Source organism: Aphelocoma coerulescens, chromosome 8 (assembly GCF_041296385.1).
Source record: "Aphelocoma coerulescens isolate FSJ_1873_10779 chromosome 8, UR_Acoe_1.0, whole genome shotgun sequence".
In the NCBI taxonomy this organism is placed as follows: Eukaryota; Metazoa; Chordata; class Aves; order Passeriformes; family Corvidae; genus Aphelocoma; species Aphelocoma coerulescens.
The window spans coordinates 2,192,906-2,769,621 of record NC_091022.1 but is presented as its reverse complement, the minus strand read 5'-3'; the positions used below and the strand labels follow the sequence as shown (position 1 = coordinate 2,769,621).

The window sequence follows — 576,716 nt, the reverse complement described above, 5'->3', positions numbered from 1 at the left end:
CCTCAGAGCATGAATATCTTGTAGTAGGGTGAGAAGGAAGGAACAAGTTGCTGATAAAATCCTGCACCTCAAAACCCAATGAAATGAAGACAGATGTGTATGTATTGGAGCTGTGTTCGTTCCATGAGATTGACTATGGCCCCATCAGCCATAAATTATGTGCTGTGTCCAGTCTAAGAGGTTTGCAAATGCAATATGAGGACCAGTGGTGCAAGTACTGGAAACTCCATTTTGAGGTTTTACTGGAAATGAAGGCAGAGTTGCTCGTGATATGTATTTTATTTTTAAGGTGATCTACTTCATAAAAATAAAACAATTGAGTCATTACACACCTGCCTCCGCTCACGAAGCAGGAAGTGAACTGGCTAGAGAGTCAGTCTTTACAAAATTAAATCTATCTGTGTGAGTTTACATTTGGATGTGGAAATGAAAATCCTTATAAGACATTTTATGAGTGTCTTGAAAGACCAAGAGAAAAATATTATAGGAATGATGATCTTGATGCTTTTAATATCTCTCGAATGAAAGTGGCTTTTTAGTGCACCTAAAGAACATCTGAAATGGAGTAAAATTTTTTTCTTCCATGCATTTTCAGGAAGCCATACCTGAGGATTCTTTTGAATAGGTATTAGATGCTGTTTTCACTATTATTATGAGGGCAAAATAGTCTATTTGATTATACTGAATGAAGCTTCTCCTTTATGTAAGGCACTTGGAGGTACTCTGTGCTGAGGAAAATAATTATTAAATTATGACCTCACTGATAATATTAAAAACTATTTTTGAAAACCCTGCGTGGTTTGAATTTACTCCTGGAAGTAATACATTGCAGAGGAATGCTTCAGGTCCCTGTGAAGAGGTTCCACATTCCGTACCAGCATTTTCTACACTATGTATAGTCTTGCAAATGTCGTCAAAGAAGGACAATTGACCACCATGGAATTACTCCTAAAACAATGCTGGTCACTGAGTATAAGAAACGTGTTTGGAACTTTTTTATTGGTTCTGCATCTTTGCTGGAAGAAATAAGAAATATTATTATTATTCAAGAATCAGCCTGAGATTTGTTGCATAGGAAAATCCTGGCTTGAAGACATAGAATTTGACAAATAGAGCTACAAGTGAAAGAGAAACCCTTGAAAAACAAAATCCCTGTAGCAGGGATTTGCAAAACTCGAAAGAAAATTTGCATTATAACACCTCTTTTCCCTCCTACTTCCTGCAGAGGGATCTCCCACAGCAATCCCACCTCTTTGAGCTCAGCACTTCAAGCTTCAGTCGGCGCAGAAGTCCTGTTCAAGCTGCACAGATGAATCACTCAGAAAAGGACTTTCACAACAGCTGACGCCTGCTGCCTGCAACAAACGACACGCTCTTCACTCCAGGATGTGGAGGAAGTTTTGCATGGAAGTCAGTCAGCAAATACTGGCTCAGGAACTGTTCTGCACATTATTAATTAGTGAATTAATTTATTCTAATGGGAGAAGTTTGAGGTTATTGGAGATGCGTTGTTTCAACCAGTCCGCCTTGCTGTAAAGTTCACACTTTTCCACAAAGTTTCAGCTCATTTGGGCTCAGTGAGTGGCTGTAGGGAAATTGCCCCCAAAGCTTTATTTGAAGCCATGAGAACCTGAGTAATTAACTGTTTTATTGTGAAAGTCATGCCTAGCATGTGGATTCTTGTCCTGAGATACATTGCTGAAGCATATTCTGCATTTATTTACCTGCCTGACAAGTTGTATATTTGGCAGGAAAAAGTCCTTCTGACTGTGATAGATGGTGCAGCTCCCCCTTTGCAGTGATGGAGAAAATAAGCTGAGTCAAAGTAGATCTGGCTACAGCACAGCACTTCTCTCTTTGCTGTTGCTTCCTCACTTCTCTTCACTTGGATAAGAAGGCTTTGCTTTTCCCACAGACTCCTATCTACCAAGCTCTGTTCTCATTCCTTTCTTCTTTTTCACTTTGAAATTGCTTTAGATGCATTACTCTCTACTGGCTGGCGTTAAAGAAAAGTGGGGTTTAATAGTTCCTGCTATCTGCCCTTCAGTTCAAGCACAAAATTTTAAAAATAAGAGCCCCTGGTAGGGACTGAACAGTGCTGTTCACCCTTCAGCTGCACTTTCTCTGTGCATTGTGACATTTTGTTTCAGGCTCTGTTTTTCCTGTGCCGATTTCTCTGGCATTCTGGCTTGGCACCTGTTTAACCATCACAGAGAGACCACAGGCACACTGAGAGATCACAACATTCAATTAATTTCCTCTTTTATCGTTTCTTTTCTTCTTTGCCTTCGTTTCGTGAGTTCTTTTACTCAGAGGTCGAATTAAAATGCAGGAGACCGGGAGTTTATCTTTGGACTCAGATGTTTATTATATCTTATCTGTAATACAGCTGCACAGAGTGTGCCTCTAAGTTAACAAGGTGGAAAATGGCCGTGAGTTCTAACTTCCAAGGCCCTTTTAAGGTCCAAATCACCCAATTATGGAATACCAAATAATTTGTTTTTACTTATAATCCAATAACTAACTATTCATGATCTGCACTGCAGGTTTTTTGACCCAATACCAGAACACCCAGATTTGTGAAGAAGAAGGAGAAAAGAAGAACAAATCCACACCCAAAATCCTCCATATTGTTACACATATCCATAAACCTAACTTTTTTACATCTCTACGTATTCCACCCAGTGATATAACTTTTAATCACACAGCAACAACCTCAGTGTTATCACACAATTTGGGAAGCCTTTCCCAAGGCTTCAGGTCAAATACAGTGTGCTTCTGAGGATCGTTGTCTGTCAGCACTGGAAGGCTGAAATTCTCAGAACTCAGGGTTCCAACAACATTGGTGCTGAAGCTGCTCTGTAGTTTAAATGTATTTGACAATGTGACTTTTGGATCAAAGGGGCATGGACACACACCTAAGAGTTCACCTTCTGCCTGGAAGGCTCATGGGGTACACCTGCATGAGCATCACTACCTTTCCATTGCCTGGTAAGGAGCTCCACAGCTGATTTTCAGGTGTCAGCCTGGCAGTGAAAAGGATGAGCTTACAAGGAATCCAGCCATGCAGTCCATACAGTCACAAGGGGTACAAAGAAAAAGCGTTAAGTAGGGGACTTGCTGGCAGAAGAGGGAAAATTTGTACTTAAAATTCATATATTTCACAACTTGGTCTGCAGTTTACATGATATTTACATGCAAGCACAATATACAGAAGACTCTGAATTTATATCAATACAATCACGTCCCCAGCTCATCTATTCCTTCATTTTGGTCAAGTTTGAGACAAGCCAAATACCAAATTGAGAGGCTTAAAAAGGATCACATCTATTTTCATGCCATTTCTATATATGCTGACATATCAGAGAACAGGCAACTTCATCCTGCTTTCTTATCCAAGAAAGTGCACCACTAAGTGTTTGCATTTTCTGGAACCTGGATCATTGTTGCAGATGAAGAGGTGCATTTGAGAAATAGGAAAGAGTTCTGAAAAAATGGGTGCTGTTGATTGTCTGGGAGCAGCTGCCACCTTGATTTTGTGCCTGGGTGCCAGGTGACATCTTTTGGTGGTGAATAACCTTTTCATGGGTAAACCATTCTTTCTTTTATACAATCTTTTATTAATACCATTGTGTTCATTTCAATTTCTTCAGTAAATTGTGACTCCAACTCATAATCTCTCCTGGTATTTTTCCTCCACTATCAAAATGGGGCAGTTTGAGTTCGCTTAATTTTCCTGCTGAGTTTTAAACCCAGCACACTTATAAATTATCTTGTTTGTGTTTCCCCATGGGGAAAATGTTGGCTGACAGTATTATCCTCAAGCTTTTGGCTTTAGGGAAAATTTTGCTTTGCAGACAAAAAGAATTGTGCAAGAGCAAACTGCTACTTTTTTATCTTCTTAAGCTGGAAAAGTTTAATAATGAAAGAAGAAGTAGAAATTGCCTATGCCTGCTTTATTTTGCATTTTTCTACTTGCATCGGGGTCTTCAGAGCTTAATAATGTCATCCCAATATGAAAACTTTGGATAATGGGGGATCAAAAATAATAAAGCCACACGTGAGTATTTGTGAGCCGGTTGCTGTGCCATTTAAATATTAACAAAAACCTTTGCATCCTTGAGAATCTGTGGTCATCAAAGACATTGTGTTGGATAGATTGTCTCCCAGTGATTCAGAAGGACCATGGTTATGTATATTTCACTATTTTTCCAGGTCTTCTGGCATTTTAAAAGACACCCCCACATTAAATTTCCTCTGGCCTACAATAACCTCCAAATACAAAGGACATTATGGGGGACTTGACTAAAATTTTTCTGCCTTTTAAAAATTACAGTGCTACTTGGCAAACAGGTGAAAGAACAATATTCCTTTTGAGCGTTTATCTTCGTTATATGTAGAAATAATCAAATGGTATGTTTCCTTTCTGGTGAGAAGTGATTGTTCTGGGATTTGGAAAAGGAGCAACTCTTTCTCTTTGTTGAGAAATTCCTCTTTCTAAAGGGAAGTTGATCATTTTTCCAGGCTCCTCTGCAGCTTGACACAGAAACATAACAGGCAGCATTCCTGCATGTTTCCACTCCTAGACGTGAAGGGAATTACAAAAATAACCCAAATAAACAGGATTTCACAAGTAAAAGTGAATTCTAGGAAATGGCACTCAGGTGCTGAAAAGTGTGCTAGGAATCCAGTGAGGCTGACCATGAGGCATCAATACTCACCATGAATCGTGGTTAAAGGTTCACTTTTCCTTTTCTTCCTTTGGGACAGCATGCACTGGAGGGTTTCAGTTTATTCTCTCTGCTGACATAGCCCTTGAGCAAGGTTTTAATACTGTCTTGGAAACAGACTCAAGGTACCATCTGTAAATTCCCTCATGTATCAAGGGCTTTGGAGAAGTTGAGGTAGAGAGAAACTGCAGACTAAATCTCCCATTTTTCCTCATTTTTCAGAACACAATCTGGTCTCTTCCCTCTCTTGGTGGCAAAACACATGGCAGATATACATCATGATCCTACTGCTCTGCAAAATCATATGGAAATGTTTGAAGGAACAGGAGTTGAATAAGGAAAGATACAGGCAGATGGGCATTTCATGAGGATGCAAGGAGAGAAGATGAAGATATAGGAAATTTAAAAGGTTGAAAAAAATTAAAACATTTTTTCAGACTTAAGTGTTTAATCTGCTTAAGATAACATAACCTAATGCTAAAGAGCTAACAGTTATTTTAATTGTACCTGTTTTCTCTTCAGAATTCCCCAGACACCTATAGATTTCTTCCAATATTACTCTGACACCATTATCCACTGTCTTCTATCTCACTGTGGCACTTGGCTCTGTCTGTGTGTGAAGTTTTTCTAAGTCAGTTAATTAAATATTACCATAATCAAACATTTCCATCAGTTAGAACATTCACATCATGAAGAAGATGAGAGAACTTAAGAAGACTGACTTCTTTGTTTTTAAATGTCAGAACACTGTGATATTTTCCTGGTTTGTAATGATCTCACTTGCATTTTTTATGTTACCAGTTAGTACTGTAAGAATAGCTAAAAGAGGAATCAAGAACAAAAGAAAAATTGTAATCACCCACAAAATGTAAATGCTTACAAAGAGTGCTGGTATTTTGAACACCAGAAATGCAACTCAGGTCTCTCCATACATAAAGGATGTGGAGAACTATAAAGGATACAAAGAATTTTCACAAATTATTCTGGAAGATGATCAAAACTGCTTGAACAACTTCCATGCAAGGAGAGAATAAATTAGCAAGATTTCTTTATTCCGGAGTAAAGATGACAATGCTTAGTGAATGAATTGCAGTAAGTGGTGTGCAGAAGGGAGGGAGAGAGGAAACAGTAATTCTCCATTTCTTGTACAGGCCTAGAGGGCAAACAAAGAAGTTGCCCCATAACAGAAGTAGAACAGTTTTTGAGAACATAAATTCAGTTCATTCTCATGGAATGTCACTGTTGTCAAAATTATAAATCAATTAGGAAAAAAAAAAAAAAAACAGTAAGGCTCAGAGTAGACCTTATTGCTCTCTACAGCTTCCTGGAAAGAGGTTGTAGCTAGGTGGAGGGTCAGTCTCTTCTGGCAGAGAAAAAAGGATAGGACAAGGGAAGCACCATGGCTGTGTGTATGGACTGGGGAGCAAGAGGCTGCAGAGCAGCTGTGGGAAGAGTCCTGGGGGTCCTGGTCCATGGCCAGTTGGATCCGAGTCAGCAGTGCCCTGGCAGCCAGGAGGGACATCCCTGTCCTGGGGGGCACCAGGCCCAGCACCCCTGGTCAAGTCAGGGGGGGATTGTCCTGTTCTGCTCTGCACTGGGGTGGCCTCACCTCCAGTGCTGGGGTCAGTTTTGGGTGCCACAAGACAAGAAAGATATAGAGCCATTAGGGAGCATCCAAAAGAGTCCACAAGGATAGTGAAGGGTCTGGAGGAGCCATATGAGGAGCAGCTGAGGGCACTTGGTCTGTTCAGCTGGATAGAGGAGACTGAGACCTCATTGAGCTCTTCAACATCCTCCCAAGGGGCAGCACAGGGGCAGCTCCTAATTCTCTTTTCATGGAAATTTATGGGTGACATAGCAGCTTAATGTTTTAAAGGTTTCTAGTTTGAATGGTCTAAGTAAATGGTAAGTTAATGCTAATGCTATAGTAAGTGTTTTATACTGAATCTGGTGTTGGATTTACTCTCCTGCCAAAGTTCCTTGATTTTCCTTGTCATTTTTGCCAGTAAACTTTTGCATGATTTTTACCTCTCAAGAATATCTGGTTGGTATTTCTCCTTGGCATCTACCCAGAGCAAAAGAACCTTGGTTTAGCCCATACATTAAGTGTCTTGGGTATGACAGTGGCCATGGTTGTACTTAGTCAAAGGTTGGACTCGATGATCTTGGAGGTCTTTTCCAACCTTAATGATGCTATGATTCTGTGCTCCCTAGAACACAGATTCATCATGAGGTTTACCTGTCAGTTGCATGTCAAGACTTCAGTTTGGAGTCAGGTATGATCCATTACAACTTAAAACCTCTCTTTTATAGACTTTCCTAGTTAGAGCATCTTAATTCTCCAAAGTGCAGCAGCACAGAGGCATTGGATAGACAGGAGAGGTGGGTGTAATAATTGTGTCAGCCTAGGGTGGTTCCAGTGTGAACTCAGCAGGGCTCACATGAAGCCTTCTGTGCCCAGATGTTTGCACTGTGCCTGGGAAGGATGGCCAAGATCCCCAAATTGACTCTTTATTTTTCTCTCTGTTCCTGAAATAAAGACTCTGCCTTGCTCCTGTCCTTTATTAGGTAATTTAGCTTCATGTACTTTGGGGCTGTGTTTCTGAAGTGCGGCTCCAGTTCAATCATTGTTTTAAATGTCTGTTGACTCATGAAAGGTATTATGCTGAAGGTGTAGACTCTATAGGAATAAAGAGTAAAAGACTGAGTTTTGCCAGAAGATATGACTACTTCAAGCATGATATGGTGGGTACAAAGATGTTGGAAAGGGGATGGAGTCCTCCTGATAGTTGCAGCCATTGTTTGGAAAAGCAGGTTGTCTACTCATGATGGAAATAGTGTCAAGGAGCTTGGGCAGGTGGTACCCAAAGTGGTGCAGGAGGCAAAGAAAAATATCACCCAATTCAATTTGCTATTCAGAATTCAAAATTATATTCTTCTTGAACCAAAGATACCCTTTTGCAAGTCATTTTGCTTCCTTTATGTAATGGCACAACACTAAGTTTAATACATGGTGGGTGCAGTAACTCCATGGATGAAAACAGAACAAGTTTTTCTTGAAGGATGGAGACTGTTAAAGCTCAGAGCTTTGTCTTTCAGTGTAGAACTAGGTCACTTATTCTTGTGATCACTATGGGGGAAAGTTATTTGTTGGCAATGAAAACTAAAATATACATGTGAATATTATGTATTTTTAATTCGTCATGATTGGAATACAGCTCTGGACAAACAGGAATACTTTCCCTGACAAAATATAGACTTGAAAATAATTCATGGGCTTATACAATAAACTTGTAAAAAAGCAGCTAATAGAAGTAACTGTTAAAATAATAAAATACAGAAGTATTTTGTACAGGCAACAGTTATTAGATCCAAAAAAAGAAACATAAATATACTTGTGCCTCATCTACTTTTAAAATACCCAAGCCTGCTGGCAACTTTTGCTCCATGGAACTTCTGTCATTTGCAACAGCTGTTAAGTAAAGACAGAAAGATGGCGAGTGGGGTGAAGAAGAGATATTTTGGGATCTCCATACAAATAGCTTGAGTCAACAGTGGAGATAGTTTGGAAATACTTGACATGAATCATAATTGTATATTTCAGTCTGTCAATAACAAAGAATAAGTCAACAAGCTCAACTCACTCATTTGAAATCAAGAACACTTCACTGAGCTGAACAGCAGTCACCCTTCCCCTGACAACTTCTCAAATGGGAAAATTATTGCCCATTCCTAATGAAAGGAAGAGAGAGGAAAAGAAATTGAATTTGTACTTGCTATAAAGAAAAGCATTCTATCTGGCTCATGATGTGCTTGATTCACAGCATTTCCAAAGCTTTTAAGAAACTCACATGCTTTTGTGCTGCCTTTTGCAAAATGCAAAGGAAAAAAAGAGGTAATTCCAATGTTATTTTCAAGTTCCTAACTTCAGATGCATGATATTGCTTTGTTCTGAGCAGTACAGCATTTCATGGCACTGCCAGCTCCTAGAAAACAAAGTAAATGGCTGTGTTACTTCTGCTGTAGAGCATGTTATCTAAATAAGATCTTAGTCAAATAAACTCCAGGGTCCTGTCTGCATGTTTATGGAGTGTAGCACCAAATCTGACAAGTCCCATCCTTATTAGATCATCATTATTTGAAGTATGAATATGGACCCATGTTTATTTCTGAACTGTTTGAAAAGTAATTAAAGAAGTAAAATAAAAGCTAGTTATAGTTTAAAAGTTATCTTTGTACTGACATCCTTGTCAAAATGTACACTTGGCTGTTAGTCATGTCCCAGAATAAATATCTGACTAAAACCTGTCAATCAATGTCTCTCTTGTTTAATTTTGTCACATCAACACCATTTGGGTAATTTACAATGTTCCCAGTGATTTTATTTTTACTCAATATTATTCTATTTTCCATTAGTCTCTGCTCTTGTAGAACACGCAGCAGAGCTGTAAACTAATTTACACACAGGAATAGATATGTCTGTAATTATGCTTGAGAAGGCAAATCACTGCAATGCCTGCTTCTGTTTCCATATTCGTTGTAAAGAGAGAAAATACAGTGGAGAATATAGAGCTCTATAGTACCAATAAAATGTAATTTAGGTGCTTATTTCCTGTGGGAAAGGAGTAACTTGGGGTGTGGGCCCTGCAGTCCTGTTCATGCTAGAACAATCTCATTTTTGTGGTCTGCCATTACCTGCCTTGCTCTTCTGCTACATCACTTCACCCGAAACTTGCCAGATAGAGGGCCTAAAATATTTATATAAATCTCTCAAGCTGGGAAACACTGAGCTTGTCCTAATTAATTTTAAAATTTGTATTTGCTACTTTTGGAGAGAGATACTGAGAATTGTTTGTTTTCCTTTAAGCCCTATAAACAACAAGCTGCTTTATTAGGGATACGGAGTACCAGGATCCCTCATGAGCATCAGCTGGGCCTGGGGTGCTCAGCCCTTCTGCTCAGCAGCTATAATTATCCCAAAGAATTAGCCAATTTCCTGGCAAATAATTCCTCATACATCACTATCTCTTTCTGCTTTCTTTATTCATACTCAGTGATTTTCCTCCATTTCCGTGTTTTTCACTGCAGCTACTCTTTAGGAACTGTCATGCTGTTTTATGTTAGTCTTTCTTGACACAGATGACAAAGTTGGTTAGACTATATTTTATCAAACTACAAGTTTTTTAGGAGAAATACCTGTCCATAAAGGTTCTTTTTCCCAGTGCCTGAGGACATGTGAACCTCATGCTCTGATGCAAATGTTGACTCCTAACACTGGATGTAAAGAGAGCCTGAAAGAGTTAAGCAGATAAGGGTTTCTCACCCACCTTTTTATTTGACATACTTGAACTATTTAATTTCTTAAATTTTCCAAAACTCATGGTTTGCATTGGGTACATCTACTGCTAATGGAAAATTAGCATTTCATTAACAGTTTTGAACAGCCTCTTCTGTGCCTTCATATAAAACCATCATACAGTTTTAGAAATTGCTGTGCACTTGTTCAAAGCTGTTATTAGATGTCAGAAAATACAGACAAAAAGAAGACAACAAATGATTTGAATAACTCTTTGGTGAATATAAACAGTGTATCTGAGCTGAAGAGCTTTGCCTTGCAGTGGCTGGTCAAATCTCAGGCTCAGAGAAAGTCGTTCCTATTTTGCCTCTTCAGAATATTGTAGTTCAGCAGTAAGTTGTAGTAGCCCATAGCTTAAGATAAGTCAAATAGCAGTGAGGCTCATACAATATATTTGGTGTTTTCCTCTGTGTGACTGAAATGCTGAAATGCCCTACTTATTGTGTATCAAATTGATGCTTCATATTCCTGTCTGAAATGGCTCAGTGCAAACAACGTATAACAACAAAATATATGGATTTCATACAACTATCCAATATAATGAGGTGTGTGAAGTCACTAAAATTGCAGACAACCTCCCTGAAGTGGTGTAGAATGAACCCTCCTTGTGACAAAGTTGTATTAAAAGAGTGTCTTTGACTGTGGACTTCTGCAGAGTCATTCTGAAGGTTGGTGAGTGACATGAAAACCCAATGGGTAGTGGGGAGAAGGGGGAGATTCATGGGACAAGTACTGATTATGATGGTGGGTTGGCTTCAGGTGTTTGAGAATTTTGGGAAAGTAAAGTAAGACAAGGTGCTGAAAGCTTTCTGCTTTTGAAGAAGGAATGTGAAGCTGAAATGAGGACCAGCAGGGTTAAGAGTTGCCAGAAGAAACCTTCTGGCAGTCAGTCAATGCAGAGATTGCTGCATCTTAGAGACATAGTGAGTTAACAGAAAAAAAACACTGTCAAAGGAAAGCCCTGTCTTGTATGGACAAAGTTCACAGGAAAAAAGATGTTTATATGCCCTTCTCATTTTTGTCCTTTCTTGTCTAATGCCTGAGAGTTTCTCCTGTAAGAGTCAAATGATACAACTTGGTTTCGCTAAGTGAAAAAGAATTTTAGTCACCTTTGAGGAAGAAGTCATAGAAAGTGTTCTGGGAAGATTCCCCACAATAATTTAGCTTAGGTCCCATTACAATAATGGTGAAAAGTAACAGTCTCTGTATAGTCACTGTTGGATTTGCAATCTAATTTTATCTGTGACCTAATTCATATGCTATGTGATGGTATTTTATTCAAATACACAGTTTTCTGGGTGACCGTAAGCAGTGTCAGTCACAGCCCTGTATCAAATCTAAAAAATTGTCAATCTTGTACTACATGCTTCACTATTTATATATGCAACTGTCTTGGAGATGGTGCAGAGTGTCCATCATATCTGTAAATGCCTGGTGATCTGTATCAAACTGCAGGGAAATCATGCCTTTTGAAGTGGCAGTGGCTGTGCAAATCATATGAGATTTCATGCCTTTCCAAAAAGTTCTGTAGAAGTTGTGATTCTGTATCTTGCATTAGTTCCTGGTTTAAACTGTTCTTTGGTCACCTGGAGAATTATTTCCGTATTCTTGGCCAGGAAGGCTGGAGATTATCCTTTGCAATCTGTCACCTCATTAAATTCCTTTTTGGCAGAAACATTATTCCCCAGAAACATGATCTTGCTGAGGCTTAGTCCTAGGATATTGTAGGGTTATCTGTATTGCCTCCTCCTTAACAACATACTCCTGAGCACAGTAAGAAGTAAATAATGCAGCAGCCCTCAGAGAGGCCATATAGTTCCTGACACTTATTGAGAGAGAATTCAAATGAAGTATCCGTAAGTTATGTTTTTCCCAGCTTAAAAACTTCAGATGTGAAGACAGAGTTGCTTTCAGAGTTGTTACTTTCTGATCTTGGTGTCCTGTGTTTGAGTATTTTGTATGAATTATGCCTACATATTTTCTAGCATCAATATGGAAATGGTGTTTTGCACAGACTGATGTTTCCTCCTGCTCCTCTCATTATTCAGCTAGTTACTGAACATTCCTGTTCAGCTCTGAATGCTAGGCCTAAGGGAAAGAGAATAACAATCCTTCCCCACCAGTATTTGGATCAATAGTTCACATTTTTCAGAATCATTGCAGTTTGGCAATGTCTGCCATTTCCACCTAATGTTCAACATCCCTTATGTAATTCCACTATTTTTTCCCTTTTACAGTTTTTTTTCCCATTAAAAACTACGAGTAGGATTTTTTTTTTTTCATAGTTTTCCCTAATTTTCTTATTCTTAACAGTGGAAGCAGATTGTCTTTGCATAGTGTTCAATTCTGGGTTATTATGGTTAAGATATAAAGAGTGATCAAAGGGGTCTCATTTTCTGCCTTAGCAACCTAAGTGTTTCAAAGTGAATTCAGCTTTGCTGTTGCACTCTAAGAACCCCTACATAGTGCTTCACTTTCCTGGAAACTAGTTCTACTTGCTTTCTGATACTACAGTTCTTCACAAATACCTCAGAGGGAAAAAGATGATGATGGTGGTTTGAATTTGATAAGGTATTGCTATTACAGAGAAAAAGCTAGTGTGTTCTTTCTTCCTTCCATGCCTGTGGTGATTTATTGGCAAGAGGGAGGAACCCCTTTCTGCCATCTACTCGCTCTTGTTTGTACTACACTACTTTAAATCCACAGACCTGAACATCTGTAATCTCTATTCAGTTCTTGACTGCAGCTATATTTAAAAAAATCCGTGCCTGTTCTTAATCTTATTTTGCATCCAAACAAACCCAAGAACTTCTCAAAGATTGTTAAAACAACAAAATAAAAACAAAAGTCCCCAGAGAAACTGGAAAATGAATGTATGAACCCATCCATGCATACTGAGCCACTGGCTACGTCCTCATCAACTAATTCAGAAACATTTAAGTTGGAGAAGGCCTCTAAGGTCATTGAGCCCAACCATAAAGTCTCATATGCCACCAGCATACAAGATCCTTGCTTAGTCCAATTCTGGATAGGGAGTCAGGCATCCAGACTGTCATGGCTCAGGTGAGTGCTGTTTATGGCACCATTCCTGACAGAGGGCCATACTTGTCTTTCCACTTCCAACAGGAAATTCCACTCTAGAAAATAAATTCTCTTGGAGAAATGTCTTGACTGTGCTTCAAGAAGAAAATAGTGCCCCAAATCTCTTGAAGAAGTAATATACACCTCACTGTAAAACAGCAAGTATTTTCTGAACTTTAACCAGACTTTTCTGTATTAAGCATTTCTGGAACTCTCATTTAGTAGAGAGTAGGCAAATAGGTATTAGCTTATATGCTTTCACAGTGGGAAACTGTGAAAACGAGATTATTTTCCTGAGTGTTTAAACAACTTCCCAAAAAAGTTGTGGTTTATTCTGGAAGAGTAAGTTTTGAGAGTTACAGGATATTCAGCTCTGCAGATGACATCTGGGAGAAGTGGCCCATCCTCACAACACCTTTATAAGTAAGTATCTACAAGTGAGGACACTTGAGAAACAGAGAAAACCTGACAAAATGAAATTTGTGTGTGCCTCTTCTCTTCCATGCTATACTTCTTAATTTGCATAATGGCCTGATGTGTTAGCACAGAAACCTGTAAGACACTGGAAGGAATGAAAAGCCCTTTAGAAACATTGGCCTATTTATTCAGTGTAATTTTGACTGGTGCTTCATATTTGAAGAACAGCTGGGAGGAAGAACACTCAAAATGCAGATAATTTCTGGGAATTTCTTATGCTGTGTATCATCTAACATTGCTTTTTCCTTACTTCATCTATTGTCCTTTAAGAAATCCCAGCTGAGTGAATCTCTTGGCATAATCTTTGAATATAAATTTTCAATACATAGTCATATATAAGACATGCATGAATTAAATTAGAATATCTGTTGGAGAACCAATCATTCATACACAACAGAAACTGTTTCATTTTCTATGCTATTCATTCAATTATTTACATCCCAAGACAGGAACTTGCTCATAAAACTTGTCCATCTTTATTTTCCACTCCCCAGGAAGTAAAATTCATGAGTTTAGGAGGTAGTGTAAGAATTACAATAACAGAACTCCCCTAAATTTCAGCGCAATCATTTAAAATGTCTAATCCTCAGATGAACTAGAGACAAGACATAGCTCTTGCAGGTCAGTTTAGGAGTTGACAGATGGATTCATACACTGCAGGACCTAGGAAATCCCTGGGAAATTCTGGAGAATTTGTAGTTTTAACTTACAGAGTTTACTTAGAGCAGAAGTTTGGAAACATCAAGATGGGTATAGGAAAGTGTCAAAGAAAGAGGAATTTGGGGAAGTTGCCCCATGCAGGAATGATACAGAATCAAAATGGCACAGGACACCTAGAGCTGCTTTTGAATATCTCTGAGAAGGGAGGCCCCACAACCTCTCTGGGCAGACTGTGCCAGTGCTCATTCACCTTCACAGTAAAAACAGGTTTCTGTGTTCCTGATGGTTGACAGAATTATCTGTGTTTGTGTCTGCCTGTTGCCTCTTGTCCTTTCACTGGACACCACTGAAAAGAGCCTGGCTCCATCTTCTGTGCACCCTGTCTTTAGAAGTTCACATACCTTAGTGGGTGATCTCCAGGTTGCCCAGTCCCAGTTTGATTTTTGGAAGCATTTTTTTACAGCAAGAATGGTCAAACACAGTAACAGATGTCCTAGAGAGGTGGACAGTGCCCCAAGCCTGCTGGTCTGTATGTACATTCCAGATTACATCACCCCAGGAGCCAAATCTGCCATTTGTACTTGTTGAATTCCATGGTGTCAGTGGTTGCCCAGTATTCTGGTTTATGACAATCTCTCTGTAAGCCTCTCCACCCTTGAAGGAGCCAATTGTTTCTCTTAATTTAGTCAACAAGGTTAGTTTCACTCAATTCCCATGCCCAGGTTTGGTCAGAATGTCGAAGAGAACAGGCCTGAAACTGAACCCTGGGTAAGATCAGTACTGACTGGCCAAGAGCCAGGTATTACCCCATTTACTCTAATTCTTTAAGCCTGAACTGTCAATGAATTGTTCACTCATCCCATTGTTCTTAATTCTTTTGTTTCCTGAGGTCACAGAGTAGTACAGAAAATGTATGAACTGCCAGGAAAACCCTGCAGATATGAGCTTATTTTTAATCTGGATGATGGCCATTTCATTGTTTATGCATTTAAGACAAAGGCTTAAAACTGCTGCTCAGGAAAACATTTCACATTTTCAAGACTTCTCTTCCATTTGCAATTTTGTAATCTTCAACTTTCTTAGGCTGATATTCAAATAAATGTTGTTGAGGAAGTCACTAGTTGCAGAAAACTCTGTGTCAATGTTGGAGGCCCCTTGAAAGATAATTCTGTGAGCTCTGTGGTGAGTTCTACAAGTGGTCTGAACATCTCTAGTTTATACAGCCTGATTTTAAATAAGCAAACCCTGAAAAGTCTTACTTTGGAGTTCTTGCTTTTACATAGAAATACATTATGGGGAAGGTAAACAAGAGAAAAGCAGGTCTGAGTATATTCTCATAAAATAACATGTAGGACAGAAAAAGCATGTTAATTCCACAAGATTACATGCAGCCTGCTTTGGTCCCTGCTCCACTCCATGCCATAACCTTTTCTCAGCCTCCAGCACTCAGTGCAAATCAAAATCTTCACCCACTCCAAGGTGGGTGCAGAGGGGAAACCAAAATCACCTTCTGAGACTTGGCAGACTTGGCTTGTGAAATATGCACTCAATCAGCATTTGGTTTCTTAGACCACGGAAGAAAAACTGAAACTGTCTGAGAATGGTGACATTTCTCTCCTTGCCCCAAATATGGTGATCAATAAAATACAAGGAAAACTGTAAGAAGCCATCTCTAAAAATAGCAGAATGTGTTTAAAGTAAAATACTGAGGGCCTTGTCATATGAAGGCAATGAAAGCACAGAGTATAAAGAACTATCACACCTTGCAATTATCAGTATAAGAAGATTAAACAGCTCCATTCCTTTCTTTTCTTTCCATAACTGAGTTTATCTTCATTCTCACAGCAGACACAGAACAAGACTGGCAGACTTCAAAGGGAAATGGAAGAATTTTAGGTTTCATCATTAATGATATTCGATAGTTTTATCACTTTTCCTCCTTATCCCTCATTTGGCAAACAGATTTTTCACATGTAATAGATAGAAACTCATAAGATCTCTCTTAGGGACATGATAAAATAAAGTGGAGGGGGTTTATTATCTAATCTATTAACTAGAAATTTTGCTTTTTAGATTTTCTAAACACTGATACTGACAAAATGATGAGCAAGTAGTAACAGATTAGCTTGTTTCTAACAGCAGTTTCAGTAGAAGTTTTTTCCCTTTTTGTAGCACATGCTTTCATACTTGTTGACCTCTTATTTGAGTAGTTGGGACTGAACATATATTTAATGCTGTAAAAGCAGTGGTATCTCCTTTCAATTAGATGGTGATTATAACAGAAACCTAAGTTCTTCTAGAGATGAGCACAGTTTATAGCTTTCATTTATTCTCCAACAGATGGTTATGATCATTTTAATGACCTACTGCCAAGCTGTATGTAAAGCCTATTGTATGCTCTGCTCATCTTTCACTCTGATGTTAGACTTAATTGAGTATCTGTAAATATGACAGCAACATTGTTGTGATGGTCAGTGGCAGCAAACTAACAATATCTAAACAATACTAGCTAAAAATCCTACGAATTTCTGCTGGAGCACATAAATTTACACCCAAAATGCCCATATTATGAATGACTGCTTGAACTTTAATTCTAGTTCTTTTGCAGGCAGTTAATGCTTTTGCATTCATAGGAAAATTCTCCTGACTTTAGGTGCTGTTTCCAGCAGCCAGGTTAACTGATGATGAGCTGGTAGCCCAGTACAGTTAAGAGTCCTGTTATTTTAGATATGATTTCAGCTTGCTGTCTTAAAAGTTACAGCTTACCCACAGGCATTTCTCCTGCTCCTTGGCCAAGCATTTTCACATAGGCAGGATATCACCTACATCATCCAAGGTGTCATGTAGGGCACACTGCTGGCATATTCTCAGCTGCTGAGGAGCCCTCACCCTGGCAGGAGGACAGGACACCTCTGACTGTTGAATTGCATGCTGCTGCCTCTGGCAGCTCCTGCTGAAAATGGTGTTTATCCCACCCCCAACACATTGCTAAATTCCCGAAGAATGATTTGTTCTGGCTTTTGGGTTGCTGTCTGCAGGGGGCCTCTGTTGAGCCCACAGCACCTTCAAGTTCCCTGGTGTCAATCCCTTTGGCCCCTCATTCCTCTCTCTCTAAGGCAGTGCTACAAAACTCGTGGGTGGGCATCAGGATGGAGCTCCACCTCCTCGCTCTGTTTCCTGGCACACGCTGTGGCTTATCTCATATTCCAGCTCTGATCAGAAGGTGTGAATATGTGGCAGGTAGTCACCATCGTGATGGACTAAATCCCAGTATGGGGCCTGCAGCCAGCCACCCCTCCCAGCTGTCTTGGATGTAATTATGTGTCTCAGGAAGTGATGATATCCATGATGAGCTCAATGCTGTAAGGCGTTGCAAGGCCTATTCCCAGTCATGGTCAAGCCACTCCTCACCCTGAGCTGGGGGCCACTGGGTAAGAGCAGATACCGACACTGAATTGTAATCTCTTTCCCTCTTATCAGCTTTTCTGATAGTAATTGAAAAGACACCTTGGTCAGTGTTGTCACCTTGGCTTCATGTTTTAAATTTGCTACTGGTGCAGGTAACTAAATTGATAGGTTTGTTTGGAGAAAGGGAAGAATTCAAGTAGCAGGACTCTCAACTAATATAAAATTCCACTGATTTCAGCGGGAATATGCTGATCTTCCCAGCTAAGAATCTATTTTTTGGTGTCGTCGTGGGATCATCAGCTTTCCTAATGTACATATAAAAGGAAGTTTTAATTAATAGCCTGTGTTGGGGTGACTTTATGTTGTATCCCTTATCACTGCCCATGCCCAGAAATTAGTTTTGTGCCTTTCTATGCCTTTGAACTGAGCCTGAGAGGGGGGAGGAAAAACTGAGCAAAACTTCTTCAAAGCAGTTTTGCAGTTTTGTTTCCATGTTTCGAGGACACAGAGATACCGACTCCTCTGGCTTCTACCAGCAGCAGTGGGAGTGGGAGGAAGCAGTTGGTTTTCCAGTCAGCTTTTGGCCAGTTTTGTCAGCTTCTTTTTTCTCCGGAGAGAGATGGAGAGTTGGACTTTTGTTTTTTTCCTATAATTTCGGATTTTTTCCCTTTTTCTGCTGGACTGCTTCAATATCAGAGCACATTGGGAGGACTTTCCACCGAGCACAGAGGGCCTGGCCCTGGGCCAAGCCCCAGCTCCGAGGAGACCAAAGAGAGGACTCTAAAATTTTCCCAGGTTTTTCTCCACAGTGAAAGATTTTATTATTTAGCATTATTATCCTTTTCCAGTGTGTTTGTTACATAAAAAGTTTTTATCTCTTTCACTTTCCTTCGAGGAAAAAGTTTCTTTTTTCCCGAACCTGGTGGGGGAGGGCTGGTTTGTGACCTGCCTTCTCTCAGAGGATATATTTCTAAATTTGGCCAAACCAGCGCAAATTTAGTGGCGCCCAACTGCGTGGCTCGAAGGAAAGTGAAAAGCCTGTGCTAATTACATTTTGGTTTGAATTTACTTATTCTGTGTTGGGGTAAAATAGTCACCATGCTGGTTGAGTTCATAACATTTCTCTGGCTTGATATATTCATGTATTTCTGGTCCGTAGGCTTGTTTAAGGTACTAGTGCCTTTCTGGTCCCTAGGCTTATTTGCCTATCCACAGCTTGGTCCAATCTTATCCTTGATAAGGAATTTTTGCAGAGCAGGGACACGAATTCAGATTTCTATTTTGCTGTGCTCGGTGATAATGATTTATAAGAAGTTGACAGAGGTACAGGCAGCTGTTCGAGGTGTGTATGATATGTGGTTTCTCCATCCTAACTCCAGTCCTAGCTTCAGTAGCCTGTTTTGGGAATTTATTAGTAATTGCACCCAGATTGTTAGAGGAGGAGGAGATGGGGTTTCCTTCCCTTTAAATTTGATAGGTTAGCTTTTGGAGAGGTCTAGGCAACCTGAGCACCTGATATGTACAGAAAGGTGCCGTGGTTTTGAAAAGTAAAGGAAAGGGTCCCCTCTCTGAAATGTAATATAACATTTCCAAAAAAATTGCAGATTGATCCATGAAGCTCACCTGTGAAAACAATAAGCATAGAAATAACTTTTGTAGATGTTAATGCACCTTGAAGCCCGTTCCTATTCTATTCTTGAATAGGAATTCTATTTTGGTCCTAAAATCAACAATTACTTTTTCAAACAATCTTCCCAATTAGCTAGAAAAGGGCAACTGAACTGTTAACTGAACTTCACTGAGCAGATTTTCCTGTAGTAACATTTACTTTCCATTTTGTGTGCCCTTACCACCGGATTATTCAGTATTTTAAGAAAAAGAAAGGAAATGACATTTGCTATTAAGGAATTGCAAGTTCAGTGCCATGTATTCCAGTATATAATTAGAATTACTCCCAGCATGGTAATAGTAGAACAGTTAGTTAATCTTCCAACAACATAAGTCCAATTTTGACCCACTCTGAAAGTCAAAGTTTAATTTTTCTTGGAAGCACTGTCAAAAGAAATAAGCACCAGCTACGCCTAGAAAGGAAAATAATGTTTGTAAATTTAGATACCATTAGCCTTTATGAGCTTTTGAGAAACCAACATCGTTTCTCAACAGGATGTCTGTACTTTCTTTGCTGGGATTAATAGAATCTATCACCTTTTCTTCTGGCTTTTATAGTTGCAGTACTTCTTAGTAAATTCTCTCGTCCCTACCAAAGATTGCCTTAGGCTGTGCATACAACTGCTGTTTGTCTTCAAAACCTGACAAAAATGAATTTATTTTTTCTTTAACTCTTACGGACGTGGTTCCTCTATCACAATATTTAGTTGATATCTTTACTAGACTCTGTAAGCCCAAGAGACTGACACATGGAAAAGCTTCAATGTGGCCCCCTTTGAAATGAATTAATACACTCCTGAGAATGACCAATGTGTTTTCATCACTTCAGGAGCCTTAGAGTGTGTTAATCAATGAAAATTTTTTTCAAAACCCTAAGCTGTGTGAATAAATATGTCCTAATATTTAGGAGGAGGTTGTTTGCACTTTTGAATTGGTAGAACATTCATTGACCCTTGCTATTAAGAAGCATATACTTTAAAATACTTCAATTCTTGAACAGAATGTATTTCCATCAGCTCTAATCTACCTGCACTTCAGTAAATATTTTTGTCCTAGAATGTTTTTGTAGTGTTAGAATAACAGAGGTGATGATTCATTCATTTCTCATAAGCTATTCCATTAGATAGGAGGCATAAAGATCTATCATGCAACTCATTTGCATGGGAATAAATATCAGCACAACACAGAACATGGATGAGGGATTGTGTTCCATGTTAAAATAGTTTAATATGCATCATCAAGTGCATTCCAGAGCAGTAGTCATCCCTATGTATCCTTGTACAGCACGGAGTGAGAGTCAAGCTGGCCATGACACCGAATTCAGAAGGCAATACTTCCCTGGCTTCTGCTAAGACTTTAAGAAAATTATGAGTATGTTAAAGCAAGAGCACGAAACACTGATTGTATGCAAGAATGACTTTAGAAGAGAGTTTGTATCTCACTGCTGCGTAGTTTGCAAATCAGTTTGATGGTATCTATTTCTGATTTTCTGTTTCAAAACCCATGCTTTTGTTTTTCTTACTTACTTTTATTCTTTCTTTGCATTAGCTGGTAACTAACTTCTGTTTTAAAGCGTTTTTTCCTCTTTTTGAAATTACTTCTTCCCCTTCTTCAAAACCTCTTAGTCTTCCCTATGTAGGAAATTGAACTGAAGTTTCAAGGAATGGTCATTTGCTTTTTCTTCAGTGACAGGTTTGTCTCATTTCTATATGCTATTTATTTTTTAACAGAATTAGTCACCTCAAAGTATGTCTCATGAAGTTGTGTGTCTGCCTGTTCAAGGTACAGGTCCCCTGAGGTATAAATAAGAAAGCACTGTCAGAAGAAGGTACTTACTCCACATGACATAAAATATTCGTTGGTGTCTTGCAAACTGAGAGGCTCCCCAATTTTACAGGCTTTTATTGAAGTGGGACACGTAAGTATATATCCAAAACCTGTTTATTTTGATACAGATAGAAATTCTGCCTGCAATCCACACTGATGAGCATTTTTTACATCTCCAGCCAACATCATTTTGCATGTTTGCTCACTAGCTGTCCCATTACAGAGATGTAATAGATTTATGTAGTAGTGGGAAGAAATTGTATTTTGATAAAAGTTGTCAGACTTACATTACGTAGTCTACCACCCCTTTCTCTTTTCCCAGGACTTAATCAATAAATGAAGACAATTGTTGCAAATGGCATTTAAATTGACTTGGTGTGAGTGGAGAGGAATGAATCAATGCCTGTGTCTCTGTATGAGGGGGAAAAATGTGTGTGAGAGTTTATTGCTAATGGAATTTGAGGCCGAGAGTGGATGATGAAAAGGAAACTATTATCCTGCTACATTAAGTAACACTGAAGAAACAAAGGGATGGGAACGTTCTGTTGAAAGCCTCACAAGTTTTTCAGGACAAGGTAATTCAAAAGATTCCTAAAAACTGATTTAGATGAGTGGTGTGCCTTTGTGACCTTCAGTTTATCTTTCTTATCAAGTAAATCCAAACATATTAAGAAGTATCTGTTGGATATTTCCCGAGGAAAGAGGTCTCTAAGAAAGTATCCAAGGCTCTTTGAACTTGCTGAAAGTGCCAGGACAAGACAAAGACAAAGTAAAATGAGGATTACATGACAAAGCACTTTTATAGGTACCTTCCATATGGCAGAAGGTGGTGAGTCAAGCAAGGCAGTGTTTTCCTAGAAAAGCTTTGAAAAGGTGAGAGATAGCTTTGAAATCTGTGAAAGTGTTTTCATCTGGCAGTAGTTAACCTTTTTGCTTTTGCTTGTCATACGTTTGCCTTCTTTTCCTCTAATGAGAACGCTTTTTCTTCTCTTCCCCACCCTGAAGGTGCCTGGTTCACACCTACTGCTGTCACCAGACACATGATGCAGTTAGCCATTTCTGACAATTGGCATCCTCTGGTTTGACTTCCAAACAGAAAATGTTTATTTTAAACACTTCTTTTAAGGCTAAGTACACCTTAACTACAATGGGTTTAGTATTGCCTTTGTATTTCATCAAGTGTTTAAAATGTTAATTGTGTAGTGTGTTTTAGCTCTTTACGTGTTATAAGTTCTCTATTTTTAAGCATAGATAATCAAAAGGAAAATAGATTCCAGGAATCTAAGCAAAATGGAGTATATAGTGCATAACAACTTAATTTATATGGTCATTTGGGACAGATTATTTCATGTTCAATATTTGAGGAAAGGCTGAGAAAACACACAGATAGGAAACTCACACAAAAGAATTATCACATGCTTCTCGGGCATTGCCCCTTTCATCATCTCATGTAGTTTTATTTACATCAATAGCTGTAAGGGTCACTGGGAAAAGGCTTTTCAGTGGTCCTAAGCATGGTGCCAAATCTGGTGTTTACCAGGTTTTTCAAAGACATAATTTTGTCCAATTTTCTACTAATTTTAACAAACATTATGTGGTACTTGGCTGTCTTACTTCCCTTTTTTTTGTCTAAACCACCACTGCGTACTCCTTCAGAAGATTATAATTGAACATTTTTCAACATTTCAGAAATATCAGTAAATTTGAGTGCACCCTAAGTATTATTTTTAGGAAAATAGTTGAACCATGGGAATAGAGAGGTTGTGGTCCTCATTCAAACATTTCTAAATCCTTTGAACAGCAAAGAATACATATCAATTTCTTTCATTTTAAAAAAGAATAATTCAGCAGTACCTCATTTCCAGGAAAGTAGATTCTACCATAGGCTAAAATAAAGTGAAAAATTGCTACAGAAGTATGTGTTCCTTATTGTGTCCACAGAAGGCAAATGAGGGCAAGTAGAAGTTTGGAGAAATCAATAAACTTTGTGTGAATACGGGGTTTCATGGCTGTTACCTTCCCAGTCTCTTTGCAAATCAAATGCTACATTAACTTTCTTTGAGTAGGTAAAGAAAGTTCTTTGTGGCCATGCAAATAACCTAAAAAAAAGGAAAAAGTGTAAATATTTATTGCCGGATATTCTCATTATTTCTATGCCATTTTGCTCACTGGATTTGATAGAAAATGGCTTCTACTGGTTATTAGGCTTATACTGTTATGTATTTTGCTTTTTTGTTTATAATTTGCAGGGCTTTTTTAAATATTAAGTAGAATCTGGGACCTGAAGGTAGGAGAATATAAATCCAGGCAGCAGTAAGATCACAAATGTGACAGAGCCTGTTGCTGATAGTAACAGATGACCTTCCATTAATTATGAGATTTCAAACGGTGGCAGGATTTAAATTTTAGGAAAAAAATTTGGCTATGGCAGGAGGGTGTCTGTGAATGCTGTCAGAGTTAATGCATTCCAGAGCTGGGGAGCCAAGATTAGCACTAAATCTGATCATAATTATTCCCACAATCGCTGTGTCCTGCTTCTGGGTAAGAACCTTCTCTCTACTGCTCTGCTGTAGTAATATTCCCTACAATTCCAAATAATTTACAGAAGACTACTGGCCTCTATTCTGCATTTTTTAGGATTTTAAGAGGATATCCAAGCCTAAACTGATGACCTTGTATTACAAGAAGTGCAGCTTTTCTCACCATATTGTTGCTTTTCACTTCTCCCAGAAAACCTTTTCCTGAAAAACGTAAAAAACCGAAACAATCAAGGCTTCATTCTTGGGTGCCAGATACTGAAACTGTTCATTAGATACTTGGTGCTGCAGTAAGGTCTTCAACCTGCAGTCATCTGGTAGAGCCAGCGGGGAGGATAAACACTGAACAGGAATCTGGGCTTTGTCATTAAATGAGAGAGAAGTTCAATCCCTACCTAAATTAGTATCACTACCCTCCTAATGGAAATGAGCAAAAGAGGGAGTAATAGGCCTCCTGAAACCAGCAAATAAATTTTTATTTTATCCTGTCAAAGCCAAAACAAATATACCTTCCTTGTATCTTTTTCCCCTCAAGGCAAAAGCAAAATCCAAACATACAATCCAAATATACCATTCCTGTTTAAGGCTCTAATAATTGCAATTAGAAGAGATTCAGTAGTGAGAGTATCCAGACACAAAGCCCACGTAGCATTGATGTTTTATTGCTGTCACATGTGAGCAGTTTCCCTTGATAATGCTGCTTTGTGTGCACAAGAAAGAAGAACAAGAAGTTGTGTCTCCTAAGCAAAAGGAGATGACTGAAGGTGGAAACCGGATGACATCTGGATGACAAGCAGCCTTGTGTGTCCTGAGGGCAAGGAATTTGAAGAGGATGGATGCATAGTGGTGCTATGCTTTTTTCACTCTTTAGCTCTGCCCAGGTGTCGATCTCTGTCAGCAATAGCTCCTCTCAGCTGCAGTTTCACCCACGGATCAATGGTAAACTGTGTAACACACACAAAACAGGAGGATTAATCCCCCATTTTATAAACTGAATGGTCATAGTGTGTTTTAAGAGCGATAAGAAATTCTCATAGCTCCATTTTATTAGTCTTGTTATTTCTTCTCAGTTGGGAGAAGACTTCAACAAAACACATTTGGAATGTTAGGCACTATTTTGCTTCATTTCTATTCCCATTTGCTAGTGTCTTTCATCACCTTTATAAAGACTGGATTTTCTTTTTGCCTTAGGCTGATGAGAAGTATGTAGCAGAGTCTGGAGAAAGACTACATTAGGAAATTTGAAAGTGGTCTATCATAGTCAATCTTTCATTTTTGATATCTTCTCCCCATGCTCATAAATTACATTTTGCCCTTCAGAAGGATTAAGAATTTGTGAGATGAATTCCAAGATTTTCCTTCTGTGTTGCAAGGAATGCATTTTCCATTTTACAAAGTGAAAAAGAGCAGAAATATTTGGTGGTTGAGCACACATTCATTGTCTTGCTCTGCACTGACATAGTTCATGGCTCTTGTTCCCTGCTAAGTGCAGGGTAAAGATGCAATCACTTGAGATATCTATGATTGAACTCAGCATGGAGAGCTTCAAAGTACTGAAGAGGAAAACATTTTTTTCCTTAAAATATATGTCACAGAAATGCCACACCACTTTCCATAGCAGGCAACCATAAAATGGCTCACTCTCGACCCATGACTAAAATGTTTGGGTACTTTCTGAAATTCTGTCAAACAGGATGTAATGGGATGGGCTTCCCTAGGTGACTGTGGGAAATACTGGGAGTATATTGTGTCCTGCATACCCAGTGTCACTGGATCTAACAGCAGGGCTTGGAACAGGATGAACTTTAAGGTCCCTTCCAACCCAAACCATTCCTGAGTCTCTAAGTTCTACAGCAATGAGAAGCACTGATTTAAAAGTACACTCTCTTTAAATTCTATTCGTTTATTCATGGTACAGATAATTTTTTCTCCCCTTTCATAAGTGTAGAATTTATTTTGTCCCGGTATGAATGATTACAAAATGGAGTTGCTAACATATGCTTTAGCCTCATATTTTGCTGAGGTTTTCTTCAAAGATTCTCTTTTAAAAATCAAAGTTATTTTGGAATTGTTCCTTATGTGCTATTAAATTTGGGGAGTAATTCAAAGGCAAATCCCACTATAAGTATCAATCCATGCTGGATCAAGTTAGTCCCTTATAAAACATTGCTAACTGCCTGTTCTCTTAGTGGATGAGTTGTGGTTTTTTGTGTTTTTTTAGAACAGCAGTGGGACATGAATTCTGTAATTGGAATTCCACAGATGACAACTTTACAACCCATAATTCCCAAAACATTCAGTGAAAGGGACCATTCAACCCTACCACGGTCGATTGCAATTCCTGGGTTTATTCGTGGGGACAGAGGACATTAAATTACTGTTAGAGATCATAACCTCTGAAAATACAGATACATAGCATTTTGAGCATCTCATATGCACTTAATTCTGAAAATGCTGGCCAATTTGTGCCTTGGTGACTACTGTGCCTTTAGGACCTCCTTCAGAGTGAGAACATTTACCTGTCTTCTGGTAAATGGAACAAATCAAGAAGACTCGACCCAGCTTCAGATAACTTGTTTTAGGCAAAGTCTTGCTGATAGCTGATTTCACATTTTGCTGCTCAGGAGTATTTCTAGATGGCATGTAAACAGAGGGGTAATATGTCAGGTTCTTCTTAATAAATGTAGTCCTGATCCTGGCAAGATGAGTTTAATCTTCAGGTTTCATAGTTGCTTAAATTTACTCTCCTTACCAATTATCATATGGCGATTTACTTTTTCCATATTTTTTTGTCTGAAACATGATTTACCCTAAGAATTTGGGGTTAGAGAGTTTCCTGGGGGGAAGAGCTAAACAGTTAATACAGGTTGCTCAAGAAGTTTTGGGGGGTTAAGTAATTGATAATGAAATAGAGTAAGTGTGATTTGTTGATGTTCCAGTTAGAGGTAAAGAAAGAGATGTAAAGGTCAAACTTGTTTTCCTGAAGGTTCAGTTTTATAATCTGCTGATGACACAGAAACAGAGATCAGGTTCACATTAACCCTTGTGTAATTATATTTCATCTTTTTAACAACATAAATGACTGTAAAGCTGTGAGGTTTGTCCTAGCGTTGTGTAACAATTGTGTTTATCTGGAATTGACAATAATTTAACTCCAATATTTTTGTAAGCAGTCCAAGGAAAATGGGAGCTCACAACCCAGTTCACCACAAGGATTAATGGACCTTGTCACTGCTAAAATGTAGTGAGTTCTGGCATAAGAATTCCTGCCCTGCAGAGGAATCATTTAGAAAAGAACGTGTCAACCCCGCATGCTTCACTGAATGGCCTGCTAGAATATTCATTAGGGAGAGACGTTGGCTTGAATATTTCTAGTAGGAACTATTTTTGCATGCAAACTCCTTACAGAATATCTGAAAGTTCATCCTAGAGATAAGGAAATGCTTTATTCTTATATGTTAAAATTCACTTTCATGAATGCAAGTCTGAAAACAATTTGAGAACAATTTGATTTTAAATGGGAGCATGACTTAAGTCTTTAAATGATGGATAATGTCGACTATTTAATAATCTGATCACAAGCTAAAATGGCTTTTCATCACTGAATATATTTGCTGGGTTTTCTTACTGAGCATTTTTTTGCATGAATTGTAGTATTACTTTTTAAGACAGTTTTTTGCTTTTATTTGAAAGGTTGTATATTTTTTTTCTTCAGTGGAGCAGTCATCCATTAAATGGTCAACTTGGTAAATACCATGTCTTTGGGACATCAAGCCTGAAAAGTTTGTCAGCAGAATCAAGTTTTCCAGTTTTCACACTGTTCCAGTTCACTGGCTAGATCCATGAGGAAAGAACAATTTGAGCATGGGTCAGGATCCTGCTGTCATTATTTTTACAGCAAGTTCCCCCATCTTGCTGTATCAATGGTGATTCTCTGAGAACAGCAGAGTTCTTGTGGCACAGACCTCATGTGCAGGGAAGGAATAATTTTACTAGATCAGATGTAAAGGGACACAGTTTACACTAGCAATTAAAATTTTTCATATGCTTAATTGTTCATGACATATGAAATTCAGGCTATTTAACTAAATAAATGTTTGATATGATATAAAAGTATGGGAAAAAAAATCATGGGACAATGGAAAATATATTTCAGCTGTCAGATTGGATTTTTGTCAGTGGTTTCCACAGAAGGGAAAATACCAACTGTGCCAGTTTGGACAAATTACAACCATCCCTTCCCCACCAGGTTCGGGAAAAAAGAAATTTTCCTCGGAGGAAAGTGAAAGAGATAAAAAACTATTTATTTAACAAACACACAGGAAAAGGATAATAATGCTAAGTAATAAAACCTCTCACTGTGGAGAGAAACCTGGGAAGATTTCAGAGTCCTTCTGTAGGTGTGGCCTCTCTCCTCCTCCTGGGAGCTGGGTCGGTCTGGGCCCACCTCCGGGGCCTCAGTGGAAAATTCTCCCGATGTGTTCTGATGTTGAAACAGTCCAGAAGAGAAGAAGGGAAAAACCCAAGTCCCAGGAAAACAAAGTTCAACTCTCCGTCTCCCTCTGGAGAAAAGGAGCCGAAAGCTGGCTGGAAAGCGGGAAGGGTGAGTCCTGTGCTCTTGCTACCACAGCAGAGGAGTGTGTATCTGTGTCCTTGAACAACTGTTTTGAAAAGTTCACTCGGTTTTTCCTCTCCCCTGTCTTGGGTTCAGTTTTAAGGCACAGAAAGGCACAAAATTAATTTCTGGGCATAGAGCAGTGATAGGGGATGCACATCATAAAGTCACCCCAGGTCACAAACCCATACTAAAAGATGTGGTAAGGAAGGAGAAGAGAGTACTGTAGCATATTTCATCTAATTAATTCTGGGTACTAAAGGGGAAATACTCAGGTTTCCCTGGCACATCAGGGACAATCAGAGACTTATTTTAGTATATTATCTGCACAGAATATGTTCCACCTCTGCCCCTTAATGTCGACACACCAGATTCATCACGATGAATAGACGTATAGAATGGTTTGAGTTGGAATGGACCTTAAAGATCATCCAGTTCCACCCCCTGCCACGGGTAGGGACACTTTCCAGTAGACCAGGTTGCTCCAAACCCTGTCCAACCCAGTCTTGAACACCTTTGGAATGAGGAGCTCACAACCTCTCTGGCACCAGTAATATCAGATCCCTTATATATCATTTTCCTTTGAAGCTGAACAAACAGACTTTGAAAGAAGGAGTCGATGTCATCAGGTTTGGCTGCACTTACTTTGGCAGCATTATCATCTTCTATTTCATTTGCTCCACAGAAAGTCTTCCAAAATCTGTGTATTTCTGGTTGTCAAAATGGATAAAATGGACAAATTCAAGGTGGTCTTACTGAAGTCATAGGAAGGAATACCAAATTTGCTTCTTTGAGTCTACTGATGCTCAGTAGAACTGGGTGAATTACTCGAGTGAAAGCAAATGTTTTTTCTTTCCTGTTAGCCTATGCTTGTTCTTAATTCCTGAGAGCACTTTCTGTAAGAATGACTTATGTCTATGTCTTTAGAGGGCAAGGTGAAATATGTCTCATTTTTTCAAAGCAGATTTGCCTGTCATTAAAACCAGCTGCAGTATTTGTAGAGTCAAAGACTGCCAGACTGCAACTGACAAGGACAATGGGACAAGGAAAGTTGGCAAACTCAGGGATGATGGTCAAACCACATGCTAGTCACAGGATTGCTTCATGCTCCCTTTACTGGCAGTCTTTCTCCTGCCATTTTTCTCCTCATGCCAAGTCATGCAGCTTTCCTCTTCCTGCCCTAACAGACCACCCATCCTGCTACATATGCAAATCTTGCCATGCCTCTGTTGCTTTGCAGGATAATATGCTGGGTTTTGAGTGGCCGACCAGAACAGCTGTGCTGGTCTCACTCTTGGATGGACACCTCTTACTTTCAAAACCAACTTTTTTAGCACTTTCATCCCACAGGCGGTATTCATCGGAATCTCTACGTCAGCATCGCTTTTTTGGGGCCAGGCCAGTGCCCCTCCACCTTGACTGGCATTCATTTTTACAGTTAAATGCCTGCTTAATCATCACCCAGCTTGGAATTATGATCCAGTTCCATAAGCTGGCCCTCACAACCAAAGGGAGATGAGGACTTGGGCATTGTCATTACCATCAAGGGGAGGTCATTATTGAAGTAAAGATGGCAATTCTCAGATGAGAAATCATTTACCTGAAAAAGGACATAACGTTGTTAGGAGATAGTAAGAATCATCACAAATGTATGTGAAAAACCTATTTGTTCTAAACAAGTATCAGGTCAATAGTTTAATATGCAGTTTCTGGCAAAATATATCATCTGGCATAGGTTCATCTACTAAGGATTTTAAATCCATACAATCAGGTTTAATGAGGAAACATAAATGTATGTGTATGAATTAAACTGAAAGCATAGTTTAAAATAAAATATCCTTAGATGCTGAAGATGAGAACCTGTAACGGAAACCCGCTAGCATGGTTTTAGATGCCTTCTCATTACAAGAAACCACACAGCAATAAAGAATAGCTGCTCCAAGTAAGGAGGAAGAAAATGCAATAAAAATGAAAATAATCAGAACCAAAGAAATATTAAATACAAGCTTTCAATATTCTTATACCTTCCAGTAAGTTGCAGTACAAGTAAACTAGTTCAGATATCCACTATTCCCCTATAGCAAGAATAGAATCAATTTCAAGAACATCAGTGAGGCTTACCATAATTTTACAAACTCTAATAGATTTAGATGAACACCACAGAAACATCTTTGTAAATATTTAATAGATATTTTATTCTGTTTGCAATCTCACAATTTGCATGGCATTAAATTCTGTTCATTCTGTTCATTCTGAAGCAGGCACTGGAGCTTTGGGAGTCTAGTTAATAGTGTTTCCTAATAGTGTTCCTCCTTAAGTAAACTGTTAGATTAACTTTTCCTTAGTTGCCATATATGAAACAAAATTTTTGATCCACACTTTGTCTATTAAGGTAGAAGCAGTGAAATCCTGAATTTGCCTTCTATTAGCAATCTAGACTTTGGATTCAAGAAGACTCTAGTTCCAGTTTTGGTGGCACGTAGTAACTTCTGCAGTGTTCCCTTGCCCTCATCTACTTGTTACTGTCCTCAGGTGCCCACTGGCCCAGGAAAGATTGCTTTATTAATTTTTTGTTGTTGTTTTTTTCCTCTTGGATTCCCATACCTGAAACTGATCACTCTAAAACCAACTGGGTTCTTATGTCTGCTAGTCTGCAGTTGCTTTCTCTGGTTCAGTATGTGCTATAAAGCTGCCCTGTTACAACAGAGGAGACAGTTGTGGGTAAGAAGGAACTGGAGTGGAGCCACGGCATTTAGGATGGAAGTCTCCAAAGAAAGGAAAGAAAAATTGCAGCCAATAGCAAGACAGTTTCAGAGACCAAGAGGGAAAAAAACCACTTTTTATTTCAATCAAGATGAAATTCTTGGTACATCTGACAGTAAGATTTCACAGGGATTACAGAAACCAAAATTTTCCCCAGTTCTCCATGACTGAAAGTAGCTGAATTAATGAATTCTATTTAATTTTTTTCTAAAATACTTAAAAACTACAGTCTTTCATAAACACTTATGGTGGATTGGCTCACAAATGTGTTAAATCATTCACTATGTCATGTTTGGGGAAAAGGTCCAAAATAGCTCTCCTGATTAAACTTCCTATGAAAATATGTTGCCTTTTCAGAGGGATTTTTTTCTTTCAGCTGAAATACATTCATAAAGTATTTTCATAAAGTAAACAAAAAAAAATTAATTTTGTAAGTAAGAATCCATGTAAGGAGCTAGTAAAAATAGCTTCTTTGCTTTAAACTTTTTGCTTTTGGCATCAGCAATTTCATACTGAGCATTACATGAATGCATTATAATTTCTCAGTTAACTCTTTTACTGCCAAAGGTATGGCTTCAACACAAAATTTATTTGAAAGACACTAACCTAAATAATCTTGCATCAGAAGCCTACAGTGAATAAGTGAGGTTTGATGAAGGTTGGGTGGTGGATTGACCTTGATTTGGCCCTCACCCAGCTGCTCTCTCACTCCCCCTCCTCAATGGGAAAGAAGAGAAAATAAAATGAAAATTCTCATGGGTCAAGATAAAAGACAATAAAATCATTCACCAGTTATTGTCATGGGCAAAAATTGGCACTTGGGGAGATTATTTTCATTTATTCCCATTTGAAATAGACTTGGAGGATAAGAACAAAAGACAAAAATGAAAGCTCCCCAATGCCATAACAGTTTCTCTCTGCTCCTCCTTCCTTCTTACACTTATACCCTGCTCCAGTGCAGGTCCTTTCCTGCAGTGCTTCACAAGCCATTCCAGCATGGAATCTTCCACAGACTGCAGTCCTCCAAGATAAATCTGCTCCTGTGTGGGCTCTCTGTGGGTCACAGCTCCTACAGGAAGTATTCCTCTTCTCCCACATATTTTCTTCCCGCCTCTCAGTATTTTAGTTCGGTTTTAACAGATGATTCTGATATCATCTATTTATCATTTTGTGTATTCCACAGTAATAAAATACGACCTGCAAACAGCTCATTGTCAGTGTCAGAACACACTGCTCCTTTCAGAACCTCTCTGGGGAAGACATTCTACTGCAACTGGTGAAATTCCATCTTTAAACCAGAAGTGTGTTTGTCCAGTTCAATGTAACAAAAATGTGTTGCTGTGGGATGTCACATCCTTTCTGAATAAAAATGTTAATACAAATATCCCTGAAACCCCATTCTCCAAGTGAGTGTGCTGACTTGAATACTGCCAACTGCTCGAGTTTAGGTACAAAGCAAATGCAAACCAATATTTTGATCCACTTTATGTTTGTTCCATTCTCATATTCTTTCCCAGACATTACCTTTTGGACATCATGTGAAGAAATTGTTGGAGTTCATTCAGTTTGACCATTCTGAATATCATTACAAATATTATTTCCTGTGCTTGTTCAAACATAATAATCTTTACACTGATCTCTTTCTTTTAAGCATACTCGAAGCTTTTTATTTATAAAGAAAATGAAGAAATGGTATGTTAGAAGATCATTGGAAGATCATTGAAAATAGTCAAACCTTCCTAAAGTTTTAGGAAGTTGGTGATGAAAAGCATATCTAAAAAAGCTAATTGCACTATATTGAAAAAACATGCCCTTTGAATTCTTGCTGCTGTTCCTCTGAGTTCCTCAGGTTTTTTTGTGTCAAGAAGTGGAAAACACTATCATTTTTTTTTGTGGTTACTTCATATTTTTGCAAAGATTTTTAAAGGAGCAGCAGATGATTCATTACCAGCTTTTTCTGCTACAAAATGGATATCTGATCACTGTCACGTGTGAAGACCACGTTATGGCTTCATTAACTGGACTGCCTTTGGTGGAAGGCCAGCAGACATAACAGATTAATGAGCTCCTTGTTAGTAGTCAAAATGCTGTCCTAACAATACCAACTGGATGTCTACTGGGATCAACTTGAGTCCTGTTGGTGGGAGCTGGAGTTCAGTGAACGATTAGTGTCCTCTACAGGAACCTTTAAGAAGGATGATTGGTTTGTTTTTATTCCATGTTTTTTTAGGTCAGAAACTTAGATAGTGAAGACAGAAGACTTAGGTAATAAATGCTTTAAAATCTCATTGAAATGAAAATAGGTTTCTAGGCTTTTTATTTCACCTCATAAACAATGCCCCTGACAATCTTCTTCCTTGTTCTGCATAAATTGCAGTCCTATATAATTTCATCAAATCAAATCCACAGGCATAGGGTCATTTATGCAATCATTCAGTCTTCTGTTTCCTAGGCAACAGACTCATCAAGAGATGAAATATGGCCACCCACTTTCTTATCCTCTGTTATTTGTTCTCATGCTAATCCATATAATTCATTAGTTTCCATCTCCTCATCGTATTTCCCCCTTTACACTTAGTCGCTCTGTTTGGTTGGATGTTGAACATTGATTTATCCCATCATTTGTACACAAAATAGAACATTCATTTAGACCATCATTTGTACACAAAATAGAACAAGTATTTAGAACATTTAAAAGTTGACAAATTAATATACTAAAGAGTGCAGGTAACCCACATGTAGATCTTTTTCTGTCTTAGGGATGGAAGAAACATGTCTTTGCAAACTTGTACAGCTTTGCAGGTAAATTGAGCAACACTAGAAGATTGGAAATGTGTTTCTTTAATTTTTTCATCTTTTAGATCAATATATAGAATTTAGAATGATTATTTCTGTAATCAAATTCCTATTAACATTTGCTTTTGAAAATAATAGTAAACTAAATTCGGCAATCACATTCTATGTCAAGTCTAAATGTTTCTATCGCATGGAAGAATTATTCATCCCCCTCATCCAGACAGAGACACATTTGCTATGCTCTAGCTAACAAGTGTAATTGTCAAACCTTCTTTATTCTGTCTCTGGGTGCTGAAATTTTTGACCAAGGTGATGCTATCCATATTTTAGAAATATCCCTAAAGGTTCTCATTTGCTACTTTTTGTTCCTGACCAACACCAACCAGAGAACACCAACTTGTTATCATTTCGTGGCTCATATTCTCTCAACACAGTCTCTGATTCATTTTCTCATGGCTGACTTCACCAGGCCGTGGTAATTCCTCCATGACAAAATCTACTAAAAGCTGTAAAGCTCTATGATAAAGCCTGGATCATGGTTGTTGTATATCCTCTGCTCAGAATTCACAGTAACAATAGTTGATCACAGAATGATCTAGCTCATCAGCCCAAATTAAGCTCTGTTCAGTATTCCATTAGGATATTTTCTTACCACTTCAACGCTGGACATGGAGAATGAGGTGCAGCTACGCCAGTTATGGAATGCAGCAATGAACAAGGCCATTTGGTTTCCTCTGCTTTCTCAAGCCTTTTCAGTTTGGGGTGTAACCCAATTATTTTAAAAGCAAGCACATTGATTGCAAGTACAAAAAGCCCAAATGGTGTTCTCTAAATCTCTTTGAAGAGAGTGACTCACCCAAATTGCATTCAGCTTTAGAAGAGCAGAGATGTTCAGAACATTTGCTCATGCTGCTTTTGATAAATACTGTTAATTACACAGTTCTACTGGGCATTGAAACACCTTCATTGAAAGCCAGGAAGCAGAAGAGAACAGTCAAAGAAACCATCCTCTCCCAAAGACTTATTTGTAATATAAACATTACAGAATTCCTTCAGAATGAATAAGGACTAAAATCAGAAGTTTCAAAGAGTACAAAAGAACTGCATCAAGACTTTCCCAAAAGAGAAGCCAAAGTTTGATTATGAGATATGATTTTATCTCTAAGTGCATATGAAAATAATTCCTACTTTATTACATCATGTTTATATATAATCCAGCCCATGCTTATAGACTTTTAATTTATCACCCATATTTAATATTTTTCCCCCTTTAAATAAAACAAGGGTTTTGAAATTTTACTCTGTCTTCTCTGAAACATGAGAATTTGTCTTAGCAGGACACAAGTAGCAGAGTCAGGATAATACCTAGTTTAAATGACATTTTGAATATCCTTGGGAGTTGCTTAGTGTGTCTGTCCTGCAGAGTCAGCATTCAGAATCCACACATTTTGATCAGTGTGTGATAACTTGTCACAAATTATAGACTATATTTTGTCCTAATTAAGAGTTTATAATGTATTCCTAAAAGCTGTTCTTCTCCAAGTTTTCCGTCTTTGCAAGATTTGTGTGTTTGTTTGAAAGTAAAAAAGGTAAACTTTATATGCAAGATGGGAGATGCAAATGTCAAAATTTTTCTCTCATCTTTTCTGGAATACAAATGCCAGCTGCTCCTTTGGAATATTCTTAAGCCTCCCAAGCATCAGCAGTTTCTGCATCCTTCTTTTAAATAAAGTTTTAGCTATTTGTGGTGTCAAAACTTTGCACTCTTTTGTCCTAAGCCTTAGGATTTCATCTGTATGACTGTCACCCCTTGCAGTTTTCAGAAGTTCTCTTTGTATCATTGATGAAACCTTCTGCAACCTATATAGGAAAAACTTTCATAACTGTACACTCATTTTTAGTACTAATATACCTGCACATATCACCTCATAAATTAACTAATATTATCTAAAGTATTAATATTACAATAGCTAAGAATCCTAAATGTCGAGTCAGAATTCCATAAAATCCTATATGGCCATCATTTCTCTTGCTTTTTTTAACCATTTTGAGTCAGTCTCTCATTTCAATCAGGAGAGGGCAAATTGGCTTTTGATGCCCTGAATGTGACACCCACATCTGGCTTGTTAAAAATAATTAGCAGCTGAAAAGTAAAATACGATGGGTGCAACTGTATAAATGTGTTGACACAGGAAGCATGTCACAGTTCTCTTTCTCCAGAGGGAGAAGGGAGGAAAAAAAAATGCAAATCCATATGGACAGAATAAAAATAGACCCCACTGCTTAAATGCTCTGAGGGTCCTCATAGGTCTGCGGAGAAAGTGGGAGTTGAAGTGAAAAATATTTTGTTTAAAAATCTTAACTCATGAGTGAGGATTTTAGCATCACAGAGGATTTTTCCTCCCTGTTTTGCCTGGGGAGGCACTCTCTAAATCTGACAGGCTTCTTGGTGTTGCAGATATGTGCTTGGGAGCTTGGAGGATTTTTTTGACTTTTTGCTCATGATGTTTTCTGAGAGGTGACTTTCACCTGGGAACAGTCTTGCTCACCACAGATGTGGCTGTGGAGGCATCCTTCCAAGAGCGTTGAGGGATTCTGCCTGTGTGCAAAGTGAAGTTGCCCAGTAGAGCAGGGAGAAGGAGCTGACATCTTGAGAAAGGAAATGAAAAGGAAATGAAGCTTTGGATGCATCCTTGGGAGTGTCATTAAATTGTGCTCTGCAAATTCAGCACAGTGAGGGTGGTGCTAATGAAAAAATCATTTGGTTCAAAGCCTCTGTTGTCAGGTTTTTAATTATTGACAGCTGTTTATTGTTGTTGCTATTGTTATTTGTCTGTAGGTACTTCAAGGGTTCTCCAAAGGACCATCTGCTACCTTGTACCATTTCCTACCCATTTTTCTTTTTTTCCTTTGCTATTCCCTATTCATTGTGTCTGTGCTTTAACTGCTCCGCTCTGGAAATTAATTGTGAGCAACTACTGTGTTGAGAGAGAATAGGGAGCATTCAGTGGACAGTGAGGCAGAATTAGGGTTAACAATTGTGATTGGCTGTTTTTAAGGGCACAGCCATTTCTCTCACTGAACAAAGTACAGCACATACAGAAGTTGGTGAAAGTATTCCTGCTATGCCTCTGCTGTTGCTCATGTTCTTTAAGCATGTACTCAGTATTATTAAGTTTACATCAGTTACATTTTTTCGTTTGCCAAGCAGTTTTTTGTGCGTGCAGTAACTTCCCTGTTTGAGCCCCCCCTCATTTCTGACTCAGAGAGTGCAAGTGCCATTGGTTTGTTACTGAAGGTGCTGGAACCCCACGTGACAGAGAAAATATATTCCAACCTCTTGTCTCCTAAACTTTTATGATATTATTACCAGAATAATCATACTTAGAACACTGTCAAAGAACTAGCATTGTATTTTCTACTGCAAGGTAACTGCTTAAAAATGCTTTGTGAATGTGTCTATCAGTTTAATTACAACACCTGAATTCATTTTAGACCAACAGAACAACTAATAACAATCATACCACTTTTTGCACTAAATATACAAACTTTCCTTGAGAAGATTGTACCTTTGCTGTAGCTGGTATTTGCCTTAGCTTAACAAAGTACAGTTGTATTTGTATCCCTTGGTGTCTTTCATGTGCTTTTCCACTCTTGACAAGATGAAAGCTTTAGGCATCTCTCAGCAGGGAGGTCCATGGACTGACCACATACTGCACAAAGCATAAACTGTTATTTGTTAGAAAATTGACTTTTGCTCGAGAAGATACTTAACAGTTCAATGAAAACCTCACAACGTAATTGCAAAGGTTGCAATTATATGATTTTTATTCCAGGCATTATTTGAAACCAATATTTGATAACATTTCACATGGATTTAATAACTTACAATCTTAGATGGTAATGGCAGCAACTGCATTGACTTCAGTGAAACTGAACACTACCCAAACTGAAATGACTTCTGAGGAGTCTAAAATACATATAGCAAAAATTCTGTTTGCTTAACACTTCATGAGTTCCTTGTCAGGGTTCATGGTTAGAGCAATCTGATGTCAGATGAAATGAAAAGAGATCCCCAAGGGTTCACAGTAACTATAAGTTACTTTTGGAACCGTGGCAATAGGGTGCTGGAGCAATGGGGCAGTGAGGGGTCCTCAGGAACAAAATTATATAAATCCTTATTTCATTGACAATTAATTGTTCAAAGGTATTCGAGCACAAACTGTAATAGAGTATAAGGTAAAATAATAACTTGTGGTTGCTGATAGGATGAAAATCTCACCTCAACTTATTCTAATGCTAAAAAGCACAACCCCAGGGACATTTGTATATGTAAATGATAGTATAATAACCTGGACCAAGACCCCAACATGTACATTAGTCTTGTTACATAAGTGTGAGTGATCACTCACCTGTTTCTGCATCATTGTTATCAAAAGCCTGGACTTATTTCCCAAAGGGTGTGCCAGCTGTGTGAGGTACCTGGTACCCTTTTCTGCAGAATGGGAAGAAAATAAATACCTTGACTGAGTGTGTTGATTAGCTCTTGCATAATGGGTGAAAGGACTTTGCTTTAGGAACGAGTCCATCCTCCATTCATTAGTAATTAGAGCTGCAAGGACAGAACTGGCTAGAGCAGATGCAGTGAGGTAGGTTGGAAACTGATACAGGTTGTGATATTTTCAGTGTAGCTACAGAGCCAGCCAGAATCTCACTTGACAGTGGCTACCAGTGTAATAAATAGGTACTCTGAAAAGTGAGAACAGCTCCTTCAGGTAAGTGAGGGGCGACCTCACAAGTGCTGGGTGCAGTTTTGGGTTCCACAATATAAGATCTAAAGCTGTTAGAGAGAGTCCAAAGGAGGGATAAGAAGATGGTGAAGGGCTTTGAGGGACCATGTAAGGAGAGGCTGAGGGCACTTGGTTTGTTCAGCTGGAGAAGAGGAGGCTGAGGTCAGACCTCACCAGGGGCTGCAGCTCCTCCCAAGGGGCAGCGGAGGGGCATCTTTGATCTCTGCTCTCTGTGACCAGGGACAGGACCCAAGGAAATGGCTGGAGCTGCATCAGGGGAGGGGAACTTTGGATATCAGGGAAAGGTTCTTCCCCCAGAGGGTGGTCAGGCGCTGAACAGGCTCCCCAGGGAATGGGCACAGCCCCGAGGCTGCCAGAGCTCCGGGAGCTTTGGACAACGCTGCCAGGGATGCCCAGGGTGGGATTGTTGAGGTGTCTGTGCAGGGCCAGGGGCTGGACTGGGTGATCCCTGTGGGTCCCTCTCAACTCAGGATATCCTACGATTCCCTGATGGTTTTTAAGATACAGATTTCTTATGTTACCTTCATTTATGCATAATGAGGTACACGTGCATGATACAATGATGGTGCAGATTTCTTGCCTTACTGGATGGCAGTGTGGAGTGCCCCTGGATTTGAGCAGTAATAACATTGCTTCTGTTTATCCCACATATCCCAGGTCAGCCTGCAAACCCTCTCCTGTCTATAGTTCTGTAGTTCTTTGATGAACTGTTTGTGACAGAATTCATTACATATCAATAAATTATCTCCCGAGAAACAAAACTGCTTTGTTTGCAAAGAAGACTTTCAGATATACAGCAGGTAAAATTTTGTAGACCTTTCTGCCCCTCCTGACAGGCTGAAACTGCCATTTGGAGAGATACAACCTCTTCCCATCCATCTTAGGGAAATGTTCACTTCGAGCAACTTGAAATGATGTTCAAATTACATTTACCCAGAGAGCTGAATCACTCTTGGTGTAGTAAGGGAGGAATTTCCCTTTTATAAGAATACACAGTGCTGTTTTCATCTGATTCTGGGTTGAAAGCTGCACTTTTATGCTTACCTTTACTCTCATAATTTGTATCATGTGTGAGCTGCTTATCTGAATGAAATCTGCATGAATATACCATAGCTTTTAGGCACATAAGAGAGGGCTCTATGCTAATTATTGGTTCTAGCCATCATGTGTTTGTTTAAGACCCAGAGACTCAGTTACCAAACCAAATCAGAGCCAGAAAAAAAGGCCTAAAAAGCCTTAGGAAGGCCAAAAATCACAGAGTAATTCTTGATATTAGGTCCCAAAACTTTAGTCCCAGTGGCTATTTTAGAGGAAGATTGTGAATCTAGAGAAAAAAAATTCTGCAATTTCTCTTCAGTAAAGGTTAAGCATGAATTTGAAAAATAAGTCTAAAAGAGAATGACATAATTTGTTTAAGTAGCACTGCAAAACAATTTTGAGACCCGTTTTCTTGGCCAGGATATTTTCCTGTACAACCTCTGATAACATCAGAATAGCTAGAGGGATAACCAAGGAGAAAAGATAAATAAAATTAAGTTAACAATATTTAAAACAAACATTGTTTGTGAGAGTAAGAGGAAACGGCTGGTTTGTGGACTAATACATAAGATTAATTTCTTGATCTTCTTCTGCCTTAAATTACCTGTCCAAGATAATAAACACATTGATACATTAGATTTCTTTCTATTTGCAATAAGTTTCCTACCAGGGACTTGAAAGGAATTGAATGAGAAGGCTAGTCTGTATTTGTTCATCTGTAAATTGGGTAAAAAATAAATTAATTGCTCTGGAGTTAATGATATAGATATTTATGATGTGCTTCAGGAAACCATGGAAATGTTAGATAAATGCCAGTATTACAATCACAGGAATATGCTTGGACTCCCTCTGTGAAGACAGCATGCAATTTGATAATATATATCAAATTATCAGAGTAAGAATGGAAACAGACCAACAGCTTTTTTTATACTGAAGTGGAAAAACTGAAATTAGAGGTTCCAGTTGGCACTTCACTCAGAGGAAAATACTCCAAGAAATCAATGGTTTTACACAAGACAGGAGTTCTGTAATAGATGAATAGAGAAGACTTTTTTTTTAATGAGATTCCTGCCTGGTTTGTAATAAATTTGTGTCTTATCACTTTCATTGTTAATTCTGATTCTTCAGGTTGAATTGATAACATTACAAAGGAAAAAAAAAAAAGCAGGAGTGGAGAAGATGCTGGATACAGTTTGTGTGTGCACGCCTCAGAAATGGAAACACAAATAGAGAATATGACAGAGCTGTAGACTGATAGGGAGGAATTTCAAGTGTCCTGTGTATGCAAGGGTCTTAAATATCCCACCTGTGGTAGAGTACCTTTTCCAGACAGATGGCAAAGGTGTTCCCTCTGTCCTACAAACCTTTTTTTTTTCCAATGAAAGCAGTGCAGCATTTTTGTTGGCTGCATTCAGTGTGCAACATTTCCGAGCAACTGAGCCTAAGTAAGGATATCAGTTAGAGGGACCCTTGATCTTCAGAAAGATGTAGTTTAATTATGAAAGATTATTGAATTGTGAAGATCATTTTTATGCAGCTATAGAAGAATTTACAGATTTTGCTTTCTTTGCAGCTGAAAACATCAACTATAAATTGCACAATCATTAGTTTTCCTTACCTTTGAGGAATTCCTCAACTCTTTCTGCTACTGCAGGTACCTGTGCAATTGAATCATGTGCCTTCATCTGTATGCAGGTTATAAATGTGAAGGTCAAAGATCAAAATATCAGCTGTAAAGAAATATTAACTTTAACATCAATAATTCTATATGTTTGCTTCATCCAAGCCCAGCAGATATTTCTTTGGAATTTTTTCCCTACTATAACTTGTTATATTGGTCTCATCTTAAAATTATGAGGAAGCAGCTTCATACTCCTTATTCCAACTTTGAAAAATACTGAGGAGTTCAAGTCTCCAGAAAAAATTTTAAAACAAAAAAAAACCACAAAAAACAGCCAGACAAAAAACACCAAACAAAAAAACCCAACCAACCAAACAAGAAAAACAACTGAGACAAATATAGGTAGTGATTAGGTAAGCACTTTCAAACACAAGGAAATAAAAAATTCAAAACTTTTCCAACGTTTCCATGTTTACAGGACATAATGATTGCAGAAATAGTCGTGGATTGCTCACAAACATGCACTTCCAATTGTTTCCTCATTCAAGTGAACTCTGGAGTATTACCCCACGCTGATCATTCATACCACAAACACCACCAGCATTTGTGTGGTTGTGGCACAATTTCCACGTGCTGGTGTTCGTGGTGCCTGTGTGAGCACATCGATCTTCTGGCACACGTTCCCTCTCTAGAAAATATTTATTCAGATCATGCAAAATTATCAAAGTTCGTGTGGCAGTTTTCTTTAATAATGATTGTACTCTGTAAAGGAGAACTTGTGGAGACAGAGCTTATTTAAGCCAAGCTTTTATTGCTGTAGATTTGTACACAAAGAATCTCAGTGAATTCAGCTTATCAGATAAGCTTCTGTCTGATCTGTTTAATTGCCAACACAACATTTTTCTACAGCATCAGAAATTAAATTAGCATGAAGAAAAGCCTATAGAAAGTTCTATAAATAAAAGATAGCTTGTTAGCAATAGTAATAAAAATCAAACCAAATAAAAATAAAATTAATATTTATTGCTAATAACATAGCCATTTAAATTACATGATGCTTTTCATTTTTAGTTCTAAATTGGCATTCTGAAAAACCTCCTTTTTACTGCCTTTTGGAAAAGAAAGCACAGCAAGCTCAAATCCATTTAATTCAGCAAACCAGAGAGGATCCAAAGTAGAAATTGTGTTTAGTCAGTCCTCTGCTGTGACTTGTGTCACGGAACAACTCTGTCACCCCTATTTACTGCTCATTTATTTGCACAGGGAGGAAGGACAGAAAAAAAAGTCAAGAGACGTATATCCTCAGGAAAAAAGGTACCTAAGGTTCCTCCTCCACTACAGAAAGCAGAAATAAATTAGCCCCTAGTAACACTCACTGACTTTTGATGTAAAAGGTGCTGCTTTCATTGAGTTTGTGTATGAAAAAGCAGATGGTTGTGCTGAATCGTTCTGAATTGCCCATGGTCATCCTGGGATGTAACTATGGCCACAGATCGTTTTGAGTGCTGGTGACTGCCCAGCTCTCTGGTCTATCCAAATCTCCCTGGAAGGCCTCTGCATCCTGGAGGGAGGGAGGACACAGTTCCTCCTGGTTTAGCAGCATTGGCAAAGTTACACAATGTGCATTTACCCAGATCTTTTCTAAAAACATTTACAAGCACTGGCCCTAAACTGGAGCCCTGGCGAGCCCCCGGTGGTTCAGGCCACCAGCCTGATGTGACCCTGTTTGCTGCAGCTCTCCAAGCCTGACGCCTCAGCCAATTGCTCACCCAGTGTAGTGATGCCTTTTCCTGGCCTTAAAATCAAGAGTCAGACACGGTTAGAAGGGGAAAAGGGATTTTACCTTGGGATTTATTTTAAGGATCCTCAGGTGCACACGTCCAGGTCATGTGCATCGAGATGCACCCCGCCCAGTGTGCCCCCAAAGATCTGGTCTAACATTATAGGTGTTACTAATTAGCATATCTATCAAAAATTCCCCAATGAGAGGCTCAAGTGAACCCCCCTCCCCAAGGAACCTTCCCCTGGATGGTTCTATCTTGGTTTACAGAATGTGTTCTGGAGAGGACCTTGGGCTCTGGGGCACACTGATCCCTGGCTACAAAGCTTCTAAAATGTTGAGTCTCTTAGCTTGACAAACAAGTCCAAGAATGTAGGCAAAGAGCACTGGGAATAAAGAAGTTGTAAAAAGGTATAACAGGGGTATAAAAGAAAAGGCAAAAATCTTCATGGCATCAGTAGGATGGACTTGGCTGTGCTGGACATTTTGTCTGGAAGGATACTGTGAGAGACAGCATCAAAAGCTTGGCTAAAATCCCAATCCACCACATCTATCATCTTCCATTGAACAACTGGATGGGTGACCTTGTCATGAAAGGTTATCAGGTTGGTAAAGCAGGACTTTCTCCTTGTGAACCCATGCTGGCTGTGACCATGAACTGTGTTTCTCTTTCCCAGTAACTCCCAGAATAATCTTGTTCATAATTTTACCAGGCACTGAAGTGAGACTGACAGGCCTGTAGTTACCAGAGTTTCCCTCCTTACCAGCTTCCAGTCAACTGGGACCTCCCAAGACTTCAAGACTATTGCAAAATAGTGGTGAGAGGTCCCACAAAAACACCAGCCAGTAGCTGTCTTTTGAAGAAACATATGATACAAACAATGATAAACACAAAGGGAATCAAAAAATTCCATGGATGTGAGGCAAGCATAAATATATGCAAGAAAGACAAAAACTAATGTCTACTTCAAAAGGCAGGACAGTAACAGAAATAAAGAAAAAGATGGGAGAGAACTGTTAGGGATCTGAATACGGAGTCAAGCAGTACTGTGGAAAAGATGGATGAAATTTTACCTACTTAATGGACTTGAATGACTTGCCACTCCTAAATTTTCTTAATGATTTGTACACTGTACTAACTGCATCTTAATAAGTACAGGTTTTTTGTCATTCCTAGGCAGAAAAAATGAGCAGAACAACAGAAGATAGGAGTTGGCTCTGGGGATTTTGTGGTTAGCAATTCTTGAACTCCAGAATTCTGTCAGGCTTGTTCCTGTGACCACTTCCCTATGCCAAGGAAGCTACTCAGTATTGAGTACATAATCTGGAATTTTAAACTGTTAAAACATTGATTGGGTTTCCATAGAGTTTTTATCTCTCTTATAATGGATTTTCTCACTTTTTCCCTTTAATCAACTTTTGAGGGTGGAGTAAGACAAGATTGTGACAATAAAAAAAGAAGAGATACTGCTTTAAATAATGTACCTCCTTGGCAACTTTAATGGCAAATTTATAATTTTTCTGTATTATAAGGTGACACTTGCAGTTTGTTTAGGCCTTGGGGTGTACCTACAGTGCTCAGCAATAGGTAATCTGTTCAACAAGCACCTTTACTCTGAGCAGTGGGAGTCCAAGTTTCCCCCAGGCTGTAGACTGAGTCAAAAGCACCATTTAATTGAATGGTACCTGCATGGACCAGAACTGAGTATGAATTTGTATTTGAAAGAAAACATTTTAGTCTGGCATTTACCCATAGATGAACAACTGGATTGTGTGCATGTACAGCCAGAGATGTTTCGTTTTCCCTCTGTGAGTGATGACTGAGGAGTGTTCTGAAACTAACAAACATTGAAACCAGAAGCAACATGTATTTGTTGAGTGTCTGCACAATTAACGTCTGTACTTGGAAGATGAATGATTGTTCACCCACTTTGCAAAAAAAAATAATGCTTTTGGTCAAGGAACAACCTACAGACTTACATAAGTGTGCTGGGTTTATGAAAATAATTCCATATTTTAAGCTAGTTATTTTATCCTGCAAAGATAAATTATAAAGAAATCTTAATTTTTTTTTTTTTTTTTTTTTTTTTTTTTTTTTTTTTTTTTTGCTTTAAGTATTCATGGAAATTTGTGTTAATTAGTTCATTTTTAATTAGTTCATTTTCATGCCTGGAAAATTAAAGTGTCCCAATACTTGCAATAACATGAAGACAACAGAACTAAGTTTTTATGGAAATGTATTCTATTCTGTAATTAAAACGTGTTTCTATAGAAACACTGGTTTTGAATGTATGGCAGTGCTTTCAATTGAATTTTTTGTTTGTTTTGTAACCCAAACAACCTCCAGCTGGAACTTGGGTGTCAAACTCTCCACTGTCATGAAGTTTTACATAATATGAAGAAGTTAAAATAGCGATTATATTCATTTATATACGCAATTTTTGAGGGGTCTGTAGGCCCGTGCTCACTTGTTTGTGAGACCTTGAACCACCTGGGGAGGCAAATTGCTTTGAAAATTCTTCTACTTGAGAAGTGCTTCTATAGATTTAGTTTTTTCTTGCCAGAAACTGACTTGTCATAAGAATACTTTGTAGCAGCTGCTTCTTAAATACATGATTTGAAGTCCAGGTTTTGACAGTCCAGTGGTATTATAGTAAGGAGAAATTGCACTGTTTCAGAGCTGAAATCATGTTACAGGTTCACAACAAAATCAATATTTGTTATAAATTAAAGAGACATCTTTACACTGACGCAGCCTTATTTGGAACAGTGGAAAAGATGTGGAATTCTACAAAAAGAAGGGCCAAGTCAATGATTTATCTTTTTAAAATTCTGTCTGTTCTAGGATTCCTTAATAAAAATCTTAAAACCAGATATTTGACTTTAAAATATTTTGGTCACCACATGCTGACCCAAAGTTTAGCAATGTGATTTTTTTTTTTTTTTAAAGACATGTTAATTTTACTCTGAATAAAAGCCAATTTTTAGCTCCAAATTTTTCTATCCAAGTGATACAGTGATTCAGACACAAACTGGGAGCTCAAAAAGTGGTGTTCAGAAACCCTGCCCTCAAGGGGTTTCTTTGTGCTGCTTCAGCTGTTTATACAAGGGTTGCAGTCTGTCTGATATTGCACACAGCTGCCTGTCAGGTTTTAAAATGCATATTCATGGTTGTGAACTACGTTGAAGGAAAATATGTACATGAGCTATAACTTTACAGGGTCAGTTTGAATTACTGGATTATTCAGGATTCCCAAGGCCATGAATTATATCAGTTTAGTAAAAAAAGCCTCTTTAATCTTTGTGTTTTACTTAAATCCAGTTTTTCAGAGGGATTATGTATTTACAGGGATTATAAAACATTTAAAAGTAAATTTAGATACACATATTCAGTCAGGAAATCTTAAAATGCCACTTTTCCTATGGATCTTTTCCTGTTACGTGTGATCAGTGCAACTGAAAAAATACAAACCTTGTTCCCTGCAGAACATCTCATATCCAGCATCTTAGACTACTGGAAAATGTTCTATTAGGAATGAAAAGACTACATCACATTTCTAGATCTGCCTTCAACCATGGGACAATGGGAAATGGAAAAGATTTGGAGGCAACATAATGAAGCTGCTGTTCAGGTTATGTCAATTCTTCCTCCTTTTCATTTCAAGCTGAAAAGTGCATCCAATCCTTATCTCAATCACCAGGTATCACAGCCACAGAGACTTATTCAATACAAAGGATTTTAAGAGTTTAAGGGGAAGGGAATACACTCACCAAAACAGAAAATCCAATCTTAGATTAGTCTTTTTTGCTTAAAAATAATAGAAAACAAAAGCTGAGAACCTGGACATTATATTAATTCATTGTGAGGTTTAGTTGTTGAAAATGTAGCTGTTTTTTCACATATCAGGTGAAATATTATTGAAAACTTCCACATAAGCAGCTCCAGGATAAGACAAACAGCAAGTCAACAGCACAGGTTGGAAGGCACCTCAGAGGTCTCTAGTCCTGCTCAAAGCAGGTTCAGCTACATCAGGTTCTTGTCCAGATGAATTTTTAATTCAGGGACAGGGACAGACATTCCTCATCTCCAGACCATCTGTTCCAATGTTTGACCATCACCATCAAAATACATTTTCCTTATTTTGAGATGGAATTTCTTGTGTTCCAATTGATGTCCATGGTCTCTCATCCTTTCACTGTGAGCACCCGAAACAGGCCAGGAGCCTCACGTGGGCTCCCTTTTAACTTGTCTACCAGAATCTCCAGGTCCTTTTCTGCAGAGCTACTTTTTAGCCCAGCTGCCCCTGGCTCCATCTCATGCCACCTGAGAGGCTCAACACTGTGGTTTTTTCATTGAACTATCCCCATCAACCCATTCCTCCAGCCTCTAAAAGTGTCCCTGATTAGCAGCCCCACCCTCATTCTCCTTCATAGAGAGCTCATGGATACTTCACACAAACTAAGAGTCCACACCATCCTACTGTATTAAGTTATTCATCAAATTGTTCACTGGTGCTGACCCCAGTATCAATCCCAGAATGACCTTATTGGCATCTGACCCCTATCTGGACACTTTGTTACTGATCACCACCTTTTAAACTCTGAAGTCCAGGAAAATCTCCACCCGGTTTATACTCTACTAATTCAATCCCCATGTAGATTTTCATGTGCAGTTTCTTTAAAGTTTCTAAATCTTCCAGAACTAGAAGGTAAAAAGAATCACAGTTCATGTCTAAATAGTATTGAAAATTCTATTAGTTACCTCACCATTTGTATTAAACTCTGGAATAGGCTTAATCTGGATTACGGTCTCCGCTGTGAACAAAAAATAGCAAAATGCATACTGGACTTCAAATTTTATAGAGGTCTATAAAAATCCACTATTTAGTTCTGAATTGTTGGAAAACACACAGCTGGCAGAGTTTAAAAAACCTCTGTTAGCAATGTTGTTATGTATCTTCATGTTACGTTGTGTGTTTGAGGCCAGAAGTACAGATCATTAATAACTACGATTTATTTTATTTCTATAGGCACCTAGTTATGTATTTAAAAGCTGAGCTTTGGGCCACCAGTTTAGAAATTCTTTGTCTGTGGGATTATAAATAACACAATTCAGGAACAGAAATGCAGCCCACATCAGTTTTTAAAAGACCTCCCACAAATACTGTAAATTTGTATAGTGTGGAATTGGTTTGCACTGGCACAATTTGAAGCACATGAATATTAGGGGAAATATTCCCAATGGTATCTGCTTTGGCTGCATGCTAATTGGATGAAAACAGAAAAGGATGTATTACAGTATCAGTGTCAGAAAAGGAGGCAACAGACTATATATTTATAATATAAGAAAAAACACTGATAAATAAAAATTTCTTATCCTAGAATGGCTTGGGTTGGAAGGGACTTTAAAGCTCATCTCATTCTACCCCCTGCCACCGGGAGGGACACCTTCCACCACCCCAGGTTGCTCCAAACCCTGTCCAGCCAGGCCTGGAACACTTCAAGGGATGGGGCAGCCACAGCTTCTCTGAGCTGAGCCAACCTTGCCGGGGTCTCACCACCCTCACAAGGATGAATTCCTTCTCATTATCCCGTCTAACCCTGCCCTCTGGCAGTGGGAAGGCATTCCCCCTTGTCCTGTCACTTCAGGCCCTTGTTCAAAGGCCCTCTCCAGCTCTCTGCTTTGATCATTTTTGTGGTCTCCTCTGGATTTTCTGCACCAGGTCCATGTCCTTATGTTGGAAGTTGCAGAGCTGGAGGCAGCTTGGCCAATGGGGTCTCATGAGAGCAGGGCAGAGGGGCAGAATCCCACCTCCCCTGCTGCCCACACTGCTGGGGAAGCAGCTCAGGACATGGGGGGTTTCTGGAGCCACTTCAGGTTGAGCTACAGCAACCAGCAGCCCAAGTCCTTCTCCCCAGAGCCACTTGCAATCCTTTCTCCCTGCAGTCTGTACTTATGCTTGGGTTTGCCCCGACCCATGTGCAGGACCTTGCACGTGGCCTTGCTGCACTCCATGTGGTTTGCACAGCCCCAGCTCTCCAGCCTGCCCAGGTCCCTCTGGATACATCCTTTCCCTGCAGGCTGTGAAAGCACATCACAGCTTGGTGTCATCAGCAAACCTGCTGAGGGTACCTCGATCCCACAGTCCACGTCACCAACAAGGGTGTTAAACAGCTCCAGCTGCAATACTGACCCCTGAGGAATGAAATCATCAGTGGACATTGGGTCACTGACCATAACATCCAGAATTTGGCCATCCAGCCAATGCCATATCCAGCAAGTGATCCGTCTGTCAGATCCACGTGTCTCAAGTTTAGAGACAAGTATGTCGTGTGACACAGTGCCAAATGCTTTGCACAAATCCACTTAGTTGGTAGCTGAAGCACTGTACAAAATAAGGTACATTTGAGCAGCTTGAAACATAGATTTAGAAGAAACAAAGATTTTAGTTCTAGGTTAGCTGTGTTGAAATTAGTTAGAATAGGAAGGAATTTGGGCCCAGCTAGAGTTAATTAGAATAGTTAAGAGAGCTGGACCTGAAACGGTTTTTAGGATGTTAGTAATTGATTATTAAATAATTGCTGATCTGTCATTTGTATGTTTGCTTAGCTGTGCTTAGAACGAGGAACAGAAACATTGATCAGTTGGTGTGGGGAACAAGGACAATTCCCAATTTCCTCCCTCTGTGGGAACCTATTCAAAAGTCATGCAAGAGGAAATTTGGAGGTCACTAAAGTAATTAAGATTGTTAAAGTTCAGAAAGGCCAAGAAAGTCAAAATGAGGGAGAGGAGCTTACTTCATCTGTTTGGGACCACCGACCCAATTGGAGAGCAGCGACTCCATTCAGAGCACGCACTGCGCATGCTTAATGCCATTAAAGCTCATTTCCATATGGAGCAGAGAATGGGAGGTGTTAATGTTATGAATATGCATTTGTATTTTGGATATTCATCACTTTTGTAAATAAAAAGCTTTGTGTTTGCTTGGGTCGGGGCCCTGTGTCTTAGGGAGCCACCCCACGCAGTGCCTGGCGCCAAATAAACATACACTTTCTAACTCTGAACTGTTAGAGAGCTTTTGTTCATCCCAGCTGGATATCGATACTAGATCGATAGTCATATTTTGGTAAATCAAGCTGATGCCTTTTACTGAGCAAATGGTATTAACACCACCATGTGATAAAAGTGACTGATGTCAAGGTTAGTGGTTTCTCTCCCTCTAATGGATCACCCTCTTCACCTGTTCTAAGTAATGAAACTAGAACAAGCTATGGAATATGCAAAGCTCAGCAGCAACCCTTACACATTACATGAAACTCTGGTGTGCACAGCTGTTTAATTTTGTGTTTTGTCACAGCAGTGTTTAGGGAGGGAGGATAAATTAGATATAGCCATGGGGGAAAGAGAAGGTGCAAATGAGATTTATTCCATTCACATGAAACTAATAGCAATGTATCAAGTACATAACAAGCTCAGTGATTCATCCAGGATAACTCTTCTCTATTTTCTTGAACTTTTTTTTTTTAATCTTCTTTTCTTTTTCAGTTTTCTAAAACAGCCTTTAAATTACCTGAGAAGGCTCTCGGAGATATAGAAGATGACACAAGTTATAGGTGGTGAAATGAAAACACTTTTTAGTCTTCTTCTGACTTAAATAGTTCCTCAGAGAGAAAGAAAAATACGGTTGTTCTTCAGAGTATTTAGCCTGTACAGTGGTATGTAAACATGCATATTATGCTTTTCCATTTTCTACTGTATGAAAAATGACTGTAGGGTGAACCTCCATGTTTCCTCCACAGGAGAAAACCCAGCTGATGGCAGCAATCCTTCTGTCCCTTGCAGTTCATCCTTATTTCTACACATACCAACCGAACTGGATGTCAGTCCTTCAAACACACTAAATCCCAAGGGCTGTTCCTGATGGCAAAGTACAGAACAGGTTGTAGGCAGGCTTGTAATTTTCTTTGCCCCTTTCTTCTGTCTTTTACCAAAATCTGTCAACGTAGTCTTGTTACCAGAAACAGGTAAAAATACGAACCCTTTAACTCCAAGGTAGCATGAAGAAGCAGGCATTCTTCCTACAGAATAAGCATTGTGTGGTTCCACAGGCCAGTGGTTTTTGAAGAACAAGCATTGTATGAACCCACCAGCTACAATTTAGAATCTGGCAACATTCTCCCCCTTTAAGGCTTGGGAAGCTTGTTTTCCCCTCAAACCTTCCTCACTTAATTTCTTTGCTAACTTCACAGAAGTTCCTCACCTTGTATTAGCAGTCATGTTTTTATCTCAGCCTAAAGCATCATAATTGCAGTTATTTGTGCAATTACAACTGTACTTTGCAAAATTCAACCAGAGAAGATCCAAGTTCTTTCAATGTTTTATTTAACCATCCCTTTTCTAATCCTGTTCTTAATTCTCTGCTAGATACAGCAATAGATTTTAATCTCTGATTATCCAGTTTAGCAGTCACATTGGAAACATGCACACAAGTGTTGTTGCTTAAATTCAAATGACTGCACCCTCTATTTTCATATAACAACAATAAATCGGAAGCAAATCTGTTTCCTAGGCTCATTTTAGTAGCTGCTTGCAGTTTTTCATTTTTTTTCAACAAATCCTAATTGAGTTGCATTAGCTAAAGTTTCCATTTGTCCATGTGTCCATCATGAGGAATCCTCTCCTTGTGTTCCTTTCAAATTTGCATAGGTGTTATTTCCTTCCCACATGTGTTCCCATATTTTTTGTCAAATTGCCCACTAAGATTCCCCATGGAACTGGATTTTCTGCTGAGGGTGATATTGGCAAGCAGGCCGTTACAGAACTCTAAGCAAAAACACAAGTAACACAACTGCCCCCCACAAAAAATAAAATAGAAAACAGTCTTGTCTCCTTCATAATTTTGTGCATAAAGGATTATCTGCCAGTTCACAACGACAGGGGATTTCTGGTTTTACCCATGTGGGATGAAGCAAAGGCTGTCCCCTCAGGGAGGGATTTCTTCCTGATGTCTAATCTAAATCTCCTTCACCTTAAAGATAACAGAAAGGAAGATAAAGGTTGAAACCTGAAAAACAGGGGTTTAGAGGTATTTCAGTAACATGTAAAAGTGCAGTTCAGGAGCTGCTTTGAAATGTCATGTAAAATAATTGGGGAGGATAATCCCAATCTCTGGACAACCTGCACCAGTGCTTAAACTCCAGTGTTCTTAAAGTAAATTGCAAAGACTGAAGCATGTAAAACAGTGCTGGAATTAACATAAATTCCTGTCTCAGTAAATTGTTGCCTTAAGAATACATCCTTACCACTCACTGAACAAAATTAAATTGCAGTTCAAGGGATAGTTTATGATTACTGCTAAAACCCTGTGTTAAATTACTTAACACCTATATCATCTATATTTGATCCGATATGTAGATTTAGAAATGTTTGATACAGGGTGAAGCATATAAGGGTTTAAAAATGAAGTACCCAGCTGATGTTTATAATCATAAAAAAATGTTCAAAGATTGTATTATACTAAGAATATGACAAATGCTATGCTGTAATAACACGTCTTTAATTCTCAGAGGGGTTGTTTCAAGCAACTAAGACTAATCCAGATAATTTTTTCCCCTGAAGGCTTATATTATCTTGAGGAAGCCTGGCAGATGTTTCCAGGTATAAAATAGTTTTTTCTGGAAAAAACCCTGCTGTTATAGGACTTAGGTGAAATATATGGTAATGTGTTTTTACATTGAAGAATGAACATGGAAATCAAAGCCACATATTTGCAAATGCATTTAGTAATATCAAAGACATTCCATTTTCCTCTTTCACATCCACTGTATAAAAGACTGCCCAATAAAGATGTTTGATAGACAACCCTGGCAATAAATGTCTCATTTGGAAAATACGTGAGGTGTTTGTACTTGCAAATTTTACTTTTACTTTAAAACACTTAAAGGAATTCTTTTGCAATTTTCTACTAGTATCTAAAATAAGGAGGTAAAATTAATAAGTAATATAGGTACTAGAGTCATCTTCCAAAATATGGGATTGAATGCATAAGTTTGGAGGATGCTTTCATAAATACAGCATTTGATATTCCCTCGCTAGAAGTTTGCAGAATGAGTAAGAAAAAGCAAAAGGAAGTGTGAAATAGGCAGCAGCTCTGTGCCTTTGGAGGGGAGAATGAGAAGAGTAAATTAAATTAAAATTATTTAATCAAATTTAATTAATTAAATGTAGGAGCTATTCTTATTTCAAATCCCAGTTGAGTGACTTTATTTTGGAACTTGCTGGTTTGGGGTTTCCTTTGCCTTTCTTTTGCTTGGTGGTACCTCTGAGTTCATAAACCTTTGCATTTAAATTGAACATATTGTTGAAATTGCAGGGAAACCTCCTCTAGAGAAATAAAAGCAGAAATACCACTGTTAATAATTAATTAAATTAGAGTTTCTTCCCTTATATATGTGTGTCAAGAAAGCACAAGTTAAGACTTGATTTTGTCCTATTTGTAAATTAAAATGACCAATGTGGTACTGTTAATTTGTTCTTGATCAATACCAGGGAAAATACTCTTCCAATTGATCTCTTTCCTGGTTGTAACATAAGCAGTTCTTACCATGGATGAAAATTTTCCCTCTAGAACAATTTTAGGATAGTTTCAGCAGCCAGAGTAGCAGAAAAATTGAAAATAAGATGCTTTATTCCAGAGATTAGTACATGCAATTTATTGTTATCACTCCCAGGAGGTAGCTTCTTTATTTGCATACAGTTCTTACCATCTACAAAACTATCCAAGCATTCATGAGGCTGCAATTATTTGCCACTTTTGTGTTATATCCGAGCTTAGTTTCTGAAATGTTTGCCCTAGTGGACTTCATTCACCTAGGCACACAAAACTAATTCATAGTAATAGCAGAACTCCAAACAGATTCCTGAATTCTCTAGATTTTAACACCTTTCTTTGGATCCTTTTCCCAGAACAAGGAAGGCTTTCTAGTCACTAATATTTGGAAATAGATATACAGACCCTTTGGAAAATACTTTACAGCAGTACTCTGCATTTATGCTGTATTTTACTGATTAAAAAGACAGGAATCATTCCTTTCTTCAGTAGCTCTTATTAACTTCTTTGGAAGAATTTGTAGGAAAGATGGTCTTACAACATTTGGCCAGGTTTTTCATGCAGGAATTTATTCTTCTTGCAGTAAAGACCCATTTAAAAAAAGGGGGAAATTGGAAGGATAAGTAAGATGTGAATGTCATGGTTTGCTACCTTTTCTCTGGCATCACAGTGGCTCCTGATAGGGCCACCTCAGCTGACTCATTCCCTAAATTCAGAGTCCTCCAGCAGAAATAAGGGTTTGAAAACAGCTAATTTAGGACTTCTTTGCCCAGAACCCTTTACCTACAGCTGATCACTTGCACAGCCCTTACAGTTTCCAGTGTTTCCACATGGACATTCTAAAAGTAGTATAGTGGACTGAGAAACTGAGAAAAGTGTCTCTGAATTCAGGTGATTGAGCTACCTTTTCACTTAGTGCAGTGAGGAGAGTTTGGGTAATAGTTCAAGAACTAAAATGAAATTAACATAAATAACACCTAAGTTATAGTTTATGCATCAGAGTGTAGATATGATTTGGATTTTTAAATTATAATTATATATTTTTAAAATAATGAAAATGATTTAATTTTGAAGAAAACCCAATATTGTATTATTAGGATATCTATAAAGCTCAAAATGTGCTAATTATTTTATAGAATTGGTTTAAGTGTAGCATATTCTGTGTTGAACGAAGAGGAAGAATACTAATAATGGAAACAAATGTATTTATTAAATTGAAATAGAATGTAGCTTGTTTGTTAACATTTTAGTTTACAGATTAAAAAATTCAATTCCTAAGAATGTAATAATAAAATTTTGAGGCAGCTGATACATGTTAACATTCAGCTAGATTACTGGACACTAAAGTCTTAAAGTCTTAAGGGACTTAAAGCCCAAAGTCCTATAAAGACTGGAAGCCCTAAAGTCTAGACATTTGCTTTGAGATTCTTCAATGAAAGGTCTATGAATATTAAAATTAACTGTATTTAATACTTTGGTATTTTTTTCACCCCCATGCATTTGTTAATGTCACCTATTAAAGACTGATATGCATGCTGAGTTTTCTTGATTCCTTTGGCTTATGACAAAGCCTAAGCACTAGTTAACTAAAACTTTGAGCATGTTAAGAAAGCTGGAGATAATCTGTGGTTTATTTTGTAGATAAAATAGATATATGCTTCAATGCAATTTGAAAGCACTGAAAATAAGTTAATTATAAAATAGTACAAGGAGGCAGATTTGTGTTTCAGAATTTTAGGGGGTGCAAACAAATAAAACTTGTACCAGAGCAAGTTCTCATCCTGGTGGGAACAGATAATCTGTAAGAATACTTTTGCAAATTTAATTTTTTCAATCCACACCATTACAGTTGTGTTCCAACATCCAAGTTTTAACTACTGTTGTTGTTGCTTTTGCTGTCGTTATTTTTCCTAGTGACTGTAATCATAATTTTTAGGAAAACAAAAGGTAGGGATCAAATTTTTCAGTGTCTGACATGAGTAATACATCAAGAAAACTAGTTAAAGCCTCACAGGTCTCTCTGCTCAAGGCAGTTTATGGCCTTGCCAGCCAGAGTGATTTAATTGACAAAGAATGGATTGGAATGGATTATTCCTAAAAGGATGTTCTGTCTAGAACCTCCTTATCTGAAGTGTTTCACTTGCCATCATTTCCTTCAGCCTGCTTATCTAACACAGTTTTGGTGAAGAACAAGTTGCACAGACTAAAGATACATAAACTCTGCAACTGGCCCATTTGTAAAGACCTCTGCTGCTCCTAAAGCTGTAGCAAGAAACCACTTCTCTTACCAGATGGAAATTGTAGTTCTGGTTATTTCTGTGCCAGTAGGCTTGGTTACCAGGAAAAGACTGAGGAAAATTTTGGTAGCTCTTGAAAATCCAATGGAAGTCACTTTTGAGTTAATCTTTGGTGTTATCTGGCCCAATAATTTTATCAGGTTGTTAACTTTCAAGTAAAAAAAGTCATTTCTGTGCTTGAAAATATATCAAGATTGTTTGTTTTATGAGTAACATTAATGACACAAAGATACTGCAAGAAATAGTGTCTTGTTGCTTTTTTAAAACTCCATTCAGTGAAAAAACTTCTTTAATGTATTTGAAACTATCCAAATATGTCCATTTGCATCCCATACCTTGAAATGCCATAGCATACTTCAATTTCTCTCACAAACACTGTGGAATATTTTCTCTGTAAGTGCATGTCTCCCAGTTTTCAGTAGAGTTAATAAACCCAGTTTTAAAAAACATGTGGGTTTATGAAGCCAGGGCACATATTTTCTATGTTCTCATGCTCACGTGCTTCTTGGGAGATAAATACACTTTGTTTTCCTTTATTCATATGTGGGGTCATTCTTGAGTGGAATGTGGACTATGATTGTGTGTCAGTCCACCTTTGTAACAAATTCACAAGGTGCAAATTTCCTTGATGGATCTTAGCACATAATAAAGATGTATGCTGCATACAGCCAGAGTAAGCTGCTGAAGTTTAATAAGGTTGCTTTGAAATAGCACTTTGGCTTTCACTGAGCTAGGGAGAGTATTCGAAATTTTCTCCCTTATTTTATGTAGTAAGAAGTAAAGGGGGTGCTGGGGGGAATGAAACTTTTTTTTAATTGCATTTAGCAAAGTAGTTCAGTATTTAATCAGTTCAGGAGCAAGGATTCTATGATGGGGTTACAGCACTGGTGAATGAGGGAAGAGTGACTGACAGCATCTATCTAGGCTTGTGCAAAGCATTTGATACCATTTGTGTCTCTAAACTAGAGGGAAACAGATGGATTTGATCTGTGGACCACTCAGTGAAAAAGGCTGGATGGTCACACTCAGAGAGTTGTGGCCAATGGCTCGATGTCCAGGTGCAGAGGAGTGATGAGTGGTGTCTTTCAGGGGTCCATACAGGGATCAATGCTATTTAATATCTTTGTCAGTGACATGGACAGTGGGATGGAGGGCACTCAGCAGGTTTGCAGATGACACTGAGCTGTGTGGGCAGTCCCACGCTGCAGGGCTGTGATGCCATCCCAAGAGACCCAGACAGACTGGAGAGGTGGGCCTGTGAGAACTTCAGGAAGTTCAACAAAGCAAAGTGCAAGCTCCCACACCTGGGTCAGGGCATTCCCAAACATGGATACAGGCTGTGCCATGAGTAGATTGAGTATCCCTGCAGAGAAGGACTTGGGGCTGGTGGTTGATGAAAAACTGAATATGAGCCTACAGAGTGTACTCACAGCCCAGAAAGACATTCACATCCTGGGCTGTATCAGAAATGTGTCCAGAGGATTGAGGGAAGAGGTTCCATACCTTTACTCTGCTCTCTGAAACCCCACCCGTGTCCAGCTCTGGGTCACCAGTGCAAGAATGATGACTCTGCTCAAGTGGGTCCAGACAAGGGCAACAAAGATGCTCAGGAGCTGGAAAACCTCATATGTGAAGGTGCTGAGAGTTGGGGTTGCTTATCTTAGAGAAGAGAAAGCTCCAGGAAGGGGGCCCACAGGAAATATGGAGAGGGACTCCTTATCATGCAGTGTAGTGATAAGAGGAGGGGTAAGAGTTTCAAACTGAAGGAGGATAGACTTAGATTTGGTATTAAGAAGAAAATCTTCCATGTGAGCCACTGGCACAGGTTGCCCAGAGAAGCTGGCAAAGGTTGCACAGCACCATCCCTGGAAAAGTCCAAGGCCAGGCTGGATGGGGCTCGGAGCAACTGCAATAGTGGAAGGTGTCCCTGCCTGTTATGGTCTGGTTATTAAAAATTTTAGAGAGATGCCTCTGTCCCAGTTAAGATGCAAATGAAACTACATGCTGAAATAATTGAACAATAGTGTCCCCTTTATCTCATCTCAAGTTCCCTTAGGGGGCTTAGCTCATAGTCCAAGGTTCCAGCCAGGAGACATATTCAGAGTGGGGTGGGCTTTGGTGGTGCAGCTTTGCTGGTGCAGCTTCATTTAACAGTTTTGCTATAATGGGCAAAAGTCCTTCATAACAATGTTTGTAAGCCATGAACAATGACATTTCAGTCTCTGGCACTGCCCATGGCAGGGGGTAGAGCAACGTGGGTTTTAAAGGTCCTTTCCAACCCGTTCTGTGATTCTCTGACTATGTGATTGCCTGATTCCACAATTCCATGATTTATTCCTTTTTGGTTTCAATCAGCTCCAGTCCTATATATTTTTTTCTTACAAACACTCTTTTTCCCTTTATGAAAAGTTAAAAAAGCCATATGGAGTATTTGCACAGGTGAGAGAAGCCATGTAATCATCATTTGTGTTTCCTATCTTCCTGACATCCTTGGGTATAAAATCACCTTGATTTCTGCAGCCATGTATTGATAAATAGAGAAGCCAGCATATAGACAGGACACCAGGCAATGAACACTGAGAAGATGGTGTATTTACCACATATTGATTATTCAGATGGGAGAGGCAGACTGTCCAGTAATCACATTGTAAAAAGCACACCTCTGAGCCTGATTATATGAGAAAAATCTGTGACATTGCTAAATAATTGTGATTTTCTATGTCACATTTACAAAGGTGTTAATATTACTACCCACATAAAATAAGACCAAAATAATATACATGTATAAAAAATGTACTTCATGTACAATCTGCAGTTGTAAGATACATATGAATAGAGTGGGAAATTTTAAGCTGTAAGCAATAAACATTTAGGGAAAAAAAAGAAATTATGTCATACTGCTTTTTCACCTTCAGCTCAGCAAGCATCTGTAGCAAGCTTTATTTTGCCTGTGATGTTTCAAAACCAAGAGCAGTTATAACTCCTTGCAGATATGGATTTGAAAGCTCAGCATGTTTATGTCATGGTTAAGGCTCTTCAAATTAGTTTTCCTGCAACAGCTTGGTCTTAAAGCTCCACTCAGATATAAGGATTGCAGTAACTATACTTTCATTCACTTGAAGTACTAAGTGTTGTAGTCATGTTCATCCTCAGGGTTATTGCTCCACAGACTATTAACAACTGATAGTTGTTGGAAAAACAACCATTAAACTACAGCTCAGTTCCTAGTGACTTACTAGTAATGGATATGTTATAAAATCATTAGCCAAGGTATCTGCTGAACTGCCTGAAATGTGATATATTCTCCATAAACAAGTCCTGCAAACAAATTTTGTTTGCTCTTTTCAAATGCCTTTAATTCCTTAAAGTAGTTGCTAAAATCTTACACAAAAAGAACAATTTTAAGAGGTTGAGATTTAACAATTTTCCCAGTCTTGTCAGTGATTTAGTTAAGATGGAACTGTGACCTGTGAGTGAGGATTCTGATCTCAGTTCTGTTGATGAAAGCTTATAAGAAATACAGTGAGAGAACACGTATAAAAAATAGGAACATCTCCAGAACAGAATGTCTGTCAGAGCCGAATTAAGCCCACTTCTAAGTATTGAATCATGTCCCTGTGTGTAAGCAGCCAGACCTGCCATCCAGCTTGGGCATAGCAGCATTGGAAAGAGTGTGTTATGGCATCCAGCAAAACCTCTTTTAAGCCTGTTCCATGTCTTTCTTGCTCAGGTAACACATCCATACCTGCTCTTAAACATGCCAGGTCCCCACGGCACTGCAGCTGAGATGGAGACATCCTTATGGTTTAGAAATCTGTCCTAGTTTCTTCAGGACTGATTCTTAGCCACTCATTCCAAACTGTGAGCAGCAATTACCAAAAATAATGATGTTGTATTACTCATGCAACTACCAGCATGCCAATGTAAGTGGTCCAGTACGTGCTCTTCAGCAGACCAAATATTCAAACATGATTCATGGTGTTTATAAGCTAGTAAATTTTACAGAGTCCTAGCCAAGCAGTGTTGCTAATTTGATGCACCTATAATGAGCTGACCATCTCTCATTTTCTCTGAGGTTGTTTATTACTGTAATAGGGCCTCTTACTCATTAAATCTTGTCAACATGACTGATGTTTAATACAGTAGCTAAAAAGATTATTAAGAAAAATGGCTATCAAGAACATGATGGAACGAATAAACCCTTCTGCTGAAGGTGTCTTTTGGGAAAGAATCTCATTTCAATACCATGTGAAGATTTGGTTAATTGTTGCTGCCCGAATACACAATTCCCAGAAGGCTCCAACAAAAGGAAATCAAGAGGCTGAATGAAATTTGAGCAGCACAAAAATAACACTGTAAAGTTTGAAAAAATAGTAAGGAAAGTGAAATTATTTCAGCAAAAAGATAAATTGAAAGTACTGAGCAGGTACATCAAGCAGGTCTGGTCCACAAACCAGGGCTTGTAGGCAGCAAGGGCCACAGGTCTCCTGAATGCCCCTCTGCTCACATCTGAGCTCCACAGTGGCAGAAGACCCTCCTAAGTGTAGCATGATTTGTTATTTGCAAGTTTTTGTTCTATAAAAAAAAAAGAGTAGCAGACTCAAAAGAGGGAGATAAGCAACATTTGAAAATAGATCTGAAAACAAATTAAGGCATTAACGGTTCTGTTCCACCTCAGGAGCAACAGTTCTCAGTGCAAACTGCTGCAGTGTGAGTCCCTCCCACGGGCACACAGTCCTGCCAAACCTGCTGCAGCATGGGTCACTCTTCCACGGGGTGCACTCCTCCAAGGCCAGGCTGCTCCAGCCTGGGAGCAGGGCACCCTCTCTCCATCGGGTCTCCCACTGGAGCACAGCCTCCTCCAGGCATCCACCTGCTCTGGCATGGACACCTCCCTCATGGGCTGCGGATGTATGTCTGCATCCCCCGTGGATCCCCACGGGCTGTGGGTGGATCTCTGCATCCCCCATGGATCCCCATGGGCTGTGGGTGGATCTCTGCATCCCCCGTGGATCCCCACGGGCTGTGGGTGGATCTCTGCATCCCCCGTGGATCCCCACGGGCTGTGGGTGGATCTCTGCATCCCCCGTGGATCCCTACGGGCTGTGGGTGGATCTGTGCATCCCCCATGGATCCCCACGGGCTGTGGGTGGATCTCTGCATCCCCCGTGGATCCCCACGGGCTGTGGGTGGATCTCTGCATCCCCCGTGGATCCCCACGGGCTGTGGGTGGATCTCTGCATCCCCCGTGGATCCCCACGGGCTGTGGGTGGATCTCTGCATCCCCTGTGGATCCCCACGGGCTGTGGGTGGATCTCTGCATCCCCCGTGGATCCCAACGGGCTGTGGGTGGATCTCTGCATTCCCTGTGGATCCCAACGGGCTGTGGGTGGATCTCTGCATCCCCCATGGATTCCCATCGGCTGCAGGGGCACAGCTGCTTCACCACGGTCTTCACCAAAGCCTGCAGAGGAATCTCAGCTCCAGTGCCTAGGGCACCTCGTGTCCCTCCTTCTCCACTGACTTTGGTGTCTCCTTGTTGTTCCCCAATCACATTCTCACTCCTACTCTGGCTGGAATTAAAACTGCACCACAAACTTTCTTCTCAAATCTGTTATCACAGAGGTGTTACCAGCCTCTGCAATTGGCCCAGCCTTGGCCAGCAGCTTGTCCATCTTCAGAGCCATCAGGGATTGGCTCTGTCGGACATGGTGGAAGCTTCCAGCAGCTTCTCACAGCAGCCACCTGTGGCCCCCCCGCTGCCAAAAACCAGGCCCTGCAAAACCAGCATAAGAGTATACAGCAGAATTAATTAAGGCTCTTTCCTATCAGTCTTCTTAATTTTTTTAATTCACCTAGCTGATTAATAGTCAAGGTATCATTACTAGTCATACTATCATCATTCATGTTGTGTGAGGCTTACATTTCTGAGTGTTCAATATAATGTGACTTCAACAAAGGGTCACAGTTATTTTAATACTGACAGTATAATCAGTATAATTGTGATTTATTAGGATAATTCACTGTTCACTGCATTTTAATAACCTTTTTTAATGAGAATCAAGAATTGGGCTAACATCCTATATAAAGGATGTTACTTAAGGGTATGATCTGGGGAATGGTGTAGGTCAGATTCTTATCTGCTTTAGTTTTGGTTACAGTCAGAGATTAATGTTGAATTATTTGAACTGAGCAACTGGCACACAATTAGAAAATGTGCTCTGGATTTATGGATCTGGAAACATAATGGGACCTAATTTCTCCCAAAAGTTTCTGAAGTGATTCATTTTGTTGGATTCATTAGCTACTATTGTGATCTTAATGATAGATTTTTCAGTGCTCATGTTCTCTTTGAGGCATCCTGCTGTTGTTTATGAACAATATTAAATCTCCACTGAGACAGTGTTTAGCTCACCCTGTGCTATCTGTTTTTCTGAGTACACGTATCATTTGTAACAAAGAAGTTAAAACTCCTGTTGTGGACCAATTTGCAGCAGTGCACAACCATCGAGGATTCGTTCGATACCGCGAGGTAAAGGAAATACTGAGAGATGCCCTGAGAAGTTTTTGTGCCATGTCTGTATCATCTGACAGACTGAACTGTCCTGTCCTAGAGCACCCTGTGGCACTCCTGTAACACACCCAGTCCTAGCTTGTTTTCCATGTAGACACCCTGGGACTGTGGCAGGACAATGTGCAGGAAGACCAAACACAGGCACTGGGACAAGGGAGAGGAAACTGGGAAGGGAGAGGTTCCTAAACACCCACTGCACGGCCTAATGATTCTCTTCTTGAGACTCTTGGTGCAGGAGCCAGAGATGAAGATGGCACGTGCAAAGGTCTGTTCGTTATGATGTGAGTTCCCTGACAGTTCTGGGCTCCTCCAGAACACCTCCTTGCCATTCAAAATATTGCTGGATGCTTATGAAAAGGAGCTGTAGCAGGGTTTGGACCACCAAGAGCATTTCCTCTACGTGTAAAGAACTGAGGTATCCAAAAGTCATTACATTTCTCTTTGTGTCTAGGTGCACTAAACACTGCATTGTTGCCCTAACCATCAAGTCCATGTCATCTATATCCAAGGCCAAATTATGCCTGTTTAGATAGGAAATTGCAGAGTAGATTACTTCCCTTTAGACTGTGTTTCAAGAAGGGTTTGTCTGACATGTACTGATGTACTTGTAGAAATGCTGTTGAGATGTTTTGAACACTGACTCAGAATCTTCTGGCATACCAAGCAGACAACTGCTTTGTTCATTATCAGTACAATTATTATTTGTTCAATTATTACAATCTTTCAATTACAATACAATTATTATATGTTCATTATCAGTAGCAATTACACATTTAAGGTTCTCATTGAAGATTTATTTTTCTGATTAATTTGATTATGATATTTTAAAATCTTCTACCTATACTGGTGATATTTGTAAGACAATCCTAATTATAGTCTGGTGATTGCTTTTGCCAATCTCAGTCTTCTTCTCATTCCTTTCCAGTGGCTGTTTGTGAAATGAGCTCTCATAGATGAAATCCTGGCAGACTGGAGCACTCTATAGGCAGATCATCACTGGCTTATGGTTGAACAGGGTCAATGAAAAGCAGTACATGCTTGGGTATAGAAGCGAGTAAGAATTATGTTTAACAGACTTCGAATGTGTTTCAAGTAGCACTAGAAGCATTTAAAAAGTGATATGTGGAAGATATATTAGTGCAGAGAGATGGATTACAGATATAAATAAAATAAAATAAAATAAAATAAAATAAAATAAAATAAAATAAAATAAAATAAAATAAAATAAAATAAACTTCCAAAGCTATTTGGTATTCCAGTACCACAGCTGTACTAGGAGAGCAGAGGATCTCTCGGTAGCGTTATTGCCATTCAGTTTGGATTGTTGCTCACTTTCACAGTTTGTCCCAGAACATTAAGTTACTAAACCAGTTTGTTATTCTGATGGCATAGTAGATAACATTTGAATCACCCACTGGAAGCTGAGAAGCTGCCTTGGCTGCTTTCTTCTTTTGCTCCCCTTGCTAGTGCACGTGTGCACACAGAAATAACCTCATGAGCCCCATCACTGCTGAACCTCTGAGACATTACTGCCAAATGCACAACAGCCATTTTAAAGTGAGGAAGAGATAAATAAAAGGCAGACAGCCTGGTGCAGGTGGAGTAAAGAAATCATAGGACTGAATGTGAATTATCAAGCAAATTTTCAGAAGCAAGGTGTCACTACACTGAAATCACACTGAGGTGAGATCATAGAACCACGGAAATAGGGAACCAGAGAACCTCAAGATGGTTTGGGTTGGAATGCACCTTAAAGCCCATCCAGTGCCACCCCCTGCCATGGGCAGAGACACCTTCCACTAGCCCAGGGTGCTCCAATCCCCATCCAACCTGGCCTTGGACACTGCCAGGGATCTTCTGGGCACCCTGTTCCAGCTTCTCTGGGCACCCTGTGCCAGGGCCTGCCCACCCTCACAGGGAAGAATTCCCTCCCAATATGTAATCTAAATCTATCCTCTTTCATCTTAAAAATACTGGAAAGGAAGATGAAGTTTGAAATCTGAAAAATGGGAATTTAGAGGCATTTCAGTAACATGTAGAAGTACAGTTCAGGTGCTGTTTAGAACTGTCCTATAAAACAATTTGTGATAATAAAGAGGTCCGATTTTATGTAATACCTTGATTTTTTTTATTTAGAATGTCTCATCAGCTCTTCAAGAGAGAAAAGCTTTTTCATGCTTTTACTTACAGTAAAAGCATACACTGATTTTCGGGCAGAAAAATTATACTGGCTCACTATTAAAAAAAACCAAAGTGCTTTGAAAAGCTGAACTTGTGGGACATAGGGAAGAAACAGATTGGTTGCACATTCTCCACTGTCTCTTTTTGGTTTCCATTTATTTTAGCTACTTTAGTCTATATATCTTTATATATTATTTACTGCTCTATATTTTTCTAGTGAAAATTATATTAACCAAAACCATCTTTCCCTTACATTGTTTAATGTTCAATTTTCAAATGGTTATTATTATTTAATTCCAATTTTCAAATGCTGATTTGAAACATGGAGGAAAATTCATGTGGTTTTCTCCAGAAATAGTAAAGATAAGTATTGTCAGTCTGGTTTATCTGTCTCACCAGCTAGACGGTTACAATGACAAATTAATTCCAAAAGCATCAATTTATTGATATTGTCACAATTGATGTTCTTATTTGAACTTTACATTTTTATTGCACTGGCACATGGATGCAATGAACTCATGTTAATTTGCAGGATCAAGGCCTTTAAGACACTCTCAGAAGAAGAGTGTTCAAGTACATTGAATCATAAATCTGGAATGTTTCAAGCAGCCTTATTAGTGCTAGTGACAAGAATGACACCAATTTGTGAAAAGTTATGGGTTTCCTCTCTACAGCAAGCAGCAGGTTGGAAGGGAACAGGTATCAAGAAGCCCTTTGAGTGCCACTGCATTGGATTCAGGTGTCCAGGTTTTGGCAGTGGGGGCTGCAGTGGTGTCTCTGTTAGAGGAGATCAGGGGCTGCCCCGTACTTGTCACGGACAACTCCACCTTATTTCAGACAGTTTCAAGTGCACAACAGAGCAACTACTGGACAAAGCTTAGCCCCATTAGAAAACTGCAGGAATATCTAAGGAAGAGGCAAAATGGTGCACAGGCAGTGACAAAAAGAGAATTGATGAAAAAGTAGGCAATAACAGAAAAACAAACAAACAAAAAAAAGATTGAGGGGGAAAAAGACCAGATAAACAGTTACTGAAGCATTTAGAGAAACATTTTTCCCTCCCCTCCTAGAGACTTCAACAAGAGGAGCCTTTCCTGCCCCCTTTCCAGCCTCAGTTTTCTGTGGTTTTGCTGAATGTCCTGGTTTCTTTGGTGAGGCAAAAAGCAGTGCAGGCAGCTGGAATCTGCTCATAATGTTTCTTTTCTGCCATACTTTGTTCACCTCATTTTCCTGCACTAACCCTTACTTCTTACTTGTTTCCTTCAGCGTGAGTCTCTGGGCTGCAGACCTTGAGACGCGATGGGTCATGCACAGCTGCAGTCCCTCAGGGTTTCTCCTGCAGTCCCTCAGGGTTTCTCCTGCAATCCCTCAGGGTTTCTCCTGCAGTCCCTCAGGGTTTCTCCTGCAGTCCCTCAGGGTTTCTCCTGCAGTCCCTCAGGGTTTCTCCTGCAATCCCTCAGGGTTTCTCCTGCAGTCCCTCAGGGTTTCTCCTGCCTCCTTCCAAGAGCACATCTCCAGCTGTGGCCCCAGCTAAGCCCATTCCAGAGATCTCCCTATTCCTCCTAACACTTCTCTTCCGTGTCTCTCTCCAGGGACTGCCACTCAACGTATCTGAGCCGAGACTCCCTGTGCTCCTGTGACTGGGATTTTCATGCACATCAGGGTGTTTATGCCAGCTGCAGGGTCACCAGCAACAGGCTTTTGGGTTTTTTGGGCTTGTGGGCACAGCGGAGCATGTCATGGTGTCCTGTCACGAGGGCACCCTGCAGCTCCTGGAACCAAAACAATGGTACAGCAATTTCTGTGTGTAAGCCTGGGTGACAGGTAAGGAGACAGCAACCAAGAAGGTCTGACCCCATTGATGGAGCCAAAGCACTGCCACTGCCACTGGCTGACATGGAGCAGGATGGCAGCATGTGCAGAGCAGAAGGAGAACAAGGAACTGTGAAAGGTAAGATTTCTTCTAAGGGAAATTTGTGAAACCTAAAACCGCTTTTCTGTGTGTTCTCTGTTTCTTTTCATTCACTGCACTCCTGGGACTCAGGGGACTTGCAGTTCTCCAGAAAGAGCTGGATGTGGGAACTCCACAAGGTCCCCAGACATTGTTCTGTCTTGCATGGCTGCCACATCTTTTGTGCCCAGAAACAGGACAAGAGGCCACAGGCAGAAACTGATGTCCAGGAAGTTCCACCTGAATATGAGGAAGAACTTCCTTCCTGTGCAGTGACCAAGCACTGGAACAGATTTACTAGAGAAGGTGTGGAGCCTCCCTCACTGGAGATATTCCAGACCTGCCTGGACATAATCCTGTGCCACGTGCTCTGGGATGGCCCTGCTGGGCAGGGAGGTGGGACCAGATGAGCCACTGTGTGTTGGGAAATAGAATTATTGGGATCAATAAAAGAACTGTGCAAGCCTGGAAGTTTTTAGGCTTGTGTGTGAGAAAACTTTCCATGGGAAAGTCCCCGTGTGAAAAATAACAAGAAGGCCTGAGAAAACAGAGAGGGAGTGAAAAACTTGCAGCTGTGCTATCTGGGAGTGAACAAGGGAGATGGGCAAAGAATTCTTTTGATCATAACAAGACTGTGGAGACTTGCCAATGTAAGTCCAATTATGTAGAAATAGAAATGTGTCTTGATAAGCTTTAAGCCACTTAGGAGCTAACAAGCTGGTATACTATATAAGTGCCTTTGGACTGCTAATAAACAGAGTTCATTTATCAACCTTACTGATTTTGGACTGTCTCTCTCTCTCCCCCCGCTGGGATCCAGGCTCCTCATCCCACTGAGCTTCCAACAACTGTGGTCCCTTCCAGCGACAGGACAAGAGGATACGGTCTTAAGCTGCGCCAGGGGAGGTTTAGGCTGGATATTAGGAAGAAGTTCTTCACAGAAAGAGTGATTGGGCATTGGAATGAGCTGCCCAACCAGCTGGTGGTGTCACCATCTCCGGAGGTGTTTCAGAAAAGACTGGATGTGGCACTCAGCACCATGGTCTGGTTGACAAGATGGTGTTAGGTCACAGGCTGGACTCAATGATCTCAAAGATCTTTTCCAACCTGATTGATTCTGTGGTTCTGTGATTCTGTGATCTTCTTATTTGATGGGTTTTGAAGTCCTTCTTGTAGAGGCTGTCTCTTGCTGTTTATTTGTTCCATGCTCAGCATAATATGTTTAGAGACTGGACTGAAATCTGTGTGCTATCATTCTGTTGACTGTAATAATAATAATATAATTCTGTTCCATAATGATACAGTCAAATTTAACTCACTCTGACCACAAGTACTCATAACCCCAATTCCTGGCACAATGCTGCATCTCCATCCCAGGGGCCCTGTAAAATATACTCTTGCATTGTGCCTGGCAATTTCATTGGCTGCTGGTCAGTACTTTCTTCTTGAAGAATTTGCCAACAAGATTTTCCAGAGGTGGATATACCAAGTATATTTATATATCTTAAACTATTTATATTATATTAATTACATTTTCACTCTATCATCCACATCTATTACACTGGGTAACTGAGGTATGACCAATGTCATTTTGAAGTGAGCATTAGTAAACTAAATGACTATAAATTAAACTCTTTCAAAGGTTTTAAAACAATAACTCCCAAAATGTTGATCCAAGCATTTCACCCACAGTTGTCTTTGTTATTGAAAAACAATGTCAGAATCAAGCCTTATCATGTTGAGAAAAAAAAATGTGCCTGAGGAACATAAGCAGGGAGCAAAGAGGATTAGTCACTCTTGAAAGGTAAAAAAACAGAAAAAAAAGTATAGAACCTAAGGCAAACAGTAACCTTAAAAAGGCAGAAATGGCAAATCCTTTCATGAAAACCTTCATGCTCTCATAGGTTTTTGGTGACAACTACTCAAAGAAAGTTGGTGAAAAGTGAATTGCTTAAGTAAACTGGGAGTAGCAATGAATTTGTGCATGTGAATGTGGAGAGTTTAGCTATAGGAGTTATCAGGATGTATAACTGAGGATATAAATTATTCTTTTTACAACAGGATGAAAAAAAAATAATTAGAGGTGAACATGTGAAATATATGAGTTCCTATTACTGCATCAGCTGCTTTTTCAAGCTGAAAGTTTTAATCTGCTCTTCCTGTTAGTGCTTTGCAATGCCTTAATTTACTGGATTTTCATCCTGAATTCTGCATTCCTGAAGCACTGTTTGAATGGCAGCGCTTAGGAAAACTGTAATGGAGAACTGGAGAAAACACTTTCTTTGAAAACTAGGTTTTGTAGTGCTGTGAAAGGAATCATAATGCAATTAAACAATCAGAAATTCTTTTTCTTGTTTTCCATTTTTCCGTGAATGAAACAAAAGGCTCTTGCAAAATACTGAAGTGATTGTCAGGGTTTATTTCCTGAACATCTTGGAATTGTGCACTTCACCTCATTTACTCTCATTTCAAGCTTTTATATTTGTGCAGAAAATACTCCTTGGAAACCCCTCTCAAGATAAAATAGATGTTAGTTTTATGGTAGGTTCTCGAGGCACGTTACATGATTCAATAGAGACGTATCCCTCTCCTAGAGAATAATTTGGAATTATCTAGCAAATGGCTTTACTAAAGTTGATGACTTTCAGGAAATCCTTGAACTAAAGAAAAGGTAAGAAAGAACCTGCATCTGCATTTAAAAATTATTTATAAATGTTGATGACAATTTAATCCCTATTAAATTTCACCACATGGATTCTCCCTATTTACCATTTTCTTTTTCTCCTGTTTATATTTGCATTAATGTAGTTTTACTTTCATTCTAAAGTAAATTCTAGGAAATCTTTTTTGAATAGGCCAAAAGAGGTATTTTAGTTACATCTATGTATATATATGTGTGTGTGTATAGATATACAACTGGTCTGAATTGCTGAATCCACTATTACCTGTAAACTAGATACACAATTTTTTAATATACATCTATATACAACAATATACTGAAACAGGGGAGCAAAAATCAAAGACTCATTACTCAAAGACTCAAAGGTCTTTCCGCCAGTAAACCAGAAGAGTTGACATATATCAGGAAAACAGCTTTTTATTTCTCTTTTTATGAAAGAGATCTTTAATGGTCACCTCAAGTAAATATAATGGTGTACATTGTGTTCTGCATAAAAGATTTCAAGCCAAAACAAATATATACTGACTTATATGTTGTAATTTTTAAAATTCAATCTCTTCGAGCAACAGGCCAACAGTACCAAGAGCCAGAAGCTGACCTGGAATACTGAATTAACTTTAGCAGTACCTAAAGAGTATAAACTGCACTTTTCAAGGTACAGGATCTAGTCCAAGGATTTTCAACAAGAGTTGAAACTCTCAGGCCTTCCAGGGCAGCAGCAGATCTGATCACATGCATAAGTACTTCAAGTTTGGTTTAATTCAACTTCAGACCAATGCAAAAAGACTATAAACGAGTGCAGATTCTTCTTCCATGAACTGGAGGAAGTGCAGTGCTAGAGCACTTCCCAAATTTGCCAAACAGTAACTAATTGAAACTAAGAGATTCTGTTCAGGATTAATAGTTCAAACCGTGTGCAGAATTTATTACAATGTGAAAAACTGATACAAATCATGCAAAATTAAAACTGCCTGAAAGAACTCTGACTCCTTCAAAAAATTGAATTTTTTATTTCATATTTTGTGAGGAATTTTGTTTAAATACAGTAAAGGAAACATCAATCTTATATGAAAATGAAAATGAAAATAATGAAAATTAAAATGAAAATTAAAATTAAAATTAAAATTAAAATTAAAATTTCAGTGGTTTTACTTAATTTTTGTGTCATCAAAAAGCTTTTTGCAGGCTTTTAAACACAAACTTCAATAAAATCACAATGAATTCACATAATATCTCGATCTTTTCAAATCTTTTGTTCCTGATTAGTGGCAGTAAAATAATACAATCATAAACATTTAGTTCTGTTGCTTTGGAAAGTTATTTATGGGACAATGATAGGGGTAGGTTTCTGAAGTCTCCCTCCCAAGACACTAGAAAGATATAATTTACATTATACCTGCCTTATATATGCCTTTACATGCAATACAGGCTCTGAATAAGGAGATTCTCATCTTTATCATCAGGATAGATGAAATAAGTAATGTTTTACCTTTTAATCCTAGAATATAGCACAAAGAAATTATCTAATTATGTTTAAAGGTATTTTGTAGTGAAAAACTGGTGATAGGGTTCATCATCCCCAATGATGCTTTCTCATTTGATCATCTATGTTGGAAGTCAAAAATTACGACAGTGGCAAAGAAGAGCACCAGCTCTAGAGTACTAATTAAAATGTACCAGCTCAATAGATCTTAGTTCATCTTCACATGGAACCTCATTAAGGCAAAATGATCTGTACAAATTAGTCTTTCCAAATAGAACCACTGGCAATTGTTAATGAGGTTTCCATGTAAAGCATCATCTGTCAAATTACAAAACTAAACCAATCAAAGACATACCATGCTAGATTATGTCTAATGTCTATTTGTTTAATTGGGAGATTGGTTCATTTTTTTAATGCAATCTTGTATTACACATGTGACCTCAGAATTTAGTGACCTGCTTGCATCAATGTCAATATTTGGATGTTTAAAGAAAAGTGTATTTAAATTACTATTTATAACTGTTAGCAGAATAGACTTTCATTTATATTCTGTTTCCATTCTAGGAAACTAGTGTCTTTCTAACAGTACTATTAACAAAACAGAAAAATACATTTAAAAAAAATAAAAAATACAATTGCTAATAAATAAAGGTTCAAATTATTGGAAGACACTGAGGCTCTCAGGTGCCAAGTAAAAAGAACTTTAACACATTCTGTTGTGGTCTGTAAGGTATAATGAGAAAAGAATTTGATCCTTTAAACATTACTGTGCTTCTAAACAGTGGAACAAGAGGTAGAAGGTCTTAATTAAAACATGGAGAATCTGCTTCCACTTTGCACTTCCCCTCCTGTCCCACCTGTCCCATTTAGAGTGCAGGCTATGGGGGAAAATAAAGGGTGCAATGAATTCCTCCTGTAGATATTCAGAGAACCCTCATTTGTCTTTTTACACAGGAAACTCCTTACGAGTCAAAAAGCATAAAATAGGTGTTAGCAATCATGTGAATCAGAAGGAAAGGTTACAGTGACTGTTGGCATCTTGAGAAAACAACCTGGAAAGGACCTTAGGGGATTTTCTAACCCTTCTCTGTCTCAGTCCACATCATCTGAACCTAAAGGACTCCTGACAGATATTTAAAAGACAGCTATAAGTGATTTTTAACTAGGATAGAAAGGATGTCTGCAACAGGCAAGGAAATATTAGTGTATCTTAACTTTAGCTGTTTTGAAATTACATGGAACTGGTGGACTTTATGTGAGATAATAAAAAAAATAGACTGAACAGCAATGCAATACTCTGAAGAGAGTTCTGAGGAGAGCAGTAAGAATAATTATAGCCAAAAGAAATGTGTTTTAAGAAGGCAGACTGGAAGATTTAGGCCTGAATAGCCTTACAAAGGTCATGTGAAGTAGGTAAAACGCTGATAAAATAGCTGTTAGAAAGTAGGCAAAATTCTTGTTTAGCATTTTTTAACCTTTGTGAAAGTTACTGGTCTCCTTACGTTTTTTGAAGTTATTTTGCCAAAAATACATTTTTGTTTTTGTTTCTACAGCTAGCCCATCTGTTGTCATCCTTAATATTTCTTATATTAACTTTAATGTATCAGCTCCCACACACTGTTTTGCGAGGTACATGAGCACAGGCATGAGGCTCGTGTAGTTAATTGTGCAGTAAAATCATCTACCTCTAAATTATCAGTTAGGTAAGGTTCTATAAATTGTCCTCTGTTCAGGGAAACTAATATAACTAAATTAATCTTTATTAAGCTAACTTCTGAAACCTGATATAATAACTTAGTATAATATTTATACCTTTGCAAATCTGTAGTACAGCACAGGGAGAAAGACAACTGCAGAATACTAAAGAAACTCAAGTTCATGAATGAATGTACTGATTTACTTATTTTCTTCCAGTAATAATGCATTAAACTCTTCTTCATAGCTTCTTCAATTTGTAGATTAGGATTTCTGCCTTTCCTGACATTTCCTAACCCTCTCCCATAATTCTCTGTTTGAGCAATCTGCAGCACACAGAGGTATCACTTCAGTCTACCCAAGAGCTGTGACTCAATGGTTTCCACTCCACTTGTTCCCCAGCTAAGGTGGGCGTTCCAGCAACTTCTGAATCTGCTTTGAATGATCAGCTTGCTTTTTCCCAATTTTGCACTGTATGTTCTAGGCAGGCATTCAACTGTGCATCTGCCCTTTTGTGTGAGAGCAGTGTAAAACCATTATGTTACTTCATGTATTTAAATATTTAGACTATTAAAGAATTTCAAACTTCATTAATCCTGCTGTGTGTTTTCATATTTCCTCAGCCTAAGTCATTTTCTTCTTATATGTATTTTCATTTTTAGGGAGTCTAAAAATGGGAGGTATTCATGCTTGAACAAATCAACTGGATTTTGAGTAATCTGCTTTGTCTTCACTTTAAAAAAAATATACTGCACTTAGAAGATTTTAGGTTTAAGAACAATATTGCTGCTCTCATATTTCTCCTGAGTGACTGGAAGTTGAGAGAAGATGATGCCAGACTTCTAGCCTTGTCATATACAACATATACAACATTCCTCACTCCATTCCTGCTGCACGAGTTTTGCTTTCACTAGACATTGTCCTGCATATTTTTAAGGCTTCTTTTTTTTGCTTAACTAGTAGTCTTTCTAATCTTAATTTTTTTTTAAAGTCATCACCTCATCCACTCTTTCTGTTCAGATTCCTTCTCTAAATTTTAGCTAGAGAGCAAAGTTTTTCTTTCCTGTGTTTAATTGTAAGAGTGTTCCAAAAGTAGTCCCACAGATTTTAAAATTATTAGCCAGGGTCCTGCAAAACCCAACTCAGATTTACTTTTAAGGGTGGTATTAAGCTATTTATTTATTATAATATCTTTTACTATTGCTAGTTAAGGCAGTCTTATACACATATCTCAACTTAGTTTTAGAGATATGCAGAGTTTGATTTAAATGGCAGCTGTTCAATGTCTTACAGTTCAAAGTAGGAATATAACATTAGTTTTAAATTTGACAAAAATAAAATACAAAGCAAGACCAGGAGCTACAGTTACAAGGGTAAATGATCCCATTTGTTTTCAGTTAAAAATCTAGTAGTAGGAACTCTGCTGAATAAAATACACAGTAGAAAGTGATCCTTTCATCCAATTCACTAACACATTGTTGTATCCCAGTATTGTTAAAGTATAATTCCTATATGGAATATATAGTTTTTATATATTTGTTGTTTATAAAATATTTATTTATAGTTCTGCCTGCCCATTTATCTCAAAGCAGTAGAATGGAGAAAAAGAAAAAAATGCTTTTCTGTACAAGAAAAGAGAAAAATTATTTATGTGTGACCAAATAATTTGTTACAGAGCAGGATACTAATTCAGAGATTTTTACCTCCAGCCTGCTGGCTTTAATCCTTGGGTTGACTTCATTTTAATATAATATGTCTCTGAAAAATGGAAAATCTAGTAGATTCCATACAATCCTCTAACTGATCAATTTGAACTATAATCAAAATTCAGTAAGTAACAAAACTGAGAACTTAAAAGTGCTCTCATAAAGGCCCTGCAAAAAACCAGAATTACCTACAATGAGTACATGAAAAAGCTCGTAATAGTTATTGTAAATGCCTAAAAACCACACACTGCATAAGTAGAGACACAAACTGGATAACCTTAAAGAAATATGTAAGCATTCAGAATTCTTTAGAAATTGTATCATCTTTAATAAGACCTTTCATCAAAAGCACAGTTGTTGATGTAAAATGTTCAGAGCTTCAGTTCCACATAGTCTTGGGATTGGGTTCAAACCCTGAGATTTAAACTTTTACTTTGGCTTCTTTCTCCTTCCCTCGTTCACACAGGGCACATTCTTTGTTGTTTTGCAGGTTACATGTTTAATCCTTTTGCTACCAGTGAAAATAACCAGTTAGCCTGCTCAGTTCCTCTTTTTATCTCCTTTTTGGACTTCCCACTAGAATTAGCTATTCCACCCCTGTGCCCCTGTGCTCAGGTGAGAGCCCACCTGCAGAGCTGCCCCAGCCCTGGGGCCCAGCACAGGAAGGACCTGGAGCTGCTGGAAAGAGTCCAGAGGAGGCACCAGGATGAGCAGAGGGATGGAGCAGCTCTGCTGGGAGGAAAGGCTGGGAGAGATTGTTCAGCCTGGAGAAGCTTTGGGTTGACATAATTGCAGCCTTTAAGTGGCTGAAGGAGCTGACAGGAAACATGGAGAGACAATTTACAAGGGATGGAGCAGTAGGATCAGGGGGAATGGCTGCCCACTGCCAGAGGGCAGGGATAGAAGGGATATCGGGAAGGAATTGTTCCCTGGAAGGGGGGTAAGGCCCTGGCACAGGGTGCCCAGAGCAGCTGTGGCTGCTCTTGGATCCCTGGAAGTGTCCAAGGCCAGGTTGGACGGGGCTTGGAGCAGCCTGGGACAGTGGAAGGTGTCCCTGCCCACGGCAGGAGGGTGGCACTGGATGGGCTTTAAGGACCCTTCCAACCCAAACCATTCCACATTCTATGATTCTGTGATCACATCTTATCTGCAACTAAACCAGTGATTTTGCTGTCCAGGGTGCAAACTATCCCAGTCCTAACAGTGACAGTGGAGTACCTCAAGCTCGATGGCATGCACAATAGATTCTGATGAAAATGTCCCAGGGGTGTACTGCAGCTCTGGACAGTTCTCTTCATAATCCAGTTCACACTAGGTACAAAGGTGGAAAAATCCATTATTGTACCAGCTGATGTTTTGGATAACTTGTACTTTCAAAACCTTAACAAGATAAACTGGGGAGGAAAATGTATTTGCAGTGACATTTAGACATGGTAGGCAGTTACTTGGTTAAGGACAAACAGTAGAAGTGTGATGCAATATTTCAATATTGCTGTTGTATCTGCAGAACTCCCCTGTGTTTCTTTATTCTTTAAACTCAGTAAAATCTCTGTTTCTAGTGCTGATTAATTTTAGTTGTTTCCTTAGGCTTGTTTCTTTTTATTATTCTTCCTTACCTTTGGTTCCTGGAAAACAGCTGAAATCCATTGGTAGGGCACTAAGAGCTGTGAATAGTCTATACCCTGCCCAAACCTGCTTTCTAGATGAATCTGCATTGCCAGTGCTGGCAGAATAGCCTATTTCATATGCACTGTCACTTTTTTTAACACAGTAACAATGTTCACCTTAATTTGTGTAGTTTCAAGCAAGCAGAGAAAGTTAACGAAACACTAAGTTTAAAAATATACCAGTTACTCACATTGCTAATATTGCTAATAGAAAAAGAATAGTTTAATAATGTTTACACTGAAATCTTGATGAGTATATACATAAATTGCAAAATTAATTTAGCATTAAAAACCTCATTAAAATTAAGACATTTTAAAATACATCTACAGCAGCAGCTATGATTCACAGTGTGGGAGAAGGCAATTGCTGAGGATTTCTGTGAACTTTGACTGCAGCTGGCGTCACCAACCACAGTTCCCAGGAGAACAGCAAATGGTGTGACAGATGCCATGCAATAAAAGTTACTTGTGGATTCACAGAAAAGTGCCCTTTCAAATGACCAATCCATCCTATTATGGAGAAAAATCAATGCAACTTGTGCCTTTCAGTTTATTTACATTTCTTTGCATTTCAAGGTGGCTTTCCCTGTAGCTGTTTGCTTATTATACAATTAAAATAATGTTATTTGTGCATCCTTTTGTCAATGAAGGTAAGAAGGCTAAACAATATTGCATTGATAGGAAATGAGATTATTAGTGGCAGGCTTCTTTCTAATTGACACCAAGTTCAGGAAATAACATATCTGAGATTAGTTCAGAGGCTCAGAGCACAGTGCTAATAATGCCAAGGTCATGGGGTCAATCCCAATATGGGCCATTCCCTTAGGGGTTGGCCTCTGGGATCCTCACAGATCCCTTCCAACTCAGAATACTCTGTGATTCTGTGATATGACATGATATCTCCTCACAGTGCTCAGCTGTGACTCACCTGGAGCTTTGCATGTTCTGATCTTTTTGGCTGAGATATTTTCTGAGAAGGTTGAGACACCACTTCTCATCTTCTCTCTCAAGGATGAGTGGTAATGAGCAGAAGTTTTCAAGGTGGAGAGAATTTCAGTTCATGAGACAGCTGTGAAATTTGTCAGACTCCTTCCAGAATGAGGTGAGGTTTGGTCATTTATCAGGCCTAGACCTGATATTTCAGAGTTGCTTGACAAATCCCATGATCTTATATATTCATATTTCCCCACAGGATTACTGTTATTTGGTGTGTATATATATATATATACACATATATATATGTAACACATTTTTGTTGCTCAGGACTGCATTTTAACTGATGAAACTCCATTAATGAATAAACAGATCTTTACAAGTGGGTGATGAAAGTGATAGGTGACTTCTCTTGTCTCTGAAATTCTATTCTGGGGAATATAGCAGTGGCATTATTGATTTCCATTGCTTAACCACTCTTGCATTGTTATTATTTAGCCTGGGAAGAAAGAACATTGTTAAGGATGAAGAATGAACAGATGGACGAATGCTCATCATACATACCACAGAACATATTTCCATTTCTTCTGTATTTTGGTTATCTATGGGACTCAAGTCATGCAATAGGAACAACATGTTTGTCAATATCTATGTATAAGATTTTCATGTATCAATTTATATTTGTGTCCCACAGAATGCAGATCCATCTTTAAATTAATCTAATGTTGGTTTGGGTTTTTTTAAAAAAACACAAAGTATTGCAAAGGAATCTGTGGTGGTGTAGCTGCTCGAGAAAAATATTCTTTATATCTGAGCGTGTTAAGTAAACAGGGTAGGAACAGCAAATGGAGGGTAATTTACACCCTAAGTTTTTTATTCTTAGAAACTCGCACACTTCACACCCACTCAAGTCAAGGTCTGCCCCCCCACTCCAGTTTAGACACACACCCTGGTCCCAGGGGAGCAGGAAAGTCACTCCCACCACTCTGTGTCTGAGCTCTGGCCCGTGGGTCAGCATTTCACCTGTGGTTCCCACTCGAGGTCAACATTTCACATGGGGTGTATGAGGGTCTAAACATCAAACATGAATCTCTTCTTGTGTTTAAATTTTTTTTCCAGTTTAGAATATTTGTATGTTTTCTGAAATAAAATTTTATTCCAAAAATTGCTAGATTAATACCTGTAAAACCCCCTACCTGTGAACCGTTTGACCTGGTTTTGTCAAATATATGTTTATCATTCTGATATTGAGATTAGCAAGTATCTCTCAACATCAGGAATTTTTAGCACCACCAAAGTTTCAGACACTATTCTATATCCCCACCTGTTTGTTTAGTCTGGCCCTGTACCTCTGACCAAGAAAGACCTTATACCTACAAAGACTCCTAATAGTGAGGAAGGAATAGTTTGGAAAACCCCAGGGTGGCAGGGGACCCTCACCACCAAGACCAGATGGAGGGGAGTCACAAGATGTCATTGGGACCCTTGGAAGGGTGGTGTGTTCCTACCTAACCCCTGTCACTCTCTCCCTGTCCCCCCACACCTCTTTTTCTCTTCCTTTCTTCCTTTCTTCCTTTCTTCCTTTCTTCCTTCCTTTCTTCCTTTCTTTCTTTCTTTCTTTCTCTTTCTTTCTTTCTTTCTTTCTTTCTTTCTTTCTTTCTTTCTTTCTTTCTTTCTTTCTTTCTTTCTTTCTTTTTCTTTCTTTCTTTCTTTCTTTCTTTTTCTTCCTTCCTTCCTTCCTTCCTTCCTTCCTTCCTTCCTTCCTTCCTTCCTTCCTTCCTTCCTTCCTTCCTTCCTTTCTTTTCTCTTCCTTTCCCTTTGCATCTTTTACTATTAAATACAATACATCAAGTTTTTTGGCACCAACTTCTAACCTCATTTTGTTTCAATCACATTTTTTTGGGTATCTTTCAAACCTGTTTGGGTTCAACCCATTTAATTCACAGAGGCTTAGTTTCCATTGGTCTTCTCTGTTTAAACCAGTTGGTAACAGGGAGGACTAGAATAGACTAGTTCAGCTGGAAGGGAACTACAATAATTGTTTAATCCTGCTGCTGACACTTAAGGGCTGACCAAAACTTAAAGCATATTAATGACATTTTAATTTCCCATGTGATGGGCAGAGGAGGGCAGAGGATTCTGAGCTACCCCAATGAGCAGTACCCTGTCCACAGTGTACAACCTGATCAATGTGATATTGGATTGGATTTCTTTGTGCATGCTCTCGTGTGCAGCTCTTCATATGCCAGTCTTTAGTGTAAAAAATATAAGCTTAAAAACAAATTATCTATTTCAAATTCAAAACTGTTCAATCCCAAATTCAATCATTTAGCCATTTACAAAGCAGATCATTCTCCATCTTGATAGTGTCAACTGTTTAGGCTTCCCTGAGGAAGTTAGACCCCCAGATACTGTGGGAATAGTACTTTCTGATTGCAGAGATGTTGAGGTAAAATCTTTAAAACACAAAGCAGTGTTCCTCTTTCTTCTCTACTCTCCACTGAGTTCAAGAAATAGAGTCAGCACAGTGTCAGGTCCTAAGCTGCATTAACAACCTCTATAAAAGGAAATTATACACTACTCTTACTGCCTAAAGCAACCACTTTTCAAAAAGAAAGTCTTCCAATTTTTATGGGGTTTTTTAATATCTTACATTACACAGCAGAACACAAGTATTCATCATTACATCACTAAAGATTCAGAAGCACAAGGAGCATTTTTATTAATCCAGTGGCAGTAATTTAACAACTACTAGACTGCAGGTGGGATGTTTGCTGGAATAGGTATTTTTTTCTGAATGGAAAGAAAGAGAGGCACTTGAGACCCCGCCTGCAGTGTAGGCTCCTACAGGTTAGGGCACGGTCATAATTACACCAAGGCCATGGGTTTGATCCCTGTATGGGCCACTCAATCAAGAGCTGGATTTGATGGTCCTTGTGGGTCCCTTCCAACTCAGAATATCTTGGCCTGAGGCTTGGTGTCCAGATGTGTGCTGTTTGTGGCAGCAGGACCCATTTAGCACTGGTCAATACAGCTGAAGAGCAGAACACATCTGAAAGGTGTTTTCTTGCCCACAGTTTGTTACCACAATTTGAATCAGCCTTGAACCAACAGTAAGATAATTCACTTTGCTTTTTGTTGGATTAAGCTCCTTCTAGAATCTGACAGATCACAGCAGGCATGTTCTGTCCACGCTCACCAAATCTCACTCCAGAACACTGTGGCAAAAACCAAGGGAAAAGTCAACTCATCTCCTTCTTCTCATCACAAGCTTCCAAAGAGTCTTAGCAGAGGTTCTTCTTTCTAAAGAATAAATTGCTGCCTTTATTTCAAAATTCATTTCAAACAAATGTTTTTGTCTGGCTACAACATGGATGGCCATTCCAGCAATTCTCTTTATCATCCAGCAATAACACACCATACCCAAAGTCAATGCATTTGTCAGTGAAAGAAATAATATTCACACACCTGAATTTAATGCCACTTAAATCTGCCAAACAGGTATTAGAATGACTTAATTTAGTATTTTCTTAATACATTCTTGCTAGCATTTCCAACATGTATTTTTACTAATGACTTAAGAAACAAGCAAAAAACCCAGAATACCCCCAGTACTGAGAGCACACATGGTATTTTCAATTTTTTTCACAATTTTGTTTAAGTAACAATAATATTTTTTTAAAAGGCCTGAGGATGTATTTATGCTTCTGAAACTGCAGGAGAATATCTCACACACTTTTCTGAAGTGCAAGCCTGTACATTGAGAATTCCAGTAGAAGTTTGTCATATGTATGTCACTTTAGAAGTTTAAAAACTTTAGTGTCTCCAAGATAAAATTGAAAATTAGCCAGTTTTCTGATACACTTGGGCCTTTGGAAAAGAGGTCTGTTGCCAACATAACAATTTGATACAGATAAATCAATGAAGAAAATCATGTGCATGCACAAAGAGCACTGTGGACAGGGTACTGCTCATTTGGGTAGCTCAGAATCCTCTGCCCTCCTCTGCCTATCACATGGGAAATTTAAAAGTCACCAATATGCTTTAAGTTTAAGTCAATGAAGAAAATCCAGACAATATTAGCAAATTAGAGTGCCCTGCCACTTGTCTTCTACCTGGGGAGAACAGGAATTTAACAAATAGCTTAACTTAAACATGAGCAACCAGTGTCAATAAGATTTGCACAAGTCAGAATTTCCCAGCCTGAGAACAAAGACAAAAGAGAAAATGGTTGAAAGATTTTAAGCTGGAAAGACTGTTATCACCACAAATGTAGAACTTAGCTTTTAAGTAAAGATTCAATGATACAGGTATTTTCCAATTCTGCCAGTTTCAGAATTGTTCTTTTTGGGGGTCTGGGTTTGTTGTTTGTTTGGGTTTATTTTTTAGAAATTGTATTCCTGGAAATCGATTACAGTTTGAAAGTCATTCTAGTTCTGTACCTCTGCAGGTGCCTACTGCCATCTTGTGTACTTTTGTTGTCATGTGAATGGACACGTCTTATAACCAAAAGGTCTACTAGGATGTATGAAGTATATTCAGGATTTAATGGATAAAGCCACTCTACATATCAAGGCATGGACGGTGAAACTGGAAGAACTGGAAAATACCTGTATCATTTAATCTCTACTTAAAAGGTAAGTTCTACATTTGTAGTGATAACAGACTTAGTCTTTCCAGCTTAAAATCTTTCAATCATTGTTTTCTCTTTTGCTGTTGTTCTCAGGCTCTTTTTCTTTTTCTTCTTCTTCTTCTTTTTCTTTTTCTTTTTCTTTTTCTTTTTTTTTCTTTTTTCTTCTTCTTTTTCTTTTTCTTTTTTTCTTCTTTTTCTTTTTCTTTTCCTTTTTCTTTTTCTTTTTCTTTTTCTTTTTTTCTTTTTCTTTTTCTTTTTCTTTTTCTTTTTTTTTCTTTTTTCTTCTTCTTTTTCTTTTTCTTTTTCTTTTTCTTTTTCTTTTTCTTTTTCTTTTTCTTTTTCTTTTTCTTTTTCTCTTTTTCTTTTTCTTTTTCTTTTTCTTTTTCTCTTTCTTTTTTCCTTTTCTTTTTCTTTTTTTTTTCTTTCTGAGCTGCTTTGGTGCTGAATAGGTTCCTTGTGTAACTTAGGACTTCATTTAAGTGTTGTTGGCCCTGCAGGGTGAAGCTTCTGTATGTACACTTCAGTGCTGTGTGTTATAGATCCTTTAGGATGCACCTTGCACAAAACAGCACACAAGAAGGTTGTCTGGAAGATATATTTGATCATTTTTCTGAGTAGATGTCTCAGAGGAATTCTTCTCTGCCTGGGTCCAAGTTTTCCACTGACCTTTGTGTGCAAACATAGATTAACAAAGCCCCCGTTACAATATATGCCAGAAATCTGTGAAAAACTGCTTTGACTTTGTGTGGCGGGGGGGCTACAGGGCTGTGTCCTGTGAGAAGCTGCCGGTCACTTCCCCCATGTCCGGCACAGCCAACGCCAGCCGGCTCCAGGTCCAAGGGTGAGCCCCGCAGTGAGGGCAGCACCGCCTCTGGGAGAGCAGATTTCAGACGGGAAAAAGCTCCTGTGCAGAGGGAATTGCAGCCAGAGAAGGGAGGAGTGTGCGGAGGAACAGCTCTGCGGGCCCCAGGGCAGTGCAGAAGGAAGGGCAGGAGCTGCTCCCGGTGCGGGCCGAGAATCCCCTGAGGTTCCGTGGGGCGGCCCGTGGGGAGGCAGCGGGGCCCCTGCAGCCCTCGGGGGGCACGGGGGGCAGGGATCAGCCGCAGCCCCTGGAGGAGCCCCAGCGGAGCAGGGGGATGCTCGGAGGGGGCTGCGAGCCCGGGGCAGCCCGTGCTGGAGCAGCTCCTGGCAGGACCTGCAGAGCCGTGGGACAGGAGCCCACGCTGGAGCAGTTTGCTGGCAGTGAGCCCGCGGGGAGCCCCGGCTGGAGCAGGATGTGCCTGAAGGACTGGCTGCAGCCCCTGGAAAGGGATGCTGGAGCAGCTGGTGAGAACTGCAGCCCGTGGCAGGGACTGCCATTGGAGAAGTTCATGGAGAGCTGTCTCCCACGGGAGGGATCCCGCACGGAGCAGGGGAAGGTGTCTGACTGCTCTCCCTGAGCAGCAGCAGGAACAGCCTGGGATGAACTGACCGTGACCCCCATTCCCTGTCTCCCTGTGGCACTGGAGGGAAGGCGGTAGAAAATTAGCAATAGAGCCCGAGAAGGAAGGAGAGGTGGGGGGAAGGTGTTTTTAGGATTTGTTTTACTACTCATTATCCTGCTCTGATTTTGGTTGGTAACAAATTTAATTTTCCCAAGTCTAGTCTGTTTTGCCTGTGGCAGTGATGGGTTTGTGACCTCTCCCAGTCCTTATCTCAACTCAGGAGCCTTTTGTTACGTTTGCTCTGTGTGGTCCTGTTGTGGAGGGGAGTGATGGAGCAGCTTTGTTGGGCACCTGGCCCCCAGCCAGGGTCAAACCACCACAAAAGCCCTTTGAGATTCTAAGGTAAGGAGTCCTACAGAAAATATTATTTTACACAGGTGTTACAATTCTTTGGGAGACATAAACTGTAATTGTAGAATAACTGCTCTAGTTTACAGACACGTGAGTATTATAAAACACTTCTTACCTGCCTTGTTAGTCTGTCTGCTAAGAGGGGATGAGCAAAACCAGCCACGAGATACCTTAATTGCAAAGTGGAATCAGCAGGCGTGTGTGGGATTTGCACTCTGCTGCAATTTCAAATGTTATTATTAATTTTAAAAGATAACTTCAACAAAAGCCCAAAAAACCTGTATTTAAAATATGAATGAAAATGTAATCAAAATGAAAAAAATACTATAAATTTTTTCTCAGACGTTATATTGCAGCCAAGAAAAATGTTCAATAATTGGAGACACTGTCAGGGACCATAACACAGGCTTCTCAGGTTAGAAAGATCTTTGATTTATTTTAGAAATGAGGTTTGAAAACTGGCAATTCACAGTTTATCCTGTCAGGCTGAAAACAGCCTTGTTGAAGAGATAGCAGGAGATAGTTTGCTTCCATCATGGAGTGGGAAAGACAGGCAGTTATATCTTCAGTTATACCTCAAGTGTTTGCAGTCAAATCCATTGGAATCTGTGTAAAAAATGAAAATATTATAGCTCTGTACCTCGGCTAGAATAAAAATGAAAAGATAACCACCTCTGACTAAATAATTAGTTACCTGATGTGTTAGAACTCATCCTGTTCAGTACTTCAAATGAGAGAGATTATAACGAGGTTGAAAGGCAGTAATAGGAATATCTATGATCTCAGATTTCAAACTCTGGTTCACTGTTAAGTCCAGTGAAGTTTGACGTGTTTTGAAGGGAGAAAGTGGAATCTCAGAGTTTAAATTCATGCACAGATGATGTTTTGTTCAAGAAAATTCCCTCACAGAAGTGAGACACAGAATATCCTTATAAAGTGAACAGTACCACACTTTTTGAAGGTCTTAGGTATTAGAAGCAACAGCACTGTAAAAGCTGAATCCATCCAGAATTCAGATGTAGGCATCATTACCAATTCTTTCCTAGATTATTTGACAAGTAGTCAATCTGCTTTAAAGCTTTAGCTATTATGTTTATGGACCTGATGGATGGGAGCCAGAAATACTCCAAGTCATTATCTGTCACTCTGTGTCCATGAGTGTCCCTGGCCATTCCACTCCTCCTGCATCACTCTCAGAGAATTCTTCTCCACTTTATTCACTCTTGGTGCTGAGATCTTGAAATTCCCTCTTAAAAGTAACTCTTCTAACTAACCTTTAGTATCAGCCTTTCTTCTACTTTATATTTTCCTTTAGAGCAGCTCTACTTAGCACTGCTCCAGACCAAACCAAACCCCAAATACTCTCTAGGTCTAAAAATTAAAAGGAACAGGAACTTGACCTGTTGGTGCACTTATGTGGAAAATCAATTTCTTAGATCCAATTATTGCTAACATGTTTTTAACAGTGGGGACTCACCTTCCTATACCTCTGTTTTCTTTCCTAAGGGTTTTTTTTTTTTTACATTAGCTCTTTTTTTCAGGGATCATCTGCTATTCATATCTGTATAATTTATAACACAGGTGTGTCCTAATCTCAGTTTAACCCTTCTAAGTGAATATTTTGAATTTCATTAATTAGGTTAATTCATATAATGTACTCTATGCAAAAAGACTCCATAAAGTCCTTTGAGAGGATAAACTGCCTCATTTCTGTAAAATAATTGTCTTTGTTAAAGGCAGTATAAAAGAATACATCTCCAGATTTAAGGTTAATTTATTTATTAACAAAAAAAAAAGGCAATTAGTTATGTATGAGTGTCTTCCATCAAAGTGAGAAAATAGATTAAATTACTTGTTTTGTCTTTGCTTTAACTGAGGACTGTTTTTTAATTGAAACAACCCTATTTATTCAGAATTCCACTTAAAAACCTCCCATGCAATCTGCCCGAATAAATCCTTTTCTTTGTTAATCTGTTGTTTAATGGAGACTTTAAACCTTAAAACTATTACATCTTACTGATATGACACTGCTATGAACAGCATGTGACTGGAAATGTTCCAGTCCCCATCCCTGAAAAGTTCAATAAATATGTGGTTGTGGGACCTGAGGACATGGTTTATTGGTGAACATGGTGGTGGTGCTGGGTTGATGGCTGGACTTGAAGGTGATCTTAAAGGTCTTTTCCAGACTTAGTGTTTCTGTGATTCTAAGTCAAGAAAAACCAAAGCCAAATTATTCAGTCCTCTGAGTTGAAAACTTTCCTGATCTGTTCAGGATGTGAGGGGTTTTTTCATTTTCTGGGGGTTTTTTTGCAAGAATGATTGAAACAATCAAAAATCTGAGTATTGTAGGAAAAACAGCTAAAAGTCTAAGGTCAGGATGTTGCTCTGGAACTTGGACTTTTGTCCTGCTCATAAGTGACAAAAGTTCTGTTATTGGGAAATAGCCCTGAAACTCTTTTTACCTTATGAGGAAAGTACTGGTGCTGATGCTAAAGATTTTTAGCTTTTTCGTATATTTGTAGATCCTTAATATGTAGTTATATAGTTTCTAGTACTTTTCTTGCCCTTTCTCACATTTTAGAACAATAAGATAACCCTTTCTAACACATGGGTGTCACACTCTTGAAATTCTGTTCAGTCTTATTTTCAAGAAAATAATTTCTAACAAGGACACTGTTTTGCACCAGAACTTCAGAGACATAACAAGAAATAGGGCAGAGAAGCCCATGGAGCAATTCCAAGGGGCAGACCCAATGGTGGGTTGCTGGGGCAACTGGTCTCTAATTGGATGTCCTACTAGATATCCTAATTAACTTATAAAAATTATGGGACTCCTGTGCCATGCATGAGCACAGCTGTACTTGTGCACCTGGAAGCTTTCGTTAAAGAACTGCTTTTTATCTTACCACTTCCACATTGTTGGGAAAAGTTTTTCTTCTGATTCCAGGCAACAGTGCCTTCCAGAGTCAACCTCTTGTACCTCCTCAGAAAGGTAATTAAAATTAAAGCTAGTTGCCTTTACTAATATTTATGGTTTATCTCAGTTAAAAGAAAAATAAAATTATTAAGTTTTGCTTTAAAAAGCTACATTGAGTTTTACAGTTTATTACATTGGGCTTCATAGAACATCTATCTGCTGATGATACAGCAAATTTTGCTTTCCAGTTGTGGCTGTGGCTCAGTCTGCACGGTGGGAGAGCAGCCACCAGACCACAGAGGAGGGAGTGGTACCCACAGAGCACAGGATAGAAATCAGGGCAGAAATTTAGAAATATTAACTGGCACAAACCAAGACATAGAGCTGTGGGCTGAAGAATGGGAAAGTTACAGAAAAAGCCAGAAATTAGAATTTTTAATGCCAGTTGAAAACTTCCATTATCAGGTCTTGAACCTGACTCAGCCATAGCTGGCTTGGCATGACATTTCAATTAAAAGTTGAGAAGACTTGTCACTGATAGAGATGAATAGTTTTTAATTAAATATCTCTTGAAAGATCCTGTGAAACAAACTGGGGCAAAGTTCTTCTAATAGGCTAAATACAGAATAATGAGGACAAAATACAGCTTAGTGCAGTCTAATTATTCACTGGCTAATTTCCACAAGTACCTTTTTTTCTTTCTCTTTCATAGAATTCAGAATGCCTCATAAGGAACACTGCACTGAAAACACTGGGTCACCATTATTGAAGATATGCTACCAAAACTAAGGGGAGTAGTGCCCTTCAGCTGTAACAACAGGATTTAGGTATACTTCTGTACCTAATTCCATTCCACTTTGCCAGAGAAAACCAAGACTGTACTGCCAGAACAAGCAGAATTTTCACATATCTCTGAAAAGTATTTCCCTACAAAGTACTTGTATGCTTAGGTCGTCCTTAACAGAGTTCATGTTGAGGCTTCAACTTCATTAATCTGACAGATTAAAAAATAAATGTGCAAATCAATATTTATGAAGAAGACACATACCAAGTTCGTGTCATGCAGCATGATTTTTATTTTTCTTTATGTTTTATTCACAATCAAATATCTTTCTACTCATGCATTTAAAAAGGAAGGAAAGAAACCACTAAACACTGACATATCTAATACTATCTCAAATCTCAGAAATCCTGGGTCAAGTAGAAACACAAAAGAGCATAAAACTTCTACTAGTGGCAGCTTCTTCTCTATAAAATTTGCTTTGCCAGCCACTTAATTTTCCCATAATTAGGCAGTCCACTGGTAACACGTGGTTAAACTAGAAATTGGTGTTGCAGTTAATAGTTTGTATCAAATTATAACTGCCACAAAGCAATCAACTCTTAAAAAGGCAACTTTGTTTTCCGGCGTTAAACTGCAGCATGAAGTTACTAAATCCCTCTTTATAGAAAACTCCCTAATTCTGCACCTTCCTTACCTGCAACAGATAAAATAGTGATAGTAGATTTGTGATAACTTTAGAGCCAAATGATGTCAGAAAGACACTTTATCTCTGTGTCACTAGGAATCATAAGGTGTTGAGTGAGTCAACAGAGAGCTCCACGGGCCCCAGGAATTCCTGCTGGGAGAAACTTATGTGTCAGCAATTTTTCTGACAGAAAGATCATCTCCTTGAGGGACAGGAAGTGGTTGGTAGCATCTTGGAGCAACAAAGCTTGGAAAATACACCTTTAACTCCTCTCCCCACTCAGTTACCAGTATCCTGCAGCCAATATTGGAGTGTGAAGATCATGTTTCCTTGGTAACACAGGGCTGGGTTATGAATCCCAGAGAGACATGAAGATGTTCAATTGACTTAGTCTCATATCGAAGCTGCTCATCAACAGGCAACATAAAATGACTTAACAGCTGCTATTTATGATAGATAATAAAATCTGAAGAGAAACAATGATGAAGAGCTTGTAATATGCTGAATTATGTGCTGGAGGTGCAGATACCTTGGATATCTGCAAATGCAACCATGGAATAATAAAACAGCATTTGCTGACCTTTGACAGATAAAATTAATTTTTCACAGATAAAACGAGTTTTTTAATTTGTGAATTGGGTTATTACATTGGCCACCTCCTTCCAACGTGGAATAATTCCATGAAGAGAGTTGGAATGTTACAACTTGAAGGAAACTTTAAGGAACTACATCTTTTTCAGTTCTCCGTACCAGATTAAGTCACGTTTTGACATTGCATTTCAGCATATTCCAGTTTTACATACACTCTGTATATCAGTGGCATTGACAGCTACATACACAGAATTTTTAACAGTTCTTGTGCCCAGCATGACTTCTGCAATTCTGTTTGAAATCAAGAAAACTGATAGGTCAAGATACATACTGTTTGGTAAGTGAAGGAGAAGTGGAAGAAGAGAGAAATAAAATAAACAAGTGTTGCAATTGCAGGCTGCCACTCACAACCTTTCATGAGTAGACCAGTGCCCTGACAGTTGCCAAGAAAAAGATGGCTGACCTTCCTAAACCTCCTCTTTTCCCTCTTTATTGATGAGTATGACATTAGATGACATTAGATGAACAATATCAATTAACTCAGGTTCCATGCCTGTGCCCTCCCAACCTCTTTCACATCCCCCAGCCCACTCACTAGGAGGCAGAGTGAGGAACAGAGTTTGGTGCTGTGCAAACCCTGCCTTGAAATAACTAAAACATTGGCTGTGTTATCAGCATGGTTTTGGTCACAAATCTAAAACACAGCACCTTACAGAGTTAGCTTGATCCTAGCCAGACTTTGAGAAGTTTCATCTGTAGACAAAAACTGTGGTAGAAACAAGGTTTTGTGCACTGCTTTTCTTGGAAGTGATTTATCTGTTAAAGGTAGTGGGAAGCCCCTGTACTATTTTTGAAGTTGTGGTCATCGTCCAGTAGTGTATTAAATATTGCCATATCATAATTCTGACTCCCATCAAGCTGCACATCACAGAAGAAATTCAGTCCCTCTCACAGACATGAGGAAAAGTCAATCTCTCACCTTGAAAACTCTTATTTCCAGAACAGAACATCATGGTGAAGGCTGCATCAAACTGCAGGGCATAAAACCTTGTCCTGCAGCACAGCAGCTGTTATCAAAACAAAAGAGGTATCTGATAGAAAAATAGCAAAACTAGCTGAACGCTTATAAAAACTTTAAAATGGCACCATGGGTAGGAAGTTGTGAATCAGCTGGATAAATATGTAATGGAGTTGATTGCCTTAGAGAATATAGGACTGGGAGTGGCACTTGCTCAGATTCTGCCGAGGTTGGGTGCATGGGGTTACCAAGCATTCAAAAGGCCAGGAAACAAAACCTGCCCTTCTTTCTGCCACACTGTGAAATGCACACTGCTGTGCAGCAGCCTGAACTCTCAGCAAGCTGAGGCACTTGTTTCCTGCATGTTGAAAACAGAACTTGGTGAACTGAGGTTATAGGATGAAACACTGAAATGTTTCCATTTCTCAAAAAATCATGGCTCATGTGTCACATATAACACTTGTATTGACACTTTAAAAACCCCCCATGAAATATTTCAGCAAGTTTTGAAAAACTGTTTCTGCTGGTCTGATGTGGATGTGGTGAACTGTAGGACACTTGCATTTGAATATGCACCTTCAGATGGGAATGATTCATCACCTGTGTTTGCCTGGAGACAATGCTGTTGCATCAGCAGCTCTTCATTCTGTTTGTGGTTGCACAGCAGCTCTTGGGGAAGAATCAAATGGTCTGTGTTAGCTGTTAGCCATGATCAATCGAGTGGTTTTGATCGTACTAGAATCACTGCCTTGAGAAGTTCAACTTTTATCACACTTTCAGGCAAGTACTTGTGCTTGACAAAGGCAGATAATTAAAATATTTATCACTTCTAGATTTAAAATATGTAGTTACAGTGTTTACTCTGTCTGCTTATAACAGATACTTAACTTTTATCCACTTATTTCCATAGCAGTTCTAAAAATTTGTGCTTGATGCAATATAGTATGAGCTTGGTTGATATATGTTTTTGGAAAGGCACCTTCTTAGTATTTTGAGTGGGGCTTGTCATATTTATTTATTTACTAGGTCAGCCATAGATTCATATAAAATTTAAACCCTTTAAAGCCTAATAATTTATGAAGGTGTTTCAGTCTTCTGTAATTCTTGAATCAGCAGACAGGTTTATATCTCTTTTATTTAATATCCTAGTAGTGACAGGTAAAGAATATGTCTGCAAAACAAGTTGTCCAAAACCACGGTGGCTTAAGCATTAGGCAAAGACAAATGATCCAGTTGTGAGCTTCCTTTTAGTCCAGCTGAGAGCTAACAACAGCTCTCTGATCCAGTGGATGTGGTGTAGGTTACACATTTGTATAGATGGACTGTGAAAAGTAAAAATAATGAGTAGCTATTTATTCACATAAACATGGTAACCTGTTCCATATGAGGACAAACAAATAAAGCAAATTATTTAGCATATTTCTCAAGAGAATAAAATCTGGCTTTCTGGGGAGAGGTAAAATGCATTAGAAGGACAATTTATTTTGCTCCTCAAAAACAATTTTGGCAACAAACACTCTACATGAGAATGACACCCACTGATCTGACCACAACTACTGTTGACAGCAAGAAACCTCTAGGTTTATTCTTCACAAATAAATAAACATTGCAGCAAAATGCAATTCATGATAAATTCAATGTTCAAAAAATTGGTGAGTGCTACATTTTGAAGGCTAACACAAATATTCCTTAAAAACCTTCTGCAAAGTATCTTGTGGCATTTCTAAAAGGAAGTATTGAAAAATAGGGGGATATCACTATAGCTGTGTGTAAATGCTCTAAGCTAACTGTAAAAATTCTATTACCAAGCAGTTCATTTTTTGCCCATTGCCTTTAATTTTACCAATTCTAATTACTAATCCAAATTTTAAACCCTGCAGAAGAGAACAAGACACCAGGGACTGCTACAGCAGTACATTCTGAATTTGGATCCCCATGTGTTTTGAAGCAGACAAAATGCTGGTTTGGGTTTGTGTGGTTCTTTTTCAGTGGATGACTTCTTTTTTCCCTCCAGTTTAATGGGGCTGTGTTTGACTTTCATTATAATTTAAGAGTCGGACTGATTTCATAGAGAGTTTTCCCAGCCCTTGGTAAGGTCTTATGGTGACCAGTTTAGGCATTTATCATGAAAAACATAAAGTGGCAAATGATACAGAGGCATTTTTCTGTTAGACAAAGGAATACAATCCAGTGCTTGCAACTGTTGGAAGTTGAGAACTCCTTTTCACTAATGATTCATTCTTGGTGAAGTACACCAAGACGTGTGGGGGATTTCCATAATTGCAGGGGAATTCAAGACTGAATAGTTTGATTAAGGAGAAGCATTGTGTTTTGTGGGAATTGAGACTAAATGCTTATAAAAAACATAGGTCTATAAACTGTACAATGACAAAATGGCTCGGTCTAGTAATAAAATAATTCAAAGAAAAAGCCAAAAGGAATGTTCTGTGGTTTTGCAATTGTGATACCTGTCTGTGTAAAGAATTTGATTTTATGTTATTTTTAATCTTGGTCTCCATGGTTATTTAGTGCAGGGCTATTTTTGCAGAACCTATGAGGAATGTATACATTATTAGTAGCATCATATTTTGGGGGATAGTGTATTGATCACTAGCACCTCTGTTTGTACTTTTTCAGGACCAAGAAAAAAGGAAAATATTTTAAAAGCATTCAGAGCCTGTAACACCACTGGTATGTTCCTATGAATACCTGTCTTTCCAATTGGATCCCTTTTTATGAACATCTTCTTAATATTCCTACATATTTCTCTTATATAATTAGTCTGGAAAACAATGATGGTTCATGTTATAAGCTTATTAAGGAGTTTTTACAAAAATAAGTAAACACATTCTTAGACAGGATGATGGTTTATCAGCTGCCCTGTTTCCTGTTTAAAATCCTTGTTAGGAGAATATGTTTTCACATATCAATTCTTTTGGAATTTGAGGACGGAGGTTATTGTGTTCCTTTAATTGAATGCACTGAGACCTTGGACTGTGATTCCAATTAGAGTCATTACCATAGTCTCATCCTCATTGCCTCCTCCTTACTGAAAATCAAAGCATGATATTGATTTTGGAGCCTTCTATTTTAAAGGGTAACTTCATTGCCAAATGCCACTCTATAGCAGGTCATCTCCCCTTCTTCCTTATTTATTTTAATTTATATGACCACAAAATCTTTTCCTATCTGTTTTAACATCTCTTTTCAAAGACTAGTTTATCTTGATTGAAACAATGTGCAAATTCTCTTTCTCTTCTTGACTTTTAAGGCACATCTTCCTTCAGCCATTTATTCTATCACTGCATGCTGTTTACTCCTAACATGATTACTGGAAGAGTTAGTCACCTCCTCAGATTCAGAGTCCTTTCTTGTACTATTTTCCCTGTTGTTCATGATATGAGATTAAAGAAGCAATATGTATCTGGAAATGAAAAATCCTCTATAACTTTAAGCTCCTTAGTTTACTTCAGCAACTCATTCCCTGAAACTCTCAGAGGTTGCCTTTCGGAAATGAAAAATATTATCTAAAATTAAAAAAAAAACCAACAATCCAAAGGAACAACTCCATGCAACTTGTTATTTTATCTATTCTTGCAGTAAATGAGCAGTTTTCCTACATACTGTCCACTTGTTAAAATTAATTAATTAAAATTAATTTTTAAAATTAAGTCTTTGCTACCATTAACCCTCTTTTTATTTATCAGATTATTTGAAAGTTGGAGCAGCTTCAGCAGTAATTCTTGTTTAATCTGTACCTCAAACACTAGTTTTCTCCCCTAATGGTAATTTGGTTGGGTTCAGTTGATTAAATCCAGTGTTATTGAATGGGTGTTTATACTGCAACACATTTCTGAGACACAGGTTTCTGGTCACAGCAGCACTAAAATTCTGTCTTTCTGGCTTCTCTCCTTCCTTACCTAATTTATGTTTTCCTACCTAACAAAATCCTGCAAAATGTTTATATAACTCTCTTCTAGACATTTTTTTCCCCCATGACATTTTTTCTAAAACTCTTTTCAGCAGTCCTGATATGTTCAGACTCTTAGAAAGCCAGTACATCAAGTACTCAAATGCTACATATTCAGTCCATTTTCCTGGGGTTTTAGAGGCGTTTCATGCCTAAATGGTCTCTAAACTCACAGCCCTGATCCATGAGCATTATTGGATTTGAAAGTTTTCTACTCTTTCACCCTTTGGGACCCCACCCAAAATTCCTGGGGTTAATGGGAAATATTTGCGTTTCTGATTCCCTGATAGCTAGCCTTGCTCCCTGATAGCTGATCTATGGTTTGTAAAGGTATAAACACACCTCTTCCCTACCATTGGGACTGTGATATGGGGAAGATGTGCTTGGGAGAGAGGCTCCTGCAGAGATGGGGCAGCGTGTGCTGAGCCAGCTCCCTGCTCCACCTGGAGACTCTGCTTGATCCCCTTTCCCTGCCCTTGGCTCACTCCCTGCAGGTCTCAAAGGGCTGTGCAGGTGAGAAGGAAAAGTCCAGGTTACACAAGAGGCTGCACCAGGTTCACTACGAAAAGGAAGCAGATCAGACCCCCTCTCTCACTCTTTTCCCTCCTTCTCTTTTGCTTCCTTCAGCTCTGGACCATCCACACAGCAGGATCGAGTGGGATCTAAGGACTGGTGATAATCTGTGCTCTCTGACTGGTGGGTTGTGACAGTTTTATATTACAAATTACTTCTTATTAGATGGTGTGTCAAACACCACTCTAATACTGCCTCTAATACTTCACATGGAATTTTTTCATACACGGAAATTCAGGTTTTTCCATTAATGTGAGTCTTCTCTCCTGCTCTCCTATCTGCACATCATATTTTGTCTTTTTGATTTGTGAATTCGTACAGATCATCAGCCTTTCCTGGGTGTTTTACCTTCTTTCATGGACCTAGCTTTTCCTACTGAGTTAACATTTAAAACACACATGCAAAGGACATGGAAGAGTTTCTTAATTTCCTTGCCTGCATGCTTATAAATCAGCAATTTTGACCATGAAAATTAGATGCCTTTACTTCCAAGTAAATGAAAATGTACCAGGAATTTTGAAATTAGTTATAATTAGTTGCAAAGCAGAATCATGGAGGGTGCTCAGATTCAGCTTTGCTTTGCCAGCCTGTTAAAAAAATCATGTGAGTTCGTGCTTAGAAAGGGAAGGTATTTGGGGTGATATGCAGTCAAGGCCCAGGAAAAAATAGACTGCAGATCTTCATACCAAACTGGTGTGTGTATGGAAACATGAACAATTTGGCTGCTGTTAGGGCCACTTTGGCAAATTGTTTCCTGCATTACTGCCACAAAGTAAGAATGAATTATAACAATTAGAACGATTGAAGTGTAGTATAAGATGGTTGTTCGCTTTTGTTTCAGGCTAAATGGAGCTGGAGAGGTAAATATATTTGTGCACTGTCAGTGATTGGAGTTGTTAAGAGACAATAATCATAGAAATCAAACAATAAAAGACCTTCAGACACAATAGTGTCCTCATTAATGCCGTTTTATGTTAATTTGCCAACGGTTCCTGATGGAATAATCACAGCCCTTTTTGTAATTGCTGAGTACAAAATATTATATGTATTTATTGTGGATGAGACTTCAAGCAGGCAGTGATAACGGTTTTGTCCCCTATCACCTTTTTTTGTCTTCTAAATAGTTCTCCACTTTTAAAGCAGAAGTACAAGAAAAGGAGGAAATAGAAGAAAAGGGAGAGAAAGAGGAGGGAGGGATGCTGCCTCTTAGCTTACTCTGAAAGAGAAACTATAAGAGTTTTCCACTGCACAGGCAGGTGTGAGAGATGAAGTAACACCTTGCTTCAGCCCAAAAAGACTATGTAGTAAAAAAAGGAAGAAAGGAAAACTGTTAATTCTCTTTCTTACTGATGGTTATCTATGGTTTAGATGTGTTTTGTTTATATCATTGAAGTATCATCTACTTCTGAATATGAGACTTCATATAATCTAGAGATGGAGAGAATTTGTGAGGGCATTCACCACTCATGATGAGCAGTACCAGATGGTCACTGCCGTGTCAACTTTGTCTTCCTTGTCTCACATGATAACCTAGGCAAGATTATCATTGTACTTTTGTTGTATTTTGCTGGCTTTGTAAGTACTTTAGATACATGTGGTGGGTGCCATGTAAAGACCACAACACAGTTATCAAAGCTCTTATTATGGATTGCTTATATTTCAGTGATAATATATATTTAGGGTCACTTTTCATGACCTTTTTAAACCATAATACAGCAATTAATATGTCTATCTTCTTATACAGCAGAGTTTTTGCATTAAGGATATGAGAGGGACCAATTTGATTTTTATTTATGCCTCAACATATGTTATACATGAGGTGAAAAATTACTATAGGGGCTTCATGTGCCATGTGTTAAGGAGGCAGAAAATGGAGAGGAGCCCTGTCCCTGGGGAGCCTTCTCCTGGCAGCTGATCAGGGCAAAGAAAGCTTCCTCAGCTGGGCTGCAAGTGACCCCCCCCCCCTTTGCCAGCTTGATTTCTGGTTCTCTCTCCCTCTCTCTTTTCCCCTCTTTGCTCCCTTTTCTATGCCCACTTTGGTAGGATCACTTATTTTCTTTATCAACAAACAAGCGCTTTGTCTTCATCCGAGAAATCTTATCAGAAAGAATCCTCCCCAACTCCCCTTTCACAGCAGGACAGGACAGACCCTACCTGATGTCCAGTGTACATATCAGTCACAATATTTCATTGAAGCCACTTTAAGCTGAAGGAAAGCAAGTTACTCCAGAGCCACTGACAATTCCAAAGTGGGAGCGTGTCGCTCCAACTCGTCTGATCAAAGTTCCAGCACTGTCTGGGAGGAACCTGCAGCGAGGCTCTGTCCTATCCTGCTCTGACACTCACATACAAATCCCTGCAGAAACAGGAATTCAACCCCTCTGAGCACTGAGTGGCAGCATGTCACTGCCACTTCTGAGCTCATCATTTCTCAGTGATTTGTGCATTTCTTGAGATCTCTTTGGGACTTGTCCAAAGCAGTTGCTTACACACCACAGATGGCCAGTATTCTGTCTGGACATGTAAGAACATTTACTTTTGAATGGCAGAGAGACATTTATTCTGTCATAACATATCTTCCACAAAGTACAGCCTTCTGCTCAAATTATGGGGTTTTTTTAGTTCTTCTGATGCAGAATATTCCTTGGAAAAATATGAATTAAAGAGGAGATACACTAAGGCTTGTAGTCCTGAGAAGGTTCTTTAATTCCCTGCTGTCACACAGTGTGAAGGTCATCAGAAGAAGGTAGTCAAAAGAAGGCTGTCTTCTGCAATAGATCTGCTACTCTACCAGCTGATCAAAATCAGATGGTCACCAAATAACTTGGCTAGGCTTTTTGTCTTAGCTCTGTAATCCTGTTTCTTGATTTTAAAAAAAAAATCTTTATTTTACCAGCATTACACCCCCACAGGAAGAGGCAGGGTTTGGGGACAGCTGCAATATAGTTGATGTAAGGCATGCAGTTCCATGGTGAGACACTAAAAGCAGCTGTGGAGTATCACACACCTGAATTCAGATCAGCTGAGAGCATTGTAGTGCCTGCAGCATGCTGAAATCTCCTGTTCAGCAGTAACACATCATCTAATATGAACACTTGATAGTGATATTGTTATCTGAGTGTAAATCACATTCTGCAGCATCAATGACCCCAATCAAAAATCTCTCTACCATCAGCATCATCAACAGTTGCTTCAGCTCACCAATAAGTCATTAGCTTTGAAATGAGGGATTGAATACAATGTAAGTGGCAAATGTGAAGTATTCAGGAGCAGGAGGTTATTAGTAGACTTTAAACCATAAAAGCCTTTCCCATTAGGCCCTGCAGGATGCTGCTCCAAAGAACAAACTGATTCATGGGCACAGCAGAAAACAGAGTGCACAGGCACAGGTACTGCAGCTGGGGGGCTAAACAGGCAGGGATGAAGCCTCCAGATCCCAGAAATGCTGCAAACTGGCCTCGAACTTGTCAGAAAATCCTTCCTTTCATTTCTGTTGCATTGATAAATAATTTGACTGGTTTTACACAGCATGCAATCCACTCTCACAGATACAGTGGAAATGACTCTTTAAATTAGAAAAAAAAAATTATCTGCTAACCTGTAAATCTTCCATTTGTAGTCTCAACATGTGTCATGGTTACAGAGGTGAGAAATGGGTGGCATACAAAAGCACCTGTCTGCAAATTTACTACTTAAAACAGGATAATCCATGGTCCATCTCAGGCTGCACGGTGTTGCTGTGCTGGCCATGTTAGTCACATGATATTGCTGTCAGCTAAATCATTTTTATCAGTTAATTAAAATCCTGAACTACTAATTATGGGACGAGAATGATAGTGAGTTTGTTTGGGTTTGGCTTTTTTCCCACATGTGATTGAACACAGAAAAGTGAATATGAAAATTCACAAAAGCAATTCTGGGGAGGATGATGGGGTAGCACAACGGTGACACAAATATTTTTAAGCTTACATGCATTGATATAAATTTCCTTGCTGACTTCTCAGTTTCAAAATATTAAATGTTTCTTTAGCATTAAAAATTCTTGCATTTGCACTAAATGTTAATAGTTTAAACGTCCTACTGACACAAGAGCTTGGCCCCACAGGATCAGCCTCTCTTATCATCCCTGCTACCCCTGTATCTCTTGCTACTAAAGAAGATTTTTTATTAATATCCAGATTCTTTTGCTTTTAAAACTCAGGAAAAAAGAAAAAGAAAAAATGTCATGTAGAGAAATTAAAAATAGTCTTGAAGGACTGACAGACAAATTGACTTTAAGGAAGACTTTTCTGAGATCTAGAGACTTTAGTTCATTTTAATAATATCATAGCAGACAGTGAATATGTTGTTGCCTGTTAATGGATATAAAACTTCCTCCACTTCCAAAATACAAGGATAAGGCTTTAAAGTTTTGGTTTTATTAAGAAAAGTTAGATCAAAGTATTGATGTTCCCAACATTACAGGTCTCACTCTGAAACTAACAGCAGGTTTCTGTCCTTTTAAATAGAGGCAATCAAATTCTAAGCTAATTAGATATGGGAAAATCATAAATTATATATCAGGATGAGGGAAAAAATTGGCTAGGAAGTAAACAGAATTCAGAATTTGGGGGAAAAAGGAAGTAAGTTGATGTCACATGCAAAGATTCCTTTGGGTTTGTTTTTTTTTCCAAACACTTTCATTTGGGTTTGGGGGGGGTTTTTGAAGCTGTTGTATGGCTGAAGCCATGATTTACCTGCAGTGCTACCTGCTCTGCTGTAAAAGCATTATTTTCTCAGCCAGCCTGGACAGCAGTCACAGTGCAGTCCTTTTAAGACCCCCTGTACTCCACTTTTGGCTGCAAAAAGCAGTGTCTTGGCTGTAATCATAAAGCTGTAATATTTCATTGCATTGACATCATATAGGATGTTTCCTCCATCTGCTGTGGTCAGCATTAATTAATAGATTTCTCAGTTTCTAGGAAGAGTCTAGCAAACAATCAATCTACTCCTTCTCTCCTATTTATTCATCACTGCAGTGCTGCTAGGTAGAGGGATATTCTGTTTATGATCCAACCATTCAACAGGACATCAAGTGAATAGCAAAGCAAAACTAACTAACTAAACAAAGTATTAAAGGGCCAGAGATTAGCTTTGATCAAAACAGATATTCTCCTAGCACTGAATGCAAACAGTCAGCATGTGAAACAGAAGGCACAATGTAGTTTGTGCCTTGTTTTGGGCATGCCTGGAAAAAGGAAATTCTGATTTCACACGTGGGAAAAAAAATGTTGACAATGAGATTGTTCATACCCTGGAAAAGGTTGCTCTGGAAGGCTGTGTAGCTGTTAGGAAACCTGGCTTTACAAGGGGATGGAAAGAAGTTGTAGCCTCGACTTTCTCAGGCTGTTGGAGCCATCCAAAGTTATCTTCCTTTAAGTGTTTCAATTCCTTGTCGTTTGCAAAATTCAAACAGACATGCCCCTAAGCTAGTTGATCTGATTTCAGAGCTATTCTTACTCTGAGATGTTGGATGATCTGATCTCCTGAGATGTCCTCCATCTCAGTTTATTCCCTGGTTCTTGTGAAAAGCAGGATCTTCTAGCCTGGAAAAGGGAGGTTTCTGGGGAGACATTATTGTGGCCTTTGAATATGTAAAGAGGGTATAAGACCCATGGAGAGAGACTTTTTGTGAAGGTCTGCAGAGACAGGACAAGGGACAATGCTTTTAAACTGAGAGTAGGTTTAGATTGGATAAAAGGAAAAATTTTTCTACAAGGTTGGTGAAACACTCGGACAGGTGTTACAGAGAAATTGTGGATGCCCCATCATTGAAAGTGCTCATTATCAGTTTGGCCAGTGCTGAGCAATTTGATCTACTGTAAGATGTACCTGGCAAGGAAGTTGGACTAGATGGTCCTTAATCACAGACCACTATATGATTCTGTGAAAAACAGAATGCAGTAAAGTTCACACTTCGGCGCAGACAGATTTGCTATTTGTCACTTTCTACATCACTGCAATTGCACCTTCTTAGCTCCTGAAATGATTGGTTGAGATTGATTTCCTTCCTTCACACTTCCTTCCTTCCTGTTGTTTCTTCACTCTTGGATTTTTTTTTTTTTTACTGTATTTCCTCTTTCAGTGAATTGCCTTAAGTATCACTTTGCCCCCCACCTGGCTTTTTTTTTTCAATGACAGCTTTTTGCTTGTTTGTTTTGGGGCTTTGCTGCCTAAAGTCCAGCAGCCTCCTCGTCTGAGCATTGTGCCCTGCCTGACCTTTTGTGTTGGGGCACTGGAGCATCTGTGTGGAGCTTCCTTTACAGCTCCATCACTGTGCAAAAAGCCATAAATTACTGTGTTACATCTCACATACCACAAAGTATCATACCAATACTCACTCTGCTGAAAAACTGGTTGGTTGGCTTACATAGACCAGCCAAAGACCAGGAAATCCAGATGCCAGTGAGAATCTTGTAGACTACTCCTGCTGCTCATTTAAATTCTGGGAAAGTCGTGTGAGGTACCACATTCTCTTGAAAAAGGTGTAAATACTCTAGGAGATAAACAAATGAGCTATTAATATTGTCATGCATGGTCATGAGTTTCTGGCTGGACTTTTTAGTATACAAATTCAAATTCAAATGATCTGAAATTATATCATTTCAAAACAATTTTTTTTCCAGATTCTAAGTATGATGGAGTTACATAGGGAGAATCTTATTTTTTCTCACTAATGTGCCACTGTCAACTTCATGCTTTGAAACTCAAACAAGTGAATAAGTTTTGTATGCTGAGGGTCTTGGAGCTGTGCATTAAAAGACATAATTTTTATATATTACAAATGAAATACATAAGACTTTTAAGAATATCTGAGCACATTGCAGAGGCACATGTTAAAACAGAAAATCTAGATAGTATTACATGTTTTTGTTTACAGGCATGAATAAGAAAATTCCCAATGATTTTTATAGCAAACAGGTTCGTTTTTAATTCATTTTTTGGTTTACAAAAAAAAAAAAAAAAACAACAAAGTGGCTACACATAATCTTGGTAAACCTGGTTCACATGTCATTATTATTGTTGCTGGTACTGTTTGTTTTCTTATCCCAGTGACAAAATCAGCTCACTTAACAAGGCAAGAAGAGGAAGCAGGGCCCTTGGAACAGGAGGAAGAGGCAGAGACAATCAATCCCTAACCCAAGGCAAGCTGCAAGGTCTGGGAAAACATTTTAGCTGCCAGTCAGGTGAGGCCCTGGTGACCCAGCTGCTCCCATGCTGGGATATCATGGCCCATTGTATGAAAATAGGTGGCAGTGAAGCCAGGCAGCTGTCCCAGGATGTGGGCATTGACAAGGAGATTGGGAAGAGGACAAAAACTCTCAGCCTCTGAAGGAAACTCCCGTCAAGCATGAGGACAAGGTATTCTTTCAAGGATGATCTAATACTGACACTGGACCTTGCCATAAATCAAGTCCCTTCTGATGGGAGAGAATTTACTGAAAGTCCTTGCAAGGAGTTTGAGAGATAAACCGAGACTTTTCCTTGAGTTTCAATGCTTCCAGATAGTTGTTTATTAAGTCTTATCAGAGGAACAGAGCCACTAGCATGATCCAGGTACAGCATGGAAGGAAGAAAAGTAGGAGTGAAGACAATTAGCAAGATTTACACAGCCTTTTAAAGACATTTTAACCAATAGTTACTAAAAACTTACATTATTTTCACTTTCCTACCAATTATTCAGTAACACGAGCAGGAACTGCGGAATTCTCTATCCAATCATCCCAAACTACTTTTACTGCAGAACATGGAGTAGCAGAAGAAGGAGAAGAAGGTTTAGAGAACAACAACAATCCTCCATTTTGGTATTTTTTACTCTTATCTATTTACTACAAAGAGAAGCCCAAAACCTCTAAATTTTTCACCCTGTGACAATCTTACATCGTAGTCTATCACCTAATTCACACCATTGTATTTTTCTAGTTCTTGTCTGACTGTTGGTAATTTGTTCCAAGGTTTGAGGCTAAAACAGTGTTGTTCAGGGGGGTAAGAACCCTTAAAAACAGGCAGAGAAATATTCTCAGCACTCTGGGCTCCTACATAATACTGCACCCAGGCAGGTGGAATGCCATGGAGAAAGGGATCCATTTCCTGAGAGAATTAGCTGTCCTGGAGGGAATCCACAGGGATTCAAATAATGAGTAAATGGATCCAGCTGAGGTCCTGTGTACACAATCCACATGGCAGAAGTTTGCACAGAGCTCCATCATCGGACACCAACTCATTGGCAGTGGTGTCATGGAAAGAATGGGAGCAAACGGTGCTTCAGGTGACTCCCCAACTCTGACAATACAAAGATCATCTTTTTTCCTCCCCACTGACTCCACTTCACTCCTCAGCTGTGGAAAGACTGTCCAAGACTGCAGACAGGTTTGAAAGACTTACTCATCTCTAAATTTTATATCTCCTGCAAACAATAGCATACTCACCCGGAATTATGATTTTGTGAATAAACCGAGTAATTTATTATTTTGCCAGTTGAGGGGGGCGATAGAAAGGACACAGCCACCAATGGAAAGAATGGTCTTATTTTACTATTGGTATTAAGGCAACACAAAAATAAAATTATATAATTTAATAAAATAATAACCTTACATTGCGTTGGGCTTGAGCAACAAGCAAAATTAGCAAGGTAAAGCACCTAATCATTACTGTAGGAGGGAGAGAATGGTGACTGAGAAGGACACATCAACAATTGCCCCAAATACTTCCCCATCATCCAGACCTGCAGTCGCTGGGCAGCCCCTGCTGCACCGAGGGCTTGGGGAACTTTCCCAGCAGCTGGGAGGTCCCACACAGTGCATCCCCTCATAGGTGAGGTCTCCAAAGTTGCTGTGAGGGGCGGTCCAGCTTTTATAACTTTTATAACACACTTCCAGACCAACCAGGACCAGGGCTTGGCCAGAGCCCAGGCCACGGTTGGGGGTGGGGGGGGTTCTTGCAAACAGCATCTGGTGATGTCAGGTGGGGAGGTTTCCAAAAACAATACATTTAATAACACATCTTGCAGATAATTACACACGGTCACGCGAACGTTTCTAAAGCAGCTGGTTTGGCATTAAACCAGCTAGCATATACATGGTTCTATGGTTAGATGACTATGGTTCTATGGTTAGATGACAGCACAGGACTCATCTAGAAGTCAGCTCTGGCTCAGGCCTGTTGTCCCGGCCCTAGCAGTTCATTTATGAAGATATAGAGGATTTGAGGGAGAGATGGTGAAGGCATTGTGTATTTGTCTATAGACTAAGGATTTATGAAGATGGAGGAAAACAAATCCCAGGAACACTGTTAAAATTCTGTTTTGAAAACCAACCATTTGTCCTATCCTCTGTTCTCTCTTTCCCCCATTTGTGTATTCTTGATACCTACAAAAGAAAGTAGGTGGGTAGAGAGGTTCTTCTAACCCTGCAATACACTCCTGTTACTGTTTCAGATCTGCATCCTCAAAGAAGTGAACACTTATAACCACCAAACCATGGGAGAAGTTCAGTTTGAACCAGCACTTTTTACTCTAAAGTTGCAGCTGTTCAGAAATTCAATTCCCATAGGGCCAAGACTACTTATTTTTACTAAATAGTCCTATGAGTGCAACAAAGCATAAACTCAGGCCTGAGACTGATACAAATATTTGTAAACTTTTATCACTTTAGTTTTTATTTTCCTCTCATTAATTAAAAAAAAAAAAAAAATCACTGAAATTTTTTTCTACTTTTTTAAAAAAGCCAGGGGATACTGTGGGTTTGGAGCCATTCACTTTTTATTCCAAATACAAGCAAAAAACACACACACAACAGAAAAGAAAATAGAGATGCAAAGGGGATATAGGATACAGTACTTCATTTGAAAGTAAAAGAGGGAGTAAGCAGAGAACTACTGTTATTGGAAAATGTAATGTAATTTGAAAGAAGGGATTAGAAAATGAGTGAAAGAGAGACAAAATAAAGTTCTAAAGAAAACATAGAGCCTTGTAAAGAAACACTGATGTAGGGAACAGAGGAGTAGAGACTCCTGCAATTAGGGGAGGATTGCATTTACAACCCTGGAAGAGATTAGGTCTGGCATAATTGACAGAGATTTATAGACCTTAAGCAAGAAAACTAAAAACCTAGGGTTTTTATCGTTTATAAGTAAAAATATGCACTGGGTGTTATGGTGAAGGGTTTTAAGTATAATAATGTGACTTTACAGGTTAAGTTAAGATTTAAATGCTGTAAAAGTAGTCTCTGTGTGGACATGACATGACAGGCCATTGGGCAAAACATCAGCACACTGCAGTGAGAAGCTCCATAGGTGACAGGTCATAAAGTCACAACAAAGTTTTGCTTTAAGTGCCCATTGGATTAGAAAGTTATAAATTACAATGTAACCTCGGATTTTGTGACTATTTCCTGTTGTGGCAACTTATTACTAAATCTCAGGCCTCTGGGACTGGTGCTTGTTTGTTATTGTAAGTAATAAATCGTGGATAACTGCAATAGTCCCATCTCTCTTTAATAAGAACTCCAACGACGATGAAGCAGCACCAAATTAAGCACTAATACATGGATATTTCCAGACAACTGGATATTGGTTACTTTTTGCCCAGTAATTTAGGAGCTGAAGGACTGCTAAAATATTGGGGTCCAATTTTGTAAATGCCACTACAAAGTACCAAAAAAATTTGCAGTCTGAAATTGTGAAAGCTTATTTGAATTAACCTCTGAGCTGGTGGAGAAGTTGAACAGAATGCCTCGCTAACAGTATGATTGGGCTTGCAAAAAAAAATTCTTTCTATAGCAAGCTTTTGCTTTCCCAGTGTTTTGAACTTCTCATAATTTGTCCTATTTGACAGGAAATGAATTAGGAGTCTTTTTCTTTATTTCTTTTGTTTGAAAGTCTGTAAGACAAGTCTTGAAAATATAAAAAGCAAAAAATTGCATTTGTTGATGAGGAAGAAAGTAGAAAGCTCATTCTACCTCTACTGTATTCAATGCCAAATTTCAAGATGTTCAAGACCAAAAGAAAAACAACTGTACTTTTTACAGTATAGTTTTTTGGAACAAGGGCTCCATCATGTCAGTATCAAGGTTTGTATCCTGGTGTTTTAATCCATGCAGGATAGTTTAGGATGATACTTCATTATTTTTATGTCAGTTCATTGATGAGCCAGTTTTGTGTTGTAAGTTTTCTGAAAGAAGACATGTAGTGATAGGAATGTTGTTTCTGCAACACTGAGCCCATAAACTACCAGTTTTGCCATAAATTCTCTTGAGGCTTGCCAATTCAATCCCCAAGATTATGGTTCTATTAAATCATAAAACATAATTACTAAGAATAAATATATCAAAGTTTTGGAGCAAGGAGAGGAAATAAATCACCATGAAATAAAGTACAAGGCAGTTCTCTCAGTACAAATGGGCAGAGAATTCCTGTATGTATCCTCAATCTTTAATCATTTGTGCAGAGTATCCCATTTCCTAGTAGAGGGAAAACAAGAGAACTGGCCTTACAGATATTTTCCCTTTCTTGCAGCTGAGAATGAGTGGAGGGTTAGTTGGATTCCCCAGCCTTCTTTTGTCACTAATCTCAAATCTCTGTGGGCCATGAGCAGGTAAAAAAAAAAAAAAAAAGAACCCATGCCTCAAAGGCACCATTCAATTGTTTTCTGGAGCAGCATGGAACCAGGAAAGAAACAGTGTGTTTCTGTCACCCATTCCCTCCCAGGAGCAGTTATAATATTATCTAGTAAACAGTGCAAGTTTTCCCATAGAACTAACACACCAAAGTATTAAACTTAATTTGGAATTCCAAAAAGTATTCCTACTTTTAAGAATAATGCTTTTCTGCCTCTTCTACGAAAATTAATTTTTTGTTTTAAAAATCAAATAGGGCTCCTTGTCACATAGAAGAGAGTGCTCCAGAACAGATTAGGTGCTCAAAGTTCTGTGAAACGTAGATCAAATTCAGCACTGCTATGACACTTTTCCCTGACAACCATATGAGAGGGAGATCTTTTAAATTGTATTTACATAAGGTTAACTCATAGATATGAGTCTGTAAAAGACAGAAAAAACACGGTTCATACTATCAAAATCACATACTACTTCTACTGGGAACAGAATTACAAAGGCATCTTTTCTCTCTAAATGAATAATGAACTCAAAACCCTGTTATATTTGATAAAGCAGTGCTTCCTAGATTATGATGCTGCTTTGAACACAGTTGGGACTGTGCTCTCAATTCCCACATCATTTTAATGCTGAGATGTGTCAGAGGTATTTACAGTGTTACAGCAGGAGCTTCAGAAACAATGGGGTTTTCCTAGTCACAAAGCCTTTTTTGTACCTTCTTTTTCTGTGTTTATTCTTGAGCTTTTTAAAAAATACTTTCCCTTTCTTCATATTTAATGTAGCTGTCAATAACCGTGATCTGCAGTCGAGCCTCAGGCAGTCTTGTGACATTGAACAAATTTGCTTCAAGAAAACACAGACATGAAAAGTTAATACTGGGACAAGACTCAGGATGAAAGGCTGGAGTGGCTGAAACATACCAGCACATTTTGCAAGCTTAGAGATTAGTTTTGAATAAGAATAGTTGTCTTCATTGGTTTTCTGTATTCCCTCTTTGCCTCTTGTTATTTCAGCCTGAACCTGATGCTGGTATCTGGTTTTGTGACTTTGGTAGGATGAGAATTCAAGATGAAAAGTGCAATAAGGAATTTCTTTTCTCTCACCCTTTTCAATTTAAGACCACTTTGAACAGGAGCTGAAAGTAGCTCACAGGTTCCATGAATATTGCTAAGAAATAAGGACAGCAAAACCAGCATCACCTATTTGCCACCAATGGTGTCACAGGTGTCTGAGCTCTCTCAGCAGCAGATTTCAAACCTTAAAAAGCTTTAAGGGGTGCCTGGTGGTGAATTCCCCCCTTGGTGCTACCCTGATAGGAAACTCGATGCAAAAAGTAGAGAGAGAGTAATATTTAACATGTTTAGAATTTTGCCCTTATGCAGACTCTTGTGAACCTTCAAGTCAAGCCTCCCCTGTAGTTTTATAATAAAATCTTACTGAAATACTATGCTTTAAGATTCAGTGGACCAGATTTAGGCTTTATTAGGATTAATATTTGTGGCAAGTGAAAATACTATTTTATTAGCTCTAACCAGACTTTCTAATCATTTAGTAGCACCTCTAAGCACATTTTCCATGAAGACAAGCTACCTTTTTCTTTCCCAATATGATTTTAACTTATATATGCTGTGATATTAGTCTTTAAGCAGGAAGATACAAATGAATGTTAGTCAGGCAATACTAGATCAGAGGGATCAGTTCTGATCAATACTGATCAGATTGCATCATGTCTAATTTGTTAGCATTGCCTGTCTAAACCACTGGCTTTCTCTGATGCATCAATGGACAAGGGAAGAGCTCCAGGCATCATTTAGCTGCTCCTTTGCTCCTTGCCATGGCTCCACACACCACCCTTCTCTCTAAATTGGGGAGACTCAGATTTGCTGGATGGACTGTTTGAAGGGTAAGGAATCATCTGGGTGGTCACTCCCACATAGCTGCAGCCAACAGTCGATGTCCAAATGGAGATCAGCAGTGAGTGGTGTCCCTCAGAGATCCATACTGGCACAGACACTGTGATGTAGCAGAAATGGGCCCTTTTTTGATCTTTCCGTGATGCCAAGAGCTTGATTTCAAACAGCTGATTCCTCCAAATGCACAGCTTTTTGTTTCAGCAGGGTTGGAAAGCTACATTTGGATTTGCACTTTCAAGTGAAATAGTGGAAGTGCTTTCTCATTTTCAGAGAAACAGGAAAATAAGCCCTGGATAAAGAATTATTTGCTACGTTTAAGACAGATGCATACACAGTAAACAGACATTCCATACAGCAAATTTCCAGACACAGCTGTAACTTCCTGTTTCTTTCCCAGGTGTGACCTAGTTAGAGATGCTTTCATAAAGCTTATCAAACCACCATATTTTTAAATATGCCAGGATTCAACCCCAAGCAAATACTGGCAACTAATGCAAGCAATATCCACTGCATTATCTCTGTGCAGGTAACTTCAGAAATCAATTAAGTGATGAAAACCATAAAAACAAGATCCTAAGACCAGCTAACAAACTTATTTCCTGAAATACTGAAAAATGGGTATGTAAATATTTTAAAAACAAGCCAACAAACCTGAACAACTTCTTTGAACTTCCAAGAAAAATATTTGGAGTGCAATGAAGAGGGAATCCCAGCTGTATCTTCATACCTTCAAGCAACCAAACACCTCATTTTAGTTTGCTAGCATTATCCCAGAGATCAAAACAAACTCTAAAATAGGTATTTTGGATTAATTCATATGATGTTATTGTATGACCCAAACTATAGGATTATTGGAAGGAGAGGGATAACCAATCTGAGTGCTCTGAGAACTTGAGAGGGTTTTTTTAATAATTACATTTTAATCATCTTTTTTTTTAAGACATATCTACAGGACCAGATTTTGTTAATCTGACAGTCTAGTTAACCTAGAAATACATTTTGTTTCCCGAGAGAGGGAAAATCATAATCTCTTTTATAAACAATAATTATAGTCAGAAAGCAGCATAAATCTGTTTAGAGCTGTATGAGTGCTTGTATTTATGTTGGGGTTGATCACAGGTTCTGTGTCCCTGTTGTGTTTACATCATGTTCTCACTAGGTCCCAGGTGCCAAAAAATAAACGTTTAAAAATTTCTGTGCTTGGAATTTAATCTAATGAACCCTTATCTTGCAAGAGACTCTCTCACCTGATTTAACACGTTAGGTATGCTTCATCTTAGGTTTTGATTAAATTTTTGGACACTTCACTAACTGCTAATGTTTAGGTCAGTTGTTTTCACATTGATTTGTTGCATTGCTATTATCTCATGACTGTCCCTACAATAAAATGTGAAATGTGGCTAGTAGAGGTTATGGATTTTGAAGCAGAAAGCATATTTAGCCTACTTCTGAGAATTTTCATCTCTAGAAAGAATCAAAAGCAGGAGACGACACCCATTTTGCCTTCATGAGAAGGTATTGTGACAGTCTTTATTCATGAGAAGATCATGTGAAAAACATCAAGTTTCAAGAAAAAAATTTGGATATTAATTAAGGAAAAGAAATAATACCAAAACCTAGAGGCATTCAGGAGGAGTGGACAGGCACTCCTGGTCACAAACGACTGGCTGTGAATAAGAATGAATTTGTAAAAGATATCTTTCCTGGTAAGAGCAAAACTCAGGGGGGAGGTCCAAAAGCTGGTGACTGTTTCAAGGCAGGACCTCTGCTTTTCTCTGTTTCATTGTGAAGTTTGCATGGATCCTGGGCACCGTGGTCTGTAACTGAATATCAGAAACTTCTGAGTTCATGTTAAAAGAAGACACAATTTCCCCTTTTATTGCCTGGAGAATGCATCTTTTATAAAGGACAAAGTTTTGAAGGAATTGGATAGATGTGCTTAGTTAGTCTAATTTTGCCATCAATGCTTTTGGTTACCTTGACCATAACCTGATGATTTTCTTGCAGTCTCTTGTTCTATATCAGAGAGCATTATTCTTTAGAGAAATCTTTCTGATGGCCTACTAACGATGATTTTTACCACCACTAGCAAAAATTTTCTTCCAGAGGCAACAAAGAGCCTCGGGACTTGTCTGGGTTTGTGATGGCCTGAGATAGCTCATGCTTGCTGTATCAATTGTCTGGTGTTCAAATATCTGCTGCCTTGTGACTTCTTTTAGCATAAGCTCTGTGAGTATGGTAAGTGATAAAGACCTGGCAGACCTAGGGAGTTTTTGCCAACAAGCAAAGCTCCTTACATCAGTCAAATCTGGCAGAGGCTGTTTGTGCCACTTGCAAAGTTTAAATGGGGACTAATGGGAATGAAGAAAACTGTGTCGTAGAAAGGTAAAAAAATTAACTGAAGTGTACTCAAGACTAAGAGACCACCAGAACTTCATACTTCTCTCAGTAAAGGCTTGAGGATTCTGATGATTCAACACAAATTCTTCTATCCCACTCTACTTGAGAAAGAATTAAATTTGATCTTAGGACTCAGACACTGGAAAGCTGAACATAGCACTAAGGTCAGCTGTACATACTAGGAGGCTTTACTTTACTTTTTACTTTATTAGTATGTACTCCTGTACATACTAGGAGACTTTGAGTGCAATACAGATTGAGTTTAAAAAAAAAAAGTAAACCTATAAGGAAAGGGAGAAAATGGAAAAAGTATTTTAAACAATAATTTTTTCTCAGTTGTTTCTCTTAGTGCTCGGCACTGAAAAAATATTCATGCTTAAACATTTTTAGCAGAACAAGCCCACACTTGAACAGGTGAGTCAATGCAAAGCTACTCTTCCCTTTTTATTGAGAGGGAACATGTCCCTTCTGGATCATCCTTTGTGACCAAGAGAATAAAACCTACTCTGGTAACATTATCACCGAAGACAAGACCTTCTTTCCAGAGTGTGTTAGCCTCTGCTTTAATCTCATCCTTTGAAACGATACTGACCACATGTGAATCCTTTTTGTCCCATGCCAAGAACTTCTGCTCGCTTCTGACCTGCTTGATATAATCCCAAGTTGTAATGGTGGCATCAGGAAATGAGATGAGCAATGTAGACTGGATAACCCTCTTTGACAATCATTATTAATAGATTCTTCTTCCCCCAAAGCAGCTCATTTCCACAGATTGCAGGTTCAACAGGAAATTGTTTCCTTCACTCTTCACAAAATAAAAAAAAAGAGTCACCAGTCCACTCTGCTGTCTCCCACTGTGGAGTTTGCAATTTTCTTTTCTCCCTTTGTTGTCAAAGACCAAACCTATTGCCTAAACCTGGTGGATCACTGCTTGCCTATGGCACACTTCCTCCCTCCCCAAAAAAACTACAGCCCTGCCCCAGGGAACAGCCAGCACCTTCTCACCAGTGCTTACCATGCTTGAAGGCTGCTCCTGGAGAATTTCTGTGCTCCCTGTTTTACATCCTTTGGCCAAACACCTGTGATTTGCTCGCTGTGTAAGACATGAAGCGCTGTGCAGGCTGTTCTGCAGCTGAAGGGTTTGTAAGGTACCTCCTCCAGTGGCATGTAAGACCCAAAAAGCTAACCTGCTGTGGAGCTGCCTGAAACAGGTTGCCAAATGCTCTGTGTTTATGGGAGTTTTTATCCTGTCCCAGGTACTCAGACGACCTTGACATTCTGTAACTTTTTCTCTACTTTCCTTTCGTCCTGTGTGCCTCTTATGAAATTTACCTCTCCATCTCCTTGGGTTTCTTTGGGTGTTCTGAGTCATTAAGACCCATATCTGTTCTCCCAGATGGCATTTCATGGTCCATGTACATAAGAAAACAAATTTGGATTAAGGTTGAAGATAAGTTTAAAGGATGTCTTGGTTAATTTCATATGATTTTTCACATTCAAGACTAAGAATACATATTATATTTTTACCTCACCTAGTGGAAGTTATGCCTGCTCATGGCAGAAGGGTTGGTCTAGGGGCTCTTTAAAGATCAAGCCAAACCTTTCTATTATTATATTAAAGTCTACTTATTAGAATGGAGAAGTACTATTTTCCCATAATGTAAGCAAATTCCCATTGCTTCCAGAAATTTTATAACTTTTATTAAAATTCTTTGGTTTTAAATAATGTAACTGCCATGAGAAAATGCTAATACAGAAATTGAGGAAAATGTGAACTCCAATATTAAATCAACTTCCTTTCTTGGTTACCATGGCAATATAATCTTCCTGTGGGGGAAACTGTCTCATGTTATATCTGTATAACTGCAGGAGTCCTCTTCAATACCAAAGCACACACTGTCTCAGTTTCCTGTAGTAAATGGGGAAGGTAAAGAATATTTTCTGAACTCAAGTGTATCTGGTTGTCTGGTTGTTTGGAAAGGACTCTGTGTAAGGATTAGGGATTCAGCAGCTCTGCATAAAGCACGCACTCAGAGTGTTGATTTCAGCAGCATTCATTGCTTCCTAGTTTTGTGAGCCATGCAAGCTCTATTGACAAAACAAATCAGCAAGTAGCCTGCTGAGAAGCAGAAGTGTCCTTACCTGGCATTTGCCTGGTGCCCAGAGTTCAAATGTACAACACAAGCTGACTTGTGGCTTGAAGCAAGAAGCAAAAAAAAGGTCTCTTGGATATTGAGGTTTCTGAAAGATACATTACTGTTCAAAGACTCTGAGGAGTCATCAATATGCACTGATGTAGCTTGAAGCACCTGAGTGCTAGGGATGAACCCAGGATCACTTTTATCCTTGCTGGGTTTGTTTGCACAACAAATACATAGTCTCAGCCCAAGGTATCTTCTACCTCCAGGCACAGCTGATCTAGCAATAGATGTCAACTCATATGTGAGAAATCCCTGATGTTCATTTAGTGCAATTTTTATTTGTTTCCCCTTTCCTACTTCCTCTCTCCTATTTCTTTCCCTTCTCTTTAGGTGCATTATTCAGGCTGAGGTTCACCTGTTCTTACTCATTGGCAATGTCTCTAGCACATCCTGAGGCGTTTCATAAAGATCAAGTCATCACAATTACATCATTACTGATATGATACATTTCCAATGTAATTCCAGCCTCACTAAACTGCAAATCATCATGGTTTTGCATCTGTCCATGATAGCAGTCTGCTATTTACCTCAGTGATCCTGGTTTTATTTAGTTTTATTTACTTCATTTTTTACTAAAGGATGTTTTATTACTTCTAAGTATTAAATTATTCAGGAACAGATTTTTTCCCTACGTGAGCTATAGCAGTAATGATTTATTGTGCTTGACAACCAGAAATAAATTATCCTGGTTTCGTCTTTTAACCTGCAAGATGTTGCAGAAATATGCCTAAATGTCAAGTCATTTTGGTTGAATGTGAATGGAGTCACCTAGAATAATTTCAGCACCTTAACATTCAGATAGAAAATTACTCAGAGGATATCTCTGCATTATATCTGATTTCTTCTATTTGACAGGCAGTGAGAAATTCTTCAGTGATCACTCAGCTTACGCTACTCCTACAGGGGCAGAGCTGAAATGCTCTGTTACTCTTCTACACGAAAGCAAGACATACTCGGTTTTTTTCTGGATTCACGATAATAAATTGTCCTGGTTCCAGCCCAGACCAGCAGGAGGGACTGTGCCCAGGACATTGTGTTACTCTTTACCTCCTTAGGTCGCTGCCAGGGCAGGTGAAAGGGGACTGTCTCTCTTCAAGAAGGGTGTTGAAGCGTCGCAGGTGGAGGGAAGCTGTCCACCATTGTTTTCATTTGCCCCACGCCTGGTGAGCATTTCACACGTAAATCACCCTTTGTGCACCTTTGTTGTTAATATTGCTGCTGTCACTGCTTGTCTTCTTATCTCATTGCTGTTTCCAGTGAATTCTTCTTAACTGTGATTTTCACCTTTTGTGCCTCCAGTTCTCAACTCCATCCCCAGGGCAGAAAGGAGGAGGATGAAGGTGGGGAGCAAGCACGTGCCACCTGGCTTGGGAGAGTCTCACTGGGGGAGTCACTGAACTGGGGAGTACCATTCCTAAACCACAACAGAAATATAAAGGGACAATACTACGTCGACTATTTCTTTAAAAATGAATTAATACTGAATGAATTAATTTGTAGTGTCAGCTTAACATCATCAGGCAATGGAAAAATATTCTGTCTGAGCTGGTAATGGAAAGGCAATGGAAAAATATTCTGTCTGAGCTGGTTCCAACAGAAGGAATCTACCTCATCCTTCTCCATTTCTTTTTTGAGGAAGAGCTAGACCTATCTCCATGTATGTAGGAACCAAGAGTGCTGAGAATATTTCTCTGCCTGTTTTTAAGGGTTCTTACCCCCCTGGACAACACTGTTTTAGCTTCAAACCTTGGAAAAAATTACCAACAGTCAGACAAGAACTAGAAAATACAGTGGTGTGAATTAGGTGATAGACTACTATGTAAGATTGTCACAAGGTGAAAAATTTAGAGGTTTTGGGCTTCTCTTTGTAGTATATAGATAAGAGTAAAAAATACCAAAATGGAGGATTGTTGTTGCTCTCTAAACCTTCTTCTCCTTCTTCTGCTACTCCACGTTCTGCAGTAAAAGTAGTTTGGAATGATTGGATAGAGAATTCCGCAGTTCCTGCTCGTGTTACTGAATAATTGGTAGGAAAGTGAAAATAATGTAAGTTTTTAGTAACTCTTGGTTAAAATATCTTTAAAAGGCTGTGTAAATCTTGATAATCAGTCTTTCTCGCTCTCACTCCTACTTTTCCTCCTTCCATGCTGTACCTGGGTCACGCTAGTGGCTCTGTTCCTCTGATAAGACATAATAAACAACTATCTGGAAGCATTGAAACTACAGAAGATGTCTTGCTTTATCTTTTAAACTCCTTGCAAGGACTTTCAGCAAATTCTCTCCCATCAGGAGAGACTCAATTTATGGCACAATAAAGTGTCACATGTAGACCTATGGACATCCAATCTCCAAGAGGCCAAGCAGTGCAGAACTCTGAACCAATGATGGGTTGGAGCATATGTGGCCACACAGCAGTGTCAGGGCTTCATAAACTGCCTGACCACACAACCAGTTAAACTTGTGCTTTTCTGTGTTTAATGAGGATTTTCCTGGGATTCAAATTCCACTCAGTTTCACCTACTGCCCTAAAGAAATGTTTCCAGATGTGTATGCAGATGTGTGCACAATAATGTAAAAGAAATGTGAAGTCCCCAAGGACATGATATGTTCTGAATATTAAATCAGAGATTCATGCCCTCAGATTTTGACAGTGAATGTATTTGCTGAGGTTCTTACTGTGTAGGTAGGTTGTTAAGTGCCAGATGTTAAAGAATGACTGTAGAGACATAAAATTCACAGATATCTTGAAATTATAGGCTGTATTTTCCTTTTGAGTGTAATGCTTTATGGGAATAATGTCACCAAAGCATAGCTGATCCATTGCAGAAATTTCAGAAACTGAAGATGCTGATTTTAAAGCTATTTTCCTACCAGTTTTGTTAAGATTGTAAATTGCACACCCACATGGGATTTTTTTATTTCTTTCTTCGCACAAGATTAGGATCAGAATAAATAAGAACTGGAAATCCCAGAAGAAACTACAAATCTTATGAGAATTTTATCCAACCAGCACAAATACTTTGGATAAACAAACACTCAGATGCTACTTTTTCCTAGCTTCCAGTATACCTTTTCAGATTCTTTTATAAAGATATGCTGAAAAATATTTTGCCATTTTAGACACTTGTTGTTTAATGTTGTGTTCTTAAAATATGTAAGATAAAATCTTGCTCCATGCTATCCTCTTTCTAACAGGTTGAGTTCCCAAATATCTGTACAAATGTAAACTTACACTCTTAAGCATTTTCATACTCTCTGAGCATAGTGAGAATAATCCTTCACAACAGTTCTGTGCCATTAAACATGGGTTGACTTTGCTTACAGTTGGCTGGATGTGAAGAAAAAAACATTACCATTGCGGATTTATTTATGTTATGCTGTAAATGTCAACAAATTCTGCTTGCAAATGTATCTTTATGACTACTTTTAGTCAATGGAGTTTAGGGAAATATTCAGATTAAAATGTACTTGGGAACAAGCACCTGTAATTCCTTTTGCAAAAAAAATTAGCTAATTAGCTATCTTCTTCCATCAGTTTATTTGCTTTGTCCCTTCAGCATGTCCATGGGGAATGGATAATTACCACAGAATCTATTACTAAAAGGCATAGCACAAACACTGAAAGTCTGAAGGACTTTCCTTCTCCTCTTTGGTGGTTACCTCCACAGTTACATCCTATAGTATCCCTAACCTACAAAGGGCTGGCTGTTCTGAATGCCAAATACCACTCCTGGAAGACATAAATCAGGTCCAAACTGTGTGGGTCTGGGAAGAGAAAGCATGGGAATTCAATAAAGGCATTCATTCTAAATATGTAACATGACTCAAAAGCATTTATCACATAACTCAAGATGCAAGGTTTCAGTAAGAAGGTGTCTGAATTCCTAGCTTTAATGCCAGGGAAATTGGCTTATAAGAGAGGAGATACTGTCACCTTTTAAAGGGGTCATACATCTACTCAATAATCAAAGGGACTTGCCATGATTTTTAGTTTACAAAATTGTATTTCATAGCTTATTGATTTGTGATATTTTGAGGAAAAGGCTCTATTTCTTTCTCCATTTATATCTACAACAATTAAAGTGATATAGTAATCTCAAATGTAAGTATTTAAAAGGGTATATTGAATCACAAAAGGATGTCATAATTCCTTCTGTAGCAAATGAGTAAGCGAAGGTGGATATTGTCTCCAATGTTGAGTCTCTCTAGAAAAAATCTTGTACTTAGTAAATACTCCTCCTGAATAATTCCCTTTACAAAGCCTTTTTGGTTTTTTGGTAAGCCTTTTCATCAGGTGACAAAATTTCCTTTCAGTATCTAAAAGACATTGGCTGTTGTGATTTCTCTCTCCTCTCCAAAGCAGCAGTTCAGCAATTCTTTTTTGTTACCAGCCAAGGCGTAAGCAGAAGATGAACAGAAAGCAAGGGAGAAGCAGGTCTTTTCCAGGATGCAGAAGACTCTGAAGTGGAGGATAAAGCTTAAAGGAGTCTGTCACAAAGGATGATTTCATTTCAATACCACGGCCCTTTGAGTAGTCCAATGTGCAAGAAAGAGAAGAAACCAGGGAGCCCGATAACCATTCCTGGTCTCGCCCTCTCTGCTGACCTGTGCGGCCGGGCTCACCAGCAGGCAGCGCCTGCACTCTCTCGGGCCTCCTTGGCGCTGTGCGAGCAGCGCGCAGCAGCTCGGAGGGAAACTCCCCTGCAGAGAGCTTGTGCCTTTTGCCTTTTCACCTTTACGAAATGATGCTTCGGCTCCTCCAACCGAAACGCCCGGGACGCTCCTCTGCTGAGGCCGAAGCAGCTGCTCCATCTCGCCTCGTTTCCAGTAGGTGAGGAATTGCCGCGGAGTACCTTACACCCCGGATCTTGGCAGCGGACTTGGCTGTTCCTTCTGCAGCCTTGTGCCGTGCTGAGATGGCTTCCCCGACGTTGTGGCAGCGGCGCTCCCTCGGTGCGATGGCAGCGGCGCTCCCTCGGGGTCCCGGTGATTCCCGAGGAGCGGCAGCGCCCGGAGGCGCTCGCAGCGCTCCGCGGTACGAGGGGGACGCCGGGCGGGCGGTGCGGGCACACCGCGGCCGCTGCCCGCTCCTTGCGTTCCCTGGCCTGTGCTGAAGGGATGCAAAAGCCTGCTCATCTTCCGCTTACCATGGAAGGCACCGCTCCTTTGCAGAGCTGCTTCACGCGGAAGAATTCTTTAAGCGCTCTTGTCAGGAATTTTGAGAAACGATTCCGTTTTACAGCCGCAGGAACGGAGCAAGTCTTAAAGGGCGTGTTCAAAGTCCCCCGAAAGTTCTGTGAAATAATTAGGAACAGAACCTCGTTTCGGCCACAGTTGGCTTCCTCTTCCTGTGAGTTACACCCCGTTGAATTGTCAGGAATGAAATCATGTCCACCGCTGCTGATGCAGTGTAGCAAAGAAGCCTCTCCTGCTCGCCCCAGATGTGCAGTCTACAGCTGAGAATGCAGACCCAAGAAGGTCTGTGCTGAAATCCGTGTGGAGGGAAGGCCAGCAGCAGTCTGCCAGCACTTGCCTGTTCAGGGGAGTGCCAGGGGTGCAGTGGCAGCAGCAGTGTGCTGTGCCCTGGGACTCAGCATTGCTGCAGCACCTGGGAGTGAGTGCCAGCTGGGAATTCTGAGTGTTGGGCTTTGATCCTTGCCATGAGAGCTGCTTTTTTTTTTTCCCCCCCATGTTCATTCCCCCCCCCCCCCCCCACCATGTTCATTCCAACGGGCTTTTGCAAACATTTGTCTCCATATTGACTTTTAGTGTAGGAGCACTTAAGAGGCTGGCTGTGATTAAGACCCTAAATTTTCAGAGAGCAAGCTTTCATTTTTTTAAGGGAGTAGTGGATAGGATGCCCTGGAAACTGCCCTCAGGGATAATGGAGCTGAGCAGAGCTGGCACCCATTTGAAGACATTTTTCTTAGAGAATAAGAACTCACAATTCCCATTAGTAAGAAGTCAGACAAGGAAGGCAGGAGACCAGCTTGGCAGAGTAAGGATCCCCTTGTATAAATTGAAGAAGGTAATATGCAGGCAACATATGTAATGCAAAAATGTTTTTGAAAGAATGTTAAAGCAAGAAGGTTATTGAAAATTAATATATGTGATGCAGGAAGGTACTATGCAGACAATATGCAGCAACAGACATCATGGGGAAAATACAGAGATACCACATGGGTGTGTGAGGATGGGATCAGTATAGCTGAGGCCCAGTTGAGGCTGAATTTGGAAAAGCATGCGAAAAATAATAATTAGGGCTCCTACAGTGCTTCAGTGGGAAAAGGAAAATGAAAGGAAACCTATCACATCTCCCCTATTCCCCCCCACCACCATAAGCCAGACAGGGCTAGTGACAACAGACAAGGAGAAGGCTGAGGTACTCAACAATTGTTTGTCTCAATTTTTCCTGCCAGTCACTATTCCCACATCTCTCAGGTTATTGGGCTGGTGGACTTAATTCCAACCCATTGTAGCAGGTCAGGTTTAAGACCACCTGAGGAACCGGAGCATGCACAAGGCCATGGCACCCACCCAGATGCATGCCAGGCCCCTGAGAGAACTGGGAGCTGTAGTTGCTATGCTCCCCCCCCTCATATTAGACAAGTCAAGGCAGCCAGCTGAAGTCTCCAAGGGCTGTGTTGTTCTAGCACAGAAGCCATTTGACTCCCATCCTCTTGGTCGTTTTTGTAAATCTTAAAAGTAAATTTCTGCAGAGGATGTCCAATGCAGTTTCAAAAATGGAATCTTTGTTATTGGTTTTCATACTGATCTTGGATAGTTCCTTTTTTTTGCACTCCTATATTTTCTAAACATTTGCAATGATTGAAAAGAAAACTGAAATGAGCCACTATGCTCTTTGCAGTGGTATGAATGTATGGCCAAGACCAGTATCTTTTTAACACAAATATATTTTTGCTATGTCTAAGCACACGTGCATATCTGTGTTTGGTTTATGTGTCCAGGTTTTGGCAATGGGGGGAGGCAGGGCTGGCCTGTGACAATAGCCCAGGTGCTGTCCTGTCCCAACTACTTCCAGCTGGCTCCACTTCAGGATGTCCTCCCAGCCAAAAGAAGAGGCTGTGACAGCAGCCCTTAAAAAGGTGACTTTTTGTACTTTTATTTTTAAGTTAATAAAAACCTTAAAGCTGCTTTTTGGGAGGTTTTTTGGTTGGGTTTTGTTGTTGTTGTTGTTGGGTTTGTTTGTTTGTTTTGTTATGGTTTTGTAGAGTTATTTAAGCAAGACTGATTTGAAAACTGAAGAGTCCTCCACTATATTCTCCTGGATTCACCTGAGACTCTTCCTAGGCATCTCCCTGATCCTTTTCACAGTGAGTCCTACATCATTCTCCTGAAGAACCTGTCTGCTCATGGTTTCAATGGGTGCACTGTTTGCTGGGTGAAAAACTGGCTGATGGCCAGGGCCACAGAGTGCTGGGGAATGGAGCTCATCCAACTGGTCCCAGTATGGGGCCCAGTCCTGTTTAATAACTTGATCAGGGATCTGGATGAGGGGATCGAGTGCACCCTCAGTAAGTTCACAGATGACACCAAGTTGGGTGGGAGTGGTTTTCTCCTCTGGAGGAAAGCAGGCTTGGGGTCTCTCTACAGCTACACAGACCTGGTACATGTCCCTGTGCTTACCCCTTCCTCTGTCCATCCAGCTAAATCTGTAACCTCTACACCAGCAGCCTTTATTCATCATTGTGATGGACAGGGCTGGACATGGAGACCAGTCTGTCACTCTGTTAAATGTCAGTCTTGACTGTGGGGCTACTTCTGCGTTATAAATGTGACATTTTTTTAATGCTCCAAAGAGTGTTTCATTGTGTACTGTGCATCATGCAGGTTTGGAAAGAAAGCATTCCCCAGGTCAGGAAACAGATATAAAATGAAAGGATATGTAAAGTATTTACTTTTGTGAGCAGTCTTGTGGGGGTTTAACTCTTTGTCCTTCCTTCCCAGCCATTAAATAGCTCATAAAGTGTTATTATGGTAGAGCCACTTCTGTAAGGAATGAAATAATCTTGGTGGTTTACTTGATTTGGTCCAGGTAGAACACTGTTCATAATCATTTGTCAACTTAACTGTCACTACAAACAGCTTTTGTGCTGGTGGTTTTTGGGTGCTTGGGCTTTGGTTCTTTGGAAAGGACTTTGCTAATTGCACAAAACATGTATTTGAATTTCTTCTTTCTCTCTAAGAGTTTATTGATTTTAATTAAATGTTCTCAGTAAAAGGCATTAATAGAAAGTATTATACTAGAACTAAGCTTTCTTACTCATGAAAATTTCATTTAATGAAATTTTAAGGAAAGAAGTGTACATTGTCTACTTTGTCATATTGCTAAACACTGTAAGGAAAACATAATGTGTGACTGAAGTTGCATCTTCTTATCTGGAATGACTAGTAAAAGTATTTAATTTGGTAATAACGTACCAAACCAATATAATTCTGAAACAAGTATCAGTGGAAATAAAACATATATTTTTTTAATTACCATAGTTTTACTTTTATTGTTTTCTTAATGGTTAGCAAAAAAGGATTTTTTTGCATTTTCTTTTCTTTTAGTTTGTGAACAGGTATGAAAAAGAAGACTATGTCTCAGCAGTTCTTCAACAGCTTTAAGGAGGAAGACTTCACAACCACTCTTGGCAACTCATGCCAGTGCTCAGTCCCCCTCACAATAACAAAGTGTTTCCTGGAGATCACAGGGAACCTCCTGTATTTCAGTTTGTGACCACTCGCTCTGGTCCTTTCACTGGGCCCACTGGAAAGAGCCCAGCTCCATCTCCTTTGCACCCTCCCTTCAGGTATTTATAGACATGGATAAGATCACCCTAATCCTTCTCTTCTCCAGGCCCACCAGTTCCATCTTTCCTCATAGCAGAGTTGCCCCAGTCCCTCCATCATCATCTTCACAGCCCTTCACTGCTCTCTTCTGAGCTGAGGAGCCCCGAGCTGGAGCCAGCACCAGAGGTGCTCACCAGCACTGAGCAGAGGAGGTGGATCTGGGCCTGCTGGCTGCACTCCCAACACAGCTCAGGATACCATTGCCCTTCTTTGCCAGAAGGGTGCATATTTTGGTTTGTGTTGAGCTTGGTGCTCCCCAGGACCTTCAAAGCCTTTCCTGACAATCTGCTTGCCAGCCCAGCTGGGTGGCCCCCAGTGGTGCTCTGGTGCCCGCCTGGGAGTGTTCCTCTCCAGAAGCAGAACTTTGGGCTTCCCCTTCTTGAACTTGGTGGTGTTCCTGTCAGCCCATTTCTCAGGCTTGTCGAGGTGTCTCTGGATGGCCACATGACCTTCTGGCATGTCTTCTGAGATCCTTTCCCTCTATTCAGCCCTGGTGAGGCCTCACCTGAAATACTGTGTCCAGTACTGGCTCCAGGCTTCCCAGAACAAGTGGGACGTGAAGCTACGGGAAAGAGTAGACAAAGGGTCAGTAAGATGATGAAGTTTTAATTCTCACCTTTTTTCTAGACCACTCCTACACTGAAATAAGTTGAGCATATCTGTCTTTGATTTTAGCACCTAATTTAATCTTCTTTTTGATTCTGTCTGCCATAGAAGACTTGAAGTTTCACCTGTACCTAACATGAATTTTTAAAAAAGTTTTAACATGAAGCAAATCACTCAACTAACATTGTTTCAACAGAATCAGGATCAGAATCATTTATTGGTTTTTTAACAACTTAATTAACTGACAGTAAATGAAGGAGGAGTGGCTGAGGTCACTTGGTTTGCTCAACCTGGAGCAGAGGAGACTGAGGGGAGACCTTGTCGGGGGCTGCAGCTCCTCCTAAGGTGCAGCAGAGGGGCAGCTCTGATCTCTGCTCCTTCTGACCAGGGAAAAGAGACCCAAGGGAGCGGCTGGAGCTGTGCCAGGGGAGGGTTACTTTGGATATCAGGGAAAGGTTCTTTCCCCAGAGGGTGGTCAGGCACTGAACAGGCTCCCCAGGGAATGGGCACAGTCCCAAGGCTGCCAGAGCTCCAGAATCATTTGGACAATGCTCTCAGGCACAGGGTGGGATTGTTGGGGTGTCCCGTACAGGGTCGGGAGTTGGACTTGATGATCCTGGTGGGCCCCTTCCAATTCAGGATATTCTGTGATGCTGTGAGTGTATTAATTATAATTTCAGGATCAACTTCAAAATGTACTATCACCACATGAGCTGGATGCTGGCACCTCCTGGTGTCCAGTGGATCAGATGCTCTTTCTGTCCTGGGCAGGAAGAGCTGATATCTGTCATCGTCCCTCAGGATGTTGAATATTCTCCTATTTAACCCAAACCAACATGCTTGTTGTAAGCCAATCAAGCCTCATGAAGTGCTGTCAAGTATGACTCTCAACTTTTAAAATTAATGACCTGACTGAACCTTCCTGACTGAAATACTGCAACCATTCTGAAGAAACACAAACTCAGTGGTGCAAGGCAAAGGAAAGGTTAAGTTCAGGTGCAGTTCTCAGCACCCAGTAATTTGGAGCCAAAAGAAAAGAGCTAAAGCCCCAGTTAAGCAAACCCTAAACTTCTACAGCCCCATTATGTAATGACATTTAAGCCAGTCACGTTAACTGAATGAAGAGTTTCTCAGATGCCCTCTTAACAGTGAAAGTGCTATTCATTCTTTCATGTACATGATGCAAGTAGGCATATATCATGATACACGTATTTCACATGTGTCACCTCTTCCAAGGTCAGGAGTGATGCATTCCAACAAATAGGAAGTCAGGCAAAAATGCAAGGAGGGATGCATGGATGAAAAAGGAGCTCCCAAACACAAACAGGAAGCCTGCAGAGGGTGGAAGCAAGGACAGATAGCCTGGGAGGAATACAGGGGGATTGTCCAAGCAGCCAGGGATCAGCTCAGGAAAGCTAAAGCCCTAATGGAATTAAATCTGGCCAAGGACATCAAGGGCAACTTGGGGGCTTGGAGCAACCTGGGATAGTGGAAGTGTCCCAGCCCATGGCAGCAGGAGTGGAACTGGATGGCCTTTAAGGACCCTTCCAACTCAAACCATTCTGTGATTCTGTGAAATTCCAGTCACAGTCAGCTAATGGCAGAGACAATGCAAGGGCAATATTATCCTTTCATCTCTGATGTTGAATTGTTCTGAATGAGAGAACCACACAGGACTGTAGGACACAAATTTTTACAGCAGTAAGTGCTGTGTGCAAGAGTTTCCATTTGTCTTTCTCAAATAAACATATCATGAGGTTGTAATACTCAGCTGGCCAAAGAAGTTACTACTTTCAAGGCCCAAGGCACCCAGAGTGGATGTGTGGTGGAGGGCCTGGGCCATCCCTAAGGCTGGCTCAAGAGTCTGTAAGTGAGTAGGGGAGATCAGCAGTGAGGGTCAGGCTGATTGCCCAGCATGAGGTGTGGCTGTGGGAGGGCAGGAGCCTGGCTCCACTTTACTCAGGGTTCAAGATAGCCAAGTTGCTTGTCAGGGAGAGGAGAGGGCTGCTCTGATGGTCCTGGACATGGGGATGCCTTGCCAGCCAGGACTCTGCCCTGCTGTGTCCAGGGATGGTGAAGGGGGTGATTAGGCAAGATAATGGGCACGAACTGCTATGCTGGAGGCAGGCACAAGGACTGGGGCTCAGTCCTGAGCTGAAATGGATCCCCTGGTTCATGGGCAGAAGGTAAAAACCCAATATGTACAATACTAGTTCGGTCAGAGGGAGATTCAAAGATCTGTAATACCTGTTGAGAAAAACCTTCCATCATGAAAAGGGAAGATATTTCATTTCATTTCTTGAATTTCTATTTCTTTAAAGAAGAAAAAAAAAAGTTGTAATCATAGCACTGATTAGTGTCTGTGTTTCCTAATTCAATTTTTAAACTCGTGTGTTAAGCAACTGAATTAAAATATGTTGCTGTAATTGTGGGCTGAGGCATGTATTATCTCCATTAATAGTCTTTATTATTTATGAGATATAGGCAATATTCAAACCTTTGCATAAAACTTCTCGGCTAGCACAATCTAAATACCTAAATATAATTAGTGGAACAGTTTGTTAGTATAATCATTGCCATGGGCTGTAATTAACATAAATTTTAATTTCATGACCTTGTAGAAGAGATTATAATTGCAGGAACCGTCATTGTGCCGAGAATGTTTTCCTCTTGAATGTTGTTTCTTGAAGACTATCACCATAATGCTTTGAAATTTTTATTATTATCGTAGTACTCATCTGCATTCAGAGAATCAGAGAATCAGAGAATTGTTTGGGTTACAAGGGATCATCCAAGTAAATCCTCCAACCCCAGTTCCAACCCCCCTGCCACAGGCAGGGACACATTCCTCTAGACCAGGATGCTCCAAGCCCTGTCCAATCTGGCCTTGAACACTTCCAGGGATGGGGCAGCCATCCCCAGGAAAGCCATCTCCAGGACAGCTTCCCCACAACACCTCTGACGGGGCCTCACCACCCTCACATGGAAGAATTTCTTCCCATCTAACCCTACCCTCTGGGTTAGTGGGAAGACATTCTCCTTTGTCTTCTCACCCCAGACCCTCATAAATAGTCCTTCTCCATCTTTCCCATATATTCCCTTCAGGAACTGGAAGGCCACCCCAAATATGCTCTGACTTCTGTTCTTAGGGACAATTCCCAGCCTTACTGGCTGGGATTCTAATTTGTTAATTCATACATCTTACATGCTGGTGAATGTTCAAATGGAACGAATTCTTCGACTTGTACTCAGCATCCTGTATCTGGGTACCAAGAGGTTTGTTTGGCGGGAATGACGGAATTGGTGGAATTGTGGGGCCATGCACCTAAAACTTTTGTCAGGTTTGGGCTCACTTCTCAAGCAGCAACTATCCACTGCCACCTTGGTGAAGAGAATTCTCCATCCAACCAGAATTTTGCAGGCTGTGATCCATCCTGTGATTAACTGCAAACCATGCAGTGGGGTCCATCCTGCACCGTGCAAACCTGCCGTGCCAGTATTGACAACGGGGCTGAGCAGCACCACTGGCTGCCATGACCTCGGCACAGCAGCTGCCCCCAATCAGTATTGGCTGTGTGGGAACTGTGCCAAGGAAAACGTTCTGTGGAGTTGCCAGGAGACCTGCAAAGTCAGGTGAATCATGCCTGGCATGCATGTTGAAGTGAACCTCTACACAATACATTTCCACAGTTACCCAGACACCCTGCAACATCAATGGGATTGACCCTTTGGCAGAAGGAAGATCATCATTCCTTGGCTGTGGATCTCTGAGCTGGAGAAAGGGAAAACCAATCTTTCAGCTACCCTGGAAAATACAGTAAATGGAACTACCTCTACCATGCAAGCATTTCACAGTAAGTGGCTGAGGTATCACAGATCTGCTCAGAAGTGCCCAGCCTGAGATGAGTTGCTGGCTACAGAAGGTGTTTTCATGTTAGTAAAGACTACCTGGTGCTGCCTATGTAAACCAAGATCAGTGCATTGAGACCAATCTTAAATTCTGGAGCAGGCTAAAGCTCTCGCATGACGTGATAACCAAAAATAATTAGTGTAAGATTGCTGGACTGTGGTCATGGCTTAGCTTTTGTTTCCCAGGTGTCAGAGCAGCTATCAACAGGTTTTGGCAGTACTTATTCTCTAAGAAAACTGTCCTCAAATGGGTGCCAGCTCTGCTCAGCTCCATTATCCCTGAGGCAGTTTCCAGGGCATCCTATCCATTACTCCCTTAAAAAAATGAAAGCTTGCTCTCTGAAAATTTAGGGTCTTAATCACAGCCAGCCTCTTAAGTGCTCCTACACTAAAAGTCAATATGGAGACAAATGTTTGCAAAAGCCCATTGGAATGAACACGGCGGGGGGGGGGGGGGGGGTGGGAAGCAGCTTTCATGGCAAGGATCAAAGCCCAACACTCAGAATTCCCAGCTGGCACTCACTCCCAGGTGCTGCAGCAATGCTGAGTCCCAGGGCACAGCACACTGCTGCTGCCACTGCACCCCTGGCACTCCCCTGAACAGGCAAGTGCTGGCAGACTGCTGCTGGCCTTCCCTCCACACGGATTTCAGCACAGACCTTCTTGGGTCTGCATTCTCAGCTGTAGACTGCACATCTGGGGCGAGCAGGAGAGGCTTCTTTGCTACACTGCATCAGCAGCGGTGGACATGATTTCATTCCTGACAATTCAACGGGGTGTAACTCACAGGAAGAGGAAGCCAACTGTGGCCGAAACGAGGTTCTGTTCCTAATTATTTCACAGAACTTTCGGGGGACTTTGAACACGCCCTTTAAGACTTGCTCCGTTCCTGCGGCTGTAAAACGGAATCGTTTCTCAAAATTCCTGACAAGAGCGCTTAAAGAATTCTTCCGCGTGAAGCAGCTCTGCAAAGGAGCGGTGCCTTCCATGGTAAGCGGAAGATGAGCAGGCTTTTGCATCCCTTCAGCACAGGCCAGGGAACGCAAGGAGCGGGCAGCGGCCGCGGTGTGCCCGCACCGCCCGCCCGGCGTCCCCCTCGTACCGCGGAGCGCTGCGAGCGCCTCCGGGCGCTGCCGCTCCTCGGGAATCACCGGGACCCCGAGGGAGCGCCGCTGCCACAACGTCGGGGAAGCCATCTCAGCACGGCACAAGGCTGCAGAAGGAACAGCCAAGTCCGCTTCCGAGATCCGGGGTGTAAGGTACTCCGCGGCAATTCCTCACCTACTGGAAACGAGGCGAGATGGAGCAGCTGCTTCGGCCTCAGCAGAGGAGTGTCCCGGGCGTTTCGGTTGGAGGAGCCGAAGCATCATTTCGTAAAGGTGAAAAGGCAAAAGGCACAAGCTCTCTGCAGGGGAGTTTCCCTCCGAGCTGCTGCGCGCTGCTCGCACAGCGCCAAGGAGGCCCGAGAGAGTGCAGGCGCTGCCTGCTGGTGAGCCCGGCCGCACAGGTCAGCAGAGAGGGCGAGACCAGGAATGGTTATCGGGCTCCCTGGTTTCTTCTCTTTCTTGCACATTGGACTACTCAAAGGGCCGTGGTATTGAAATGAAATCATCCTTTGTGACAGACTCCTTTAAGCTTTATCCTCCACTTCAGAGTCTTCTGCATCCTGGAAAAGACCTGCTTCTCCCTTGCTTTCTGTTCATCTGCTTATGCCTTGGCTGGTAACAAAAAAGAATTGCTGAACTGCTGCTTTGGAGAGGAGAGAAAAGTCACCACAGCAGCTGAACATAAGCCAGCACATGCCCAGGATATGCAAGATGACCAAGGGTAGCTTGGCATCTAGCAGCCACAGTGTGGCCTGCAGGACCAGGGCACGGACTGTCTGTCCTGTTCTGGGCACTGCTGAGGCCAAACCTCGAATCCTCAGGTCATTTGTGGGACCCTCATGACAAAAACGACTTTGAGGGACTGGAGTGCATCCACAAAAGGGAACAGAGCTGGGGAAGGGGATGGAGAACAAGGGGCAGCTGAGGGAGCTGGGCAGCCTCAGCTTGAAGAAAAAGGGGCCCATTGGAGACTTTCTGGCTCTCCACAACTCCCAGACAGGAGGGTGTGGCCAGGTGATGGTTGGACTCTTCTCAGCAAGTAACAGACAAGAGGGAATGGCCTCAAGTTGCACATGGGGAGGTTTATCGTGGAATCACGGAATACGATGAGTTGGAAAGGGACCCATCAAGATCATATACTCCAACTCCTGGCCTGGCACATAACACCCCAACAATCCCATCACATGCCTGAGCGTTGTCCAAATACTTTTTAAACTCAGGCAGGCTTGGTGCTGTGACCACTTTCCTGGGGAGCCTGTTCCAGTGCTCAACCACCCTGTGGGGAAAAAACCTTTTCCTGATATCCATCCTAAACCTCCCCTTACTTAGCTCAGGGAGCCAGATTATGCTGAGCCAGTGCTTTGGGGCTTTTGATTAATGTCTATTAATACTATCATTACTGATTATTTATCAGAGGCTGAGACAGCAATAAATCATAAACTTTCAGACCAAGTTTGGGCTCTACAGAACAATCCTTCAGCAGGATACAGTCTATAAGCACCTGGTTTGAAACACTACTCTTAAACATGAGCAGCCCCTTTCCTCCACCATTCTCAGTCCCCTGAAACAAAAAGCTCCAGAGTTCCTTCATTGAGCTGATCATTCGCAAAAGCACTTGCATCTGTGGATGACCAGCAGACGTGATGAGCGGATTGCTCCAGCGCAACACCCTCCGGGAAAGCCTTTTCTCAGCTCTAGAGCCCCCTCTTTACTTGTTGCACATCTTCCCCACCCGAGCAGAGTCCGCTGCTCTCTGTGCTCTCGTGACTTTGCCGCCTGCTGACCCGCAGTTCCCGTTCGAGGCTCCCACACTGCTGCTCCCTCCCACAGCCCTGCCCGCTGTCCCCGGGATGCTCCTTCCCCCGTCCCGCACGCCAGCGGTACCATGGACCAGAACACCCGCGGGGCAGAGCCGCCAGCTGCGGCTAAACCGCCACAAGGGCTGCAGGGCTTCTCAGTTACACACCCACAGAATTTCAAAATACTGTCATTAAAACGGCCCCTTTTCCACCGAAGCACAAAACCCGCACACAGCGGGGCGGGGTCGCCGTGCTGGCCGCGGGCGAGCGGCAGCTCCGGGGACACGAGCCCCGAGCCCAGCCGAGCCCGGCCGAGTGACGCCGAGCCCAGCCGAACCCGGCCGAGTGACGCCGAGCCCAGCCGAACCCAGCCGAGTGACGCCGAGCCCAGCCGAACCCAGCCGAGTGGCGCGGAGCGGGGTGTCTCAGCGGCGGTGCCGCCTCGCCGGGCGGGTCCGGGCTGTGCTCCGGGGACTGGTGCTAGCCCGGGGATTGGTGCTAGCCCGGGGACTGGTGCTGCCGAGAGGCTGGCGTGCAGGACAGCGCTGCCCGGCGTTGGAGTGGCTGCCCCTAGGGTTGGGGTGGCAGTCCTGGGTGCCCCCGCCCTTCCAGAGAGCAGAGCGCTGCCGCTGGGTTGGGAGACACCAACCAGCGGGCGTGCTCGTCCCTTGTGGGCTGCTCGGGAAAGCCGAAGGGCGACCGACTCCTGGCCGTGTGTCCCGGGACGTGGGCAGGCGCAAACCTCTGGAACGGGGGACAGGGAACGGCCTCTGCGGTGTCCGTGAGGAAAGCTGTCCCGTGGGCATGTCGGGAGTCTCCTGGCTCAGCCAGGGCTGCCTCCATGGGGACGTCTGTGGGGGGACCCCCAGCATCCTTCAGGCGGGGACGGGACGGGACAGCGTGTCGGGATCTTTCTAACCGGAGAGCCCGTGCCAGAGTCCCTGGCGATGCCCGCTCAGCAGCCCAGGGCTCGCACTGCGGGAGCCTGGGTACGTCCCTGGGGCGCTGGAGCCTGGCTCAGCTGCAGGTGGGGAGCAGGGATGTGGCGTGGCGGGACATAGCACAGAGCGCCATTATCTTGGCTGTCTTGCAAGCAGTTTAAGAAAGAAACCGGCTGAAATCCAGACAAAATGTATTTTCTCCAATTTCTGCGCATTTACCTGCGGACCAGAACAATGGCATTTCTTAACCGCAAGGCAAAGAAAGGTGCTAGTCTAGCCTCAGAAATGGCAACAGCTTAGGCACTGGGGGACCATGCACAGGGGAGACCTTAGAGGTTTCTCCACCAAGTGCAGGTGTGTTCTCATCCCCGCGCTGAGCTGCAGGGTCCGGACGCGGGCAGTGTGGCCTGCGTTCTGCAGAGACGAACACAGATTCCGGTGTGCGGTGTGCGGTGTGCGGTGCCCGGGTCCGCAGCTCCGCTCCGGCCGTGCCGGGCACCGTCAGCCGCGCGCTGCTGGCCGCCGGGGGGCGCTGTCGGCGAGGCTGCGCCGGCCCCGCCCCCTCCCGTTGGTCTGACAACGGCACGCGCGGGGCTCGGCGCGAGCGCGTCCGAGCGGGAGCGCCTGAGGGGACCCGGGGGGGGCCGGGAGCGACACCCGGAGCGACACCCGGAGCGGCACCCGGAGGGACACCCGGTGGGACACCCGGAGCGACACCCGCAGCGGCACCCGGTGGGACACCCGCAGCGGCACCCGGTGGGACACCCGGAACGACACCCGGTGGGGCACCCGGAGCGACACCCGGGGGGGGCCGGGAGCGGCACCCGGAGCGACACCCGGGGGGGGACCGGGAGGGACACCCGGTGGGACACCCGGAGGGACACCCGGAGCGACACCCGGAGGGACACCCGGAGCGACACCCGGAGCGACACCCGGAGCGACACCCGGAGGGACACCCGGAGCGACACCCGGAGCGACACCCGGAGGGACACCCGGAGCGACACCCGGTGGGACACCCGGAGCGACACCCGCAGCGACACCCGGAGGGACACCCGGAGCGGCACCCGGAGCGACACCCGGAGGGACACCCGGAGCGACACCCGGAGCGACACCCGGTGGGACACCCCGAGGGACACCCGGAGCGGCACCCGGAGGGGCACCAGGAGGGACACCCAGTGGGACACCCGGAGCGGCACCCGGAGCGGCACCCGGAGCGACACCCCGAGGGACACCCGTGGGTCCTGGAAGGCGAGCGGTAGGCGTGGGTGTTGGTTTCACCGTTAGGAGTCTCGGGGAAGTTACGAAGGTGCTTTGAAGGCTGGAGCTCCTCTGTATCTCTGAAGAGATGGCTCCAGGGAGACCTTAGAGAGCTGGAGAGGGACTTTGGAAAAGGGCCTGGAGTGTCAGGACAAGGGGGAATGGCTTCACACTGACAGAAGGCAGGGTTAGATGGGATATTAGAAAAAAATTCTTCCCTGTGTGGGTGCTGAGACCCTGGCACAGGTTGCTCAGAGAGGCTGTGGCTGCCCCATCCCTGGAGGTGTCCAAGGCCAGGTGTGAAGGGGCTTGGAGCGAGCTGGTCTAGTGAAAGGTGTCCCTGCCCATGTCAGGAGGTTGGAAGAAGATGATTTATCTTGAAGATCCCTTCCAACCCAGACCATTCTGGGATTCTGTGATTCAAGGAAGGCCCTTTTCCAGCTGAAATGTTTTATCTCCTCTTGGCTCCCAGCTTGTAGTTGCCAGTTCTTCTGGAAGCAGGCCTGGCAGTCAGCTGCGATGAGCCATGTGTTGTTCTCAATAGGACGCGTGTGAAATGTTCGCAGAGAGGAAGGCTGTAAACAGATTGTCAAGGCCAAGGTAAAAAAAGCAAAGGATTGAGTAAAAGCCAAAGGAGCTGGTTGTGTTAGTCTTTGCTGGCTGTTGAAGTGACTTCAGGTCATTTTCAACATTTCTGGTTTTGGTTTGTTTTGGTAGAAAATGAATGTGTTATCTCCAGCATATGCTCTCCAATGCATCTTCATGTGTTCCCATCTCTTTGTTGTATATCAGGTTATATTAACTGAAGGCAGAATCGTAACACAGCAGGAAAACATTTAGAGGCATAGCTAGCCAGATTCAGGCATTTCTCACTCTGCTATTGACTTTTCTGGTAACTGTGAGCGAGGCAACACTATCCAGTCACTCCTCTTTTCCTCTCTGAGGAATAAAGAATCCTTCTTTTTTCTCATTTTGAAAACAGCCTTAGATGAAAATGGTTCTGCGTGCAGCATGTAGGGTTCATTATTTTACCTTTCTTTTCTGTTGTCTTTCCCCTGCTATTTTTATTAATTATTTTGTCGCTGTTTTCCATTCAATAGGTTTGAAGGAATTATAATCATTGTGATTATGGTTCCTTGAAGGCTCACTTAGCACACCTTTTGGATGAAGGAAAGAAGAAGACGAGGTCCTCTAAGAAGAGTAAAAGGCTCACTTTAAATAGGCATTGGGAAATGTCTGCTGATGCCATGCCATTACCGTGTAATCAGCAGAAGTGTGTTGGAAAAACACCAATCAGTGACTTCACAAAAAAGCCACAGTCAATCAGGTAGAGAACAGAAGCATAAAACCCCAATTATATGTTCATGAGTAAAGGTATGAAATGGACACATTTTCGCTGGTAATTAGAAAGTCCTGAATTCTTGGTCATGGCACTAACAGCTTGTAACTGTCTCCTTGCCAAATGTAAATTTAGTATAATGAACTGCTGCCTGTTGAAGTGCAGGCTAACAGGTGAGTATTTGCAATGGCAGGCATATTGTTTGGCTTTCCTTTTAAAAAGAAGTTGTCTTTGCTCATAGCAATCTAGGTATACACCCCGTCTGACACATATTTTTTAGGCTATATTTTAAAGTAAATGGTTTACATGATGATGCAGTAAGATTATGTAGTGAACAAAAACAAAGTTAGTGCATCCATCCTTTTTCACCCTAAGCTGGCTGCTGAATAATGGTGCATGGATTCTCACTGACCCCAAGGAGAAACGCAGTGCCCAAGCTGTTGGGAAAAGCATTGGGCAGATAAAGGCTATTTCCACATTTTTTGCTAGTGTCTGCTTCAGCATTCATAGATTTTTTACCTTTTAGAGCTATTACACGTCTTTGTAGTTTACATGTACTAGATCTAGCATGTATTGCTTTAATGCCATCATAACAGATTAGAAGTTGGGATCTACTCAGGCTTCAATTAGTCTCAGAAGAAGCAACGTTGATTCTTTGAATTATATTCTTTGAAGTTAGAATGATACTTACATTCACTTTAATGTTCCATTTTGCCAATTAAAGTGAGCTATACTGTTAGTCCCTCTTCTGGTGCATTAGTACAAATCAAAGCTTTATTCTCTTTCTGTTTCAGACCACCTACAACTCTTCCAAAGGCATGGGGAAATGTAGATTCAAGTTCAGCTGAGAAAGTCAGAGGCCTACCTGATGTCATTGGTAAAACTGGTTTCCCTTAATGCCATCCATTTTAATTTGCATTTGTAGGAGACGTGGTACGTGTAAGGGTTTCAGCTGAACCAGGTATAAAGTTGTGCTGGTTTGAAAGTAAACCAGTGGGAGAAATCAACCCCACACAAATACCTCGTGAGGGATTTCAGATTGCAGTTACAATTTAATAGAAAGATTACAATAAATGCAATGATACAGAAAACCTGGTTTAAAACCACAAAGTCAGAGGACAGCCTGGCACCCTGCTGGTCAGGGTGGTGACACAGTCCGATTAAGCAGTGGTTGCAGTCCTGTCAAAAGCAGTGGTCTTGTGGAAGTTCAGGTCCTCCTCTGGATGTCCAGTGGTGTCCCAAGTCCCCAGACTGCCTAGACGATATAAGGTAGGGGTCAGGTGGTACATCCCCAGGGCAGGGAGTTTCACAATGGAATGATGTAATCCCATGAGTTACAGAATATTTTTGGAGTCCCTGATAGTTGTTGCAGCTGCCTGTTCTGCTGGTGCATATTCAGTTCATTATAGCCCATTAGCAGAGATGACCCTCTCAGGATGGGTGGTGCTGCTGCTTCCCCGGCTGAGTCATTGTAAAGATAAAGAAACACTTGCAGGGTTTGCCTCTTCTCATTTTATCGCCCAGATTGTATCCTGGGGGGTCAGGTGTGCACTGAAAACAACCCATCATTAAGAGTTCATCACAAAATGAACACATGTAGAGGGGAGTAGGATACACAGTGTGGTTACAACCACATGGCACTCTTTCTCTTGCAGACAAAAATGAAGCTCAGAAATGACCTGACACATTTTTGATGATTTGTAGGTGATTTTGAAGATGAAGAGTCTTCCAATAGAAAAAAAGAAACAGTTGTGAAATTGTCAATCACAGGTTATGTTTAGATAACAAATTCCAGTTCTGATGTAAGCAGATCTCATTCCTGAAATGATGCAATTTTTTTACATCATGCCTGAGCTTAATTGATAGTTCCATGCTATGCCTGAGCTTAGTTGATAGTTCCATGCTACTATCCTTCTGAAAATCAGAAGTTAATAAAGGAAATTTTAAAACACACTCCGGTATTTTTAACCTCCATTTGCTAAGATTGCACTTCCAATGGAAAGATGTTGCACACTGTTGCACAAAAACTGCAGCAGTCATAGTGTAGATTTAGGGATTTATTATTCATGCATCCCATGTTCTGCAGCAACAGTTCCAGGCTACAGAATCCTCGTTTCTTTCTTGGCAGTTCCTGAGGAAGCAGGCAGCCATACATGGAGGTACCTGGCAGAACGGCGGCAAAAGCGGCACGATGGAGCAGTGGCCGAAATGCAGCAGGAGCTGGACTGCATTGGCAGCGTAAGGCAGGATTTTTTAATCCAGAGTCTAGAGTGCTCTTCTAAAGTCAGGGCCCAATAATTAAATGATCACACTGACCTCCCGTTTTAGGAGATGGAAGCCTCTGTTTTGAAGCTTCAGGAGTTCCTTCAGCGAAAAGTGATGGAGTCAGATAAAAAGAGTAAACTTCTGTTTGAAAAGATTGCGTCTGACATGGCTCTGGAAGGTTTCTCTTTTGAAGTAAGGCAGCTCAGAGCATTGGCTCAGCTTCAGTTACTTGTACCTGCTCTGTATAACACCTTCTTATGTCTCACTGGAGTCCTAAGTTGTTGTTTTTTTCCTTTTTAAAATTTTTTTTATAATATTCACTTTTCAGAGATTTAGAGTAGGATTTTTGTTGCAGGGTTTGGAAGAACTGTGGAATATGATCCACCAGGAATCCTCAAACAGAAAGAAGTGGGTTAGGGCAGTGGACGAATCCCTAAAGGAGATGGAAAGGAGTCGAGCCGTTAAAGTGAGCTGCTGAAGTCTTAATAACTCTTATTTAAGCATAAGATTATTATTTGCTGATAATGCTGGCTGCAGAGCAAAGAGTAGCTTGGTTCCACAGGAGTCAGAGGTCTGCCAGTAGTTCTGCTGTGTGGTGATTGCTTTCTTTTCACCAATAACTATTCACTCATTTTATGCCCACATAATCAGGAGAAGATACTTTTTCCCTAGTTTTAAGGTGTTTCTTTCTTTCACAATTATCTATACTAAAGGTGCAAGGAATATGTGAGCTGCTTTTATTTTCCTGGAGGGTTGTATAGGTCAAACTTTCATCTGGTCTGTTAGTTTTTGGGGGACGTACCTATTCTGCAGCTGAGAAGGAGCACAGGCATGACCTAGCTCAATTTTAGTTTGTGTTGGCTGGGTGTCAGAAGCAGATGTCTTGCAGTTTTGTAGTCTTCAGCCTAACCTATAAAAGTCATTGGACATCATAGGAAATGTTTGGATAAAAACAATGGATAGACCATGGAAGAGCTTGCTGCACTGTCCTTGTAGGCAAACAAAAGCTGTTTGTTCTACCCGTGCCAGTTTCTCCTCTCTTTGTAATGCAGGCATGATGAGTAGGTCCCCAAGTATCACCAGTAACCTTTCTGTTGGATTAGCTACAAAAAATGTCAGAGATGACCACATTTGCTTTAATTTTGTGTTCACTTAAAACAGGCACTGGTGGATTCCCTTCAGATACTTAAAAGGAAGTTGGTTTGTTTTTAAATTCATATTGCAGCCTGTCTGCAGAGCACTCAATATCACAGATATCAAAGAGAAATCAGTTGAGTAGTAACAAAGAGGAATGTTTTAGTTACTATTTTTATGAATTACTGAGAAAAATCAGTCTTTAAGGTAACTAAGATTAATATTTTAAAATTTACTTCTCAATCTGTGTATCAGCCAATTGAATTCATTTTAATGGAAAAATTGTCTTGTTCATGTCGTTTTTTAACTTGGGAAACTGATGTTTGAGTTACACTTTTTGTTATTGTTGCTTTTCTTTATTCTTTTATTGCACAGATAGCAGATGTACTGACCAAGTATACTGTGCAGCTGGAGGAGATTTCCTTCTTCTTGGCAGCTGATGTTCACAAGCTCATTAACGATAAGGCCATGGTAAATGTTTTTACCTGGGGCAAGATAGCAGACTGAATATTCCTAGAATGTCTGTTTTTCCCCACTGAAATTTGTTTTTTCTACCTACCAATCACTGAAATATGGAAGAGATTTCTACTTTGCAGGGTATTCTTTATCATTTGTGTTCTTTTCTCCCTCATTTTCCATAGAAGGCACAATTTTTTTTTTGCACGTTGTATGCTGCTTCTACTCCTGGTTTTATTTTTTAATACACAGACTATAAACAGAGCACTGTTGCGTAATGAGAGGGCAACTTCCAAGCTGCTCTTTAATCTAATGAAATCAGAGCTCAAGAAAGAAAAATTGCATCAACTGAAATGGCAAGAGAGAGTCAAGGACTGGAAGCTCATCCGAAAAAACCGTGTAGTTCAGAGTTTCAGGTCAGAAATTTTGCAGTCTTATTTTGGAGAATGAATAACACAAAGTGACTAGTGTTCACTTGTGGTTTCTATAAACAGTAATACTTTATCATTTTGTCCTTATACATATCATGTATGATATCACATATATCATGTGTCCATTATACATATTCTGTTTCCATCCTGCAGAGAATTTATGGCAAGTGAAGAAATACAGAATCCCCCAACTGTGGAAATGGAAATGGAAAATATGATAAAGGAGCAGATTGTACTTAGTGAACAGAGACTGAGGGTTTTGCAGCACATTGGGTATGGCAAAAGAGGGTAGAGCATAAAGGAAAGCAATTCTTTCTGGAGTTAATGAGGGACTTGGCTACAAACTGCACTTTGCTTCCTGTCAACGTGTGGTTGTTAAATTCAGCACTAAGTCAGGGTCTAAACCTATTTTTGCACAGCTCTTTTTAATGGAAAAAATGCATTATTGATTTTCAGTGCACCAGCTACACTAAATAGGTGGTGATTGAGGGCTAAAAATGCAGGAATGCAAAAGTAATTCTTACTGACATTTGAAACATGGTAGAAATGGGCAGACAAAGATGGGTGGAGGACTAGAAGTTGGTGCTTTTGTCGAAGCATTGTTTCTCCCTGGGATTTCATTTGTCTAATAAATTAAGAGAGGAGTCTGGATAGAAATCTAACACTGCTGTATTTGAATATCCACCCTGCAAACAAGAAGCATTTTTGGGTGCAATGCATTACAATATTTGCAGGGAGATTTTTAAAATGGATGTAGGAACGAGGTAGATTACAGTTAGTTGCTTGTTGGGCAGTAAACAGTTGGCCTCAAACAACAGTAGTCTCTTTGGTTAATTTTCGTTGCCGAGACGGCTGTAAATAAAATAAAGCACAGTAGTATGGCTACTCATGCATAATTTTATACTTTAAGTACTGACTGATTTGTATTTTAAAATACCTGACTCTTTTTTTCCTACTTTGATAGCACCTTGTTGCCTCCAACACATACAAAATCGGAGATAAATGAGTGGTACAGAACTCTGGAGAATTTAAACAAAAGTATAGGTAAGTTGGGAAACAGTCTGGAATTCAAGCAATACTTTCTTCTTTCCAGGTAACAATGAGGCAGGAAGTTGCTTTGAAAGTGCATGTTTGCTCTATTCTTTGTTCTGTGTGTTCCCTCATACCCCCTCAGTTGCTTTGAGGTTGCAGTAGGACCCAAAGAAGCTGCCTATGACATCACTTTCCTTTGGCCAGTACAGACACTTGTGCATGGTGAGATCCAGCAGGAACTGGCTTGCTTAGAATTAACCTGGGGGAAATAGAAGGTTAATTTTGACATGGATCAGTTCTCAGTCACACAAAAATACTCCATTTTAACTCTTGGAGAAGAAGATGGGAAGCTCTGGAGATACTTCCTTTCTCTTTATCCTGTAGTGTGCCTTCCCTGTGTGTGTCTGCCTTCTCTTGCTGCAGATCACATCCTGTTGTGATGTTTGCAGCCTGTATGGTAGCAAAGAAGTTGGTAGCAATTGTAAATGACTTGCTGCTTTTAAGCATAATGATAAACAGCTTTGTATTAAAACTTCTTATTTGATTGGATGGTGGTGTCCCACAGGTGTGCAGACACTGCTGGGATCTGTTCCCTGTGCTGAGATTCAGCACAGGGCCTCTGTCATGTTTCCATTTCACACTGCACTGTGAAATATGGGAATCTGTGGTCTGTTCCATGTCATTCAGACACCTGTAATGTGGAATGCGTGGAGAAAATGCGTGTCCAGTATGAGCTGGTGCAGGGCAAATGTGAGGAAAAAGTGCAGATCTGCAAGGTGAGTGTCACATCTTTGGGTGTGATAGCCATGGTACAATTGTCATTACAGTAAAATGTGTCTGAGGATCCACCAAACATTGAGATAACAAGTGAAATTACTTTTTAACCTTTCTCTTATTCTGTTAAAAAAGTAACCATCCATTTGGTTTCACAGTAGTGTTCTGTATTTGTACTTGAACTGTGTAAAAGCTGTACCAAATGCTGGTAATGAAGGGAGTGCTGTCTTACATTTATATGGAGGATGCAAGGACCCTCAGCCTTTGTGCTAAATCTGTTGTGTCTTGGGAAAGAAATTCTACCTCTCTGCCTTAATTTCTCCCTTAGTATCCAATGGAATTGTATTGTTTACTAACAGAATGTGGGGTCTAGGAGGCTGAATCTTTGTCTGTCCATCACAAGAGAAGAAACACTAAGTTTAGCCATGCTCTGTGAAAGCCATGCAGTGTTTGTTACATGCATGTCAATAATTCACTGTTCTTTTCATTTAGAGGAGCCTGTTGGATATGAACATTGGCCTAGGAGAAGATGTTGAAATTGTGTATTGCGACATGCTTCAGATGACTAAGAAACTAAAACACAGGTTTGAAGAAGAACTGGAGCACATGGGTGTATGTTTATTGCATTTACTTCTATCACTCCCTGGGATTAGTGTGTTTTTCCTGTGCTTCCACATGCAATGCCTTCTGCATTGTGGGCTACTGATGTCACACTGGAAAGACATCCATAGTGTGACTAAACACTACAAAGAAACAAAGTTTGGTGTAATTCACACAGAAGAGTTCATAACTACTGTGTTTATTATTCCTAATATAAATATATTGTATTTTTATTATCATTTATAGCTGAAATATATGTGATAGAGATGAATAACACATGGCCCAATCCCAAATTTCTTCCAATCTGATCTTTTGTGATTCTATGCATAAGAATGACTGGGAAGTTGTACCTAAAGTGATAGATTGCAGAATGTGATTCTGTGCTTTACAGTGCCACAATAAACAGAAGTTTTGATAACTCTCACTTGTAGAATAAAAATCCATTCTTACCCAGTTTACTTGGATTTCTTTTTTTACTCTCCAGATAGAAGACACTGTGTTGAATACTGGTCGTGTAATTCCAGGCAGCCTTTTATCATGTTACATATCCTCTTCCTCATTCATTTCACCTTCCAGCAGTTTAAAAATAACTTGTTCACTTGAATGTTTTTTCTTTAGAGTGATTTTAAGGAGATGGCTAAACAGCACAAGCAGCATTGTCAAGGCTTGTACAGCTATGTTGAGGAGGCCATGAGTCTCTGGGATGTCCATCAACTCCAACTGTCCCAGCAGGAAGATGTGCTTCAGAAGAAAGTAGATGAATACAGATGGGAACAGGATGACATAATACAGGTATAAACATAAAAGCAAGGATGTGGTATAATGTAAAGAAAGGACTTCTTAAAGCAAAGAACCCTCTGGAATATGATGCCTTTCCTGGTCTTAAAATCCAGGAGTCAAACATGGTTAGAAGGGAAAAGGGATTTTACCTTGGTATTTATTTTAAGGATCCTTAGGTGCACATGTCCCGGTCAAAAGCACCTCCATGCACACCACAATGCACTCCCACAAAAGATCTGGTCTAACATTATAGGTGTTACTAATTAGCAGATCTATCAAAGATTCCCCAATGAGAGGCTCAAGTGAGCCCCCCTCCCCAAGGAACCTTCCCCTGGATGGTTCTATCTTGGTTTACAGAATGTGTTCTGGAGAGGACTTGGGGTCTGGGGCACACTGATCCCTGGCTACGAAGCTTCTAAAATGTTTAGTCTCCTAGCTGAACAAACAAGTCCAAGAATGTAGGCAAAAAGCACTAAGAATACAGAAGTTGTAAAAAGGTATAACAGGGGCATAAAAGAAAAGGCATAAAATCATCATGGCACCAAATATAGCTGCTATAAAATTAAAAATGTAATCTGTGACTTTTATATTGGAATTTCTACTTTTCAGTTTCATTCTGTCAGGTGCATTTTTGCTAACTGCTTGATTCACACTGAATGGACAGTCCTGTCTTATTCTTGATATGGCAACAGTGATAAAGATCACTGTTACTTCCTGTATAAAGTGGCTGCAAGTTGCTATTATGAGATCTTGTGCAGGTGTAGAGTCTGGTTGGATGTGAAGTTCTCATAGTTACCACAACCAACTAGGGGTGGCAATGTCAGAGATGTTCATTATCTAGGAAGATCTTCCTAGGTGATGAGTTTTGCCAAGGTAGCTTCCCTTCTTGGTGTAACATATATGTACATAATTAAATTATTTGAATCCTAAATATTTATGGAGGTTTTAGTAGATACTAAACCATTTTTACTGGCTTTTTTATGTGGCTTTAGATGATGAAAGATGATCTGGATATAATTCTGGAAAAAATGAAAATGGCAAGCTGTGAAGAAGAGCTGGAGGAATATTTGGAGAATGCCCTTTTTTCTTTAAATGAAATTAGAACTAGGTATGAATTTTGTGTTGTAAACTTAAAAAGTAAAGCATATTTTAACATTGGTTGTACTACTTGGGCCTTGTTTATGCTGTCCTGTGAAGGTGTGGACAAAGACTGTTTTTTACTTCATGTGAGAATGTAAAATAATGTACTTACTGAATGAGGTTAAGGCAAATAATACCCACAGTTTAGGAATAGGACAAAGGAAGACTGCTATCATTCAAAAACCATTCCACATCAGGATTCCTGTGCATACCATTACATCCATGCCTTATTCAGAAGGTAAAAGTAGTAGTTGAATCACAGGAATCAGAGGCTGGTCTGCACCATCACCTCTGCACTCAGATTTGATCTCATTCAAAGCTGCAAGGGCTAAGATCTTTGAGATAGCCAAAGTGTTTATTTTGGTAAGCTCTCTGTTGCCCTTCTCATGATTAGGCATTTGTAACTTTAAAAACCATATAAAAATTAGTACAATACCACTCTCCTTGCTGAAGACCTTAGCAGCAGGTGTGAAGCCTGAGAGGAAGCAGCTCTGTTCTCATACCCAGGAGGTTTTTTCTGTCTGTTAGATCAGAGGCACATTAGAAGAGCAATATGGACCTGAGGAGCAGATGCACACAGTGGGATTGTGGTTAGAGCTGTGCCTTTGGTACTCTTAATACTCATTCAAACAATTCAAAAAAAGCCAGAGGTAACAGACTGAGTGAAAATACAATGCCAGGTTGCAGAGACAGAATGTAACCTATCTGAACACATACATTAATTCCCCAGAATTATCTTTGTTTAGGAGACGCAGCACATGTAAATGTAAATGAAAACAAGTGTGAACATTGATTTTTCTTGAATCAAGACTCAGCTTGAACTGTTAGTTTTTATTTTCAAGTAAAAGGAAAATAAACCAGAAAGGCTCAGTCACAGCTGAGCACAGTGCAGAACTAACATGGAAGACAGTAAATTGACCTCTCCTATGTAAGCAGAGTGTTTGAATGGTTCCCCGTCCAAAAGGAAGGATGTAAAAGGCTTTATTGTAAATATTTCTTAACTTTTGTGCATTTATTTATTTGTAATGATCTAATCTCTAACAAGCCAGGATGTGATTGTATTCAGTATAAACAGATCAATGGCAATGTTTAGCCTAAAGGTTTTATGAGATTGATCAGAAAGTTAGATTTAGATTTAAAGGCACTGTAGTCATACTTAATTTTATTTCTATACATACTTGAGTCTTCTAAACAGTGACCTTAAATTTGACAGGAATGAGACACTCAAGCAAATTTTAATGGATGAAGTAATGGCTTACCCAAAAGCTATTTTGTGGGAATTGATTTCTTACAGTATATCCATCAGCCAGCATTTTAGTGTGAAGGAAATCTTCAAACAGGTAAAAAGAAAATTTCTCCTTGTTTAAAACCTTAGTGGTGTATTAATTTTTTGTGTTAGAGAAAATTTACATTACCTTTAAAATTCAGATTATATAAAGTATTGTTTCAGCCATTGAATAAAGTGCTTTTGGTGGAGATAGCAGAGGGAGACAAAAATATTTCTCAATCCCACACTTTTCACTCTGTCCTTGTTACAAATGGCATTTTAGCAAATTCCTTTGCCTTTTGAACAGAAAACTACAAGGTAACAGACTTACAGTAATCAGTTTGAGTGTTACAGGTTCTTGAGGTAGTAAGTGATCTATTCAAGACTATTCTATCTTAGTGAAATAGATACATTTTGAGAAGGGATATGGACTTCTTATAAGAAAGCAAATCCATATTTTAAAATGGTGTGGCAGGTGTTTGTTGTTGTTTTGCTTTTAGAACTTGCAAGGCCAGATAGACTCCACAGTTCAAGATCAAAATAATACCTCAACAGTCCAAACAGGTATTTTTGCTTGGTTGTTTTTCAATCTTCATTTCTTTGCCTTGTAACCAGTAGAACTCTGCTTTAACTGTAAATAACCTAGTTGAGGCTTCAGGAGCTGAACATATGGTGGAGCAGAGAGCTGAGAGCATTGGGAAGGAGAGGAAAATCCTAGAGTATCCTGAGTTGGAAGGGTCCCATAGGGATCATGAAAGTCCAACTCTTGGCCCTGCACAGGACACCCCAACAATCCCACCCTGTGCCTGGGAGTGTTGTCCAAACCCTTCTTGAGCTCTGGCAGCCTTGGGGCTGTGCCCATTCCCTGGGGAGCCTGGGCAGTGCCCCAGCACCCTCTGGGAGGAGAATCTTTTCCTAATATCCAGTCTAATCCTCCCCTGGCTCAGCTCCAGCCATTCCCTTGGGTCCTGTCCCTGGTCACAGAGAGCAGAGATCAAAGCTGCCCCTCTGCTGCCCCTTTAGAGGAGCTGCAGCCCCCAGTAAGGTGTGACCTCAGTCTCCTCTCCTCCAGCTGAGCAGACCAAATGCCCTCCCTTGTATGGCTTCTCCTCCAGACCCTTCACTATCTCTGTGTCCCTCCTGTGGACATTCTCTAATAGCTTTAGATCTTCCTGATATTGTGGCATCCAAAATTGCCCCCAGGGCTCGAAGCAAGGTCATCCCAGCCCAGAGCAGAGCAGGACAATCTCTCTCAACTGGTGCCAGAAGATAGGGACAGCTGTCAAAAACCAGCTGGAGAAACAAACCCAACTGAGAATCACATCATCTTGGCACAGGAAATTGAAGGAACAGAGGAAGAAGATGGGGTGAGTATTCCTCATAAAAGTAAAGAAAATGAGCATGCAGAGCAAGCAGTAAGCATTATGCAGGTAAGTGAGCAAGAGAATAAGTTTGAAGGTGAAGGCAGTCTTGTCCAAAATAAGGAGGAATAGGAAGTCTTTTTGCTGAGAATGAGTAGAAAGTCCTTTTTTGCTTAGTCTTGCTTACAAAGCACACTAGATCCTTACAAAGGGCTCTAGATCCTTTTATGGGAAAACAGTGTGTATAAAACAGTTCACAACCATTCTTTTTGATCTACTTTTAACCTTGTAGAAACCCTTAGCATAGATTTTTTTTTTAAATCTGTCTTTCATCACAGTGTTCTCAGCCCATGTTGAATGATTGAAGCTGTGTTTGTACCTAAGTTTTAAGTTTTCAGTTTCCACAAATTTATTACCATAACAAAAACCTTTTAAAACATTGTCGACTCTGCCTATGTCTAGCTAGCATATATAAATGTATAAATATTGCCAGCACTGTGTAAATGTCCAAATTGAGAATGAGAACATTATTATTATGTATTATATAATATTATTATATATTATGTATATTAATCTCCCTAGGATTCTTACAGTAGCTCGTGCACTGCTGATTCTGTGCTGATACCTTTAAAGGTAACGTGATGATTTCCAACTCTTTCCCAGTCAGTGGCCAAGAGCAGCAAGGCAGAAAGGGCTGAAATTGCCATGGAGTCTTTTTCCACTGCTAGAGGAAACACTTACACTGTTCTTGGAGTTGAAGAGGCAGGAAAAACTGACAGCACAGAGAGCAATTTTACAAAATATGAAGAAGAAGAATCACTTCCTATGTACCTGAAATATGTGCTTCTCACAGAAACTATGTTTGTCAAGCTGAAGAAAAGGTGAGTAGCAAACAATTTCTGTTCTTTCTTTCTCTTATTTAATAGACAAATTTCAGCTGTTTAGAAGAAACATTAGACTATAGAGGCAAAAGTTATCTAGTTACTGTTATATAATTAGATATTTATATAGTTGGAGATTTAATTATAAAATTATGATCGTAAAATTAGTGTGTTATTCCACTTTTTTAATTGATACAAATAGAAGAAAATGTTTATATTGCTTTGTATCCATGGGCTGTCAAAGTACCACAAAAACATTTACCTTTACAGAACATTCATATTTTATGAAAAATTACTTAGTGAGAAAATATATTACAGAAAGACAAGTAATTTGCCCAAATTCCCTGCAGAGCCATGAAAGTAAAATGCCTGGTACTCAGTAGTATGCAGCTAGCTCAAAAATTCTACCAGTATTGTGCAAATGCTACTGAAACCATACCTTCCTATAGCCAGAAGTTAAATTCTTAGAAACAATATATTTAATAAATTCTTATTTATTATTTACTATTCTTCACTGTAATATTTCTTTTTCAATCATAGGGTTCGCCTCTGCTTTTTTGAACACTTGGAGAAATGGTTTGCAGAATCCTTGTCCAACTCCTATGTCTTTGTAGCTGCCAAGAAAGAGGAGCTGAATTCAATACTTCTGCTGCATCTTCAGATGCATCAACAAAAGCAGGAGGAGATACAGACAAATATCTACAATGCTCGAGCTGGTATTGACTTTTTTTGGTATTCTGAGCGTCATGTCTTCCTTTAGAGATGGTCCTAAGTGGGCCAAAATCTGTTTCAGCATTAGTTAACTCAGTAGTAGAGGACAATAGAAAGCAGCTGACTGTCCAGAAATTCCCAGTATATTATGTTACTCATATATTTTTTAAATTTCTTTTTTATTTTATTTATTTTAATTTTTAATTTATTATTTTTATTTATTTATTATTTATTTTCTATAGCTCTTCCTGGTTTGTGCTGTGTTACTTTTGGAAAAATAGACAGCAGTGCCTTGATTAACAACTGTTAATGTTAATCATGTTCAGCTGAAGATGTTGAACATTCTGTTGTCAATGTCTGCAAATTCTCATTCACCTTGACATTATTTAACAAGAGTTTGAGGTGTACGAAAAATATTTTAAAAGTGTTGCAGAAAAAGAAATTAGCAAGCTGGGAGAGCCAAAATGGCAGGGCCAGGCTTCTGAAAACATGAGAGGAAGGATTTAACTCTGTGAAATACCACTGAGCAGCTACAGAGCATCCTCCAATCAAAACTCTTTTGGCATGGGCAGTGTCAGGTTTTCATGGTGAGAAAAAAATATTTTAGACAGGTTTGTTGGTCTCTAACACATAAGCTAAAAAATTATTTTGGGGAACAGGCAAATAATTTTTCAATTTCCCTTTTTCTGCAAAGGGGACAGGTGCTTCTTTTGGCAGCTTTCTTGAGGTGATTGGCTGGCTCTTGATTTATCCAGCTATCATTCCAGAAGGGAGACCAAAACTGATTTTTTTGTTTCCCTCACAAAACCAGGAAAAGTGTATTTTCTTTTAAAAAATATAACCTTTAGTTTTATTACAAAACTGAGAACAGAGAGATAATATAGATGCCAGCAATAATAAAGGAAATAGAGGAAAAAGAATGCTTAGAGCAAACAAGAGACATTTGTGGTTTGAATGGGTTAGGAGCTGTTAAGGATATATGTCTTACACAGAAGAAAAGTCAAAGAAACCAAGTTGTATGTATTTAATTTGTATGTTTTAGCTACTGTGAGGTCTGGCTTTGTTTATTTTGCTGCTGCTGCTGATCACAGGTTGACTGGGCATTGTGATAGTTCACAGTAAAACAGGGAATAACGTCCCTGGTGTAAACTTCTTCTCTTCTCAGCAAAGCTGGTGCTTCACAAAGAGCATCTTGAGGGCCACTGTGCAGTGCTGGGAGAAGGCTTGAAAAAGGAGAAGGCTGAATTTCTCAGATTCTCAGACCAGCTAAATAACCTCAACACAAACTTCCATTCCCGAGTCCAGAACTTGGAGCATGACTTCCTCCACGCTCCTGTGACTGAGCAGTAAGTGTGCCACTGCTGATGCTGTCAACCTCCGTAGTTAAATACTCCTGATTGCTGCCTGAGATGTTTATGGTCTGCATTCTAAACCTGGTTTATATGTCATTGCTCTTCAATGAAGACTACTTCGTAAAACTTGAAAACATGGAAAGAATTTCATTCTCTTTCCCTGAAGAAATTAAAATCAAGATTGAACACATGGAAATGTCATCTCCTTTCAAAGCGCTGGCAGTTTTTAAGTAGAAAAGATGTTTCATCTGTTTAGGTTTTATCCAGTTTACTGAACGTGCACAGTAGTATCAGCTGACTCATTGGTTTTGAAGAAGAGTGCTCAGTAGTATCAGCTGTTGCTGGTGCCTTCTGTGGGTTTATCCAAACCGTCCCAGCTCAGGGTGTTGCTTTGAGAGTCATAAATCACTTCTGAGTCCTCACATTTTTTCATGTCTTTACAGCCAGCAGTTGCCGAATCATCATGTGTGTTCCTCTTCAGACATGCTTTCCCTGTCTTTTATTGTTTGCTGTTAGGTCAGCTTCTTCCAGCAACATTCTGCAATCAGAACTCCACAACCATCTGGAATCAATCAGGGTCACTGTGAGAAGTTACCAGCACCACTTGGAGGAAGCTTTAGGAAAATTAAGGAATTTGAATGTGGGTTTTCTCAAAAGTTGCAGGTATATAGATTTCGTGGAAGTGTTGTTTATAAATGGTGACCTATTTCTGGGAATCAGTGTTTGTTGCCTAGGCAGAACAGTAAAAGTAAAGTTTATTTTGTTATTCATCTAGCTTCCTATTTAAAAAAAGAAATTTATCTTGTTAAACCACAATTACGATACTGTTTTCATCACATTTGTGTTGATACATATGTTTCAGGGCTGTTTAGCTAAAATCATCTTGGAGAAAAAATGACTCACAGCCAGTTGCTTTTATGTTTGCTTTCAGATTATTTTCAGAGGCAGGTGACTTTTCTTCTGAGGAGGTAAATGTTTTCACCAAGTGTCTTCAGAAAGAAAGTAAGCAAATTGACTCCTTTGAAAGTTCAGTCAAGACAGATGTGAAGCAAATAGAATCGAGCTGCTTGGAGCAGGTAGGCAGAATTCCATTATTTCAAATGATGTTTTCTGTTGACATATTTGATGTGATTTGCACTCAGCCTGCTTTCAGAATAGAACTGTAAGACTGTTCTGTTTGGCAATTGCATGATGGAAAAAATTAGTAGAAATGGCAAGTTCTATCATTTAAGTTTTAAAAAGTGGAAAATTGTCTAGTCCTGTCTCTTGTTTCTGACATTCTTGAAGGCTACTGAACTTATCAAGAAGTATGGAAAAAAGTTTGCTTCTCTCTCTCTGAGTCAAGCCTTTATGGAGAAGGTCCATCAATCTTTGAGACAGCTACGACAGCAAATCAAATTAGAGGTACAAACAGAAACATCAGAACTTTGCTTAAATTCATTATAATAATTTTTCTTTCGTACCATTGAGGAGATTTTGGCTGAATTCAGAGTGGACAAATACTAAGTGATTTTTTTACATTAGTTTAAAACCTCTTTTCTGTCACTGTCAGCTGTAAAGTTTATTTTTAATACTGCTGCAGCTGTGCTGGAATACTGTGGCCTTGCAGCACACCAAGTATGTACATCTGAATCCACCAGTGTTTTTGTGTGGTGCAGCAAGTGACATGAAGCATTGCTTTTGTGAATTACTGTTTTAGCTTCTCCTCTTGAGTACCAAGCATTTTTAACCAGCTTTTATCAGTGGTTCTAATGGTTTGAAAGTGGAGCCTCTGAAACTCCTGTGAATGGGGACTTTACTTCTCCAGTATTTCCTTCTGCTTTAGGTAGCGAATTCCAATTTGCAGTCAGTCACATTAAAGTCTCACCTGGAAAAGCTCCAGAGGAAGAGAGATGCATTTGTTCATTCTACTGCAGAAAAAGAAGTAAGTTCTAATCAGCATGAAATGGTATTTAATTTGACTTGTTATTAGTTGTTATTGTTATTCATTTGCCTCACTGTGCATGTTTTTATAAACTAGTATTTTTGAGGAAGACTTACATTTCCTTATATTTGGGGCTGGGCAGGAACACAGAATTTTTGCTCAGAAACGTCCTTGTCCTGGATTCAGCTGGGATAGAGTTAATTTCTTCTCAGTAGCTGTTCCAGTGTTGTGTGTTGGATTCACAGTGAGAATGGTGTTGGTAACAGTTTTTGCTAAGTTGTGTTTATCCTAAGTCAAGGACTTTTTTTCCCTTGTCTCCTGCTCTGCCACTGAGGAGGTTCACAAAGGAGACTGGGAGGGAGCACAGCTGAGACAGGTGACCCAAACTGCCCAAAGGGATATTCCACCCCATGGAAGATCCTGTCCAGTCTATAAACTGGGGGAGTTGTCTGGAAGGGCCAGTCTGGGTTCAGGAAGGGGGGTCTGGCATCAGTCAGCAGGTGGTGAGCAATGGTATTGTGCATCACTTCTTTTTCACTTCTTCTTATCATTATTATTATTCCTACTATTATTATTATTATTATTTACCATTATCATTGTATTGTAATTTACTCTGAATTATTAAACTGTTCTTGTCTCAACTTACAAATTATCCTTTGATTCTCCTCCCCATTCCACCAGGGCAAGGAGGGAGAGAAGGAGGGTTGAGCTGTGTGGTGCTTAATTCCCAGCTGTGTTTAAAACCCCAGCAGTCCTTTTTGGACAGTCAGTACCTGTTTTCCTGTTTGTCTAACCAAAACCTCAGCCTCTTACACAATCTCATTGCTTCCATGTATGTGTACATAAACTGGTGACAGAATGGAGGCAAATAATGTTGTTTGCAAGAGTCAGCATGTTTGAAAAGGTTAGAATAGTTAGTTCAGTAAATACCATTTGTGTTACCATATCTTTCAGGCTTTAACTTCTGAAGAGTTGTATGATTTTGCCAGAGAGGTGTTGAAAGAGCTGAAAAAGAGGAGCCAGTATCTTGACTGCTTCTTAGTAAAAGCAATGATCCCACGTGCCACCGTAAGATAACATTCACATTCTCTGTATTTTATTTAATATTGAGAGAATTTTCATGTGGACATGTTTTATTGCCTTTCAGAATCTGTGCTTTGCATTTTCAATTGGAAAAAGGATCTGCATTATGCCAAGATGTCCAAGACACTGTAACATTAGGACAGCCTTTTTAAGAGGCTGAGTAAATCACCAAGTTTACAAAATGCTAAAGATACATGGTATTGCAATGAGTTGCTCAGTTCTTCATAAGAGTTTGTTTTTAAGGTGTAGCACTTATTCAGAGATAGATATTTCAAAGGTTTCTTTAAATAATTTTTAAAAATACCCCAAATGTGTCCTGAAGGGATTTTATCAAACAGGTTGTGTTTTCTTTCCTCCCTTTTCTGGCAAGTCTGTCTTTATTTTGTAATCTCAGTGGATCATCATTTTAAGATTATATCCTTAAATACTGTTTATGATGATTATGGAAACCTACTGTTAACTGCTTTGAAGTGTTTGAGAGCTGTATAGCTGTAACAGCATTGCTATTAGAATGACAAAAAATTTATTTCAGCCTGTGAAGCAAGATATTGTCTGTTTAGAAAATCTGCTTTAGTAGTCACTCATACATGGAATGCTTTCACCTACTACCTGCTGTGGTCTGCAGGGATTCATTTTTCTTCCCATTTCAGGAGGACTTCACCACTCTTGGCACAGATGGGACATTGCAAGAGGACTTCACCACTCTTGACAGGGATGGGATGTTACAAGATTCCATTGCTCCTGCCATTCAAAAAGAGAGTCTCAGAGATGAGAGCAAAAGGATGGTGATGGGACTGGATCCTGACAAGTTCCCTTTGTTAAATCCAAGCAGAATGGGTACATCAGTACTTGATGATTTGGCAATAACTGTTATCAGAAAATTAGCTGGGTAAGTACTTTGCCTAAAGGTATTTCTCTGTCCCTTGTGGTTTTTTATATTTTCTTTGCTACATATCCACTTCTCTCCATGAGGCTCATGATAACACTATAAGGGGCTTCACTACAATATTTTTAAAATTTGTATTCCAGAAGCATGTAAAGGTTCTCCTGAATTCATAGTTTGTAGCTTACCTTGTATGCCCAGAACTATTGAATAGATTGTTCATAGGTAATATTACTGCATATTTTCCGCTCAGTCTAACTTTAAAAATCAGTCTAGCTGAGACTGCTTTCTTTTTAAAAGCAAGATTTCTCAAAGCCCAAAATACCCCTTTGTGAGTAATAAGTGACATCTAGTATACAATGATAAATTTTAGGTATTTAATTTTTGTCCTCTAGAGCCTTATTTTAGTTGGAAGGTGATTACCTGCTACCTAGGTGACTGAATATACAAAGTGTAAAATGAAGAGAATGACAAATGTTTGATTTGCAAATACTATCTTAATGCAGTTTTGTTTGTAGAAATTCCAAAATTCCAGTTAAACAATCGGTTAGTCCCATGAAATTACTTCTATATACACAGTCAGTTGTAAAAGTAACCCTATCTGTTAAATATGATCTCAGAAATGTAACTCACTTAGCACATGATAGGGATAGAGAACTTGCCTAGTATAGAATATAAAATAACAGGATATTCAGTAGTCCTTAGCTCTTTTTTTTCTTTTTTTTTTCAGGTTTGACCCATTAAAAAAATCCCAAGACCTAAATCAGGGGAGAGGTGTGCCTGTATTTCTTCTAATATTTTCTTTTCATCTAAATTGTAGTTTCTGGCATTTTACTGCACAGCTCTAGCATGTTCCAGGCCAGTGGCTTCTATGCTAGGAACTCGGGGATAGTTGTGCTTCCCAGCTCTTTTCCTGGACATCTTTACTTACACTAAGATGATTTGGGGCTCCTAAAGCAAGGAAAGCCACAGAATAAGATCCTAATGTTATAAAAGTACTTGTGCTTGTGATAGCAAAAGGGAAATGGGGTTGAGAAAAGAAGTGGAGCAGAAATCATGAAACACATAGGGGATCAGGGATCCTTCTCACAGTGTGTGATCATCCACTCCAAGATGAGCACAGAGGTAACCCCAGATGCTCCCTGCCCCACGTTCCCATTTCCTCATCTCTCTTCTGCAGACCTTGACTCCTCCAGCCATTTCCAAAGCTATCCTCAATCTCTTCCACATTTGCAAGTCCCCATGACCACCAATGCTATGAATGTAGCCCATTCATTCTCCTTATGCACCTGCCTCCAATTTGCTTTAAATCTCCTCCCATCTACCATGTATTTTCTGTGACATTCCTGTGACTCATGCCCCAGCACGTAACCTTTATTGCTGTTGCCACTTCTGGGTTACTTCACACCTGTCTGACAGAAATGTTTGTTCCTGTAGTCATCCCCTACATATTGTAAGGAAACATTATAGAAATAAGAATATAAAATATATATACACACTTAAAAAGCACTTTAGTTGGCATCTATGCAATATTCTTCTTCTTTCCTTGTTAACTATAAGCAATTCTTCCTCCAGCAAAAAAGAAGAAGGTATCCAATGCACATTCTCAGAAGTCTGCAGTTCAGATCAGGAAGAAGTCATCTTGTGATGAAACAAAGCCAAAAAAAGGGTATGACCTCTAAAAAGAGGAATTCCACTTAAAATATTCCTGTGTAGGAATTTACCAAAGCTTTGTCTGTTCACTGGAAGATTCTTACTGCTTATTTGTATTAGCCTTCTTTCTTTCATCTACTGCTAATCATTTGGAATCTCTTACCTGTTTATGTCCACATGATCAGCTTTGTGGGTTTTTTTCCCCCAGATTTTGACTGGAAAAATACTATTCTTTTTCTATCTCATCTGCTGCTGTTTTGTATTTTGAAGTTGTTGCAATATAGACTAAGCCTTAAATCAATGTGGCTTAATTTTCAGGTGTGTCTAAATAGCTTGTCTTCAGCTTAGCCCACAGACGGATGAAACGAGCTACTGTAATAGTGAAAACAACAGAAAAGTTTTGAAAACTGAGAGTTTAGAAGAGAATTCCAAGAATCTTCTTCCATCAAAATACTGTATTTATATTGTCATGGTTTGGGAATGGTATTCCCCAATTTTGTGCTTGTACTGAAACACTCCAAACCATGCGCTGCTTGCTCACTCCCCTTTCCCTGCAGCAGCTGGAGAGGCAAATTGGAGGCACAAAAGGTGAAGATAAAGGTTGAGATAAGAACAATTTACTAGAAACAGCAATGAGATAAGAAAACAAACCATAACAGCAGCAGTGTTCTTAGCAAAGGTACAAGAGAGGCAAGTGGCTCACATGTGAGTGCTCACCACGAGGAAACCCCTGACTTACCCCACTGCCACCACATTCCCCAACAGCAGGGACTCTTCCACCCACCTCTGAAATGAGGAGAGGTGGTAGAGAACAACCTCCAGGTCCTGGCCATACCCGCTCCTGGCTACTGCAGGAATTAACCCTGTCCTGGCCAGAACCAGGACACATAGAGTACTAGTTCTAGAGTTACATTTTTTCGAATTTTTCTTCACTTTCATGTCTGTCATATGACTGACTAGCTCAAATCATCAGCCAGGGAAGGAAAACACTCGTGGATAGTTTCAAATTAATGTTTTTCCTTTCTAGTGAAAAGAAAGGCAGAAAATCTCTTTCCATGGAAGAGAGATCCCAGCTATTTGGAAAGAAGTCTACGAAGTCTAAGTGAGTCATATCTTTCCAGAACAAGAAGTTAATCTATAAAAACCCTCTATGTATGTATGTACACATGTATGTATCCATCTGTTGTGACCTATAGAGTTCACCATTGAATCTGGAGGTATTCAGCCTTGATATTTATAGGTCAAAGTGCTTACAGAACAGTTCTTCTTTGCAGCATAACAGTGAAGATAGAAGTCATCTGGTTCATTCTGCCTAATGTCTGAAGTGGGGTCTTACTGGAGCCCATTTAGTACATTTACAAGAAGTGGGTGGGGAATGTAAAATAGCCTCTCTTTCAATTATTTTCACATCTAAGAAGACCAATACATTTTACACCTTCATTCTTGTGCTCAGTGTTCCATTAATAGAAATAAACAAGGAGCAAACAGGTTCCATTCCCCTTCTCTAAGAAAATTATCATACTGTTTCTTGATCTGTGCAGCTACACTCTATAGAACTGAGATATTTTTTACATGCCACACAAAACTCTCAAATTAATGCCTAAGATGTTTAAGCATTTGGGGATTTTATTCCATATTGTGTTTCAAAATAATTCCAGTAAGCAGCTAGACCCACGTTCAGATATTTTTGCTTTATCTAAAATGCATGGTAAGCTCTTTGGGCACAGGAATTTGTCTAAGATTGGTTTTCTGTGACAATGATCTGGCAGTGCTCTCCAGTGAGCAATTACAATAGCTCCTTGTCCTGGCTGCATCTGAAGAGAATTTGTGTTAATGTGGGGGAAGGTTTTTAGGCATTTTGAGTATTGCTTTGTGTATGCTCTGAAAAATATACTAAAATTAGCCTGAGCAAAATACTTGAAAAACAGTGAATATCGCCAATTTAACAGAGTGATCATATTTTTAATTTTTTAAATTTTTTTTGGTTTTCAGTACTTTTAAGGGGACTGTTATGAATATTCTCTGGATGGGTAACAACACCTTGCTCTCCCTTGGTGAGGTAAGGAAATGTCATGTTCTTCAGTCACTTCTGCTTTCATAGGTCAGAGAAATAATTTGATTCTTTCAATGTTTGGCAGACTGTCCAAAAATTTTCCTTTCTTCTCCTGTTGTTATATACCTAGATGTGACATGTTTAAATGTGTTAGCGACCTTTTTTCTGGTTTATCTTTCCCTTCTGCAGGAGTTCTATGGAGGAAAGAAGAATCTTCAGATGAGAATGCCTGAAGATCTGCCAGAGACATTTGAACATTGGGCAGAAATGCTCAGACTGAAACTATTGGCATACCAAAGGCAGACAGATGATTACTACAATTTCTGTCTTGGAGGTAAATTCATTCAGTTAAGACTTCCATTTTCTTGTGTATGTAATTTTTCAGTATGTCAGCTGAAAATTGCAGTGACCAAGAATTATGTCATTGTCATTGAAAAACTGCAGTTGACTTTACTGGAAATTGAGGCAATATTATTTTTTATGTATTATCAGCTACAAAAAGTGTAGCAGAAGGGTACTTGACTAAGTTAGAAGACCTGTACAAAGTCACATCTTTGAGCAAGTGTATATTTCTCAAAGCATTGCACCTAGAAATAGGAATGTCAGGGACAGAATCTCTGTGAAAGAAAATTCCAGGCTCTTTGTGTCATATACACACCCTATCTTTTCCAAAAAGAATTTCGGGATCAGCTGACGTGGTTTGAGGAGGAGCTCTCTTCTGTTTCCCAACTGGTTGTGGAAAGTCTTTTAAAAGAACATGAGCAGAAACTCAGCTCTTTTACTGCTCATATTCAGCACCTCTTCAGCAGACAGCTGAAGGAGTGGGAGGATGTGAAGGTATGTATCATGGACATACTGGAATGCTTCTAGTGTAACCAATGCTAAATGCATCAGATTGATGAAATTTTATTGTTCTCATTCTCACTGTTTGCTTCATCACTCTCTGCTGAGCTGGCCACCTAGGTAGTTTCTGTGTGTGCAGTTAGTCTGCCTAGTTCTCCTGGAAGCTTTGTATTTTGTGGAACTCAGTCCCTTCTCTCCCAGCTTCCAGCACTGGGCTGCCTCTTTCTAATCTCCTCAGCTCTGCCTGTTATCTTACACTTGGATTGTCAACTCTGTAAGGGCTCTGACCTTGTGCTATGGCCAGACAGCTCCTACTGTATGGGTGCACTCCTTTGTAAGAACTGTGATGTAGAGATAATGAAATGCTGTTGTTTACTCTCATTCATAAAAGAGGCATATTTTGTCAAGTAATATCAGAACTGAGAATAGAATCCTAATGGAGATCATGCAGAAAATGCTAGTGTCTTGAGATTCTGTCTGAGTATTAAAAATCAGGTTAAAATTGTAATTAAAGAGATACAAAAAAATACCTTACTTACCACGTGGTAGAAGAGATGATTATTAGTTGAAAAAAAATCCCAGAGTGAGACCAGAGGCCAGCAGAGAGGCAATTTGGTGCATGTTGCATTGCAAAGCTTATATCCAGACTGCCAAGATGTAGCTCCATTTTTCTCATCTTTCTGAATACCTTTATAGGAAATGTTTGTGGTTTACTTCTTCCTTTTTATTACTCACAGTACATTCTTTACTGAAGGCATTTCTTTCTTATGTACTTGCTTAAAGACTATGCACCAGAGAAAATTACATTACTCCCTGGGACACCCAGATAACTCCCTTCAGCTGGAGGCTTTGTGCCAAGAGGAAATAAAAAGGCAAAAAGATCAAACTGATGGTGTTCACCTCAACACAAAGATGCTGCAGGTAATTGCAAAGCCCTTGCTTAATGTGAACTTAAAAGTTGCATTTGGAAAGGAGGGTGTATTTTGGTTGCATTTTTCCTCCCCATCCAAAGGAAACCTGAAAATTTTTTCAGTTTTAAGCAATCCTGTTCATATATTGCTAAACTTTCAAATGGTGTATTGTCAGCATTAGATCAATACAGACATAAATACATCTGCACACATACTATGGGTGCTTAGATTCATTGGGAACTTACTGATATTTTGTATCATTCATAGAACCTACTGGCTGACCATAATGGTGGCTAGGAATATTGGCTGTGGTGGTCACATCCTGTGGTTACCTCTCTTACTTCCAGACAACAGATGTCTGGAAGGGCTTCTTTTCTGTGCATTTCATTAGTGCAAGTAATTGACACCTTTCTACACAAGATTAACAACTGAAATAAGCTGAATTTACGGAAGAGATTCAGGAATCAAAATCCTTTTTCCCCTCCACCCTCTGGGTTTATTGAAGGTTGGTTCCCCAGCTTTAAAGCTCTTTGTTTACTTCTCTCAGGCCACTGACTCCAAATTCTACGCTGCCTGCAGAGTACATATATTTTTAATTCCTAAGCAGTGTCACCTTCTACTCCTAGCTCTGCATACAGACACAGAAACACAAATACTGTGTTTTAGAATAACACCTGGGCTAAGCACTTCCACCCAAAGTACCTGAATTCCAAAATGATCTTCTCTTTGCCTAGAAGCTGGTTTTATCACATTTAACCCAAATATGTAACTACTAGGTACCTGTACACAAAACTCTACAGTTTTTTTGAACTTTAGATAATCAGGCAGTGTTAAGAATACTGCAGAGACACTTTGAGACCCTTTTATGTGCAACTCTGAGCCTTATGTCTGTTATCTGCAGCTGCTCCAGAATTTCAGGGTTGGATATTTGTGTAGTCTTTCGGAGCCAAGTTAATAGGAGAGGAGATCCAGTTATCAAAGGAATTCCTCTCACTTGTCTCCAATGTCCCAACAGGATTGTGCTGCTGAGTGTGCTCAGAGCTTTTTTTCTGCCCTGGCTGCCCTCACTGAAAAGCTCCTCTTGGAACTAGATGAAACCATCACTGTTGATGACGTACAAGTAGCAGGTAAGAAAAGAAGAGATTGCTTGTTCAGGCCTCCTCTTCCTTCTCAAAGATTGCAGCAGTCTGTCCCTAGGACGAGGAGGCTTTGATATGCTCCAGTATTTTAAATTAAAAGATTTCTGTAATAAAGCACACAAAGCGATTTCTTGAGAGTGGAGAGCATCGAGCTGCACTGTTAATCCAAAACATTTGTATTCCTGACATTGTTTTGTTTCTGCTGACCGTATCTTCTATTACCTCCCAGAAACTGAAATACCTAGAGAGAAGATGTCAACTTTAATCCATCCTAAACAAGCTGGACTTCCTCTAGGAACCTCTGAAGTTCCACAGTTACTCAAACGAGGAAGGAGGTAGTATTTGGAGATACTGAACACTGTTCTGTCTAATTTCTCTGCTCTAAACTGATAACAGGCCCTGTCCTCATAGTTTTTTGCTGCACTTGTTGAAACTGCTGCTCATCATTAGTAATGTCATTGAACTAGTTATGGGGTAATTTGAGTGAATAATGATTTTAAAGAAAGAATAGCAATGGATCCAAATAAAAGTGAATTACATACAGTACTGTAAAACAATACCACGTCATTGCTCTGGCTATGCCCCTTGCCTGTCTTAGTTATCAGTTCAGTACATTCAGATCTATGAATAGTCTGTGTATTGTCATTCAGAAGAAATGAATTCTATGCTGTGGAGAGATCCTGATGCTTTAAAAGAAAAGGTGGTTGTACTAAACAAGTTTTTAGGGTAAACCTTTTGTGGAGAAAAAAAAATAACATTGATCTTTGGCCCCTTAGTAAAAGTAATGTGAATTAGTGTGATCTGTTTCCTTTTCTAACATTTTTCTCAGGTGTTGGTTGGTTGGTTGGTTTGGTTTTTTATAGGAGTTGGCCAGGAATACCTGAGACTACTCTTCCTGACGCTCCAGACTATACTCTTTGCAGAGGAACTGCATCAGTTTCAACTGCTAAGACTACCCTGGGCCATCTAGCAGTGGTGGATGCAAGACAAGCTGCATATAAGGTGGGTCTGTGGGGAAGGACTCTTGAGTGGGCTGCTGCTGTTATGGGTTTGGTTTTTTAAGAAGATGGTTATAGAATCTTAGTTATTTGTGTAAGTTTTTAATGTACACAGTGCTTTCAGATCTTAGAGCCGTATTATCCATGTGCAGAAATCCTTTCTCATGTCCATTTCTTTGTGATGCTGTCAGAAGCAGACAGGCTTGGTTTCTCAGGGAGTCTTCTCATTCAGAGACATGACAGAGGGGAACTGTTTCAGCAGAGAAGTGTGGATGGTGTCAGAAACAGGACACTGCTTTTTGGCAGCATCATAGTTCCAAAAGCAGCTGTGCCCCAGTGCCATTCCAGTCCTGCTTGTTTTCACTCACCTTTCTTTCTGAAGCCTACAATTTCAGCCTTAGATCACAAAAGCTGATTTCCCCACAAAAGATGAAGGGCTAGAAAATACTTCATACCTCTCTTATATCCAGAAAAATCACAGATGCCTGTTTCCACCATAAAAATGATCACTCTTTCTTCATTGAGTCTGTTAATGCAGACAACTCCAAGCCTTTGAATCACACAGACAATTGTTTTCAAAACAGCAGTGCTCAGCAGTTAGGAGGATATTTTTATGTTAAGTCACTTGGAAATGTGTTTAGGCATCTGACCTGGAAGTAATCATATTCCCACTGAACTAAATTAACTTTTTAAAAGTATCTGTTTTTAATAGGGGAATAGGGTAAAATACACTGTCAACAATGGCAAATGCCATCAGAGCTATCGATTTGCATGTGTGTTTTATGTATCTAGTTCTGGTGCCCAAGAACCTGGTTACAGCACAGATTTGAAGGGAATGTGGTTGTTTGGAAACAAATGGTTTAATACAAATGGTTGGATAAAAGGATTGGATACAGGATGCATGCCACAGGAATATTTTCCTGCATGTATGTTGCATTAAAAATACAGTACTTTATGTTTTGGAGCATGAACTCTTGAACAATATTAAAATGCCTTGAGGTTTTTATGGTAGTCTACAAGTTTCTGTCTAGAGGAAATAACTTTTTAGCAGCTTTGTAATAGTTCAGTTCATACTCATGAGTTAAGAAGCTCCAGCAAGAGCTCAAGTGCATCCTGTGTTCGAGATGCATACTTGGGTCTTGAGAGAGGGCAACTCCCTAATCTTAGGGAGTTCCATTAGGAGCTAATGGAAGTGAGATGAAGACCTTGCATTTTAGCAAAATTTAAATATTACTGGTAATTTAATTTCAGAAGTCTTTAAAAGGAACACAGCTAATAGTTAATTATTCATACAGTTCTATTGTCAGAGGCAAGAAATAAGTGGCCTCTATGTGGTCTTCTGACACAATGGATCTGGACCTGGATTTAGGCAAATAAAATTATATTTCATCACTACCAATTTTGTCCTTATACAGAAATACAAATGCAAACTTGAGCAGATGTTTGCCCAGATCAAGGAAGAAAGTGCAGCTCAGCTGCGGGCAATTCAGCGCTGGAACGATTGGTGGGAAGAATCCGTCCGGAAGATAAAGCTGCTCTACCTCTGAGATCAGCCAAATTCTGCTGAGCTTTGTTGGTGTAAATTGACATGTTTGTATGAATGTCACTGGTATTTTTCTTTTATCTTACTAATCTGTTGCACTGAAAGAAGCTACTTTTGGCCTTTTTGTTTGTTTTGCCACGTTACCACTCTTGTTTCCTCATATGCAGTCTTAAGACTGCTGCTATACTCATCTTTACAATTTAGTAACCACCTGGTTCAGCTTACAGAATCATCTGTTACCATTTGCATGTGTTTGTGCACATGAACCCTCTGTGCAAGGGCACTTAATGTGTATTTATTAGCAGAGTTTACAGGATTTTGTTGCAATTTTGCCCCTGTGAGCTGGTTTGGTCTGAAAACTCTCCAAGGTGTGGGTGAGAACTATCCTAACTAAGCGCCCTTGCACAAGGTCCCTATGCCCAAGCACCTCTGCACAGAGACCTCTGATTGGAGATGACCAACCTGAAAAAAAATACATTTTATGTTGTCTTGGTTCAACAAGCTTTGCCTTGCCTACCCTTCCCATCCCTTGCCTCTCCTCTCCTACTTCTCCCTTGTGTTGCCTACCCTTGCCTACCACTTTCTTTAATTGCCATGCCTGCCTGCTCCTCCCTTGCCTTGCCTTATCTATCCCTCTCTTGCCTTTTCTTCCCCAGCCTTCCTTTGCCTTGCCCCTCTATTACCCCTTGCTCTCCTTGCCAAGCTTTGCTCCTCCCTTGCCCCTCTCTTTCCCCTCCCTTTTCCTGTTTCCTGCCTGTATTGACTTGCCCTTCCTATGCCACTCCCTTGCCTGGCCTTGCCTTCCCTCACCTTGCCTTCCCTCACCTTGCCTTTCTTTACTGTGCCCCTCTGACTTACCCCTCCTTGCCTTTCCTTGCCTCCATCTTGCCCCTCCCTTGCCCCTCTTGTGTTTTCTCTCCACTGCATTGCATTGCTTTTCCTTGCCCATCCCTTGCTTTGCATTTGCTTTCCCTCCTTTGCCCATCCATTGCCTTGCCCTCCCTTGTCTCACCTTGTCTATCACTCCCTTGCCATCCCTTGCATACCACCCCTTGCTTTGCTTTCCCTACTCCTCCCTACCCTTGCCCCTCCCTTGCCTTGCATTCACCTTTCTTTGTCCCTCTCATGCTCCTCCCTTGCCTTACTCCACTTTCCCTTCCCTTGCCTTTCTTTGCCCCTCCCCTGCCCCTTCTTTGTCTGGCTTTGCCTTTACCCTCTCTTGCCTTACCTACCCCTCTCTTGCCTTACCTTCCCCTCCACTGCCCTTTTTTGCCTACCCCTCCCTTGCCTTGCTGTGATTTTTCTTTCACTGCCCATCCCTTGCCTTGCCTTGCCTTGCCTTGCCTTGCCTTGCTTTGCCTCTCCCTTGCCCCTTCTTTCCGCTCTACTGCCTCTCCTTCCTTGCCCCCTCCATTACCCTGCCTTTGCTTTCCTTCCTTTGCCTTGCCAACCCCTTCCCTTTACTTTGTCTTGCCCTTAACTTGGTCCTGCCTTTCCCCTCCTTGCCTTTCGTTTCCTCTCTTGCCTGCCCTTGCCTTGTTTTGCCCCTCCTTTGTTTGGCCTTGGCCTTACCTTACCTTGCCCCTCCATGGCATTGCCCCTTCCTGTCCTTCCATTGCCCCTTCTTTGCCTTATCCCTTCTTGCCTTGCCTTTCCCTTGCCTTGCCTTGTTCCGACTTGGTCCTTGTCGTGGGTTTAGGTTTCTCAGTGCATTTCTTCCCATTGTTATCAGGGAGATGCTGGAATGGGGAGGAAGTTGCTTTCTGGGTGGACAGTCAGTGATCAGGACACAAAAGGAAGTGGCAGATGGCCCTGGCATTCCAGTGGAGCAGTTTTGGGGTTGAGGAGTTTTGGCCGGGGGATGGGCTTTTCTGCTTGGGGTTTCTCAGGAGCTGTGGCTGGGTGCTGCGGGTGGGTCCTTCCCTTCGCTGGGGATCCAGAGCAGTTGCGTGGTGCTGCCTGGAGCCGCGCAGTCTCGGCCAGGTCTCTTCCTGCACAGTAGCTCAGCACCGTGATCGAGCCCTGGCTGCCTCCCCCAGCTTGTGGCTGCTGCTGTTGGCAGTGCCAAGACCAGCCGCCGCCCGTGTGAGTGTGCAGGAGGAGCAGTTTTCTCCCTTCCCTCCCTGTGCCGGCTGCGAGAGCATCCCTGCGGCTCCCGCCGGCTGCGATGGAGTCACTGCAGCCTCTGCTTCCCGAGGTGTGCCAGCACCCCTGCCGGCTGTAGGCATAGCTACACCAAAGGGGGAAAAACAGACTTTAGCCGGTGGGAAATTTCTGTTACTGTCTTCTTGTTAGGTTGGGTTTTTTTCTAGTAAAGAACTGTTACTCTTTTTCCTGTATTTTTTCCTGGGCGCACCATAATTTTGAAGTTACAATAATTTGGAGGGAGGGGTCTTCTTTCCATTCCAGGAAGGTTCCCACCTTAAACCAAGACACTTCTCCCTTGCCTTTTCTTTCACATTGCTTTGCTTTTCCTTGCCCTTGCCTTTCCTTGCATACCACTCCTTGCCTTGCCTTCCCTACTCCTCCCTTGCCTTGCCTTGCCTCTCCCTTGCCTCTTTGTTGCCTTGCCTTTGCCCTCTCTTGCCCATCCCATTCCTTTCCCTTGGCTGGCTTTGTTTTGCCTTGCTTTGCCTCTCCCTTGCCTCTTTGTTGCCTTGCCTTTGCCCTCTCTTGCCCATCCCATTCCTTTCCCTTGGCTGGCTTTGTTTTGCCTTGCTTTACCTTGCCCCTCCAGTGTGTTGCCTCTCCTTTGCCTTATCCCTTCCTTGCCTTGCCCACCCTTTCCCTTGCTTTGCCACTCCCTTGCCTTGCCTTGTTTTGCCTGCCCCTCCCTTACCTGGCTGTGAGCTGCCCAATGTTCCATTGCTCTGCCTTGCTTGTCCCTCCCTTGCCTTGCCTACACCTCCATGTCTTTGCTCTGATTTCACTTACCTGTCCTGCCGTTGCCTTGCCTGTCTTTCCCTTACCTTGCCTTGAACTGCCTAATCATCCCTTGCATTTCCTTGTCCCCCTGCCCTTTCCTTGCTGCCCTACCTGTCCCCTACCCCCCCTTGCCTTGCTTTGCCTTTCCTTTGCCCTTCCCTTTACCCTTTCTTGCTTTGCTCCTCCCTTGCCCCTCTCTTTTCTCCTGCTTTCCCCTTTCTTTGCATTGACTTGCCCCTCCTATGCTCCTCCTTTGCCTCTTCCTTTCCTGTCCCTTGCTTGGCTTTTCCTTGCCTTGCCCTTCCCTTCCCTTGCATTGCCTTCCCTTACCCCGTTTTTCCCTCTAATGTTTTGTCCCTTCCTTATCCTGCCCCTCCCTTGCCTTGCCCCTTCCTTATCTTGCCCTTGCCTTGCCTGACCCTTCATTTCTTTGCCTACCCCATCCTTTCCTTGCCTTACCTACATGTCCCTTACCTTGCCTTGCTTATGCCTATGCCTCCCTTGACTTTCAGCCAGGAAATGCAAGGGAGGGGCAGGAAAGGAAAGTGAAGACAATGCAGGGGTAGGCAAGGCAATACAGGAGAGGTGTTGGCAAGGCAAGGCAGGGGAAGGCTCCACTACCTCCTAGGGCAGCCCATTCCAATATCTAATCACCCTTTCTGAGAAGAATTTCTTCCTAATGAATAACCTAAGCCTCCCCTGGCACAGCTTAAGACTATGTCCCCTTGTCCTATCCCTGCTTGCTTGGGAGCAGAGCCCAACCCCCACCTGGCCACACCCTGCTGCCAGGGAGAGCATTAAGGTCACCCCTGCGCCTCCTCCAGGCTAAACAATCCCAGCTCACTCAGCCACTCTTCGTAAGACCTACACTTCAGACCCTTCAGGAGTTTCATTGCCCTTCCCTGGACATGCTCCAGCCCCTCAAGCCAGCACAGGGGACAGGCACTGCCCTGGGCGTGTGCCCACACCGTGGCTGGCACAGTCCAGGGGCCACTGGCCTCTTGCCCACCTGGCCACACCTGGGCTCCTGTCCAGCCTCTGTCACCAGCACCCCCAGGGCCTTTCCTGACGGGCACTGTCCAGTCACTCTGCCCCAGCCTGGAGCTACAGGGGGTTACTGTGGACACGTAGGGATCTGGCACTTGGCCTTGTTGACCCTCACACCACTGGTGTTGGCCCATCCATCCAGCCTGTTTGGATCCCTCTGCAGGGCTGTCTTGGGGTGGTTTTCCATTCCCTGATCATCTGCTCTATGCCCAGAAATAGTTGCTGTAGCTTTAAGGTGGGTCCAGGGCACGGGGAAGCCTTGGGGGTCTTTGGTGGGCTTTATTCAAAGCCTCACTCCCCAGGCATCTGTCATGCTGTGCGGACTGGGTTCCTTTTTTTGCTCAGCTAGCTTGGGTTTTGTTAGCTTAGGCAAGAAGTTGGGGTTTTCCCTTTCCTTGGCCTTGGAAACTGCAAGAGCAGTCCTTCAGCAGCTTTTTTCCTGAACTGGACATTTGGTTTTGGTCTGAGATCAGAGAGGACAATTGATGGGAGACAAATCAGCCAGGGACCGGCAGGAAGGTGAGGGGCCACTCCCTCCTGGCCCCAGACCTCGGAAAAGCTGAGTGAACAAGAGAAAGGACACCAAATGCACCAGCTTCAGCTGCTGTGAGGAGGGGACCCACGCCAGAGATTCACCAGGTTCTCATCTGTTTTGCCCAAGCTGCTGCATGAACCCTTTGGGGTTTTTTCCCTTCCCTGAGACAGGAGCTGGTGCCATTCTTTTTCTCCCCACCACGTTGTGGCTGTTGAGGGTTTTTTTTCTTTCCCTGGCATTTTGAGGTTTTTTTGTTCCGGTGTGGGGGAAAGGGGGGGTAAGGCCTGACAATTCAATATCTAACATTTATTCTTTTTTTTGTTTTGCCATGCCATGTGGGCACTCTGTTTTTCAATAAACAGTTGGCATTTTTTTCACTTTCATCCACTAGTACTAATCTCTTATTGGTAGAAAGGGATTGTTGGAACCCTTTTTCATTAGAGGAAATGCTCATTCCAGAGAGTTTTTCTCCTAAACTTGTCTCTAAACCAAGACAAGTCCATAACAAAGAAGGCAAAATCAGTGCTAAACTAGGGAGGAGGAAAAGAGGGATAGACACTCTGGCCAATGACACCTCCCTCACCTCTTTCCTTCACCACCACCTGCTAAAGCCTTTTTTACAGCTGCAAAAACAACCTGAAGCCTTGTCTTGGAGTGATTTATGATGACAGTCTATTCCATGATGCTCTGCTTTATGCCCAAAAATGGTTGCTGTTATCTTTAAGGCCTGAGACTGGGTGTGTGTGAGGCTGGGGAGGGGGGAGCTTTGGGCTTTTTGGCGGGCATTTTTGAAGCCTCATTGCCCAGGTGTTCCATGGCGCTGTGTGGCTTGGTTTTGCTTGGCTAGCTTGGTTTTCTTGGCCCAGGCAAAAAGCTTTTCCCTGGCATGGAGAAGCTGCAGTAACAATCTTTCAGCTGCCTTGGGGAGAACTGAACAGCTGCTGGTCTGAGACTGGAGGAGCAGGACCAGCAGGAGCAGAGTCGCCCATTCCAGCCCCAAGCTTCAAGAAGCTGAGCTGGGGAGTGAAAGCACACCAAGCAGCTCCAGCCCAGATGCTTCATCTGCCCTGGAGAGGAGGTCGATGCCAGAGAGCCATCAGGTTTTTGCCTCCTCCTGGAACGCCTACGTGGAAGCTCCACTTCCCTCAGCATGAAAGCCAGCACCACCTCTCACCCTACTTGTCAGGAAGGGGTAAATACTTCAATGTTTGCCCCATTCTCTGGGCATTTTTGAGTCTTTGTTCCTGTGTCTGTGTGGGGTGGGGGGTGAGTTCTGCGAGCAGTCTGTTATTAATAAACTGTTGGTTTTGTTTTCACTTTCCTCTCTATTAGTATTCATTTTCCACTGGTGGAGGGGAATTGTTAAAACCCTTTAGAGGAGACCACTCATTGCAGAGTGTCTTCTCTTAAATGTGTCTCAAAACTGAGACAAGCTTCCAGGAGCCAAGATGCCACCACCTTGGGGGAAACACCCCCTGCCTGTGCACTGCTGGAATGAGCAAGCAGGAATGTACCAGAGCCACGCGTGAGCTGCAGGAACCACGCACTGTGTCTGCATTCCAGAAGGCAACTGACTGCATTCCAGCTAAGCTGTCAGCCCCGAGACCAGAAAACACAGATAAAGCCACTTCAAGCAGCAGAGAAAAAGAAAAGGCAAAAACTGCTTCACCTTCCCCCCCCGCCCCTTTCCCATCTTGCTGGAAATGCAGCAGGTGGTAAACTATCCTATGCTTTTAAAGTAATCTTAGCTTTTTCCAGCTTTTCTCTACTTTTCCCTTTCCTTCTTTTTGCCCCTTTTACAGTTAGTAAAGGGAAAATACCAGATTTTTTGTTCTTATCAACATATATCTTAGTTTGAATTTTAATCTTGTTTTGGGGAATATTTGAACCTGAAGTCCTTTCTGCAATTCACAGAGAACTCTTTTTGTTGTAACAATGTCACATGAGACAATTGGTTCCATGAAGTTCTGAGGTGTCACAATGGACCCTTGGTCACATGAGGCCTAATAGTGTCGCAAAGGATCCTTGGTTACACGGTGCCCATCTGTGTCAAAATGGCCCCTTGGTTCCGTGAGAGTCCTCTGTGTCACAATGGCCCCTTGGTTCCGTGAGCCTCCCTTGTGTCACTGGTGGTTCTGTGAAGCCTTGGACGGACCAGTGGACCCTTGGTTACATGATGCAGTGTCACAATCGACCCTTGGGTAGATGGGGCTCTGCTGTTTAACAAAGAACCCTTGCTTCCATGAGGAGCATCGGCGTCACAGTAGACCCTTGGTTATGCTGTGTCACAAGGGATCCCCAGTTCCGTGAGTTTCCGCAGTGTCACAATGACCCCTTGGTTCCAGGAGAGTCTGCAGTGTCATAATGGTCTCCTCTCTCTTCCATAAGGCTCCAAAATGTCACAATGGACCTTTGGTTCCATGTCACAATGGACACTTAGTTTCATGAGATCCCACAGTATCACAATGGTCCTTATGGTTCCACAGTGACACAATGGTTCCTTGAGGCTCCATAGTGTCACAATTGACTCTGTGGTTCTGCAGTGTCACAAGAGACAGTTAGTTATGAGAGGCCCCTCTGTGTCACAATGGACCCTGGTCCCCTTAGGCTCCTCAGAGGATCACAATGGTCTCCTTGGTTCCCTGAGGTACTGTAGTGTCACAATGGCCCCTTGGTTCCATGAACTCCCGCTGTGTCATGGTAGACCCTTGGTTTCATTAAGTTATTTAGTGTCACAATGGTCTCCTTGTTTCTGCAGTGTCACAAGGAACTTTCATTTCTCTGAGTCTCCAAATTCTCACAATGGACTCCTTGGTTCTCCAGAATCACAACTGACCCTTGGTGTCCCTCTGTGTCACAATGGAGCATTGATCCATGAGGCCCTGCAGAGTCACAATGGACCCTTGGATACACGGGGCACCGCTGTGTCACAATGGCCTTTTGGTTTTATGAGGCCCCTCAGTACCACCATAGACCTTTGGTTCCATTAGTTTCTTTAGTGTCACAATGGTCTCCTTCATTCTGCTGTGTCACAACGGACCCTCAGTTCCATGAGTTTTGCAAGTGACACAACAGACTCCTTGGTTCTGCAGTGCCACAATGGACCCTTGGTTCCATTAGGTCCCGCTGCGTCACAGTCGAGCCTTGGTTCCATGAGGTTCCACAGTTTCACATTGGACCCTTGGTTAAATAGGCCCCTCTGAGTCTCAATGGACCCTTGGATTTCTGAGATTCCTTAGTGTCACAATGGACCCTTGGTTCTGTGAGGCTCCACAGTGTCACAATTGACTCTGGTTCCGCAGTGTCACAATGGACAGTTAGTTACAAGAGGTCCCTCTTCTGTGTCACAATGGACCCTTGGTTCCCACAGGCTCCTCAGGATCACAGTGGTCTCCTTGGTTCCAGAGTGTCACAATGGACCCATGGTTCCCTCAGGCTCCTCATGATCACAATGGTCTCCTTGGTTCCAGAGTGTCACAATGGACCCTGGGTTCCCTCAGGCTCCTCATGATCACAATGGTCTCCTTGGTTCCAGAGTGTCACAATGGACCCTGGGTTCCCTCAGGCTCCTCATGATCACAATGGTCTCCTTGGTTCCAGAGTGTCACAATGGACCCATGGTTCCCTGATGCTCCAGTGTGTCACAATAGACACTTGATTCATGAGGTTCTGCAGTGCCACAATGGACCCTTGGTTCCATTCGGTCCCGCTGCATCACAGTCGAGCCTTGGTTCCATGAGGTTCCACAGTTTCACATTGGACCCTTGGTTAAATAGGCCTCTCTGAGTCTCAATGGACCCTTGGATTTCTGAGATTCCTTAGTGTCACAATGGACCCTTGGTTCTGTGAGGCTCCACAGTGTCACAATTGGCTCTGGTTCCGCAGTGTCACAATGGACAGTTAGTTACTAGAGGTCCCTCTGTGTCACAATGGACCCTTGGTTCCCACAGGCTTCTCAGGATCACAGTGGTCTCCTTGGTTCCAGAGTGTCACAACGGACCCTTGGTTCCCACAGGCTCCTCATGATCACAATGGTCTCCTTGGTTCCAGAGTGTCATAATGGACCCATGGTTCCCTCAGGCTCCTCATGATCACAATGGTCTCCTTGGTTCCAGAGTGTCACAATGGACCCATGGTTCCCTGATGCTCCAGTGTGTCACAATAGACACTTGATTCATGAGGTTCTGCAGTGTCACAATGGTCTCTTTTGTTCCACAGTATCACAAGGGTCTCCTTGGTTCTCCAGTGTCACAATGGACCCATGGTTCCCTCAGGCTCCTCATGATCACAATGGTCTCCTTGGTTCCAGAGTGTCACAATGGACCCTGGGTTCCCTTACTCTCCTCATGATCACAATGGTCTCCTTGGTTCCAGAGTGTCACAATGGACCCATGGTTCCCTGATGCTCCAGTGTGTCACAATAGACACTTGATTCATGAGGTTCTGCAGTGTCACAATGGTCTCTTTTGTTCCACAGTATCACAATGGTCTCCTTGGTTCTCCAGTGTCACAATGGCTCCTTGGTGCCATGAGGCCCCATAATGTCACAATGGACACATGGTACCATGAGATTCTGCAGTGTCACAATTGTCTCCTTGGTTCTACAGTGTCACAACAGACCCTGGGTTCCATACAGTGCCATGGTGTCACAATGGACACTTGGTTCCATGAGGTTCCATAGTGTAACAGTGGTCTCCTTGGTTCCACATTTCACAATGGGCTCATGGTTCCATGAAGCCCCAGAGCGTCACAATACACCGTTGGTTCCATGAGGTTCTGTAGTGTCACAATGGACCCTTGGTTCCATTAGGTCCCGCTGCATCACAATCGAGCCTTGGTTCCATGAGGTTCCACAGTTTCACATTGGACCCTTGGTTAAATAGGCCCCTCTGAGTCTCAATGGACCCTTGGATTTCTGAGATTCCTTAGTGTCACAATGGACCCTTGGTTCTGTGAAGCTCCACAGTGTCACAATTGACTCTGGTTCCGCAGTGTCACAATGGACAGTTAGTTACAAGAGGTCCCTCTTCTGTGTCACAATGGACCCTTGGTTCCCACAGGCTCCTCAGGATCACAGTGGTCTCCTTGGTTCCAGAGTGTCACAATGGACCCTGGGTTCCCTTAGGCTCCTCATGATCACAATGGTCTCCTTGGTTCCAGAGTGTCATAATGGACCCATGGTTCCCACAGGCTCCTCATGATCACAATGGTCTCCTTGGTTCCAGAGTGTCACAACGGACCCTTGGTTCCCTTAGGCTCCTCATGATCACAATGGTCTCCTTGGTTCCAGAGTGTCACAATGGACCCTGGGTTCCCTTAGGCTCCTCATGATCACAATGGTCTCCTTGGTTCCAGAGTGTCACAATGGACCCATGGTTCCCTGATGCTCCAGTGTGTCACAATAGACACTTGATTCATGAGGTTCTGCAGTGTCACAATGGTCTCTTTTGTTCCACAGTATCACAAGGGTCTCCTTGGTTCTCCAGTGTCACAATGGCTCCTTGGTGCCATGAGGCCCCATAATGTCACAATGGACACATGGTACCATGAGATTCTGCAGTGTCACAATTGTCTCCTTGGTTCTACATTGTCACAACAGACCCTGGGTTCCATACAGCGCCATGGTGTCACAATGGACACTTGGTTCCATGAGGTTCCATAGTGTAACTGTGGTCTCCTTGGTTCCACATTTCACAATGGGCTCATGGTTCCATGAGGCCCCAGAGCGTCACAATACACCGTTGGTTCCATGAGGTTCTGCAGTGCCACAATGGACCCTTGGTTCCATTAGGTCCCGCTGCATCACAGTCGAGCCTTGGTTCCATGAGGTTCCACAGTTTCACATTGGACCCTTGGTTAAATAGGCCCCTCTGAGTCTCAATGGACCCTTGGATTTCTGAGATTCCTTAGTGTCACAATGGACCCATGGTTCTGTGAGGCTCCACAGTGTCACAATTGACTCTGGTTCCGCAGTGTCACAATGGACAGTTAGTTACAAGAGGTCCCTCTTCTGTGTCACAATGGACCCTTGGTTCCCACAGGCTTCTCAGGATCACAGTGGTCTCCTTGGTTCCAGAGTGTCACAATGGACCCATGGTTCCCTCAGGCTCCTCATGATCACAATGGTCTCCTTGGTTCCAGAGTGTCACAATGGACCCATGGTTCCCTCAGGCTCCTCATGATCACAATGGTCTCCTTGGTTCCAGAGTGTCACAATGGACCCATGGTTCCCTGATGCTCCAGTGTGTCACAATAGACACTTGATTCATGAGGTTCTGCAGTGTCACAATGGTCTCTTTTGTTCCACAGTATCACAATGGTCTCCTTGGTTCTCCAGTGTCACAATAGCTCCTTGGTGCCATGAGGCCCCATAATGTCACAATGGACACATGGTACCATGAGATTCCGCAGTGTCACAATTGTCTCCTTGGTTCTACAGTGTCACAACAGACCCTGGGTTCCATACAGTGCCATGGTGTCACAATGGACACTTGGTTCCATGAGGTTCCACAGTGTAACAGTGGTCTCCTTGGTTCCACATTTCACAATGGGCTCATGGTTCCATGAGGCCCCAGAGCGTCACAATACACCGTTGGTTCCATGAGGTTCTGTAGTGTCACAATGGACCCTTGGTTCCATTAGGTCCCGCTGCATCACAATCGAGCCTTGGTTCCATGAGGTTCCACAGTTTCACATTGGACCCTTGGTTAAATAGGCCCCTCTGAGTCTCAATGGACCCTTGGATTTCTGAGATTCCTTAGTGTCACAATGGACCCTTGGTTCTGTGAGGCTCCACAGTGTCACAATTGACTCTGGTTCCGCAGTGTCACAATGGACAGTTAGTTACAAGAGGTCCCTCTTCTGTGTCACAATGGACCCTTGGTTCCCACAGGCTCCTCAGGATCACAGTGGTCTCCTTGGTTCCAGAGTGTCACAATGGACCCTGGGTTCCCTTAGGCTCGTCATGATCACAATGGTCTCCTTGGTTCCAGAGTGTCATAATGGACCCTGGGTTCCCTTAGGCTCCTCATGATCACAATGGTCTCCTTGGTTCCAGAGTGTCACAATGGACCCATGGTTCCCTGATGCTCCAGTGTGTCACAATAGACACTTGATTCATGAGGTTCTGCAGTGTCACAATGGTCTCTTTTGTTCCACAGTATCACAAGGGTCTCCTTGGTTCTCCAGTGTCACAATGGACCCATGGTTCCCTCAGGCTCCTCATGATCACAATGGTCTCCTTGGTTCCAGAGTGTCACAATGGACCCATGGTTCCCTGATGCTCCAGTGTGTCACAATAGACACTTGATTCATGAGGTTCTGCAGTGCCACAATGGACCCTTGGTTCCATTTGGTCCCGCTGCATCACAGTCGAGCCTTGGTTCCATGAGGTTCCACAGTTTCACATTGGACCCTTGGTTAAATAGGCCCCTCTGAGTCTCAATGGACCCTTGGATTTCTGAGATTCCTTAGTGTCACAATGGACCCTTGGTTCTGTGAGGCTCCACAGTGTCACAATTGACTCTGGTTCCGCAGTGTCACAATGGACAGTTAGTTACAAGAGGTCCCTCTTCTGTGTCACAATGGACCCTTGGTTCCCACAGGCTCCTCAGGATCACAAGGGTCTCCTTGGTTCCAGAGTGTCACAACGGACCCATGGTTCCCTTAGGCTCGTCATGATCACAATGGTCTCCTTGGTTCCAGAGTGTCACAATGGACCCTGGGTTCCCTTACTCTCCTCATGATCACAATGGTCTCCTTGGTTCCAGAGTGTCACAATGGACCCATGGTTCCCTGATGCTCCAGTGTGTCACAATAGACACTTGATTCATGAGGTTCTGCAGTGTCACAATGGTCTCTTTTGTTCCACAGTATCACAAGGGTCTCCTTGGTTCTCCAGTGTCACAATGGCTCCTTGGTGCCATGAGGCCCCATAATGTCACAATGGACACATGGTACCATGAGATTCTGCAGTGTCACAATTGTCTCCTTGGTTCTACATTGTCACAACAGACCCTGGGTTCCATACAGCGCCATGGTGTCACAATGGACACTTGGTTCCATGAGGTTCCATAGTGTAACTGTAGTCTCCTTGGTTCCACATTTCACAATGGGCTCATGGTTCCATGAGGCCCCAGAGCGTCACAATACACCGTTGGTTCCATGAGGTTCTGCAGTGCCACAATGGACCCTTGGTCCCATTAGGTCCCGCTGCATCACAGTCGAGCCTTGGTTCCATGAGGTTCCACAGTTTCACATTGGACCCTTGGTTAAATAGGCCCCTCTGAGTCTCAATGGACCCTTGGATTTCTGAGATTCCTTAGTGTCACAATGGACCCTTGGTTCTGTGAGGCTCCACAGTGTCACAATTGACTCTGGTTCCGCAGTGTCACAATGGACAGTTAGTTACAAGAGGTCCCTCTTCTGTGTCACAATGGACCCTTGGTTCCCACAGGCTCCTCAGGATCACAGTGGTCTCCTTGGTTCCAGAGTGTCACAACGGACCCTTGGTTCCCTTAGGCTCGTCATGATCACAATGGTCTCCTTGGTTCCAGAGTGTCACAATGGACCCTGGGTTCCCTTAGGCTCCTCATGATCACAATGGTCTCCTTGGTTCCAGAGTGTCACAATGGACCCATGGTTCCCTCAGGCTCCTCATGATCACAATGGTCTCCTTGGTTCCAGAGTGTCATAATGGACCCTGGGTTCCCTTACTCTCCTCATGATCACAATGGTCTCCTTGGTTCCAGAGTGTCACAACGGACCCATGGTTCCCTGATGCTCCAGTGTGTCACAATAGACACTTGATTCATGAGGTTCTGCAGTGTCACAATGGTCTCTTTTGTTCCACAGTATCACAATTGTCTCCTTGGTTCTCCAGTGTCACAATGGCTCCTTGGTGCCATGAGGCCCCATAATGTCACAATGGACACATGGTACCATGAGATTCCGCAGTGTCACAATTGTCTCCTTGGTTCTACAGTGTCACAACAGACCCTGGGTTCCATACAGTGCCATGGTGTCACAATGGACACTTGGTTCCATGAGGTTCCATAGTGTAACAGTGGTCTCCTTGGTTCCACATTTCACAATGGGCTCATGGTTCCATGAGGCCCCAGAGCGTCACAATACACCGTTGGTTCCATGAGGTTCTGTAGTGTCACAATGGACCCTTGGTTCCATTAGGTCCCGCTGCATCACAATCGAGCCTTGGTTCCATGAGGTTCCACAGTTTCACATTGGACCCTTGGTTAAATAGGCCCCTCTGAGTCTCAATGGACCCTTGGATTTCTGAGATTCCTTAGTGTCACAATGGACCCTTGGTTCTGTGAGGCTCCACAGTGTCACAATTGACTCTGGTTCCGCAGTGTCACAATGGACAGTTAGTTACAAGAGGTCCCTCTTCTGTGTCACAATGGACCCTTGGTTCCCACAGGCTCCTCAGGATCACAGTGGTCTCCTTGGTTCCAGAGTGTCACAATGGACCCTTGTTTCCCACAGGCTCCTCAGGATGACAAGGGTCTCCTTGGTTCCAGAGTGTCACAATGGACCCTTGGTTCCCTTACTCTCCTCATGATCACAATGGTCTCCTTGGTTCCAGAGTGTCACAATGGACCCTGGGTTCCCTTAGGCTCCTCATGATCACAATGGTCTCCTTGGTTCCAGAGTGTCACAATGGACCCTGGGTTCCCTCAGGCTCCTCATGATCACAATGGTCTCCTTGGTTCCAGAGTGTCATAATGGACCCATGGTTCCCTGATGCTCCAGTGTGTCACAATAGACACTTGATTCATGAGGTTCTGCAGTGTCACAATGGTCTCTTTTGTTCCACAGTATCACAATGGTCTCCTTGGTTCTCCAGTGTCACAATGGACCCATGGTTCCCTCAGGCTCCTCATGATCACAATGGTCTCCTTGGTTCCAGAGTGTCACAATGGACCCATGGTTCCCTCAGGCTCCTCATGATCACAATGGTCTCCTTGGTTCCAGAGTGTCACAACAGACCCATGGTTCCCTGATGCTCCAGTGTGTCACAATAGACACTTGATTCATGAGGTTCTGCAGTGTCACAATGGTCTCTTTTGTTCCACAGTATCACAATGGTCTCCTTGGTTCTCCAGTGTCACAATGGCTCCTTGGTGCCATGAGGCCCCATAATGTCACAATGGACACATGGTACCATGAGATTCTGCAGTGTCACAATTGTCTCCTTGGTTCTACAGTGTCACAACAGACCCTGGGTTCCATACAGTGCCATGGTGTCACAATGGACACTTGGTTCCATGAGGTTCCATAGTGTAACAGTGGTCTCCTTGGTTCCACATTTCACAATGGGCTCATGGTTCCATGAGGCCCCAGAGCGTCACAATACACCGTTGGTTCCATGAGGTTCTGCAGTGTCACAATGGACCCTTGGTTCCATTAGGTCCCGCTGCATCACAGTCGAGCCTTGGTTCCATGAGGTTCCACAGTTTCACATTGGACCCTTGGTTAAATAGGCCCCTCTGAGTCTCAATGGACCCTTGGATTTCTGAGATTCCTTAGTGTCACAATGGACCCTTGGTTCTGTGAGGCTCCACAGTGTCACAATTGACTCTGGTTCCGCAGTGTCACAATGGACAGTTAGTTACAAGAGGTCCCTCTTCTGTGTCACAATGGACCCTTGGTTCCCACAGGCTCCTCAGGATCACAGTGGTCTCCTTGGTTCCAGAGTGTCACAACGGACCCTTGGTTCCCTTAGGCTCGTCATGATCACAATGGTCTCCTTGGTTCCAGAGTGTCACAATGGACCCATGGTTCCCTGATGCTCCAGTGTGTCACAATAGACACTTGATTCATGAGGTTCTGCAGTGCCACAATGGACCCTTGGTTCCATTCGGTCCCGCTGCATCACAATCGAGCCTTGGTTCCATGAGGTTCCACAGTTTCACATTGGACCCTTGGTTAAATAGGCCCCTCTGAGTCTCAATGGACCCTTGGATTTCTGAGATTCCTTAGTGTCACAATGGACCCATGGTTCTGTGAGGCTCCACAGTGTCACAATTGACTCTGGTTCCGCAGTGTCACAATGGACAGTTAGTTACAAGAGGTCCCTCTTCTGTGTCACAATGGACCCTTGGTTCCCACAGGCTTCTCAGGATCACAGTGGTCTCCTTGGTTCCAGAGTGCCACAATGGACCCTGGGTTCCCTTAGGCTCCTCATGATCACAATGGTCTCCTTGGTTCCAGGGTGTCACAACGGACCCATGGTTCCCTGATGCTCCAGTGTGTCACAATAGACACTTGATTCATGAGGTTCTGCAGTGTCACAATGGTCTCTTTTGTTCCACAGTATCACAATGGTCTCCTTGGTTCCAGAGTGTCACAATGGACCCATGGTTCCCTCAGGCTCCTCATGATCACAATGGTCTCCTTGGTTCCAGAGTGTCACAATGGACCCATGGTTCCCTCAGGCTCCTCATGATCACAATGGTCTCCTTGGTTCCAGAGTGTCACAATGGACCCATGGTTCCCTGATGCTCCAGTGTGTCACAATAGACACTTGATTCATGAGGTTCTGCAGTGTCACAATGGTCTCTTTTGTTCCACAGTATCACAATGGTCTCCTTGGTTCTCCAGTGTCACAATGGCTCCTTGGTGCCATGAGGCCCCATAATGTCACAATGGACACATGGTACCATGAGATTCCGCAGTGTCACAATTGTCTCCTTGGTTCTACAGTGTCACAACAGACCCTGGGTTCCATACAGTGCCATGGTGTCACAATGGACACTTGGTTCCATGAGGTTCCATAGTGTAACTGTGGTCTCCTTGGTTCCACATTTCACAATGGGCTCATGGTTCCATGAGGCCCCAGAGCGTCACAATACACCGTTGGTTCCATGAGGTTCTGTAGTGTCACAATGGACCCTTGGTTCCATTAGGTCCCGCTGCATCACAATCGAGCCTTGGTTCCATGAGGTTCCACAGTTTCACATTGGACCCTTGGTTAAATAGGCCCCTCTGAGTCTCAATGGACCCTTGGATTTCTGAGATTCCTTAGTGTCACAATGGACCCTTGGTTCTGTGAGGCTCCACAGTGTCACAATTGACTCTGGTTCCGCAGTGTCACAATGGACAGTTAGTTACAAGAGGTCCCTCTTCTGTGTCACAATGGACCCTTGGTTCCCACAGGCTCCTCAGGATCACAAGGGTCTCCTTGGTTCCAGAGTGTCACAACGGACCCTTGGTTCCCTTAGGCTCGTCATGATCACAATGGTCTCCTTGGTTCCAGAGTGTCACAATGGACCCTGGGTTCCCTTACTCTCCTCATGATCACAATGGTCTCCTTGGTTCCAGAGTGTCACAATGGACCCATGGTTCCCTGATGCTCCAGTGTGTCACAATAGACACTTGATTCATGAGGTTCTGCAGTGTCACAATGGTCTCTTTTGTTCCACAGTATCACAATGGTCTCCTTGGTTCTCCAGTGTCATAATGGCTCCTTGGTGCCATGAGGCCCCATAATGTCACAATGGACACATGGTACCATGAGATTCCGCAGTGTCACAATTGTCTCCTTGGTTCTACAGTGTCACAACAGACCCTGGGTTCCATACAGCACCATGGTGTCACAATGGACACTTGGTTCCATGAGGTTCCATAGTGTAACAGTGGTCTCCTTACTTCCACATTTCACAATGGGCTCATGGTTCCATGAGGCCCCAGAGCATCACAATACACCATTGGTTCCATGAGGTTCTGTAGTGTCACAATGGACCCTTGGTTCCATGTGGCTCCACAGTGTAAGAACAGATTCCTTGGTTCTGCAGTGTCACAAAGGACCCTTGGTTATACAGTGCCCCTCTGTGTCACATTGGTTCCATGAGGTCTCGTAGTGCCACGCTGCCTTTGTTCCATCACAAATCCCTTTGACCCATGAGGTCCTGCTGTGTCATAGTTGATCCTTCGTTTTGTTAGGTTATTTAGTGTCGCAATGGTCTTCTTTTTTCCACAGTCCTCCTGTTTCCATGAGGTTCTGCAGTTTCAAAACGGTCTTCTTGGTTTCACAATGTCACAATGGACCCTTGGTTCCAAGAGTTTATGCAGTGTCACAATGGCGTCCTTTGTTTCCAAGCATCACAATGGTCTCCTTGGTTCCAAAATGTCAGAATGGATCCCTGGCTGGTTCCATGATTCAGCAGTTTCACACAGGACTCCTTGTTTCTATGATGACCCTCAGGGTCACAACTGCCCCTTGGTTCCATGAGTCCCCTGAGTGTTAACAATGGTGTCCTTGGTTCCGCAGTGTCCCAGCGGCCCCTTGGTTCCATGAGCAGGTGGATCGGAGCTCCTGCACTCTTAGGAGCTGGAGGAGAGGCCACAGGGACACTGTGCAGACAGTCCCATCACCCATTCTGTCCCCATGTCAAGCCCAGCCCCACACCTGTTTGTGTCCCTGCCACACGCTTGGCATGTAACCCCCCCACGTCCTTACATGTGCAGGTGCCCACGTCCAGTGCCATGAGTGGCAGCAGGGCTGGTCCCTGGGGGACCCTGGGGCAGGAGGCTGGGAGGGATTCGTTCCTCACATGCTGTAGCTCCCTGTGCCAGGCAGGACTGACACCATCTCCAAAGCAAGTACCCCCGGGCCCAGCCAGGGCCCTGCCATGCTGCAGCTCCCTGCAAACCATGGTGATGGCTTTGAGGCCAAAACCCAAGTCACAGACAGTTTTCCGCTATTGATGTCTATATTTGATCAAGAAATGTCCCATTATGGGGTGCCCCTTTCCCACAGTCACTGCAATACCAGGGACCATACATGGACTGGGCAGAGCAAGCTCTGGATCCAACCCCCACAGGCAAAAAACCATAGAATATTAAAGTCTCTCATTGAGGACATCTCAGATATTTAACTGCTAAAAACCGATCCTACATTTCCTCTCAGCCAACAGGCCACAGCCCCACAAACACAGTGGAAAACCCCACAACCCCTCATGCACCTCACACCCACCCCTGTGCCTTCCTGACCACCTCTCACACTGCCTCCCCTGCTTGTCCCACACCTCCCACCCGCACTGCATTTTTTGGATTTGGACTGTTCTCTTCCCCTGTAAACCATCTGTTACAGCTGACGTTGTGGAGAAGAACAAAGCAAAAACCAGGAGACTTTGGTTTTCCTCATGTGGCTTAGGAACTGTTTCCTTGCCCACCTGAGAGCGAGTCCTTCCCCAACAGTCTTTCCCATAAGCTTTCTGTTGTCACTCTTTATGGCTCCTTGATAGTTTTAGCTCATAGTGTATGTTAATCTTTCTGGGTTTTCCCCTACATATTACAACAATCACCTTGTTGTGGATTTTAATAATTTAATGTAGATTTTTCTGTTTCAAAAGGCACAAGCCATAGAAATATTTTCATTTAGCCGGACTCCTCCCTTCCTTTCTTGCTTTCTCACTGCAGCGGCCTGGTTGCAGCCTTGGTGTGGATTCTCTGGGAAATGAAAAACTTTCCAGAGTGTGTTTTTCCTTAATTTGCTACAGTGGGGTTTGACATTCAAATGGCGACTTTGGTGTAACTTGTTTTCTTCAAGTCCATTGCTCTGATTTTCTCTCCATCCCTTCTGAAGAGTCATTAACTTAATGACCATTATCACCTGTATAATCTCCCAAATCCTTTCAGAGTAGATACCATGCCGTTTCAAGTATTATCACCAATTCTATGGTTTGGATGATTTTATTCAAATTAGGGCACCATGTACTTTATCTTTTTCATTTTTGGGTTGCTAATGGGTCTTTGCTGTGAGACTGTTCTTCTCCTTTTTGCCATTATCCAAATACTGTCACTTGTTCTGTACCTTATGTCTCTTTTTTCCTACCTAGGCTTCCCGAACAAACTCTCTATTTCCAATAACCAGTTATGACCATTTATTCATAATTCTGGTCAGGAATATAATGATTTTCAGTTCCTCCTCTTTATTACCCACACATTGATACACCAGTGGGCAGTGCCTGGGTACAGTGCCAGGGATACTTTGTTCTTATTATTCCTCTATTCAGTAAAATAATTTTTCTCCTCTCCCTGAATTCTTCTGCTTTCCGTATGCTTTTGTGGTTTATCTGAACCTGAGATGTGATAAAAGTAATCTGAGGGTAATTTAATTTACACCACTTATAGACAAATAGTAACAATTCTTAAGTGGGGAGCTGGCCAGACAGTCCTGCTTTTGGTTTTGTTTTTGTTTTTTTTTTCTCCTGTGAAATGCTCTCCTTTGCCTGCTTGCCTTGCCAGCTTCCAAGACAGGTTTGTCAGAACAGTTCAGCTCAAAAAAGACCATGGAACAAATAAACCTCTCAACTCCAGTGTCAAGAAAACAGCCTAAAATCAATGCCCACATGGACAGTCTGGCTGTCCCAGAGGCAACAGGACACAGCCCACTGGCTTTTATGCTAAGGTTGTTTTATTGAAGGCTGTGATCTGACATTCCTTAAGGTTTTGCTGAACTACATCTGAAATGTGAAGAACACAGACAAGCTGTATAAATGCTGTGGTTAATTTAAATGTAATTTGTTTCACACCCAATAAGACAAGCTGTCGTAATTTAAACATATTTTATTTAAACATAAACAATGATGATATTTAATTAAGCATAGATATTTAGTTTTAAAATATTTGTTTAACCATACCAAACCACTGTCTATAAACAAACACAATCTACCACTTGGCGAAACCAGAGTACCAAATCTGAAGGCAAACTTAACTCGTTTTTTCTAAATAGCACCATGATTTATAGGTTGCTTCCATTGCCCTTCAGTTGTGGACAAGGATTTTGACACGTTTCAGTGCCAGCCGGATGCTTTCTGACAGATGAGAAAGCATCATATATCAAAATCAGTGTGGGCAGCAGGAGAGGGGAGGATTCTGCTCAGGTGAGACCCCTCCTGCCTCCAGCTCCGGGGTCCCAGCTCGGGAAGGACACGGACCTGTTGGAGCGAGTCCAGAGGAGGCACCAGGATGAGCAGAGGGATGGAGCAGCTCTGCTGGGAGGAAAGGCTGGGAGAGCTGGGATTGTTCAGCCTGGAAAAGAGAAAGCTTTGGGGTGACCTAATTGTGGATTTTCGGTACCTGAAGGAAACTTACAGGGAGAAACCAACTTACAAGAGCATGTAGTTACAGGACACAGAATAATTGCTTACCACTAGAGAGCAGGGTTAGATTAGATATTAGGAATAAATTTTTCCCTTTAAGGGTGGTGAGACCCTGCCACAGGTTGCCCAGAGAAGCTGTGGCATCCCTCGAAGTGTTCAAGGCCAGGCTGGACGAGGCTTGGAGGAACCTGGTCTAGTGGAAGGCGTCCCTGCCCACGGCAGAAGGGTGCAACGAGATGGTTTTTAAGGCCCCTTCCAACCCAAACCATTCTATGATTCTGTGTTCCAGAGGGGGCACTCCCACGGGGCCGCACAGGACTCCAACACCGGCAGGAAGCCGGGCCGGGCCGGGCCGCGCCGGCGGCGGGGCCCCTCGCCCTCCCCAGGGTGCAGCCCCTCGCCCCCCGCTCCCGGCGGGGCTGCCGCCGCTGAAGGCGGGTGCCGTCCCTCTTTCACTCCCGCCCTCACGCCGTGTCAGCCGTGCGCGCGCACCCGCCCGCCCTCTCGCCGCCGGAATGTGGGCGACGCTGTCCCGGCCCTGAGGCGGCTGCGCGGCCCCGCCGGGCTGGAGGCAGCGGCAGCGCGGGGAGGACGGCCCGGCTGCACCGGTGAGAGAGCGGGACGCTGCCGCGGGCCTGCCCCGCCGCGGCGGGCGGAGCGGAGCGGGTGTCGCGAGGGGCGCCGGCGGGGAGGTCGCCGCTTCCTCAGGAGAACGGGCGCGGGAGGAGGGGGAGCCGCCGGCCCAGCCCGTGTGGCGGGTGATAGTGCCCGGTGACCTGAGGTGGTTCCTCCGCTGGCCGCGGGCCCGCAGGGCGGCGGGGGAGCGCGGGGTGATGGTTCCGCCGGTTCGTGGTGTTCGGTGTTTGTGTGTGTGCGGGGAGTTCCCCGGGCAGCGGCGCTCCGGGAGGAGAGGAGCTCGAACACAGTGCAGGCTTGAAAAAATAAAGTTGTTTTCGTGGTTAGGAAAGGGAGAGCGCTATGGAAGCGTTCATCTCCCTGCCTCCTCCGCGGGAAAAGTGAAGTCACTTCCCAAGAGCCCAGACGAGCAAACTGCTGTCCTAAATCTGTGCCATCTGCATGCGTCAGTTTCACCTACGTTATGTTTTGGTTTGGGGTGGTTTTCTTTTCTTTTCTTTTTTTCCTGGTGATTTTTTTCCCTTTGCTTTTTAAGCCCTCTTCCATTCTCTCCCGACCCGTGAGCTAGTACAAAAATTCTTGTCTTTAGATAAAAAGTACTTGAAAACCTGCTGAAACCATCTGAAGCAGGTACGGCACTGAGTGAAATGGACTTGGTGACTCTCCTCGTGTATAAGTTCCTGCAGTGTCATGTGTACTTTGCTCCTGCTGTCACTCTCAAAGCTGTGTTGTTAAGACTGCTTGGTTTGATAGTTCTGTAAGTCACCGCCTACCAGATTTCACAGCTGTGTGCGTGTGTATATCCATCCAGTGTGTGCCTGAGAGGGGAAAAAAAGAGACTCAAAATGTCAGCTCTTCTTTAATATAGAGAAAAATCTAGCGACAGTTAAGAATTAACTTGCTTAGGTAACCATTGCTTGTCTCTTTCAGTGTCGAGCTCTAGTCTCACAACCATGTTGGTTTTCAGTTAAAACTTTCAGAAGGGCAGGTGTGCTTTCAGTTTCCAGAGAGAGATCTTGTTGGAAGTAAAGGCAACGTGTTATTATCCCTTTAAACGCAGAAAAGGTACTGTGGCTTTTTTTAACCAAACCTCTGTGCTATGGGCCAAATCCTGACTGCCTGTCAGACCAACTTGGCTCCAGATTGTATGAAGGTTTACTGGGCATGTAAGGTTGGTTCTGCAAGTTGTGCCTCTGCCGAGGTTTTAAGTAGGATTGTAGTTAACTCTGTTTATGTGGGTTAGATGGTATTAGTTATATGATTAAGAACTTACTTTGTAGTTTAAACTTGAAAAGACTACAAATACGATTACAGTAGGCACAAATTGACTCCAGTGTTGTAAGAATGATGCCAGTGAGTATCCGGAAGGGAGCCAGCAGCAGCTGATGAACCCCAGAACTCAGTGAGTGACAGAGCCTTCCACTACTTCCTTCTGTTTTGGGCAGAGGTGGGAAATCATGCTGGGTTTGTATTGTTTTATTTATTTGATGGATTTTAAAAGTAACTGCTTTTTTCCAAAAAGACTCAAGGGGCTGTGAACAACTTGGCTTTATGTATGAGAACTATAAAAATTGTTCTGCAGTGTTTGCTTTAAAATGATTACAGTGAAATGTATTGCTTGGTTAAAAATAGCATCCAGTCCTTTAACAAGTGATTCACAGAGTAAGATTTGGTGGTGTTTGTAAGGGCATTGCAAAAAGAGCAAGTGTATAATGTGGCTCTCTTGTGTCCCCCAGGGTATTCCTTAGCATTTCAAGACAGTCTCAGCTGTGGCTGCTCCTTCCCTTCTCTCATCAAAGGGACTTCCACAGCCAGGAAGTGAGTAAAAAGAACTAAGCTGGTCAAAAAGTTGTACTTTTATTTCTTCTTTTTTTTTTTTGTTCCTTGAGGTACTCTGGTTACAACAACTTCCTGACCCAGCTCAGTTGCCCGGCCATGTGGTCATGGGCTCAGTCTGAAGGAGGAAGTAGAGTGCTGGTAGAGAGTGTAACTGCAGTCCTGGAACAATCACAGGTGTTGTCAGGGTCCTCAGCTGGGACCTGGCTTTATGGTCAGTAAGTTCATAGCACGAGCCAGTGCTGCTGGAAGCAGCTACATTGTGGATTTGATTGACTTAAGCTACTTGGGGTGAAGGTGGCAGTGATAGTAAGGGTGGTAGCTCTTTTTTTTCTGCCAGTACTGGCTTAGATTGATTATGAAGCCATGGTGTAATTTTTTATTTACTGTTGACAACATTCGATGGACTCAAGCCATCTCTGTGTCTGTTCTTCCATGGGCCCACAGAAATTGTTGTGGTTTTCTTCTTCTCTCTCCTTTGTTCATCTGTTCTTCTCTCTGAACTTTTTGGTGAGTTCTTAATTTCAGGGAGTGTTCTTGGCATTGTTAGAGGGTTTTGTAAATTTATTCAGCTCTAATTTTAAAATAATTAGTTGTATATTGCTGTAACCTCTGCTGTAATAGGAAGGCTATTTCAGACTTGACTGACCTTAGTAATTACACACTTTTTGATTTCTAGTCTATATTAATTTGTCATGGGATTATACCCATTTTATTCACCCAATGGACTGATATGTTTTATTGGCACTCTTGATCTTGGTTTAAAAAAAAAAAAAAAGGCTTTTTTAACAAAAAGGATGCAAAAATGTGTGGAAATGCACCGTGGAAGGTTTATTTTCTCTTTGGGCCACCAGCTACACTAATCATTCCTGTAATAATTCTCAGCTTCCCCCCATGAATTTTAATCTTGGCCTATTAAGTGAGAATTAAAATGCACCTTTCAGGCATTAACATTGAGCTTCCTGGAGGTGTCCTTTTAGTGAAGGTTAAGTTGTTTTCAAGTGTATTTTGCTAAGATGTGTTCTTTGAAATTCATATCTTTGGCAGTTTGTTCTAGTCTCAGTCTTACTCTGTTACACTGGTGCAGCTGTTGAAGGAGCCTTTATTGTAACCTGGATTGCTGAAGGAATTCTTTCTTCTTTGACAGAGTCCTGGTCCATAAACAAAGCCCGGCATGTTTGAAAATTATTTATTTAACCTTTTTCCTGTATTCTTAACTTTAAAAAGAAACAAAACCAATATGTAGATTATTAGAAACACCTCTGTGGCTTTTAAGGTGTTTATTTAAATTTGCTATCAGGAGTGTTCCCAGATGGGACTTTGTGAAGCTGAAAAACTAGTTTATTGGGTGTGACTGTAAACAGAACATCAATACGTAAACGGGGTTCCAAAATCTGCTTAGTAAAACAGATTGCTCTGAAAGATGAGAAAGGCCCTCGTGGAAAACCCCTGTTAAGATTGTGTCTTTCATGGCATGTTTCTTACTCTTTGGAAGGAGTAGCAGGGACAACTGTCTTTCCAATGTTTTGAAGTGGACAGAGGGAAAAAGTAGCTTTTGCCACAAAATGAGATGGGTCACAGGCCTCTGCTTTCCTACCTTCATCATCCCTGTATCATGAGTCACGATATTGAAGAAGGTTTGGGGTTTTTTTGCTCAAGTAAGCTTAAAAGTGCAGCATTTTTCTGATGCTGAGAACATGTTCCCTGGTTGTGGGGGAAGCACAGCCGTACAAAGGGAAGAAATCCTAAGGGCAGGAAGATAAGAGATACATACATACAGTTCTGTGTACAACACTGGGAGTAGGCTTACTGTATGTACAGGAGAACTGGAATTTTGAAATATATGATTAACAGTAATAAACCTGATGCAAAACCTGCTGAAGGAGAGTTTCTGAAACAGAATCATTGGCAGGTCAAATAGTAAATTCTTAAAATAGAGTCATTTAGGTTGGAAGGGGCTTCTGGAGGTCATCTAATCCAGCTCTGTGCATAAATTAAAGCAGGAGTAATTTAGATAAGATTGTTACAGCCTTTAACACCTTTCTGGGTAATCTGTTTCTACATTTGACTGCACACAGTGGTTTTTTGTTTACTCCCTCCCTTTAAGATAGTTGAAATTTACTTTCCAGTTTGTGTCTGTTGCCTCTTAACATGTCAGTGTCCATCATCCAGAAGAGGCCAGTTCTCTCTTCTGCACCCTTTCATCAGAGAGCTGACAGTAATAAGGATTCTTTAGAGCTCTTTTCTCAACCAGATTGTGCAAACTCAGTTCCCTCAGCCTCTCACTGTCCGCCATGTGCTCCTGCCATCCGGCCAGCCTGGCCACTGGCCACGGTCCAGAGTGTCCGTGTGAGTCCTGTAGCGGGGAGCCCAGGGCTGGCTGCACTGCAGACACGGGCTCCCAGGTGCTGAGCAGAGGGCACTGATCCTCTCCTGGGCCTGCTGCCTGGACTCCTGCAAACAGCCCCCGTGTGCTCGGCTGCCTTTGCTCTGGCCATGTGCTGGTGACTTTTGTCTGCTGGGATCTCCAAGTACTTTTCTGACAAAGTCACTTTTTATCTAGTTGGTGTTGAGCTCATCTTGTCACAGGAGGTTGTTCTGTCACTGATACAGGACCCAGCATTTGCCTTCACTGAACTTCCCAAGGTCTTGCCTTTCTCCAGCCTGTCCAGGTCCCTCTGAGTAGGAGCTGACCACTCTTCCCACTTTGGTGTTACTGGAAACTTAGTGAGGATGCACCCTGTCCCATCATCTAGATGATTAATAAAGGCATCAGGTGGTACTGGTGGTTTCAGTGGTGATCCCCAGGGGATGTGACTGCAGCTGCTTGGATGGAACTGATGATGGCTGTTCTTTCAGCTCAGCAGTCCAGTCAGATTCCCAAACACCTTACTGCTCACTTACCCTGTGCCTGTCTCACCAGCTTGGCTGTAGGGATGCTGTTGTTAATGGCCTTCTGTATTGAGTGCTCTTCCATCATCTGCTAAGCCAGTCGTCTCCTTGCAGTAAGCTCTTGTGTTCATCAGGCATCGTTTGTCCATGGTAAATCCTTGCCAGCTATTCCCCATCATCTTCTTGTGCTTCTTGAGCAGAGGGATGCCTTCCAGGAGAATTTGCTCTATAATCCTCTCACAGACTTAGGTCAGGCTGGCTGATCTGTATCTGCCTGGATCCTCCTCCTTGCTCTTGAAATTGGGTGTGGTATTTGCCTTTTTTCTGGTCAAAAGGAACCTCTCTCAGTCTCATGGCCTTTCAAAAAGTGGTAGAGTGTGGTATCTCAGCAACACTGGCCAGCTCCCACACAATTCTTAAATATAGCCTGTCTGGTTGTATAGATTGTATGTTTCCAATTTCCTGAAGTGCTTCCAAGCTTCATCTTTCTCTTTTGGAGGTAACTTCTTACTCCAGCAGACTGCTACTGGGCTCAAGGGTCTGGAAGGCTTGTGAGTGGACCTTGCTAGGGAAAACTGGGGCAAAAAAGTTGTGTGTATGTCATCCTTTCCCATGTGCTTTGTTAACAGGTGTCTTGTTCCACTGAGCACACTTCTACCTTACCTTTCCGTCTGCCAATGTTGCTTTTTCCTAATGCAATCCAAAAGCCTGTGTCTTTGGGCTCCTCTTGGCTAGCCTCTCCAGCATCTACCTGCTGGGTGCTTCTGAAGCAGAGATCAAACTTTCATATCTGTAAATAGGTAAAACTTCAAAATTGGTTGAAGTGTTGGTTAATAAAATGTTTCTAACCTCAGCTTGTGGTGTTTGAATGAAACATGTCAGTTCCCTTTAAGCAAGCAGGAGGCATTATCAAGCTCTTGTATAAGGGGGCAGGTCCTGCCTGAGGTGTAGATCACAACTTATACCAAGGAGACAGAACAATGAGGAAAATGATCCACATCTCTTCTTTTTTGTTTTTTTCATTTTCTTTCCGCCTTCACTAAAATAACTAACTCCACTTAGAAATCTACAACTTCAGTGTATGCCCTTCCCCTTTTGTGTATTGTAGTTGAAAAGGAGATGCTAATATTTAGCAGCAATATGGGTGGAGAAATACTTGATGCCATCTGTACATAAATGCTTTCAGTTGAAATTAATTTTTTTGTTGATGCATAAATCCATTTTAGAAATCATTGTGATAAACTAAAATTTTGGAAATAGAAGCATTTTTTATTCAAGAAAAATAAAGCAAGGAGTTCTTGAGTTACAATCTGTGTAGACAGAGAGTCTGAAACAAAGTTCTTGGTTAGTTTGAACCCTCAGCATGTGCTTGATGTTTCCTACAGGTTCCTAACTGGTGTAAGTGGGATTTGTGCTGGTGTTCGGGTGACTTAGTGGTATCAAGTCAAAGCCTTGGGTATGTCAGTTACTGGTCTGGCTGTTCTGTCCGAATAGGGCTTTGCTATCTGTTTGGACTAGAAATACCCTTTTTAGCATGGTTGGGAGTCCTGAGGTGTTTTCTGGCGTAGTAGAAAGATTTTGAAGTGGAGTTACACTTTGATGCACAGCAGTGCACAGTAACTATGGTAATTAATGGTAAAATTACAATCTGCACATTTGCCTTCATGTGTGATTGTTCATTTTACATTAGGCTACTGGCAAACTCTTAAATAGTGAAGCTCTTTACTAATGATGGTCGACAACTTCCTGTCTTAGTTGCTCAAATTCTTGATATCTCCCACATGATTTCTAACCAGGGAAGAAAAGGTAAAAGGGTAGAAAAAAAGGAAAGTGAAAGGTGTTTTTAAGAAGCAAGAAACTGTCAGAACAGGATTTGAGTCAGTGAGTGAATCTAAGAGTGGAGTTTGCTAAATGGTTTAGTAAGTTTTCCATGTTACTCTTGGGCTTAGAAGTGAGATAACTTGGTTGCTATCATACAGTATATCAGTGACCCAGGAGAGGAACAAAACCAGCGTGAATGTGACTGACAACAAAGTCCTTTCTCATCACTTGGTATAAAACTTGTGTAGCAGTATTTCTTTTAATGAAAGGAATTAGTTTTGAGTAACCAGTCATGACCAATCCCTGGTCTTCTCTTGGAGGCAAATAAATGCAGTTGTCAGGATGTCTCTTACATTTTGTGTGTGTATATATATATTTATTTACTTATTCTTTCATCACCAGAACGTCTGTATGTTGTTTTGCAAGGTGTGATGGTGTAAGTTTCCAGAAGACAATTACTTAGTAATTATGGAATGGTCTTGAGGTTACACTTCTTGTCAGTGATAAGTGATTCTTAAACCTCTGACTTTCAGGGTGTTGAGCTAAGTTAAGTAGCTGTGCTTTCAGTTCAGGTATTGCTGACCTTTTTGATTAGGTCATGTGTGTTGTATGTACCTTAGGTCACCCAACCAGGGTTTTTTTGGGGTAGAAAGAAAATTGCAGATGCTGATCTGTTGCAGTCATATGCAACAGCATATGACTTAATTGTTCATATTGGAAGGAAAAAGAGTGAGAGTTGAGGCTTTGTCCAAGAATTTTATTCAAAGGATTGACTTTTAGTGTAAACTAATTGTATGGTTAATTTTGATAATCTTTGCTACTGTTTAGGGAAGTGGGTCCTGTTCTGGTAAATCAGTTTTTGTTTTAACCAGAAATGAATTTCCTCCTCTGTTCCCCACAATGTTTTATTTGAGAAGTACTTACATTTGAATACTTGGCTTTTCTGTTCAGTACAATTACTCATGTGGTGTTACAGCTTCACAGTGTAACGCTGTCCATGTCATGAACTGTTGTCTTCCCTGATGGGGGAGATGTTTAGATTTTTGCCAGGAGAAAAAAGGAGGCAAATGGGACTTTGTGTTTCTCAGTCTGCAGATAGGTGTCTATTAATTCTTATCTAAGGAGTACAAGCCACTGGCATGGCCTAGACATAGCACAGAGCAGAGAATGCAGCAAGAAGACAACTTACCAAGATCTCACAGCCTTTTTAAAGGTAAATTACCCTATGAAAGCTTAAAACACAAGGTATTTTCACTTTTTTACCCATGTCCAACAAGTTCCTAAATCACGTAGACAGGAACTGCGGAATTCTGTATCCAGTCATCCCAAACCACGATTGCTGCAAAATATGGAGTTAGTGAAGAAGGAGAAAGAAGCTTTTAACTACAACTTATCCTCCATTTTGAGGTTCTCTCCTTCTATCTATTTACTATGCAAATAGACCTAAAAACTCTAACGTTGTCACCCTGTGATAATCTCAGATGGTATTCTATCACCTAATTCACACCAGTGTAGATTCTAATTCTTCCCAGAGGCAAGGCAAATTTTCCCATGGACAAAGGTCAAAACCAGTACTGTGCAGGGGGGTAAAACCTTTCAAAACAGGCAGAGAAATACTCTCTGCATTCTAGGTTCCCACAACAGTGCTGTAAGAGTGGCACGTTTCCAGGTGGTTTTGAATGTTTTGGTTATAAATTCTGTAGCAATCTGCCTTTTCTGAAGATCCCCCAGTGGAAAACAGTTTAAAGAGGTTCAATTTAGATATTTTGACTTGATAACTGCACTTTGCAGAGATCTAGAGTTATCTGCTATTTCAGCATGGTAAGACAGTTCTAATTTGTACTTCTACTGTGTATGCGAAATACTATTGTTTTTTTCTGAAATTAGACAAAATTATTTTTCTGAGATCCACAGATTTGTTGCAATACACAAATTTGTGTATTGTGTGTACATGTTTATACATATGTGTATTTTTAACAGCTATGTTGCAATTTTAAAAGTATGTTTTATTTTTCTTTTTGTTTTCTAACTCTTTATTTTCGTCCCAAGATTTTAATTAAGGATGAAGGCTGTGCTGTGCCTTTTCAGTGCTCAGACCTCTGCAGGCAAATCAGTGTGAAAGCAAAATGCAAGTATTCTTAATCTAGTGCTTTGTCTCTCCCTGGGTGTATTTAGATACAAAATATAAGGTCCAGAATTTTAATTTAGAAGTCAGTGGAGAAATTTAGTAGCTGGCTAAAATTTGAAAATAATTTGGAGTTTTTTTCTTTGTATTTAGATAAGATATTGGTGTATTTCCCTTCATTAAGAGTTGGAATACTGCAAACTGGTATTTTTTTCCTTAGAAGCTTGGAGTTTTTTAATTAGCTGTTACTGAGAAACAAATACTAGATTATATGATTTAGACTGACTAATCTGAAATATAAGTGGTAGAAAATGGAAATTTTTTTTTTCATTCTGTAAACCCTTAATTTAATTTTTTTCCACTGGTGTATACTTTGATTATTTCCTGTTACTTTGAAGAGAACTCTCAAACAGCTGTTTGGTGGCAGCCCTGCATGGCTGCCCCTGGTGCTGGCTGCTGAGTTTGGTCTGCGTTCTGTGCCTTGTTGTGCTCACTTTGGTGCTTGTGTAGCCAAATGTGATCATAGCAGAGAAGGCAGGAAGATTTGCAGCTTTTTTTAGGCCATTTTTCACCTCCTGCGTCTTCCAGATACTCCTGAAATCTGTATGGCTTTTAAGTACCATCATCTTCCACTTGAACTTAAGTGTTTGTGAGCACAGGGGTGAAAAACAGGAGGGGAGTTGGATGAGAACTTCTTGGGTGTGCCAGCAGTTGTTTTCAGAGTAAAAGCTAAGTTGGAGCTTGGATCAGGCAGTATGGTGAAGACTGGCCCTTGGAGATATTGGTCCCTTATCTTTGTTAAAAATCAGTGTTGGCAGTATAAACTTGCAAAAAACTGGGAACTGATAGCTAGAATTACTCTTGGGCATAACTGTTAAACAGTTCTGAGGAAATAAGTAAGGAATGAAAGTCAGTGACTGATTTTTACATTTTTACGATGAGGAAAATGGTCCACATCTCTTCTTTTTTGTTTTTTTCATTTTCTTCCTGCCATCACTAAAATAACTAACTCCATGTAGAAATCTACAGCTTCAGTGTATGCCCTTCCCCTTCTGTGTATTGTAAAAAAAAACTTACTGTTTATTCCTATTAGCTCTGTATAAAAGCTCTGGGGGAAGAGGGGAAAAGAGTTGATCAAAATGTCCAAGAAAATATTTTGTCAGGTTTCAAAACAGTAACGTGAAGCTGAAAGTTCTCCACAGTTGTTCGCAGTGATAAGTTGCCTTCGACCCTTATAGCTTCCCCTTTCTGATTCTTCTTTTCTTTCATCATATTGAGACATCAGTGAGTCAGACTGAACATGAAGGGGTCAGACTGAAGTGTGGTTTCGAATCGAGCTTTTGGTAGTAGCCAGAGAAATCAAAGGGTACAATAAGGCTGATAAATGCAAGTGATCCTTGTTCCAGCAGTCCCTCCCAGTTTCTCTCTCTGGCCTTTGTGATTCTGTTTTTTTCGTTATTTTGGCAGTAATTGAACTCCAGGGGTCTTACTGGGGAGTATGGAAAAAGCAGGTGAGTTATTGTGTGCACTTCCCAGGAAATTCATGGGAGGTGCCACAGCAATACTACGTTTGCCCAGTGCGGTTGTGCAGTTGTTACCATTGCTTTTGCTCACCCAGCTGGTGAGCTTGCACAGACTCAGCTCTGACTTGGATGAGGGCTGGGATGCTGGTGCTCCTCTAGGTCACACTTCATGTTTAGGTTTGGATTCCTTGTCTTGAAAATGCTTTACTTACTCCATGGGTTTGTTCCTGGTGGGGCAGCACTACCTGCTTTGGCTCAGGCCGCTTGGGACACTCTGCCTGTGGTGGTTGCAATCTCTTAACTGTGTTTGACATTTTGGTAGCTTGTCCATAACACACTCACTTCAAGGAGACAGAGGTAGGATGCTGAAAACAAGGTTGTGGAAAAGAGGCTTATATAACCACTTCATAGAGCATGGCCTTTTGTTCTATTTCACCTTTCTGTGATTTTTTTCTTTTAGGTTAGCTGCCTATAACTTCCTCTCTTTGTTTCCATGAGTGAAAGTATTTTGTGGAAGTGTTCAGTATGTAAATGTGGATAGTAAGTTTTCATATCTGCATTTAATGAAAACCACGCATCATTTATGTTGAAGCTGGTGGTACAGTGTGGTAATATTTGGGAAGCTCTCTGAAACTTTGAGAGAGGCTCTGATAAAAAAAAAGGAAAGGATGAAAGGCATAGCAATCCCAGATACAGATTTTTGGCTTCTCATGTCTTGTTTTATGCAATCAAGTGAATTTATCAAACTAGAAATACGATGAAACACTTAAAATTCAAACTGCTCTGGATAGCCTGTCTGAACAGACAGGTACTGGGTTTGTTCCTGATTGTTGGCTAGTGTGAGACAAGAAAATTGCATCAAGAAAATTGCATCAAGAAAATGAATGACTTCTGTTGTATTTTTTGCAAGATTTTTGCAGTTATGATATAAGCAGCTATATTGTATTATTTTAGAGTTACTTCCCCAGCAAGAGCTTATTCTCTGATTTTTGTAGACTGTTGTAGATTAACCTGAGGCTTAGACCAAAAATAATCCAAGAGATTCATTCAGTTTAATAAGTGAGGTGCATAAGATCTACATAATGGTAACCTGGCCAAGAGGCCAAGTTTATTTATTAAAAAAAAAAAAAAATCGAGCCATTTTTATTTGAGCCCAGTGATGGTTTAATCCTAAGAAGGATCTGAGAAGTCTTTTTGGTCTGATGTTTTTAACATAGATTTTGTCCTTTATAGCAATTCTATTTGCTAGTTTTGATTACTAGAAAAAAACTGCAAAAGCTAATGGAAAACTTTCATTGGCAGCCCCAGCTGAATTGATTATTAATTGATTATTGAAACCCTTTCTTTCTTGTAATCACTACATGAGGGTGAATTTTTGAGTCTCTTCTGTAATACTTTGAGATGTGTTTGGTAGCACTTTCAAGGAATTTTTAGGAGAAGGATGTAACACAGAGTGCTGAAATGATCCTACCTGTCTTTTGATTATATGAGTTTGTTGTTGGTTGCCTTTTTTCTTTAATCCTTTAGGATGAAAAATGAATTCTGATCATATGAATGTCTGGGATGAATAGAAGAGAAATTGTGTCTTGGAAAAAGGGCGTGTGTTCTCTTTCCTATTACCCTTTTCAGGCAGTCTCTGAAGGAAATACTGATCTTAAGAACTGCTTAAGCTTTTCAGGATCTGGTTTGGAAGGGAACAAAATGCACAGCATTTGCAGAAAATCAAGGTAGTAGGCAGTGTGAGATTGTATATACACAGCATCCCTGGGTCTGGACTTGGAAGGAACTGCAGGTAGTGCAAGAGAAACATCTTTCTTTGTGTAACGTTTTCAATTGCTTGCTCATATAGATTTGAAGGATACTTCCTTTAGATCAAGTATTTTTTTTTTGTGGAAATTACAAAATATTCTTAAGTGTTTATTAACTGCATGAGCAAGTTTTTGTCTAGGGATTAGTTGATTGATTTCATACGGCCTTTCCAAGCTGCAGTTCTTACTTGAATTAAAGAATGAATTTGAAATAATTTGATTAGTGAATTTGATCACATGGAGAAATAGTCTCAACGAACACACTCTCATTTAAAAAAACAGTAAATCACTTTCAGTTAAAGAAGGTCCCCATCATTCCTTGGTGCCTGTCTTCCAGAAGCTTTCATACCAGTTCCTAGAAGAGTTTAGGTAATTTGAAAGACTTTTTAACAGTGATCTGAATGTTGAGGCAAAACCTTGTGTTTTTCTCCTCTTTATCAATGTCATGAGCAAAGTGGTTTGCTTCTTCAAACTTCAAATGGAAAAACCAAAAAAGCAGAAAGCGAAGGAAAGCCTTTAGTTTTTTTATTCTAGTGTGGTTAGGGGGATAAAGTGGTGTGTTAGTACCAGGTATGTCTGATTTCTTACCTCTTCTTACCAATGGAAGATCATCCTTCTGTTAAGGAAATGGTCTCACTGTCTTTTATGCATTTCCATTCTCCATTTTCTACGACCTGTCAAGGCCTTTGGAATTAACAACAGAGCTGCATTGTGGAATATATTTATAAAAACGTGCCCTAGCAATGTGAAATGCCAGCAGATCTGTTCTGACATGTGGAGTGCGTTGAGAATTCACTGGTAAGTAAAAATTAGAGTGGTAGTTGAACCAGCACACTTCATCATATGTAGGACTGGGAGGGACAGTGGTTAGAGGGAGGGTCATCTGATGTGGCTTTTTGTTGTCATGCACATTGTTCCTTGTTTCTCAACTTCAGGCAGGTAACTTTGAGAAGGTTTCACTTGGTCTTTAAAATAACTGTGGTTTCTCACTCCATCTTCTCATGTTATATCTAAATATGTAGATGTTCAAGTGACAATGTAAAATCTTGGCTTCTAACCTAAAGGGTTTTAAATCTATGTAAAAACTTATTTTCAACATAAATGGAAATGTTTATATTTGACTTATGTGTGAGTATTTTTTTTTTTTTACCAAGAAGCCTGGTTTTGTTTATTACAAAGGAAGGGGGTTTTGTGCTTATTAAGTGTTGGGGACACTGTTGAAACTACAGTTTTGATACAACAGCAGCAGAAGTCTAGATACAGCCATCTAATCACAGCTCATAGTCCTTGCAATTTTGGAAAATCTTTGAACTATAAAAAAGGCACCTAGTGTTGTTAGTCATTTACAACTTGTGATTGCCTTTGACAACTATTAGAATAAAAGACTTAAAAAAAAAATCTGAAGAGAATGAGATTAGAAAGGACCATGAGGCATTGTCTAGTCCATCACACAGTCAGTGCTGCGCTGACTGCAGGTTAACAGCTTTTGAGAAATACTCTGCAGTTGGTCTGAGCTTAAGAACAAAACATTGTGATTTCAAGCTAAATCTGCAAAACCTAATATTCCCAGAATGCATGTTGCAAACCTCAAGGTAATAATTGTCATAACTTCTAATTCTGGCTTTGAGGAAGAAGGATTTTACTAACTCTGCAGGTGGTTGGTGCAGGGCAGTGAATCAGGATTTCTGGTGGGTTTCTCTGACGTTGTGACACAGCATAAGGCACTTGTTTGGCACAGAGAGGGACTGGCTTTGGGATCACTGCTGCGTTGGCTCATACTGCTCTTCCATATGGTCTCTTTTGCTCTCCATCATGTGATTATTTCTGGACATTGTAGCATGTGGAGAAAATTCCTGGTTGAAATACTCAATATATTTAATGGACAGAGGTTGTTCCATTGACTGCATCAGAGCAACACTGTTATTTTTACAGTTAGGGAATAAACCATTAAATAATCTCCTTAAAACAAGGATTGCATTATGCTTCTGCTTTCCTCTGGAATATAGGTCATTATTTTTTTGTGTGAGTGATCATACGATTCAGTAACTTGGCTGGTGATTGGTTTCAATTTGAATGCTGCCTGCAAGCTTCATGTCACAATGAAAAAAAATAAGCAACTTGGGTTTGCCAAACTTCAGCTTTGAAAAATTGCATACTCTTATTTGCTTCTTTATATTTTCCAAAGTTAAAAATGAATTACTGGCTGCAGAAACTAAAGTGGTTTTAGTTGGTGTCAGGGAAACAGTGTGAAAATGTACTAGAGTTGCTTTATCCTTGAGGCAGAATGAGCTACTGCTTAAATGAGTAAATGTGTTTACCAGAACTTGATGTATAAAGTGTGGTTTGTTGTTTTGTTTGTTTTTTTAATAAGATACACATAAAGACTAGTAACATCTCTATAGAGTAGCAGAAGAACACTTATTTGTTATATTCTTTGGAAGGGAATAGATAGAGAGGAGAAAGGTTTTTCTCTGAAGTGGCTGAAAATAAAATGTATTTCCTTGGGTTGGTTAAACACTAATTGGATAAGCTAACATCAACTATGCTTTTAAACAGCATGAATCAGTCTGTGTCAGCACGAAGCATGTGTGCTCATGTAATCTGTTCTCCTACTGATGTTTCTGCTGTGTGCGATCAAATCTTAGGCCTGAAAGTTTATTTAAATAATGGTTCAAAAGAATCCCACCAACCTTGTTTTTAGTTCTGTTTTTTCTAAGGTGTAGCTTGTCACCCAGGACTCCTGCTTGTTCAAATTGTACAAGTAAACAAAAGGAAGCCCCCAATTTGCTGGGAGGTTGCCTTTGTAGCCACCACCTTACCTGACATGCTTTCACTTACCTGGCATTTCATCTAGTGTTCATGATGCTTCTGCCACCCCATATGTAAATTTTAGGGGCTGAGATCAGTGGTTGGTTTGGTTTTTTTCAGTTTGCCTCTTGTCTTCCTTCAAAGCTTTAACTTGCAGTGAGTGGTGGTCTCTGCAGAGGAGGAGGGATGGTGCTGCTGTGTTTAGCTGTAAGTCGTGCTCCAGCTCAGTACCAACCATATGGCACCACGCCTCTGCAAGGGTTCTTCACCTTGGTGGGTTAAACTTTAAGAGAAATAAAAGCAGTGCTTTTTCCCTCAAGCAGCTCCGTACTGTGACTGTGTAATATTGAAATGGTTCAGTGGGTTATGTGCAACACAGAGATTCAAGTCAGGAAAGCTGCTTCTCTCCTTTGCAGTAAATCTCTCAGTATTCACACTGAGATGTGTTTGACGAGTGCTGCTTATCATTTATTTGAGGAGATGCAAATGTTTTTGAGGGACAACAGACATTTTCTTGTTTGTGTAGTTCTCTTTTGATTCTGTTTTCCTTAAACTGTTATTCTTTGGCTATGAGATTGAAGTGTAAAAAGAATCTGGAAAAACCTCTGTATCTAGGCAGCCGGTACAACAATTCCAAACAGTTTGCCATCATGAACAGACTAATTATTTGCTGTTGGCTACATAGTGGAGGTTTGCTTTGTCAGAGGAGACAGTGCTGCCAGAATAAGTCAGTGGTTACTTTCTTGTGGGTTTTTTTTGCTTTATATTACATGGGTTTGTTTTTTTGTTTTGTTTTGTTGTTGTTGTGGTGGGTTTTTTTTAAATTTCGGAAAGAGTTTTGTTCTTAACAGTGCTTTCGTGGAAATAAGAGGGATTTTTTATATACATATATGTATGTGTTTAAAATACAGTGATACAGCTCTGTTGCTTATTAAGTTGATTTTATTCCTGGAAAGTAGTATCAGTAGGCCAAATAAATGGTTGTTTGTTTTTTGCATTATGTGCTTTACATAGTGTTTCAGAGATAAGACACTGGGAAACAATTTATGGGTAATAAAACAGTTTTTAGTATGAGCACAGAGACAGTTTCTCATAAAAAGATTACACAGAGAGAAGTTGAGATTAAAGTTGAAATTAAAATTATAGTGCTGTTATGGTCAGTGAGATTTAAACAAACTGGTTTTATGACACCTAGAATTTTCTTCTGCATGTGTGTCCACTCAGTGGAGAAAGGGTTTTGGGGCAGATGGTGAGCTGTACTGCCTCAGCATAGAGTATAATATGGAATTTTACCAGGTTGTTGAGTCTTTCAGTGAAGAAGCATTGAAAAGGTAGAGCTTTGTGTATTTGCAGCACATCTTGTTTCCTGGGGAAGGCGGCCCCCATTGAAGCTAGAGAGCTCGTGGGGTGGGTGCCAGGGGAATGCATAGTTCTGATACATTCCTTAAAAGAAGGTGCTGTGGCTGAGACCCTTGGTTATATGTGTTTGTGCATGTGGAACTGTCAGTGTCCTGTTCCCTGAGGGGCAAGGTAGAGTGTCACCACCCCACTTGAGTAATCTAGAAATCTGAGTCACGGAGTGATTGCAAGTCCAGTTAGCTTAATGCTCATTTTGCTGTCATGCACTGTATCCTGTAGCTCAAAAAAGGGAATAAAGCATGCCTTTTGGTGTATATTTCTACTTCAGACTTCTGTTAGCAGAAGATGAATTTCTGCATAGCTCAGTTAGACCTTCCTCTTCACAAAGGTCCCAGAGATTCTCTTGAGGAATCATAGTTCTGAAAATAGGTATAACTTATTTCTCAGTTTTTGGGGTTTTTTTCAGTTTGAGATTGTCAGGCAAGCTGTATGGCCTTGAAGGCTGCCTTTAATACAAGCCTGTCTGTAATACAGGATGATTTTGTTTCTCTGCTAAAAAAGAGTATGAATTAGCCTGCTCTTGACTGTTTTCTTTCAAGCAGGTGAGAAACTTCCTTTCAAAACATGTTTCTTGTTGCTTACTGAAAATAGGTCAACATTTATCTTCCTGAATTGCTGTCTTTTCATAGCTCCACATTTTCTGATTTTTTTGGTGCTTGTAGTGCTGAAGCAAAGGATTTTTTTTTTCTTTCCACAAACCAACAGTGACCTAGAGGAGTAACTTTGAAATATTTGTTGAACACAAACTGGAAGTAAACACAAAAAAGTCTGGTAACTGCTTCAGAAGACTGATTCACGTTAAAATTATGTTTACTTTGGGGGACCAGTTTGCAGAGGAAGATTTGAATCTATCAGGTCTTCAAAGCAGTTTCCTTCTGAAAAGTCAGTGGCTTTCCAGAGCCTTTGATTCTTTCTCCTGTGATGATGAGTGTGTGTTGCCAGCAGTGCCTTGTCCTGTGTTCCTCTGCCCAGCAATCCTGTGGACATACATCCCTACCTAGGCATTTGTGTTCTCTATGTGATGTGTTTTTGCAAGTCTGGATTCAATGTGATTATGTGGAAGAGTTATGGAGGGAAGGAATCAGAAGTACTTCACTCTGATTCAGTGCTGAAATGCTCTGGATTTTCTAGGGACACTGTTCTTCACCTTCTCTTGCTCTTTAATCACTTAGGCTACTTTACAAAGGGAGCTGTAGTGAACTTGGGATGCCTTTCTGGAATGAAGTGGGGAAGCTGCTGGGTTTGAGCCTTCCACAGCTTAGTACTGTACATATGTGAAGGTAAGTTCTGATCACTGGTCCCAAAACACGTATAGTCCAAGTAGGATTGCTTAGTTACCTCTTATCCAGGACTTTGTATAAGCAAAACACTGGGAACTGATGTACATCAGAGAGGTTGGCTTGACCAAACTACATGATAAAGCTCACAGAGAAAAGCAACAGTTTTTCTGCAGTCCTTGTGTTGTCTCTATGGCTTAAAATATACTTTGGAGCAAGATCCACACACTGTACCACACCTCCACACACACTCTCTCTTAAAACTATGTCTGCATAATTTCTTTTTATCTCAAATGTTCTTTTGTGTGAAAATCTGTTTCCCAGAAAACCTTTTCTGAAACTATTATTTTTAAAAAATTTAATTCTTTTATCATAGGAGGCTTTATGTCACTGAGTTTAGAAAAATTTCCTCCTGTGTATTTGTTCCTGACTTTTTGTGTGTGTGTGTTTGTGATATTGTTCACCAAAGGGGGGGGAAAAGTATCTTCTCTATAGGAACCAGCATGACTGTTCAGGGTACCTCTTTTGTAGCACTGACTTCCTCACAGTAGTAGTGCACACTTCCCAGTATTTCCTACTGTGAAGAGAACTTTGACAGCAGAATTTGTTGCTGTCTTTTGGAAGGTGTTGTTGGAGAAGCAGCTCTGACTCCTGGCTCTGATGATTTGGGAAGGTACCATCTGGTGTGAGGTTTCAATCCTTGGATCAGCACTGGCAGAACAGAGAGTGTATTTTTCATTTGGAACTGAACTCCACCAGCAGCTTAAACTAAGGAACTGGGCTGGGAAGGGAGGCAGCTGAAGTGCATTGTATTTGCTGTCTTTCCTGTCCCTCACTGTCAGCTCCTCACTGCTGGTTGCTGCCCTCCCAGAAACTTGAAACTGGTAAATCAAATGCTAAACCTCATTCCCTCAGGCTTCTGAGCCAGCATTCAGCTGCTGAGGTCATCAGGGAGTAAACCCGATGGGATTGTGGACTGCACTGCTGTCTGTATGTTCTTGACTAATGCAATCAGAAAGAAATTCTTACGTGCTTAACGTGAAACTTTTAATCAAAAAGGACGATTAAAAAAATGCAATGCTTGATTTTAGTAGTAGGGGTCTCTTCTTAGATTTTTTTCATGTCTAGTAGGTCAACTGTTGTTTTTTCTTTACATTTGTAGAAGAAGGGGGATTTGAAGTGAATAATTCAGTAATGAGTAAAAGAAAAAGGACTAGAGCCAATGACACAAGGGAAGTGACAGTAATCATCCACTGACTGCAGGTGACTGGAAAGTCCAGAATGCACGTGTGTCTCTTCTTGTTACTAAAGAGTAAAAAAATCTTCTTCAGATGTTTTTCCCTTCCTCAAATAACCTTAATGCATGATTCTTTTAGAGAGGTTTTTATTCTTTTTACTGCTTTTCCTCAAAAGCACTTAGCTGAAGTGTTAGATAATGTGTCTTTATAATGAAAAAATAGAAAATTTTTCTCTTTAAGTAGCTTACCACTTAAGATGGTGTAAATCTCAATAATCTTCATGAGAATCACAGTTATACTCTTGAGTAAAGTTCATGTCAGAATTGAAGTTGTTTAGTTTGAAAAAATGACTTGTTCATGATTTTTGGTGCTTAGTTTGTCTCTGGCATTAAAACCTATTTGTGGGCAAAGACTGATCATAAAATATGGTGTATAAAGCTTTTCCTGAATGCCTGATCTGCTTGTGTTTGTGTTTTATTGCTAAACTGAAGCTCTAGTGGCTTTGTTTGTACTGCAGTGGGATAGGGTAACATTGACAGGAGGTTGGAATAGTCTGTAATGAAGGACTGGAATTAGGGGTTCTGGGGTGCAAACTTATTCAGTTAATATAGTTGTATGTAGAAAAAGGGATGCGTCTGCACTGGCTGTGGTGGTGTAAGCTGGCTGTAAAGGCAAGCTTGGAGTACACTCTTAAACACATTAAAGGCCTTGTAATTCAAAAGTAATTGCAAGAATGTGTATGGTATGTTTTGGAGTATCTGATCTGAGTAAGGAGCTCCTTGCAGTCATCTGATGTTTATAATATATTCGTTACTTTTGGGTTAATATTTAGGAAGTAGAAATTCTCCTAAGCTCCCTTTACCCACATGGAGCAAGAACAAGTATTTAGTGTATCATTGTGCTTCTGTAGTTGTGTTATCCTAATTCTCTTTGGCTTTACAAATGGTACATTTTCCCTCGTTTTGTTAATGAGATACTGCTACAGAAAATATTTCATAGTTCACATTGTGCCTCTTGGTTCTTACTTCATTGCAGAAAGAAGAACTGGTGATAAACTAATGTTAGCAACCTGCATTTGGCTTTGATAATAGGTAGAGTAGAACCATCTTGCGTTGGAGTTTCTGTGTTACTCTTCCATAAGTAAGCCCAAAAATTAAATAGAGTGACACACAAAGAACTGTCAAAATAGGATATCTTGTGATCCCTCCTTTTTGCAGATGTGCTGGTAGCAGTCGAGGCTTCATTTTTGTCATCATCAGGTCCAGCAATAACAGGTGTGAGGTGGGAGGAAGAGAGGCCTCTGATAGCCTGGACCTTTGCCCCTCATGTGGCTGAGAGTCACCTCTGCTGTTTTCTCCAGTGGTGCTGTCACTGCAAAGATGATGATTCCTCAGGATATGCTGTATTTGGGGGCCATAACTTGTGACCTTTCATTGCCTTCAAAGAGTTCTGTAATAGTTGGCTTCACTTTCATATGGAGGATTTACTTTGAAATTAATATTTTGAGCTAGACTTGCTGTTCATTGCAAACAATCTCTTCAGCAATGTTTTTACAACACCTGTTTAAAAACACATGGAGTTAACAAACTGTTTGTAACATACTTAAAATCTTGTGTAGTAAAACCTTGTCCTTCTTGCCAAGAAAATCTTTAAAGCAAAGATGCTTTAAAAAAAATTGAAACAAAACCTGTTGCAGCAGTGAGTCCTTGATGTACGCTGGGTGGAGCTGAGATGTCATAATTTGTCAGGAAAATATTCCTGCTTGTGAGTTCATGGTTAGTCTGGAGACAGGAAAGATGTCAGATGTGAAATTGTTCATCCAAATTTGTAGCTTCTCTCTGAATATTCCAGCTGTTGAGTGACTTTTTAATAAGGTGACTTCTGACAGGTTTTCATGCTGTACAAGTCAGTTATCTGAAGAACTCAAATTCTTTTTTCTGGGATTCCTATATGTAATACCCTCACTGGGTGGGTGGGTAAAACTGTGGCTAGGTTAGGGAGAGGAAAAAGCTTTTTGAGGAGTTGCATGTAAGTTATGCCAAGCCAAGTCTTTGAAAGGGCAAAAGCATGTTGACTGTAGTTTCAAAATTGATAGAAAATACTACAGTAGTGAAAGTTGTCGAAGTTTCCACACTTGCCTTTTTGGTTTGAAATTGCTAAACTTTCTCTTCTGGCTAACATCATAAGTAACTCCTGTTCAAAATGGTGGAGAGCATGCACATCTTGGTTCTTTTATGTGCTGTTTTTGTGGTCCCCTACAGCTAGACCTAAGTTAGCATTCTTTTCTTGATCACTGGGTGGTTGGAATTGCAAGAGAAGCAAGCGTGGCGCCGTTCTGCTCCTTGGTGCTGCTGGGAAGGGCAGGGTGAAGCTTAACCTCTTCTTGTTCCTGGTCACAGCAGATGTGGGTTGTGCTGTCCCTCCTTGGGCACTTTCCAGCCTTGCAAAGGTGACAGTCACAGATTTTTCCCCCTGTGCTGTGTGTGACTCTCCTGAACTCTGAGTCTTAAGCACAGTGTATCCCAGCACTCAGCCAGAGCAGTATTTTTCAGGAAACTGGAATGGAAGTAGACCATATGTGGAAGTGCATGTTCTTTATAAAGTTTATAAAGTCTGAAAGTCTCTTTTTTGACACAGAAAATACAAAAATATAGATGCATTTAAAATACAAAAAGTCTATGATCCAGCTCTTTATTCTCTAAGGAATCAGGGAAGACATTCTGAGTTAATGTAGATGATGCTTTCTTTGGTGGGTACCTACAACAGCTGTCCTTGTGCTGGCATGCCTGCAATGTTTGAGCTCTCTATTTTTGTATGAATTTGTAATGTATAGGCTATTTTTTCCCCTTTTTCTTTGTTTCTAGATTTATTTTTATTCTTGTACAGACATGGGAGAACTTGTTCTTGGTTGCCATAATATTTATAGTTTTGTTGTGGCTTGTGTTTATATTTTTTTAATTGGTGTAGTTAATTTTAACTGTTGCGGGTGGTTTCAGGGAAATTAGGTGAGAAGGAAGGCAATGATTGTGCTGTAGTATCATTTTTGACTTCACCACCCATAGATCTGAAGGATAACAAAAGCCCCTAACATAAGCAATTGCTAAATGAGGTTTTTATGCAGAGAGCATACACTTTGGTATGCAGTTTTTGGGAAATTAGTCTTCAGGTAATCTGTATCTTCACATGACCTTTGTGACACTGGGTGAGGAAAAACCTGTATGAGAGACCCAAAGGCACAAATTAGGGAGGTAGAGGAAGCAGCCTCTGGAAGATTAAAAGCAGGGGAAGTCCAAGCTCTGGGGTGAACCTCTTCATTTGTTATCTATACACATAGATAACAGCCATTGCTGTTAAATCAGGATTTTTAAACACCAACCTGAAAATCATTAGATTCCTTATACCATTGTCATGGTTTAGCATAGTTTGGGTTTTTAGTTAAAGACCACTACACCAATGAAATCAGAGTTTGAGAAATACAGTATAATACAGTAGTATAATTTTAAGTATTATAATATTCCACAATAACTTATTATTATACCTATTAACATATTATGGACAGCTTCAAAACTAATTATTTAATTTTTTTTTTCTTTATTAGGTTCTGGTGGCAGGAGGAGAATATTGACCTGAGATGGAAGTCAAAACATCATTTAGCAAAGCCGGGAGGATTCCTGAGACTGTATCCACATTAATTAATGAAGAATTTGTCTTGGTTCATCAGAAATCTGAGGACACCTCTGGGAATGATGGAAAACCACAGCTAAAGGTTTGCTATGACTTTATTTTTAAATGTGTAGCAAGGTTTGTATTGATGAAAAGAGTGCATACTTGGTGTGTGCTTGGTGAGGAGAGTCTTGGACTGTAATTTTTGTCCTTGCTGGCTACCAGTGAAATTAACAGCTCAGATTAAGCAAATCTGTCCAAAAATGGCAGTTCAGGTTTTCTTTCAATAACATCTTTGGAGGTTAACTTTGTTATATTCTGGGGATCTATACATTAGTAAAGGACTTTACAAAGAATGAGCTTTGGTTTAAAGCTTAATATTCTTTATTGAGGGATCAGAGACTCTGTTAAAAGGGTGTAATAAGACTATATAGGAATAGATTGCAGAGGGTCTTGGACTTCAGTTTCTGATTCAGTTTTCCTGCTTAGTGCTACTTTAGGCACGATTACAACCTTTCCTAAAAGCTTCCTACCTCTAAATAGCAGAATATTTTAGCACTTGAGTGACAGCTGACTGGTTAAATACAAATTTCTCCACTCGAGCTGTAGTAGCCGATGTACTGGTTTTGGTCTCCTTGGAACAGTAGGAATTTGTTTCCCCTGCAACAGCAGTAAGTACCTAGTCTGTCTTTGCAGTACTCTTTGGCAGTCATTTACAGCTGATAATTTCTGCCTGTATTAGACATTATCTGCTTCTTTAGTCTGGAAGGGGGCTGGTGAACTGGAGGCAGAATCCGTGATGCAGCTTTGGCCATGGTTTTCTTTTGTCTGAAAAGCTGGTCCTTGTGAAAGACACTGTTTTTCTTTTAGGGAGTGTGTATCTCCAGTTTTTGGTTTTTTTTCATTTCATTAGGCTTGCACCACTCTCATGTGTAGGAAAATCTGTGAAGCAAACTGAAATGGACTGGATATGACTAAGAAAGTAAAATTTTCTTTAAGACTAATCTGTAGCAAAGTCTGTTGGTCTCTAGTCTGAATGGAGGCTCTAAATACACAAACCTGTTATTCTAAGAGAAGTCTGTAGTTTTTTGATGGATGGTTTTTGGAGTAGCAATGAGAACATGTGCATTTTATGTAAGGGGATGTGACACTGGATTATATTTGATTCAATTTTGTTGGTTCTTGGTTGGTTGTCTCATTCAGCAACATTTCTTAACATTTGCATTTAGTAAGACAATACGTTTGAAAAATAATAGTGAAAATAAAACTACAGGTACCTTCAAAAAGTCATTTCCTTCTGCTTACAGGTATTTTCAAATGGAGATGAGGAGTTGGAGAAGGCAATGGAAGAGATCCTGCGGGATTCTGAGAAAGACCAGAATGTCACTGCGCTCCGAGAAGGTTTCAGTGATGCCAGTGGCCAGGCAGCTGCAGATGGGACAGCAGGACAAACAAGCCAGCCCTCTTTGCAGCTGGTTTTGGACCCTTCTACTACAGGTATTGTCTGGGTGCTTTCCCCCTTAATCACACAGGGCAGGTTGTTTCTTTATGCAGTTTCAAGTTAACCCTAAAGTGAATACAAATCTTTCCAGAGCTTCCTTCCAAAAGTATGTTGGCAAATACCCTGGGGCCTCCTCTTATTTATTAGTTGAAGATTATAGATAGGAATAGGTTATCATCAGATTGATACCCTCAGGTGCTCTGCTTTGGTCAAGATAATGTTCATTTTGTCTTCAGCCAAGGGTTAGTTGGGACTAAGGATTGTGTGAGTTGCTGAGTGGACAGTAGTTGAGGTGGATCTGCTGCTGCTGGAGCTCAGGGAGGTTCAGGGCAGTGTTCATTGATGGTGCTACCTGAAAATGAAATACACCCTGAACTGATTAAACTGTCCATTTCTGATCTTGTCAGCAGGTAGCAGCAAGGCTAGCTTTGGATTTGATATTTGCTTGGAAATGATGGTGGTACTTCCCTGGTGTTTGAAGTTTTCATGAAAGGGGGAGGACTGACAGCTTTTAATGTAAACTATATTGTATATATTTTATGTAAAATATATTGTATTTTATAATATATATAAAATATTATGCATAAAAATATCTTTTAAAATATATAAAAATATATTTACAGTATAAAAATACACGTATTCCGTTACATATATTAGGAATACAAGGCTGTGGTCATCTCTGTGTGCCTTGAACTACAATTCTTTTTTCCTCAATAGCATGCAGGGCACTTCTGTGGTATTCTGTCAGCTAATTCTCATAGCATCTGTTGGAAATAAAAGAAAGATGTTCTTGTGGTAGAATAAGATAGATAGTTTGTATGAAATGGAAACACCCATATCTCAATTACATGTGTGCTGTATATCTGAGAAACTTAACCTCACTGTCTTCCTGTTTGACATTCTTCAAACAGAGCACAACCCTTGGCATGAGTGAACAAAGAAATACTTGTAGATGTGTTTCTCTTGCCCCATTCCAGCCCCAACAGGAATAATTCAGTTTTCCTGCCTTCATGATTCTAAGTATTATGGCAGTATCAGCCCTAGTAATAAGAACTAGAAATAATAGGGCACACAGGGGGGTCGGGACTAGGTGATTTTCAAGGTCCATTCAAACCCCTTAATGTTTTGTGATTCTGTGACTGCTTAGAAAGATTTAGAATGTCCATGCTGTGTTCCAGTGGTGCTAAAGAGAATCAAAATGCATTTTGTCCCCATGCCACACTTGGAAATATGAATTAGAGTAGACTTCACAGTAATACTAAGCCGCCAAATGGATTTCTTGCTATTGGAGCTGAACTGTCTACTCTCATGTCCGTTCCTGGAAAATGTAGAAGATTTTGCTGTGGAACTCACTGGAAAAAAGAAATGTATAAAAGTAAAAGCAAATGGCTAAAGAAGTGGTTTCTTCATTTTCAGAAATCTCTGCACCAAGGCCATCTTCTCCCAGTGAACCCCTGGAAGAGGACAGCGTGTTGTTTAACAAACTGACTTACTTAGGTTGCACCAAGGTGTCAGCCCCACGGAATGAACCAGAAGCTCTGCATGCCATGGCAAACATGAAGTCCTCAAGTCAAGCCCCTTTACCTGTAACTCTCTATGTTCCAAACATTCCAGAGGGCTCTGTAAGGTAACACACAAGGGTTCCATTTGCTGCTTAAGCAGACACATAAGAAGTGGTTTCTGGGTTTGTTACTTGCACAGGGAAGTAGAATTTCTGGATTTGTGCCTGAGGTTCTCGCTGAAGACAGTTAATTTTGAGAAATTCCTCAACAAAATGTGTGCTCAAATTTACCATGCAGTGCATGGCTGGTGCTACCAGTTGCCACACAGTGTCAGCAAAAGCATTTTACCTATATATCTCTTTTTACCTTAATATCTGTTCAAATATGATAATAAGAGAGATACTGGAAAGGGAGAGCTGATAATACCTGTGCTCTCCCAAGCTCCCTAGTCTGTCCACACTTCCAAGGTACACATGTTGCAGGAGTCCTTCTGGCCTTTGGTTTGCTGCAGAAGTGTCAAGTTCAGACTCTCCCATCTACGTTGCAGAGTTGAGATGCTGGTCTCTGCTTCCAGTCATTGCTGTGCAGAAGCCAGCTCTGACCTGTGTCTGCCTCGTGCTGCACATGCTGACAGTCTCCAGGTACTAGAAAAGATTTACATTCCCCATGTGAGAAGGGTCTTTTAATTGCTGATGAGAGAGTGAAAGGTTCTTAATCAGAGTGCACCAAACATGCACCTGTAGCATTCTTGCATCCAGAAGCAGGGACCATCTCAACATCCAATTTGTTTAAGCTCTGATGTCAAGGTATCTGAAGGATATGATTAGATTTCCTTTCTTGCTCAAGCTGTGCTTATGGATTGACTGTCACCTTGTGGAGAAAGAGAAGGACCTTCAAGAATCTGTATTATTTTCTTCCATTTTATTCTTTGAACCCAATTTAAGTTTCATTTGACATTAGAAAATATTTCATTTGTATACTTCTACTATGGCAACAGTCAGCCAGACATAAGATGTAAGGTGTTCTGTGCCATTTTTTGTACTCAATGTGGCCATTCAGGAGGGTTATTTAGCAAGTGAAACAGCAGGTTCCTTTGATCTTTAATGTCAGAGGATATCAGTAAATGAGGGACTGCCTATGAACCTGCAGAGAACTGGAAGGGTGAATCCATGTGTGACATAATACATTCCATCAAAGCTTAGGTGATACCAGTGTTGGCTTTTAAGAATGTGTCCATTCCTGGTGTCTAAATACTTGTCCTGTGAGGTTCCAGTTCTCATGTCCCACCAATATTACAGCATGCTGAATCCTCCCAGGGCTTCTATTACCTTCAGATTAGTCCTGTATTTTTATTGTTACAGACTTGGGATTTTAGGTGACTTAATATTTATTGGCCCTTGATGTGAATGTGCACATGGACAAGTAGTGAAAAGACAGAGGAGAACACTGTGTCTCTATTACTCTTTAAAAGTCACTATCCACCAGTCTGTTCTGAAACACCGCTCTCCTGCTTCTAAGTTTCTGGAATATTCTTTGGGTTCTGTGTTTGAGAGTATTTTAAATTTTTGTATGAGGTCTTAGATGGGTGATAAAGATTCACCTGAATGTGGCAGCGTTTGCTAAGCTATGTAGTCCTGTTGATTCCAAAAGTGTTTTCATAATAATTTCTTAAACAGATATTTAAATTCCTTTATAATGTTGCATTTTCTCTGGTCTTTGTATACAAATCACATTTTCATGGTTTCTGTGGTTTCTACCTTTCTTTCTTTCATGTTTTTCACAAGCAATGGCCATTGTTTATGACATAGAGGTACTGTATTTGTCTATATTATGGCGTATAAAAGAAATTAAGTCAGTGTTACAACCAGAAACATTTACATCTTAACTGTGTAAAGCATAACATTTCTGTTCCTGCTGTCCATCTCATCTACTTGCATTCAGTAGTACTTAGAGTTCAGATGGTTGTTTATCTAATTGCAGAAAAGCCTTTTAGGTAGGCCTGTTTGTTTTACTGACCTGTTCCTTTGATCTTCCCTGTTCCTTTTCTTGCAAGAATAATCAATCAATCGAGCAATTTGGAGATAGCCTCGTTTCCCATCTATAAGGTGCTGTTCTGTGTGCGGGGGCAAAATGGGACTTCAGAGAGTGACTGCTTTGCATTTACTGAAAGCAGCTGTGGCACAGAAGAGTTCCAGATCCATGTTTTCTCCTGTGAGATTAAAGAGGCTGTAAGTATTCTGTGTTGTGCAGTCCTGACTGGGAAAAAGGACCCAAGCAGTATTTGAAGAGGTCATTCCCAATGGGGAAATGGTATATAGTGCCTTGAAAAATATGTTAGCACATATTCATGAGTTTTGAATATTATTATAACGTTTTTGCTGTTAGTGTCTCAACAACATCACTGTAGTGGGAAGATCTGGAAAGCCTCATCTGGGGCTTTTGCAGGTCTCATTTGAGTCTGTTTCACACTGAAGTTGTGATGTATACCTTTTGAATTATGGAGAACCATGTTATGATACTCTCCCCTAAATATTTTAGGAAGAACTGTGTGACAGTTTGGGAGAAAAGGGATTTTTTTAGGGTGGAAAAAGAGAGGTTGAAAAAGAAGAAATCTCCTTGGGTTTTGACATCTGCCAGAGCAAGCTGTGTGTTGTTGTAGTGGTTTGGTCCAAAATACTCATTACTGTTGGGGTGTAGTTGGCTGTAGTTGTATTGTTAAAAACACAGCCTGAAAAGTACATTGTCCAGGTCCTCTAATGAGCTGCATTCCTAATCTGTAATCTAATTTATATTAACTCACTGAGCGTGACATGAGCAGGGAATGTGACAGGAATGGAAATAGGAGATGTTGTTGTTGAAATGGCTTGGTTAGTGAACACATCATGTTGAGTGCTTTGTGTTACATGAGGCATGATTTGTGTTCAGTATAAGAGGCAAGTGATTTTGTGACCTTCAGAAACATCACAATGCCTCGTTAAAAAGACCCTTATTTTCCATCAAAATACTAATGGTTTTGCTTTTCTGCAGGTCAGCCGAATTTTGTACAGTTTCTCCACAGCATTCAAACGTTCTTCCAAACAAGCATCTGATCATGTGAAGGACTTTGTTCTTCCCACGCCAGATAGTGATGTGTACACTTTCAGTGTCTCCTTAGAAGTCAAAGAAGATGATGGAAAAGGAAATTTTAGGTAACCAGAATGGAAGGGGAAAAGTGGGAATGTCTTTGGAAAAAGCACACAGCTACTTTGCACATGCACAGCTACTGTGTTGCAACAAAATTCATTTGACCTCTTTTCATAAGCAGACATGCTATAAATAGGAAGTTGCTCTTTTGATGTTACAATTTTCTTCTCTGTATTTTTTCTGTAAAAAGATTAAAATTCAGGATACATTTTTTCAAGTTAGTTTCTTTTCACTACATCATTTCTTTTAGGGATGCTCAATGTAGGCCTGTGCAAATGGAAAAGATAGTAAGAAGTCTGTTAAAAACTTTAGTCAAACCAAGTTTCTTGAGTAAATACAGTCTAGTGGTCTCTTTTTTTTGGATTTTTGAATTAATTGAAAATTTAGGAAATGTAAACTCTTTTCTGTATTTAACAGTTCATGTTCTATACCTGCTGAAGCATGTTTCTATTCTTTTAGCCCTGTGCCAAAGGATAGAGATAAATTGTATTTCAAGCTTAAACAGGGAATTGAGAAGAAAGTGGTGATCACAGTTCAGCAACTCTCGAACAAAGAACTGGCCATTGAAAGGTAAAAATCTTACAAAAGTGATGAAGGTTAGATTTTTGAAAGAATGGTATTTAATGTAGTTTTCTCTGACTTTGCAATTTATGTGATAGAAAAAACAATGTACCAATAACACAAAGTATGATTGCACGATGGAGTTAATGCCACCAGATGGCAGTCTTATCAAAAGAGTAACAACAGGAGAATTCAGTTCTTGTGAAAAGGAAAAGTAAGATAAGAAAACCTGCCCCCAAACCCTCCCAAAACCTGACTGATCTCTTGACTTGGTTTCAAGCTTTTACTTCAGAACAGAAACTAAAATTTTAGACAAGTAGACAGTGTTTTAGACAGTAGAATTTTTTACCAGTGTTTTTGTATTGTAAACTTAGGCTTTTGCTACTCAATGACTTAAAAAAAAAAAAATCTATTTTCAGTGTAATTTTAATTTAAATAATTTTGCCTTCAGGATTCAGTTAATGAGGGATTTATGAATAGCATTTGATTATTGCTTTTCTCCCCAAAGTGCAACTACCTTTCTTAGAAATTAGCTTTTATTTTGGTGGCATTTGGAATATTCAATTGGGATGTTATTTTTATCACCACGAGCTTTGCTGTGAAAAAATTACTTACTTGGAATGACATACATGGGCTTGTAAGTCATTTTATGTACTTAACCCGATAATATTAAAATTCAAAACTGGTGAAAGATGAATGCAGATTACATCAGACTGAGCTTCTGAGCATTTTAATGTGTCTTCAAAACTATTTCTAAGTGGCAATTACAATGCAAAGAGATATTTCTAAAGAAATTTGGTCTCTGGTCTAAAGATTTAATAATCTTTTGTCGTGGTTTCAGGAGATCAGACTTGGTTGCTGCTCAGAGAAATTGCCCCCTCTTGGTGTTCAGGCAGAGCCCAGGGTTGGGTCAGGGTGATGGAGAAAGTTACTCTCATGCATTGCTTTGGCCCTTCCTGCTCTCATGCCCTGTTTGACCTGGGCTTTGCCAGTTTGTATTTGGATCAAAGCTAAAGAGATGGTGTTTGCTTCTGAGTCATGTGTGGCACTACATAGGATCAATCCCACAGTGGGAGGCATGTCAAGCCCCACCTGGTTATAGGATTCAGGGAGAAAATTCTGGTTAATGATCAGGGGGTTTAAGGAACTTCTTCTGAAGAGTGAAATAGCCTTTCATTCTGAGAGATGGAAGGATTGATACTCCTCTCAGTGCAGTGGTGTTTAGATCCAGTTTGCTACCACTCATACACGAGAGTTAGTCCCGAGTTATGTAGGTATACCTTAGGTTAAAGTCTAGGCTGGTATCCTTAGAACTGAATTACAGAATATTGGTTGGTTTCACATTAGCAGTGGAAACTCTTAAAGATCACAGAATACCAGAATGGTTTGGGTTGAAAGGGACCTTGAAGACCACCCTGCTCTGTCATGGGCAGGGACACCTTCCACTAGCCCAGGTTGCTCCAAGCCCTGTCCAGCCTGGCCTTGGACACTGCCAGGGATCCAGGGGCAGCCACAGCTTTTCTGGGCAGCCTGTGCCAGGAACTCACCACCCTCAGAGGGAAAAATTTATTCCTAATATCTCATCTAATCCTGCCCTCTGACAGTGTGAAGCCATTCCCCCTTGTCCTGTCCTGTTAACCTAATACTATCAGCCTTATGCATGGGTAGCATTTGTATTTTTATAAACGAAAATATACATTAGTGAATAACAGTTACAGTTCTTTTGGCTTTTCTCCTGCTGGTCTAGAAAGTAGTGGAGTATGTGCAGTTGCACAGAGCTGCTCACTAGCCAGCTTCAAGGGCAGAAACCCAGCAAGTCTGAAGTGAGACCGAGGCCCACAGTCTGTACAGGTCATTTTGAATCTTGGGTGTGTGGCTGGGCCTCCTCACGTTGGAGGCTGAATGTGTTGACAGCTGTTCCTGTAAAATCCATCTTCTGCAAGTGAGGGTCCTGACCTGGTTTGAGCTGATTTTCCTTTTTGAAATAAGAGGGAGGAGAAGCCCTGACTCTTCTTGCAGCAGGATGCTGCTAGGCATCATAAGTCTCTGGTTCTGTGAGAGGCGGGGGTTACTTGTTCCTGACTCCCATTCTTTTGGAAACATACTTCCCCAAAAGTTTGGCTGTCATGCATCAGAACTTGTGTACATCTGAGCAATGCACAGCAGGAGTAGGATCTGGCAGCTGTTGTACAGATATCTTGCCTACCTCTGGATCTTGGCCTTACATGTTTCTGTAGCAGCTGTACCAGAAGCTGGTGACCCCCCTACTTTATCAATTACAGCTCTCTCAGAGCTATTTCTGCCCCAGGGACAACAAGTAGTAACTCTGCTGTTAATGTCTGCCCACTTTGATTAGTCCCTCAGAGAATCTGGTTTGGGTGGCTAAATCCAAGTCCTGTATCTGAGCTGCCTTGGGTGCTTTCCATGGCACTGCATTATGGATATAGATAAATCAGAATTGTTGTCTGCTGCTTTATTTACCACTTAAATTTGTATGATTCTAGTAGGGAAAGAGTATGGAGAGTGGGAAGTACAACTGTGGATGTAAGTTCCTGTTAAGTGTAATGAGGTGGCAGATGAAAGCCATATACCCCTAATGTAACAGGGGAAAGCTAGGTGGTGTAGTAAGTGCATATCTTGAGACTCCTACAGTTAATAGTGTTATTAAAATTTTAGTTGCTGGTTTTCATATGTCCAAGCAATATTGTTCAGCATATTACATAATTCTGAGAGTCAGTGAGAAAAAGTGGTTCGATTATCAGAGAACCGAACAGAAGAAAAGTTCTTGAAACAAAACCCTCTGAATTGCAACCCCAGTTTTCCATAATATTTCAAATTGCACTTACTTTCAAATTTTTTTGCTTTTTTCATTTGAGATCTAAGGTTTTTAAAAACCTGTGCAAATACGTAGTTCTGTTTGGTGTTTTTATTCATAATGGAGTATGTTCAAAGGAGAGAAAGATACAGATGATTTACAGAAACCTCAGACCTGGATTTGTGCCTTCAATAGTCAGGAAATTTGAAAATTTGAATGTCTGAAGAATTTTTGGGTTTGTTTTGTTTTTAGGTTTGTTTTTTTTTTTTTTTTTCCTCTTAAAAATATCCAGAAAATTATCTTGGAAAATGATTGGACTGGAATTCTAGAATTCAAGGCCCTGTATAGCACACAAATTCAAATTTAAAAAAATGAAGAATGAAGTCTTAAAATTGAGCAAATTGTTGTTTCTTGTTTATTTTTAAGGGCCCATGCTGCTGTGTGTTTTTTTGCAGCAGAGCTATTATGAATGGTAGAATGAATTAATTTGTATTTTTTCCTATGATTGCATGAGAACAATTTTTAAAATGACCTGGGGAGACAGTGAATTTCTTCCTGCCAGTCTCCACCACTAATGTATAGGAATTGTTGATATCTTTGAACTCAATATTATAAATGGTCTTTAGGAATAATTGAGTTTTCAAAGGTCAGAGGCTAATTTCTGCCATCCTCATTCTGGAAAATAATTTCATTGTCTTTTCTGTAACATGTATTGTGTTGTTTCCTGAGTGTTGCCATAACAATAACAAACAACTTATCTGAAAGGTACTCTTAAAATTAGAAGCAGTAGGTGGCTGTCCATTATGTTCAAGCAAAGACTTTTGTATTGTGAGAAGCTAATATATGTCCTTTGTTTCCTTTTATGTTTGTTGTTTTAAATAAACTTCACAGGTGCTTTGGGATGTTGCTAAGCCCTGGACGAAATGTGAAGAACAGTGACATGCATTTACTAGACATGGTAATACTTAGCCCTAATAACCTGTTAAATAAGATAAGGTGATTTGGAAAAATAACCAAAAAACAAATAAACCCCAGCAAAATGAGCTTCTAATATCTTGTGCTATGTTTGTGTTTTTGTTTCTTAAATCCTGGGATTTGATATCTGCAATCATAAGATGGACAAAACATTTCAATTAATGTCAAAACCTGGGGCATCTGGCTTTTATTGAATTAGTGAAGCAGAGATGAGGTTGTTACAAATAACTGAGCATTCTGTATTGTGTTAAGCATGCTCCCTAAAACTTTAGAGCAAATAATTGCTTTTATATTTCAGTGCCAGGGGAGTGCTCTTATTTTTCCAGGGGGCTGAAACCTTTGCCTTTATTTCCTTCATTTGACTTTAAATTCTTGCCCAGAGTTTGAAGTATTCACTTGTCCTCTATGGTTTTCCGTTTCTGAGAGTTGCTTCTGAGAGAACTGCAAAGCAGTGTGGTATTTTCTGTGATAATGCCAGTTTACTGTCTCTCTGTGGGTAATACAGCCATTTTCAAGTTATGAAGTGCTAGAGCTAAGCCCATCAGACCTTTTGTGACTCTACAGTTGTCCCAGTTTTGCCTAGTTCATTTCTGTACTCATGCTGCTGGTTCTATCTATCAGTATTTAGTTCTCTTGAAGGACTCATTTATTGGCCTGATTGTATTTACTAGCTCATCCTTTTCCTGGTTTTATTTGCTGAAATTAGTTCAGATTTTCCCTTTTTATTATTTGATTATAAAACTGAATAAATTATAATGAGTTTTGGAGTGGTGGTGTTCCTATAAATCTGTCTAACACCTCTTTACTGTATTTGAATTCCAGTCTTTACTCCACCTTGAATTCTCTTCACGTTCACACTGCAAGGACGTTTTAACTGCTGGATGTAATTGAGTTGTTAGTTCATTTCTTGACTGTAGCACAGAAATAGACATTTGTGATTTCCTTTCCACCTCCTTTCTCCATATTTAAATCTAGAGAACTCAGTCACTTTTATTTCTCTTAACTGGGTTGCAGAGAGGGAGCATCAGTCTCCTTTCATCTCTAGAAAGGCTGCCAAACAGGCCTGTTGGATCCATAGGGACTGTTGCAGAAAACTTCAGGAAGCATGTGCTTGCCTCATACTAGTACTGATTCATTTTCTGTAAGGTTCCTAGAGCTGTTTCTCATCCCCGTGCTCCATCTCTTTGATCTCAGACCACAACTGTAATACAATCCTGTATGATTTTATTTTTAGGAATCCATGGGAAAGACTTCTGATGGGAAGGCTTATGTCATTACTGGAATGTGGAATCCTAATGCACCCATGTTTCTAGTACTTAATGAGGAAACTCCTAAAGGTAGTGGAATGTAATCTGTGTGTTTGTTTTACCCAGCAGGGGTTTGGTGTGTGTACTCTCTCCTGGCAATCACAGTGCATGGCTAAGTACATGAACCATTATGTTCCAAGAGTCCATTGCTGGGAATTTTCCTGCATAAACATGTGCAACACAGAGTGGTGAAGAATTGTTCACAGAGCAGTGTGGTGCTGATGTGGAGGTGTGACATTAGTGTGTGGGGCTGATGTGCCTGTCCCTGGTTATCAGGACTTTTTGGTTCTAAGCATTTCCAAGTTGTTTCCTACCTGTTGTACTCAGCTTCAAGCAGTGTGAATAGCAGGTGTTGGGGTTCTCCTCCTTCTAGGTGTGAGTTGATTACAAATAGCATTTCAACCCCTGCCTCTTGGGGCACCTGGCAGTGATGCATTCAAGTGCTTGATTATATAGCACAGTTTCTTATTGCTGGAACTTACATCCTCTGATGGGGTTTGAAAACTTGGAATGTAAATCTGGAGTTCATTTTCTGTCCCAAGGCAGAGCTCACATCACTTGCTTAAAGGCATATCTAAGTACCTGCAGCCAGTGTCAGCGTTCCTGCTGATGGATTTTCAAACCACGTTATTTACAGAACTCCTTACACAGTGTGACCTTATCCTCTGCATGCCCCTTTTGTTTGATGGGGATTGTGTATCTTAATGGTGTTTGCTTGGCGTGATGTCTTACCCCTGTCTTTAAAACAAGGACATAATATCTTTGTTTTTGAAGTTATCAGAGTTCCTCGGTGCACTGGTTAATGCACACTTTCATTCTGTGCAGCAGACATGGAGGGTGTAGAACTCAGGCAACTAAGCCAGGTGCAACAGAACCATTAATTAAACAGAAAGGATTTTCAGTTTGAACAGCAGTGTACAGTTTGAACTTGACTAAATGCTTCTCATTTCTGTGTTTCAGATAAGCGTGTGTTCATGACTGTGGCTGTGGATATGGTTGTCACTGAGGTAGTAGAGCCAGTCCGGTTTCTGCTGGAGACTGTTGTGCGTGTGTATCCTGCCAACGAACGCTTCTGGTACTTCAGCAGGAAAACCTTCACAGAAACGTTTTATATGAAGCTAAAACAGGTAATGCCTTTGGTTTTTTTTAGAACATTGGCCTCATCTGTCCTAATTTGGCCTTTATAAAAGTAAGGATGGCACCTGCTCCTCGGCAGTTTGTTTCTTTTAACTATTTATTTCAGGGATGCTCTAATGCATAAGCATTAAGTAGCATGTATATAGTTTCAGTGCCTTTGTGTCATGGTTTAACCCCAGCTGGCAAGTAAGGCCCACACAGCCGCTTGCTCACTCCCCCACAGTGGGATGGAGGAGAGAATCAGCAGAGTAGAAGTGAGGAAACTCGTGGGTTGAGATGGAGACAGTTCAGTAGGGAAAGCAAAGCCGTGTGCTCAAGCAAAGTAAAGCAGGGAATTCATTCACCACTTTCCATGGGCAGGCAGGTGCTCAGCCATCCCCTGGGAAACAGTGTAACACTGGCTTGGGAAGACAGATGCCATCATTCCAAACATCCCCCCTTCTTCCTTCTTTTCCCCACTTCACATGCCAAGCATGATGCCCTGTGGTCCTGTCCTTGGGGCAGTTGGGGTTGGCTGTCCTGGCTGTGTCCCCTCCCAGCTTTCCGTGCACTTCAAGCCCTTTTGCTGGTGGGGTGGGATGAGGAGCAGCAAAGGCCCTGACTCTGTGTGAGCAGCTGCTGGGCACAGGCTAAAACTCCCCTGTGTTATCAATACTGTTTCCAGCAGAAACCCAGAGCACAGCCTCACACCAGCCACTGTGAAGGAAAGTAACTCTAACCCAGCCAAACCTATTTTGTACCTGCCTATTGAATTGTCTTTAATTCTTTACAATGACCTCTAAAACAAGTCCATTTGACTGGTAAAATTGGGAAATGACTCTATAATGATTCATTTTAAAATCAAAGAGTTACTGGCATTCACAGTATGAAGGCAGGTAGCCTATTAAAGGCGAAGGAACCTAACACAGAGGTTTAAGAGAGTGAGGCTGTTAAGACTGTAGCTCAAGTCCCTTCTGATTTTGGCATTGGCTGAGGTACCTACGAGAGATCTGTCTGCCCAGGGTCACTGTACAATGGTGTGCAGCTGCATTCTCCTGCAGCCACTGCTGACCTGCTTTCTCCAAAGTCTTACGTCTTGATATTGGCCCAAAAGGTGAAAAGCAGAGGCCAGTCGTACTGTGTGCATTGGAATGGTGGTGCATCATCTCTGACTAATGGAACCAAAGGGCAGTGATTTAATTTTACTGAGCCTAATGGGAGTATTTGAGTCATCCTCTTTCTGTGGGGCACAGCAATAGGTCTGAAAAAACCAAGCTGTGTTGATATTACATGGGAAAATTGCTGCTGTGTTTAACACTTAGGGAGTAAATAAATCTCAATCAATGTTGTTTCTGTATTTCTTGTAGAGATTAGCATAGCAACTTAGAATTTGAGAAAATCTGAGAAGGCCTACTGTTACATGCAAATAAGAATATCTGCATTTTGACATGAAAAAAAATACATTTGAAAATATTCTGCTCACAGCCGCTTGATACTTATCTCTAATCAGTTCAGCTTGCCTTTTAAATCACTTGCAACTGTACCATTTTTAATTGAGTAATATGGATGCTTTCTTTTTCTCACCCCTTACAATGTGACAAACATACACATGCCTCTCTTCCCTGAAGAAACACATGCATTTCTTCCTGCTGCAAAATTCAGAGTCTGTTCTGCAGATCTTTAGAAAATGAATATTTTTAGTCCTAGTAATCCTTCTGCAAGATGAGGTCCTGATTGTGGCTGCCAGGATCTCTTTGGGTGATGTGTATCGTGTTTATTTCACAGTTCTCAGCTGGACAGTTTGTGTTGCAGTAGCTGTTCCTGCCGTTACCTTTGGAAGATCCTGTAGCTCAGGGTGCTGTTACTCCTTGGGAGATGACTCTGCAGATGGTGTTGGGATCAGCCATTTGTGAACTTCCTGGGAAAGCACTTGAGCATTAAGTAGATTCTAGAAAAATCAGAACCCTTCTGAGGAAGGATTCAGACAGATTTAGCAGGCTGAGCTGAGATGGGTGAGGAGCAGTAAGTTACAAAGAATGACAGAAATGCAGGTTAATGTGCAGTTTAGGATTGTTCCTTCTGGTTGTCTTACTGTATTGCTTATGCACGTTTTCATTGTTACAACGTGGTCCTTGTCATGGTGGGTTTGTGCTTCAGAGAAAACCAACAATCACATTTTTTACATTTTATACAGATGGGTCTTGCAGTTAACCAGAACATGTGCGTGGAGCTGAAGACTTGTAATTATTGTAACAAACAGCAAACCCTACAGTACCTCATGCCTTACTCTCTAAAACATAAAAGCTATAGATAGCCATGGTTAATAACATTAGTGGCAGCAATACTTGATTGATTTAACCAAGTACTTTGTAATTAATCAGTAATGGTGTTATGTGAGACTAAAACAGGGATAAGGGCCCTAATATTACCCTGCCTAACTTTACAAAATGCAGGGTATTTGTGCCTACACCCCAAAATTCATTGAACTGACTTAATGAGAAATGCAGTTAGCAAAACTGGCTGATAATTGGAGACTTTGCTTTAAGGGAAGCAGGTCTGAATGATTAATGTAAAGTAAATGAGGAAAGTTTTCTCACTATAAAATAACTGATACTGTGTCAGTCCAAACAGTCCCTGTTTAAGCTGCATAATTTCACCAGCTGGTTGAAATTGCAAGTGTTGGTCAGTAGTGCATGTACATCTCCAGTGCAGATATTGTGGAGCCTTTCAACTTCATCATAACTTTGTTTTTCAAACAAACTGAGGCTACTCCAACTGCAACTGTGTTCTTTTTCATGGTTAATTTGATGTTTTCAGTGTGTTCCAAAAATTAGCTTATTTTAACTGATTAGGCAAGAATCACAAAGAACAAAACAGCACAACATTTTGGGCTGCTTCATTTAATACCATCATAAGTTTGCAGTTATTTACAATTCTCTAAAAATACAGTAATCACTGCATGTCACTGAAAAATAATTGTGTTCATAACTGTAACTCAGAGGAAAAACTAATCCTCCTTTTATTTTAAAACTTGCAACTGCTGAAACTATAGTTAACTGACTTCTTTTTCATAAGAAAATCATAGAATCATTGAATGGTTTGGATTCACAGGGACCTTCAAGATCATCTAGTTCCAACCCCCTGGCATGGGGGTTCCATTACACTTCTCCATTGGAAGGAGCATATTTTAAATTATATTCTGCAGAAGAAAGATAATTTTTCCTGGTTTTTTAGTGAGCAAAGCACCAAAAAGAGCTTTTCACAATTTACGGCATTTCAAAAGTGTGAGGTTTTGTTTCTTCTTTAGTCTTGTCTTCACCTCCAAAAAGCTCTTACCATGATTTTTTTTTCCTCCTCAGGCATTCAGTTCCTGTTTCAGTTACTCCAATATTTTTCCTTTGTTCTCCCCTCTTTTCTTTAGCTGAGATTTCTCTTTGACTTAATGTCATTACAGCTGTTTAAATTGCAAAGCTTTTTTTATCGTTGTTCTGAACAATACTGAAAATGGTTGTTAAGGGGCAGCTTTGGAAATAATCCGGTTTTATTTACATTTTCTACCTGTAAAACTGAGAGAAACAACTGTCAGATACTGCCATCTGTTCGTGCCAAGGCAAAGAAATTTGAGGCACTCTTGACCAAACTATTTTTTAGCCTTTCACAGCCTTATTTTTCAACAGTGGCAACCTAATACATACCCGTATTTTGGTTTAGTCTGAAGGAAAAAACCACACAAGTGCTGGAGATGCAATTTATGAAGTTGTCAGTCTGCAGAGAGAATCTGCCAGAGAGGAAGAATTAGTCACCCCAACAAGTGGAGGAGGGCCTATGTCATCCCAGGAGGATGAGGCAGAAGAAGGTAAGGATAAACGAGCACTCACAGTTTCCATGGATAGTACTGTTATATTTCTGCTGTTAATTTACTCATTTAATTCTTAATACAACTGTTCTGGACAAAAAGATCACCTGTAATTTTCTATTAGCAGTAGTAGTATTTTTACCAAGCCATTGTTTGGATGTCTTCCAACAGCAGCAGCAGGCACCGTGTGTCCATCTTTCTGTGTGCTGCAAAATGCATTACTGAGGCACCTGTGCTCTGCCAGCAAGTTAGAAAATGGTTTGCAGAGGTGTTTTCTTCTCATCAGAAGTCATTTGCCTTGAATGTGCTGTGCTGTTAAAGAGGACAGCATGAAATTAGGCTTTGGAATGGCAGGTTTTAAATGCCTCTTTGTAAGGAAAACCAAAAAAATATCCCAGGCAGACTCACGTGAGTATTGTACTCATCCCCTGACTGACAGCTTAGCATGTGATTTGTTTTCCCTCACTTCTATCTCTAGGGCTTATTAAAATGTCTCTTGGTTCAGTTGGGGATTGCTACAGGTCATGGACCCAGTGTATTTGCCTGCCTCCTCCAAAGCTTACAGTACCTCAGTATATTTCATGGTTTGGGTTTTTTTTTCTCAGGAGGTGGTATTTTATGTTTTGTTTTGTCTTTTTGAAGGCCCTTGGCCTACTGTTACTTCTTTGTACTTTGAGGGTTAGCATTCAGGATAGGCTTTCTGTGTGCTATTTTTGATCTGGATGTCTGACCTACCAGGAATTGTGATCGTTTTACCAAGTTATTCTTCAGATTTCTGGCACTGTTCTGTCAATACTGTAAAAAGTCTCACTCACTCCTGTGGAAAAATTCTTCCTTGATTCTTAGTTATAGGTAAGTATTGGATATTAGCTTATGCAGTAGGAGTCAGAAGCCTGGGATTAACAGGCTGGAGCTGGCAGGTGTGGTTAGTCCCAGTTACAAGCCAAACCCCCCCACATATGCCAGGTGACACCAAGCTTTCCAAAGAAACCCCAGTCAGGTGCTCTTTGAACTTTGATCTTACTCCTGAAAGGGAGGGAATAGGCACAGACTAGCAATGTCAGCCCCCTTTGTGTCACTTCTGAATAGTAAAATTACTATTTTCTCCAGAGGAGTTCTTCTGTTCCATTGCTGTTTGGGATTGCTTTGCTGTTCATAGCAAGAATTAGTTCAGGTTTGGCCTTTGGAACTTGTAGATCAGTGTAGTGTAATTCAGCTGTTGGTGTTCTTCTCCTTGCTGCATATATGAGTTGTAGAGCCAAATTGATTTCTGGGACTTGTTTTATAGGGTAGGGTTTAAATAATTGAATACTTTTTTTTTTCAACATTGCTTTTATTGGGAAGAATAAAACTGTTGCAGAATGTGGTGAATGCAGCACAGCTGGGAACAACATGGATACTGTCCTCTTGGTACTGTTACAGGATGGCTTTATTTTATTACAGAGAAAAAGTATTCCACTGGAGTATGAACCTAGGTTTAACTTTGGTTTAGCTCCTTAATGCTAGTTTCCATATTTTAAATGTAGATGACTTCCTAAGAGAAGACATTAAAAATATGATGCGCCTCTGTTCTCATGGAAACCACATTTAGAGTTCTGTGCCAAGAAGTTCTTTATCCTGGAGGATATGCAGGTTCAATGAGTCATTTGCAGTTTTTCTAAATAAATCTCTTCATTCTTTTTTTTCTTTTTCTTTTCAGGGTACTAATTATGATGATGGAAAAAACCCCCTTGAGTTTACAATGTCTTGTCTTAGCCTTGGAAGAAGGCTTTTTCTTTTTTTAATGTAAAGTATGATAGCTACCTGGCTATATAGGTTCTTTTTACTTTTTACTTTTCTCTCTTTTTTTTTTTCTTTTTTTGCTTTTTCCTTGTATGCCCACAGAATATTCCTTAATTGATTTCAAAAGCACTATACATTGCATTTTTCTTGTATGAGAATGCACTGTATCTGATTCCTGTGTACTCTGCATGCACACAGCTCACTGGGATGTCTTGTGCCATGAGTATATGAATAAAGATGGTCATAAAAAAGAAGGCATTTTTTCAATATTCTTTTCTTTTTGCTTTAATGAAAGGCCAAACATATGATACTTGCCAATAATGATTTTAAATAAACACTAGCCTAAAGGTAGGCCTAGTATCTTTCCACAGCTGCATGTAGAAAGTGGACATCATATACTCTCTAAATAATATTCTCAGCTTTTAATGTTTTTTCTCATTTTAGCGTGATTTTTCATGTGAACAGCTATATAAAAAAATTAAGACCTTTGCTAAGATTGTGCAGTTGTTACTTAGAGATCTTTCAGGTCAACCTCACTTTTGTTTTTTAATTACTAGTATTGTGATAGATATGTCTGGCAGCCCAATCACTTATGGTCCCTTGCTTTGGAGATAATAATTTTAAAAGTATATTTATATTAATAATCTCTTGTCAAAACCTAGAATGTAAAGTGCACTCCTTAATAAGAAGCTTTCTATTCTAAATTCTAAATTTTAAAAAGATTAAAATGTATATAATGAGGTAAGTCTTACACTTTCTGGAAAGGTTTCAAGTAAAGTGGATTTAAGTATCAACTTGTATTAATATGCAGAAAAGTTCACTGTTAATACTTAATTTTGAGTAGAACCTTGTAACAAGGTGCAGAGCACAGATGGTTGAACTCCTTTTTCTCCTTTTTAGAGCATTAAGAAAGGTGAGAGCATGCCCAGAGTCGATGGTGTGGATACTGCAGTATTGAGAAAAGCAAAGCTCAGAGAGCATTTTATTGTAGTATTGTTCTGTGGTGGGATGAAGTGGCTGGCTGCCCTTGTGAGCTTAAGGATTGGGGAAATAGCTTTCCAGCAGAAGCATTTAAAGGAGGATGTAGGCCTGGGAATAAATAACAAAGGGAGAAGGGGATGAATACGTTGGCTGCTTTAGCAGCCATGCTTGCTCAGACCGTATGTGAAATGAGGACCTTCCTTTGGCTCTAATATTTGAATGGGGTTTTTTTTAACTCTGTGTCACATTTCAGGAGAACACTAGAAAGCTCCATTTGAGTTTCTTCTGGAGTCAGGATAAAGTTGGAAGGTTAAGGATGACTGTGAGCAGGAGCAGTGCTGTTCAAAACCAGAAAATTCTCTTTAAGCTGATTGTTACTGGGTTGAAGATACTTTTGCTGAAACTTTCTGTGGTCCTGGGTGTCTGGTTACAAGCTCTCATTCCCATCTACGAGTTGGCTGCACAGTAAGCACAGATTGTTTAGCAGATACCCTGAAACAGATAAAAGGTAATTCAGGTAAAAGATGACTTGCCTACCAAAAAGAAGCTTCTGAACATGAGCTGTAGGGTGCCTCTGGAACACTCTCAGATGACTTCCAGGAACGCAGAACTTTTCCGTTTGTGTTTTGTTTGCCAAGAGAAGAAATAAAAAAGTTCAGAAAGTGAAATTTACCTTCCTACTCCCTCTAGCTGTCTGAACACTAAGAACAAAAAGAAAGAGATAGTCAACAGAAAAATTAACTTCAGAGGTGTGGAAGTTCAGTGTGGAGATGGTAGGATGTGACACTGAAAGAGATGTAAAAGAACAAGGGACTGGGAAAGTTTCAGAAGAACTCAGGATGTGTTGTGTTGGTCACACAAAAAGAAGGTGTGTGCAGTGGGTAAGAGGTGGGCGACTCTAAATGATTGGAGATGATCAGCCAGGCTAAATCAAAATGCTGGGTCAAGTGTTGTGGGTGGGTAGAGGCTGTTCTCAGTATTCAGGAAAGCTAAGGAGTAGAGGAGGTGATGTTTTAGGAATGAATAGAACTCCTGAGAGAGTATTTAGTGATAAAATAGGGGTTATGATGCGAACAAATGAGGGTGATTGTGTGAGAAGAATGACATGAGTAGTGCTGAAGTAGTCAACTCCGCATTTTAATCCAAATTAAAAATAGCTTTATGTACTTCGCAGGAACTGTTTGTTATATTAATCCAACAGAGTAAAGTTGGTGGGTCCTAAAGAAGATCAGTTGAATCAGTCTTGATGACTTTTTGCCATCTCCATAAAAATGAACTAAAATGTCACAAATCTGAAAATCGTGAGACCATTTGGCCAGTTGCTATCTCCAGACAAGAACCCTTTGCTGCAGTTCCACAAGAAATGAGTTTTAAAATACAGACTCTACTAAGAATAGCATCCAAATGAAGGGAAAATACTCCTGGCAAGCCTGATGTCATTTTATGGACTCTACTGTCCATAAAATAGTTCAAAATGGATTATTTTCACACCTTACAAGTTCACTTGTGTTATTAAAAATCATATAATAAATGCACTCAGGTGATTTCTGCAGCTATTACTGTACTGCCAGGAGGAATGTGATCATGTGATACTTTCCTTAAAATGTAAAAAAATACTGGGTGCAGAGGATTTGGTATTTTGAATACGGTGGCAGTTGATGGTTGCAGTTGTATTTAGATTTGTTCATGCAAGTATGGCCTTTGTGTTACAAGGTGAGTATTTGAAATGTTTCGAATTTGAAGCACTTCTGTGCGTTGCAGAAATATTTAATGAAATTGCAAGGTTATAAATGAAATGGAAAATCAGGGATTTTTAAGGTTGTTTCTGTTCTGGGAAGTGGAATACACCCAAAGAGTGTGACTTACCCTGAGCTCTTTTATCCCTCTCTTCTTCCCCAGTGTCCACTCCACACTCCTGCACAGTGGGTGTGGGAGCACTCTGTGGGTAGGGGTTTTTTGTTTGATAAAATTTGTTCCTCACACTTACTTTGTGAGGTTCAAGGCAAAACATAATTCCCTAATTCTGGCCTGTGGTTCATGAGTGTTCCAGGGAAATCTGTTGATGCCTTTGGCTTATTTTTGCAGAATGACAGAAAGATCTTTCCAAAGAAAGGTAATTTTCAATTCTGTGGGTACTGGCTCAGTTCTGTTTCGGTAGGTGAATTCTGTTTCTTGGATTTCAGGCAGGCTTATTTTTTTGGTTTGTTTTTTTTTAACTTTCATAAAATCTCTTCAGATTGTGGTACAAAATGAGCATAAATTCGTGTTTTCATCTTGTCTGGAAGCAATCACAGATGATTTTGAATGATTTGGATGCTTTGTTCATTAGTGGTTGTCTTTCCTTGTCTATCTGTAATCAGTATGAAAGCAGTTTGAAAAAGGATTTGCAATGCTCCTGGCTTATTAGGAATTCGAACTTGCTACTGCTAAAGGATCTTCTCAGGTTTTCAGTCATCAATTTTGGGTGGCCTCAAACTGCCACTGCTTCTATAATTTCACACATTCACACATTTCACATAATTAAAAAAATTCACCTACTTTTGCATAAAGCTTATTTAAAAGATTGTTCTCAACCAGCAGTTCCCCTAACCTCAGAGTGAGATTCTTCCTTTTTTTAGTTTTGGTCATTGAACTTCTGGTATTCTGAGTGTAAAGGCTTTCTAATCTAAGTGCCTTGCATGCTGCCTTGGCACTTAAAGTAAATGCCAGGCAATCCACAACTTCTAAGTGTTTCTAACACTGATACTTGTTTTTTCTCATCGATTACCTCAAAGATGGGAGTAGATTCTAATCTACAAATTGATAAATTACTAATGCATTGCCTTGGAGTTGTGACAACATCTCAAATTTTATTTCCTTGCCTGTTCTCTGAGATGTCAGCTATCAGACAGCACAGTACATGTGGAACATGTTTGTGTTTACAAGAATACCTCCACTGTGCAGCATTTAGTTGCCTTTGTCATCTGTGTGGGAGCAAAACTACCGAACTGAAGCGATAATTCTTCTGTGCTCTCTTTTATTCAGCTTTAAGCATTTCTGCATCAAGTTTAGAGATGTCATGGTGGCTCAATTTTATGTGCACTATACGAGGGGAGGATCTTCTCTTGGATGCTCAGTTAAGGTTTATTTCTGGGACATATTAAAATAATTCTCATTTCATGTGACAGTGATGCAGGGCATGTGTTGAAAGGATATGACGTGGAACAAAGCTAGTGTTTTAAAGGTAGGGCATATCAGATAAGGATATAAGATAGGGTTTAAAATGCAGGATTTGTTGTATTAAAAAGAAGAAGGTCATTTTGGCTGCCATTGCACACAACCAACAGGACTGCTGTCAAGTACAAGTGTGGGTCCTTTGGGAGATTTTTGCACAGTCTTTAACATGTTAAAACCATGATGGTCTGCAGTGAGGGAAAGGCAGAGGTCATACAGCTGTGTGCTCTTCCCCCCTCTCTCAGTGTTTATCACATACAGGGTTTGGGACCCACATTTTGCATTACCTAAAGAAGCAATTAAATTTGCAGCCTGTTGGCAAGGTAATCAAAATGTTGTGATTTGTTGGCATTAGGTGTTGCTTGAACGATTCTGAGTGAAAAATCTGTATCTTATAATTCATAAAGAGGAATGACAGTCAAAATAGTGGGGGTATTTTTATTACTGGTTTGCTTTTAGTGAAAAATTGTTACTTTATTTTTTGTTTTTGCTCTCTTTACTTGTACTTGTGTAGCTGCCAAATTAATATTGCAAGTTAATTATGTGACTAACATAAGCAGAAGGTTCTTTTGAGCAGAATTCAATGCAGGTTGTCTTTGTTCAGATTCATTCATCTCTATTTTTTTGCTCCTGATTGTTCCTCTTCCCTCTAAATAAGAAAATACACTGACAATTGTCATTTCATAAATCAGTTATTTGGAAGGCATTTGGAAATCCTTTTGTGTTCATCAAAATATTTTGTAGTGCACTAAAAAGTTGGCCGTCTCTGAAAATTTGCCTTATTTAATACTGGAATGACTTTCATGACTTAAACTTTGCTTCACTCTCATCCTCCCTGGCAGAACTGTAGTTCATGCTCTATAATTTCCTGTTACCTTCTAAATGAAAACTTGCTCTTTTTTGTGGCCTTTCTCACGATCCTCTTTTATCTCGTATGCATGGAAAGGTTCCATGTCAGTAACACTCTGTCTCGTGCCCTGATAATATGCTGCCAACTTCAGCTCCTCCTTCATTTTTGTTCTTCTCTTACATAAAAATCAAACTGTTCATATTCGAAGTATTCCAATTCTATTCCCACTTATCTTAAAGACCTGAAGATTTCCTTCTCCTTCAGACTGCTCCTACTGTATTATTTTTCAGTTCCACCTACTCTTTTTATTTCATGTGTAACAGCTTCTCAATTAAAACTCATTAAATATCCTTTTTGCTCCTTCACATCAGTGCTCAAATCCCACCTGTTCATTTTTTTATCTGCTTTATTCATGCTTTTCTACTAATTTTGGAGGTACTTCACTTATTTACATCTATGCTCAACGTCTCTGAAACAACTCTCTATAGTTTTCCACCTTATTTTCCTTTTTGTTAACTGAAAAAGGAGTTTGACTTCTGAGGTATTGTCATGTTTCAGGTGAACTAGTAGAATTTCCTGAAGAAGAGCTGAATCAGTTGGAAAAGCTGCTCCATAGCTATAGCATTGGTGTAAAATATGGATGAGGGGAGTATTGTTTAAAGCCAAATCTTGACGTGTTGATGCAAAAAAACCAGCCCACTGAAAAAAAACAACCATCCCAAACAAAAAAAAACCCCTTTCACTGTAAAACTGGGAAGATGGAAAACATTCAAGCACATTAAATACCTCAGCTTTTGTTGGCACGAGTAAGAGTCTTTCACCGGAATTTATTTCCTCAAGCCAAAAATGGGTGTGCCAATAAACAAAGTTGAGTCTGTTAATCCCTGCTGAGAGAGAGGAACCTCTGTGCTGCCTGACTGGGCTCTGAGTTGGTTTCTCATAGTATTTGGTTCCAGTCTTTGCCCAGTGTGTCAGTGCTGCTCTGGCTACTGGTTTTACCATCTGAGGATGACCTCTATTTGATACCCTGCACTATCAAATTAAGAGATGGGAAAGATGAGGCCAAGATTTTGTGTTTCTCTGTGTATGTTTCTTTTCCTGTGGTGTATTTGCTTGTGCTAATTACTGTGTGTGTAATTCTTCTGGTTTGGACACTGGATGCCTCAGTATTTTGCTTGAACATCTCTCAAGAAAAAACACAGACTAGAGGAGAAACTGGGAAATGAGAGCAAGTGTGGAGAACTTGTCCTTTGAGGAAATAAGCAGACTATTCTAGAGAAGAAACAATAAAGGCTAAGATTTTATTTTTTTTTTTAAAGTGGGGTACTAAAATTGTTTAGGAGAAGAAAAGTAATTGGCATAAATTACAGGTTAGAAAAAATTACGCTTGAGCTGAGAAATATAGTCGAAAGAGCAGTGAAATCCTTGGAATGAACTGACAAAATTATGTATATCCATAGACTGCTAATCTTCTTTTCTATTTGATTCACTCTTTTCTAGCTTGTTCTTGAATGTCCCTGCAGGTTTTTGAGAGAGATGACTTTTTACATGTTTGTTTGTCTGTAGGTGCACTAACAAAACAGATTACATGCAAAATCTGGCATCCAGGGATCCTCTCCCATCCCAAGGGATACCTGTGCAGGCTTGTATATTCGTCTCATGCAAGTGGCAAATATCCAAAAGAGGAAAGTGCCAAAAGGAAGTTCTAGGTTGATCAATCTACCTCAATCTGTGGGACTGGTTATGGAGCAAATACTCCTGGAAGTTGTTTCTAAAGATGTGAATGTGGGGTCAGTGGGAACCCCCAGCACGGATTTATGAGGGACGAATCCTTGTGACCAACCTCATCACTTTCCTGTGACAAGGTGACCATGCTGTGGGCAAAGGACAGGCAGTGGATGCTGTACACCTTGGTTTTAGCAGGGACTCCACACTGTATTCCTTAATGTCCTTATCGTGAAATCAATGAGATAAGGACTGGACAAGGGGAAAATGATGTGGTTGGAAGGTTGGTTGAAGTGCTGGGATGAAAGAATCAATCAGTGGTGTGAAGTCTGGCTGGCAGCCAGCGACTAGTGGTGTCTTTCAGAGGTCAGTGTTGGGACCAGTGCTGTTAAATGTCTTTATTAATTACCTGTGTGATAAGACCAAGTGCACATCCAGCAGATCTGTCGACGACAGCAAATTGAGGGGAGTGGTCAGTGCTCTGGAGGGCAGGGCTCTGGACAGGCTGGAGAAAGGCAAGGCCTTGGGAAGTTCAGTGAAGGCAAATGCTGGGTCCTGTATCAGTGACAGAACAACCTCCTGTGACAAGATGAGCTCAACACCAACTAGATAAAAAGTGACTTTGTCAGAAAAGTACTTGGAGATCCCAGCAGACAAAAGTCACCAGCACATGGCCAGAGCAAAGGCAGCCGAGCACACGGGGGCTGTTTGCAGGAGTCCAGGCAGCAGGCCCAGGAGAGGATCAGTGCCCTCTGCTCAGCACCTGGGAGCCCGTGTCTGCAGTGCAGCCAGCCCTGGGCTCCCCGCTACAGGACTCACACGGACACTCTGGACCGTGGCCAGTGGCCAGGCTGGCCGGATGGCAGGAGCACATGGTGGACAGTGAGAGGCTGAGGGAACTGAGTTGGGTTCAGGCTGGAGAGGAAAACACGTTGCTGCCTACATCTACTACGTCAGAGGAGTTAGTGAAGATGGAGCCAGACACTTCTCAGATATGCCTGATTACGGGCTGAGAGGCAACAGGCACCAGGCACAAGTTGGAAGCTGGGAAATTCTGGTTAGCTAAAAGGATGTGTGTGGTGGTTTGGTGTTATGACCCAAATGAGCACAGAAGAGCAAGGAAAACTTAAGTCTCTGTGAGTAAAACAGATCGAACCCAGAAAGGTTCAAAATACACCGCAAAACTTGGTTAAAACCAAACGAGGTTAGATGTTGTTGCCAAAAAACTTGATATATTTTATTTAATAGTAAAGGAGGCAAAGAGAAAGAAAGAGAAAAGAAAGAAAATAGAAAAAGACGTGTGTGTGTCGGGTGGGGGGACAGAGATAGAGTGACAGGGTAGGTGGAAGCATATCACCCTTCCAAGGGTCCCAACAACATCTCATTATTCCCCTCCATCTGGTCTGCTGGTGCTGAGGCTCCCCCGTTGCCCTGTGCCGAGAAGTACAGAATCCCATGGATTCATTTACCTTTGGGCCAGGTGGGAATGCCCCCATGCCTCCCTTGGGGAGGGCAAGTTTGACACTGTCCCTTGCAAGACTGTGGATCTCTTGCATCTTGTGCAGTGCTCTGGTGTAGGGTCTGGGGACCCCTTTAACCTCTGATGGGCCGTGACACCGCCTCTGCTGTCCCTCATGTGGATGGCTTTTCCCGGGGTGAAGGGCCCCACAGCTGGGCTCCTCTGCACAGCAGATGGGCATTCACTGCCTTGGACCAGAGGGTTTTTCACCACACACCCAAAGCCTCTCCTCCCCCCACCCTTTGGTGTGAGGGTCTGTGCCAGCCTGGCAGCTGACAGCCCCAGGGCTGTGGTCTCCACCCTGAAGGTGCTAAGCTTGATCCCTCTGTGAATGGATTCTTCTTCCCCCAGCTCAGACCTGAGTCACTTTATTTTATCTCCATCAATATGCAGTGCAGGGCCCCATTCAGGGTGTGGTGGTCTTCAGCTTCTGTTTTTATCCAGTTTTGCTATAATAGGCAAAAGTCTTTCATGAAGATGTTTAAGCCATAAATGAGAACATTCCAGTCTCGGACAAGTGGCTGGCTTGTTTGTTTTTAAACCATCAGTGTGGTCAAGTAGTGGAACAGGTTGTTCAGAGAGATTTTACAATCTCCTTTCTTGAAGGTGTTCAAGACTAACTTCGTATTATGGTTTAACCCCAGATGGCAACTCATCCCCACACAGCTGCTCGTGCACTCTTCCCTGGTGAGATGGAGCAGAGAGTCAGAAAGGTAAAAGTGAGGAAACTCGTGGGTTGAGATGGAGACAGTTCAGTAGGGAAAGCAAAAACCGTGTGCTCAAGCAAAGCAAAGCAGGGAATCCATTCACCACTTCCCATGGGCAGGCAGGTGCTCAGCCATCCCCTGGGAAACAGGGCTCCCTCGTGTGTAACAGTGGCTTGGGAAGATGAATGGCTTCTCTGCAGTTCCCCTCTTCCTTTTCGTTCCTGCTCTGCATGCTGAGCATGATGCCCTATGGCCTGGAACATCCCTTGGGTCAGTTGGGGTCAGCTGTCCTGGCTGTGTCCCCTCCCAGCTTGCTGCACACCCCCAGCCCTTTTGCTGTTCCCAGCCAAACCCAGCACACCTCTTGCTCAGGTCCCAGAGTGACCTGATCTAACCAGAGCCTGGAGTGGATCAGACTAGCTGATCTCCAGAGGTCTCTTCCATCCCAAAGTATTACTCCATGCTGATACCATCCAGAGCAATGCTTGCTGTGGGAGTGTGATCCTTCAGGCTTGCTTTAAAAAGGCTCTAAATTCAGGGAATTGATTCATGAGGCGTGACCTTCTTGTGAGTTTTGTGAATCATGTTGCAATTCAGAACAAAACAGAAAGCCTTTGAGACTTACTGTTCCCTGGGGTAGTCTTAAAGCCTGTTTGTATGCACACATTCACAACCCCAAGGTTTGCTCCCTTGAGATGTCTTCCATCGTCCACTTGCTCTGACCAAGTTTAAGTTTTACTGCCCAGTTGATGGCTCTGAGAGGTCAGGGCAAATACAGGAGGAAGGGACAACGTTTAGAAGAAGGGATTTGTGGCTTTCCCAGCAGAATAAGGGTGGATTAAATCATGCTTTGGCTAATTCTGCTGGCTTACAGATGCTATGGGGTGTGGAAAAAATGTATAAAAATACTCAGAGAAGAACATATGCAGTTAAATATCCCTCCCATGACATCTTTGTTTTTGTAGTTTGTACCTTAATGCTTTAGCAGGTTAGAATATGTAAATACTCTTTAGAATGGAAACAAAGGAGAGATTTTTAAGGCTGTTTATTCTCTTCCCTTTGCCCTGTTCTATTTTGAAGTTTGTCGTTAGTGTCTTTTGAAAGGGAGCATATGGCATTTCTAATTAAGGCCTGAGATTTTCTGACATACAGCTGAATAATACATTTCAAACACTGCCAAACCTTCCAGATGAAAGAATTTTCTGCCTCACGCACTGGAGTGTATGTGCTGTGTAACACTGGTCTCCTTTAGAACTTCGAAGAATTTTGCATGGAATACCAGCATAGTGAGAAATCAAGGGGTTTGTTTCTTCAGGCTGGTGGCAGTATTCCTTGGCAAGCTCAGGTTTGGATCTGATAAGAGCTAGTGTGCTTTGTTGCTCAAAGGGTTCAGTGTAGCTTCATTTTGAAACGTTTTGGTCTGCTGGGGGATTTTAGTCATCTTTACCAGATTTCGTTCCAGGCTGCAGAGTTTGTTTGTGTGTATTTCCAATGTTAACTCTTGGAGAGATGTGCTGTAGTTCTTCAGTCTCTCCAAAGAAATTCTGATCCCCTCCTTTCAGCATTTTGTGCCAAATTTTCTTCCTTTACTTGGAATGCATAAAACCTTTCTGAAATTGTAGTTTGTGATGAATTCCTGATGTGTGAGCTAGGTTTCTTGAGATCCTTAATCTGTACCAGTATCATTAACATGTACCTTGTGTCTCTGAATGGCAAATGTGCTCATCTCAGAGGTTTCCTCAAATTTTTTTCTTCTTTCCATGGGAGGTAGAGGGACTGCATTTATTGTTGATCCCTCTGACACAGTTGTGCAACTGTGAGAATTTAAAAGGAGAGGAGAGAATTTAAAAAATGTAATGCATTTAGTTACTCTTTTTTTTGTTGTTTTTTTGTTAGTTTTTCCCGTGTGTGGTGAGGAAATTGGCCTTTATACTCTTTTTGGTAATTTTAAAAGAGAAGCTGAATCTTCAAATACATTTTTTCCCTCAGAACACAACTGATTCCTTTGGTTACTGGGAAGCCTGTTACTGTGATATCAAATTTTAGTTAAAATTATAAACTTGGGGGTTTTAGATTTTCTTACTTCCATCTTTAGCTCTAGTGAATGCATGCAAAAGATTGGGAAACCGCTAAATCCAGTTTTTTTGTGGATTTGTGATGCAGGTGGGTGGTTATTGTATTTGGATTATTTTTAAATCTAATGGGGAAGTATTTAAATGGAGGTTGGGCTTGTACTTGGGGACTGTAAAACTGTGCAAACAGGTTCCAAGCTAAAGGCTTTCACCAATGAAGTGTTCATTTTGAAACACAGAGATTTCTGCTGTGCTTCTCTCAGGGCAGTGTTTTTGCTGTTAATTGTCCTTGAAATACAGTATATGCTGTCTTTGTCCTCACAGCTCACTGTCAAATTCAAGCACTGGTGGTATTTTATTAATGACTTGTATTTGACAGCTGCTAAGAACATAAATTAGAAAGCTGTAATTGAAGTGAGAATGATAAGGATGAAGAGTTAACAAGGTAATTGCACAAGTACTGAAGATCCTCTACTACCTGAACTACTCTGTTGTCGACATAAAACTGGAGTTGAAGTGTTTAACGTGCCTGAGGGAATTCGGGATATTAGGTCAGCAACAAAATGTGACAGAGCTGGGTGGAAGAGAGTGTTGGAGGGATTTGGGGGGCAGATGTAGCTTCAGTTCTTCTTTTTATGTTAGGTTTTCTCTCCTGGAGACAGTTGAGGTCATAGGAAAGAGCAGCCTTGGAGCCCTCTAACATCAAATTGTCCATGGCTTCAGCAGCCTCTGAGGATAACTGGTTGCCCAGAGAAGCTGTGGCTGTGCCATCCCTGGAAGTGTCCAAGGCCAGACTGGACAGGGCTTGGAGCAACCTGGGCTAGTGGAAGGTGTCCCTGCCCATGGCAGGGGGGTTGGAACTGGATGAGCTTTAAGGACCCTTCCAATCCCATTCTGGGATTCTGTGATGATAACAGGGCTGTTGCTGTGTCTCTTTTTGGGTTGTGTTTCCTACTGAAGACACTGAGAGCTGAAGCCTGTCAGCATCTGGTGTTGTTGAAGTTGCACTTGTTTAATTCTTATCAGTATTTTATTCAGATAAAACTGGAAAAAGTCCAAATAACTGCAAGACCATATTTGCATAAGGACTTGCCATATGGAGTTAGACTGTCCAGCTTACTGTGGGCAGCTGCACAGGCCCACAAGACACTTGGAAACTTAAGGGGCACTTGGATTGGATGGTTATTTGAGCATACTATTCCAGGCCCATATTATCCCTTCTGGGTTTGGCTGTTAGTCATATCATGGCACATATCCCTCCCTAAGTCTTTCATTCTTAGTAATTATGAAGTTTCATTTGAAGCAATCCTCTCTGTTCCATGCACTGTGACCTTTAATGTCACAGTCTTGTTTTTTTTCTGCTCATCCATGAATTTACTTCAGTAAAAAAATGATTTTGTGGCTCAGAGAAGGCTTTGTGTGCTCAGGGTACCACAGGATAGCCAAAGGGACATGGTGCAATGAAGTAGCATTATCTACTATGCTTTAACAGAGACTTCTCTTCATGTGAACTCTAGAGTGGATGTGACTTTTAGGTAACACTGTGAAATTTTGTTAAATGGAGAGTTGACAGCCTTGAAACTTTTCTCTCGTAATGCTTTTCTAGGTCCCAGTCCTTCCTCTGGTAACTCTGCTGTGAATTATTCCCTAGTCCTGTTCTTTTACCTTTTTTTTTTTTACCTTTATGATAACTTTATTAATATACTTGTTTTTTACAGTCTGCTAAGCATTCTTTATGATTCCATTAAAATTTGGTGTCTTTTTATGCTTTTAAAACTGATATATGAGAAAAAAATTGTCTCAGACCTTTATGTATGCATCTTTAGTGTCTGTGCTCTTGGGTAAACCTGTGCATGCTTTTGTCTTCTTGTTTTTTTTTTTTTATTTTTACAGAGAGTGATAATGAACTCTCCAGTGGCACTGGTGATGTGTCAAAGGATTGTCCTGAGAAGATTTTGTATTCCTGGGGAGAGTTACTGGGGAGATGGTAATGATTTATTTCTTACATTAGATTTTAGATATTAACCTTTTATTTGGTTTATGATACTATATGCTCCTGGGCAGGAGGCTTGAAATACTTCAGCTTACACAGTTTAAAAACTAAAATGCAGGACACATTGAAATGTGGTTTTTAAACTTAATTTAAAGGGGACTGGTATAGGTAACTTGGAGGTTTTTCTGACAAATCTTTGCCATAGCATGTGCAAAAGTCTGGTTTTGTTCAGCGTTTGAGAGTGTATTTGTATGTGCTCACAGAGCAGGTATGAGTCTGCACAGGCAGAGCTTTCTGGTCATTTGGGGCTGGGTGTTAAATCCTCGTGGATCTCAGTGCCAGGGTAGGACAGACACAGCAACTCCCACGTGTCCCATCTAAGCCGTTCGTGCCAGCTGGTGTACATTGAATTTGTTCAGAAGCACTTGTTTTCCCTATTTTTTAAAATGTGCTATATGTAAGCACTTGAAAAGGAATCTAGAAAGACTCTGAATCCTCACTGGAACTGTTTCTGTTGCTGAATAAAACCAAGACTATTTGTAAGCCCAGACTATGTTCTCAACAGTGTTATTTCTGTTGTTTAATTACTTGCTTCAGTAGCAGTGCATACTGTGCCAAGAGAGGAGAAAGTCTGTCTGTTTGCTGCCTCACAGAGACCTCAGCAAGTGCCAGAACCACTTACTTGGTTTTCCCTGTGTGAGGAGGAGCTCCTGCTGCCAGAGACAAAATAATCAGAGGTCCTTAATCTGGAGTTGGTGGTTCCCTTTTCCTGATTCCAAAAAGAGAGATGAACAACATTTTAAGGATTTGTTTGGGCAATTCCTCCCTTTACTTGGCTACTTCATAGCTTTGGAGAAACAGCCTCTTGCTGGTGACCTCATCTGTATAGCAATCTCACACAAAGGTTTCTGGATGAGGCATCACAAGGTTTTACTGAGCTTAACTGAACCCTCCCTCTGGAACCCTCTCCAGGGTGTGTTTAGCTATTCTGTCACCCAAGTTTCTGACCTTAATCCTTAATCCAAGATTGGAAGAAGCTACTTTTCAGTTTAACTTTTTTTTTTAAAATTCATTTGTCAGTTGATTCTTCTCTTTTTAACCTGTGTCCTTGACAAATACCTGAACTTTGTGGATGAGCATGCTGAAGTAAAAAGACACCCACAGCTCATTGTCTCCAACTATTTCTTCTGATGACTCAAGTGTACTAATCGACAAGACAAAACATTTAAGACTTCTGGAATAAACTATTTTGGAATCCTACCATAACTTACACATAAATCAGAGAATTGTTCAGTAGTTAAAACAGCTTAAAATCAGTTAAAAGTGTGGTGAGATCCAAGCCTGTTTGAAGACTAGCAAACATTTCTTCAGGGGTGTCTCAAGCAATATTACCTCTTGAGAGAAATTCAAGTCTGGAAACTACTTGAATTCTTGAATAGTGTTATGCTACATTTTACAAAGAAAACTTAGGAGTAACAGATGAAAAATGGTAAGGACCTGAAAGCTAAAAATAAATTGAAATAATACCTTTTAGTGTGTTGAAAAGTGTGCCATATGTTAGTAGAAGATCTGTGCACTTGTAAAAAAAGTAAATTAAAAAAATGAACATATCCACTTGGGGAACTGGTATGCTGATTTGTCTCTTAGATGAAAAATTTCTTACATTTTAATTGCTTTTTGTCACATCATTAAAATGTCACTGTAACCTATTGGACTCAGCAGAAACACTCTTCCAAGACTCTCCTTCAAACATTTGAACAGAAATAAGAATAAGATAATTTACCAAAAAGAATGAACAATTGAAAAGTAATGGTACATCTATTTATTTTACTATTTACTGCATCCTCAGCATTAAAGTTGCTCTTGCCAGCTAAGGTGGTTTAGCTGACTCGTCAACTATTTCTTAAAAAAAACCCAGTAGCAATGATCAATAACAGTCTTTGATCAGAAATATGTGTTTGTCAAGTTGGAGCATAGTCTGTGCATTGCTGCTCTGTGTCCTTGCTCTCTGATATTTTAAAATTGGATTGATGAGTTTTGTGCAGGAGAATTGCAGCATTTTGTAAGAAATTAAAGATGTCAGCATCCATGAATGGTGACCCCCATTGTGATAAAGGGTAAGGTTAGAATAAGACAAGATTTTTTTAATGCTCTTTTCTGTTGCTCTGAGCAAGGATTATGGGTGCTCAAGATGTTGCCCATTCAGTTCTTGGGAGGCTGACAATGGAACTTAGTAATGCTGTCCAGCATGGACTCATGTTGCTGAAGTATTACCTCTGCCATAAAATGCAAGCACAGGACAGAGCCAGTAAAGTCAGGTTGTGTAATTCTTGGTTGGGATTACATTCAGGAGGGTGCTACAGCATGGGTGTCTGGACTGGTTCCTTGGTGTTGCTGAAAATGTCCCTGTTATATTTCTGTGGGAAAGTCCCTTTTTAGCTGTTCATTTGATCAGCTTGCCCAATTCTCAGCCCTTCTGTGTATCTGACATGACACATATGACCAGATCTGTGCAATAACCAAACTAATCCACAGCTAGAGCTTCAACTTCCTGATGTATTTACTATCGATTTATTCCTCAATGTGCATGTCATAATTCTGTAACTGCTTAGAGTATCTGGTCATAGAATCACTGAATAGTTTGGGTTGGAAAGGATCTTAAAGCTCATCTCATTCCAACCCTGTGCCATAGGCAGAGATCCCTTCCACTATCCCAGGTTGCTCCAAGCCCCTTCCAGGCTGGCCTTGGACACTGCCAGGGATCCAGGGGCAGCCACAGCTTCTCTGGGCACCCTGTGCCAGGGCCTGCCCACCCTCACAGGGAAGAATTTCTCCCCAAGACCCATGTAACCCTGCCCCTCTGTCCATTTAAAACCATTCCCCCTTGTCCTGTCACTGTCTGCCCCTATAAAGGTTCTCTCCCTGCTTTTTATAAGCTCCTTTAAGGTACTGAAAAGCCATAATAATGTCTCCCTGGAGCCTTTTTTTCTCCAGGCAGAACACCCCCAGCTGTCCCAACCTGTGTCCGTAGCAGAGGCTGCAGCCCTTGGAGCATCTCTGTGGCCTCCTGTGAACGTGTGCCAGTCCTTTTAGCCAAGTGCTTAGTGCTTTCAGTGTTTCTGTGAATACTGGTTTTCTTTCTCACTCTTTCCCATTACTAGGGTAATGTGACTGGCTGCAAAATGGACTGAAAAAGAGAAAAGGAACTAGTTTTTATTTGGTTATCTGAGGGATAAAGATGAAATTACTTGTACTGCACATTCAAAAATAAAAATAATTATTGTTTTTAAAAGAATAAGGGTATTTTATAATCACACTCTTCAATTCTCAGGTCATTTGGAAAAATGGGGATATCCTCCCCAAAGCATAGGAAAAAGAAATTGGGTAGAGTACCTTTTAAATTTAAACAGCAGTGGTAAACTGTTTATGTCCTAGTGACCTGTTTCATAGAATGAGTACTCTAAACATTTACTGCCAATCCAGGGTCAAATTGCAGGTTATTTAATTAATCACAGCTTGCTGCCATTCGGCTAAACAGCCACTCTCACTACTCTCCTGGCTGGAAAACACAACAGTGGTCAAAGCACTTGGAGAGCACAGCACTTCCCACAGCAAAAAGAGCAAAAAATCAGTTTGGGCAGCCTTCTGCTGATTGCTCTGAAATTGTCCTGAGTCTACGAGAGCTTTCCTCTAGATCAGCAAATGCTGTTCCTCTGAAGGAGCTTTCCAGCACCTGTGACTGAAAGCTCTGCAGTATTGTGCCTGTGCAGTGATGTTTGCATTCCCACATGTCTCGGGTGTGTGAGTACAACCAGACAGTAAAACACCAGCTCAGACCAACTGGCAGATTTATTTGAAATCGTGGGATTGTGCAAAGGTATGTGCAAGAGTTCCTGTCTTGTGGAACTTAGAACACGCTCTTGGCATGAAGCATGGAGCTAGAATTTCAGTCTTCATAAATAGTACTCTTAAAATTGTCTTTTGTTTTCCCAAATGTATTTTTCTGTACCGCTTACGTTATTTTTAATTTATTTTTCTAAACCTAAACTAAAACATATATGTTGAACAAATATTTAAATTGAATTGTCTGCACACATGGCATATTTTTCTCTTTCAATTCAAATTGTTCTTCATTAGCCAACTTAGTTCAATTCCTGCAACCGTTTATTGTTAATTTTCATTGATGTCTCCACACCTAGAGAATTTGGATACCATTACATTTTGCCACTGGTTCTTACTGTAAATCCTTGCAGAGTTTTTGCTTTCCATCTGACAAATACTAGCTACTGTAGCCAGTGGAAGAAAAGGTTGTGTTGCCAGTTGCTGACTCTGCTTTAGTGAATAACTTCGAAGATTTTTGATGTTTTTAGTCTTTATTTTGACTTCTGTAGTTGAAGTATAACAGGCAAATGATCATCTTTGTTTCAGGCACAATAACCTTGTTGTGAGACCAAATGGATTGTCCACTCTGGTGAGGAGTGGTGTTCCAGAAGCACTGAGGGCAGAGATCTGGCAGCTGCTGGCAGGGTGCCATGACAACCAGGCAATGCTGGATAAATACAGATTACTCATCACAATGGTGAGGGATTTATTATTTGTTCTTCCCTTCTTTTGTTCACTTTCCTTTGGTTAAGATGAATTCTGCTGGGCAGCAGTTTTAGTCAGTGGCAGGGCAGCAGAAGAGTGAAACAGTTTGCCTTTTTTTAAGCAACTGAAGTTGTGATTATGTGACTTTACCTCCTGCCACGGGTGCCTGCTGCATGGCATTAGCAATAGAAATTGCTGACCTATATCCATAGTAGTGCTTGACATTTAGCTTTCTATCCTCTTGCTGTGATGATAATAAGAACATAAACTTGTTCAGGTGTTTGCTTGTGGGTTTTTTTGTAAACTCACATCTATCGCTTTGTTTTTTCAGAAGTTTGTTTCATGGATGCCTTAATCCCAAACAAACCCAAACAAAATGTCACAAAGTTGAGGGTTTCTTCTTTCTGTTGTTTATTTTTAAAAAGAATGTTAAAAACATTTTGACCTAGCAAGGAATCACTGTCCTTGCTCTGTGGGTGAGCTGAGAGGAGAATCCTTTTGGGAATCAATTCCCATTATGTGTCCTAATGTCATCAGTGCAGTCAGTGAGCGTTCTAAGGAGTCTGCAGAGCTGTTTGATCTTCTTAGATCTGTGATGGCAAGAGAGAGGACCTCTGTGTTGTGTAGCACGAGCTGTGTGCAGTGTCAGAGGTGATGTCAGCATTTGGGGTTCTGGAGCTCTGCCACCGCAGGGCTGTTACAGCTCTGAGAAGAGCAGCAGTCTCAGCTATGCTGTGAATGGCAGAAGTGGATGGAGATGGTTTCATGTGCTGCTCAGAGCACGTGCTGGCTTTGTTATCTGGGTTATGAGTTATCACACAGAAATTCTGGGGTTGTTACTCACAGTTTCCTTTTGTAATGTTCTCATATTGTTTTGCTACTTGTCCTCTGAATTTGATGGAATGAATGATGTTTGTGATGTTTAGAAGCATGCCCAGAGTGAGAGCAGTCCTGGTGGCTTCTTTTTTCTTTACCAAGAAGGAAGAATGCTTTGATAGTGTAAACTTTTCATTTTGATGTTGTAGCTGTGTTATATTTTCCTTAGAAACCATTCACAGGACATGTGTCAGCTGTATGTTGCATCAAAGCCACCTCCCTTATTTGCTCCTGCTTTCCAAAAGTGGGAAAGATGTTTGTTTCATGGGGGAGGAGGGAGTGGAAAACTTCTAAAATGCAAGGTTTATTTTGATGCTGGGGCCTTGTGCCTTAAAAATACCTTGTTACACTTGGCCTTTTCACTACAGAAATATTGCAGTGATGTGTATTTTGGAAGATGATATTTCATACAGTATTTAATATAATATATATTATATTTAATATAATAATAGGAAATATTTCAGTGTTACTGATGAAAAATTTAAATCCTCTGCTGAACTGGATCATTTATGCAAGCAGAGTTTTTTTCTAAAGTAAATAATTTTCCTCCTGAAATGACAAAACTGCTTCTGTAGTCTGACTGTCTAAACTGCTGGCGATCACATCATTTGGCAGTAAAAGACTCATGTAAGAAATGAACAGGAGGAGCCAGTGCCATACCAAAGCTAGGCCCATCTTTGGGAAGAGTTAATGTGGGATACTCCAGAAAAAAGGCTGATTTTTTTTTTAATGAATTATTATCTCGTATTTAGGTCTGTGAACAGAATTTCTCTGTTTCATTTCGTGTGTCAGTAAGGTGAATTAAGCAGAGAAAGTAGTAAAATATATATTTTAGTAGTATATACTACTAAAATCATGGTTGTGGTGTTACCTTATGTGTGTCAATAATAACCTAATAGTAATAACTTTATAATGTTAAGCTTCAGAGTTATTTGGATATTAATGACTGTTCACTTGCTCCTCCTGTATGAGGAAGCAGAACTGACTTCTTTTCTCTGCATTATTTGTATGCTACCATCCTAATATACCAAGAATATGAACTCTATTTTTTTATTTTGTAATTATTTATTCTTCCCATCAAACCCATAATTTTCATCTGGATTATTTCAGTTTATGTATATGCTTGCACAAATTCATTGTCCCCTGGTATTTTGTTCTTCCTGCTTGATGTTTCTCTTCTGGAAGCTGGACGTGTTTGTGGGTGTGCTGAGCACTTCAGCAGTGTGTTCTGTGCACAGACGTGTTCCTGAGCGTGTTTCTGGAAGCCATTCCTGCTGGGGAGAGCTGGTGATGCTCTGCACTTGCAGTCCTGGGAATGAAGTGGGCTGAGACAGCAGAAGGAGGTGGTACAAACATCTACGAACTTGAGCCATTGCCTACTGACACCCCGGAACAAGCTCCCGGAACCTCTCTCCCTCTCAGACAGCTCCCCATTGCTGCCCAGTTCCTGGAGCAGTCCTGAGGTTCTGTCCCATGCTGCTCAAGGTAGCAGATCCTTCCTCTGAGCCTGCTCTCCCAGCACTCCAGCCCTTCATCCAGCCTGACGTGCACTCCTGGGTTAAACTGGCAGTTGCAGCACCTCAGTGAGAAAGAGGGCACTGGAGACCACTAGAAAAGTCTCTGCTGTGATACTGTCACAGCTTGAAAGATGAACCTGATACCTGAAATTCTTAGTGCTGAAAACCTGATGTATGGCTGCCTCTTATGGGGATGGAGTGAAATCTGGTAACAACTCTGACTTTACTACAGTGTTACTGGTTAACTTCAGGTGAAACTGTGCTCACTAGTGAGAGTTGTGTTGTTGGCAGGCCAAAACTGTGTGCAGTGTGATACTCTGAAAGACAGCAGACTCTCAGCATTTAAATTTAGTGCAGAGACCATGATACAGACACATTTGTTGTTCTATTCCAGTCTCGTGCAGCAGTGCTGTGTTAGATTGGCCAGCTCCAAGCCCCGTCACCTAAGAAATCTGGCTGTGCATTTATACTGTATGTATCCATCTGCATGCAGAGCTGGAACCTGCTGCAGTGTTTCTCAGCTTCAGGAGTGTTTGGTTCAGTGTGTTCTGGAGGAGAGGGTAATTTGGGGCTTGTTTTAGAGTCTCAATTCAGCACTGAAAGCAAAATAAAATGTCTCATTTAGAAAAATCAATGCTGCACTCATTTTCTCCAAAAGGCCTCCATGTCCTCTGGTCCTGTGCACTGGAGATCAGCAGTCTGTTAAGAGTGAACTGTGTTCCCTTTCCCCTAGATCAGAGCGTTCAGTTCCCATCTCTAGGTGAGTTTGGGGTTCCAGGAGGGAAGGGAGGAAGAAATACTTCGGCTCTCACAAGTACTGACAAGCACTACCTTGCACTCTCTTAGGTCTTCTGCTGAGTTCCAGCTTGATGATTACCATGAGTTGCTCAGGAATTTTGACTGGAGCACAATAGTAGGCCTTGCATACAGTTTTAGAGAGTAGGAGTTGAGATCTGGCAGCTGCTTCATTTCTGACATATATGTAAATCTGTTCTGTGTGACAATCAAAAATCTGCCTTACTTTCCCTGCAGGCATGTGTGCCATGGGATCTTCATGGTGCTGCACGTGGCACCTGACAGGAAGGGGAAAGTGAAACATACATAAGAAGGGAAAAATGTGTATTTTTATTTATGTAATTATTTTAAGGAAAATAAGATCAGAGTGAGAAAAATCTGCTTATGATAATGAAGGGGTCATATTGGTATTTTAAGAGCTTTTATAAAAGCATGTCTGATCTGTTTGTTAAAAGAATATAAGTAGAAAAACATGCACGAGCTGAGGTCAGTTCATTGACAGTGTTTTCTCCTGCCCGTGTGACATTATTTCGTGTTCACTGGTTCCTCTCCAGAGACTCAAATGAATTTTTCCATGATGAGGTGTGTTCAGAGCTCTGATAAACTGGTGGGTGCCCAGGCACAGTGTACCCTGTTTAGGACTGGAGTGATGGTAATTGTCTCCTGCAGGAATGGAGCTCCCCTTGCCCCACTGTGGCCTTGTCAGAGCAGGTGTCAGTGTGTAAATGACAGAAGCCTGCTGTCACAGGATGACAGTGATGCAGCAGCTCAGCATAAAACACTTGTTGCCTCTGCATGGGGACAGATGTTTTATTTATTGCATCTTACACTGCTTATTATTAGAATTTTGCTTCTCTGTTTTAGGTGGTTTCATTCCTGCATATGTTCTCACTGCTGAATTTGTAGGGTGAGGCTTCTTTCCTGTCAGAGCTGCGTGTAGTTGTGTAAGTAAAATGAGAGCAGAAACAGAAGGCTGTCTCTCACGTTCTGTAGTTTGAAAACTTTTGGGTGGACTGTTTTAAGGTAGCATTTCTGATTGTAAAATATATAATTTATTCATAAAAGACTTCCAGTTTACACTATGAATTCCCTTAAGAAATGAACTTTATGTTCATCTAACAGCGTATATAGACTTACTATAAATGCAGCTGCTGCTGTGGTTTAAGGAAGAAAAACTTGCTTTAAATTTATTAGTATTATTTTTTAAAGTAAGATCAGAAAAAGAAGCCTATTCTCAGATAAAGTAGATGTTGGCAGTATTATATTACTCAAAACAATGAAAGTTTGCATAGGAATGAGAATGCCTGGTTTTGAACTGGGTGGTGACATTGAGTCGAAGGTCTTAAAGAAAGACTGAATGGCTGTCCTTCCAAATGACTGGTTAGAGAACCAAAAATAAGATTATTTGTTTATTGTCATAATTTCCTTTGTCAGTATGAGCACATGCCCAGAACAGTTAGAGATAATAACTAATTAAAGGGTCAGGCTTCAGAGGACTTGGCCAAAACATAGCTTTTTCTGCTGACTGTATTTTTTGGTGTTTTGTGTCTGGACCAATAACATTTCAAGTCACTCCACATAAGAGTGAAAATCCTAAGAGTTCTTCCAAGCTCTGAGAGACATTGATTTGGGGATTAAATATTGCCATATCATGAAAATAACGGATGTCAGTAATTTAATAATTTGAAAATGGCACTAATCAGGGTTATCACTACTCCAGCAGTATAATTCTCATACAATAGTGAGGAAATACAGGAAAGAATTTTCCATTGCTGCAGAAGATGGAGCAAGTGGATTGGATTTGGGGCTGGATGAAATTAATCAATTTAGTGCTAATATATGTAGTTTATGTGTTCAGTTTGCACTGGCATTATTATTTCTGATTCCTGCAAGACAAATCTTCTTGTTTTAAAGCAAAAAGAAAAATATCCCAGATGTTCAGGTTGTAGGTTTCTGGAATTGGGTCTTGTCCAAAATTTAAAAGTTAGGATAGATGAAAATAGCAAATCCCCTTGTCGAAGTTTCAACATGTGCTTAAGAACAATCTTCCATGTGTTGAATTAACTCTAATTATTAATCTGTTTCTTGGTGCATCTATCTTTGAACTGAGCTCCAAGGACTGAAGATCAACTTTCATGTAAACCTAATGCAGAAATCTATTTATTTTTTAGACTTTGAATTTACCCAAACTGTTCAAACAAGAAAAGGTATTTGCAGCTTTGTTTCATACTTCATATTTACTTGGCTTTTTAATTTTTATTGCCAGTTTGCTTGCATAGTTAGTAAAAGGAAGACTGAGGAGATAACAAGTGAGTCACTGTTTTATTACAAAGAAGATTAAATCCAGTTGACTTTGAAACTGGTGCCTTGATGCCATGTTTGTGTGGTTTGTTCATTTAGTTTTTAAATTTATTTTATTTGTGTGAAGCAAATACAATTTGTGTGAAACAGTTTAGCAGGGAATTGAGAGAATTCCTTACACAGGAAGGCTATTTTAGTGTGAGTAGAGAAAATGAATCAAGCTTGTTATTTGCAGCAACACCAAAGGATGTTAAGTTAGCACTAAGAAGGGGAAGAAGGAATATTTTTTTGTCCCAGTGGCATCGTGCAGGGTTCTGCTGCTCAGTGTTCTGAGACTAATTAATCAGTAAGGGTGTCTAATTAAAAAGATGACTGTTCACCAGCTGCCGCAGCAGGCTGGTTAATGGACTGAAACATTAGGGTATTTTTGTAGGAAATATTTGTGTTCAGAATGCTGCATGTGTTTGTCCTGATTGAAAATGGAGGAGTTTAGGCCTCTATAGCAAGGAATAGATTTTTTTTTGCATCTTTATTTCGTCTCTTTACTAATTAGGCATTGTCTCCCTTGACTTTTAAAGGAAATAGATTTCAAGGATGGCATAGCAGCATGCTAAGCAATTACAAAAGATCCTCTTACATAAGGATCAATGATCATTATAATAAAAATGTGATTTTTGTTTTCAGTTGACTAAAAAGAGAAAGAGCTAATACCTATTGTTTTGCTTTTTGAATGAGGTACTTGAGTATTAGGCAGAATAATTCTGGAGGAACTGGTCACTTTTTCAGAGTTTCCTGTTTCTTTTAAATTCAGTATGTATAGGCAGTTTCTTAGGTTTTACTGTTCCCCACCTTTTCTTAAAGGGTACAGATAGGATGACTGTTACTTAACTCTTCTCTTAAACTGAGATCATTCATTTTGTGGCAAGTACGTTCTTGATATTTTTATAATGTGATGTAGTTTGTAGAGACAAATCAGCTCATGCTGGTTAGAGTGATGGGAAGCCTCATTTTTGGTGTAAGCTGATGTGTTGGTGCTGACAGTTACAGTCACCTACTTTGAATTATTTTAGTGGTGCTGCAATACTGTGGGACAATAAAGTATGGATGAACTGAAAATACTTCCCAGAAATCAGTGAAAAATTATTGTCTCTGAAGAGTAGAAGTTGATACAATTTTAATTCTTTAAACAGCTTCATTTAAATTCAGACTTCAGATAAAAGGTTTAGTTTATGATAAATGTACCAGGGTACCTAGTTCCATAGCAAATGTTAATATTACTCGTACAAACTCAGGAATAAAATGTCCCTAAGGTGAATTTAATTTGCCAAGTTTTGATTCATTTAGCACTCATCTGGAGAAAGTCTTTCAATTTTGTGTGCACAAAAGGGAAAATCTTCTGCTCATTCTTGATCTTCAGAGGAATTCATCAGTTTAATGACAGGTCCCTTCAGGAGATAATGGAGGAGCATCAGTTAGTAGTTTTTATTTTTATGTTATCTAAATTTTAATGTTTATGTATGATACTTGAGGTGGAAAATACCACCAGTAGTATTTTATATTCAGGACCTGCATAAAATTATAAAATGTTAATGCTGTGTTAAGAATTTTTCTGCAGTTTATTTTCCAAACAAAACCACATATGAGAACGCTAAAATGACACTCACAATACAATTCCTGGCTCTTGAGGTGATGTATGACCTCTCTGCCCTAAAAGTCACATAAATTGACATATTTATTCTGAAGGGTGGAGTATAAAGGAGATTTGCATGTGCCCTCTTGGAGTCTGTGTCCTGTTTCGCCTGCGTGAATTTACGATCCATTATCTGCAAACCAGGGGAGCAGAGTTGCCCACCATTTCAAGCAGTGATAAAACCAAGGGTGTATCAGTATGATGGCCTGAATATTTAAATGATGGTTGCTGGAAGAATTGATATTGCAGCAGATAGTGTCATAAGCTCCGGATATATGAATATTGATGCAGATGACAAGTGGTTTTTAAGTAGGATGGAGTTGGGATGTGTCACTGCCTCGCTGTTCCCTTAGAGTGTGGTAAGAGCTGCTAGTTCTTGGCACCTCAGAGCTCGTTTGAAAAATCCCTGATATTCCTTCCTAGCTGAAGCATGAATAGGTATCTTAGCTGAATTTGAACGTTGGTTTGTCAGTAGGTGTTTGGTTTTCCTGTGGCAGTAGTGATGCCGATGCTGAAAGAGCAGCTGTAGTAAAGAGACATTTTAAACGACGCCATTCTGCACCCCTGAGTAAAACTGGATCATTGGAGTTCTCTGCAGGGTGTGTTGTCTTCATGGAGTTCTGTGTGTATGATCTTCCCTGTTAGCACAGGGCACTGCTTCCCTGAGGCAAGTGGTTATGTCTGTGTCCACTGCAAGAGCTGGGATTGCTGAGGGATAATTGTGTTTGAAGCAGTCAACTTGCTCTTGGTATTCCTCTTTGCTCTCAAATTCCCTTCTTCCCAACCGGCCTCTGCTTTCAAATGAAGGTTGCATAACTGGCATTCAGGAGGCTGCAGCACTCCAGAGCTGGAGCTTTAGCAATCTTAAATACCTTTATTGAAGAGAGCAAACCACCTTTTCCTGGCTATTAGTGGCTGGTTTCAGTGTGTTAATGTTTGATGCCATGAAAATGAAAGAGCGCTCCAAATGCTTAGAGATGAACGCTAAGAATCCAAACATTTGGTGTTTAAAGTCTCCTAAAATGCCTTTGTTAGCACCAGTACTGGTGTCAACACTTCATTAAAGCATGTTTTACCATAGCTGTGGACAGCAGTTCAGAACAATTGAAATAGGAACAAACCCAGCAAGGCTTGAGCTGCATGTGTAGAATATTAAAGCGTACAGAAGGGATGAATACCTCACTTAAATCCAAACTGGAATTTGATATAGGAGTGAATTCTGAACCTTTTGCTACCTTACTTTATGTATGACTTCTTCATGGTAAACCCCAAATGACAGGGTTATTTGTGTGTTCTATAGGACGTTATTCTAAGGGCCTGAGCTAGCATGAAGGTAGATTTTATGGTAATCACTTCAAAAGAGATGAGAAACCTATAGATCTTTACAGTCTGTATCCATTAAGGAATTTTTTCCCTTTGCAATGATGAGTATGGTTGTACAAATTAAGAGTCATGTCCCCTATCAGCAAGGAGATTTGCAGCTGCTGAGGTAAACTAACCAGAAGGAGATTGATTGCAGTCTGCTACTGCATATACTCTTTCTAACAATCTTATATGTAGGTTTTTGTGGACACACACAAATATTTTGGCAGCTAGGATTTTTTTTCTTGTTGAGAGTTTTCATCAGTTGTTTTTTAAACTGACAGCCAAATACTGATGATATGGAGCTTCACATATTTTAATCATATCCTGCATATGACAAAGCTGTCTTCTTATGGCTGGTTTGTTTTCAGAGCAATCCAGTTTCAAAATACGCCCTTTTTTTTGACTCAGTAGTACAAGATAGAGCCTGGATTAAAACTAAATCCTCGTTATTGGGGATTGCAGTTTCAGACAGCGTGCTTGCCAAAAGAGGTTTCTTCTACTGCGTGTTCCATCTCTTTTTTATATCCTTACCTAGCATTTGCAGGGCTAGTCACAGTACTTGTGGAGTTGTATTTAGAAGATTTCCTTCCCCCCCCTTTCTCTCAGAGAGATTGACTGTTCAGGTGTGGTGTGAGGATGAGATGGGAGCAAGCGCTGGGGCTGGGCAGGATGGACAGGTGAGGCAGACTTATGGAGGTTAATGTAACATTGCAGTCTGATTATACTTTTGGTGCCTGTATGGCAGAGAAATTGGAGGTACCTTTTGGAACCATGCCCCCTTTCTTTCATGAGTTTGTAAATGCAATGCCAGAAAGCTCTTTTGGTCTTTGTTGTCACTTGTCTAGGATTTCCTTTGCCTTTCTGTGAAGACTCTGCAATTCTTTAATGGGAATTTGAAAATACATTAACACACATTAGGGATAAAATATACCCACAAATGCTAGAATGAATATTCTTTGGTGATGCTCTTACATATGGATGTATACATGTGTGTTCAGTGCAGAATGGCTGCCCCTGATATAACAAGAATCCTGGTGCTGAATGCCAGCAGGGGATTTACACAGTCAAAGAGTAATATTTGGTTGTCTGCTCATTTTCCTTGAACTCAAAACCGTGTATTTCAGGCAGCCATGCACTTGATTAATCGTTTAGGCTATTACACAATGAGGAAACTAATTTCATAGAAAGCTCAGAGCAGCAGTAGCTGGTTGTCTTTTCAGGACTGTCTGCAGTGTCTGGTTGAGTCAGCAACAAGCCTTGAAAACATGCAGCCAGGCTCCTTTAGCCCAGGCAGAGACAGTGTCCTTCTGAAACTGTCATTTAAAGTCTTGATATTCCCATGTCTGAGATTTACCCTGACTCCTGAAAATGGATGTACAGTGAGTGTTGTACGTGGAGTTCCCTTTGCACAAGCTGTTGATTGGTCACAGATCCATTAGGTAAGATATTTACCCACATGATTAGCATTTCTAGAAATGCTAGCTTCACAGGATGCTTGAGAGGGAATGAGTTAACTGTGTATCCAGCCTCAAGGGTTAATACTGGGGCTGGGCAAGCAAAACTGCAGGAATACACTTGAATTTTCACTGTTAGCCTTGCTGCACAGCCCTGTGTATTATTTGAATTGCCAGTGTACATCTGACTTCTGTGCTGCAATAAGGAATTAATCTGATTGTTCTCTGTTTAGTGCAAGTGAAGAGCCTGACTTTGAGCTGTGATTTTGGCCATGCTAGCTCTGCTCACTGAAAGCTCTTGAGGATTGCAGTGAGAGGCTTTTCATGTGGGTCAGAAAAGAGTTATGAGTACTGCTGGTAGCAACCTTAATTTTCAGTGCAGTGAAGCCAAAACACAAGGCACATGCTGTGTTAAAATACCAGCTTCCAGTGGGATCCTGGCACATGCTACGCACATGGTTTAAGTGCAAATATTTCCAGTACAAGTTGCTGTTTCTAGTCATAATTTTCTGAAGTATCTGTTAAATGCTTTGCTTATTATTAATTAAGGCTTGTCTCAGTATGGATTTTGGAATACTGCACGGTGCACACAGTTCTGTTGATTTTTAATAGAAGTAGCAGTTTTGATAATCTGACAAATAATGGATAGGAGAAGAGTTCTCTGAGATTGTCATGGAAGTGCTTGTATAATTAGGAGCCCTGTAATGATCATCTAGGACATATCAGAAATTTAAATATATTATCATCTTGTAGTCACAGGCACCTTTATAATTCCATACATACAAAGGGACAGAACTCTGCTGCTTCAGACGAATAAATTTTGGTACTTCCTAACTTTTCAGTACTTCATTTAAAATCATTAAGTAACCTTTATCACAGAATCCTAGAATGGTTTGTGTTGAAAGGGACTTTAAATCTCATCGTCCTTCCACCCTCTGCCATGGGCAGAGACAGCTTCCAGCAGCCCAGGTTGCTCCAAGCCCCGCCCAACCTCGCCTTGGACACTTCCAGGGATGGGGCAGCCAGAGCTCCACTGGGCACCTGGTACAGTTCATGGATCTAGGTAAGGTCACCAGGACATCAGATAAGTGGTACAAGGTGTTTGTTTCTTCCTAATGACTCTGAGAACTTGCAGTGCATAATTTTCTACTCACCTTGTTCTTCTTGGAGTTCTCTGGAGTTGCACTAACTGTGATCTCTAAAGTAGAATGCCCCCCAAAAAACCCAACCTCTGCTTGTCTCTGAAGCTCTTTCTGTAAATTGACTCATAGATGTTACATTTTAAGCCAGCAGAATGTTTGATTATTCTACTTTTGACTGCCTTTAAAATTCTAGTTGCCATAACAACTTTATTTCTTTATTTTTAGCACATCAGTTGCCATAACAATAAAATATAGCTTTTTGAATGTAACCATTTTTCCTTTACTTTTTTTTTGCTTTGTGTTATGAAGAACCTTCTTTGAGGGTGAAAGGAAATGTGGCAAAGCTCATTCCCTGTGAGTGCTTGGGTTAGAACTCTAGCTTAAAAATAAGTCTTTTTTTGCTCTAGCCTTATTCCATTTCTGGGGCATTTTTTTTGACTACTGAGTATTTCCATAACTTAGACAGAAAAATGAATGCGAATCACTTGTGTAAAACCTTTCCTTTGTAAAACATTGCTGTTTCTCATTCTTATTTCTTTTAGGTAGCATATTAGAAAACCTTAACTGTTAAGAGAGTAATTTCTGATATCTTTATTTCAATATATGGAGTGGCTATAAAGTCACTGAGGTAGACACAGTGTTTCATTCAGCCTGTTGATATTCCGTGTTTAGGGCAGTTTTATGTGATATATCTTTTAGATATGTGAACTAAGGGATTGACTTTCAGCTTCAAGCCATAATCTTGAGCAGAGGAGAGAGGTTTATGTGTGAATTTAATGTTGGTGAAAGAAGTGGGCCTTGAATTCAGTCTATAGACTTGACTTCTCCAGTCCCTGATAGTGTCCCTTCCAAAAGGATTTGTAGATCTCAATGTTTTTTTATTTAACCTATTCTTAGTGCTGATAAAGTATATATTTAATTTCTTTTTTTTTTTTCTAAGAGATGGCAAATAATACCGGGTTTGGTATTTCTTCTAGAATAAATGATTTCTCAGCTCACATAACATTTTACATGTGCCAATTTCTGGCTATAAATATAAACGTCCTCATTATCTAATAAGACAAAATTTGCTAGTTATTGGAAGTTGAATGTATTTAGATGTCATTAATCTTGAAAAATAGTTATCAGATGTATGATGATTTTATACATTTTAATTAGCTATTTTTTAACTGGGGGCTGGGGGGGGATAAAGTCAGTAATTCTTGCTTTCAGTGGCATTTTCCTTACACCTCTCATTTCCAGATTCCACTTCTGTGGGTTACCCAGGAATGTACTTCCACTGTTATTTGCAAAATTTTCCCTGTAGATCATTCTCAGTAGGAAGCTGTTCCTTGTCCTTTCTCCTGCATGGATATTGATGCAAGTGTGTATAGATCCACGCTGGAGGAGAACAGAAGTGATACCTCTTCAGCACTTCCAGCTGGGAGGAAGATTTGGTCTAAATGAAGCTGAGCTTAAAATCCATAAAAAGAAAATGTGCCACCCTTCAGGTTATAAATAGTTAGCATGCCATATCATTTTCCTCTTTTCTATTTCTTCACAATGTGGTAGAATAGTAATCCCGAGTAACACTTAGTTTAAAAATAGTCTTAAAAATCCACTATTTGCTTTGATTATTTTTAGCTTTTTTTGTTCTCAAGGAGTAGTGGAATTGGATTTACTGGGATTTGGGGTTGGTACCACCTGCTCCCTGCACTAAAACAAATAGTAGCTCTTTAGTTCTGAACTGGTTTTGCCCATACCAACAGTTGGAGCTGTGACTTCATCTCCTAAATGATCCTGGTTGTTCAGTGCTTTTCTGAGCCACCTCTCATGTCCTTGAGGAAGAACTATTTTTAAAAGATCTATTAAAGGAAAAGTTTAGGGTGGAATGTGTCAATTGTATAATCAACTAAAACATAAATTGTTGGTGTGACCGGGCACGTGTTTCCAGCCAGCCTGTCTGGCTTAGGCTGGATGTTCCAGGAGAATGTTCTGTGGCTGTGTAACCCAATCCACATCCATGGAGAGTGGATTTGGTGGGGCATGTCCGTGTGTTTGTCACATAAGAGCTGGCAGTTCACAGTACTAAGAAGAGAGAATTAGGCTGAAGTGGAACTGTTCTGTGGTACATCCAAACTTCAGATTTTGAAAGACAGACAGGTATATGTGGGTTCAGTCCTCGTGTTCTTACTAGTTGCTTTTGCACGGGCCTTAAAAGTTGGCTGCCTAATTAAGGCTGCAATAAATTATTCATCAGTTGAACTCATTAAATCAAAATTGCTTGCCTTTTAAAAGGTCATGCTGTAGTTGAAGAGAACTGTTTGGCTTGCAGTGTGTGAAAAATCGAAGCGGGTGATCAATGTTTGGGATTTTTTTTTAAATTAGCTTTAAAATTTCTTATTCTAGCTCTGCTGAAGTGGAATTACTGCTAATACTGACTGAGCTTATGCTCCTGCCAGGTGAGCTGGAATCCTTTTCAACATACACTTTCTTGGTGCCCACTTGAAATACGCTTTTAGAATACCAGTGTCTGTGGAATGTAATTCCTGGCTTGACACAGACAAAAGTATTAGTAAAAGCACAAGTATGTCAAAATAGGCCTCCAGAAAGTTTGACTGAATGCAGTACTAAAATCTCTTACGTATTATTTTGAAATACAAAAAATGATTCCCACAGGAAAAGAAAGGGCAACATTACCTGCACTGTGCAGACTGTTCTCTATATTTTAGCATTTCTTCATTTACAGTTCTCTTAATTGCTATCTTTTGTCCCGTGATTTAATATTTTAATCATCTCTTGAAAGATGGGAGCAGTGGGAGATAGTAAGTTGGTGTTGTTTTGCCAGTATCCTTTTCTTTTTCTTTTATAAACTGCTGCTAGTGTAAGAGAGGTGGTTTAGTGTTAGTGGCACCTGCATAAAATTGTCTGAGGGCACAGGTTGAATTTTTTGCTTTTCATAAAAGAAGCTTTTCTTGTGCTTCTTATCATATATGGTCAGTCAGTAAATAGCATCCTTCTGTAGCTTATGTGCTGTTTAAAGCAAATGCTCTTTGGTTCCTGAAAAATGTTAATTATCACCATTCAGTTGGCTGCACAGCATTTCCCTGAAGTAAATTCACTTCTTGATTGGTAGCTTATTGCACAGAATTTTATTTCTGTTGATTCAGGACACAGGAGTTTGGTGGTGGTATTTGTCACTCCAGACTGAGCTTCTAAAGTGGATTTGTTGTAGGACCATGAAGATCATCTTGAGGGAAGCTCCTCCTTAAGGAAAATGTTCCTTTGTGTGAAATTCAGGAAAGTATTTGCTTTGTATGCATCCCTGCCCGTGATGGGGAGAGTTGGAACAAAATGATCTTTTTAAGATCCCTTCCAACCCAAACCATTCTGTGATGCTATGAAATACAATCCATGGAGATCACAGGCAGTAATGTTTAAAGGGAGATTGTAGCAATTTACTCCAAAAACTTGCTTAATATTTATTAAATACATGACTATTATTAGGAGTAATTTGAAAGTTTTGAACTTCAGAAGCATTCAATGTAATTGTTGCTTAACAGCATGAAAAGACTGCAAAATAAATAAACTTGCAAGTGTGAATGCCCATCTCTCTCTACTGATCCGCATTAAAAAAAACCCACTTGCCCATTTCTTCTTGTTCTGCATCACAGCATCCTAATTACCTAGCACTGATGTGATACTGGCTCATATTTGCATCATTAGAAACAGCAAAGGACTGAGCTGAATCCAGCTGAGGATCAGCCTGAACCTGAGCCTCCTGGAGGAGCAGTAGTAAATAAGCAAAAGGATCTTCAGCTCCCTTCACATCTCTTGACCGTTTAGAAGGCTGCTGTCCCCTTCCAGTCCTTCCTGAACTGCCCTCACCCTTGACTCCAAATTACACCAGCCCCTTCTTTCTCCCCCTGCTGCTCTGCTGCTGCCACCAAATCCAGGTTTGCCCTAATGCAGAAAAGGCCTGTGATGGTTTTTTTTCCTGTACCCATGAGGTAAGAGCTCCACAAGAGCATCTGCAATTCAGAAATGCAGCTGTGTACCTGGTGTCTCTCGATCTTTGTTGCAGCACAGGCTATGTGGGCCATAGCACTGTGAAATGATTTATGGCATTCTTAGGATCGTAGGGTGGGAGGGAGAAGGGAAGGAACTGATCTCTGGTAGCAAAAAATGATAAATGAGACTAGCAGGTGGAGAAATGCTGTCAAAGTTTCTACAATATACTGTTTCCTTCACAACTGACACTTCTGCGTTTTCACCACTGGCCCAAGTGTGTTTAGCCTTGATGAGGATGAAGACAAACCACAACAAGAAAACTTCTGAGCTGCTGGTGGGAGTCACAGGGAGAGTGGTCAGACATTGGAACAGGGGCTGGGAAAACTCTGTCCTTAGAGACGTTCACAGCTCAGTGAATGTAGGACCCAGCACAACATGGCTTAAGTGTGGTGTTGGATCTGAGTTAGAACTTTGGCCCTGTTAGGAGCAGGACATGGGGTCAGACGGTACCCATAGGATATAAGGAGTTTGAGAAGCCTAAGCTTGTTTTGAGAAAAAATGAAGGGTTTATTTGTATGTATGTACTCCTTATATCTCATCATACGCCTGTGCTCAGGTCAGCATCCCTGTGTGTTCTGTGTGAGCACGAGCTCTCCGTGGCAGGTTTTAAATAGACAGCTATAGTGGGTGGATTTGGGGAAGAGGCTTTATATTCCAAATACCAAACAGAACAGAATTCTGCCTTAAATACAACACTGATATGACTTCATAGAGCAACTTCAAACACTTAATATGATGTAGAAAACCCTATCTATGTACACACACACACACAAAATTTTTAAGGCAACAAATGATTTTCCTTCCTCCTCTGCTACTTCAAGCTGCACTAAAACTGCAAGCTTTATAGAATAGAATTATTCTGGAGGCATTAAAAGCAAAACCAGGGTGTCCATAAGATACGTGGACAAGTAAATGCCAGAGGTATTTGATTGAAAATAAAGCAAACTGAAAGGAAGACCTTTGTTCTTCAGGCTTAGGAGAAAGTATATAAAAGAAGAAAATACTGTAAAACAAAACAAAAAAAAAGGAGTTGGGCAGAAAAAATAGAAGCTGATGAGTTGGTATGTATATCAGCACTGTCATTCGGGTCTGCATCTAAATAAATAACGACTGTGTTCCTCATCCCACACTCTCAGCTGCACCTCCTTGCTCTCATCAATGCCTTTAAAAAAGATTTTACGGAAATTATTGTTGTCCATTTAATCCAGCTGACCATCCAATAATTTAACAATGAAAGACTTCAAACTAGAAATGAGTGGTGTGATTGAGCTGCTGCTTCGTGCACTGCAGGGATTGCTTCCATCAGTCCTGTTGCCTTACAAAAAAGGATTTAGGAAACAAATACTGCTATTTCTTTCCAAACAGAATGACTAATAGATTGTTTTCTTGCTTGGAGCTTCTAAATCTCCTTCCATATGGACTTCTTCTGTCTGAGAAGCTTTATCTGGTTTCCTTGCAGGGTCACACATCACTGCTGCTTTCACAGCCTTGCTTTGCATACACAAAGCTCATGCTCCTACCACATCCCCTCTGTTTTCAGCAGGATCAGATGGTGCGAGTCTTCTGTTTTGTATGGCGACTTGTGTTGTTTCTAGCTGATGTAATTTATAAAGAAGGTGTGGAATTGCTCCTTCTATTTAGCTTGAAGAGTTCTCAGTCCTCCAGCTGGATGTAACCAGCTATGGGAACTGGTACTCCATGTAGGATGCTGCCTTGCTGACAGTAAGGCAATTCTTCCAATAGAACTTTTCTCTTTCTCACTTCCTTCTCTTAAAACACAGATTAAAACAAAATCCTGATGCATGTTTTGTTTAAAACTGTGCCAGAGGCCCAAATGTGTCCCTAATCTCCAAATAAAAAAACTTTTTGCATAGAGCTTTTAACGTGCTGCCTCTGATACGACATTCTGCTATAGCTACATTTTGTAACATTCCCTCTGTAATTGCACAGTTTCATCAGGACTGGTTGATTTCTGCTTAATTTTCACTTGCCTCTAAATATACGTAAAACAGCACGACTTAGTGCCGTCAGCACGCTGCAGTTTATAGCGAGTGGCTGAGGTGATGAAGCCACTGGCAGCTTGCAGCATGACTGGATTTTTGGTAGTGAAGGAAGCCTGCTCATATTCCCAAAGAAGTCAAACTTCCCTACTTTTTACGTTGTCCCTTTAGCTATAATTGCTTTAGAGGACATGCTTTACGTGCATCTAGAACCAGCCAGCAGAGGCTGCCGTTGATTTTCCTGTTACCTGCTCAGCAGAGCCTGGGTTTCTTGCAGCAGACCTGAAACATATGGCTGCTGTTAGTGCTTGTTCTCAGAGCTGAGCACTCTGGGCACACGCAGCAGGCACCAGCTGGGGCTGACCTGAGATCAAGGTGACTCAGTGGTTACCGTGACATTCGGAAGCTTTAGTAGTTACCAGTCCTTAAATCTGTATGGAGCAGAATGTGCCAAGCACGTAGTTCCTGTGGTCTGCTTTGTCAGGCTGTACCTTTGCTTATCTCATGCCCCTGTGTACCTTTGGGGCTCCTGTGTCCATTTTAAGGTGTTCTGGCCCTTTATATCCCTGGTGCCAACCACGATCTGTCCCAAGGAGAAGTGGGAGAAGTACTGGGCACTGCCATGCCTGTGCACACTGTTTATTCTCCTCCTCCTCCCGCACAGGAAGAGTGGGAAGAGGAGGAATAAAAATTGCTCCCTATTGTTCTGTCCCTGGTATGGATAACTGGGGCTTAAAGCTGTGCTCAGGGACTAAATTTAGTCATTAAGTCTCTTGTTGCAGCCTTTTACCATTCTGAGGTATCGGAGATAGTTGAATTTTTTCTTAAATCCTCTGATAGAAGATTTTGGGATGATCACATGCCCTTACTGCAAACCACTTTTACACTGCTGCAGTTTGTGCTGCTTCACGTTGCTACAGACTTGTCATTCAGGCTTGGACATTCGCTCCAGGCAGTACTCGAAATACAAGATGTTAGCTCAGGAGCAGCTTATTAAAAATTTGCCTTTGGTTTGCCTTGGAACTAGAAGGATTTAAATCACTGTAGTTTCTAATGACTTGGTTGGTTAAAGTCTCCTATACCATCCGAGACACGTCTTCTGCTGATCAATAACCCAAAATGCTGTTCTGTGGTTGGTATTTTGGTATCTAAATTTGCTGTTTCAGTGTCTAAGGATGCATGGAGTGTCTGTATAAGATAACTTTGATGGTTGTACTTCTGTGACTGGGTTTATTTTTGGGAAGCGCGAAGTAAACAGAAGTTCTGAGTACTTAATCAGGGAATAGCTGCATCTGTTTGCAGGAGGGGAGAGCTGAGCTAATTGGTTCAGTTTGGAAAAGAATATGTTTCAAGTGTTTGTGTTTAAACCGGTGTTGAAGCAGTTAGGGCACTGTTAGGGTACTACTAATACTGGTCCAGTGTCAAAACCGGGTACAGATGAGTTTGTAACATATACGTGTTAAGTTTGGAAGTAATTAATTAGGGGATGTAATTAAAAAGGGGGCTGTAATTTTGTCTTTTAAGGAAGACTAGAAAATTTGTGTGGAACTATGGCAGATATTTTACCAAGCTAAACCTTAGCAGGTGATGCTTAAAAGGTGTGCGCACAATTAGTAACGTGGGAATAACGTGGGATTGTTGGAGTAAACAGCGTTAGCGGGGTGACGACGGTGGTTTGTTAGATTATGTCTGGGTTGTGTATGCACATCTCTCTGCGAGGGGTGTGTTGGCTTCCTCGGGAGGCTCCCGGAGCGCAGCGGTTCGCGCCGGGGTGCCCGGCTTGGTGGGGTCCGCTGCCCGGCTCGGTCGGGTCCGGTGCCCGGCTCGGTCGGGTCCGGTGCCCGGCTCGGTGGGGTCCACTGCCCGGCTCGGTGGGGTCTGGTTCTCGGCTCGGTGGGCTCCGCTGCCCGCGGCGCTCCGCTCCCTGCGCCCGCTGGCGCTCCCGGTGCCGGCGGCGGCGCCATTGGACGGACCGGGAGCAGGGGAGCGGCGGCACCGCTCCAGCGCTCCGGGCTGCGGCGGGAGGAGGGGGAGGAGGAGGAGGAGGAGGAGGAGCGGCTCAGGTGCAGGCAATCATCGCACGGGGGGAGCGGGGAAGCAGCGGCAGCCGCTCCAGCCGCACCGCGGTAACAGGACTCCCTGTCAAGTGTTGGACATAGCGGCTGGTGAGGATGCGTGTAGGTGAGAAAGCTTCTCTATTGCTTTAGCAGGGAATTGGAGAAAGGAGTGATTTTGTACGTGCTCTGTTGCTTATAGACAAAGGGAGCGAATAGGCGGAAATGTTCGGGGATGTTATAAAATCTGAAAGGACTTTCTGTACAGCGTGGCGATGCACGACAGGAAATTAACTCCAAAAAGAATGCTTTCTCTCAAAGTGCTGCAACAGAATTGAACATTTGGCTTTTCTAGTATCTGAAATTCCTCCTGAAGACACGGCAAGGACTATCAGAAACATCAGAGAGATCCTGGTACTTTTAAAGAGACTTAAAGCAAATGCCAGCTGAATGACCTTGGAGATCATTTGATGTGGATTCATTAATTTTCACTGCTAGTCTTCTAGTCTCAGGAACTCTAGGATTAATGATGGTTTTAACATTGTAGGGGCCTTTCAAAAACCAAGATTGTATACATATAATTACCTGCCTAATGATTCCTGAACTAATCAAGCATTTACTTAAAACTGAACACAGAAGATGCTTTCTTTTAATATTTTCTCTCTCCATAGCTGTGAATAAAATGAACAAGGTAATGTCCTGCAAATAGAAGAACAAATTTTTAAAGCAACTATTTTTTATGCAGACCATCTAATAAATATAGAAACCTTAAACCCCTGAGAAGATGAAGCTGAGCAACAGAATAATGGAGTAGTAAACAATGGCAGCTTTTCTAGTCAAATCAGCATTTCATTAGCTTCCCAGCAGAATGCAGATGGAAGTTTCTGAGCTCGTTGTGTGGGGGTTTGTGAAATGATTCAGTTGTTGCTACAGAGGTGAGCAATGTCATGGATATACCTATGAACTCCTGGGTACTGAGCCACTATAGTAGATACGGCAGAGTTTCTAAAGATGATTATTTTAAATTGCCATTGCTGAAATTAAATTCAAGAGGATTTATTTTGTCTGTGGGGACGCTGAATTATGATTCTGGCATTCGTAATTGTAATGGACTATAACTGTTTAAAGGAACTGTAAATATTGACATAAGTCTCCAAAATCTATTCTTAAATTATTTTCATTTTTAAATGAATAGACACAATCTTCCTCATTGTATGTGAGATGTATGTTTGCTTTCTTGGGAGCCAGAGGACAAATCTGCCTCATCCCCCACCTGTCTCCCCCTAAATAAAATTCATTATTCATATCCAAATAGTGGTGAGTCTATTGGAATTAACCTTGACAAAAATGTTTTCCTTACCTTTCCAATGGATAGCATGGATAAGATGGAGAACCATCTTCTGAACTGAACAAGAAAAGAAAAGATAGCGTTAGAGGATGAACTTTTTCCTTTAGTCTCCAGTCAGTCTGTGATTTAAACTAACACGTAAAGATTATCTCCAATAACTGCTGGTCCAGGAAACCTGAGCTGTACTGAGGTTCCTCCTTCCCTTCCTCTCCCTCTCCCCAGTATATCCCAAAGTAACTGACTTTCTCAGGAAAATAAGTCAGAGATTTCCCTCCCCTCCTTCCCTGGGAAATGAATGTGTCTCTTTTGTCAGTTTTTATTTCTGTTTGTTTTAGAAGTGCCTTGTGTTTGCTAAAGATGGGTCAAGAGCACTGGAGGAGCTGATCAGTGGCCTTTCTCTTTCTGGCTTTTGTTTTTCTTTTCTTTCTTTCTCTCTTTCTTTCTTTCGTTCTTTCCTTAAAGCCAAGGTGTGCCAGAGGTGATGCACTGATGCTGAGGAGGCATCAACAGCTATGGGACTCTAATCCTCTCACATGTAAGCACTGGCAGTGTCTGCAAAGAGAGATCGTGAGGCGCTGAAGCAGAGTTTAGCTGCTGTTCAGCAGGTCACCTGCTCACTAAGGCTCAGATTGCACAGTTCCCTAAGCACAAAACATGAACCAGTCCCGATGGATTGAATGGAGGACTCTGAATATGAGCAGTAGTGTTATGAACATATCTGAGCACCTCTCCTGCCCTCTTGGATTTGGTCACTACAATGCAGTTGACATCTGTATCCTTGAGACAGTCGTTATTGTCTTGCTAACATTTTTAATTATTGCGGGTAACTTAACTGTGATATTTGTTTTCCACTGTGCTCCACTCCTGCATCATTACACCACCAGCTATTTTATTCAGACCATGGCCTATGCTGATCTTTTTGTTGGAGTCAGCTGCTTGGTTCCTACTTTGTCACTGCTCCACTACTCAACAGGTGTCCATGAGTCCTTGACTTGTCAAGTTTTTGGATACATCATCTCTGTGCTCAAAAGCGTATCTATGGCATGTCTTGCTTGCATCAGTGTGGATCGCTATCTCGCTATAACAAAGCCTCTCTCCTATAATCAACTGGTCACACCTTGTCGCTTGAGAATCTGCATCAGTCTGATCTGGATATACTCTTGTCTGATCTTCTTGCCTTCCTTCTTTGGTTGGGGAAAACCTGGTTACCATGGAGATATTTTTGAATGGTGTGCTACCTCCTGGCTAACTAATGCCTACTTTACTGGCTTTATCGTGTGCTTACTATACGCTCCTGCTGCCTTTGTCATATGTTTCACCTATTTCCACATCTTTAAAATTTGCCGGCAGCACACCAAAGAGATAAGTGATCGGAGAGCTCGATTTCCTAACCACGAAGGGGATGCTGCTGGGGAGACTGGGCACAGCCCCGACCGCCGCTATGCCATGGTTTTGTTCCGGATAACCAGTGTGTTCTACGTGCTGTGGCTCCCTTATATCATTTACTTTCTGCTGGAAAGCTCGAGGGTGTTGGAAAACCCAGCACTCTCCTTCCTAACAACGTGGCTTGCTATAAGCAATAGTTTCTGCAACTGTGTGATTTATAGCCTCTCCAACAGCGTGTTCAGGCTGGGACTACGGAGACTGTCAGAGACAATCTGTTCATCTTGTATGTGTTCAAAAGACAGGGATGTACGGGACCCTAAGCCAAGGAAACGGGCTAATTCCTGCTCCATTTAAAGAAGACGGGCACATGTAATCAAGTGCAGAGTTTTGATAGTATTTGTGATATCTGGAAACTTGCCAGAGAGAAATGTTTACTTTAACAGCTTGCCGTGGTGTTAGAGTGAGTTTAAAAGGGATCCTGGAAAAGGCAAAGGCAGCTGTAAGAAGGGTCACTGAACTCTTGTGAAATTGTCAGGAGAACAGTTCAACAGAGATGATGAAAGAAGTCAGAAATAAAAATCTTCCAAAGGGCATGGAGTAACTACCACATCAGAGGAGGCTCCTCGTAAAACAAATTAGTTAGTTACTATCTTACATTTTCCCCCTTGTAGCCAAGTTGTCTTTGTGTCAGAATACACTGTAGCCTTCAGAATTGTAATAGATTTAAGAGGAAGCAATCAACACCACAGTATGCAGCTATCCGTAAATTATATACTTGAGGACTGTAGTAGGTACTGCAGGTAATAATCAGCTCTGTCTCTGCTCACATATTGTACAATTTTCAGTTGTACAAAACATCTGCAGTGCATAAACCCTACCCTGGGCATGACGCTTTGGGATAAACTGGCTCGTTTTGGTACAACTTGCACAGAAGCTCTCCCTCTCATTTCCCTGTTTTTCCATGCTGTGCGACCCTTATATTCCACTGCCTGCAGGTGGGTGAGTTGACGGCACCTGTGAGGTAAACTGAGTCCCAAACCATTCTTTCTGCAGGAAGCAATAGCCCTCCCTGGCTGGCTGACTGCAGCTGCCCATGTACAATTTCTTCAGTCGTTCCCTCTCTTGACCCAGTTAAACCAGCACACGGTATCGATGCAGTGTCCTTTAGGGTGTACTAAAGCTTTTCCTTACGGGTTCCACAGATGCAGACATGATAATGGCACACAGCAGTGTGCAGCACTGCCTAGAAAATGAAAACTAACCCACCCTTTTCTTTGGGAAATGTCAAGAGCTTACTGTTGTAGCTGTCAGTCTGTTGTGTGAACCTCACTTGCACATAGAGTATTTTTTTTAAGAGAAAGCGTAAATTGTGCCTCATGTTTTCATAGCACATGGAATAGGTCAATGCTACCGGATTAAAAATTCACACTTGCTTCAAGAGAAATACTTCTGTGCAGCTCTTTGTTAGACATGTGTTCTCAGAGGAGGTGAACAAGACAGTTCAGTGTTAAATACAGGCCAAGAGCTTTAGTGTGTCCTTTTGTACTGAACTGACTTTCATGAAATCCTTTGATTTTGCAAGGGCACACATTAGGTTTGTGTAATAAATTGCCAGGGGTTCAGATGCATGCCAGTCAATACAATACTTAAATTATAACTTTGAACCAAATGTCATTTTCTTAGATGGTTATTGGCTTTTTAAAAAGGCCCAATTATTGATTATTGGTGCCTTTTAACACTGCACTATTACTCCTTCTTTCACCAAAATGCATATGTAAAGATTGTGCCTATTACTTTTTGTAATGAAAGCTGACCACGTGTGCACACTTGTGGTTTGACTCTAGAGCTCCCTTAATGCTGTACTCTTTGTTCTGTTGAGGTGGTTCTGAACCCCTGTACATTTTTTTAACCTGTAAGAAAGTTGAAACAATGGAATAAAGTAGTATTATATCAATCAAACTCAGCCTTGGCGTTAGTTCCCTGATGTTACACTCTGTTCTCCTTGAAGGTCCTTTCGGGTTAGGACTCAAGTGAACAATTTCAAATCCAAATTTCAAAGCTGCTTACTTGATGTCTAAAATGTTCTTATTCTGATTTCTGGCATTGCTCATCTTCAGAGTAGATTCAAACGTGACTTGAAACATTCCTGGAGCTGGGCTGAGCTGCTGCTGAAACTTGGCTCTCATAGGTTTTAGGGAAAAATGAATGGTATCCTTTGCACGGATCTCATAGTGCTCCATGTCTACAGGAATGTATTTGCTGCCTTCTTTTGACAAGTTGATGTTTATTTTGGGAGGCTCTTTTGGCTCGCTGCTGCTCTATAGGGTTGTGTAACCCCAGCTCTTCCACAAACACGATGTGGATTCATTTAGTTTTGTCATTATTTTGTCATTTTTTCCTGCTTAGTAGGCCCTCGGTGGGCAAGACTTAGACAAGGAGCAGTGAAATATCCTATTTCTCACAATTCACAGGGCTGGTTTCCTACCAATCAAGTCATTTTATATCTGTGCTCCAGAGCTGGCTGCTTAGAGCTTCTGATTTTCACTGGCATTTCTGGTGACAAGTTTCTATGGGACCTTCCGAAATGCAAGAAAAGTTCTAGCAAGTGCTTGAAGTCGAACTAACGCTTATTGAACCCAGCCTGCAGGCAGCAGATGTGTTGTGAGTGTGGTATTGTAACTCCAGATGTGTAGGAACACCCAAGCAAACTCACTTGGGTCAGTTGTGCCTTAGCTGAACCCTGTTTGTGTGACCTCAGCACGTGCAGTTGATGTACAGCAACTTCAAGCTTTATTGCCCAAAAAGGGTAGGTCACAGGCAGGGCTTGGCCTCAGGGGCTGCACCACAAAGCTTGCTCACTCTGAAGGGCACAGGTAGCATTATCTTCCTCTCTGCCATCGTGTTCAGTGTGTGGATTTGTTGGGTGCAACTAGAGATTTCCTTTTTCCTCAGGCTGTTCTTAGAGGGAGAGAATATAGGAGAAATCCAAAGCCCTGGAACTGACTTGTAGGTTCCAAGGTTCTTCACCCCCCTTTCAAAGTTTTTTCGTTTGTTGAACGTTGGCTTCATGTTGTTGGTGCAGGAACACTGTTTTGCTTACCTGGACCCTGAATTTCAGCTGCTGTAAATTCACATTTCAACCTATTCTCTGTACTGGAATCTGTCAAATTAAACATCCTCAGTGGATTTAAGTATTGCTTTTCTTCTTTCTGTTTCCCAGGTGACCGGATTTGACCTGGTCAGTCACGTGAATCTTTAAATTTAGTGTGTGTGTTTCATTTTATGGAAGGGTTTTCTAAATTCATGAGTTAAAATTTTTATTTGAGGGACATTCTATTACTGTTTACTAATGCTTTCTGAGGACTCCAGCTGGTGCTAAATTCTCTTCCAGAATTAGAACGCTGGGCATTTTAATGGATTAAAAAAGTCACAGAAATTCCAGTCACCCAATCTGTCACTTTGGATTTTCATTCTGTCATTATATAAAGCCTGAAGTTCTTGTATGAAAACCTGATTAAACAATGATACTTTTAAAGCTGGCTCCCACTTTCATGGGCCTGAAGATCTTTATCATTTATGAAATACCTGGTAAAGAGGAGACCAGACACTGACTAAAGAAGTTATGTGAAAAAGTCATTGTTGATAATACAGGTAATGAAAAGGAAACAGCTGTAAAATGCGAAATGAAGAAATGAAGCTATATGCCTGATAGATAAGCAAAACAAATACATATATATATACATATATATATATATATATGAAAAACTCCTTTATGCAGGTAGATTATGTTGTGCTGTTACATTTCTCTGGGATACTTATGCTTGCAGCACACCAGGGGCAACGTCAAGGTCGACTGCCTTACCATTTTTGGAACATCATGTCTGCAGCCCAAGGAAAAGTCCAAACAATGGTGTAATGGCAGCAAAAGAACTACCAGAAAGGTGTTTTTTTCTTCACCAAATTCTATGTGCTTCCTTATTTTCAGGCTGAGTAAATTTCTTCTTAAAATGCTGTTCTTTAAAGGGAAGGGGAACTGTAGTGCTGAAAAACACATTGCTATCTTTGAAGGTTTACTTACTGTCTTAGAGTAAGATTTTCTTTCCCAGTTTCTGTTTAAGAATCCATTTTGTAATTGTACTCAGTAAAGCATGAGGTACTGTGCCAGTTTTATTTTTGTGCAGTCTTTGTGCTTCCTCTGCTGAAAAGTTGGGAAAAGTTGCTTTGTTGAGCTGCCTTCACAGGTAGTTTAGGAAGACCTTTTAAAAACGGTGGTTTTATTGGTTAATGATTAATTTTCATTCATTAGTGTTTGGCAATAGAACGTCCTTGAGTACACTTAGTTTTTACACTCAGCAGAAGTAGTAAAATGTCCTTTTATGGGTAAATTAACTTAGCAGTCGATATTAGAAATTGAGATTTAATGAGGAGTTATTTCATTAGCTATTTCATTTCAACGTGGAGCTCTTTTATCTTTCCATATTACAGTTGTAGCTAAACACCTAAGTATACAGATGCTTTATTTTTTAAAGTTGCTGTTGGAATGCCGGGGATCTGCATCTCTGAGCCCAGGTCGCTGCTGTTCCAGGGTGGGAATATCCCTTTAGCAGCTCTCCAGCTCAGGTGCAGCACGCTGGGCAGCCCCGTGGTCCTGGAGCTGAGTTTGCCAGGGAGCAGTGCCAGAGGTTCAGCAGGGGGAGCAATGTCAGTGAAGGTGGCAGTGGCTTCCTCAGCCATCCACCGGGACCAGCTGATTTGCAGCTCTTTAGTTTTATTGTCCCTGTCACCAAAAGGAGAGGTTTAAGCCTTTTGACTTCATCCCTGCCCGCTGTTCCCTCTGGCTCTTTTTTTATGGATAGAATGGTGCATCCTTCTACCGAAGAACTGAATTGGATTGATTTTGTTGGGTTTTTTTAATTGAAAAATTTCATATATGTCATTTGAATAGCCAAACCAAGCCATTAACTGCTTTGTTAACCAAATGCCAATTACTTTGTAGACCTTTCCAGAAGTGGCAGCATCACTGAGGTAGTGTTCTCCTGTCATTTGCAGCATTGCCTGGAACATTGCTTAAAGATAGCACTTTCCAGAGATTACATGGTTTTTGCTAAGCCAAATACAGAGTTCAAGTAAAACCTGATTTTTTTCCCCCTATTTTACATAGACATATTTAATGTTTTTCTAAGTATGTGCTGAACTTATGCATAGATCTCAGCATTTTTAATTGTTAACCAAAGTCTTTGCCATTATTGTTGATTGGATGAAAGTGATGTGGGCTATTCAAGAGGAGATTCCTACACATGGATTTTTCTCGTCTTTCTGTAAAGAAAATCTTCATTTCCCCATCTGATATTAGGACAATCCCCTGAGCTCCATGAGCTGTAAGTGCTAAAGGAGTGGGATGTGAATGGAGAAGAAGCTGTTAATGGCTCCATGCCCCAGCACAGCCCTGAGAAAATACTGAAAACCCCTCACTTTCACATCCATAATTTCTTCGGGCTCCCCCTTTGTGCAAGTACTAGGAAAGGTAGGATGAATATAAGGAAACCTTAGGGCTTTCAGCTGCACTGACCAGTGGCTAGGAAAAGTAATTTCAGGCAGTAAAATCTTTGGGACTTTATCCCAGTTTTACACCACCTGCTGCCAGACTTAACCCTCTGGAGCAGACTGTGACACCGGCACTGCAGGGTTTTCGTTGTAAGCACCATGTGACTCTGTCTGGACAAAAAAAAGGTGACTGGGAGCAAGATGAAACTTTTCTAAGTGCAGTGATTACCAGGGAAGAGAGTTTCTTCTTTCCTATGCGATGTTGATCCCTGCCTCAAAGCTTGCAATCTAAAATGTGCAGCTGGCAGTGTTAGGAAAAGAGACAAACACCAGGGGTTTGAGAAGGGGAAGCTCAGAGATGTCAGTGTCATCTGACATGTGAGGGCACTTGTGCATCTTGACAGCATTGCTCTTTGTTGCTTTGTTTTCTTTAAATGTCTTTTTTTCCCCTCGTTCTGTGTATTATTTAAATAAGCAGAAATTCTTCTCATCGTGGAAGAAGTCAATTTTATGAGATATTTAAATGAGGGATAGGGTAGTGGTTTGGGCAGGTATAACAGAGGGTCCCAAGTCACTTGTGAAAACATGTACTACTTCAAATTTCATACACTTTAGGCAGGAACATCTTCAAATACCTGTCCCAGGTGAAGGTTTCCACTCCTTGTATCACCTCTCCAGTGTTGTTTATGCTTGTGCAGGTATTATTGAAAAGTTCTTGTGGGACAACTAAATTTAGAATTGTAAATGGACAAATGATGTTTTCCATGATAGAATAAATTTGTTCTGCCTTAGGAAAGACACTGGCTGAACCTCCTCATATCTCAGTTGTTTGGGGTCATTGGCAGCTCTGCACAAACTCAGTTTGGGGTAGTGGTGGGTAGGGCTGAAGCACCTGTCTGTCCTCTGCTTAAACTCCTACTGGTGAAGTTAATCCTCTACAGATGAGGTGGGAGACAGCTGAAAGCAATAATGCCTTAAACTGCCCCAGCAAGACTTTGCAGAGCTGTGTTTGAGTTTTTAATGGTAAGGAAATTCGTTATAATTTTTAAAAGAGAGGTCTATATGCTGTGAGTAATGAATTGTTATTAGGTCAAGACCAGAGTAGTCTGGTTTTCATCTGTGCCCTCAGCAGGCCAGAAGGATCTTCATTTGAGAATTTCATTATAATCAGGTAGATTTTCAGGCACTGCAGTTTTTATAGGGAGTTTTAATGCAACTGTGTGTACATAAGGATTGTAAATAGTCATAGAATGGCAAGGTTTCAGTGGCAGCTTTTGGTGCATTTCAAGGGCTTTGGGGAGCACTTTGTGGCTCAAGATGGGTATGGTCTAAGTGTGTGCTGAAATTGCCAAAGCCAAGACAGCAAACACAGGCTGTAAATGCAAGATGATTATCCAAAACTACTCTCTCTGCCATACTGGATATTTGATACTGTCCAGGCAATTATCTCATGTTGGTTTATGAAGATGCTCTACAGAAAAGAAAGAAGTCTAACACATGTAAGCAGAACTATGTGCTGCCCTAATGAAATTATGGTCATGATTTTTGATTTTTCAACTCAGGACTCACGTGTTTTCTGTGATCTCTCACTTTGGGAACTCCAATTCATTATTTTCCTTTTCTGGCTGTGCTTTACTTGATCTCTGGCTTTTGGGTTTTTGAAGTTCAATTTTAAATTAGAGTTTTCAATCCAATTTTGCCATTTTGTAGCTGTGTTCTTCACTTGACTCATGTAAAAACTTTTGTGGAGTATTGGAAAGGTCATGTCCTTGAAGGGAACTGCATCCAGTCTGAAATGTACTTAGGCTGCATTTCATTGCATCTGAAAGAAGTCTTGCTGTACCTTGTTTACCAGATTTCAGGTGTCTTGGCAAGAGCCTCAGTGAGAGATAACAAGTTCTCTAACATCCTCTCTTGGGCTAAAACGTTTGCCTCTGATTTTGTTTGTAAAGGTTGCTAACTAAAGAAACTATTTTGTGGTGAAACAGTATTTTGAATGGGGTTTATGGAGATAATTTATGTGTCTGTTGTATTTCCTCTGGCTCTGATGGTGGAACAGGAAGGTTGTTGCTTAAGTGCTGCTGGAAGTTCTGTCCACTTAACCCCCTCCCTTTTTTGGGAGAAGAATGTCTGTGATGGTTGGTCATTGATACAATTGGACTTGAGTGATCATCTTATTTTATGAAATTCATTGCATTAGTAATGCCTGTAATTTGAAAATAAAAATCATAACGAAGTGCTCTTGCAATAATGGTATTGATTTTGTTTAAAAATATACCAAGATGAAAATTCTTTACATTGGTATAAAGACATTTGAAATGTGGTGTATGTGAGGAATACCTGCTGATAATTTGTTTTAGGAAAGATTTGGATTTCAAGGGCAGATGAAATTCAAGAGATTAAATATCAGTTCTGAAGAAAAGCAGGTCTTGGTTTTCATGCAATAATAAAATGAATTTGATCTCTTTCCTGTCAGGGGATTTTGGGTTTCTGTAAGTCACATTATAGAGACAGTAGTTTAACGAGCCGTGGCTTACCAAGAAGTGTTGAGATATTAGTAATTATAAAAATAATTAAGAAGATTACTAGAAATCATCTCTACCATCACCATGATGTGCCTGGACCTTGAATCCCAAACGTAACTAGCCCACGGTAGCACAGCTGGAAGGAATTCTGAGGAGCAGCAAAGGAACTCTTTTTCTCTAGAGGAGAGTTAAAGTCTCTAGGATTTTTCAACTTAGAAAGGAAGATTAAGGTACAGGGGAGTTTGAGAAATCTGTGGGGTTGGGATTGTCCTGGGGGAGAGCTGGGCATAAGTACCCACTATGAAAACAAACTGTGTGTGCAGTGAATCATGGGAGACACTGACCAAAGACTCTCTGGATGGTAAAAGCTGACATGGGTTAAAAATTCAGGAGAGTTTAGGGAGGAACAGTGTGTTAAATGCTGTCATCATCGTGCTTCTGGCCCCAGAGTCCATGTGCTGCAGAGTACCTGAGGCTGGGAGACTGTGGTGGGGGAGGCTGTATGCCCGAGGATGTTTGCCCTGTTCTTACCCTCATCCTCAGGCATCTGCTCCTGGTTGCTGTCCCAGCCAGGGTTGATGCCCGGGCAGCTACGGGCAGACCCACAGTGTCTGCTCTTACCTTCCTGCTCTCTTCCCTCAGTACATCCTTTCTGCTTCTCATTTACTCACTCTGGATGTTTCTTTTCACATTTGGTCTGTCAGGAATAGAATGCCCAGTTTACTTCAGCTGCTTTTTCTGAATAAAATTTTGAGTGAGAAATGAACATCTGTGGCTGTGTGTCTTTGTATGTGTGTGCAAGGTGGCAGTGAGGGAAGTGTCAGGATGATCAGCTGTCTCCATCTTTCCTTGCTAGGGAAACAAAATACCTTCTGGAAAAGCACCAACAAGCAGTTGTGAAGGGACTATATTGCTAGTTCTGAGATCAAGTATTTGGGGATATACTTTTACTTGGGAAAAAAATATATATAGTAGTTAAGAGCCAAGCTGTTTGATGGGCAGTCATAGCAGGAAGGGCTTTTTAACCCTATCTAAATAGCAGGACTTTTTAGAAGCCAAAGGGATGCTGCAAAAGCAGGGTTGCTGACACTCCACGTGGGTAAGTCGAGTACCCCAGCCAATCTGCAGCTGGTTCAGCAGAAGTCCAACAGGTCCTCCACAACTTGTTGTATCAAACCTACAGGATAAAAGAAAGGGGACTGCCATGTTGTATTTAAGAAAAGAAAATCTGTGATAAAATTTCTTTGCCCCGACAGCCTGTGTGGCTGACACACAGTTTGCAGTTCCCAGCAACCAGCTGGTATTTTCTCAAGTACTTCTGCACTCCCCAAAGTTAATAATGAAGTAACAGCAAAGTCGAGGCAAGTACCTTAATGAGCTGTGATGAGGATCCAGTCCAACAACATTGTTCCACTCCTAATCAGCACAATGTTATCTGTTTTCTGAAATAATGTGTTATCTATCGAGAAAAGAAACCAGAACTCAAACTAGATCTGGAAAGAACTGTCACTGCTGTATTTATAGAATTGGAAACAGCTCTGCCTGTCAGCAAATCTCCAAAACTATATATCCTTGTTAGTTTTCTAGAGAGGAAGGCTGTTCCATCCTACTCCTTTCGTTTTAAAATTGGATCAGTTAACGTAGGTTTGACCCTAATAACATTTTCTCATTTGCTTTTAAAACCACTATTGCTAGTCATGTTCTGTGAATAAAATGTGATTTTTTTTTTTTTTTTTTAAGGTGCATTCTTGGTCAATCCTTTGCTAGATTTGAGTGCCTAAATCCTGAAGTGAATTCTCTGTGCTCAGATTTGTTTTCCTGTGTTGCAGCTCCATGTACTCCTGCACCTTCAGGCTAGCTTGAATCATCTTGCTCTTCTTCATGTTGTGGAAAAGATGGGAAAATGTCAGGCAAAATTGCAGTTTGGGATGTCAGTGTTGAAGTTATTTTGACGACTGAGTTTGTCTTTTTTGTTTTCTTAGAGCAGAATTGAATTTCTCATCATGTTGCAGAAGCCAGCAAGACCATGAGTATTTTTGGTTTTTTCTCGTAAAGTAATTACTGTTTGAAAAGAAAAGTGCTTGTACAGAAAACTTTGAAATTTCAGGTGGATATTTGGATTATGTTGTAGGCTTTTTTTCTGTTACCATACTGGAAATACTGTTGTCACTGACAATTTAAAATACTGAAAAAGGAAGGTGTGGGCACTGGCAGGCGTTTCTAATATGTCTCCTAACAATGTTTGCAGTCTAGAAATCATCAAGACTTGGCAATCTTTTTATCCAAAAGCATTTCTGTAGCTTTTCAGTATGATTGTATGTTAGCACAGTTACTTCTGTACATTTTGGTCCAACCCTTCATTCCTTCTGCAGAAAATTCCCATTCCCTCAGGGGAGCCCAGGAACTTCAAGGAAGTTTAACTCAGTTTTGCATATTCAGCCTAGCAGTGATACGGTGAGCCCTAAATCCTGATTTTTTGGGAGCTACACACATGGCTCACGAGACCTCCTTTGCAGCAGCCTGGAGTGGAGCAGGGGCATTGCTAATGAAACAAATGTGCCTCTGTGTTCGTGTGCTTGGCTGGAGACAATGTGTTAACATCTGTACCAAAAATCCCATCTCTCATTTCTGTTTAAAAATACTGCTAAAAAATCACAGACCATGAAAGAGGGAAGGGAGAGGGCACTTAGCTCTCCTTTGTTGCATTGCACTTCACATTTTCAGTCTGCTTTTGGAATAAGCCAGTTGACAGGCAGGATTTGACAGCAGCATTATTTTTTCAGGCATGTAAAAACACTACTTCTAGGAATATTATGCGATATTACTTCACATTAGTACAAAAATCCTTTAAATATAGATTGTTTTGGTAAATCCAGAACAGCTCAAATAATATCCTTGAGTTACACTTTTAAAAACTTTGTATCTCTACTTTGTATCTCCAAGGAGTTTGGCTAAATTTTGTTTCAGTTTCTTTGTCGAGCCTTCCCTTTCCGCCTAATTGCATTGCTCTGATTTTGTTTAATTTAATGGGATATTGGCCATTTTTCCTTGAAGTGAAATATGACCATACGAATATAAAAGGCATCAAACCATTCTATGACTAGATGAAAGATTGAGATTTAATCTTGATTCAGTCTTACTTTTGTTGCTGTCATCTGTTCCTGTCCAGTTTGTCTGATGGACTGTTTGAAAAATCAAAATTAGAGTTGGAATCTCAACTGCTATAGGGAGTGTGTGGGGGACTTTTTATGAAAAACCTTCTTTTTTATTTATATGAGACTGTAATCTTAAAAAAGAAAAATGTTCTGTAACTGTTTTATGGTGTGTAGAACTTTTGTTAGATATTTGCTTCCTTGACTGCTGCTACAAGAAGCCTTTTTTCATCCTGTGAGAACTTTGTGCATAACAGAAGGTTGTTGGCCACACTTCAGTTTATTCTTCTTCTGCCTTGATCGTCCACAACAAAATAACCTCATGCCTTCAAGTCAAGTTCAGCCTGTGGCTTTTGCTGTTAGAACTGGACAGAATGATTTATCTTGATTTAATCTCTTCACTTTTGCTTCTTTGCAGCAGCATCTCTGGCAGTGTTTTGAGTTGACCTGCTTTCTTATTAATCAGTTTCTCTCAAAATTAGGGCAATATTAGCATACATTGTGTTATATTTAGATTTCATTCTTCTTGGAGTTCGATGAATTCACAGTTAGAATGGGAATTCAGTATTTTGTGCCATGGAATTGGTATCCTGGTTTGGTAACTATTCCAATCTTTTAGGTCTGGTTTGGAAGATTGGCAGCAAAATCATCGCTCTGAATATGTATGTAAAAATACATATTCGTAATATTTATAATTATTTTAGTTGTAACATTTAGAAAATTGTCACTAACATTGACCCAGTTGTTTACTTCTCCTAACAGATGTGTAGTTTTGATAAAGCAGCATGTCTGAAAACTTGCTTTCAACACTGATAGAAAGGGCACTTTCCTTCTTTTTGGTTTGATGGCTTGTTTTTAGAACAAGAAATATTGTTCAAACACATAGTGAGAGGCTGTAAAAATGGGCAATGTTCAATTCACACTCATTTCATTATTAGCTGGGAACTCACAGGAGGTAAATCTGTGTTTAGGGAAAGGCACAAATCCATTCTGAGCTAGGGTGAAGGAGAATGTCCTTCTTCCTCACCCTATCACCTGCAGAGATCCCATCTGGGAGCGTGGAATGAGCTCCAGATTGGGACTGGAACTCATCCAGTCGGTGTTCCCGAAACCTTGAAGCAAACAGAACAAAGCACAACCAGAGTCATCCTTTGCCAGCACTGACCCCTCAATGACAAAATGGTGTTCAATGAGAGTGATACTGCAAAGCATTAATTCCCTTCAGCCAGTGTGGGAAGTTGTGCAAAGGTGTAGGTTTGAAGTGTGAGCAGAATATTTTGCCTAAAACCTTCACCTTATTTGTGAGGGTGTTTCTTTGTATTGTTATCAAATATTGGCTTGTGGAGCAATTGGTTTTTTACACTTCTGATTAGTTAATTTATTTCTCTCAGTAGGGCAGAGAGTGAAAGAAAAGAGAAGTAACTTAGTTATATTGACCTTTACTGGGTTTGATTTCTATAATTTTCTTCTTTTTTTTCCTATGAATATAATTTATTTAGACCTGTGAAGGAGAAGATTACTTAGAAAAGCTTGTTGCTTTTTTAATTCCTAAATTTTTATTAATTACTTAATTTTATTACTAAAAATTGCTTAGGGGGAAAAAAAGATTGGTTTTTTTTGGTGGCTTCAAACAGCCACTTTTCTCCTGGTTGTGCATTGTTATTTTTATCTTGAAGAAAATACCTGATGATCCAGATTCTATCTGTTCTGGCACCTTCTCAGTCTCTAAGCTTATGTTCTCTTTATACTCTTTAACCTTCAACTAATATTTTTTCGTATTTCAGGTATAAATTCTCTATCTAAGATAAATCCACCTTCCCCCCCACCCCCCCTAATTATGAAGATATGACCAGTAGCCAATCCAGATGGATTCTAATCAGTTTTGCACTTCTTGATGCTCCCTGGTTGCCTCTCAGAGGTTCCCTCTTCCTGGCCTATCAGTAACCTCACTGCTCCTCTTCTAAACCTCAGTATTACAAGGTAGATACCCACAGGGAAAGATCTTTAAATTTAAAGGTCATTCTCAAATGGCTGTTAGAGTGGCAATAATTAATCAAGAACAGCAAGGACTTTTGGAGACAAAAATTGTATCTCACGGCCTTTAGAGCTTTGGATATTGTGATGCTTTTTGAGGTGTAGCAGAGATAGAACAGCACTTGGATACCTGGGGATTTAAGGTAAAATTCCCAAACACTCACTTGAAGCTCCTAAAAAGACTTGGCCTGATGTTTCAGGATTGCTGAGCAACCCAAAATCTCATATAGGTAACGCAACAACTGTGGAGTTCTTATGACAACGAGTAAACAATCTTCACATCTAGTCTGTAGACTTACTGGGATCTGAAAATGGATTATTTTCTTTTAACACATACATTACACGAGGATCATTTTTTTAGTCAAGATAGGGATTACAGTTACTTAATCTAAATCTACTTTCTGATTGTTATGTTGTGTCCCTGGAACCGATGGTTACACTACTGACAGAAATACTGTTACCAGTTAAATTTAATGGGTTGTTTTCACTCTCCTATTTTTCATTCATTTTTATATATATTTAATTTTTTTTTATTTTGTCATTCTTCTCTTTTTCTGATTCTGCCTTTTCCATGTAGTTGTAGCCAGGTTTTTTCAGGCTTTTCTAGCAAGCAGTGCTCCATGTTCTCCTGAGAGCATTGTGGGTGGAAGCAGAATGAGTGGAAGAGAGGAAGAGCTGTTGTAAGAGGGGACTGAAACTAAAGGAAGTTTGAATTCTTTGCAAAGGTGTGTGTTTAGGTGGTTCCTCCTGATAGCAAGGTGTCAAATAGCACATTTTCTACTGCTGCTTTTTAGTTTAAATTGGGAACTGCAAGTCTCCACAGCATGAACAATTAACAGAAAGCAGTTGCAAACCAAGAAGGATTTTGATCAACAAAAACTATTCGCAAGACTCAGAGTTCTGCTCCAAAAGAGAGATTTTAACTGGATTAAAAACATGGGTGAAAGGTTGAACAATATGGGGGTGAATGAAATCAAAAGAAGCAAATGCTGGAGCCTGTTTGCCGTTGCTTGCGTGGTGGTGGCACCCATTGCCCTCATGGAGAGCTTGGTCTTGCTGGGCTGTGTTTCCATTAAAGTTATTTTTTAAGCTGGCTGTGCTCCTAAACTCAGCAGTCCTACTTTGTCTGATGTCCAGGATGGCTGGTAGGGTGGGTGACTTACACTGCTCTTCATCTGTTGGATGCGAGATTGGTATAAGAAATAAAATAGCAGGTAACAAATGGGTGGCAATAAATCACAATTCTGCTCTGTTGGAACAGACATTTTTTCTCCTATCTCTTTCCATCATCCAGTAGAGAATTTTTTTTTAACTTCTTGTTAAGGTCAAGAAGCAGACAACATCCATTCTTTCACTCTGGTTTTTTCCAATTCCACCATTTATGTAACAAAACAATTCTGTTAGAAATAGGAGTTTTCTCAGAGGCTGGTACTGTTACATTTGTATGTGCTATCTTGATTTGAGCAATAATAGCTGTAAAACAGGGTTAGAAAAGCATCAGCTGAAACTGTTGCTTGGGAACACCTTGTTTGCTCAGTCCCTGGGAATTCTTGGTGTGAGGCAAGACTGCACCGGAGTGATCAGCAGCATCCCTTGTCCAAGGAATGAACTGATGTCTTTAGTGGGCCAGGTATGTAACTTTGTGGAGATGAATGATGCATTTTAAAAAAAATGAAGTTTTAGAACTCCATTTCTTCGTCTTGTCCCCACCAATCACACAATTCCAGGCTTTTATGGGACTGTGTGAAGAAGGGCCTTGCTAGAATTAGTACTGTTACTTTCCTGGCTTGTAGGGAGCAGGGCAAGAGGACACAGCCTCAAGCTGAGCCAGGAGAGGTTCAGATTGGACCTCAGAAGGAATTTCTTCACGGGAAGGCTGGTCAGGCATTGGAAGGGGCTGCCCAGGCTGGTGGTGGAGTCCCCATCCCTGGAACTGTTCAGGGAACCACTGGACGTGGCACTCAGTGCCCTGGGCTGGGTGACAAGGTGGGGATGTTCCTAGGTTGGACTCAATGGTCTTGGAGGTCCTTTCCAACCTAATTGATTCTGTAATTCTGTGAAACTGGAAGCTTAGCAAAGGCTTTCTCAGGAAAGCTGTCAGTGCATTTCTCAGGATAACCAGACAGGCCGGTTTCCAGAGTTTGGAAATTTTCCTCCTTAGAGTGTGAAGAAAACTTCTGCTTCTGATGAGGCTGCATTTTGTACAGATCAACCCCAAAAATACCTTGCAACAAAAACCAGTGAGAAAAATCTTACTCTGCCATTAGTGACAAGTTTGTCCCCGTAAAAATAATTTGAAGAATCAGAAGAGTGGTGTGAAAACTCCATCCTGGGGCATCAGCATGCTTCAGTGTAAAGCAGGCAAGTGTTCAGCAGCTCCTTTTGTTACAGGCAGTGTTCTAAAATCTCATGGATGCTGCAGCCTTTGGCAGAGGTAGCTGTGAGCTCTGACTGAACCGAGTGTCATTCTGTTACCATCCTAAAGAAATACTGTACAGTGAAAAAGGAACTTTCTGATACCAACTCAACCACACTTCCCAGGCTTCCAATTACAGTAAGTTGTTCACGTTTATGGCGTTTCTAGGTGGGTAAGAGGATGGGAATAATATCCAGGCTATATGATCAGGGCAGTAGAATTCTGGTAAGAGTCTAAGTTGTTAGTGCAGGAAATACTGGTTCACCACTACATACAGCTTTCTAAAGCCTGAGTAAAACAACAGGGTAATTCTAATACTGACATGGATGTGACTGTGGAGGCTTAAATCAGTGGTTTATAGGATTGTTGTAGCATTGCTTATGGGAAGGTTATATGAGCGATAAATTGTGTTGGTGGTGTATTTATGGAGAACGTGGAGGGGGATGAATTGCTAACTGGAAATAAATGTAAGGCTTTGAAGCCCTGTTTGTGGTGTAAGTCATGATGCATTGTTCAAAACAGGGAGCTGAGAAAAGACATTATTCCTGTGAATAGATCTGTCCTGATTGCTGTAGTGATGTTCTCCAGGTGCCTCGTGCTGCAGATGATGCTGATTATTGTTGATTGTCACATGCCTTTTACTGTCTGCTATGTAGGTGTAGAAGCAAAGGTCTCAGTCCTCCTGTCCTCCCCAAAAGAACAACTAAGTGCTTGAAGTTATCAAGGAAAGAGCAGAATTAATTTGTTTTAATAATGATTAAAACACAGCTGACCCCAAAAGTAAAAAAAATGAAGGCACAAACCTGTGGACAGGGGCATAATTGTGGTTCCCTTTGTGAATGTACATTGTGCTGTACATTCCTATGTACACGAGAACTAACTTCAGTCTTAGAAAAATAAGAAAAGTGAACGACATAGAAGAAATTGATGCGAGGGCAACTTGCTCAGAGTTACCTGAACATCAAACAGAAGTGTGTACACAGCAACAAAGAAGGAAGTTTTGGCCAAAATTTAAAAGAAGGCTGATTTTTGTCATGGATTTTAACCTCCCAAGCTACCTCTACTCAAGCCCTCAGGACCATCCCCACAGAAATAAAAAAAAACCCCACTCTAAGTGTAGTGTTCCAGCCTTTGAGAAATACGTGTGTGGGTTTTGGTAAGTAAGTAGCTGGATATTCACAGGTACAGCATGTGTTGCATTTGGCATCAGTGCTGGGCAGGACAGATTTGTAGAGGCAAGGATTTAGTGAAAACACAGATTTTGAAGTAATTTGTTTTCTTTTTCTGACCTGTTGGTCAGAAACTGTTTTTTTTAACAACATTAAAACGGGCAACAATTAAAAATGCCAAGTTCTTCTCCTGTATGTGTCAGTGAAAATGGCCTCCTGCTGCCCCTGGCCGTGGGTATTGGAAGGAGATACAAACTGAGAGAGAGCTGGAGTAGGTGGGAAAGATTCATTTCCATAAGAAATGAGGCTAAAAATACATTTTAATGCATCACTAGTAGTGATGTATTGGTGAGAGCAGGTTTCATGAAAAGCTGTCTTAGGCAGTTAGAGGATAATGTTGTTCTGTAATTGGGCACTGAAAGCAGCCTTGGGATTTTTTGCTACCAGTATGGGAGAACTGAAAAGATAAAGGAGAGGTCGAAGAGTGGTGGTGAAGCTTTTTCAAACAGATTTGAAACAGAAACAATACCCATGAACACTCTGAATCACAAGATGGTGTGTGAGTGGTGTCAGTGCTAGCATTTAGTCACTGCTGTTAAAGGTACTGAAACAGAGCATGTTTTCAGGGGGAAGGCAAAGCTCCCTGAAGCCTGCTCAACTGATTCAACAACAAAACACTTGGGAGAATAAAGAGAAGGGATAATAAATATATTGGAAGTGGAGTGTGTAATAGAGTGCTGTTATCTGAAGCACTGTGGGAGGAGTCCTCTGGACATTGCTGCTCTTAGCTTTTGATGTGGCCCTTTACAGTCCACAGAACAGAGCTTTCAATTACATGGGACTGAAAGCAGAGGAGAAGGCACAGGCACAGCTTGAGTGGTCTGGTAGTTCCCATGTTGGCAAGTCCTGTTCTGGTTGTTGTACTGGGAGGGAATAACTGATAGGCCCCAGGTCTGAAGGAGCTTTGCTCCTGCCTCCCGTGTCACACTTGTCCTGTGTTTGTCCCTTTGCCCAAGGAGGCAGATGAAGGAGCCTCTGAGCTGTGCTGGGCACTGCTGCAGGAACATGAGTGTGATGTGGATGATGCTGGCTGTAGATGGTTGTGCTTTATCTGAGATGATTGTTCAGGTTGGCCAGTAAAATAAAGGAAAATATTGCAGAGTAGGTGCCACTTGGGATGCTCTGAGGCTACTGCTGAGGAGCCAGAGGGAAACAGAGGCTGTTTGCTTGCTGAAATCAAGGAGATTCCTTTCAGCAGAGAGTTAATTTTCTTAAGGAGGGGCAAGAAAATGAAATCTGTCAACTTTAGTTTACCTCAATTTTATGACTTTACGTTAGTAATTACTTAAAGTAACTTCAGTTTTTCTCAGAAACTGCTTAGTAATTTATACCATAAGAGTGTCAGTAGACTTTCAAATGTCTCATCTTCATTTCTTGTTACAAACCATCTACACTGCTGGTGTACTGCATGGCAGCAGTGCTTCTCTGCCTCTCTCATCTCCAACAGAGTAGGTGCTCGTAGGCAGAAACCAATTAGAGAAAATGACTTCTTCTGAATGCCTCTGTCTAAAAGAAAATAACCTTTATTCCTGTTAACATTGGTCATATTTAATGCACGTACTACTGCCAGGAGATTCAAGCACAGTTAAGTGGAAATGACACCTGTCTGCTCTAAGAAAGGTTTTAACATAAAATGTTCCAAACCCAGTGACAATGTATAATGTTCTGTATGCTAAATGGAAATGTAGTGTAGTCATTTGTCTTAATTACAGTCAGTCATTTTTCCTTACAAGTCAAATGTTAATATAGTTTTCCTTTTAATTTTTACACTGTTCACATTCCTTTGGTATCTAACATATCACATATATATACATACACAATTTAAATAAAATGTTACAACTGTTGCACAGATTTTAATAGTTATTACCATATTCCCCATTTGTGTTAAGAACTTTTGTATTACTTTGTTCAGTTGCCTGCTGATCTTCTTCTCTAACACATGGATCTCTCCACAGTTCTGATTCCCCATTGTGCCAAAAGGCTTGGAAAATTTTACATGATTATGTGGAAAACTATTTTTTTTCCTAGCAAAGCAGTTGTGTTTTGTGTTAAAATCAAGAACTAAAAGTAAAAACCAAGAGCAATAATGATTTAGAGCACTGCTCAGCCTGACAGTTGGAAGAACAATGATGGTAAAATGAGGATGTCTGAGTCAGAGCTGAGGCAGAGTTGTGCTCTGCTCTGAAGCTGGGTAAAATGAGGCAGCAGCCTCATTGCCATTGGTGTTAGTAATGGAAATAATCTGGGCTCCAGGTAGTATTTACTGATTTTATTAGTGAGATTGAGGATTTGCAATCAAAGGGAAGAGTTTTCAGTGAGGCTACTCAAGAGGACAAGAAATATGCCACACAGGGCAAGCAAGGAGGTTTAGGATAATGTGCTCCCTCAAATGGAATGTTTTTCAGTAGTTGCACAGAAACAGGCAAATGATGTCATCACAGTTCATACTTATTTAAAAAATAACTTGTTTGGTTACTTTTTGATGTAAGGAAGATTTTGAATCATTGTGGAGCTATATGCAGAAAGAAGTCTCTAAATCATGCTGAATGCAATCGAGTTGAGTAGTTTTCTGTTCTGAAAAATTTCAGGTATTTTTTCAGTTTTCTGAGCAAGACCCCTATTTAGTTGGTCACTGAGCTGCTCAATTCCAGTACCCAACATGGGCCATGGTGTTGCTGTTCTAACTTAGGTGTTTATGTTCAATCATTGGTTCTATTTTATCTGAAAGACAAATTAAGTTACATCTGTACAAGTCATAGCAGACTCAACTGGTTGGGTATGTATGTTGTGGCTCCCAGAGTGTACAGCTGCTAAAAAAAGTAATTAATCTGCTTTCTGCACCTTCCTTACCAGCCCAGGCTCTTGTCTTACTCCTGTCCCTTTATTTGGGGTTTAGATGTTCTTGTATGTGTATTTGCTAAGAGGAGTTACTGGTAGGAATTCTGGAAGGAGGAGGTCTCAGGTGAGAGTTTGTCTTAAAACTAACCTTGGTTCTGTTTCACTTCTAAAAATACCTTTCTCCTTCTTTTCACTGTTGTGAAAAATTAATTCAGTGCATTTGCCTGCCCCATCTCTAGTGTGAAAGTGAGAAAAGTCTGTCTTGGTAGATTTACCAGTGCTAATTCCATGTCCACAGTCCTTTGGGCAGTGCTATTTTCTGCCTCTCCTATTAGGTATTTCAAAAGAGATGTTTGGGATTTTTTTTATTTGCAGGACTTAGAAGCATTCTCCCTGCTGAAAAATATTGGAGGGGATAAAAGATAAATTTGTTTATATACCCATTTCATTAGGTACAAACTGACTGAATATGTTACTTTGCTACATTTACATGCCAGTTCTGGATATGATTGTATTGTTAGAAACCAGACAGAGGACTTGGAATCCACAAGGTCTGAGCATTTATTAAGGCCTTGATGAAATTTGTGCTTGGGGAGTTAAAAAGTAATAGTTACTGGATTTTGTTAAACACACCTCTATAGGATAATCAGGATTAAACATTGAGTGATGGAGAACCTTGATCATATCAACAGAGATGCTGTTCTTTGGGAGAAATTATCAACCCCTCGTTTTGTCTCTTTAATTGCAACAATTCCTATTGCAGAACTTTGTCTATAGCTTTCAGTGAACCCTTTTGTTTCACAGAATCCATTCTTAACTAAAAAGCAAAGCAGAAATATAAACAGATTATCTACTGTCTGCACATTATGTGTCTGTTGGTCTCTGTTAATGTCAAAGAGATGTATGTTGTGGTATTAGCAGGCTGACATGGATTACTTTAAAACACATTCCCTTTCTCCTGATTCCCATCTCCTGGGCCTGAGCACTGACAGAATTACTGCTCTCCTCCTTGAAAAAAAGGAACCTGCAAGCTCCTTCTTTTACAGCCTTGTGGTTTGGCCCCACACTGTTATTTTCATGCACTTCAACTTGATTTAAAATGCAATTTTTTTTTTTTTTTTTTTTCATTTTGTATTTCACTTCTTTCTCTTACATACAAAATGTTACTTGTGTGTTTGATGCATATAATTTCTTTAAGACTTTCTGTATTGGACTTGGAGATAGTGATTTATCTAAATTTAGAGTTGAAATACAGCATATTGTACATACTATTGTCTTTTAATTGTAGGGAGTGCCGAGCAATTTTTAGTCCTTACAAAATTTAGTTCTTATTCTTCAAATGTGACCAATTATCCAATACAATTCGTTGTGGGTGTGGGTTGGTGTGGATGTGGCACAGCAAGCAGTGACATGCAATATCCTTTTTGAGGAGCGTCTATTGTGCTTCTAAAATACCTGCTGACAATAGCTGCCAAAATTAGGCAGAAAATGGAGAGTAAAGAAGATATTTGAGGCAACAGCTTAAAACCTTGCCACAGATTTGTACACGAGCATCAGTTAAAATCTGATCGTGGCAGACACCATCATGCCTGTTGTCTTTCCCCATTTTTAAGATTCTTTCTGCTCTTGGTTTTTATTTCATGTCATGAGGGCAGTCTGGCAGTATTAAAAAGATGCCACGCACTCAGAGCTTTGGGGCACCCCCCAAGGCAGCACAGATGGGTGCAGCACTGCTGGCACATCACACTTCACTGGGGGGAAAATGCAACTTCCCCTTGCTTTTGGTTGCAAGTTTCAGCACAGTTTACTGTCATTTCTATCTCCTGTAAAATCAAGGTGTAGTTTTCCATCAGGAGATGAGTAGGAATGTCTCAAACCAGCATGGCAGAGGAATGGCAGAGCTCTGGCTCCTCTCTAGTGCCTCCCTGACAGTTTTGTCTTGCCCTTCACAACTGCAAGTCAGGTTCTGTTTTTCAGTACGGAATTAAAAGCAGAGTTGTTTAAATATTGTGTTAGACACTAAAAGCAGCACAAAAAAAAATGAGGAGAAAGTGTAATTGTACCTAGTAGTGAGCTCCTAAGGGCTGCTCAGGACTACATGTCGTGAGTCTTTAATTACAGAAGTTAAAAGATTGGTACTTGTGATTTTCCAGATGATTGAAGGCATTAAGAGCTTTTCAAGTCCATGCCACTTCTCAACTCCCCTCCCACCTCTATTTGTTCATTCTCCTTTGGTCGCCTCAGTGTGTGAGTCAGGGAGAGATGAAAAGAAATAATTATCAAAGCAGAAGAACATAGAATGAACGAATTAGATATTTTAAAAAAATATTATCAGGATTTGAGCTATACTTAGCATGCCTTTAGTTTTCCAGAACAATGAAGAGTTGCATTATATTTTGAGTTAGCACATATGTGCAAGTTACACAATGCTAAGAATATTCCTAAAAAGCATTTATTGCTCCAGCTCAAAATGTGTGAAAGAGAGAAGCCTTTCAAATCAAACAGCATGAATTTTTTGTGGTTTGGGATCTTTGCTCCTTTCCATTCTTCACCTTTTAAACTTGTGTTAATAGACTGTCGACCAAGATTTGGATTTATTACAAATAGTTTCTCATGGTAATAGATTGATTTTTTTTTTTTTTTCTCCCTTCTTTGTCCATCCTTTGACCTCCCCCTTGTGATGACAGTCTGCTTTCTTTGAATGTTTGAGAAAGATTTGCTTAGAGAGAGATGCCTTTGAACACTCACTGGGGAGGATATGGAAGAATTGGATTAAATTCTCCTCTTGGTGTAAGAAGGATTTAAATAGATGTTTCTCATGTCTGAAGGTCCCAGCTTTGAGGCAGACAGCAGATGTGAAATGGATGTGCTCTGCCTCTCTTGGTGTGCTCAGCTACCTGGCATTAAAAGGGTGGTTTGGCCAGAAAAAAGTCCATCCCATCATGACTCCAAATCCTTGTTAGGACCTTGCCCAGGAAAGGAAATTTTTGGAAAACCTTTTGGCACTAGTTCCAACTCACAGTGCTGCTTATAACATGTCCATGACAGTTCACCCATTTTTCTCCCTGTATCCCTAATTTTTGAAGTGTTTGATGTAAACAGTGTGTTGATTCTTGCTGGGCTGTGTCTCCTTACATTGTTAGTGGGTAACTTCTTTCTTTCCAGCAGGCTGCTCTCCTGCCTTTTCTCAGCATCCAGGTGTACCATTTCCCTATCTATGGAATAGAATCCCAGAATTATTTAGACTGGAAAAGGCCTCCAAGGTCATCAAGTCCAGCCTGTGACTGATCCCCACCTTGTAACCCAGCCCAGAGCACTGAGTGCCACGTCCAGTGGTTCCTCCAGGGACTCCACCACCTCCCAGGGCAGCCCTGCCAAGGCCTGACCACCCTTTCCGTGGAGAAATTCCTCCTGATGTCCAACCTGAACCTCCCCTGGCCAGGTTAAGGCCATCTCCTCTTACCCTGTCACTTGTTACATGGGAGCAGAGCCTGATCCTCACATGGCCACAGCCTCCTGTCAGGGAAGTGTGGAGAACAAAGGTCCCCACTGAGCCTCTTTTTCTCCGGGTTAAACAACCCCAGCTCCCTCAGCTGTTCTTTGTAGGACTTTTTTTGTGGGTTTCTGGCTTTTTTGTTCTAAATTTCTCTCAACAGTTCAGTGTTGAAGATGGCTTCAGTGCTGGACACCTTTTATCCAGGGCCTCCAGAAAGGCTCATCTGTCTAACTCAGAATGTAGATTTATCTAAGGTAAAGAAGCTTGCATACAAAACTGATGATAAGTAAAACTGAAAGTTTTTAATATCAATCATTATGGTCTAATAAAATAATTTAATAGCCTACCATTGCTTTTTGGCAAATATTACAATTTTAGTGCTAGGTATTAACTCTGAAAGTGATGATAAAAAAAGAAAAAGGTGTTTCTGTTGTTCATTTTCTCGGGATGCATAAAAAATGATACAGCATAAATAATAATTAATGACACCATGTCCATTTGTATTTGTACTATTACAAATTGTATTTCCACCACATAATAGCAAATCTTTTAATGACCACTTGTCTCTGCTACTGAAGTGCTGAATCATTTCAGTGTATCCTTTGGTTTTCTTTTGTCCTTTGTGGGTGTTCAACTGACAAGTTTAACCTCAGGTTGCATCTGGAAGTTGCTGTTTTCAAGTTGATTGATGTGTCAATATCTTATGGTACTTTCTGCAGAAATCTATTAAGGTTTATTTAGGACAGACCTGTATAAGTAGAGAATAAAATCTGTGTTGAGTTAATGTGATTACAGATTCAGTGGTAGGGTTTAAAAATAGCTTGTCTCAGTTGGCATTTGATAAAGGTAATTAAAGCATGAAGAATAATGATAAAACCCTTTTGTTCTGCTACTCTCCTGTAGTGCTTCAGGCTTAGTATTTTACAAGCAAAACATTGCTTTCTGGCCTGGAAACCTCATTGTGATGGAAACTTCCTGTCTGGTGCAGAAATGGAAAAAAATTTGTTAATCTCCTCTGAATATGGAGGAGAGGAGAGGCGAGGCGAGGCAAACACAGTTACCATTGTGTCCTGGGACACAGTGATAGGACAAAAGGCAGTGGTCGTGGACTGAAATACAGAATGTTCTCTTTAATGCTCAGAAAAAGCTTGTTACTGTGAGAATTGTGAAGTAAGGGAACAGGCAGCTGAATCTCCATCCCTGGAGATACTCAAGCCCTGACTGGATGTGGTCCTGAGCAGCCCTGCTATGAGCAGAGGCCAATCTTCAGAGGTCCCTTCCAACCTCAACACCTCTGTGATTCTGTTTTAGTCAAAGAATTCTAAAATTGCAGACAAATTTGGCTGTTCATTTCTGTACTGATAAGAGGGTTTTTTAAGCTAGATTATATCTCCAGTTTTCCATGACTTCCTATTTCTCTGTGCTGAGAAAAAAACTCATCTGTGCTTATTTTGCTTATTCAGGCAGGTGAATTTATCTTTTCAGGGATGAGATGAAAGTTAAACAAAGGATTCGTTTTATCCAATTTGGCAGTCTGAACATATAATTGAAACAAAATTGTTGATAGAGTCACTTATGAGAAACTACAATTCTGCTGGCTGCCTAGAAAAGAGTCTTGTTCCTATTTCACTGGCTCCACTGCTGGGATGAATTCCCATGTGAAGCAAAAGTGGATATTTAAAGTGCCAAGAGTGTGCAAGTTAGCAGTACGTGGGTTAGAGTACATTAGAGATTGTCAGGAAGATTACCTTGTAAAAAGTGCACGTGAATATTTGCTATCTCCTCCTCCTGACTTGCTGTGTAGGTACTAAAGTGACTTCTACTCACTGGGTACCTCACTACTCACAAACCTTTGTGTGCAGGCAGGCATGGTGTACGCTCACACAAAGGAAGTGGGAAAACTTTGGAAGACCCTGGCTGCCATCAAGGGAAAAAATACTGATCCCCAGCTGTCATCCTTCTGAACCAGTGCCTCTGGTGAGGCCCTGGCACAAGATGCCCAGGGAAGATGTGGCTGCCCCAGCCCTGGAAGTGCTCAAGGCCAGGCTGGATGGGGCTTGGAACACCCTGGTCTAGTGGAAGATGCCCCTGCCCATTGCAGGGGATTGGATCGAGATGATCTTCAGGGTCCCTTCCAACCCAAGCCATTCTCTGATGCTGTGAACTAGAGAGCTGAGCTGGAACATGTTCTCAGCCCACACAGCAAGTGACTTCTGTTAGTCAAGTTAGTAGTGTGATTCCCAAGTGGAATCTTCATTTACTAATTTCTTCTCTTCTCCAAGTCTTCTTGAGGAACTCTCTTCTTGAAGAACTCTAGTCTTTATAGCAGAGGGCCTAAATAGATGCAGAGACAGGACAAGCTTCTTTGTCTGCCTGCAGGGTCCATGCAGGAGGCACAGCCAAAGATGGGGAAGGGGTATCCTAGAGGACATGCAGTTAGGCCTTTCCCTGGGAGCAGGACTGTTGGCTGTCACTAAATCTTAGCAGCTACAGCTTGGTCTAGAAAAACCTGACAGACCTCTGAGGGGTTCTGAATGTGCTCTGGATGACATGTACTGGTGCACTGCCTTCCCAGTGTCCCATCACTGCACAGCACCAGTGTACGTGTGTAGAGGACATCTCAGAGGAAAATAGCCCGGGGTAAATGAGATTTTGTTATTCATGAAGGTGAATGGCAGTTGTGTTGGCGTGACCATGCTCACAGAGCTGTTGGTGTGAGTAGTGCATCTGCTGGAAATTCCCTGGGCCTTAGCTGGCATTTAAAACTGAGCACAGACAGGGCTGGAATTGCAGCTCCCATTCTGTGCCTGTTTGATTTTATAGGTAGTGGCAATAAGTATTTTCTTTAGACTTTGACAGAGCCCAAAAGCTGGAAGACTGCAGGCAAAATTGAGCTTATAATGCATTATCATATAATGATGCAATTAGCATGATCTTTTAGGAAAACATGAGGACCTGTTGCTTGATTTGGTGGCAGAACACTCGGAATAGATTTGAGCACTGCTGGTAACATTTATGTACAGGCTATAAAATTACTCATTTATTCAGAGATATTGCTATGGTAAACAAAAGGTTATCACTTGATGTTACTTTTTTCTACCCGAAAAGGCTTTGGGCAGCTATGGTTTATGTCAAACCAGCTTTTGTATCAAAGTGATAGAAAATTAGAATTTCCTGGACTAAGAAAATACCAGTGTACCAATGCAAACAAGCCGTGTCCTAATTGCAGAAAAAAGTGCTCGGCTTAAATGACTCCAAGATTTTATAAGGATGGAACACAGAGAATCATAGAAGATGTTGCCCTCTTGTCAGACTGCAGATGGTTTGCACTTTGGCCTTCTCTTTCTCCGCCTAAACCAGGCAGTCCTGGCCTTTTCTTCTGTCATAGGCTTCAGCTTTAAGCCATCCTGGTGGATCTCTGCTGCTCCCTCTCCACTTTGTAGTTACAAGAGATGTAACTGATGGATCTGACCCAGGGCATGCAGTGTTCCATGTGCAGCACCACAGGTGCTGAGTACAGAAAAATTACCCATGGCCATGATCTGCAATATGGGATGAGCACAGGAGCGAGCAGAGAAACAAGAGTTCTGTGTTTAAAGCATCAGGAATATTGGGGAACCCAATGTACTCAGAAGCAGACCATTTAAAAAAATTAGGCAATGTTTGTTTTTTCTAAATCAGTTGATTGCAACTCTACAGGGATAGATTTAGAAATGTAAGAAACGTGTTGCTGAATTTGATATAATTTCTGAATAATTATGTCAAAATCTTTAAGTAGATACCACTTTTATTTATGAACAGTGTGGCCATAGCATAGCTGAATCAGTAGCAGTTCTGCCTCTGGCCAGAGTGAGAACAGAATCAAGCCCTGAAGTATTTAAATCAGGAAAAACAAGAGGTCAGATACCATAGAACCATGGGATGGTTTGGTTTGGAAAGGACCTTGAAGCTCATCTGGTTCCAACCCCCTACCATGGGCAGGGACATCATCCACTTGACCGGTTTGTCCAACATGGCCTTGAACGCTTCCAATACAATGGTTTTTTCCCAAATTAGCAATGTTACTTGGCAGTGCCAGACAATAATTTCCTAGTCAGCTTCAATGCAGTGTATTCCACCAGTGAAATCCAGTGTTCCTCAGCCACGGTGGGCTGAGAGGGGTCACATTGTTCCACGGGGTAGGCATTACATGAAGGATGTTGAACTGCCAGATGTGCCAACAGCATGAGGGTTGCTTCTGAAATTCCGAAAGTCTGGATTACTCTGGAAGGGAAAAAATGCTTTCCTGTCATCTTTTGTCTTGCAACAGCACTAACAGGGTCTGCCCCAGTGTCTGTGCTGGCGTGGGGGTGGTGGACAGAGCGAAAGGGCAGGAGAGGGCAAACCCCTGTCTGTTAACTCACTCCAGTTTCTTGGTGCTGACTCATTCAGAACATTAGATTTGGCTCCCCAGCTGGATTATTTTCGGCTACTGCAGTTGATATTTGAGGTTTATTTTTACCTATTACTTATTTCTGTGAAACTGAAAGCAAGGATGGTGTCATTGTGAGGAACTGTGTCTGTACTCTAAGAGAAGCGCCCGCACACACTGCACAGTGTTATTAATTGTACTTTCACAGATTCTCTTAGCATTCATCCTGTTTCTGTACAGTAATGACTACCAAAGCAGCAGTTAATTACAGAGGTCCCATTTTTGCTGCTCACCTCATTATCTGTGCCTCGCAGTGTGGTCCTGCAGGCCTGGCAAGAGGTCCGGCTGTCCGCTGGCAGCACAGAGACAGTGTGGGATGGGGTGGCAGATGGCAGCAGCACTATTTATAGCTCCAGCCGGGCTGCCCGAGATGAGTGCTGCCCAAAGAGTCTGTCAGGGTTGTTTTTAGCTATTAGGGCACCAGGAAGGCAATTTCAGATGGGGAATAAAGAAAAAGAACTCAGAATTTGCATTCCTCAGAAGTCACCCTGGAAACGCCAAAGGCTGGCTTAATATCGATTCCTGCATTTTCTATCCAGTGGAAGCTATTTTTTCCTCATAATCTCTGCCCCGTCGCCACTGGTTGCCCCGAAATGTTCCAAATTCAGCCTGCCTCCAGCTTTGTAGCCTTGGCCCTGGCTGAGCTGGAAAAAATTTATTGTGCTGCGGAAGTTGTGCTGCCATGGCAACTCAGGCACACGGAATTTTAATTGCGAGGCACAGTATATGTTTATGAAGATAATTAATAAAAATGCTAACAGGCTGTTTTTATTATATTAACAGTATCTTTTGTAATGTGTTTTTCACTCTTGTTTGCACAATAGGAGTTAAGTGAGGCAGGGAGGGTTAAAATTACGAATTTTACTGTTTCCATCATGAATTTTGGGGTTGTGTTTGCTTTATTTTTCATTTACAGTCAGATCAGATGAAACATGGGTTTGTTCAGTGTTTCACCTCTGTGTGTCTGGTTGATTTGGGGTTTGGTGGCACATATATAAAAAGCTGCAAGAGACATTTCATAGAATCATTTCATACCAAAGCAGTAGAGCTTGTGCAGTCCTGCAGATCCAGGTGCCTGGCTGATAGAAGCGTGTGAGGAGGAAGGGTAAGGAGAGATTACCTGAAGTTTTGTATTATCCAAGGAAACTTCCCTTACCTTCCAGCTCCTCCTGCCTTTTCAGTGCTGTGCAGGTGTTTGCCAGGTGCCAAACTGGGTGCTGGTGCTGTTGTGCCAGAGCCTCCCTCTGCTCCCCTCAGTGCCTGCAGCAGCACAGCTGTGTTTTCATGGAATAACATGGAACTGGAGACACAGGGTTGTCGATAACTCAAAATGGAGGCATAATGCACTGTGCCTGATCTGTGCTGGAGGTGAATTTTCTTGCTTCATCTTATTGACAATTTATGCCTATGGTTGTTATTGATTTTTTTTTTTTTTTACTGTAAGCCATGCACTAATTCTGTCTTCTTTTGAGTAATAGGATTTGTTATGAAGTATTCTAGATTTTTATTTTGAAAAGAATTAACAACAACCCAGTTAAAATACAGATTTTTTTCATTTTGAATTGTATGCAGCACTGACATAGTGATCTAGATGGGGTAAGTCTGTTTAGTTATTCCAGGTTTTCCTCGTTTCTCTCTGACCCTCAAGCATGAAGATTTTAATTCTGTAGCTGCCAGCAAAGTGAAATGTCATCTAAGTCATTACCATAATTTTTCCCATGTATGTCCAATATATGAATTTAAATGCTAATGAGGGTAATTTTTTTAAAGTGTGTTGCCTTGTAAAGTTTCTTATAAAATTAACAAAACTGAACAAGACTTTTTCGTTTCAAGATGAATGGTATGATACCAATTGATCTTTATATTGGGACAGGAAAGTTACCTGCAATTCAATTCAATTGTATCTCTATATTTCATCATTTGCTACAGACTTTCTCAGATGTTCACAAAATACTACCTCTGTTATAATACATTGTGCATTTATTGTGCTGTCTAAATGATTTTATTGCTGTGTGATAGCTTTAAAATGGATGGGAAAACAAAAATACATTCTGCTCATTAAAGAGTTGTGTATCAAGTTCGACTTCATTAGTTTTGATTAGGACTGAGTCGGTGCCATCTGTGCTGTCAGTGTTGTACGTCTTTCACAGAAAAGATGAGAGATTGGAAATCCAATTCTCTGCTGGTGTATTGCCCACTTACTTGGTGTGGTTTTGTACAAAATTGACTTGGCTGGACTCCATTTCTTTGTAGCTGAGGTTTTTATTTTTGGCTTCAGTTACCTGGCAGAGGAGTCTTTGGCCAAGTTTTGATCTTCTGTGCCTCACTGGTTACCATGTAATTTTTTTTTTTTTTTAAGCTTCAAGTGTGTTGGTTTCAATGCATTTTCAAGATTAAGAAGCACCACGGTGTGTTACTGCTGCACATAGAAATACCTTAGAAGTATGGTCTGTGATAATACTGAAATACATTGAAAACTAGTTAAGGGAGGAAAAAAAATAGTCAAATAGTACTGGCTGCTAGAGATGCACATGACTTTCCTGAGTAGAGAGCTAAACTGGTATTATGGGGAGCACTGTGTGAAGGTAGGAGGCACTTAAATCTCCAAGAGGTGTTAATGAGCTCCTGATCAAGCAAACCCAGTCTCTTTATTGATAACAGATGTCCATTCCTATATTCATCAGACAGAATTCTTCATATATATATATATAAAAAATTTATATATCTATTTATATATAGATTTATTTACATATTTAAATGGTAGAAGTAAGCACAGCAGGTACACAGGTAATTGGGAGAGTCTGTGTCACAGCTGCTAAAGAATCGTGCCAGCTCCTGCCTGAGCTCTTGTTTAGGGAAGCAGCTCCTGTGCCGTGTTCTTTCCAGTACTTTCAGTTGCAGAGGATCTTTAAACTTTGTCCTCCATGAGATGGGAAGTGGCACAGAACTGCTGCTTTTGGTAAAGGTGAGGGTGAGTTCCTTGAGAGCTCCAGCTGCTCTGAATTGGGGTGGCTGCAGTCCTGACCCCTGGCCTGCCCTGCTGACTGTTCCCACCTCCTCTGCTTTTCCACTGCCACTGTGGCTCATGTGAGCAGCCAGGAAGAGTCATCAGGGAGCTGACCTGGATGGAAATTAATGCTGTATTTTCCTCTGGGGTAGCTGTGGCCTAGATTAGCTCAGTGTATGATCAGATAAGTGCTGGTCCTGGCTTGGGGGAGTGTGTGGGATGTGTAGCCAAGGGGAGGGGCAGCACAAGCCATGCACAGTGCGATTGCCATGTGCTTTTTACAGGGCTGGGATGCAGCGTTTCAGAAGGGGATGGCTAATCGAGGCAGAGGTTAATTTGCTCTTTGACTTGAAATGATGCTCAGTATGTTTAATCCCCTTAATTTCCAATAGGATTAGGATTTCTTTTTAGGGTTAAATTGCCATCACTTGGCCTCACAAAATTAGTTCTGAAGTATAAAACACAGTTCTACAAGTTACTGACTTTAGTTCTTGTGAGTGGCTATTCAGGGTGGAGCTGCATGCTTTTCCATAATGGCAGTTTTATGCTTAGAAACTAAAAGATGACTTTCATGCTACAGACACTCCTTGAGGTCTTGAAAAATTCCAGTAGTTTTGCTGACAAAAAGTAACCACAGAACCCAGGCAGTATCTTTAGTGATTTCAGTCATCCCTTGGTGCTTTCTCTAAAAACCCCTTAAAATGTGGATTTTAGACAACTCCTGGATGCAATTTTATTTTGACTAGCTGGAGTAAATCCCTTTCTTGGCTTTTTCTTTTCTCTTTGAAATGATGTGTGGGAACCTCTGAGCAGCTTCATGTGTTCCCAGCACTCAGTAATTGCAGCCTGCTGGTGAGAGCTGCTCTTCTCCTCTCTCTGGGAGCCAGCTGGAAAATAAGTAGTAAGCCTAACGAAGCATGAAGAACTCTTGGCCTACAAATTAACAGTTAAATACTTAAGGGTCTGGGCTGTTGGTTTGAGGTTTTTTTTTTTGCAAACTTCCCAAAAGACATTTGTTCTCTCAAAAAACATCTCTGCAACATCATTGGCTATTCCTAGGTTATCCACTGGAAAAGAGGTGTGAAAAACACATTTGCTTTGCACCTGCAGTGATAGTCATGCACTTTGGTCTGTATTTCAGGTGTGTTCAGTGAACTTTGAATGTAATATTTTTGTGTCAGTCATCACTTTTGTATTATTTCGTGAAGACAGAGACTCCTGTCAACTCTAAACACCTGGTTTGCTGTTTCACCCTATGGTGGTCAGTGCCAGGGGTGAGTGATGCTGTGGGTTATCTTACCCCACATTGGTGTAGTTTGTGAGTGTTTATTCCATATTTTTCTTCCTCGTTCTTGTCCAGAGGTTCCCCAGTGCTGTTTATTTCTGTCTTGCAAGGTTCCTCCTATCGTGCTGTCAATTATTGATGAGGTCTGCTCTTGGAGCATTTATTTGTTGTGAATCATTTCAAAGACAAATAAAAGACCCCTCTGCAAATTTAATGTATTGCCCTTTTGCAGTGTGTTATATTGCTTTCTTGGAACTGTGCACTGGGAAGAACTATCCAAAGCAAAAGCTATTTTGTTTGAAGTTTTATGCATTATGTGTGGGGTTTTTTTCTGTGAAGCTACAATGTGTGACATATTTTGCATGACTAAGAATTACAGGAATTACGTGATTTGCAAATGGAATAACAAATACTTTGAAGTTGGTCATTTATCTGTTAGTATTTTGATTGTATGTGTTGAAGGACATACAAGCCAAAGATCCGGTGGATTGTTTAATTACATGATGGGCCTGAGAATTAGAGGCTGTCGGTGCTGTGAGTTGGATTTAACTCTTCATAGCCCAGCCTAAAATGTGCTTCATGGAGGAAGGGATTATCTTTAGGTCAGCTGGGAAACAAGCAGAGTTAATGTCTCCTGGACATGGTGAAACTGCACTTCCTGTGTGTGTTATCCGAGCAAAGGTGGAGGCTCCATCTGCTCTATACTGAGTTTTAAGTTATCCTTCAGGTGAAATCAGGAATTCTTAACTTTCTCCCCCCCCCCCCACCATGATTTGTGATGAGCTCTTTGAACACTAGAGTATGTGAAGTAATATAAGGCAATTTAAAATTTACATTCATCATATATTAGATATGGAAAATCCCTGGAGTTTTAAACCCGGAACCTTACCTCCCCCACTTTTTTTCCCCCCCCCAATTTCCATATCACTTTAATATCACATTTTTTTGATATGTAACTGGCACTGCTTCTCAGATTGGGCAGAACTTTTAAGTCATTTTTCTACTACTTGCTTTAAAACAGCAAATTTAGCTTCAGGAAAACTATAGACATAATTTTTAAATCTGCCTTGAGACTGAACTTCTATGTTTCGTCTTTTTTCCTATCCTACAAAGCAAGGCTGAACTAAAAATAACAAGCTGTGAACTTAAATATTAACTGCTGATTGAGCCACTGTGGCATTGCATTGGGTTTTAGGAGCACCAGTGTGCAGGGAGATTTAATGAGGTTAAAAAAAATTAGATAAAAGCCTTTTCAATTATAAAACTGGAATTATCTGTTAAATTTATAGCTCCCTACCTTACACTGCAACATACATAGTAATTAATTTATTTAAATTTTCATTATGAATAGAATATCCTAGTTGTCTGTTAGATTTGGAAGAAATTGCACATCAAGTCAAATACTTTTGGAATCTTTGGTGATAAAATATTTTCTGATTAAAAGAAAACTTGGGTAAATGGGCACTGTCATGTAGGAGAGCAGAAGGCTGAGACACTCCAGGTGTTTCCTGGACACACATTTTTTGGTTTTCCTATAAATAGAAACCTGTGTTTATGCTGACTGATGCTTTGCAGAAAAAGCTGCAGGTACTTTATGGAAAACTGCACCATTTTGTGTTTAGACTCAGATCTGGTTTTATCTAGTTTTGATGTTTTCCATCTTTTATATTCTGTCTTAGTAAAACATTTATATAATGGGATATTAATCTTTTCCCTCTGCTTAATCTCTGTGAAAAGCTGTAACCTAATTTCTGTAACAGTAAATTTATTTTTCTTTCTTGGTCTCGAGAAGGTGAAAGTGCTGTTGAGACTCAACACTGCTAATGCCCTGATCAGTGTTTGTTCTGTCTGTTAAGATAATGAGTCTGGATTTTGTAGGAACAAAGTCATTTAGATGGATCATTAGACAAGATACACCTGCCTTTTGGGTCATAGTTATAAAACAGTTTGGGGAAGTTTACAATGCCACAATGCACATTAAAGATGTTCACCATAATGCTGTCCCACAGTAATTAGCATATCCAAAAAGAAATGTGCTAATTTTGTCTAATTTTTTCCTAAGCAGGGGTCTGTTAGTGACCCACTAAGCTGGAGTTGTCCTTCTGACTGTGCTCTGTGCTTGTCTGGGCTGTGTGCCCTCAGAGAGTTTGCTGTGATCTGGAAGCCTCTGCTGAAGATACCACACAGGAGTTGTAAGATGAGAGGAGTGAGTGGAGGTGCATTGTATCTTTGAAGTTTTAGAATAGAAGGAAATTAGGTGGTTTGGTTGGAGAGGACCTACAACAATCATCCAGTCCAACTAAATATTCAGGGCTGACCAAAAGGTAAAGCTTGTCATCAGGGGCGTTGTTCAAATGCTCATTTACACCCTGAAGAGCACTGGGAGGCAGCAGCGTGAGATGCCAACCACAATGGGTTCTGCAGCTTCATCATCCTTCTGCTCCAAAGATCAGGTTTTATTACAACAGTGTAGTGGGATAGCTGTGTTGCAGTCCTTATGAAGACTTAATACAATTTTTTGGCATTTCAAATTTTCTTTTTCACTGTTTCTTGCACATGGACTAAAGTTCAGCAACTGCCAGCAGCACATGCAGCTGGTATTAAATAGGAGGGAGACCCCTTGAGTGAGGAGAGATTGCAGGTTTCTCCCTGCACTGAACTGAGCTGCTTGGCAGGTTTTTCCTCCTGACCTGAAGGCATTTCCAAGATGATGTTTGGCCACTCTGCCACAGTCTATGACAGGAGAAGTCCCCATCTCACAAATTTGGTGTGTGGGGTTGTTTGTATCTTAATTCAGATGCACTTCATATTTTAAGGAAAGGATGTCAGCTCTCCTGCTAGTTGGTACTTTTTTATTATTATTATTAACTTGTTTGCATATGTGAGCAATAACAATAACTTTTGTAAAGTATAGTTGGTACTTTTTTATTATTATTATTAACTTGTTTGCATATGTGAGCAATAACAATAACTTTCGTAAAGTAGTTTTCTCCTTACTTTGCCATTGGGAACAGAATGTATTTGAGTATCATGTGATGTTCTTTGGGATTTACTTAATCCTTTGGCCACGCTATGTGCTTCTTGAAAATGGTGATATACACACTCTTGCAAGCCTATCCTGGAATAACCTGGTGTGGAAGGCACTCAAAAGGGTCATCGACTCTGAGTCCTAATCCTCAAGCTCTAGTTGGGACCTTCCACTACAAGGGGTATCGTGCCACTGACTGACATCAGTGTGTGGCATTCAGTTTGAAAACAGCACTAAATAGTAAAACAGAACACAATAAATTGCTTTTTATGTTCGTGGTTGAACTTTTCATATTTAATGTTCTAAACCTTGTGTGGATCTCATTTTTATAAGCCAAGTGGCCCCAAGTAATATAGTCTATTAGTCTGTAAATGCACAGATACCAAAAGGCTACTCTATTTTCCAGGAAGAACAGCCTCTGAATATAGAAAAAATATAAACTGTGTGCAACTCAAAGTACTGCTCACATGGAAATGTGGTTGTTATTTATAAATGGGTGGAAATGCATAAATGAATGTGTGATGTTACAGAGATGTGGGTTAAGAGGTAGTAGAAAGCTGTCTTTATTTGTGATTATCCCTGATACACATTTATACACTTCTGAGTGGCTCTTCCAATTGATATTTCCTTCACTTTGTGAGGTAACAGTTGGCCCTGGTGGTAGAAGTGGCAAATGCTCTGTTAAAGCCCTGTAAGGGAGGTGTGAGGGAGCAAAGGTGCCACAGATAAGGAATTATGCATTGGAACCAAATGAGATCTTAAAGAGTCAATTAAACACGATGGGGAAGTGTAATGCAAAGACAGCAGTGCTTGTTGGGAAGAGTGCTGGGTATCTGTATTCATTCAGGAATATCTGTAAGCATCTGGATCCGAGACTACTGCAGTGCACACAAGGCTTTCTTCAACAGTTCTTTTTAGCTGTGATAATTAAGTACAAGAAGTAAGCAGCAGTGTCCCAAAAAGTCAATATCCACTTAAATAAGTACAAAGATATAAGCAACTTTAAGAAGTTTAAATTTTAATCTCCATCAGTATATTGTAGGATTTGAAGAGTTCTTGAACCAGTAGGATTGCTTTAATAGTCTAGTATATGTAATACTCAAAAAGTAAAAGGCTTTTTACTTCTCTAGCTGTAACTAGATTTTATGAAGTTCTGTAGCTTGCATAGTGTAAAACCAAAACTGATTTTCATGGATTTAAATGAAGATATTTGATTTATTCCTTTATGAGTCAATGAGAACTAAATACAGTCTATCTGGTACTTCCTTCATCTCCCATCCTTTATCTTGTTTTATTTCTTCTTGGTCCTCTCCATTTCACCACCTGTTCTTGTCTTAATTTCTACCCCTTTCTCTTTAATTCTGTTTCCCTCTCTCCTGCCTTAGATTTTACTCTGTCCTGTGTTTCAGTCCCTGCTTGCTGCTCGTTGCCCACTGACTCTTCTGCACAGTGAGAGTCCAACAGAACTTTTTTCCCCCTTTGCTGTTGACCATAATCACATTCGTGAAGCACTCGAGGTGATTTAACCACGGATTGAAGCCTCTCCTTCACTTCAGGCAAATATACATGGCATACAGTGACAACATTTCTTGAGAAGTATTTTGTCTAGAAATCCAGAAGGGAAAAAAGAGGAGGAGGAAAAACAAGATCAAGGTTTCACATCTCAACAAATCAAGCCCTCAGTGTAACCTTGTCTCTGTGTGGTGTCGCTCGTTCCGCGGCAGAAGCGCTGCCCAGCTTGGAGTGAGCGTTTGCAAATAGCAGCTTACCTTGATGTCTCTTGATTTATGAGGAGTCCTTTATGTTGGCACTGTGGAGAAAGCCTCAGGAGTTTCAAGTTTCCTTCCAGCCAGCCCTGCTGAGCCATATAGGAGGTCCCCTTTGTGCCTTTCTAGTTTCCTGTCATTCCTGATTACAGGATGCCCTTTTTGTTGCTCCTTCTGCCAATAACATCTTAGATGTTCCTGGAGGTGAGAAGGATATGGTGATGTGGAAGTTGCTAAGTCAGTTTGATTTCCTGGAGATTTTTTTCCATGTGAGTTTTGGAAGTCTTTGCAGCACAGCCTGGTGTATGAGAATTAATTGGTGGTGGATACAACCTTGTTTAACAAATGGGGAAGGGATTTCTTTCTGCTAAATGTCATGACCTAGAAATCCAGTAAACAAAACCCCCAAATCATAAAATTGCATTTAATTGATGGTGATCCTTGAAAAGTATTGTAGGAAAATATGCTTCCATCCAGCTGTGGGGCTTTTCTTGGGGGGTAAACGTAATAAGTAAGTAAGTCAATTTAGCTTTACTTAAAAAGTCCATGGTTGCTGGCTTTTAATGTAGACTTTAACATCCTGAGTTACATAAATGAGCCATGTTATGACTGCAAATGCAAGGAAGGTGCTTCTGTAGAATTAAAAACAAGCACTGTCGCATTGTATTTTTTCAGAAATACCCTTTACATGAAGGGATTAGTGTTTCTTTGTAGTTTGTTTTCATTTTATTGTTATAACTTTGCTTTACTCTTCCTTGCCTGGAAGGGTTTATATTGAAATGAGTTAATTGCATCTTGTGATGATGAGAGCAGCTGGTTTTATATATCTCATGGTTATTCCTTGTTTCTTATGGGATGGGAAATCATTGATTTTCCCTTTTGTATTGCTCATTGACAGAAATGTCAGAGGTGCCAAGGAGGCAGTGTTGGTTCACTTAAAATTAGCATATTTAAACAGATCCACTTTTTTTTGTTACGGAGAGTGCACAGACATCAACAGAAATTTTGTTCATTTCTTACTTTGAAAATGAGGGGAATCAGTAAGAGATTATTGTGAAGTAACAGGATTATGTGTAAACCCAGATAACCTCCCCATTACAGTCAGAATAATTGGAATAATTAAACTTAATCATTAAATGAGAGATGGACATAGGGTTCCTTGATTTCTGACAAGCAAAGAGAACTGCTGCAGTATCCCTAAAATCTAGTTTTTCCTGTACAGTATCTGTATGAAGTGCTTAAGAAATGGTCAAGTACACTAAAAAGCAGTAAATAGAAGTCTGGTAACATTTGAAATTTATGTTTGGATTATTTTTGTGTACTGTGCTCTCTTTTCACTGTCTGGTCTTCATGGTTATGACCCATATGTGACCAGATAAATACTGTCTGATGTCAGTGCTGTATTGATCTGAATCTGAGGAGGCAATCGAAAGTGAATTCCAGTCTCCCAACAATAGGAATAAACTGGATCAATGCACAAAAGCAAAAGTAGAGTTTCTTGTGGTGATTCACACGTTGCCCCCACAGGTCCCAGTGACATGCAGGGGTGTGCAGCATGGCCCTTCCTCTGTCCTGTGTGGTGTTGTTCTCCCCGCTGGGAAGAGTGGGGCTTCGGGAACTTGGGGAAGCTGCATTCAGAAATCTCTGTAGCCTGAACATGCTGGTTTGCCTGGGAGCTGGAGACACAGAATGAGCTGGTAGGCACCCTTAGAAACTCCAGGAGTCCAGCAAGGGCCAGTGAGGAGGTGAAGGTACTGGAACATCTCTCCTGTGAGGAAAGCTGGGACTGTTCAGCCTGGAGCAGAAGAGGCTCAAGGGGATCTTATCAATGTGTGTAAATACTTGGAGGGAGGTTGTAAAGAAGCCAGAGCCAGGCTCTCCTCAGTGGTGCCCAGCAAGAGGCACACCAGGCAGTGGGCACACAGGAGGCCCCATCAGAAGTTACAGAGAAACTCCTTTACTGTGGGGGTGAGCCAGGACAGGTTGCCCAGGGGGATCGTGGAGTCCTCACCATTAGAGACGTTCAAAAGCTGCTTGGACATGGTCCAGGACAAGAAGCCCTGCCCTGCCAGGCAGGTTGGACCAGATGACCGCCAGAGGTCCCTTCCCAGTCAAAGACTCGTGATTCTTGTCCTTCCATTATTTTTCTTCATTAGTTCATCCAAAGTTGTATTAAAGACTTGTAGCAATAAGCTCAGATGCTGACAACTCATTCTAAGCCTAGGCAACATATGCTTAAACCTACTTTTAGCTCTGTGTAGTGTCCCTGTGTGCTGCATTTCCTCTCCTTGAAACGAGGAAGGGTTAAGGTTCTGTAGTCTCCCTGTATCAGCCTCTCTGACTTGCTCATGCCCGTGCCTCACCTTGCAGGCAGCTGCAGAGATGCGCTCGCAGGACGCGCTGCCTGCTGGGTTCCTCTGCGGTTCAGCAGCTGTCTTCAGTGTCTCACACACTCAGAAGGATTCAGCTAAGAATTGTAGAGGAATAGGACTTCTTAAAGTAAATTTGTGTAAAAACCAGGGGTAACATAGATAAAGTGTCACGGGCACTGATAAACTGGCCTTACCTAACTTCTCCTTTTAGTGTAGTGTTAATGGCATCTTTGTAATTACTTTCACATTCGGACTGAGGGAGGCACAAAACCTGTGTGCTTGTATTTTTCTCCTTTTCCCAAACTGTCAGGCTGGCCTTCATCTTCTGCCAGGCACTGTTTCCTTAGTCTGGAGTAAAGATTACGTCTTGTTGAAAGGTGATTTTGATCTTTTATGCTCCCAAAGAGCCAGAGTCTTTGGTCTGGTGGTCTGATGTCAGTGTTGAGTGGTGCAAAGGGCTCTCAGGTCAACAAACCCACTGGCTTTTGGATTGCATATAAAGAGAATTGAGAAGATTACTCTGTAATGGAATCTAAATACTCCTGGAAGATGAGTGGTTGAAAAAACTGTGTACTTCAAAATAATGAAGTACCATTGCAGCAAAGAAAAAGATAAAGGTGATGTTGTCACAGGAAGTATAAAAGTGGGGTGTCCAGGTTGTCAAATGATTGCTGAATTAGAGATTGCTGAATTGTCAGGGAGTGGCTCTGGGATGTAACTGCATTGGGATGTAAACATTACAGGGCCTTGCTGAAGTGTTTCTGCCTGGATTATTGGAAGAACTCCATTGTTTAAGAAGATGAGGGACAGGAGTTTCATTTTTGAAGAAACAGTCTGTGCACTTCAACGACTACAAGCTTAAGGAGATTTTAGAAGACAATATATTGGCAATTCTTTATCTGCATACTGCTGCAAGGCATTTCCTCCTTGTTAAATCAGTGGCACTGAATTGGATAAACCCACAGCATTTTCTCTTTTTATTAACGTTTTGCTAGCAGCAAGCAATACCAGATGCCAAAGGTCAGGGCATGCTAGCAGGGTGTAGCTATGAGCTTTACTGGAATTCTGTTTTAAACCCAGCTTGTAAAGGACAAGTCAGGCAACTCCAGAAAATGAGACTTGAACTGGTTGCATTGGTCATGTTATCTTTTGATGGCAAAAGTAGGCCTAATTTCAGAATTTGTAAAAATGTGTTGAAAGAAACCCTGACTAAACAGACATCTGCTTGGTCAGTAATGCTATAGGAAACTTATCTTCTAAGACCCAGGGTTTTCTTTTTAAAGATTTGGGGGTTTTTTTAAGAATTACTATATTTTGGGGGGGTTATACTTCTTGTAGTGAAATTCTAGGCACTTGTTAAAAATCGTAGCAAGTTTTGGAGCACCATCAATTGGGGTAAGTAAGTAGGAGTCGAGGTTTCAAATACACCACTTCTTCCATTTCTTGTGAATTTTCACATGGATTTTCCACAACCATCTGATACTGGGGCAGTTAAGTACTGTTTGTCAGAAAGAGGCCTTAACCTTTCCTCTTGCTTCTGGAAATTACCCTGCCTTGGTGGTAGAGTCAGAAATACTTGAATGTCAAATTGCAGATTGATTACAAGAACATTTTTTTCTGATCTTTACAAATATATTTATGGCTCTACCAGAGGAGACATAATCAGAAACCTAATCTAAAAATCAGCAAACCAAAAAGAACTTGGACAAAATTATACTCGCTACAAGGATGAATCTGTTGGTTACCTTTTTAGTGTTTGTCAGTTTTACAAACTGTCTGCTTGTAAGGTAGTGCCTATACACATATCAGAGAAAAAGGTGAAATGGTTATGAATAAACTGGGTAATATGGCTTTTACTTGGGCTAATCTATCCCCATGTCCTCCAGAGAGCCAGCCTTGTGGAGTACTAGCCATTAAAAACCGGATCAAACCTCAGACAAAATCCAGTGCTTAAACAACTGTCTCCGACATTTAACAAAAGAATGGTTGAAATCTTACCTGCTAAAGATCACATGACCCAAATAAAGCCCCAAACACAGTGAAATAGAAATTGAAATACTGTGGTATCTACAAACAGATGCACCAACTATGCATTGTGTGGGGAAAAACCAGACCCAAACCCCATCAGGTGGTGGACAGAGCGCCCCATCTCTTGTGGGAGATCAGGGAGCTTCCAAGCTGAGTGCTTAAGAGTAACTCTGAATTTGTAGCATTCCATGCCAGTAGTAAATACCAAGCCTGCTACATTCAGAAGTTGACCTCTTGCCCAGTAGCACAAATAGTGTTTTTCTTCTGTCAGCAGGCTTCAGAGAGGATATGGCAGAGTAAGGAGAATAAATTATGTATCAGTAGCATAGGAGAGTGTGTACAGAATGGGAGAGGGAGAAGGAAAACAAACCACAAAGATAGTAAAGGTCATGGATATATTTTGTTTTTCAGAACAAGAGAGTTTAAGCAGAATTGTTTTGTGTCTAATCTAATTTTGTTGTGATTTTTATAGAGAAAAATGTCATCTCCTCTGTTGCTGATTGATGGTTCAGCCCTGCTGAGGGTAGAGCTGTTTCTGTCTTACCTCTGTGACTGCTACAGTACAGAATCCAGAATGGTTTGGTTTGGAGGAGACCTTAAAAGCCCATCTCATTCCACCCCCTGCCATGGGCAGGGACACCTTCCACTAGACCAGGTTGCTCCAGCCTGGCCTTGGACACTTCCAGGGATGGGGCAGCCACAGCTTCTCTGGGCAACCTGTGCCAGGGCCTGCCCACCCTTGCAGGGAGGAATTTCTTCCCCATATTCCATCTAACCCTGCCCTGTGTTAGTGTGAAGCCATTCCCCCTTGTCCTGCCCCTTCAGTGCCTGATGCAGAGTCCCTGTCCAGCTTCCTTGTAGCCCCTTCAGGTATTGGAACGTGCTGTGAGGTCTCCACACAACCTTTTCTTCTCCAGGCTGAACAGCCACAACTTTCTCAGCTTGTCTCCATAGGGCAGGAGCTCTAGCCCTCATATTGACTTTGTGGCATCCTCTGGACTTGCTCCAACAGTTCCTTCTCCTTTCTTTAGAAGGTCATCACAACACATCACTTTGTTTTTTATAGCTGCCTACAGAATAGTATTGACATGGGTATTAGTATTATTCTCAGACTCCCTTTTCCTTCTACACAGTCTTTAAGAACCATGGAATTGTTGTTTTCTGTCACCCAGGTCTACCTTGTCCAGCATCTTGTAGCTAAAATCTATCAGCAGCAGCTGCTGAGAGGGTTAAAAACCTCATGCTGGACAGGTGGTCAATATGTCCTCCTCATCCTGCTCCCAAGCAGTTTTAAGATTGATTTAAGTTTTGAGAGAAACTGTCTGTCAGGATGACAGGAAATGGCTTCAAGTTGGGCCAGGGCAGGTTTAGATCAGATATTAGGGAATTTTTTTTCACTGAAAGGATGATTGGGCATTGGAGCAGACTGCCCAGGACAGTGATGAAGTCGCCATCCTTGAAAGTGTTCAAGAGATGTGTGGATGTGGCGCTTGAGGAAACGATTTAGCAGTGAACACAGCAATGCTGGCTTGTCAGCTGGACTCAGTCTTTCTTAAAGGTCTCTCCCAGTCTTAATGATCCTCTGTGATTCTGTGAAATACTTTGACAGCCTTCCAAAGTGAGCAGCATTTCCCATTTCCTTGGCAGTCGTGTGGGTGATGCAACAGTTCCTAACAAGCTCCTGGCTAGTGCAGTCCTGCTGGTAATGTATCTAAAAGCAGCAGAGTCCCAGTCCCACTAGCTTTTCAACAGTTAGAGAGCTGTCTGTTTAGAAGTGATAGGTGTATTTGCATTCCTGGTATAAAAAGAGGCATGTTGTAGATTGTTTCTGAGGATCCTGTCTTGGGAATTCTCAAAATTTGGCCACTACCATTTGGTCAAACACAGCTTGAGAAGAATGGGAATGGGACATAATTTGATAAAAGATGTTTACTTCCTTTGGGCAGAGCTATATTAGTCATCCAAACTGATGAGAGAAGAGAGACTTCAATACTAAATTTAGCTCCAGGTGTGACCTGCCAGGGCTGCTCAGATACAAACTATTGATCTGGCCCTGTGTCCAGGAAGCCTTCTGCTCCTTCTGCTTGTGGAAAGCAGTTTTGTCCAAAGAGCAATAAATACAGCAGATAGTGAGCCAGAATTTGCAAAGTTCAGCTGACCAGGGTATTTACAGAATTTACCTAAATGCTGTGTTCACTTTCAGTATATTCATATGTAACTGTTAGAAAGAAAAACAATAACACTCTATTTTTTTCTCAGTTTCGGTTTCTCTGTTAATTAGTACTCTCTTGAGTGTTAGATGCTCTCAGTTGAATAAAAGCTGATGATGATTGAGAGAAAATGTATTTATAGACAGGAGCTGAACTGCAAGGTATGTGTTACAAAAACACTACAGAAGGAACTGAGCGTAAGCCAGACATCATCTTTTATTCAGTGTCTTTTAAAGGAAGAGCTATTGATTTTTTTTTTTTTTTTTCCAAATACTGATTAGTAGGGAACCTGGGATTTTCCTGGATCACACATTCTACTTGGAGGGTTATAATATGTATGGAAAACGAGGAGAGGAAAGGGATTGATGAGGTGTATAAGATGTGTTGGCACAGTGTGCTGGCAGATTTCACTGAGAGCAGGAATTTGGTTGGACATCAGTAATAACAGGGAACAGAGCTACGTGCTAGGTGTGCAGATCATTTCAAACCCAGGCTGACTGACCTCATCACTTTTGTGTATTCTGTATTTTTTGCCTGTTTGTGATTGTGTGTTAGAGGGTTTAAAGTTAATATTCATATTCCCGTGTGTGTGTGTGTAACTGCACAGAACCACAAAGAACTTTAAGGAACAAAATAAAAAATATGCCAAAAATCTGTTCCTTCAGCAAACAGTTGGGTACTGAAACAATGTCATAATGTCAGAAACATGCAGCTGGCAAGTCAGTGTTTAAATTTATGGCTTTTCAGGATTAGGAGATGGTTTATTGAGGGTACCTCCATCTCTGGGTATCAGCAGAATGTGTGTTTTCACATCCTGGCTAAACAAGTGGTGAATGTCTGTGTTGGCCTAGGAATTTTTACTTTCCATACAGCACATAGCAAAGTTTCAGTATGTAATCCTTAAGAAGCACGACACACCCGATTGCCAGGGCATGGTAATTTTAGTCGGTGAAAGCCCATTTTGATTTTTTTTTTCCCTTTTCTTACTTTTCTTGGTACTCTGGATCTGGCTTTTTTTAGCTAGTGAGGAGATGAAGTACAGGCAGGGCAATGTGATGCAAAATCAGCTGTTTCAACCCCACCAGAGATGCAGACCTTTTAAATGGGCCAGTGGGGTGAACTCGAACTGAGTCTCCAGCACAGAGAATCCCAGACTGGTTTGTGTTGGAAGGGACCCTAAAGCTCATCTTGTTCCAAACCCTTGCCATGGGTAGCAATACCTTCCACTAGAAAATGCAGATCATATTTTTGTGTGTAAACACGTGTGGTAAAACCCAACTTGAATGAGTTTAAGGTTAGAGATTGTTGGAGTGAAAGCTCCTCTGGACTCAGGCCCAGAGGGAAGCCAAAGCAGGGGGGTTGAATGAAAACCTTTGGACAAGCTGAGATACATGAAGTCACACCAAAGTGAAATAGAAATACAGACTTTTAACCTTTAGTAGAAATATATGCTGAGTGCCTTAAACATTAAAAAGCTGCAGCAGAGACCTTAAACACAGTTCTTGCTGCAGCAGTGTTACCTTTTCACAGAATTCTTTACTTTAGACAAAATATAGATAGAGTTATACTGTTCACATTTTTTAGATGGAGTGTTCACATAAACAATAAGACCTGATAGAAACTGTATACACAAATCTGTGTAATACCTGTGTAACACTTGTGTAAGGCTTAGGACTGTTAGAATTAGACCAGGATAGGTTAAGAAAAGGAAAACTAGAATCATGTGTTAATCTTATTGGTCAGTTAACAAATATAATCCACACTTCTGTTAGAAAAAATATATGGAGCATATAGAAGAAGAAGAAGAAGATGTTTTTGCCTGCTGTTGCTGCTTGGCTTTATCATGTAACCCCCTTCGAACTCTGCCTTCAAGAAAGCTGTGAGACTGTGAAATAAAGACCTCAGCAGAACAGCAGCCTCCTCTGCTCTCTTACCCTGGTCCAAGAAGGAAGGGTACCCCGTCAAAAGCTCAACAAGAGAGAAGCCTTTGGAGGTGAAGTACAGTATGAAAATTGCCTGCTCGTGTGCATAATGCTGTATTCTTGATCACACATAGTTCTGCCATTTTGGGCTGTTTTCTTCCTGGGCTCTCTGCCTGGTTGTGTACACAAGGAATAGTGCATATCTAATGAGCTGCTTTACTTTTCTTTTTCTTTCCCCTTACTGTTTTTGCGTTGTGTAATCCTGTGCCTTACTAGACACCATACAGATCAGGATTTGAGGCTGGAGTTATTGTTCTCCTATTTGGCATTTGTGCAGGACTCATCACTACAGTATTTCAGTGCTTCAGATGTTAATTGATTTTCGTAACACCCCACTGAGATGGGGAATTATTATTAACCAGGGAAATGGAGCACAAGGAGATTGAGGTCTGAAGTGCTGCTCGGTTTGAGTGCCAGGTTTGAGACACCTGTTACCTGGTTTATCATTTATTTACTACTCACATTAAACCCATGAATTCCTTTAATTGCAGCTGTAATTCTGCATCTCTCCATATTAAGTCAGAAGTTGTAATGCAGGCAGCTGCACAGTGAGGAAAACTCAGCTGACTGCTTTTGGAATTTTTTTCATTAGGGATGTGCCTGCTTTCATAAAAGTAATTTTGGGTAAAAGTGGGGCAAGTATTGAGTCTCATGTTACGCCCCAAGAGATTTCTCTTTCTTAATAAAGTCTTCTGGCTGATACAGTGCTTATTCTCCAGTTCTTGGAACACAGGTAACAAGGCTCTACCTCCAGTGGTCTCTTCTGCTCCCTAATTGTAGTTCATCACCAGAGTGGGTCTGCTTGTTGACAGCAAATGAGTAGAGGTTCTTTTTGGAGTGTGTGTGAGATGTTCTTAATTAAAAAACAATTCCTGAAGTACCCGCATAAAGATTGCCCTGTATTTCTTAATTGTGATTGCCTGTGTACCCTTAATTTTCTTTAAACATTTATTCAATAGAGTTTTCTCTTCTCTTTGTTTTATTTCTGTGTTGATCTGCTTTCTGGCATCAGCTGCCCATGTTCAGCAGCTTCTTGATAGCTGGGAATGGCAGGAGTGTCAGGGAGTCAGCATTGCAGTACAGTTGCTCCACTGCAGAAATTCAGCTGTTCTAGAAGAGAGACAACTCGAGGCAGAGCTTGTTCAGTAGGATGGCAGCTGTCATAGCATTGACATGTGAAGATAATTCTTTTCCTCAGTAGAATTATTTTCTCTGAGTTGGCAGCACTGAAATGAATTTTAGAAGTAAGATCAATAGAACCCCGAATGCCTTGATAACCATCTCACCGTAGCTTTTTTTCCTGGTAAACTAACTAATCATGACTTTCAGAGGAATAAAAATGGTGTGAAAACCTAAATTAAGGTGTCTGTGAACTCTTGTGCTTTGGTACTTGAGAACAGTGCTATCAACAAACTCTACCTGGAAAAAGATAGAAACTTACTAAAGTATTTTTGATATATTTTAAGAAGTAGTTCTATGCTGATCTCTCTAGACTAATGCTTTGGTTTTGTTACATGATGGGCTTATTGTATTTCGAAGAGAGATTGTCTTTTGAGGAGGAGTTAATTCTGCACTCTTTGTGTGTAGATCTTACTTTGGGCCCATTTAATTGTTTTCCTCTAGGTGTTTTAGAAGCATCTTTTGTTAATAGGGCTGAACAAAGACTGTTTCAGGCTCCTTTTTAACTCAGTGAAAGCTACTGTGCATTTGGGCCTTTACACAAATATTTTTGGCCCTACCTTGGGCATCCTCCTTGTGACCTTCTGTGTGCTCAGTTACACATTGGCTTCCCCAGACAAGACAAGAGATGTACAGGGCAGCCAAGCTCAGTGTCTCAGCTTGACCAGAAAACCTTGTGTGTGCTGGATGTTGTGAGCTTCCTGAAACTTTCCCTGGATCTTCTCACGTTCGTGCTGAAAAATGCGTGTCACAGATTGCTGTAATAGATCCTGAAACATTGCTGGTAGATCCTAAATGCTATTCCAGGCATTTTCTCACAATTTAACTGAGTGGTCAGGTGGATCTGGGAGGCAGACTGCAGTTATCCAGCCTCTCTGGTATTTGGAAGCCACGTAGATGAAAATAATCATTAAAGAAGTCTGATTAGAGAACTGCTTGTTATAAAACTTTTGTTATTAGTCTGTGTTTTGTTGCTGATGATTCAGACAGTGGGGTTAGCTTTGGTTGCTGATAGTTGCACAGTGCTTAGATGTCCTGAGAATAATCATGATAACACGGTGAAAGCATAAAAACATGTTTATTTTCTCCAGTGGTTCCAGTTGGCATAATAAAAACATCACCTTTCTTTGTAAGCTTTCCTTTTCATAGCACATAAAAATATGCCTGGCATTTTAGAGGGCTGGAGCACCTCTCCTATGAGGAAAGGATGGATGAGAGAGCTGGAGGTGTTCATCCTGGAGAAGGCTCCAGGGAGACCTCAGAGCCCCTTCCTGTGCCTAAAGGGGCTTCCAAAAAGCTGAAGAGAGACTTTGGGAAAGGGCCTGGAATAACAGGACAAGGGGGGATGGCTTCCCACTGCCAGAGGACAGAGTCAGATGGGATATTAGCAAAAAATTCTTCTCCTGTGAGGGTGGTGAGGCCTGGCACAGGCTGCCCAGAGAAGCTGTGGCTGCCCCATCCCTGCATCTCTGGAAGTGTTCAAGGCCAGGTTTGATGAGGCTTGGGATGAGCTGGTGTAGTGGAAGGTGTCCCTGCCCATAGCAGGGGGTGGAATTGGATGAGCTTCAGGGTCCTTTCCATCCCAAACCATTCTGGGGTTCTGTGACTTTACAAAACACAGATCACATTGCTTTCTGCTACTAGAGGTATTAATGTCAAGCAAAGGGAAAGCTGCAGTTGAGATCACTGAACATTAGAACATTGTAATTGGATAAATTAATGATAGCAAGAGTCAGAGAAGCCATCAGCTTTAGGGAGGAAGCACGAGGTGATGTTTAAGCTTCTGGCATCCGTTTCCTTAGGTGCCACTAAGGGGAATGGAGAAATGCAGCAGTGGGTTTGCATCTCTGGGGCAGCCTGATCCACCCCAGGGGGATTCCTTCGAGTGTTTGGCTACAGAGGGATCCAGAAGGGAACTGCAGTTGGGAATTGCTGTAGACTTCTGGCTAAGCCCTCCAGGCAGCTGCATTATTGTGTGCCACAGGCTCACTGTAGAGACTTCATGGAATTAGAAAACCACCTAAATTCGAGAAATTACCTGGTTGCTGACTCCAGCAGGTGTAAAGATGCTTTTTTATGGAGAACCCTGGTTAACAAGACACAATCTGAGAGTTTACCAGCTTTTCTGTAACAGAAATACTCTGTTTTCAAGGGGAAAGTTATCTGTAAGGGATTTATATTCCAAGTTACAGGAGAGGGTTTTGTTGGTTTTTCCTTTAGGATTACAAAGGTAATGGAGAAAAGCACCATTTGATATTTGCCAACCTAAAGGTGCAGCTCACTGGAACCTGAGGATAATTAACTGTTGTAGTTCCAGCTCTGACATTTTGATATAACTTCCTCATCACACAGTGATGTTTGTCAGCTCTGTTTGCAGCAATCAGTGATTCCTATCTTCTTATAGAAATTCTTTGTGAGTTTTTAATTAACACTTTCTATTCATACACATTTCAAATTAGGAGCTTTAAGCTTGCAAGACAGAGACAGCCTATTTTTTTTTAATTGTTTTTTTACTGCCAGAGCAATTTGGTGAGTATATGATCTGTGGTAAAAACACACCAACAATTAAATAACTGGTAATTTCCTCGGAGTTCTGAAGTTGAACCTTAAGCCTGCAGGACAGAAAACATGCCATGTTGCTCTTGTTAAGCTGTCAAACTATAACTGCATAAGAGACTACAAAGGATTTTCAGTTTCTTCTCAGAGCATTTTTGGAGGAGAAGTCAGTAAGGCAGTTATCTAATTATCCATGTTGAGTACACATTGAATTTTCTATAATATTACTTTTAATTATACTCCTGCTGGGTTAACGTGTCAGCATTTTTCTCTTTTTTTTACAGGATTCTGCTCAGGAGAGTGTCATTAAACGAGATATCCATCGTACCTATCCAGCACATGATTATTTTAAGGATACAGAAGGAGATGGTCAGGAATCTCTGTACAAGATCTGTAAGGTACAGTCAGTACTCTGCGTTTTCAAGCATGTCCCATATTTTGTGTGACTTTATTTTGCCCTGCTAACCATGTTCTGGTCCAAGCTGCTAATCAGTAAGATTTTAAAGCTCTGTTTAGATTGCATGTGGAGACTGTGGTGTTTCTGCACTACCTTTTACAACCTTGCATTTGGTATCTCCTGAGGTGCAGGTGAGAAGAGCTTGGCTTTGCTGAGGTGAGAGCTCCTCTTCAGTGGGAGTGTGGTGTAGGAGAACCTCTTTTGCTCTGAGGTGGAGAGATTTGCAGAGGAAGAGAAACAAACCCTCAGAGCAAGTTCTGCTGTGAGGTTAAACAAGAATGTCTGTAGGTAATTAGCTAGAGAACAAGTTTGCTGGCCATTCCAGCAGCAGGATGTGAGCAGAGCTTTTCACTCTCAGCTGCCAGATCCCCTCTGATAAAATACACTCTAAGTTTTCCAATTTGCACATGAGAAAGTTGAGGTACTAAATCAATAGCTTTGTCCATCTTGTACAGACAGACTTCTTGTTTGAGAGAGATCCAGAAGATAAAAGATTGCAGCCAAGCAGGTACTTTTCTGCCAGGCAGTTGCAGATTTTGCTGTGGTTTTGGCAGTCAGTTTCTGGGTTTTTTTTCTAAAATTTTACTAAATTCTAAAATTTCTAATTTTTTTTTTTACATGAAATTCATGTGGAATATTCTGTGATGTGGAATTCATTCTATTCACGTAGAATGAATGATTGCCTTAGACAAAGCCATTTCCCTTCCCCTTCCTTGTTGCTGTTTCCACCTCCTGCTGATTGCTAGAAATGATGGAGCTGTCACAGCAAGCAGAAAAAAGTGTTCTGCCTTTGGGGTATAATAATACATGTTCCTGTTCCCCAGATCAATTCTGTGGTGATACAAACTCCTATTCAAATAATAATTTGGATGACTGTTAAATATAGCTGCTTCAATACTGGAGTTCAGTATTGTGAGTAATTCATATTTTAAAAAAGGTACAAAATTAGGGAACCAGAGAGAACTTTGAACCAATGGTAGTGATTTCTCCCTCATCTTAGAGGGCTCCAGGAGACAGTTCCTGCACCAGTCTATGAAAAGAATAACCAGGACAATGCAGGTAATTGTGGGCTTGTCACTTTGATATCAGCTACGTGAAGAACGATGGAATAATTCAGTTTTTCAAGAATTAAATATGAGAATTATGTTATTATGAGGCCCTGTGAGATTATTGAAAAGAGATCATGACAAGCTAACACAAAGTTAGTTGTCCAGGTTTCATTGGTGAAGGTGTTCTGATTGAAATTCTGTAGCTCCTGTAGCCTGCCATGCTAAGAATGTAAAAATGCTGGACAAGTTAGAGCACAAACAAGATACACATTAAGGAGTTAAAGACTGGCTAGGAGGTTCCTAAGCAGCAGCACTGGATTTCAGTCAAGGCATTAGGAATATCCCTTTTTCATTCCATGTACTCTGGTTAGTCACCTGAAAGAAACCAGAAAATCCTGTCTCATGAAGATCTCTTGGTGACACAGAGGAAAAGGGGATGGTAAATAATGAGGTGTAAAGGATGTGTAGATGGATGAACGTTGTGTAGGAGCAGTTTGACTTGAGCAACTCAGTTTTTTGCAGCTGCTTTTACTTACAGTGTCCAGAATAAAAGACAACTGTTCTACATTGGAAAGAATCTGTAAAGTTCTGTGAGGACGATGAAAGAATTTGGGAACATTCTTTGGAAAGAAAAACTCCTTTTCATGAAGGCATATCTCAGTCTACTTTAATGAAGAACAAATAAAGGAGTGAATCTGTCTGAACTGGAAGCAACTTAGAGGAGTTATCTGTCCAGCGGGCAGCTTCAGAGGGGCACAGATGTCAGACCTTCCTGGGTCATTTCCTTTCTGTAGGAAATGTGAAGAATTCTGCATGTTTTCTAAATCTGGGAGCTTTCCTTGCTCTCAGGGCCTCTACTGCTCCTGCAGAGAAAGTTGCTGTAGCTGTTGGTTCTCTTTTCTTGAAGGATCTTGAAGCTCAGAGCTGCTGCATCCTTGACAAAGAGAAAGTCAGGGAAAAGTGCCAGGAGGCCTGTACGGATGAACAAGATGCTCCTGGATAAAGACAAACAGAAAAGGAAGCCTGCAGAGGGTGGAAGCAAGGGCAGGTCATCTGGTAGGAACATAGAGAAATTGTCCAAGCAGACAGAGGTCAGGTTTGGGAAGCTAAAGCCCTGATAGAATTAAATCGTGCCATGGGTGTGAAGGGGGACAAGAAAATATCCTATAGGTAATCTGTGATAAAGCTAAGACTAGAGAAGATGTGGGCTCTCTGTGTAAGGAAAGGGCAAACCTGCTGACTCAGGACATGGAGAAGGCTGAGCTACTCGGTGACTTTTTTGCCTCCATTTTCACTGGCAAGTGCTCCAGCATCACTGCTGAGGTCACAGGAGGCAAAGGCACGGACCTGCCCCATGTAGGAGACGAGGTTTGAGATGATCCAAGGAGCCTGAAAGGCCATGGGGTCTGATGAGATTCATCTGTGGGTCCTGAGGGAACTGGCACATGAAGTTGCTAAGCTGCTATCCATTGTATTTGAGGTCATGGGCATCCTGTGAAGGTCCCACTGAATGAAAATGGGGAAACATAACCCCCATTTTTAAAAAGGGAAGAAGAGAAGGCTCCAGGGAGGCCTCAGAGCCCCTTCCTGTGCCTAAAGGGGCTCCCAAAGAGCTGAAGAGGGACTTTTGGAAAGGGCCTGGAATAACAGGACAAGGGGGGATGGCTTCCCACTGCCAGAGGACAGGGTCAGATGGGATATTAGGAAAAACTTCTTCTCCTGTGAGGGTGGTGAGGCCTGGCACAGGCTGGCCAGAGAAGCTGTGGCTGCCCCATCCCTGCATCTCTGGAAGTGTTCAAGGCCAGGTTTGATGAGGCTTGGAACGAGCTGGTCTAGTGGAAGGTGTCCCTGCCCATAGCAGGGGGTGGAATTGGATGAGCTTTAGGGTCCTTTCCAACCCAAACCATTCTGGGATTCTGTGGTCTTCGATCAGAGACCTCTCAGTGTGTCCATCAAGTTGAGGGCTGCTCTTCCTGTGAAGCATTTTGTATTTACCTGGAGTAGAATGACCTCTGTCACTTGGCCACTTTCTCTTGATAGAACATGTTGTGCATAGCAGCTTTGCAGTCAATTTGTAATTCCCTGCTCCAAACAGCTTTGTCTCATCAGCACTCTTTGTTACTATGCTATTTTTATGTGTTCTTTAAGGTTTGTGAATATTTGCAGCACGTCTTTCTGCAGGGTTCTCTGAGTGACCTCACCTTTCTTCTCTGGGTGAGAACTGACTGTTTATTCCTACCTTTTGCTTTCTCTCCTTTAATCAATTATTTGAGTGCATAAGGGGACGTTCTGTAGCAGCTCAGTTCCCTAAAAAGCCTTTGGGTAGGGATCTTGTTGAAGAGTTCATCAAAATCCTGGTAATCTTGCTGACTCCCTCATTCTTCTACTTGCTCATTGGTTCAAAGAAGGATTTGGGAAGCTTTCCTTTCTGGTAGAACAGCCATATCCAATCTCCAACATGGAATTATTCATAAATGTACTGATTACACTTAAGGGTTTATTCCTACCTGCCAGTGTTGAGATCTGACACAACTGCTGTGGAGATTCCCAGGCAGTAACTTTTCCTTCATCCTCACAGTCTTCTTACATGACTGTGGCTGTGACAGATGTCTGTTTGGGTCTGACTGGACCTTGAGTTCATGATTGATAAACTGTTTTCTCCAGTGTGTGCATTTTTGAGAAATACTGTTCAAGATTAATTAATTTGCTTATAAACTTGTCGTTCCATTGGGAATAAAAAGTAATAGTCTGTGTTGCAAGTAGTAATGGGGCAGCTTTATGTTACTAGAATAACTTTTACCAGAGGTGCTGGGTACTGGTGCCCTTCTTCTAATGTGAAAGCAAGAAGTTGGAAGAATGGGATTATTGAATATGGCTGGGAAAGGTCTGTCCTCAAGTGGGAGGGTAAGAAGCTGAAGAGCATTTTCTTCATTCCCCACTGAAATGAGAGATGATCTGAGCTGTCAGATAAAAAGGAGAATCATTAAAAGCTCACTGCCTCATTTTAACAGGTCTGTCGGTTTTTGTTCCATCTCTTAATGTCCTCTTCAGAACAGCAGGAAATCAGGAAAGATGGAAACTTTTTCTGTTGCAGAACATTTATGTGACAAAGTATCTAAAAATAAACTTCAGGACTGACAGTGGTGATAAGGAATGAAAAGAGTTTGAGATTCTAGACTGGAGATTTCACTTGAGGACACCACTTAAGCTGGATTTTCACAGAACAAATTCTGGGGAATCTTTGGGAAAACTGCTGCTTCTTGCATGCTTTCTGTTTAAATCCTCTGCAAATTCTAGCTCTATTTAAAGAGCTCACCTCAGTGTTACAATGCATAACTGAACAGTGCTCAGTGCCTGCCTTCCTGCTCCGTGTGTACTCACAGCTCCATGCTCCAGGGAATCAGAGCACTTGGCAGAATTAATCCTCTCGACTCTCCGGGAGTGTGTGCAGTGTAGAATTTAACACAATACATGTTTTCCCTAATTTTCTTACTAAAGTAACTCCTGTTCAACAAACAAGCAGGGTGACTTTAATGGGGAGAAGGGAGCACAGTGCAGGAAAATCAGTCAGGTTCGCTCGTACTGGTGGGTGCTGGTACTGGGCAGACTGGGAGAACAGACACAGTGCTTCCCTGTTTCTCAGAAAATGGTTGAGTTACTTCTCAAGATTCAGAGTTGGTGTCAGTGTTTCTCAGTAAGCTGAGGCCTTGTGGAAGGATAGGAATCGTTTCTATCAGGACCTGTTTTGTTACTAAATACTTCCCCCTTTGTGGATCAGATTGGTGGATTTTTTCCCAATCCCGGTCTCACTTGGCTGGGGGTTTGAGGTGCAGGATCAGTGTGAGAGCTGGCTTGCTGTGAGACCAAACACTGTGTTTTGGTTGTTGTTGCAATGTCTGGTTTTTGGTAGCCACGTTGGCAGAGAGAATAACAAACTGCTTTCTAGCAATGCTGACTCTGAGTGGGCTCCTTATGGGGTGTTTCAGCTTTTGTTGCTGTGTACTGAAATGCAAAAATATCTTTGAGTTGCTCTTCTGTAACCAGTAGCTTCTATGCCCATGATAAGCTGTGAATGATGGATTATGCTTCAGCAGAGCTGCTGCTCAGTGCTGGCCTGTAAGCTGAAAGTCTCATTTTCATACTTTTTTTGCATTTTCATTTCCATTCCATTGCAGCATGCCTTTTCAGATAGTCACCTCTTCTCACTGTGCATGTGTTCTTCCACATTTTTCAATCCTTAGTATCTCCTTAGATTTACAAATGGGAAGTTTCAGTGTTTGTCCAGGTGTAATTATTTGTCCAAGAGCAGATCTCTTTTGTTCCTGCAGAAATCTATTTGCCAATTTTAGGGTAAACACAATCAGTTAAAAATTATTCCTCATCTATTTTTAATTGTCCATTTTCTTTGCTCCTGGGTTGAAGAGCAGTGCTAGTAAATTTTGTCATCTTGTTTCATGCAAAGCATTTTTAACATTATCTTGTCTTCTTCTGTTTACATATTAATAAGGATCCTTCTCTATGCATCTGTTTCCAGTTAATGCAGAAGTTCCTGGTGTAATGTGATACATACTCAATGCTGCACCCATAGGAATATTACTGCTTTCAGACTGTTGGTCTTACAATAAACTTAGCTATGGAGTTTTAACTTGTACTATTACTAAAATGGTTTAGTGACTGAGCATGTAATAAAAACCTTCTTGGGTGAAAAGTCTGTGTCAAAGTATGGATGTTTTCCTGAGACAGGCTGAGTGTCAGACACCGCCTCAGTTGCTTAAATCTACTAAAGCAGACTTCAGCACAGAGCTCTGTCTGTGTTAAACACTGAGTAGCTTCCCTTGGCCATTTCACAGAGATCATGGAGGGGCACACCCTCTGCTCTTCCATATTTAAATCTGCTGGGACTCGCAGACAGCAGTTACACAAATCCCAAATCTCAGTTTTAAATTCAGCCACCTTTCCCTTGTCTTTTAAATGATACATACTTGGAATCTTTCTGTCTGCAGAAGACTCTGATCTGGGAAGATTCTCCTCTGTTAATTATTTTGAAGAAGAATTTCTGCCCAGCCCTGGATTCTTGGTTCACTTTCCCAGCATGCTGGTGGTTCTCTATCATGGCTTTGAGAAGACTCTGCTTCCAAAGAATTCACTTCCTAATGATGATGTACTAAGAACTGAGTAGTAATTCTTCTCTTCAGAACACAGATAACTATTAAAAAGATGTCTTAATTCTGTGAGATCTTCATTTAGTGAAAATGAATGAAAATAGACTTCAAGTCAGAACCTTCATTAAATCCCATTTATGAGACAGAGAATATTTAAAATCTCAGTGAACTGGAGCATTGTAATTGGAAGTTCCTCAAGAGCTTAGGAGAATAGTAAGTTAAAAGACTGTGATATGGGAAAAATCCCATCCTCTTCAAATTGTAAGGTTACAATGACTGCAGTGGAAATAGGGGATTTGGGATTTTGCCTTGTTTTTGTAATTCACGTGGAAAGAGAAAGTTAATGCTCCTCAGTTCCTTAGAAGCATAGATCTTAAATAGTTAATCTTAGATCTTTAGTTAATGAGATGATATTATGGTGGTATCTGTAGGCAGCAGCCTTATTTTTGAGGTTATTCTGGTTAATTACATCATATTTCAGCACTATCAAATCCCATAGGTTGCTTAAAAATAAAACAGTATAATTGGAAATGTAATGTGCATTAAGCTTCCAGAATCTCTTTGCATTGGGTAGATGCAATGAAATCATGTAGATTTTAGAGACTTCATTAAAAACTAAACCTTTAGTTGTCAAGATCATCATGTTTAGACTTAAGAGCAGATTCTTTGTTTGTTTGATCTAATTCTGATGCAGAACTGAAGTTTGTGTCCAGGTATCTGATAACAGCTGCTTGTCAAGATCAGATTTTGGGGAAGGACCTAGTGGAAATTAATTTCAAAAGCAAGTGAATCAAGCAGTTAATTTTCTTTCATGGTTTTTGGTTGCTTCAAAGGTTTTTTAATGATTCCATCCTTTTGCTGGGGCCCTTGGACATTTTTGAGCTATATAGGCAATGTCCACTAATTAATTTCATATTTTTATTTAAACTAAATTATCCAGTACTAGCTGATTTGTAGTTCTATGGATTAACCTTCTTAGAAAAGTTTCAGTTTTTTCATCTCTTCTAATCAGGCAGTTAGTGGTTTACCAGTTTACTTCCCCCCTCAAGCTTTTTGGGTGAATACCATCTGTTCTTAATAAATTTTCAGTGATTTTATTCCTTTTAATTTATTATCTCTTCTGATACTCAGTTTGACACAGGTCCTTCAACACATCCCCTGTTAGAAATGGTTCCAGCAGGGTGACAAACCCTGTGATTCTTCTGTAATAAAACAAACACTGGGGAAGTTCATGGGGATTTTCTGCTGGAGCTTAAATACAACTTTCTTACATTGCCCATACATTTTCCAGGCAGAGACGTTGCCTTCCTGCTCTGAAAGTGTTTGAAATGGATTTCTGAGCTCAAATGTGTTTAGGAAGTTGATTATGAGAAACTTTGCTGTTGTTCCTTCATGTATTTGTGTTTAACTGCAGAGTGAGGATTTTTTTTTTGGTACCCTCCTCATTTTCCCTCTTTTGCTGTGACTTCAACTTCTTTCAGAATCTCAAAAGAAGCTGGTTTTATTTCTTACAACTTCCTGTACTTTTCAATCTATGAATTTGGAAGCCATTTGTTTTCTCCAGTGTGTTGGTTTCTCAATTATTTATTTTTTTTTTAATTGCTATTTTCAGCAAATTATTCCCTGTAATGCTTCTCACAACAGAGAACCCCCAGGCACTGATAATTTGATGTTCATTTTTCAGCGTAGATTTTTTTAAAGTAAATTAGAAGTGGTTTTTATATAGTGTGAAGAAATCCTAAATGAGATTTCTCGTTTGTAATTTTGCACATCTGTTTCTAAGCAGAGCTGGCTCATCAAAACCAGGAGTAATACAGCATTTAGGAAAGCTTCAGAGACAAGGTATTAGGCATCTATAAATGGATAGATCTGGGGAACAAAGAGATAGATTCATGATGGTGATTAACCAGTGGATGATTCTAGTTAGTCATAGAAAATATTAATTTAAGCATTTAAAGTAACTTCTGTTAATTTAGTACTTAGCAGCTAATTAACTATTTTATAGAGAGCATCCTTTCTTTTCCAGTTGAATTTTGTATCTGCCATTGTACACTTCCCAGGTTAGCTTTTATATTTGATTTTTGTGACTAGAGCTGTTCTAAACTGGCAAGCAGATTGCAGTGGTTCATTAAACAGTTTTCAATGATTTCTGTGACTTTCTGTGAATTCTTGTCCATTGAAACTGAGCAATGGGCTGGGATTATTTTCACCCAGCTCCTCACTAATCCCATCTAACAGCTTTCAAAAGAGTGGTGAGCAGTACAGACAAAGGGCAAAGAGCTGCAAGTCCCAGGTCAGCTTTTCCCAAAGGAAATGTAGGGCTGAATTGTTCTGAAACAGTGACCTTTAGTGGAATACTCAGGCTGTACTCACAGAAATCCTGTCTTGCAGAGTCATTTCAGAATTCCTCACTAATACTACATTCTCCCCATCACAATGAAAAAGTAAGGTAATTTAAAGACTTTCACTGTGGTTTGTTCTTCATTTCAGCATTTCTGCAGAATTAATTTGCAGTGTTGTTCATACTGTTGGCTGGAAAAGAGGCACATTTTTTGAGTTACAGTTATTACCTTTTGGAGAGGCAGCATATCCACCTTTGGAATACCATGGAACAGCCCCAGTGTGGGTGGGTTTGGCTCCCTGGGACCCCTGACCATGCTTATTCCCATGTTTATTTATTTATTTATTTGTTACTTTGAGCTGTGAGTACATGTGGTGCTCTGGGCAAAGTGGATCTTCTGGTCCTTGCAGCTCCTTTGTGCCTCTGGCTCTGCCCTTTGCTTTGGTTTTCCCTGGCTGTAACCTTAGTACCTCACTTATCTCAGGATGCCTCTCCTCTGATCTCAGTCCTGCTGCTGCTGCTGCTTAGACTTCCTCAAGTTTCCTCAAATTCTTAACATCCTCTGACATCTCTTTAAAAACAGTATCTGTCTTCTCATCTCGGGAAAGTAAAGGGGAAGGGAAGGAAAGGCTAGTTATTTTAGTTTGGGGATTTTTTAGGAGTAAGAAAAAGCATGTCTGTCATACCATAAGAAAATGAGTCTTGTTCATTCTTCAGCATAACAAGGGCATGGGAAAACTGTTTCTGATGAAATCTTCGGGTTAGAGTAGCTCTCAGCAGTTTTCTAACCTTCAGTCCTCTACTTCCATAATGTCAGAACTTGTTTTTCCAAAAACAAACATTCATTCTCCCCACAGACAAACTTCCCTGGTTTTCATGTTACATTGGTGAAGTTCTATCATTACTCACCTGAGCAGAACTATCCTTGATTTAAGTGAAGGGAAATTGCATCCAACTTTTTCCATGCTGATTGAAAAATAAAAATAATAATTTACAACTGCAGCATCTGTGGAGGGTTGAGAGTGACCTGGAGGTGCTTTTAGAAAAGCCCTGAAAGCACGAGAGTGGTTACAGTTTTACCCCCTTTATTATTTTAGCCGGAGTAGTGTTACATAGAGAATCATGGAATGGTTTGGGTTGGAAGGGACCTTAAAGCCCATCCAGTGCCACCCCTGCCATGGGCAGGGACACCTTCCACTAGCCCAGGCTGCTCCAAGCCCCATCCAGCCTGGCCTTGGACACTTCCAGGGATCCAGGGGCAGCCACAGCTTCTCTGGGCACCCTGTGCCAGGGCCTGCCCACCCTCCCAGGGAGGAATTTCATCCCAGTATCCCACCCAGCCCTGCCCTCTGGCAGTGGGAAGCCCTTCCCTGTGTCCTGTCCCTGCAGTTCCTGATGGAATGTATCTCTTCAACTTCCTTGTAGGCCCCTTCAGATCCTGGAAGGAAGGATCCTGAATAGCCCATTGATGAGAGCACACTTTGGTAATGCCTGTATGCATTTTAAATACAGTTTGACTTTTCTTTTTTCTAGGCCTATTCTGTCTACGATGAAGACATTGGCTATTGCCAGGGACAGTCCTTCCTTGCAGCTGTGCTTCTGCTTCATGTGAGTTAATTTAATTGCAAAATGAAAGCTTTGGTATTTGAAACCAAGGCAGCTGGAAAATTAGCAGTGCTGCAGCCATGCTGTTTGACAGATATTTACTGTTATTTATTTGCCTGTATTAAATTTCCTCTTGTTGCTTTTTGGCCGTAGAGATTAATGGCTTCTGTCTTCATGAACGTAGATTTCCTTTATCTGGGAGAAATCTATTCAATTCCCAAGTACTCCTGTGTCAAAAGCTGAAATCGGTTTGTTACATATTAATATTTACTTTTAATTTAGTTGTCACCTAAGTGAGCTCCCTTTGTGCTCATGGGGAATTTAACTCCAGGAGACATTCTCAGAGCAGCTCATCAAAGCAAGTGGTCTGACTAATTTTTTGGGAGACTTTTCCTCTTGGGGACATTTTATAATCTCTTCTGAGGGCAAGCTGATTTTTAACCTTGATATTTTAGCCTCTAATCAAAAACTGCACCAACTTTGATCTGGGTATATGTCCAGATAGATAAATAAATACACGATTTTTATAGGTGTAAGATGTTTTACATGTGATATCTCAGTGGAAATGCAGCACATTTATTGAGATAAACTCTATCTGAATAAGCCACCCCAATTCTTACTCAGGCTCTTGCCTGCTTTTTCTCTCAGGTTTTAATTAGTAAATTATCAATCAGGATTGAAATACCTTTTGAAGTGTGGGTTTGAGACAGCTGCTGGTGGTGTGTATGTTATACACACACCTCCTAAGGTATTTGGAACTCAAATTCAGATTAGTTTAAGTTGTAATTCCTGGTGAGAGCTGTGACTCCTTGAAATCTTGAGAAACATGATACAGATGACAGTGTTGCAGAGAAGCTTTAGATCTTTTAAGAATAAACCTGTATTAGTCCCATTATTGCAGTCTAACATACACTGTAAGATAGCTTATCTAACAGTAATTTTACAATTAATTTTTTACCCAAAGCAGGATTTTTTGAAGTTCCACTGCAAAAATAAGCCATTTTCAATACCAGAGGTGTTCAGAAATGGGTGGGTGTCACATTCTTAACATTTGACTACTACTTCAGCACCTCTGCCTTTGTTCTGTGCTGTCATTACTACAGAGAATCAACTCTGTTTCTGGTGTTTCTGGAGCTGGAAGAAATTGCCCTGTACATAGGGAACACTAAATGGAAGTTACACTCATTTTAATATGTCCTTTATAACATTTGGTTTCATCATAGGATATTAAAGTGAAATGCTCAGAGAAGGGGGGAGTGAAGCAGTCTCAATGAGCACAGCTGTAATTTGGGAGCTTCCTAGGATGTCCTCACACTCTTGTTTTTCTCAAATTCTCCAAACAATCTGTAGGCTGTGAGTGCTTTTCTATCTTTGCATGGATTTCTAGACCCTTTCCTTTTTCTTTTTTTCTGGGACAGGTTATGCTTTCTCTTCCATGTGGATAGGTTTCAGGGATGGTTGGGTAGCCTGAACCTCCATCCTCTGTTTTTGTGGTTTTGGTTCTTTGATGAAATTCCCATCAAGGGTATGCAGGTAACTTCTAATCACAGGGGAGCAGTGTTGCCAACTCTAATAATTGTACTCTAAGTCTCACAGTATTTGACTTTTTTTTCATGTCTGTTTTTCAGAGCTCTTGTCTGTGGGGAAAAAGAAAAACAACACATAAAATTTCACTTAAAAAAATTACAAATTTCTGGCTTTCGTGATTTCAAAGAAAAGACAGCAAAGGGCAGATATCTAAATACTAAAAATCAGGATGGCAATGCCCAAAATTTGTGTCCTGCTTAAATAAAAAAAAAAAATAAATGTATGATTTAGAATCCTTGTGATTGGTAATATCAGAGAGCCTCTGTTCACTGAGAGCAAGGACCTGGGGAGCTCTTTGGCCCAGTCCTGACCTCTGTTCCATCTCCCTGTCTTGGGGCAGGGACAGTTGTCAATGCACGAGCATCTGACTGAGCATGTAGGGTGGATGTGCCTGTGCATGAGCCCCTGCTGTTTCATTAGAAATAATTGGTGTTTACCAAAACCCCTGAAATTTGCATTCATTGTCTTACAGACAAGCCTTTTGGTCAGGATAAAATGATTTCTTCCCTTTACTTTGTTTGCAGCTTTTCTGTGCTGTCAGTGGGGAGCATTCCATCCAGATGAAATTGTGATTAAGAGCTTTGAAATTCCTAAGGATTTGTCTTGGGTAAATCAAGCCCAGACTGACAGCCATCAGCCAACCTGGCAACCCTTTGTGCTAACCAGTTCCTTTCCTTTTTGATGTCTGAAAATGAAAACGAAGCTGTCTGCCCGTGGCCCTGGAGACAGGGCCGAATTATGGGCTGAGCATAAAAGATGAAACCCTGAAGGGAAATAGGAAGAGCCTAAAATTCTCTTTGAAGAAAATACTGAGCTTCTATCTGTAGCTGGTATGTGATAAGGAGTTGGCAGTAGGCCAAATGAGTCAATGCACTTGAAGGTGGAGAGATGTTCTTGATTGTCAGTAATTGTTTTCATTTGTTACAATCTGGTGCTTCCAAAAGAAAGCACGTTTTTAATGGGATTGAAAGGTTGATTTGGGTTCTGTTTGTGCCTGTCATTCTTGTGTTACCTGAAGGCAAGGGGAAGTCGGGAAGATGATGTGGAGGTTTTGTGACACGGGGCTTCCCACCAATTCAGCATTCAGTGGGCTCAAGCCACCAAATACAAGTGTAGAGTGGCTCAAACAGCTCATGTGAGTGCCACCTTCCAAACCACTGCTGGATGAGACATTTTGGTCAGAATGAAACACAGATTATGGATGTAGGGATTCCAAAAAAGTCAGCATGTGAATAGATGGGATTGTGGGAAACCTGACTTCAGAGCTTGATGCCCTGGGGTTTGAATGAAAGTGAATAAGCATTGTTCTCACTAGGGGTTGGTTGTACCTTAGTTCTCCTGAATTTTTCCCATTTAACCACAGTACACATCACTGTCGTGAGTTGTTGCCTTTTTATTTTATTCTTTTTTTTATTTTTAAATTGCTTTTATGTGCCTGAGTGTTGTGTGCCTGGTTGTTCTCATACCTGTTTGACAGAAAGAATGCTGCTGACAGTTGTGCTGCTGGGATGTAGACGTACATGAACCCGTAATATGACCCCACATTTTCTTCAAAGAAGGCCTTACAGAGCCAAATCCAGGTGCTCATCAAGGAGAATAGTCCCCTTGAGATTTTAGTTGGTTAATTCAGCATTCATAGTACTTGGCTGAAAATTTTAACACGTCCCTGGTTCTGAATGCATTGTGCATAAGGTGTTTTAAGTGTGTGTATCTGTGTAAGGCATGCCCAGCCCTAGCTTCATTATTAACCTTATTTTTGTGTATTTTTCCAAACAGATGCCAGAGGAGCAGGCATTCTGTGTATTTGTGAAAATAATGTACGACTATGGCTTGAGGGACCTCTACAGAAATAACTTTGAAGATCTCCATTGCAAATTTTTCCAGCTGGAGAAGTTAATGCAGGTGGGGCCAGAGTAACAAATTCTCCTTCGATTTTTTTCGTAAATGGAAATACTGGTATGAAGAAGAGATTAATGCTTTGCTTCCAAAAGCTATTGGACAATAAAACCCCTCTCCTTTTAGAAGGGGGGTAAAGCAAAGCAGGGAAGTTAATAGCTGAATTCAAACATCCTGAGTCAGATTTGTTTCTAGTTTCTTTTGTCTTTGATACACCACTCTTGCTGCTAATGTTTGTATCCAAGCAGAGCAGGTATTTGACTGTCCCCCTCCTCTCTGTTTGCTTGCTCCCTGTCTTTCTGTTTCTGATGATGTTTAGAGAGAATGTTTCTGTGCTGTTGAGACCAGTGTATCCTTTGGATTGCCTCCATCAGTGTCCTACTTTCCATGAATTATGTTGATGTTAAGAGGTCAGGCAAATCAGGACATCCTGATGCTTATGAAATACCAATCAAGTGTGGATCATTGGGCAGGTTTTACTGTCTCTTCCAAACCTCTGCTCTTTTTTCAGGTGGAATTATTTCATGGAGCAGTTTAGCAGAGCTGAACGGCTGCAAATTTTATACATTGTTGTTCTGACTAATAAGGAATTACTGACAGTTCATTAAGCCCTGCCTTCTGCTGGCACAGGGAGAAGCTGGTTGCTGAAGTCAGTTCCCACAGATGACCATAGGTATCCCTGTGGGATATACTGAAACCAAACAAACCAGACTGTTGTTAATTTAGTGGTATTTTTTCAGATGTCAAATTGTGCATATTTCATACTTGGTGGAGTAGAATTGCTTACTAGTTAATGTGATACTTCAGCATATGGGCTTCTCAATATTTACATATGTTCCCAAAGAGTTTTGTTAACAAACAAACCAGATTTTATTAACAAATACACTCTTAACAAAGATACTTTATTAAATGACCATATCATCACTGGTCAGGAGGATTTTCAGTGCTTATTCTGTGTTGCTTGTATGTGCTCCTAGTTAGAGAAATGGTCTGATGGAGTTGTGTGCTCTGTTGCTTTCAAGCTCTGCAAGGTGATCTGGTTCCAGTAGCTGTTGTTTTTTGTGGCAGAAGCATTTCTAGCAAGACACAGCAAAGGAATGACTTAAAAATACACACTATGACAGAGATTTTACAACTGCTCTGCCTTTCGACTGTTGAAGATTTTGTAATTTCTCAGTCTAATCTCAGTATGTTCTTTGATACTGTGATAGAATCCACTGTGGATATCTTACTAAAAACTGTAACCATGGGCACTGAAATTTATCAAGAAACATTTTCATTGCTTGAAAGAAGCCAGGCTTTCACTTTGTTGTGCTTTTTGGTATTTAGCAACCCTGGTCCTTACTGGAAATATGGATGAAGAACTCAGATTAATGAGTAATACTGAAACATTTATATTTTCTCTTTGTTCCAGGAGCAGTTACCAGACTTGCACAGCCATTTCTCAGACCTCAATTTGGAAGCTCATATGTATGCATCCCAGTGGTTCCTCACTCTTTTTACTGCCAAGTTTCCACTCTGCATGGTCTTCCACATCATTGACTTACTACTTTGTGAGGTAAAAAAAGTATTGAATCAGAAAGCCCTTCCTCCACTCCATCAATGTTTCTTCTTGCTGAAGTCCTTTACTGCTTAACTGTAAAATGGGTGTAACTAAGTTCTGTAGAAACCATGGTTATATTGAAGAGAAGATGTTCAGTGAAGCACTGGTTTGGTTTTCAAACTGGAACTGTGGATTGCCTCGTTTTTTGCCGAGGGGTCTCATTAAGACCATCTGATGCACGTCTGTTTTTCATTTAATTTGTTGAATGATTATTCAAAGTTAGGAATTGTACTTTCTGCAAGACACCTAGCAAGGAAAGCTCTCCAGATGGCCTGATTCAGAGTACCCACAGACAGAAATGGTGGCATTGACTAAAGATCTTGCTTTGGTGGCCTGATATTAAACAAAGAGTGAGAAGGGCCAAACACACAACTGAATGAAACTCCTTCCTTTTGTTTTTTCCCTGCTGTTCCAACTACTGCCTCAGGTACAAAACACTGTGTGTGTATACTGTAGATATATCTACACTTCCTTTGAAAAGCCAGTCAGAATAGGTTGATAATCTGGGATATTTATTTTGGTAAAATACCAGTCCTTCCTTTGGTAAGTGGAAGTCAGAGCATCCGTGGCATTGCACCTGCTTTTAAATGTGTCACTGATTTCCTCTCCAATTTCAAGGGGTCACAAACATGAAAAGAAACAGATAAAATATTTGATAATTTTAAATGGTGAAGGCTTCATGAAACACTGTTGACTCTAGTTCATTTTGTTCATTTTTACTGTGAAGTATTTTCTCTGAGAATCTTCAGGCTTGCTGCACGTGCCTTGGTAGGATTCAGTCCTGGTCAGACTATTTCTTATTCTGCATATTGGTGCTCATTTATCAAAACAAAGCAGGGTAATATTGGCAGTGTTTATCTCAGCGTGTCTGAAGCAATTACAGTGGGAAAGAAGGTGAAATCCAAGGAGAATCCAAGGTGAAATCCAAGGAGAAAGTGAGCGAGTGTAGTATTAGAACATGCTGGGGAAAGGGAAACTTGTTAGTGTTTGTGGAGGGTAATCACACACAGCTAAAGGAGCCTCTTTTACTACAGGTAAAAATACACCAGAAGGAGTGAGAAAATTTATTTCAAGTGAAAAGATACCCACAGGCATCTTGAGAAACGCTGGGGCAGTGTGGAGACAACGTCCTGAGGCACCAGTGTAGGCTATCAGAAACAGGCAGTTCTGAGAGTTTGTGGGAAGGGCATAGATTAAAGTCATATGAAAATGAAAATTGTAGACAGCAAGTCAGTTCTGAAGGTGTGTGGCCAAAGGCAGGACCTGGAAGAAGCCGTTCCTTGACAGAGGACTGAAGCTGTGTGTCCAGTCAGCCTCTGGAAGGAGTTACAGGGGAAATCAAAACAACGTTTTTTCTGCATCAAATTGTTCCTTACTTTATCTCTGAACAACCAGCCTGCTGATAATTCTGGCAACTGGAAGGAGAAAAACCAGTGGCAGCTGCTAACACTGAAACATATTCTGCAGAAAAAATCCCCAGAAAAGCAAGAAGCCTTTGAAGTGAACTGTCTTAAGTTTTTAAAAACAAGCTTCCAGCCTTCTCCTTAATTTTTCATAGATACAGATGAATTTTAAATACCCTTCCAAGTTTCTGACTTGTGCTTTCTCCACATCCCTGTCCTGCTTGTCATTACAAAATGTTCACATTCTATGCAACTCTTTCAGGGAAGAAAAAGTAAGGGGCAGAAAACCATTTAAAGCCATTGCTGAATGCATCCTGCCAGCTAACAATTTCAAGGGAGCCTCTCTGGTCCCCTTGAAAATATTTGAATTACAGGTGAACAATTTGTGTCTTGGAATAGCTGATCCTTAGAGGTCCCTTCCAACCCCAACCATTCAGTGATTCCATATCAAGCAAAAGTTTTTGTATTGGCTTGGGTTTTTCATCTTCGATTGTGGCTGGAAGAGTGAAATTGGTCCTGACAGATACTCAGCTTTCAATCCAGAGAGGAAAAATACCTGTTGGAAGTCCTGTAGTTTCACAGCTACCCAGGGAGGCACATTTCCTTCCCTTGCATGCAGAGTGAACAGTGGCACAAGCTGGGGGTGGAGCTCCTGGGCAGAAGCATAGCTATCTATGAACAAGGAGTTAAAAGTTATGATGGGAATTAAGTTTTATGGAGGAATTTTTAGAATCCCATCAAAGTGAGTGTCACTACAGTCAAGGTCTTCTCATCATTCTCACATGAAATATTGCTCCAGAGCAGTTTTATGTAAACTCCCACAATTTTGGGATTTGCCATGGCTTCTGTGTGCCTGAGTTATTTCATTCTGTTGTCTTCTTAGCATCTTTATTTTTTGTTTATTTTTTAAGTTGTCACCAGGCTATTGAAGATGCGAACAAACCCTCCAAAATACTTAAATTTCAGTGGTCTAAGAATATTGCCTGAGTAGTGCTGAGGCAGAATCTGTCACCCATCCTCATGTAGAAAAGAAATATTTTGGAATCCTTTGTCTTCCCTGTGACAGAAGCTTGAAGAGAATTTTGGCCTTCCAGGCAGGTACACCACCACAGTGCTGTGGTTTATGCTATAAGGCTCAGCTGCTTGTAATAAAAACACAACCCTATTGATCCAGGTGAAAGTTTTAATGTGATTGCAGCAAACTGTGTGAGTTGGAGCCTGGAGATCTTTCCACAAGGTTCCTTTTAGCTGCCTGTTGCAGCTGTTGCATTTGTCTTTTCCCCTTTGCTATTTCTGTTTGCATTGAGGAACATTTTTGTTGATGAAACGCAGAGTTGTATTTGGACTTGTCAGTCTTATCTATCAATATGACATGATGTTATTGAACACTTTGCAAGCCTGCTCTGTTTTGCTGTCTCTTTTTGTTCTACTTTAAATTATTTATTTAAAGTCATGCTCAGAAATAGCAATTCATCTAGGTAAAGCTCTTGTCACTCAGAGCTGTCCCCAGTGCAACAGCTGCACCTCGGCTGTGCTACAGAATATCAAACAGTTGACATTTCACTTCATTTTGCATTCTAAAATATTCCATTTTAAATTAAAATATTTGTTTTAAAAACACTAAATAAATGACCTTCAGTGGGCATTTAGAAGAGGAAAAACAACCCAAACCAGTTGGCAGATAGTCTGTAATGGTTTTTACAATTGTCATGAAAAGAAAATTCTTTACCCTCTCGTGATCTCTAGAGTGCTGCCAGAACTAAAGGAGGTGCAGAGCTCAAGCTGTCATTCCATTATTAGCTGAGAATTTTGAAACACTATGGGGAACCTCCATTTTAAGTTGACCTGGCTATTTTTTGTGCAATTTTGGGGGATATAAAATAGTTAAGGATGGTACTTCTGTCCTTCCAGGGAATATGCAAAAACCTCTCCTGCACAGGGCTGTTCCTTTCTGGGCTGGCACAGACCATTGTTTATTTTAGTGCCATAATACATCCTTTGACTATGTAATTTGACTACTAAGCTAACAGTTTGGCTACTAAGCTGCCATTCTGTGATCATGGCTGGATACAAAGGGATGCATATGATTATCAGTTTTGAGTATGAAATTATTTAATGTTTTCTGATGTAGCTAATAGCAAAGAAGGGAAGGTGCCTTTCACAGGACCACACAGCACAGTGCAAGAAGGGGGAATTGAAAGCTGGGATACCATCACTCCTTGGCCTTTATATATCAACTGTTGCTTTCAGGATATTGTGTAAAATATTTTTTATAATAGATTTTGAGAAACTGCCTGTTATCATGAAGGCTGATAGGTGTCTTTAACAATCTTTTAAAATGTGAACAAGGTGGTGCTGGTAAGTGAACACTTACTGATAGTTAAAATTTGGCAGCACACTGTGGAGATATAGCTATTGGGAGCACTCCTTCCTGATGAAACACTGAAAATCATAGCAGAATTACAAGTATTGACGCTGAAGATTTGATTTCTGTCTTGTGTGTGTCTTGCTGAGGATGGAAGTGCCAGGAAACGCCGTATGGTACCGCTCAGGGCCGGCCGGCACGGCGCTGGTGCTGACTGAGGAGGAGAGACCATAATAGCCTGCTATTTTTTATCTGTCACTGTCAGATACTTCTGTGATGCCTTCAACAGAGTTGAGAAAGAACAGATTAACATTTCAATTTATTAAACTTCCTCAGGAATTGAGTCAAGAACAAGCCCACTTCCTCTGTAAATCTGCGCTGAGACGAAATGTGAATTAAATAAAGGATTGTGCACAGTTGTTTATCTTTTGTAGACCTATAGGGAAGGAAAGATGGAACTTTTTGGAATTACTTGTTATTGCCATGTTGTCAACATTTGTTAACCCTTCCAGTTATGAATATTTTAAGAAATCTTACAAAACAGCAGAATGGACTTGCTAGAAATAAAATCTCTTACAGCAACAGCATATTAAAAGCTAGGCTTAAATTCTAAGTAGGCATCGATCTATGCTGGAGCTGTCTGTGTTACCCTGGTACTATTTACCAAAGCAAAGTCAATGTCATGCAAGGTCACTGGAAAAGGCCAGGAGGTCTGTGTTTGTTTTTCCTTTTAGGAATACAGGCAAATAGATTTTGGCATTTAGACTGTCTTTCCTCCTGCCCAATGCCTTTGCATCTCCCTTTGCTGGAGAGCTGAGTCTTGCTGAAGTCCTTATCTGCTGTTTCATATAAAGAGACTGGAAAGGATTTCTTTCCCAGACTGCTATAATTAGCTTTTAATTAATTAAAGAAGAAGGAAAATAGGTTTTCTCAGACTCCAGATGGATGACTAGAATTTGAATGTGGATGTCCAGTGGTAATGCTGGTTTGCTGCATTCAAGCATCTGGTGACATGTCAGCCATCATCATCTTTTTTGTTACGGAAGTGGGAGGTCTGCAATGGAGATAAGATCAGGTTTGCTAGACCTGGATGTTTGGTTTTTATGTAGTGAGATGAGTTATTTAAAACCACAGGAAAAGTAGTTTTAGCCTAATTCATCTGATGACTAGAGCTGTAATGTACTGTGGGGGCTTTTCAGCACTAGAACAGAAATTAAAGTGAAAAGAAAGAAAGAAGGGTGTTGGATTTGATTGTGTGTTTGCTGCATGAGGAACTTCTTAAAGCTTTTGGATGTGTGTGCTTAAAACATTCAGATTATAATGATAAACAGTTCTAAGTTCTTTTCAAAGTGAAGGTTGTTAGTAGTATAAGGTGGTTGCACATAAAATTCAGTCAACAGCAGAAATACTGGAGGTGTGTAATACCATGTTCTGTATTGCCTTGGGGACCAGGGACACAGAACGTTCTAACAGAATTTATAATAATTCAGGCTTGGCCCAAGGAGAAGAGTGTTTTAATAGAGAACATCTGAGAGGTTCTAGGAGAGCCACAGGGTTTAGCATAACCCTTTACTCAGGGTTGTCCAGCTGTTCCTGTGAGCATCCATAATTTATGTATCTTCCAGTTGTGGCTGCTGCTTGTTTATCCCCAAAATAACAAAGCCAATGATAAATGCTCAGCATGAGCAAAGGAAGAACAGTCTCACAACAATCTGCAATCCAAGATAACTTATGAGAACAGAAGGTACCTTTTGGGTGATGTTGATAAATTTTGTGGTCCTAAATGCTAAGGCTGCTTCTGTTTCAGAAAATGTTCCAAGCTCTAGGTGAAAAAGGTACCAAAGATGAGTGCCTGGTTTGAATGACCCAGTTTGGGCCTTAGAGGGGTGACACATCTAATTCCATGTTCACACTATGTCTCTGAATTACTTTCCCCGTTGCTCATGAAATATTTTAGCCACCTGCTAGTTGATGTTCACTTGGTTGTTTTTTCTAAGAATACAGTAAATTTCCATAATGCTTACTTAACACTAGTGCCATCTGCTGTATTGGAATAGCAGCATATCCTAAACAGTCTTGGCAGGCTTCAAAAACACTTTAGAAATAACTGAAGGAAAGTATCACAAATGGGAGAGTGATATTCCGTGAACAAATCCAGGAAGCTGAGCTAATTTGGGAAATGTTTTTAAAGAAGAGGGTATTGCAGTCTGCCCGTGCCAAACCCCTTTTTGTTGCTTTGTGCTCAGAATCTGAGGCTGTTAGGAATTTTCTAAATATGTAAAATCAAAATGTGAACTTTGCATTTGACTCTCTGTTGGAAAGGGAAGAGCATGTCAGGGCTCAGAGAGACGAGGGCCAGAGCTGTGTCGTGGCAGGGAGAGGGTGAGGATGGGGAATAAACACTGGGAAGAAGATCAGGCAGAGTGCAGGGGGGTAGATGCTGATTTAGGGTGGGCATGTGTTTTTCTTTGTGGTGTGTGAGCCACAGGTAGAGGGGGAACAAGGCACAGCTCTCTGTCGAGAGATGTTCTGATCCCCTCACCTCGTCTCCTCTCATGAAAACCGGGATCTGGAAGATTCCTTCTCCTCTGAGCACATCTAACAGCCATTCCCTGTTTCCATACCAGAGGACCTGTCTTACCTAAAGAGATACGAGGCCTTTTCTCTCCTTGTATGTGATAAGGCCCTTGGTGTCTAGTGTCAATTTAGGCCCCTTTCTTTGTCCCTGTATTAATCAGTTTTGGGAAAAGGGACAGAAATGTCTAAAACCGGAGCAATTGAAAGCTCTGCAAACCAGAAAAGTAATGTTAGTGTAGTAATGTTAATGCTGCAAGCCCATAACCTCTTGCTGGTGAATTAGGAATGTGCCACTGCAGAAATACCACATGCAAGGCAGCAGTCTGGAAAAGACTTAAAATTCTGTGGCTGTAATTTTTATTCTTTGCAAACAATCACAGAAGGTGGAGGGGAAAAAAATGTTAATCTCACAGCAGCCTCTACATTCAGTTATAGCAACGTCTCAGCAGCAAATGGCATTAAAACCACCCAAAACATGTAAATATTCATGCCTAAATCCCATTTATTTCTACTAAAAGCAACCAACCGAACAAAATTTCATCTGAAATCATACTAATACAGCTTTGTGGTTGCCTGGTATTCATTGTGTGCTGTTTTATGCTGCAAAATACAGAAAAGTGACACAAATCAATACAGAATCCCCTGGCGGGGTTTTTGCCATCTCTCTGGCACCTGCCTCTCATAATTCAATCAGCTGCTTTTAATTGGGTTTGTGTACTTTTCATGGACTCGTAGGATCAGGGAGGAGATTTCTGTGGTTTTGTCTTTGCTGTGTTGCAGCATTTCCTGGTGTGAGTTATTGTACAATGGATATGGAGTCACTGGGGGGAAGCCCAGGCTGAGAACTCGACTGTGCTCATACGTTAGCAGTCAGATCTCTTCATAATGTGTTTTTTGTTTGATGTTTTCCTTTAGTAAGAAAGCTGTATCTGTTGTTTACACAAGCCTGCTAATTTGTGTTGTGCCTTATTTGAACAAGAGTTTTAACCTTTTTTTCCTTTAGTCATCCTGTCATTGAACTAGAATAAATGCACGAGCTACACAAACTCTGCCTAAAAGATGTTAATTAATGTGCATGCCCTGCAGAGCATGTTCCAAGGCTGCTCTGCTTACCAGGGCAAGTTTGAGCTTCAGACCATATATTCATGTTGTCAACCAAACAAAGACATTTGTGACATTCCTCAAGTTTATTGTGTGTTCTCAACATATTAGAGTTGCCAAGTAATTGCTTTGCTGGAACCCATCCAAAACATAACTAGAATTTTAATTCTCCTTTAGAGTCTGTAACCCCAATTACCCTCTGCAGCTCCTTTGAAAGACTATGCAACTGAACACATGATTATGAGACACTTTGGAATTATGAAACAATGTCAAGTTAACTGCAATTGAATAGCTTGTCTCCCTTTAAAGAAAGGAAAATGCAGTTATTAGAAAGCTGGAAGAGGTTCATGTCATGTTGGGCTTGAGACTTCTCAGCCATTAAGGAGGTGCTTAGTTGACTCTCATATTTGTCTTTTTAGCTGGTGCTGAACTTTAGACAATGTTTTATCAGTATCTTCCCTGTTTCCTTTTACATGTGCTGCATATGTAGGGGAAAAAAACACAGATAAGGACATAGATGAATTAAATGTCCTTTTTTAAAAAAAAAAGAGATTCACTTCCATTTGTTGGTGAAGATGCTGCCAAAGGTATTGCTGTGTAACCAGAGGAAGGTCTGTCAGAGGATCTGGGTTGGAGAGGGAGAAATGCTAATATTGAATATAGCCTGTCTTCTCCTGAGGCTTCTGTCATTAAACAGAAGCTTTAAAACAGGAGAGAAATTCCAAAGTCGTCCCCAGTGCAAATGTTGTCCAGATCTGGAGGACTAAATTGTTTGGCCTCACTCAGCTCTGTGCTTGGCTCTTGAATTTTGCTCGTAGCAAGTGTTGGTTTGCTGCCCCTTGACTTCCTTTTTTCCGGCCTCTGGGCAGATTTGCTGGGTCAGATGAATAAATCTGCCTCCTCCCTTCAGCAGGAAGCCACAGGCAGCCTTTCTGTCACAGAGATCTCCCTGAATGCAAACTGGGTCCCATAGAATCGCATCTTTACCAGCCTCAGTTTGTTCTTTGTTCCCAGCCTTCTTTTCAGGCCTTTTCAAAAGCCATCTTGTTTCAGAGTGCAGAGGGACTCAAAGGGAGGACTCCTCAAAGAGGCTTCTATCTGCAGAAGGAATCTTGGCTTCAGAGGGAGTTAAGGAACTGGGGAAACCTCTCACTAGACCAGAGTTAACATCATAAGATTTCCATTTACTTGCAGCCAGTCTTAATTTCAGTGCACGTGTATACTTTCGTTTTTACAGTCTCATGAGAGAGGGTTTCACTGGTCTGCCTGTGAGAACATTGCCTCCAGTCATGGCTGCAAATTACAGGTTTTTTGACACACAGTCCAGAGAAGCCAATGTTTCCATGAAGCACAATCTTAATGAATTAAATGGGGACTTCCTGGATGGTGAGTGTTCACCCCAGTACCAGTAGGTATGAAGGGCTCTTCTGCTAAATGATGCTCTTTCCTCTGGAGTAAGTGCTCCTGGAAAGCAGAGTGTGCCTATAAAGCAGAGGATGGTCAGGGTGGCAGTCAGCAGGAGCTGGAAGGAGGCTGTGATCTGGCACAGATTCCAGCATTCTCCTTTTGCTGACCTTTACCTTACCATTTCTTTGAGTTGGGCTTGTTCCTTCTCCAAAACTCCTGAGTTTCATGAGCTCTCTTAACATTCTCTAGGCCTCTACACAAGCTTAAGAGGGTCCTTAAACAACACCAGATTCTGTGATATGACATGATGATGAGCCCCTCACCTTTCCTGTGCTCTTACAAGTTCTCGTTTATAAGCGTGTGATTTTACCCTTAACTGTTCTTTATTAAAAAAGGTGTTAAGGTAATTGTGAACAACTTTCATACGTGCAAATCTTTTAAACCTCAATATGAGATCTGCATGATACTATAGTGTCTTGGTTTGGAAGAGGTAGTGACCATTCTGGACACAAAACAGAAACAAAAAAACCAAATGGATATGGGATAAAAACCATCGCCAAGACATACAGCAGTTATTTCAAAATGCCTAGTTAAACAGATGACCTTTGGTTTTAAAAAGTAATTATCAAAAGCTCGTTTCATATGGGCTCCCTTCTCTTTCCCCCTCGTGGATGATTTGTATGTACTTCCATATTTCCATTATAAAATTGCTGGAGGGATATTGCTACCCATAATTTATATGTCCGGTGCACTTTGGTATTTTCGGTCTTTCTTCTGAAATAGCTGAAGAAGTTTAAGCTGAAACTTATAAATCACTGTGTGGTAAATTAAGTAGGGTTTTAAATAAGAGATTGTGGGAAAATGAGCTGAGCCTTCTTTTTCATAATCATAATCATAATCATTAAACTTGTCTGTTGAAGGACAGTCTTGCATGAATTAGGACAAATAACTCCAGCAGGCAGATCAGTGGTTATTGAATGTGTTGTTCAAACATGGGGTAAGATGTTTCACTGCTTTGAACTCTACAGCATGCATCTCCAGTCCACTGAGCTGTTGGGGTGCATTGGCCCTCCGAGGCCTCCCTGGTCAGCACCAAACTGCAGCAATTGATGCTTCAGCTCTAAAATGCTGCTTTGATTCAGGACTTGCCCCTGCCTGGGAGGAAAGGGGAGAGTGCAGGTCTTTTTCTGTTGCTGAGAGTAGCAGAATGCTGCTCAGGACAGCTGGATAGGGAGGTTTCAGGTCCTTTCATGTTCTGATTTTAGGGTGCTTAAGCCTTGAACAAGCTACCTCAAGTAACAGGAGCAGGTCTGTGAGCTGCCCATTGCCTGGTGGGGCTTAAAAAAGAGATGGGGATTCTCAAGGCAGGTAGAAACCTATTTCTGCTGCAGTTGCTGTCCATGTGAAGAGTGATGGTATGAAAGGAGCACCAGGAGAGAGTTTGATTCATCTGAATTCAGGAACAGCATTTGTTTCAGGCAGACAGAAAAAAAAAATTTGGAAAATAAATGAGAACTGGTGTACATTTCTTTTTGGTTGTGCCAGAAAATACACAGGACATTAATTCCTCAGTAGTCCAGCTATTGGAAGTAGTACTCTTCCTCATAACATAACAAAATCTGATCAGTTTGCTAAGAATAAAATGCAGTGTTTGTGATGGCTTGCAGATACTCCTCTCATTTATAGATCATATGTTCAGGTCAGTCCTCTCTCCTAGACAGTAAAAGTTGTGAATGGCATGCCTGTGTGGAATTAACTGTGGACTTCAGATTAATATTTGAAATAAGCCTGAAAGTACTGTGAATTTATTTTACTGCTGCTGGAGTTATCTGTAATACTGCTGGTATTATCAGTGTCATGACAGAAAGTCACAACCAGACTTCTATTTTTCTAAATTTTTCTAAATTTAAAAGAAGTACATAAAGCCAAATAACTTGAAGTAATTGTTTTCCCGTTTGGAAGAAGGGTTTGTAGTGATGAAGCAAGATTCAGTCCTGCTGCAATTGTGACCTCTAGTGGGAAAAACCGGATTGTTATCACAATGATAATGCAGTGAACTGCAAAGTAATTCAGTGTTGCAATATTCATTATGTCTGATGTTGCAGCATTTCCAGCACTCATTAATGGTACAATCCCTTTGATGCACCATACTATCTATGTAAAAAATACAATTTATTCCCAAGAAAGCTTCCATAAAGTCTCAGCACATTTTTATAAAAGCTAGTTTTTATAGAAATATGGTCTCAGGCTTTCAGGACGAGGATTGGAAAAACACTCAACTGAGGAAGCAGAAATTGCTTGGAGAACGTTGCCTTGTCAAAAGTCTTGCTGTTATCCCACAACAATATAATATAATTGCAGCATTACTTGTGTGCAAATCTGTTGAGGTATTTCTAGATATCAGCTCTGGGAGCCATTGTAAGGAAAGATTTATCATGCCATTAAACAAGGCAAGAAGATTTGGAAAATATAACTGAGGAAAACAGTCTGAACACCAAGTACATGGTACAGCAAATGAGAACTGGATGTAGCATTTTTCATATTTGGATGAAGACAAAGCTATTTATAATCTTAAATTATCAACATATGTAGGCTGCAGACTTTCTTTAATCTTGAAATAAATGTGTATTGTCCTTTGATTTCTCACTGAATGCATTTCTCTACATTGGTATTTCCAGCTTTTGCAAACCAGCAGGCAGCCTCTGGATACAGCTAGCAGCTTGTTTAGCTTTGAAATAGTTTTGACTTTTGACTAAATGCAGTAAAAGAAGGTGCCTTGTGTACTTGTGGGGTTGTCTTTGTTATATTTTGGGCTTATTTCACAGTTTGAGTATGAAAGATTGTGCATGATGAATCACAGCTAAACTTGCTTACTTGACCAAAATCCTATCACCTAGACTATTTATTACATTTTGTTGATGCCCTGCTCATGGCAATATCCTGCACTGGTTGTGAAAGCTAGCACTGACAGGCACTGAAACAACAGCAGGGACAGACAGCGTGTCACATCCATAGCACCTGACTCACTGGAGGTTCCCAAAGCCCCAGAGAGCCATCATCTCCCGAAGTGGGAGTTTGGAAATGTGCCCCAAGGCTTTAATGAGCACCCTGGAGGTGTGGCAGGAAAAGGGAAGCATTCCCTAGGGACTTCCAGTATTGGATTTTGATGCCACATAATGATAAGTATGAAAAAAGGTTCATATGCTGGGACTGATTGAAGTCTCTTTCCTCTTACTTTCAGGGTATGAACATAATCTTCCATGTGGCTTTGGCTCTTTTAAAGGTAAGTTTTTTTTTTTTAATTTATTTTGTTTTATTAAGCTAAAACATTGACGTACTCTTTATCTTAATGTATCATGTCTAAAGGACTAATAGTGGGATATGATTATAAAATGGTTAAAAATTAGTGGGATATATTATAAAATGATAGTCCCAATAATAGTGGGACTTCTGTAGGAGGGAATGAAGGAGACACATCCATTATGGTAGAGGTGTCTTCAAAATTGTACTCATGATAGATGTTTTTATTAAACTTAATTATATCATAAAGCCAGTGGAACAAGGGGTGCAGTCTAAAGATTTAAATGTCTCACGTAATTTCTATTAAGAAAACAATTCAGATTCATTTCACAGCATACCAATTTTGTGTCTGGGTTCTTTTGTATAAAATGTGATTGATTGGTATCAAATGTGATATTGAGAGAGAAATAGAAATCTTCTCTAATACTGGAACTTCTGTCTCTGGCCTGGACTCAGCATTACCTGAACTACTAAAGCTGGCCCTTTGGGTGCAGCGAGGTGAGCTCAAAGGTAACCTGCCCTGGCCTCCACCAGCTGGCTCTAGTTCAAATCCAGCCCTCATGCAAGCACACAGTAAGGGATTTGAGATGACACCCCGAGTTCAAGTGATATTCCCAGGAAATAACTTAGGCTGAAGCTCAGGGTAGAACAACCTGTCAGTCCTAACACAGCCACCCCATAATGGAGATGCAGACTGGAACCACTGGACTGTTGCTGGTCCTCCTGTGGGATTTCCTTGTCATTTTCCTAGAAAGAGCAAACACCTACTGATTGAGTTCTTCAGCAATGAGTAGTTCTCAGAGATTCAGCTTCTATGGCACAAAATCCTATGGCAGCAGTGCTCCACACTGGGAATATACATCCATGTGCTGCTGTGAACAGAGCCATTTGAAATTTCCAAACATGTATATTTTCACAGAATCATAAAATCTCCTGAGTTGGAAGGGGGGACCAAAGCATCATCGAGTCCAACTTGAGGGCAGGTGACTTCAGTGAAGTGCTGTGCTGTAGGCAGGAGCTGGTGTCTGTCCTTATGGTGAGGAAGTGTCCAACATAACCTGTGCTTTACACCAACTCAGCTCATGTGGACACTGGGGTCATGACTCTCTACTTGAGTGCATGTATTTAATGAAGACTCCTATAAACAGGAGATTGGTTTAATATCTGTTTCCAGGGAAGTGCTCCTACACAAATTGAAATTTGTAAACAGGAGGGAAGGAAGTGTGTGCTCTTTTCCTGTTTCATGTTTTATTTGCAGCTGTGGGAGCTTGTTAATATTCCAGTTTTCAAGGCCAGTATGAATAATGGGAAATCTGTTAGGTTATGCCTGGACAGTGAGGAAGGGAAAGGCAGCACCCAGCCAACACCCAGCAGGTTGGCTGCCATCATAGCAGGAGCAGCTTCTGGGAAGAGGCAGAGGTACCAACTTAGGGATCTTTAAACTAAAGAAGAGATAAGAGGAAGAGTACTTGCACAGAGCTGAAGATGGCTGACCAGGTTTTCAGCAAAGGAGAACTTACAGTTCAATTTAGTTATGAAGGTTGGCTAAGGGGCCACCTGCTTTACATTTCCTGCTGCTGTCAGAGGGAAGGGTTGAACCAAGGTTAGCAGCAGAGCAACTGTTTAGAAAATACAACTTTGGAAAGAATTCATGGGTGTCATACAGCAAATAAGGATTTTCTTTCCTGTTGAATAATTAGCCCAAAAGTGGTTCTTTTAACCACAAGTGTTCAGTCTTTTATTATATACCCCATGACATGCTGCTTCTCCAGTTGAACATTTCTGTTTGGATATTCCAGAGGAGGAAAATTCAATGAAGTAATTTGTCACTCTAATTTATAATGATTTTCTAAGTTTAAGAGTTGGGTTTAATTCTGCCTGTAGCAGTTACAGCAGTTCTTGTGTGTGCATGCTGTAGCTGCCTGTTCTAGCAGTAACAGACACTAAATAAATTGTAAAGGAGGTGTTACCCTGAGAAAGTATTTCTGTAGTGCAGCCAAAAACAAGTACAAAGAAAATCGAGGTAAGAAAGATAAGATTCTAAGTCAGAAAGAGTCACCTGAGAGCACAGTTCCATCGTGGCATGGAGATGGAGCTGGTGCTTACACAGAGTTGAATTAGCATTATAATTTGCTTCCAGCAAGAATTGCTCTTCTGTTAGGGAAGAAAATAGTTGAGAACTGAAGTAATTTTTTTTCCTATTTATAAATGTGTTCATAATCTCTCCTAATCATTAGGAGCAGAGTGGTTTGGTGTACTGCTCTTTTCACGTTATGGAACCTGAGTATGCTGCAGAAAAACTGCCTTAAAAACTGTGTTTCAAACACAATTTTTGTCTCTGATTTGTCTCTGATTCTGAAGTGAATGAAAACAACTCCTAAGGATTTGTTCTTCCTTAAAACAGAGCGATTATTCTCTCACCCACAATCTCTTGGATTATTTGAAATTTGGATAAGGGAATCCTTCATCAGTGGAATACTGGAGTCTTTATTGTGTAAATGCCATTTTCCTTGCTTCTAGTGGAGTGTGTGCATCCAAATCCCTCATTAAATAGCATAGAAGAGAAGCTTTTATCTGGAGCTCTCTTGTACTCAGTGCTGTGTCTCACAGTTCCAGCTGCTGGTGCTCGCAGTGAATATTTGTTAGTTTGGAAATGACAGTGCCACTTCTGTGACCAGTTACCTGTGAAACCTTGGTACAGCCATCCTCAGAAAATAAACATTTGAGACACGCAGGAATCCTTCCTCTTTCCTTCTCCCACATTCCGAGTGTGCTTGCAGCAATGAACAGCTAGAGGATTAAAGCTCTTTAGCTGTGAAAGCCATCGTTTGGGCATCAATCTGATTTCTTATCGAAGGAAAACAGGTTGTTTTTCTGTAGCATCCAAATGTGCTTCACAGCCTGCTCAGGGTCCCCAGCTGGTGGCACTGTTTTACACTGGGAGGCACTGATTTGCATCACATAGGGACTGCATCTGAATTACCCTCCGGGAGCCTGAGCTGGGAGAAAATCTAATTCCTCACCTCTCATTTTCTGAGCAGTGGAAAACGTAGTGAAGCACTGGTGTGTGAGAAGAGCCCCAGTGTGGAAAAAGACAGCAGAAATCTGTGGTTTAAAACAACTCAACAAACAGCACTGATACTTTCATTTAAAAAATCCCAATTAAGACAATTAATTGAGAATGACAGAGGAAAATCTACCATTCCAGCACCAGCATACTTCCTAATCCCTTGTGTCATCAGCGAGTTTGTTGCTTTGTCAGAAATGAAAAGCATTAAAATCTTCACATATGCTAAGAAAAAGAAATAAATTCTAAGCTTTCTTTCCTATTTTAGTATTTCACAGAATCATAGAATGTCCTGAGCTGGAAGGGACCCCCAAGAACCATCAATGTCCAGCCCCTGGCCCTGCCCAGACACCCCAACAATCCCACCCTGGGCATCCCTGGCAGCGGTGTCCAAACACTCTCTGAGCTCTGGCAGCCTCGGGGCTGTGCCCATTCCCTGGGGAGCCTGGGCAGTGCCCAGCACCCTCTGGGGGAAGAACCTTTCCCTGATCTCCAGCCTGACCCTCCCCTGGCACAGCTCCAGCCATTCCCTGGGTCCTGTCCCTGGTCACCAGAGCGATTTCACTGGTTAATTCTTAAATCTTTTGTTTATGATCTTCAACTTGGCAAAACTAGCTAAAGGCACACTTTATTTCGGAATTAGCAAACTGAGGCAAGAATTAAAATACATGATTGTGTAGAATTCAGGCTCTGGATTCACTGCTGTTGTGGCTGCTAATTGCTGAAAAGGCAGGGAAGAGCACATGGTCACTGGAAATGCAAGAGTGAACAAGAGGCTTTTAAAGTAGGTCCATGTCCAAACCTTTCTGTTGGAGGGTTCATCTACTCATGGAGTGTGTGATTTGTAACATTTAAGCTCAACATTGCCTTCATGAGGTTTAATCTGTGTGACTGTTAAAAAATGTGTTGCTTAATGCTAGAGGAAAGCCCTAGTTATGATCAGGAGGGTTTATAATACTGAAAAGAAAATGGGGAGGAAATAGTGAGAAACACGTTTGTTACTGCTTGTGTTTTCCAGCCAGTGCTTTGTTATCTTACAGAGATTCACTTTGGTACCCATAATATCTTAAACCCATCACTTTTACACATCATCCCTTGAACTCAGGGCAGTGTGAGCAGCATTTTCTGTGGGGCTTGGGAGTTCTGACACTCCTCTCTGCACGTTATCAGGAGGTAACTGAGGATTGCACAAACAGGACAGTTGTGTTTCTTGGTTATTTCTGCTGGCACCTTTCAGTCTCAAAGCTCTCTGTGTCAGCCAGGGTCCCAGGGAGCAGTATCCCAATTACAATGGCTGGGATGGCGGATGTAGATTTTAAAAGACAATGTGTCAAAATTGCCTTGGATAAGGAGGGTTATTTATTATCTTTATTTCATTCTGTATCTGGACTGAAAAGGACCTCCTGGGCTGAAGAACTGCTCCTCTGCTCTGTTGTGCCATTATGTGATGCAGCATCTGTTTCAGAACCTGTAGCAGCAGCTTTCAGTGTTGCTGGTCGAAGGCCATTTCTCTTAGTCCTGACTAAATTTATTACCGATCATTTTACCCTCAGCTACTCTTACATCAGCTTTGTCCTTCAGCTAAAACAGTCCCCTTCCAGCACCACTCATACTTGCCTTTATCACCTTGAAGTGTTTATAGATCCCATTCACATGGTTTATTAAATAACCCAGTGTTCTCAGTGTTCTTGAACTCAGAGCATCTCGGCCATTCTCTTCTGCGTCACCTCCCGAGGTGACTGGATCTTTGAGAGAGGCCACATCACATTTTCTGTATTCCTGTTGTGTTTTCTTATTTCTAAAGAATCTGTTTGTTCTGATAACTCTGTGTTGTGCTCTTATGCTTGTATGAAATATTACTCCTGACTGACCAGAAGGTTCCACAAATACTGTTTCCCCACCTTAGAAGGGAACTTGTGTAAGAGCACAAATTTTCAATAAAATTGTGCTGTACTTCTGTATACATTTACATTTCAATTCTTAAGGAACACACAATCAATTGTAGATTTTCTTTTTTCACTTTTTCTTCCTTGGGCAGACATCTGACCTCGCCCCTCTCAGATTTTGCCCATCAGTTCTCTCCTGAATTACCGCTTGCACCAGAACTTTAAAATCAGATCTGAAATTTTGTTCTGTGTTAAAGGCACAATTCAAAAATTTCTACTGGTGAGAAGCAGAGGTAGTCAGAGCAGTCATCTGTCTTTGAGCACCTTAGGTCCTGCTGATCCTGGGAAAGTTCTACCCATTCCCTCAGGGATGTGTGGCTACCAGTGGAAACTGAAGTGACCAGGGTGACATCCCTTGGGATTGTGCCTCCCTTTATCATCTGCTTCTGAAATTATCACTTACCTCAATCTAGCCTGGGGCATTAATGTTTCAAAAGTAGTGTTGTCTTTTAAGGAGATGAAGAAGGAAAACCCCAAAGGGTTCAAGTCATCACAGCAAGTTAAGGAAATCAGTTTTATCCATCCTTTGAAAGCAAGCAATAGAAGAAGCAGCTTAAGTTGAGCAATCAACTTCTTCCGTGTCTTACAGAAATTTTGTGTAATCTTACTGGCTAAACTTCTGAAGCCAGTGAAGACTGCACCAGTGCTTGTTTTAGGTAAAACTTGCATATTGCCAATGCAGATAATTAAAAATGTCAATTGTCTTTGAGTCAGGAATGAAATTGTGGCAATCACTGCAATTTTTTGAGAGGCATCAGATGAAAAGTGCACTAAGACTGTAGGTAATGTGACTTAGGCCTTGTGTCAAAGAGTTAATATGGTTGGTTGATTCTTGCTCTCTTCTTTCCTTGCATTTGCAATGGCTCAAGGAGCCTGAACTGATTTTTAAGTCAGCACTGCTTTAAGCCAGTAGTTGATGAAGTGACAAGCAGGGCTCCTTCCCAGCCAGAACTGGCTTTGGTTCTAGGTGAGCTGGTTTAGGCCACTCTGTAATTGCATTACATTTTCAAAAGGCTCTTCTCAAGAAAAAAGCAGAAATGTCCACATTAGAATCCAAGGCAAAAGAGATGTTGGGGTTTTTATACCCCCTTTTTTATAGCTGCTTCATATAGCTGGTCCCAGGGTAAGAGCTGAGGGAAGAGAGGAGGATCCTGGCTCTTTGGAGCTAGAGATCAGAACCATCTGTTCTCTTGTAAGGCCTTCTGCATTGAGCAGAGCACAAGAAATTCAGGCTTTCAGAGGCTCTCAGATCACTGGTTTTGTATTTCTAGTTCCTAAATTGAAGATGTCCTTAAATTTTAAGTTTTGCTGGGCTGAATAATTCTTCCCCCAGACCCACTCACTCTGTCCCAAAAACCTGTCCTGGGTGACTTGCTGGAGATGCTCTCTTTAGAAAGAGACATCTGTGCCTGAAAATGTCCAGAATCATCCAACTTCCAGACCACTGATTTTCCAGAATTAATATAACCAATTTGCCATTTTTAAATCTCCACATTTATTAGTGTCTTGAAAATCCATCCTGTCCTGCTTAGTTACTCTCAGCTCATTTGATCTCCTCCTCACCCTTAAAATCAGTTCTATTCCTGTTAGGTGAATACTCAGCACAAGTTTTGAATTTTGAGGGTGGAGACATGCTCTCTTTTCAAAAAGAAGAATGATAGCAGAGAAAATAACATGAAATTTGTTGACCTGAATTTCTTTAGCAGCACTGAACCCTGATGTAGATATTAATGACTCCTCCTATTATATCATGTGTTGGTAATTTCTACATGTTGGAAAGTGAAGATGGTGTTTTTAGGGTTACATACAGTTCTGACTGAAACTATGATGTTCATTATTATTTTTAATATCATTTAAATAGAGTGTGGATATCTCATGTACCTAGCAAATCTTAGCATTCTGTGGGAAAATATTTTCTCCAAGTGTGTAATTGAAGTGAATGAAAATATCCAAATTGTCATTGCAGCCCAGACTTGTACTGGCCTGTCTACCCCAGTGTTTCACTGCCAGCAGCAGATACAGGGGAAAGACTTCTAAGAACAGGACAAAATTACTCTTTTGCCTCTGGCAATTTATGTCTTGAAAAAGAGAGAAGGAGGAGAAGGAAGTGGTATCTCGTGTTTAATAATTCTGCAGGATTGTTATTCCGTGGCTTTTTTTGTTGGCTTTTTGAACATGTCAGTGAGTAGCCCCAGAGACTTTCCCAGTTTAATGATTATTTTGTTTGCTTTGGACCTGCCACCTGTGACTTTCACATAAGGTTCTGTGTCATCAGGCAGTTTGGACACATGGTATCTCTTGACTTTCTCCACACCACTCAGGACTTTCAAAGTCTACATATCCCTCATCTGATGCCATGAAGATTTTTGCCTTTTCTTTTATACCCCTGTTATACCTTTTTACAACTTCTGTATTCCTAGTGCTTTTTGCCTACATTCTTGGACTTGTTTGTCAAGCTAAGAGACTCAACATTTTAGAAGCTTTGTAGCCAGGGATCAGTGTGCCCCAGAGCCCAAGGTCCTCTCCAGAACACATTCTGTAAACCAAGATAGAACCATCCAGGGGAAGGCTCCTTGGGGAGGGGGGCTCACTTGAGCCTCTCATTGGGGAATCTTTGATAGATCTGCTAATTAGTAACACCTATAATGTTATACCCAATGTTGGGGAGGGGGAGCAGAGACAAAGAGAGAGAGATTAGACTCGGCGGGGTGCATTTCGGTGCAAATGACCTGGACGTGTGCACATGAGGATCCTTAAAATAAATACCCAGGTAAAATCCCTTTTCCCCTTCTAACCGTGTATGACTCTTGATTTTAAGACCAGGATAAGGCATCAATCAGTTCCTATTTTCCAGGCTTAATAATCATAGTCTGGTTTTATCTCCTCCTTTGGAAGCTTCTGATTCTCTCTAAATACTTCTCCACCTCTCTTACCTCCTTTTTGAGATGGGGGGACCAGAGTAATGCATGATACTGGAGGGGAATTGCCCATGAAGTTCCATTGAAGAATAATGGCATTCTCTGTTTAGATCTCTATCTCTTCCTGTTAATTCCTACCATCTGATGCATTTTGTTGATCTCCACTGTGCACTGATCTGATCTTTTCCTAGAACTCTCCACAGTGTGTCCCAAGCTTCGTTCCTGAGTAGCAACTGTCAGCTCACAGTCTATCCTTTATGTGGAAAATGGCTGCTGTTCTCCATGTGCATCCATTTAGATTCATCTGCATTGACTTTCCTTGGCTGTCCTCTTGCCCAGTCACTCAGTCTTTTATGACCCTTCTGCAGTTCTTTATTGTAACCCCTGGTTTTAAATCCCTGAATAATTTAGGAGCATCTGCAGACACTGTCATCTCATCCTTCACCCTCTTTCCAAGCCATTTAAGAACAGCCCAACCAGCATGGATCACTGCTGGAATCTGCCATGGAAATTAGTTGGTTTGCTGTGTTCTCTCTGATCATGATCAAGATGTAGCCTTTGCTAAATCCAGATTACACAGTTGTCATTAGCCCTGAAGAACAGAAAGGACAGAGTAATTTCTGATAAGAGGTGAAGTTCTTACGGTGGCTGTGATGTCACTCATGGGTTTTCAGAGCTGTTCTGGTGCTGGATGTCTTATCCTTTTACAGGAGCAGACTTGAAAAATAACTTTTTCTTTTTACTTCCTGTTTTAGTCTATTTAGCTTTTCATAGTCAGTTATTTTTGCCACTAAAATACAGAGATTTAATATTTTAAAATACAGAGAGTTATAATGGACTGCTCGTCAAGATCCTTGATATCTTGGTACAGAATATAGATAATTTCAAGTCCTATTCTGTATGGTTTTATTTACTTTGAGACTATTTTGGCATTAGTTTCTTCTGAGTTCAGGGAGCCTCAGCTGTGTAAGTCTGAGCAGCTCTGAACTGCATCCGAACCATGTGAATGAACAGGCATTTCATGGGTAGGAAGGCCAGAAACAGAATTTAACTGCTCTTAAAAGACCAGAGAGTCCATGATGTGGAAGTCAAAGCACCAGTAATAGGTGTTTATCCTCAGACTCTATCTTAGTTACTGCCTCAGTTACTTAGTTACTACCTTTTGGGCCATCTTTAGTTTTTAGGCTCACTTCAGTCTGGCCTTTGTGAAGAATTTGGGACAGTAATCCATCCAGTGGCATACATGAAGGGAAAATCACCACTCCTGGTCAGACGTGGATAAAAATAAGGTGTAGTGTTCAATGAGAATGTGGAAATAAATAAGAGTGGTAGGAGCATAAAAATCTGAATGATGGTTCACTGTTACACTGTGTGAAAGGAGTTGCTGAAAAACATGGAACAATTGATTTCAGCTGATAATTAAGGAGATTTTTTGGTCAAGCCTTGGAAATTTTTGAGACCTCTTAAAAAAAATCCAGGCCTGATGTAAAAACTATAATGATGGTAGTAGACTACATCTCTTGGGAGGCTAATCCTGTAGTTAATTTTCCTCACTCCTAAAAATTTGTGCCTCATTTATAACCTCAATTCATCTGGTTTTAACCTCTAACTATTGGATCCTATTACAGATTTTTAGACTTAGAGACTTTATTTAATAATCAGTTAATTCCATTTTTCATAAGGCCAGACCTTACCCAAAATGAACCAAACCTGAATTTCTGTAAGGATCAGAGCTATTAGCTGATTAAAGTCTGACTTACACAATAAAGAATTAAAGGCTTTCTACACTGTTGGTGCTCTGAATTTTCCATCCTCTTGCCTGTTTTGCCCCCAAGTCACTGGTGACTCTGTGCCTGATCAGTTCTGTAACTTCCTTCCCAACACCCACAGTTGTAGTGCTCTTATTTCTTCCTTTTTAATGTTTTAAGCAAAGTTTTCATTCACATCTAGAAGCAGAACCCGATGTTTCTAGGATATCACGCTTACCAGCATGAGTTTAAAATAGAATTCAGGAATAGGCAAAGCTGCTTCCTTTCCTTTACCCCCTTTCCCTACAAACACATGGTCTGGGGCTGTAACCTGTGGTGGGTTGGCTGTTCCCAACAGGGTGTTCCCTGTGTGCAGAGTCACAGGCACAACAATAAACCCCAATCTCTGGAGCTGCGTGCGGATGGAGCTTGGGAAGAGTGGGAGCGTTCCCATCCCAGCCTTGGCTACAGTGTTAAACTGGAATGAAATGTGTGTTGGTTGTGGGTTCTTTGTCCTGAACAGACTCATGGGTGGCCCTCAGCGAGTACCTGAACCTCAGCCTGGCAGAATTGCAGTAGCCTTTGCAGATTTCCATCTGCAAAATGATGGTTTGCAGTCTGAGGGGATTAAATCAGCTTTCAGAGCACTGTCTGTGCTAAACAGACTCTTCACTACTGCACATTTGGGGGGGTTTAGGTGAGTCAATCCTGTGTCGTCATCCTTGAGGCCTCACTTGGCACCTTGTGTTGCCTTTGACCTCTGACTCCTGCTTTAACGCTTTTCCCAACTCCTTCATGTGTCACCTCAAGGCAACAATATGTGGATGATTTTCATATTTTAGCTACTCACTAACATGTTTATTTTAAATCATTGACCCCATCCTATGGATATTTTACTTTGTATTAGTATTTTAAGTAAATACGGTTTTTCGTGATATGTTAAACAAATGATTTTTAGAGTTTAAATATACATTTACAGAAGTGTTTGCCATTAATGTGGTTTAGATTTTTAGAGCTACCCACAATGTTTTAAATTACGAACTTTTATGTTAGAAAGGTGGAATATTTCTGTCCATTCCGATTGGAAATGGGTGTTGTTCTGTTACATACCCCATTTTATAATGAGGCAAATCAAAAACGAAGGAGCATAAAGACGTGCTTTCTAAAATCCAGACCTGTGACATGGAGCAGCACCTGCCTGGCTGCCTTTAGCAGATGGCAGAGGCACGTGGGCTGTTCCCTGCACAGGGTGACAGCCAGGCAATTCCAGGTGTGACATCATTGCATTTTCCTTACAAATGTGCAGTAGCTTTCTAGAATCCATTCAAACGCATGTGCTGACATCATTCCCTCTCTGCCCATGGGCTCCGGATTTAGCAGTGCCTCCTGAGAGCACGGCGCTGGGAATGATCGGTTTTTGAATGGCTTCATTTCGTGCAGCACAGGCGGGCTGTGGCTTGCCGGGCTCTCCGGAGCCGTGCGCTGCTTGCTGCTCGCCGCCTGCGCATCCCCAGTGCCTGGCCCCTCTCCGGTCGCCATTGGCGAGGGGAGGGTGTCCTGCCCCACCTACACCGCGTCTTGTTTCATCATTCGGAAGCAGACTGAATGTACAAGTGATTGTATGGGCTGGGAGGCCGATCCCTCCCAGCTACGGAGCGTACAAGGATGCAGCTGATGCGCTGTGAGCTGGGATTCAACAGCCCAAGCCCAGCAGAGAACTGATGGAGGGTAGCAGGGTGGGAGCCCGGCTGTCCACGCTCGCCATTGGTTTCTTATTACGGCATTCTCCCCCGAGAGGCTCCCGGTGCCCAGGCACCCCCTCCTCCTCCTCCTCTTTCTCCTCCTCCTGCTCCCAGCCCCCTCTTTCCCACCCCTTCGTGTCTGATGCTCAGCGAGCGGCAGCGCTGGTCACGGAGCAGGGATTGCAATGAGCTCATCCTTTTCTCTGTGCAGCCTCACCACTGCCCGGGCTCTGCTGCCCTTCCTGCCGCCGCACCCGGCTCCCGCACACCCCCGCGGGCACTGAGCCCCCACAGCTCGCCCTTGCTTTGCTCCCAGCCCAGCTTCCCTGCGCCCATTCTCTGCCATTTTCCTGCTTTTTATGTGCATTTTTAGATCCATGTTTTCTCTGGTTTGTTTTTCAAATCTCCTTCGGACTCTGTCTGAGCCAGCACGGTGGATCATATTTTTCCTTGATTCTTAGCAAAGATGCTTTTCTCCTCCTGAGAGGCTCAGGGGCGTTGCTGGAGCAGCCATCCAAACCCATTCCAGAGACTGGAGGCTGGCTCTCCTAATCTTGCACTTTCGGAAATTGCCGTTCACAAAGCCTATTCTTCTCACTCTGGATACTTACTACTTACTGCTCATGGAAGAGGGGGTACCTTGCAAAAGCCCGGCTGCCAAGCTCACCCCACCTGCCAAGAAGTCCCAGGACATGCACGACGAGAGGAGCAAGCTGGTGAATGAATACGCGTGTCGGGTGCTGGAACTTCTGGGCATGGGGCATCGCCTCTTTGTGCCTCGGCTGCTTGCGGTGAGATCACCTTTTCATGAAATTAATTCCTTGGGAATTTGCCATTCTCCCTCCCAACCCTGCCTCTGCCCCCAGGAGGGATGAGAGGGCTCTTATTTTTTTCCTCTCAGCTTCTCATAATCCATCTGCTAAGCACCAAGTCCTGCTTTCTCATGTTAGCTCGAGGAGACTGGACACTAGTCCTGCTAATGGGGACCAGTGCCACTCCTTTACTAGCTTGAAGGATCCTCAACCTGGGCTGAATTATAAAAAAACATCTTCCCTAAATCCTTGAGTGCTTTTGTTCTCAGTCCTATAACGATTCCAGATAAGCAGTGTGCCCAGTCACCTTCCAGGTACTGACGCAAAGTGCATTAATGCTCAGCATTTCAGATTTTATACTTTTGACATCACAGGTTGGCTTTAAAGACTCATCAGAAATGAAGCTGTGTTGGTGCATTGTGGGTTTCAGCTGTTTGTGTGTTTGGTTTTGGAAAGGCAGTTGACAGTATGTAAGAAAGTTGAAAATACCTGTGTAGAATGATCTGGGAAATAAATTGTTAAGGGTGTTTTCATCATCATAGCAGATTCTGTCTGTGTGGGGGGTGCCTGCAGTTGGTGTGCCATGTTGTGGCACAGACAACACGCTTTTATCATTTCTCCTGCTGCACGAAGCAGCCTCAAACCCACAAAACCACGGCAAATCTGGGAGTCAGTGCCTAGTCCTGGCTGGGTCTGCTCAGGGTGTTGTAACCACGCCTGGCTGCAGCTCAGAGCATCGCTCGGTGCATGGCCTGGCACACCAGCATGGCATTTTTCTGTGATCCATGGGAAGACAGTCCTTGCCTGATCCCCCTCATTTCCTGTGGTGCCTCTCCTTTATTCCCATACCTGTATTGTGGTTCTACACAGTGACCTGTGCAGTGTTTCCCTACTGCTGAGTCTGTCTCGGTGCTCCGCAGTATTCCCAGAAATCCATGTGCTCTGCGTGTTACAGCCTGTTCAGACAGTACAAACAGCGTGGGGGGTTGGACCACCGTGTCCCTGCACTGGGAGATGCCAAGTAAAAATCAGAAATCCACAAACTCCTCGGTTGCTACAGTGCAGCTGGATTTGGGCATCTACAGTCACTTGTAGAATTGAGTCTAGTCCCTGATGATGCGTGCCTTGAGCTGTTGGGTGTGTTATCATTATTCCAGCTATCTCCCAGTGTAGCAAAACACTCCTCCTGCTGCTGGTTTCTTGGGCAAGGGCTGCCAAATCGCTCTGAATTGTGCTGTGATGAGCTGTAAGGAAAGCAGAGACAAAACCACCTTGCTCTTTTTCACTTGACTTAATCAGGCTTTGTATCTGGCCCTCCAGGTGGAGACCAGGTAATTTCACATCCCTTATCTTCCAGGCAGTTTGGCTTTGCTGAGTGGCGTAGTAGTGTTTATTAAAAAAGAAAGAGTATGAAAAAGACAAAATAATACAAATAGTGCTTTGCGTTATGAGAGAGACTTGACTTGTGGAGTCAGTGTGATTCCCTGTCAGGTTTTATTAGCTGAGTATACCTCTCCTGACATGCATCCCTTTTGACACACACCCTTTTCAGAAAGGAGAGACTGTGTTCTGAAAATGTGTTAAAAATGAGAAGTCTCTGAGGACCAAGAATTTGTACTTTAATCAGAACTGAAGATCCTTCAAAACATCAGTGTTTCATAAAATTAAGAACTTTTTTTTTGTTTTTTCCCCAGTGTGCATAGCTTCTGTCTCTGCTGTGCTTCTGGGGATACATGCCTGGGATGGGTAGAGTATGTGTCATTGCAGTGTTATGTGATAAATACAATCTAGAACCTTTATGCCAGTCTTAGAAAAATTCTGATCACCTCCTCACCTGAGCACACTTTTGGGCAGGTAGAAGAGCACCTGTTCTGGGGGGTTTACACCCAGAGTGGGTGAAGCCAGGAGATTTTCTTACCCACCTGCATCAGTTCTCTATGTGGCAGAATGAACTTTGCCACGTAAGTTTGGAGCTACAAAGAAAGGCAGGGTTGAGGTGTTGAGCAGAGGGATATCACTGGGTGTGCACAAGGTTAGTGCTGTATTTGTAGATCCAAACTCTCGGCCCATAAACCCAGAGGTGGTTTTTTTTCCACAGCATTTTTGTACCAGTGTGTTACAGAGAGCACAGATTTTATTTAGGAAGAGAAGTGTTTGATATTATAGCTGGACAGAAGAGATGCCAGCAAAGGAGTTGTTTGTTGTATTGCTCTAGAAGTGTGTTCTGATATTACTGCAGCACACAGTTTTGTCCACCACACTTCCCCAGGCCTGGAGCCCGAGTTTATCCAGCCCAGAAGGTCAGGATCATCCTCTGTGAGCCATTGAGCAGCTGCCAGGTCTGTGGCTCATGTTAAAGAGCAGCACAGAGCAAAGTCGTGCACCATGCAGCACTGCAGTGTGGGTTAGGAATCAACAGCTTGTGTACCTTGATTTCACACTGCATCCCTTTGCTAAGGAGTTAAAACCACATCTCTGTGTTACAGGCATTAAACAGAAGTAGATCCTTTTCTATTATATGTATTTATGTATATAAATACTATGTTCTGAAAAATTGGAGGATACTTACAAACATTTTGAATTTTCCAGAAGCAAATTTAATAGTAAGGCATGGCCAGGTTCTTTTCAGTCTTTAACTTCTTGGCCTCATTTCTGACATGTTTATTAAAGTGTAAAACAGGTGGTTTATGCTCACTGGCATTCTACAGAAATGTAAACATATACCTAAAATTCAGTGGAAATTAGTAATTTTTATCTGTTTGTATGAAGGAGGAAGAACTAAATTAAGGAAATGCAGTGTGGTTCATCCAAAATTTCTTGTGCTGCGTTAGTTCCCAGGTGGGAATAGTAGTTTTGGTTGAGAGGGTCATTAATAAATGAGGCTGCAGAATTAATAATTGAAGACAGAGAAATTAAATTAAAGAAAAAAAAACCAAGGCTTTTCCCTTTGCCTTAATCACAGTTTCCCACATATTTTGTAGGAACATTATTTGCTAAAAAAAAAAATTAACATTGTTGAAGTCTCTCAAATTCTCTTCTTACTTTTTGAACTTTTGCTGTTTTTCCAAACGTTACCTTTAGATTTGAAAGCTTTGCCAATACTTTTGGGAAAGGGCTTGTCCTTATTTTCAACTCATCCATTTAAGATCATTTTATGACTATATTGAAATACTTAACTCATGTGGTAAGGACATTTGAGGACATATTTAGTCAAACCCTAGAGGACAAACTGAGCTGTTGGGTTATAGTTCTGACTGAGGTTCCTTGTTTGCCTGGGTTTAAAAATAGAATTTAATCAAAAATATGTTTGTTTTAAAGTAACATCTAGAATAATAAAAACTTTTCCTGAAGTTCCAAATGCTCAAAAATGCAATGCACCTGCCAAACCTTAATGATAGCTCTTAAACTTACAGATGGTTTAGTAAGAGAAACCAGCTGTTGAGAAATCAGCTGTTGGTGAGTTTCAGGAGTTGACTGACTTCAACCAAGGATTTACAAATCTCTGCCTCTCAAACAGCTGCCAAAAGTTTCCAGAGACATCTTTATGATTTATTGTTTAAAGTCACCAAATGTCAAGAAATGTGAATCTTGGGATGCCAAAATTTCTATTTTTCACTTTTTTTCATGTGATTTTAATAGTGAAACTAGTATTTTGATGAACAGGTGATTTTAAAGAAATTAAACTATTCAAGTGAAGCAGAAGGAGCTGATGAGCCTGGGCTCTGTCACTCATTTAACCAACCTGTACAACGTGATGTTTGCAGTTTTCATAACTATAGTCTTAGTTCAGCAAACTCTGTTAGAGAAGTTCTTTATTTCCATGATCTTACGGGATTTTCATTGACTACAGATTTTTCAGCATTGAAAAGTTGAACTTGTCAATAGTTACAGTTTATTAAGTGTAGTTTGTTGGGAACTGTTAAAAATAGTATTATAACAAGGATTCAAGCAGAGGCCTAGGAAAATTTAATCTGATTTTAAGTGTTTTACATAGAATTGCCATTTTCTGATGTATGCCTCTCTGTCTTTTTTTTTTTTTTGCTTATTTCTTTGCCTATTTTTAAATGTGCTGTAGAAATAAAGGGTAGGTGCATCAGTGTTCACAGGGTTATTCAGCGGTTGATTATTACCATTTTTGAAGGGTTTTTTTCTCCTTTGATTTCTAAAAAGAATTCCAGAACTCTCAATGCATTATGTTAATTTAAGGAAAATAGATTAAATACAAAGTTAAAAAAAAAAAAGTCTAGTTAGGATCTCTAGGAAGAATCCATGCTTCAAATTTGGATAGCAATTTGTTATTGCTTATCGGATGGCAAATTGTTAGGATGCAAAAATCCTAAAAAAATGCTCAGACTTTGGCAAAAAGTATGTTTGGTGTTTGTTTTGTGCTAGGAGGAACTGTCCAGGAGTGTGGATTGCAAACACCTCCCACCTGCTGGAAGCAGGCGCCATCCAGCCGGGCTTGGAGCGTGCCCGGCTCTGGCACAGTGGAAGCTGAGCACCCCAGGGCAACACAGGGGGCTCCCCTGGCACGTGGGCTCCGTGCTGTGTTGGGACCTCCTTTCAGAGCAGTCTGGGAGGGGCTGTCACAGCCCAGGGAAGAGGAGAGGACTGATGTGCAGGAGTAGCCCAGGAAGGCAGACTGGCAGTGTAACTGGGAAATCTGAATTGTGTAGTGATGGCAGATACCAACACGGCTGAGAACGAAGGAAGAGAGATCCATTTCTGTGAGCTGGGTACCAAAACTGAGTCTTTTCCTAATACCCATTAGATAGGATATTACTAAAAATTTCTTCAGTGAAACAGTGATCAAGTATTGTAACAGGCTGCCCGGGGAAGTGGTGGGGTCACCATCCCTGGAAGAATTCAAAAGACGTGCAGACGTGGCACTTAGGAACATGGTTTAGCAGTGGACTTGGCAGTTCTGGGTAAGTTGTTGGGCTCGATGATCTTAGAGGACTTTTCCAACCTTAAGGATTCTGTGATCCTGTGAAACCTCTGCTGCTCTTCCACCACGGTGACCCACTGAACTTCCCTGGAAACACTTCATTTCCAGCACGAGTTCGGCGGCGGTGCTGGGCATGACCGGCTGTTCCCACCACGCTGGGCACCTTCCAACAGCCAGCCCACTGGGGGTATGACACAGTGATCTGGCCTCAGGTGTGGCAAGAGCATTCATAACCCCAGGAAAACTCATCCAGGAGAAGTGGGATGTTGGCCATAGTGGATCTAATTCATTGGATACCAGCTGCCCCGGCGTTCTGTCAGCACGTCGGCCTTGTCTGATGGAGCCTCAGCCAAGTTCTGTGGCTGCCAAATGATTGTGGACAGGATTAGATGTGGTCATCATCTCAGATGTGAACATTTCTGGTCAGCATCCTGAAGGCAGCTTTTCCTGTGTCCCCACAGTGATGACCCAGCAGCTTCTTTGGCAATGAATGAAGGGAGGATGAGATAGAACTTGGGTGAACTCAGTAAGGAAAGAAGAGAACTGGATATGGACTTTGGAAAAGGGCCTGGAGTGACAGGAACTGGAGGGGAATGGCTTCCCAGGGACAGAGGACAGTCTTAGATGGGATATTAGGAAGAAATTCTTCCGTGGGAGGGTGGGCAGGCCCTGGCACAGGCTGCCCAGAGAAGCTGTGGCTGCGCCATCTGTGGAAGTGTCCAAGGCCAGGTTGGATGGAGCTTGGAGCAAGCTGGTCTAGTAGAAGGTGTCCCTGCCCATGGCAGGGGGCTGGAATGACGTGGCCTTTAAGGTCCCTTCCAACCCAAGCCATTGGTGGGATTCTCTGGATTCAAGTGGATAACAACATAGTTAAGCATCAAACCTTGAACGTTTGAAGTGGGTATGTAATGTACCCACTGTGTGCAATGAGGCGAAAAATGACACTGGGTGTTTTTTTCTTGTGAGAAAGCAGAGCATGCCCACATGGAAATGTTGGCACACATGGAAATGGTGGTGGTGGTACTTGAGCAATTAATTCAGCAATTAACCAAAAGTGCCTGTGCTGCTCCTGAGGTATTTGCAGTTATACACATTACACAGCGTAGATCTCCACCATACAAGTACCTACGTTGACAGGTTTTGTTTACTCTTTTCTGGGTTAAAACCCTTGAAATACACATTTTTGAGGTTATGTCCTGAATGTCTTGGTAGGACCTTCAGTTTCAGTGAACCATTTAAAGGAACTGTCCCAAGGCTTGGGATTTGGTACCTTCTGAATATCTTGGTGCAGGTCTTAGTAACCTGGAGGAGGAATACATTTGTCCATGTGAATCACATTGCTCCACCAGTGGCAGGAGTGGATTAATGCTGAATGTGTAACATCTTCTGACCTGTTAGACTTGATACCACTGAGAGGTCCAGGAGTGTGGGAGATGTAGAAATAAGCATGTAGAACATTTTCTGGCACGGTGTTCTTTTGAGAAACTGTGTCACAGACTTCAGCACACTGACTTGCTGATGCCTTGTATGAATCATGTGCTTCTGCTCTTCATGTCTGTGCTATACATGCATTAAATATATATATACTTTGTCTTTCTAAGGAGACTCACCAATGGTCTAATGCACAAGCTTTCCAGGCAATAATATAATTTCTCCTAGGTTTTTGTTGTCTGCTTGGGTTTTGTTTCTCTCTTCACTGACATCTTGACAGGCTGAGCCAGAACCCCTTTCTTACCTGGCAGGTATAGAAGGATAAAATCCATTCCCACGTTGCAGTCCTGTGTGCTGCCCTGCCTAGGATTCCTTGGATGGGCTTTAGCCTCTGTTTTATGAAGCAGAGTTAAGAGAGCTGATTTCAAGGAGGATGATTTTGAGCTAATGTGAATATTGGTGGTCTGGAATGCATCCAGTAAATGACAAATCAAGTAGAAGAGCATGACTGCATGTTCCCAGGGTTTACTGTAGTTCCCTGTGTTTAATTGCAGACCTCCAAAGAGGACCTTCTACAAGCTGATTTTGAAGGAGCTTTAAAATTCTTCAGGGTTCAGCTGCCCAAGCGGTACAGAGCTGAGGAGAACGCCCGGAGACTCATGGAACAAGCTTGCAATATTAAGGTAAGGATGGACTTTGTTGCTTCTCATTCACCTAGGAGTTTGTACAGGAAGAGTAAAATGCAATGTTAAGAATGGCAGTAGTGTGTGGCAAGTAAAGGAATTAAATCATTACTTTATTGCTTTTTATATGTGTTTGTATAATTGCACGCACACTTTCTGTCTTTAAAGAAAGTGAATCTGTGACCTTTTCTCTCTTTGTCTGCTTGGGTACAAGCTAATAATTAAAACAGAAAAACAGTGCATTATCAACAAACAACTACCAGAACTCACTAATTCATTATTTGTTTTATAAACAGCAATTGCACTAAACCAATTAATCACTGTATGATAATCATGCAAACAAAGCTCAGATATTATTTATTTTGCTCAGAAGCTGTTTGTCTGCTGAGTGCTGTGTATAATACATTTGAATTGGGGTAGAAATTAGTTTTGTTTGTATATCAAGCTTACCAAGACAGAATATGTTTTTATATTCTACCCTACCCAAGATTCTGCTGTCAGAAGTCAGGCTACTCTGAAGGTATTGACTACAAGCGTTGGACTTGAACCAAATTAGAGAAGCCTGACTGTGAGCTGTTGAGGATGAAAATCTGTTTAAAATGGCTGCAGAGGTTCATAAAGCTGTCATTTGGAAGGTCTGGGATTTTTTTTTGTTGGAATATGTATCACTATGGTGGGGCTTAATGTTTGATCTTGGAGAAAAAGTGTTTTTGTCATTCCTTGGAATGCGAGCTCTGATGGGAAGTGCGTGTTTGGTGTGGCCCAGTGATGCACGGAGAACATCCCACCAGGAAGAATGTTCCTCCAACACTCTGCCTCTTTTTATCTCTCTCACTATATTTGTTAATTTCCCTTGTGCTGCTTAATTTCATCGTTTATTAAGCAAGGGCTTTTTCCCTTCTGGTTCAAACACTGATCTTATGAAAGAATAGGTCTTGCCATCCCAATGTTTATTCCAGCCAAGGAAAAGAAGATCTGTGCAAATGTTTTAGTAAAATTGGACATGAAAAAGAGACTATTTGCAGTTCAGTGTTTAGTATTTGGTCCTCTGCTTGGTTGTTGAAAATGAGTAATTTAAGGACTTTGCAAGTACAGGAGAATTATCTGTATGCTATTTACTCAGTGTGTATTTTCTGATGGGAGGTTAAGTAGAAGTCTTCATGGTACTTGTTGGAAGAGATGTTTGTCGATTTTCTCGTGCCTTTCTGCTTTTCTTGTGCAATATATTGTATGCCACATGATGTTATTTGTCATTAGTTTTTCATTTGGTACTGGATGTGATGTTCTTTACTGGGGAGGTATTTCAAAATGCACCTGAGGCAGATGCTCAGTGCTTAGGGTCCAGCACCTGGGGCCAGTTATAAGCAGAATATGACATTCTGAGCTGTTTGTTGACAGGAAGGAGAAGGGTTTAACAATGAATTCACTGCACACACAGGATTTCCCACAGTCTGGATTCTGGGTGAGAGAAAAGCTCAGGTCAGAGTGTAGCAAACGTGGAGTCAGGTCACTCCCTTGTGTGTTAGAGAAGTATGTGAGGATAAGTAGGAATTACTGAAAAGGAGGGAGCATTCAGAGCCGAGACAAGACCTGGGGTTATCAGGGGTGGGAAGAAGTAGGTTGAAGTCACCTTCTGCTGTGCCAGTAACAGCCTGCTCTTGTATAATTAGGGAGTTGGGCTCTGCTAACTCCCTGAGTATACAACTCATCCTGTAAAAGACTTCAGGAGCTTCATGTGAGGAAACTCAAGCTTACATTAAATGAGGCTGTGTCCACTCCCTTGCACCCTTGTCACAGTGCCACTCGTCCCCATGGTCACGTTGCTCCCTGACACCAGAGCATGTGTTTGGCCATGGTCGCTGGTGTGGGATGAGGGTGAGGGGCAGTGGCTGTGGAATCCTCAGTGTGTCCTGGGATCCCCTTAATTGATGACAATAAACTGGCTTTTGGACATGTTTTTCGTTCTCTCTCGGAGGAACAGGATCATGTTGCCTGAGGAGGTTTTGGAATCTCCATCTGTGGAGATACTCGAAACACAGATTGCCCTGAGTGAGCTGCTGTAGGTCACCCTCCTTCAGAGGCGTGGTTTAGACAAGACGTTCTCCAGAGATCACTTCCAACCTAAACTAGTCCATGATTCCATAATTATTTGTTACAATCATTTATTTACCAACAGGTGCTAGTAATTGCAGGAGCTGACATGCTCAAACAGGAAATTGTAGTCTTGATCATCATCAGTGGTGGAGTCCCAGGGAATGCAGAGGTTGTATGAAGAGCAGTTGTCTGTCTTGTTGAATGCAGCAAAACTTGTTCTGTTGAGAAAAGGGCCAGAGCAGACCCTTAAACATGCTTTTTTGTGCTGTACAAAGAGGCACTGTGTGTCTTTCCACTGCTTGGGGGCTGCAATAGTACTTGTGGACTAAAGAACAGATAGTTTTAGAGCAAGTATCACACAGTAAGTGAAAGGAGGATCTTCTTCAGATTTCTCAGCTGATTACAGAGGCATAAAAACCTAAAAACAGAAGTGTGCTGTGGCCAGGCTTCATAGTGAGTTATATCTTTTCCAGTGTTTCTTTAATTTTGTTCGCACATTACTGCAAAACAAAAGAGGAGTTTACCATGTAATAAACAATCCATCTCTCCTTGCTTGCTTTTTTCTTGAGCTTTAGCTGAGCTAGTTCTAGTCCTTCAGAAGAGAAATTTAAAGCTATTTGGTGTTTTTTTCTCCTTAATTTCACAATTTTTCAGTTGAGTTCAGCGTGTAACCCTTGGATTTTGAAGGTGTTGTATTGGACATAGTTTTATCATACTGCTTTTAAAACAAAAGGGATTCGTGTCTATCTTTCTTTCAAGAGTAGATCTGCAAATACAAAGAGAAAAGCTGCTATTAAATGAAATTTCTCTGTAGAATGTGCTAGGGAATGTCTTTTTCAGTTAAGAATTATTTTTGGTGGTTATTGATCAAGTCTGAATTTTGATCATTTATCGGTAAGGAAATCACTGGCAACATCAGTGGAATTAGAATTAACAGTAGTATTTTCCTACAGAGCTTGCTGGGTCATATTCCACTGTTAAAAGAGCATTTTGAACTAATTCATACTATGAAATAATACAGCCTGGATTTGTAATCATAGAAGGATTTTTATGCTTATGCTTTGGGGAGGGGATTTTTTTACTTTTCTCATTTTTCTGTCTTTACAAGAGTTTTCAGAAGTTTTTCTGTGTCTCTGGAAGGCCAATTTGATAAATGAATGAATGAAGGAACCCTCTTCTAGGTTTCATGAAGGCTAATTCTAATGGTGATATTTTATGAAAACATCTGGCAAATTCTTCATACTCACAACATCTGCCTCAGTTGCCTTTTGCATCTTGTAATGCAGTTTCTCTTGCACAGATCCGTGTGTGTCCTAAAGCAGTTTAACAACCTTGCATTTTAATAGAGGAGTCCTACCATCTCTGTTCTTACACCTGACTTCAGGCAGCTGAGGTATGGAACAGGGGAAAGTCTCACTGGGAGATTTACTCCATGTGAAAATTTCCTGGATCATCAGTTTTCAGGTGAATTCAGGGAGCTGTGCCCGTTTCTCCGTGACTATCCCGTGGCATTTGGAAATGGAGCAGAGCTGACGTTCAGAGTGGGTTCCATTGGAGCTCTGGAAGTGCTGTGAGGTTGAGTGTACCAGATGGATAGTGGGGATGTCCTGGGAATTACCTGTGGGATGTCACCCCTTGTGCCCAGGGAAGGTGAGGTGAACACGTGGGATGAGATATACAGGAACCTGCAGGGAAGGTTGTTCCATCGTGGGGCAGCATCTCTAATGACACCTTCTTTTACCTGGCTCAGGCACTACAGTGACTACAGTCTCATGTTTCACCATCCTCAGCAGCAGGAAAGATCTCAAATACTGAACTTCTTCTAAGAGAAGCTTCTCCCTAACCACGTCAGTCTCCCCTCTGGACAGTACTGGGCCCCCCAGCAGCATTATGAGATTGCTGCTCTCAGCACCTTCAATGAGAGGAGCGAATGGCCCTGAGTAAAAGTGGTGCCTTTCCCAGTGCAAAGCAAACACACGTTTTTGTCACCTCTCACTGCACTGACAAGGCTGTCGATCCCACCTGGGTGCACCCACAGCTGGAGCTGGCACCAGGGCCATGGATAATAGCAGAGTCAAGGAGAACTGGCTACAGTAGCAGGAGCTGTGCTAAGCTTGTTCTCATTTCAGAATTGTTCCTTTGTGACATTTAAAGCAGGTTTACTTTATAATGTTGCCATTTAAATGTTTTCAATTCAAAGTGGTGATTTGAAGTTCACACCTTACTGATGTGGATGACTGACTTGCTTCACACCTCTGTTGATCTTCTGTCTGGAAGTGATTTTTAAATGCATGGTTTCGCTCATGTATTGATTTACGTGAGTTTCAATGGAAAGGATTAAAAATAGCTTATTTGCTCTCTCTCTTCTCTCTAGAGCATTCTCTTTGTGCTTATCTCTGTATGTGTGTATTTATCCAGATATTTGGGAATCTTGGTATCCTGGTAAGACAACACAAATGCAATGGAAAAACAAAGGAGGTAACTGCAGAAAGGCCCTGAAACTGCACAAGCGTTGGTTCTACCAGTGTTGTGTGTGTTTGATCTTCCAATATAAAGGACAGGTTAAAAATTGCTCATTTATCAACTTCTTAAGAAAAGGCCAAACCAAATGGACAAGGATTTGGTTTAGATCTGTAGAAAACCCTGCTCATGCCCTGTATGCAATTTCTTATTAAAAGCCAATGATCAATTCCCTTATTATGTCTGTGCTGTTATCTCTGAAGTGCAGATCCAATTGTCCTGGTGATGAGGGTCATGTTTTTTAATTCCTGTCCTGTTTGCAGCTCCAGCTTCCTTCTTTCTGCTTGGCTTTGTGGTGTAAGGCACCACAACGAGCTGGCACCTGGAAATCAGATTAAAGTGCCTGCAGTGGAGTTGGACGTTAAATGTGATTGCAATCTTGGTAATGAGTGTTAACACCATAGAAAGGAATGTTGTTAATTTAAAACAACAGTTTCAACTTGAAATGCTTATTTATTTTAACTTATAATACTTACTTAATATTCCAGTGAGCAGCCCAGTAGTGAGGCTATATTTTCATGGTGTTTAAGCTTTAGTAAAACTGTTCAGTTATTTTAATTTGTTTGCTTGGTTTGGTTTTTTTTCATTTGCACTGAGTTGGCGTTGTAAGGGACATCAGGTATGTTGTTATTTCTTTATCAATAGTAAAGGAATCGGATTTTATTATTAATAGTTAAGTATAATCACATTTTAACAATCTAAAGTAGCTCTGCAACCTGATTGAGTACAAATATTTTGGTGTCTTTGTATCAGTCACTACTTGACATATGTACTTGTGAGCAGTGGCATCAACCACAGCAGTGTTGCAGGTAAGGGTCTTCAAAGAACTGTAAAGGTTTGAGGTGCAAAAGTTGATAGAAACATTTATTGTCTCTGTCCCCTGCAGTTGTATCACTTGACCCAAATTATCGGTGGTTTCATTCAGCAAGGGAAGGGGGGCACTGTGGTTCAGCAGACCACCTGAATCCGCTTTGTTCACCTCGGTGCCATCAGGAGTCAGGGCTTTCCAGTATGGCAGAGCTCTTCCCGTTCCGAATGGAAGCAGAGAAGCATCCTCAGGTGGCCTTTTGGCTTGAGCTTCTTGAATCTGGCGCTTCCCCCTGGATGAATAACAGCTGCTTTCCATCCTTGATTCTGAAAATAGTACAGAGAGCAAGAGATGAAGGTGGCAAGGAGTCACACTGTTTGACAGCTCTGTCTTGTTGCACCTTTGCCAGTACGTGTCTAAAATAACTCAGCTCTAGAAGTAAGAGGAGGTGAACCTTTTTCCCCAGCTGAACTTGAATGCCAGGTGCAGGTTAGCTGGAGCATTGACTCCTGTCACCTGTGAGGTGACACATTACAATATCTTATACAAAGTTTTCTACCTGCTCTGGTCTGTGTGTTGAGCAGTAGCAGTGTCTGGAGTTCCTATTGACAGCACAGTGCTCAGTTTTTTAGATGAGGTCTCAACTCTCTCTTCCTTTGGAGGAGACAAACCCAGTGACTGATTTTCCCAAAGAATGCCTTGAGTTTGGCTACAAAGAAAGCCTGTGATGATGATGCCTGGCAGGTTTGCAGTACCTGTTATTCTCCCACTGAGGTGGTGTCCTTTTTGAAGACACTACTGTGATGCAGAAGAGGCTGTAGAGGAAGAAGAAATGTATCTCAGGATCAGCACTTACAACCATTATTAAAAGGAACAAACCCACGGGATTTTATATTTTGGGGAGAAAGAGATGTAGGTAAAAGTACAGATGCAGAAATGCCTGGAAACAATCTCTGCACCCCATATTTATGCTGGTAAAGAAGTGTTCCTTGATACTGACTTAAGCATCAGCAAAACTGTTGAGACTTAAGATGGTAAAATCTCCCTGGAGGTGGAAATTCCTTTGTGCTCCTCTTGGATATCTTTCAGGCAGTCCAGTCTGAGGGAGCAGGTAGCAGCTTGGCAGTAATCAGCATGGTAATTCTGAGGAAATGTGTTTTTTCATATGCAAAAGACACTGGGGCCAAGGCATGACCCTTGCCAGCCAAAGTTTTGATGTTGTCTATGACCCTGAAAAATACTATATCTTTATTTTTTAGAACTCAGCTCCTGTGACCTGAGAAACTCTGTATTCTCTCCTCTGAACAGCAGAGGAAGAAGCTCTGTTGTCTACTGGGAGTTCAGGGCACTCACAGAGAATTATCTTTTACTTCTTAAGTCTGGAAATCTTAGAATACATGCATTGGGAAGCGATTGCATTTAGGCAAAAAAATTCAAGCTGCCTTTTGTCTTTTCTGATCAGCCTTTATGGTATGTGTCCTTCTCAGAAATACTGTGGTTATATTATTCCTGTAGATGTTTCAGAATTAAAAAGTTTTTAGAAACAGTCAGGAGTGCAGTTTGGTGTGGTTGCCCAGAGAAGCTGTGGCTGCCCCATCCTTGGAAGAGCTCAAGGCCAGGCTGGGCAGGGCTTGGAGCAAGCTAGTCTAGTGGAAGACTTCCCTGCCCGTGGCAGAGGGGTGGAACAAGATGAGATTTAAGCTCCCTTCCAGCTCAAACCATTCTGTGATTCTGCTCTGATTCTCTGTTGCAGAAAGCTCCAATAATCCAGAGCTAACAGTTAATGCACGCAGTGACTTGGCGGAAAAAAGCAGTGATTCACTTTCAGTGCAGCACAGAGAACAGTTGGGATGGGACTTGGGTTTCATTTCATTTGTTTTTTGACAAATTAAATGAGGTGACAAATTCTGAAGCACTGTGCTATGCTGAGACCTAGAGCTAAACTTGTAAAAATAATTGGGAGGAGAAGGAAAAGAAAAGGCAAAGCCTAGCAGTTTTTTTCCCTTATTTCCCCCAGGGCTTTTGAAAATAAACAGAAGAGGCACTGGGGGCATTGTCTTCAGGCATTTTTGCTGGTGTTTGATTTCTCAGGCACCTGCACTTGGATTTATTTCTCTGCTTTGAAAATGAGGGAACAAACAAAACCGAGTACAGAAGACGGTGTCTGCATTTCATAAACGCAGAGCTCTGCAGGGACAGCAGCTTTTAGAGCTGAAGGTCTTATTAATAACTTGCCATTACAAACCCTGGGCATTGTTTTTGGCATTATTGACACTGTTGGAAATTAAATTCAGCAAGTAGTTACTTGGCTGTTCTCTAAGCAGTGTGCAGCTACTGGAGCAGGACTGTACCTGGGTGCTTTATAAGGGCAATATTCACATTTTTAGGATCTCCTGACTGCTTTGCTTCAGGATTCTCTGGTTTCCTGCAGTTAATTGGTTTTATTTTCAGCATATTGTAGCCTTGTTTCTCTTGTGGAGATTGAGTAGGATGGCAAACATAGTGTTACATTGTTTATATTGTTACAGTTGGTTATGTTTGGGCAAAAGTAGATTACATCTGACTGGTAAACAGAGGAGAGGAGCTATATGTCAGAGGCTTTGGAGAATCCAGGTGAAATGCTACAGGGAAACATCACAGTATATTTATCTCCATTTGTGGAGATGTTCCATTCTGTTAAAGAACAGCAGTGTGCCAGTTTACTCTTCCACAGGTATTTAAACAGTAGTGTGGTGTTTGGCTGTCTCCTATTGCTGAAATCCTACATAATTCCTCTGTAAATCATTATTTTTCATGCAATGCAGTGAACACCTGGGCAGGAAGGTGCCAACCAATTACTACACCAGGCTGCAGAAGTTCAGTGCTGTTCAGCTGTTTCAGGGCTGCAGCCCTCAGGTGCACTGAGGAGTTGTGGTAACTGGGGTGCAGGAGCATGACAGGTTCCTTCTCCTCTTTGCTCTCACTTCCCCACCTTCCTTATATCCACTACAAAAACTCAAAGGATGGGAGGAAGTTGAAAGCATTATTATGGGTCTGTTCACTGGGAGGCCTTGACCATGTGCCTCATTGTTCTATCCAGTTGTTCAAGCAGCAGATGAAGATCAGACCTCATTGTGTTGCCTTATCTGTCTGTTATTCTTTCAACTGCCTTTGCTTAATTAATTAATGCAATTTCCTGGACAATAATTTTTAACCAAAATTTGATTCTGCAAGTTAGTCAAAAGCCATGAAAAAACAGAAAGTCTCATCTCCAAGTTATTTGTCAGCAGAATAATTGGTATAAATGCAGAAATCCGGAGAGGAACTGTTTACAAGGACATGGAGTGACAGGACAAGAGGCAATGGCTTCAAACAGAGTAGATTTAGATTGGGTATTGGAAAGGAATTCTTCCCTGTGATGGTGGTGAGGCCCTTGGCACAGGGTGCCCAGAGAAGCTGTGGATGCCCCCTCCCTGGAAGTGTTCAAGGCCAGGCTGGACAGGGCTTGGAGTGACCTGGGATGGTGGAAGGTGTCCCTGCCCATGGCACAGGATTGAAACAAGGTGGGCTTTAAGGTCCCTTCCAACCCAAACCATTTTGTGATTCTGTGTTAATAAATAATCTCTTAAAAGTGGAAGTATAGGCATGAATTCGGTGTGCACTCATGGCTTGGGGCCAGAGTGCCAGCTTAAATCACTCAGTTACTGTGACAACAGAGCTGCAAAATCATCAGCTTCAGCAGTCCCCCAGCCCTGCAGCTGCACGTGGCACCAGCCTGGAGAGTCCTCCTCATTCCCTCCCCACGTAAGAAATACAGGTGTGTGTTTGCTGACACACATGCACACACACGCTGGGGCTGATGTAACTTGAAGAGGGAGGCTCAGAGCTTAATGCCTCGACCTCTGGGAAAAAGCAGTTAATCTATAGCTGAAGTTCTTCAGTGTCACATGGTTGTCTGAGCAACTCTTTTTTAATCTCAGCAATCCTTTGGTTAACCCATAGCTTAGAGCACAGGATCAATGACCGTACCGTGCATCCTTGCGAGGAACAATTTCATGGCAGTGGGAGTAAGCCACCGGATGGTGCCAGCCGGGACGCTCCCTCTTGGCGCAGCAGGGAATATTGATTCTGTTTTGGCTCATCAGGAGCAGTGGGAAGGACTGGAAAAGGGATCAGGGCTTTGGTTCCTCGCTGCCTAATAAGGGTGCCATATTCCACTTGCTCCTGCACACCCCAAGGCACCTGTTGCCAGCAGCTGGATTGAATAATGTTTTCGCTGTCTGAGAAACTGCTCCCCTACCTCAGGCTCATTTCTTTTCCCACTGTCAATGACACACAAAAACTTTATTGTCAGGCTGTTCCTTTTGATGATTTTGCAATCTACCAGACCTGTCAGAAATGGGGAAAAAATTCCATCACCTTGTCACCACTGCATTACTTTCAAATGTTAAACAGTCCTGAAAACAGTAAGTGCAATGTCTTTCCTCATGAGGCCGCAGTGAAAGGGAGTTCTCTCGCTGAAAGGAGCTGTATTTTGGTGCCAGAGAATACAGATCCCAGCACAGTTTTCTTCATTCTTGCTGCTCGTCCAGACTGTCATACTCGTGTAAGCTTGCATGGACACAAATCCTGTTGCTTTAAGTAGCAGCAGGAAGCTCTGAGGCAAATTTTGCCCCTGTTTTTCCTGTAATGCAAAGTGAAATGTAGGTTTGTGTTGTAATGAACTTCCTTCAAGAGAACTTGCTTAGTTTTTCCATTTTCTAAGCATGCGAAGCAGGGCATGTTCCTTCTGCAGGAGGAAGGACGTGGTAGGAAAGGAGCATCTTCCTTGGCATAGTTTGTGTTTCCCAGAATTCTGACAAGGGGTTCTGAAAAGGCAATGACACTCTAGCCCAGGGAGATCTGTTTTAGCCATATGGGGTTTTTTTTGTCCCAGTATGCACCAGAGCCATCTTCTCCAGCCAACATGACAAATCCAAGTGCTTCAAGACTTGACAAAAACACTTCTGGTCAGGGCCAGTGGTGTAAAGGGGAAGAAAGCACTGCCTGGGCTTTGTGACACTGGAAAACATCCAGCCCTGCTCTCTGATAGCAGAGGAATTCCCAGCCTGAAGTGTAAGTGCTCATCCCAGGTTCAGCACTAATTGCTGAGGGGAATTGGGAGCACGGCTGGTTGTGGGCTGTGCCAGAGCCCATCTCGTGTTCGCTGCTCTCATCCATCTCTCTCCATCAGGCAGCATCTCCTCCGGTGGCCGAGTCTCTAATGGAAAGGAGCTGCACATTCATAGATCCAGCACTGGGCTGGGAGCTCACACAGGGGCTTGTTGGGAACCCAGGCTCCCCTGGGAACAGCCAAGAGTCCCTCTCTACTTGCCTTTAATCTTTTTTTATTGTGACATCCACAAAATGTCAGCAGTGATCCTGTCTGGCAGAAGGACTTTGCCCACACAGTGTTTGCAGGGTCCCCATTTAAACAGCAGAACTACTTACCTGTGTGGCTTGTGGATTTTCAAGCTTTGATCCATCATGCAGGAATATTACTATACAAGATTATATACTGACACAGGAATTTGGGGAAAAACTGCTGGAAAGGTGGAAAAGCCAGAAATGTTTAAGTCCCTGATGTAAGGGGTTTCACACATCCGTACTCACTGATGAGGGCTCGAGTAAAACAAGCACCTGTTGTAAGGTTACATGGGTCTGGGCTTTGTATTTGTTTCCTTTTTGTTGCTCTTATGATACAAAGTGAATTGTACGGATTAGGAAGAGAATAAATACATCTATGCTCTGGGAGGCTTCTCAGAAAGATTGGTAATCATGGCTCTTAATTTTTTAATGTGCCTTACCTTCCACTAATGGACTTAAACCAGCACTTTATGCTGAAGGCAAATTTGTTGCCGTTAGAAAAGGAGGCTTGTCTGCTCCAGGAGTGCAAGAACATACAGCACCTGGAAATGGAGGAAAGTACTAAGCTTTTATTCTTGTGACCTTGTCCAAATAGGATGTAATTACAATATAATTCAATTCTGACAGTCTGGAAACCATAGCAGTTGACATAAAGTGACATTTCAGGAGAAATAGGCATGTGTTTTAGTCCATCTTCTCTTTCAGACTCCTAAGCATTATTGATGCTATTTGCTCTCCCTGCTTCCCTTGCCCCACTCTTAATACACACTCAGAACACAAGATTCTGGAAAATGTGATCATTATTAACCTTGTAAGCAAAATCCAGTGTGGTGGAGAGTGTTGTGAGCTGGTTGCTGTATGCCTGGGATATTTGTGTTGATACAGCAGTACTTTTTAATCTCCTTCGAGAGATTAAATCCTGGCATTCACACCTTCAAGGAGTCATTCAGGAAAGCAGAGAATAAAATTCCATTTGAATTTTGATATGGCCTTTGGTTCTTGTGACCTAAACTAAGACTCTCCTCCTTCATGGATTTTGCTCAGGCTCAGGGAGCACTAACAGTTCCACCAGATGCTTGACTCTGCAAACACCCCAGAGATGGATGTGTCACAGCAAGATTTTGTCATCCCTCATTCAGAGGAGGAAAAGCTGGAGCTGTGAGTTCAGGCACAGACAACTCCAGCCAGCAAAAAGGAAAAGTGCCAAGGTATTTTCCATCTATGTGCTTCTCTAGCACCGGAATCATATTATTCCCAATTAACTCTTGTAGCTTATAGGTTGTTTTGTGTGCACTAGGAATGTCTCAGTTATCTCTGTGTGTGTCTCTCCTCTGAGACTGCTCATTACACCTTTGATGAGTCACTTAATAGGCTCATTAAGGAAATGGAGGGTATCTCATCTAAGTGTTCACTCACTGAGCCACAGTCGCCTTCCTTTCAACCCCAGACAAAGAGGGAAACAAAGCATTGCCAAATGCATCTCTGTGTGCAGCTCCCAAGGACATAGAAATCTTTTCTAAAGTTGCAAGGATTGAAAGCAGCCATCCTGCTCTATCATGTGTAATTTCCTGCTTATGGAACTGAGGATGGCTTCTAAACCTTCCACCTCAGTTACAGGAAGGATTAAGTGCTGTGCTAGGGCACCAGGGAGAATAAAATTCAGGTGAGAAGTTTCCCTGCTCCACAGTAAATTCGGTTCACTCGTAGCCTCCAGATGGTTTTCACTGTTGCTGAAGTGCCACACAAATACAAGTCATCTGTAAATAAGGAGTAAAATGAGCTATCACTGCTCTGTGTGTGTATAAAGCAGGGGGCAAGGCCACTATGTTTTCCTTTTGCTCTTCCTGTTGGATTCCTGGACAAGCCACTTAGCCCCTCTGCTGACCTGACCACCATCCTGCACCACCTTTAAATGGATCATGTGCCACACAGGTCCCTGGTTGTGCCTTGCTGCCAGGATCCAGCTGCCTTTAGCAGTGAAAAAGAATTTACTGGTACACTCGAGGCCCAGATTAGGTGACCCAGAAAAATCTTTCATTCAGAACTCTCATTTAAGTCCTCCACGAAATGTCCACATGTTGTTCTTGCTGCTCTCATAGCTCACTTCTCTCTAGTATCTGTTGTCTATATAATGATCCTGTGTGTCCACATGAGGTTGTTCCAGAAGGTTGGAGAAGCAGTTGGGTTAAGAGGAGTTACCTGGCCAGAATGTGGATTTGTATTGCTGAGATTCAGTTACCTAAAGATTCACAGGGTGCACATTCCTTTTGTGAATGCAGAGATGGCATGGAGATAAAACCTGAGCCTGCACTGTTGGGGAAATGTGTTAGGTAACTGCCACAGAAAATGGGTTCTATGGTCAGCTCCCCTACCATAGCCAGGGGAGTCCGACAGAACTGGGTTTGAGCTATTTAAGATCGTTAATAAGTAATTAACCCAGGAGGTGACTGTAACAGGCATCATTTTAATCAAGATTGAATTATTGGTTTCCCAGGCATGCTCTGGAATTTATCAGTTTGCTGGCAGGACGAAGCCTTTCAGTCACATTAATTAACAATCCCTGCACTGAGGAGCCCCTCCAAAAGGATGCCCACAGGATCAGATTCACCAGTTACTTCTTTCCTCACTGCTGCCAGGAAAAGGCCACCTCCCCACATTTCCATTCAATTTGTCTTTTGCTGAAAAGATGCTGATTTCATGCTCTTTTACCCTGCAGCAGCTAGCCTGTTGCTAAGCGACCTGCAAGATACTGAAGAGGCCAGGGTCTGGGTGCTTTTCCTCAGCCTGCTCCTATTCTTATTTATTTATTTATTTATGCATCTTATTTACATAGCTAAACAGATTTCTTCCGTACCTCAGGAGCAGAGCCACAAGCCTCCAGGTTGCACCAGGGAGCCTTGACCTGCATAGCTGCTTGTCTTCCCTCCAGCACCATCCTCTGCCCTCGTTTTCCCTGGTGTTCCTGTTCATCAACTGAGCAAACTTGTCAGGATATTTGTTGAGCTGGAGTGGCATGCAGGAGTGTAATGGAAGTACATTTTAAAGGCATAGCTGGCCATGGACTGTGTTTGGTCACAACAGTCCTTGATGGAAATACAAAGGGTCAGAACAAAGAAGGCTTTAAGCCATTTTTCTGCGTACTTTATTTCTGGCTGCTTTAATTTCAGCAGTGTCTGCATTCCAGGCTTCTTGTAGCCTGACCAGCTCTGCCAAGAGTGAGAAGATGGTTATCCTTCCGTGCTCAGCAGTGCTGGGAAGAGCCCTGCTGCACAGGCAGTTCTGCAGGACCAACTGCATTTTTGTAGGGTGGCGTTGGGATCCCAGCCAGGGCACAGCTTTGCCTGAAATCGTATCCACAGCAGAGCAGGTTGCTGATGGAGTGTGTGGTGCACAGATAAACGGGCAGAGCATTCGTAGTGGCTACACGTGGATAGCGGAATGGAGCAGAGGTGTAATAAGGATGTTACTGTGCCATTTGTTCCAGGTGTGCTCCCAAAACCACAGAAGCTGGAAGTGCTCGGTGTGCTCTGTTACATCCTGCATTGCCCAGGGAACCTCCTTGCCAAGAAAACAATCAGTAGCACTGATATGAGTCGCTTCTCACAAGCAGGAAAGCATTAAGCAGGAATACTGTACCGAAGCCTGGCTGTGTTTGTCCTGTTTGTCTGTCTTGGTGAAAGAACCACCACACTCCTCAGTAAAAACTTCAGAGACAATTCAGAGCCTCTCAGAAGCTCCAGTATTTTGCACTTCCTGCATAATACTCTAGCCTGAGAAAGAGGGGAGTGAATCGTATAGAGATTTATTTGGAACAAACAGGGACCAAACTGTTCTTTCCCCCTATTTCCTTTTTGTATCAGGAAGCAGAGCCAGCATTCATGAGCTGAGTCTCTGGACTATACTTCTTCCATGGATGTTGCCTTTTGGGCCTCTCCTTACAGCCTTTGGCTGCACTAACTGACAGCTTCTTTGTCTAACTGCTGTAGTTTTCATTGTGGAAATCTTTTTGCTAAGAAAATCATTTTTCTGCTCTGATGATCCAGCCATTACCTGACTCTCTCTGGAGAAGAACAGAGAGAGAAGGACATGAACACTTGGGTTTGAACATACAGTCCTGCAGAACAGGGGTTGTGCAAAAGGCCAGATGTAAATTTTTTTACATCAAAGTGAGATGAGGAAGGTGATGTTTTAAGTGCAGATTGAATTTTCCCCTTATTTACTTTAAGCATTCAATTACCTATTTGGAAAGCTCAGTTATATCTGAGTGGCTTGGCATGCTCATGGTGTATTCTCATTTTTCAGAACAGACTCCTGGTCTTGTGATTTAACACACGTCTGTCACTGGGCTGTCCACTTCTTTACACCCGGAGGGGTGCTGATTGTAAAACCTTTGCTGCCCAGCAGCTCCGTGTACTTTTTAAATACGGTTGAGATTTCACAAGCCCAGCTGTGCTGTTTGTGGCAGCTGTAGGTTTTGGTGCCATTGTTCACCCAGAGCTCAGGTGTTCCGGCAGGTGGGGAAGTTACCTCATGTATTCTCTCAGCTGAGGTGTGAACAAAGCACAGGAGACTTGGTACCAGCATGAATGCCCAGGAATAACTCCTACTGCCCTGTACCTGTTTTTCAGGTACATTTGAAAAGATGAGTTGACAGATCTTCATTTCCTTAGTTGAAGATAGGAAGAAAAGTATCTTTCCTATGGCGAGATGTCAGACATTTAGGGAAGAGGAGATGATTTAACATCTTGAATTACACCCAGAAGCAGACAAGTGGCTGGGATGGGTGAGGATCTCTGCATTTCTCATTCCGGCTCTTCCCACCTGACATAGTCAGCTGTCACTCTAGAACTTTCAGAGCTCTGGCAAAATGTGAGGTGGTCTGCAGTGTCGAAAAAGGGCAAAGTGAACCTGAGCTGGCACGGGGAGGAGGAGACAGGCTGCCCCGTGCCTGTGCTGATCACTGATCTGTGTGGCCGACTCTTGTTCTCCCTTTGGTGGCAGTGAGCCCAGCCAGCTCTCTAGACCCTGAAGTCCTGTAGCTCTGAAAGATTCAAGAAGAGCACAAGAATGCAAACAACACTGATAAACAGAGCACCAGTTGTGCATTCTTAATGGAGAAATGAGAAAAAAGTGAGAATAAAATCATAGTATTGCCCAACAAAATATCCTGGATGTTTTGCAATGCACTGCTGATAAGGGATGGCCAAAGGCAGTGAGAGACTGAGTTAGGGTGCTCCATCTCCAGCTCACAGTGGGCTTTTTCTCTTGCTGCTGTCACATTTAATTAGGAGAGATAAGAAAAATGACTAAGACCTGTTTCTGGTCTTTCTCAATTTCATAGTTCTAACTAGTATCAAGGAAATTACCCTTTTGGTTTTATTTTTTCCTGTGAGATCCCTTTGCCCTCATGTCAGTGCCAAGCAGTGTCAGGGATGTGCTGTATCACAAGTGTCACCAGTGTGACTCATTTGTTTCACTCTCCTTAAAGCTGGGGGTGTCCAGGTAATGTCCTGATACATCAGTTGCCAGTCCCCAGGCAATTCCAGTCGCAGGAGTGTTGCTAAGCCCATGTGTATTTCTCTTGGGTTAAAGTTCTGCAGTGAGAAATATCTAAAGAAGAAAGATACTGTGTGGTATTTCAATAAACAACCATATATTTTTCATCTATTTTTCATCTATGATTCTCTGTCTGAGAAAGGTGATCAGATCCTTCACTGCTTTCAAAGAGTAATTATTTTTAAAAGATGTCCCTGCTCATTGCAACAGGGTTGGACAAGATGACCTTTAAATGTCCTTTCCAAACCATTCTGTGATTCTGTGCTAAAGAGTAACTGGAAACAGAATTATTCTGTCACAAATGAGAGCAGGCCATCTATAACCTTTCAAACCATTACGTAGGAACCTGGACTTAGATTACATATGATATTCACTGTAGACAGCAACATAGCTTTTCTCCTTCTTCTTAGTTCTTACTATCTTGTGAGTTGGTTTATTTTGCTTCATTGGCTTTCCAAACAATGAAAGTAATGATGGTGTTCATATGAAATATGTACTTTGGAAATACATTAAGGAATTTTATGGCAATAGAAACCTCTTTTTAAAAACTTTTTGTGCAAATAGTTCTAAATTTTATTGCATCCTTTGTTTTTCTTTGTTTGATGGGGTTTTCTTCCTTCGGATCAAGCAAAAACTAGCTCTCATTACAGGCACTTCCCTTGCATTTCTTGCAGAAGGAATTTTGCACAAACACTTCCCCTACATGAAAAACATGTTAAAAAATGAAGTACAGATTAGAATTTCTGGCTCAATTTTGTTTCTAAATATAGGCCTTTAGCTGGACATTGAGAGGAGTCAACAAGAGCACTGGGAGTGAGGGAACTCCCAAGGGAGCTCAGCCCTTGCACTGGACCTCAGCTTGAGCAGCACTTTGTGCCCAGCCTGAGCATGTGGATACAAGGAGAAAATGTTCTCTTGCCCTGTGGACATCTGTGCTGAGCTGGGCCAATTCCTTATGCTGGTATTTTTTTAGTGAGTGTCTCATTTCTTTCAGTTGTGGAGGTATCATAGTAGTAAGTCTCACAAGACCTATAGTCAAGATTTTAAATAAAAGACAAGCTTGGAATAAGACGAATGGGGAGGATAGAAGAATATATGGAAATAGCTCTGGTTTCTGAAGAAATACCCAATTATCATGTAGAGCTCTTTGATGACTGGTGGCAGCATTTGCCTTCTCTGCCCCTCCATACATACCATTTGAGCTCTTAAAATAAGCTTATTAACAGTCAAATCAAGACAGGGTAATCTTTAAATCACATGTAAATACAGAAGCTTTTCTCTTTGTGGTATACTGAAGCATTAAATGTAGATGCAGATTTTCCCAGTGGGAAACCAGATCAGCACAGTTAAGTACTGGAGTAGTTTGTCTCCCAAATCATCTTCTGAGAACAGAACTTCCCTTTCACTGTACTGGATGATGATGAACAGGGATTTAGGGGCAGAGGATTATGTGGAGTTTAGATGAGTGGATGCTACTGGTAGTCTTATACAGCTGATCAGCTTGCATGGTCCTGATCTTCTTTTCTCCTCTGGAGCTGACCGGTGCAAATTCCCAGGGAATTTGTCCAGGGGAGTACAGAGACTTAGCTGCTTTCTGCCTTTCCTAGCAAAAGGGTCTCAGGTCAAATGCCCCCTCTGTATCAGCTGGCTGTTTGTTAGCTTTGCTATCAACATCTACGGCAAGTGCTGTTTGCTGGACTTTTTTGGGCTGCATTCTGTCCTCCAAGTTAATGCCTTGATTTTTAACTCCAGCATTGAGGGGCACACCACTCTCCTGGACAGTGTCAGGAGTTTGTACTTTTAATGCAAAATGCATGAACTGATCTCATTTCAGAGTCATCGGGCATGCCTCAGTCCAGACTGTGTCTCGCAGTCACACTGACTGCTAAACCTCGGGGAAGGTGCCCGGACTGGTCTGTCCGGTTTAGCCCAGTTTGGCTGACACCATGTGCCATGTCCCGCTCCCCCACATCACTTCAGTCTTAATTACTCGTTATCTCATCTTCAAGCAACCATGTGGCGGATTTATTTTTTGGTTTGGGAATACACCATTACTGTTGTGCTGTTTCCATATGGAAATGTCTCACCTTTCCCATGAAGCTCCTGTCAGGGTGTCAGTGGGGTTCCAGCACAGCCAAGGGTATCGTGGTGAGTTTGTGCACAGCCAGCTCCTGTGGGTTTGATGAGCAGAGGATGTGCTGTGGTCCTGCCTTTTTCTTCCTGTTACTTAACTACAAGAATTTCTCACGGCATCTGGCTCTCCAGCGTTTCGTTCTTTCCCCTTTTTTTTCTTGTTCCAAGCTGAAGGTCAGGTGCAAAGTGATAGTCAGTAAAGATACTAAAATCTGACATGAAACAGGGCATTTCAGGTCACCTAGGAAAACGTGTCACTGCGCTCTCCCTGTGCAGCTTGGCTGGTTCAGCACTGGAGCAAACTTGACAGACCTCAATAATAGCACTCCTTACAGTTTTTCATTTTCCATTAATTTTACCTGTGTTAGTCTTCCTTAGGGACGCAGATAAGGACCATTAACCCCTCTTTGGGGAGGGAATGAGAGATGTGGAGAGATGTATCTACCTGGAGAAAGAAAGTCAAGTGTGGGGTTAGAATGAGAAGGCTGGAATCCTGGGCCCTGTGTGAGTCTCTTCATGTGACAGATGCTATTTAATGTGGTGATTAATGTTAATTAGTATCTTTTGTTTGCTGATCATGTACTGCAAGTGAAAAGACAGCAGGCTGTTTGGGTGAAATCCCTGAATCAACCTGTTCTGAAACCAGGCCAGAAATCCATGTAAATCCTTGGAAGTGCAAAGCATCCCTTTACAACTCCTATGCTAATTTTCTTGGATAATATGCTTGACCCATTTTTTTTTTCTTTTCAATACCAAGTGAAGTGATAAATGCAACAAGTTTAAAATACATTTCATAGGTAGTGTTGAGTTTCTTATGGAATTTAGCTCTAAATGACATTAGTGTGGTCTAAGTGCCACAGAAGCATTATTCAGTTCTTGGATTAGTAGCCCCAGGGAATATATATCAGAGACACTTGTAATGGCAAACAGGTTGTTAGTGTTTGTCCATTCAGCAGCCGGGGGAGCTGTTGAGGGACCTGTTGGTAGTGATTTGGCTCAGAGGGCACAGGTTCAGGAGACACTGGCCATGGCTGTGGGGCAGGTGTGGGAAGGTCCCTGGTACCTGGCCCTGCTCTGCACCTGTCACCACTTCCCTGAGTTGAGGAGTTGAGTTGTTTGTGATGTCTGCCGTCATGGAAGTGGAAGGAGATAAAAAAGGGACCCCAAAGAGAAGGGGTGACACAGGAGACAGGTGGCAGAAGCCTGTTGTTTTTCAGGAAATATGCTCCAAGGCAGATCAGGAATTTCTGCCTGTTCCTTCTGCATGGTTTCTGTAGTGTTCTCTCTGGTCCAAACTAGCCTGGCCCACTCAGAGGGCATTAGGCTGGAAGAGTGTTTGCCTGTTGGGGAGCTCACTGGTACTACCCCTTGCTTTTCCAAACAGGAAAAAAAAATACCCTATTTTGCCAAAACAAAAGGATGGGGAAAGAGGAAATATGCTCAGCTCAATTGGTTATATTAGGTAAATACAAAGTATGCCCCAAATATCCTGTAAAACCTGTTTTTTCAACAGGTTGGAATTGTTAAAAACTCACACTAAGACTGAATATTCCTTTACTTGATATCAATACTGGCTCAGGGATGTCTGGTTCTTTCCTTGTTCCTCTGTCACCTATCACATCACAGCTCTTTGTGGGGCCAAGCAATAAAATGCACCAATAGGTCAGAGTCCTGTGCTGCCTTTGCCACAGGGAAGACATGAACAAGCAAAACGTCAACACAACTCTCTAACCCAGATTCTCAGCAGGCAAGAAGGAAGTTCGTGAAGCAAAATATTTCTGGCAGACAGTTCACATCTGAAGGAAGCCTAGCTGGAGAGAGGAAATAACTTCTGTTGCCCTTAGAAAGTGATAGTGGCAGGATAGGGAAGATGTACAGAAACATAAAAGTAAAAAGGTGAATTTAACAAATTAAAAATCAAAGGAGGTTCATTACTTCATTAAAAAAGCTTCAAAATAATCTGGAATGGACTGAGCTGAATAATGAGCATGTACCTGTAGGCTGGTGTCCCAGCTATGCTGCCATTTAATCTTGTTCATGTTTGTGTAGTTTTAGAAATCAAAATGGGCAGATTTATTTTGGGCATGCCTTATTTAGCTGTAGTTCTAAGTTATATAAAACCTGAAATGAAAAGCAAACTTGACCCAAGCCCTTAAAATTTCAAGTGCTCATAACCACCTCAGTGAGGAACAGAGCAAAGACACAGAATTAGCTGAGAATATGCTTAAAGATATCCAGGGAGTGAGCTTCAGTAGGCTGGGGAGTGATCAGCTGGGCTGCTCTTCCCCCTTTGGAGCTTTAGGGTGAGGCTGAGAGAGAGTTTTACTTTTTTTCTTTAAAAATCATCTATAGGAACACTGTGGAAGAAAATCCTTACGCAGCAGTTGTTGTATGGAAGCATGAGTAGCTTTCTGTGTGGCATGCAGTGGATTTGGGGAGGCTGGGAGAGGGGAATTTGGGTATTTGGCACCATAAAATGAAGATTCTCAAGTCCTCAGCTCTTCCCTATGGTGGGCTACACAGTTCCATTGAGGGGAAGTGCATTACTGGTGCGTCAGGAATGCCTCAGCAATTCCAGCCACGCTGACCTCTGCCACCACTGGGAGAGCACATTCCCTGGATCCAGTGGGATGGCTTTGCTGGCTTTAATCTGCAAAAATGAGTTTACAATTGTGCCTGCTTTCAAACCAGGAGCAAGCTAATTGGGAGGATTTACCCCTGTAACTATATATGCTAAAGCACATCAAGCCCAGATTTTTCCACACATTTGGAGAATTATTTTAGGAGGAACACAGGTGCATACACCCACTTCTTTTGGGAAAAAAAAAATAGGCCATGCTAATTTGACATTTTAAGTAATAAAAATAAGTCTTGGAGCAGCAATCACTGATCAGTCAGAGCCTGGCAACTGCATTTCTGGAATGGTGCGGGTCATTCCTGCGAGCCACGATGACTTCGCATTCCAGTCTCACGTGGATCCAGAAACACATCTAAAACTGGAACAGAGTTCCAGTTTCTGCTGCTCTCCAATGGTTGGCAAGCCCTTTGTGGGTGAGGAGAGAACAGAACTGTGTGTGTGATCCACAGCGTTTGACTTGTAACCAGGTGGTTTTCGCTTGCTGGTTGTGTCTGAAAAAGCCCTTGCTGTGGGTACAGAATTACAAGAAGAGCTGATACTATCGTTATTCATTCCCGCCGGGGGAAAAGGACATGTAAACTTACCTTGAAGACTGCCAAATGCCATTCCAAGTGCTCTGAAAGGAGTTTTATGTTTCCTTCTCTGAAGACGGCTGTGATCTTCCCGGATTCATTAATGCATGAGAGGCAAATCACAGAAAAGGCCTTTGTGTTCGTGGAGCTGGTGGCAGGAAGGGAGCGCTTACCAAGGAGCTGCACATACCTCACTTCCCTGTCTGTCAGAAGATCCTATCCCTGTCAGATAGCAGCAAGAAATTCCTGGGGGTGGAGTGAGAATGAATTTATCTTGGGAGTGAGCAGGATTTTGCTTTGCTAGGAGAGCTGGTTTGCTCAATTCAGGAATTTTCCATTCACTTCTATTAACTACCGGCATATAAATCCCAACAACTGCAATTAGGGCTACTTAGCTTAATAAGTTAACAGCTTTCTGCAGCTCACCTGTCCTTCTGCTGGCTCTCCTCTGTCTCCTGACCGCTTGGTTGCACCGCTTCTCCAGAAATTCCTGCTTTAGAGGTATGCTTTCACAGCTGTGTCGTGGAGGGGGCTGCGTTCCTGTTCCTGGAGGAAGGCTGCTGCAAGGTAGATGTGGTGTTAGACAGAGAAAGCGCTCTTTGCCGTAAGGAAATACGAACATTCTACATGGGTTTTATTGTCTTTCGGTAGATTATTCATCACTTCAGCACCCAAAAACCCCATCAGAGGGGAAGGCTCTGTGTGGAAGGGCTGGGAGGATTGTGTAGTGTGGCCTGAGGAGGTGATGAAGGGCACCCCTGCTCGCCCCTTCCCTTCCAGTTCCTCTGGTGTGAGTAGGCTGCGGTTGTGCCTGGGTGGACGTGTTTGCCTTGGTCAGTTTAATTCAAAATACTTAGTTTACCTGGCTTGATAGTTATAATTTTGTGTGCTGATTCAGGGTATAGCACAGGCTGTTAACAGAGATGTAAAATGCAGGTTCATAGGGATTTGCAGGCAGCTCAGCTTCGTTAGCTTGGAACAACTGAAAAACATCCTATTTAAAGAGATGCATCAGCCAATGTCACAAATCAGTTGTTAGTTCTTGGAATTGCTAGTTAGAGCATGCCAAAATTATAAGCCCTTTGTTATGAATAGGTATGAGAATTATTGAACTGATTATACAATAATATGCAGATGTAGTTCTGTTAAATAATTGTAACCTCTCTGTCTAAGAGGAAAAGAAAAAGGTAGATTCGTTCTGGTCCATAATTCCTTATACATGGAAATGCCTGTTGGCTAGATCAGGGGAGGGGTTCGAGTAGCTGCAGCTGTGGAGTATGTTTGATAATTTGCATTCTCCACCTCCTGCCCTTCTTGCAGAATTAAACTGGTCTTTCATTAACATGGGAGTGTTTGCTGTTACACCTGCTCCCTCCCCTGCGCCTACCTGACTGTTCCAAGGTAATGCCAATCCCTGCTGGGAGCCCCTGGAGCGGGTGCCAGCGGGGTGGGAAGGGACTGTACCTCTGGCAGCAGTTGCCTTTGTCAGCAGACGGCGGAGAGAGGCCGGGGAGGGGCCACTCGCAGCCCCACGCTTTGAACTTGCTCTGCAAGAAGATACCAAACCCGCCCAAGGCAATGGAGGGGAGGAGGAAGTAGCATTTAAAGGCTTCAGAAAAGCTGAGCCGGGTTTGGCATAGCAGGTACGAATTTTGTATAGGTGACATGGAGAGCCACCTTCTCGTTAGCTGGGCTGGAATCTGAAGTCTTTCTACTGCAGGAATTAATTGGAAAAAAATTGCCTTTGAAGAAAAACAAGGAAAAATTGTACAGTAGGTGCGTTTCAAGGGAAAAATATCTTTCTTCATCCTGCAAGGGTTAAGCATGATCAGAATCTGCTTTAGTCTCAAGAGTTTAACCTCAAGTGCTGCATTTTTTGTTTGCCATAAGCCTATTAGAACTCTCTGTTTCCTAGCAATAACATGTAATTTCCCCCCACTATTTAAGTGGAGGAGATGTTAGGGTTTTAATCCTGCCCGCTACAGCTGTTGCTCAAGTTTCCTATTCAAATGCAAATAGCACCTGGTGCTATTTAGATAGCTGCAATCTTTGATAACGATACTCCAGGAGGAGAGGAAAAAGAAAAGCAAGGTGGGTCTGGCTGTTCATTCTGGAAAGCAAGAGTGTAACCATATGCCACACCAACCTGCACTGGACATTTCTACCAGATTTGCTGCATCCAGCACAGACTCTTTTTGGAGACAAATGGATGGCTGGAATGATTTCTGTTTCTTGAGCAGGTATGATTTTTCACCAGGAAGAAAAGGCTTCCAAAGAAGATAAAAATGTCTTGGATGGAGTTTTACCTTGCCTGATTGTCCTGAAAGAAGTTTCTTCTGGGATATTTTGTTTGTTTCTTCAAATCCTGTATTGTTTTCTAGATTTTCATTTGTAGTTTTCAGAGTATTGATTCTTAATTATTTTTTCCATATTTTTTTCCTTGTGCTGTTTTTGCCCTGTGTCGGATAGATAAAAGAAGTTAGGATAAATTAATTGGAAAGTCAGGAATAATTTGGAAGGCTGCTCCACTATTCAGGATTCACAGACAAGAGATAACATATTACTCCTTAACTAAAACAAGACTAGTGCCAGATTTAGGTTAAAAACCTTCTTCTGTGGAACATTTTAATTGCATAAATTGTTTTTGTTTCCCTTGTGGAGGTGCAAGTTTATTCAAGAAAGAGCTTCACAGCCTTGTTGCATTTTTCAGGGCTGTTTTACCCTCTATTACATGTGGAAGCTGAAGGACACTTTTTGGAGGGTTGTGACTTGCTGCTGTCATCTTCCTGCTAAAATCAAAGTATCTACAGGGCACAGAATGCAATTCAGATCTGTGGAAAAGCAAAAGTGAGTGTTTTAAAAGATTTTAAAGGAGAGATTTAGAAACCTGCAGAAAATTTTGAGGAGTGCTTGAAAGGAATCAGCATTACACCAATCTCTGCGAACTTATTATTATTTAATCCAGAAGCAGCAATTCATTGGAAAGGGAGACTCTGCTGACAGGAATATCAGCTTTCATGGGAGAAATCTGGATATAAAGAATGAACAATTGCTACCAAACTGGAGAAGAACAGCAGTGATTTCAGTGCTGCTGTGAAGCTCTGATAGATCTTTTCTTGTTTAACACTAATCTGTTTTGTCTCCTGTTGTTTCATCTTTGGCCTAATACTGGAATTAAAACAGGTTCCCTGCCTTTCTCCAAGCTTCAGCAGATGCCTTTTGCAAGGCAGGTGTTGGGAGTGCGGGCAGGTGTGCCGTGTGTGCTGCCCGTGATACCAAAGGCACCCTGGAGAGGAAAACCCCCACGGGAGCTGATTTGCTGGCTCATGTTTTCTCTCTCACGACACTCCTTCCCCATTATTGGCGTCTTCAGCTGGGTGTGAACAACTGCCACGGAACTGAGCCAAGGTTCAGCCGTGGACTGTGGACCTGCTCAGCCGCTAGCGGCAGCCTGACGGCAAAATGATGGACGAGATCTCCATAGTGGTGGCGTACGATGCCCATGTGTTTGGCCAGCTGTGCGAGGAAGATTTTCTGGCCAATCTGGTGGCAGTCAGCAAGCCCAAAGCTGTGGTAGGTGTTCCTCCTTTGCCAATAATGCTCAAGGTTATACTCTGTCCTGGAGTTAAGTCCTTCTGTCGAAAGCATTACTATTTAGTGCCCTTTTTTGTTCTTTAGTTTCTCTTTTTATTACTTTTACTTTTTCAGAAAGTTGCTGTCATGCATCAACAAAATGAAAAGAACTTATTTTTGAAGAGATTATTAAAATCTCTTTCTGGGCAGGTGAATTTAGAAGAGGGTGATTTTCTCAGTAGGGTTATAGTTAAAATAATATTTTTTACATAATTGAAATAATAATTAAGCCAGCAAATGACTGAACCAATCCAGCTGTAGACTCTTAGAATGTAAGTCAAGAGGTCGGGGTAGATGCTGGTTCTGGGGTGCAGGTACCTTCACTAAATCTGAGAGAATCAGTCCCTTCCTTGGGAATGGTAATGTTCTACTTTTATATATTCTGAAATCAGCATAAATATCTGTAAAAACGTATTAGTTGAATGAAATATGTTATTTCTTCATAAATAGCCTATCTCTTTCTGTAAGTGATGTGTAGAGTGTGGTCACTCCCTCTGTCATGGAGATCTCAGTGCTTGGAGGGAGCTGCAGGCTCTGAATATAGTGCAAAAGTTTATCTTGGGCCTCGGATCCTACACCTGAGCCCATGTGGGAGCCACAACCCTTTGGGTTGTGCAAGTCAGAGGGAGTGTTTTAAAATAAAAATGTATATATAGGTGTTAAGCTTAATGTGCAAGCAGATGCAGTTAACGTTTCAGGCTAAATACGAATCAACTAATTACTCAGCAGCCCAGGGAAGTGCTTGTGCATGCAGATTTGGGGCTGGGTGTGTGTTTGTACCCAATCAGTTCCTCTGCTGGGACAAAGGAAGGTGTTCTCAAAAAAGGAAAACTTGCTTTATTGTATCTTGTGTAAAGTCTCTCTGTGCTTATTTCCTGCTCGGGTTTTTCTGCCTCTCCATGCGCAGATCTCGGGTGCATGAACTTACTTCCTGCATCTCGTGTAGGATCATTGAATCTCTGGATGTAAACCAGAATCCTGCCTAATCCCTTTTATTATGATGCTTTTTCCTGTCTCTGGCCTTCTTAAGGTCACAATTTCCAAGGTCCATTACAACAGTTAGACAATAAATCTGGAAATTCAGTATAGACAAAATGGTGCTTTAATATGACCTGGTTGGGGCTGGGCTCCAAACAGGCTCTGGGTTAACCAGCATTTCAGGAGTCCCATGCTTTTCCCTTGCTGGGTATTTTTAAACGTGGCAGCATGTATTACTTTGCCTGGAAGGCCACCATAGTTATCTCCTTCAGACACGACCTGGTGTTGCAATAGGGTTAACCAGAGCCAGGCACTGGCAGCTCTGGGAGAGTGTCTCAGGATGAGTTTCTTTCAGCAAGGCATGATAAACAGGAGGATTTTCCTGGGAGCCTCCTGCCCTGAACTGCCGGTGTGTTCCAGAGCAAGCACTTGCAGTTGCTAAATTAAAATCCCTGTGCTGAGAAGACCTTTCATGGTGGCTTATCTTGTAATTTAGACCTTTGGGAAGTGCTGCCATGACGGGCTCAGCGATGTCCTCTGTAGGTCTGGGCACAAGTAATGGGAAATGTGTTGCAGATCTCCAGATTGCTTTGGATCAGCTGTGAGTGACAAGGAGAGAGAAGAACTGGCATGGAAAGCACCACATTACATTTCCAGGTGATTTCTGCTGCTCTGAAAATAAGATGAAAAACATTTCTCTATGAAGTAACTACTTATCTCCTGGTAAACAGAGGACAACTGTGGGAGGAAAAGCATTGTTACTTTTATTCAGAAGATCTGACTAATTGACTTTACTGTAAGGGCTTGTTCTGATCAACTCTTTTTTTCTTTTTTTTTTTTTTTTTTTCTGGAATCAAAGAGTATTAACATATATGTGTGTTAACACGGGGCTTTGAGTAGCCTGGTCTGGTGGAAGGTGTCCCTGCCCACAGAAGAGGGTTGAAAAAAGATGGTCTTTAAAGTCCTTCCAACCCAAACTCTTCCAGGATTCCATGTTTCAGTACATTACGTACTAGTAAGGAAATTAATAAATATGGTTTTTGTTGTGCTTACATAGGAAATACCTAACTGCTTTTTAACTGGTTTTTGAAGGATATTAACTAAGCAAATAATGGTGCAAACAACCTCGGCAGGTTTTAAGTGAAGCTCTTCTCAGGTTTATGACAGGACTAGACAATGCATGGGATCCTGCACTATGAAGGGACGGGCCCTGATAACTCAAAAAGTTTCTTTCAGTTCTCTGCTGCTACGTTTAACTGCAGGACAAGCTGACAGTTGGGATAGGTTGGGGCAAATTGCGTTGACTCTGTCACTGTCACGTCACCAGCTGGCACAAAGGTGTGTACTGTACACAAAGGGACATTCTGCAGGAAGGATTTGTGGGTGTTCTGTTTATTCTAAGAGTTCATATTAATAGCGAGGGTATGTTGCAATCTGGGATTCGTCTGTTGGGTTTGCAAAATCCAGTTGCAGTTATTTTGAAAGGCTTTCCTATTATGCTGCTCAGGTTGCAGAGAATAGTTCAAAAAAAAAGTGCTGTGAAGACTTTCATTCTGTCACTGGCATGGTCTTGTTGGAAGGTTTCTGGCATTCCAGGTGACTCATTGTAGTTCCTTCGGGTTGTGCAATAGGCGGGTGCACAGGAGTCTCTCTTGCACAGAGAGCCACATGTCATGAGGTGAGGTGACAAAGGGTTAATGCCAAAACCAAAACAGGCCAGGTGATAGCTGTGCCGGTTCCTTGTGCTTTAGGCCAGCCCTGTGACCTTCTGACACGGCCAGTGCCACACAGGTGTGAACTTCTTGGCGCAGTCAGAATTACCTGCTGTAGTCCATGTTCATCACTTCTGGCTGTATTTCTCACTGGAAAGCATAGCAGTGTTTTTATAATGTTGCTCTGATGCTCATAAACAATCAAACAGGATGTGGATGATCTGAGATAAGGTTTTGCTGAATATGCTTCAAAGCTACACTGTGTAAGAGCAATCCCCCAACATACATTATAATAAAATTAGTCACATTGCAATGTGGCCATGAAATGCAGTTGTTTTCCTGTGTGGTCTTGCTTTCAGGATTTCATGTTGTTCTGAAACTACTTGGCACAGCCTTGGAGAGCAGCATATATAAGTGGGCTGCTGTGTAGTTTGTGCAAGAATTGAGCAGCTTTACTGCGGGGAATTTCAATTCTCGGTTTATCTGCAGAAAACTTGGACTCAAGGGGTTATAAAAATGCTATTCTAAGTGGCATAATCCTCTTAATCCAGAGCTGAAGGACGTTCTTCTGGAAAGCTTCATTGTATTTCCATTTTCCTGCCTGCCTTGCTGTGTTTAGCTCTCTATTCAGGGGAATTATCAGCCATTTCATAGAAAGAATTTGTGGTTACACACTGGCAGACCCTGCCATAAGGATTTTTAAGCTCTCAGCTTCTCATCGAAGCTGAACTGAGGAGGTTTAGAGTGGGTGGGTAAACTGCAAATACTTAGGAGGCCAGGGAGAAGTGCAGTACATAGTCATCCATGGGCTGGTCTAACTGGCAGGGAGCTGAACGTTTTTGGGCATTGATGGTGGGGCTATGTTTTAACATCTTCAGGCCTAGACACTGGAAGAGGATGCACCCTGTTTTGCAGGGGCAGAAACTGGAGGGTAAGTGCTGGGCTGAGAGGAGCTTGCTGAGGTTCAGCAAGTGCAAAGGCAAATGCAAAATCCCAAGTAGGATAACTCCATCATCTAATGGACTAAATGTCTGGACAGCATGAGTGCAAGCTGGGAGTTGTGGTGGATAACCTCTGCCCTGCAGTGCCCAAGGCTGGCTGTGCACAGACATGTGTCAGGTGAAATGTATCTCCCTCCCTGAGTGCAGTCCTGAGCCCCCACAGAGACCAGGGCTATTCACAGGCTAAAGCAAGTGGACTGGAAGACTCACGGGAAGGCAGGGTCCGACTGCACAGGCAAAGGGTGGGAGAACTGGGGCCTCTTAGCCTGAGGAGGAGAAAGCTCAGGAGGGACCTGATTGCAGTGTCCTGCCACCTGAAAGAAGGTCTTAGAAAGCAGGGAGCCAAACACTGAGGCACTGACAGAACATGACATTATGACAAATGTTTATAATTTTCAGCAGTCAGTTCTGGCTCAACACAAGGGAAAGCAGTTCTGTCCAGGGAGACCCTGGCACCTCCATCCTTGGAGGCCTTCAGGAGCAGCATGCTCTGACTTTGAGCAGGATCTTGGTCCATGTGCCCCCTGGAGCCCTTCCAATCTCAGTTTTACCTGGAATCTCTAATTCTGCCTGTGTGGAATCTTGCAGAACAGAGTCCTTGGCAGCACTTGAGATCTTGAAGCCCGTCTTCCCCTGGCATCCTGTAGTTGGAGCTGCTGCCAGAGGAGGAAGGAAGTTTGGGTGGTCACTGTTATGGGAGTTCACTCTTATCACAGATAAAATCCTCATCTGAGCCCTTTCCTTCCCAACAGAAGGAGGGGATCCTGCTTTCAGGCTGTCTTGAGGAGCTGTCCCACCTCTGTCCCTCCCTCCTCTGTGGGGCCGGAGCTACCAGATTCTGCCCTGATCCTCTTGCTTTGTCTTTGGAGCAGCTCCCTTGTGCTGAGGACCCTGAGCTCTTACATCTCTTGCTGCAAAGGCATTTCCACTCTGCCCAAACAGTTCAGGAGCTCTGCTCCACACCCTCTTAAGTTTTTTTTCCCCAACTGCATCTCCCAGAACTAGAAGCAGTATTACAGTATTGGTCTCAGTGACAATCCAGGGCTGACCTTCCCTGGTTTCCTGGGTTGCAGTGTATTCTATTACCATCCTCATGAGCTGTTGAAATCAGGTGGGGCAGTGTTTCCTTGCCTCCTCCCCCCAGACCATCTTGCTGTTAATGGCCCATCATTGTCCTGCCACATGACTCAGAGATAACTCCCTCCGGACCATCTTCTGTTAATGAGCCTAATCAACACTTGGCCTCTTGACTCATTACCCCATTGTGAGATGCTCCACCCAGAGGGAGGAACCAAGCATCCCATCCTGGATATAATCTGAGATTCTGAACACCAGAAACAACCTTTCCATTGGATCTCCAGAGGACAGGAGCTACACAGCCACCACTGGACTTTCTGAGGAAGAGCAGACCCTTTTTCTACAGGATCACTGCTTCAGAGGACTGCAGCCTCCCACTGGTTTGTTTTCAAACTAGAACACCTGGTCAGCTTGCTTTTCCCTGTGCTCGTGCATCCCCGGGCTCTGACAACAGAGTTACATTTTTCCCAGTAAGGTGGTCTGTTATTTCCTGCCCTTCTCTCTGTACCAGTGTTTATTCCCAGTCCCACACCACTCTCTGTCCTCCTGAGCAGTGCCACTGCAGCTGCTTGCGGGGCTGAGCTACCAATGGTATTGATGCAATGAACATTTTCAAAAATAAGTAGATTGAAATATTTTTGCAGGATTATTCTGGTCAGTTTGCCACCAAACTGACCAGAGAGGGAGAGGGCTGTGGAGGAAGAGCTGGGTCTTGCCCAGCCGATGGCAGGCTGCTTTCCCAGCATGTGCGTCCCATTATGCCATCCCCTGTCCTTCCCAGAGAGCAGAAAAGTTTCCAAGCTTTTGGAAGAGTCCAAATGGTGCTTTCTTGGGACTGATCCCATCTCCTCATGGGATTCCACCCCAGCTGGAGGACTACTGCTTCATACTATATAGTAAAGTCCTGTGGACATGTGGTCTGGAGCCAGCACCATAGTGTGTTTCAGCTGAGGAAGCTATTTCCGTGAATTCAAATGCATGTGTACCGTTTCTGATTCTTCTTCTGCACTGTTCTTTCTTTCCATGTGTGATCCACAGATTCTATTAGCTGGATCGTATCTTTCATTTGCAGACCACTGATGTAGTGTTTGAGAGTGCTGGATCTTTGATGAGGCCCAGAAGAGACCCAGAATGTCACTGCCCAAAAATGAAACGTCACTGAATGATGATTCCCTTTCACAATGGCTTTTTGACCCATTTCCTGCGCTTTTTAATTCGTGGTTTATGATTGTTGGATACTCCTTGGAGGGTCTGGGTTTTAAGAAAATAAATCCCTCGTGTGGTAGTGAAGCCAGTGCTAGGGAAGACTCTTAAAGCTGTAAAGTTACTTTCATCAGACAGTGTTGGAGGTTAGGATTTTTCCTTTTTTTATTTTTCTTTCTCCCAGGGAATTTTCTCCCATTTGTTGCCTAGGAGATTATAATGACGATACTTAAGAGAGACAAAAGATCTGGCTTCGGGGAGGAGGAGGAGGAAGAAGGGTACAGTTTGCTACTGTCTCTGAGCTGGGGAGCTTTCTCTTGGGAAGTGCAGAGGTACCACGAGATTTTGGCTGGGGGGTGAGGGGCTGGGCTCAGCTCTGAGCTCTCTCACTCTTGGGACCAGAGTGGGACAGGTGTGGTTTTGGTGCCGGACTGTTGCTGCCCAGAGGATTCGCTGCCACTGCGGAGTTTTTTGTTATTCGCTGGGTCTCTTTATCATGGGTCAGCCAGTTGAACTGGGACCTTTCCAACACCCAACCTCACTGGGAAGGGGACCCTGATCTCCTCCCGCCTCCGGAGGGAGCGTCTCCCAGCTGTTGGTGGGAGCCAGCTCTCACTGCCCTGCCCTGCTGTTTCTGCCACTGCTCTGGGCTTTCTGCTACGCTCTAAGCCGACACCCCATGCCTGCCCGGACACCCTGCACCCCCTGGCATGGCTGCAGAGGTTTTGCCACACTTTGTTTGCCACCCCAGGTGTGCCCGCCTCTGCTCTTCCAGCTCTGAGGCCCCTGGTACAGCTTGTTGTGCTGTCCGGAGCGGCACCGGGACCGGCTGCCCACCGTCAGTTTGTAAGGGAAGCCCCTTTCCCTCTCCCCTGCCGGCCCGCCCGCCATTCCTGCCTGAGGGCCGAGCTGGCGCCACAGCGCCCCCTGCAGGCGGGGGAACCACCGCAGTGCCCGGCCCGGCCGGGAGCCGCCAGCGCCCCCGGCGGCCGCGAGCGGAGCTGCAGCGGGGGAAGGGCCCGCGGCGGGAGAGGCGGAACCGGGGTTGTGGTGCTGTTCGTTTGCCGTGTTATGTATAAAGGTGTGTATATATTCTAGTAAAGAACTGTTATTCCTTTTCCTATATCTCTGCCTGAAAGCCCCCATAATTTCAAAGTTCCAATAATTTGCAGGGAAGGGGATCACATTTTCCATTCCAAGGGAGGTTCCCGCCTTCCTCAAGCACCTGTTTTTCAAACATAGACAGACAGATCTGTAGATAAAGAGTAAAGTGGGACCTACCGTTTACAAAATGATGCTGGTGTGGAACCAGTTTTTAGGCAGCGCTGCAGAGCATTTGTGTGGGTTCTTGGTTTCAGCTCACCAACCAAAGTCATCCAAATGGGTTGATTTGTGGTGCTTAAATGTTATTTCCATACAGGGATTTTGGTCTAAGGGAATCTCTACTGCTTTAAGTATTTACTAAAAAAAAAAATAAAACCAAGAGTGGACCAGGTATTGCTTCTGCTAGTTCTGTCAGTACTTCTGCCCTGCAAAAAGCCCTGCAGGCTGGTTAGAGCTGAGCTGTTTTCTGGACCATTGTGACTTGTCTGAATAGTAATTATTTTTGAGCTGTAATTATTAATGCATTTGAGCAACACGTAGAAGTCCTTTTCTATATCCTCTATAATACCATCCAGCCTAATGGAATTCAAGGGAGGATTTGAACTTTTTTTTCTTCATTTAGTTTGAGTTACTGTGTAATTTGTTCCAAATTAATAACCTGTATTATTTTCTGTTTATTTTCTCTCCATGTCTGAAAGCATTTCTTCTTGCTGCCTTTTTACTGTCATTGGATCAAGAAAGAATTATTTGACCAATGTCTCAAATACACATTTTATAAGTAGCAATAGAATTTTGAAGCATTCAAAAGAAGGACATCAATATTCTGAAGCCTTCTCATTTCCTTCTTTAAAAAAAATTCAGGGAAATCAATACAGGTGTTTCTGGGCACTCGAGAAACAGCTTGTTTCTGTCATCATTACAAGCCCATTTGGGAGAAGAAATTTGAAATAAGTTTCTGGACATGATTGGTTATATATGGCAAGTATGTTCATGTACTTTGAAAGGAGTGCTGAAACGAGATGAAAAGGCTGTTAATCTCTTTGTAGGAGTCCAGTTTCATAGTTACTAGAAGGTGCAGGTAAATGTAGTTACCAATATTCTGTCTTCAATGTCTACAACTGTTTTCATTCTTTTTAATCCCAGTTCTCAGAAGAATTCAGCATACTTTGTGCTGAGATTGGAAAATGTATTTCACTGGGTTTTATCTTGCTGGGTTTGTGCTTTCATGCACAGTGTAATACATTTTTTTTCTTTATTGCTTCCTTCTACCTGTGTCAACATTAGCTCACCAAACCCCAGCCAGCTGTGTTGACTGGAGTGCTGGTTGCTGGTGGTGTAAAGCTGTGGGCTTCTAGAAGAATCGAGCTGCTTTGATTTAGAGCAGCGTGTGAGCTGTGCCAAGGCAGTGCTCTGTGTGGATACAGTGCTGTGCTTTTGCTTCAAGGCAGCATTGCCAAAGTAATCCCCAGTTTATGGTATCAGGTGTAAGTAAGATACTGTATGTTATTTGTCTGTTACCTTGGAGACCACAGTGCATGGGCAAGAAGGAGCACACAGATTGTCCACACTCAGACTGAGCTTCCAGAGCAGGTCAGATGTAGGAGCCCAGAGTGCCGAGAATATTTCTCTGCCTGTTTTTAAGGGTTCTTACCCACCTGAACAACACTGTTTTAGCTTCAAACCTTGGAACAAATTACCAACAGTCAGACAAGAACTAGAAAATACAGTAGTGTGAATTAGGTTATAGGCTACGATGTAAGATTGTCACGGGGTGAAAAATTTAGAGGTTTTGGGCTTCTCTTTGTAGTAAATAGATAAGAGTAAAAAATACCAAAATGGAGGATTGTTGTTGTTCTCTAAACCTTCTTCTCCTTCTTCTGCTACTCCATGTTCTGCAGTAAAAGTAGTTTGGAATGATTGGATAGAGAATTCCGCAGTTCCTGCTCGTGTTACTGAATAATTGGTAGGAAAGTGAAAATAATGTAAGTTTTTAGTAACTCTTGGTTAAAATGTCTTTAAAAGGCTGTGTAAATCTTGCTAATTGTCTTCACTTCTACTTTTCTTCCTTCTATGCCGTACCTGGGTCATGCTAGTGGCTCTGTTCCTCTGATAAGACTTAATAAACAACTATCTGGAAGCATTGAAACTCAAGGAAAAGTCTCGGTTTATCTCTCAAACTCCTTGCAAGGACTTTCAGTAAATTCTCTCCCATCAGGAGGGATTTGATTTGTGGCACAGTACAGTGTCAGTCAGGCAACGCTGGAACAGGATAACAGGAATCCAGTTATCTCAGAACCAAGGGTCTCATTCTTTCCATGGCCAGAGCAACAAGGAATAGACAGCACTAGGACAGAGAGCTCAGGGGAAAAAAAGATGGCTCTGCTGCTGCAGGTACCAGAGGGAGGCAGATGTTGCTGGGAATATTACCTGGCTTTGTTTCCTAGAGGAAGTGTCTGCTCTCTCTTTGTGGGAGCTCCTTCTCTTGCAGGGCTCCCTTCAGTGGCAGCAGCTTGGCTTTCCTGCTGAAGCTGGCAGCACGGACATGTTTCGTCTTTTTTTTTCAGCCCCTCCTGCCTGGCAAACTGCCTGCTTCTGTCAGTGCTTAAGGTGCTGTTGGGATGTTTTCTGCTGGGTGATAAAGCAGCAGGTCTGGAGTCCACTGGTAATTGATGAGCCTGACAGGGTCTCAGCTAAACATGATGGATGAGCACAGGTGAAGTGGCAAATGGTAGTGGTGGCCAGTAGTGCTGGTGGTGGTGGTGGAACTATAGCTGGGGCAGGGAAAGCAGCAGGAAGAAAAAAAAAAAACCAAAGCAGCCTTGTATGTAAAGGTTTGGGAATTGGTACAGCTCCTTTGTATCTCTGGGGGCTCATGGGCCATGCAGCTGTGCAGTCCCATCCCCACAGATACTCTCAGGCAGCTGCTTAAACCACATTCAGTGGCCAAATAGTGCTTTTAAACTGCCCTGCCCTTCCTCCACTTCCCTGCCAGCTCTGTGCCAAGGCATCCCACAGGTACAGAGGCTGAAAGGGGCAACATAAGGCAAAACCCGAAGCCTCATTCCAGGTGCAGAGGGAACCTTCTTGGCATATGAAGGATTAGTGAGATAACAGAGCAGGGCATGGAGTAGATGTTGCACTAAAAGGCTGTGCCGTGCTTCAGTGAGCCTTGCTGATACCTTGGAGTTGGACACTGTCCCACTTGTATTTTCAAAATGCTCATCATTTAATGTGTGGCTTTTTTGGGGGTATTAGCAATTTTGTTTATGGACCTGGATAAGTAGAAAAAAAGGCAAGACTTTTAGAGAATGAAGCTCTGTTAAGTGCTGAAATATAGATAAAAGTATTGGATATAACAAATATATGTTACAGAGCTCTACAAATGTCATTTTAGAGCTCTGAATGTAATTATATAATCATAGAATCACAGGTTTTAGGGGACATTAAAGCCCATCTGGTTTCACTTCCTGCCATGGGCATGGACACTTCTCATTATCCCAGGCTGCTCCAAGCCCCATCCAAACCTGGCCACGGGCACTTCCAGGGATGGAGCAGCCACAGCTTCTCTGGGCACCCTGTGCCAGGGTCTCACCACCCTCACAGGGAAGAATGTCTTCCTAATATCCCATGTATCCCTATGCTCTGTCAGTGTGAAGCCTTTTCTCCCCCGCTTATCCAAAGTCCTTCTCCAGCTCTCTTGGAGCACCTTTAGAGGCTCTAATGTTTCCCCAAACCCTCCCATTCTCCAGACTGAACAACTGCAGCTCTCTCAGCTGGTGTTCATAGGAGAGGTGCTCGAGCTCACAGAGCATCTCCGTGGCCTCCTGGACCCACTCCAACAGGTCCACAGTGGTTCAGTTTTAATACAGAAAAGGTATCTATTTTCTGCTAGTGGAGTATGCACTAAAAAGTAATTGCACTTAACTTGTGGGTTTGAAATATTGATAAAAGTAATGACAGGTTTGAGCATCAAGGACTTCCGCACACATCAGAGAAACTTGATGCTGATTTTAAAGATGCAAATGAGAATTTTTTTGATACTGTGACTCAGAGTTGATCTAAAATCATATTAACACATAAAATGTGTGTTCAAAGAATACTGCATGGTTCTTTGATTACCTGGGCATATGATTCAGAGTTGTGATCTAGCACCCCTCCTCCATCTCAGGAAGCAGATTATTTTTCATCTTGTGCTGGACACAGAGTGTGACAGGAGACAAGATGTGGCTCAGTCATTCAGCGGAATCAGAATCCAGTCTTGCAGACAACAACTTTCACTAGTCTCCTGGCAGGTTTCAGAAAATGTATTGAGCCAGGGGTTTATTTGCTGAAAGCTGTGCAGTCTGTGGACTAAATACGTTGAATGAGATGGGTTTTACAGTAAAGCCTTGGTAAAACCACTAGTTTGAACCTTGGCACTGATAAGTTGCTGGCCTTTTGTTGGCAATTGTGCTATAGGTCTGTGTTAGTTATGAACAAGGGTGGAAGTAAACCCTAACACCACGCAGATGGGAGAGGCTGTTTCCCTGCTAAGTGAAGCAAGAAGATCACTTGGTTCTTTCTCCTGAATGTCTGACTCTGTTGTCACAGGGATGGTGCTGAAGGCTGTGTGTGTCTTCCTGCTTGCCGTTCTCTTCTCCTGCTTGATGTGCTGAGAAATGTGACCAAGGCTCTAAAATTGTTGTGGACACGGGTTAGATCTTAATCAGAATGAATTACGTACCTTTAGTGGGGAGAGCTAAGAGTTGGATTTTGCATAGTCACTGAGGAGACATAAAACCTTCAGCATCAAATGCTGTATTTCAGAAGGGGTGGGGTGTGTGTGTAAGCCACAATACCACTCGGGGCTGTTATGTTTATGAGGTACAAACTGATTAATAAATGCTATGCTGGAAAAACAGCTGCTGCTCATAGGAATTGTGTTACCCAGAGCAGGGCCTTGACTTAGATGGCTGGGCAGTATCACTCTCCCAGTTTTCCAATCCTCATTGTGGCTGTGCCATATACAAGTAGTTCTTTACCCTGGATAGTCCTCTGTAGCAGAGGTCTCATTGTTCAGGTATTCTTTAAGTTAGATCAGATAATAAAAATGACCTGTAAGCAGATATTTTCCATCTAGAATGTTTCTGATATTGGTGTCCTTCACCACAGTATTGCTGTTGACCAGAGCCATTGAAATGCAAACTGTGTGCTGGCTGACAGTGGATCTGGCTGTTCCTTTCCCGGTGTGTGTGTCACTGCTGCAGCCCTTATCTGTAGAGAAGGAAGCACTTGTGTCTGGGGGAGCTGCAAGACATCAGAGACATCATTTCTGCAAGTGCAGAAAATAATCAGCCATTTCCAAGCACTGCTTTGCAGCCACTCAGGGTGTCTCTTCTTTAATAAAGCAAAGAGAATTGAAGTGGATAATAAACCTTCCATCTGTCAAAGTGAAAATGAATTTTTGAATGCAGAAAGACATTTGGGGATTCTGAAAAGCATCTGCTACAGGCAGAACATCCTTTCCTTGACCCTTTTTCTTAGATGCAGGTTCCCCTGCAGCCTCTCAAACACAAGCCCAGTGGTCAGTGTAGAAGTATAGAGTTACAGTTCAGGGAATCCAGATTCCATTCTCTTTTCCTGTTTTGCTGCAGGATCGCTGTACAATGGGGCTTATTGAACATCCCTCTGTCTCAGCTTACTCTTAGTTAAGTGTTTTGCTAACTGAGCCCAACTAAGCAGATCTCTAAGCAGCAGGGCTGTGGAAGAATAATGAGCTATACCTGGTTCAGTGGGTTTCCATGAATGGAAATAACATCGTAGAGATGAAAATCTGACGAAAGGATCTGGTGTTGGAAATGATCCAGCGTCACTGACTCTGCTGCTGCTGCTGGTTTGAATCACAGTAAATTGTGCAGGTGCTCTGTAAATTTTGCAACCTGCCTTTCTCTTGTTTCTATAATTTCCTTTGAGCGTGCCAGTTGCAATTGAGACATTTTGATAATGGACTAATGCGAATGGAGAAATTAAACAAAATTCACGGCGATGCTGGTTTCCTTTACCTTTAGCTGGCTTTCAGGTTGGCTTCCTGTTATCCTGAAGCCTCTCTTCAGGATAAAGAGTCGTACAGACCTCGCAAGGAGGTGACTTGCAGCAAGAAGAATCTCCCCCTGCATGGAAGGGCTACTCAGGTGTGCTGGGGTGGAGCTGCTTTGCTGATGTACGAAGAGCATTTCTCTCAGTTCTGTTCCCAAACACGAGGTGCAGAGATGCTTTACTGCAGCAGATGCTCAGGCATGCATTCAGCAGGACATCTCTCCAACACCACGTTCGTTTCCAAGGAATTTCAGGGAACAGCTCCTTCCTTCCAGCTCAGATGGTAAAATAGCATCTGACAGTTGGGGCTTTTATTGTGCCCCAGAACCAGGGATCAGATGGTGCTGAATGAGCTGTACAGTGTGGGGTTGAATTCAGGATGTATGGGGCCTGAATGGGATACTGTAGCATAGTGAAAACATTGGAGGAGGGCTTTCCACTGGCTTTCAAACTTGTGGTGAAACAGCCTGTTCCAGTGAGCCCTTCCCTGCATGGTGTCAAAAGGAGAGACAGGAATTCTTCAAGCTGTGCTCCAGCCTGGGATTTCCTTTAGGCAGCTGATGTCAATCCTACACTAATTTTTACAAATGGATGCTGCAGGTTTTCTTCTGTGCAGAATACCCATCCCAAATAGAGTTCTGTGAGAAATGGCAACTTTCCCTTTCAGATTTCATGCTTGTGGCTGAGATCTCATTGGAGATACAGCTGTTCAGATGATACTGCATAATAGCTAAGTACAATATCCCATTCACCCCCTTTCAAGTCTAGTGCAGGAGACAAGTCTGTTGTGTCAGCGTGGTGCTGTGGGGTTTGTTCTTTCTTTTTCTTTCCTGCCTCCCCCCAGGAGAAAAACAAATGGCTTATCTACTTCTGAGCCTTACTCCTAGACAGATATGGCAGGATACTCCTTCACTGCTTTTGGCCAACCACGTTTTAAGGAAAGGATGATACAGCTGTCCGTGGTAATGACTGCACAGACGAGTAGCACCGAGTCAGTTTTTTCATCTAATTTTGTTACACTGAAGCCTTCATTTGGCTTAATAAAGTACTTAAATAGAGCTGTATTCCTTAAAATAGAGCTGCTTCCTTCCTTGAACCTGATGTAGTTGTATTTAAAATACAAAGTATTAACTGGAACAAATTGGTACAACTTTGAGTGTGAACTAAGATGATGCATGTGATTGGAAATTTTTTACTGCTAATCTGCTGAGGCTCTGTTTAAAGCTCACAGGCTTCATGTGACACTCAGAGAACCAAGCCTCGTTGTGAAATTTCATCTGATACTGTTCTAATTCATAAAGTGAAGACAATTAAGTACAACAAGCATAACTCACATCTCCTTGAGAGGGGCACTTGCAGTGCAGTTTTGTGAGAGCCTCTTGCACCTGGTACTTCTGGCTGTGGGCAGGGGCTGAGCTGGTCCCAGCATTCCTGAGCCAGGCTCCCAGGCATCACCTCTGCTTGGAAATGGTCCTGATCTGCAGCAGTGGGAGGAGTCTGGGCTTTTGCTGGGGATCACAGCATGCCAGGTGCGTGGTGGATGGATCAAAGGGAGGCTGGGCTGCACCCAGGGTCTGTGGTTGCTGTCAGTGTTTGCTCAAAGCAAGCGGGGGAGGCTCGCCTTTGGAGGGGCGCAGGACCCTCACCTCAGCTTGACTTTACCAAGCACATCCATCGCCAGTGAAATGGAAAGTTATGTCACCTGCCTCAAAGAATGCGAAAGGAAAGCAGTGCATGCTTTCTTCATTGGCTTTTTTCTCTCCTTTTTTTTTTTTTTTTTTTTTTAACATTGAGGCAAGAACTAGAGAGAACAAAATGTTAATAGTGAGGAGATTAGAGAATACTGGCTACATTGTTAGTGTGGTGGGATAATGTAGTTTTGGAGTGTTTATGCAGTGCTAGATAGAGAAGGGAAGTGGGAAGCCAGGAAAGAGATCCCCTGCTCAGTTTGGCATTGTGGTGGTGCTGGAAATCAGAAATCAAGTAATAGGATTTCACTATCTGGATCAGCCTCTGGCTGTCTGCAATATGTTCAGGAAATCGCTTCACATCTCTGCTTCCATTTCCTTGGCTGTCAAATGAACACAGCAATAACTGCCTCCTCTGAGTGCTCAGGCTGCATTAGAGCAATAAAACATTTGGGAGGAAGGAGTCATAGGTGTGATTTATAAATCCAGCAAGGCCCGGCTGAACTGCCTGGAAACAGCTAAAGAAATCACAGAATGAGGGAAGGGTCTTCTGAAGCTGAGCGGATGCTGATGCTCAGTGCACTGTCCATGCCCAGGATTGTGAAGTGAAGCAAATCTTTCCAGCCCTGTCTGAACAGGGGGCAGTTAAAACCAAAGTGGTTTTGTTTCTCACTTGCCACGCATCACCCCGCTGCAGTGAGTCCTTCAAGCATTTGGTGCCATTGGGTTTTTTCAGGAAGAGGTTTTGCTTGTTCAGTTGTTCTGTGTGGACGTTCTATTAAGATGCTCTGCATGGGTTTTTCCCTGCATACAACTACTTGTAACATGATTTTATACTTGAAGACAATAAAATAAAACAATGAGATAAGATATTGAGATAAACAATTATGAGGAATGTTTATATACTGTAAGAGTCTCCTAAATTTGATAACCATCAGTTCAAGCCACTATACCCCATGGTGCTAAAGAAAGAAAATGGAATCAATATTACAGAAGCTTTTACAGAGAATTTATGAGCACTTTGTTCGGGATCAGTCCATGAAGAATGAAGCATAGCTAGCACTATGCACTTACTTATGAAAATGCTTACTGAGAAGTCCCTTGTTGAATGCACAAAGTGTTTCAGGGAATTAAATTGGAAAATATGGAAATGGGCTTTTAAAATTTTTTTTCCCATTTATTAGTGTATACTCAGAAGAAGAAAGTGCTGTAATAAATTATCAAACTCCTTTGAGAAATGTGGCTGAATAGACAGTAACAGTGAAGTGTAGTCCCTGCCAAAGTTCTTGGGCATACCTGCTCCAGTTTCTATTTTATGAGATAAGTGGATTAGTATGGACTGGTTTCTGGTAGGAGTTCCCTCCCAGCCCCTTAAGATAGAACTTCACTTTACTTAGGTACTACTTCCCAGTTAAGACAAGGTTTGTAGAACAAATAGATACTAACATACGTCAGTCACTATGACCTTCCAGAGAGCTGGACGCTGTTTTCTCTGTCACGCCTGATGCTTGCCTGATCTGATGCCTGTTTCAGGTATTATTTACTGTCAGTACTCCTAAGAAAGTGTTGCTGTGCTGTTTGCTTGCTGGAGGGTGTGCCAGGCACACGAGCATCCCTCAGCCCAGGCCCCGGCCAAGGATGGCTCCTGTGGTGATGAAGAGGGAGCTGACTCCTTCTGAGGCCCCAGAGGACCCCCATGTGATCCTGCTCACAGCTGTGAATGAAGAGATAAGCAAGTGAGGAAAGCACATAGATAAGAATGGTTGGTGGAATGAATTACCAGGCATTAAGAAATGGTAGTTGTGAGTGGAAGGAGCCCCCAACACACAGTGCCAGGCTAAGGTGAGCAGCACTGCTCTCATCAGCATGGGGGGGTAAAGGGTTGCAACTGTGCGATTTTTGCCTGGCTTTCCATTCTTATTTCCCTATTTACACACACACAGACAAAATCTGTCTTACAGCTCCTGTTCCTTCAGATGGTGGGATTCTTACTGAAGCACTCATGTGGCTGCGTGGATGGGAGTCTTGTCTCCTTGTCTCTCTCCCTGTGTAGTGAAACTTAGTTCTTATATGCACTTTAAAGGTTTCAATGAAAAGCATCAAAAATCAGAAAAATCTTCAGTTGAACAGGTCATCATCTAAGTTATGCCTGTCTTGTGCCTTTTTGCTGTGCTGCACCCCAAAATCTCCCTCACATTTATCATTATTTCCTGGTGGTTGCATATTGGAGCACAAAACTCCACAGCAGAACCTGAGAGCTGTGTTTGGAAGGTGTCCTTGTAACACCCCAGCTCGGGAGCCTTGATCTGGTTCTCTAAATGAAAGCCCAGTAATCTTGGTGAAAGGATGGGATGGATCAGGCTTCGGATGTGTGATGGGTTTGTTTCATTTAAAACACTATGGTGAAATGATTTCTTCTTCTTATGACTATTAAGAAGCCTCAATAGTTGGAGGCTGCAGCCAAGACAAAGGTGGCTGGGTTTGTGTTGGGAGGATTGTTCAGTTGAAATGTGTAAAAGCATCTCTGAGTCATTTTCATTTCATGGTGTTCTGCTCTGTTAGGTGTCATCAAAGTGAAATTTTCGTGTAAGTTTGCTCAATGTACTTCATGTTTTTATCTTTACCCTTTTCTCCTTGTTTGCGTTAAGGGGGTTGATTTCAGATTCCATCGAATTGGTGCTACTTTATTAATGCTTTGCACATCGTGGGTTTCATGTTTGCCGCTTGCACCTCTCTCTGCAGCAACACTGAGCACTTGCTTGGTCCCTTTGGGTACTGCAGAGCAAAGAGGTATTGGGCTAAAAACCAGTAAACAACACCAAAACTACGCAGGAACTCCTATCTCTGCTCGCTGGCAGTAGTTTCTTGCCCTAAGGCAAGGTGACATTGGCATGTCCTCACACCAGGAGGCAGCTAAACATGATCAATATAGGCAATAGGAATATCTGCATGACAGATCCAGGGAAAGCCTGTGTTTATACTCATGATGGTACATGGCGTTAGGGATCTCTCTGGCTGCCAGTAGGTGACCTGAGTAATACTGTCAGAGGTCTCTGGGGAGAGATGGGAGCACTGCATACCCAACCAAAAGGTGAAGGGGAAGCAAAGGACCCCCACGCTTTGTTTAAAAGAGCACAGGTTCCTTCTGGTCAGTGTTTGAAGGGGAAGAGTTCCCAGGATCAAGCAGCCTGGGTTTTGCCCTTTCTGCACGGCTGTTTATCAAATTTGTTTGTGATTTCTCTGAGCCACCTCACTGTTCTCTTGTGCTGCAGCATCTCCACCTGTGCCTAGGAGGGCTCTGGTGCCAGACTTCATGAGGGCATTGGTCACAGGCTGTAATTTAGACATTAATACTCTCTCAGCAATAAAAACCATTACTTGGATCTCCCCCAGGGAATTGTCCAGTCCTTTTGTATGAGCACTCCTTTGTTCTCATCTCACTTGTAACAGTTGTCTTGCTAAAGCATTGTTTCGGTGAATCATATGTATTGAAGTGTGCGTTCCTCTTTCCTGTTCTCCCACTTGTTTGTGCTTTTTTTCTTCTTGATAGTCTTACTAAAATGTCTCTACTTCATTTTGTTTCCCTTTAAATGTCTGAATAATTAGCAGCAGTGGGCACAGAAAGATTTCTGTCGATGTGAGCTGTGAGTGTTTGACATGGCTTAATGAGTAGGGAAGGGGGGACAGTGGGGAGAGACTTTACTCAGCAGCAGCTTTCCAGCACTTCCTCAGTCTCCTGTTTGTAGGGAGAGCTTTCAGTCAGCTTTTCCAGTGTTCCTCTAATTTCTAAATGCATGTTTCCCAAATCTATTTCACAGGTGCCAACGAAAAAGCTGAAGAAATATGAGAGAGAGTACCAAACAATGCGAGAGAGCCAGCTGCAGCAGGAAGATCCTATGGACAGATATAAGGTAGGGAGATGCTATATGGGAACTTGTGCCACTGGTGACTCCCACGAGGAGTCTCCAGCAGTTGAGCAGAGGTGTGTGTACCGTGCTCACCTCCCTGGGATATGCCAGTGCAGAACTTAGAGAAGTGAAGTGCCAGGACAAGCTCATGCCCTTTCTTGAATAAGCACTTTAAACCTTTGGACTTAGTCTTTTTTTCCAAGAATATTTCAATCACAATTTGTAACTCTTAAGACATCTGCAAGTAGCCACATATAATATTTTTCTTCTTTCAGTTTATATGTTTGTAGGTAACTCTCCTGCTGTTGCACTTTTACGGGAGATCTTCATGAGCCGCAGAAACAAAGGGTGATTCAGCTGCAGACACAAAAAGGAGAAAATACACATTGTTCTAGTGCAAGCTGTGTGCAGTGGCATCCACAGAGACTTTGGAAGATGAACTCTTCCTTGGCTGATACGATCCTTATTATTCATTCCTGTTTATACCAAGCATTAGTAATTTTTTGTTAAGATAATACCTATTATGGTGGGACCCAGAGCACTCCTGGGGTCCTGAGGTTCTACTGCAATAGAACTAATAGTGATGGGTATTCTTCTTTGAAGGATCAGAGAAATAAGCTTCAGCTGTTAATATGATAGCTTGATAGTTCACCAAAAAAGAACAGTTCTTCAATTTTGGGTCAGCTTTGCTTATCTTCACAATGTATTTGCTTTCATTGTCACAGCTGCATTCTGTTGCCATAGATTTTGTGTGCTGGAGGCTCTGCCTCTGGGCACAGACTTTACTGAGTGCTCAGGATCTGATTATTCCTCAATCTATTTTGAACAATTCAGTTTTCTCTAGGTGAAGCTGCCAGAGGTGAATCACTTCCCTGGGCCCACTGCCCAGGGTAGCTGGGAACTGACATTTCTTACATATCCTTGTACTGTTTTCCTGCTGTTCTTCACTGTGCCTTAATATGTTAAGTGACATTGTGGTTGTTACGGAGTCTACCAGGAGTGTGGAGTGGTGAATAATCACACAGAGTGCAACAGGCTTCACGTGGTCTGTGAACATAAGGAAAGTGCACCACGTTCAGAAAACCAGAGAATGGAAATCTCTAGTGAGAGAGTGTGCCTTAAGTCGTCAATGTGACAAAGTAGACTTAACAGGTCCAAAGTCAAACTGACTCTTTTTTTTAAAAAAAAAAAAAGCCATTGTCTGTGAGAAAATTATATTTTAAGTGTCGGGTTTTTGCTGTCAAAAGGCAGATATTTTATTGCTTGTGAGACTTAAGAGTGCTGGAGCTGCTGAGAGCCAATAGCAAGTATGGCCTATTTAGAAAAAAACCACAACTTGCTGCTGATTAACTTTTAAGTATTTTTCTAGTAGTTCACTTATAATACTGTAGAATAAAAATAATGCTTAGAAAACAAATAAGGGTTCTTTAAAGCTTGGTGGAAGCATATTAACTAGTTAATCCTGGTCAGTAGGTGGTGAAGAACATTATCCTAAGCTGCAAATGAGGATATGGAAAGTGACTCTTGGGCCACTGTTGGTGTGAGTCACTGTCACAGTCAAGATCACAGCCCAGGGTTTTGGCTTGCGCTTCTGAAACTCACTGCAGATTTTTTAATTAAGCTGGATTGGGTCTGATCCTCTTAAGTATGCTGTGAGTAGAGTCCCTGTAACAGGTTAGTTGCACATTAACTTCAAAGCTTGGACACATTCTTCAGTTGATGGGTGTTGTAAGTGTTGTAAGTGTTCTTTGTTCCCTGTCTTGCTTGTTAGATTTTATTGATACGTGAAGTTGAGGAATTGACATTTCAGGAGTGTTTCCAAAGGGCAGCAAGAAAATGTCAGCTGTGTGGATCCTCCCAGGCAGCATGTGGAAAGCCAGCCTTGCTTTTTGCTTGTCCTGTAAGAGAGCACTCTGCAGCCTGCGTGGTCAGAGATGCATTTCAGTTGGGCAGCACTTTTGCAGGGCTTCCACCAGCCAGACTTGGCTTGGGAGAGGACAAAAGCCAGTCTTGCCTCTGAGCACAGCACTCCTGTCAGCTGCTGCTCTGTGGGCTGTGCCCCACAGCCCTACCATGTTGTAATTTTCACAGTTTCTCTTCCCAAAGCAAAGTGAGGTTTTTGCTGCCTAGGAAGGGGATGTTTCTTGGATGGGATCACTGGAGTAGAGATCCCTGCAGAACGTTCCTCATATTGGGCAAGAAGGAAAAGATCTTTCAGTCAGTTGATAGTTTTTAGCTATAGTTTTTAGAGTTTTTGTTAGCAGCAGAAATTTGTCAGGCACACAGGCACTTGTGAGCTGCAGTGATGAAGGATGTCTGAGTAAGACACCTCCCTGTGACACAGCCCTCAGAGGAAATGCCTTGATGGTCTCTTGAGAGAGATGATGGGCTGGTTTTGCAGTGTCTGACCCAGTAACCAGTTGTGTTTGCCTGACAGGTTAAATTCATGTGCTCCCATAAACTGTGGTAAACACACAGGAGTTCCTGCCCAGCACATATTTTACATGTTGTGATTTGACTTACCAGAAGAACAGTATTAAAGAGCGCCATTATTTTTGATGTTTGTTTCGTTCTGTATTTACAAGTGTTATTTAGGAAAAGTGCAAGTTTTTCTGGACACGTTTTCACTTTATTTTCCATTGCTTATAACAAATTATCACATTTTTGTCAGATTTTTAAAAGGTGCCAAAGTGAAATATGTTCTAAATTGCTGTTTGTCACCAAATTTCGTAAGTTTTAGTTGAAATAAATTACAAATTGCCTATAGAAGCCAGGAAGAAAAGCAAGTTGTATGTGCAGAAAAAATAGTAATATAGTTCAGATTGATGTTTTTCTAAATATTATGGAGTTTTATTATGGAGTTTTATTTCTGTGTTTGAGAATACCTCATGTAACAAGATTTGGGTTGACTTGATGAGAAATTTCCAGAACTGAGCTTGGGAGTTGAATTAAAATAAAGAGGATATAGTCATACAAAGAAGGGCTGGAGTTTTGCAAGCAGATGCTGCTGTTCTGTTCCACCTTTTCCTCTGTCCACCTCTTTGGGAGAAGTTGTGTGAATAAATGTGTGATTTGGACATCTCTGTAATAGCCTTCTCTGTGTTTGAAGGGGAAGGAAAAATTAATACACTGGTCATTTTTATTCAGTCATGGCAACTGAGTGTTAACCATCATGAGGAAAATCATGATGACTTTTCTTGTGGGACATTGTTTTGTTTTTTTTAAAAAGTATGCTGGGGCACTTTGGGGAATGCCTCTGCAGTGTCCCCAAACAGAAAACACAACTACCTCCAGGAGCCTCTGTGTTGCTTACCATGAGAGGCTTTCCTGGATTGCTTGCTGTAAAAGCTTTTTGGGTTTCTAGATGGAGGTTCAAAGCATTTTCCTTTGGGGCTCCTCCAATATCAAGAGCCCTTTCCACTGGGTTTATGAACACCTCAGGTTGCTCACATCCAGAAAGTGAATTTTAATCAGTGTTTTCATTCCATCATTGAGGATCAGTTCAGACTCAGAGGTCTCAGGTTTGGATGCCTTGATTTAACCCAGCCAGCAACTCAGGCAGCCACTTGCTCACTCCACCACAAGTGGGTGGGGGAGAAAATCACCAGTGTAATAGTGACAAAACTCGTGGGTTGAGATGAAGACAGTTCAGTAGGGAAAGCAAAAGCCGTGTGCTCAAGCAAAGCAAAGCAGGGAACTCAGCCACCCCTTCCCACGGGCAGGTAGTTGTTCAGCCATCTCCAGGAGAGCAAGGCTCCATCACACATAACAGTGACTTGAGAAGACAAATGCCATCACTCCAAAGGTCCTCCCTTCGTTCTTTTTCTCCCTGCTTTACATACTCAGCATGATGCTATATGGTCTGGAATATCCCTTGGGGTCAGTTGGGATCAGCTGTCCCAGCTGTGTCTCCTCCCAGCTCATTGTGTACCCCCAGCCCTCTCACTGGTGAGGAGGGACAAGAAGCAGAAAAGGCCTTGGCTCTGTGCAAGCCCTGCTCAGCAATAACCAAACCATCTCTATGCTGTCAACAGCTTTCCCAGCACAAACCCAAAGCATACTAACCACCATGAAGAAAACTAACTCTGCCCGAGCCGAACGCAGCACAGGGTGTTGCTGAACAGAAACAGAATTGCTTAACAAGGTTGGTGAGTCATTACACCCCACTTGAGTACAGCACAGAGAGGATGCATCATGGCCACTAATCTCCTCAGGAATTGCTCCTTGGTGCAGAGGGTGGAGTTCAGCCTTTCAGTCTTCCTGAACTGAGCCTTGCCTACTGCTTTCAAGTTTGCCGTCTTCTTTCCATCCAGTGTGTGATGGAAGTGGGACTATATCTCTCTAAAACTCTTAACAAAAAACACAATTAAGAATAAGCAACTTTTTTTTTTTGTATTAGAAATTTCTTTATATCCTGTTTTCACTGTCTTTGCACCAATGATTGAAAGCAGTATTTGGTCTGTGACTTTACAGGAGGTAAGTTCATTTGTGTTTGTGTGTATCAGCGTTGTTTGTCCTCTTTGGAAATGCAGTATCCTCCTTTTAAAAGCTAGCCTGAGTTCACTAGCCACCTTCTGTAACCAGGAAGAGGAATTTGGGAAAGTTATTTTAAAATTTGTTATTTTACTGACTGTATGAGATGCCAAGCTAGAAACCGAGCAATGCTGAGGAGAAGGAAATGGTTGTCATAGTAAATTCAGTGTTGTGTAGAGGAGGCAGGAAGCTGTCTGTTTACACTAGGGACAACTAGCAGGTCCGACTGGTTGGCTGATGCCAGTTACAAAATGCTGCCTGTGATGGGAGTCCTGCTGTAACAGACCAGCTCCATCTGTTGATCTTTGTCATTGGGAGCGTATTTCGTAGAACTCCAAATATTTCAGAGCCTGTGGAAATAGTTTGCTACACGTGAAAAGTGCTGTTTTCTCTTTCTGTCTTTACTGTGTCCTCTTAGTTTTTATTTAGACTTAGGCAGACTGAAGAGTTTCCTCCTGGGAAGGGAGGCAGTTTTACACTGCTAGACCTGGGGGGAGGAGCTGGAAAAGACAAACCAGCTAATTGGGCATACTGCCCTGGGTGGATGAAGAGTGAAGGTGGCCCTGTGAGAGCCTCTCAGCTGTATTAGCAGTACGGTGAACGAGCTAAAAACATCTTTTAGCTATTGACTGGATGCCCAAGGTAAGAGCTCTTTACCTCACTGCCAGCGTGCCAGGTAAATTCGAGTTTAAGAGGAGGATAGCGCATTTCCAAGCACGGAGCTTGCTTACCCACTTGTCTGCAAATGCAAAGCAGGAGCTCTCAACCTCTCACTGTGTGCCTTGCTTTGCAGACACTGAAGCTTTTGGCAAAGACATAGCAAAAATGGGAAAGTCAGCTTGTCTATTTTGTGAAAATCATAAGAATTTGCTGCTTTCTTCCTCCCTATGGAAAGGTATTGGTGCTGCAGCACCTGGTCCTACTCAGGTCTCAAGTTTTAGGTGAACTCAGGTCGCTTTCTGACAACCGGCAGAGCCGTGTCTATAAAAATCAACATTTCTAACATGGTCTGAACAAAAGACAGGAATAAAGATGTGTTAGAGATTATTAGTAGTACTACTACTATTGACTGCAATTTGGTTTTACACTTTAAAGCTTATGTTATGTTTACAGAAAAGTTGTACTTTATAATTTTTAAAATTCCTTGTCCCAAACAGACAACAGTGTATTTAAAATAAGAAAGACCCCCAAAGTTGTGTGTCTTTTAGCAGTGGTTATTTTAACTGTGTTAAGACAAAGGCATTTTATTTACAGTTTCTGTAGAAAAGAAGTTACTCCAAGTACGATCTTTTGGAAGGGAAACGAACTAACTTCCCTGTACAGGGCAGTGCCTATTCTAGTTACACAATAGGGTCACATTAAGGAGACAAAATTTGTAGACGTTCCACTTCCTGCCACAGAGGAAGTTCCCACACAGAAGAGACTTTTTTTTGCATCCTCTTAGAGCTCCCGTTTTTGTTTAAGACAAACATGTAAAATCTGCTTGCAACAGAAATGAAAATTGCAATTTCATAGTTGTGAGTTTGGAAAGAAAAGATACCTAAGCATAGCTGGTGAGTAGGAAGAAGTGAAAACAGGTGAATAACATACTTATGCAAGAAATCACATTTTGGAGGAATGTACTCACTGAACTACTCTTGGAAAACGTTTTGAGTACTGATCTAGATATTATTATACATCATTGACTTTTACTGATATATTTAGACTTTTACTGTTTTGTTTTGGAGAACATAAGTTACCTTTCAGGTGAGAACAAGTCCTTTTTTGAAATCTCAGCGTACAGGTTACTGTTATTCCACCTATGAGCTTCCATATGAACGTGGTGTTTTTCCTTGAATTTCCATAGTGCAGAGATTCCCTTTGCAGTTTTGGTATGAAAGATACACAGTGACAGAAAGCCAGCAGAGTTTTTTTCTCTTAAAATCCATTTGAGGAAGGGACCACTATCTGTCCCGCCTGGCTGTGTGCTTCTGAAAATGAGGACTTGAATTCGATGTTGGACCCCTGGAAGTCCACTGACCCACAGGCATCTTTTGAATATGGTTCTGTTTCTCAGCTCTGGAGCAACAGTCACAGAAACTGATTTCTAAAAGACATGAATTATTGCTGTTCATTCTCGTGTTCACTCACCTTCTGCGGCCAGTGCTCCACAGAGTCATTTCTGCCTGGAGTGGGTAGGGAGGGCAGTGAAGCAAGAGCCTGCAGCCCCCGAGTTCTCCGTTTTGTGTTCCTGACACTGCCCCCAGCCGGTCCTGGGCTTGTGCTCAGGGATGAGCTCCCCTCTGCACCTGGCACTTTTTCTCAGTAAAGTACACACTGGTGTCACTGGTATGAGGTACAGAGAGGTGCACAAATGGTGATACAGGATATATGAGCTGTAGGGAGTTCCCTGTTAAACGCTGTTCTTTGCTGGTCCCGCAGGAGATGGGAAGTTGGCACTGCATCACCTACAAAGCGGACTATTTTTATGGATCCCTGCAGACAGAATTTTGTAAAGTGGAGCAGGACAGCTTTCTCTTTTGATTGGAAGTATTACTATGAGTAGCTCTTAATTGGTCCCTGTTCGCTGCTGCTGGGTGGGATTTTATCTGCCTAATTTCTTTAGATGATGAGCAAGCAGAAACCAAGTGCTTTTGTGGAGAGGTCAGTGTTTACTTTCGACAGGGAAACACTACAATCAGTGTGTCCCTTACACAACACAGACCAGGGGGATGTAAGTGGACTAGCTGCATTTGCACCGCTGGCTTAATTCACTGTTGTTTCCCAGAGCAGCAGTCCTGTCTTCATGTGCACTCTCGCCTTCTCAGTGTTTTACACGCACGCTGCACTTGCTCATTGCTCTTTATAAGGATTAACTTCCTTTCCTGGTTGTTCCTTTCTTCCTACAGAGGGAAAACCGCAGGCTCCAAGAAGCAAGCATGAGGCTGGAGCAGGAGAATGATGACCTTGCCCATGAGCTTGTAACAAGCAAAATTGCCTTACGGAATGACCTGGACCAGGTAATGTTAACAGAGATGGGTCCCAGTTCAGGCTTGGCAACAGCAGTTTTAGGAGCCCTGCTTTGTGCTCAAGTGAAAGCAAGAACACATTAAAAGTGTAATTATTTTTGCCTTTATTTTCCTGACAACCTCACTCCTAGCTGCACTCAGCTGGATTTCCACATGCCACTGTAGGCATTCAGTGGTGTCTGGCCAAGACTGACTGCATCTTCTCTGTTGGGGATTGTTCAGAAAATGTAGGCCATAACCTTTAGGCAGATAGCAAAGAATGAACATTTCCTTGAAAAAGGTATCACACAGTTCTTGAAAGACTAGTTTCAAGGGAAGTTGCATTGCAAAATGTGTGGATCTATTTTTCACAACAGTTTTAGTACAGCCAGCAAAATTCAGAGATAATGAAGTGGCATGGCACCAAAAATTCGAAGGGCTGCTGGGTGTTCACTGATAACTGCTCGTGTTCCCTTTGGAGGCTGGAATGTGGAGGGCAGCAGCATTCAGAGCCCTTTGCCTCAGAGGCATTGATTTTCAGAGAACTACACATTCAAGCCTCTCTTTCTGAACTGCTTTTTGTGGCATTGATAAATGCTGTGACAGCTATTGGTAAGGTGCTAAATACAGGAGGGCCAAACTCCACCACACCTTGTGATTAGTCCCTTGCTCAGGGAGGGCTATAATGCCTTCTGTAACAAAAAATCTTTTCATGTAAGGGCCTCTCAGTTGGATTTCCTGTAGTTATTTGGCTTGCTTTATCTAACCTCAGAATTGTAAACATCATTGACCATGGTTGTGCAAGTTGTATTTCACTTCAGGCAGATCCTGGACTGTTAGGCTCTGCTGATTTGGATCCATGGGATTCTAAAATGGTGAGCTGTCTGGGTGAGTACAGGCAGGCTGAGATGTCCTGTGCATGGAGCAGGCAGTCTTGTGTGGAGGCTAAAATCAGTGTCTGAGGGGCTCTGTCTTCCCTGGGAATTCCAGGTGTACATGAAGCAGCTTTAAGTCTGCAGCTGCCCATGCTTATTTTTTCTCAATTGTCATGGCAAGGCTGCCAAGCACATACCTGTGCTAGTCCCATTCCTTGCTCTCCTACACTTTCCAGTCTTTCTGTAGACAAGAGTGGGTCGTTGAGGTTTTCCCACACCCCACCCCCATTCCCAGGCACTTACAGAAAAGCTTTGTGCTACTGCGCTCCTCATCTGCAAGGACAGGGGACACCATGTGCCACTGCAGATGCTTGGAGAAACTGGAATGAACACAAGAAAGGAGGAAAAAAATGTAGTTCCATCAAAGCATATCTTGAACAGGTTTTTCATCAAAAATATCCTCGTAATCCCCAAGTTCTTTTGTTCTAAAATGTTAATCTCATCAATTTTCCATTCTTGCACTGCTTGTCTCCTTTCTCCCATACAGCCTTATACACGCTAAGCAATGAAGAAATCCTTAATCCACCTCTTCAGTCATGGAGATGGTGGAGCTGGTTCTGCTGCCACAAACACTACTAATATCCTCATTAATCATTATTACTGTGGCAGAAAGATAAGATGATACCACCACAGTGGTAGAAAACCGAACTTCAGCTCAGAGACAAGTTCTATATGGTTAACTTGTTTCCAGTGCCCTTTTCCCTCTTGTAATTTCAGCAAACTCAGTGGTAATTGGCCACACCAATTTCCTGTCTTGGACCTCGTTACTGAACACAAGGCTGGTGAGAGGCCATGTGTGCTTCCCAGCTGGAGATGCCTACAGAATATATCCAAGCACTGAGGAATACATTCCTCTCCTGATGATCAGTGAGGACAGTGCTCACAAAACCAAAGCATTCCCAGTATACGTCACCACAAGCTTGGTCTTTCCAAGAAAGGAGAAAATTATATTCTCAATTATCAGGTTTCTTCACGTAATACTTATTTGCACCGATAAACCATTTTATCTGGTGGTCCTGTTTGTCTCTTACACTTGTCTTTGATTGGACACTTTGTAGGGTACAGTGCAGACACCTAAGTATTTTACAGTTATGTTTTCCCTGCTCATTGGTTAAAAAATGGGATGAGCTGTTTGAAGTTACATGGGAGCTAAATCCTGCTGCCCTCACTTAGATTAATATTGGTCCCAACAAAAATATTCTGTACATCACTGTTTGTACAGGGACACAGTGCTTATGTGCCATCTGGGCATAGGTAAACAATTGGCCAAGGGTCCTTTAGCACAGTTGTTGAAACACAGTGAAATAATTTAGTAAGTGGCTGACTGAAAAAGGAATTTCATATCAAAAAGTTACGTGAGCCATTAGAGGGCCAGAAAAGGCAGTGCTAAAACCTGAATCAAGTGTATTTCTGAGCTGTATATCCCAATGTGTTTGTACTGGCACAGATAACATCCGATTTACACGAGTGTCTCTGATTCTAGGCTGAAGACAAAGCAGATGTTTTGAACAAGGAACTTCTTCTGACCAAACAGAAGCTAGTGGAGACTGAGGAAGAGAAAAGGAAGCAAGAAGAGGAAACTGCTCAGGTAAGGCATTCTGCAGGTTTTCCCTTGTAGTTAGGAAATGCAAGCAAAATGATATGCAGAAAAGTGTGGATGTGTTGCAGTTGTGAAAAGGATTTTGTCCTCAAAATGCAGTTTCAATTAAGAGTTTATAGTGCCAGGGTAATTTCTTTTGCAAAGTATGGCTTTCAGTATTTTTCTTCACGTGAGCTCTGAATGTTTAGTTTTTCATAGCTTATCCTCTTCCAAGTATTGTAGCAATTGTTGTCACTGGTGGTGAGCAATCTCAGCTAAGGAGATGTGATCAGACCTCTTAAATATCTAAATGAAGGAGCTGGAGGAGTTGTTGCCTTGTAAGAGCCCATTCTGGATTCAGCTGCTGGATTGCTTAAATAATGTTCCTGCCTGAAGCTAGAACCAACAGCAGAAGAACAGGGGTGAGGGTTGGGAGAATTTTGCTGACTAGACCTGGCTTCATACTCAGCTGCAAAATACTCAGTCTTAGTTTTGTAATCCTGTTTATCTTATATGCACGTTTCTAAAGTGATACCCTGGTTTTTATTTTTGCTATTAGGCAACAGTGACTGCAACAATAAATGTTAATTCTTTGTGTCTCTCTAAATGGAGTTCTCTGTTTGCCATAAGTAAGGCAGGGAGGCTTTTTTCCTGCTGAAAGGGCTCTCCAAGTGGAGTGGTTCTGAAGGAGAGATGAGTTAGCTGTGTTTTCACTCAGTGCCATACACCCAAACAGATTTTTTTCTTCTGTTATGGAGATGACAGTGATAGTGTTGAGAGATTCTTCTTCTTGTTCCATCTCCAAACAAACAAACAATCTGGCCAAACCTGCTGTGACAGTGTGCAGAAAAACAAAAACTAAATCAGTGAAGCCCACTTAGTAGTAATGCTTTTTTTCATGAGTTCTGTGGACCATGATGTACCACCATTTAACACACAGAACGGGAATTAAGTTACAGGAGAATTCTCTAAGCAGGGATGAAGGGTCACAGGATAGACTTTTTGGTTATCACTGATATACTGAGTATTTGTAAACTGAGTGAATCAGACACTTGTCTAAGAACTGGAATTTCATAAGAAGCAGCTGTAGAGCTGTTGTAAACACAGTAAGACGTGAAGAGAACAATCTGATGACATATTTTGAGAAGTTCTGTCAGTGTACTGTGTAATTTCTCTCCTTCAATTCCTAGCTGAAGGAAGTCTTCAGGAAGCAGCTGGAGAAGGCAGAATCTGAGATCAAGAAAACCACAGCCATTATTGCAGAGTATAAACAGGTATCATTCCAGAGATGCTCGCTCGTATTTCTTCTTTCAACCTGTTACAAGAGCTGAATTTTCAGCGTTGGAGATCTCATCCTTCAAATAAGCTCCACCTTTCAGTCTTTCAGAGAGCAATGTTGTAATTTGTCCTAAACCTGCTTGTGGCTTTCCTAATAGTCTCCTAATTAGGCAATCAGGAGTAACCTGTCTTTCAGCTAATTTTAGTACTGTAGGGCGAATGCTTCTGTGCTCTGTGACATAATGTAGTATAAACATCATAAACCAACTCATCCATAAAATGTCCCTGTCTATGCTCAGGTTCTGTGTTGAGTACTGCTGGGTTTTTATCATTATCAGCAGCAGTGGAGCTGTCAAGGGGGAATGCATATACCTGAGTGAGGCAGAATTTAAGAAATGTTGGTTCTAGGCAAAAACCGTTGCTAAAAAGCACAGATTCTATTTTAATATAGTAAACTTGAGCTAAGAGACTGCTTTCTCTGCTCCAGATTTGTTCCCAGCTGAGTACCAGGCTGGAAAAACAACAAGCGGCCAGTAAAGACGAACTGGAAGTTGTGAAGGTGAGAACAATGTCTCTACAAACGGGATATTTCTTACACAAGTCTTGCTGAAGGCCAGGGATACAGAACAAAACATGAACTGAAGGTTAAAGTAACATCAATAGCCCTACATGCATTTTTCAGCAGATGTAAACAAGGAAAGGGCTTATTTCCTTTCATGGTTCTTTACCTTGTATCAGACAGTGTGGAACTCTCAAACTGAAGTGCATTCAGTATTTGGCTCTTCTTTTTGCTGTTAAAATATATACTTGTGGTAGAAAATGTAGAGAAAACAGTAGTTACTTGGATGTTTTAATGAATTGGGAAAAAAAAGAAGATCTCTAGAAGACAAAACATGTTGTTTCTCAAGTGTGCACCGTGGAGGGATTGGAATTGGCCAGATTGGACAAGGTTTATATTTGGGTTTCTGTAATTTAAGCAGAATTGGTTTAAGTAATTAAACCAAATGGCACAGCTAGGGCCATGCCCAGAATATCCACCGTGGTTTCTCTCCCTTGTCTAAACCCCTTACCAGGAACACCTACATAAGAGATAAACATTTCCTGATCAGGTAATAATAATAATTCTGAGTAGGCAGAGTTGTTTACCCTCTGCTGTAGCTTCTACATATTTCTTTAGTACTCAAGGTGAACTGGATTTGTTGCTTTTTAATGACTTTCCTATGTTATCGATAATAACATAAAATAATTCTAGGATTGATGTCCCTGGATTCTGCTAAAAATAGCTCAATATCCTGTTTCAGTTTGTGCAAGCCAGGCCAGCTGTTTCATCTACTCAGATTTAATTTACTCTTCTGAGTTGTGCTGACATAAATATTACAAAGCTTTGGTAGCAAGAAGATTCTAATATAGGAGCAAAGCTTCTGTGCTTAGAGCATGCTAAGTAGATTTTAGGAATTTTTTATACTGGTTAACGTACCCTGGAAATTGTTCATGAAAAACTCAAATTCTTTTCATGCCAGTTACAAAAACTGCAGTACTAGATGGTTTGAGATTGAGGCAGTCTGACAAAAAAAATGGCTCTTCCCGGAAGTACAGCAACTCCTGTAACATGGATTAAGAATGAGCTTTCTGGGTATTTCAGGGTAAAGTGATGGCCTGCAAACACTGCAGTGAGATTTTCAGCAAGGAGGGGGCACTGAAGGTGTCTGCTGTAAGCATGGACAACAAAGGCATCGAAACAGATGATGAGAAGGATGCACTGAAGAAGCAGCTGAGAGAGATGGAGCTGGAACTTGCACAGACCAAACTGCAGCTTGTGGAAGCCAAGTGCAAAATTCAGGTATGTGGAATCCAAGTACAGCAGGGCGGTCACCTTAACCTCATGCTCAGTCCAGAATTATTCTGAATGATACAAAAAATTGTTCCAAAAGGGAGCACATACCTGCATGCCTGTATATCTGAACTTCAGAAAAGTTTTCTGTCTTAAAAAGAAGAAGATGTTTTTATTTGTGTGTCTAAATACCTTGTGCTGTTTCAGCAGTTTGAATGTCTTCTCTCCCCAGTGCCTGGGAGATTGCAAGGGAAGTGCTGGACTGCAGGGACTGAGTGTGAAGATCCTTCTTTGTAATTAATTAGGTTTTGATCAATTCTGACTATTCTGCTTTCATAGGAGCTGGAGCACCAGAGAGGAGCCCTTATGAATGAAATCCAAGCTGCCAAAAACTCTTGGTTTAGCAAAACCCTGAACTCTATCAAAACGGCCACAGGCACACAGGCACCACCGCAGCCCCAGCCAGCCCTGCCTCCCAGAGAGGGCAGCACATAGTTCCAGCCGCACCCGGCACAAGAGCACAAAGAACAACACAGCTGAAACCTTGGAGGATTCTTCCAGTGGTCTCTCCTCCTGGGGAAAGGACAATGAGGCAGGAGTGCAGGCTTGAAGTGAAATTCTTCAGTGTTTTTCATTCATTTTCTGATGTGACCCTTTTCAGAGGGGGAAAAAAAAATTCCTGGTTTATGTTGAATTCCTACTTCCCATACTGCCTTGCTGAAAGCCACGTTCTGATACCGTCATACTTTTACACTTTATTTTATATGACTAGATGTTAAATAAATACTTCAAAACTAGGTCTTTAATACACATCTAATTTGAAATCATTTTTGTCTTGCATAGAAGGTTTTTCTTCTTCTGGAGGAAGAGAGAGAATGGAAAATGTACAGTACTGCAGCATAATCTCTCCCTAGAAAGCACAGTGTAAGACATCTAGGATAACTTACGCCCTGGGACCATCTCAGAATTTTTTTGCAGCAGCTGTGTCCCGCAGAGAAGCACTTTTTGTAAAGCTTAGGCCATAGCAAAGATAGGCTTGTGCTCTCCTGGCACAATTGCTATGAGCTTCCCTCATAACTCCTTAGTTTGGATTGGTTTTTCTTCAGAAATGCAAGTAGTGCAGTTTTTGTAACACTGTTGTTTAAAGGCTATTTACAGCTCAACTGGAATTTAACATAAAGTTACCTAGTTCCCTTTTTGAAATTCATGTTTATATTAAGAATTCCAAGGAGTAATTCCTTCCACTGGGATAAAGGGAGAACTGTTTTGACACTTACTCGATGTTTCTGCTGAGAAGCAGAGTGAAGACCTTGCATGGTTTTGACCTTTTGTAAATCCTGTGCAATAAAGGGTAGGTTTTATGAATAAAAGTAATGAAAACCTTGCCCTGGGTCTATATTCAGATTCCAAATTTGACACAGAAATGAGGTATCAAATAAAATACCCAAAAGGCTTGTGCTGCACTGATGAATAAAATATCACAGAAACAAGATCTGTTTGCTAGAATAGGAAACACTTTGTTGGTATTACTTATTTTTATAAAAACAAGCATTTTCAAGTGGAATACAAGCCCTAGACTTTCCTGTGGGGGTAGACTTCTCTGGTGATTCCCAAACCTATCTGGTTGTTTTATAGCTCTTAAGGTAAGAAAGTTCAAAAGCATTTGTTTTGACTAAACATAAAGTGTTCATAGAAATACTTATTTCATGGAAAATTAAACTATTGCTTGAACTGATGGAATATTTTTTTAATTATACCTGTCATGTCTAAAGATGGTCTTGCAGGTAAATGTCATTGCTGGACTAAATGTTGTGTATTAATTGTTTCATTTACAAGATTTTTCCAGGGACCGTAGTTCTGTTTTGATCTTTTTTTTTTTTAATTCTAAGGAATGCCATACATTGTCAGTTTTGTACAATAAAATTTAATAATACCCATCTTGTGCTTTGTTGTCAAGCATAATTGTGAATTATTTTCAACAGGGTAGTACAAATTTAATGTTACCAGTGCCAAAGGAAAGATTCTGAATGGCAGTCAGCTGTTAGAAGAAGAGATCAAAATATAATCACTATCCTGACACAATTCTCTCTTCTAAGAATAAGGGGTTAAAAAACTTTTTAAATGTAAACATTAAAACATTTTAAAATGTAGCTTCAAGAACAGTGATTATCTGAAATTATTAATACAGTGAGAGAAAAGGGGAAAACAGATGGTATTTCTTTTGCAAATGTTGTCAAAGGTCTTTTTCCCTTGTCACTTTCTCGCTTATAATATTTGCAGAAATGTTTCCATTCTCTTGCCTGACTAAACCCAGAATTAGTCATTCACTTACCAGTTCCGCTTCACATTCAGAATGTGAATCTGAATTTGTAATAAATCTGAAGTGCCATTTAAGGATAGCTGGTGAACATCTGATTGTTGCATTTGAGAGTACTGTGCCCATGAGGGAAACTGGTTGTTTGACAAGTGTCTGAATTTCTCATTTCTTTTATCTTAAATCATACTTACAAGTGGATTTAAAACCATGATTGGGAAAGTCCAGTAACAATGATTAACGAAATGTATTAATCTGTGATACCCTGAGCTGATGAGTTAAGAGCTCACTGCTACTCACCCCTCCAACTCCCCATTGTACAGTCCTGTCCCTTGTCTTTGTTACAGTATGTTCTGGAAATAACGAGAAACAACAACAAAAAAAGATGTGGGTGGATTTACCCCCCTACGGTTCATCTTTTGTCAAGTGAATGAGTCAAATCACCTCATAGGCTCCCATGAGCGCAAGCGGATCATGGGAGTGGGACTTTCCAAGTTCATCAAAAAGGAACTGGTAAATAAGGTCACCACGTCTCACAGAATGACACAACATTCCTTTTCTCAGTGTAGCTGCTTTCGGACTTTGGAAGTTGAGTTTCAGGAACAAAACCACATTTGCTACCTGCCAGCCGTGATGATTTCAAACCCTTGTAAGGATGGAAGCTGGCTTACCTCAGCAAAAGGAAGTTTCAGAAAGCAATGACCCTAAAGGCAGTAAATGATTTCCACCTTCCAGCTGTAGATCCAAGGTAGTGTTTGTGGCATTTGGAAGAGTAATATTTAGGTGGAAACTGCATCTTCTCTGCATTACTGAAGGAGTAAGAAAATAGCTTTATGGCATTATCTTGATGAATATTCAGAATGAAGGAAAGGAGCAGGACTCCATGATTAAACCAGGCAAGCTAAAATTCTATCTGCTGACTATAGATGCTATTGGGAAATTTAGTTTCCTGCAAGAAAAGAGATCTCTGTGTGACAGAAATACCTACACACATATCCTTGGTGGATTTGTCAGGGACAGCTGGCTTATTGTTCAGCTTTTCAGCAGGAAACATCATCAAAGTCACACTGAAACTGTTGTTTCCATGTGGCACTGGAACAGCTAAGATAGCTCCTAAGTCTAGAGTGATCAGCCTTTTTTTCCCTGAGTCTGCAGTAAACTATGTGTTCACATCAAACTTTTATTAAAATTAATTTGAATTTTATAAATATATATGTGGAACTAAAACCTATTTTTAAATTTTATTGAGAATGCACCATTCTGAAATAAAGTCTTTACTTTGATTAGGAACAAACCTCCAAAGAATATTTTTACTACAACTTTTTATCTTGTTGGATTCTAATCTGTTCCTGAGATGCCCAGTATGGGGGGCAAAAAAAAAAAAAAAGTCCTTCTTTTCACTTTAAAAAGTTGGTTTTCCTTTGACTGTAACAACACTTTACAGGCTAAATGAAGCAAGGCTGATTCAGTTACGTGGTATATTTGTGAACTAGTCTTGTATTATCTTTGTGAACCAAACTTAATATTCTAAAGTAATAGGACTTCTTCCATTTAGTTTACATTTCTAAATGTACCTGGAGAGAAATTAAAAAAAAAAATACCATGGGCAGAGAAACTGAGAAACTGCAAAATCCCTGAGTTCCATCTGTATTAGCATTTGGTAGAACCACTCTCAGGAAAGGTAGTCAGCCATGTAATCAGTACTGCCAGTGGACAAACCCACCCTTGTCCTGACCATTAATGAGGATTTAATTTGCTACAGCTGAGTTGCATCGCTACAATTAAGTTAAAGTGCTTACACAGGTAAGCAGTATTTGTTTTCTTTGTTAAGACATTTTAAATGACTTACCTTGGTTGGCCCTTGAAATTTCTTTTAAGATAAATGATCATCTCTGCCACTGTATTAAGAACAACTTGAAATAAAAACAGCCATTTACAAGGGGAGACAGATAAAAAGTCAAGAACTGCAGGAGTCCAGCCCCTTCACAAAGCATGAAGAATCCCACTGACTTCAGGGTCGTGATGCCACTCATTGACTGAATGTGGTAGTTTAGGAGTAAATAAAAATCTGCATTTACTGGCACCGAAGTATCAAAATTTGGAAGTCACATGCCATGCTTTCCTCACATTACTTCTATTAAGTAGCTGCAGTGAAATCCATGAAACTACTTGTATGTGTGGGGGAACTATAATCAGGTGATTTTCATTTACTCAGAGGATTTTCATTTACTGTTAGACTCAGGGATAATTGGCAACTTCTGCATCATCTCCTAAGCCTAAACACCCTTGGCTTTGAAACCAGAAGCACTCTTACCTTACAATGCTGGTGTTCTTCCAGCTGCTAGAGAGAAAACCTTGCTAGCAAGTGTCATGTCTGATTGATTGTGAAGAGAGGGCAGAGAAGTTGCCCTCCAGGCTGAGGGATTGCTGTGGCTGACAAGCACCCCCTGTCCCTGCTGGACCCTGCTGTAGGGCTGCTGTGCAGAGCCAGCTGCACCAGATTTGCAAACACCAAGGTTAAAACTAAATTATTTGTCTATTGTGCTAATACCCTACTGGGAACTGTCCCATTACCTCCTTCCAAATAATAACACTATGGGGAGACATGATGGAACGCTCAAGTTTGGATCTCTCAGGTTTTAGGGTAGGTGTACGTCACAGCAGCCTTTAGAACTGCACTAATCCACAGATGGATTTCGGGGAAATGCAAGGAATTTGCAGCTGGATAAATAATGCTCAGCATTGATCAAGACCTTCTCTTTCCCAGGTCAGAAGTCTACACAATTTATTTCAGGATTGTGACTTAACACATACAGGTCAATTCTCCAGGAATACAGGGCTTTCCAATTCTCCTGGGTCCCAACTGCTTTGTTACTGAATGTATTTCATGCTATTTTTACCTGAAAAACAAAAAATGGGTAGAGAATTAGGATATTACTTTTTATTATTTTCTTATTCAGTGGGACTTGCTTTTATTTAACCTGTAAAGGAATATATATGTATCTTTGGAGAGCTATATCTTACATATAGAATAATATATAAGAAACTGAACGACAAGGGGATAAATACATCAAAAGGATTTGGTATCATAAATTTCATTTGTGATTTGATACCACCAGAATCCTGGGCTGTACTAATTTCCTTACAGTTTCTCTTATTTTTGTATTTTATATAATACATGGATGGTACTACCAATGCAAAAACCACAGCAAATGTTCCCAGATTTTCCTTCAGGTCTCAATTCCTGTCTTTCAGTAATCCCTGAGTTTGCAACTGTGCTATACCACCCTGAAAAGCTGTGCCTAGAGCTCTCTTGAGCCTTGGGAACTCGTGCTTTCCCATGGAAGAAGATTCTCTGGCTTCTTTGAACTGGGAAAAGATGACACATGAATGCAGAAAAGTTTCTAATCAAGCATAATCCATCTGCCTCTGTGTCTGCCATTAAGGTGGATTCACTCCAGCACACTGAGAATAGAGCATCTTCAAATCTCTTGACTCCATGACAATGAAGTTTTCCAGATTTGGGAGTGCCTTTGTGATCTGGGTGTGTCCCAAGTCCACAAATCCTAAAGAGTTAGGAAAAAAAGAGCATCGCAGAGAGGTCAGGCTTCTAACTGAGAACCATTCAGTACTGCCATACTTGGGTAACACATCCATGTATTATATAAAGTACGACATGAAAATATAAGTGTAATGCTTGTTATGAAAAGTGCAATTCAATGTACATGGTCACAACAAATGTTTACTTTTTTAATTGTTACAGAATTGTTCAGATCAGTACCTTGTTATCATTGTGTGAACGATGCCTTGTAAAATAAATGTAAATGGAAAACAACTTGGGAATAAGATGCTTATTTTCCTAAGCCATTTACTTAAGAAGCAGCTTAAATCTGTTTGCAGGAAGAAGCAGCTGCTGTGTCAGGTTTGCTGATGCAGTTCTCACCAGCAGCTCTATTGCACCAGGGCACAGTGACTTGGCAGGTTAGCTCTCCAGAGTGGGTGCATGCTAATTCCAGCCTGTTCCTTAGGATCATGCACCTGTTCACAGGGAGCTGTGCCACGGAGCTGATGGCTCACCCTGGTCCTCTGCTCCATATGCCAGTCCGAGGTTTCCAGCACAGAGAATGCTTTTCCTGAAGGTTGGTGATACACAGCAAAGGGACAATAGCTGTTGTTAAGGGCTTCATGCTTCCCTGGAGTACACAAGGCTTGAGGCAGCATGCCTGCAGGAAGAGACGTGGGGAGCAGAAGGAAACAGAAAGAAACTGGCAAGTGACTGCTAAGAGAGAGGCAGGGCTGAGCACGAGCAGAATGCACCGCAGTCCAAAGTATCCAAATGCTTTACAAAACCATTTTTCCATGTGAGCAACTGCTCTAGGACTTTCTTTTCTATGAAGTGAGATGAACCGCCGTTGCTCCCAGATAACTGCAAAAGCACACAGCACTTCAGGGGAAGATAAGGAGAAGAGGGAGAGACACTGAAGATTAAATTTACCAGCCATAACATTTTGTATTGATTTACCTTCACATCACTATCCAAAGCGTTTGTCAGGAGACGGGGCAGCATCCAGATGCTGTTGCAGCTTTATGCAAAGGAGAGCTATGTGGAGCTTGTTTTTACACGACAAGAGTGACAACTTTTACACACGGAAGCTGCCACTCAAAGGGAAGTGCCGTGAGTACAGAAATGCTCCTGATTTAAGGAAACTAAATAAACAAAACAAAACAAAAAACAAAACAAACAAACAAAAAAAAACCTCAAGGAAAAAAGCAAATTACAGGCTCACTTCAAATGCGTTTCTATGTTAATGAAAGCATTTTCTCCTCTAGCCAGAACTTAAATTAGAAAGCCCTACCAATTAAGGTTGTAAAAATAAGAGCACTTGCTAATGTAAGGCCATAAATGAGTGTGCAGAAACTCAAAGATTAGTAGTGAAGTTGAAAAACACAAAATTTTTCCTTGTCTCAGTTGCCACTACACAGAAAAAAAAATTATAAGGAAGTAATTTCTGAACAAGCAACTGTCCTTAACCAGTTTTAAAAAATAACATGCCGTAAAAGTAAATTCCAGGTAAATGACCATATTGTATTTCCCAGATAAAATCAGGAATATCCTGTCTCCAAACGGTATTCCTGAAGATGGTTTATGCTTAGTCCTATGAAAATTTAGAATAAATGTGCAAACACACTTACATTAACACAGTTAATTTTGCAGATCTTTCCTCCACTGCAGATCCTGAAGCACTGCAGCTATGATAAACACCTCAGTACAACATCTGTTAAAACCACTTTGGGGAATGCCAACTCAAACCTAAATCCTTGGCTTCGGGGCTTCTGTGAATTCATTTTCATCAAATTTCTTCTTCCGTCCCTACCTCTGCAGATCTCTTGACAGATTAATTCCTGGATGTTCGCTCTAGAAGAGAACCTAAGACCATGCATCAGCAAATGAGCTGACATTTCTCAATTTGGTAAAACAGGTGTCATAACTGGCACCTTTTTTTTAGAGAAATTGACTTTTTCAGCACTGAAGGGCTGTGTTCTGCCTTGGGTCACACTGTCTATCAAGGACATCTGGAGGCAAACGCTGCCTCCTCTACAATCCTGATGAGAGAAAGAATGCCATTGCCTTACTGTTTTCTTTCAGGGAAATTTTAATGCCCACTGGGGTTATAGAAACATTTTTTTGTTGGTGCTCACTGCGCTGATTAAGTAACAGTGTCAACAGTCATATTTTTCTTTTGATAAGGAAAAGGCTTAGAAGAGAATTTTGGTACAGCATATTTTTACATGCATATAGCCAAATATTCTGTAAATAAAAGCTACGTTTTCCTTGTAAATGGTTTTGTAACTAAGTCTCTTACTCACAAAGTCACTCCCAGAGTACACATTGTGACATTACAGGTCAGCAACAATTTCCCAACTTAAATTCGGGGTTTGTTGTAGAAAGCTTATTATGCATTAGTTGCGGGGGTCTCCCTCTGCGGGGGTGTGTGTTGAGGGCACTGTGCCATCCACCCAACTTCTGTTGGATTTGGTTGTTTTTTAATTGATGAAATTAGAACTTGAAAGCTTAAATCTTGCTGGAGTTGACCTTGGAGATCTTTTCCAACCTTAATAACCATGAAAATGAGGAGCAAACACAAAACAGGGCACTCAGTTTATAAACCCATCTTCCTTTAAAGAGCGGGAACACAGATTTGTTCCCCTTTGATCACTATTATCTCCACCACATGAGCCTGATATTCTTTGCCTGAAGAAGGAAAACAACACTTTATTTTGCAAAATTATTCGAGGACTTTGATGGCCAAGAGCTCAGAGGCACTCACCGTAAAACGAGGGGGAGAATTCTGACCGCCAAAGTAAAACCCAGCCCGGGTCCGCCCCAGCCCTCCGAACCCCTCACACTGAGCGGCCCACCAGCCCCTCAGAGCCCGGAGGGTGGCAAAGCTCCTCATCCCGCCCGTCCTTCAGAACCCGGAGGGTGGCAAAGCTCCCGAACCCGCCTATCCCTCAGAACCCGGGAGACGGGAAAGCGCCCGGTCCCGCCCGTCCCTCAGAGCCCGGGAGGCGGGAAAGCGCCCGGTCCCGCCCGTCCCTCAGAGCCCGGGAGGCGGGAAAGCGCCCGGTCCCGCCCGTCCCTCAGCCCGGGAGGCGGGAAAGCGCCCGGTCCCGCCCGTCCCTCAGAGCCCGGGAGGCGGGAAAGCGCCCGGTCCCGCCCGTCCCTCAGAGCCCGGGAGGCGGGAAAGCGCCCGGTCCCGCCTCCTCAGGGGTGGAGTCGGCGGGACCGGTGGCGGCGCGTCACTTCCTGCGGCCGGAAGGTTCCAGAGGTTCCGCGGGGAGCCGCCATGGCCGTGGTGCGGGAGGAGGTGAGGCGATTCCCGGCGTTGCCCCCCGGGCGCTGGCGGGGCCCTGTGCGAGAGGCAGCGGTGTGGCCCCGGCTGGGAGGCGGGGGCAGGGAGCCGTCAGTCCCCGCTTTCGCTGAGGCGTGCGGGGGTCTCCCCCTGCGGCGGTGCGTGTTGAGGGAGCTGTGCCATCCGCCCAGCTTCTCTTGGTTTCTGTTGGTTTTTAACTTATGAAGACTTAAACACTGAAAGTTTTAAACCTTGTCTGAATTGATGATCTTGGAGGTCTTTTCCAGGCTTGTGCTCTGAGATAGTCCTGGTTGAGCAGGGGGGTTGCACCCTTCTAGCCCGACCCATTCTGTGAATTAAGATGCTGTGGCTGTATATACCTACAGGAGTGGTCAGAGGGCGAGGAAGGGATGATTCCGTGCTTAACTGGTTGTAGTGGGAAACTAAACTACTGATCTGATAAAGCTGAAACTCCAGTATCTGGAACACTTGGAACTGTCATAAAAAGCTGTGAGCCCTGAGCACAAAGAATGTATCTAATGTATACGTGTGATCCTTTGTTTTTGAGCCAGTTGCAGAAAGATTTGGAAGAGGTTAAAGAACTGCTCACGAACACCACTAGGAAGCGGGTGCGTGATGTCCTTTTGGCAGAGAAACACAAGCTGGAGCTGGAAATCAAGAATCAGCCTCCGCCGAAGCCAAAAGATGTGGCAGAGGAAGAAAAGTCATCGCTGGGAGGGTACACAGTGAAAATAAACAATTATGGTAGGTTTTTTTTTCTAGAGCTCCAACATCGCTCTGAAGAGATGGCAAGGTGGCATTACTGGGAGTTAGAGTTGTTACTTAGCATCATAGTGAAGCCTTAAGTGTTTATTCCACACTGGAGATGCCACTTTAAAAGCTACTGCATGCTTATCTTGCCATCCGAACCCCAGCGTGCATTGATGGTGTTTGCCTGGTAGTGCTTGGTGGAATGCATTAAGTATCCTTGCTGTACCAACTGGTATTTTTCCATTGCTTAGTGTTTAGCAGGAATGAAAGAGTAAGCTTTGGCTTCTCTGCTTGCCATGTAGGTGAGAGGAGAGGGAATTGCTCAAGATGCAGGGTGTAGGGGAAGAAGTGGGTCAAGGAAACTGCAGCAGGAGCAAACAACTGGCTCTGACTTCCCCTGCACAGCCAGGGTTGCTCTCTTTTGACGTCAGCTGATACATGGGTTTTCTCAGAATTTGCAGGGATTAGGGAACAAGGCTACATGGGGGGACCTCCTTTTGCTTTCAAGTTATTCCTGAATAATTAATGTTTTCCCTTTATTGCTCTGAAAATTGTTTGAGTAAGGCAAAGATGTTAGTCATTTTAGGGGGCTTTGTGGGGGAAGCTTATGAAGGAAAGGTAGAACTTAATCTCTTTTATTCACTTCCAGGTTGGGATCAGTCAGATAAGTTTGTTAAGATTTACATCTCTTTAAATGGTGTCCAGAAGCTTCCAGCTGAGAATGTGCAGGTGAATTTCACAGAGAGGTGAGTTCATCTTGTACCACAACAAGAACACTTAAATGCAGGACTGTTGCATCAGCCTTTTTTTTCTCCACTCCCTTTTTTCAAACTTCAAACTGTATTAGCTTTTAGTAGCACTTGAGGGTATCAGGGTGTTTTCATTTTAGAGGTGCACCTCGCCATGCTTGACACGGCACATAGTGTTAGCCCTGGGTATTTGTGGTGATAGAACTGAGGTGTACATTAAGGAAATTTGCTTTTCCAGGGTTATAGGGGATCATTGAGGTAGAAAGGATCCTAAAGAACTTGATTTGTTGTGAAGTCTGGATTGGTCCTTTTAATTTCTCTGTCAAAATTGAACTGAACATTTTTAGAGCCCTGGGAATAAAGTAATTCAAGCCTGTTGGCCTTGAGGTACTACTAGAGTAGTACCAGAATAGTAGTTCTTGTACTTTCCCAAGAAGTACACCTGCTTTCCTATAAAATACACCTGCTAAAGGGTTTTCAGACAATATAACAATTGGAGTATTTGTGCCTTTCCTCCCTTCACTTCCTGGGTCCAGGTCATTTGATCTGCTAGTGAAGAATCTGAACGGGAAGAACTACACCATGACCTTCAACAACCTCCTGAAGCCCATCTCTGTGGAAGGCAGCTCTAGAAAGGTCAGTGAGGTAATTGAGGGCCCTCACGAAGCAGCATGTTCATTGCCTGACTAGTTCAGGAGACTCGGTTCTAACATTCAGCCCCTCTCTTCTGCTGCTAAGTCTCTGCACTGTGAACATGAGTCTTACTAATCTGTGATTGTCATAACTGCGGAATTAGTCTCTGGAATCCTATTTCAAGAGATCATGTCTGGATATTGTGAGCTTTTTTTAATAGCTCACCAACAGGATATCAGAAATAATTAAGCAGAAAATACCACCAAGCATTCACTTGCATCTTTGTGCTTTTAAATACCTCTGAGAAATTCTTTGCAATTCTAAGAGATTTGTCAGCAGACTGAAATCTTGGGAAGCTTAAATAGGCTTAATTCCCAAAGCAAAGTCTGGAACCTGCTCTGCCTTGGTAATGGTGTTGCTCCAGAACTGAACACTGGTATGGTGGTTTAACCCTAGCAGGAGGTTAATTTTCTAAGAGAAAAAATTAACTATCCTAGCCAAAACCAGGACAACTAGTAACATTTTACTGCTGCTCACTGGTGATATACCCATACTCTGCTACTTGTGGCACCTTTCCAGGCTTAGAGATGTGTCACATATCCTGTGAGTTCTGTGTTGTACTTAGTGACATCAGATGCGAAGAACTACTGGTTCAATTGGAAATTGGCCTAAAATGAGTACAGAGTGAAATTAAACCAGCTGAAATAAACGAGAGTGATGCTGTGGTGATTTTTAACATGGTGTGAAAGCGAGCAGTGGTCATGTACTTGTTAAGCCAAGCTAAAGCTGCAGTAGACCCTTGTCTGCTGTGGCACACAGGAGTTCTTTGTGAAATTTAGGTCAGGGTTGCAAGTAAACAGGCTTTGTAACTTGCAGATGTGTTGTGAGATTAAGCAATGCCCTAAAACTAGCTTCTTAGCCTTGGAGAAATAAATTGGAGGAGCCTCTACCTAAACTTGGTATGCTTGGAGAAGTCTAATAAATACAGTCACTCTTTACCAGGCAGTCCTGGGTACTTGGGCATCTTTTCAATCACTGAATGGTGTTCCTGCAGCACTTTACGTTCTTCTGTATTGGTGCTGTGGGCCTGTGCTAGCAGTACATTAACCACATATATAAATTGTCCACAGGGAAGTTAATAGTTGTACCCAGAGGCTGAGTACATGCTGTAATTTCAGTATGCTACATAATAATGGATAGCTGAGAGAAATGTTTCAGGAATTTGTGAGTTTGGAAAAGGTTTACGTTGTGAGCAAACCTTATTTATTTTGACTGGCATCCCTTTATAAATCATTCTAAACTCATGCCTTGCTGTTCACCATACAGATAAAGACAGACATGGTCCTTGTGATGTGTAAGAAGAAGCGGGAGGAAAAATGGGATTGTCTCACTCAAGTGGAAAAAGAAAGCAAAGAGAAAGAGTAAGTGTCTTTTCAACCCTCCATCTTGTTTTCCATTTCTTGCTCTCTGTGTTGTTTTAGGACTGTTGGGAGAGATCTGTGCCAGCTGTGCAGTTATTCTGAGGATTGTTGGTCTGGGGGACAGGCCCTGAGATGTTTGAGGATCGTTAGGCTGGGATTTGTTTTGGTACTTGTAGGACTGCAAGTGGAAGAAATACACTCTGAGTAGCTGTTTTATTGCTAATGATGAAGGCTGCATCATAGGACATATGATAGGGAAGACCTGCAGTGAGAATTCTAAAGGGAATCAACCAATTAAAGATTCATTTGCATTTTGATGGCTGCATTCGTGGCAAAAACTGCATTAGTGAGGTGACTGTTTTTAGATGAAGTGTGTATTGTATAGAAATATGTGGATATATCCCCTGCAGCTCTACTGGTCAAAGTAATCATTGTCACCTGTGTGTGAAGTGCCTGCACAAAAATCCCAGCGTGCTTTTGGCAGAACAGGTCTTTGTTTACTTAGATGATTATCCAAAGTCTCAAGCCAGTTTGTAACACTCCAAGTGCTTGGGAGCAGCAGGCAGCTTAGACATACACAAGTATGAGAGTGGTAAAATGACAGCAGGAGACACCTGGGGACAAGAGACTTGCTAAAATATATATATAGATAAGTATATAATATAATGATTTCATGTTATTTTACATGTACAGCTACCTTGAAGCATGAAAACACTATTGAGAATGTTATCCCTGCCAACAACAATTCATTTTGTGTATGTTTTTAGGGTGTTTTGCTAAAACTGATTAGCCATAAGTACGTGAATTTAGGGCATAACAACCTTCTCCACTGAAATGGCATCACAGGAGATTTAAGAGGAAGTGACTTGACAATTAATGCAGTTTTCTGGAGGGACAGGATCACTTGGTTAAACCTGTATCTTGTGCAGAGAATTCCTGAAGATTTTCTGTTTGTCAAATGAACGGCTCCAGAAATGCTGGTCCCAGTCAGGGTCTGTGCAGCCGGTGGTTAGCCCTGAGCACGAGGAAATTGCTCCCTCTGCTGATCTGTTTTCATCTGCTCTGTTTTTGAGCTAGACTGCACTAGGAACTACCTACAGGATTTTGGAAAATGGGATAAAGAGGACGTTTGTCAGAGGGCATTACATATAGTCGGGTCACACGGGCCATGTCCTCCAGGGGTGCTGACTGCAGGTGGCCCTGTTTGTCACCTGAGAAAATTGCTTTGAAATGCAATGTGTTACAAAGTCAGTTAACTTCTGGAGATCACCTGAAAAATGGGAAGCAGAAAAGAAGCCTTTTGGGTTGTGAATGTGGTCTCTCCAAAAAGCTTGATGTGGTCATTTCTTGTTTTTTATTCACTTGTCACATAACACAAGGTAGGTACTGGCACTTCCTGTGTCTGTTGTATTTCACTTCTGCTTCCTACAATTAATTTCGGGCAGTGCTTCCAGGATCATGTTTACTGCAAAATGCTTCCCATCAAAATACTGTCCCACCCCATGGGACATCTCTAGGTATACTATTTAACTTGCACTTGGTTTAAGGGTGCTCCTTAGGATTCTTCCTATTTGGAAGCTGACTGAGACAGCTGTATCTAAAGACTTTGCCAAAGTCCTGTTACCAGGATGCTTCAAACAAATAGCAGCATTTAAGTCTGTTGGGTGTACCTGACCTTCTCATGTATCCGTCTTGCAGGAAGGCTGCCTATGACACCGCAGATCCTAGTGAAGGGCTTATGAACATTTTAAAAAAGATGTACGCGGAAGGGGACGATGAGATGAAGCGCACCATCAATAAGGCCTGGGTTGAAAGCAGAGAAAAGCAGTACAAAGGGGACATACCAATGGATATCTGAAAGTACTCTAAGGGCCGCCTTAAAACTGATCTTCCATGTGAGACACGCTGTGCTGCAAAGATCATCGTTTACATAACCTTCTTCCAAGCAAAGACAGTCATTTTCCATTTCAGGTTGGAGAAAATATTTAAATAAAATAGCTTATAAAGCATTTCCATCAGTCAAGTGGTTCAGCATTTCCTGAGGAGTGAAGCTTAGGGTATATGTCCTTACCCCTCCTTGAAAAAGCATCTCAGATGAGTGGGGAGTGCTGTGAGACTGAGAACAGAGTGTAAAGGAGTCTTAAACTAGGATGGGTCAAAGCTTCTGTTGCCAGTGGCAGCTGTTACCCGTGTGGTTGCTGGGGCTAGTGTCATGCTCGCTTCACCGGGTGTAGCTTTTTGATTAAATATGGGAAAGTGCTGAACTGTAAAGTATGTCACAAAGGGAGAACTGCTGAAGAAAGCAGAACCACATCCTAAGCACTTGATAGTTAAGCAGAAACAATATGGTGTTAATCATGTGGTATTCAAATTTAATAATTCTCAGAAACTATTACTGTCTCGTATTACTGTTAACTTTGGAAGTCAAAGTGCTTGAGCCAGCTGGGAGCATCCTGGGGTGTCTTTGAGATGGCATCAGTCAGAATGCAGTCTGCAGTCATCAGCAGGAGCAGTGAGCTGTGATGCTGGACAGGGAGCTTGCCCTGGCTCCAGCAGAGTAAAGTAGGAAACAAGGATTAAGCTCTACTTTCTCATTGACTTGAAAAGGGTTTTAAGGTAAGAGAGTAAGAAGTATATTAAGATGGCTTATCCACCAAAACATGGCTCAGCTGGGTGTGATGGGTTGCTGTCAGTTTGCTGCTACTGCTATTTGGCCTTTTTATTGCCACCTCCCAGCCCCACTGCTGGGGAGGGGGACAGAGCCCCCCTTTACTGCACTGCTTTGAAGAAGAGTACAGGGCAAACGTGACCTTAGCAGCAAGCTTGTTGTTAATTGTGTCCTTCCTGCCACCTCATGTGTCTCCTGAGGACAGATTTGTTGTTACCTAGGAATCAAGGAAGCCACTACTCTCCTGTTAGGGTCTGGACTAGGGCTTCCTTGCTACCTTGTTCTTGAAGCATTGGATCAAGCACTGCACTACAAACAGGAGAAATACCAGCACAGTTTCTAACAGGTCCTTTAGCCACTTCGTCTGCTCATTAATATGTATTTAGTTTGCATAGCAAGAGTATCTAACCTTGAGGCCATGTTTTATTCCTACTCTGTGCTTGCCCTTGTTCATGGCAGAATACCACTTTGCCCTGTTGTGCAGTTTTATTTATGCTTTTACCCAAATTACCGTGATGAACTTACCGTACGGTGGCAAAAAAAAATGCTTAAACATGCCTTGTGCTGTATGTCTTTATTTCTAATGTTGCCCATACCACAAACCTCAGCTTAGTTCTGCAACCATCACGTAGTGATTTTTTTCTCACAATCAAACTGCCTCTCACACAGACCAGTTCAGTGCAGTTGTGCTGCTGCTTGTCAGCTGATACCAGCTGTAATCCAGTGAGTTTAATGAATCAGCACAACTTCTCACTCTTCCCTTATTAGTTTGACATTGGTGCTGGATTCTGTGGCAGGACAGTCCTGCTTTAATTGCACACACAAATGAGCCTGGTTGGTTTCTTCTGCCTGAATGCACATCCACGTGGTGATTATTACCACATGGCTCTCTGTACACCGCACATCTGAGCATGGTCAGCAAAGTGGCGGAAAACAATTCTGCTGAGCCTCCAGCGCCGCTTAACCCCTCGCGGGCGGGACGTCAGGACACACCTGTTCCGGATCCTCACGGGGCAGCTGTCCCGGGGCAGGGCGGCTATCTCTTTATCAGCCACTTCCTACAACAGAAGACCACAGCACAAGCGTTCATCTGTGTTCCCCAGGATTCAGAGGGGCCTTACTGCCAGACCTCAAAATCCAGATGTAGAATAAGTACCAGCACAAGCTTCTCTACCACCTCATGAATTTGCTATTTAATTGGGAACTTTTCACCTCTCTTCTTCACTCAGCCCTTTCTTTCTGGGCATTGCAACAGTGAATATAAACTGATCCACATGGAGACCCCCAAATTAATCTTATTACACAGACAGAACAATCTCAAGCTGCTAATTATAACCAGTCAAATCAGCTTGTCTCTATCCTTGTTGCAAGGTGGGCTAGCCCTCTAAGAGACCCAAAATTTAACCTTATTACAGACTGAATAACCTCAAGCCAGGAATTATAGTTAAGTCAAAAACCCACTTGGCTTTCTCCTTGCTGTGGGGTAGGCTAGTCCTTTCAGATGAGCTGAATTTAAATATATGTTGTTTACTAACTGCCTCCAAGGTTGTATGCTTTGATGTCAGTAAAAGGGATGTCATATAGGGGGCTCTGGAAGGTGTTACAGGATTTTCTTTGGGGCTTTTTTCTGTATTTCTTGGTTTTGCCTCATAAGGACATCTAGCACCAGTCAAATTTGCCCAGAGAACGGTAAAGTCAATATATACACGCAAATTCATACACTTTCTCTCCCAGGATGTGTAAGTATCATGCCCAGATCAAATACATACAGGAATAATCTGATACTTGCAAATGTTTTTGGTGCTTAGTAAGGCAGGCTGAAAGCAAGGCAGTGAATTTTTAAGAACAGTTTTAACACCAGATCTCATGCAGGTGTCACACACAGCTCAGGCAAGAAGTAAAATTAAATATTTCTAATTGAACGAGATTGGTGGTTTTGGCTGGATCAGGCTTTCAGATTTTTAAATAAGAAAAAAAAATCTAGAGTTTATTTATTATTCTGTATTACTGGAAGTAAAGAAAATAGGTTTGTGAATGTATGTTAGGGGCGGGGAGGGGGGGGAGGAGTGTGACTTCACTGTATTTATTGTTACAAGAAGCACTGGTTTCAAAAAACTCCACAACCCAATGCGCACAACCTCCAGTCAGCTGACTGTGCTGTTGTAAACACCCCCAAAAGGCTGAGGTCACTACGAATATGCCACGATTCTGTGCCTGGGAGCTGGGGAAACACAGCACCCGTGACCTGGGACAGCCGTTTGGATGGATGGAGTGACTGCCGTGGCCCTGAGCACACCACAGCACAAGAGCCACGTGTGGGCTCATGCTCTGGCTGGGCGCAGCCGTGGAGTGGCTGCCGGTACCTGCAGCTCCCTGGGAAGGATGGAGTTCTTCCGGATGGCGTTGATCCGCAGCCTCTCATCCGCATGCTCATATGCCGTCTTCCTTCTCTTGACGTCCCGCAGCATCCTCCAGTCCACGTAGTAGCTCCGCACCTGCCTTGGGCAGGGCGAGGGAAGAACCTATTAAAGGAATGAAACTTGTGATACCTGCCTGTTGCACATAGTTTGCCCTGGTCAAGTATGAATTGTTATTTCCATAAAGCATGGAATATCCTGAATTGGAAGGGACCCACGAGTATCATCGAGTTCAATACCTGGCCCCAACACGGCCCCCACAATCCCACCCTGTGCCTGAGAGTGTTGTCCAAACACTCTCTGAGCTCTGGCAGCCTCGGGGCCGTGCCCATTCCCTGGGGAGCCTGGGCAGTGCCCAGCACCCTCTGGGGGAAGAACCTTTCCCTGATCTCAGCCTGACCCTCCCCTGACACAGCTCCAGCCGTTCCCTCGGGTCCTGTTACTCGTCACAGAGAGCAAAGATCGGTGCCGCCCCTCGTGAGGAAGATGTAGGCAGCGATGAGGTGTAAGAAGTGTAATATGTGATCCAGAAGCTTAACGATGCCGGAGACACAAAGAGCCCCAAGCTACACCGAACGCCACATTACACCGGACCCGCGGGGCCAGGGCCGAGCCCGCAGCGGCGGTCAAACACTACCCGCATCTCCCCTGCGCGTCCCCCGGCGCCTCGGCCGGGCGGACGGGGCCCCAGAGAGACACAGGGAAGCAGGGTAGGAGGAATGGAAGGGAGGGAGTGGGTCTGACCTGCCGAGCCGCCCTCAGCGCCCAGCACAGCGCGGCCGCCGCCATCTCGTCGCTGCGCCGCGCGTGCGCCCAGTCACGGCGGGCGCCCGCCCTCAGGCCGCTCCGCCTCCCTCCCTCCCTCCCTCCCTGCCGCTGCATTCCCGGTGTGCTCGGGATTTCCAAAGCTCCGCGGCTGGAAAGAGGGCAAGAGCCGCAGCCGCCTTTGAGGGCTGTGCTGGGTGTATCTCAGAGGTGATGGCGAGGCTCGCTGGCACCACCCGTCAGTAAAGGCAGCTGAATCTGCCACAGAAACATCAGGGGCCGGCCTTGGGTGCAGCAAAGGTATCCCAGGTTGAAGGGGAACGGCTGTAAAAATAACAGGGAAAGTTGTCCCAGTAGGAGAGGCATCGTCCCTCCGCTGTGGGGTCCCTGTCTGGAACAGCACGTCCTGACCACTTGTCCTGCTGCGGGACAGAGATCTGCCAGCAGCTCCACTAAGGGCTGGGCTAGTTCTGCTTCTTAGGGTTTTTTTGCTTGTTTATCACCTAGGACTGTTCCTAAATTCCTACATTTATACCTGTGGTTTGCAGGGTTTTTTTTACACTTGTGAATTTTGAACCATAGACTATCCTGAATGGGAAGGGAGCCATAAGGATCATCGAGTTCAACTCCTGGCCCTGCACAGGACAACTCCAAGAATTCCACCGTGTCCCTGAGAGCATTGTCCAAACTCCGGCAGACTTGGTGCTGTGACCACTTCCCTAGGGAGCATATCCCAGTGCCCCACCGGCCTCTGGGGGGAGAAACTTTTGCTAATATCCAAATCTTTGGGTAAGTTACAGCCCTTTGCAGACAACATTGAATAATCATAATCCCAAACAGAGAAGAACAAATGGGGAATTCTGCATCCATTGTTCTTGTTCATTGAGGGAAACTGTCCTGTTTCAATAACTGGGACTTTGCTTAGGCAGAGTGTAAAATATGTCTATGTCCTGATTTCAGGGAGAACATGCATCAAGGTTTTGATGTTGAATTCATAGTTTTGATTAAACTTTCTGTTTGTATCAGCTCATTAGCTACATTCAAAAAGTCATTTAAAAGAAGCTGTCTCAGTTTGTCAAGTTGCTTGTTGTCTGTGTGCTAGTTGTTTTACTTAGATGTTTGGTGTATGATACTGCTCCAGAAGTATGTAGTAATCTGGAAGAAGTGGCCAGGTTGGCAGGCTAATCAAATTTTATTATCTATGCTACAGTCAGCAGCTTTCCTAGGAACTTACCCACCGGGGCTGACGGTAGTCAGTGGAAAGAGGCCATTTTTGGTGCTGATGAAGTTGTTAATTCTTCACAGACTGTTCAGTTTCTGTCAGCCCAGGTGTTAACTGCCCTGAAGGTGTCTGTCCTGCAGATATGCCCAGCTGAAACCACTAATACTTGTTCGCACAGCAATAACCTACAAATTCAAAGCTGTTTTCACTTCTCCTTGCTTTATATGGGTCTTATGAGCCACAGAGAGGTGAGGTGCTGGTTATTGCCCTCGTTTCCTAATTACTTTTTCTTCCTTCATACCCTGAGAACCCAAAAGTCTGCTCTTAAACTTGTGTGAGGGTCTGTCTATGGAGGGGAAACTGCAGCAGCAGAAAGGGCTCGGCATGCACAGCCTGTGGGCTGCAACCCTCTGTGAGCATCCCGTTCAAAACCTGGGCTCTTTGTGACTGTGTTTCCTGATGATGAGCTGTGCTGATACCATGGCTGGCTTGGAAGTAGCTTTCTGCTGTTTGAAGGGGAGCATTTCAAGCTTTATTCTCTGATGTAATTGTCTATAACTTGCTATTTTTCTAGCTTTCCAGAGGGTAAAGTTAATTTGGCAGGATATCAGCAGAGCAGATAAAATAGATGTGATCAAAGGGGATTTGGATGCTACAGCATGCATTCTTATCTACAGTATTTTGTATCACTTCCCCTTTTGTGCTTATTAGATGGTCCAGATGTGGGAGCAACTGGTGAGAATGGGAAGGACTATTTCTTCAGCCAGGGCTGACTCCCTCACTTGCTCAACAGCATCACCTGTGTGATTGGCACTTCCTCAGCTGAGACTGGCAAGGATTAATGATGCATGTTGGTATCCCTCAGGCTGCTGCCATCTTCAGCTCCCTCAGCACAGCTTCTGGTTGCAGTAAATCGAAGGAACTGTTCAGAATCTGAGGGTTTGTCAGCTAAAAACTGGGCTCAGTAATGCACCTGGCTAAATAAGCGTGTGGGTAGTTCTTGAGGGATTTTTGAAAGTACTGTGCTGAATAAATGTAGTGTTTATCTGCTGCTGAGTTCAACACATTTTTCTAAGTTTTTGTTTTCTGATGTACTCCACCTGAACTTCTCATCATTAATACTACAAATGTGCTTGTTAATACAGCAGTCTCAGTAACAATCCTGTGATGCTTGCAGACAGATGTACAGAGCTGGAGAGGCTTTCTGGCTTTTGACTAGTAGCAGAGTGGGAAGTGTTTATTCCTGCTGATGGGCAAGAAGACTACTGAGCAGGGGAATCATTCCCAAGCCCAGCGTGCTCCTTAGGTGGCTTGTAAGAGGGAAACGCCCCGAGGTCTCTATTGGTTCCTTTCATCTGCTCCATGGGTTCTTAAATTCGCTGCAGGGACTGCTGCTGATTTGCAGCTGGAGTGGGGAAGAGGAGAGGATTTGGTCACTTTTTGGCTTGCTCAGATTACCTTTGCAAGTGGTGCCTGCATCAGAAGGGCTCTGAACCAGACAGTTGAAAGTACTTGACAGGTAAGAGAAAAGTATTTTTATTTCCTTTGAGGTTCCTGTTGTTTTTCCTGAGGGAAAAACTCAGTTTGTCTCTGACTTCTTAGAGCAGATGCTCTCCAAGGATTTTGAAGCCTTACACAAACATCAATAACCCTGTATTATGGGCATGTATGATTTTTACAAAATGTACAGGAGTATTTAATGGGGTTTTTAAAGCCCATTTTGAAGGGCTTAGGCTTTCCTAGGTTATCTCCTCCAACCATTTAAAACTACGTATCTGCTCATATAAATGGGAGTTTTGCCTTTGCATCTAATGGAGGTAGGGTTTAACCTAGAAGGGTTTCTTTTTAGAGTACTTGTTCCTAATAATTTGCATTGTAGGCAAATAGCCCCCAATGACTGAGTTGTGCTCTTGGGTGCACTAACTCGTGTCGTTCTTTATTGCTGAAAGCATTGCAAGATGTAAGGAGCATGACTGCTTTCCAACTTAGTGAGGGATGAGCTGGTTTATCACCTTCTGTGCTGCTACATCTGCTGCTGTGTCTGAGCACACAGCTTTGCCATGTGCTCTGCAGGTGCCTTTGCTTCTCTCCACAGGCTGCTGCCACACACTCCCCTGCTCCTGTATTGTCATGTCCATGCTTTAAACAGAATTCAGCGGTTAGTATCCATTTGAGGGCAGAGCATATGATGAACACTGATCACCAGTAATGCTTGTGTCTCCTCAGACTAAAAGTGTTGGTCAGACAGGCCTGTTGCTGTTCTTGTAGAGAGTTATTGAAGTGATGGCTGTTTGGAGATCAGCAGTGCTTCTGTGAACTTGTAAAGGACTTTTTGACATGCCTTCTAGTATTTGTCATTCCTTTTTTGTTCCTCAAGAAACCTCCCTGCCTTTAGGATGCTTGAATGTGCCAGTTTTCTAACTAGGTAATTAGGGATCTGCTAGTTCTCCTGTCTCTAGTGCTGTGATACACGTGGCAGTTCCATTCTAGCTTTAGCATGCAGAAGGCTGTGCTCAAAAAAATCACACTCTGTATTCCCCCTTGGTATTCAAAAAGCTCAGGTCTCAAACTTGCCCCATGGCTCCTTTTCACCACGCCTCGTTTTATTCTGGCTATCTTGCTTTAATGTGTGTTGCTTCTAGTGTTGTGTTGTATAACTCTGTGGCTTGGATATGTGCATAGTCAACTCTGCCCCATTTCTTAGTCTTAGAATTCTCTCTTCTGCAACCATGGAGCTGTCCTAGACCTGCATTTCCTTCATCTGTGACTCCAAGTCCCTCTTTCTCTCCTCAATCCTATCTCCATGTCATGTATGCATAGAAGGCCTATACCCTGAATCTTCAAGCACTGAGCAGTAGGATGGAAAAAGACTTGTAGAGTTAGATTGTTGGAATCTTTCACACAAATATTCCACGTTCTCTCCAGCTTTGATCGTCCCATGCTTTCCTCTGCAATAATTGAAAAGATGTGAACAGAGTTTCTTTCATCCCTTCCCTTAGGAGAATATTTTGTGCCTGGTAGATCTGACTGTTAGGCATTCTTTCCTAAATCAGTCCTTTCCCTAATCTGCTGTTACTGCCAGTTATATGTATGACATTATATTCTCCAAAAAAAGTCAGTTAAGCCCATTCTTTTTAACAGCAGGGAAAAAAATTCTCTTTATTATATGATGAGGAAGTCAGAAAAGTTGTTCTCTTTCATTATACTTGAGAGAAATGCTTTGTCCGGGGGTTTTTCCTCTGGAATGATCTCTGAGCCCAGGAAGATATGAGCTCAATTTGTGGTTCCAGTGAAGCCCTAATTAGTCATGACATTATGTTACAACCCAGAATGCTATTAATCACTAGGTGCTGAGCAAAGGGATTTTGTGCATGCATCTGTCTGTTTGGGGACCTCATCTCCAGGGGTTTGGAAGTAAACCCCACAAAACCAAGCTTTGGGGGTTTCCTGCAGTGGACTGTGATGAGAATCTGTAGAATTTAGTTTGTTCAAAGCTTTGAAGCAATCTCACATGATTTTATTTGTTTCGGAAGCCTGCAGAGGAGAAAAAGAAAGGTGTAGCTAGTTTCTGTGTCCCTTTGAGGGAGAGGATGGGTCGGGGTGGGGAAGCTGCATCTTTGGTCAGAAATAGGCATCTGCAAGCCAAGAGGGAGAGATGGGGAAGGAGCCCTGCATTCACAGAGCAGTGTACTTGTTCCCCTCCATTTCACTTAATATACATTAAATGCAGATAAGTGCTGAATGGAGGTGGAAAACCGAAGGAAACAAATTACTGCTTGGGTATAAGCAGCAGTGATGACTCCCTTATTTTATGGATAGAATCATAGAAGTTTTAAGCTTGGAAAAGCCTCTAAGACCATTGAGTTCAACCATTGACCCAGTGTTGCCAAGCCCTTTGCTAACCCGTGTCCAAGTGCCATATGTACATGTCTTTAAAATCCGTCCAGGGGTGGTGATTCCACTGCTGCCTGTGTGAGTTTACCCTTTCAGTAAAGAATTTTTTTTCCTAATACCTAATCCAAATATGACATGAGGGTATCAGGTAAAGAATTGTAGACTGAATCTTGAAATCCATACCTTGTTTTCATTGGTGTCTGCAATTATTTTGCTTGAAGAGAAATGCACCAAAGTGACCTGCAAAACAGATATAAGTGGGTGATGTAGGGTTTGTTTGGTTTTTAGCAACCAAAGCCTCATGTTTCTGGGCAGGAAGGACACCTTCTTTTAGCTGTGCTGCCAATGGGAGGTACTAATCTAGTGGCAGGGATGTTTCCAAAGGTTTGGCAGACATTTAGGTGATATAAGGATGTCTCACAGAAACAGATAATTTTTATTGTAAGGGTTGTACAAATTATTATAATGGAGTGTTATCTGAGTCCAGATGTGCTATTACTGTGGACACATATTGGCCAAGTGCTTTCTAGTTATCACATTACCTAATTTAGCACTTAAATAATTTTTTCCCTTCTGCTTGTGCAATGAATAACACAACTGCTTAGTAAGTCACATGTGGTGACATTTTGAATTTGCATCCTGTGGTGTGAAATTCTAAGTTTTTAACCAAATATATATATATATCACCTTCTGTACAGATTGACATGTACCATTAATGCCAACATTCAGCATACAATACTGAAGAAGCCAACTGATAAATTCAGGTTTCTGACTTTATATTTTATCCTTCCTCCCCTCCTTGCTCAGCTTCTACTTTCTTGTATTTTTATCTACAAGGTGTTCATTAAGTCCAAAATTCTTCCTTGGTTGACTGCACAAAACTTTCACAGCAAACATGGTTTTTTGGTGTGAATGACTGTACCTGAAAACTTTAAACATTTGAACTTCAGTTTTGACTTCTGAATGTTAATGAAATTTAACACTAATATTTTATTTTGTTAGGTCTTAGTTTTGAGAATTAATCAGCCTGAAAATAAGCTCTTCCTATATATTTATGCAAGGTAGAAAAGAGCAGTTAATTCTAAATAAAAGTATGGGAAAACAAATCGTTTTGTGACACATCCTCTTGCTCCATGTGTTAACAGATGTGCTCTAGTAGCTTCCTAATGAACTGTGCCAGTGCTAAGATGATAAATAAGATAAAGGAGTCAAAGCAAAATGAACTTGAAATCTCTCAAGTGAATCTATTATTCAGGCACACAAAATGCCAATGCACTGGTGTCAAATGGAGTGAATCTTTTAATTCTCCCAAATCCAGGTAGCAGTGTAGGCTACATGCTGTATTAGAAGGGTAGCATGAAGTGGGCAAAACTGTGTCCCAAATTTCCTGTACTGAAAGATCAGTGTCAGCTCTCTGAATTTTTCATGCACACAGCATTGGCACAGTTATCAGGCTTTGAGTTGAAGACCATGCACGGTGCTGGAGAATGCCATGGTCAGTAATTCAGACCACAGCTGAGAGACTGATGAAAAGTCTGTTGTAACTGCAGGGGAATGAGAGGTGATATGGCATAGTTAACAATTGCAATGGACCATGATCCCAACTCTTATTTGAAGGTTGAAAACTTAGAGCTCTTACTTGGAGAGTCTAGAAGCTCTTTCGTATCTATCTCATTCACTGTGACTTTTCCAGGTACTTACCAACCTAGTTGTGAATCAGGGCAAGACAAATAATTTGTCTTTTAGAAAATCATGAAAACCAGCTTTATGATCACAATTCTTACCTTTTTTTTTTCAATCTTGAAAGCAGCTGTGCTGTTTGAAGGGTCAGCTACTCCTCTGAGAACCTGCCATCTCTGAGATGAATTTCCAGGGCTGGCTTGCCTTCCCAATGGATTTATTGCTGTGCTGTGCTCTCCAGACATCTGCTGTTCAGCATTCTGCATCTCATAACTGCACCAGCAACGCTCAAAGAATATCCTTCAGCCACTCCTGTAAGATTGACCTGCCCACGCTCTCCCAGATTAAAGCTGAAGCAAATCCATTACAGCATGATGAAGAGAACAGTAGGGTGCAGCTAGATCCTGGAGAGGCTAAGGACAGTGAAGAGCAGAATATAATCTTTAGGCACAACACCCGTGTGCACACACCCAGAGGGAACTGTGAAACTTTGACCCCGCATTGTGGATCTCTTTGAAAGGATGGAGAAGCTTGAGAAAGAAGTGGCAGAGCTGAGGGAAGTTTGCAGCCCTCAGAAGTGCTGTGGGGGAAGCCAAGGTAGGTAACAAGAGTGATATCTATTCTTACTTCCCAGGTCCAGCCTATTTACTGCTGAGATCTGGGGACTGAAATAATTTGTCAAGGTTATTGGGAGTTCTCCATGAGCAAAATGCTTGAGTCCTTTGCATGGGCTGGTGCCCTGGTTTTTGTGATTCATGTAGGTTTCAATAGGAAGGTTTCAATAGAGGATTTTCTGGAGGACAGGAGGGTGAAAGATGAAGTAGGTACTTCTAGTTGCCATCTTTTTCTTTCTCAACTTTGCCTCCAGAATTTTGCCATTGCTGAATTTGTCTTTTTATTTTCTTTTTGATAAGTGACTAAAAGAGGAGCAGAGTTTATGATGATAATGTTTTGTGGTGCCCCAGGCTCTGCCTGGGATCACAGATTTATACTGCTTGGCCTCTGAATTTAATGAACTGTTGTTATTCGGGGAATGGAGACAGGGGAAGTCCTAAGACTTTGCTTACGTGAAAAATACAGGTGTATAGCAGATGAGAATAATGTGCTCTCCATCTTAATAAATATCTGTGGTGAGAAATAGTGAGTTTAAATTACAACATTAAGGTTTAGGTTAGAGGCTGTGGGAAACTTCCTAATTGACTCTCTGGGGTGGACATGGAACCCACGTTCCTGCTGACCATGGACAAACATGTTGGAAAAAGCAAGGGTGGAGCTGGTCCCTGCTTGGACCTGGGACGGATGGACAAGGTGATGCCATCAGGTCTTTTTCAGTCCCTATTTTTCAGTGGTATTTATTCTTTCCCTTTAATGACCTTGAACATACCTTTGTGTTAGAAGCTGCGCGGGACGAGGAGCCCGGATCCCAGCGGGGGGAGAGAGACACAGTCCAAACCAATAAGGTTGATAAATGAACTCCGTTTATTAGCAGTCCAAAGGCACTTATCTAGTATCCCAGCTTGTTAGCTCCTAAGTGGCTTAACTTATCAAGACACATTTCTATTTCTACATACTTGGACTTATATTGGCAAGTTTCCACAGTCTTGTTACAATCAAAAGAATTCTGTGCTCATCTCCCTCATTTCACTCCCGGATAGCACAGCTGCAAGTTTTTCACTCCCTCTTTTTTCTCAGGCTGTTTGTTTTCCTTCACACAGGGACTTTCCCATGGAAAGTGTCTCTCACACAAGCCTAAAAACTTCCAGCCCTATTGCTTGCACAGTTCTTTATTTGATCCCAATAATTCCATTTCCCAACGCCTTTGCACTACCTATCTAATGCTGCGTTCCTAATTTTTTTCTCATGTTTTGTTTTTGTTTTCTCTCATCTGTGTGTCACGCTTGCTGTCATGCATCCTGGTGCTGCTCTGGCCAGATGATTCCTCACTGCAGTGGCCATGGGACTTTGTTCTATGAGACTTGCAGCTGTGAGTGTGCCAAGAGCTGGGAGGGCAGTGACTGCTCCCACCCTGCCTGCCCCAGCCACTGTACCAGTAACAGGCACTGCAGTGCTGGGGAGTGTGTCTGTGATGAGTGTTTCTTTGGTGAGGATTGCAGCCTTCAGCTGTGTCTGGAGAGCTGCAGCAGCAGTGGGATCTGTGCCACAGCCCAAGGGGTCTGCCAGTGCCACGAGGAGTTCACTGGAGAAGACTGCAGTGAGAAATGGTGTCCTGAGGATTGCAGTGGCAACAGGTTCTGTGATACAGGAGTGTGCTACTGACACGATGGCTTCTTTGGCCTCAACTGCTCCCAGGGTAAGACATGTGCCTGGGAGTTACTTCTTTCTTCATTCTTGCAATCTGACTTTCCATCTCTCCTTCCAATACACTTTTAGTTGATCCTGTAGGTAAGCCAACCCTGGGATCACCATGGTTAGCTTGGAGTTTCTGCTGGCTGACTGGTCCTTGTCTTCAAGAATTGCCCGGGAAACACTGCTGAATTAGGGGAAAGGTGAAAATGCAGTTAAAGGTTGTGCTAGCTCCAGCCTGTGTGCAGCAGCTGAAGGAGAGAGCAAAATGGGCATGGAGCCTGTAATTAAAGGAGACAGAGTCTGTTTCTTGATGTACGAATGAGACATTAGAAGGTAAAATCATGTTTGCTGCAGTGTGCGCTGCTTGCTGATGAGGTAGTTGATTGGATAAAACCTGCGAGACAAAGGATGTGTAAATCCTTTAAAAAGCCTCTCTTTGAAGTGAGGTCTTTGGGAGATTCTCTCTTGTCCTGCCTTGTTACAAGGTAGTAGGATTTGCCTGAGAAGACCTTGAGGAGTATCCTGCAGTTCCTGGTTCATTCTGCCTCCCTGCAGCCACAGATTGGTACTCCAGTACTCAGCTTTTTGCCCTGGAAGCCCCTTCTCAGCATGGCACACTTGATCTAATCTTTTGCAGCTCCCTGTGAAGAAGTAACCAGCACACACGGAGCAGCAGGTATTGCTCAGTGAGGGTTTTCAGTGACCTTCTTCACAGATGTGCTCTGCTCTGTATCATCCCTCATGTTTCAGGCCTAATCTGTCTGCTCAGAGACTTACCTTTTAAATAAAAGATTATTAGCTTAAAACTTCACTCCTCCTGGCCCTTCCACACTATCCAGAGGGAGAGGATGGTGTGGCTATCCAGTATTCTTCTCTCCTGTCAGTAGACTGAGATTTGCTACTCAGGAGGCAGCACCTTTATAGAGGTGGCAAGCAGAAGAGTTCCTACCAGAGCAGAAACAATTTTCTCAGAGAACTGCTGCCCAGTCATTCTCTCCCAGAGGCCTGTCCGGGTCCAGCTTTAGATCTTCTTCCTTCCACGAAACTTGCAGCTGTTTTACAGGCGGTGAAAGTGCCCTCTGTTGTCTGAGTGAGCAAGGACTACAGAATTAATGCATATAGCTCAATCCATTTTGTTACTGTTTCTGAGCACTACACTTCCAGTCCTGCTTAAATAAGTCCAAAGGAAAATGGTTCCCATCTCAGCAGCTGTAGCCAAGTGCTCCTCTCCCCTAGATGTCAAATTGTCTTTTCTGTTCCAATCTGGGTTAGATTTCTGCATCCTGAGACATATACACTGAGCACTGGCTTTATTTATTGTTATTAATATGGTTTTTTTATGTGTCTCAGATCATGAAGTGACGTATTTTATGTTGCCATGGTAACTGGAATGTCTGAACATTTTAGAAGTTACAATCAAGCATGCAAGAGTATAATGCTTTGCAATTCCTTCTGAAGGAGAAATAGAGTACAGAGATGTTGAATAGCAGAGAGACAATCCTCTTCTGAACTCTGCTTAGACAAGGAATAAACTACACCACATGTATTTAGGTTCTTCATTGTTTTATGGCAAAGCTGGATTATTTAAATCCAGCTTCTATATTACAAAAGGAGACGGGATGAACAGTCTCGTATTTTGCACAAAGTTTTCAGTGAAAGCAATGGTATGCACACAGTGAGGGTGGGTTTGGTAAAAGCTGTGAACTACACGTGGGAATGAACACACGTTGGTGTCTTTCAAGTGAGAAGAATCTCCTGATGTTATATGACCTCACATTGCCGACACATGCCTTTTTACAGGCCCTATCTATCTATGCTTTGCTATCAGTTAGAGCCTTGCTGTGTTGGTTTTGCAGGGCCTGGTTTTTGGCAGCGTGGGGGCCACAGAGGTGGCTGCTGTGAGAAGCTGCTGGAAACTTTCCCCATGTCCAACAGAACCAATCCCTGATGGCTCTGAAGATGGACAAGCTGCTGGCCAAGGCTGGGCCAATTACAGCGGCTGGTAACACCTCTGTGATAACAGATTGAAGAAGAAAATCAAGACAAAGCGGGGGTCAGTTGTAATTTTCCAGCCAGAGAAGAGGAGGAGGTGAGAACACGTGAGGGAAACAACATGGAGAAACCAAGGTCAGTGGAGAAGGAGGGGCAGGAGGTGCTCCAGGAGCCAGAGCTGAGATTCCTCTGCAGGCCGTGGTGACGACCACGGTAAAGCAGCTGTGCCCCTGCAGCCCGTGGGGATCCACAGGGGATGCAGAGATCCACCCACAGCCCGTAGGGATCCACAGGGAATGCAGAGATCCAACCACAGCCCGTAGGGATCCACAGGGAATGCAGAGATCCACCCACAGCCCGTAGGGATCCACAGGGAATGCAGAGATCCACCCACAGCCCGTAGGGATCCACGGGGGATGCAGAGATCCACCCACAGCCCGTGAGGATCCACAGGGGATGCAGAGATCCACCCACAGCCCGTAGGGATCCACGGGGGATGCAGAGATCCACCCACAGCCCGTGGGGATCCACGGGGGATGCAGAGATCCACCCACAGCCCGTGGGGATCCACGGGGGATGCAGAGAGCCACCCACAGCCCGTGGGGATCCACGGGGGATGCAGAGATCCAACCACAGCCCGTGGGGATCCACGGGGGATGCAGAGATCCAACCACAGCCCGTAGGGATCCACAGGGAATGCAGAGATCCACCCACAGCCCGTAGGGATCCACGGGGGATGCAGAGATCCACCCACAGCCCGTGAGGATCCACAGAGGATGCAGAGATCCACCCACAGCCCGTAGGGATCCACGGGGGATGCAGAGATCCACCCACAGCCCGTGGGGATCCACGGGGGATGCAGAGATCCACCCACAGCCCGTGGGGATCCACGGGGGATGCAGAGATCCACCCACAGCCTGTAGGGATCCACGGGGGATGCAGAGATCCACCCACAGCCCATGGGGATCCATGGGGGATGCAGAGATCCACCCACAGCCCATGGGGATCCACGGGGGATGCAGACATACATCCGCAGCCCATGGGGGAGGTGTCCATGCCAGAGCAGGTGGATGCCTGGAGGAGGCTGTGCTCCAGTGGGAGACCCGATGGAGAGAGGGTGCCCTGCTCCCAGGCTGGAGCAGCCTGGCCTTGGAGGAGTGCACCCCGTGGAAGAGTGACCCACGCTGCAGCAGGTTTGGCAGGACCTCTGCTCGTGAGAGTGGACCCACGCTGGAGAAGGTCACGGAGAACTGTCTCCCGTGGCAGGGACCCCACGGTGCAGCAGGGAAAGGGCTCCTCTCCGTGAGCAGTGGAAGAAAACCTCCTGTGGCAAACTGAGCAAACCCCCAGGCCCTTTCCCCTGCGCTGTCGCTGGGAAGGAGGGAGGGCTTGGGGGAAAAAGGTGGTTTTCTTGACGGCTTCTTTTACTTCTCATTATCCTCCTCTATTTTGTCAGCAATAAACTCACTTTGTACCTCTAAGCTGAGCCTGTTTTGCCCTTGGAGTGTTTTCTCCCAGTCCTTAACTCAACTTCATTACATTTTTCTCTCCTCTGCCCAGCTGTGGCAGGGGAGGGTCAGTGAGTGACGCTCGTGGGTGCCTGGCGTAGGGCCAGCGCCAAACCACGACAGGCACTCATGGCCCTGCTGTGCCCAGAGCCCTGCCTGGGACCTGGATTGACTCCAGGTTTATTCCAAACCCAGGGAAAGGGTTGTGTTTTCCACGGCAAAATCCGGCCTGGAAGCATCCCTCCGTGTGCAGCTCCCATTGCTCCAGGATCCCATTGAAACCCATCCCTGGGCTGGAAAACCCTTTCCAGGCATTAATTGTTCCCATTATCCAACCTGACCCTTGCTTGGCACAGCTGGAGGCCGTTCCCTCTCATCCCATCCCTCGTTCCCTGGGAGCAGAGCCCAATCCCAGCTGGCTCCAGGCTTTCTGGGTTCCAGCCGGGGACTCTCCCGTGGGCGCTGGGGCTGAGCAGTCGCTGCTCCCAGGGCACTCCCTGGGACTGAGGTGGAAAATGCATCAATGGCTCGGAGAGAGGAGAAAGGAAATCTGGAGACTCTGCTCTTGTGCCTCACAAATTTTATTGGAAAATGAAAAACATCTTCAGGAGTTGGAACTCTGTCCTATTCAACCTACTGTGCATTCATGTTTTTATATCCTACACTGCAATGTAAGTATACAATATGGAACAAAGAGAAAATATTTGCTAATTTTATTTATTTACTAGATTTTATCTTCATTTATGGAATTTGAAATTATTCTTCTTATTCTCCTTATTCTTTCACTATTCTGCTTCTTTCTTTTGTTCTTCTACGTATTTCTACATTCTTCTACTTATACTTCTTCTTCTCCTTTGGATTTTAAAATTCTTATTCCTATTACTGTCCTTCTTCTATAGATTTTTAAATTCTTATTCCTCTTCTTCTAAAGATACTTAAATTGCTATTCTTATTCCTCTTCTTCTGCTATGTATTGCTTAATTCTAATTCCTATTCCTATTCTTCTATGTATCTTTAAATTATTCTTCTTCCTCTTCTTCTTTGTTGTCTTTGTCATCGTCTTCATCTTCTTCATCTCCGTCTTCTTCATTGTCTTTGTCATCTTCTTTGTCTTCATCCTCTTCATCATCTTTGTCCTTGTCCTTGTCGTCTTCGTCTTTGTCTTTGTCGTCGTCGTCTTCATCTTCTCTTTGTCATCTCCGTCTTCTCCATGCTCCTGCTCCCGTTGCCGTTGGTTCCCGATGCCGTGGGTCGGGAGCCCCGTGGGTGCCGCAGCCCCGCAGGGAGGGCGGCTCTGGAGCAATGGGTGCCGTGTGGTGGCTGCTGTGGGTGCCGTGTCGCTGCTACTCCTCGGGCGGTGCCGCCAGGCAGGGACAGCGGAACAGCCCCCGCAGCGCCCGCCTGAAGCGGGAGGGACGTTTCCTGGGGGCAGCCGGCTGCTCACGGAGGGCCTGGGCTCCCAGCTGGGCAGGCCAGGGGCTGGGGAGGCTGCACGGCTCCGGTGCCGGGCCCTCAACCCAGGCCTCACGAGGCACAGGCACTGGGAGCCCGTCTGCCGCAAAAGCCCTCTGTTTTTGTTCTTTGTCTTCCTCCAGGGGCAGCTCCAGGACGCTCAGCTCGTCCCACTCGTCCTCCTCCGGGGCCAAGGGCTTCAGGCAGCTGCCAGATTCGGTGCCCACTTCCCAGGGGTCTTGCGCGAGCTCCTGGTCGCTGTCATTCTCCCAGCTGGAGTGCACGGAGGGTCTGTGGCCGTTCCCTGGGGTCACGTCCTGGCCGAGGGACACTTCCTGTTGGGAAAGGGCTGTGCCAACGTGTTCTTCCCAATCGGAAACTTCTTCCCGGCTCTTGATGTCCCCCAGGGACAGCTCTTTCTCCAGGTGCTCTTCCCAGTCTGAGCGTTCCTGGGAGCTGGTGGCTTCTCTGAGGGACATCTCTTCCTCTGTGCACTCTTCCCTGTCCGACACTTCCCAGGACAGCTCCTGCTCTGCACACTCTTCCCCCTGGGACACCCTTGGGGAGCAGCTGTTCCTTTCTCCCTGGGACAGCTCTGCCTTGTGCTCACTCTCTGGGGAACAAGGCTGCAGCTCCTCCTCCTCCTCCTCCATCACTGGACTCAAGGGTGTCTTCAGAGGGCTGAAGGTGACAGGGACCCAGCGGGAACCCATGTCGGGCGCCGGTGCGAAGCAAGGCTGTGGCACCACATCCCACTCCATCTCTGGGTTCAAGGCTCTGTCCCCAGGGCTGAAGGTGATACTGGCCCAACGGGACAGCTGCCTGAGCCCTGCTGGGGAACAAGGCTGCGGCTCCTCCTCCTCGTCCTCCTCCATCACTGGGCTCAAGGGTCTCTTCCCAGGGCTGAAGGTGACACCAATCCACTGTGACAGGTCTTCGTCTCCGTCGTCTGCCTCTGGGAGCAGCTCCATGACTAAGTAATATTCCCCCTCGTGTGGGTCTGTGTCCGTGCTGGAGTACCAGGAGCTGTTGCAATCCGAGGTCTCCTTGTCGCCGCCTTCCTCTGACCACGCCGCTGTCCCCTCTTGCTGCTCCCTGAGGGCTCCCAGCTGGGCGGGCGAGGGGCTGAGGGGGATCAGCGGGTCCGGCACCGGGCTCTGCTCCCTTTCAGCCGTGGCTGTTTCTCCCATTAGCACAGCCAGTCTTTGCTCCAGGTCCCGCAGTCCCTCCGGCTGCCACCCGCCGGATCGCTGGATCTCCAGCGGGATGGGCCTCACATACTCAGGGCTGAGGCGCCAGGCCACTTCAAAAACCAGGCTGCGGCCCGGGGGGCTCCGTGGGGCAGGAACCCGGCTCAGTGCCCTTGCTGAGGGCAGCTCCCAGCTGGGCACAGGAGACTGCGGTGCCTTTTCCTCCTGCTGTTCAGCGAGAGGCTCGGGGGGCTCCTCCTGCCCAGCAGCTCCGGCCGGGGCAGCAGCTGCCGGCTCGGCCCCCGTGGCACGGCCCGGGGCAGGAGAGGCGCAGGGCGGGGCAGGCGCTGCCTCTGCTGCCACCGCTGCGCCCGCGGGGCTGGGGGAGCCGGGCCCCGCCGGGGCACAAGGCTGGGGCCCCTCCTGCATCCCTGGGCCCAAGGGCTTGTCCCCAGTGCTGCAGGTGACATCGTCCTGCTGCTGGGACAGCTCTTGGGCTCCATCCTCTGCCCCTCGGGACAGCTCCTTGTCGCTGCTGTCCTTCACTGGCTGCAGTTCTGGCCCTGTCTGCTGTTCCCACAGGGAGATTTTGCACATCTCCTGCACCATCTCAGCTCCCCACAGGGAAAGCTCTTGGCCCATCTCTGCAAAGCTCCCCTCGTCCTGCTCGATGTGTGACCGTGGCAGGCCTGACCTGCTCCCTGCCCCCACTCACTGCCGGCTGAGGGCCTGGGCGTGCGGCCAGCTGGGTACGGGGCTGGGGCACCGGGACTCGGGGGTGGCTTTGCTGGCTCTGTCCGCGTCCGTCACTCTCGGCCTCTGGCGCGGACGGATCCCGGGAGTTGCTTCCTCCTTCTAGAGTGGCTCTCCTGGGACTGGGCACCCCGAGCCCTGCGGTGCCCCTAGAAACCCCTCAGCCAGGGTGGGGCTCTCTGATGTCACAAAGGTCTCTGGCCACCATCATGTCCCGTGTCACAAAGGGTCCCAGCAGCAGCGGGGCAGCCGGGAACGGGCCCGGAGCAGCCCCGGACCAGGGGACTGTGTTGGTTTTGCAGGGCCTGGTTTTTGGCAGCGTGGGGGCCACAGAGGTGGCTGCTGTGAGAAGCTGCTGGAAACTTTCCCCATGTCCGACAGAACCAATCCCTGATGGCTCTGAAGATGGACAAGCTGCTGGCCAAGGCTGGGCCAATTGCAGAGGCTGGTAACACCTCTGTGATAACAGATTGAAGAAGAAAATCAGAACAGTGTGCATGGACAGTTTTTTCCTGGCCAGAGAAGAGGAGGAGGTGAGAACACCTGAGGGGAACAACACGGAGGCACCGGAGTCAGTGGAGAAGGAGGGACACGAGGTGCCCTAGGCACCGGAGCCAGGATTCCTCTGCAGGCTTTGGTGAAGACCATGGTGAAGCAGCTGTGCCCCTGCAGCCCCTGGGAATCCACGGGGGATGCAGAGATCCACCCACAGCCTGTGGGGATCCACAGGGAATGCAGAGATCCACCCACAGCCTGAGGGGATCCACGGGGGATGCAGAGATCCACCCACAGCCCGTGGGGATCCACGGGGGATGCAGAGATCCACCCACAGCCTGTGGGGATCCACAGGGAATGCAGAGATCCACCCACAGCCCGTGGGGATCCACGGGGGATGCAGAGATCCACCCACAGCCCGTGGGGATCCACGGGGGATGCAGAGATCCACCCACAGCCCGTGGGGATCCACGGGGGATGCAGAGATCCACCCACAGCCTGTGGGGATCCACGGGGAATGCAGAGATCCACCCACAGCCCGTGGGGATCCACGGGGGATGCAGAGATCCACCCACAGCCTGTGGGGATCCACGGGGGATGCAGAGATCCACCCACAGCCCGTTGGGATCCACGGGGGATGCAGAGATCCACCCACAGCCCGTGGGGATCCATGGGGATGCAGACATACATCCGCAGCCCATGGGGGAGGTGTCCATGCCAGAGCAGGTGGATGCCTGGAGGAGGCTGTGCTCCAGTGGGAGACCCGATGGAGAGAGGGTGCCCTGCTCCCAGGCTGGAGCAGCCTGGCCTTGGAGGAGTGCACCCCGTGGAAGAGTGACCCACGCCGCAGCAGGTTTGGCAGGACCGCTGCTCGTGAGAGTGGACCCACGCTGGAGAAGGTCACGGAGAACTGTCTCCCGTGGCAGCAGGGGAACAACTTCTACAGCTTCTCTCCCTGTGCAGCAGAAGAAGATCCTTGGGTGACAAACTGAGCAAACCCCCAGGCCCTCTCCCCTTTGCTGTTCGTGAGAAGGAGGGAGGGCTTGGGGGAAGAAAAGGTGTTTTTAAATGTTTATTTTACTTCTCGCTACCCTCCTCTGATTTTGTTAGTAATAAACTCACTTTGTACCTCTAAGCTAAGCCTGTTTTGCCCTTGGAGTGTTCTCTCGCGGTCCTTATCTCAACTCATGAGCCCTTCGTTTAAATTTTTTCTCCCATCTGCCCAGCTGTAGCAGGAGAAGATGAGTGAGTGACTTTTGTGGGTGCCTGGCATTTGGCCAGTGTCAAATCACAACACTTGCTAATGAAATACAGCTGGTAGATGGCTTGATCAGCTTATGAGGAGCTCACTTGTAATTAAAGTCAGGTAAATTTGATGGTAAACAGATGTTCTATATGGACTGCTTTCAAGGTCTGCTTCAAGACACTGATGAGCTGTCTGTCTTGTGGCAAAATTAAGGTAATATTGGTGTCTTGAAATGTCTTAAGTGCAGCAGATTTGCCCAGGTCTCCTCCAGGTACCAAGTGTAAGTTTCCATCAGTATTCAGGCAGAAGAGCTCAGTTTTCTGCCTCTGCTGTAGAGAAGCTGCACTCCCTGGTTTCGGGGACCAGTTGACATTTTGAATTAACTCTGACAGTTACAGGAAAAGAGGGGTTTGGCTTGTCTTTCTCTTCCTAGATGCATTGGTAGGGAGAGCTTTATGAGAGAGTTTTCCATATGCCAGTGTGGGTTTAGAAGCTGGAAAGAGTCATCCAGGAAATTACTGTATTTGTTACTGGCTGCATTATTCATTTGTATCTAATGATATGCTGTTGAGCAGAAAGAAATGGTTAAATCCAAGATGACTGCAGGCGGGGAGCTCCAGTTCTGCATTTTCTTACTCAAAATATGTTTGAAGAAATTTCATGCTTGGCCATATGGCAAGTTGTGATCCTCATTGTAATGTTTTTCTTTGTTTCTCTTTTAGTCCTTGCTCCCCAGAATATGCAGGTGCTGATCTCCATGGAGAACTCTCAGGCTGTCAGCTGGGATCCAGTGACTGGTGTGGATAATTACCTCCTTACCTGTTATCTAGCTGGGTATGAGATGCTGGTGAAATAAATGCACATGCCCAAAGTGCGGCTCAGCTCTGAGATTGCATGTGGTACAAGGGTGGAATCTCACAATGTCACACTTCCATCATGTGAAGAAGGGGATTGCCAGTGAGCCCAAGCATCTAGAAGCAAGTACAGGTAGGAGCAGATAATATTTTTTTTTAAATTGTAAATGTTGTAAATCTTTAAGTTAGATTTCAACAAGTGAGGGGAACTGAGTGCTGGAGAGCACTTTCTCTTCCCAGCCTAGTTCTGTCATTGTTTCTGGAGAATCTGTTCCCAGATTTGGATCATTAGGGCTGAATGTATTGCAGATTTCCTCTCTCTCCATTTTTCTTGTCCAAATCCCACTTGTTGTTGACAAGTGAATTGCAGTGAATTTGTGGTGTTGCCTGCTGCAAGAGTCAGGAATGGGAGCATTCAGGATAAAGGCAGCATGTTACTAAGAGTAATGCACTGTTCAACTGGATGCAGAAAAAACTTCAAAGTAGGCAGGGTGTCATTCCTAGGTACTTACTGTCCAGACATGTCTGCTGCAGTGAGTAGTCTCCTCATGGTCTCTTTCCAGGCCTGAATGAGCATGATCCTGCTGAGGTTAAGAGGTTGAGTGTGCAAAGGCTGTGTATTTGAAGCAGTTTCTTGAGAGCTGAAATGTCATCTGGTTAGCAGCTGATACTATGCTGTTTGTTTGTACTTGGCAAAGACAGTGAAAAGCTTGGTGATTTTGACATTTTTCCTGCTTCTAGCACAACAGGTGGGAACTGAGAGCCAGCAAATGCCAGAGCTGGGCTGTTACCATGGATAAAACTAAAGCTGTTCAAGTAATGATTGTGCTCTACTTGCTTGACTCTTCAGTTTGGCTGAGGAAAATGTCTCGGGTCTCAGAGCAAGAAATGGGGCAGGGAAGGAGCATTGTTTAGCAACTTTTCTGTCTTCTATTTACCTTTTTGTGCTGCTGCTGCTTCCCTACATCCCTCTGCTATCTTTCCCAGTCCTGCCTGCAGCCAGTGCCATCTGGGTGACAGAGGAGATGGAGTACTCCCTGGAAGTGGAGCAGGAGAACCCACCAACAGATGTGATTATTACAAGCTGAAGTTCAGATCCCTAGTGGAGATGGAGGAGAAGCAGGTCATGGTGCCCAAAAGCAATGACCCTAAGAGCAGATACATCCTGACTAGTGAGTACTTGTGGGTGTTCCAAACTGGGCAGGAGCATGGAGAAGTGGCAGGAATGACTGACAGTCAGACTGTAGTCCTGAGACAATTCTTCTCTCATGTGTGAATGTCCAGTGAGATCTATTTTGGCTCCCCTATCGCATAAGGATGGGTGTCTCCACAGGGAGAAAGCTATGCTCTGTGGATAGCAATTTTCCAGGCATATTCAGTCATATAATTCTGTCCTTGTTTGGAAAAAAATGCATTCTTCTGTTTCAGAGCTGATATTATGGAAGTCCCCACCAGCAGCAGTCAATATGCCTTAAGGGCAAGCCTAGACCAAAGGTGCTACCAAAGCATTGAAAAGGCAAAAGCAAGTTGGATAGTAGTCTAAACTTTCAGTTCCCCTCTGCAACAAACCTGGAGCTGGATAAACTACACAAAACAGCTTTCTTCAAGAAAAGATGCTGTCTTCCCTAATTGTTGGTAATGCTCCCTTTTGCTCTTTGTAGGCCTGAAACCTGGAACAGAACATGAGGTCACTGTCATACCTGTGGAAGACAGAACAGAGGGGAAACCATTCTCGGTGACTGGCAGGACTGGTATGTGGAAAGTTGCTTTTTCTACAGGGTTTGGGGACAGATCTCTCAGAATTCCAGCACAAAAGGTTCATAATTGACTGCTTCTTCATGCATGACCTGCAGCCAGGTCTGCTTATATCTTGTTAGAGCTTGCCTACATTGTATATTAAATACTAAACCTAGGCCTAGCTCAGTCTTTTGCTTTGATTTTTTACAGTAACTTCACCCTAAACTTGACTAACAGCTCCATCCAGACACAGGATAAGAGTAGTGAGCTAGCCTCTGCACAGAGTAACAACTCTGTTGGCTAATTGAGTGTCTTAAAAAAAATGGCTGAATATTTTTGAGCTATTCTATTGCAAAAGACACCTTGAAGAATTTTAAACTCTCATTCTACTTACAAGATTCTGGAATTTCTGAAATTCATCACTTACAAAAGGGTAGGCGTGCTGCTTCCAGCGACTGAAAAATTCCGTATCAGGCCTGACATTCCTGAGGTTATTGTGTAAATTATTCCATTAAAATGAAATTTATTTAAACCAACAGAACCTACAACCTCCACAATGTCATTTTAAGGCTGTTCTTCTGCCCTGTAGACTCTGATTATTTGGAATACCCTTGACTTGTGTTTTCAAGCTGTTCTTGGCAGACATGGGGGCTGCAAAACTTCTTAAAAAAGGGGAAAAAAATCCCCAATGCTCATATTCTTATGTAACCCCTGGAATTTAGGAGATATAACTAAGACAAATACCAGCTACTTCAAGAGCTACCACCAAGCTCTGATTCATCAGCTAAAATAGCAAAACCTTGGGGGAGTCTGAGAGACAGGTCTGCAGGGAAGGCAAGAAAGGGAGGAGCAGCAGATGGCTGACAGGGGAGGCAGAGAAAGGGTAGGCACTGTACTTGGAGCTGGGAGGGGCAAGCCAGAAGGTTGATGCCAAAATGATTTTCACTTTTATATATTCTTCATATATTTGTCTCTCTGCAGACTATTGCTGTATAGTTATATAGCTCCTAGCTAGCCCCAGCATTTTTCCTACTCTGATAGACAGAAAGACAAAACACATTCCAAAGGCCCCAATCCTAATCTTGCTTCCTCTGGAGACCAAGGATGAGCTACCCTCCCAAGACACTTTTCTATAAACAACTAGAAGAAGGGGGTCTCCAGAGGAGGTTGAACCAAGGGGTGGAATTACCTCCTCACCTGTGTTTCTAATTGGGGATTCTTGTCAATTATGCTAGTTTGATAAATTTATAAAACTGTATTTGCCCCATGTGAGGTGGGCATTTTTCCATACTTGCCTCTGGAGGCCTCCAGTTAAAGGCCAGCTTTTATATTACTTCTTGAGTTAATATTGTCTTGAAAGTGTGTTGTTATATTTCTAGATCTTTAAGGCATCTCGGTAAAGCTGGTACCTATGGAAGGTGAGACAGGTAGCCTGCAAGCTCTGCCTGCAGAAAGAAATGGAGAGCTTCATCTAAATGGTAGAACATTCCTTCTTTCTCCTGGTTTCTCATGGATGCCTTCCTTCAAAGGCTGTTGGGGGAAACCTGAGTGAGTGTTTTAGCTGGCCGAAGCAGCAAGGCAAAAATAAAGGAAATGTGTACATGGAATGGTTTGAGTTTGAAGGGACCTTAAAGATCATCGTCTTGATGCCTTAGGTTTTAACTTCTATATTTTTCAAATCCTGCACTGCCTAGTGTGTAACTCTGAAGTTTCCTGTGGCCTGTTAGCTGCTGTTGTCTCATGCTAGTTAGACTTAACAAGCCACTATAGGTTTGCTCTCCAAGGACACCTAGATTGTCCCAGGCCCCAAAATAAGTAAACTAAGGCTTCTGAAGAGGAGGGAAAACTTGGGGTAGTTTCATCATTAAATGGGGTTGTAATTGGAGAATTTATCCTGATATGCAAATGGGCCAAACTTAAAAAAGTGTGAAGAACTTGTGACCCAGAGTCCATCTTGGGTGTAGCCTTTTAACTCCCTAGAGTGTACCCTGAAGGCCCTTCAAATAAATACCTACCTTTATTCCCTTTTTCTTGTCTAGTCTCTGTTTTTAGGTGGCCACTTCAGGCATCAATCTAACCCAACCCCTGCCATGGGCAGCGACACCTTGCAGTAGGCCAGGTTGCTCCAAGCCCCATCCAACCTGGCCTTGAACACTTCCAGGGGTGAGGCAGCCACAACTTCTATGGGCAGCCTGTTCCAGTGCTTCACCACACTTCCAGGGAAGAATTTCTTCCTAACATGCCATGACATGTATTTTAGTGGTTTAACTCAACTGGAGGTAGCTAATCCTGCACTTTGAAATGCTCTCTCAGGAGTCAACAGCCCAACCAATGTGACAACTGACTGAGTGACAGAGGATACTGCCACTGTCTCGTGGAATAAAGTGGAGGCTCCTGTAGACAGGTACATGGTGAGATACACCTCAGCTGATGGAGACACCAGGGAAATACAGGTGGGCTGTGAAAATTACATGATCACCTTACTGGATCTGAAGCCAGACATGGAATATGTCACTGACATCTGGGCAGAGAAGGGGCCTCAGAGGAGTAAGAAGGCAAGCACCAGAGCTGTGACAGGTGAGCTGTAGCAGCACTGGAGAGAACTGAGTTTGAAATTCAAACTTCTTCATCAATTTTACTTGTTTTGGTAAAGCCTCTCCTGCTTTGCACACATTTTTAGTGAGGCAAAAAATCCATGTAATTCTTACTAGTTGTTCCGGTTTGGCCAAATTTAGAAATATATCCTCTGAGAGAAGGCACAACCACCCCTCCCCCACCAGGTTCAGGAAAAAAAATAAATTTTCCTCGAAGGAAAGTGAAGAAGATAAAACTATTTATTTACCAAACACACGGGAAAGGAAAACATTGTTAAATGGTAAAATCTTTCGCTGTGGAGGAAAAACCTGGGAAAGCGTTCGAGTCCTCCCTTTGGTCTCCTTGGAGCTGGGGCTTGGCCCAGGGCCAGGCCCTCTGTGCCCGGTGGGAAGTCCTCCCAATGTGCTCTGATGTTACAGCAATCAAGCAGTCCAGTAGAAAAGGGAGAAAATCCAAAATTCCAGAGAAGGAAAAAGTTCAACTCTCAGTCTCTCTCTGGAGAACAAGAAAACTGGAAAAACTGGCCAAAAGCTGACTGGAACCCAGCAAGCCGGGTGCTCCCTTGCTCCCCTGCCGCAGCTGGGGAAAAAAAAACCTGCTATCTTTATGTGACCTTGAACAAGCTGCAAACTGCTTTGAGAAAGTTTTGCTCAGTTTTCTTTTCTTCTCCCTCTCAGGCTCAGTTTAGAGGCATAGAAAGGCACAAAAATTAATTTCTGGGCATAGGCAGCGATATGGGCTACACATCATAAAGTCACCCCAAGACACTAGTGTGGCTGAACGGGTCTCCAGCTCAGCTTATGACTCTGAGTCCTGTTGTGGACAGGCACTATGGCAAGGGACCAGTTACTATTAGTACAGAGAACAGTCAGCCACAGCCAAAACTAAAACCTCATAACCACCTGGAATGTGTAATTCATGCCTTGCCCTTAAAATGCCATAAACCATATCCAAGCATTTCTTTGGGTGACTGTTGTAGCATTTCCCAACAGGAGGCTCGTACACGTTTCAGACAGGTAATCGTGGCAAAGTGTAAAAAAGAAAACTGTTTATTTGGATGATAACAGAAATTTAAAAACCTGTGGGAAATCAAATCTCCCAAACAGTATATTTGGTTGCTGTCCTTTGGTGACAGGGAAGTCTCCATTGGAAGGGTGCTTGCAGCTGAGTCTGCAGCTGGATTGGGAAACTTCTTGAACCACTGTCTTAATGACTTTTTACAATCCAGCCATCCATGTTTGACTGTGAGTACAGAAGCAGTTTCTGCTGACGATTGACAAATGTCTTCTCTATGTGCAATCTGCATTTCTTCACAAAAATTACCTAGGGGAATGTTTGCAGTGCTCCACTCAGGTTGTTCACCAACACATTTAAGCATAATAAATTGGACTAGACATAACAAGAGATGCCTCGGGGGAATTTGTAGGACTGTCTGAAGCTGTCACATGAGGGGATCAGTCCAGTGGTTCATGATGAAGCTCAGTCAATCCCCACTTTCAAGCTGGTTCATTGTCTCGAGCCAGCCCATGTTCTCACTGGTACAGATGACTGTGTGGGCAGCTCCTGGACCACACAGGGAGTTAAGCAGTGAAAAGCACTGCATGTGCAGAGCAGCACAGTCTGTACCCAGCTGCAGTGCAATTAGAACTGAAGAACAAACTTGATTTTCATAGTGCACAAGAAAATAATTTGCTTAGTTTTTCTTGCCACAGGTGAGCATCTCATACTGCTAACGAGCTGAGCTGTGATTATTCAAATCCTCATTCCCAGCATCTGCTGCTGGTGGTACAAACAAGCCTCAGCATCTCTCATTAAAATGAAAAATAATGTATTTTCATCTCACAAAAGAGCTGAGATTAGTACACGCAGGTGGAAAATCACAACTTTTACTGTAGCTAATGTGTGGTAAATCACAGTGCAGCTAAGCTGGTGTGGGGTAAATTACACTGTGGCTGTTGTGCATTTGTGCCCTGGAGTTTAGAGCCTCTGGCAGAATAAGAAATGCTGTTGCAATAATTTGAGAGGCATCTGCAAGACCTTTGCTGCTCAGGCTGCTAAGATGTATTTAGTAGTTCAGTGACTTAAAAAATCCTAACCAACCAAACAAAACAACTTGTTCTCTGTGAAGGTCGTGGGTTCTAGGGCTGTCCTCAAAGGGCCACATTACTGCAGGCTGTGTTGTGATACGAACTTAGGATTCCTGGAATCTAGTGTTGTGTTTCCATCTGAGAATGGGGCAGGGGAAGGATTGTAACAGTGGGAGGAGTTTGAAAGTGACAGCTGCATTTCGCAGATTCTGAGCAGGTGATTTGGGGTTTTTTTTTTTGTTAATTCCCAGAACAACTCAGGCAAGATGTTGTGATCTTCAGAAAGCAAAAGACAGTAACACCATATTGTGCCTGGGCTCTGTCTCTGCTTTTATTGGTCCCAAAGAAAGAGCCCTGCTCTCATAGCTGTGCAGAGACCTAAAGCCCAACTGAAATACCTCAGAATTGGGCACCCCCCTGCTTGCTAGTTTATTTCTTGGCAAGAAATAAAGGATAAGAGGTGGAAGAAATCAGCAGGGCCCTTGAGGGGAAGGAGTAAGTAGCCCTGTATGGACACCCATGTTTTTCACTCAGCTGTTCCACAGAAACCAGCAGCACATCTCACCCAGTGCAGGGCAGACTGACCCTGCCAAAGCTCAGCCACCTTGGCACTGATGTGCAGATGTGGTTATCAATGTATCAAGAACAGAAGGACATGGAAGCAGTTAGCACACTTATTTTATCTTCCTTGCACTGTATCCAGCAGTACAAAATGATTTGGCTCCACAAATATCCAACGGTGACTTGCTTAAGTAGTGGTTATTTGCACTGCGTGGTCAAAACACAGTTTACAGCTAAAGGTAAAACTTCTGTTGGATTTGCCAGTTTGGGCTGGAGAGAAAAAAACAGGCAAGCTTTTGGATACACAAAACCCCTTTTAGGTCTTTAGACATAGAATAATTTCCCAAATTTCATCTGTTTTTCCAAATGTATTTGATAGTCTAATAGAACACACTACCTCTGGCTATAAAACTTGTGTTGTCTGTGTCTTTAGACCATTGTGATTACCACAGCACTATACTAAAACTTCAAATAATTACAACTTTTTCTTACAGAAATTGACAGCCTGACTGAGCTGTTGATTGACCAGGTGACAGAGGATGCAATTACTGTTTCCTGAAGGTAGTCCAGGCTTCCATAGACAGATACAGAGTGAGCTACACCTCAGCTAGAGGGCACAACGAGGAGAAAGAGGTGGAAAAAGACAAGAATGTCACTACCTTGGCAGGACTGAGGCCAGGCACGGAATACATCATTTATATCTGGGCAGAGAAGGGAGAGCAGCAGAGCAAGAGGGCCGGCACTGAGGCTGTGACAGGTAAGTGGGCAATGGACTTTGTTGAGTACAAGCTAAAGCCCAGCTTTGCCTTGACACTAAGGATGCCCACCCTAAGACAGTTTAACAGCAGAGGGAGATTCAGGCTTAACAGATCAAGTTTTCAGGTTAGTGTGTCTTGCCATGAAACCTATTCAGCATCATCAGAGAGAGATTCCAGTTACCTGTAGGTACTACAAATGGGCTATGTTGTAAGTACTAACAAGGATTAGGGTAAACAAAGCCCTTGCAGCAGTGTCTCTTATGTGTTGGTGTAGTCTTATTTTAATTGGTTGATTTGTTTATCCTTCATCATGCAGTAGGGAACTATTAATTTCCTTTAGATGAAGAAATTGAAGTGCAGAGAGGTTAACAGCATGCAGGCCACCTTTTTTTGCAATAGAATGAATAGTCATGGTTCCTCAGTTGTTCTTGTGTTGCCAGTCCTGGTTAAGGATGTGTAGTGATCTTCCTGACATGTTCCCTGTTCATAACAACACTGTAAATCTGAACATTGGAATCCACTGAAAGTGGTGGCAGGCATTGCCAGGACTCGTCTCCAGGTCAGGGACTTGCTGGGGGATAATGCATAAATGTGTACCTGGGTCACCCTGGCCTCTTAACGAAGGAGCTTTGGTTGTTCTCTCACTTTCTGGACAGGTGACAAGTATGTGTGCTTTGGAGGCTGGTTATTTTTTGTTTTATGAGCTCTTTTTGCATTGCTGCACAGTGGTAGCCCTACTTAAATCATCAAATGTAGTAATTGAAATTCATGCATGCAGGCTACCCATAACAGAGACTGCTGCTATAGGTGATTATGGAAGAGGCAGATGTCATAATACAAGAGTGATGGCAGCTGATGGTCCTTATTTCACTAGTCCTTAATCAAAAGTGTGCAGTGCTTCATGTGCTGCTATCAAGCCTAGCAATAACAGGTTTAACAACCAAAATGAAACCATTTTAGAATTGGAGACAGTTAAAAATAATGCCCTGCCCTTTGACTTGTGACCTTAGGCCAGTCCTAGGAGACTGCTAAGCAGGCTTAAATCTGTTCTGTTCAGTTAGCCATAGGGACTGTGATGTACTGGGAACATTTGGGGTTACTCCATATCCATCGACCTTGCTAATGCACTTTTTCTAGTTTATGAATCCATCTGGTGTGAGATAGAACAGCTGAAACTTGGGTTTAGGGCAAGATGCCAAAGAGTTCCCCAGTGCTTACAGAGGTCAAGGGCAGCTGGTAGGGACAAATTGAGGCCAAAAGGCTGAACCTATCTGGAACTAGAAATTCAAGGAGAGTTTCAGCAAATTGAAATGTTGTTTGTTTTTTTTTTCTTGAACAGGCATGAAAATGGAGACACCTGGAGATTTCACATGAAGTGAAACTGCTGGGAGAGGGAATGCATTTAACATTAGTAGTGATATTTTTGAAATATCTGCACAAAAGAAATGATACCTCTGCTGAAATAATACAACTTCTGAGGACAAAAGGAATACATTTTCTCACTCAAGGTGCTGGCTGGTTACTCCTTAGCATTAAAACTGGCTGGGGCAGGAAACTGCCCTGTGGTGGCCACCTGCACCTATGGGAACTGCCAGCTGCCCTTTAAGGGCAATGCTGTGAGACCGCAGCGTCCGAGGCTGCCCTTCCCATCGCTTGCTTCTTGGGATGGATTTGGTACCTCTTAGCTCCCTCTCCTGTCCAGCTGGAGATACACATGTAGTGAACTTGTGTGAGGAGGTTTCTGGGTTGTTTCACTTAAAGCAGTTGTTCAGTGCTCTCCAAATGAAGCACAAGTTCATTAGATAATGGACTACTGCTTAACTCGTGAGCCTCGTGTAAGGTGGCCTTCGGTTGTGGTGAACAGACAGCGTTTTAAACAACATGGGGTGTGAACTACAGTGCCCCTGCTCTTAGATTTGGTGGTTTGATTTCTTCTTCTTCGCCTTTTTATCTGCTTTAAGCCTCCTGTGCATGAGGAGTGCAGCATTTCCTGGGAGGAGCCAGCCTGCTCGACTCTTCTCATTTATCTAAGACAGATAAAGCACGGCCTTGTGTTTTTCTGTGGCCTTTTCACGAACACATTATAATTGTTGTTATGCTTATCCTCATAGCATTCTTCAAGGCCTGGGAAGTTTTGTAGCCTGGTTTATACAGAAAAGACAGACAACAACATGTCCATAGTCCTTCAGGGAGATTTGTGGAAGAGCAGGGAATTGAGATAAATTATTCATTTATAGTTTGATGGAGACTCAGGTGTACTTCAGGGCTGAAGCACTCTTCCTTGGAGGCCAGCACTGCCCACCAAGGACGTCCTCTGTAAAGCTTGGAAAGCTAGTAAAACCTTATCATCAAATAGTTTCCTTAAGATGTTCCCAAAATACATAGAATATAGCAAGCACAGGATGAAGTTTACAGAGAATCTGCTTCCAGTGTTGCTACTTTCAACACGGATTTAAAAACTGGATTTATCCTGAGAGAAGCACTACAGCTTCCTTGTTGGCACCTTGTAAGACACTTCTTGACAACTGCTGTGAACTGGCATTGCATTAAAATAATTCTGTTCTTCTCCTCATGCTGACCTTGGGCAGTCTGACTGCTCAGGAAAAGTCTGGCCAAGCCTCTGATGCCAGTGAAGGAGCTGGTGTCCCATATCCAGCACAGACTGAACTCTCAAGCTCTGGGTTTCGTTGTATTCCTGCATTTACTAAAGAAGACTGGAGCATGACAACAACAAAGCCTGTGAAGTAATTCTTCTCTGCAGTGGGGGAACAAAGGTAGGGGCTCTCAGCAGGCCACATTAGAACTGTGCTTTGGGACTGAGGCATAGAGCCTAAACCTGTCCTATCCATGAGGGCTCCTCAGAGATGAGCCTGATGGAGACTCCTCAGGCAGACGTGCAATGAGCTCCTGGACACAGCACAGTTGAGCCAATTGTCAGGCTCACAGAACATCCCAAAACAGATCTGTAGAAGGCTTGCAGTGTTTGGTGTAGGCTTCCACTGCTTGCTAGCTGTGAAGGCCACTGGCTGGCTTTCAGGCAACTGCAGTTCAGCCCAAGACCTGCACTGCAGTTTGTGTCTTTGGTTTATGCAGTGGTGTAGCAAGACTTCCCCTCTGCCACAGAAGAGCTTATCTATTCTATTAGCCAGTGCCATAGCTCAGGGCATCTTCCCCCCTCTCAGGAATCTGCCCATTGGTGAGATTAGCCAAGCCAGACATCTCTCCTGTAGTGAGTTATCTCTGGTGCCAGAGAGGTGAATTCCCAGCTGACAATAAATATCTTGCCTTAAGAGCAGATTGAATGGAGATAAGCCTTGGAATTTGACTGACACACACTTCACTTTACAAACTATAAAAGCTATGCAAAACTTTCACAAAGAAGTCTTCTGTATTCCCTGGAAATGTGTGGGGACCTCTCCTCAAGGTTTGGAATGCTGGTCCTGAGTTACTCTTCTGGCAGCTAGGTAAAAGGAATATGTGTACCCTATCATCAGTTGGTGGTAAACTACATTGACTCCTAATCTGTACTATTTCTTTGCTAGCTATAATATAGGTACCTTTATGTTGTGCACTGGTTTATGTAAATCTACTAGTAGTTCTAGTGTGTAGTCAGTAACTCTGCTTAAGGCCTTTAGTCTGATAATCTTCTGTCTATTCAATAAATAACTCATTTTATAATAGACCTGATTTGAAGTTTTGAAGAACTTGTGAGCCAGGGTAGTTTAGGTGCAGGTTGCCTGAATTTAAGCTGCTGCCAAAAATCTGAAGCTGAGGCAGGGCTTGTCTAATGCTTTTACTAGATCCATAACAGATGGGACTTGACTTTTTGAATAGAGATTGATCCTCCCAAGAACCTCCATGTATCAGGTGTGACTCATCCTACTCCTGCTGCACCACAGATTGATCACTATTCTCTGACCTACCAGGGTGAAGATGGGACAAGCAAGGTACAGTGAATTCCTTGAATTCCTCAGGCCCTTAGACCCCACTGAAATTACCCTTGTGATTATGGGCTCTGCCAGTTGGTCCTTGTGGGTATGTGGACCACAGAAATACAATTTTGAGTGGGAATCTATGCTGTGACCCAGGGAGGGAGAGCTCAAGGAAGGCAGTGTGCTGCTGTCATGAGTAGAAGCTGTGGAGGGACTTAGTGCCAGAGGAGTCCTCTTCCCAGCAGATCTTCAGGTGCAGAAAACATGGTCACCTCTTCACTTGTTCTAAGTTGTTATTACCTGGAGGGGCAGCACTCACCAGGGACAGTGTGTCCTAGGAGTGTTTCTTGAGACCTTGCCCCCAGTCTTCCTTCTGAGGAGATGGACTTCACGTTTCAAGGATACAGGGTCAATTTGCCTCTCTGAACCCTACAAGAAAAGCCTGTAAATGCATCTGGGGTTTGAGGCACAGTGGTCCAGAAAAGCTAAATGCTGTTCTGAGCTGGGTTCAGCTTTTGTCACTTAGCAGAAAGTATATCTGGGTCCCAGCAAACAACTGTTTGTGCTGGAAGGGCTGGCACAAGGAGTGAGGTACACTGTCTCCCTACAAGGGAGATCACCAGAGCAGAAAGACAGAGCATAGCTTCTCAACAGGTAGGAACTGGCCTTGGATTGTTGTATTTTTCCCCTGTGCTCTGCAGCTGTTGCTCATCACAGTAGAGATCAAAGACAGAGTTTGTGTCCTACAGATGCACAGGGAAACTGTGATCATAAGCCAACCATTTAGCACATCAGTGGTGCTGCTCCTGGCTGGGTGTCCGTGCTAAGCCACACCACCTGGAGGCTTGGGAACACAGTGTGACAGTGTGAGTGGAGATTGCCCATGCTGGTCACCTGTGCTGGCAGGCCTTGCTAGCCAAGTGCAGGACAAAACCTGCTCATGAGCTGCCAGTGGGCAGGAGAGAGGATGATAATGCAGGAGATCTTTCTGCACATCCTAGTAATGGCAGAGCACAGCAGTGTAAATGATCTTAGGGCCTTGGGTAGCTGCCCAGGTTGTTCAGAGGTCAGGAAACACACACCAGACTGGCAGCAAATCAAACATTTCATGCCAGCATGCTGTGGGAGCCTCTCGTACTGTGCCAATGCCCACAGGGGTTGCCAATTGTGGATTAATTGTGAAATGCAGAGAAATTAAAGTCCCTTTTTTCTGCCACTCCCACTTTTACAAACAAGGGCTCCTCTTCCCGCTCTTATTGCAAGCCAAGGCTGGCTCTTTTTTTATGGGCAGGCAGTGGCAGGACAAGGGGCAATGGTTTTAAGCTGACAGAGGGCAGGCTTAGATTCGAGATCAGGAAGAAATTCCTTACTTAGAGGGTGGTTGGCACAGGTTGCCCACAGAGACTGTGGCTGCCCCATCCCTCCAAGCGTTCAAGGCCAGGCTGGATGGGGCCCTGAGCAGCCTGATGTAGTGAGTGGCTTCCCTGCCATGGCAGGGGGTTGGAACCAGATGAGCTTTAAGGTCCCTTCCAACCCAAACCATTCTAGGATTCTGTGGTTCTATCTCTTGCTGCCTTGGGGGACCCTATCTGTGTGCCAGCTCCCAGGCAGTGGGGAAGGCCAACAGCTGCTACCTGCAGATGCAGCTGGGCCCTGTGTGAGTGCACAGCAGGGGCTGCTGCTTTCTCTGCTTCTCTACCAGTACCCATTGTCCAAAGGACCTTCCCAACGTGAAGTGCCTCCTCCTGCTTTGCTGATGGACAGTTTTCCCCGCTCTGCTCACACAATGAGCTTCCTCTACCAGTATCCCATGGACTGCAGCCATGTGCAGCAGAATAGAAGTGCCTCCAGCAGCATGTACAGCATTTACCTGAACGGGGATGGCAGCAGGCCACTGCAGGTGTGCTGTGACATGAGCACTGACGGAGGCAGGGGGACAGTGAGTGAGGTTCTGCTCCTCTTCCTGCTTTTTGATGAATGTAATCACAGATGTTAGCTGAGGCTCCTTTCGCTCTGCTGCACTCCTGTGTTTCAGCTCCTTGCTGAATGGAGTAGCATGGTTTAGGGAGGGTGATGGATGGTGATGTACCCAGAGTCCAGGGTATGTGTATGTTAATGCGTTTCAGCTGATGCCTCTTAGTGTTTTCATTGCTAGTGCTGTCAGCATGCACCTCAGCTCTGGCCACACAGGAAGTGTTGAGTGACTCAAAGGAGTCTGAAGGCAGAAGCATGGATGCTTTGAGGTGGGGAGTATGTGTGAATGTGGAGGAGTGAGTCTGAGGTTCTCTGATAGCAATCTCCCTCAACAACCAGAGAAAAATACTACCTTTTTACACCTTTTCAGGGATAAGTGATTTTCTCCAGTGAAAGAAATAGTCATGTGTTACTGCCAAGCCCCTCTGAGCTTGGTGAAGGTTAGAAACTCAAAGGCCTCATGGATCTTGTTTCTAAGCTTGTTTGTCTAAGTGTTTAGATCACGCTCAGATTTGTGGGAAACAAACTGCAGGATTTGTACAACTATGTATTTGCCCCAGTGCTTGTGTGCAGCCAGAAAATGGAAATGGATTCCTGTGTGTACCGTGCTCAGGTGAAGTTTACCATCATAAAATTTGCACTCAATGATCTTGGAGGTCTCTTCCAACCTTAATGATTCTGTGATCAGGTAGGGCTGTCTGTTCCTGAGCACTTCACCTTTTTGTCTGCATTTTTGTCGTGATGAGCATTTCTTCTGCCCATCCTCCTTTTCTCTCCTCCTCCTCTCATGAGCACTCACTCCGCAGTCCTTGCTTTGCAGGTGTTTCAGAGGTGGAGCACTGGCAAGGTGGATTTCTACCAAGGCTGGAAAAATTACATGGAAGGCTTTGGAGATCCCACTGGGGAATTTTGGCTTGGTACAGTACATGGGTGTGACCAGTGAAGGGCTAAAGATTTGCTTTGTAAAAGCACTTAAATGCTGAAATATCCAATCCCCTGAGTGTGCAGTCTTGAATTGTCAGCTTGTGTGTCTTCCCTAGCAATGCCAGTGAAGCACTGAGGGATCTCTAAAGGCCCACTAAGTATTTCCACTGACATCTTTGGGCTTTGCAGCAGTCCCAGGCAAGCCAGACTCTGGGCTCTGTTTATTTCAGACTTGTGTGTTCCCGTGGGAGGGGAGATAAATTTTATTTGTGAAAATGCAAAGACCAGGAGACTACACCAAACTTGGTGTACTCAGTCATTTTTTGTCTGTCTTGTTCTGCTAGTGAGCAATGTGTGAATCAGAGAATCCAGCATTAAATAGGGCAAAGTTTTTGGAGTAAGAGCCTTTAAATGTTCTGGGAAAAATAATGTTGCAGTACAGCCAGACTTGTGCCTAGTTAAGGTTGTTTGGTTTTTTCTCATATTTCTGTCTCTTGCAAGAAACTGAGATAAGACAGCATAAACTTGGCAAATTGTCATGAAGCCTCAAGCAGGGAAGGAGGAGGCAGGAAATAGCTGATTTAACCAAAATGGCCATGGAGTGAGAGTCTAAGACTGCGAAGGTGAACAGGCTTCCCCCTTTAAAAAGTAATTGTTTTTTATTTCTAGATCTTGACAAGCTGCACAACCTCAGGAGCAGCAGCTCCATCTGCTGCAAGCTCTGTGTGGATTTGTGGACAGCCAGCCAATCTGTCTGTGCTCTCTGTGACTTCTTCCAGGTTGCCTCAAGCAGGGACAGATACAGGCCATCAGTGGGGAATTACAGAGGCAATGCTGGTGAGGAGGGCCTTGTCCTGGTGCTGTCTCTGCACAGGGAGGCAAATGCTGGGACCTGTGTGTTTGTTTTGCCAGCAGAGTGGGAGCTCCTTAGGTCAGGTTGGATCAGGTGTGGTTCTCTTTGAGGAGAAAAGTCTTCCTAGGGAGACTGAGGAGAGTGCACCCATGGGCCTGTCTCATGCTGAAGACAGGAGAAAGAGTTGCTTGTTGATGGGGAAGAGAGGGCTCTGTGACCCACAGAAATGCCAGCTGAAAAGGCAAGCTGGGAAGTTTCCATGAGGTAACCTGTGCTGATAGGGCAGCAACTTCCCAGCTGAGAGTGCAAAAAAAAGTGTCTTTTATTCAGATGGCAGTTTGCTCAACAGCAGTGCTGGCTTCTGCCACTGGTACATCCTTACTACTGCTGTTGTGTCCATAGTCTTCCATTTATCCTTTAATACACTCTTGCCATAGGGTTTAGATCTTCAGCTGGGAGGATCCAGCTCTTGGACATGCCCTCTAATAGCAGTGCTTTGGAGATTCGTGTCCAGACCTATGCTGTGCTGTGCCTTTCCCCTGCCAGGCCTGCTGGGTCCCACCTGAAGGGTGGATAAGCCCTCAGGCTGAGCAGCTGCAGTAACTTACTGCTATCTGTGTCTTTGATCCCTTCCTGTAGGGGATGCAGTGACCTACCACAATGGCTGGAAGTTCACAGCATGGGACAGGGACGATGATGTGGCTCTCAGCAGCCGTGCCCTGACACACCGAGGGCATGGTGCTGCAGGAACTGCCATCTGGCCAACCTCAACAGGGGCACGAGGAGAGCAAGCACAGTGAGGTGAGCAGCAGAGCTGGGGTGCTGATGATCCCTTCATAGCCTGGAGAAAACACATGGAGGGAGTGTCTTTCCTTGGAGCAGGAGGGATTGCCCTCTGACTCATTTCATTAGAAAGCAAAATGATGCCTAAGAAAACTTACAACTCTTACTCTCTCCTTCCTGGGTCCAGAGGACCTGAGCTCATGGCTCCCTGCTTCTTGTGGGCAGAGATACTTGAGGTGGAGCTGTCTTGATCTCTGAGGGGAGCACCTAAAGGAACACACACCAGGAGCCACACTGGGGTGCTTGCTCACTGTCTGATGTAGCCTTTCCCTTGGTTTTCAGTGCACACCTTGGGGTACATCTCACTGTACAGGCTTTATTTGGGATTGAAGATGGCTCAGTCCTGTTGTTTTCCAAGCTGGATAGAGGTTTGATCTGTATGAAGAGTGTCTGAAATACTGATTATAATTGAAGTCTCTGTTTATTGGAAGGCTAAATGGTATTTGAGGTGGGCAGTTTTAGGCTCCCTAGCACCTGGTCTGGGCACTTGTAGTAAGAGAAATTCCTTGGTCTTTTCCTGGCGTGTGAAGTGGGAGCCATGGAAAGGACATGAATTCTCCATCCCTTTCACAGAGATGAAGATCTGTCCTCAGTCTTCCAGGAGGAAGCCAGTCCTGGGGAGGAAGAAGAGGTCTTTATCATGGAAGAGGAAGAAGATCAGGGCTTAAATAGAACTCTCTGCAGAACAATACCCAAAGATAATGATTCACTATTTCTTCATAAACTTTGATTCAGACAGCTTGCTCCAATACAAAGGAGACAATAGCTGACAACGTGCACCCAGGGACATCTGGATCTGCAGCCCAACCTGCTACTAGCCTTTGGAGCTCCTGATGGGTGATGTTCCAGAGATTAGGAGGGGCTTGTGGGGGCATCCTGCCTGTAGATACTCTGGTTGGCTAAGCATGACAAGGACCTGCTTGATCCAGTACATGCAACTTCTATGAACTTCATGTAAAACAAGCCTTAACACATGCTGTTCCTTCTGAAACCTGTGCTGCAGACTCCTCTTAATTCTGTCCTTCTCTGGTGCTATCCACTTCAGACTTCCAAAAATAAATTCGAACCTACTAACAAATAATAGCCCCCTAACTTACATCAGAGAGAACTTTTCTGAGACTGTTGCCTCTCCCTGTTCTGGTCTGCAGTTCTCCTCATTATTTGGGCACATTCCCTATTCTTCCTGCAGAACTGGGTTTTGGGAAATGCTGCCAGTCTGCTGGCAAGGCTCATTAACCCATGTGAGTTCTGTAGACCAGGTTCCTCAGACTACAATACCACATCTCTGCAGGTTAAAATCTTGCTATTTTGCTTGTGTCATGTTTCCCAGCCCAGAGAAGAACTGAAGGAGATCTGCAGTAAATTGATGTTCACACTCCAGGGTGAGGCCCAGAACAGGGTGAGTGTAAGGCCCACTCTCCTCCAGGCTCTGCTCACCATCCCAAACCTGCCTCTCTGTACTGCTTGCTTACAAACAACTAACAAAATGCTCTATGTGACTGTTCCATCTGCTGCCTTATGTTTTTTCATCAGCAGTGTGGCAGGTAGTGATGCTGAAATGATAACACTTGTCATCCACCTCTAAAATGAGCATCTGTTGGACTTAAACTGATCCTGCATGCTTTCCCTTGTGCTCCAGTGCATGGTTTCACACCTGACTGCTTTAATTTTTTCTTTTTACTCACAGCCATAAAGGTGAGGTTTATTTTCTTTCCCTGTGAAGATATTAAAATTCTGGGCCACCAGCTCCAGCCAGGGAAGAAGTATGAGCTCACCAAATGCTGCTTGCTTAAAGGTTTCCTTGTCTGAACACAATGGGACATGGTTGTCCCATGTCTTAATGGCCTTCTCTATCCCAGTGCTAAGTGGAATAATGCATTTTTAGAATCCTTCCCAGACTTTGGAGAAAGTAATAAAATTGCAAATAAAGGAGGTCTTAAAGTATTTCTGTCTTCTTTGTTTTGGGTGGTAGAATTACTTTTCTTCCTGCTTAAGCATTTTGCACAAAGTGGAAGCATTACCCAGGCCTGCAGTGGGACTGTGCAGATTAGGTCTTTGGGGTCTGCTCCAAAACAGGGATGGGAACTGTGATCTCTTTGTGACTTAACTCTGTGAAGCACCTCATTGATCTGTGCTTGCTAGGACCGGGCTGAGGAGAGCAAGCTGGAGAGTTGTCTCTCAAAGGTGAGGACTAAATTCTTCTTCATACTTTCAGGGCTGTGCCTCTCAGGCAGGTGGGCTTGAGACTCGTCTGAGCTGCCTTAGGATATGCAAGCCCTGGTTTGGGGGAAGGAGGAGACTAATGGTGAGAGGAGGACAAAATGGCACTTGAAGTGTTTTGCAGGCTCTGTTCTAAGAGCATGAGAGAAGGATGTGAAAGCGATGAGGGCTCTTTACTGTGAAGTGCTTTCTCCCTGTTGCCCACTTGTCTGTAGGCAAGGACAGATTTCACTTTGTTGTTCAACTCAAGGGCACAGTGAAGTCATGGGGAAGGTGACTGAGAGGGAGAGGAGGACTAGTCTCACACACAGCCACTCTAAAAGTAAGTGTATGCTCTCTAAGACACAGCAGGTGTGATTGGTCCCTGTGATGTTTCCCTGTGCAGCAGCAATATATAATCCCATCCTAAAGCTGAATCCCCCGGGAACAGGGAATATTCTCTTAAGCAGTACAAGCTTTGGTTTTGAGCTAAAAGCAAATGAGGCACCTTATTTGCAGCTTCTGAAGAGGGTTTATCTGTCACTCTTGATGCACCTCTCTCTCACCAGGAAGGGCAAAGTGACAGCTGCTGGAAAACCATTGCAGAAAGTCAGTATTCCCGAAGAGCCACAGGATGGCATTGTCTCTTCATGCAAGAGACACTTCTCAGCTGGCCTCTGGGGAAGGACCTTTTTGGGGTTAACCAGAGTCTGTGCTGCAGCCTGGGAGGCTGGGACTGCTCAGATAATGCCGTTTGTTTGCCTTCAGGAACTGGCTGTTCTGGTTTTGAGGCTCTGGATGGTTGGGGTAGTCCCATAAAAATGTCATATCCCTTTACTACCCTTGTTTTGCTGTAATATGTGGCCCTGTAACAGTGATGCTGGAGGGCCAATACAGTCTCAAAACCTCTGCCTTGCTCTGAGATCACTGAAAAGTTTCTATACCGATTTGCTACACACCCAGGGGCAGAATTTGAATCCCAGAAGGACCCTCACTGCTGAGGCATCACTGTGTTGGTAAGGACTGTCCTGTGGCTGGGTCCTACCAGCCAGGACCCATCTATTGTGATAAATCTGCTGTGTCTGGGAGCCCAGAGAAATGTTGCTGTACTTACCCAGGAGGAGGAGGGAGAGGATGCCTCTTCCCAAAAAGACTGTTTCTGTATGGTGGGATTTGGAGAGAAGACTGAGGTGTCTTACTGCACTGGACACTTGCTTGGAAAGCAGTGCTGTTACTTTTGGTCACTGCTCTATGCTTTGTTGGCTGAATAAATAGTGGAATGGTGAGTGAAGATCCAATTCTTCCATCATAGAAGGATTTAATGGGCATTTTTGCTTCCCTTCAATCTTTAGACTGCTCCAGGATGCTGAATTTCATCTCTGCATATTTCTAACCTAGGACCCTGGACCTATCCTTTCCCCTGGCAGCCCAGGCTACTCAAGAACACCTTGCCCTGAATCCAGTGTCTGACAGAGAGAAGCAAGGTGTGCACTGCTCCTTTCTTCTCCAGAAAGTGGGCTTCTGCTATTTCTAGCTGCTCATTGCTGCAGTCCTGTACACCTCTTTCACCAGTCTCTTCTGGAGCCTCAGCTCTATGGGCAAGGGACAGCTTGGTGCCCCATCAGGCTGAGCAGCAGGTTTTTATTTTTTGCCCTCACAAAGGCAGAGCCTCCTGGTGTAGGATTTGGAAAGGCTCTGCCCGGCAAGCTGCAGATACCAAGAAATACTTGTCTGATCAAAACCAACTGGAGTTAACTACTCCATGCTGCTGATCTAAGAAGAAACAAACCTGCATCCCACCTCCCACAGCACAAACACATCTTTTCTTCTTCCCACTACTTCTTGCCCTTGGGTAGAGGAGCTTGGCTGTGCTCATTAACAAAGCAAGCCCATTAACTTGATTAAGTTAAGCTGTTTCTTTAAGAAAATGTCTCTAAGCTGCACAGCTGGCTGCCGGCAGAGACTACACAGCCTCTGCCTGCTGAGCTCTCCCCTCTCTTATCTAGGGCCAGGTCACAGGTACAAGAAAGATTTCCCCAGCAAAATAAACACGACTGAGAGATTGAGACACAGTGTTTGTTTGCAGTTTAAGAGTCATTTATTTCTGGTTTTAAAAAAATTGCACAAAATTTGTTTTGTCGTCGTTCCCTGTTGCATGGACTTGTTCAGGAAAATTGAAGGCTGATACTGAAATGCAGTCGTGGGAGGCAGGGCTGAGGTGTCTGGAGAGCAGGCACCATGCAGTGGAGTTTCTGTACTGTGCATCTCTGCCCCCTTGGTAACACGGGTGCTGCAGGGTTGCTGCTGCCCAGCTGGTGGGCGACAGCTTCTAGTTCACCTCAGGCTGTTGCTGCTCTTTTGCTTTTTCCTCCAGAAGGAGCCAATTCAGTGCATGGTTTGGCTCAAACAGCAGACACCAACCCCCATGCCCTAGAGAGTGTGGAGGCTCGGACCATCCATTGGTTGGATGGATCAGGGCAAGGTTGTATCCTGGTCCCTCCCTGCCCAACCCAGGGGTGGTTTGAATGATGATTTTGGGGAGCTCTTGAAATTCAGGCTATGAACTCCCCAAAGCCTGGATCTGGAGATGTGTGTGATACAATGCTCATATTTTCCTGGCAGTTCTCTGGTTCTTGTAGGAATTGGCTGCTGTGTTTTCTAGAGAAAAGCCTTCCTGCAGGAAGCCCTCCAGAGCCTGGCACCTCCACACCAGGTAGGCTGTACTCTGATGGTGCTTGTTTGGCTGAGCCTCTGGCCACCCATGGTGTTTCCCTTTGCTCTGATTTTTTTTTTTTCTTATTCCTCCAGGCAGCACCACCCTGCCTCCAGGGCTGCTCATGCCTCTGGATCACAGCAGCAGCACCTGCATGGGCTGCTTTGGCCACCCGGTGAGTGTGGAGGCAGAAGGGCTGAGAAAAGGACTTGGGATGGGGAAAGGAGGGAAGGAAGAAGGAATAATGCAAGTGCAGTGCTAGTTCTCCAGGATCCTGGCTAGACTGGGAGCTTGGGACAGAGATCAGAGCTATTTCTGCATTTCCCTAGCATGACATGTGGCAAATCCTAATTTTTACACTGTTCTGTGTTGCTTCCTGTTTTGGAGAAGAAGGGAGTCACTAATTTCAGTGGTGACGAAGCAAACTGGAAAATAAGGCACATATGGGGTCAATTTAAAGGGCTGTGTGAGGAGGAGCCCGGCCTCAGGGCTGTTCCCAGCACAGCCACACGCAGCCAAACCCCGTGACACGATGTGACCATCGCAGCCCTGCCTGCATCGCACAGAACAGCCTGTGCTGGGACCGGGTGGCACAAGCAGCTGCTTCCAGCCCGTGGCTTTGTCCTCCAAGCCAGGGGAAGGTGGCATCACCCCTGCCCGGGCTGGAAGCGGCTGTGCCCAGCAGCTCCGTCCAGGCTTGCTCACGTGGGTTTGGCTGCTTGTTCCCCAGATGCCTGGCTCTGGCTGGCAGCTCTGGCTGGCAGCTCTGGTCTGCTGCAGCAGCTTAAGAACTGGAAGAAAACGGAAGGAAGACATCCAGTGTACAGACAGGGCAAAAACCAGATGTGATGAGGCTTCTCATCACACATGTGCATCCCTCAATGCAAAAAGAGATGGGGGAGACACAGCCTGCTGGGGCAGAGAGTGGGGAACAGAGGAGACTCCCAGCTCAAGGGATATAGGGTGGGAACACAAGCCAGGGCAGGGCAAGGGGGAAACAGAGCAGGGATGAGAGCTGTGTGGTCCTGTTAGCTGCTGTGCCCAGCTGAGCTGTCTTTCCAAGTACCATGAGGACGGATAGGGGGTGCATAGTTTGGCTGTATGATGTATCCCTGTGTAAGGGATGACTGTGGACATGGAATTCACTTTGCTTCTACAGACATTCAAAATCCCAGAGCTGGTCAGCCTGACAGCCATACAGAAACCTTTAGTGCAGCACACAGAGCTGGCATCAGCGGGGGCAGCATGAGCTCAAGGGTCTGTGTGTGTCTCACACATGGCACAGGGGCTGCAGGGAGAGGTGATGGCTGAGCGTGCCAGGAAACCACGTCTGCTGCTTCAATACCACTTCAATGTGCCTGGCCCCTCTCCAGAGGGGCCTTTGGTCCTGCTCTTCTTCAGTAGTCATTCAATAAATAACTCTAATGCCCGCAGCAAAGCTTTTACACAGCCTCAGGTTGTGTTTCTGCTCTTGCAGTAGCATGGTGGGCTCTTCAAAGGCAAGTTTGTATAAAACAGTCTTTCAAGGAAGGGGTTTTCTTAAGTGCTGGTGCAAAAGGGCTGGTTTGGCAGCCTCCTCTCTCCTTCCTGCCTCTAGCCTAGGTGGCAAGGCATCCTTCTGCTGTGCTGCCTTAGATGGTGTCTGAGGTCGCTAAGGTTGGGCTGAGGGCATCTAGCTCGCAAGTGACTTTGGTTTGGTGGCCTGGGAGATGGCACATCTTTGAGCTGTGGGGTAACTGTGCTTTCTTTGTGTCTCCAAAGCGAGCTGGGTTTGGATGGAGCCTAGACAACGAAGCTGTGCCATCTCCACGGCAGGGCAAGCCAGCGAGGCGTGTCTGTGCCTGCTTCACTTGTCTGTGCTGGGCAGGGGGAGTGTGCAGGTGGCTTGGTCTCTGGGTGAACGTTGTCCTGTGCACCCTTGTCTGTGCCACAGCGCGTGTGCTTGCACAGGAGTGCAGAGGGAGAGCCTGTGTGCCAGCCTGGTGTGTGCGCGCTGTGCTCGTGGCAGGAGGTACGGAGGACCCGCTGGCAGGTCACCCCTGTGTGCTCACCTGTCCTTTGCAGGGGTCTCTGCCCCGGGACACGCTGTCATGGTGTGGGAGAAGAGGCTTGCACAACCTGTGCCCGACTGCCTTGTTTTCTGTTGGCCCTTCAACACGCTGGGCTCAGCCTCTGTCGAAAGTCACCGTAAAGTGGCAGCAGCTTTGGTATCTCCTGGCCCCTCCTGGTGCACAGGTGAAAGGAGTGGTGGCATCTCAGAGGAGAGGACCTTAACGCCCTCTTGTCTGCTAGATGGGCAAGGAGGGTCTCTTGTCCAGCAGGAGCAGCTTGGGCTGAGCCGAGATCCACAGGTCCTCTTCATCCTGCTTCTTCTTCTTCTTTTTCTTCTTGTTCCTCTCAGCATGCAGCTGCCCATTGCTGCTGGGGCCACCTTTCCTCGTGCTTTCTCTCCTTTGTCTGCAGAAGCAGCAGTGGCAGCAGATGAAGATGAAGGCGATGAGGACAACAAAGGGCAGACCCAGCAGCACGGCCAGGCAGACGGTGTTGAAGATGCCTTCCTCATGCTTGGTACGGATGAGCTCCAAGATGGAATTAAAGAAAGAGCTAATCTTCTGCTGCATGTCGGCTCCTGAGCAGACTGCCTGTGCTGTTCCCTCTGCTTCAAAGGTACCTTGAGATATGCTCAGCTCCTGTAAGTAGCTATTGGGCTCCACAAGAGTCCTTGGATGGTGCCTGCAGAGACAAGAAACCACATAGATCAGGTGCCTGCCCCCTCAGCAGTTTTCTCCATGGAGCTGCCAGAACAGCTCAACCCTCAGGAGGATGAGATGTCTCCTGCCTTGGAGGGGCCTGGAGCCATAGGGGATGGACTATGCTGCCTGCTATGTCCCTTTGTGTGTATTCAACTGAGAAACAGCCTCCTATCTCCTGGGGTTTGTTCTTGATGGTGGGGATGGCTGAGGAGGGCTTTGGGCATCCCTACTTGCCTTGGAATTTAGCCAAACACAAATCCTACCCCTTTGGATTTACACATCAGCTCTGGCTGAGCAGTCACAGCATGGAGCTCTCATTAGCTTGTTTCTTAGCAGAGGAAATACTGTCTGCAGCAGAAGCTTTCCTGCCTAGGAAGGGACTTGCCTGATCTAGGCCAGTGACCATTCTGGAGAACAGGACTGCCATAGGAGCCAGGACTCCACATGGCACAGGTCTCTCCTTATTCCCAGTCCTGGGATGGGGTGTCTTTGGACAGACTTTCTCATGGTCCATGGTCTGGGATTGGCAGCACAGAGGCAGGGTCTGTTCTTGCTGCCCCAGCACCCCAGGCACTGCCAGCAGGTTTGGTGTGGGGCTGTGGCTAAACTACCTGTATTTTGGATGGGGACTATGGTCAGTGGGACTCACAGGCAGGGCTCAGCTGGCAGACCCCAGTGAGCAGCCCTGCACCCACAGCTGCTTCCCTGTACCCAGGGCTGGCCACAGAGGCGGCGGCAGAGGAGGGTAAGGGTTGGCTGGGGTGGAGGAGCTGCTGCTGCAGTGCCTCACCTGGGAATTGCTCCAAGGGTTTGGGTAGGGCTGAGAAGCATTTCTGTGGCTTGACGTAAGGTTTTCCTCTTCCCTCGGGGAGGGAGAGGTGCTGCTGAGTGCCAGGGCTCTCAGGGAAGCCCTCCTGCAGGAGCAGGGAGCTGCTGCCTCTGCTCACACCTTTCTTCCTCTCCTGTGGCCGGGCAAAGCATCTGAGTAGAGCAGGGGCCTTTGTGCTGTGAGTCTGCAGTTCTGTTTCAACACAGGGGTCACTGGATTAGAGGCTGTACAGATGAGGAGCTGGCAGGGGCAGGAGCAGGCTCCAGCACACTATTTCACCCTTGCTCAGCATTTTACATCAGTGTCTTTGCCAGCCTTTGGGATTCAAGCCCTGCAGCCTCTTGAGGGAATGCTTAAATCCCCATGTGCCCAAGAGGGGAAACTGAGGCACAGTAAAAGGAAAACTAACACTTTCATGTAACAAAAACTTGAGAGCTACAGCCTGAACACCAAAGGTATCCTAGAGGGGTTGCTCCATTTGTCCCCTGTGATACCAACTCCTTACCTTTCCTTCTGGCAGCTCTCATAGAGCTTGGGGACCTTGAGGGAGGGACAGGAAGGGGACCCTGGCTGGTTTTGGCTGAATCCTTCTTGCCTACAGCAGTGCCCTCCCTTGCTTTGCATCTCATTTATTCCTTGTGTGGCACCTGCTAAGGGATGCTCTCTTGTACAGAGTGTTTTAGGATACTCCAGCTAGCACACTGTGCTTCCTTCTGCCTCACTGCGCCTTTACAACCCACTCCTAACGGAAGACAAGCCACCAGCCTCGCCCAAAAAAGCAGCCACCAGTCCCACCCAGCTCTAACCACAGCTCTGGTGATGCTGCTGAGGCGGGAACTCCTGGGCAGCCCCCAAAAAGGAAGCTCCCAAGGGAAAAACTGCCTTCCAAAATGCTGTCCTGGGACCTACAGAGCTGTACAGGGGCTTGTTTCACTGGCTGCTGGCTTCCAGACCTGACTGTCAGGACCTCAAGAGCTGAATCTCTCAGCACAGATGCCAAGCTCTCGATTTGGGATTCCACAAGTGCTCAGATTCTGTTAAAAATAAGGGGTTTATCTGTGTCCCTCAGAAACAGACTGACCACTGTGGATTTATTGTTTCAATTTGCACGAGCACGCAGCTGAGCTGGCCCAAATTAGCTGGTGGTTTCTCTTTTGAACATGGATTTCTCTGGGTGCCTTTCTAAAAAATTCTCATTTGAGATTTACCAAATGAAATGCAGTGCCCTGGGAGGTGGTTTTAGCTTTGGCTGAGAGAAGTTTATTATTATTGCTGAATTTTTGTCCAGTCTGCTGCATCAAAACTGGCTGCTCCTCACATTCCCTCATTCCACTACTCAACAGAGGACAGAAATATCAGCAACCTCCTCACCTGAGAAATCACAGGCTACCACTCAGAGACTCAAAATCCCATACACCCTCTTCCTACCCCCTGCCTGGAGCCAGCTGGGAGCACGCCAGATCTGCTTTTGCTCAGAGAGGAGATAAGTGAGAGCCACTTCTTAAAGCCTGCTCCCTGTCCTGACCCTCATCTTCACCTAGGTCTTCTTTTTGGGGCAGCTGTAGTAAAGGTTAAGCTGCAACATTAAAAAAAGCAGCTTTTCCTCAGCCTGAATCACCCATGTGATGCAGGTTTGCCATCTATCCATAAATATCCTGACAGCTCATTATCCAGGCAGGAATACAGGATGCCTTTGATACACTTGACTCCAAAAAAGAAGTGAAAACCCTAAACAAACCCTGAACAACAACTGCCTTAATTTCAGACAAAACAGGATGTAGAGTTTTATTCCTGCACTGAACTGCTTTATATTTACTGCCTCTAAACTTCTGGGTAGTGAAGGAGGGCTGGAACTTCCTTTTAAACTTGTAATTAATTGTTTGCAGAGGAAAACAGAACAGGGAGGGGAAAAAAACAAAAAAAAGCAAAGTCCTTTGAAATGTTTCCACTTTAAACTGGAGCTGAATGCACTGCAGAGGCCCTGGCTGATTGCTACTGGGAAGTGCCCAGCTGGGGATATATGGCCACATGGGCAAGCCAGATGTGTATCCCTTGGAAGGGGAAGGTAGAGGTACCTGCTCCTACCCTGACCAAGCAGCACCCAAACTCTAGGGCCATCTTCCAGCATGGCCATGCAGCTGGTTTTCAAATGCCTTTTCTTTCTAGTGTGTGCATTGCTTTTTGTTTTCTAAATGAAAAGATGTCTGTGTGCTAAATAATGGGGTTCTTCAGTTTCCTATTAAAAAAATGGGGGGGGGGGGGGGGGGGAAGTAGAAAAACTGATGTCTTTGGAGGCGGCAACTCCAAGGGCAGAGGGGTTACCCAAGGCCACCCACTGCCAGCTGAAAACCTGAGTGCGCCACGAGGAGCTGCATTCAGGAAAATCCATGCTGCTGCTCAGTTTGGTGTGCCATCTCCCCTTAGAGAAGGGACCAACACAGAGAGCTGCTCCCATGCTGTGGTCCAGGATGGGTGTGAACCGCCTGCCCACAGCACGTGGAGCTGCCATTGGGACGCCAGCTGTTTTTTGGGTCAAGATATGGGACCAAAAAACAGGGCCAGGGAGGTACTGAGAGACAGGGCTGTGTCTCAGGGAGGGCTGTGGAGCACCCTCCTAAATAAGCTCTTTGTTTTTGGGCGGCCGGTGCTGGCAGAGCCAGGGGAAAGCTGACATGGAAACTCGCCTGGGAACTCCTGTGGCCAGGGATGGATGGCTCCAGCTGATGGCAGCTCTGCACAGCGGGGCTTTATGCCACTTGTGTAAGTTTTAATCAACGTTGGGCGTCCAGCATGAAGTTCTTTAATCCACACTGGCTTCGAAAGAGCCGGTTTGCAAGGGTGGGGAGCATCTGCCACTCCTGTGGAGTTATGGAAGGCCGTGGGTGGAAAACAAGGTCCTTTTGAGGGACGCCTTGCAATGGCACCGCAAACCGTTGGCATGCAGGGCTTGCCTGGCTGAGCTGGAGGGGTAAAGGCTGCCAGCCTGTGTGTGGGGAAACCAAAACAGAGGGGGTTGCCTTGGCAATGCTGGCTTGTCCACATCCTGTGTGCTGCAGAGCAACTGCAGCGACTGCGGATGGAGGTAGGGTTTGCAGAAAAGCTGCAGTTTACTGGAAACTGCTCTGCTGTGTCACCATGGCAGAGGGGAGAGACCTGGAGGTCATTTTGTTAGTGAAGTTCTTTAGGCCCAACCCTCAACAGGCTCTTATGTCTTCATGAAATTCCCTCCAACCTAACAAAGCTCAACCTGCTCCTCTCAGCTGAGATGCTGCCTGACTCAGGGAGGAGTGGGGCTGCTCTAAGGTGCTCCCTGCATCTACAGTGAGAGCAGTGGCAGCTCTGGGGGCAGCTGAGCTGTGGGGTGTGCCCCAAGTATTTCTGGATTATTTCAACACTCCTGTGCTCTGTGGCCAGCTGCAACACAGGACTTGTGGAGGTGACATGAAATCAACTGACCTACAGCCACCCCCATTTCCTTAACGCAGATGAGACCACACTTCGTGCAGTTGATGCTAAGGAGTGCAAAGCAGGAATCACATTATTAAACAACCACTTCCTTCTGTTACTGGCTTTATGTCAGCTTTATACCAACTTTCCATTGCAGTGACAGCTATGGGTCAGGCAGGAGAGCCTAATTTTTGTTACAGCCTGTGAGCTCCCTGATCCACCCAGCAGAGACACAGCTATGCTGTCGCACGAGTGGCACCTATTTTCCCTGCTTGCACCTGCAGACTTAGAGGAAAACTGGATGAAACCTGACACCGAGGGTGAGCAGTTTCCTTAGCAGGGATTGCACGTTGCTGTTTCGGAAATGGTGACTAAGAAGAGTTTTGCCGCCCGTCTCCCAGAAGGTCTCGCAGCAGGCTACAGAGACCTTCCTCAAACGTAAAGGACAAACACCAAAAGCCACCACCCAGCAAACACGACCAGCTGAAGCTTCATTTCGCTCCCACCACCATCAAACCCTCCTGCCAGAAGCCACGCGTAAATACATTCATTCCCTGAAGGGAGCGATCTGGAAAATTACCGATAGGGATGTTGGATAACAGGGTTAAAGTGAAACTATTTGCAAGCTGCTGCCTGGAGCCCACTCGTCATCACCGTCTGCACACGCGCGGCTGCCGTGGGCCCCGGGATCACGGAGACTCTGGCCCAAAGATCAGTTCTGAGTTTAGGTGAGCGCCGCTGTCATCCCTGGATGCACTGGGAGCTCCTCGCAGCCATCCTGGGCTCCCTCAACCTACGGTGCGGGCAGTGCTGCCTCTCCGGGCGGGCAGCAGCCCCTACTCGTGGCCCTCCCTGGCGTCGATCACGCGTGGCTTTGGTTACAGGAGGCTCAGGGGGCTGCCAGAGAAGCTGTGGATGTCCCACCCCTGGAAGCGTTCAGCGTCAGGTTGGACGGGGCTCGGAACAACCTGCTCTAGTGGAAAGGTGTCCCTGCCATGGCTGGAACGAGGCGCTCTTTAAAGTCCCTTCCAATCAAACCGTGCTAGGATTCTGCGGTGTTGGAAATGTGTGGGTGCAGCTCGGGTGCCCCGAACCCCCGGTGCCAGGCACACTGCCCCAGACACACGGCCCCGGAGAGCTGCTTGCTCCTCATCGCTCTTTCCCCAGCGCACCGTCCTCACCCCCTCCCCCCCGGGCTGCGCGAAGCAGATGATGTGGCCTTAATAAAAAAAAAAAAAAAAAAAAAAAAAAAAAAGCGAGAAAAGCCCTGGGTTTGAGTAACACAGCACCGAGGATAACGCCTATGGAAGCCCAGCCCCGCGATCCCCCTCTGGGGTACTCCCCCGGACCCCCGACCTACCTCTGCGCCGCGGCCCCGTCCCGGCAGCTGCTCCGGCGGAGGGGAAATGGGACGCCCCGTCCCGTCCCGTCCCGTCCCGCCCGCCCCCGCCCCCGGCCGGCCCCGCCCGCCCCACCTGGGGCTCCCCCCGCACCCTCCGACGGAGCCCCGGCCTGCGGGGGGGCACACGCTGTGCGGCGCGGGCCAGGCTGCGGAATTTGGGCTGGGAGAGAGGCGGGGACGGGACATAACCCAGCCCCGAACTTGCTGTGGGGAAGAGGGAGGGAACCAAGTGTTTCGCTCGCCGGGCTGTGGTGCAGCCCAGGTTTTCCCAGAAGCGTTTTTGGGAGACAGCAGGGTGGTGATGCCGCTGCTGTGGTGGGGAGGGCAGGGTAGAGCTCCAGCTTCCCAAGAGCAGTGCCAGGAGTACCGCCCTGGACCCCCTCACCACTGCCACCCTGCTCCCTCTCACCTCCACCCAGCGCCCCATCACCACCACCCTGAGTGTGGTCACCCCGGCGCCGCCCTGACGCCCATCCTCTGTCCCTGGAAAGGGGACACTGCAGCCAAGCAGGAGGTGGTGGAGCGTCCCCAGGGAAGGGGGCACCCCAGGACCTACCCCTGGTCCATGCAGCATCCAGGGTGCTGTATGGAGCCATGGATAATGATGGCTGTTTCAACCTGGGAAGGCACTCCTGGCTCTGCAGGGCTTAGTGGTGGCCTCGGCATCGCTGGCTTAAGGGTTGGACTCCATGATCTCAGAGGGTTTTTTCAACTTAAATGATTCTGTGATTCAATATTTTCAAGCTGTGATCCCAGTTCCGCTGGGATTGCCACCCCCACCCTTCACTTGCTACTTTCTCTCCAATGGATTTCTTTTTTAACACCATGTCAAGGATATCCAGGAATTGCTGAATCTCGGCTGCTTTGCAGTCCAGGGCAGTGTTGTGATGCTGACAGCTGGGCAAGCTGCGACTAGAAAAATGTTCTGCTGGAATTTTTCTGGTTGGACTGAGTCCTTGTGGATTGCAAAATCCCCACATTTGCCCTCCTTGCCCTCCTTCATGCTCCGGAGAGAGTGGCTTGGCTTTATTGCTTCAGCCTTGGTGCTGACTTGTCGAGCTGGGGTAGCCAGGGCTATCTGACCCTTCAAGGCTCCTGGGAAACAGCCTCATGTTCCCAGTGCTGTGACTTGGCAGCACCGGGAGCAATGCAGTGCTGGGAATAAGAGGAAAGAGGGATAGAGAGGAGGGTGGAGGGAGGTAGGCAAGTTGGCTGCCAGCCTCTGCTGCCCTCCTGCTGCCTTCACCCTAGTGCTGCGGTTGGAGAGGTGAGAGACCCTGAGAAACACACACTGTAGGCTACAGCTTGTGCTAAGTGCCTCCTCATAGCCTTGGGGAAGGTGTTACTCTCCTGTGGGAAACACCAATTTTTCCCTAAAGATTTGCTGCTTAACACCAGGAACTTTTCTCTTGGTTTTATGCTGCAGGATGAGGATCCCTGGGCTTTGCATCTTGTGGCTCACTGCATCCCAGTTACTCATATCCCAGTTGACCCTATCCTGATTCATTCCATCCCATCTCTTCATGGCCAGCTCACCCCATCCTATTTCTTCTCCCTTGTCCCCTGACCCTATCCCAGCCCCCTGCTTCCCAGCTTACCCCATTCCAGCTCTCCCCTCTCACTGAGCTGCAGCCATTCCCTGTTTTGTCGGGACAAATCCCCCTAGGAAAATGTCCTTCCCAGGGTACATAGAAGCCAGCTGGGTGCTGACAGTCTCCCTGACCACTGTACAGCACCAGACACCACAATGCCACCTTTGAACTCCTTCTAATAGGATTGCCTAAAAATATTTATTATCAGAGCTCTCCAAGGGTGAGCATTAGGCATCAGGGTGCCTGTCCCTGGGCTTGGGAAAGTGAAAGCCCAGCCTGTCCCTGGCACCTGGGAGGTTTGCTTCATTCCCTGGGCAAACAGCCTCACTGGGGCTCCACGCTTTTGTGTCGCTGATTTAATTTGGCAGAGGCCTTGATGAGGGAGGAGCTGCTGGCCTTGCACCTTCCCCAGATTTTCAGGGGCCCCCTTGAACACGGTGCCTTGGCAGCCTCTTGGCTTCAGGCAGGAACACTGTGATGATGTGGCAGAGGTGGTGGGCACTGATAATGCTGATGTCTTGGAATGCTGCTACCTGTGAAGGAGAGTCTTGATGCCATCGAGGGTGGTGATGCCATTAAACTGAGCTGGGAAACATCAGATAGACTTCAAGAAACTTAGAATTAATGTAAGAATATACAAATATAATCAGTCAGTCCACTATTCTCTCTCCCCAGCATCCTCTTCCTCATAGCTGACCTGTAAAGGTCCCTTCCAACTCAGACTGTTCCATGATTCCATGGTGCTCCATAGGAGATGCTTTGAATGAATCCAAACAGCATGTGAAGCTTGACCCTGTGGATGTCTCCTGCAGCAAGGTGTGCCAAGGCTCCATGAAAAAAAGGTACATTTGCAGGAATTTTGAACCTGCCACCTCCTAGTTCTGTCTGGCATGCAGTGTATCTGGGATCTAAGGAATCGTGCTTTGTTTCTGGGAAGCTTTAATGGGCGAGAGGAAGCCGTGACTCAGCCGCTGATGAATCACTGCAGCTCCAGATTGTCTCCCTGCTTGCTGGTGCCCCTCAAGCACAGGAACTGAGTGAGCCAGTGCCAGGCAAGCTCCTGTCACCTCATGGGATGTCAGTCTGAGCCCAGGCCTAGGACCAGCTGGAAATCAAATCCCACCTCCAGCTCCTGTTTTCCATCCATCCTTCCCAAAATCCTTATTTCCATGCGAAGCCTTTCCCATGCCAAAAAGTGCCCCGATAACTTCCATTTCCTCCTAAGTCCCCCTCAACCCCTAATCTGATTTTGAAAACACTACTCATTTTACACTGAAGATAGAAAGACCCTCTTGCTTCTCCCTTGTTTCATTGGATTCAGCCAATTTTGCTACCAGTTTGCCCTGTTGCACAGCTGTGAGCTTCACTCCTTGATAACACCCAGCTGATACCCAGGGTCGGTTTATTTGGGGTTTTCTGGGCACGGTGGGATGGGGGGAGTGGTGGAGTGATTGCAGACATGATCACACCTTTCTTCCCCAGCTGCTTCCTCTGCTCTCTGGTGGTGATTTCTATTTGCAGACGTTAGTCTGGCTTAAAGTAAGCAATGGAAAACTCGGCTCCCAGAGAAACATTCCTCTCATTTTTCCCCCATGTTTGTGCCTTTTCCCCTCCCTCTCCCCCTCCCACAAAAAAAAAGCCTGCAGTTTAAACACCAAAAATAACGCATGTCCTGGTCGTGGGCTGGATAAAAATAGCAGCTCTTGGTATTTAGCAGCAGCAATGGGTTTTCTGGCTTTGGAGGAAAATGAGGAGCAGGGATGGGATGGGATAGTGACAGTGACTCTTGATGCATGAGTGGAGGACAAACACAAAGTTGGTGTTTTGGGGGAAGCTGCTTCATCCCCTCCTCTCTCTCCTTTGGTACCAGCTGGGCTCTGTCCCCTCCAGGAAGGGGGGAGCTCTGAGGGTAGTTGGGCTCAGGTGTCTCAGTCCCACCTGGGTCCCACCTCGGGCTGTTTTGGCACTGCCCTTAAAGTCTTTGGGCTAAGTCCCATGTAGGCAGTGATGGGGGCAAATGCTGCTCTTAGGGAAGATGCCCCAGAGCTGGTGAGTTTTTGGGGGTGCCTCTTGCCCACCCATCACTTGGGAGGCTTTGCAGCTGGGCTTGCCAAGGTGGGTCAGGATTTGCAGGATCATCCCTCCCTGGTGCTTCGACGAGAAGAATGTTGGGGTAGGGCGTGAGGTGGGGTCCTCGGGTGCCTCCTCAAATACTGCTTGATGCGAGACTGCTTGTGTTGAGAAAGCTGCGGTATGAGGGACCTGTGGGCAGGTGAGGAGGAGGAGGGTGGTGTGCATCTGCTCAGGGCACATTTCAGTGTTTGGGTTGTTTAGAGCTGATTGTTTTGTGTGTGTGAGCCTTCAGGAACTCCTTCCTGAGGAAATCCTACAGGCAGCCCTGGTGGCAGGCAAGGGGGAGAGGAGACACACCGGGAGGTGGGGAAAGAGCCAGGGCTGGGCGCGTCCCGGCAGTGTGACGTGGTGCCTTCCCTTCTAGGAGCACTCAGGGATCAGGGATATGTGAAAGCCAGGAAGGGAAAACCTGTTGGTGAATGGGGTGCTCCTTCCCCCAGCATGGAAATGGGGTCAGTGGCAGCATGCACTTTGTGGATTTGTGGAAGGTGTGAACCAGAGGCAGAGGAGCAAGTGATGCTTGGGCACGGTCTGGTGCCTCCCAAGGACCAGCATATGCCCCCAGTTGTAGGAAGCGGTGGCTTGTGCCTCCTCCAGCCACCCCCAGGGGTTTCCCATGCCGGATGGGTGTCGGATCTGATCTGCCAAGGTTGATTTTTAGGTGAAAAACCGGTTGTGCCGGCCATCCCCTCTGTCACCGTCCTTCCTCTGGCTCAGCCCCACGATTCCGAGGAGCAATCAGCAACCATCCCTCAGTGCTGCCTTCCCCCAGAGCCCAGCTGAGGTGGGCAGGGAGAGCCAATCCTGCTTTTTAATGCTATGCAGATGTCAAATTATTAGTAGTATTTAGATTATTTTTATTATTTGTTTCCCTCCATAAGCCAGTCCCGTGGGGGAAGCTGCTCCCGGAGATCTGCGGTGAGCTGATGTCCCTTGGCTCAGGATCACATGAGGATTTTGGCTGGTGGTATTGGAGGCGTCGGAATGTTCTGTGCTGCCCTTGGGGCTTAGCTCCTGCCTGGGGGGGGGTGGGACTATCTGACCTTTGTTCTTCACAGTTCAAAGTCTTCCTGCTCCTCATCTTGTTTGCTACCAGGGGTCCGTGGGGAGAATGCAGCTGGGTGTCAGGGCTTGGGCAGGGCAGCTTGTCGGGAGCTCACCCACCCCTCAGGAGGGAACCGAGAGAGAAATGCAAATTGTGGTGCGTGAGAGAGGGAAAAAACAACCATGACCTGTCTCCTTGGGGTGCTTTGCCTCTTTCTGCCCCTCTGCAAGGGGGAGCAGGTGGCCGTATTTTGAGGGGCAGAGGCAGCCTTAGCTTGTGACTGGGGAACCAATACAAGGGCTGAACAGGCAGATGCCATCTGGTTTTTGGCCTGACTCGAGTGCAGCAAGGGGACATTGGATCAGGAGCAGGAACAGACCCTGTCCCCAGGAGTGAGGGAACAGTGCTGCCCCGATGCTCCTCCAGCCCCATCCCCTCTGCTGCTCCTCTCCCGAGTGCCTGTTTCCAGCGCCTTCTGAAATTCTTAGAGGGAGGATTTCCTACCTCATCCCACTCCTTCTCTTGCTTTTAGGGAGGGTTTTTCTCATAACCATTTGCAGAGTTGCTTCCTTCAACTCCCTCTTTTGTTGTGACATCGACGAGTGCAGGGGACAGCATGGGGACAAAGGCCTGTTGTGGTGAACAGAGGCGGTTTGTGTTCCCACCACATCCTGGTGTGCTCTGCTCTGCTGCTCAGCAGCCACGCCAGGCCTGGTCCCTGTGGAGGAGCAGTGCTGGGGAGATACCCTGGGTGGGAGCAAGAGGATTAGCCCTGCTGCTGGGAGAAGCCTGCTACAGGACTGCTGCATACCTTGATGTTCCTACTGACAGCAGAGAGCAGTCCAAAAATATTGGGAAGGGAGAGAAGTACTGCTGTAAGGACAAGGGTGGGATGGGTTCACACTGACAGAGGGCAGGGTTACATGGGATATTGGAAGAAATTCTCCCCTGTGAGCATGGTGTGGCCCTGGCACAGGGTGCCCAGAGAAGCTGTGGCTGCCCCATACCTGGAAGTGTCCAAGGCCAGGTTGGACAGGGCTTGGAGCAACCTGAGATAGTGGAAGCTGTCCTTGCCCATGGCAGGGGGGTTGGAACTGGATGATCATTCAAGGTCCTTCCCAACCCATTCTAGGATTGATTCTGTGCTTATTGAAACAAGTTGCAAGCAGAAGAATTGCTGGCTATGGTGCAGGGAAGGGGGATAAGCCTTGGAGGCTGCTTGTCACAGCATTCCTCATCCCAGGGAGAGTGGACAAATCAATAAAATTTTAAATCCCTGCATTTAGATTTGAAATTTAGAAAAGAGATAATCTCTAAATTGTTTTACATTCTACATAACTAAGCATTAGAGCCCGTAGGCCCAGGAGTTAAAAATATAAAAATGGGAATGAGAGTTTTAAAAGGGATGATGGACACGTGCCATCTTATGAGGGGAAATGAAAATCTGAGAATGTTGAAGATGGTGCTATCAAAATCACATTTCATAAGGCATAAAGCAGCTGTGAATTTATGGTACAAGGCTGCCCCTTCATCAACCTGCTCCAGCCTTGCTCTTGGAGGCATTGCACCTCCCCCTGCCATGCTCTGTGCTCTTGGGCCAGCATTTTGCTCATGGATTTTTTGGGCTGGGGTTGCAGGATGTGTTGTTGGGAATGTGTTGCTTGAGCTCTGCATTTGGGATGGGTGCCCAAGGTCCTTGCTGAGGACCTTTGTGCACCCTCCTGATGTTTGCTGTTGGAACAAAGTTCCTGAGCATCACTCATGCGAAAAGGGGACTTTGGTAAGAGGGCTGTGATGAAATATCGCTGTATAAAGTGCAGATGGGGGGATGTGGTGGCTGGAAGTGCCTGAAGAGGAGTGTGGTGTGCCTGGGAAGGCATGCTTCTTGGAGAGGCTGGAAATAGGAGATCCCACCACATGTAGGACTGTGTCTAGATTATTGTGGTGGCTGTGAGCTGTGCAAGGGCAGAGGGGGCCAGAGCGATGAGAGTGGTGGGCACATGTGATGGGGCAGGAGCTCCCTAGGGTTTAGTGTGATGAGGCAAAACCCTTCCCTGGCTTAAATCAAAACTTGTAGCATTTAGAAAAGGGCTTTTGCCAGCCCTCACTCCCTTCTCATCCCATCTGACACGTGGATTTGGGCCTTGACTCTGATGTTGGGAGGTGGGTTACGATCCAGAGGGATGCTGCAGCTCCCCACGTATCTGCCTTCTCTAGGTGCCAACGTCTGAGTGATACATGCCTGCCTCTTGTTATTAGTTATTGCAATAGGAAGACTGTGTTTCCTCCAGGTGAGTTTTTTGGGGGTTCTCTGCAGGAAATGGAGGTCCCTGGGGGCCTCACTTGGCCCCAGACATGCTGAGTGGGGGGGGCACAGTGGAAGGTGTTGGCCTTCTCTTAGAGACCATGAATAAAACACCCTGGACTGGGTCAACTGCTTGAGACTGGGATGACAAGTACCAGCACAGGTAACCCTTCCTCCCCATCCCAAACACATCCGTGTCCCTCAGCTCCTCCATGCACAGGCCTTGCCTGAAGGGTCTTCCATGGCACTGACTACCTTCAGACACAAAAAAGTTCATTTAATCCAGACAGTGGAGCCCATCAGACTTCACTCTTGGCTTTTGGTGTACCAAGGGTCATGGCCAAGGTGGGACATCCCCTCTCTCACAACTTCCTTTTTTTGCCTCACAAATCTGAGCAAGAAAGAGAAGTTGCCACGAAGCAGACTCCCCTGTTTCGTCTCTCTGAAATCAAATTTAGAAAATATTGAAGTGGTCTGGCGGAAGAGCTTCTTTCGGGCTTTCTCATCCTGTCTGGCTACGTGTCAAACGAGAAAACTCTAAACAAAGAGGTTTAAGTAAAGTCTTCATGTGAAATAAGAGAAGAATTTCAAAATCTTCTGAAGTTCATGCTTGTCCTAGGGACTTTTGCTGATCAGTGTGGGGGTTCTGTCTGGGATTTTTTTTGCTGTTGTTTTCCACTGAGAGTGTATTCTGCTGCAACTAGCCTTCCAATCTGTTTTTTGGTGGGGTTTCCATCATGTTGGGAATAGATTGCTGTTTAAATCAGGCAAATGGTTTTGACTGAAGACTTTGGGGTTGTTTCCCTTTGCTCCCAAGCATTCCTACCACAGCTTTGCTTTCTCTGGCTGCAGATTGCAGAGCCAAGAGCCTCTCTAGCTCATGGGAGCAGCTGAATTTATTAGCAAAACGTCTCGTGCTGGGCTGAGGCCAACGCAGCTCCCTGCCTTCCTGTGGTTAGTGGACTGACCATGCTGACTTCATGACCACTTCACTGCTATTTATTTTAACAGCATAGTTGGGCCTGGGGGGACTTGGGAGTCTCTGGTCCCACCTTCTGCCCAAGGCAGCCCTGGGACTGGATGAGGTTGCTCAGGGCTTTTTCCAGCCCGGTCTTGAACACTTACGAGGATGGAGATGGCACCACCAGCCAAAGTTGGGCTGCCCCAAAACTTCCTGCCACTGTTTTTTTGTTACACTGCATGTGCTAGGTCTATCAGCTGCTCTGTTCCTCAAGGTTTGAATGTGAATCTGTGCTAACAAGCCCCCCGTGCTCCTCCCATGGGGTAACCAAAGATCAGGGACAGGGCATGTGCGTCCCTTCTTGGCATGAGGTTGGGGCTGGAATGCTGCTGGGCTTGGATGCACGAGGGCCCTGATCCCACCCCACTCCCAGACAGGCACACGGCTCACTCCTTCAGTATCTTTTATTAATGTATAGAAAATGCATTAAAAAAAGGAACTATACATAGCCTAAGAGCAGTCAGGACTAAAAATACTAGTTAACAATGGTTAACAAGCGTTGATCCCATTCTCCAAGCTACATTTTCATTACAGGATGGGGAGGGTTGTTTAATATATTATTTATTTATATTATAGATTTTATTTATGCATTTATTTACTTTTCTCTTCCCCCTCATTTGGTTGCAGTGGTTTGTGTTTGAGTTCATCAGAACCTGTCCAAGGCATTTCGTTGCCTCTGTTCTCCCTTCTTATTTATCTTTTTTAGGTTTTTTTAACGTATTAAGCACATTTCCAGGGTAATGCCTGTACACAGGGGGCTGCTTGTTTGTTTCTTTGTTTAGGTCTTTGTGTCACCATCCTTCTGAGAAACCACTGACAGCTGAAGAACTGCAGGCTGGGTATTGAGGCGGGTCTACGCATCAGGATCTCCCAAGGGAAGGGCCTTTCCCTCCCACTTATCCCAAATTTCCCCTCTGGAAGGGGCAAGGAGCTGCCACCACCATCAGGATTTTAGGGAAGGGGAAGGTGACCCTGGAGGTGCTGGTGGTCCCCAGGGGGCTCTGTTGGGTTTTATGGCCATCCCAGGGTGCTTGGCTGGCAGAAACAGGGATGGGCTTCTTGTTTGGCCCTGGGACAGAGCCCTTTGTTAGTGGGTGTAAGCATGAATTAAAGGGTTTTTTTGGGTGAGAGTTCTTTGCTGGCAGTGTTTGGTAAAGTCAAAACTTGTGGGCATTTCTGGGGGGCACAGGACAGGGGGTGTGTGGTCACCCCAGGATGTGATGGTGGGGACATACCAGCAGGGCAGCTCTGGGCTGGGATGAAGGTCACATGCTGGCGTGGAGGTGAGGCACCAGGAGGGCACTTTGGCTCCTGCTGTGTTTTGTCAGGTTGCTCTGAGCCTGTTGTGGGATGGGGACACCACTGGCTGAGCCCTCACCAGCTGCATCACTGGGAGAGAAGGTGGCATGAGCTGTGCTTTCCACACCCGGGCACTTCACCTGGGATAAGCATCACTTTGGGAAGGAGGCAAGAGTGCATTTAGGCTGGTACTGAGTTGCCCATGGTAAAGTAATGCAAAGATAAGGAGTAGAAGCAGACTTCTCCCCAACCTTTGTGTGGATCCTCTCCTGGTACCTTCCTACCAAAACCCAGCTACCCCTGGGGAGAGCCCAGCCTCTCTCCTTCTTGAAATTATTCATTTATAGATGCTATCACTTTACTAAAAGCAGCTTTTCCTTTCAGGACTCTTTTTTTCTTTGGTTATGTTTCAGTGCAGTGTGCAATGGGAAGGTGGTCTTGGAGAATGGAAACAGAGGGAAATGAAAATTAGGCAAGAGATGAAAGTTCCTTTGTGTTTCCCTCCAGGATTTTGGGTTTAGAAATAAGAGGTGGCTTTGAAAGACTGCGAGGGTCATGGGCACACGTGGTGTTCTGCTGTGTGAAGGACTGGATGTGCTTGTTCCTGCTTCCTGTTACATGAGATGGCATCTTCCAGTGGATGCTGTGGTTTGGGTAACAGCTTCATGTTCCTTTTTGGGCTCTGGAACAAGCCTGGGCCACACAAACCCAGGATGGCAGTGGAGCCACCAGAGCCCAGTGATAATTCACGTGCTGGAGCCAAGGTCTCTCAAGAGGAGCACTGCACCAGATCCAGGCTTGGTTTCTGGGAATTTCAGGGCCAGACCTGGTCTAACTGGAGAATGAACTAGCCCATCCAGCTATGGAGGGTGAGAAGAAACTACTTAATCGTGTACTACTTAATCAATGTGGCCATTCTGTAGCATCAACGTTGAGCACGAATTTGCTTGAAACTGCTGGCAGGAGCTTTGTCCAAAAAAAAAAAAAAAAAATTAAGGCAATATAGAAAAATAACTTTCTGGGAAGTTGTATCTTGTTTATGGACATGTGAACAGGTGATGATGGCCTGAATGACCCATCATCACTGGTTATGTGCCCGGGCTTGAGCTGGGTTGTCACCAGGAGAAAACCATGATGTGTAGAATCTTTCCTTTAAAAGATTGTAGCAACTGTCTTTCACCAATGTCACGGAAAGGCATCTCCCTGGGATCACATGAGAGGTCAGGGACAAGCACTGATAGAGAATAGCACTGAAAGAGTGGATACTGTCTCCAAGAGTGCCTTTCATACTTGACTATGCAGTTGGGTCAACTGGGCTGACTCACCCTGGTTACAGGACTTGTAAAAGGGATGACAGAAATGAGGAGGGAGGGAGAGATACATGTCAGCAAACCTGTCTAGAGAATAATCAGCCTTTTTGAGGATCTTCTTTTGAACCTCCTGGAAAAGCTTGGCAAGCTTCGATTTTCTCTTCGATTTTAACTTTTGAAAAGAGAGGTTTCTTGCCTTTGGCTTGAGTGTGAATGATGAATGTATGTTTCCACTGACATCTCTTCCTTTCACCTGGGTGGGTAAGCAAACAGCACCATCCACTGCCAATCTCTGCTGGTTATAACCACTGCTCCCTTACAACTTTTGTTGTAGCATATTTCTTCCTATAAATTCTTGATGGTTTGGGGAAAAAATTTACTCTGCTGGTCTACTAAAAGCCTTCTTAGGCTTTAATCAGTTCCATCTGCTGCTTTTTGTTGGCTTTTGGGTCTTAAAGCAGGGTTGGGTGCTCAGGAGGAGTGACATGCTGCCATCTATGACAGTGGCCATGTCCTGCAAGAGATCCTGTCATTTGCAGCCTCTGACTCACCTGTTCCTCAAATGGTTGCCTTGTTGCCTGATTTGATGCCAAGGGGAAGTAAGAAGGGACTCCTCATTTACATACAAGATGTTGCTGAGCATCCTTTCTCCAGGTCAGCTTGTAAGTTGACCACATGAAGGACTGGGCCCTGTATCTAATCTTGACCTTGGTGTTAGCTGTGATTTCATGGGCCAGTATGTGGCATGGAAAAGGAGGTTGTGTTTCCCACTTAATGCTCTTCTTCAGCTCTGCAGCCATAGTGAGTAACGTCAGGACATTAAGAGTGTGACCATGCAAGACACGCTGGCCTGAATGATAAGCTACTGCAAAGCTGCCTCTGTGTTGCCATCTGAAAGATGTTTTTGAGACAAAGCAGCTTCAGTGTGATAAAACCAAATAGCAGTGTTTAGCATTTGTAATGTTCCTTTGGCTGCAAATCCAGTGATGAGCTGCATTCTCCTTGGATGCAGGGACGAGTCCCTTCTTCGAGACCAGGCCAGTGACAATGCCCAGCATTGATCAGAGCCCTTGGCAGAGGAGTGACTTGAGCATGGTGGTCATTTGGGCTTTGTGGAGGTGGGGCGATGACAACAGGGTGCAGACAGAGCTATCCAAAGGGTCCATCTTCCTTGAGACAGGAGAAGTTAAGGACGGGAAGAGTGAACTCATTAATTCTTCCAAGGGCCTCGAAGTGCTCCAAAATCTGAATGGAATCCCTTCCAGGAGGGGAAAGCGTTGATTTCCTGTTAGAGAGATGGCAACACCAAGGCACTGAGATTTGTGTCCCTCTTGTGATGGCATTGAAGAGGGATGGTGCAAGAGAAGGAAGGAAATGGGCATTCCTCAGCTTGCACTTGTCTCCCCTTAGTTGCATTGTCATAATTCCCTGTGTGCGTGGAGGCCCGTGGACGGGAGCACCTGAGCTGTGGCAGCTGTTGGCTTCAGGCTGGGCGGCAGTTGTGTCTTATCTTTTTATTGCTGCTCCTTCTCTGACACTCTTTTGTTTGGGACCAATGACCTCGGTGAGAAAGAGCATGATGGAATGCAGAAATAACAGAGGAAATGGGTCCTAGATTTCAGGACCACAAGTAGGGATTTTTCTCCTAAGTCTTCTAATTTAAGTCCTTTCTTCTCCATCAAGTTCAGCATAACCCAGGCAGATGTCATGGACCTGAAGTGGGTTCAGCTTGGAGGAGTGGATAATGCAGGTTGGGGCTGGTGGAGTAGTTCTTATTCCCGCACACCCCATGCACACGAGGATGACCTTGTGGTGGGACCAACACGAGCTATGGACTCTCTGGAGTTTGCCTACATATGCAGAAATTGCCAAGCCCTCCTGTGAAAACTGGGGATGGGATGAGCCTTTGGTCATCCTCCCTTAGTCTCCATGTGTCCAGAGCCTGCACACAGGGGAGAGACGGGCCTCTGCCTGCTGGAAGTCTACAGGATGGCATGAAGCTTGGGACCTCCCAGCCAGGAGGGGACTGGGAGGCAGGGAGAGGATGGGCATCCCTGGCCATGACTGGGGTGGAAATGGCCACCCCAAGGTACCTGTGGGGAAAGTTTCTGCCACAAGCCCCGTGACAAACATTTCTAACAGGGTTTGCTGGGGATTTCTGTCTTTTAAAAAAATATCAAAAAATCTGTCTCTTTCTCTTTCTTCTCATGTTAAGGGCCAGAGTATTGGGATAGGGAGGCTGGAAATTTGGTATTTCTCTGGGACAGATGCAAAGCAATGAGGTCTTTCCTTTCCCATGGCCTTTCCCTGTGCCACGGTTCCCTCCAGCGCTTGTGAGGGGCAGGTTGCTATCTCAGACGAGTAGTAATTTTTTTTTCCCTTTTCATATTATAAAATACAAACGAATTACAGAAAAGGTCAGGTGGTGGGAGGCAGGAGGGGTTCAGCTGGCTCAGAGCTGTAGGGACCGTCGCTTCCTCCCAGAGATGTTACGGTGGTTGTAAGGTCGCATCTTCATTTCCACAAAGGGGATGGAGAATTCGTGGCCTTTCCAATGGTACCAGTTAATCCCCTGGCAGGAGGGAGAGAAAGGCAGAGGGTAAAGAAAGACCCTAACAAGAAACTAGAGTGGGAGAGGAAGGAAGAACAAGGTTGATTGCTGTAGAGAAGCCAGAAGGAAAAACCTGCTAAAGCAGGAGCAAGAAACTCCCCTGCTGCTATGGCTTGATTGGTTTTTCTCCCACTGCTCAAAGGCTGATCAGATTTCAGGTAGGTATTTTTTTTAATCTAACACACTACAGCAGGTGGCAGCGTACGTGAGGCACAAAGCATTAGCCTAGATGGCGTGAAGGCGGCTCCCTTTGCTCCAGCTGGCGTGGGGTCGTGCCACCAGTTCTGACCCTGGTGCACCAACCACACAGCCCCAGCCCTAACCTAGGCTTGCTGACATGTTCCCCTAGAAGAAATTGCAGAGGCTTTCAGCCCAGCTCTGCCCTTACCTGACTGTGCCGGGACTCTCCGTACTTGCCGTTGAGGTTGGTGCGGTGGCAGTTCTTATACCACCAGGCCCCTTTGTAGGACATGGCACAGTTGGTGACGGCGACGTCGTTGTCCCTGTCCTTGGTGGAGAAGGGGCGTCCCTGGTGATAGGTGAGGGAGTCTCCTGTGGGAAGAGGTGCCATTAAAGGTGATGGAGTCTGAGTTATCTGGTCTTTTCACAAGGAAATTAGGATATTCTGGTTATGCGGTAGCCTGCCAAGCAGTGGCTCAAGCAGCTGACAGTCTGGCAATAACTTTAACTGGAATTGTTCTCAGTTGGTTCATCTGAGGTCCTCTGCTGTCTGTTTAGGATCAGTGCAGACCATAGCAAATCATAGAGGCTTCTTGGCTTTGCCAGATAAAGTGCTTGGATATGTGTTTGGGTTTGAATTTCAGTGTTTCAGACATCAATTCAACCCCAGGTTTTGGCAGCTGTGGTTTTTCTGAGGCTTAGCTCTGCTATATGACTTCAGGATGTTTTCAGCCTCCTTCTTTCCTGTTAGCCAAAGGGAGCTTTTTCTCTCAAAGGAGACCAAATATTCATCTCTTGAATCAAGATGCTTGGCCACCTTCTCTCTCTTTGGATAAGGGGAAGAAGCTTTTGGAAGGTGTGTGATATCTTATCCCACCAAAACCTCTAACCTCATCTCACCTCCTCACTAGATAACTCGTGAAAGAAAAGCCAGAGAAAAATATGGTCAATTGAGTGATATACTTACAGGAGACATTCTTAATATGCTCCTTGGTGATCCCTAAGGACATATGAAGTGGACCCATGCTGGCTGTGTGCAATCCAGCCATGGAGAGACTTACTAGAAAACCTTTTGGCAATGAACCATTTGTTGAGCCCTGGCTCCCTTAGCTCAAGGTGGAGCAGAAGCTCCTTGTCTGGGTGGCTAGAAGCAGAGTGTGCATGGTGAAGGGGATGGAATCATGTTTGTGTGACACTATTTAATGCCATTCTTGGCAGTAGGTTGGGTGCCTTGTGCCCTGGGATGTGAGGTTAGGGCAAGTGCTTTGTTGCACACAATCAAGATTCCCGTCCCTTCTCTTCCAGTGGCAACTAACTGAATAGGGAAATTCCTGCATCTCAGGTATGTTTTGGGGTTCCACCTAGTACATGGTGGAAGTTTTGTCATGGAGGCTTGCACTGGGCACGTCTATCCCAGATAAAGAGGCTACAGTTCTACCCCTTCTCCCTTCTTGAGGAAGAGATCCCCTGTGCCCTCCCTCTAGCACCCACTCTCTTCTGGTGGGCAACTCTAACTCTCTTGAATCAACTAAGCAAGCAGTTGTGACAGTGTCCTTGCAAAACTGAGCAGTGTTTGGTCTTTACATGAGGAAGTGACTCAGAGGATTTCAGATTTTTCCATAGCTGTGGAAAGGCAATAAATACAGCCTCCAGCACGACATCAATAGCCAGCTGTGGCTATTGCCAAGTGAGATGACACCTCTGATGATTGACCTGGTTATTTGGACAGCAATGTCTCTGATATTAAATACCTAATCCCCAATGGAAAATTCCGTGTCCTTAGTGGGATTTATCAGCCTGGTTTACATGATGGACTGCAGGAAGGCAGAAAGGACTATGGGTTTTTGCCTTGCCACTCTAGATAAGTGAGATTTCGTGTCGGGATTTCCTTTCAGTCCCAGGATTTCCCAAGGTCCTTGCCAGCAACGAGGCTGTACCTGAAGTGCCATTGTAGTCCCCAATTCGCAGTTTGTACAGGCTCCGGGAGTCGCCGATGGAGAACTTGTCGTAGTAGGCGTACGCCGCTTCCTGGCCGTCCCTCATGTCTATTCGCAGCTCGTAGCGCCCTTGGGACGTGATCTTGTGGATGTTGTCCAAGCCTGTTGAGACAATGAAACACCTAGTGAGACCTGGTGCCTGCATCCGCTCCGTGAACAAACAAGGAAAGCTCTAGGCAAATAAAACAGCAGTGGGAAATGAGAGCAAGCAGAGGAAGCAAAGAGCAGCAGCACTTGTGGTGAGTGTGTATCTGCTGGCAGTGCTGGGGCCTGAGCTCCGTGTCCTCACTCAATCTTCACCTCCCTGTGGCTATGAGCGATGGGTTCAAGGCTCAGGTTCAGATTTCTTCATGCTGCTGAAGCTTGGAAGATTCAGCTGTTCAGCCCTGGTGCTCCTTATGTTGTTGTTAAGTTCCCGTACAAGCCAGGGTGTGTTTATGCTGCAGGTCCCCTTGGCTCATGTTCAGGTTTTGGAGGAGCACACTCAATTTCAGAGCTGTGCTGTGTCTCCCACTCACTCCTTTCCTGCTTTCATTGGACAGCTGACTTTCTGGCCACCAGTGCAACCTGTAGTCATCCAAAGGACAATGGTGGGTTTTGGCTCATGAAAACTGACAGCATACCCGCCTCCTCTCCTAGAAAGAGCAAACTAGGGAGCTGCTGACCTTCACAAAGTGATCATATGTGCTGTGCCTCTGCATGACTTCCCAATGTGAAGGGCAGGGAATGAACAGAAGGAAAACTGTCCGAGGGAGGATGTAGGGGAATGTGGTGAAGGGCAAGGAGCCAACAGCTGGCACAGGTGAGCAGCACAGCGCGCCTGGAACTCAGGTTTGACACACCAATGAAAGGCAACCAGGGAAGGTCATACCCAGCCAAAACTCGTCCTCCAAGTTTCCAAAGCCAACCCGGTAATCTGCCCATTTCCGGAAGAAGTCGGTCAGCCCGTTCTGCCGCCGCTGGAAGACCTGATGTGGAGGAAGACCGGGGGAAAATCATAATGCTGGAGATGAGAAATGGCTTTGGACACACAAGGTAAAGATAATAATTTTTTCTTTCCATTGTACCTGTCAGAGGAGAAAATTGCAATGCCCGTCCAGTTAGCGTTAATTGCAGCCACGCAATTAATTCACATGCAGATATAGAAACCAAAGAGATATTAGATAAAGTCCAAAGCAAATCAATGATGGAATAGGAAGGAACTGGCCTTCGAGGTTTCTGCTTCAACTAATGCATGGTGCCTCTGGTTTTCTAGCACGTAATTCTGCTTTGAGCTGGCTATTTCTGTGATATCCAAGGGGGTGCTCTGAAGCAGAGTGAGAGGGAAATTTACTGGCTAGAAATCAGCATTTGAGGAAGCCCATATTTTTGGTTTTGACTATACATCTAGCAGGCAGGGTTTTGTGTAATGTGTGTAAGTAAGAGTTTGACATGAATAAGATCAAAGCACCATGGCATTATTTACTTACACTGTCAGTCCATCTACATCAAGACAAGCAGTGTTTGTGCAATTCAGAAGCCAAACAGGCATTTGTTTCTGAAGTTCTCCTGTGCAGACTCAATTGGGGGTGATGCCTGACACCCTCCTTCTGCGGGCAGCGTGAATCATTCCCCGTGAAAGCTACCAGCCATTAATTTCATTTCTAGAACAATAAATCAGCTTCACTCACAGATTTTGCTCTCCAGAAGCACTGCAAACACGTCAAATAAATCAAAGGGCACTTCTCCAAGTGTAACTATTATTACCGGAGCGTGGGCCATTCCCTGTGGCGTGGGAAATGAAGCGTGTGGTACTGAGCCTGCTGTCACTGCCGTGCACTGTGGTGCTTTGCTGGTGGGGGCTCAGTCACTTTGTGATGGGGACAAATGCAGGACAACCAGGTGGATACTCACGATCCAGCCGCCCCCGTCGGTGGTCATGTCGCAGTACACCGGCACCCGCTGGCTGAGGTCCCCGTTGATGGAGATGGTGTAGACACCGCTCAGCGTGTCTCCGTTCATCAGGTGCTGGGCGCAGTCCTGAGGGTTAGCAAAGACACGTCCTCCTGCAAAATCGAAATAAAAAGGCAAAATTCAAGCAAAGAGACACCTTTTCCCCATGCCTCAGTCCCCACAAGTTTCTGTGTTCCAAGTAATTCCACGGGGCGGTGAGACTTTACATCTGCCATCAACTTCAGAGGAGTTACTGGAAAAAAAATGTGTGCATATATTAATTGTGCTTCCATATGTCCTATATTGGAAAGGTGCATGGTAACAATCACGATGAATGATGAGGGATGTCACTTCTTGGACCATCTTTCTGCACTGTGTCTGAAACCCTGGGGTTTAAGCTGTCACCAGCATATTTAGACAGCTGTGAAAATACCAAAACCTGCTCTCCTCTCAGGATTGCCAGCTCCAATCAAGTTTTATAACTTTACTCATTCCAGGGGGATTCTCCTGGTTCTCCATGCCCTTGGAAATGATGGTGGACTCACGCTGAACTAATTGTCACTTGCAAACTGAGCAGGAATGAGGCTGTGTGAGATGCTAGTGATAGGCAGCATGGGCTGTGTGACTGTGCTACAGGTGTTCTCTAATGAGGAAACCTCTTATTTTGTGATCAGAGTTTAGGAGAGTCTTAATTATGACAATTTTTCTGGCAGTATTGGAATGTCAACTCTGGGAACAGTGTTGTCTTATGTAAGAAAAAAAGAGGGCAATACACCTTTTTCTTTGATGTTGGTACATATGGATGATAGAATAAATGAGTGCAGAGCTGGCAATGTGGATGTGGTTTTCAAGGATGTCTCTGTAACAAACTGAGAAGGTGTGAGGGACCTTCAGATCTTCTAAGCTGTGTGTGTCCATCACAGTAATGTAGTGCCCCATAGAACCAAGGCACAACCCTTGTCTGTTGCTTCCCACATGGGTATATTCCCCCCACCTTGTGACCTGAAGACTTGGAGGTCATTACTGTGTCCAAAAGTTGAACATCCCCTCTTTTTTTCCCCCATCTTCATGGTCTGTAGCACAGTCTGGCGAGACATTGTTTGTATTTTATAGTATCCAACAATGAAAACTTCTTCAATGACAACCACTTTGAGCTCCCCTGAGCTCTGTGGAGATTGCTTGTTTCTTAATTTATATTCATATCTTTAAGAGCCAAGGAGACCTTGAAAGACATTTCAAACCACTATAAATTATAAATACTGTATCTGTTTCTTCCTTTTGTCTCATCTGTATACAATTCCCCAAGAACCTTATGCAAACATGAAACAAAAGAGGCTGAGCCATTAATATGTCAGAGGGAATAGAAGAACCCCAGGATGTGTACTGCAAGCAGAAGGAAACAAAACAATTTAAATTAAGCCTGGGTGGTTTTCTTTCCTTCTTTTTTTCTGGTCTCCTTAAAGACAAGTCCTTGTTCTCTGCAAACAAAATGCCTTGATGCATTGCCAGAGTAAGCTGAATTCCAGGTCCGGATGCTTTGATGAGAGATGCTGTCCGTGGATTGCATTGCCTTGGTGACAGTTCCTGGTTGGTTCTGTCTGGTATTGGGGTAAGTGGGGAGAAACAGACTTGTTGCTAATGCCTATCTTCATCTTAAAAGCAAGTTAAACGTGTTGGGTGCTGCATCAGCTGGCAATGGTGACTAAGGTTGCTGAGGTCTGAGGACATTTCTGTTTGATGGAAAAGGTGCTCTCCTTGCCTGACGTAAGGGAGTTTCTGCTGCTTTATCCCACCTGAGAAGTCACCCCCATGCAGCTTCATCCCTGACTCCCCAGCAGCCTCAAGGATCACATGTATTTTTTCATCACCTGCCTGAATTGTACTGGCTTTATCTGCATGTGTAAGAGGCAAGAATAACAGGAAAGCCTGTTCTGTAGATGCATTAGAGAAGTCATTCCTCCTTTTGTGGATGTAAATAGTTCCTGTTATCTCTTAAAAGCAGGTGAAGGGAACTTTGCATGCAACTGAGATGGGGAAGTGTATCCACAGCAGATTCCAGGAAAACTCTCCTAACTGAACTTGCAGCGCAGATGGGAGGAATTTTGGTGGACATCACCTTGAGACCTCTCAGTGCTGTTGACGCTCAGGAAAAACATGATTGGATTCAGCCCTGAACAAGATGCATTCTGTCTGTAAGTGCCCTGGCCTAACCATGCTTTTCAAAGAGGATGAGGGACAATTTGCTTTGCATAATTTCTGTTATGAGTGGTTGCAGAGAGTGGCAGCAATGGTGACATTCTCATGCAAGCTTCATCCTTGGAAGCGTAAGTATTCTGTCTGTGAGGGTTGTGGTGACTATGGATGCCCACCTTTTGACTTTGAAAGGAAACCATTCCCATCTCTTCAGTGCCTTAGTGGATTGGGAATGCTCTAGAATTAGAGTGGGGAGGAATAATGCAATTAGATAAAGTCAGTGGATTAGATAAAGTGCTGGCCCTGCTGTCTTCTGACTCCACTGGTGGTGGCAGAGATGCACCTGCTTGATATTTCCAGGGATACCCCATCCCTGGAAACTTTCAAGGTCAAATTCAACAGGCAACCTGATCAAGTTGAAGATGACCCTGCTCGCTGCAGGGGGATTGGACTAGATGGCCTTTAAGGATTCTTTCCAACCCAACGTGTTCTATGATTCTTTGATATTTGTGAGCAATCAGATCATGTCTACAGCATGGAGCCACTGGCTGGCTCCTCTCCCAGGAGCATACCTGTTGATACATGTTATTGATTTTAGTGGGTATTTTTTCCTCTGTTTATGTACTTGAGGACAGACATGGGCAAGGCAAAGGGCCTGGTAGATGGTTCCTGGTCTGAAGCTCAAATCCCCTTGCCCTGGGCTGGGTCTTATGTTTGAATTATAGATCCTTCAGCCATTAACTGTTTGTAGCAAAGCAGCACTGTGGGTCACGGCATTGTAAAAGTACCTCTCTGTGGATCCTGATGGAATGCTGCCTGAGGAGGGAAAGTCCCTAAGAGCAGTCTGTTCCTACCATCATGACACGTGGGCTCACCTCTGCCTGTGTGAGCGGATGCAGCGCGAGTCCTCACCTGTGGTGAAGGTGGTGGAGATGAAGCCGCTCCGCACGGCGTTCTGGGCAGCTTGCAGGCGCACGGTGTACTCCGTGGTCTCAGAAAGCCCCTCCAGACGGATCCACGTGTCCTCGGCATCCACAATCAGCTCCTGTACATGGGTCCCAGAAGGAGGCAGACACCAAGAGCAACAGATGAGAAAAGTGAAGGGGAGCCTAAAGAGCAAGTGAGGAGGGAAGGGAAGCCACAAACTACTGCAGCTTAGACCCCTGGACTGAGTGACCGTGAGATCAGTCAATGTAGCCAACATTTCGGAATGGTTTGGGTGGGAGAAGGCTGGTTTGGAGACAGATTTAAAGGTTTGCAGTCTGTGTGCTCTGTTCCTGGCTCTCTTGGGATCTGTGTGCCCTCGGTACAAGACAGGAGGGATTGCCCAAGCAGTGCAAGGAATAGAGCTGGCCAGACCTGGTTCTCAGCCAGTTCTGACTCTGTTGATTCCTGTCATGTTAATTTTTCTGGTTGTTGGCCAGTGCCACACAGCATTATCGAACCCCTTCACAAAGCTATTATCCTCTGGCTGCTGCGAGCCAGTCACACCAGCAAAGGAAACCAGACTATGTGCCATGACATATTTCTGATAGTGTTTGTTGCAGCTCCTCCAGACAGGCAGATGTGGACATACTCATTACATAATCAAATTGTATTGTATTGCAGCATTAATTAGCTGTCTGTGCCTATCTTCCTTTTTGCAGGAAGGGCAAATGGCCTTTTTAGCATTTCTGTCTGCAGAATAATATTCTCCTGCCTCAGCTTGCTTGTGTTTCACAACCTGTGACTTTCCCCTTTTCCTCCAAACTTCCCAGGTAACCCCTCTATGCCCACACCAGCAGGTGTGCATAAACATTTTGCCTTAGACAATCTCTTCTTACTTTTTCCTATCATCCTGCTTAGCAGGAAGTAGTGTCTGCCCTTCTGGTCTCCCTGAGCTGGTGAGCATCATTCTTTTGCTTTGTTTGGCTTCTCCTGCTCGTTTTACCATGGTCTTATTACTCCCTGACTTGATGAGCCTCTTTTTTGTGAGGACTCGCTCACCTTCCGGCTGCCATCGGTGGATCTGTATGTCATGACGTAGTTCTCGATCTCTCCCACAGGAGGAACCCAGGAGAGCAGGGCGCTCCGTCGTGTCACTTCACTGGCTGTCAGATTTGTTGGAGGATCCAAAACTGCAGGAGTGGACAGGGACCCAGGGAAGTGCATTTTCTCACGCACAACCACCGCAGCCCTGCTTCCCAACCCGGTGCACTGGGATTCAACCTTGCAACACTGAGCTACAGCGCAAAGTCCATCCTCACCCTGAGTTTCAAGACCTCATCACCCATCCCCAGTCTTGAACAGAGCTCTGCAAACCCTCTGGAAGTCCTCGTCTACCTGCATGCTACCTTAAGGGTAACAGCTGGGAAATTCATGTGCTATGGGACCTGTCAAGCTGCTTGTGAGCAAAACAGGTTGTCGTGTTCTTCTGGACTATGGCCTTGGGCAAAAAAACCACCTGGTCAAGCATCTGCTCAGGAAACCACATCCATTAGAAATCACTGAAAGAAAGGGATGGGGGGATGGATGGATGGATGGACAGATGTTGAAAGAGTGAAAATAATGGTTGATGCTTGTTGATTAAAATTCTGATCTTGTGTTGTGCCCTACACTGGTATTTGAGATTGTTTTTTGTGTCCTTTTGGCATGTGGCTACCTCAACACCCATGCTATGTAACAGGAGCTTTGGCTCAGCCTTGCTGGCTGCTTTTCCTGGGGTGGGTGCATGGCTGGGGGTGAGGAGTGAGGGAGGTGACTGTACATACGAGTAGTGAAGTTGGTGCTGATGGTCTGGCTGGTGAGAGGCCCATTGGTGGCGTACAAAGAGACTGTGTAGGTGGTACTGGGCAGCAGGTTGCTCAGCTGGTACTCCTGGTTGTCTCCATCCACAAGAATTGTTTCTCCTGCAACTGTAAGCAAAAAGGGAAGAGTTAGGGTAGACATCCAAGGTGGCTCTCCAAAATGTGTCTTTGGATATACCTCATGAATAAAAGCATTTCTACTGCTGAAACACCATAAGGTACTGTGCAGCAGCTGAGCTGTAGTGGTGCTGTTCAAGCTGAAGAATGGTCTAATTTTTCCCTCAATCCCTATAAAACCCAAGGCAAGGGCTCCTTCCCTCCTCCCTCTCTGAAGGGCACCCACTGAGCCCTGGGCTTTGGGATGGGAGAGAGGTCAAGGTGAGCTGGAACAGAGCCCTGGTGTACCTGCATGGCGCGTAAGGATGAGGACATAGCTTTCCACCTCCGACAGCGGTGGGTTCCACTGCAGCAGCGCCTCGGTGGGAGTGATGTTGGTGGCCGTGACCCCCAGGGGGAAATCCATGGCTGCACGGGGGAGAGAGCCAGAGAGTCAGAAGCATTAGGAGACTGGACTATGAACTGGAAGACTCCTTGTGGCACATGGTTCTATGTCTGCCCTGCTGCCCAGACACGTGTGCCTGCACAGGAATTACTGCTGCCCAAGCTGGAGCACAGATGTCATAGCTTGTGCTACTCTGCTACCCAGGCTGCTCTTCCACTGTTTTCTTGATGCACAGTCTGGCATGTTAGGGGTTTTCTTTAGGTTTTGAGGAGTCTATGGATAGCAGAGGGTTTTACTTTTGCAGCAGATGCTGTTTGTGACAGGGCTTCCCCAGGGATTATTTCTGGAAACCTGTACTCTGTTCAGGAAAGGCTGTCATGATTGCCCAGCATCATGTTTCTGGCTTCCCTGTGCCTGGTACACAGCTTTATCACTTTTACCCATGACCACCCATGAATATTTGGGATCAACTTTGCTGAGACATACTTCAAAAGCCCACACTGAGCCCTTGTGAGCCCTGCTTATCATCTCCAGCTTGCATCTGGCTGGTGTGAGGTCCAGCTTGCCCTCAGACACCTGAGTATTAGTGCAAGCAGGGACTGCCAGCCCTGCCCAGGGCTGGACCTGACACTGTTTGATTGTTCCCTGCCCACCAGGAGCTCCTCACCTGTGTATGCAGTGATGGAGGCCGGCTCGCTCTCCTCCCGGCCCCGCACGCTCTTCACCCCGATCTCGTACTTGGTGGCAGGCTGCAGGTGGAGGAGGGTGTACTCGGTGGCATCCCTGGAGATGGCCATACTGTCTGTCCTCCCTGCAGACATGGAGCCAAGAGCTTTGACATCACAGCTGGCCCCATCCCTGGGGCTCAGGAGGGGCTTGGGAGGGGATGGCAGGTCCACAAGACACTGGAGGTAACTGGGTTTCGTGCCTGCAGGTGCACTCCTGTGCCCATCACTCTGCTGGCCTGGCCCTTTCAGCAGCATAGACAAAAGTGGGCCCAAGGGAGATGAGGTGGGAAGCAGGTGAGGGAGGTGGGATTTTATGACTGAGCCCTGAATTTAACCATCTCTGGGGAGGGCACACTGCTGGGGGCCATTCCATGTGCCCCTCTGTGCTGAGCTGGCTGCAGTGCTCCCTTCCCATCCTCACCCCAGACACCCCAACCTCTGCCCTGTAGCCAATCCCAGTTACTCGTCACTTTGCCCGGAGCACTGGGATGCTGCCTGGGCGAGGATGCTCGGGCCAGCAGAGGGAGGGAGGGTTGGCAGCTGTGAGCTCAGGGCACGAACAGGAGCAGTCTGGCCTGTTACCTTCAGCAGCACGGTAGGATAGTCTGTAGTGGTCGAAGGCAGCCATGGGAGCACTCCAGTAGAGCACCATGGACTCCTGGGTGACGTTGCCCACCCTGAGGTCCTTCGGCGCATCAATCCCTGGTGAGATGGAGCACAAAGGAAAGCTGTGGGAGGCAGGTCCACTCCCCGTCCCCCTGCCTGCCCTCCCCGGTGCTGTCCCGTGCCTGGTGGGGGGTGTCCCGTGGTACCTGTTGTGATGGAGCCCACGACAGGCTCGGAGCTGATGGTGCCGTGCACGGCCACCAGTGACACCAGGTACTCGGTGGATGGCTGCAAGCCCGTCAGGGTGGTGTGCCTGTGGGTGCCATCCAGTGTGACCTGCTGTGCCGCCTCCTCCTCGTCCCGGGGACTGTAGGTGAGGATGAGGCGGTCTGCTGGCGGGGATGGGTCACTCCATGTGACGTTCACACTGGAGGATGTCAGCTGGGAGAAGTGCAGCTGTGAGATGGGCCGAACACCTGGAAGATGGAGAGGAGAGATGCAACCCCAACCGTCTGCAGATTTTCACCTCCACGTTTTCCCCAGGGCTTGAATGGGAAATACTTAAAAGAGGTGGCAAAGCTGAAGATCTGGGCTCTCCATTGATCTGAAACTCTGCTGGGATCAAGAGGCAGAACCAGGAGGGGAAAAGTGGTGCTTCTCTCAGCTCCACCTGTAAACATCCTCCATCCCAGACCCGCATGGTGGGTGATGGAACTGTCCCACCTCAGATAGTATGTGCTGTCTGCACTTCATGACTGCAGACTTTTCAGCCAGAGGTCCTTGTGAGGTCCCCCAAGGCTTCAATTCCTCTTCTTATGGACACACAGGCCACCCTGACCACAGAGGACAGCAGAGGGCTGTCTGTTTCCCCCTGATCCTGTCTTGTCCTTTTGGGAACCTCCAGCAAAGCAAGTGTGTTCAGTGCTGCTGGCCAAAGGGGTTGTGCCACCACATTGGTAGGGCCATCCTCCTTTTGAGGTCAATAGACCTGCTCCTGTGTGGACACACAGACCCCAGCTCTCATCCCCATCACCACCTCAAGGGTTTTAGTGCCAGGGATGCAGTGGGCTAGCAGAGGAGCCAACAAGGTCTGTGCCCTTGCCCCCATCCCAGCTTGTCTTTCTCTACCTGTGAAGGCATCCACGGTGGCCTCCAGGCTCTGCTGCCGTCCCCTCTCAGCGATGATGGAGATGGTGTACTCTGTCCCAGGCTCCAGCTCCGAGAGGGTGAGCTGTGACTCCTCCCGGGACACTGTCACTTCAGAGGCCATTCCTGAGGCGGGGGTGAAGGTGATGCGGTAGTGGTCGATGGGACCCATGGCTTTGGTCCAAGCCAGTGAGATGGACGTCTCAGTGGAGGCTGTCACCAGGAGGTCCCGGGGGCTGTCAAGCTCTGCGGGAGAGGGTTGGTGCAGAGCTTTGTCCCCATGCACAGACTGTCCTATGGGGGCATCTGAGCCATAGGAGCCAGCTGTGCTTCAAGCAGGCAGTGGGGCCAAACTCACCAGTCCTGGCATTCATGGTCGCTGGCACACTCTGCTGGCTGTCCATCACGGCTGAAATCCCGATGCCATACTCTGTTCCCGGCACCAGATCTACCAGGGAGTGCAAAGAACATGAAGGGGTTTGAGAGCAGCACCTGGCAGGGTGACCTCAGGGTGCGACCCCTTCTTCCACCTCCCACAAGTGGGGACACAGGAGGACCCTCCAGAGCATCCCTGGGGTTAGCAGCTCTCCCACAGGTCAGTCAGTTCCTCTGCACATTGCAGAAGAGCTGAGCCTTTTTAAAAAGCCCTGTGGTTGCCTTTGGATAGGGAATTTGGATTATTTTAGCTCAGAAATGAGCCATTTTTAAAAGTTGTTGCTGAGGTCTGCTGTAATTGCTGGCAGTGAGACAGAAGCTCTTGTATGTGTGAGCTGAGATGGGAATGATAAAATAGCTATATTTTCTTCCAAAGTGATGCAACATCAAATATTGTCACAGGCTGGTGTCTTGGAGAGAAATAAATTATGCAGAATAAATGAAATGCACATTAATTGGGAAAGGTGCAGTCTTTCTGGGAGCCGAATCAAGCCCTGTTCCTTGGGGTGGAGATATCCTGAGGTGCCTCTCTCAAGGAACTTGGGAATTGAGCTCATCCAGCTCCTTTCCTCTTGCACTGGTTTATCTCCATGGGGTATCTCTTGCCTCTGCCTGTCCCTTCTGCTTGGCTGCTGGTGGCTTTATTCCCCTCTTCCCTGTGCTTCATGATCTTTCCCACAAAATTAGAAAAAGCCATAAACTCTCCAGCTCAGCCTCACCGTGCCTTGCCCAGGGGCAGCATCCCCTGGAGCCACCAAAACCTTTCCCAAGAGGTCAGGAGAGAGGGATGCTCTCCTTCCCTGCTCTTCTCTTGCTACAGTGCATTCTTGGTAGGGATGATGGGGAGAAGATGGACCCCCTTGGCCCTGCTCTGTTAAGTGTCAAAAGCATTCTGGAAAGAAGAGCCTGGCAGAAAGGAAGGAGAAGGAAGAAATGAGCAGGAGGACATAAACCTTTTCTCTCCCAGATCTTTTGGGAAGAGCAAAATTATGGTAATTTCTGTGCAAATGCTGATTTTTGAGAGAGACTATGGCTAGGGCCAGGCTTGCTGCACTTTTAAGCCTAAACCTTTGATAAACCCTGCTCAGTACCATTCCTCACTGCAGGTAGATGAGACTGGCTGAAAGAATTGCTGGTTGCTTTCAAAGCACAGATCCCACCAGGCCCTGGGTGGCTGGAAAAAAAAAACCAATGGGTTTTGCACCATGTCCAACAAGAGTGGAGGACGTGGCTACTCTGTCTGTAATGGAGCTATGGGAGAGGCTCATGTGCTGTCCACACTATGACTGTTGTAGCTCTTTTTTTTTGGCTAGCAGAATGGTTTTTTGGTTATTTTCTGCTATGACTAGATTTTTTTTAATTGGTTTGTTTGTTACATAGTACCCTGGGGACTGGAAGCAATGCACTTGGGTGATGATGGAGGCACTATATAAAAATCACTCTCTACAGCTGACTTAAGAATCTGCATCTCTGCAGCTTGCTCTGGTGGGGTTTCTTGCAGCCTTGCCTGAGTCTGGCAGAGCCTTGGCAGCTTTTTTTAGTTTTATTGAGAAAAACAAGAGACTTCAGGCTGCCACATACTCCAAGGCAAGCTCAAGTCAAGCCATGGATATCCTCGCAGTGTGTGTCACTGGGGTAGTGTAGTACCTCTGCCCAAGGAGGGGGATTTGGCCCATTTTTAATGCTTCTTCTCACCTAGAAAGCCAATAAATGTCATAAAGGAAAGCTAGCAGGAGTCCAGCACTGTGATCTCATCCTGCTTCTCCACACGCATCCTCATCACAAACACAGAAGAACCAGCCCTAACATTTTCCTTCTTTCTGCATTCCACACTTTTCAAGATAACTGCTCTGATTGCCTTGCTGCCCTCCAGCCTTTCTCATGACTGCTGCTGTGCCTGTAACTTAACTTCTGACTTTCCCACTGAACTTTCTCCTATAACTCCATAGGGCAGATTCCTGAGCCCTTGAACGTCCTAGGAAGGCAGACATGGAAGAACCTGGTGTCCTGCCATACTGAAGAGCTTCAAGATGAATGAGAGAACATTTTTGCATATAATTAAGTCTTTTCTTTGCTCAAAATATGCCACCGGAGCAGCAAATCCATAAGGCAAGCAGTTCTAGTCAAAAAACAAGGAAACCACGTCTCACATGGTGCTTTATTGTGCTGCTGCGTAAGGTGTTTGGGGCTTTCCTGGCAGTGGGAGGTGGGTGGTGTTTGCAGCCCCTCTGCTGGCCTGAAAAATGTACCACTTAAAGGACTTGCTCAAAAATAGTATCTCTAGATTTGGGTCTGCTTTGAGCCCAATTTGGAAAAAGGCAAAAAACTCGGCCAGCCTGGCTCCCCATCACTGCCCACGGGGCATCATCACCAAACAAGCTCTTTCCAAACAAGCGAAAAAGAGAAGGGTGAAATAATATTTTGCTGTAGATCAGCCTAAACAGGCTTCTTCCCATTTCTCACTTTGCTCCTTGCCAGCTCTGTATGCCACCTGGACAGATCCTTGCCGGAGGTGCATTACTCGGAGGTGTACCCAGAGCCACAGAGGGGAAAATGGGCTGTATCCCAAGGAAAACCTTCTCTCCAGCAAATAGTAAACCCCAAAACAACCTCAAACACGTGCCAGCATAAGGGCAACTGAGTATTGGTGCTGATTTGGGCTCTCCATTGCCCTGCCTGCTTGAGAGGAGGAGGACGAGGGGGGAGGAAGAGCGCATGGGTGCGTGCATACCTGCCAGGGTGGCCCGGGTGGTGGGGCCGGTGTCGCGCGGCACCAGGACCTCGTGGTAGTGCTCCCCGGCCAGGGTGCTGTAGACCACCCTGTAGCTGTGCGCCTCGGCCTCGCTGTTGTCCCAGGAGAGCTCGAGGCTGCCGGGGCTCCGCGAGCCCACCCGCAGGTTCTTGGGGGCATCGATCTCTGCGCAACACAAGGGAGAGAGGCACCGTCTCACCGCTGGGAACGCACCTGGCTACCTGGGCTACCTGGGTGGGACAGCCGGGACGTCCCGCACGCGGTCCCTCCTCCCCAGGGGATGTCCTGGCAGGAAGGGCTGGCACATTTTCTCTCACCTCCTGCTCAGCACAGACTGGGAGATGTCACCCAGAAGAGTGACACAAATGCTGGGGCATTCGCAGCATCCTCAGCAGGTTGGTTTGGCAGCTAATTCCATGTTCTTTCAAAAAGAAAACTCTTTTCCCCCATATTACAGCAAAAAAACCCTGAGATACTGTGAGCAAGAGAAAAAGGGCTCTGTAGTAGCCATGCATTGGCCTGAACTGCTCTTAGAAGAAAACGTGAGCATCTTTACAGGCTCATTCACACTCAGACATTGTCCACAGGGTTTCTTTATTAGTGCTGCTGAGGCTGTGTTCTGAATCTGCTCTGGTTTGCACAATAAACGCCTCTGGTGAGCAACGGGTTGGGGCTGGGCACCAGGGGACTGTGGGCAGTGGTGATGGATCTGAGTCTGGGGGGGTGTTTTTTATGCTGCCTTTTAGAAATAAAGCAAGGAAGGCCAATGCAGCAAATCAGTTGGGGCAAGCATCTCGTCCGAAGTATTTATCTATAGAGATACGTACACACACAATTCATGTACCACAGTTATTAGAGCAGGAGCCTCATATCCACCAGTAATGTACATGACAATTTATATGCCATAAACCAGCACGGAAATACACGCTCTGACTCCTCCTTTATGGCACAGTAAATTAAACCCATTAGCTATCTGCAGGCTTAACATTAATTAAAAGTTTTACCGACCAGTTAGGGTGTTCAGGGAAGAGATATAAAATAACATAACCATCATGTTTCTGGCTGTGCTGGTCAAGGCACCTGCTTTGGCTCTTGCTGCTGAGTGGGAGCGAGTGTCACCTTGAATTCAGACCTGTGCTGAGCGTTTTGGTGCTTTCCAGAGTGGTGTGTTATGCTATGGGTGCTCTTAAGGATGTAAACTGCTGAATTCTGGAGTTCTAAGCTGTGGGTCTGAACGGGCACTGGAGCTGGTGGGGATGTGTGTCCCAGGCAGGTTCAGCCTTGACGCTGCAGCAAGACAGGGCCGAGATGGGGTTGGCTTGGCGTTTTATCATCTAAATATGGGGGGTTGAGTCCATCCATGCCTTGTCACTGGCATCTGGGGTCACCTGGCCTGCCCTGGGCCCATTAGAGCACCCCTGTGGGGCACAGGGCAGAGAGAAGACCTTTTGCACTGGAGGTTTAGTAGCTAAACAGAAGAGTAGGCACTAGCAGCAGGAGGGCAGAGGGCAGTTTTAGGGTGTGTATTTTAGGGTGAGCTGAATCATTTGCTCTGCCTTGCTTTGTAATGGTATGCAAGGCACCTGCATTCAGGAGTCTCCATTCATACCTGCATCTTAACCCACTGTGTTTTCATTCCACTTCTTCCTCCTAGCACACCACATTAAACCCCAGCTCACTTGTGCCGGGGGAAGAACAGGTATCACGAAACCCCAGACGCACAAACCCCTCAGTTTTTCTCCGGATACGTCCTCGTTGCAGGACAGCCCATCTGCAGGTGGCAGCGAGCCGCCTGCCCGTGCTTTCCAGAGGCTCAGAAATTCACACCAGATCTCCCAGCAAGGCCAGCTAGCTACCTGTGGTGAACTGGGCAAGGGCCGGCCGGCTCTCGTTGGCACCCCGGAGGGCGCTGACGGCGAGGTGGTAGCGGGCGCCGGGGCGCAGGGCCTGCAGGGAGTACTGGCTGAGGGGGGGCTGCAGGCGGAAGGTGGTCCTGCCGCCCTCCCCGTCCGCCAGCCCGTACTTCAGCAGGATGGCGTCCACCTTGGCGCGCGGCGGCGTCCACTCCACGAAGGCCACCGTGTCGGAGACATCCCGCACCAGGATCTGCGTCGGGCCGTCGATGACTGCGGAGGAGGGGGGGAAACGGGCACCTGTTATTTTGGGAGAGTTGGATGGGGAAAGGTGGAAGCTTTGGGGACACCAAGCTTCAGGGATGTCTCAACCTGACCTTCAAAGTGACTGGAGTTAGTACTTGGGGACAAGGGAGAGAGGTGGCATGGGCAAGAGACATGACCCTGACCCCAAGGTACTTAGGGGGTTTGGTCCTCGTGGGTTCCCAGTCCCTTGTCCCAGTCTCCTGGCTCTTTCCTGAACCCTCTCCACTTTCTGTGAGCACCCAGAGCAGGACCCAGCAGCACTCTCACTGGCACCCATGACAGCTACAATGCAGCTCATGCCCTTCTCTTGAGCTGGCTGTCAGCAATAATTCCTCCTTGGCTTTTTAGGGTGATGTTTCCCAGGATATAAAACTCCTACATCTAACTGCAACACACTTTCTTTGCTCTTAAGATAGCTGCTTGTACTTTTGCATTGAAAAATATGTAATTTTCCTTTGTGCCCAACTCTTCAGACTATCCAGACAACTTTTACTGATGATCTTCCACTCAATTTACTCTTTCTGAGCCTTTCCATCATTGGCAAAATTTACCAGCAACAATATTATGTCTTTTGAAAAGTGTTGACAATGTGTTAAATAACATGGGTGCAAGGACAAAATCCAAGCATGGAGAGCTGAGGAATGTCTCTAGAAATGTTCCTGCTTTGGTGCCAGCTCCTGGTTTGTCTTTAAACAGAGGGATCAGCTCATAAAGCTGTTGGTGGCTTGGCAGTGGGAAGAGAGGAGAAAATGCAACTGCTCTGGTGAGTCTTCATAACAAGCTGGGTGTGGGGCTATGGTGGGTGTCCAACAAAACCTCTCAGGTAAAAGGTTTTTAGCTAAATTCATACCAGGGATCTACTGGGAGACCCTTTTGGATATTTCTGCTTCTTTTTTTGCAGAAATTTGGGCCCTTCCTTCCTCTACATCCTCCAACACTCATCCTTTGGACAGCCTGGGCTCAAGCCTGGCTGATGGATGCTTTGAATCCAGCAGGACTTAACCATTACATGGAGGGATGGAGGAATGGATGGATGGATGGATGGATGGATGGATGGATGGATGGAGGGATGGAGGGATGGATGGATGGATGGATGGATGGATGGATGGATGGATGGATGGATGGAGGGATGGATGGATGGAGGGAGGGATGGGTGGATGGATGGATGGATGGAGGGATGGATGGATGGATGGATGGATGGATGGATGGAGGGATGGATGGATGGATGGATGGATGGATGGATGGATGGATGGATGGATGGATGGATGGATGGATGGATGGATGGAGGGATGGATGGGTGGATGGATGGATGGAGGGATGGATGGAGGGATGGATGGATGGATGGAGGGATGGATGGAGGGATGGATGGAGGGATGGATGGATGGAGGGATGGATGGATGGAGGGATGGAGGGATGGATGGAGGGATGGAGGGATGGAGGGATGGGTGGATGGATGGATGGATGGATGGATGGATGGATGGATGGATGGATGGATGGATGGAGGGATGGATGGATGGAGGGATGGAGGGATGGATGGAGGGATGGAGGGATGGATGGATGGATGGGTGGGTGGGTGGATGGATGGATGGATGGATGGATGGATGGATGGATGGATGGATGGATGGATGGATGGATGGAGGGATGGATGGAGGGATGGATGGAGGGATGGATGGATGGATGGAGGGATGGATGGAGGGATGGATGGATGGATGGAGGGATGGATGGATCGATCGATTGATCGATGGATCAATGGATGGATAGGTGGAGGGATGGAGGGATGGATGGAGCCAAGCCTCCCCATCGCTCCTGTGCCATGGCAGCTCTCATGCACAAAACCTGCTGGGCAGCCCTTTTATCACTTCTGTGATCACAAAGTGGGTGAAAGTGCCCACTTTGGTTCTGTAATTCAGACTATACCACACCTACATACACCTAATATACTGCAGATATTAGGAAATGACAGTATATAACAAGGGTCTGCTGAATGCTGCACCTCAGCATTGGAAGTTCTGGGGGATGAGCATGTGGGCAGGAGTGGAAAGGACCAGGGAGGGTTAGAAAAAGACATGGGGGAATTTGGAGCAGTGAGGTGAGGTCTGGGAGCAAAACAGCAAAGGAAGAACAGCTGGGAAGCCCAGTGCTTAGGCAGGAGCTGGCTGTCCAGCTTGGCCAGGACCAGCTCATGCATACCCTCAGTCTCCAACTACTTCATGTTGTGCAGTCATCCAGGTGATCCCCATCTACTGGGCTGTGTGGCATGAACCTGTGCCTTTGCTGCTTGACCGTGGCACAAGGGGCTGAGGAAGAACGAGGGTGATGGGGATAAATCTCTGGGGGTGCTGCAGAGGAAGGCAGGCACGCCAGCACAGGGATGCCTTCACGGAGCAGAGATCTGCGAGCTCAGCGCTCCACCTGCACTCCCTGCAAAGGCCAGCCCCCGAGTTTGAAGTACCAGCCTCTCTTTTTGCCGACTTCCGAGGGAAAGGAAGTTTCGGGCTTGACCAGGAGATGTCTCTATTAAGCCACGTCGAGCTGAACGCGGAGGCGAAGTGGGAGGACTGTGCTGGGGAAGCTCGGACCTGCAGCAAACCGCTGCTGCTGGTGGAGCGACCCTCCCTTCGCTCTCACAGCTGCCTCGAATTATTACAACCCTCCGGCAGCTCCTTAAGTGCTGTTTCCTTTCGGCACAGCTTAGATGGAGGGAGTAGACGTCTGCCTGGCTTTCAAGGCAGACTGCAACAGACCTGCTGTGAACAGCCTGATCTCCTCCATGAGCTCTGCCCATCGCTATATCTCCTTCAGCAAGAAGACCCAGCTGAATTTTCTCTGGTCTACAGGATGGACCAGTGACTGGGCAAACAAACTGGTTAGGAAGGGACATGCTGTTGCTCCTGGCTCCCTGCCCTGCTGCCTGATTTCCACGAATAGGTGGGATTTGAGGGCATTTAGTGGCACAAAAGCAGGTGGGATTTTTAATCTGTTATATATGAGTAAGCAATACATTTGTAGATGTATTTCTTGAGGGCAGCCAGCCTCCAAAATGTGAGATTAGCAGAGAAGAAGAATTTATCCAGATATATAATAAAAGCAGAAGTGAGTCTTCACTCCCAACCCATTAACCTTGCCACAGTTTCTGCACTCGTGGCAATTCAGGAGATAGAGGGACAAAATACTGCATGAAGAAGCTGTTGCTGCAATGTTTGGGCACCTGGGTGCTGCTAGTTTCATCCCTGCCCATGCAGTGCCAGCTGCTCTTGCTGAGGGGACTTTATTTTTGGGACCAAGCCCTGGGCACTGTTGTGCTGCCCCCAGGTCAGGCTCACTCACGGGTTGAGACGCTGTCGGAGGTGGGAGGGCTTCTGGCTTGTTCCTTCAGGGCCACTACGGTGACGGTGTACTCCTCCCCCGGCTTCAGCCCCGTCTGGTTGAAGGTGGTGACGGTGCTGGGGAGCTGGGCGATCACTCCCCCCTCATTATTCTGTCAGGGAATGAAATAAGCATTAACCCTCCCTCACAAACTGGTGGTTTTGGAGGGAGACTGATGCATGGAGAGGAGGTGCCCCCCATCCTTCCACGGCCCGCTCTGCATCCCCAAATCCCATTGTCACCTTGGCACATCCCACTGTGGAGGTGCAGAAAGCGGGGGTGAAGTCACCCACGAAGCGTGGAGCACTCGTGATGTTGGGCTGAAAACCCTGCCCATCCCTCCTCCCTCCCCAGCTTCTGTGTTTTGCCATTTGTGCTCTGCTGTTCTCCAGAAGAGGGAAGATGATAAAACCAAAGCCTTGGCTAGACTTGTTTTCCCTGCTCTTCAGGGGCCAGGAGCCTTCTGTTGTTGATGTACAGGGATGAAGCTGGGACGTCTTTATTTTGCCATCCCCTGCTTTTTAACCATCTTTACACTCCTTTATACCTTGCAGTTTTGCCCTGAAAAACTGTAAGGCTTTAAACAACTGCACATGTCACCTTTCCTGCCAGCATTTGGACAAAGGATCTTTTCTTGCTGCTGTCTTCACTAATAACATGCTAAACAAACCTTTGCACATAACTCTCAATACACATTCATCTCTTTTCTCATTAAACAGGAAATCTTCCATTTTAGCCATCAATTGCCATTTTTCCTTTCCTAATTTTCTTTGCTAATTCTGTCTTCTCTTCGTCTTTTTCCCACCCCATCCCCAGTGCAGGCAGCAGATGGGCAATCCTGCCTGACCCAGCTTTAGTGGGGGTGAGAGCATCGTGGAGACCATGGAAGGAGAGTTGCTCTGCAGGAAGCTGCAAGCATCCTTGTTGGGCTGCTGAGGACCAAATTAGCATCTTCTCACCCAGTTTTTGGGGAGACAGGGAGGTCAGTTTTTCTCACAGAGGTTGTGATGCTGCAGTTGCAACTGCTGTTTTTAGCCTTTGGAAATAGGTTTTGGGCTTGTTTGAGGTGTGGCAATGTTTTGGCATGTGCCCAAGCAAGCACTGCTTGCAGGGCAGTAAAGGACACGTCACCCTCTGCCTAATTTTAGGGGAAAAGCCGATGATGGAGACCCAAGAGAGGCCAATTTTGGCAGCTTATGGGCAGGAACATGACTGTGACTTTCTGTCTTGACTCATGGATTTGAGAACTTTAAAGCCAAGTGAGCTACATCCCTTTCCTGCCCAAGACCCAGCATCCAGGAACAGCCATCCTTTTGCATCTTACCTGCCTTTAAATCCCAAAATGCTTCCATGTATTTTTAAGTTTAAGCTTAAAAATGGAAAAGAGAACCAATGGTTTGCACTTATCTGCTTCAGGGGCATGCTGTTCAGCTCAATTCCTGAGTAACACAGCAATGTTTGAAAGAGCTATTTTTTCCTACCAAAAGCTTTTCTCTGCTGTTGCTATATTTTTCAGCTTTAATCCTGATGGTGACTGAAGATTATCCCAGGGTTTATACCTACACTACCTGAGCTTCAACTTCTGACACGATTTGCATGTGGATGTAGCCAACATTGCACGAAGAACCTTCCAGCAACTCTTTGGAAATGAGAGAATCGAGTTATTTAAGGCAATGGGGCCCTTGCTTTGTGCTGTGCAATGACACTTCCTAGTTAAGAGCATTTAAAACTTTGGGGCCAAATTCTGCAGTTCTCTGCTGCCCAGAGCTGCCTTTGATCCCAATGAAGGTTTTGTACAAGTGAAAACATTATAATTGAGCCCTTAATCATCATTTCATTTACTGCTAGGGCTTGAATGCTCTTGTCAAGAGGCTCCATGTACAATTGAAGCTATACTTATGGCTAAATGGTGTAGAAATTATGAATATAGATTGATCACTTGATGTACAATTTTTGTTGCTGCGCACAGAAAATACAGGGTATTTAGGGCAACATTTTTATCCTTTCCTCTTTTCTGGCACAATTTCTACCTGTTCGTCACTGCAATTAAAATTCCATGGCAGGAATTAGCTGTGCGTGTGACTCGGGGATGGTGAAGGTTGTTGCCTGAGAGCCAGCAGCTGCTCGGTTTGATCCAGGCTGCTTTGGGGAGCTTAGTGTAGAGAGCAGGGCAAGCAAGAGGAGGAGGAGGAGAAAGAGTCATTGCAAAGGAGATGGAAGGGAAAAAGGGGGTGCAACAACAAGGGGCAGTGAGGCTGGAAGGTTTTTTTCGCCATTACTGGAATTTTTTTGGGAAATTTCTTTGAGGACATGGATGTCTTGACACAAAAACTACTGGGGAAATGCAGGCTGGCGATGTTTGGGGACGCTGATGTGCAGCACACAAATGGCAAACACATGCTGAGTATTTTGGGAAGGGCATAACTGGAAACTGATTTAGGATGCATTCCCTCGGTGCTTCCAGGGTGGCCCTGCAGTGCCATGAGTGTGGCAGCAGTACCTTGGGAATGAAGCTGATCTCCCAGCCGTCGAAGGGGAAGGAGAAGGGCTCCCACTGCACCTCTGCCGTCGTCTCTGTGATGGTCTTGAACTTCAGCCCCTGCGGCGTGGCGAGGTCTGGAAGGGAGCAGGGGGTGGTGAGCAGAGCGGGCTGGGTGCACACGCTGTCAGTCCCCACCCTGCTCCCTGTGGGTGTTTGTTATCTGGGCAACAAAAACGGGGAACCTTTTGGTAACTGTTAGCAAAATTACTTTGTCCCCACTCCACGGGGGCTGGAGGGAAAAGAGGGAAAGACCTGGGCCTATGGACTCTGAGGCATCCCACTGCACTATAGTGTGAACAGAGTGAATGATGGGGCTGCAAAGGGGTGTCTGGACAGCTTCTGGTTTTCCCCTGCCCTCTGTATCCTTAGTCTCCAAGAAACCTTCCTGGAGTTTGGCATTACAGCTTGATACTCCTGTTTTCCTCTGTGCATCAGGGTCCGGGTCAGGACTGTGTTTCTCCTGATGCACAGCAGCATCCCCTCTTGCTGCACTATCATGGGGAGTCATCATGGGGATCATCCCTTCAGGAGTGGGAGGAGAACCTGTGACTTCTGTGTTATATTGTAGTATTTTCTCTGAGGAAAAAATATAATGTTTAAATGTTTAGGGCTGCATTCTGGGGGCTTCAATCAAACTCTGAAAGCTTTTTCTTCTTTTTAGACATCCAGGTCTTCACCCAAACAGAGTCTTTCTGAAGAGGATGGACACATTTCCTCCTTTCCTATATCCCTATACAGATAATTTCTTTTTTCTTTTTGAAGGCTCAAGTTTCTGCTGCTAGAAGGTTTTTATGGAAGAAGTGACCCAGCTTGAGCATCCCCTCTGGATACACGAGTAGCAAACGACAAGTGCAGTAGGATACTTACTGGTCATCACCTTGGAGGTAACGGGGATGCTGAAGACATCACTGATGACTGCGTAAATGCTGACATTGTAGGCAACCCCTGGCTCCAGATCCGTGATGGTGATGCTGCTCCATTCCCCAGGCACCTGCTGCTGGAGCTGGGTGCCCCCGGGCACGGCGGGCTGGTACGAGACCACGTACTCAGTGGCTGCCCCGGGGCTGTCCCAAGCCAGCTCGATGGAGCTGTCGCTGATCCCCGTCACCCGCAGGTTTTCAGGAGGAGACACTGGTGGGAAGGGCAGAGGAAAGCAGAGTGTCAGGGGGTGTGTGGCCTCTTCTTCCACTGCTGTGGGAGGGTGTGGAGGCCTGCTGGTGGGACATGGGCACGGGCTGGGGGTTATGTGCTATCTGTGGTTGTATTAACAGCTAAAGCAAGGTAAAGGCTCGGGAGAACCTGTTGCACTACGGGTTTAGCCCCCATGCTGGGATGAAGCTCACTGGCTTTTTGCTCACCTCCCAAGCTTTCATCCACGGTGTCTCTGGGGACAGGGATAACAGGGAGGTGGCCACACTGCGGGGACTGAGCGGGTCCTAAGTGATGTGCTCTGCCGGGTATGGATTTCTCCCAGCCTTCATGGTGCTGCTATGGGACTCTGGGCACCTTGACACCCTTGCTTACGCACTCAAGTCTGGCTCTCCTCACCCATCTCCCCCTCTACCTGCTGAGCAGTCCTGCCCTTCATAGCCTCTCTCGCAGACGCAGAGCCCGTCCCGGCAGAGCCCCCGGCCGCTGCAGGCGCTGGGGCAGTGCAGCCTCGCGCAGTCCTCGCCGGCGTAGCCCTCCTGGCACACGCAGGTGCCGTTCACGCAGCGGCCCCGGCCCGAGCAGTCGCGGGGGCAGCGCAGCTGGGAGCAGTCCTCCCCGGTGAACCCCTCCTCGCACACGCACTCGCCGTCCACGCAGAGCCCGCGGGAGCCGCAGCCGGCGGGGCAGCGCAGCTGGGAGCAGTCCTCGCCCCCGTAGTCGCTGTCGCAGATGCACTGGCCCTCCAGGCAGACGCCGCGGCTGGAGCAGCCCCGGGGGCAGCGCGGCTCGGAGCAGTTGCTGCCTGCCCAGCCCTCCATGCACACGCAGCTGCACGACTCCAGGCTGAAATTCCCGTGGCCGCTGCACTGCGGGATGTAATCCAGCTGCCCTGCAAGGATGCAGGACCGAGGGTCAGAAGCCACCGGGTGGGAGGTGGAAAAAAGGTCAGTTTTGGTCTCAGTTCAGCCCTCTGATGGGCTGGAGAAGGGGGGCGGGTGTGGGGCAAGGAGGGGATAGTCCTCCCTCTGAGCACGCCCAGCTCTGGGGAAGTGATGGCTTTAGGGCTGAAAGGGGAAGAACCGGTGATACGGGGTCATGGTGGGGTTTGGGTGGATCTTTCCCTAGGGAGCGGGGGTCTCTGTAACCATGGGTGCCACCAGCCTTGTGGTGGGGCAGGTGCTCCCTTGGGTTTCTCTCTAGCTCAGCACTCAGTCGATAGGAACTTCCCTAGACCTCCTACTGGAAAAAAACCTTCCCTGACCAAATCCTCTGCACCAGCCATGACTCCTCTGCTCTCACGTCTACCACTTCTCCTTTTCATAGAGGTGAGATCCCTCTCTGCTTTCTCCCTCTCCTGGAAGAAGTAGGTATGTACCCAAAGGCATTATCTTCATCCCTGTCCTGGTGAGCCTGATCGAGGCAGAGCTGTTGGCTTTGGGCACACTGAGGTTGTGGGAAAGCACATGGGCTCTGTGGCCAGCAGCTCCAATGCCCCGTCTCCACCTGGCAGCCTTGCACAGGATGCTCTGGGGTGAGGAAGGGATGCATGGTGATGAAGGCAGCAGTCACTGACATTGCTAATGCTCCCCTATTTTGCCCCAAAACAGAGCCTTTGCTCCAGCTAAGGGTGTATCCCAGGCAGGCTAACTTTTCCTTGCCGATTTTTACTGCTTTTCCTCACATGAACCAAGGAAGAACAGAAACCCTTTCTGTGCTTCCTCCAAACTGTGGGAAACGTTTGCACCCCAGAGGCCCCCAAGCCACAGGACCCTGTCCCCAGCTAAACTTTGCATCCTAGCTGAGCTTTCTGAGCAGCTCTTCCAATGGGGGATGTAGCAGATGCACTGCAGCTCGGTTACATGCTGTGCCAGACAGGCCCATTTGGGTTACTTTGCAGGACAATTCCCATCCACACTGCAAATACTGGGAATGCCAGTCAGGATTTCTTCAGATCTCAGCCTCCACTTAAGTTACCAAAAGATGAGAGACGATGCTTGTAAGTGTGCTGCAGGAAAGAGGCTTTCCTTGGGGAAATGGGGTGGGGTAAGGATCCTGATCTCCTGTGCAGTGCAGTGAATTTTCTGAAAGCAACTCTGGTAAAAATAAATGAAATTACTCCAGTTTTAGCTCGCTGCATCTGTGATGGGAGTGGGGACTCCACCAAGTGATCAATGTTTAATGGCACTGTCTGCCTATGTTGCAAGTAACCCAAATAGGCCCATCAGAGTTTCAAATCAATTCCTTTAAAACAGGTTTTTCCCATAGCATTTCCTACATGATTTTAACCCTCACTGTGCACAGACTGGTGTTTTCTGTTTTGTCTTACTTATTAATGCAGCTCATTAATGTGGTATTGGGAGAGATGTGGGCTGAACCCATGGCTGGGAATGCACTGACTTCCACTGGCCACGTAATGGATGCCAGCCCAAGCCACCCTGCTGTGTATCCATCCTTGTTTCTCCCTCCCTGACCAACACACCTTTGGTGGAACTCTTGACCTGAGCATTTTAATGTGTCCTACACATAGAGGTGTTGGGGTACCTCTGGAAAAAAAAATACAGTGAGTACTGGGGGTAAAAGGGTTGCTTTTGATTTCTCTTCCTTCCTGTTGCTGTTCTTGGTGTGAAAAGCAGTTTTCCCCAGGAAAGATGCCCCGTGTGGTTCTCCTTGCTTAGTGTTTTCTTCCCTGCAAGGAGCCCTGGTGCGCTGAAGCCACGAGCAGGGATGGATGCCCTTTGAGACAGCCCCTCTTCCTCGAGACAAGGAGAACTATCAGTACGCTGGCTCCTGTTCCATGGAAATGCAGCTGCCAGCCCAAACCTTCCTGACCCATCTCATTTCAGCTGAATGCTGCTTTCCTGACCCTGAGGGACAGCTGAGGTGAAACAAGGGGCTGCCTTTAATGGAGACCTCTTGCAGGTGTCCCCAAAAGCACATCTTTTTATTCAGATGAAATATCATGTTGATGGTTTTGTGCCTTTTTTATTGTTTGCATCTTTCATGTATTTTTTGTATTTTTTAATACTTTTTTTTTTTAAACTCAGCTTTTCAGATGTGTTCACTCCTCCTGCAGAGAAGATGAAGGGGCTTATTTCCAACTCCCATGGGGCTGCCTTCAGCCCAGGGACAGCTTAGGAGAGCAGCAGCCACGTCTCTGCTCCCTGTCCCACAAGCAGTGGCAGATGTCTAAGAGTGTTGGAAGGACTGCAGAGCTGGGAGATCCCCCTGCTCACCCCTAACCAGCTGTAATTTCATCTGTAAAGGGGGTCCAGCTCTCTCCATCTTGCAGTGAGTGGGGCATGGGCACTCAAGTGACCAAAGCCCTCCCAGGGGTTTTCCTGGCTGAGTGGACCTAAAGCTAAGTTTTCTCACTAAAGCCACAGCCCCATCATGGGTGAACACTGGTTTTCCTCTGTCACCACGCTGAGTGGCACCATCAGGTTTTGTATTATTTCTCCTGCCTTTCTCTCAAGCCCTCAGTCCCCAGCAAGAGCTAACAGGATGGCATTACTACCTGTGGCTGTATTTTCTTGGCAGCAACTGGAGGTGCATTGGTCCCGGAGGATGGAGACCTCCCTCTCCAGCATCTCAATCCTGCTCAGCAGCTCCTGCAGGGATGGGAGGGAGGTGGAGCACTTGCAGGCCTGCTTGGGCATGTTTATCCTGTGGGTGAAGGTGACCTGGCTCTCGCTGTCGGAGGTCTGCTCCGTGTACTCTGCCAGCCGGTCGTCTTCTGAACTCACCTCCTCGGCCGAAGACTTGAACATGGATGAGCAGCAGCTGTCCAGAGGGATGTTGATGTTGTAGATGTGGTGGAAGACCATGGGCTGCTCTTTGATAGGTGGGCTGCAGTTGGCGAGGCCGCCTGCCTCATCCACCGCTGTCCTCTCCGCCGGCTCTGTTGTCACCTCCAGCCGGCACTCAAAAGGCTTGAGGACAGCGCCCAGCAGAAGCAAGTTGAAGCTGATGAGCACATTCCTCAGGACCGGGTGTTCACCGTCAGTCCCCATTTTCCTGGGAGAGGGAAGAGCCTTCCAAGCCAGTCTTGGGCAGCCTAGAGTGGGGAGGATCTGGGAACACAGAAGCAGAAGAGCATGGTTGGTGTTAGCCTCGAAACTGTGCTCAGCATATAAGGAGGCAGATCCCTCTTGCCAGTTATCTGGACACAAGTGGGGCCGACTTGACCCACGTGCAGTCCTGCTGGCTTTGGTGGAGCCTAAATCAACCCTGAATGGAACCTATGGCTGGTAGGAAGACCTTGTCATAGCCCTTGAGCAGCGACAAAGACAGATTCTTGTTGCTACTGCTTTTTTATTTAGGAAACAGTTAATCTGGTACTATCAAAGCACCAAATACTAATCTCTGGGCCACTTCCCACGTCTTACTTTGCCACCCTCTGCCAATGCCATAACCTTGAGCAATTGCTGTCTCTTGCTTCTAATGGCTCTCCTGCTCTGGAGCTCCCCTCCAGCTCCCTGGGGAACATCCCTGCCTCCCCCATTGCCCTGCTGCTGAATGCAAGTATGTTTGCTGGTTTCTCTCCAACAACACCTGGGGCTCCTTTGGTAGGCTCTCTTTTTTTTTCCCTGGTTTTAGGAAAAGCAAGAAAAATGGAAATAACTCTGCAATGAGGTGGCTCTGACCATGCTCACAAGAGACAGGCTCTGTAAGTGGCAATTTGGGGGCTGCATTCTCAGACCCTGACTTCCTCAAGTGCTCCCCTGCCTTCTGGGCTCTCCACTGGCTCCTGGGTGGCCCTGGCTGACTCACAGAGAGACTTCTTGTCCCTGCACAGTGGAGTGGCCATGACAGGGGAGGGCACAGGGACTAATGAACACCGGCTGCCTTTGATTGACTCGCTGATGTTCAAATCTCAGTACCCCCTCCTTGGCCTCTTGCCTTTTGCCTGTGCTTGGAGTGGAAGTAATTGTGGCCAACTGCTCCGAGCCGGGCCAGGGCTTCAAAGGAAGACTCTTTGCAGGATTACAGGAGCAGCTTAGACATGGGGAAATGAAATCCTTCCTCTCTCCCTCTTCCTATCCAGCCTGCCTCAAGAGACAGGGTAGAGCCTGTTTGTGAGCACAACCAGATGGGGAGAGAAGGGTTCTGTGTGGATGAGGGAAGGAGGGAGTGGGAGATGGATGGTGAATAAAGCAGGGTGAGCAGATACACACGGAGATTGCTCGCTAATGACAGTGAGCAGGGTAGTTGGGTAGTTAACGACTCTGTAACCCATAGACCGAAAGCCATTCATTTGCTGGTACAAACTGCCAGGCTTATTGATCTGAATCTCTTTATCAGTACATTCATTACAGCTGCCCAGCTCTGCGTTCTGAGCGGCAAGTCACGGCATCCCCCTCCTGCCCCGTAGGCAGGGCGTGATGCTGTGGGAGCGTTGGCATCCCTGGGCCACGGTGCCAGGGAGATTTCCTGTAATGTCACTGGTTGGGCTCGTAGCTGTGAAATGCTGAAAAGTCACCATGGTTCAGGCTGACCCCAGCTCAAACCAGGCTGAATCCACAGGGCAGGGGGATGCTCCTTGTTGTCCTTCAACCCAGAGCAGGCCATGCATCCCTGTTAATCCTCAGCTTCTTCCCAGAGGGTTGGGCTGGCAGCTCTGAAGCCCTGCCAAATTTGTGAATGCATTCCTGAGCTCTGTCACCTCCATTCCCTATCTGGTCCTGCTCTGTTTGCTTTTCCCTGAAGGACCCATCACGGTGAGCTCAGCCAGGGGCTGGGAGAGCTCTGGGGTAATGTGAGCAGTCTGACAGCTTGAGTGGTGTCTGCCTGGGAAGAGAAGTTGCATGAACATTCCTCCTTTGGGTTCCTCATTTTCCTGTGCTCCTGATGCTTCCCAGTCCAGCTCACGCTACAGTGACAGAACCATTAAAAACCATTGACTGGGGGAACAGATCCAGGACTGTGTATTTTTTCTCCCCCCTTCATAAGGAAAAGAAGCCCACTTCTGTGGTCATTTAATGTGTAGAATTGGTTGCATTACAGCAAATTTATCTAGGTTGCTTTTAGTGTTTCTGGTTTTTTTTTTTTAATTGTGCCTTTGTTGTCCCCAAGTTCAGATAAAACTCCCAGCTGGTGGCCTTCTTGCTGGCTTTGATCCCTTCATCCCTAGAACTGGCCTTGGAAAACCTCCCATCCTGGGCAGTGAAGGCAGCTTTGAGCCCGTCACTTTCCTGGTGTCTGGTGTCACTGTCCTTCTCCTTCACTTTCTGCTGGACTGGGACAATGCCTCTCCATCCCAGAATCCTTCTGTGTACCAGGACAGGACAGCTGATCTCCAGTTGCCTCTGGCACAGCACAAGCTTGAAAGCTTGGGGCTGCTTCTGTATTTTACCAGAACTGGTTACCTTTGGTTTGCTTTGCTGCTTCCCCCTCCCCCCCCCCCCCCCCCCCATCCCTCTGAAACATGGGGGTTTGAATTAAAGTTCAAATTAAAGAGTTATTACAGTTAATTATGAAGTTTGGCAGGCATTGAGCTTTTGGCTCCAAAGCATTTCAACTTTGGGGAGCTGTGAAAGAATCAATCTGCTGCAATTTCTCTGTAGTGCTCAATAAAAAATACAGAGAATACGAAGCTGAGAAAAATATTTGAGGGTTTTGCCAAACATACACCACAGCAAAGCGCTCTCCTTCCCTCCCCATCAGCCTCTCTCCATCCAGGATTTGTGCCTTATGGGCCAGCAAAGGAAGAAATATAAAAACCCTATTAAATGCACAGTGCATCCACCCTAATTATATATTTTCAGTTATTTTTACATTTTGCTGATGGGCTGTATCTGGGCGAGCAGCTTTGTGAGAGCGACTGCAGAAGGGAACCTGAGAGTGTGGATGCTCGGAGCAGCTGCGCCGAGAAAGTCATTAATGCTGTGGCAGGGGTTTGGGGCGTGGAGGGGAAGAGCATCCCCCCAAAATGCAACACCAGGTCCCCCAGCAGCATCTGCAGCCCCTTTTTTGTAACTCAGCAATGTGAATGTAGCATGCAAACTGTGCCCCAGGGGCTGCTGCAGGATGGGTGCAGAGATATCAGATCTGCACAACACATCTGGGTGTGTTGCCAGCAGTTTTGTCTCTGGCATTTTGCAGGGATAATTTAGTATTTGGATGGTCCAACAGTATTTCTATGTTCATGGCAGTTTTGATGAATTGCTTTGGTTAAAAAAAAACAAACATTCAAATGTTGCCTGGAAAGATGCTTGAGAAAGGAAAATATTTGTTTCTCCAGCCAGGTACTGTGTATTAAAGTGTTTTAGAAGTCACTAAAGATGTGAAGTGAACATTTTGTTTTGAGTGAGAAGCCTTTTGATCTACCCAGAGCATACAGAGAGGTATATGTGTGTATATATATTTATGTCCATTTACTGCATTCCTTTTTGCTGAACACCAAGCCCTGCTGTTTGGTGCAGGTAACCAACTGGAAAATCAGATCTATTCGGAGTTCAGGCCCGTGCTCATCCTTGATGCTGACCAACAAACCATCAAGAAACAGTTAGCTGCCTGCTTCCTGGGCGTGGCAGAAGCAAGCAGGTCTTTGCTAGCACCCAGCAGTCCCTGAGCCGTGCCATTGGAGCTGTGATGTGTTCCCTGCTGGAGCACAACCGGCAGGAGCCAGACCTCTATGATGGATTTGCTCCCACTGCTGTTGATGGAGGGAGTGACCCCAGGGTATGGTGATGCAGGAATCCTTCGAGTATTACTTGGATTTTTATCTTGAAAAGTGTCTTGCAAGTTTTCCATAAGCCAAAACCACTTGCAGATGGATGGCTTTCAAGGCTGCCAAAACCACGCTGGAGATAACCAAGTGCTTAGTGCAGATGGTGCCTGTTCCATGGTATGGCAAGATGCAGCCCATGCAGCTTTCCTCTTGGCTCCACAGTATCCCTGACTGGCTTCCCAGCCTTAGGCTTTTCATTCCAAGGTGATCACACAGCTGGAAAACTGACATGGATTGCATTGCAAGCTCTGAATCCCAACTCTGGAGTTTTCTGGGGTCTCCAAAGCGAGGCTGCAGGACTCGCTGGTTTAGGGCAACTCATCATTCCCATCCATCAGCATCATTATTGCCTTGACACTGAAGTCTCTCCTGGGTGCTGTGTCCTTCAGCCGTGGCAGGTGTGATGTGTGCATGGCAAGGCACACGTTGTCAAGCACTGGCACCCAGGCAGGTGGTGAATCACCCTCCTTGGAGGGATTTTGGAAAACCTGTATATATGGCACCTGGGGACGAAGTTTAGTGGTGGGCTTGGCAGTGCCAAATTAATGGCTGGACCTTGATCTTAGAGGTGTTTTCCAACCCAAATGATTCTAGGATTCTCAGACCCTATGGTGGGTGCCTTGCTTTTGCTTTGCTTTGTGATTCAGCAAGAAACTCTTGTGATTTTCTTGTCCCACTGGAAAGAACTTGTGTTGCAGCAGCTGCTAACGAAGAAATAGTGGAAATAATTGGGTCAGCTCCTGAGCAGCTGAAACTGCTGCAAATTTGGTCACAAGACTGGTCTGCACCAGCAGGATCCTCCTGAGCAGATGCAGAGATGCAGCATGTCCTGCAGACCAATTCCCTCCTGCAGCTTTCTGAGGGGAAACAGCACTGGTGCTGAGTTATTACTGATCAACTGATGTGTAATTTGTCTGCTTAAAAAGGCTTTCATTGCATTAGTTCCATGGGCAGAGTGAAGGTCCTTGCTACGTGCAGGCAAATGAAGCCCTCTCCCTCATCAACTCCTTCTGCACCCTCTGCTTAATTGCAACCCTTACTGCCCTTCTAAACACAGCCTGTAGCAGGATTTTGGTGAAATTAAAGGAGGTGGAGGTGCTTAGAGGAGCAAACCATCCACTGGAACAGTGGTTGCTTGAAGGCCAGATCCTGTGGACTCGTGGGGCCAGAGCTGAGGACCAATGAGGAAACCTGCACTGTGCCAGAGAGACACAACCGAGTGCTTCCATTTCCATTCCATGCTGTCACCAAGCAGCCCTCAGAGAGGGAATGATTTTCACCCTGCTGACCAATGGCATGTTTAAGGATGAAATACTTTGATGCTTTTACTAGTTTTCCCTAACTCTATGCAGAAGAAGGAATCTGTAGCTCTCCCGACTGGCAAATGCTGCCAGTTTAAAAATTCACGCACACCTCTGTCATTGCAACCTACGTTATGTCTCGCTTTCATTGCATATTCTTTTATTGAATTGCCATGGAATGTATCAATAGCCTCTATAAACTCCCACAGGAAAGCAAACAGTAGCTTAGTGCAGAGGTTTTGGGGGGAATCTCCTGTTATTTTCACATTACGAGCCTGGATCCAGCATGTCTGGCTTCACATCACCTCAACAGCTGCCTCCTGCCCGCCGCCCTGCAAAGTCTGGGAATCCCCAGGTTAAGTCTTATTTCAGCAAGGGTGCCAGCTCTAATCTGGGCCTATCCCAGCATTTTAAAGAGCACATTTTGGTGCTGTCTTCATTTATATACATATATTTACAGGTACACTATCAGCTCCCCATTCAAACTGTGTTTAACCACATGCCACAAAAGAACACTTGCTCAGTGCAAAATTTGCTTCTGTGACTGGCTTGCAAAGGTGGGCACTTAATTTTATATTAAAGACTGAGGTGGGGGCCCAATTTAATAATGAAAGCTGTGGGCAGTGAGCTTGGTGTGGCCACTGCCTGTCCCTCTTTGCTGTTATCAGCCCCAGCGCTCTGTGGGCAATGCTGGGATGCAGCACAGGCTGCAAACGCATGGTGTGCCCCAGGATGGCTCATGGTTAAAGGCTTTCCTCTATTCTCCAACGCAAATCTAAAGACCTATAAACACCCAGAGTGACCAATGTCCTGCAGGAAGGTGACCCATTCCCCTCTGGGTCCAGTGGTGCCTGAAATTCCAGCTCCTCATGGGAGTTGCTGCCTGCTAACACTGAGCTCTTCCATACCAACTTGGGAGGCTGGACATGTGTTTTGAGTGGTGACAGCTGAGTGTTTGGTAGCCTGGCCCTTTGAGCACCAAGATTTGATGTCTGTTGGAGATAGCCTCGGCTGCCCTGCTGCCAGGACAGCCCTGTCCATCGGGACTTCCTGCCTGTGAAAAGTCCTCACACCCTGCACTTCACACCACATATTTATTCACACTGAGCTGTGAAATAAATCCCCCCTCAGCAGGCCTGCATGTTGCAGAAGGGTTTATTTCATCCTTACGTGGTGTCACTGGCAGCTAAAGGAGTTTTACCAGGGAGAGCTGGGCGTGGGATAGCTCCTGCTGCTGTTCTCACCGGCACCCCCGTCTGCCCATAACGATGCTCCTGGGGTCATCACTCCTGCCCTGTGCCTGGGGAGACTTTAACTTTCTGAAGAAAGATTTTGGGATGAGGACAGACCTTTCAAGAGACCAGCCTTCAGTGCTAAAGCTCTGCACTGTGTTCCCAAGCCCCAAGATGGCCATTGTTCCTGCCCCAGCAGCTCCTGGAGCTCCACTGAAGATGCTTAGAAGCTGTGAAGGAGAAATTAACTGCAATTATGGAGCATCGTGGGGCATAAATACCCTCTAAATCCTCCTTAATTACATGGTAGCACTTAATTACATGGCAACTAGAATGTAAGCACAAAAATAAATATGATTTCATTTTTATCTTCAGCAGAGGCACTGGTAATTAATTTTGGAGGGTTATGTAGGACCCTACATGGTGTGGACTCCATTAATACAGTACTGCAAAGGTGCTGCTGCCCAGGACAGACAAACCTCCTTTCTCCCTCTCCAACAGCCACGATTTTGTCACCTCTTCCCATTCCCCACTCAGTGTCATCCCTCTGTCTGTCTGTCTGTCTGCGTGTTGATGCACAGGCAGAGACTTGCAGACGCCAGCATAAGGCAGGACCGGTCAGTGTAGCGCCCACTCATCGTCCTGCAGGGAGAAAACCAGGCATGAGGAGTCTCCATGGTTCATTCATCCCACCTCAGTTATGCTGTGGACTCACAGCCATCGGGATCTGGATCCCTCTCAGCCACGGGCACGGCGTTTCTTTCCCCGTTTGCTGCCAGCATTCCGCTCGGATGCCGGCAGCGAGTCCTCGTGCTCGTCTGGCTGGTGCTTGGCTGTCATGTTGCATTAGAGTCTGAGAATCAGCCCAGACCTCCTCGGGGCTGAGCTGAAGCGTTTGCAAACCCGCCCTGGGATGCTCCTTTGCCGAAGCGCTGCCACCCGTTACCCCCAGCACGGGTCGAGCACATGCCCTGATGAAGATGAAGGAGTGTGCAACGAAGCACAAAGTCACGTTGGAGAACTTGGATGCACCTTAACCTCTGCCACCCTCTATAACCACCCTGACCACATTTAAATGGAGAACAGTGCTGCGGACCAGCAGAGCAAAACCCCTACTATTTCCCTTGGTTTTTTATCCATCGTTAGTGGATTGCAGCATTTTTCCATGGGAACTCTGAGCAGAAGCATACAGGAACTCAGCTTGCTTTCAGTAAAAGCAAACCCACCTGCTGAAATCAAATGAGCACAGTTTTTAACTTGCTCTTCAGTTTGCAAAGTCATTTATACCCTCACCCAAATTCAGGGGGATGGAAAAGGAGTGCTCATCTGGTGCATTTTTGCATTAATTTTCTCCTCACATGTAATTTTACACCACAGAGATGAAGCAGAGCTGATGTGATCACAGTTGAGTGTGCTGTGACTTTTCCCCACCTGCTTTATAAACCCCCATACTGGAAAAAATCCAGATTTTCCTTTCTTTTGAATGCGTTACTCAAACTGAACAGCACGTTACAGCTGATTTACATGCACATGCAACCTGGCAGGTAGCAGCAGGGATCATGCTGTCTGAACCTTCCAATAATTGATATTTTCTACTTGCCTTCCCATTGTAATTTCCCTGGAATGTAAAGAGCAGCGGCAGATACTTGTGGAACAGATTTGAGGCTGGAACAAAGCTGCCATGGTGGAGCTGGCTGGAAGGTGATTTTCCTTGGGCAAAGCTTGTACCAGGTCCCTTTTGGGGACCTGCAAGGTCTCCTCAGGATGGGAACAACCTTCAGTCATTGACCACAAGGAGCCTGCAAAGGTTTTCTATCATGTCCCATTGAAAAGACAACCAAAGAGAGCATGAGCAAGCTGGAGCAGAGAAATGAATCATAGTCCTGCTGCAGAGACTTCCTTTGATAAATAATGCATGTAGAGTTTACAGTAATAACCGCTTTTTTCCCACCCAGGCAGCTGGGCTGGCTTTCCTCCTCCTAGGCAGTGTGACAGACTCTGTTTTGCCAGGTAGGTTAATCTGGGGCTTTTCTCACCACTGGCCAGCCACGTGTGTGGCTATGGAGAGGAGGTGGCATTCCCAGAAGCAGGAGGAAAGCAGTGTGCTGGGGGTGCAGTGTCTGGGAGATCTCCTGGGGTTGGTGCATGCCATGGATGTATGGCTGAGAGGAGGTGTGTAGCCCTGGCTCTGCACGTGGGTACCAGCTGCCCCAACACCAGGATGCTGCACTCTGAACTGCCCACCAGCCCTGGTCCAGCCCAATGCTGGGAGGTGGCTTCCCCATCCCAGGACCAAGGCCCTCATCCCACTGCTGAAATAATTATTTTGGCTCCAAGCATGCTTTCCAAAGAGTACGTGGCATCTCCCATAGGTGGGTCCCCTCAGGAGAGATGGGACCTTGGAGGTGACCCACTAGATCACCTCTGGTTATCCCTGTCGAGCGCTGGAGCAAGGACTGTCCTTTGTGATCCCACGCAGTTGGTACAACAACAAGAAGTGAGGCGTTCCCATCACCTTCCCTGCCCAATTTTCCTCCCCTTTGACCCAAACTGCCATCACAACAGGGCAATCCAAACTGCGGGCTAGCCCCTCTTGTGACATCTCAAGACATGGAGATGGGACAACGGGGGCTGAAAGTGGGTCTCTTTAGGAAGCAAGAAAAGGGAGAAATTTCCTCTTGCTGCTCTCGTTTTTGGGCTTCTGAAGAATAGCAAGAGGGGATAGGAGAGGAGAGAGGATGACTGTGACCACTCCTGAGCCTCAGAGATCCTCATGACTCAAGGATTTCCTAACCTGCAAGAGCCTGTCTGGTGAGAGGGGCTCACAGGTGTAGGACAGAGCTGGTCTGGGCTTTTAGGATGGGGGTCGTGTACAGTAAGTCACACTGTGGGTGTGCAGTCCAAATCCCAGATTTCCTTAGGTTATGTCCTCCTGCCAGCTGGGACAGCCTCCATGGACATGTCTGGCTCTGAGGAGCTGGCTGGGCACCTGCATGGAGCCTCTGGTGCCACTAGAAGAATATAAAATGGCTTTAATCAAGGCACACCAGAGAAAATACTCTTTAGTCATTTTTATAGCACGCCTTGAAGACTTCAACTAGCGTGATTTGGTTAAAAATAGATTTGTTTCTGTTGGACTTTGGCAGAAAACCTGGGCTACCATATTAATGAAGGTAAGTGGGAAAACCCATATCTCTCTCCCCATTTTACATCCCTGTGGAAGAGCTGGAAATAGCCTCAGCACTTTTACTGCAGAGATAAACAAGATCCTTGGGAGGCAAAATAGCTGTAGCCAGTGTGGGCTTGCACCAGCTAAAGATTGGAGTCAGCTTGGGGTTTTATTGCCCTATAATAGGCAAGTACCTCATCATGGAGTGGATATAAATGCACAAGGTGATTTCAGGGAGCCAGTGCAGGGTGTGAGAGCTTGGAAGCCAGCCCACTGCTTTGCCATGTATTTTAAGCGAGAGCTTGGCTTTGCTCCCTTTAGTTCTCCAGCTGGTATTGTAAGTGTTGGGGTTAGTTCACAAGTAAACACTTAAAATCAATTTTAAGGCTGTTTTTACTCTGAAGAACTCTGTGGAGATCTACAACTCAGGATGAAGGAGACCTCTTAATCCTGTGACAGACAGTGATGTAAGTCCTTCCACGAATGGGTCAAGATTCATCTTTGGATTGATTCCTGTGGTCCCCAAATGTGTGTCCTAGAATTCTGGCTCAGCACTTTGCATTTCCAAGACTTTTATAATTTCTAAGCCCAAATGAACCAGAGTCAGTTGAAACACACTTTCTTGCCTGCCTTTGCTGTCCTCCTTCACTTCTGATCAAAGAAATAGATAAATAATGACAAATAACACGCTGTGGCCATTTGGGTAGGGCTTGCTGAACTGAGAAGTGAGATGTCTTGGGCAGCAATTGCAGCAGTGGAAACAGCTGAAAATATTTGCCGTGTAGGAGCACAGCAATCTAAAATGGAGGAATTAACTGGCTGCATCCTATTCCCATGGAAAGTGAGGAGCAAACACCCCTTGATGCCTGCTGGGAGTGGGACAGCCCTGTCACATCAGGCAAACTCAACCTGCTAAGTGAGGTGGACTTGGACTGCTTCTCACACCCCTGAAACAGAGCAAGTAGGAGAGTGTTCGGAGAGGTTTCATCCAGAGGGAGCTGGATGAGCTCAAGGAATGGGCCCACAAGAGCCTCATGAGGTTCAACAAGGTCAAGAGGAGCAAGGCCTCACAGCTGGGTTGGGACAATCCCTGCTATCAACACAAGTTGAAGGAAGAAGGGATAGAGAGCAACCCTGAGAAGTTCTTGGAAGTAATGGCAGGTGAAAGGCTGGGCATAAGCTGCCAGTGTGTGTTCACAGCCCAGAAAGTGACTCTCATCCAGGGTGGGCAGTGTGGGCAGCAGGTCGAGGAGGTGATGCCCCCTCTCTGCTCGAGATCCCACCCCTGGAGTGCTGCATCTGTCCTCAGCACAGGAAAGACAACCTGTTGGAGCAGGGCCATGAAGAAGCTCTGAGGGCTGGAGCCTCTCTGCTAGGCAGACAGGCTGGGAGAGCTGGGGGTGTCCAGTCTGGAGAAGAGAAGGCTCTGGGGAGCACCTTCCATTGCTTAAAGGGGCTTGAAGAGAGCTGGAGAGGGACTTTGGACTAGAGCCTGGATTGTCAGGACAAGGGGGAATGGCTTCAAACTGCAAGAGCCGTTTCCTTATGAAAAGCTGAAATAACAGCCCACAGAACAGTACCAGAGCTGGTGGAAGTTTAATCCTGTGCTGCTGTCAGGGACTGAAATGGTTCACACCTTAAACTTTGTTATGAAGGAGTTTTGCCCATTGTAGCAAAAACTGTATAAAGAAGCTACAGCCACAGAAGCCTCCTTGAAGATGCCTGACTGGAACCTTGGACTGTGGGTAAAGCTGCCCAGATAAGATACAGGAGGTACCTGGGCATTCCCACCTGGCCTGAGGTATATTCACCCCTCGGATTCTGTGCTTTCTGGGGGATCCTCACCTCCAGAACACAGCTGGAGAGGATCATTGGGACACCAGTGGGAGCCACAGAGTGGTGATATTTCCTTTATTCTGTCCCTGTCACTCTCTTTTTGTCCCCCCACCTCTTTCCTCTTTCTCATATTTACTATCAAATAAAATCCATACTATTGACTTTGGCATATGGTCTTGTTTGCACCTTAATTTGGGCAGAGGCACTTCTAAGAACTTTAAAAATTGGACTGTAACATCTGCCAATCTAATTTTCCATTCTAGACATATATTTTAGAACTCAAAGTCCTCTTATGTTGGTGGGATCTTCTGTGTAGCACTTTTCTTTCTCAAAGTCCAAAATGCTCCACTAAAATGTACATGAGAAAGGAAAACAGAAGCCTTGTAAGAGACCCCTCAGACACATGCTTGGCTGGGAGGGTGACACAGATGACTCCACTTCCCAAATTGTGGAAAAAATTTAATTTTACAATCTGGTCTGAAATTTGGGTGGGTTCTCTTCCTATCTTGGCTGGCCTTGCTGTGTCTAGTGTGGTGTTTAGCTGCTCTCTAGGAGATACAACTGAGCTGTGATGTCTCTGATTCATTGTCTTCTTTTTTAAGTGCAGTAACCAGAAAAAGTGTTCTTTCAGTGCAAGCCTTGGCTGAAGATCAATAGCAGTTTGACATGCTTTTTTTCCCCCTAATATTCAGCTTTGTAGGGCTTGGGGAGTATGTGGAGGAAGCCTTCTTTTCATGAAGCATGTGGACACGACGAGTTCTGCTGCCTGGTTCTGGGCTTTTATCACAAATTCCCTCCTCAACCACTGGGGCCAAAACCCTGTGGCCAGGGGCAGGCAGCAAGCCAGGACTGCCTGTACTCATCTCAGACCTCTTCTGCCCAAAGAGATGGGCATCCTAAAGCTAGAGCACGGTTGGTGTTTAGCCTGCAGTGTCCTGCTGAGCCTCACAGAGGGCCTTTCACTCGTTAGTGCTTCCACAGTGCTGCAAGATGCTCCGACAGAAGATTTTCTGGCTGTAAGTCATTATAACAACTTTCATGTATGATTTTGTTTCCTGGCAGAGAATTGAGTCTGCTAGACACAGGCCAGCCTTGGCTGCTCTGGGGAAACTAAAGAAACACCAAGCATTGCTAAGAGTTATTTTGAAATTCCACCTTCTTCTCCCTGTGCTTCTCCTTCCTAAAACTGCTGCAGCTCTGCCAGGTGAGAGGGGTGACTGGAGGGGTGGTGCCAGCCACAATTAATTGGGCTGTGGATCAACTCCTTTAAGCCTATGTGCCTCCACTGATTTCTGTGCTCATTTATGTCTGTTGGGATAGGTCAGGAGCAGAGGATTGTGGTGAAGGAGGTGTTGGTGATGTTCTGCACAGGTAGGGTAAGAAGGAGAGGAAAGGGGGCTGTTTGTTGGGGGTTTTTTGGTTGTTTTTTTTTTTTTTTTTTTTGTGCTTCAAGAGGAACATCTCAAGTTTGGTGTGGTGCCCATGGGAAGTTGTCTTTCATACTGGGCAGAAAAAATGCCAGAGGACTCACTGGGGATGATGCTTCTGTCTCATTCCAGTGTGTGCATTAGCATGCCATTGGCATGCTGCCTTCCTGGGAGTCACAGAGGAGGAAATGCATCAATCTTCTGTGGCCTGGGTCCTGTGCTCTGCAGCTCAGGTGTGCTTCTTGTGTTGATTTTCTGCTGTCTCATTTTCTACAATGCTCTGCTGTCTTCTGTATCTCACATTTATAGAAAATATCAACATATATATTCTCTACTTTTTTTTGATGTGTGGTCAACCCCTGATCTATGCAAAGCCAGGGTCATAGAAGGACACAGCAGTTAATCATAAAGACAGCCACATGTTTGGAGAAGATTCAGGTATTTTCTTTAAATCTTCCTGCCCTGAGAAAAATGACATTGAAGACCCAGCATCCAGTCTTAAGCCTCTCACAGCTGGCTGTTGAGCATGGATGGGAGAATGCAGGGAGGGAAGGTCTTATCACATCATTTGTCTCTCCACGTTTCCCCATCAGTGGTTTGGAGGGGGCTTGGTTCATGCCAGGATTCATGGTGTGCCCAGCTGATGCTGTCTCTGAGCTGGTTTCTTATCTCCTCTGAGCTGCTTGTGCAGCTCTGAGTGTGCCACTGCCTGTCACCAGCTTTCCTATCCCTCCAGGGTGACCTGAGAGCTTTCCTGTTTCCCCAGACATGGTGCTTTGGAGCACACAGACTCTGACATGGTCTAAACAAAATTTAGAGGAACAGCTGAAGGCAGTAAAACGCTTTCTGTTTGCTGAAGTCAGGAGGCAACAGTACTGTCCCCACCTAGGGGTCCTGGAGACACAGAAACTTCTGCCCATCATCCAGATGTCCTAGAGCTTTTTCTGGGTGTATTGCCTGGATTGTTGCCCTGGGAAGCAACGAGTGTGGCTGTAAAAGAAGGAAGGAGGACCTTGCCGTAGCTGGAGGCAGTGCATCTGGATGAGGAGAAGCTGCTGGACACGGAACTGCTTCCCCTGAGCTGCCATGGTCGCTCTCCCTCAACTGATTTAAAGCTCAGTCAGCAGCTCAAGAAAACCCTGTTTATTATCCTTGCTGGATATCATGTTTTGCATTTCTGCTGTACTTAACCCACAGGATAATGCTCCTGTGCATGATTATAACAGGACAGAGCCCCCACTGAAGCACCTGCCTTTCCAAGGAGCTTAAGTAGTATTTTTCAACAAGCACTCCAGTGACCTTTGAATTCCCATGGAGCTCTTGAGTACGTGTGACCTGAGGCTTTGGTGGTATGAATCCAATTCTGAAAAAGCCTGGAAACTGATTTATGGCTGAGACACACAGAGTCTTTGGAGACACAGGAGAGATGATGGCTTGTCATCCAGAAGTGCTCTGTTGTTGAACCACAGCCATGGGTGCACCCACGGTGGGCCCATCCATCCTGCAGCAGACATGCTCGTGGGCTCACCAGGCCCTTCCAACCACAGGAAAATGCAAGCTTATGTTGAGTAGAGTTTAAAAATAAGGGGATTTGCTAGTTTGGGGAGCCCAAAATTTTGAAGTAAAAAGTGTTGGTGGCGATGGGATCCATCCATCCAACAACTGTGGTGGCTCTGCTTTGTTCACACAGCTCCAGCTGTCTGCTTCAGGTCTGTAATTATGTTCTTGTCAGCACAGGATCTTCCTAGAATCATGGAATAGTTTGGGCTGAAAGAGACCTTAAAGTATATCTAATCCAACCATCCTGCCACAAGCCTACCTCACACTGCTCAGAGCCCTGTCCAGCTTGGCCTTGGACATTTCTAGGGATAGCACATCCACAGCTTCTCTGGGCACCCTGTGCCCGTGCCTCTCCACCCTAATTGTGAAAAATCTTCTTCCTTTTAGCTAGTCTACGTTGGGGTCTTTTTATGGGAGGGGATAGATGATGGAAACTTGCCTGTATTTCACATCAGCCTTCCTTGGCACACGAAAAATTACTTTTTTTATTTGCTGTGACAGCAGCAACTTAAATCAAATCTTAAATAGCCATAAAACCGTATTAGTTGTGGAAGTCCCTGCTTCATGGGGCTGGGAGAAAGCACTGTGGCTGCTGCAAGGGACCATCATGAGCAGCAGCTCCCTCCCTGAGCCCTGCTGAGCGCTGTCCATGGCAGTGGAGCATCCTGTGAGCACTGCTCCAGCTCCTGGCTTCAGGCTGGGTCTGCCTGCTGGAGTGCTGTGTGGGTTGGCAAAGGCAGAATGAGGCACGTCAAATCAGCTCACAAACTTGTATGGAGTTAAACTTTGCACAGTTTTGGCTGAGAAATGTCCCTGAAGCTTGAATAGTTATTTTAAAGGAAATCTCTCGAGCTGTGTTTCAGTATAATTTGTTCTCTAAGTAATCTTATGCTAAGGGGAGGGAGGAGAAATTACTGCAAAGCCAAATTTTGGTGGGTCTTGGCTTCCTGTTGCCAAATCTGGCTGAAGTGCTGATGCTAACAGAGCAGAGCAACCATTGTGGAGAGCCAGATGCTGCCTGTGAGCTGAACTTGCCAGGGGAGAATAAATTTCCCAAATATACTGCTCCAGAGAGCGTGACCAAGCCTGCGAGGAGGCAGCACTGGCACAAAACCTCAGAGATGCAGGCGAGGATTTACAGCACGGTGATCACAGCCTTATGCACTGGCTACCTGGGGCTTGGCATGGCCTTTTGGATGTTTCCTCTGCTTAGTTTTATCTTTCCTCCCTAAAAATGAGGGAGGGAGATGGCATCCCCTCTGCTGCGGGAGGCAGCTGCTTCTGCTGCACACCGAGCACACTCAGTCCAGAGCTGTGCTTCCAACCTCCTGGGCTTTGCCATCTCCTCCCCCCTTAATCCCAGTGTCTCCTGGGGGGCTCTGGAACAGAGCTGAGGCTAAGAATACTTTTTCCCTTTCTGATTTTATTTTTAGACCCAGCCCTGAGGGTGCAGTGTGGGAGCTGCTGCTGCGTGCCTGAAGGCTGATTCACACCGAGCTGATGCCCAGATGAAAGAGCTCATGTATCCACTTCAGGTGGTCATCTGCCACGGGAAATGACGTCCTGGCCCTGGGCTCGCCGGCAGTGTTTGGAGAAGACAACTGTGCCCACAGCGCATCCAGGTGGTGACAGGGCCCCTGTGTGTCACTGCTTCTGCACCACACGGGGAAATCAGACTCCCTGGAGATGGGGGTGCCCGGGGGCACCATGGATGACTTGACTGCACCAGAACCAGCTTCTGGGGTGTCTCTACCCAGCTCCCATCCAGCACCTGCACCTGATGCCATGAAGATTTTTTGCCTTTTCTTTTATACCCCTGTTATACCTTTTTACAACTTCTGTATTCCCAGTGTTTTTTGCCTACATTCTTGGACTTGTTTGTCAAGATAAGAAACTCAATGTTTTAGAAGCTTCGTAGCCAGGGATCAGTGTGCCCCAGAGCCCAAGGTCCTCTCCAGAACACATTCTGTAAACCAAGATAGAACCATCCAGGGGAAGGCTCCTTGGGGAGGGGGGCTCACTTGAGCCTCTCATTGGGGAATTTTTGATAGATCTGCTAATTAGTAACACCTATAATGTTATACCAGATCTTTTGTGGGAGTGCATTGTGGTGTGCATGGAGGTGCATTTGACCGGGACATGTGCACCTGAGGATCCTTAAAATAAATACCCAGGTAAAATCCCTTTTCCCCTTCTAACCGTGTCTGACTCTTGATTTTAAGACCAGGAAAAGGCATCACACCCCTGGCTGCACTGCCTGGGGCTGCAGGCTGGTCAAGGTAATGGCTGGGAGGATGTCAGCATCTCTCTGCAGCATCTGTTCTATGTTTTTAAGTGAGGAGGCTGCCAAGCTTTACTGCCACTGAGCAGCTCCAAGCCAGAGATGTCAAACCCGAGAGCCAAGTGTCCCCCAAAATGTGCCCTCACACTGCTCTCTATTAGGGGACCTGTGATGCTGCAGGAACTTGAAAGGCAGCCCCATCTCTGCAGGATGCCTCCTTTGTATCAGAGAACCCCCTTCCTCCTCCTCCTCCTCCTAGGATTAAGTTAAGGATGAGGAAGATGAGATGTTTTTACTCCCATTTTTGAAACAGATACCAGTGAAGTTTTGCCCAGTTCATTCTTACTGGCTATTTTATAAAGCAAGCTGTTATCTCTCACTCCTTGGACACCCCTGCTCTGTTTGTTTGTCTGGCAAATCCTGAACTGGAAACTGCATTTGGGTTGAGTCTAAAGCTGGGTCCCAGCGAGACCCATGAGCTCTTGACTGTGACACACCTGATTGTTATTCCAAATTAAATGACCATGGATGCCAAGAGTGGAGAGTCCAACTCTCAAACCCTTAAACTAAGAAGTAAGAAGAAGCCATAACTTTGGGAACATGTATCTTGAGTGTTGTTTCCTGGCCTTTTATACCCCCTTGAAAACAATAGGTCTTAATAGAAAATGGCTTTCTTGCTGGTTCTTGTGGTTCATACTCTGTGAAAGGGCAAGAGTAATTGTCCCTGCCCTAAGAAAACCTGCACTGGATGGTTAAAACAGCTGCTAGAAAGAGCTGTGAAGTCCTGCAGGTCTCAGGGTAATTCCATTAGCTGCACTGCTGTTGCATCCTGTAGGAATTTCCCACAGGGTATGGCTTCTCAGGGAGCTTTAACCATGTACACTAACACTCGAGCATCTCCAAAAGCCAAAATAACATCATTTCTTCTCCTGAAAAAAAGGGGATTTCATCCCCTTTTCTATTTTCTACTCTATCTCAGAAGCACTCCAAGGTTATGCCCAGATGCTGCCGCCTTCACACATTTGAGTTTTCCACCCTTCTGCCACACTTCGAGGCTGTCTAATCCCCTGATGGCAGCAGGATGTGCCCCTGTGACAAAGTGGGAGAACGTGGATGATGCCATCAGCAGCAGGAGCTGGTCCCATTGCTGCAGACACCCCAGTGCCTCTGGGTCCCAGCACAGCACCCCTCACACACAAGCCTTGCACCCAGCACCCAGATTTGCATTCCTGGCTTACCACAGAGCCTGGAAGGGCTTTGGCTGATGCCTGGGGATTCTGAAAACAAAAGACTGGCAACTTGGTGAGAAGCAGGGGGCAGAGAGCAATAGGAGAGTTCAGTTCTTGCTCCATGGGGTTTCCCCTAGCTGGGAAGAAAAGTCCTGCTCCGAGTCTCCCTCTGGCAGCCAGCACCAGGTCAGACTAGGTTTTTTTTTCTCCCCAGCCTATGCTTTTGTTCCTTGTCTCTATCTTGCCATCCCTAAAGGGAAATCACAGCCACTCATGCACAGACTGGTGGGAGCCCTCAACCCTGGGCATTTCTCAGTGTGCGTAATATTGCTGCAGCACTCACAGACTGGATGAGCAGAGAGCTCTGTGGGAAAGCAGTCTCCAAACAGCTTAAATGCTTTATTCTAGGGCTGTTGGACAAGCCATTGATCCTTTCCAGCTCTGTGTCCTGGTGCCTTCCCATGCACTACCATGGATTTTTCATATTTTTTTTTCTTTGCTCTAGATTTTGTCAGGTTCTTCTCCTACATCAGGCAGTGTAAGCAGCTCTTTTTCAAAATAACCAGCAAATATCCTGATCTATTGAAATCCTTGTGCAAACTCCTGCTGATCTCCCTGGCCTTCCCTGCACTGGAGAAAAGGGATGTTTTCCTGGTACAAATGTCCCAAGTAACAGCATGTGAAAGCTGACTATTACAGTTCCTCTTCAAAACTCCATTGCCTTCTGTGATTTCTATTACATGACAACTCTCACAAAGTTTCCAACTTGTTATTTATCAGGGCTGGAGCTTCTGGTGATGACAAAAAAAAAAAAAGGGAGGTTTTTCTACAAACTTGCTTGGGCAGCCACAGCAGGTTAGTCATTAAGGGCTCTGTGCACAAGTTCATCCTGAAGTCGAGCAGAGCTTCACTTCCAATTTCCCCTCGTATCCCTCACCCTTGTTCTGCTTTCCCTTTGGGAGACCTGTTGTAGTGAATTTTTTTATTCCCCCCTGTATCTAGCAGAGTTTGATTTGGCAACAGTCCAGGAGAGAAAGGACTTGCAATTGCTTTGTCCTTTGGTGATTTAGGTTATTGCGACTTCGTGGTTTGCTGTTGGGAAAGCGATTAAGAGCAAAAAGTCCCATCTGTGACTGAAAATGGACTTTTAGTGATAAAAAATGTCCTTGGGTTATCTCTGAGGCTGGTGCAATCTCCAGCATTCTTCTTTTTCAATTTTTTTTTTCCACCCATAATATTTTTTTTTCTGTTGGGTCTTCTATTTATTTCCCAGGCCCTTTGCATTTGAAGGATATTTCTTCTCCCTTTCTGCTTGGACATGTGCAAATGGTACTCCAAGCCCTGTGTGCTGGAAACAGGGGCAGAATCCAAAGGTTTTGAGGAGCTCTGTGTCAAATGTGCTGAGAGGTGGCTGATGGAGACAGGTTGAGTTGGGGACCAACTTGAGACACTGGATATTTACAGGGTGTCCTTTCGGTGGGGGATGTTGGGATCACCTTAATAAGACAAGACACCTGGTCATGCTGACAGGCTGCCCAAGTAAGGAGGTGCCACTTATCCACAGGAGAACACAAGAGGTGCCAGCAAATGGCAGGAAAAAATGTGGTGGCGAGGTCAGAAAAGGGAGGAGAAAGCAAAATAACAGGGTGATGTCTGTACACACGTGGCTGAACATGGGCAAAATAAAAGGCTGATGTAGACACCTCAGTGCCTTGCTCAGACTAGGGCTTAAGTAGCATTACAGGGATTTGGAAGGATGAACAGGAGCTGCTGGGGAAGTGAGGAATGAAGGAAAGCAGTGCACCGAGAATGGGGCACGTTTGTCCTGTAGGTTAGCAAGAGGCTGGGAACAGGCAGCTTCACTGTGGGCACTTAAAAGGGGTTAAACTGATGGGACAGACCTCACGTGAGCTAAAAGGAGGAGGCAGGTGGATGTGAGCGACTCTTAAAACCCAGAGTACCTCCAGCTTAAACGGCATCTTAAACTCCACCATGAGTGATGGAGCAGCACAGAGCTGCTCAGTTCCCTGCGTGTTAGTGCAACATCTCCTCTCTAATGGTGGCGAGGACTCCTGGAAAAGCCACTGTTTTGAGCTTGATTTGGGATAATAGAGCAGGACTGGCTGAAAGAAGTGGAAGGTAATTTCAGGAAATAAGTCATGAAATAGTGGAGCCAAGAATGCCATGAGAAAGGGAGTGCAAACAGCAGAGTAAGGACGATGGGCTGCAAGAATCTCAGGGAATCAGGCAGCAAGCCCTGGGAAGGTAATCCAAGGGCTTAAGGAGCGCAGGGAAGTTGGCAATCACTTAAAGTGACTGCGTTAGGGGCACCACAACAACCCATCCCAAGGAACACGGGGAAGATGATGCAGAGACTTGATGGACCTCAGACACAGAGAAGAGCTGCAGAGAAGAGGGGGCCTGATGCCAGAGGCCTGGCAGCGGGGCCCACGGAGCAGTGGCTGTGCAGCTACAGGCTGGAGATGCGGAGGTGCAGAACAGGCTGCAGCAGGCTGTCCACTTCAAGGCTGGGCAAAACCCTTTTGTAAATGCACAGGAAGGAGGAGAGCTGAGGGAAGCCCCAGAGTGCTGCTTAAACGAAGGGATTCATTGTGGACTTCGCTTCAGCCTTCCCTTGCACCCAGCTAATTAGGACAGGATGATTAAACGGGGCAGGAGTCCAACTTGAACAGAGGGCAGAAGGCCTGCCAGGGTATTTAGAGCAGTCAGGTGTGCTGGTGTTGGCAGGACCCGCTGAATTCCCCCTTGGGTGTACTTCCAGAGGTAATCCAACCTTGGAAGGGTTCAGGTTTTTCCAGTAGGGCAGGGCAGGGCAGGCTGGGAGCTGTGGTGGGGCAACTTCAGGAGCTAGAGGCTTCAAACCAGGGAGCAAAGCAAGAAGATGTTATTAAGCAATTCATCTGTAACAACCTGGAGGATAATGAGGTTGGAAAGTGACACCTGACATGGGTTTGTCAAGGGCAGGTGAAGTGAAATGAATGTAATTTCCTCCTCTGACAGGAGAACCAGGCTCATGGTCGGGGGAGTGGGGCTGGATGGGATGGGGCTTGGCTGCCAGAGTGTGGCAAGCAGCCTTGGGGGGATGACCTGCTCTGCAGAGGTGCCTGGGGACCTGGTGCCTGGGGCCCCCTCTTCTCTGCAGCTCTTCTCTGTGTCTGAGGTCCATCAAGTCTCTGCATCATCTTCCCCGTGTTCCTTGGGATGGGTTGTTGTGGTGCCCCTAACGCAGTCACTTTAAGTGATTGCCAACTTCCCTGTGCTCCTTAAGCTCTGCAGAGGTGCCTGGGGACCTGGAGCTGAGCTTTAGGGGGAGGTGACGAGCTGACCCATCACACAGGATTTACAACAACCACCTCAATGCCTGATGCCACCGACTGCTTTCTGAACTGTCCCTTTATGGCACTTAGTGCCTATGCTGCTGTGAGACCATGTGCTCGCCTGCGTGTCCAGCTCTGCCCTCCCTAGTTCTTGCCTGTGGTCATCAGGCAGTCCCTGTCACCATCAGCTCTGCTGCAGTGGCTCTCCATCCCCGTCCTTGTGGTGGGCTGCCCTCACTGAGGGCATGAGGCCATCAGCAGCTGCTTCCCCCCCCCCACCCCATCCCTGTCTCCTCGGTTCAAGACTCTGAAGGGCAACCCGGCCCTTAAGCAAACATTGCAGGAGTTGCCCAGGTCATTTGTCACAGTGCTTCTTATTGTCTCCTCTGCTTTGTGCCTCATGCTGCGGCACAGCATCCCTCCTCCCCAGGATCTGCACCTCCACGTTGCATCTCCAGGGACCGTGGTCCTGCCACGCTCATGGCATGCCTACATTTGTCTTAAGGATTGACCCTTCAGTTATTATTAGCCTCATGGTCACCTCCAGCACTGCCCGTCATGATGAATCAGAAATAGAATCCTCTCTGCATCACAGTCCTCGTTAAACCGACCATCCCCTTCTACCTGCTGCAGTCTTCGCCTCATTATAACTCCATTACCTTTAACAACAACCCCATTACCATCCATTATCTTTCTTATCATCTCCTTTACAAGGCTGTTATTTGCACCTCCTCCTTTACAGCCATCCCCTCTTCAATTACGATTCCATTATCTTTATTACCACCCCATTACAGTCATAATTATTCCCATTACAATTTTGAGAACGGCATCTCCATCCAGACAAGTCGGTGTCTCCATCAGCCCTATCACCAGCTTCTCCTGCTCCATGTTCCTCATCGCTTTCCTCCACCTTCCCTGCATTCCTAACTATCCCCATACCAATGGTTGTATTCCAATTATTTTTCATTATGATTTTATGGTCTTTTGCTGCTATTGCTTCCTTTATCAGCCATTCTCATCTCCCTGAAGTATCGTAGTTGCAGTGGGTACTGGGGTGGGAGCTGAGGCTCAGGTCAGTGATATTATACTGATCTGCACCAGCCCTGAGCAGGTAATTACAGCCCATCCCCATCCTCCTGTGCAATTACAGCACTTAATCTCCACTGCAGCCCTAATTACTGATGTTATCTTTCTGTTATCCTTGAGCTCATCTCCGTTGCAGCTTCCCAGGCACGACCACCTCCTCCAGCCAGTGGTGCCCCTCTGCCTCCTGCCTGGGTAGAGGAGCATCCCTGACCCTACCTGATTGTCCGTACTGGAGCTAGACAACACCTCTAGGGGCCTTTTACCCTTTTAAATTAAATGGATATCTGTGTGATATAAGCAAAAGTGGTTTTGTGGCAAGGATTCGTAAATTCTCATGGTACGACACCAAGCATCACATCCCAGAGAGGTTATGGAGGCTCTTTCCCTGGAGAAGTTCAAAAGCCATCTGGACACATCCTGAGTAACATGCTCCAGGAGGCCCTGCTTGAGCAGGGAGGTTGGACTACAGGGCCCCCAGTGGTGCCTTCCAACCTGAACCATTCTGTGAGCCCATTGCTGTTGCCGCAGTTTCAGCTGCGTGCCCACCCCAAGAGCTGCCAGACCTTCCTCTGCTCCGTTCACACCACTTTCATCTTCCAGAAGCCATGCTGGGGATTCAGCCCTTGGAAGCTTTTTCATCAGCACTAAGAAGAGGGAAAAGGCTTCTTGACTGGCACAGAGTGGGTTGCACGCTTTAGGGTGCCACGGAGGAGCTGGATACCGAGCTGTATCCTGATCCAGCAGAGGACAAGAGCCCTGACAGTGGGTCCAGTGCTTGCACTCCTTGAGAGGACATTGAGAGATTGGAGTGGTTACAGAGAGAGTCACAAAACCTCTCAAGGATGGGGAAACTGCCAGCTTTAGAGAGCTCGGTCTGCTTAGTTTATCACAAAGATTGAGGGGTGACTTCATGGCTTCCTATAAGAACTGTCAAGGCAGGGAAATACTACAGAAGGTACTAAAGAGCCCTTTACAGCAGGGAAAGGCAGCACGGCAGCAGTGCCTGGGACCTGAGGCAGGCAAATTTGGATGACTGATGCAGCCCGTGGGGTTTAGGTGAGATGGGTTTAATGCCCATCTGCAGTGGCTCCGGGAGACTGCGAGCTGGGTGCGGTATTCCTCACAGCCCTAACCCTTGGGGGCAGAGCAGCTGGTCGCAGCTTGCAGGTAATTAGCAGCTCTGCTGTAAAAGAGGATGTAGCTCATGTTGGAACGCCCCTGGGTTATTTCCCACAATCGATAAGCTTCATAAATAATGTATCCCTCAGGGGGAAAAGCTACCTTGCGCTTATCAGATTTTGTACTTGTTTGGCCTAGCGACGCTAAGAGGGAATACGGCTCAGAGGGGAAAACAGAAGCTATAAATAAGTGTATATATATATATATATATATAAGTACAGGGGAGTGTAAGTGCAGGCACAGCCAGGGAGCTCAGGCTGGGTGACCCCCGTGCTGTGCAGCCGCCCCACAGACCCCACTGGGGAGCACTGGAATGGGAAAGGTGATTCAGAGCTAATGAAGGGACAATGAGCTGCCGTGCACGGACAGGTGACAGCTCCCAGCACCACACTGTGCCCCTCCCCTGCCAGACCGGGGGGAAGTTTTCCTAACTCTGGCTTGGTTAAAGGCAACCAAAGAAAGGGAGATGAAGCACTTAGAATTCCTCTCCTATTATTTCTTTGCTTCACCGCCTGCAAGGGCTCCTAATGGAGCTGAGCTTGCTGCAAACCACGGGGCAATGCCCTCCGTGAGGGATGTGGGGCACCATCACTGGCACCATTGCTCTGCCATTCCCCAGGGAGTCGGGGAGAGCACGCAAACACCCAGCGATGGCCTCTCCACACCTCGGTGATGGCCTGGGACGCGCTGAATGTAACACAGGACAGCAGGAAATTTAAGCTCTTTTGGGATAAAGGGAAAACATTTGACTGAAAAATTGGGAAGCAGCATGAGGAGACTGGTTCTTCTGGCTTTTGGGTTTAATCCATAGCCACAGTTTTCCTCCTAAAAAAGCATAGTCTGGGATTCCCTGAGAGAGCAGACAGAGAGCTGCTTCTCTACCGTGACCTGACACCTGCACTTTGGGTTTTATGCTAAATAAAAGGAGCAAGGAGCTGGCAGGAAGCACACAGCGTGGTGGAAAACAACTTTGGGATTAAAAGAACACCCTCAGTAAGCCCTGGCTAGCAGGTTTTGTGCTGCCCAGGCTGCTCACTGCACAGCTGGAGCCAGAACATCTGGGAGGTTTTATAAATTAAAAGAAAACACAGGTTTCCTTGTTGTAAAACACAGCTATGACGGGCAGTGGAGCATAGAGGCTCTTACAAGCTTCAACGAGATGGAAATTTTGGGCGAGGTCAGTAAATAATCCTGGGGTTGAAGCGTGGTAGCGCCGTTTTCCACAGAGCCCCTTAGGAAGGGCCGATCCTGGTGCTCGTTAGCCCACATTCCCTAAGAGCGGGCTGCAAATTATCCATCGATACCTCCTGGCTGGGACCTGGAGCAGGCGTTTTTGCAGCCTCCCGCTGCAATCCAGCTGCAGGCAGCAGCCAGGGATGCGCGGGGCTGCGGTCAGGAGCAGCAACGCCACGAGCTGGGAAGGGAGTGCCCTGGGGAGCCTTTAACTGCAGCTCAATTACATGAGTGGTACACCAGCCCAGGGGATAATTTACAGCTCCAGACAGGGCTTTACTCCTCGCAACAAGACACAAACAAGCGCGGCCCCCGCGCAGGTGCCGCCCGTGCTGGGGAGGTCTCTGACGCGCCAAGAGCTGCTGCTCTTTCCTTGCAAAGCATCAGCCCCAGGGCCTTCGCTGACAAGGGGCTTTCTACCTGTGCCTGGCCTAGGAATGCCCATGTACAGCCACAGCTGTAACTGTGAATTAATATTTGCTCAGCGGCTGTGGAAGGGGCTGGGTTTGCTCCCTTCTGCCCCTGGGAGTGTGTTTTGTGAGCTGGGATGGATGCTCGCTGGCCCCCACTGGCTGGGAAGCTTTGCTCTGGAGCCTGGCTGCTGGACCATTCAGCTGCTTTGTGGTTTAAATTTCACCTTTCGTGGGGCTGGCACCATCTCCTGATCTAATTTTGCCCCAGCCTGCAACCTTAGCGTGCCCTGGCAGGGACTAAGCCTTGCTCACTCCAAGGAGCTGCTGCACTGGAACCAGTGTGGCACTGCAGGGCCTGGCAGGAGCCAGCACATCCCCACTGGGGCATCTCTCCATCACCACACCTCGAAAAAAAAATCCCATGCTGATGTGGCTGGGGTTTGTTAAAGCTTTCCAGCCCCCATCAAGGCTGCTCTGGGAGCTGGAGCCCAGATGGTCTGAACAGATTACTGCAGCCTCCCGGGCAATCCATCCCCGGCACTTTGGCAGGCCTGAATTTCCTCCAAATGACAAAACGACAAAAATAAATAAAATCTCTCAGCATTAAATGCTGGGAAGCCCGTGAAAAAGCTGTGTACACAATGAAAACAAATATATGGTTAAATAACCTCTCTAACAGTATTTCTATGAAATGCCTCTCTAAATAATGGCAAGTGAAAGGCTCGCTCCGTCCTGATTAAGCTCAGCTGAGGAAGATTGTCTGTATCAAATCACCACCATCAGCCGATTAAAAATGAATTAAACTCAACGGAAAACAAGTCCCAAAACATCCCTTCTCCTTTCCAATTCAGGGGCAGCATAAAACCAGCAATAAACCCTGAACACTCCAGAGCAAGCACAGCACGAAGCCGCCCCAGCCTGAGGATGAAGCCGGTGATGGGGACCTGGGACGGGGTGAGGTGGGATGGGAAGCTTGACCATGGTCACTGCATGGAGAGGTGGCAGGGCCAGCTGTGAGAGCCATAGGGGATAAAGGGGATGCTGATGCAGGTGAACTAAAACAACCTAAGTGAGCCACCCAGTGCTTCACCTCTTGAACAGAGCCCTTTTTTCTTAAAAGATTGGAGTCAGCTGAAGTGACTTTTTAACATTTTTCTCTTCTTTTTAGCAAGCCCCAGCAGACCCTTGGGGTCAATATATCCAAAGGCAAACCCAAAGTCCCAAACGTGTCGGCAAGATAAAACCATCCCAACAAGAGCATGCTCCAGTACTGAAAGCCAACAGGAGATGATCTTTCATGCAGCAAAATCCCATCCCAGTGGGAATTTTCCAAGGAAAACATTCCCAGCAGCATCACTGAACACTGAGAGGGAAACAGCGAGCAAACTCTGTGTTTGGTACCCTGGACCAGCACCCTTTTTCCCTATTTTCCCCAGGAAAAGACTCCCAATAACAGAAAGGCCTCAAATGTTTCTTCTCCTACTTATTTTTTGGTTGTTCCCATTTTCTCAGTTATTTTCTTGGTAACTGCATAGTAACTGTTGGCTCCTATCAACACCCAGCTGGTCCTCCAAGGTCCTCCCTGTCTTGGGCTTGGACAGGAGGCATCCTAGGCTGGAGCAGTGGAGGAGAAAGGTCCCAAAATTTTGAGGGCAAGAGGGTGCATCCTTCAGTGCAGTTGTGCTTGTGCCACTGCTACGATGTCCCCATGGTCCCCTGCATGAGGGGGACAGAGAGTTTCAGGTCTTGGGGTAGGACTGCTGGCAACACTCACATCACCAACACTTCTCGGGCACAAACCCAGCATGTCACGAAGGAGAGTCTAGTCACCAGCTCTAATTACTAAGAGGAGTGTATCACACAGATTATTTTAATTTTTGGCTTTCACTGTGTGTCTCTGATACAATAAAGAAGAAAAATTGACAACCAGTGGGACCTGCCATGCTGACACTTTAACGGCAGCCTATTTTGAGACACCAGAACTGCAACTCGAGTGGTTCTAGAAGTTGTAAAAACTGTTGTAAAAACTGCTCTTTCTCCAAGTGGTTGTAAAAACTTGTCTCCAGTGGTAAGGGGAGCATGACTGCTGCCAGCTGCCTTGGGGCATGGGTGGCCTCGCAGGGTCCCATCCCCAGAACGAGGTGATTGTCCCCGATCCCCACGCCCATCTGACCCTGTGGGATGTGTGGAGGCCTGATGGCTGTGGGGGAGAGCAGAGAATCATCGAGGTGGGCTTTTTTTCCCACCCCAGCCATGCTGTAAAAAGTGCATTTAATCCCCCAGCAGGGAGAGAGGGGAGTGAGCCAAGAGCAAAGCTGGGCATGGAGAAGCTGTGGCTATGGAGATTTGCTCCTCCACGAGATGTCAAAAATGCCTGCATGCCTGAGGGAGATTTTCTGCTTTTTCACTCTGCCCTCTCTAACTTTAACACCAGGACATCCCTGCATTTTCTCCACAGTGCTGGCACCCTAAAACCAGCAGAACCCCCCATTACGAGTGTGAATAGGAGCAGTGAGCATGCTGTGCATGCATGCATATGTATTTTGGAGCATCTTTTCGGAGTGCGAGGCGATGCAATTAGCAGAGCAGCCTGCCAGGGGCCCATTAAGGGCAGGCAGCAGGAGGGGGGCTGGGTTGGTGCCTGGCTGCAGCCAGGAATCGGCACTGAGGTGCCCCTCGCTTTGTTTCAAATGGCTCTTGCGACTCGGGCCATAAAATTAATGTCTGAGCAGTTAGCTGGGAAAATAGGAAGCCGTGTAAAGCACTTCGGTGCTCGGTGGGGGAACTGAGATGAGCTGCATTTGGGACACGCTGGGGTTTGATTGTGTTTCTTTCCCCTCCGGAGATGCTGAGGAGCCCGGCAGGACGGGCACCACGTCCCCATCCCTCCACCCACCCACCCCAGCACTCCCCGGCCTTCAGCTCCCTGGTAGTGCTCTCATTCTGCTTCTTATTTATGCACCTGGCTTTTCTGTCGAGTCCTGCACCCCTTGCACATTTATCCAGCCCTCCAGCCTCTCACTGCTTTATTCACTGTCTCTGCAGCCCAGCCTCTCCCTTGTGCTCCCGGTTCGAGCCTTACCTATTTATATTCTTAACCTTTGCCTCCCTTCCCTCCGTCTCTTTAATCCACACATCAATCCTGTTTATGGCCTCCACCACGCACTACCTGTGAGCTAATGCTGCCTCATCCCTCTGCCCTCCCTCCTAAGCCACCCTCAGCTCTAGCTCCCCCACACAGCAAGGTGTGGTGGAAGAAGACCTTTTGGCAGAGGAGCATCAGGTGCAGGAGCTCAGCGTCCCACACTGTGGATGCATCCCCTCCCTGATGCACGTTTTTGCCCCATTTTTGGGGTTAGGCTTTGCCCTGTGCATAGGCACCAAGAAACCTGCAGCTGAAATACAGACACGGGGTACCCAACCTCCTGCATCCTTTCCCCCGGGGGTGCTCAGCACCCGAGCACCCTGCAGAGGACAGCAGGTTTGGGGACAAAGCTCACATGTCAGAGATGTTCTGAGATTGGTACCTAGGGCAGCTTTCCCAAGCTCCCTGGCAGCTGAAATTCAGGCCTGGAGGATCATCAGCTGACCATCCTCATACATTGTCCCATCGCTACACCCTGCTGGCTGCCGTGGCACCACAGCTCCCTGCCTTTCCTTGCCCTCCCTATTCCCATTCCTCCGCTGCATCCCACAAAGTTGCCTCACGGAGTCCAGCCTGTAATTTTTCTGCCTCCTCTCCTTCCCCAAGTGGTGGGAATTTTCCTCTTGCTGATTCACGCCTCTGTCACGTCACTTTTTTTTTTAGCACTGACGCTGGCTGCGCTCACCCCAGGGAAAGGCTAAAACCCCAAGCTGCTGCTTTGGGGACTGGCCCTCTGCCAGCCACGTGCTGCCAACTCAGCCAAAAACCTGCATCTGTGCTGAGCAAACCCAAACCTCTCCCACTGTCGGGGTCAAGTAAGGGAAATTTCAGGGGTTCATTTTCTGCCTACCTCCCTAATCCCAACCCCAGGCTCCCAACTGAGTCCTCATGGTGGGTACAGCACACCTCCAGCTTCAAAAACCCCCTTTGTTTTAGTATCAAAATCCTCTGGATCTTCCCTCTGGACCAGTAGAGCGGCATAAAAAGGTGGAGGGCCCCATGAACATCACCTGCATCCCTGGTGGGATGGAGCCATTTGCAACCCTGGAAGGGTTTTGGGAAAGGGGAGCATCCAGAACCTCCTGCACGCAGCTTTTGGGGTGTTCAGTGGCTGGATTGGGTTTACCCCTCTGCTAATTCCTCCTGGAAATAGTAATTGTGGGAATTTCACCCTTCCCTCTGTTTCTTCTCACGCCCCTCCACACTGTGCCCTGATGGATCCCTCCCCTGCAGAGGGGTCAGGAGCAGCATCTCGTGCCATGACAGGCACTTTCAGTGGACTCTTAAATTCATTTTCTTTCATTTTTTGCTGCTGAGAAGGCTCAGGAAGCATCCTCCCGCCCAAACCACCACCTTCTCACACCCCCCTAGTTTCAGCATCCCTGCCAACCCCTCGCTCAGCAGGAATTCTGCTTCTCACCAGCGGGTTACAGCAGTGCCATGCACCACCTGGGAATTCCAAGCAATCCAAGCAGTTCCCACTCTGCAAAGCCATGTGCTGGTCCTTGTGACCAGCTCTGGAGGCAAGGTGCCAGCAGGCATCCGAGGGATGTCTCTCCAAGTCCCGGATCATGGAGGAATGGCTGCTGGGCACCTAGTTCAGGGAGCAGCTCGGGGGCAGACTCCCACTGCTGTCCAGGGAAAGCAGGATGCATCCCATCCCCGCCTTGCCCTGCGATGGCAGCAGTGGCAAAAACCCCTGGCTCGGCGTCCGTGCCTCAGTTTCCCTAAGCAGGATGAGGAATAACCCGTATAAGGAGTTCCCTAAATAGACTTTAGATCAAATTCTTCCCTTTGGGACTTCTTCTTCCCGGCTGCGGGGGGTGGGGTTGTCTTCGGGGTGCACCCACACAATCAGGGAACCCTCGTGGGGTGGAATGAGTCTGGAAGGTCTCAGTCGCACCGGGGTAATCCTGCTGGCACAGGCTGCCCGTGCCCTGCCCGCACGCTTCGCCCGGGATGGGAAAACCCCACCGAGCTTTTTTGGGGCCAGCACAGCTCTGTGTCTCCGTGGCCATCGCAGGGGACATCTCCTCTCTCCCCCATCGTCCTGGTGAGCCGCGAGAACAATTATCGAGTGACGAGCCCCACAGTCACCAAGCCAGAGCGGCTTTAGCTCCGGCTGCTCTGCCGCGGTGCAAATTACAGGGAAATGGGGATTTTGGCATTCAGCTGCACCACCGTCATTACGGATAATCGCAAAGTGCCCGGGATGAGGCTGCGGGGTGCAGGGAGGAAGGCCGGGGAATGAAAATACAATAATTAGCGGGTAATTGCCAAGTAACGAGGGGCGATGAGCGCTGCTGCCTGTGATGGGATGGCACTTGCAACCGTGGGCTTGGGACACCGTGGGACACTTTTCATTACAAATACACCATAAATACATCACAAATGAAAGATTCTGGGTTGTTTCGCCCCATCTTTGCATTACATAATCTATTATTTCCGAGTGACCATGAGGAAAGAAGAGGAAAGGAGAAGAAAGGATGCAGCTTCCTGTGGACGATGGTCGGGGAAGGCTGGTACCCACAAGTGTCACGAGTTTGCAGCGCCACTGCCATGCTGAACCCAGCGCTGGGGCAGCCACAGCTCCAAGGGGAAGCAACGAGCCCAGAGCTTTCCCCGCTGCAAAGCCCTGGAGGAGATGCAGCAAGGCAAGAAGCTCCCTTTCCCTGGTCATATTATTGGGGTGTCACTCACTGAGCCCAAGCCAGCAATGAACTGCACTGGTGCCTCTCATTTGGAGTGAGTACTTTTATCAGGGTCAAGTGGCAGGGAATGTATTTCTGTAGCTGTCTGCAGGATCCAGGAGGAAATACCCCCCAAACCTGACTTTTCACCTCAATTTAATTTTTAGCCTCATAACGATGACTGGTGGTCCCTCCTAAGTCAGAGGTTATAGTCCGTAGCATCCCAAAACATCCCACCCTGGGATGCAGGACTTATCCCTGGATGGCTGTCGGGGTCTGGGCACAGCCATGTCAGCAGCTTAGTGGGATTTCAGAGAGGATTAGACACCGAAGAGGATAACAAGAGAGCATAAAAGCTTAGAGAGAATAAAAGACCCTGGCGCATCGGGGTGAGAGGCAATTAGTATTTGCCTGGGGTCGGGAAGGCAGATTCCCTCCGGGAGGGTGATTTATGGCTGTGGGCAGGATGCTGCTGGGCCCGGGTACTCAGACCAACTGATGTGGCTGCAGCCAGTGCCTGTCCCTAAAAACAAAGCTGGGATTTTTCCCCGGTTGGGGTTGAGAGGTGGACGCGCTCACGTGCAAAAAGTCCTTGAAAGGGAAAATAATTTTGAAGAAAGCCCCCCCAGCTTGGGGTCAATTTGTACCCCAGAGATTTAAGTCCTGATTTAATACGACCCCAGTGTTGGTATTGCACAGGTAAATGATGAAGCCTGCTGCTTTCTGTGGTGTGGCATTCCCCAAATACACTTATTTTAAGAGGAAGGGAGCCCATGCTGGGTCTGAACTCAGCAGCTCCTCCGTGCCAGCTCCACAGGCCCCCCCCCACATCCTCCCTGGCAGAAGCAGGAGCAGTGCAGACCCTAGCAGAGGGATGTGCTGCCTGCCCCAGCTCCACCTGCCTCCACGAGCCAATCTGGGGTCCCTCCTGCCTTTTCCAGCTGATAAAGGACTGTCCCATTGGTTGGATGTGGTGGGCCATGTGCCAAAATTTAACGAGAGCTCTGCCTGCACCAGGCGCTGTGGGACCCAAACTCCTGGAGGCTTGGAAATAAAAGCCACCAGTGGCAACCCACCCTGCCTGGTGGCCTCATGCCAGGCAGTGGTTTTATTAAGAAGCCATCAGAGCCAGGCTGATATGGGCTGCGTGTGCCACAGCAGAGGAGTTATGTGTGTGCCAGCACTATCTGCGGGTGGTTTGGGGGGGTCCCTTCTCTCCCACTGGTGGTGGGGGTGGGATCCTTCCCCAGGATGGTGATACCTGGGGGTCCACTCAGGGCTGGATGGCTTCAAATCAGCACTGTGGGGTAAGAACCAGCTTGGGGGGAGAAGGGCAGGGATGCTCTGCATCGTGGCCCCTGACTGCACACGCTGCTGGCATCATCACCCTGTCTCAAACCCTGCTGGCTGTGCCACGAGAGCACGGCACCGGGGCAGGGCCAGGGCTTGCAAATGCAAGGATCCTCATCCCTGGGCTGCTGCCTGGGCTCCTAAAATCCCTCCCCAGCGAGGCAGGCTGCAGAGGAGCTGGGTTCGGGTGAGCCTGCCAGCGGCACGCAGATGTGCGGGACGCAGCGACAGCGCACGCATCCCTCCTGCAGCTGTGTGTGACCCCAGGACAATGCTTCATTCTTCTGTGGGACAGCTCCAGCTCCGCTTTACCCCGCCTTGGGCAGAGGAGAAGTGCTTCTCTCCCAGCTGGATGGAGGCATGCACCTTCCCCAGTGTGATGGACATCGGGATGCTCCTCATGCTGCTTGTGCAGGACCCACGTGTGCAATGCCTCAGGGGTGCTGGAAATCTGCTTTTCCCAGCTGGAGCTTGCTCTGCCCTCATGGGATCCCACATGGGGATTTCTCCTCCAGTTACACTGGGATACAAATGGGATATGCAAGGGCTGGACTGCAAGGCTGCTCTACTCCTGCTCTGGAGCTGAAACATGGGCTGAGGCTGGGATACGGATGAGTGAGAGATTGCCTGGGATTTAACAGGCATTTTTAAGAGCAGATGTAAACCCCAGCCCTTGCTCTTTAGAGTCATTAAATGTCCCCTGGTTCATTCTGCAAAGGGTAGGCACATTAACCTGCCAGCCTGGCTGCCCTCTGCTAACCACATCCTCATCACACCAACTCCCCTGACATTTGAAACTGCTCTTTTTTCCAAACCCACTGCCTACTTTCATTCCCAACCCAACATCTTGGTGCCGGGCATTTGCTTCTTGTCACTCCTGAGGATCTTACAGCATAAATGATACCACGGAGGAAGAAGAAGCAATCCATTACCAGAGCATGAGGAATACGCACACCTCCATCACAAAGAGATTAATTTTTGCTTGAATTAATACACTGAAACCACAGGGAGAAGCCTTCCCTTGGGAGTGAGGGGCAGGGCAGAGCAGCACCCCTGCCAGGCCTCACACTGCCTGCTCCGCCTTCGCCACCTCTCCTGCCAGCTCCCATTTCTATGGAAACCTGCCCTCCTCACTCTTTCCCCTGCCTGCACTCCTGGTAATTTAAGGAAACCAACTTCCTGCTCTCTGAGGAGTTGCCTGGATGGAGGCATGCCACTGGGGCAGGCAGTGATGTCCCTGTGCCCACCACTAACAGGGGGTCATGCAGCGCTCGGGGTGGGTGCACAGCCCTATTCCTGCTCTCCTGAGCAGGGAAAGGCAGGATGCCTCCTTGTCTCAACACTTTTCACCTGCTCCAGGTCCTTTCCACAGCTGTCTCTCCTCTCCCAACCCCCCTTATCTGTTCTCCCCCCGTCCCTCTCCCCAGCTTTGTTTACATCACTATAACACTTGTCCAGGCCAAGCACGGTTTCCTGATAAACACATTTCCATTGATTGCTGGCAAGAAAAAAATCCTCCAGAGTAGCACAGTCTTCGCTCTGGGAATCAATAACCTCCAAATTCCTCCTATCCCCCACCCCAGCCCTCCACCTTGGTGAAGAGGATGTGCTTTGGGGCACATGGATGTAGGATGTAGGATGTGACACCTGGAGAAGATGTATAATATGAGGGACCTGTAAATCCCCCTGACCTCCTCCCTGCTGCACCCGTGGATGACAAACCCCTTCCAGCTGCTTCCTGAGCAGCACCTGCACCCACATCCGTGCAGGGGGTGTGCTGCATCCCGCTCCTCCTCCCTGGGCCTGCCCGAACATTCCCACTTCAGGCTGGATATCAAGGATGCTTGGGCCCTGCCAGAAGCCCTGGAGGGGACAGCAGGTGAGTGCCACCAATGCACTGGCCATGGGGAAGTTCGTGTGTCACTGCAGAGAGTGACAGCTGTGAAGCCACAGTCGATACAGAGAAATTTAAAGGGATCAGACTTTTTGCCACTGCCACGAATGTGATGCTCCCCACAGCGGTCTCCCCTCCTGGAATGCATCAGGACTTCACGGTTGAGGTGTGTGACCTGCACTGACAGTCCCTGGGTACCTACAGGGTTCACTCAAGAGACTTTTTTTAGACCAAGAGTGCTGAACAATGCAGAATTTACTGTGCAAAATGATGTGCCTGCCTGTCCAGCCTGTGGTTCACCTCCTCTATGGCAAAACACATACAGGGTGCTGCTGAGAAGCATCCCAGCCCAGTAAGCCTCACCATTTAGTGCAGGGAGAAAACAAATTCAATTATAATAATAAATAATTAATGAGACAACATTAACAAAGACATAAAAATTATAAATAATAATCTGGGCTAGGAAGAAACAAGCCCAAGTGCTCTGCAGGGCCCATATAAACTACCAGAGCCGTGACCCGAGGGAGCCAGAAAAGCCCTGTGTGATGGAGCAGAAGGAGTTGTAATGAATTCAGAGTTTCCACCACACTTTAATAAAGTCCTTCTGGAGAGGCTATTAAGGGAACTAAGATGAGAGCTGAAAGTTTGTTATGGATTGGCAAACGTCTAGAAGACAGAGGAAAAGATAGAAGAGCTAAGAAGGGATGGGGTGGGGAGCCTGGCACATCTCCCGTGGGGCACATGCCCTAGAGAGGGGCCCGGGCCGTGGTGGGGGCTGCAGCAGGATGAGCCGTGCCCATTCTCAGGAGCTGGGTTGGTTTTAAAGCAGAAGCTAAACCTCATTCATTGCCAGTGTTCATTCAGAAGGAACGCTGCCTTCACTGCTGAGGAGGCTGATGCCATCTCGCTCCCTCCCGACAGCATCCGTCCTGCTCATCATCAACGCAGCCCTCACCCCCCCCAAAAGGCTGGGTTTGCCCAGCTCAGCCTCGCCGATGCTGCCAGGCACCCTGCTGCCATGCACCAAGCTCCACCGTGGCTTTACATCCAGCTCCATCCTGATTTTCAACCAGTGCTGGCTCAGGGGGGCTTTGGGGCTGCCACGGGGACACTTCTGCCTCTCCCTGGGGTGTCAGCTTTGTGTCTAGCCCTTGCTGAGAGGGCAGGAATGACCTTTCCCAAAGGCCTAAACAAGCCTCTGGGGCATCGAGAAATTGAGGGCCGGGGTGGAGTTACAGCCCCCAGCCTCCCGCAGTCCCACTCAGCTCCACGCCTCCAAGCCCCCGGTGTGAGAGCTGCAACCACCCAGTGCCTCCCAAACCCTGCCCTGCTGGGATGGATTTTTAAAATTGGATTGTGACAAACATTTAATACCTAATAGAGCTCACACCAGCACAGTTAATTAAGAAGGTGACTAATCCAATTCACTCGTGGGAGAGCAGAGAGTGAGGAGAGGGAGGGAGGGAGGGAGGCAGGGAGCCTGCGTTAGTGTGGGGAGGGAGCAGGAGAAAATCAGTTCAGCTGCTGTCACCCATCATTTCGTGTGTGCACACACACGACGAAGGAGGACTTTCCGGAGCTGCTGAGTAGAAGCTGAGCTGCCCCAGGCTCTGTCCGAGCTTCACTGGCTAGCAGACCAGGCAAGGGGCTGAGAAATTCACGGCAGGTCGGATACTGGCAGCTGGAGGCTCCTTGGGGCTCGGCCACGGAGATGCCCATAGCCCAAATCTCGTTTTTATTTTACAACACCCTCCAGGAGTTTCTCCAGCTCTGAAGGGGCTGCTGAGACACAGACACTGCAGAGCACCCCCCTGCTCCACACGGGACTGCGCTGTGGGACCGGTCCCAGGCACGCCGGGCTGGCAGAGCCAGCTGTGCCAACATCTGTATGCCACTCACACGCCGTCCCCCCGGAGTTGATAAATAAAACAAGTGGAGTTATTTTGGCCCCAGGGACAGGGCTGTCTCCCGGAGCACAGAGTGGCTCTTTCTCTGTCGCCCCGTGGCGCCCGAGTTCATTGTTATTCGCCAGTGGAGAACAGGACGTGGATTGAGCCGAGGTCCCCATCTGCGGAGGGCAGCCGGAGAGAGACTCCCTTCATATTAGCGCCTAATGGCATCAATGGCGCTTTTAAATGAAGCCCAGGGCGAAACAAAAGGTCGCAGCGAGGAAGAGCGTGTGGGCGAAGCCGGAGAGGGGTGCGGGGAACGGGGACGCAGCCAGGGGAGGAGGGTGAGCAGGATGCGCTGGAGAGGAGGACAAGGGGAGGAAACATAAATGGAGCAGCTCCATCCAAACCATGTTTCCTACAGAAAGGCGGGCAGCCGGAGGACTTCAGGATGCGGGCAGCAGTGCCACAAGCGTCAGGTACCAGGCGTGCCTGGAGCACCGCCCACCTCCAGCCCAGCCACTGCCCACTGCCGCGGAGGGGAGTCCCGCACGCTAATCACCGTCCCACTGCAATTAGCGGTCATTAAGCAAGGCTAGCAAAAGGGGACCCTGCCGTAATAACACGGCAAGCAGACGGTTTAAAACTGGAGAGGAACAGAATAAAACCCGCAACAACCCAAAGGAAAACCAACCAAGCTCTGCCCAGGAGTGCTGCCAGGCCGGGGCCAGCGGCTCCCATGGGCAGCACTGGAAGCACCCGCTGGGTCCCCGTGGCTGTCCTGGGGTGCACGGACACGGTGATGGGTGCATGTCAGGCAGATGAGGGGAGGAGGCAACGACAGCATCGAGTAATTAATGAGAAATTACACAACCATCTCATCCCTCCTGCGGCCAGAAAAGCCCCCAGGGTGCTCCCGGCATCCTCCCCCTTTGCAGGAAATAATTACTTAAGTTAAAATTATTTACCAAATGAGGCAATTCTCGGCGTGCTATCTCGCAGCCGCTTGCCTGGTTTACATTGTTACTAGTGCTACATAATAAATTAACTGTGTAATTAAAGACTACTTTAATGCTGATGCTTTGCAGAGGGATTTTCTTTCAAGGTTCTCTGCAAGTAGAAGCAACACGCATTACATGAGGGGCTGTGGCCAGGGGCAGGGGCTGGCAGAGCCAGGCAGGACACTGATCCCCCACGACAAATGTGTCCCTCGCTTCCCCAAGGGACAACAACCAGATCGAATCAAATCAATCTGCATTTTAATTACCAGCCACACTCTCTCTGCAGGGATGCTGGGCTGTCTGCAGTGGGAGCAGCCAAAATCGCCTCCGGTGAAGCTTCCCTGCTTGTCCCCATGTTATTTAGCAGGGACGTGGATGTGCTCCATCAACAGGACCTGTTCCTGACTGTGGTGATCAACCAAGCGAGGCTACAAAACCTCACGGGGGTTAGAGGACTCATCCACCAAAAAAAAAAAAAAAAAAGGAAAATAAACAATGCACTTTAGGAATCCCCATTTTTGGTGATTTCTGCTGAGTAACACGATTTCAGCCGAAACGAAGGGAGCCATCAGGGAAATGGTTCAAGAGCTTCACCAGGAAACATTTCCTTACTGGAGATGAAGCTCTAGGAACACAGTGGTGGGCGCTGAGCTCCAGTGGTGGGGATCATGGGTGGCTGTGTGAGGGTGCTTTGCTCCCCTGCAGCTCTTCCATCCTGCTCCCCCACAGCCTTGGCTCCAGCACGGTGCGGGCAGGGCTCCGGGGTCACCTCCCCTGCTAGCCATGAGAGGGAGAGCCAAAGCCCAGCCTGTCCCACGCTGGCTGTTGGTGGGAGCAGCCATCTCCCAGCGCCTGCCTCCCGCTGCCGGAGCCCGGCGTGGCCCAAATGCATCAGGATTGACTCGGCAATCCATTTTCAAATCCCAGGCAGCCGGGCCAAGGAAGAGCAATTCCACCAGCCAGCCATGAGCTCCAGCTAATGCAAACAGCACAGCTTTCCCCTGGGACATTGCCACACATTCCATGATGCCAGGCGGGCAGGGCAAGGCTTTTTCCCTTCCACCAGGGAGGATATTTGCTCGTCAGAAGGAGAGCCAGCACCCAGTGGAGCACTTCTGCTGCCAGGCACCTCTCCAGCTGCATCCCCAGCCTTCAGCCCTGCATGGCCTCAAGTGGGATATTCTTCCCAAATGAGTGGGAGAAAGAGGAGGGAGTTGCCCTGGAAATGAAGGACAGAGAGCTGAATTAAGTTCTCCCTCCTGTGATGCCTCTCATGAGTGGAGGGGAAGGAGAGAGCAAATCCTTCAACTCTGTCAAACCCTTCTTCGGGAGAACAGCCATTACCAAAGGACCTTCCTACACTTGTGGTAGCTACGAGCATTTCATTTCCCCAAAGCGTGAGGGATTTGTGATCTCCTCCAACAGCAGAGAGAGTTCTGGCTGGGCCAAAGGAACATCCCACATCCACCCAGGTACCAGTCAAACACCCCTGGGTAATTTCTCTAGCAGTGATCCACACCACCACACACTGGCAAGAGGCTCCAAATCTCATCCTCCCGTGGTGACTCGCTGGAGCTCCATCCGCCTTGAGGAAGGAGATGGGGGGGCAGAAACCCCTCCCCAAAAGCCTTTATTTAGCAAAAAAGCTGAGAGAGAGGCAGGGGGAGGGGTGGGAGGTGGTAGCTGCGATGGTTTCTAGCATGTCTTGGGTCAAGCTGCCAACAAAACCAAACAGCTTAGAAGGGAAATGTTCAGATGAAGATCTCTGCTCACCAGACCTCCTAGGGACAGCAACTTCAGCAGCCCTTACCACCCCTGCTGTCCTTTCCCTGGCGATTTTGGAGGAATCTGGACCCGTTCCTAGACTCCAGCCACCCCAGGCAACACGAGGGGAGAATTTATCATCCCTGGGATTTTCACCCCACCAGTCAATCTGGCAGCAACCAGCCATAGAGTATCAAACCCCACACACAGGGGAAGGAGGAGAGGGGACATGGGCCACCCCACAGCTGTGCCACCCCCACCTGCTCGTCTTCTCCCAACCTTTGCCATCTGGGACGCTCACGTGCCAGCAGGACAAGCTCACCACGGTGGCTTGTTAAAAGCACTGTGTTTTGCTGAAGGCAGCTGGTGGAAGCTGGAGACAGGCAAGGCAGCTGCCAGCTTTGCCACCTGCACCTTGCCAAGGTTCCTGCCCTGTGGATGGAAATTACGGAAATACCAGGCTTTGACATTGCAAAGTATCAAGGAAAATAGAGGGTGGGGGGAAAAGAACCAAACGATTACCTGGGGCTCATCAAGGAGCTGCTGGGAGAGATTGTGATGGCTAATTATGAAGGGAAAATTAAATGAAGCTCTGAGATGAAGACAACAAGCTGGGGGAAATAGGATGGCACAGGAGGAGAGGGGGTCTCAGCACCTTACAGCAGCCTCTGGATGGGATGTTTGGTGCTGAGATTTTGGCAAGGAATAGTGTTCCTCTGAATATTCCCCAGTGGGAAGGGGCTCTCTCACTGGCATTCCTTTGGCTAGGTGATAGCAGGGATGGTGGAGGGGAGAGGCCCTTTTAATTCCCTTTCAATTCCCATGGAACCCAGCTGAAGCACCTCCCCTTGGGGCTGTGGGAGTGGAGGCAGCCGACAGGGAAAATCTTTAACTAAAGGTCAGCCGAAATGGTGCTGGGCATCCTGGGACTCGTTTCTGGCACATCCATAAGGGAGACTGGACCTGCCTGGTGAGATGTGAGAGTGATGAGGGGAAAATCCCTTTCAGACCAAGGGACAGACAAATGGCACCAGCTGAATCTGCCCTGTATTTTCTATTTTGTTTTTTAATTTCCTTTCCCCATCCTTTCTGATCTCCTTATTTCTTGTGCAGTGGGGTGGGTGAGGGAGGACCAGGAACTATCCACGCTGTCAAACAGGTCCTGCAGAGAGCATGAGCTTCAAGCACTTAACGCCATTAAATGCAGCAGCCACCTCCCAGTAACTCCCCGCCAGCAAACTGGGCTTGTAGACCAGTACCCAGCAGCTGGGAGCATTCAAGCAGTCCCAGATTTTACCCTCATGAGGATTTTTACCCTGGCTCTAGGATGGTGCTCCCCTGGCCGGGACTACGTTACGGATGGGAGCAGCATCTAATGCCATTGACATTTTGTTTCTCATTAGAGGCGCAATTAAAAGGCGAGAGGATTACAGGCGCTGGCTGCACCACGTCCCCGTCCCTCGGCCGCCTCACGCTGCCTTTATCTCTTCTGCCTGGGCAGTTCCGTCGATGAATTGACTTCTTCCCCTGCCTAATTTATGGCTCCTTTATGTTTGTTTATATAATAAGGTTAAACATCTACTTTACACCCTACATGCTTGTACTCGTTAATTAGCGTTTTTCTTGGGTTTTATTACATTTGTTACGGGCTCTGACAAGATGAAGAGGAACAAGGAGAGGGCTGGGAGCCCCACAGACATCCCGTGCCAGGGCAGGAGCTGCAGCCCCCAGCCCACCCCAGCCCAGCAGGTTTGGGTGCCTTTTACCCCCCAAGAGCTGTGGGTGAAGCAGAGCTGCAGCTGTGTCAGGGAAGGGCTCCCATCGATTTGGTTTCTCCTTCTCAACACAGTTCTTGAGCTGTTTAAGGGGGATTGGGCAGCTTGGAGCACCACCATCAGGAGAACAGCAAGAGATCCATGTGTTCCCCCGTGGCCGCTGCCCATGGAGACAAACTGTCCCTGCAGCCTCACCTCGCTGATGCTCAAATCCACCTGACGAGTCCCTGTGAGCAGGTTTGGGGTGCGAGGCGGGGCAGGGAGTTCTCCAGGGGAGTGGCTTGAGACCCTTGTACCCCACAAGCAGCCTCACAAACATGGGAGCCCAGCCTTTCCCTGCCTGCAGAGCCGCCTCACTCGCCAGGACCCGAGCCCAGAGGAAACCTCAACCTCAGCCCAGGAACAGACTGACTCTTCATCCTTGGTTTGCCAGGACTTACAGTGTAACCCCGACCCAGCACCAGCACGATGAGACCCAGTAACCAGCACGTGCTTTCCCAGTCCTGGCAGTGCGGTTCTACACACGGATCCGTACGAGCCCGGGCCCCAGCTCTGCCCTGCGGCCGCAGTTACAGCCCCAGCTCCCGAGGAGTCACCACCTCAGGCTGTTCAGGTGCCTGGGGGGCAGGACCTGCTCCTCCCAGCGGGCTGGCGGGTGCTCCGTGGCCCCTCTCTCGCACCGAGCCTCCCTGCACAAAGCCGGGGATTTGCACCTCACTGCTGTGAGCACGGAGCCGAGATTCAAAGAAACAGCCTCATGCTCCACCAGACGCGCAGGAAAAGCCCCTCTGACCCTTCTGCCTGCCCAGCCTCCTCCTCTTGCCCGTTCCCCACGCCTCAGTTTCTCTGCTTGCAAACGCACGTCCCACGGGGTGCGACGCAGGGGGCAGCGACTGGGATGCAGCCGGCAGAAAGCAATCCCCAAATCTGACCCTTCCTTGAGAGCCCGCAGGACACGTCTGCTCTCAGCTGCCCAGCCGATACACGGGCAAGAGCTTAAGGCGGCGAGGTGCTCCCCGTTCCTGCCAGGACGGCAGGACACAGGGAAGCTTCCTTCCCCGCCTTCCACAGCACCTCAGCGAACCCCTTGCCTCTGCAGGAAGGATCCCCGCACTGGGCTTAGCCTTCTCCTCCTCTCCGGATAGACGGATTCTGTCAGAAGCCATAACAGGTAACTGCTAATGAAGCACGCCTAATTAATGCGTTCCTCAGACACACCCTCGGCGTCCCTTCCTCCAGATGCTCTGCCGCCCCTCCGTCAGCGGTGACCTCGCCAAGCAAGCGCTCCGCTCCCCGGCTTTAAAAGTCGCAGCTCTGCACAGGCTCAGGGAGCGTCTTTCAGCCCAAAGCTCTGCGATGGCCCCTTCCAGGGGTCAACTCTCCTACAGAAAGGCAGCGCTGCTGCTTGAGCAGGCGAGAGAGGAGGCAAAAACCGTGTTCAAACTTTGGTGAATTGAAGCAGGAAGCCGGGGCTAAGGCTCAGCAGAGCCTGGGTGGGCTTCGCGTTCGGCGACAGCATCCACGCGCAAGCGGCAGCCGGTGCGGGAGGGAGGGAGGGAGGGAGGGAAAGGCTGCTCAGGCTTGTTCGCAGCTCCCGGAGTTGGGCATGCTGCTGCCCCCGCGGCCCTGCGGGGAGTGGGAGTCGTGGGCAGAAGGGAGGGAGCGGACTGAGAAGGAGAGATGGAGCCTGTTTTGACGGGGAGAGGGTGCGAATGAGCCCCCCAGCGCTGCCTGCAAGGATGCAGCAAGGAGCCTCCTCCCTCCACGAACTGTCTCCGTATGACGCAGGTGCCGAGAGCCAAATTTCTTTAATCTCATTCCAGCCACAAAAGGAACTTGCAGAAAGTGCAGGCAGCCTTTACCACCCCTAAAAAATAACCAACACCTCCCCCCGCCCGCTTCCCTCGCACAGCCGCCCGCGGCCGGGCCGGGAAGACGCCGGGGCGCGGCGGGGGAACCGCGGGTCGCTGCCCACCGGCACTGCCCTCCGCGCTCAACTCCGCGCCTCCTGCCCGGCCGCGGGGCTGGAAGGGGGGACACACGCGGAGCAAAGAGCCCAGGCAGCCGGGGCCGGGGCGCGGCTGCTGCGAGGCTGGGATGCGCGGGGATGCGGAGCGCCGAGAGCTGCCGCCCGCGGAGCGCGGGGCAGAGCGGCGCGGAGCCGCTACACGGAGCGCGGATCTGTAACACGGAGCGCGGATCTGTAACACGGAGCTCGGCAGCGCGGAGCGCGGAGCCCAGACTGCGGAACGCGGTGCCGCGGAGCGCGGAGCACGAAGCGCGGAGTAGGGAGCGCGCAGCTCGGAGCCCGGAGCGCGGAGCCCGGAGCGCGGAGCTGTCCGCGGTGCTGAGGACACTCACCGGGCCGGGCCGGGCCGGGCCGGCTCCTCCTGCCGCCGCCGGGAAGCGCGTGGGGCGGCCCCGCTCCGCGGGTGCCCGGGCTCGGCCTGGCGCCCTGCCTGGCACCGGCAGCCCCTCTGGCTGCTGCGGCCGAGAGGAGCGACCCTGGGACTGCCTGGCTGCCGCTCCGTCCCCTCCTTAAATTTCAGCAGCTTCGTCTCTCTCCCCCCCCCCCCCCCCCGTTTTTTTTTTTCCCTCGCTCTCCCCTGCTCTCCGCTCCCCGCTCCGGGCGCTCCCGCACGCAGCCGCCTAGTGGGCAGAGGCGGCAGGAAAATCCCACCCGCAAACCCGGGCGGCACCGCCGCATCGCCTCCCACCGCCCCCGGCTGCCCCGCGGCCCCCCCGCGCCCCCGCCGCGCTGGCAGCGGCTCCCGGAGCGGTGAGGCCACGGGAAAAGAAGGGGAGGGAGAAAGGCGAGGCAGGAAAAGGGGGTAGAATGGGATGCAAAAAAAAAGTGAGAGCCAACTGAGTTTGACCTCCGCCTTCCTGGGCTCTGGATGCAAACCAGCGTGGGTACCGAAGTGGTCAGAGGGCTGGAATTCCTGTGCTGTGAGGGAAGGCTGACAGAGCTGGCGTTGGTCAGCCCGGAGAAGAGAAGGCTCCAGGGAGACCTTAGAGCCCCTTCCAGTGACTAAAGGGGCTCCAGGAGAGAGGACTTCGGACAAGGGTACAGAGTGACAGGAGATGGGGGAATGGCTTCCCACTGCCAGAGGGCAGGGTTAGATACTGGGATATTAGGAAAACACTCTTCCCTGTGAGGGTGGTGAGGCCCTGGCACAGGTTGCCCAGAAAAGCTGTGGCTTCCCCATCCCTGGAAGTGTTCAAGGCCAGGTTGGATGGAGCTTGGAGCAACCTGGGACAGTGGGGGGTGGAATGAGGTGGTCTTTAAAGTCCCTTGCAACCCAAACCATTCTGGAATTCTACAATACCACACAAGAAGTGTGGGCAGTACCCACAACTCAGGGTTCTGACCCTGAGTTCAGGCCCCCCGACTCAGGGTTCAGGCCCCCCGACCCCTTGGCCCCCCAAAGATTAATTAACATTTGGGGAGGGGAGGTTCTTACTCAGCTGGGAGGTTGGGGTATCGGTTGTAATGACAGGACAGAGAACAGAGCTGCCTGGGGAGGAGGGAGCAGCATCCACAGTCTCACCAGGAAGGCTGAGGACCTTCCTGCTGAGGGTCACATGCAGCTCTCCTTCTAAGCAGGATGGTGAAAGAGACGTGTTGGCATTTTATGTTGCCCCCGAGCAGCTGTCAGACCTTGCGAGAGTGAAAAGGTAAATGGCCACGCTGGCAGCCGGTGTTTTTACACCCATCCTTACTGAACTTGGTTAAAAAGATCCGAATTCAGCACTCCCCACTGCTCCTCGAGAGCCAGAGAGCGGCCTCACCAAAAACATATGAAATGAGCCTCTGTTCCCAGTGGTCACTTCTTCAAACACAGCCAAGAGAGATTTTCAAGGGAATTCTCTCCTTGCAGGTTGTTGAGAGCCATTGAAGCCATTTCTGAATTAGTGACGAATTCACCCAAATACTGTTGATATATATATAATTACCATCAACCAAAATAATGCAGGAGAGATGCTGGAGAGGCTGTATTTCACCATATTTGGAGCACTCTAATTCCTTTTAACATCATAACCTACCTGAATGTTCAAAGTAATGAGCCTCCAAAAGCTTTTTGCTCAACAGTGAGTAGCATTGTTGACAGCAGAAAGTATTTTTTCCCAGCTGAGCTGGTGAACCAAAGCTGAGAAGAGCAACTCCACCTAATTCTGCATAAAACTTTGACAGGTTTCCTGGCGAGCTACTTACTCCCTCAGGTGTGAGACTTCTGCCCTGGCATGTTAAAAGAGACCTTTTTCAGTCACAGGAACAAGGTGGTCCTAAATGTATCCGTGACTCCTGAGGTATGATTTCATGTCCCAATTTCCCCACATTGCTTTGGGTAAATTGCCTAATCTACCTCCTACCTCCATAAAATGGAAGCTCAGTGAGAGATACAAAGGCCATTAATAATGATGAGCTGTTCAGCTCTGTAGGGAAGTACCCTCTTAGGTGTGCAGGGAGTCCTGTACCTTCAGCTACACACACAGACATCCTACACAGAGTGAAACCCACCACTCTAAGGAAGCCAGCAGGGATTTTTCAGTGGTCCCAGACAGCAGAGATAACTAAACCTGGCTGACCTATATATCCTGAGTGCCACCAGTGAGGTGGGAGGCAACTTTCCAGACTATCATGCAAAAGCCTTAGTTGGAAACGAGATATTTCAGCTTTGGCTTTACAGATGCACCAGCATGGCAAAAATCATATTCCTTGGACCACACTGATGGGAGAAAACCCAAGAAGCCATATGTAAGCAAGACTGAAATACATGATCAGGCCCTCCTGGTCTTCTCCAGCTGGAGGAGAGGAGTCACTGCCCTCCTTCACCTTCCAGCTGTGACAACGAGCCTGCAAGTCAAAGCCAAGGGCAATATCCCCAAAACTCATGTGTTTTGGGTGTGACCATGCATGAAGGAGCAGTTTCTCACCCCAGTCCTTCGGAGCAGGATGCCTGGCTGTGAAAACCATGTGCTTTAATTCCTGTGCAGTGATGGTGCAAGGGAAAAGCAGGGTCAAGCAGAGCCCAAAGCTGCTTGAGGGTCCTTAACGAAACCTTAAGGATGCTGAGGAGAGACAGACAAAATCCCTTGCTCTTAAATGTACTTCAGAGCAAAGTACACCCCAAAATGGGAAACATGCTTGTTTTGTAGCCAACACAGGAAGTTTTCCAAGGGATGGTGTCTGGAGGGAAGAGCATATGGTTTGCATGAGGCATGGATGGTCTGAAGGGGTCCCTGGGGGCCATGCTGGGGAGAACTAGAGACCTTAATTTAGAAAAGTTATTTGGGAGATCATTTCAAATGCCTTTTCTCTCTGTTTTGCTCATGCTCATTTTGGGACTCTGGGCCAGTCACCCACACAGCACCCTCGTGTTTCACAAGCCTGCCTTGCTGATGCCAGTGGGAACTGAGCCTCGAGGATACTCCAGGGGTTTCCATCACTTCAGTATTAGGGAAAGCACTCTCCAGTGAATGAGACCTTCTGGACTGGCCTGAAAGCCCCAAGATCTCTTCCCTGTGCAGTCTTGGGGAGATGCCCAGCAGTGAGCCGCTGCTGTTCTCATCCCTCCCCTCCTGCTGCTCCTCTCCCAGCACATCCCTCAAAAAAAAATCTGGGTGGAAAGAGATCTGTAGCCAGTGCCCACCCGCTTCCCTGGGCTTTGAGCATCCTTGCTGTTTCCCTGGGGGTGCGTGGCCATGGGAATTCTGCAGAAAAAGCTGGGGAGAAGGCTTTTATTCCTTCTCCTCTCAGGGAGGCTGGGGACTGCAGCCCCAGGGAGAAGCAGCTCTTGTGCAGAGCTGCGTGTGCGGAGCGGAGCCGCCTCTCGGCGGCGGCGATCCCTCCGTGCGCGCACAGGAACCAACCCGGCTCCCAGCCTGAATTACCAGAAAATTAAACATATGTCTCCACTCACCCGGGCGAGGAATTAGATGTTGATCCGTCCCGATTCCATCTATTTCAATTATAGACAAGGACAGGCACTGCCTTCCCCACACAGAGACCCAGGGAGGCTGAATAGTCCTGGAGAGGTCTCCAGCCCACAGGGCTCGCAGGCACTGCTGCCCCTTTGAACCCCACGGGGGGAATGCTCAAGGCTATGGAAGGATGCTTGAGGCTGGGACGGATATTTGGGTACCCAGGGTAGATGCTCAGCATCAGGGGGCGGGGTTATTTGGGCCACAGCAGGGGGAAGTTCTTGGGCTCTGGGTGGGTGCTTGACATTCTAGGGCGGAAGTTTGGAGACCTAGGGCAGATCCTCAGGGCTCTGGGGAGATACTTGAAGCCGTGGATGGGGTGCTCAGGGCCCTGGGGGGATGCTCAGAATAAGGGGCCATAGGGGGCTGACAGCAGGGACTCGCAGAATGCACGGGGCTGTGTGTCTGATAAAGAGGGAGCAGCACTGTGTAAACCAAAGGTGGTATTAAAAAGGTTTGACTATAATCACGAGAGCAATAAACCCTCCAATCAAAGCCTCCATGCAATGGTTCACTGAACATGAGTGCTGGCAGGGGTGCAGAGAATGGCAACAAAGCCAAAAAGCCATCCCACAAAACAGATGTGAGCTTTATGGCAAGGCAGCTCCGGTGCTTTATTAGTCCATAGCACCAGGGCTTCAGTCCTCCGGGTGATGGGCTGGGAATGCCACTCCCCAGTGCACTGCAAAGAACTCCTTTAGTGCAGCTTGTGTTTCCAAAGGAGAGGAGAAAGACCTTGAGATGCTCCAGCGGTGGGAAATGCAAGCAAGCTCAGGTGGGTGATGTGCTGGCAGCTCCAACCTGTGCTGCCCATGAGGCTGCCTCCATCTTTGACCTGGGAGAAGCAAACACCTTTGCTGTGAAGCAGGGGCAAGTTGGTCTTGTAATGACCACACAGTGCCTAATGTTTTATATGTGACTAATAAATATCAATATTATAGACCAGCACTGATGGGAAGCACAACTCCTGCAGCAGGCGTGTTCAGCCAGCATGCCTGTATACATAATTCCCATTAGGAGAGGAGACTTCTCAGAAAACATCCAATAAACCTGTGCTTAGGGATCACCAGGAGCACACAAGAAACCAAATGGATTCTTTGATTTCACATGTTAAGGACAGATGCAGCTTTGATGCTGAGAGCATGGAGACACATTGCTCCTTGTGAGAGGCACAGGACGTGGCAGCTCCTGGCATTAAGTGTTGGTTTTGTCCACCCTTCTCTATCTCCAGCTCCTCCTTGAGCATGCCCAGGAGAATTCAGTCACCCATGGGGAATCAGGGAGGCTGGTCACTTCTGTGGGGGTAAGCGGGTGCAAAGCTGTGCCCCATCCGTGGGTTTCAGGGGGCTGCTGGCAGCGATTTCTCTGCTCCTCCCTAGCATCAGTGGTGTCTCCCTGCATTTAACAGCCACTTTGTTGCCAGCCTGTGCTCAGGTACATTCCCAAATACCTCTCCATTATGTATGGAGAGAGGGGACAGAGGTGCCACCCTGCAGGGGCTCACTCCTCTGAGGGTCCCTCTTGGAGCCCAGAGCCCAGCAGGAGCTGCAGCCAGGCTGGCAGGGCTGTGGGGTAGCATGTTGCCCTGATGGCAGGGGGTTCTGCCACGGGGCTGTCATCCCCAGCCTCAAAACATGCAGAAAACTTGGAAAGCAACCAGTGGCTTTCCTGGCTCACCAGGATGGAGACTGCAGCCTGCCCAGAGGACAGGCTGCGGGCAGGAGCAGGGAATTTGGGCAGGCAGGGACCGAGAGCAGGTGTTGGATAGAGCATCTCCTCCCTTGACAAAACACAGCACAACCCCTTTGGCATCCTGAGGTTCTGCCAAGCAAAGCAAGCTGGAAGTCTCCCCCTGCTCCCAGGGCCAACCCAGCAGGAGGGTTTATCTAAGCCCAGCACTTGTACCCTGGCAAAGCACAACAGCTCCCAGCTTTCTAAATCACACTGGCTGCTTTGGGACATTGTCTTCACTTTTTCCTTCCCCCTCTGTCCCGCTGCTCCCAGCAGGAGGTGCAGCACCAAGGCCTCAGCTGCTCAGAAATGCCCGGAGCTGTGCTCCTTCCCTGGGAGGGCAGCGCCAATCTGGCTTTTGCCCCTCTTTACCTGTCCAGGGTAAGCAATGCCTGCGGCAACACTTCATCATCGTTAAAGCATCATCGCTGCGAGGAGCCTTTGCTTTCTCAGCCATGGGCAGTGCCACACACTGGCAGGAACAAACAGCCCTTAACAGCACAGGCAAGAGGCAGGCAGCCTCTGGGGGCTCAGAACAAGTGGTGCTGAAGCTCCCTGAAGCCTCCTTTCGGAAGCTTTCCCCCAGATTCCTGCCTCCCAAGAAGCAGTGCTGATGCCCCCCCCAGCCCATGCCATTGAAACTCGAGGCTTTGCATCCCATCAGAAGAGGCTCTGCAGGCCCCCAGACAGACAAACAGCTAGGGAAAGAGCCACGGGGAAAACTGGTGCACAAGAGATGCCAGTCCATGGCTAAGTGCAAGGATTTATCGAATGCTCTCGGCACAATCACTCATTCAGGGACAGAAGAGGACAAGCCCCCTCCCACCCCAAATTGTCTCCTACTCCTCCACATGAGAGCCTCGGGGGTGCTCCATGCCTGGAGCACACTGGACTGGAGATGTCCCCTCACTGGCTGCGCGGTGCTGGGCTCCCTGTCCCTCCTCCTCCTCCTTCCAGCCCTGTGGGGAATTGCAGCATACCTCAGCGACATCAGGACATTACAGATTCTTGGGGTTTTTCAAAGTGCAAAATGCCCTTTAGCGCTGCTATTGCCATGCACAAGGCTTTTTAGATGTCACAGGAATGTAGTGAAATAATTAAAACCCATGTTCAGACCTTAAATCTGGTATTAAAATGAAACTCTGGCAGCTCCAGAGCTGTACAGGAGCTGCACAAAGGAAGGAACCTTAACCCCATGTCTGTGCCTTGGGATAAGGCCATGCCATTCTGCCTTTGCCAGCAGTTTGGGCACATCCTGAGTGCTTCATGTGCCCCCTCCAGCTTTACTCCTGCAGACCCACTTTCCTGCAGGAACCAACACATATGTGGGGTTGGCATGGAGGCAAATTTGTGCCCATTTTACAGTCGGATAAACCTGATCCCAGAAGCAGCGAGGGCAAGGCAGGAGTTACAGGGATGGTTCACCACCCCAAACATCTCCTTTGCCAGGAGATGGCGGCAGCCAGAGCAGCTCAGTGGGTCCTGCTGAGCTGGGGGGATGAGGGGGATGCTTGTCCTGCAAGCAACCAGCACACAGGTACTGGAATTTCCATCACTTGGCTGCACACAAGTTGTTAGGAAAAAAAAAAGATAAATAAAGATAAATGGAGGAGAGCTGAGCATGCTGGCAACCCTTCTCTATCATTCCTTTTCTTCCCTAAGCAGATCAAATTATGACCTGAAATCACTGAATACATATTTTATTATGTGGATAATTTAAAGGATGAGGATGAGACAGAGAATTCATAAGGTACAGTCATGTTAGAAGACAAAGAGTTCCCATTAATCTCCTACAGGGAAAAAAACTGGAGAAAAGGAGGGGGGGACAGGTTGTAATCGATGCTATCCTCTCCTCTCCTCTCTGGGGGGAGCTGGGACACGCAGGGATGTCTTCTCCACTAGCACCAGACAGAAGCTGCTTCTAAAGACCTCACAAAACAGACGTGGTGCTCCGAACTCTTCCTGGCTCCACCGCCCTTCGCTAGCAACGTAAACCCACCATTTCCCATCCCGTTTAAAGAGCTTGGAAATCAGCTCTCCTCCTCCTCAGTGCAGAGCTGGGGAGCAGGGGTTCCCTCCCTCCCTTCCCCACAGCCCCGGGGAGCGCTGTCCCATGTCCCTCCCAGGACTCAGAGCCCTCCCTGGGGCTGTGCCATCACGGTCTGCTGGGCTTTGGCCCATTTCACCCCGTCTGGTGCCAGCTCGAGCGTGATGTTCTGGTGACTGTGAGGGGTCAGCCCCACTTTACTTCCCCTCAGCATCCCCTGCCCCATTCAGCCAGGGGTTGCTGTGCTCTCTGCAGATCAATGCCAGCTTCAGGATGTTTTCTAGTCACCACAGGACCAGGAAAGAGCCACTGGCTCTTGGTAATTGTTTTCATAGCTATTAAGCAATAAACAAAACAACTCTCAATGGGTTGCTGAGCCCTGGCACCACGCTGGGGGTGTTGAGGGCTCATCCCGGGAGGCAGCACCCTGAGCACATCTCTGACCCGGGACACTGGTAGTGGGACAGGAGCAGTGGGGCTGGTGGCTTGAGACCAGTTCCTGCTCAGATCTAAGGGGATAAAAGGAGTGTATTTTCTCTCTTAAACACCCTAAATGGTTTTATGGAGATTTTGACAAGTCAGATTAAGCACTGTAATCAAGACAAACGTGTTGTTGAAATAAGGCCCCTAAGGACAAAATCAGAGTTGCTGAGCATTTCCTTCCCCATCCCTGCACATCTCACAGTGGAGAGACAGGTGCTGGGATCATGCCTGCAGCACGAGCTGCTCATCCCTCCAGTGGTCACTGTCCTCTCCGTGGGGCCTGGAGAAGGGGACACACAGGACTGACCAGTGCCTTCACACCTCCATGGCTCAGTCCATCAGAGCCCAGCAGTGTTCCTGTGGCTCCCTGCAGGCCCAGCGTGGTGGTTGGCCCTCTCTGGGAGACTCTCGATGCTGAGGGGGTTATGATGAGGTAATCTTGAAATGAACACTTCTAATTAATGAATTAGAAGCTCCTGGGGCTGCAAGGGCACATCAGTGCTTGTGGGTTTGGGACTCCTGTTGGGCTCATGCTGCTGGCTCAGTGTCAGCTGTCACGTGCTATTACTCGTGCCTCCTAAGGACAGCCTTTACCTCCAAAATTATTTCCCAATAATTTCCTTTCTGCCTGAAAGGATCTTATGAGAGAGTGTGCTCCCCAGTTCTCAGATGGGCAGAGGCACTGGGGGGATTTCAGGGAGGAGGAGGATGGTGTTAGAGATGCTCATGGTGCTCACACTCCTCTGCTATTCATGCAAGTCTCCACCCCCAAATTCTGGGAGTCAAACAAGAGCATCGAGTTAGTGCAACTCCCCGAAGAGACTGGGGAGACACTAGGGAAGGCAGAACTGGGAGACAAATAAAACCTGTCTCTCTCTGCATGGATCAGAGGTTTTAGGCAAGCAGCTATCAGAAGAGATTGGTTTTGTCACCTCACTCCCTGATGAGCTATTTTCCACCACAGCCCACTGACGGTAGCAGGCACGCTGCAAACTTTCTATTCCAGGCAGATTAGAGGCTGTGATGTGCATATGGAGCCCTCCTTGCCCTGAAAGGTTCGTGATACCGGGAGCCCCGCGAGATGCTGCGCTCCTGGGAGAGGTGGAACCACCTTCTTCCCTTCCCCTGCACACTGGTCAAGGGAAGGTCATACTTAAGTTTTCTTTCTCACAATTTATTTCTAAGAGATGTCAAAAAGCCCTCACTTTTTTTTCCCCCTCCTAAGAAATTTTCCCTGCTGCTTGATGTTGGGGGGCAAATTCTTGTCCTGCCTCTGCTGAGTTACAATGGCCAGCCATCAGCCAGAGCCAGATTTAAGATGTGGAAGTTAAGATGGAGAGATTTGAAAGAGTTTTTTGGTGAGACCTACTCAGGTCAAATGGCTGGTTAACACACAGAGCAGGGAATGCATCTTGCTTTAACCCAACTAACAGTTTTTAAATTAACTTATGAAGAATATGTAAAGACTTAACCTACCCCAGTACTGCCTTGTAACTGAACAGGGAAGAGATGATCATCACTTTAAGCATTTGCAGCTCCCTCTGAAAGCAAAATTAAAGCTAACCATATGGTGATGGTTAGCAGAAGGCTGGGGGGACTAGGGCTACAGGTGCCTCACCAAGAGATAGATGTGGGCTCTGCTCCTTATGCCACTGGTGCTGCTCTAACTTGTGGATTTCCCATGGTCTCAAGCACACCCTCCCACTAGCCAAACCTCTCAGATCCTCAGCATTTGAAGCAGGTGACACTCCCTGACCTCTACAGATGCTCCACCCATTAACAAGTGCAGGACACTGCTGAGAGGAAGGAAAATCCCCCTCTGAGATCAGGTCAGGAGCATCCCATGAGGCTGGCCTCGAGGAAAAGTCTTTGCAGGCAGTGGTGAAGGCTGGCAGGAGCAGGATGCAGTCACCTCCTCTGGATGCCCGCCAGGATGCCGGGTGCTGCTGACACACGAGAGGAGTTCTTCAAAGGAAACGCCACAGTGAACACTCTACTCACCCCTGGGCTGCTGCAGGTCCTTGCTGGGTGTTTCTGGCCTCCAGAAAAGCAATGAGAAAGGAAAGAGGACTTTTGAGCTGGAAAGGAGTGAGATTTGCCTTCCCAATTATCTGCTGATGTCACTATGACCTTCCACAGTTAAACAAAATTACCCTAAACAAACAAGGCTCTGCACTCTGGTCAAACACTGGCATTAGCAGCTGGCTGCACTCACTGCAGGAGGGCCCTGACATGTTGATACTAATTTAAATTTCCCACTGACCATCATTTTCAATTCCCTCCAGCACTGAATTTCTTTTTAGCACTAAGGCATGTTCCTCCTACTCTTCTGTTAAATGCTTTAAAATTAATTGAAGAGGCTGGCTGGCCAAGAAAGGGAATTTCAAACCTTTCTCAAAGAAAAATCTGACTCACCACCTCTCGCAAGGACACGAGTGCTGGAGGCAAAACCGTTCTGGGGCAGTTTCCAGTCAAGGGCTTTGTAAGCTGGTTTTCTCAAAAGAAGAAAGTGAGACTAAAGACTCCAAGTGCCCACCATCTGCAATTAATTTTCACAAGGAGATTGGTTAAGTGCTGGAACAGGTTTTCCAGAGGGACTTAGGAATCTCCAATCCTTGCCTGGTTGAGCTGTGAACATCTCCAGGCCCTGAAGCAACCTCATCCAACTTTGAGTAAGCTCTGCTCAGGACAGGGGCTTGGACCACAGACCCCTGTACATCCCTCCCAAAGTCAATCATCCCCCAACTCTAAAAAGGCTGAAAACCTGGCAGGAACCATTTGTTGAGGAGGTGTCTAATTAAAAAAATACTGACCACACGCTGTTT

The 576,716-nt window shown here is 43.7% G+C and overlaps 8 protein-coding genes, 2 long non-coding RNA genes and 1 other non-coding gene across 27 annotated transcripts; 7 read left to right on the top strand and 4 right to left on the bottom strand.

Annotated features, from left to right (window-relative positions):
- Positions 1–131,825: 131,825 nt before the first annotated feature.
- Positions 131,826–159,226, top strand: CCDC180 (coiled-coil domain containing 180). Its single transcript, XM_069022928.1, has 36 exons — positions 131,826–131,920; positions 132,727–132,809; positions 134,061–134,170; positions 134,261–134,389; positions 134,553–134,663; positions 135,707–135,802; positions 136,040–136,203; positions 136,372–136,491; positions 137,183–137,262; positions 137,938–138,026; positions 138,517–138,636; positions 139,243–139,416; positions 140,397–140,512; positions 141,758–141,884; positions 142,312–142,375; positions 143,015–143,241; positions 143,836–144,053; positions 144,594–144,769; positions 145,930–146,110; positions 146,633–146,779; positions 147,048–147,192; positions 147,404–147,520; positions 147,942–148,040; positions 148,995–149,108; positions 149,774–150,012; positions 150,737–150,780; positions 151,582–151,675; positions 152,687–152,761; positions 153,652–153,718; positions 153,902–154,046; positions 154,389–154,549; positions 155,339–155,476; positions 156,482–156,593; positions 156,835–156,940; positions 157,469–157,607; positions 159,019–159,226. The coding sequence occupies exons 1-36, from the start codon at positions 131,826–131,828 to the stop codon at positions 159,148–159,150; spliced, it is 4,554 nt and encodes a 1,517-aa protein (XP_068879029.1). The 3' UTR covers positions 159,151–159,226.
- An 18,182-nt stretch (positions 159,227–177,408) lies between these two features.
- On the bottom strand, positions 177,409–177,596 carry LOC138114402 (U2 spliceosomal RNA). The gene has a single exon (XR_011152613.1). It is a non-coding gene; the product is annotated as a U2 spliceosomal RNA (small nuclear RNA).
- Positions 177,597–180,248: 2,652 nt separating this feature from the next.
- Positions 180,249–416,478, top strand: RABGAP1L (RAB GTPase activating protein 1 like). Of its 7 annotated transcripts, XM_069022720.1 has the most exons (27): positions 180,263–180,385; positions 197,818–197,925; positions 202,759–202,926; positions 204,131–204,320; positions 205,741–205,951; positions 207,880–208,054; positions 208,854–209,014; positions 209,469–209,579; positions 213,277–213,343; positions 214,595–214,697; positions 215,628–215,794; positions 219,495–219,639; positions 234,382–234,475; positions 238,910–239,060; positions 310,449–310,562; positions 320,707–320,781; positions 324,142–324,267; positions 325,676–325,819; positions 337,959–338,000; positions 357,184–357,312; positions 401,308–401,400; positions 408,819–408,929; positions 411,336–411,440; positions 412,622–412,705; positions 413,197–413,268; positions 414,352–414,549; positions 414,880–416,478. In XM_069022720.1, exons 3-27 carry the CDS (start codon positions 202,792–202,794, stop codon positions 415,033–415,035), a joined length of 3,159 nt encoding a protein of 1,052 aa, XP_068878821.1. In that variant the 5' UTR covers positions 180,263–180,385; positions 197,818–197,925; positions 202,759–202,791; the 3' UTR covers positions 415,036–416,478. The 7 variants fall into 7 exon arrangements, with proteins under 7 accessions (XP_068878824.1, XP_068878821.1, XP_068878820.1 ...); XM_069022719.1 differs by lacking the exon at positions 197,818–197,925; XM_069022721.1 differs by lacking the exons at positions 180,263–180,385; positions 197,818–197,925 and adding an exon at positions 182,214–182,231.
- GPR52 (G protein-coupled receptor 52) lies at positions 260,133–261,606 on the top strand. Its single transcript, XM_069023068.1, has one exon. The coding sequence runs from the start codon at positions 260,315–260,317 to the stop codon at positions 261,398–261,400; it is 1,086 nt and encodes a 361-aa protein (XP_068879169.1). The 5' UTR covers positions 260,133–260,314; the 3' UTR covers positions 261,401–261,606.
- Positions 416,479–423,614: 7,136 nt separating the features above from the next.
- On the top strand, positions 423,615–430,507 carry CACYBP (calcyclin binding protein). The gene is made up of 6 exons (XM_069022599.1): positions 423,615–423,723; positions 424,281–424,473; positions 425,129–425,225; positions 425,765–425,864; positions 427,188–427,282; positions 428,981–430,507. The coding sequence occupies exons 1-6, from the start codon at positions 423,703–423,705 to the stop codon at positions 429,138–429,140; spliced, it is 666 nt and encodes a 221-aa protein (XP_068878700.1). The 5' UTR covers positions 423,615–423,702; the 3' UTR covers positions 429,141–430,507.
- On the bottom strand, positions 430,506–433,196 carry MRPS14 (mitochondrial ribosomal protein S14). Its single transcript, XM_069022598.1, has 3 exons — positions 433,112–433,196; positions 432,314–432,472; positions 430,506–431,008 (listed from the first exon to the last, which is right to left on the bottom strand). Exons 1-3 carry the CDS (start codon positions 433,154–433,156, stop codon positions 430,826–430,828), a joined length of 387 nt encoding a protein of 128 aa, XP_068878699.1. The 5' UTR covers positions 433,157–433,196; the 3' UTR covers positions 430,506–430,825.
- Positions 433,197–434,621: 1,425 nt separating this feature from the next.
- Positions 434,622–469,876, top strand: TNN (tenascin N). The gene is given in 24 exon segments (XM_069023202.1): positions 434,622–434,898; positions 435,066–435,873; positions 440,059–440,424; positions 440,426–440,526; positions 441,863–442,239; positions 451,594–451,802; positions 451,804–451,858; positions 452,713–452,793; positions 452,796–452,897; positions 453,387–453,476; positions 455,776–456,039; positions 459,200–459,259; positions 459,262–459,462; positions 460,994–461,079; positions 463,363–463,410; positions 463,925–463,995; positions 463,997–464,049; positions 465,183–465,334; positions 466,190–466,286; positions 466,963–467,130; positions 467,786–467,878; positions 467,881–467,916; positions 467,919–467,948; positions 468,512–469,876. Coding segments are annotated over 22 exon segments (2,835 nt in total). The 5' UTR covers positions 434,622–434,898; positions 435,066–435,873; positions 440,059–440,109; the 3' UTR covers positions 468,658–469,876.
- A 2,387-nt stretch (positions 469,877–472,263) lies between these two features.
- On the bottom strand, positions 472,264–481,364 carry KIAA0040 (KIAA0040 ortholog). Of its 2 annotated transcripts, none has more exons than XM_069022774.1 (2): positions 481,291–481,364; positions 472,264–475,634 (listed from the first exon to the last, which is right to left on the bottom strand). In XM_069022774.1, exon 2 carries the CDS (start codon positions 475,520–475,522, stop codon positions 475,190–475,192), a length of 333 nt encoding a protein of 110 aa, XP_068878875.1. In that variant the 5' UTR covers positions 475,523–475,634; positions 481,291–481,364; the 3' UTR covers positions 472,264–475,189. The 2 variants fall into 2 exon arrangements, with proteins under 2 accessions (XP_068878875.1, XP_068878874.1); XM_069022773.1 differs by lacking the exon at positions 481,291–481,364 and adding an exon at positions 480,511–480,569.
- Positions 481,365–484,372: 3,008 nt separating this feature from the next.
- Positions 484,373–503,084, top strand: LOC138113953 (uncharacterized). Of its 9 annotated transcripts, none has more exons than XR_011152408.1 (4): positions 484,373–484,463; positions 488,320–488,393; positions 500,757–500,949; positions 502,996–503,084. It is a non-coding gene; the product is annotated as an uncharacterized lncRNA (long non-coding RNA). The 9 variants fall into 9 exon arrangements; XR_011152407.1 differs by lacking the exon at positions 484,373–484,463 and adding an exon at positions 484,929–484,973; XR_011152410.1 differs by lacking the exon at positions 488,320–488,393.
- On the bottom strand, positions 491,708–525,435 carry TNR (tenascin R). Of its 2 annotated transcripts, none has more exons than XM_069022898.1 (21): positions 522,639–525,435; positions 519,537–520,013; positions 518,840–519,103; positions 517,931–518,046; positions 515,392–515,542; positions 511,762–512,031; positions 509,885–510,070; positions 507,077–507,166; positions 506,701–506,964; positions 505,779–506,048; positions 505,549–505,668; positions 504,906–505,049; positions 504,142–504,261; positions 503,701–503,844; positions 502,937–503,067; positions 501,863–501,995; positions 498,719–498,870; positions 497,697–497,793; positions 496,766–496,927; positions 495,037–495,200; positions 491,708–494,609 (listed from the first exon to the last, which is right to left on the bottom strand). In XM_069022898.1, the coding sequence occupies exons 1-21, from the start codon at positions 523,132–523,134 to the stop codon at positions 494,490–494,492; spliced, it is 4,071 nt and encodes a 1,356-aa protein (XP_068878999.1). In that variant the 5' UTR covers positions 523,135–525,435; the 3' UTR covers positions 491,708–494,489. The 2 variants fall into 2 exon arrangements, with proteins under 2 accessions (XP_068878999.1, XP_068879001.1); XM_069022900.1 differs by having other exon boundaries at positions 503,701–503,838.
- On the top strand, positions 514,775–517,782 carry LOC138113954 (uncharacterized). Its single transcript, XR_011152416.1, has 3 exons — positions 514,775–515,027; positions 516,247–516,412; positions 516,947–517,782. It is a non-coding gene; the product is annotated as an uncharacterized lncRNA (long non-coding RNA).
- Positions 525,436–576,716: the final 51,281 nt, after the last annotated feature.

Coding starts and splice junctions, on each gene's coding strand:
- TNR (XM_069022898.1), bottom strand. CDS start 523,134: ATGGGGACTGACGGTGAACACCCGGTCCTGAGGAATGTGCTCATCAGC. Junction 505,050..505,548: donor ATCCTACCGTGCTGCTGAAG/GTAACAGGCCAG, acceptor CCATGTCTGCAG/GGAGGACAGACAGTATGGCC. Junction 501,996..502,936: donor CCACCGATGGCAGCCGGAAG/GTGAGCGAGTCC, acceptor ACCCATGTACAG/GAGCTGATTGTGGATGCCGA.
- CACYBP (XM_069022599.1), top strand. CDS start 423,703: ATGGCCGTGGTGCGGGAGGAG. Junction 423,724..424,280: donor TGGCCGTGGTGCGGGAGGAG/GTGAGGCGATTC, acceptor TTTTTGAGCCAG/TTGCAGAAAGATTTGGAAGA. Junction 425,865..427,187: donor TGGAAGGCAGCTCTAGAAAG/GTCAGTGAGGTA, acceptor TTCACCATACAG/ATAAAGACAGACATGGTCCT.
- CCDC180 (XM_069022928.1), top strand. CDS start 131,826: ATGTCTGCTGATGCCATGCCATTACCGTGTAATCAGCAGAAGTGTGTT. Junction 134,390..134,552: donor TGGAAGGTTTCTCTTTTGAA/GTAAGGCAGCTC, acceptor TTTTTGTTGCAG/GGTTTGGAAGAACTGTGGAA. Junction 138,637..139,242: donor AAGAACTGGAGCACATGGGT/GTATGTTTATTG, acceptor TTTTTTCTTTAG/AGTGATTTTAAGGAGATGGC.
- GPR52 (XM_069023068.1), top strand. CDS start 260,315: ATGAACCAGTCCCGATGGATTGAATGGAGGACTCTGAATATGAGCAGT.
- MRPS14 (XM_069022598.1), bottom strand. CDS start 433,156: ATGGCGGCGGCCGCGCTGTGCTGGGCGCTGAGGGCGGCTCGGCAG. Junction 432,473..433,111: donor CGCTGAGGGCGGCTCGGCAG/GTCAGACCCACT, acceptor TTCCTTTAATAG/GTTCTTCCCTCGCCCTGCCC. Junction 431,009..432,313: donor TCCTTCCCAGGGAGCTGCAG/GTACCGGCAGCC, acceptor CTTCTGTTGTAG/GAAGTGGCTGATAAAGAGAT.
- RABGAP1L (XM_069022719.1), top strand. CDS start 202,792: ATGGAAGTCAAAACATCATTTAGCAAAGCCGGGAGGATTCCTGAGACT. Junction 209,015..209,468: donor GATGGAAAAGGAAATTTTAG/GTAACCAGAATG, acceptor CTATTCTTTTAG/CCCTGTGCCAAAGGATAGAG. Junction 357,313..401,307: donor AACAAGCTTGCAATATTAAG/GTAAGGATGGAC, acceptor TCTATTTCACAG/GTGCCAACGAAAAAGCTGAA.
- KIAA0040 (XM_069022774.1), bottom strand. CDS start 475,522: ATGCAGCAGAAGATTAGCTCTTTCTTTAATTCCATCTTGGAGCTCATC.